Source organism: Schistocerca nitens, chromosome 4 (genome assembly GCF_023898315.1).
Source record: "Schistocerca nitens isolate TAMUIC-IGC-003100 chromosome 4, iqSchNite1.1, whole genome shotgun sequence".
NCBI classification, from domain to species: Eukaryota; Metazoa; Arthropoda; class Insecta; order Orthoptera; family Acrididae; genus Schistocerca; species Schistocerca nitens.
The window spans coordinates 942493310-943070025 of NC_064617.1; the positions used below are offsets into that span (position 1 = coordinate 942493310).

The 576716-nt window shown below is 43.2% G+C and overlaps 3 protein-coding genes and 1 pseudogene across 3 annotated transcripts; 3 read left to right on the top strand and 1 right to left on the bottom strand.

Moving 5' to 3' along the window:
• Positions 1-34062: 34062 nt before the first annotated feature.
• Positions 34063-295909, top strand: LOC126253582 (cuticle protein 18.7-like). Its single transcript, XM_049955009.1, has 3 exons — positions 34063-34089; positions 295141-295539; positions 295637-295909. Exons 1-3 carry the CDS (start codon positions 34078-34080, stop codon positions 295817-295819), a joined length of 594 nt encoding a protein of 197 aa, XP_049810966.1. The 5' UTR covers positions 34063-34077; the 3' UTR covers positions 295820-295909.
• On the bottom strand, positions 155010-155127 carry LOC126253762 (5S ribosomal RNA; annotated as a pseudogene).
• Positions 295910-348050: 52141 nt separating the features above from the next.
• LOC126253581 (cuticle protein 18.7-like) lies at positions 348051-362545 on the top strand. The gene is made up of 3 exons (XM_049955008.1): positions 348051-348206; positions 356415-356921; positions 362118-362545. Exons 1-3 carry the CDS (start codon positions 348195-348197, stop codon positions 362379-362381), a joined length of 783 nt encoding a protein of 260 aa, XP_049810965.1. The 5' UTR covers positions 348051-348194; the 3' UTR covers positions 362382-362545.
• Positions 362546-460282: 97737 nt separating this feature from the next.
• On the top strand, positions 460283-533796 carry LOC126252698 (mucin-4-like). Its single transcript, XM_049953601.1, has 6 exons — positions 460283-460423; positions 487386-489314; positions 497034-497438; positions 521069-521128; positions 522511-525333; positions 533518-533796. The coding sequence occupies exons 1-6, from the start codon at positions 460283-460285 to the stop codon at positions 533794-533796; spliced, it is 5637 nt and encodes a 1878-aa protein (XP_049809558.1).
• The last annotated feature ends 42920 nt before the right edge of the window (positions 533797-576716 follow it).

Genomic DNA, 576716 nt, shown 5'->3' on the forward strand with positions numbered 1-576716 from the left:
TCACGGAAAACCTAAATCAGGATGGCCGGACGCGGGATTGAAGAGTCGTCCTCCCGAATGCGAGTCCAGTGTGCTAACCACTGCGCCACCTCTCTCGGTCTAATCGTCAAGGGAACCTTGTTTAAATGTATCGATAGCAACGATGAAATGGCAGTAGCTGTGCCATTGTTTATCTTTGCGTATATAGTCTTTGTCACGCTGCGAGCAGACAGAAGACACTGTACCTCCACGCTTGAAAGAGTACGGAAGCATTTGTTGGGTGCTCCCACAGACGAGGTATGCAGATATGATCGCGCAAGTGTGGGTACACCTACTTTATTAACCCGCGACAATTGAGAGCACGGTGAGAGAGAACAGGCGGAGAAGCTGAAATCCTATCTATTGCCTGTCCCATAATTATCCGTGCCTCTGGAGACGACACGTGGTTCTCAACCATCACCACCACCGGTAGCAACAGCTCAGCAATGACGTCGGCTACATTCGTCGTCGTCCGCACAGGTACAACATATTAAGAGTGTTAACCGAGAGAATATAACTAATGTTGTATAGGCAGTACCCAGTGTCATTTCTTTAATAAACTTTAATGGCTAACTTTCTTGAATAACTACGTGCAATAATTAAAACTTGTTGGGCATCTGTATTGTCATTGTTCTCAGACATTATTACTAAGCAAGGTCTCTTTCCTTTCCGTGCAGCCACGGAGTGTCGTAAAAATCTGAAAACTGATTAAATACAGTATTTACTGCCAATTTTGTTTGTTTGCTACTGACCAGTTTCAGCTTAAATTTTGCTGTCACAGTAAATGTTTAATCTAGTACTTCATAACAGAGGCTTAAGTAATTTGCAATTTTGAGTAATACCTTCACTCAAAGAAATGCTAAATTTCACTGGCGAAACTAATAACTAAAGGTACAACAAAAATTAAGAGTGCTCAATTTCATTTATTCTGTCTTTAGCTTAGCGGTTGACTTCTGCGGGCTTGGTACGTATGTCAAAAGCTAACCACTCCTCATTTGCTTAAAGTAAATTCAGTTCAATCTTTCAATAATTTAAAGTAAATTACTTGCCTGTTTACAAATTTTGCATTAGGTAACGCTGATGTTGCTGAAAGGTGTTTTTTTTAGTTACAAAGTTTCAATTACAGTCACTAATTTATTTAACCAGCAACTTCACTTAACTTTGCTTTCAGAATTTAGTATTTCAGAATAAGTAACTGCAGGCTAAGTGCATTCTGATTCGTTTTTGTGTTGTGGAAATGCGTGACAATCTTTGTTACCATGATTATTTGCTTATTTTAATTTGCCATTACCTTTCTTGGGGTTTTGGATATTTATTGCCCTGGTGGCATGACGACTGTTTAATTATCCCTTTTTTTGCTAATCAGTATTTTTTGTATTAAATATTACGTTGTACCCTTTTGCTCTCCTATGTTTTTCATGAGCGAATGCACGAAATCCCATCCATTTCAAAATCAGTTTTTAGATTTGGTTAGAATAGATTCTTTCTTCAGAAGGGCCTGTTGTACATTTTCCTCCTACTAACCGGTACTATTTTTCTTCGGTAATGATAGTCTTACTCACTCTAAAATTTCATCAGGCATAGGCGAGTACGGTCATTTATATCGCAATCCAATAGGCCGATTAGGAAGGGCGAGTTTACAATGTGACTGCACTGAATACACTGGTAAATAAATATTTCAGTGATTTTTTGTCCTTGTGGGCCTATCAACAGGAATGATTTGATTACCACATTAATTCCCTTGTTTTTGAGCAGAATGCGTTAGTATGAAAGTACTCTCCATATAAACTGGGAGGGGTATTCAATGATTTTATTTTGACTTTAATATCGAGATCTGCATTTCACAACACCACTTCAAGTCAATGTGCACGTGTTTATGAATGTATGCATATAGGGAATTGTTTCACTGTTATTGTTCTCCGTAGCGTCTTTGAAAATGTGTAGCTTTTTGTTGTAATATACCTTTCTATCAAGTAAAGCTGCATGCTTGGCTGTACTCCGCTGCTTTAACTTTTCTCCCTTTCAGGAAGCGTCCATTTTACTTTACATTTTGGTAAATTGTGAAAACATATTTCGATGATGATATTCAGACAAACGATAATTCTTGCCAGTGACCATTATTAATCGAAATCTGCATGGATGGATTATATTGATATTCTTGTAAGAGTTTAGACTAAACATGCTTAAATTCTGAACTGAATTCAATAAAGAGAGAAACGTAAAATATAAAAATGAAGTAGTTATTTGCAGGGCTACTATCTAATATTCGAAATCAACAGCTTTTTCTACTTCTGTCTGCGAACTAAAGCACTTATTTAATATTCATTTTCCTGTTTTCCTACCACTATCTCTTCATTCATTCAGTGTCTTTCTCTTCACATTCTTCTGTCCATCCTGAATTTTACCGGGTGTGTTTGTGTTGTTGATATGGGACTTTAAATGTCGTTCTATCTGGATTTATTTCTTGGTGAATAACAACTTTACATAGATCATCACTATCTTCTGGTAGTTCGTTGTAGATTTTCAACGACAAGGGCCGGCCGCGGTGGCCGTGCGGTTCTAGGCGCCGCAGTCCGGAGCCGCGCTGTTGCTACGGTCGCAGGTTCGAATCCTGTCTCGGACATAGGTGTATGTGATGTCCTTAGGTTAGTTAGGTTTAAGTAGTTCTAAATTCTAAGGGGACTGATGACCACAGCAGTTGAGTCCCATAGTGCTCAGAGCCATTCAACGACAAGGCAAAGTTTAGAACTTTCTTTGCGTCTGTTCTATATATACTTAACGTAAAGCTGTAGCCATTGTTTCCTGATGGCATCTGTGATTTTTCTCTGACTTTTCACATTTTGGTCCATAGCATGTTTTTGAGAATTTTCTTTACTTGTTTTTCAATTTTTTTTAAGATCTTCCAGCAGTTTTTACAGTTTTAAGCGCTTAAAGTGCCTGTGTTTTAGCAATTTTAATAGATTTTCTTTTTTTGATACTGTTTTGTAATACCTGTCCCAATGAATCTGTATATCACTGTAGTTAAGCCATTCCTACTTTGTTGTCTTCCTGAGTTGTCCCAGGAGCTTTAATAATTCCTCCTAGACACTTCAATGACTCTAATAGTATTATTTTACCGAATTTTCTGATATAAGGTTGATTGTTGAATTTTAGTCTCATTGTTTACAAATGGTGCACGTTCTCAAGTGAAATTTGAAGCCCGCTTTTTGCCACTTTTTCAAGCAGTTTTTCTACAGATTCGCCTGGTTCTAGTCTGTTTGTTGGAGAGTATTGCAATGTGAAATGTTCAAATCTGTGTGAAGTCCTAAGGGACCAAACTGTGAGGTCGTTAGTACCTATACTTACACACTACTTAAATTAACTGAAACTAAGTTATGCTAAGAACAATACACACACCCATGCCCGAGGGAGGAATCGAACCTCCGGCGGGAGCGGCCGCGCAATCCGTGACATGGCACCTGTAACCACGTGGGCACTCCGTGCGGCCGATTGCATTGTCTGCACAAATGTTACGAAGTTAAGAGTAATTTTATTTTCCAGACCTATGTTGAATGGTAATGACGGAAATGGATCCCCTAGTCTGAGACATCTTTTAATTTCGAATTATCCAGAAAATTCTCTCCAAAAATTTTACTTTGAATATTTTACTGGACTGAGGTGGTTTAATCAGTTTCCTCACTTTTCGTACCGCCAACATACAATTTCATTAATGTGTTTAACAGTGTCCCTCTGTTTACGGTATCATATCCCTTTCCTAAATCAAAAAATATCATTACTGTTTGTTTAGTTTTGCGAGTTTGGAGGATAGCTTAAGATTTATTGTACAAATTGTATTTTTTTCCTGAAATAATGTTTGATATTCTGCAATTAAGAAGTCAGTTTGTTTTTATGACGTGTTAAGAGAACTTTAGACAGGATTTAAATGCCGGCCTAAAGTAAGGAAATTCGTCTGTAATTGTTTATGTGTGATTTGTTCGCTTTGCTATGAATTGGATTAATTATCCACACCTCCATTCTTTGGGATTTTCTCACTGTACCAGAAGTTCTGGAAAATTCCTTGAAGAACCATAGCCAGTTTGTTATCACTTGCTTTTAACACTTCTTCCAGTAGTTCTTCTAAGGCTGATGATTATTTGTTAGATTTTTTCCACTGTGGAAGATGCTGAGACTGGTTTCGTGTGAGATTCTCAAAAGTGATTAGATGTTTGAGACTTTCGCAATTTAGTATGTATTGAAAATAGAAGAATGAGTGAATTTTGACCCTCCCTGAGTGTTTTTTTGATGAAAAGCTCTCGAATTCCACCCTGGTGGCACTGTTAAAATCCCGCGATTTTTTCGAAGAGTGCTATAGTCATCGTCTTCTGGCGAAGTCACCAGTTTTCGTCAGAACACGATAAGAATGCCACGACTCTGGAACCGGAGAGCTTTTCATCAGTTTTCCATTTTTTGTATTTCTGTTGAAATAGGCAGGTAAACATTCAAACTCATGTTTGTAATAGGTGCCCATCATATGTTAAACAGAGTGCGAAATACAGCGAATATCTCCATTTAGAAAACAGTGATAATCTTAACTGGCGATGAAGCAAAGACTGGTGAAGTACCTGCCTTAGAATGTAAATACGAGGAGGAAAATTTTATTTCGCTATCTATCTACATCAATGATAATATCAAAACTTCCCTCAAAGTGTCGATTTCTCGATAACAGAGTTTGCACGCAGCATTTCACGTGTGTATATAGTGAAAGTGGAACTATAATCATTATACTATCTGCACTATCAACACCATTACTATGTGTGAGAGTTACGCCAGCGTTATGAGCAAGGGTAACGAAGTCAGCAAGTGGTAGCCATAAACTTTTTTTGGTGTACCGTTAAGATTAAAGGCGGTGATGTCGTGGCCATGAATATACTCGTGATGTCAGGCACCGGCTACATATCAATTTGTCGTGACTTGTCACGACGTCTCGCCTTTTATCCCAGTGGGCTCCACACAGTATAGGAACAAAAAGGAAAGACAGCTCGAAACAAGTTCCTCCGGAACACTAGCAATTAATAAACATGGTAATTGATCGGAAGATCTAATACACAGATCGGCATTCAAAAATGGCTCTGAGCACTATGGGACTTAACAGCTATGGTCATCAGTCCCCTAGAACTTAGAACTACTTAAACCTAACTAACCTAAGGACAGCACACAACACCCAGCCATCACGAGGCAGAGAAAATCCCTGACCCCGCCGGGAATCGAACCCGGGAACCCGGGCGAGATCGGCATTGAAACTCAGTTTGGTGCAAGATCTTAGTGCGTATTCTAAAACCAAAACAAGCTTCTCTCAAACATTCAGTATGGTTTCATGCAAAAGCACTCGGGTGAAACATAGTTTTCTTTATTTACACAAGAAGCCTTGCAAGTAATACATGCAGATAAGCAGGTGAATTTCGTCTTCCCAGATTACCTGTGCCACATAGCCAACTGCTCAACAAGATATAATCATAAGCTGCATCTTCACAAATATACGACTGGATTGCAGAATATTTGACGAACATAATCCAAACATCATAGTGGACGGAGAATACAGCACGGAAACGAAAGTGTTGTGTGCAAAAGAAACTACAGCCGTTGGGTGATAACTGTGGCTTCTTTGATCGCTCTGGATGATGACTCATCGGAACTGTAACAGATGAAATATTAGTTCACTTTATTACGTGAATGATAAAAGGATTTAATATTTTTCCACAGGAGTGCGTGATAATTTACAACTGTCATTGACTATTGAAGCGTCACTTGATTCACTAATTAATAATTCTTCTCTTGATGTACAGTGTTCTAGATTTACAAAGTACATTTCCGTACGAGTGTGAATAACCCTTTAGTACCACTTGATGATGCTGATTGCTTCAACTGACGTCTCGAACTGTGACGGAGTGCTTCCATCTTCGGCTCTATGATGACCACCGTATGAGGGCACTACTGCGCTGAGAGGGAGAGGGGATGTCTTCTTTAAATTTTTCCAATAGCTGCTGCGGGCTGCACCGAGACATTGCTAATGTCTGTGGTACCAATGTGCGTTGCCGACTTGTGTGGCGACACGATCTTTGGGTGTTGCTACAGAAAGTAACATCCATGGCAAACATTTTCAATAAATAGGGTGATACCGTGTTCATATTACAAACTTTCAAGAATGACGAAGAAGGGTAAATGTATCAACTTGAGGTAACAAACATTGGTCTGGGAACGACGAGTCGAAACTTATAAGCGAAAATCGTTCTGATACACTTAACAGTGGGTTACATGTACCAGTACTGTTTTTGCTAAGGCTGTAGAGTAGGCTACTTTTAGAGGTGGTAGTATGGACCAAAAAAAGAATAAAAACATCTAGTAAACATGGGCTCTACAACGCAAATCTTAAGAGCTACTTGTTCCTCTTCGCTACTGTGAAATACATCTCTTTTACTGAACTCATGCCCATAGGTCTTAAGGTAAGTATATTAGAGCTCATGTTTACCACACACTCTTTCCTCTTTTTGACAATACTGCCTCCTCTGAAAGTAAATATTTTGACATTTATCATGCGTCTGTTTTTGTTAGTACAATACAACCAGAGGAAGTTAAGCGCAAGATCTGTAAACTTACGCTGACCCTGCACGTAAAGGAAACCGCCAGTAGCTCTACTACCTGTCCCAACTATGCCAGAAGTTCCCCCGCCCCCTCCCCCCCTCCTCCCATCTCACACACACACACACACACATCTATTGGTACTTAAAACCGCTACGTTTCAATCGCTTTTCTGTCTACTATCCCCTACTAGGTGATCGTGCCCAGATGTACGGACATCATAGAGCCGCATTCTGTTCGATTCGAATACTAACGCTTTTCGGAGAGGTGACAATGGAAACTTCTATGTTGGTCACCACGCTAGAGTCGTCATGGGGAGGTTCCACATCTCTTTTTTCACTGACCTTGCAATGTGAGATTCTGTGATAAGCAAAATGTGTTACGATCTATAGTGTATTTCTGCTGCCTTCTCTTCTACTGGCAGCATCATCCACATCATCCACATTCGTTCTGAAGGATTCGACAGATTTTGAATCGCGGTACTCTGGCAACAATAAAAATAAATACATTGCTCCTTATCCGAACGAAATGAATCATCGTATGTTCCACAATCGATATTATCAATACGACACTCAAATATATAATTTCTTTCTAACGAACTTTATAAAATGGGTGTTAACAACGTTACATATTAAATGGATTAAGACAGCAGTCGAATTTACAAACGATGCATTGAAAACATATGTCGCAGCTGTCATTTTGAAAGTAAAATCGGTACACGCTTATTCCTGTTACTGTAGTGAAAGAACGAAATACAATTACTTATTATTTGGGATCTTCACACAGAACTACACACATCGACCGGAGCGGTGAATTCGTTGATACTGGACTCGTATTCTGAAAGACGGCACTTCAAATGACCATCTGACCACCACATATAAGTTTCCCGTGCTTTCCCTAAACCACTAAATATAAGGTCCTTTAGATGCGTACAGCCGAATCCTTCCCCAGTTCTAGTCTGTGCTTTGTCTCTATTGACCTCGTCATCAACGAAACGTCAAACTGTAATCTCGATTCCTTCAAAAACATACACGTGAGAAAAAGTGCTATCACAAAATAAAACGAGCTCGTGCACCTGCGGCTGAGCAAATTAACACTTATCATGTTGTTTGTTATCCATGGTATCTAATGAAACGATGCACTATCTCTCGCAATAACAGTCCTCTTTAAGTCCTTCTAGTCTTAACAAATCTGATACTATATTTTGTTCCCCATCACCACCACTGAAGAATTAATACGACTGACAGATATTTGTTCCACAATGACAATATAAACGTATGTTATGACACCCCTCATGTCGCGCAGGGTAGCCGAGCGGTCTAGGGCATCTTGTCATGGTTCGCACGTCTCACCGCGTCGGATGTTCGAGTCCATCCTCAGGCTTGGGTGTGTGTGTTGTCCTTAGCGTAAGTTAGTTTAAGTTAGATTAAGTAGTGTGTAAGCTTAGGGACCGATGACCTCAACAGTGTGGTCCCATAAGACCTTACCATAAATTTCCAAGTTTTAACACCCTTAATGAGTAAGCGGTCCCAGGCAATGCCGTAAGCATAAGAAAATTGTCTTATTGTATAATTTTCAACAGCCGTCTTCCAGTTTCTTAACCGAACATAAATTATCCGTTGCCTCAAGTTGTATCGTTATGTACTACTTTCGTGTAATTTAAGGGCTCTTTTTAATCGTCAATCGACTGACTGGTTTGATACAGCCCGCACGAATTACTCTCGTGTCCCAAACATTTCATTTCAGTGTAGGAAGTGCAACCTACGTCCTCAACTAATTGCTGGATGCATCCCAGTCTCTATCTTCCTCTACTGTTTAAGCCCTCTACAGCTCCATCTAGTACCATCAAATTTATTCCCTGATGACTTCACAGACGTCCTAAAATCCTGTTCCTTGTTCTTGTCAGTGTTTTGCATGCATTCCTTTCCTCGCCGATTGTGTGACGCACTTCGTCATTGCTCACCTTGTCGGTATACATAATTTTCTACATATTCCGTAACTCTACACGTCAAATGCTTCGATTCTCTTCTGTTCCAGTTTGGTCACAGTCCATGTTTCACTATCATACAATGTTGTGCTCGATATGTACATTCTCAGACATTTCCTCTGCAAATTAAAGCCTATGTTTGCTACTATTAGACTACTCTTGTCCAGGAATGCCCCTTTTGCCATTGCTAGTCTGCTTTTTATGTCATTCTTGCTCTGTCCATCACGAGTTATTTTGCTGCCTAGGTAGCACAATTTCTTATCTTCGTCTACTTCGTGATCCCAATTTCAACGTTAAGTTTCTCGCTGTTCCCGTTTATGCTATTTCTCATTATTTTCGTTTCTCTTCAGTTAACTCTAAATCCGTATTCTGTACTCATTACACTGTTCATTCCACTTAGCAGCTCCTGTAATTCTACTTCACGTTCACGGAGGATAACAATGTCATTAGTGGATCCTGTCATTGATACCCTTTTATCTTGAAATTTAATCCCACTCTTGAACGTTTCTTTGACTCGATGTTGAACAGTATCGGCAAAAGACTACATCCCCGTCGTACACCCGTTTTAACCGAACACATCGTTCTCAGTCTTCCAGTCTTATTTTTCCCTCTTGGTTCTTGTACATATTGTGTATTGCCTATCTTTCCCTATAGCTTACACATTTTTTTCTTAGAATTTTGAACATCTTGCATCATCACACATTGTGGAAAGCTTTTTCCAGGTTGCCAAGTCCTATGACTGTGTCTCGATTTTTCTTCAGTCTTGCTTCCATTATCAACCGCAAAGTCAGACTTGCCTTTCTGGTGTTTTTACATTCCCTAAAGCCAAAGTGATCGTCATCTATTTAAGGGCTATCAGTCAATAATATCTGCAAAACACTCAGATTGAGAAGAAATAAAAACTTTGGGATTAGCCGATGACATTGTAAATCTGCCAGAGACGCAAATGACTTGCAAGAGCTGTTTTTCGTTATGAATAGTGTCTTGAAAAGAGGTTGTATGATCAACATAAACAAAAGAAAATCAAGACTTACGGATGTCGTCGAATTAGATCAGGTGATACTGAGGCAGTTAGGTTAATAAATGAGACAGTAAATGTAGTAGATCAGTTTTACTATTTTGGCAGGAAAATAATAGACGATGGCCGCGGCAGAGAGAGAATAGCAAGACAATCGCTTCTGAAAAAGAGTAATTTGTTAATCACGAATATAAAGTTAACTGATAGGAAGCCGACAAGGAGAGAATAGATACTTCTGAAATGTGGTGCTACAGAAGAATGTTGAGAGTTAGAATAGTATACCGAATTACTAAAAAGGATGAACTGGATAGAATTGGGGACAAAGAAATCTGCGGAACATCTCTGAAACTGGAGCTCGATTGACAGGGCACATTATGTAACATCAAGGAATCATATATTTGGAATCGAAGGAAGTGTGTTGGGAGGGGGGGGGGGGGGAGGGATAAAAATTGTAGAGTAATACCAAGATTTGAATATGAGAAGCGGGTTCAAAGGATGTGTGTTTCAGTAGTTTGGCAGAAATGAAGAGGGGCTGCAGAAGATAGATTAGTGTGGGGCCAGCGACAAATCAGTGTTAAGACTGAAGACCACAACAACATGTGACCTCTATGTGGACCTACACTGTCGGGTTTTTTGGGCTCATATGTTTTCGTCTCGCTACGCTAAGAAACTTTTGCTTTTGCGAAGAACCGAATGCTTGACTGATAACGGTCACAAAATTCCTCAAGACTACTATACTTGCTAATACTGAGAAGATTCACAATCCAACGAATACGTAAAAAATAAAACATATTTCACGGATCCTTCCTGTGCTACTGAAACGGCACGGATTAATTGCACTTGTTGGGGGCAAGGGCAGCTAACTGGTTTGAGCAAGTGTCAGGCAGTAACTAGTGATACAATCTTTCGATTTCTCGTACGAGCCTTTCTGATGTCTTTGCTGATAATGTCACTGAAGTATTAACCAACATCTTTGACCGATTATTCCTTTGAGTATATACATTTTTTTCTCTATCAGAAGGTCGTTTTAGCTTCAGTCACAGGGTCGAGTCAAATGGCTTCCATAGAACATATTACGCTTTTCCCCTCAAATGTTTCTGTACCATTACAGCTTGCAATCTCCATATTGGTCTTGATATCAGTCAAGAATTGCAGGTGCACAGAAGTACAACACCTCTGAAACAAAAATAGACAAATTCACACCCAAATACAACCTGTCCTTGACGATATCATTTCTTACTTCTCACCGTAACTTTTGGTAGTCTTATACTGCCACTATTACGAAAAAAGAGCAACGTATTATTTTAGCCTTTCTGGATTACCGTCACAATTGGTTTATTGTTGCATTCCCGAGCGCTTAGATTTCTTGTAACGTGCTCCTACCTACCTGTTACGTTATACGTGAACTCTTTATAGATTAGTCGGAATGCTATTAGTTCCCTTAGGAGGTATATTGAAGAAACGAATCTGGTGCTGTTCCTGGCGAGAGCCACAGCGACTGACTGGGCAGCATATAGTTCTAATTCGGAAAGCCTAGAAACGAAACGATCGAACAAAAAAAAAAAAAAAAAAAAAAAAAAAAAAAAAAAAAAAAAAAAAAAAACTTAAACAAACTTCAGTTAGTCTAATCCCTGTCTTCCTTTACCCATTTTGCCCACTATGTTTCCCTTCAGTGCTATTGAAGTCTTTTTCTGACGCTGTAGCAAACCTACTCTGATCCTAGTTAGTATTTTCTGTATGTTAATATCCACACTGATTCTCTTCTACGGAGAACATCCTAATATCTTATCTTAACTACACTACTGGCCATTAAAATTGCTACACCAAGAAGAAATGCAGATGATAAACGGGTATTCATTGGACAAATATATTATACTAGAACTGACATGTGATTACATATTCACGCAATTTGGGTGCATAGATTCTGAGAAATCAGTACCCAGAACAACCACCTCTGGCCGTAATAACGGCCTTGATACGCCTGGGCATTGAGTCAAACAGAGCTTGGATGGCGTGTATAGGTACAGCTGAATAGAAACTTGGTACACTTAGCGAGATGTTTTCACGACCTCAGTTTTTCTAAGGAGTTTCATTTCTCACCTCACGTCACAGCCCCCAATAGCTAATTACCTTCTTACTCTGGTCAGTGTATTAAATTTCCTTATGCCACTGTCCACTAACGAATAGTTGTTTACTAGCGCGTAGACCACGTGGCTACTCTAGAAACAGGTGAGGACATCTAAGACGCGAAGTAATCGAGTCAATAATTGAGTGAGGAAATCTCGTAAGGAGAAAGTGCGTCCTTCAGGTAACTGTTCTCGCGTCCAACGCAGCTCGCTCTTACCGCAGTAAAAGCGATCAGTATGCGTGCCGATAAATACACTCGTGACATGCAGTCTAACGTAGTGCCTCGTGAGTCATATTAAAACTAACGTAGAGCTGGAATTATTTAAATTGTCTTACTACTTCCACCACACCTCAGGACTAAATGATGTGGTAGTATGGCATCACATTGGTGTCTTAATCGAGGAGATTGTGGTTCACATTGCGACTTAGTTCGTATTTATATCGGATCAGCGTATTTATCTACATAAATTTGGTTTGATATTCGGTTCGTTGTGAAGAAATACTTCTATAATATTTAAGAAAAAAATTCAGTCGTCAGTGGCGAGTATATTTTTATTTTGCTTTACCTTTTCCGAGAAATTAATTTGTCATCCTCAGAAACCTACAGAATTACGGATATTTTAAATTTTTATACCTTGGCTATATGTTTACGTAAACTATAAGAAGTATGTTAGAGTATCTTACTCAATGTTGGTTTAACAAATGTTAATATCTTCCTCGTAGAAGCAAAATGCCATGTTATGTCAAAAAATGTAACTGTTGTATGTGAGTATTGTAAACAGAGATTGATAGTTTGGTAATTTACAGTTACTGAATCATAGCTATGTAAATGTTAAGCTGTTGTGTACTATAACTAAGACATGTAACGAAGTTACGCGTAACATATTTGAAAAAAAATGGCACATAGTTCCAATATAGAAAGGGAATTGGCTAATTTCACATGTTATAAGAGATGCTATGCAATCAAAATAGTATCTATCTTTTAATGTAAAGTGATCATTCAAAACTTCTTTTGAAATTACGTGGGAATATTTATGTATTTCAAATTCTTCTAAATGATTCGTTTTATAGCCCTTGTAAACTTGTCGGCTCAACAAAGATGGTGAGAATTTATAGGTCAACTTTCGAACAACATCGAGAAACACACTCTTCCCCCTCCATCTTTGCTTAACATGGATATTTTGCAAATATATTATATATAACTTCTCTACTGTTGTACTTTTGATATTCTGCTTGTTGTGTACACATATGAGATTCAGTTGCTGTAAATTATCAGTCTACCAATTTTGGTTTACAATAATCACATACATTTTTGGAAATATCATGGCATTATGACGAAGATACTGACATCTTATAAACCAACACTGAGTAAGCTACTTAACATTATTCTTATAATTTACAAAATTTGTAATATCCGTAGATCTGTAGGCTTATGAAGATAACATATTAATTTGTCGAAACTGGTAAAGCAAAATAACAGAATATTTGCAACTGATGGGTTGACTTCTATTCTGAAATATATACTACAGTTGCTGAAAATTACAGCTACGAATAAAAAAAAAATTACTGGACGGAACTAAGGAAATGATCTACATGTATCATCGGCGACAGCATGATGATGGTTATTAGCAGTAAGAACTACGAAACAGTGTTCAACAGAATTCTAAAGTCTATGGTGATAAAATGCTTTTTCTTTGACTAATTACGGTATGTACTATTCCAGATTATCTTAGGTAACTGTGACTTTTCACTAGTGGTTACATTACTCAGAAAGCTATGTGATTTTTAGGTGTTATTCGCCAATATGAAATTCAAAATTGTAATTTTTTTCTATTACTAAAGTACACAAAAATTTAGAGAAAAATAATCACATTGTTCTTGAGTACGTAAAGGGATTTTCTGAATATTTCCATTTAAACTTCAGTCACATACAGAGTGTGACGAATAATTTTTCTGTAAGCTCAGTAAAGGGTTGTGTAGCAGTAGACCAATAAGTTTATTTTACGACAAAGAAATGTTACTGGGCTCGTTTCACAAAATTAATCAGTGCCTGACTGAGTAATAAGCATATTAATGTAGTATAATCTTTCGTTGTGTAAGTACAAGAAGCACCAGTCTACATTAGAGAGCAAGCATGTCGACGAAGACCAATTTTCTATAATGTCTTACACTTCTTGGGACTGAAAGTTTTCTATCAGTTTCGGTCAACAACAGCTTAACGTGGTGAACTGAAATAGTATCACAATGAAGCTAAATATTATCGCAGTTTACTGTGAACAATTATCGGTAAGGACATTTCGTGTTTTTCACTAGGAAGTACTTACGTGATACAACCGTTTTTTTTTTTTAATCTGAGGCAAAATTAAAAACAAGATCGATAAATAATTCTAAGAATTACATATTTATTCGCCAGAGACTTTTAGTGCAAAGGAAAAAAGGCATCGTCTGCGAGGGACAGGGTTGTGATAATATTTTGACGTTGATTGTGGTAATCAGCTTTATGAAGTCATATAAATTAATAACCATGTTCATTAACAGTTCATTCATTTTTAAATATGCCACATCCACAGTTATAAATCGTGGTAAATTATTTCCTGCTTGTATCTTCATATGCCACTCACAGATTAATTTCATGTTGAAGAATGGAAAGCGTAAACAATAGTCGCAAGTAAATTTTTAACTAATAAACTCCACTGTGAAGCCTTGTCACTTGCCTAAATGTATTTCGCGCGCACTGGAACTGTTTAAATGCTAATTTCTGCACTTTCCTTGGCCTTAATCATAAAGTGAAAGTAGAAATTGAAATTAAGGCCATCGTTCCCGTTTCTGCAAAACCAGTAGTGACCTATACCGACAATTCTCGCACTGTAATACTGTGTGAAACCATAATTTAATCTCAAGTAGTTTAAAATATGAGAATAACCTCAACCTAGGCGCCAGGGACTTCCGTTTTACTCATCATACAGTTATGTGATTGTGTCACAGATCTCACACAGCTTACTTCTAGTTTACATCAGCGCTAATACGTATGAGGATATTTTTTCGGTTGTGTTATTTGCATGACGTAGATATACTTCCGTAAATATACATGACGCAAATATTGCAGAAGTTAGTTAATTAACTTTTGGTAGCTTCCTCAGCTAGTATGAAGTGATTTCACAGTATTAATATTATTTTCAACACAAAACTGCAAAAAATGCTCTTTACTTCCTACTGTAACTAATTAGAACGAAACTGAGTGTGTCCTATCAACTTTTCTGCAGTTACATCATGTACAGTGGAATTTTCATTTTTCTTTCATCATTTTGCGTTAAGCTTATGATATGATGAAACCCAGAAAACATATTTTATTTTTATTTTTAAGAGACTTAATTTAAGCAACTGCAGAAAGTGATATGATGTTTTAGCCAGGCTTCACACGAATAAACAAATATGCTTAAGGCATCGTCAGAAACGAAGATATAGGCATTGGATTTCAGACTTTTGGGTGAAGCAAATAGTATAAAAATATTTAGCTTAGAGCAAATTCATTCAAGAAATTAGATATCCAATAATCGATTCAAATAATGTATTTATTTATAACTCGCAATAAATTTTGCTGCGTAAGAAAGGATTAGAAATCTCTGTGGTTTATCTTAGGTGACAGATATTTCAGGAAAAATGAAACTATAGAACGCATTTGTAAAATTGCTTAATTTACTTGAACGTAGTTCAGTATCTTTCAGGTTCTTTTTCATAGTAAAACGACCTTCGGTTTCCTGTTTGATTAAAATTTATTTAAATGTGTTGTGAAAACACATATGAGAAGGCGATTTTAGAACTCACGTTGCTTCCTGTTCGAATATCCGTGTATTTCTTTTATTCATGTCTTGAGACTGTTGTCATGTTACCCTCCACGACTTGCTCTTCCGTGCCAACACTTTCATCTCAGAGCGGCGCTTACCACTGCGCCTTCGATTATTTGTTGCGTTAGGTTCCAATCTCTGTTGCCCCTACTGTCTACGCCCTCTACGACACTCTCATTTCCTATGTTTTTAATCGACTAAATTTTCAGCGTATTTGTGCAAGAACATGTTTCAATTGCTTCCATTCTCTACTTTTATTTCCTTTATGTGTAGTACACTTCGGAATTTTACGTATGTCCTGCCTGATTACTTTCGTCTGCTTAACCTGCGCGGTGTACGTTTTACTTTTTTTTCCTGGTAGCCTACTCAGGGTTGCCGCACTACTGGCGCGAGAGTTGGGCGTTGTCATTTCGTGGAACGATAGTTCGGGGTCTTTTTTAGAGCAAGGAGAGCGAATGCCGCTGGAATTAGTCAGCGGTCAGCGTTCAGTCTATACGCTCGTCATATCGACCATGAGCGTAAAGAAAACACCCAGTATTAGCTAAAAATCAGCGTTTTGATAGACATTTAGCTTTTCGCTGACGGGAATGGTATTAATAAATGTGAAGCATCGTGAGTTAACCGTGGAGAGACATGGTTATTCGAATTATTTCAGATTTCGTTGAGTAACGGTAATGAAGCTGATTGTTGAATTTAGCCTGGACTCTTACAATCGATTAATGGTCCCGTTCAGTGTATTCAGGAAAGTTGTTGTTTCCACTATACGAACAATATTCCGACCAACAAGGTCGGATTCCTCACGTGTTTCGTGCTGTGCTGGGTAGTCGCTGCCTGGATTCCAGCCAGGCTGTGTGAACTATTGTTGACACCCCGCCACTGTTTATAGCTGGTTGTAAGTACGACTTCAGACGCCCACTACGTCCATTTATATTGGTTTGTTTTTCAGAGTTGTGAAACACACATTCTCTCGGCGTTTGTCAGCTCTGCTGCTGTGGTGTCCGGCTAGATCTGAATAACTGCGTGCCGGACTCCTTTGTCCCGGTTTATTAGGTTAGCTCGGGTGATTCTGCGGAAGCTCACCGCTAATCGATCACGTCGAGAAGGCCTAAATACCACACCACTTATAAACGATCCCTGCGACCACTAACAAATCAATTAGAGAGGGCCGAACTTCTTATTGCTTAATCCTAAAGATCGGCTAAATTCATATCCCTAGTAACAGGCTAATTTGTGTGGCAGACAAAATTGTGATTTACAGATTGAGCGAGTATGTTAGAAGAAGTAAAATTGTGTTTCGAGAATAACCTCAAAATAGTGAAATTCAAAACTGGCAGTAGTGTAATACAGTAGTTTGGTCTGGGAGTTTCTCCATGATTTTATTTTTATAGCATAGCAATCACTGTAAATGAAAATACAAATAATGTCGGTGAACCTCCTTCCCAGTAGACAGTCTGGAGCTTAAATTTGATATTTCTGGTATAATTTCTGGGAGGGAACTTAACGTCAGTGGTAACCAGATCCCACCAGATATCATACGGTAATAAGTAGGCAACACAACTCTCTCTGTCTACTGTATTCTTTGTTGCTGCTAGCTCAGAAACTCCATCAATTGGTAAACAAATACAGGTCGCAGGTCAGAAGCGCTGTCATCTGCGACACGCGGGAACCAATACCCCCATAGGCAGGCTATCTTCAACACATGCCGCTTTGATATGAGGGTTGTCCGGAAAGTAAGTTCCGATCGCTCGCGAAATGGACACCACAGTGAAAACCAGGTGGAGAGTTGCACAGATGTGTTGGGCAGTGTCTCTAGTATGACCGTCGAACGCATCAAGACGCTCTTATCAGTTGTGACCGCTCTATGAGCGAGTAAAGGTGCCTAGAACAACGATGTCTACCTTGGCGGTAGGAGGGCCCGCTGAGAGGCTTCGCCTTAATGAATGCAGCCCACGTAACACAACTGCCACGCACTTCCTTCTCCATGGCAATTCTCAGCCGCACTCTGCAGTGGCAGTGAAGGCGCTCCTGCAACCTTTTGGATGGGAAGAGTTGGATCACCCACAACACAGCCCTCATTGGCTCGTCCTGAGTTCATCTCTGATCACATGAAACGCTGGATACGAAGACAACACTCGGGTGCAGGCTACGCGCTACAGACCAGCGTAGAGAATTACGGGAAAGTAAACGCGGCTGGCTTCTCTGACGATGGTGCTGGAAATTTGGTATAACGCTCCGACAAATGTCTAAGTCGGAGCGGCGACTATGTACAGAACTATCTGGAAAGTGTGGCTAACTCTTGCAAATAAAATGTTTCTTATTTTCACTGTGGTTTCCATTTAGCGACCGATCGGAACTTACTTTTTGGACAAACCTCGTATTTGCTCGAACAATGTTGCAGCCATCAGAATGGTTTGATGCCGCCAGCCACGAATTCCTCTCTTGTGCCTACCTCTTCACCTTAGACTACCACCCTACCTCCTTCACAGTCGAATTTACTCCAGTCTCTGTCTTTCCCTGCATTGTTTACCCTCCATGGCTCACTCACTCAAGTACCACGGAAGTTACTCCCTGATGTTTTAACACATGGTCTGTCGCCATGTCCCTTCTTCTTGACAGTGTTCTCAATATGATCTTTTCTTTGCCAATTCTGAGGAGTACCTGATATTCAAAAATCTTCTGTAACACCGCATCTCAAACGCTTCATCTTCTTATCCGATCTGCCGACAGTCCATGAGGCGCTGCTCTGCTCCAGTTTATTCCTGAGACTAAAGGCCAATTTCTAATACTAGTAGACTTCTTTTGGTCAGGAATACCCTCTTTGCCTGATATAGCCTAATTTTCACATCCTTTTCGCACCGTCCGTCGCCTATTATTTTGATTCCAAGGTAGCGGAATGCGTAAACTTCTAGTTTATGGTCACCGCTAATATCGCTAGTCTCATTTCTGATAGTTTTCTTTACTGTCGTGTCACTTCAGTTTACTTTAAAACCAAGTTTTGTACTCATTGGGCCGTTCTATTTAACAGTGTACGTAATAATTCTTCAATTTCACTGAGGGTAGCAACGTCATCAGCGAATCTTATTATTGACGTCATCCAGAATTTTATTCGTACTCTTGAGCCTTTCTTTCGTTTCGTCATTGCTTCTTCGAAAGTATAGATTGAACAGTACGGTGAAAGACTGCATGTCTGCCACATACCCGTTTAAATTCGACTATTTCTTTCTTGGTCTTCCATTCGTATTGTTTCATTTTGATTGTACATCAACCGTCCTGTAGCTTACTCCTACTTTTCTCAGAATTTCGAATATCTTGAACTATTTCATATTGTCGAACGCGTTTTTAGGATGACGCCTTGCTTGAACGTGTCTTGATTTTTGATAAGCCTTGATTCCATTACCAAGCGCAACGTCAGAACTGCCTCTCTGGAGCCAATACCGTTCCTAAAACCGAACTGAACATCTTCTAACAGACGGCTCAAACCTTACAAAGTAGTGGTAGTGCATCCACTGGACAATTTTGGTACGTCTACTGAACTGGATATTGCAGTCTATGCAAGAGAGAGATGTTCGTCATGAAATGTCTTTTCTGATGAGGCATGGCGTCATTTATTGGTATACATAAGAAGAATGTTCGACATCAGACTTCTGAAAATCATCATCACAATTTGAAAGCAGCTGTGTAGTCTGCAATTAGTGCCACAAAAATTATTGGAAACGTCTTTCTCCACTAATTCATAACCTCGGATAAGTGTGTGAACAACGTACTGCAACCCTCTTTCAGGGATCTAACAACTAACGAACATATACTGCTGGAGAATACACTGCTATAGCGTCCGTGACTAAGGTCGAATGGACATAAAATGGATAACCATAGGAGAGGCGAGGCTAGCGAGACTGGAATTCACTAGAAGAATCTGAAGACAGTTAATTCATCAATGGCAGAGACACCATACAAAGCGTTCTCCTATCAATTAAGCATTGCATGGGAATCTTTCTACTTTACCAGGTAATTCCAACTGGCCAGATAAAGACGATACAGAGAAGAGGTGCTTGGTTCATCACCGGTTCGTTGAGTAAGCGAGAGAGCACCTTCTACATCCTCGTCGAACCTCAGTGGTAGAATTTACAACAGTAGCCTGCTCGAAATAAGGAAAAAATTAAGTTAATGTAGACGAATAGGAAAAGTCATCCTGTAATTCTGAAGTACAGCATTACTGCTGTGGTACTTGATACAGTCTCGTCGATTTAATACCTAGGCGTAACGTTTTAAAGCGAGAAGAAATGGAAAGAGTACACTGCAGGGAAAGCGGCTGGTCGATTTCAGGTTACTGAGAGAATTCTAGGAATGCAACTCGTCTAGAAAGGACACAGCTCAGAGAAAATTTGTGCGAGTCATTATTGAATACTAATCGAGTGCTCTGGATCCCTAGGAGATCGAATTAAAGGAAGACATCGAACCAATTCAGAGGCGCGCTGCTAAATTTGTTACCGGTGGATTTGATCATTACGGGAGTGTTACAGAAATGACACGTGAACATAAATGAGGGTTTCAGAAGTGGGAAGACAATCTTTCTGAGAAACATTATTGAGAAAGTTTATAGAATTGGCGTCTGCGACTGCAGAATGATCCCACTGTCATCAACATATATCTCGCGTTAAGTACTTCGAAGAGATTAGAGGAATCAGCGCTCGTATGGAAGCATGTAGTGTGTCTTTTTCCCTTGTTCTCCTAGCGAGTGGAACGAGAAAGGAAATGACTAGCATTAGTAGAAGGTAACCTTCGTCATGCACCGGTGTATACACCAGAGTTGGAATTTAAATAGTGGCAACTATTTATTCACAAGCGATACAAAAGAGTTACATGTTTGCACCTGTTACTGTCCTTCAATGTAGTCTCCAGCGTTGTGTAGAATCCGTTGCCAGCGATGTGGAAGGCGTAGTATACCGTTAGCAGAGCCTGCTCTGTTGATGGTGTGAATGAAGTGGTCTACTGCCTGTCGAATCTCTGGAACAGTTCTGAAGCTAATGCCACGAAGCCAAAACTGAAACGCCAATCCAAGAAATGGCGTCATTATGGGTCGCCGCGAAAGTCGAAAGTGCGTCACAGCCACAGTATGCTGAAAGTTATGGCGAAAATCACCTGTGACCAGCTTTGCGAAAGAAGCGGCGGCACTTTCTGCGCAACCCACCTATCATTTTGCTGTGCTGTGCTGCCCTGTTCGGTCGATGGGACTGGGAAGTACTGTACCATCCACCATACTCCCCAAACTAAAGTCCTTGTGACTTTGATTTGATTACGAAGAAGAAGGAACCACTTCGTGGCATTCGCTTCAGAACTGTTCCACAGATTCGATAGGCAGTAGACCGCTCAATTCGCACCATCAACAGAACAGGCTCTGGTAACGGTATACTACGCCTTCCACATCGCTGGCAACAGGTTCTACACAACGCTGGTGACTACTTTGAAGGACAGTGACAGGTGCAAACATGTAACTGTTTTGTATCGATTGTGAATAAATAGTTGCCACTATTTAAGTTCAAAAATGGTTCAAATGGCTCTGAGCACTATGGGATTTAACATCTGAGGTCATCAGTACCCTAGAACTTAGAACTGCGTAAACCTAACTAACCTAAGGACATTACACGTATCCATGCCCGAGGCAGGATTCGAACCTGCGACCGTAGCAGTCGCGCGGTTCCGGACTGAAGCGCCTAGAACTGCTCGGCCACCGCGGCCGGCTATTATTTAAGTTCCAACCCTCGTATGTAGATGTAGATATAGTTCAAGATGAGAGTAGATGTACGTCACTGCAAATGTTTCTATTAAAATTGTGATAGCGAACGTTCCAAAAAGCATCTGAAAATATATTGTTTGCTTCTGTATTAATCTCGCAAAAGGACAACGACGGTAAAGTTAGAGAAATTAGAGCTCACACATAGACTAACAGAAGGTATTTGTTAACACGTGCCGTTAGCGAATGGAATAAGCAAATGGCAAGGGACATAGGTACGAAAAGTACAAGGTAAGATGACTTGCTGAATGTAGGCGTATATTTGAACCGAGTAATTCTGAACAGCACGTAGAAGCCGTATGCAACAATGTGGAACGGTGGTTTCGATAAAGAAGAATGGGATTAAGTTTTAAGGACGGCCATTATGATTTGATCTGTATGACTTGCTTAAAGCATTACCTGCGATTACGAGGACGTTTTCTTCAAACTGGCAACAGGCAGCTGCCGCTTTGCTGCTCTCAATCGGTGCCATAATGTGTCATTGGACCAGCTCCAATGATCGCGTTTGAAAGGAAGGTCAAATGATAGTCTAGTGTTGTTGATCTCTCAACATTTTATACAGCCTTATCATAAAGATTGTACTCGAGGCCGACGGAGCAAGACCGTATTCTGCATATGTCCTCCTCTCGTCAATGACAAACTTGACAGCGGTCTGCAGGCTTTCTCTGCTCCTGTTTGTATGTGATAAAATACCTGCATACAAATACTAAGCGGAGCCTGTAGTTGGGCGTGGCCCGAAGGACAACCCGCTTGTGGACAAATAAAGGGCTTGATATCAGCGCGCAATCTACCAGGAACATTGCGTCATATAGGACTGTGATGAACAATAAGGGTGGGCACACCAAATGCAGTGTGCACTCTGAGAATTGCTGTGAAATGCGTGGCAGAGACTACTTTTTATCGTAACGCATAATATGGTTTCTGACCCTTCCTTTCATTGACGTAGCTGGAATAACTGCCCGTACGACTCTGTGCTAGCCGGCATTGACCTACTTCAGTCTGTGGTCTATATGGAGCTTCACGTATAAGAGGCTGAAGAATATTCGCTGCTTATGTACTGAAAGAGAGTTTTTCATGCTTTATAAGCGAGCTTTTGCGGGACGTATAACGTTTTTCTTCGAGTGTCTGCCAGTTAACATTTATTCGACATTTCTGTTAGACTCTCTGGTCAGAAGAACAAGCCAATCACTGATGAAGTTTTCGAGTGTAAAGGCTTGTGTCCATAGTAAAGTAAACTTGCATATTATTTATAGAAACTACTTCAGCAAGTTCTTTAACGTCGAAATACCTCCACCAAGTCGACATTTACAGTTTTCATCAGCTTCTAGAAATGGCTTCCACAAATGAATGGAACAGTGTTTTGTATCTTGCTGAAATTACTTGCCTAACTTAACAGTTGCTGGACGTTTTTCTTGAACTTGACATTTTCTCTGTTCAACACCTGTACGAAAACGTCAGTGTCGAAAAGGTGAATGGCTCGAAGACAGGTAGCACAAAACCAATGTACCCTTGGAATCCCTAAACATACATAAGTGCCCAACCGTCTCACTGTGTAGCTGAGTGGTCAGAGTGTTTGATCGCAATGCAGCAGGTCCGGATTCGATTCCCAGTTAGATCGGGTATTTTCTCGCCTCAGGGACTGGGCGTCGTCCTCATCATCAACTAATTACCGTCGACAGCCAAATCGCTCATTGCGGCGTTAACTGAAAAGACTTGCAACTCGGCGGTCGAACTTCCGCAGGTGGGGACTCTGGGCATCAATGCCAATCGATCATCCCAATTTTTTCATTATCCAGTCAGTCAAGGAACTGCGAAATTAATTTACCGATTACATTATTTCACTACAAGCAGAAGTAGAATGGCAACCGATGTTCTTCAGTATTAGTAGATATTTTTTATTAATATCAAAAATTTTTACCCAGGCGGAATTATGTGATATTAGTTCACTGAACAGTATTTCACGACAACCGAAATATGTATGCCTCTATAGCAATTACTTCACATTAACGCTTTTTCTCTTTAGTTTTTGTTTCCCACCAAAATTTTTCTTTAATAAGTGTGCTACAACAGCGATGAAGTTGCTTTGATTTTTAAGCGCGACGCTGTAAAATTTCCCTCACCAGTCTCACGACTCGACTCTAGTGGAAATATTTTTGGAAGTGCATGCAGCAAGTTTCTGAAATTAACTTGCCCAAGTGACTTGTAGAAGTGTAGTTGGGTCAGCTGCTGTTATAACGTAACCGCGTCAGCATGTTCATGCATAAGTTACCTTTGGATGCTATAAGGGGTAGTTAAATGAAAATGACAAAGATGGAAAAATGTAAATGAACTACACTGAAGCCTCAAAGAAACTGGTGTAGGCATGCATAGTCAGATACAGAGGTATGAAAACAGGTAGAATACGCAGCTGCGGTCGGCAACGTCTATATAAGACAACAAGTGTCGGTGCATTTGTTAGATCGGTTACTGGTGCTACAATGGCAGATTATCAAGATTTAAGTGAGTTTGAAAGTAGTATTAGAGTCGGCGTGCGAACGATGGGACACAAGTGGGGATTTTTCCTTACCACCATTTCACGAGTGTACCGTGAATAAAGGAAGCCGGTAAAGCATCAAATCTCCCACGTCGCTTCGGCCGGAAAAATATCCAGCAAGAACGAGACCAATGACGATGAGGAGAATCATTCAGGGTGACGGAAGGGTAACCTTTTCAGAAATTACTGCAGATTTCTATGCTGGGCCATCAACAAGTGTCGCGAGCCATTCAACGAAACATCACCAATATTGGCTTTCGGAGTCGAAGGCTCACTCGTTTACTCTTGATAACTGCACGATCCACAGCTTTACGCCTCGCCTGAGCCAATCAATACCGACGTTGCGCTGTTTAACGCAGGAAACATGTTGCCTGGTCGTACAAGTCTAGTTTCGAACTGTGTCGAGCGGATGGATGTGTGTGGGTATGGAGACAACCTCATGAATCCATGGACCCTGGACCCTGCATGTCAGCAGGGAGAACTTTTCAAGCCGGTGGAGGCTCTGTAACGACGTGGGGTGTGTGCAGTTGGAGTGATATGAGACCCCTGATGAGTTTAGATACGACTCTGATAGGTCCATGTTTCACATTAAAGAGTTACTCGGAAGCAGATGATTCTCTGCATAATTTAAGGGATAGCGCAATCGATGGCAATGACTGAAAAATTGGTTACCATATGGGAACATATTGGACCCAACTCTTTTATATACCAAAGGGTATACTAATGACCATCAAGAGTCATAGTGCAGCGCATGTTTTCTTTGTGCAGATGACCTGGCTTTGACAACTCATGTTAAGTCTATTGAAGAAGTATAGTTTGTCTGACAGATAGTTTAAAGAGGCTTAGAATTAATTACAATAATAGTCTACTACGCTCAAACGCAGTTGAAACTCTACTGCGTGCTTTCCATATGTTCTTTCCGTTTTAGACAGACACATAGTAAACTCATTGTCTCTTTTCAAGGACATCCAAAGTATTTAAGTGCCAAACATGACTGCTAGTTAATTTACAAGTATCTTTGCCATAAAGTAAGGTTGAAAGTAGAAGCCAGGGAATTGATGTGTAGCACATGTGGCTCCCAACCATGAACTTTAAGAACGACGGTATTATCAGTATGCGAATGAGTAGCAGATTAATGCACATATCTTGCCTGTTCCGCGTCTGTCCACTGTACGGGAAAATCTCGCTAGGTAGTGACAGTTTTGTTACTGTATTCTAGAGCACTCTTGCGTGACATTTACAAACATAGCATGCCTTTACTACAGTGGATACAACTCTCAGTGCCAGAAACAGAAAAGTTTTTTTAACGCTATCAAAACATTCGTATTAATCTTTGATTCCAGACGCATCAAAGCATAATAAAGTGTTACATACACAGAGATTTGAGAGAGAAAGTTCAGTATTCTGTTGATTCCTCTTCGTTGTATGCAGTGCAATGTGAAAATCATCCCGAGTTTAATACGACTTTCTTAGGCTCAGCTAGCTGAACCTTGTAGAAAAACGTAGGGGCTGTACTCCACATATGCCACGACCATAAACCGCTGCTTCATGGACGACATAGGAGTATACATTTACAGGTGCAGCTTTAAGCGTAGCTACTGTCTGTCTGAAAAATATCACTCGGTGTAAAAAGTTAAGAAAGTCGAATATCACTGTTTTAGTCTTTGCGGAAGGTATTCGAGATGATTCTTTATAACATAAATTCTGTAATACTACTGCTGTTGTGGTCTTGAATTAGAAGTTTTGTTTGATGCAGCTCCCCGTGCCTGTCTATCCTGAGTAAATCTCTTCATGTCTCTACCTACAGATTTAATCGTCATCATTCTCTGTAAGACTCAGTTCCAAAGTTTTCTATTGTACTGCCTGAACTGCTTCTCGGCCAGGTGTCACTTACATATAAGGCTACATTTCAGGCAAATATATGCAGAAAATATTTATTAACATCTAATTTCTCTTTTAAAGACACACATTTCTTGCTATTGCCTTTTTGCTTTTTTATACTCTATGCTTTTGCTATTATCATGTGTTTTGCTACCAAATAGCAAAACTCATTTGTACTTTTAGTGTCTAATTTCCTGATATAGTTCTCTCGGCATCACCTCGTTTGATTTAATTGTAACCTTGTTTTATTTTTGTTGATGTTTGTCTTACATCTTTTCAAAAGAGTATTCCCTTACCGCTCTTCCAAGCCCTTCGTCTTATATGACAGAATTACGCTGTCTTCGGAAAACTGGAAACTTTTTCTTTATTGTCTCTGAAATTTAATCGTCTTTCCAAATACCTTCTTGGTTCCACCACTTCTTGCTTAAAGTAGGAATTAAATTTCATCGGTGATAAGCTACAACCCTGTCGCACTTCCTTCTCAATTACTGCTTCCCTTTCACGCTCTCTGACTCTTATGACAGGAGTACGTCCGGTCCCGGTAGCTGAGTGGTCAGTGTGACGGAATGTTTGCCGGCACGGCAGCTCAGCATGTTCGGTCAGAGGGTTACGTGCCCTCTGCAATAAAAAAAACTGAGTTAATCGATCATCAACGAACTTAGAAGGATGTCTCACGACGTCCGCCCCGGGCAGACGAAACGAACAAAAGCGAATAAAATGAGATTGAAAAAAAAAGAGAATGTCAATCCTACGGTCCCGGGTTCGATTCCCGGCTGGGTCGGAGATTTTCTCCGCTCAGGGGCTGGGTGTTGTGTCGTCCTAATCATCATCATTTCATCCCCATCGACGCCCAGGTCGCCGAAGTTGCGTCAAATCGAAAGACTTGCACCAGGCGAACGGTCTACCCGACGTGAGGCCTTAGCCACACTTCATTTTATTTCAACAGGAGTACGATTTCTGTGCAAGCTGTATTTCATTCCTGTTATCTTCAAATTTCAAATGTTGCTCTTCAGTGAACACTGTCAAAAACTTCCTGTAAGTGTAAAAATACTGGAAACGTAGATTTTCCTTTTTTAAGCCTATATTCTGAGATAAGTCGTTGGTTTGGTAATACATCGCGTGTTGTTACTTTTCTCTGGAACCCAAACTGATTTTCCACAGTGTCGCGTTCTACCAGTCTTTTTACTGTTCTGGAAATAATTATTGGTCAAAGTATTTTTCAACCGTGACTTCTTAAACTAACAGTTCCGTAGTATTAACTTTTATCTGTAACTTTGTACTACGTTAATAAAAACTATGTTTTAACTGAAGTTTTTAGGAGGCTGTGCCTCAGAGCCTCTAAATACTAGCTGCATCTTCCTTAAGTCTTTTATTTGTTTTTTCATTTCGTTTTTGTGTATTTCTGTGCGCTAATACGAATGAAACTGAAAAATTCCCAGTCATCGTTTGGCGATTGTAAGCGTACTGCTCTCCTTAGACAAGGCGGTGTACCCTTTCTTTCGCCTCTTGTTCTCATTGCCCTTCAACACGGATCGAAAGGGTGACAGGCGCTGTTTAATAGTGCAGTGTGGAGGCTTGGAGGCTGTCCATTCATGGGTCGTAACACGGACATGAGACGAGTTTTGGCATTAATAATATTACAGTGATTATAACTATTTGATTAACAGATGAGAGATGAAACTACTTCGCGAATGATTTAACGGGATGTATGTTAGGTTGAATTTTTTGTGTAACTGCACAAATGACCACTTATTTACTTTCGTGTATAAAGGTAGATTATAGTTTCAAGAACAAGTCTGCCAAGGCATGAATCATTTGCGGTAGCATAGATGCCATGTGGCAGCTGGCGCAGCGGCAAGGCTACACAACGGTAATGTGAGAGGTATGGGATCTATTTCCACCTATAATTTTTTTATTTTCAGTTTTACGTTAATTACAGTGCTAATAAACTGAGATAATGCTGAGTATACTGCGTTTATAAATATTTTCATAAGGCATGAGAAAGAAAGCCAAAGAAAAATTTGGGATTGCAAATAAATTTAGGGGAAGTGACTGTAAGGCGTACGTGAGAACTTCGCATTTAAAATTGGCTATTTTATTTTTACAACTGATGATTTTTACGTGCTGGGATAGTATCCATCGTAAAAACAGGGGAAGTAGTAATTTTCTCGGCATCTTACACACGTTAAAATGTCATATTTTTACAATTACGTGGTTCATGTATAATTTGTTTATAAAAAGAAATATGTTTTACATTCATAAGAGGTTTTTTATCGTCGTACGGTTTGGCATCGTAGTCCATGTAACCCACGATTTCGCTAAATATTGGTGAGGATGGCTTGTGACATATAGTGGAATGTATTTTGATGCAGTTTTCCCGGGATGTTGTTTCTATTTCTCTGTCGGCGAAATAAGACCAGCTTTGAAACTTTTTGATCAAATTGTTTAGCTGACGATAAAAACAGACATCGTTGGTTTGTACTAGCGGTATGCTTTTGGCGGGAAGTGGGGGCGGGGGGGATCACTATAATACTGCACGACAGTAATCCTTCCGCGTGTTGCAAAACAACGTGGTATAGTTGTGCGTATGTTTTTCCTCCTCATGAGTTCCACGAGTCAAGTAACATAAGAAATTTGTCTCTTCACATCACATCAAATACAATACACTGAGCATTAAAACGGTTTATTAACAGATGTGAAGAACAGTTTTGCAGCGATGGTCTACTCACTGCCGCCGGAGGTTGTCTAGACGAAGTGCTGTGCGTAGCTGAAAGTTCTGACTACTCACAGGACGTGAAACAACAGCCGCAAAATTGCTAGGGTAGAAGCTACTTCGGTACAATGCCGGACATGAATCAAGAATCCTGCCCGCTCATAAGCCAGGAGAAGAGACTTTACTCAATTATGCGGTCGTAAAGAAGCACTTCGTAATCCCTCAGTCCCCACAAAGAAGCACAGGTTCATATCTCTGCTCACAGAGAGACGAATAATGCCATTCGTAGTGGCGAAATGAGCATTTCCGAATCTAATTGTGAGACTGTTGACTGACGCCTTGCCAGGAATATTTCAAAGCAGTATCCAGCCAAGCGTGTCCTACCGCCATCCGCCAAAAAGTCCCCTAGCCGCGAAGAGTTCAGTTTAGAGAAACCTCTTCTTGTTAGCGCAAACTCTGCTCCGTTTCAAATGGAATATTTCCCAATTTACGTGTCATGAATCTGTCAGCCATCAGCCTTCAGCTCATACTCAGTTCGGTTGAAATTTCTAGAACAAATAGTGACCCCCTCCTGCGCCTACAATTCAGCCAACCAACTTTTGGCGAGAATGCGTCTTGGAATCCACCTTGAGAACTTCTGCGACCGTTAGCCCGCATCTCCGTCAGACATTCCACGTGCATTCCTCGTGCTAAAAAAGGCTGGTCGAGGCACTTGTAAGATGCTATACCTACGATCCTATCGTCTCTCCCCTGCCTCCCTTAGCAACCTAAGGTCTGTCGTGAGAAGATACTTTCCACTGGCCCCAATACGAGACGGCAGCCTTAGGCAACAAACACCCGGTGTTCTCTTTTTCAGAGACATAAAACTGCCCTGCTGCAGCCATTGTACCGTGTGTCGGCCACGCGGACAGCAAAGGCCCACATTATCCCTGCTGTCAGAGACAGCGCCAAATTACATTCAAAGTATGCGCCTCTACAGGTTAGTATGAAGTTATCCAGTAACAATCAATAAATGATTAATAATTCGATAACCCCACCTAAAAAAACGATCCCATACAAAGTAAATGAAACATGAGTTGTCAAAATTATTCATGTCGACAGCAAAACCTTGCCGTCCTAAACAGGGGAAGTAACGTAAAAAACTGAAAACTAAAGGAAATGATTCTTCATAGTGACTCCATCCCACGACCCACGGATTTCTGTTCTGTACTGTTTGGCTGCAGCAACTGCTGCCCGGAAACCATGCTAACATAAATTGCTCATGCCTCACCTGACTCGCGCCAAAAATGCAATTTTTTTCTGGACACTTGCTCATATACAGCAACCACTTCCGTCACTTTCATTTCTGGCCCAGACCGAGCGAGGTGGCGCAGTGATTAGACACTGGACTCGCATTCGGGAGGACGACGGTTCAATCCCGCGTCCGGCCATCCTGATTTAGGTTTTCCGTGATTTCCCTAAATCGCTCCAGGTAAATGCCGGGATGGTTCCTTTCAAAGGGCACGGCCGACTTCCTTCCCCGTCCTTCCCTAATCCGATGAGACCGATGACCTCGCTGTCTGGTCTGCTTCCCCGAAACAACCAACCAACCATTTCTGGCCAAGTTCTGGATGTACCCTAAGTTTGGACGAAATAGATGACGACGAGTAGGCGTGATCCCACTGTTAGCGTTAATCCTGTCTGCTGTACTCAGTATTTGGCCTATTTATTCTGTTTATCTTTTACTGTGGCCACAGTTATCAGTTTAGTGTTTAACGTTCCGTCGACAACGAGGTCATTAGAGACGGAGCACAAGTTCGGGTTATGGAAGGATGCGGAAGGAAGTAGGCAGTGCCGTCTCAAAGGAACCATCCCGGCATTTGCCTGGAACGACTTAAGGAACTTACGGAAAACCTAAATCGGGACGGTCGGATACGATTTGAATCGCCGTCCTGCCGAATCCGAATCCAGTGTGCTAACCACTGCTCCACCTCGTTCGATATCAGTTAATGGAGAGGAGTCGTGAGTGCCACTTGTCTATGAATCGTGTGAACTTTATTCTGTGTGTGATAGTGTTTTAATGGTTTGTGTGTCATATTTTCCCAGCATTTGCCTAAACAAGCATGGGAAATCGCCTCAAAAGCGCACTTTGGCTTGCGTGTGCGCAAGCCACGGTCGTTAATCCACAGCACGAATTCGATCCTGGTATAGCTCAAACTTCTATCTGGCAAGCTATCGCGTTGCGCATTACGTTAGACAAGCAGGTAACAGCTAGAAATATTAATCACAGTAATTCGGAAATAAATTCCAAAAGTATCACGAAACTGGACTTGAACTGTTATTATTCAGTACTTCGCCAATCAGCAATAGTGCATACAATTAGTAATTACTTTAATAGTGGTCGTATTGGTTAGGCCATACAGTCATCATAATATTAATACGTGATCATGGAAAACTGAAGTGTCGATTTTTAAAATTACTTATACAAGGAGGCCAATGAAACCTATATACTTCGAAAGGTACTTTGCCACAGTTGTGCACAAAAAAATGTATGTACATAGCTATTAAGTGACGTAAAAGGAAGCACACATAGGCACATGATAAAAGTTTCGCTCTCACTTTGGTACCAACTTTTACCACGCGTGTCGATCCGGTGATGCGGTAGAAATGACACACGAAACTAACAACGTTTCGTGAACGAGCGTGTAGCAGATGGTTCGTTTCCAGAACCACACGCATACCGGAAACGGAGCTTGGAGTGCCCGCGCGGTTTAAGGCACCTTGTCACGGATTGCGCTGCGTCTCCCGCCGGAGGTTGGAGTCCTCTCTCGGGCATGGGTGTCTGTGTTACTCTTAGCATAAGTTAGTTTAAGTACTGTGTAAGTCTATGCACCGATGACCTCAGCAGTTTGGTCCCTTAGGAATTCACACGCATTTGAACATTTGAGCACATATTGGGCAGCTACAATGCAGCACCCGCTGGGTCGTTGACGTCGTCAGCAGTAGAAAACGAAATTTAGTAACGAAGTTGTCGGGGGCATGAAACGTTGTTTATCAGCGTTGATTTTTCCCTTACTTTCGTCTAACAGTTAACAGAACTAACTTTCTGTTCGTTTGCTCTCATCACCATAAAATCTGAAATAATTTTCAGTTCCTTCATTCCGAATAGCTAAGACTTCCGTTATTATACGAAAACTATGTTTTAGGCTCTTACTCGAAGAAGAACATTAATGGGTCGGCCTGAAAGACGGAGAACTAGAGAGGCACAATTTTTACATAGACAAAGTAATGGGAATGATGTGGACGTTGATAATGATAATCCTACTGCTGTTTTAGAAGATACATTGAAATGTTCAGTGACCGTAATTCCAAATAATTTTGAGAGTTATAACTGTGGTTTAACGAATTTACAGTGCAGGTTTTGTCATGCAAATAAATTGGCATTTGAGGTTACTTTACACGATACAACGGCAGTCTCGTTGTGTTTGTCATACGTTAATCTGCCGCCGTTAACACAAAATTTATTTTTCAACATACAGTATCAAGGACTCATTTCAAATGGAGGAAAAGTTAAAGAGAAATCGAAGAATTATTTGAAGAATGAAAATTTCCCGCACATTAAAACTGTGTGCTGGATCGAGACTCGAACTCGTGACCTTTGCCTTTCGAGTGCAAGTGTTCTACCATCTGAGTTACCCAACCACGACTCACGAGCTTTCCTCACAACTTAAAGAATATTCGTAGCCACACTGCAGCATTTGCTATGGATCAGTTCTCAGGTAAAGGTTTTAGGTGGGTTGTATCACTTTAAGATAAATGACAGTTTTTTATCACGGAGATCAGGTCCACTGACTCAATTGGTCGAATTTCGACCACAGGCAATACTAGTACTTATTAAACAACGTGCGGCTAGTAATGAAACAATCCGATTGCCGAAAATAAATTATATCCAGTACTTAGAAGCCGACCTCGGGGAAGATCAGTTTGGATTCCGTTGAAATATTGGAACACGTGAGGCAATACTGACCTTACGACTTATCTTAGAAACTAGATTAAGGAAAGGCAAAGCTCCGTTTCTAGCATTTGCAGACTTAGAGAAAGCTTTTGACAATGTTGACTGGAATACTCTCTTTCAAATTCTAAAGGTGGCAGGGGTAAAATACAGGAAGCGAAAGGCTATTTACAATTTATACAGGAACCAGATGGCAGTTATGAGTCGAGCGGCACGAAAGGGAAGCAGTGTTTGGGAAGGGAGTGAGACAGGGTTGTAGCCTCTCCCCGATGTTATTCAATCTGTATATTGAGCAAGCAGTAAAGGAAACAAAAGAAACATTCGGAGTATGTATTAAAATCCATGGAGAAGAAATAAAAACTTTGAGGTTCGCAGTTGACATTGTAATTCTATCAGAGACAGCAAAGGACTTGGAAGAGCAGTTGAACGGAATGGACAGTGTCTTGAAAGGAGGATATCACATGAGCATCAACAACAGCAAAACGAGGATAATGGAATGTAGTCGAATTTAGTCGGGTGATGCTGAGGGAATTAGCTTAGGAAATGAGACACTTAAAGTAGTAAAGGAGTCTTGCTATTTGGGGAGCAAAATAACTGATGATGGTCGAAGTAGAGAAGATATAAAATGTAGACTGGCAATGGCAAGGATAGCGTTTCTGAAGAAGAGAAATTTGTTAACATCTAGTATAGATTTAAGTGTCAGGAAGTCATTTCTGAAAGTATTTGTATGGAGTGTAGCCATGTATGGAAGTGAAACATGGACGATAAATAGTTTGGACAAGAAGAGAAGAGAAGCTTTCGAAATGTGGTGCTACAGAAGAATGCTGAAGATTAGATGGGTAGATCACATAACTAATGAGGAGGTATTGAATCGAATTGGGGAGAAGAGGAGTTTGTGGCACAACTTGACGAGAAGAAGGGATTGGTTGGTAGGACATGTTCTGAGGCATCAAGGGATAACCAATTTAGTACTGGAGGGCAGCGTGGAAGGTAAAAATCGTAGAGGGAGACCCAGAGGTGAATACACTAAGCAGATTCAGAAGGATGTAGGTTGCAGTAAGTACTGGGAGATGAAGAAGCTTGCACAGGATAGGGTAGCATGAAGAGCTGCATCAAACCAGTCTCAGGACTGAAGACCACAACAACAACAACAACGGTGTACTATCACAGGAAGATGAGGGAGTGCCCTGAGAGGCGATGGTCGAGATAGCTGCATGCGATAACTTCTGAACGGCGCAGGTGGTCGCGGAAGTGCTGTGGTCGCCTACGGCTGTGGTTGCCTACCGCTGCCCTGCCGCAGGCGCCGGCACCGGCCGTGTGTTCCTGTGTTGCATCACGCCGGCGGCAAGGGGAGAAGGAACCAGAGCAGCGCGGGGGCACCGCCCATCGGCCAGAGCAGCCCAGCCCAGCCCAGCCCGTGATAGGACGGGGCGGCTCAGCATGGGACAGGACGGTCTTGGACGAGACCCGCCGCGGCCGAGGCCGGCGCGCCGACTCTAGTATATAAGCGGCGAGCGCGCCGCTCGGGGCAGGCACAGTTCATTCCGCAGCCGCAGACATGAAGGTCCTGGTGAGTACCGGCAGCCACGCAGGACTACGCACGCCGCCACGCCCCGGGCGAACACGCCCAGACTCCCTTTCACCTGGCGACGGCCGCAGCTAGGCCGCTGCTGACCTTGTCACGCCGACGCGTCCGTTCACGGACCACTCCACCACCTTGCAGACGGGTCTCTCCTGTACTATCTGCGGATTGCCTTTAACACATAATCTATTCCCTGATAGTTGTACAGTCTCAGTTTCTGCACATAATCATCACCATAGGACATTTTCCTAGTGCAAACCACTAGTAGACTACCCCAAAACTTCTACTTGGAAATTTGGGGTAAGGTCCTAAGGGACCCAACAGCATAGGTCATCGGTTCCTATGCTTACACACTAATTAAACTAACTTATACTAAGGACAACACTTACACCCATGCCCGAGAGAAGACTGGAGCCTCCAACGGGGAGGGCGACCTACACGAACGGTGAGAAGGAGCCTCAGACCGCGCGGCACTTCTACTTCCTCTTTTCGGGTACATCCTAACTGATGTCATTGTCTAAAACCTTCTCTATTACCACGAGGATTCCAGCAACGAAATATTTTCGCCCGCTTTCTCTCAATCGATAAGGCTGTATGTCTTGTGGTCAAATGTTCAAATGTGTGTGAAATCTTATGGGACTGACTGCTAAGGTCATCAGTACCTAATCTTACACACTACTTAACCTTAATTTCCCTAAGGACAGACACACACACCCTTGGCTGAGGGAGGACTCGAACTTCCGCCAGGACCAGCCGCACAGTCCATGACTGCAGCGCCTGAGACGGCTCGGCTAATCCCGCGCGGCTATTTCGCGTGTACCTCAATTTCTGTTTGCCCTCTGCAGTTACGATAGTTCACCCACAAGGTTAGCCGAGAGTGCTGATGCGCTGCTTCTGGGACTCAGGTAGGCGCGCCGTCGCCGGATCGAATCCGCACAGCGGATTAGCGACGAAGGGCCAGTGTGCCGGCCAGCCTGGTTGTGGTTTTTAGGCGGTTTTCCACATGCCACTAGGTGAATACCGGGCTCGTCCCCACGATTCACCTCAGTTACATGACTCGCAGACATTTGACACATATTCGCACTATTTCATGGTTTGCACTAGATACATACAGCTGGGGTACACTGACTCTGTCCTGGGGGGTACAGGGTGGCGACATGAATGGCATCTGCCCACCCCTTCAATTAACCATGCTACAATATCCGACCGTAACACCCAGACCTGGTGGTAGCTCTAGAGGGTTTTGGATACAACAACTACTACGATAGTTAAAAAATGTTGTCTCTTGACCACAAGTCTGTGTTTTCCCGCCTCCCAGCTATTCCCAACTTGCTTTTTTCTGTTGCTTGTTGAACAATTCGAAATTTTGTGAAGTTATTTGACGTCTAATGATAGAACTATCTTTAATTTTCTACTCGACGCTAATGACAAATTAGTTTTACAACATATCGTTTGGTTTCTCAAATTAATTCCAAATTATTTTTAATTTCTATCATTTTGATATCCAACTGTCCACTGCTGGCCCTAATTAAACGAAATAGTCAGTCGATTACTTTTCTTTCTTCGGATTACCTACATATCATTTACACATTTCTGTAATTAGTTTAATATTTCGTGGTTTTTTTATATCCAATTCTTCTATTACGTTGTTGGCATCCTCCTGCAGTCGAATCGGAGAAAAGAAAATCAGAATCAATCATTCACATGCTGTCAAAGCGGACAGTTCCGATTTCACTCTTGGTATGAATAAGCACGTCTCTTTTGTTGATAATTATAAGGTATTGGCCTACTACTTGGACTGTTTCATATCGCAAAATCTAGGTAAAAATATTAGCTAGGAATACCACTGAGGAGAAAGATATTTGGTTAGTGTTTTCCTGTAATTATCTGCTCTGCCTCTCACCTCCTGCGAACTGGTAGTGTGCTAAATTTGACCAAATTAGAAAAAGGGTTTGGTGCATAGTGTCTCGATATTCTGTTCCAGAAATTTGCCAACTGATTCATCGGGAACAGGAAATAGGGCCAAAGGCAGATATAATGTAATCGGGGAGATTCATAAATTGTTTGAATGAGTGTTTACTTGTATTGGTGGGCAGCTAGAAAGAGATTTGGTCCCCGCTCTATCTGAGTATGTTGTGAACAACATCGTACACACCAATAAGGTGAGCGGGGTATGGAGTGCTGCCGTAGCTGTCGTGTTAGGGAAGCTGGACAGAAGCAGAAATCATAGCCAACATGTGAATATAGTAAACAGAAGTTTTACTCCAGTTGTTGCGAAGAAACTTTAGAAGGGAACAAACAGCAATAACTAGCTATTAGAAGAAGCAAAATAAAGAACATTGTGCAGTGTGAGGTTCAAGCTACTAATGCACGAGCAAACTATCGAAGGTGATTAAAACTAAAGACTGTAGAAGCCTACAATTGACACTGGGCCATGTAGCTGCCGCCACCCATCCTATATTGCAGAGACACAGGGCGCTCGTAGTGAGAGCCGCCGAAAGCATGACTCAGCGGGCGCGCATCATTGGACTCGCCAGGTTGCCGCACGACTGCTGACAGCGTCTACTGTGAGACACCGGTGGGGGTGATATCGATCTATCATAACACAGAATACTAATCCAATGGCACAGCACTGTGTTCCCTCAAGTGATAATTTTATGATACAGACACAGGAGAACTCTTGGCGAACTGATAGCTTCCCTTCATGTCCTCTGGCGTACTTCTTCGCGATCTCTCTGATGACTTGGATGCCGACAGGACCCTCAATGTCTATCTCATTTAGCTTTCCTAGACGCTTTAGCATTAAATTCGCCAGAGCATCCATTGCCAGTTTCTTTTGGAGATCCTTGAAGAGTTCGGTCCAGATAGTTAGGTTCAAATGGTTCAGATGGCTCTGAGCACTATGGGACTTAACATCTATGGTCATCAGTCCCCTAGAACTTAGAACTTCTTAAACCTAACTAACCTAAGGACATCACACACATACATGCCCGAGGCAGGATTCGAACCTGCGACCGCAGCGGCCACGCGGTTCCACACTGAACCGCCTAGAACCGCACGGCCACACCGGCCGGCCAGATAGTTAGGATCAGCACAATACCTGACGTGTTGTAGAATGTGCTAGATAGAGCAGACGCTCATACTGTGTGCGTAGTGCAACTGAAATATAACCACCTATGTCGAGTGACGTAACGGGGGCCTTGAGGAATTATTTGAAACTAGGAATAATTGTCAGGAAACGTCCTCCAATGATATTCGGTACTGTCCGAGTTTCTATCGAAAATGCCTCTCTCTCAGCCATTTCTTTTACAGCAAACCTGAGTTGTAAATCTGTATAGCCACAATCACGCCATAGTATCGTCCACACTGAACTTCAGCATCCCTTGCCAGAGCTTGCCAGAAACACGAACAGCAACACGGAGTGAGGTAATGCAGTGGTTAGCACATTGGACTCGCATTTGTAAGAACGACAGTTCAAAACTGTGTTTGGCCATCCAGATTTAGGTTCTCCGTGATTTCCCAAAATCACTCCAGGCAAATGCTGGATGGTTCCTTTGAAAGAGCACCGCCGGTTTCCTTCCGATGGGACGTTAAACCCAATTTTCCTTCTTTCCTTCCTTTACCAACAGCAAGTGGTTCTTGAGGTACTCCCGAGCAACATACATGCTTCTGGGCACTGTGCTGGACTCCCTAGCGTAGACACACCTTAACGTTAATTGCCTCTGGGCCGATGGGACGTTAAACCCAATTTTCCTTCTTTTCTTCCTTTACCAACAGCAAGTGGTTCTTGAGGTACTCCCGAGCAACATACATGCTTCTGGGCACTGTGCTGGACTCTCTAGCGTAGACACACCTTAACGTTAATTGCCTCTGCTCTTAGCGGAGCCTACAGTTTTGTTCTGGCAGATTTGCACGTATCAGAGGATGTGTAATGTTCTGAACACTGACAGATGCACTGCGAAGAGATCGGCCTACAGTCCATCACACAAGTCGTGTTTTCTCTCAGTAGGGTGGTCAAGTAGCAGGCATTTTCCCCCGTAACTCTGAAGGTCTGTAACATAGTAGTACGACGAATCCTGTCCTCAATTTGTTCATCAACACACCCTCCCCAACTGCTCCAGGTTCCTCAGTATATTTATCTTGCGCTATCCGTGAAACGTGTGAGCAGTTTTGAGAAGAGCGTTCGCTCCCTGTGTGTTTACAGGTTATCCTGAGCGCCGTCGTTGCCGTGTCGGTGGCCACCCCCGGCTACCTGGGTCTGGGTGTGCCGGCAGCCATCCCGGTGCCCGCTGACGCCCCCGACGTGGCGGCCGTGAAGGCTGCGCACCTGGCGACGCAGGCGGCGGAGGCGGCGCGCAACACGCTGGGCATCCCCGTGCCGTCCATCGTGCCCGCCGACGCCCCCGACGTGGCCGTCGTCAAGGCGGCGCACCTCAACATCCAGGCCGCCGAGGCCGTGCGCAACACGCTGGGCGTGCCCGTGGTGCCCGCCGCCGCCCCCGTCGTCGCCGCCCCCTACGCCTACGCCGCCGCCGCCCCCTACGGCCTGGCCGCCCACCTGCACGCCAAGGCCGCTCTCCTCGGCTAAACCTGACTGCTCTCCCTACACTCAATCTGTCGATACCTTCCCCGCTGTACAAAAATAAATTATGTACAAATTAATTTTTGCAAATAAAATTGTCTGCAAAAATTACAAACTGAGTTCTGTGTCTCCCATTCCGACTACTTTTGTTTTTATGAGATAAATGAAATATCACAGGACACAAAATAATACCGTTAAAACTATTCTATGCTCGATGAACAGCCATTTCACGTAATTCCAAACGTCATGTTCACAGTTTTAAAAATGGTTCAAATGGCTCTGAGCGCTATGAGACTGAACTTCTAAGGTCATCAGTCTTCTAGAACTTAGAACTACTTAAACCTAAGGACATCACACATATCTATGCCCGAGGCAGGATTCAAACCTGCGACCGTAGCGGCCGCCGGTTCCAGACTGTAGCGCCTAGAACCGCTCGGCCACCCCGGCCGGCTCACAGTTTTTGCACCTTGATCAAGGAAATGACTCAACGCCTTCAAACCCCAAAGGATCTTCGACTAACCAGTGTGGCCAAACACTCCTCCGTAAGTCTGCAGGCTTTCGCGGCATCGTCATTAATGATAAATACATATGTTTTTGGATGGGGTCCGCCTTTAGCAAAACTTAATTTTGTTTTTTACCCCAAACATGTTTACTACTGTTGTAGCATCATCATTGGGCTTTTATTTTATGGCATTTTACCTCATGGTGTGGTTTTCCGGATGTATTATGTTTTCACAGTGAGACCATGTGGTAAAAAGCCATAAAGCTGCTTCTGCAACTGGAGTGAAACACGTTTGGGATAAAAAAACAAAATTCTGTTTTGCTAAAGACGGACCCATCCAGAAACATGTGTTAAGGCAAATACGGACCAAAGGGCTTCAACCCCAACATGATTATTAATGATAAAATCTAAGTCATTAGCTTGTCACATCACATTCCTCTTCATACTTTTGCAATACTTGACGTTTCGATGCCTGTGCTGGGTTGTCCTTCAGAATCCCACTGGTGTACCTGGATGATTGAACAGGATCACCACTTGAAGCCTGAAGAAGACTCCAGCAGAGGCATCGAAACGTCGAGCGATGAAGAAGTTTCTGACGAAAATTCCTGTCTCTTGGCCATTCTAACGACTTAGAAGATTTTATTATTAACGGTTCCTGGTAGTTTCCAACAGCGAGCATTTGCACGTTTCTGGTCCCTTGGAAATAATGTGGAACTCCAAATGACGGATTGTAGCTTGATCAAAAGAAATGACCGTATGGCATTGACAGCCGGGAGTCCCCACCTGGCGAAGTTCGGCCACCGAGTAGCAAGGCTTTGCAGTTGAACCGCACTGGGCGACTTGCATGTCAATAATGATGAAATGATTATGGGAGCAATACAACACCCAGTAGTTATCATACAGAGAAAATCTTCGATCCGCCCGGAATCGAACCCGGGACTATTGCAAGGCAGTCAAATGTGCTGACCCCTCAGCTAAGGGGGTGGACTGTAGCTTGAAGGCTTCTTTGCAAAGAAGGTCCCAGTTTAGTTCCAAAGATTTTTGTCTATCAGTTATCACTTTTCCTATCTCTGACAATGTTTCTTTCAACGTGCTGAGTTCCATTACGATCAGAGCATACATTAAACTTTATATCCTCCAACGGTATACAGGGAGGAGAAAAATTGTGTCACGAAATTTTAACCCTGGATAGCTGATGCCATTAAGAACCATAATTACTAATGTTGTGTAGATTGACAACGCACAATTTTTAAACTACGGAAACTTGGCGGCACGCGCTCCGATTCGCCGTCGGATTGCCCTGTTGCCGGATGCTCTGGACCACGCAAGACCGCGAATTCTTTGCCTGCCGGGGATCGCGATGTATCCAAGGCGTCCGGCAGCCTCGGTGGTAGCGCGGCAGCCTTCCACTATAGGGGCTTGGGGGCGAATCTGCTGGGGCTGTTACACATCCACTGTTGTTTCGTGATAACACGTACCGGGAACAAATCCGTCAACAGCTGTTAGTTGGCGTACAGAACGCCTTTTACAAATCTGTCTTCCCTGAAAACGGCTTTTTTTTGTAGCTAGAACAGTGTTTATTTAAAGCAGGTGATCGAACTGGCGACCCTCTGACGCGACACAAGCTCGGTAACGTCGTATGATGTTTTGCCGAACTCTTTGAAAGATTCCGGTACTGCCCTGATGTGATTGGCGGCATGTTTAATGCGATCCATTAATTCCTCTTCGTTTCCAGGTGTTTCGCGTCTGGGTGTTTGATCTAGAACCTTAAAGAATCCCCACAGGAAAAAGTCCGGTACCGTGAGATCTGGTGATCGCGGGGGCCATGTCCTACGAGCACCTCTGCCAATTACCCGTCGGTCAAAGAATTCTTTTAAAAAGATGCGTGGCTGTTACGTGCGGGCGTCCCATCGTGCTGCAACCACATGCGTAGCCGTATGTCAAGGGGAACGTCTTCCAGCTGGCTGGGTAGAGTTTCTTGCAAAAAGTGAAGCTATTTTGCCCCGATAAGTAGAGGAGGCAGACTGACCGGCCCAATCAGATGGTCACCCACAATGCCTGCCCAAATGGTGAGCGAAAATCGTTCCTGGTGTCTATGGACGTACGTGACGTGAGGAATTCCCCTTGCCCAGTGATGAACGTTTCGAGTGTTGTAAAGGCCATCCCGATGGAAGGTACACTTGTCGGTAAACAACGCAATGGCGGGAAGGTCAGGATCTCGTGCAACAAGTCGTAGAAACCACCGGCAAAACCCTACCCTCTGTTCATAGTCCGCCACAGGATTTAGGTCATGGACAGGGTAAAAACTAAACGGATGCTGGCCGTCATACCTAAAAACCTCCCAGACTTACCGAAGAGTGACACCCAGGCCGTGTCCAACCACTCGAATACTTGTCGTAGGTGCTTCTGCTCGAGAACAGTCTCTGCAAATACAGCATCCCGTCGTATTGGAGATCTTCCAGCATCACCATGAATATCCCGCTGACGAGCGTGTTTCGCCAAGTCGCCGGTGAATTGCTGTAAACGTTTGCGGGTGTGCATGGCATTTTGCTGGGCACCGTTCCTCATACAACCGTCGATCTTCATGCGCATTACCGTCGCGTAGTCCATAAACAAAAACCATATCTCGTTGTTCTTCAAACCAATACTGTGCCGCCATGCTTACTGTATGACTAAATAGCAAGTGACGTGTCTGTAGTCCGGAGCGAAGCTTACATGTGAGTGGCACTGACGTGAGGTGGAGACAAACAGCAAGACCTGTTCGACACGTGTGCGTATCACGATGGGGCAGTGACGGAGGGAGAAACGTTTGTATGTGCGAACCGACAACCATAGCGCTGCCCCTCAACCGACGAACGGCAGCAGGGCAACAAGTTTCCGTAGTTTAAAAATGGTGCGTTGACGACCTGGCATCAGCTAGCCATGGTTAAAATTTCGTGACACAGTTTTTCTGCACCCTGTATGTACAGAGTGGTCCATTGATAGTGACCGGGCCAAATATCTCACGAAATAAGCATCAAACTAAAAAACTACAAAGAACGAAACTCGTCTAGCTTGAAGGGGGAAACCAGATTCCGCTATGGTTGGCCCGCTAGATGGCGCTGCCATAGGTCAAACGGATATCAACTGCGTTTTTTTAAAATAGAAACCCCCATTTTTTATTACATATTCGTGTAGTACGTAAAGAAATATGAATGTTTTAGTTGGACCACTTTTTTCGCTTTGTGATAGATGGCGCTGTAATAGTCACAAACGTGTACGTACGTGGTATCACGTAACATTCCGCCAGTGCGGACGGTATTTGCTTCGTGATGCATTACCCGTGTTAAAATGGACCGTTTACCAATTGCTAATAAGGTCGATATCGTGTTGATGTATGGCTATTGTGATGAAAATGCCCAACGGGCGTGTGCTGTGTATGCTGCTCGGTATCCTGGACGACATCATCCATAATGTCCGGACCGTTCGCCGGATAGTTACGCTATTTAAGGAAACAGGAAGTGTTCAGCCACATGTGAAACGTCAGCCACGGCCTGCACCAAATGATGATGCCCAAGTACGTGTTTTAGCTGCTGTCTCGGCTAATCCGCACATCAGTAGCAGACAAATTGCGCGAGGATCGAGAATCTCAAAAACGTTGGTGTTGAGAATGCTACATCAACATCGATTGCACCCGTACCATGTTTCTATGCACCAGGTATTGCATGGCGACGACTCTGAACGTCGTGTGCAGTTCTGCCACTGGGCACAAGACAAATTACGGGACGATGACAGATTTTTTGCACGCGTTCTATTTAGCGACGAAGCATCATTCACCTACAGCGGTAACGTAAACCGGCATAATTCGCACTACTGGGCAACGAAAACCCACGATGACTGTGACAAGTGGAACATCAGCGACCTTGGCGGGTTAATGTATGGTGCGTCATTATGGGAGGAAGGATAATTGGCCCCCATTTTATCGATGGCAATCTAAATGGTGCAATGTATGCTGATTTCCTACGTAATGTTCTACCGATGTTACTACAAGATGTTTCACTGCATGACAGAATGGCGATGTGCTTCCAACATGATGGATGTCTGGCGCATAGTTCGCGTGCGGTTGAAGCGGTATTGAATTGCATATTTCATGACAGCTGGCCCGCACGTTCACCGGATCTGACGTCCCCGGATTTCTTTCTGTGGGGGAAGTTGAAGGATATTTGCTATCGTGATCCACCGACAACGCCTGACAACATGCGTCAGCGCATTGGCAATGCATGTGCGAACATTACGGAAGGCGGACTAGTCGCTGTTGAGAGGAATGTCGTTACACGTATTGCCAAATGCATTGAAGTTGACGAACGTCATTTTGAGCATTTATTGCACTAATGTGGTATTTACAGGTAATCACGCTGTAACAGCATGCGGTCTCAGAAATGATAAGTTCTCAAAGGTACATGTATCACATTGGAGCAAGCTAAATAAAATGTTCAAACGTACCTACGTTCTGTATTTTAATTTTAAAAAACCTACCTGTTACCAACTGTTCGTCTAAAATTGTTAGCCATATGTTTGTGACTATTACAGCGCCATCTATCGTAAAGCGAAAGAAGTGGTCCAACTAAAACATTGATGTTTCTTTACGTACTACACGAATATGTAATAAAAATGGGGGTTTCTATTTTAAAAAACGCAGTTGATATCCATTGGACCTATGGCAACGCCATCTAGCGGGCCAACCATAGCGGCATCTGGTTTCCCCCCTCAAGCTAGACAAGTTTCGTTCTTTTTAGTTTTTTCGTTTGACGCTTATTTCGTGAGATATTTGGCCCGGTCACTACATATGAGTATATAAAGATTGATTAAATTAGATCCTGTTTGCTTGGAGCAGGTCACAAGTAGAGAAAAAGTCCTATAAATATTTGTTAAGAAACAAATACCTGTTTAGGTGCCGGCAATTCTGTACAATGATAGTTTGGTTATCGAAGTGATGTGTGACAGACTTTTTCACAAGATTATACCCACCCTTATGCACCTCGCCTTTTCAGTCTGTTGCTATACAGCACGCAGATACTCCAGCAGGAATTATTTTTTACCAAATGTCTTGACACTATACATAATACAGAAACTGATGATTAATAGCTACAGCATGAAAGAAATATGAACAGTATATAAAGGAGATCCTCAGTATGGTTATTACTAATTCTGCACTCTGCCGACACTTGGACCTAGTTCGCACCATATTCACAACCCTTTTCGTCGATGCCTAGCTAATTTCATCTCTTGACAATGTTACTTCTGCTATATTTTAGCCGGCCGAAGTGGTCGTGCGGTTAAAGGCGCTGCAGTCTGGGACCGCAGGACCGCTACGGTCGCTGGTTCGAATCCTGCCTCGGGCATGGATGTTTGTGATGTCCTTAGGTTAGTTAGGTTTAACTAGTTCTAAGTTCTAGGGGACTAATGACCTCAGCAGTTGAGTCCCATAGTGCTCAGAGCCATTTGAACCATTTTTTTTTTTGCTATATTTTATGACGATATGTTTTAAACTGATCTGAAGATTGTCGCTACGGACCAAAAGCGATAGTCCGACGGCAATTTTTTGATCATAACCTGGAATAAAAGGAACAAATTTTATAGTTCTTAAACATTCATCAGTGTTGTTTCTCAAAGAATTATGAACTCCTATGAACATATCCGAATGCCCTCGAATCTGATAATGTGCATAAGACAAATTGTTTTATAATGTGTGCACGTTGTCGATTGGTGTGAAAAATACGAGTGTATTTAAATGTCACCATAACAACAAATCGAAGAGATTAAGGTCAAATGGACGTGGATGTGTTTACCGCGTGGAACAATGAAACTCATTTCCTCAGTTGACGTTGGTCACTCTGAATGGTAATGATTCTATGCTGCGCAGACCCAGGAAAGAAAGACATTAATTTGTCGGTCGAATGCGTTTAAAGATCTACACCTTTTAGATCAAAACTAAGCTACAGTGAATAGATACAAGTATTATTATTTGTTATTGAAGTACAGGATCGATTCCTGCTGATGAACTGGTGATACTTTCATCCATATCAACAGCTTCATCGATATACCCCGCAAGTCAGCATACGGCGCGTGGCGAAGGGTACCTCGTACCACTACTAGTCGTTTCCTTTCCTGTTCCACTTGGAAATAGAAAATGTCTCCGTATGAGCCCTAATTTCTCGTATCTTTTGGTCCTTACGCGCGCCTGGCGGCAGTAGAATCATTTGGCAGTCTGCATAAAACGCCAGTTCTGTAAATTCTCTGAACGGTGTTTCTCAAAACGAACGTCGCCTTCCATCCAGGGATTCCCATATGAGTTCCCGAAGCATCTCCGTAATACTTATGTGTTGTTCGAACCTAACGGTAACGAATCTAGTAGCCCGCCTCTGAATTGCTTCGATGTCTTCCTTCAATCTGACCCGCCACGGACCTCAAACACTCGAGCTGTACTCAAGAATCGGTCGCACCAGCGTCATACATGCCGTCTCCTTTACAGGTGAACCATTCTTTCCTAAAATTCTGCCAATAAACCGAAATCGACTCTCCGCCTTCCCTGCCACAGCTCTCAGATGCTCGTTCCACCTCATATCGCTTTGCAATGTTATGCCCATATATTTAAACGACTTGACTGTCTCAAGCAGGACACTAGTATTACAGGTGATTCAAAAATATTTCTGTTTGCTGATGACACCACCTTGGTAGTGAAGGATCTTGTGTGTAATATTGAAACATTATCAAATAATGTAGTTCATGATATAAGTTCGTGGCTTGTGGAAAATAATTTGATGCTAAATCACAGTAAGACTCAGTTTTTACAGTTTCTAACTCACAATTCAACAAGAACTGACATTTTAATCAGACAGGATGGGCATGTTATAAGCGAGACGGAACAGTTCAAGTTCCTAGGCGTATGGATAGATAGTAAGCTGTTGTGGAAAGCCCATGTTCAGGATCTTGTTCAGAAACTAAATGCCGCTTTATTTACCATTAGAACAGTATCTGAAATAAGTGACATTTCAACACGAAAAGTAGTATACCTCGCATATTTTCATACGCTTATGTCATATGGTATTATTTTTTGGGGTAATTCTTCTGATTCAAAAAGGGTATTTTTGGCTCAAAAACGGGCTGTTCGAGCTATGTATGGTGTAAGTTCGAAAACCTCTTGTCGACCCCTATTCAATAGTCTGGGAATTTTGACATTGCCCTCACAGTATGTATTTTCTTTAATGTCGTTTGTTGTTAGCAATATTAGCTTATTCCCAAGAGTTAGCAGCTTTCACTCAGTTAATACTAGGCAGAAATCAAATCTGCATGTGGAATGCACTTCCTTGACTCTTGTGCAGAAAGGAGTGCAGTATTCTGCTGCATCCATTTTCAATAAGCTACCACAAGAACTCAAAAACCTTAGCAGTAGCCCAAACACTTTTAAGTCTAAACTGAAGAGTTTCCTCATGGCTCACTCCTTCTATTCTGTCGAGGAGCTCCTGGAAGAGCTAAAATATTAAGCAAATTCCAGTGTTGCATTCTTGATTTTCTTTATTTAAACTAACGAATTGTCGCCTGAATATGTTTCTTATATTTCATTTCATCTGTTTCTACAATCGTGTTATAATTTCATGTATTGACTCGTTCCATGACCATGGAGACTTCTCCTAAATGTGGTCCCACGGAACAATAAATAAATAAAATAAAAACTAGTAATTCTGCCTTTTTTTTTTTTTTTTTTTTTTCAACCAGTGGGCCGCCTTTGAGAACAGATCGTCCCATACAGTTAACACGAGTGAGGCAATAAACTCTTACTCAAGGAAAAGAAATACGTCTCGTCAACAGTGTCAAAGCTCTGCAGAAGCTTTGAGGCTTAGCCTACCCAAAAATTTGCAGAAGACGTACAGTTAGAATATAACGATGTGTTTAAAACAGCGTACGTCTATTTCGTAAGACGTTGCTACAGTTCCATTCGACCCATCCGTGAGTCGAAAGTTCACTGTGTTATGCGTGGTATCCAGTTAAACTGGTCACTGGAGGCTTCTGCAAATAGCCTCTTGTTTCCACGCGGCACTCAGTCACGTGGCATTGAGGCTAGCCTCAGCTTTGCATGTGTGTGTTGTTTCATTCACTGTTCAATCCTGGTTTAACAAAACTTGTTTCAGTAGTATAATACGTGATTGTAGGTGATTAACTGATGCCGGCCTGGGTGGCCGAGCGGTGAGCCGTGGTAAAATTTGCCGCTTCGAAGAGCGCGCCGCAGAGCGTAGTGTAAAGCAGTCGCCTTCCGTTTCTGGCGGTGGCGTCGCTGTGGTAATCGCAGCTTTGGTGTCTCCCTCTGGTGGGAAAGGGGAAAGGTTGCCTGTTCACGTTCATTTAAGGGGCGCTATGAGCTCGGCAGTTGTCGAAACCTTCGCCCTTCCCATTAACTACGTCCGTCTGATCGGCTCCTTTCTCTCCCGCCGTCCTTCCTATGTCACCGTCCATAACACAGATTCCTACACCTTTTTTCCCTCTGCCGGTGTGCCCCAAGGCTCCGTCCTCTCCCCCCTTCTGTACCTTTTGTACACGGCGGACATGCCGCCGCCGTCACCCCCCGGCCACCTTCTCCAGTTTGCCGATGACACCGCCTTCCTTGCCCTTGCCCCCACCCTACAGCGCTCCCAACACCTTCTCCAATCCCATCTTGACCGGTTCACCGCTTGGTGCAACCAGTGGCTGCTCAAGGTCAATCCCTCCAAAACCCAGGCGATCATTGTAGGCAAAACCACCCCTTCCTTCCGCCTTCTTGATTTCTACATCACCATCTATGGCCGTCCTATCGCCCTCACTCCCACCCTTAAGTACCTTGGCGTCACCCTCGACCGTCGCCTCTCCTGGACTCCCCACCTCCGGACAATCCAAGCCAAGGCACGCTCCCGACTCAGTCTCCTCAAGCTCCTCTCCGGCCGTACGTGGGGTCTGGACCCCTCCACCATCCTCCACACCTATAAATCCCTCATCCGCCCTATCCTTTGTTATGCCCATCCGGCTTGGATCTCCGCCCCCCCCCCTCCCTTTTATAAATCCCTCCAAATCCTTGAACGCCATGCTCTCCGCCTCGCCTATCACATCCGTCTCCCCTCCCCCACGCGGATCCTGTATGATCTCATCCCCTTCCCCCACCTCCTCCTTTTCCTTGAAAGGATACGGATCCTGTACACCTCCCGCAAACTCGATCCTCCTCACCCGCTCGTCTCCCCGATCCTCACCCACCACCGCCCGCTGCCGCGCCTGTATTCCCACGTCCCACCCGGTCTCCATCTCTCAACCCTCCTTACCCTTTCCCAAGGTGGCTTCCGCCAGCTCCCCCTCCCTGATGATGTCCTCCTCCCCTGCATCTACCCCTCCTATCAACTTTGATCCTGCCCCCCGACCTCCTGTGTCCTTTCCTTTAGGCACCCTCCCTCCCCCCTTTCCCTTCCCTTCCCTTCTCTTTCCTTTCCCCCCTCCCTCCTACCCTCTCCCCCAGGCTTCCCTTCCCCTTCCTCCCTCTCCCTCTCTCCTTTGCCCATGGCATCTCTGCTCTCCCGTCTCCCATTTCCCCTTCCTCCTCCTCCACCTCCTCTCTTGGCAGGTCCCCGGACTCGTACACGCTCAGTGAACATTCGCGCGCCGGAGATCATCGCCATCAGTGTCTAGTGTGTGTGCATCGTTTTGTGTTTTGTGCAGTTACAACTCAACTGTCCACATGTGCCGTCGCCGTTCTCCGTGTTTTGTGCGCCGTGTCTACCAGTGTTAGTGTTTTTTATCGTCCAACGTGAACGGCTTCTTGTTTATTGTTTTTTGTATCTCCATTTTTTGCCCGCCGTTTTTTGTATTGTCTGTATCACCTCTATGTCATGTTATTGTTCCACTTAAGGCTGAAGAGCAGCGTACTATGCTGCTGACAGCCCGCCTGTATAGGTGTTTAAAATTACAATAAAGGAAAAAAAAACTCGGCAGTTGGTCAGTCTGAGTCGAGGCAGTCAGGGCGAGTCAGTCTGGGTCTGTCTCTCGTCCGCATTGGTGAGGTGGTTAGTGACTGTCTGTCGTCCGGAGTGCTAGTATGTGTTAGGCCGCCATTCTGCTCGAGATGGCTCAGGCAATGGGCATCGGCGATTGGATCGATCGGTTGGTCGGTCGCGCACTGGGACACAAGATGACTTGTCCGTCTTGAGCGTCGGCGCGTGTGAGGTCGCCACGTCAGTCCAGTGGGCCGCACCGTATAGCGAGGGGTAGTGGCTTCGCGGCCGACACGAGAGCAGCAGGAGTCAACCCACGACATCGGTATGGCCGGCGCGAGCTGCGACGCCGTGAGACGGGAGATCGGCGCGCCTTCCTGCGTCCGTTGAAACGGCTGGCAGCGGAAGGTTCGGGAGAGCGTTTTGGCCGTGCTGCGCCAGGTCTTCACCAGACATCGCAGTTTATTAAAAGTTAAGTGATGCGTGATATTTTGTTTCGTTTACTTGTTAAATTCTACTTGTTTTCTCGGTCAGTCTCTCGTCCCCAGCTTGCTCGTCTGTCTCTCGTCCGCATTTGTTAGGCAGTTAGTGTCTGTCTGTCTGTCTGTCGGTCGGTCTGCCATACGTTGATAGCTGCCTCTGTCATGTTTGTCGGATTCGGTGTTAACGAATTTATTGCTTAAGTCGTAAAGGCCGAATTCCTGGAATATATTTTTATCTTGCGTGTCATCTTGAGAGGTGGCATATGTGTAATGTAGAGCGTGTTGGTACATTTTATGTAAAACTGCATTTCATGGATTTTATTTTAAATGGTCACTTTAGTATATAAAGCTGCCACCCTTCCACCGTAAGAGTTCTTGTAAAAACAAGTTGCACTTTCGGTGGCAAATAATTTTTAATGAGAGTGTTTTGTACCATTTCCATCCCTCTTACGGGGTGCATAGTTTATGTGTTTGTGTGAGTTGTTAAAATTTTTAGTTTAAAGTAATCTGGTGCGTTGCAGATTTGCACCAGTGTAGTCTTTCAGAGGTTCTTGTGAGCGGTCGTGACTACGGCCGTGTTAAAATGGAGCGGCATGGTTCTCAGCCCGAAAGTTCATACTATCAAAAAAAAGATTGTCATTTCTGCCTCTGAATAAATTGTAACTTGATATTTACAGGGTGCTTTCTGATTATAATTTTAAATCTGTTTAAAAAAAAAGGGGCTTTTAGGAATAAAATTTCCATTTATTACAAAAAAGAAAAATTTTAATTTGTTTCATCAGTTACCAACTGGCAACTACTTCCACGCTCACATAGTGTGATGAAATGTGTTAATGTTCTTGGTGAATCGTTAGTAAATAAAGTAAATTCTTTAAGAAAAGTAAATTCACGGTTCAAGCGGTTCTAGGCGCCACAGTCTGGAACCGCGAGACCGCTACGGTCGCAGGTTCGAATCCTGCCTCGGGCACGAATGTGTGTGATGTCCTTAGGTTAGTTAGGTTTAAGTAGTTCTAAGTTCTAGGGGACTGATGACCTCAGAAGTTAAGTTCCATAGTGCTCAGAGCCAATTGAACCATTTGATTAACTGATTACCTTATGGCTTTTGCAGAGGGAACATCTGTGGCTTTATTTCTCGAATTATATGACAAATCATTTTCTAGCTGAATTTACGAAACAAAGATAAGCGATTTGCGCCACATAAACATTAAAATAGTTGACGCTACAAATCAGAAAAAAATCAATGTTCTCGGTATAAAAAGTATCCTTGGGCTACAGACTGCTCTGTAAAAAATAAATTGTATTGTTGCACATGTATTTTGTTTGTTGGGGCTAGGATCGAAAAAGAACAGGCGCCAGCTTCTTTCACAGTATGCGCGACAAAAAGTTTGAAAGAAAAGCGGAGAAACACCAGAATTCAAGAAGAGGTCTTTAGAATCAAGGGAGTTTTCACTTGTTGGGTTACGGACGAACTGGACACACAGTTTCTGAAGCAGTCAAACTTCTAGCCATAAAACATAATGTGGTCGTGAAACAAAATAGATTCGTAATCGAGAGATTTACTGATGTTGTTTTCTTTTTAAGTAAGAAAGAGTTTGGACTCAGAGGACACTTTGAAGATGTAAGTTCCGGCAAGAAAGCCAATTATTTTGAATTATTGAAAATTTTGTCTAAACAGTTACAGTTTATTCGTCGTCACTTGCAGAGCACTTCTAGGTTCAAAGGAACATCAAACACTATTCAAAATGCACTAATTTCACCGGTTGCCGATGTCATTAAAGATCGCACGTGAGTTTTCTGCAGTGCAAGCAGATGAAACGCTGGTTCTTTCTTGTAAGTCACGGATGAGTACTGTTCTCAGAGTTTGTCCACAAGACGGTCCCATTGAAAGATGTACTGGTTTTGATAAATGATTATAGTGACAAAATTGCTCAGGGTTTATTAGGAAATACACTCAATGTACTTGATATCTGGGGAGTTACCGGCAAAACAATGTGGCAAACATATAACGGAGTCTCTTATAGAGGCAGATAAACACGGAGGTGTGCAAGATTTTGTTGAACAAAAATGTATGCGAGCTACATTTATGCACTGTTATGCTGCTTAACTTAATCTAGCGATTTTAAATTATTCTAAAAATATCAGAGCAGTTAGACTTCTCATTTACACTCTTGTAGCATTCTATTCATTTTTAGCAGTACCTCAACGAGAACACTAGTCTTAGAAAATAAAGGAGTCACATAGCGTCAAACACCTACTACACTCTCGAATTTAAGTTCACGAGCTGTCCAGGAAATATATCTTAAATACCATGAGTTAGAAGACATTTTCCAAAATATCACCGCAGATCATAAGGGTTGGAATGTCGAGTCGTTGTACAGGGCTTCCGGCTTACTTAGAGCTCAACCTTTTCCTGCTTTGCCTTTACAAAAAAATAGTAAGCTTAAATCAACAAGATCATCAGTTTGTTAAAGGATATTTGTTTAGAATCAACTGCGACCTTTTGTACAGAATACTGAAATAAGAAACTTCACAGTGAAATAAGTATTAATGAGTGTGAATTCCAGTCCCTTAAGTTGTTGTCTTACAGATCATAGATGACACAACAGTGCAAATGGTCATGCATTTTTTAGATCTTCAGAATATTTAGTTCATAGAGTTGCTTGGCTACAATCAGTGTATAAATTATAAATCAAATTTCCCAACAATGAAGCTGAATGTCCCTCTGACAACTTGCTCATTCTACCACAATGAACAGCTGCAAAATGAGTTAGGAAACATTTACGTTGATAAATATAAGTATTTGCCACATGCAGACCTTCTTAAATTCATAATGGGCAATGATCTTCACAGTATTTATGACGAAGTAACTAAGTTTATCAAACTGATTCTTACATTCCCTGTCACTACAGCTTCTTCTCAAAGAAATATGAGCACCCTTAAAATAACTAAGAATTGCCTTCGCTATTCTATGACCAATGAGGTGTTCTTTCCGCACATCTGCCACACAAAAAAAAGACAAGGAATCAGAAATTTGAAGATAACGTGATTGATTGCTTTGCTACCAAGAAGAATCAAGGCATGGACCTCCTCTGTAGAAAGATATAAGGTAAACCTACCCACAATTGATCCATTAGCTTTAACACTGGCCGTTAAAGGGAAGTTCAGAAGAGAGGCAAATTCATAAATATTTCATTAACAATTTAACACATCGTAATTCTGTTTCTGTTGTTGTTGTTGTGGTCTTCAGTCCTGAGACTGGTTTGATGCAGCTCTCCATGCTACTCTATCCTGTGCAAGCTTCTTCATCTCCCAGTACCTACTGCAACCTACATCCTTCTGAATCTGCTTAGTGTATTCATCTCTTGGTCTCCCTCTACGATTTTTACCCTCCACGCTGCCCTCCAATGCTAAATTTGTGATCCCTTGATGCCTCAAAACATGTCCTACTAAGCGATCCCTTCTTCTAGTCAAGTTGTGCCACAAACTTCTCTTCTCCCCAATCCTATTCAATACCTCCTCATTAGTTACGTGATCTACCCACCTTATCTTCAGCATTCTTCTGTAGCACCACATTTCGAAAGCTTCTATTCTCTTCTTGTCCAAACTGGTTATCGTCCATGTTTCACTTCCATACATGGCTACACTCCATACAAATACTTTCAGAAACGACTTCCTGACACTTAAATCTATACTCGATGTTAAAAAATTTCTCTTCTTCAGAAACGCTTTCCTTGCCATTGCCAGTCTACATTTTATATCCTCTCTACTTCGACCATCATCTGTTATTTTACTCCCTAAATAGCAAAACTCCTTTACTACTTTAAGTGTCTCATTTCCTAATCTAATCCCCTCAGCATCACCCGATTTAATTTGACTACATTCCATTATCCTCGTTTTGTTTTTGTTGATGTTCATCTTATATCCTCCTTTCAAGACACTGTCCATTCCGTTCAACTGCTCTTCCAAGTCCTTTGCTGTGTCTGACAGAATTACAATGTCATCGGCGAACCTCAAAGTTTTTACTTCTTCTCTATGAATTTTAATACCTACTCCGAATTTTTCTTTTGCTTCCTTTACTGCTTGCTCAATATACAGATTGAATAACATCGGGGAGACGCTACAACCCTGTCTCACTCCTTTCCCAACCACTGCTTCCCTTTCATGCCCCTCGACTCTTATAACTGCCATATGGTTTCTGTACAAATTGTAAATAGCCTTTCGCTCCCTGTATTTTACCCCTGCCACCTTCAGAATTTGAAAGAGAGTATTCCAGTTAATGTTGTCAAAAGCTTTCTCTAAGTCTACAAATGATAGAAACGTAGGTTTGCCTTTTCTTAATCTTTCTTCTAAGATAAGTCGTAAGGTTAGTATTGCCTCACGTGTTCCAACATTTCTACGGAATCCAAACTGATCTTCCCCGAGGTCCGCTTCTACCAGTTTTTCCATAGTTAATTGTGGAAAAATCCTCACTGAAGAACGTTTACGATCTTTTCACAATTATTCTAATTAGACATATATCGATATCAATTTCGCTTTTTGAAACTGAACTACATTACTTCGTTTTGCTAGTATCGTAGTTTTAAAAGAGAAGAATACAAGGTGTTTCACTCTTCAAAATAATATTACTAGTTCCAGAGCAGTTACTGTATTTCGAACAAAGGATGTATCTGTTTTGAACGTGAAATCGATTGATATCTTGTGCGGAAATTCCTGTTATCATACAGAACTGACGTCTCAGGCTGATGGGACACTCCAGCTGTACGCAGCTAAAAGAATGTAATTACAGAAGCGAAACACAGGAGAAAACTTTTATTTAAAACTGATACTAATCACTTATTCGAGATAGTGACCTGAACATTTTATTACAGAGATTCTTTCAGAACATAATCTGATGCAAGAATTCTTTTAAGGAACCATTATGAGAGTATTATAATGAAGTATATTAAAGTAAGAATTCTATTCTAGATATAAAACGTGGGAAGTGTCTGCTGATGGATTCATTCTGGACCCTGACACTGGAAAGTACACATCTGTAACGCTCGTTGTCGGAAACTATGACCCCACATCGCATGACGCTGGATCAGTTCAAACTACCCCACAGAAATCACACACTGAAATGTACTTGTCACATGAACACACATGCCACCACTACTACAACCGATCATAGCATAACAGCTAGTCTGCAGATTTAGTTGATGTAGCCCGACATTAAGACACGGCTATGGGTCACGCAGATTGATATAAATCACTTATGTACGCAAAGAATCCTTGAGGAATTTAATTAGTGTGTAAGCTATAGATTTATCTGGGGGAAATTCCGGAAGAGACCAGATGTTTTGCTGTTCAATATAGAATACTTAGTTCTTACTAGGCATTTTAAGACCCAGAAAATATCATTGCCTGGTGAATTCAAATGAAAAAGATAAAGGATGATCTATTCCTGACAAAATGTTAGTGGAACAGCCAGACAGTAAACAAAAATTTTTTTAAATCAGATAGGTGTAGGTGAATATGATGGACAGATGAAAGCAGAGTAATGAAATGTCTCTAACGAATAACGTTTCCATGGCGCTTTTGCGTTAATTAAACCCGTTACAAAATCTGTTGCTCTTCTTTGTATCTTATCTGTTTCCCTTATACCCTACCTGGTAAGAGTCCCACTGAAGAAATATTAACATATCAGTCAAACAAGGGTTTTGTTATCTCTCTCTCCTTAGTGGGAGAACTCTTTCCCTACAATTAATTTGTCGGATGGTTTCACTTTAAATCGCTCTGTACACATACTCACAAACCCCATTCCTTTGACTTGTCGGAAACTGTGTAATTAAAACCATCATTATCAGCACCAGCATTTCCTTCCAGCGATACTGGTACCAACTCTGTGAACGATATGCCTCCTTAGATTTTCGTCCTGGTATAGTTCTTCTCTCTCCATTGCATCCCACGTTACTTATTCCCTCCTGAGATCTTCAATAACCCAGCTTTTAGATCTCTTCCCAGACCGCAGAGCCGGTCTGTTTCCTGGTTCCTCAGTCTCCAAGTATTGACGTGCTCCTCGAGTCGGATGTATTACCTTTACATGACCTAACAGAACTGTCTTGCAGCTCTCATTCTTTCCTCCATCGTCAAGACCACCTATATATATACACTCCTGGAAATGGAAAAAAGAACACATTGACACCGGTGTGTCAGACCCACCATACTTGCTCCGGACACTGCGAGAGGGCTGTACAAGCAATGATTACACGCACGGCACAGCGGACACACCAGGAACCGCGGTGTTGGCCGTCGAATGGCGCTAGCTGCGCAGCATTTGTGCACCGCCGCCGTCAGTGTCAGCCAGTTTGCCGTGGCATACGGAGCTCCATCGCAGTCTTTAACACTGGTAGCATGCCGCGACAGCGTGGACGTGAACCGTATGTGCAGTTGACGGACTTTGAGCGAGGGCGTATAGTGGGCATGCGGGAGGCCGGGTGGACGTACCGCCGAATTGCTCAACACGTGGGGCGTGAGGTCTCCACAGTACATCGATGTTGTCGCCAGTGGTCGGCGGAAGGTGCACGTGCCCGTCAACCTGGGACCGGACCGCAGCGACGCACGGATGCACGCCAAGACCGTAGGATCCTACGCAGTGCCGTAGGGGACCGCACCGCCACTTCCCAGCAAATTAGGGACACTGTTGCTCCTGGGGTATCGGCGAGGACCATTCGCAACCGTCTCCATGAAGCTGGGCTACGGTCCCGCACACCGTTAGGCCGTCTTCCGCTCACGCCCCAACATCGTGCAGCCCGCCTCCAGTGGTGTCGCGACAGGCGTGAATGGAGGGACGAATGGAGACGTGTCGTCTTCAGCGATGAGAGTCGCTTCTGCCTTGGTGCCAATGATGGTCGTATGCGTGTTTGGCGCCGTGCAGGTGAGCGCCACAATCAGGACTGCATACGACCGAGGCACACAGGGCCAACACCCGGCATCATGGTGTGGGGAGCGATCTCCTACACTGGCCGTACACCACTGGTGATCGTCGAGGGGACACTGAATAGTGCACGGTACATCCAAACCGTCATCGAACCCATCGTTCTACCATTCCTAGACCGGCAAGGGAACTTGCTGTTCCAACAGGACAATGCACGTCCGCATGTATCCCGTGCCACCCAACGTGCTCTAGAAGGTGTAAGTCAACTACCCTGGCCAGCAAGATCTCAGGATCTGTCCCCCATTGAGCATGTTTGGGACTGGATGAAGCGTCGTCTCACGCGGTCTGCACGTCCAGCACGAACGCTGGTCCAACTGAGGCGCCAGGTGGAAATGGCATGGCAAGCCGTTCCACAGGACTACATCCAGCATCTCTACGATCGTCTCCATGGGAGAATAGCAGCCTGCATTGCTGCGAAAGGTGGATATACACTGTACTAGTGCCGACATTGTGCATGCTCTGTTGCCTGTGTCTATGTGCCTGTGGTTCTGTCAGTGTGATCATGTGATGTATCTGACCCCAGGAATGTGTCAATAAAGTTTCCCCTTCCTGGGACAATGAATTCACGGTGTTCTTATTTCAATTTCCAGGAGTGTATATATATTTGTGTGTGTCTGTGTGTTTTGTAGAGCTCACCTAAGGAACTTCATTTCATATGCCAATACGTCGTGACTGGGAAGAGATAGGTTTTGTACATAGCCTGTTTAGCTCTTAAATGGACTCGGTTGCTCCAAATTAGTTTTGGTACTTGGTGCAAGAAACTGTATCATTTTACTGCTCTGTTTAAAACTTCTACTTTGGCACTTCTATCACATGATATGACACTACCGATATCATTGAAACTTTTCACACATTCAGCCTTCTCTCTTCCAAAATGATGTTACAGGGTATCGGTGTCCTATTCATCTTCAGTAACTTTAATTATTTAAATTTATATATATCCTCAGCACCTCCATTTCATTTTCGTTTCTCCTCAAATGGCGATGTTGTTGTTGTTGTTGTTGTTGTGGTCTTCAGCACAGGGCATGGTATGATGCAGCTCTCCATGCTACTCTGTGCAAGCTTCTTCATCTCCCAGTACCTACTGCAACCTAAGTCCTTCTGAAGCTGCTTAGTATATTCATCTCTTGGTCTCCCTCTATGACTTTTACCCTCCACGCTACCTTCCAATACGAAATTGGTGATCCCTTGATGCTTCAGAACATGTCCTGCCAACCGATCCCTTCTTCTAGTCAAGTTGTACCACAAATTTCTCTTCTCCCAAATTCTATTCAATAGCTCCTCATTAGTTGTGTGGTCTAACCATGTAATCTTCAGCATTCTTCTGTAGCACCTCATTGCGAAAGCTTCTATTCTCTTCTTGTCTAAACTATGTATCGTCCATGTTTCACTTCCATACATGGCTACATTACACACAAATACTTTCAGAAACGACTTCCTGACATTTAAATCTATACTTCATGTTAACAAATTTCTCTTATTCAGAAATCCTTTCCTTGCCATTGACAGTCAACATTTTGTATTCTCTCTACATCGAGCTCTTGATATTCATACAAGTCGTTCTCTTTTCTCCAAAGGTTTCTTTAACTTTACTGTAGGCAGTATCTCTCTTACCCCTAGTGAGATATGCCTCTACATCCTTACATTTGTACTCTAGCCATCCCTGCTTAGCCATTTTGCACTTCCTGTCGATCTCACTTTTGAGACGTTTGTAATCCTTTTTGCCTGCCTCATTTACTACATTTTTATATTTTCTCCTTTCATCAATATAATTATCTCTTCTGTTACCCAAGGATTTCTATTAGCCCTCGTCTTTTCAACTACTCGATCCTCTGTTACCTTCACTATTTCATCTCTCACAGCTACCCATTCTTCATCTACTGTATTTCTTTGTCCCATTCTTGCCAATCGTTCCCTAATGCTCTTCCTGAATCTCTCTACAACCTCTGGTTCTGTCAGTTTATCCAGGTCCCATCTCCTTAATTCCCACCTTTTTGCAGTTTCTTCAATTTTAATCTACAGTTCATAACCAACAGATTGTGGTCAGAGTCCACATCTTCCCCTGGAAATATCTTACAATTTAAAACCTGGTTCCTAAATCTCTGTCTTACCATTATATAATATATCTGAAACCTTCCAGTACCTCCAGGCCTCTTCCATGTATAAAACCTTCTTTCATGATTCTTGAACCAAGCGTTAGCTATGGTTAAGTTATACTCCGTGAGAAATTCTACCAGGCGGCTTTCTCTTTTGTTCCTTTCCCCCACTTCATATTCACCTACTAGCTTTCCCTCTCTTCCTTTTCCTGTCTTCAGCAAAGGTAAAAGCACTGAGGCGTTCATTTCCTACTTCTTTGATTTCTTTCAGTATTGTGTCCATAACACATCTCTTTGACTTAAATAATTGAAAACCATTATGATCTTCCACCTCTTACTTGTTAACTGCTTTCACAATCTTCATACAGCATCTGAACTTTTTTAATTAATGAGTCGGGAAAGCTGTATTTTCTCAACCATTTCCATATTTTACCCCATGATGCACTGTCGTTTGCTTTCCCCAACTCCAGGAACACTATTATCATATCCTTTTCATTATCCCAATACTTCTTCATTGACGGAGGGAAAGAATAAGGTGTTGCGCTGCCCTGTTACTTCTGAATGTATGCCATTATTCCCCAAACTGATATTCTAGGAGTTTTCGCAGTCTCTTCTACGATCTATTCCCTGATCTTAAGGCAGTGTGATACCGGTGTGAGTTCTCGATAGTTTTTGCACTTCCTACTACTTTCTTTCTTGCGCAATGGTAATATAAGTCCCTTTCTCCAATCATCCAGCACTTTGTTCTCTTTCCACGTCATCCCCAGCATACGATATAGACATTGTATTCCTTGGTTTCCAACTGCCTTGAACACATGCGCTGTCAACTCATCTGCTTCCGCCACCTTCACGCCGCTCATCTGTTTCTGGACGTTTACAGCTTACGCTTAAAGAATTGTATGCTGTTCCTTCTCTACTTCAATGACTTCTGTGTCACTTCCTTGTTCATTTTCCCCATTCAATAAGATTTCAATACAATTCTTCATCATTTCTGTGGTGCCTTCCATGTCCCTTTCTAGGTATTTTTCTAATCTTAACAGATTGTTTTTTACAATCACTACTCCAGGGATTAGGACTTATTGTTCTGCTGTCAGAACGGCCTCACTCCTCCCCACTCAGAAATTTGGTGCTCGAACGGTGGTCGTGAATCACAGGAAGCAGTCAGCAAGACACCAACAGCTGAGTAGAACCATTTATTAGGCAGAGCGCTACCAGTAACTTTTGTGGGGACGGTATGCGTCCACGTCCACGACGATGTTTGCCTCCTGAAAATCAAGTCCGTGCTGCAGAGCTCAGTCTGAGCAGCAGCTTTAGGCGTGTCAGCTGCTGACACAGCGCTATGTCAGACGCAGCTGAAGCCAACCTGGCGGCGGTGGTGGCTGGCTGCCATGGCTTCACAGTGCCGGGAAGCTTTCTGCGCAAACGGCGTCTGTGCTAGTCATCGGCAGGGGTTTGGGGTAGCATGGATTACAACGTGCGAGGGCAGTGGAAGAAGAAAGTTTAATGTCCCATCGACACCGTGGTCATTAGAGGCGGAGAATAAGCCCGGATTGTTTCAAGGATATGAAGGAAACAGGCACTTTCCTCACGAGGGAAACATCCAGCTGAAGTGACAGCGAAATCGCAGAAACCCGAAGGAGTATGGTCTGACGTGAATTTGAACCGTCGTCCTCCCAAACGCAAGCCCACTGTGCTAACCGCAACCCCACATCACTGGGTCTACCCAATGGAGGCCGAACAGATTCATGACCTGGCCGCATGGCAGCAGAACAACTCGAATGTATGACCCATTTTATGGATTCCTAGGCTGCATTGCCGCAATCCATGTGCGATGAGTGCCGATTTTCCCTTGGGGCTACATGTGTGGCAGGCGTCCGCAGAAAATTATGCATGAGATTCCAAGATTTAAAGACAGCCCTTTTTGATTTTTGATATAACTGATTCGTTGAGTTTTGCAAGTGTTGTGCCCTAAGAACTGAATTTGGCAAGAAGTGAACAAAACTTATTATATCTTAAAAGACGGATAATTATCTACTTATTATTTTTGAGGTAGATTATTTTGGTGCCTAAACGGTATGCATATTTCAGTAGCAGATACAAAGTACACCTTCTCATGTTATTAATACGAGTATAGGTCTATTCCTAAGATCTGAAATTAGATCTCCATACAATTAAATGTAGCTCTGAGGGATGAAGTAGTGAAAGCAGCAGAGGATCAAATAGGTAAAAAGAGGAGGGCTAGTAGCAATCCTTGGGTAACAGAAGAAATATTGAATTTAATTGATGAAAGGAGAAAATATAAAAATGCAGTAAATGAAGCAGGCAAAAAGGAATACAAACGTCTTAAAAATGAGATCGACAGGAAGTGCAAAATGGCTAAGCAGGGATGGCTAGAGGACAAATGTAAGGATGTAGAGGCTTATCTCACTAGGGGAAAGATAGATACTGACTACAGGAAAATTAAAGAGACCTTTGCAGAAAAGAGAGCCACTTGTACGAATATCAAGAGCTCAGATGGAAACCCAGTTCTTAGCCAAGAAGGGAAAGCAGAAAGGTGGAAGGAGTATATAGAGGGTCTGTACAAGGGCGATGTACTTGAGGAAAATATTATGGAAATGGAAGAGGATGTAGATGGAGATGAAATGGGAGATACGATACTGCGCGAAGAGTTTGACAGAGCACTGAAAGACATGAGTCGAAACAAGGCCCCGGAAGTAGACAACTCTATCATCTGCTGAGCAAGATGTATGAGACAGGTGAAATACCAAAATTCCAACCCAAAGAAAGCAGGTGCTGACAGATGTGAAAATTACCGAACTATCAGTTTAATAAGTCACAGCTGCAGAATACTAACGCAAATTCTTTACAGAAGAATGGAAAAACTGGTAGAAGCCGATATCGGGGAAGATCAGTTTGATTCTGTAGAAATGTTGGAACTCGTGAGACAATAATGACCCTACGACTTATATTAGAAAATAGATTAAGGAAAGGCAAACCTACGTTTCTAGCATTTGTAGACTTACAAGGGAACCTCCCCATCGCACCCCCCCTCAGATTTAGTTATAAGTTGGCACAGTGGATAGGCCTTGAAAAACTGAAAACAGATCAATTGAGAAAACAAGAAGTTGTATGGAACTGTGAAAAAATAAGCAAAATATACAAACTGAGTAGTTCATTGGAAGATAGGCAACGTCAACGAGACTGGGAAGGCAGGAGCGCCGTGGTCTCGTGGTAACGTGAGCAGCTGCGGAACGAAAGGTCCTTGGTTCAAATCTTCCATCGAGTGAAAAGTTTAAATTTTTATTTTCAGTTTATGTGACAAACTCTTACGTTTTCATCACTTTTTTGGGAGTGATTGTCGCATCCACAAGAAAAACCTAAATCGGGCAAGGTAGAAGAATCTTTTTACCCCTTCGCCAAGTGTACAAGTTAGGTGGGTCGACAACATATTCCTGTCACGTGACACACATGCCGTCAGCAGTGTCGTATAGAATATATCAGATGTGTTTTCCTGTGGAGGAATCGGTTGACCTATGACCTTGCGATCAAATGTTTTCGGTTCCCATTGGAGAGGCACGTCCTTTCGTCTACTAATCGCACGGTTTTGCGATGCGGTCGCAAAACACAGACACTATGCTTATTACAGTGAACAGAGACGTCAATGAACGAACGGACAGATAATAACTATGCAAAAATAAAGAAAATAAAATTTTCACTCGAGGGAAGATTTGAACCAAGGACCTCTCGTTCAGCAGCTGCTAACGCTACCACGGGACCACGACGCTCCTCACCTCACTTTGTCCATGATGTTGCCTATGCGACCCGTGGACTACTCAGTTTGTATATTTTGCTTATTTTTTCACGGTTCCACACAACTTCTTCCTGTTTTCTCAATTGATCTGTGTTCAAAATATGCACGGGTGTGCTGCCGGTCTGTGTTCAGTTTATCAAGGCCTATCCACTGTGCCAACTTATAACTAAATCTGAGGGGGGGTGCGATGGGGAGGTTCCCTTGTTAGAGAAAGCTTTTGACAATGTTGACTGGAATACTCTTTCAAATTCTGAAGGTGGCAGGGGTAAAATACAGGGAGCGAAAGGCTATTTACAATTTGTGCAGAAACCAGATGGCAGTTATAAGAGGGGCATGAAAGGGAAGCAGCGGTTGGAAAGGGAGTGAGACAGAGTTGTAGCCTATCCCCCATGCTATTCAATCTGTATATTGAGCAAGCAGTAAAGGAAACAAAAGAAAAATTCGGAGTAGGTATTAAAATCCATTGAGAAGAAATACAAACTTTGAGGTTCGCCGATGACATTGTAATTCTGTCAGAGACAGCAGAGGACTTGGAGGAGCAGTTGAACGGAATGGACAATGGCTTTAAAGGACGATATCAGATGAACATCAACAAAAGCAAAACGAGGATAATTGAATGTAGTCGAATTAAGTCGGGTGATGCTGAGGGAATTAGATTAGGAAATGAGATACTTGTTTAGCTATTTGGGGAGCAAAATAACTGATGATGGTCGAAGTAGAGAGGATATAAAATGTAAACTGTCAATGGCATGGAAAGCGTTTCTGAAGAAGAGAAATTTGTTAACATCGAGTATAGGTTTAAGTGTCAGGAAGTCATTTCTGAAAGTATTTGTATGGAGTGTAGCCATGTATGGAAGTGAAACATGGACGATAAATAGTTTGGACAAGAAGAGAATAGAAGCTATCGAAATGTGGTGCTACAGAAGAATGCTGAAGATTAGATGGGTAGATCACATAACTAATGAGGAGGTACTGAATAGAATTGGGGAGAAGAGGAGTTTTTGGCACAACTTGAAAAGAAGAAGGGACCGGTTGGTAGGACATGTTCTGAGGCATCAAGGGACCTAAATTTAGCATTGGAGGGCAGCGTGGAGGGTAAAAATCGTAGAGTGAGACCAAGAGATGAATACACTAAACAAATTCAGAAGGATGTAGGTTGCAGTAAGTACTGGGAGATGAAGAAGCTTCCATAGGATAGAGTAGCATGGAGAGCTGCATCAAACCAGTCTCAGGACTGAAGACCACAACAACAAGAACCAATTAAATGTAGGGGATCCCGCGAATTATGAAAAGAAGGTAGAAAGTATTCATAAAAATAATTCTTTTATACTCCCGAGCTGGCTGAAACTAAAAATTAAATATCTGAAGCAGGAAAAAAGAAATACTCAGAAAATCCTGCCATGTTTCAGCATAAATGTCACATTAATGCCCCTAGAAGTGGAGGAACAGGGAATAACCATCTATAGCACTTTGATTACAAACAAAAACATCTGTTCATGTTAACGGATTTTATTGCATTACTTCCCTGATTTCTGTTTTTAAGCGTCGATTGCTTCGTAAGCTACATTTCTTTTGATTAGTTAGCTAAAGTGTAGATTATCTTTTCTATATGGCTAGATGAATGTGGGGAACATCCCAAAACCATCGTCGAATTAGCTTGTAGAATCAAGTTTCAGCAGTCTAGCACTGCACCAAGGTAATCCTCGTCCTACCAGTTTGACAAATTTTTGTGTTACATTCCAATTAGGATACAAAATTCATAGCTCTATGAATGCATTTGGCGCCGTGTCGCAGCCATCCACTTTGAGAAGTTTCCAATGCTGGAGGGATTCTCAACCTTCCCCTCTCTTCTGGCACAGAAAATATTTATTTTTTAGACTGATTTGTTTGGAGTTAAGTATAGATGCGTACACCTACATTACAGCATGGTTGTGCTCTTCCGGGTGTACTACAGTAGATCTGTTTTCTTTGATTCGATTGTGCATCAAGGGTAGAGGGCGTCCTTATGGGAACTGGGGACGGATGACGCACGGACACTGCTGCTAAGGCTATGTGTTGGGAAATGATGACGGAATCCCCGTGCTGGGGTGTTAAACCAGGACGACAATAAAAGATAGATGACATTATTTCAGCACCGTCTGTAAAGGTTCGTATCCATATTGACTGCAGATCAGCGCTAAAATCGCAGCCGTATCAAGGAATCAGCATAGCTTCTTGTGAACAAAGAGATAACTGAGACAAAAATAGATATTTTCTGATTGCTAAAGCGGTATTTCTCGTCACGCTAGGGAACGTTAAATCTGTAATTTAGTGGAGTATCAGACGATGACTGCTAGAAATTCTTAGAATTCTGTACTACAGTTAAAAACCTGTACTCAATTTCCAGAAGGGGGCAAAAGTCAGAACAACAGAAACCAGGATAAGACGGACCTCAAGTAGTGACGGACGGGGACCGTCTAGCACAGCGAAGCCTGGTTGTAATCCACCTCATAAAATCAGGGGAAGATCATTAATTAAAACTTCCGGGCTGAATTGCCGTGGTCCATATACAAAACTGCTTCTCCTTCCTGACGTGTCGTTGCCCACTGCGCGCAACATCTTCCGAGGTGAGTCGGCGACTGGCTGCTAGACGCTGGAGGTCCCGCTTATATAGAGCGCTTAGATGGCGCCACCGCTCATCACGTGCTTTCGACTTTAAAACTATCTCTGGCTAGTGCCACCTCTCTCGATTACAGGTAATCGATTGTCACTTCGTTGGCGCAAAGTCGACCGCCATATCTGGTCTAGTTTTAAACCTTCTTCTTTTTTATTCAAATTATTTTCGTGCTTGTAGATCTCTATAGCTTCTCTATACATGTGGGTATAATAATGTGAGGTCCTAGCTATTGCGTTAGACCCGTTAAATTTTATTTCGTGATCACCGTCTTTGGAAACGTGTTCCGCTACAGCTGATTTGTCAATTTGTCACAATCTACAGTTCCTTTTGTGTTCCATTAGGCAGGTATTAACACACCTTTTTGTTGTTCCAGTATAAACCATGCCACAGCTACACGGAATTTTATATACACCTGGGGTAGCTAAGGGGTGTCGTGTATCTTTGACCGATCTTAAACTTTCACTAATTTTCTTCGCAGGTCGAAAGATTGTCTCCACTTGAAACTTGGCTAAAACTTTCCCAATACGGTCCGTGATGTTATGAATAAATGAAAGAAAAACTTTTCCAGTCGACTGTTGTTGTTGTCGTGTATTTTCGGACACTTTTCTTCTAGGGTGGAGAGCTCGATCTGTCTCGTTGTGAGTGTACCCATTTTTCTTGAAAGCCGTTCGCAAATGGTTTAATTCATCTTGCAAATAAATTGGCTCACATATGTTATTAGCCCCGTCCACTGAAGTTTTTATGACTCCTCTCTTCTGCCTAGGATGATGATTCGAGTCCTTATGTAGGTAACGATCGGTGTGTGTGTGTCTTCCCTATATACATTGTGCCCTAAAGTCCCATCTGCCCGTTTAAAAACCAATACATCAAAAAAATTTATTTGTCCATTACCCTCTTTCTCCATGGGGAATTGTATCTTTGTATTGAAACTGCTTATGTGCAGCAAAAATAAAAAAATAAAAAAATTGCTCTGAGTACTGTGGGACTTAACGTCGGAGGCCATCAGTCCCCTAGAACTTAGAACTACGTAAACCTAACTAACCTAAGGACATCACACACATCCATGCCCGAGGCAGGATTCGAACCTGCGACCGTAGCGGTCGCGCGGTTCGAGACTGTAGCGCATACAACCTCTCGGCCACCCCGGCCAGCTGTGCACCAAAATATCACTCAGTTCCTCTTCAGCATGATTCCATATCACAAAGGTGTCATCCACGTATCGATACCATTTCAAAGGGCTTTTATTGGCCGACTGCAGCACATGTTGTTCAAAAAATTCCATAAATAGATTAGCAATAGCTGGGCTCAGAGGGCTACCCATGGCCACCACATCAATTTGTTCATAAAACTCGTTGTTATATTGAAAATAAGTCGAGGATAGACAATGTCGAAAAAGAGCTATTATATCAGTAGGAAACATATCAGCTATGTAAGAAATAGCTGCGTCAACAGCGACCATAGTGAACAGGGATACTACATCGACACTGACAAGGATGTCTCTTGGACTAACTGTGATCTCCCTCAGTTTTTCGATAAAATGCATGTATTTTTTTTTATATGAGTGTCAGTTTAACCTATATACGGTTGCAACAAAGGAGCAACATATCTAGCCAACTCTTGAGTAGGAGCCCCAATGGCACTTACTATCGGTCTCAACGGGACATTGGGCTTGTGTATCTTAGGTAACCCATACAGTCTAGGAGGGTAAGCTTCCGTTTTGCAAAGGTATTTTTTATCTTCTGTAGCCGGCCGAAGTGGCCGTGCGGTTAAAGGCGCTGCAGTCTGGAACCGCAAGACCGCTACGGTCGCAGGTTCGAATCCTGCCTCGGGCATGGATGTTTGTGATGTCCTTAGGTTAGTTAGGTTTAACTAGTTCTAAGTTCTAGGGGACTAATGACCTCAGCAGTTGAGTCCCATAGTGCTCAGAGCCATTTGAACCATTTTTTTATCTTCTGTAGTAATGGAAGATCTTTTTATTATTCGCTGGGTAGCACTTAACACTTTCGTTGTAAAGTCCTTTTTCAGTTTTTTATAGGTGGTAGGATCCAAGAGGTCACTGATCTTCCTATGATAATCCTCACCGGTCAGCACGACAGTAGCATTACCCTTATCAGCAGTAAGTACAATAATATTCCTGTCCGCATTGATCTCCGTAACGCCTTCCTTTCTCCTAGAGATAAATTACTGCTGGGTGGCTTCCTGATTTCATCGAGAGACTGCGGTGATAACAGACGAATCCCTGCTTCTATATTGGCAACAATATCTTCCGTGGGAATCTGTGATGGAGTGATAGCAAAATTTCCTCCTTTCGAGAGAACAGAGGCTTGCTCCTTGGATAGTTCTTTCCCGGACAAGTTGATAACTGCATGGAAATTGATCCTGTTTTTGTAAATTCTCAAACTAATTCTTCTGCCTATTAGAAGACACTTCTGCGCTAAGTTCCATAGATCTAAATGTTAATCTATCCACCTTACTCCAGTCAACCAACCGCATAGTATTGCTAATAGGTAAATGAAGATTTAACAGTTGGCTACTAGTTACCGCAAGTCCTCGACGTGTTTGATGGATCCGCTCCCGCAGCATCGCCAATTCCATGCGTAAATAAATACGGTTCGCTTGCGCTGAATGGAACATTCTTCTCGCCTTCAAAAGTGGTGGCACCATCTAAGCGCTCTATATAAGCGAGACCTCCAGCTCCTAGCAGCTCCTGCCGTCGTAGCGGAAGGAGCTGTCAGCCGGTGATGGCCGGTGCAACGGTAGCTATTGGGGTTTAGGCCTCGCTGACCGCTCTGCTCTACAGAGAGTTCCTTTCGAGGCGCCAGTAGCGCTCGGTGGATTGGCGGAAGGTTGAGCTTGCTCCCTTTCGTCGAAAAGCCGCGTAGCTCGCGGAGAAGCTCTATTGTCGTTAAGAGTCACTGACTCACAGTAACCCGTAACTTCGGTTACAAACCTAGCGAGACTCTCTCGTTCTGTGTTAGGGTTGATCAGTGCCAGGGGCCCGTTCACGTCGGACCACCCCGCGTACTGTAGGCCACTTCTCTTCCTCCGCACCTCCTTAGGTGCCGCGCCACTGCACCAACGGCGCATGCTAGGCAGTAGGGCATTCCCCCCTCTTCTGTAGGACCTTCTAGTTAGCCTTTTCTTTTCAGAAAAAGCATAATTGTCGTGCCTACCCACACCAAATAAAGCTCCTGTAAACACTAAGATGGCAGATTCCGCCGGTGTTTCCCCCGCCCTAACCCGCAGCAAGGCTGCAGCTAAAGAGGCGCGAGAGTCGGCTGTTCCCGTCGACGTCAGCGTCCCGCTTGCCGCCGTTGAGGAGGTGTTGGCCGACAAGGACCGGCAGATCGCTGCGCAAGCGCAGGAACTGCTGAGCCAGCGTCGATTGATAACCGACCTCTGCGGTCCAAGTGAGTCCCCCACACGAACAAGCACACTCCACATAACACTAAGTTCACCTGCAACTGGTGACTCATGCACCACTGTCCCACTGCGGCAGCTGACTCCAACGGCGGAACCGGCAGCCGCAGATGCGGACACAGAACAACACTGCACTGGGCCCTGACAGGTGGAGGGCCCACGACGCAAACAGAGAAACACCACGCAAACAAGCGAGCAACCACACTCGCAAGGTAGCCGAAAGGCGCTGCTACCTACACCAAAACCCGCACTTCCGGTTAGAAACACCAACACAACAACAAACACGACCCGACCTGCGGTCAGCAACACCACACAAGTACCAACCGCAGCTACGCCCGCACAACAGACGACTGGTTTTCCCCCAGTCGTAATCCAGAACTACGGGGACCTCAGCGACCTCAACACAACATTCGCGGAAAGGCACTCACCTTGCACGCTACACACGAAGTACTCTGCGGATAGGGCCTCACTGTACGTATCAACTAGCAATGAATATAAAGATCTCCTTATCTTCCTCAAAGAAAAGGAAATCGAACACTATACGTACAGGACCGCCGAAGAACTGACACAGCAGTACGTGGTAAAGGGAGTGGACCCCAACAACCCAAACAGCACACTACAAGCGGCGCTCAACTTCCTTGGATTCGACTGCAAAAGTGCTTCCAGGATGACAGGCTTCCGCTCCCACCACCGTCTACCACACTACCTGGTCGAGATGGCCGACACGGCCACCTCCCGCGGCCTTCTGCAGATAAAAAGCCTTCTGCGGATGGACGTAAGGGTAGAAATCTACGAACCGCCACAGGTCCCTCAACAATGTAACAACTGCCAGCGGTTCGGTCATTCGGCCCTCCGCTGCGGCCTGGCACCCCGTTGCCGCGAATGCGCTGGCAAACACGCATCCAACGCATGTACACTAATACACGAAAACATACGCCGTTGCGCCAACTGTGGCGAAGCCCGTGCGGCCAACTACAGGATCTGCAACTTATACAGAGAGGCGCAGAGGCGCAAAAACCAACAGTCGAAGCCATCCAACGTTATAACACGACCAAGGCCCGCACCAAACCCTGTCAGGAACGAAGTGTCGTTCGCCATGGCTACACGCCCTGGAGGAGCGGTGCAGGCCGCGGAACCTCTGCGCCCAGCACACGCACCTATCACAACCGCTGCGACAGCAACACAATCGTCTCAGCCAACACACGACACTGCACCCACACCGGTACCAACACCAGCCCCCAAAAACAACACGACCCCACCCCCTGTAGCCACTGCCTGCGAACCTACACATGACACACAAGAAAACACAGTAACACAAGGAACCCCAGAACCAAAAACCCAGAGAAGGCGTAGCTGAACACGTGGAAACAGGAGCGGGAACACACGTGCACCACAACAAAATACCCAGCGACAGCAGAACAATGCCACACAGACACACAGTCAGCAAGCCAGCGACACCAGCACACACACACTACTCCACCCCCCACCACATCTGACACACTGGCACCCCAAAATGTTCCACATAACAACAACACAAGCGACAGCCCATACATAACGCCAACACCCGCACCAGCGGCCGCCAACACCACAACCGAGCCACAGGCCGACACACACAACGCCAACACAACATCTGGGGTTTATTGGAAACAATATTCCCCCGTCACACGACCACACCCAGCGACAGCAGAACAATGCCACCCAGACACACAGTCAGCAAGCCAGCGACACCAGCACACACACACTACTCCACCCCCCACCACATCTGACACACAGGCACCCCAAAATGTTCCACATAACAACAACACAAGCGACAGCCCATACATAACGCCAACACCCGCACCAGCGGCCGCCAACACCACAACCGAGCCACAGGCCGACACACACAACGCCAACACAACATCTGGGGTTTATTGGAAACAATATTCCCCCGTCACACGACCACACCCAGCGACAGCAGAACAATGCCACACAGACACACAGTCAGCAAGCCAGCGACACCAGCACACACACACTACTCCACCCCCCACCACATCTGACACACAGGCACCCCAAAATGTTCCACATAACAACAACACAAGCGACAGCCCATACATAACGCCAACACCCGCACCAGCGGCCGCCAACACCACAACCGAGCCACAGGCCGACACACACAACGCCAACACAACATCTGGGGGTTTATTGGAAACAATATTCCCCCGTCACACGACCACCCAGATCCTTCACAAGATCATGGCGGTCGTCGGCACAATCTTCACACAACTCACGACTGTTCAACCCGGGCAGTACTTGGCTGCCATACAAACAGCGTTCACCACACTGTTTACACCCATACATGGATAACACGCCACACCCCGCCCCCATCGCAAACAACCAGACACTGACACAGATCCTGTTCTGGAATGCAGACAGGATCAATAACAAAAGGGCGGAATTCGCCGCGCTCATGGAGCGTAATGGTATCCTTATCGCACTGTTGAGCGAAACGAAGCTCAAACCACGCAACCAACTAAACTTCACCGGTTACTGCGTCTATCGTACCGACCGACCGGACGGCTCCGGTCACGGCGGAACAGCCATCATCATACACAAAGACATAGAACACGCAAACATAGTGCTCCCTGAACTTGAAAAACTAGAGGCAACCGCCGTCAGGGTCATGTTCAACGGAGCCTACACTACACTGGTGTCAGTATACAACAGCCCTAAAAACATCAAAACACGCGACATCAGCACAATACTCAACATATCACCGCGCGTAATAGCCGCTGGAGATCTTAACGCAAAACACCCGGACTGGAACTCACGAATACGAAACTCCAACGGCAAGAAACTATACGCGAACACGCACTAGGACGACCGAACCGACGCACAACACAAGCAAGGCAACTGGGGCGGTGTTCCTGGACATCGAAAAGGCTTTCGATCGTCTATGGCACAACGGCCTAATACGCAAACTTAGTGACGCAGTGTTCCTAGACGGGCTCGTACGTCTCATACACTCATATCTCACGGACAGGAGTTTCAACACTGACGTGCAGGGCAAACAATCGACACGACATGGTATACAGGCAGGAGTACCCCAAGGAAGTATCCTAGGGCCCTTACTGTTTAACCTCTACATTAACGACCTCCCAGCTACACATAACACGACGGTAGCAATCTACGCGGATGACACTGCCATCCTTGCGCAAGATTGGAAGCCGTCTAACATTAACTCACGACTACAGACCGCACTCAGAACGGCGGAGCCTTGGCTGGTGAAATGGCGTGTTAAACATCGACAAGTGCGAGGCCGTTCTGTTAACTAGAAGACCGAAGCAACTGCGCAAACATCAACACTGCAACCCAATAACACTACACACACGCCCAATACGTTTCCGCGAGAAGGTCAAATACCTCGGTGTCTGGCTGGACAGGAAACTACTCTGGGGGGACCACATTCAACACGTGACCAACAAAGCTAACGCGAGGCTCAAACAACTCTACCCTATGCTTAACACGCGTAGCACACTGAACAGGAGGGTGTCTAGGTCCATGTACATGACACTTATTAGACCCCTGATGACGTACGCAGCCCCCGTCTGGGGATACGCTGCGCCAACTCGCCTGCACCGTCTGCAGCTCATACAGAACAAAGTACTCAAAATCATAAGCAACGCTCCGCGCTACACACGCATCGCGGACCTTCACCGGGAATACCGGCTAGATACTATCTCCACACGACTGTACAATAACACGAGACACTCGCGCAACCCGTTTATCCTTTCTCTGGGTAACTACGACCACAACCATAGATGGAAGCATAACAGACCAAAGACATTACTGGCTAGGAACTGAACATCTATGGTCTATAGAACGCTAACACGACAGTACTGGCGAGCCCCTGCAACACAGTTATTGCTGGAAACCCAGATGTGCGACTAGCCGAAAAACAGGCAACCGCAGGGAAACCGCACTGTACACAGCACGCAAACCAGCCACACACACCCCCTACACCGTCTGTGAGCCGATCTATGACCGATCGCCCACTAATCCACAACGACCTTGAAGCAACAGGCTCCATCAACGACAAAGGTAACGATGCACGATACCTCGAACTAACACAACCATACCTTGCATGCACTGTCGCAGATAGCAAGCCGCTACTGCCCTTACTACCCGTCCTACTGCCGCAGAGGTTTTTTTTCCGTTGGCTCTTGCCTTGGCACTTTTTTTTCCTCTGCCCTTACAACCGCTACCCTTCAATCGTTTTCGACCACTTCTATGTCCTGATGGACCATGTTAATAAGTAATCTTACCCAGACGCATGGACAACATCACAGCCCGCATCCTGTGACGCCTGATTCAAAAACTAACATGTTTACGGAGGTGACAGTAGAACTTTTGGTTTGGTCACCACGTTGGTGTGGGCGTAGAGGGGCCCCATCCTTGTGTGTCCTAGCAGCCAGTCGCCGTCTCACCTCGGAAGATGTAGCCCGCAGTAGGCAACGAAACTTCAGGAAGGAGAAGAAGTTTTACATATGGATCATGGCAATTCAGCCCGGAAGTTTTAATTAATGAAGACGCCGTCGTGAAAGCTTACATGTTATGATCAGAGGAAGATGCTACTCTTGAATAGCGGAGTGCTGCCAGCAGTCCAGCTAGAGCAGTGACAGTGAATAAGGAGTTAAAAAGAATGGGGTACAATTGTGGAGCAGCTCCTCATAAGCTACACATTTCTGCAGTCAGTGGTAAGCGGCACTTGACGTGGTGCAAAACGCATCTGGACAGTGGATGGCTGGAAACGTCTGATTTGGAGTGATGGATCAACTATGCCCTGTGGCAGTCCGAAGGAGGTGTCTGGGTTTGGCGAGTGCCTTTAGAACGTTACTTGCCATCATGTGTGGTGGCAACAGTGAAGTGTGCAGGAGGTGGTATTACGATATGGGGGTGTTTATCGTGCGTAGGACGTGGCCCCATCAATATGGAAGGATATAAACACGTATTGGCTCTGAGCACTGTGGGACTTAACATCTGAGGTCATCAGTCCCCTAGGCTTAGAACTACTTAAACCTAACTAACCTAAGGACATCACACACATCCATGCCCGAGGCAGGATTCGAACCTGGAACTTAGCAGCAGCGCGGTTCCGGTCGGAAGCGCCTAGAACCGCTCGGTCATAGCGGCCGACTAAACACGTTTTGCAACATTGTGTACTGCGTACAGTAGAGGAACACTCCGGAGACGAAGGTTGATAGTATCAGTAACTGAGCACAATTAACTGAAGAGCACAACACTCTTCAGTAAAAAGAACACAATTATTAACTATAATCTGTGCAACAAGGGACTACAAAAAATTAGGCAAATGAATAACAGTGCTCCTTAGACAATTTAAAAGTTGTCAAAAGGATTTTATACACGAATTCTATAATCTGTGTGGACAACTGGAGAAAAGATATCCAGATGCAGTGTCAGACCACACGATCAGACTAGGTTGCCTTCTATTACCGAAGCAGTAAAAAAGAACATTTTATGACTGACAATACACTAGGAACACAATTTTGTTTGCATGTTATCAAGTCCTACTTCTAGACAAAGAGAGTGGCTAACAACCGACTGCGCAAAAAGTTTTGAGCCGTACAGTCTTCGTACCCGAGGTAGCTAACGCACTCCTCTGCGGTGGAACTCGAATCGGAAGCAAGCCGGTTGGATGAAATTTTCACTGCCAGTATTTGGTCGGTAAGGGGAGGAGAGGTGGTTCCTAATCGCGTCTTGAATTCTGGATTAAATTCCAAACCTCTGAACAGTGTGTCATGATGTGAGCGCACGTGACACGGTTTATGATAATTCGTCTGTCGGATGCGGACGTCAGGCCCAGCGCACACTGCAAGCAGCAGAGGCAGAGCCGCTTTTGTGGAGCACGCTTTCTAATGGGGCACCGCATACTGCACGCAGCCGAGGCGCAGGGGAGGATTAGCTGGGTCAGCCCTCTGTCCCTCTGTCCGAGCCGCACAGTTTTCCTCTGCCTGCAGCCCGAGGGTCCCGTTATCTCAGATCCCATCTCTGTCAGCGGTTCGCACCAGCAGCACAGAGGACGTTTTGTCTGTGGCACCGCGCTGCGCTCGGCCAGTACTGACTTTCCAGCAGCAGTGTGTGCGTCTGCGACAGTACCTCACTTTCGTTCTTGTACGAAGTCTTTTAGTTATGGAACACCTCACTCAGTTAGTTCAGGACAACCCAGTGCCGTACAACATCAGTCATCCGGACTACATGCGGAATAAACCGAAGGACGAAATATGGAAGAAGGTTGCAGAGGAATTACATTACAGCAGGGGCGGGCAGGAATTCTGCACGTGTGCGGTGCACATGCACGTGTGCAGTTAACAGGTGTTCTGCGCGCACACAGGGGCAAGCTGGCCACCCGCTTCTCTCCCCTCCCCGCCATACAGTCTCACCGTTTCTTCCTTTGTAATGCGTCTTGTTTCCTGGCCTGCTTTATTGAATGAAGGAATAAGGTTAGTAGGAGTGCTTGAAAGTAATAGTGGTTTGAAAGAGTACCTAGTACCTACGATACGTTTTATTTAATTATCACAGGTGGAGTTTAAAATACGTTTAATGTCTGCAACAAAATTTCTACATACACACAAACGCAAACAGTTACGTAAATTTTCATTACTGATGTTTGCTCTTAACCGAGACTTTCATAACAGAAAAAAATCTCTCACAAACGTATGTCGAGCCAAACATTGACATTATCTTCATGGCTTCACGATGGAGACGAGGAAACTCTTGCTGTGGAAAGTCGTGATAAAAATCTATTACACGTCTTGCCAAAAGGAACTTGTCTCTCAGACGAGAATTACGCTGTAGATCTATTAATTCCATTTGTAAACTGGGATGAATAACATCTACAGAAACAGCAGATTGTCTCGAGAACTATTCAAAACCTTGGGATAAGTAAGATATATCCCCAAATAGCTTGAGAAATTCCTCTTTTATTGCACCAAGAACGGCAACATACTGAAATTTATTATAATGGCTGACCAGCCAGAATACTGTCACATATTATACATTTCCAATTTTCACGTTTTTGCACAGAGAAAAAAATGATTCTCCCATTACTTTTTAAAAGATAGCGAATCTCCAGTTCTCCGTTTCCTTGATTCACTCTGCATTTTCCGGTTATTGAAATACAACTTTCACTACGTAGTGGTCGCTTCGCTTCAACGTCCGCAGCTTAGCCTGGCACTACACTGCCGCAACCTGCTGGCTGTCGCCACTGTCCCTGTCGACGATTGCACACGAGCAGCACACGTGCAGCGCTGTGTGCTCATGAGCCGCGTGCAACGTTTGCCCGCCCCTGCATTACAGCAATTGTAAGTATTATTTATTAATTGATTTATTTATTTTATATGCATTTTCACAATATACATGTAATATTAATGACATAAGTCGTTCTCTTTAGTATTGGCCTCTTTTTATAGCTGCATACTGCCATTGAACAGAACATTCTGGTGAATTAAAACACTCATTAAATTTTTCTCTCGTAAGAAACGCTTCACTCGTGTTTCTGCACCTACTTGGAGCAGGCGACAGAAGCTGGTTGGTACTCAGTGGTCCCATCTCGTCCTCCTCGGCGAGATCATCTGACGTAATGTTATCAGTCCTCAAGTAATTATGAAGTACACATGTAGCTGTCACAATTCTATCTATAGTCTCTAGTTTACACTCAAAAGGCCGTTTAGACACACGAAATCGGGAACTCAAGATAACAAATGCACACTGTACAGTTTGACGAGCACGAGACTGTTTGTAATTATAAACTTTATTTTTGTCATTGCTAGTAACTCTGCTTTTAGGGTACGGTCGCATTAAGTTTTTTAATAATGGAAATGCCTCATCACCTACGAAAACGTAAGGGGCTCTATTTTGTTGTACAGGAAGCGATTTATCTCCTGGGATTTTTAAAGTTCCGTCAGTCAGTTTTCTTCCTAATACTGAATTAGAAAAAATATTTCCATCACTAAATCTGCCCATTGAACCGACGTCTATACAGGTGAATCTGTAATGAGCATCAACAGTAGCCATTAATACTACAGAGCAATGCTGTTTATAATTGAAAAATGAGGAACCAGATAATTGAGGTTTTCGCAAAACGATATGTTTCCCATCAACAGCTCCAAGACAATTGTAAAACAGGCATTTCCTCTCAGTCAGAAGCAATATTTTCCCACATAACTGTTGTTGGCTCAGGTAGATAAATGGGTTGTAGATGCTTCCATATCGGCCCACACACATCATAAACTCTTCGACATAAACTCTTGGACACTGTCCTTTGACCCATGCGGTAGCTTAGAGCGATGGTTTTAAACATGTCCCTCGTCGTTAAATACCTAAAATGAAGAAAGACAACAATCCGTTTATGTCGCATAAGCAGAGTGGACAGAAAGTTACTAAGTGTTTCGACATTTATGGTACGTGTACATGAAATCACAGATTGTTCCTGACACTACTAGGGGAATGGGGCAAAACTATTCGAAAATGTAACTGTTCACCTTTCTTATGTCACTTTATATGGAAATATATGAAAGACTAAATTCAGGAATTCCTTGTTGCAGGGGAAACAGCGAAAGAAAACTGGAGAAGACTTAGGGATCGTCATCGAGATGGCCTCCGTAGACAGAAAAAGAAGAGTGGGCAAGCAGCGACCTCAGTCCGCCCGTGGCAGTACCAAAATCAGATGGAATTTTTAGTTCCATATATGGACAACAGAGATACAGTAACAAATATGACGGAAGAGGTAAATGCTACAACGAGCGTTGCAAATGATGGTGGAGGAGATGACGTAACAGACACACAGAGGAACGAAACACAAGACGACTTGGGGACGCCATTGTCAAAGGAGAAGAAGAAAGCAGATGTCAGTAAAATCATTCTTGAAAGTATTAGCAGCTACGAAGAGAGAGCTAAGAAAAGAGACATTTTACGCGAAAGATCACTGCATCAAGAAAATGACACCTTACACCAATTTTTCATGTCGATGTACCTATCGACAAAAGAGATGCCAAAGGCGTACCAAGTGCTGGTAAAGAAAAGTGTTTCAGATAGTATCTGAAACGGAGGAGGAAATTTTGACTAAACCAATGGCTCAACATCATTCATCAATATCAGCATGCAGTACAGAAAATAGTTCGTCTACCACGTCAATATCTGACTCTCCTGGTACAGAGTTTGAACCTTCAGCACCACATTTACTATAAACAGTGTTATCATGTTCATTATTTTAACAAATTTACAGATGGAAATTGTTTCTCTGAACTTTAATAAATATTGAGAGAAAAAATACTTTATTTCAATTGCATACCTTAAGCATACAGTTAATTTTTCTTCTGTAGGTATGGGCTCCTGCATGTGACTTGGTTTTCCTCTTATGTCTTGCTCTATCGGTGTATGAACCTCTTCAAACTGCCGTCTGTTCAGTCTGAAGCTTTCCCTGAATACGTGATCAGGAACTTCCGTAGACAACACGTATTCGCCATGTGTTCTTCGCTTTTGCATGTACTTGCTTTTCCATAGAGATCTTTCTCTGTTCTTGTATGCACTGTACAATAAAATAACACTCCTGAGTTCTGAATCAGAATCAGAATCTAAGTCTGACTGCATAGACAGACCCGCGGTGGACGTTGCTGGGCGTTCTGTGTTTCGCGAGCGCTGGGCCACCACTCAGCTCTGCCGTGCCTCTGCTGCGTGCAGTGTGCGCTGACTGGCGGAACCTCTGTTGCTCTGCTACGCCTCTGCTCTGCCTCTGCTGCGTGCAGTGTGCGCTGACCGGCGGAACCTCTGTTGCTCTGCTACGCCTCTGCTCTGCCTCTGCCTCTGCTGCGTGCAGTGTGCGCTGACTGGTGGAACCTCTGTTGCTCTGCTACGCCTCTGCTCTGCCTCTGCTGCGTGCAGTGTGCGCTGACCGGCGGAACCTCTGTTGCTCTGCTATGCCTCAGCTCTGCCTCTGCTGCGTGCAGTGTGCGCTGATTGGCGGAACCTCTGTTGCTCTGCTACGCCTCTGCTCTGCCTCTGCTGCGTGCAGTGTGCGGCGGGCCTTAAGCTTGTCGGCCCCCTCCCCTTGCTATTCGATAGCAGTAGGCTGGGTGCAGGCACCGTGCTCCATCCTCTCCTTCCTCTCATCAGTATCATCATACGACACAAACATAACACTACGCAATATGTGTATCCATTACACTCAACAAATAAACATAAGACACAACTCACACTACTCACATACACTATGTGATGAAAAGCGTCAGGACACCTGGCTGAAAATGACAAGTTCGTGGCGCCCTCTATCGGTAATGCTGGAATTCAATACGGTGTTGGCCCACTCTCAACCTTGATGACAGCTTCCACTCTCGCAAGCATACCTTCAGTCAGGTGCTGGAAGGTTTATTGGGGAATGGCAGCACATTCTTCACGGAATGCTGCACTGAGGACAAGTATTGATGTCGGTGGGTGAGGTCTGGCACGAAATCGGCGTTCCGAAACGTCCCAAAGGTGTTCTATTGGATCAGGTCAGGACTTGTGCACGCCAGTCTATTACAGGGATGTTATTGTCGTATAACCACTCTGCCACAGGCCGTGCATTATCAACAGGAGCTCGATCGTGTTGAAAGGTGCAGTCACCATCCCAGAATTGCTCTTCAACAGTGGGAAGCAAGAAGGTGCTTAAAACATCGATGTAGGCCTGTGCTGTGACAGTGCCACGCGAAACAGGGGGTGTAAGCTCCCTCCATGAAAAACACAACCAAACCATAACACCATCATCTCCGAATTTTACTCTTGGCACTACACACGCTGTCAGATGACATTCACCAGGCATTCGCCATACCCACACCCTGCCATCGGATCGCCATATTGTGTACCGTTATTCCTCACTCCATACATTATTCCACTGTTCAGTCGTTCAATGTTTACGCTCCTTACACCAAACGTGGCGTCGTTTGGCATTTACTTACGTGATATGTGGCTTATGAGCAGCCGCTCGACCATCAGATCCAATTTTTCTCACCTCCCTCCCAACTGTCAGAATACTTGCAGTGGATCCTGGCGTAGTTTGGAATTGCTGTGTGATAGTGTGGATAGATGTCTGCCAGTCACACATTCAGATCCTCTTCAACTGTCGGCGGTGGTTGTCAGTCAACAGACGAGGTCGGCCTGTAGGCTTTTGTGCTGTACTTCTCCCTTCACGTTTCCACTTTACTATCATATCGGAAACAGTGGACCTAGGCATGTTTGAAATGAAGTCCCATGCTTCTTTACAGAGCGTAGGGGAACAATGCGGGAGACCCGCACTGCCTTACTAGGCAAGGTCCTAATGGAGGTGGTTTGCCGTTGCCTTCCTCCGACCGTAATGGGGATGAATGATGATGATGAAGACGACACAACAACACCCAGTCATCTCGAGGCAGGAAAAATCCCTGACCCCACCGGGAATCGAAACCGGGACCCCGTGCTCGGGAAGCGAGAACGCTACCGCGAGACCACGAGGGGCGGACTAGGCATGATTGGGAATGTGGAAATCTCGCGTACAGACGTATGGCACAATTGACACCCTATCACCTGACCACGTTCGCAGTGCGTGAGTTCCGCGGAGCGCTCTATTCTGCTCTCTCAGATGTCTAATGAGGTCGCTGATATGCAGTACCTGGCAGTAGGTGGCAGCACGATGCACATAATATGAAAAACGTATGTTTTTGGGGGCATCCGAGTACTGTTGATGACATAGTGTGTGTTGCTGTAGTCGTCTTCAGCCCAAAGACTGGCTTGATGCAGCTATTCATTCTACTCCAGCCGGCCGCTGTGGCAGAGCGGTTCCAGGCGCTTCAGTCCGGAACCGCGCTGCTGCTACGGTCGCAGGTTCGAATCCTGACTCAGGTATGGATGTGTGTGATGTCCTTAAGTTAGTCAGGTTTAAGCAGTTATAAGTTTCTAAGTCTAGGGCTAGGGGAGTGACGACCTTAGATGTTAAGTCCCATAGTGCTTGGAGCCCCTCCCCCCTTTCTTTTTTTGCTGTAGCCTGTGTTCATTTGTACCTTCATTACTGTATTCTTCTCTTGGTCTCACTCTACAATTTTTACCCTCCCACCCCGAAAGAGCCCTATGAAACTATCATTTCTTTTAGTGAAGTTAGAACATAAATTATTCCCCCAATTCTATTCAGTACGTCCTCATTAGAAACGGAATGTACCCATATAATCATGAGCATTCTCCTGTAGCAACACGTTTCAAAAACTTCGAGTCTCTTGTCCGAATTACTTGCCATCCACGTCTCAGTTCCGTGCAAGACTGCACTCCCGACAAATACCTTCAGAAAGACTTCCTAACACCTAAATTTACATTCGGTGTTAACAATTTACTGTTCTTAGGAATGTTTTTTTTTTTTTTTTTTTTTTTTTTTCCATTACCAGTATACAATTTACATCCTACCCTTCAGCAGTTATTTTACTGTCCACATAGGGAAACTCATCTACTACTTTTAGTGTCTCGTCTCCTAATCTAATACCTTTAGCGCCACCTGCGTTAAGTCGATCATATGTCATTATCCTTGTTTTGCTTTTGTTTATGGTCGTCTTATATCCTCCTTTTAAGACAACGTCAATTCCATTCAACTGCACTTTGAAGTCCTTTGCTGACTCTGACAAGACTATTATCTAATCTGCGAAACTGTAAAGTTCTTATTTCTTCTCCCTGAGCTGTAATTCCTTCTCCTTCTTTGGTTTCCTTTACTGTTTGCTCAATGTATACTTTGAATAATATCAGGAATGGGATACAACACTGCTCCGTTGTCTTCTCAATCACTACTTTCCCCTCACGCCCTCCCACTTTACAAATGCTTTAAACGTCGGTTTGTGTGTCTCTAACCGATCTTCTAAGATAAGTCGTATGGACAGGACTGCCTCGCATGGTCCTACATTTCGAAGAAATTCCCCTCCGTAGTCTATTTCTACCACTTTTTCCATTTATCTGTAAATAATTCGAGTCAGTAATTTGCAACCATGAATTAATGGTTCGGTAATATTCACGTCTGCCAGCAAGTGCTTATTTGTAATTGTCATTATTAAATTCTTCTTGAAGTCCGAGGGTATTTCGCCTGTCTTACACGTTTTACACATTAGGTGGAATAGTTTTGATATAGCTGGTCACGAACGATATCAGCAGTTATGAGGGAACGTCTTCTGCTCCAGGTACAAGTACCTTGCTTTCAGTGCTCTATCAAGTTCTTCTCATAGTAACATATCTCGCTTCACATCTTCATCTAATTTCTCCCTTACAGTAGAACTGACTTCACGTTCAGTTCCCTTGTGTAGCCTCTCTATACTACGTTCATTTCACTTTTCGGCTTATTCTTCTTTCTTAAAACCGGTTTTCCGTTTGGGCCCTTGACATTCATACAGTTGCTGGTCGTTTCCAAACGTCTCTTTATTTTATCTATAGGCGGTATCTACCTGGATTCTAGTTATAAATGGTTCTACAGCCTTGCATTTTCCCTCTGGCCTTCTCTGCATAGTCATTTTGCATTTTTCGCCAGTATTATTCTGAGAGGTTTGTATTCCCTTTCGCCAGCTTCATTTGCTGCATTTTTGTAGTTCCTCTTTTTTATCTGTTAGCTTCAGTATCTCCTGTGATACCCTGAGATATCTGCTAGGCCTTGTCTTCTTGCCTATTTGATAAGCTGATGGCTGCACCGTTCCGTTTCTCAAAGCTACCCTTTCGTCTTGTCTTCTCTTTCAGTCAATCGTTGCCTAATGTTCCTTCCTTTGAAATTAACAACCTCTGTTTCTTTCAGTTTACCCAGATCCAACTCTTTTTAATGTCCTATCATTTTGCAGTTTTCTTCAGTTTTAATCTATAGTTCATAAACAATAAATTACAAGAGACTCCACAACTTTTAAAATCTTGTGAAATCTCTATCTTAACATTATTTAACCAGTCTGAAACCTTCCAGTTTTCCAGGTCTTTCCCACGTATACGAGGGTTGGAACTTTAATAGTGGAAACTATTTATTTACAGCTCGCACAAAGTAGATACGTGTTTCAAAGTTTTACTGACCTTCAAAGTAGTCACCAGCATTGTGTATAACTCGTTGTCAGCGATATGGAAGTCGTAGGATACTCTTAGCAGTGGCAGTTGTGATGACAGTTCGAGCGGCGCAGTCTATTGCCCGACGAATTTCTAGCAGTTCTTAAGTGAATGCCGTGAAGTGTTTCCTTCAGTTTAGAAATCGAGTTGAACTCAGGAGGACTTAAGTCAGGGGAGTGCAGTAGGTGGTACAGCACTTAGCAACCCCATCAGTCCAATAAATCAGTAACAGCTTGTACTGTACGTGCTTGAGCATTGTGCTGCAAAATGATGGTCAGGTCCTGCAGGAAGTGTAATCACTTCTTTCTCTAAGTTGGTCATAGGCTGTGTTCCAAAAATGAACAGCATTGAGACAGAAGTGATGTCACTTTCTACCGTACCTGACTGTCATTTTGCAGGGCAATGCTCAAGCACGTACATTGCAAGCTGTTACTGATTTGTTTGACTGATGGGGCTGCTAAGAGCTATACCACCTACTGCACTCCCCTGACTTAAGCCCTCGTAAGTTCAACTCGATTTCTGAAACTGAAGGAAACACTTCACGGCATTCGCTTCAGAACTGCTACAAATTCGTCGGGCAATAAACTGCGTCGCTCAAACTGTCAACACAACTGTCACTGCTAAGAGTATCCTACGACTTCCATATCGCTGGCAACGGGTTATACACAATGCTGGTGACTACTTTCAAGGTCAGTAAAACTTTGAACCACGTATCTATTTTGTATGAGCTGTAAATAAATAGTTGACACTGTTAAAGTTCCAACCGTAGTACATCCTTGTTTTATGATTCTTAAATGAAATGTCGATCTCTGCAAACTCTACGAGGCAGCTTCCCCTTTCATTCATTCCCCACACTACATATTCTACCACTATTTTTTTTCTCTTCCTTTTCTTACTAGATATCCAGTCCCCATCACAATAAATATTTGTGTCTTTTAACTATCGAATAATTTCTTATATCATCCATTCTTTGAATCTCTTTATCGTCTGTGGAGCTAGTGGGCGTATAAACGTGTACTACTGTTTTGGGTGTTGGCTTCGTATCTATATAAGACTATACAGCCTACAATTGCAGGTTAACTTTATCGTTTACCTAGGTTTCAACGTTAGTAATAACGTCTTCTTCAGAACCTGTAAAAAGTTAATATATAATGTGTTAGTAAATTATATTAGATATGGTTGGCTCAAATGGCTCTGAGCACTATGGGACTCAACTGCTGTGGTCATTAGTCCCCTAGAACTTAGAACTACTTAAACCTAACTAACCTAAGGACATCACACACACCCATGCCCGAGGCAGGATTCGAACCTGCGACCGTAGTATTAGATATGGTCATCCTACAGGATGAAACGTGTAGTACTCACATAAAATATTATTTAAATGTTTGCCTAAAACAAACCATGTCCTAAGTCAACTTTATAAAATAAAACTTGATGCATAACCATAAGGGTTTGTCACTTCTATTAAACAAGCTGTAGCAAATTCACTTGAAGCCCGTTGTATGGGCCTCGTCGTGTGACTAGAGACTGCGGACCTATTGTGGATAGCACCAATAGTGCTTATCATAAATTAGCGAGACACTTACATAATAAAATTAAAGAATATTTCGTGTTTCAAAATAATTTTTCGATTAAAAATTCAGTGGACCTAGCCAACAGATTTAAAACCGTAACACGTTCCGAAAACACCAGATTGGTGTCATTTGACATCATTAGCTTGTACACAAACGTACCAGTGGAACAGACTTTGGACATTATAGAACAAAACTTAAGCTACCACAAAAAATTATCCACCATAGAAATTGATGAGCTAATGCTACTTCTTAGAACGACTCTTAAATACAATTATTTTTCATTCAATAAAAAATTATATTCACAGCCATGTGGCCTAGCTATGGGGAGTCCACTTCCATGTATCATGTCTGAAATTTTTGTAAATTCTTTGGAATTGGTTTTTTTCCGAAATTACCCGGAATTAGTGAACATCATCATCTTTTATGCGAGATACGTGGATGACATTCTTCTACTGGTTAATCACTTTCCAGAAGGAATAAAGCAAATTTCCGCAAAGTTTAACAGTTTACATGAAAAAATAAAATTCACAAAAGAATTGGAATTAGCTGATAGATCACTAAATTATCTTGTTTTAACGTTGACTATTAAAGATGCTAAAACAGAGTTCAACATATTCCGGAAGGCAACTTATTCAGACAACATCATCCCGACCGATTCAACCCACCCCCAAGCGCATGAAATGGCGTTTTTCTATTCTAGTATCCACCAGACGATTTCTATCCAGTTGTCAGATTTCAACCTCGAAAAATAATTACAAATTGTCGAGAATATTGCACAGAATAATGGCTATAATCCAAAGATAGTGAGGTATTTATATCATAAGGAAACGCGAAAAAGGACAACGACTTTAGTAAACACAAATACTCAAACCCAAGATCAGAGCAAGAAATGGTTGTCGGTTCCTTATATAGGTAACGTCTCCTACAAGATAGGGCGCCTGTTGAAAAATTCAGGTTTTGAAATTTCCTTCTCGACGAGTAATAGTTCAAAGTGAGATCTGGTTCATACCCTTGAGAAAGACTGTGATAAGTCAGCGAAATCAGGCTTATATAAGATTATGTGTGATGATTGCCCTTGTTATTACATAGCTCAAACAGGCAGAGCTATAGCAGTAAGGTTTAAAGAACATCTTCCAATAAAGGGCGTAGGAACACGGGGGTCAGCCTTTGCGGAACATCTGGTGCAAATGGCTCATACACCTAAACCTTTACGTGACATAGAGCTACTACATCATGAAGTTAAGGGATGTAAACTCGACACGCATGAGAAACTACAAATTTATGCACACCTGATTACAGATAGAGGCAATTTACTGAATGATCAACTGTATCTAAAACTAGGGCACACTTCGAAGGCTTCGAGCGTATATTAGGTTTACAATAATTCGTAATGCATGTGACCATTACAGTTTCTGTAATAATAGAACCTTACCTACAGATGTTCGTACGAGATTTGTTGGTCAGTTTATCAGGCTCTGTAGTAGAATGTAAAACGTAGCCCTGCTGGATACTGTAATTAACTTACAATAGTAAAGTATAAAATTAATTCATAGCAGAAATGTTATCTGATGCGTGCGTAATATTGTTTGATTCTACACGTCTCGCGCATGCGCGCCGCCCTCTGTGAGGCAGACCGCGAAGCCCTCGAGGTCCGCAGTCTCTAGTCACACGACGAGGCCCATACAACGGGCTTAAAGTTAATTTGCTACAGCTTGTTTAATAGAAGTGACAAAACCTTATGGTTATGCATCAAGTTTTATTTTATAAAGTTGACTTAGGACATGGCTTGTTTTAGGCAAACATTTAAATAATATTTTATCTAAGAACTACACGTTTCATCCTGTAGGATGACTATATCTAATATAATTTACTAGCACATTGTAATATTAACTGCTTGCGGGTTCTGAAGAAGACGTTATTACTAACGTTGGAACCTAGGTAAACGATAAAGTTAACCTGCAACTGTAGGCTGTATATTCTTATATAAACATATCAGTTGCTGTCGCTGCATAAAAATGTTAAAAATTATAAGGCTTCGGATCTATCTTGGCTACGAAAATGCGCTCATCACAATGTTCATAGTGGCTTACTCGCATTCCTATTTTCTTATTAATTGCACTTATTTCACTTTGTATTTATAGCCCTATCCTCACCTGCCACCGACTTTCACTGATTACCACCATATCTGATTTCGACCTATCCAATTCCATTTTTAAAATTTTATAATTTACCTATGCGATTAAGTGACCTAACATTTCACTCTCCGACCCCTAGAACGCCAGTTTTGTTTTTCCTGATGATGACATACTCATACGTATCCCCGTTCAGAGATCCGAATACAGGACTGTTTTACCTCCGGAATAGTTTACTCAGGAGGATGCCATGACCATTTAACCTTGCAGCAGAGCTTATGCCCTCGGGAAAAACAAGCATTGTAGTTTCCCCTTTCTTTCAGCCATTCGCAGTACCACTACAGCAAGGCCATGGTGGCCTATGGTATAAGGTTACATCAGTGAATCATCCCCTGAAACTACCTAAAAGGCTGATGGCTCTTTCCAATAGCGACATGTTTGTGTGGACTCTCCACAGATATTGGCCGGCCGGAGTGGCCGTGCGGTTCTAGGCGCTACAGTCTGGAGCCGAGCGACCGCTACGGTCGCAGGTTCGAATCCTGCCTCGGGCATGGATGTGTGTGATGACCTTAGGTTAGTTAGGTTTAATTAGTTCTAAGTTCTAGGCGACTGATAACCTCAGAAGTTAAGTCGCATAGTGTTCAGAGCCATTTGAACCATTTGAACCACAGATATCCTTCCACTGTGGGTCCGTTGTCTCCAGTTCGCTCCATCATCGGGTGCATCTGGGTGGATCTTGGCGTCTTCGTTTCCATTACACTTGTCTCAACTGTAGTCGGCCAGCACTCACAACCATACAAGGCGACGGGTCGGATGACAGTGCGATAGATTTCTGATTTTAAATTATGTTTCATCTCGTGGTCGCAAGTGACTCGTGTTGTTGTTTGCCACTTCATCCAGGCTACCTGAGTCCTGGTTGTAACCTCCCCCTCACTTATCGACCTTAATGACAGTGAAAAATTAAACCGTGTGTACCTAATGGAAATTTGGGAAAAGCAATCGTCACCGAAGCTAATCTGTCGGTAAAGAGGGAGGAAAGGGTCACATCTAAATGAAAGGAAAAATGCAAATGAAACTGGTGGAAATTAATTTTGAAATGGGGTAAAGTTAATAAAGAAAGTAAATGTGCGGCCGTTACGTTAACAATTAACTAGCGGTAATTAGAGATTTGAGATTTGGGGAAAATTACGGTCGCCAGTCCTATGGACAATTCCTATAATAACTGAAAAAGAAAGGTTATTGCACATATAATTAGCACTAAAAGCATGGCAACTGAAGGTTGACACGTGTTGTGTGAAAACTGAATGTTTGTCAGAAGTAATAAATTTCGATACACCCTGACTTAATTTACCAAAAGAATTAATAAAACTGGAAAATTGAAAGTTAGTTTAGTGACTGAAATTAATAGTGAACTTTGTTTCTGAAGCATATCGAAATTCAGTAAAATAAGGTTAGTCTTGGGCTACCTCAACAATCATTTCAAAAGCTACTTGAATCTACGCAATTTAGAAATAAGAGATTTAACTTTGAACTTGAATTAAATGAGTCTGAACAATTAACAATAGTAAAATTTAGTACGTACCAAGCTGAGCTGCAGTCACAGGTAAGCTAAAATATGCTAACAAAACTCGCACTCTTAATTTGTGCTCGTGTAATCTAAATATTGTAGCCAGCTATGAATACTTTAACTGAACTTTGAAATTTAGGCAGTGAAATTGAATTATATTATTTTAATGCTGGCGTTTGAATTTCAACGACACTCGGATTCATTTCGGAAAAGGAAGGGACCCTGCTTGGCAATGCAATTGGGACAATGAGCAACAAAGGTTCACGCTAAGTTGCTGTAATTTTGTGATGCAACAATTTTAAAAGCTGAGGTCTGCGACACAGTTCTGAAACTTTACGTGCTTTTAGTCTTCCTTGTTGGTTGATTGAAGGTTTGAAGTCGTCGATCGAGGAGGTGGCGGCAGTCACTCATTGTCGGCCGTAGCTATTGCAGAAGCTGGATGTTGGCGCGCCTTCTTCTCAACACGGTCACCAGGCGAAACGGGCTCTTGATGTGTGCCAGCTAATGCTTCCCGTCCGCGACACCGTGCTAGAAACTATTATAGCCAGTCGAGCGCAATTACATGCTGCCAAACCCCGAAAGCGCGGCAACTCGCGGGAGAGTCACACAACACACCTGCTCAACCGCACTACTCCAGCCAGACTCTCTCTGCTCTGCCCGCACTCCATGCGGCAGAGTTAACCCTACCAAAGATCCTAAACACTTTCGTTCTCCACACGACCTATCGATGTATTTGTTCGATAGCATAGTTTTCCCTAGGCAAGACCCAGCGTAAAATACAAATAATATTTACAAAACAAACCAATCATACATCGACATAGATGCATATATATATATATATATATATATATATATATATATATATATATATATACAAATAGTAAAACAATTACAATATATAAAGGCACAGAAATGTCATATATTCAGGTAACAAAATAAGGAAAAAATTTATAGTACAATAGATGGAAATAGGGGGATATGCATTTCCGGCGTTACATGGTGTTGAACTCTTCGGTGAGTCGATCGTCAACGGTGATCGTGGAACGAAGGTACTTATTCACACGAGTCAGATCTTCACCATTAATCGTGATGGATCCCATTTCGCGTCTGCCTGATGTAATGTACTCGGTTTTCTTCAAATTAAAGCGCAAACCGTGTTGCGCCAACTGGTCACTCTATTCTTGAGTTGGGCTCTGCAGATCAAGCTGGTTTTCTGCTGCCAGCATCACGTCGTCAGTATAAAGTAGGGTCCACGGTAATGGGCGGTGCAGATAAGCTCTCATGGTGTCCATTACGAGAATGGACAGAAGTGGTGATAATGCATAACCTTGATGGACGCCGACTGTGATGGGAAACTCCTTGGATAGTCCTGAGGTTGCACGGACATATCTTCTCGGCTGTGCATAAAATAACTGCACCCAGTTAATAAACTTCTCCGGCACATTGTGCTGTCGAAGTGCTAGCCAGATGAGACTGTGTGGCACCAGATCAAAGGCCTTTTCGAGATCCAAGAGTGCTAGATGCAGCGGCTTGGTTTTCTCGTGATGTTTCTCGACTAAGAGTCTTGCAGCATGAGTCACATCAGTTGTGCCGCAGTACTTCACAAATCTAACTTGGTTCCTGGAAATCTGTGTGATCTCACGGATCCTTTGGTCCAGAACACGCTCAAAGATTTTCATGGGTAGGCACGGTGATGCTCTGCTGCCAATAAGTTGGTGTTTGTCCCTCATCAATGATCTTGTTGAAGAAATCCGTTAACGATTCGGCTGCCTTCCAATGATGGGAACACCACAGCTCTGCTGGAAGGTCATCTGACAGGTGGCTTTCCCAGACTTCATTTTCCTCAAAGGAGTCTTGACCTCTTCGACTGCAGTTTCTCTTACGGGCCCTTCAACAGCATGACCGGTGGGTATTGGTGGAGATTTTCGTGAAGCAGCTGCGCCATCGTTCTCTGGCCTTCTTTCAGTCAACTAGCAATTACCCGACTTCATAATAACATTGATTTGTATAAAATTTGAGAGTCTTATATAAAATCAAAATCTTCCAGAGTATTTTTCCACGTTCAACTTGAAAAACCAATTTCAAAGCATCATTTTATGGTGGATCGTGAATAAATAGTGATATTCAAGAACTGAGACATATGGCATCCTGTATTTGTTACAATTCAAAAGCATATAATCAACAAGTAGTTTCTAAATTCGACCAAATACTGTACACCCAAATTAAGCTGAATAATGTAGAAGTACGCCAATTGATACCAACTACATAACATCTATATTAGATTATGATGACGATGATAAACATCGGTATGTTCGCCATTAAGGAACTAAAACCAGGGCTCAGCAATGAAGCAAATGCTGGAGAAAATTGATAAAGAAAAGAGTAACCAAAGCTATCTATGGGAAAAAATAGTTAAAACTCCCTCTTGGAGAAAACAAGACAAGAAGGTGGAGATGACAGACAGACGAAGAAAGATAGATAGCAAGAGAGAGAGAGGGGGGGGAGGGGAGGGGGGGGGAGAGGGTGGAGGGTGAAAGGTGACGATACATTTTATGCAGATGACAGTCGTGAATTCAAAAGCAGGTAATAGTAGACCAAGACACATCAGTATTGCTTGTATGGACTTATTTACAACACTTACTAATCCACATTCTCGTTTTCTATGAAAACGTTTGACGGATCATGGAAGGACGCAACGTAAAGAAAGCAAGAAGGAATAGAGATTAGAAAAATCACGTTGCCGATTGTTTGGCCAAAGGGAAGTAAGCACTTGTGAGGCACCCACATGCCTTGCTCATACTGTGGCATCAAGCAGTCAGGCCTGCAAGATGAGTGGTCTGCCAAGCGAGTGATTCTTTCTTAATTTATCGAGTAACATGAACTCTCGTATCTTACTATTTAGTTACAAATTATCCTCCTGTATGAATAATACGCAACGGAAACGCATATCTGACTATCAGTGATTTACAGAACTCTGACTGTACACTACGCATTGGCAATACCACATTTACTTTTTTGTGTCTTTTATTTAACGGCTTTTATATAAATTCGGAACATTATGACAACATACAATTTAATGAAAAAGGCCACCAATCTCTTTCTTTTCACTATCTGATTTATTCCTAAACACACAAATTCTACAACCTACAACAATATCACATGAGAAATTCCGCCCAGTGGGCATGGCTTTACATTAGTGAATCTCTATATTATGGTCTCGTAATTTATTTTAAGGCTACAGTGCACTTTCTGGATAGGATGGTGGATCTTTTATTATACCTCACACTTCGACTCTCACAATCATCCTCACGAAACTTTCCTCCAGATCGAGCGATACAGAAGGAACGAGCATAACCCACAAATCTTTTGAAACTACCTAGCTACTGTCCCATGCTAAACACACATACCCAAATTACATGACATACACCACACAATATGAAATACTACACAAAGAATGGTTACAACATTATCACTTTCAGCTTTCCCACTTCAGTTAATATTTATCCCAGTTTCACACGACACTGCCCCACTTTGTAATTCTACTTTCCTACTGTGAACTCTGGAGATAAACGCACGTCTTCCTGTGCAATGCAAGCCAAGTGGCGTTGCTGGATAGACGGCCGACTCACCTTGATTCTCTCTCAGAGTTTAAATCTAGCGTCACACGGAATGATATTTCTTAAATATTTCAACTTATGATACACACGCTATTTCTTAAATATTTCAGCTTATTGTACACACGCTAGTAATTCAGCTTAACTTAAGCACACGGAAGTATCTCAACTTACAACTACACGTGGTTTCATTGTGACCGTTGGTTTACTACAATCCCCTTAAAATTACCTGCCTGACATTTAATTCTCCCCACAAAAGTTCCTGAGATAGAGAAATTATTAATTCTAACTACTCTTAAATATTCCACATGCATACCATGCCTCCACTCTTTCATTACGGAGCACAACAAAAACAGGTCTTTACAGCAGAAGGTCCAGCGGCAGAGTGCTGAAACATGGCCGTATTCCGGTTCTCTCGCACCTCTGTCGAAGTGGGAGAAGCACCTTGCTACCTTATTGGTCAGCCACATTTCAGGCGCTCAAAGCTCTGGTAAAATTTTCATCTCTTTGGTCTCACCAAAGGTAGCCAAAGGATCGACTCAAAGATGATCATATATTCCCATTCACTATCTGTGGTTAGCAGACGACCATACATTCATTCATTTCACAGATCTCACCAAACTGGATGTAGGGATTTATTTTGAGGGAGTGCACATCTGATCAATTAAATAAATAAATTGTCATTCTTTCCCACACTGGTATCCGGCTTCGCTGTATTAATTGAAATTGAGTTACTTTACAAAAAAAAAAGTGTTGTTCTGACAAAAATAATGAAGTATTTCGTACCTATTTTAAATGTTGGGCGGTACTGTACCCTTTCACCACCGTCTACCCATGCAGAAAAAAATGGCACGGTACTATCCTTGCAATGCGAGGGTTGTTCCGAACATTTTTTTAAGAAAACTGTATTAAAACAAACGTAGCAATTCATCAAAATACCCAGGAGGAGACCTTAGCCCCTGGTGACCTCAAATTGACGACCAAATGTTGTTACTTTACCAAACTATTGACAGTTGTTGCATTATTGTACTCTCCACAGTCCGGAGTAACGTACACATACAAATTTACAATAATCCACATGACAAATAAAACATTATATCATACAAATAAAAAATAATGGTGAGATAAAAATTGGCTTAGTTACCGGGATCTCCGTTATTTTTGTGAGTAATCCAAATTTCAATAATACTAAAACAAAAATAAAAAAATACTAATTGTACTCATGAAATTTTAAATAGCTCACCGTCCAAACACAGAACAAGTAATCTGACATTCATAAATTGCGTTGTAATAATCTTTACACGGCAATGTCTAAATACAAAACAAAATCAACAAAAGAAAAAAAATTTCGTCCACAAGTTACACGTAGAATGTCAGGCTCCATACCATTACTCTAAAATATACCTCAAACCTACAGAGAAATAAAACTGAGAAGAAAAACAATGAAATATAGCACAAGTTACATACTGGTTACGTAATATAGTTCGTCTAAGACATCATGTCATACCTCATTAACTATCATCACCTAAGCAATTGCCACAACTACTCGACAGTGAGTTTAACCTTATCCTTATCCACCAGTACAAATACCTGCTGCTGAGCCAGTCAGTCCCTCAACTTTGATCAATACACGCAGTAAATAGTTTAGCAATAAGTGCTTGAATCCACCAGTAGCTCTCTTATCTTACTCTACTGCTTATTTCTCTGTTGTCACACATTTAGACGACAAGAACTTGCATTTCGACTAGCCTTCGTTACACTTTAATGTGAAATATCACCACTGTGATAATGCAAATAAGTGGCTTCAGTCAACACACCAATAAGATCATTACTGTCCACGACATCAAAATGCATCAATTAATTCCGATATTTGTTGTGCAATGCAAACTCTTCTCCCCTGTGACAACCTTACTGGTCAATGCTACAAGAGCCGCTACGTTAGTATTACGCCACTGGCTAATAATTAAAGCATTTCTAATAAACATGCTACGTGAACTTGATAACCCAGAACAAACCAAAAAACAAACACTAACTATTCTAAACACAAATGTTAATGAAATGCAATTACACTTGCTGTCCCTTCAGGAATGAAACACATAATAAAAAAAATTTACACAATTACAAGTACAAATACATTATTCCCTATCTTGCGAGTCACACGGAAACATTTCATTCTGTGATTTTCTTGGGGTCAAAAAGTTGCTGATAGTTTTCCTAGAAACACTGTCTCGGTGTCAAAGCTCTCCCATGGTTACCCGGACGAAAGTCTTTAAGTCACTCAAATCGGCATTTTGAGCACGCACTGAACAGTGAACTGTATCTCAGATTAAACACAAATGTCATAGTCACTCTCAGAGTACAATCCACACGAATCTGGTCGTCCAGAAATGGCCCTACAACTACTATTACCCACGGTTCTGTCCTTTCAGTTCATGGTGTAATTAAAAGTCGTAAGTTCCAGCAAACAGCACTTATTCCCGCAGCAATTCAAGAAATGTCTCCTACTACAGATGCAAATGTCAATGTCCCACTCTAGTTTCTTGCCTTCATACAATAATTGTTCACCAAACGACAACTGTCCTCCTAGTATACCAAGTGTCCCACATGCAATTCACAAAGCACACTTAACAAGTCACTGCCAAAAGTTTATGGATCCCACCATTCAGTGGTCGAGACAAAACAAAACGATCGTCCTGTCTGCTAAAGACAAAATCTTTTCCACCACTCACAACGTGGAAACACCAGTCCCTCACTTCCCACCTTATGGAGACATACGAGCAGTCATCTTGTTTCACGGCTCCACAGTCCAGTACTAGTTAATAGCTGCTGGTGAAAAATGCCTGCTGGGCTCTGCTGCGCGTCGTCCATTCTGCCGTGGCGCCTCTGCGCGCGCCGTTGAGCAGAAGAAACCACCCGCTGTTGCCTCCGCGGGATACTTTCCCCAGTCGTAAGGGTGGCGGAACTCATGAATGGCCAGTGGTACGTGCGTGTCGCCCCAGGCCGTTGACCTGCTGTAGCGGGCGCGTGGAGTGTACCTCGACCGACAGTGGATTGGGGAGTGCCGCGGCTCTGTCGCCCATCGCCATGGCAACGTCAGCTCGGCCCGCTAGCGGTGTGGGCGTTACGACACCCAATCAGTCAGAGCCTTCCGTGCATCTCGCAACATTACAGACAAAAGGATATTCTTACATTATTTAAATACTCACTGATTACATGTATGGTCTATTAGATACATTGGTAATAAAAGAATCTTTGTTCTAAAAAACATAAAATTGTACACCCTAGTTTTCTACACATACAACATCAACATTTATCTCTTTTCTATAGACAGCCCACACTTGTGCTATTGATTGCCTGTCGTCCCTCATACAAAACATGAAAGTATAAAAAAAACAAAAGGAATAATAAGCAATCTATACTGCTCATAATTACAATATCAAATAGTAGGCTACTCTTACATCCTATCACAGTGAAAATATTAGAAACTTTATTCTAAAACTACAATATACAATGAACTTTTGTGCTTGTGACAGACTGAAATTAATACTCCTTGAAAGTGTTTTAACAAAAAATAAGATAACAACATTTCTAGGACATGTATGAATCATCCACATGACGTCAGATCCTGACCTGCCATCGAGGTTCATCCAAATCAAACAGTACATAATAATGTTTTAGTTACAGATTGGTAGCATCCCCTTTACAGGAGTGTGCGCATTGATCCCACTACTCTACGACTCTCACTCACCAGACATCACATTTTCCTTCTCATTCAATCCATTAATACACTAACAGAATAGGTCTAGAAGTCAGCTAACCTTAACACCACCACACTCACGACAACATACCATACCTTTGCTCCCTTATACTCAACCACATAACACATGAAGCTGCTTCGGAGATAGCTTTCCCGTCTCCGAATTCGTCCTTTCACTCTGGCACCTCTCTCCATCGGCTTACCTCCGCATTCGCTTTACCCATTAATCATTCTGCTAAACACCAACTTAGAATTGCGACATTTCATCTAAGAACAAAAAATACACAAATTATTCAACCTGCAAAATAACTGTACACATTCTTGGTACCGTTTTGATTAGTTATACTGGTACCAGGCTCCAACAACAAAAAATATTATTTTTGCCAAATCGCAAATGTTATGCTAAGAATTAGATCTACACTTATATTACATCTTACGTCAGTATTCCACAACGTTCACCATCTGGGTCTCATACTCCCTTTACGTCCTTTCACATTGTGCAGTTGTCCTCATCTCTTCATTCGTATTTCGGCTCTCCGTCCGTCCATTACTCCATCGTTTCCTGGTCTTCCTTCGCCATTGGCATCAATCTCTATTGCAGCATACACAGGCCTCTCTGTAACATACATCTAAGACATCTCCACATTATTCAATTCTACTCACCTTTATTTACCACTGTTTCATCACGTCGAATCTCTCTTTATTAATCACCTTGCTTCACGTCGCTTCTCCTCATATACCACCTTTATCCACTACTATTTATCACGTCACTTCTCTATCTACCATCTTTAACCACTCATTAATCATCACGTCGTTTCTGCTTGATCCTCATTCATATGACAAAAAATACGTACATACACCACTCTGTCGACTCCTGTTCATGACTCATTCGACCAGTCTGTTCCGTCATACTTCCTGACATCCCGCCTGAAAATTCTTATGTTCGATTTGACCCTGCACAACGTTACACACCACAAATAAATACACTGACTATCTACCATAAATTGCCTACCTTAGATCTATCCTTAACTTTTCCATAATTTGATGTTAGAAATGTGATGAAGCCCACGAGATTGTTTTCCCTTGATCGTCTCAATCAGTACAGTATTATCCTGGACAATCCGCCTCACTCTGAATGGTCCACTATACACAGCAAAGAAGTTGCTAGTTAGGAATCTGTGCTTACATGAAAATTAAATGTGTGCAGAGAATATACAAGCTGGGAGAAATGGGCAACCCAAGTGTTAGTAACTTTGGTGCTAGTGGCCTCTCTCACTAACACCAGATTCCGAACAACCATACACAGCACTTCATTATAACTGTCACCACGACAATGACATACTATAGATCAGATGGCATCTAATTTAAAAACTTCGATCACAATATTTACCTCTTACATTACGTGTTTAGCACCTGCCATAGTCAAATCGCACTAATTAAACTGGACTCATTGGCATTATTACATAACGTTTTAGCAACTGGATTCTTTGAAGAAACCGCTCTTTTACTTTACTGTTCGAAATAAAAAGTTGCAAATTTTACTGAGATACCAGCCTAACAGATTCCATTACTGCCGTTTTATTCTGTGATCAGAAGTATGGTATTTGCATTCCTACATATTAGTAGAGTTTGTCTGCTACATAGACAATTTTCAGTGCCAGCTGCATGTGTTTTAGAGCAAGATATTAACGGCTGATATGTTGGATTTGTTTCTCCTATTCTTCAATCCATTACGACAAGAAAGAAATGCCTGGATTCCATGCTTTCCTGTCATTCTGATACTTTCTGCCGTTCCTATCCTCGACACTATCTGACCTATGAGTCGTGTCTCCGTTCACGATATTGCTCTCATTACCCAATCCTTGTAACAAGTGCTGAAATGACGCGGAATCGTCTAAGCCTCTGCCTGCCATCACTATACCTCTGCGCAATCTCACTGGCAACTTATTTATACAGATTCTAATGACCTCCCCAGGTTCATATGTCACATCCAAATACGTGTTTCGTCTGAACATTTCCTGATAGCACGACACTGAATCCCTTATACAACATTCGTTACAATTTGGCATCATCAATATGCTTTGCTTAAGCTGGTCCTGCTTGCTTTTCGACCAGAATTCATTTAAATAGCTACTACAGTCTTTAAGGTCTTCCTGCATTTTCGCTCTAGCCTCGTCCCTCAAATAGTTATACACAAACTTCGTTTTGAGGAGCAGTCCCCACGTTGAAGGTAATGAATCGTGAAATTGAGACAGCCTTGGACTATACCCAGTTGGGTCTGCCACCTGTTTTATCCGACACAACCGTTCTTCTGACTCTCTGTATTCGTATTGCTCTTTCTGCCTATTTCCACCTTTTGAGTTTATCTCACTCTCCCTCTGCAATCTACCTGGTGGTGTGTCACCTTCGCTACTGCACGCTAATTGCAACTGTGGTAGTTCTTCACTATGCTTCCTACTTATTTCTAATTGTGCCTCTTTAAACTGTAATGTTGATTGTATCTCCTCCTGGTCGGCATAAACCTCTCGCTGCGTACTGTCAGAACCTGTCTCGCCTCTTGTACTGATCTTTTCTGCATCTGCACTAATCGTATTCATTCTGACCACTACCTCTTCGATTCGCTCATCCGGCAACACGTCCCTACGTTCAGTAGTATCACTCTCTATTGTCATTATTCGTACCTCCAAATTACTGGCTTTTTCTTTCACGGCGTCACATACTTGCTTCACCGCATCCAGATTCTTCTCCCCCTCATCTAACCGATCATTAACTGCGGGCAGACGCTCATCGATAACTGTGTGTAGCTTCCTCATTGCCTCTTTATTTCCCTTATCCAATGCCTCCACACTTTCCTCACTATCTTTATCCATCGCTTCCCATCTTTCCTTATTACCTCTACACATCGCGTCCAATCTTTCCATAAATTCCCTATGCATCTTCTGTAGAAACTGCAGTAGCACATCGTTATTTGCTACTGTCGGTGCGCTCACCTCGTTCGCCTCAGAAACCGTAGCTTCGCTAAGGGCAGCTGCACTTTCACTGCATACCTGGCCTAGTCCCTGGTCGCCCGCGTCGTCGGGAAAAGCCCCCGATTGTGAACAAAGCCCGCCACATAAAGGATCCCCTTGCAGCGGTCCACTGAACAATGCAGCCCCTTCGTAGTGTTTGTCTTTCTCGCTCATTAACCCATGGTCAACAGCTACTTCCCACTGCACTGCTACGTTCACGCCAGAATCTCTATTCTCCATGGTGACTACACTTTTAGACTGCGACCTAGTTACTACGGACATTACGCAAAAAAAAATTATGAAACGATCTTCCAGCCTTGTGCGATGTAGCAATTAATTACTCACCAATCCATAAAGAAATTGCAAACAGAAAAAATTTTACTTCTTAGCGCCATCACAATACATTCCATAAAAAAAATCTTAACAGCAAAATAATTTAGAAAAAATATCCTGACAAAGATATCATGGTAACAAAATTATCGTGGCAAAAAAAAAAACGGAATCCTGGCAGGGTCAAAATTATGTGAGGCACCCACATGCCTTGCTCATACTGTGGCATCAAGCAGTCAGGCCTGCAAGATGAGTGGTCTGCCAAGCAAGTGGATTCTTTCTTAATTTATCGAGTAACATGAACTCTCGTATCTTACTATTTAGTTACAAATTATCCTCCTGTATGAATAATACGCAACGGAAACTCATATCTGACTATCAGTGATTTACAGAACTCTGACTGTACACTACGCATTGGCAATACCACATTTACTTTTTTGTGTCTTTTATTTAACGGCTTTTATATAAATTCGGAACATTATGACAACATACAATTTAATGAAAAAGGCCACCAATCTCTTTCTTTTCACTATCTGATTTATTCCTAAACACACAAATTCTACAACCTACAACAATATCACATGAGAAATTCCGCCCAGTGGGCATGGCTTTACATTAGTGAATCTCTATATTATGGTCTCATAATTTATTTTAAGGCTACAGTGCACTTTCTGGATAGGATGGTGGATCTTTTATTATACCTCACACTTCGACTCTCACAATCATCCTCACGAAACTTTCCTCCAGATCGAGCGATACAGAAGGAACGAGCATAACCCACAAATCTTTTGAAACTACCTAGCTACTGTCCCATGCTAAACACACATACCCAAATTACATGACATACACCACACAATATGAAATACTACACAAAGAATGGTTACAACATTATCACTTTCAGCTTTCCCACTTCAGTTAATATTTATCCCAGTTTCACACGACACTGCCCCACTTTGTAATTCTACTTTCCTACTGTGAACTCTGGAGATAAACGCACGTCTTCCTGTGCAATGCAAGCCAAGTGGCGTTGCTGGATAGACGGCCGACTCACCTTGATTCTCTCTCAGAGTTTAAATCTAGCGTCACACGGAATGATATTTCTTAAATATTTCAACTTATGATACACACGCTATTTCTTAAATATTTCAGCTTATTGTACACACGCTAGTAATTCAGCTTAACTTAAGCACACGGAAGTATCTCAACTTACAACTACACGTGGTTTCATTGTGACCGTTGGTTTACTACAATCCCCTTAAAATTACCTGCCTGACATTTAATTCTCCCCACAAAAGTTCCTGAGATAGAGAAATTATTAATTCTAACTACTCTTAAATATTCCACATGCATACCATGCCTCCACTCTTTCATTACGGAGCACAACAAAAACAGGTCTTTACAGCAGAAGGTCCAGCGGCAGAGTGCTGAAACATGGCCGTATTCCGGTTCTCTCGCACCTCTGTCGAAGTGGGAGAAGCACCTTGCTACCTTATTGGTCAGCCACATTTCAGGCGCTCAAAGCTCTGGTAAAATTTTCATCTCTTTGGTCTCACCAAAGGTAGCCAAAGGATCGACTCAAAGATGATCATATATTCCCATTCACTATCTGTGGTTAGCAGACGACCATACATTCATTCATTTCACAGATCTCACCAAACTGGATGTAGGGATTTATTTTGAGGGAGTGCACATCTGATCAATTAAATAAATAAATTGTCATTCTTTCCCACACTGGTATCCGGCTTCGCTGTATTAATTGAAATTGAGTTACTTTACAAAAAAAAATGTGTTGTTCTGACAAAAATAATGAAGTATTTCGTACCTATTTTAAATGTTGGGCGGTACTGTACCCTTTCACACTAATGGAAAATTCCAGTTTGAAGTAAGCCACCAAGACTGCAAATTATGTCATTTTTTGTACCACTGGTGGATTATTTCGCAAAAGAGCACCATCCCTGCAAGATTTTTTGCTGTGCAGCTATCGGAAAGATTCGTAATAAACTGCCTAAGTATCTAAAACTGTTATCGAATATTTAAGTTCTTAAAAACAATTTCCTTGTTCAATCTTCACAATAGAGCGTTGCCCATGGCGGTCTAAACTTCGGATTACGTGCACAGTTCGGACCCAGCATTAATGAAACAGGCAGACAGAGGAACTTCTGTTCCGGAATCTACATAGCTGTTGCGACATCTGTTCCACAGGAAACTATCTCGTGCAGTCATCCGCTCTTAGAAATCTCTTGTCTGCTAACGGTTTCGCAGTCCTCCTTGTTTCGAAACGGTGTCCGTGAAACTCTTTCTGTAGATGTCCAAAAATGTGAAAGTCATTCGACGAACGTTCCGGACTGTGGGCATGGTGATGAAACCATGTGGAATGTCAGGGAACGACATTAACCTTCTGCGTGATAAAATCTGTCCACAGTTTTCGAAACTATTGCAGGATACGCTTCAGATATTTTCGTGAGAAACACTCGTTCCGTACACACAAGGTACAAAGAGCCCGTAAACGGCTTCAGTTGGGTAAGGAGTATTAGAGGTGTGGGAGTTTCATGATATGCTGATAGTGAATAACATAAATATATTACAGTCTTTCACATGTCTGGACTAAAGGGGCTTCGCGTTTAACCAGAGGGACGCGATGTTTCTGTCTACCAATACACGCAGCTACCTCGCTATTGTTTCTCCACAGTTCCTTTACAAGAAATTTGTAATGATGAAGTAATATTACTCAAATAAGGTAAAAATACTATTGGTGATGGAACTAGAAGTATAGGCAAGTTGCTCTACATCGCAAATAGCCCTGGATTGCCTGCTACTGAAGTTAACGACGGTTGATGGAAGCTTTCTGAAACATGCTATGCAGACATTCACGGCCGGCATTTTTGTTCTTGGTGAAATTTGTTTAATGGACATTAGGCAGTGGTCCAAAATATATATATCTGTGTTTAATGTTCCGTCTTCCAATGCTGGAGACATCGTCAAAGGCTCGGACGAAATATCAGACAGAGAAATATGCACGGCCGAATGTCCATAACACAAAAATTCCCGGAAACAATACGGTAGGCTGTGCCAATGTCATTTCTCCTTAATATCTTCTCTTCTGGGAGAGTTAAAGCCGTATGATATGCAGGAGAGCTTCTGCAAAGTTTGTGAAGCAGAAGAGTGAAGTGTGAACATGAATAGTTTAGTCGATAGCAACATTACCAAAAAAAGACAAAGTTGCGAGGTTCTATCCCCGGTTGGCACGTAATTTGAGGTAGTATTTACGGGAAAATAATCGTTTGTTTGACCCCAGACGAGTCTAACCGTATATGAAATAATTTATGGTAATATTAGTGGTAGGACAAAATGCTCATTTTAAAAAATTCAGTCATTCTTGCTGCTTGCTTAATGAAACAAGTAAATGACTAATGCTTACGTTAATCCGCAAGACTTCGATTCGCGAGCACTACGTGCGTCAGCAGAAATAAAAATGTTATATAAGGCAAGAAAACCACTGTTCATAGAGCTTTACGCGTCTTTCGCACATAACCCTAAATGAAAGCAGTCACAAATTTCTTAAAATTGCAAGCATGAATCTGCGGTGAAATAATGTTCACTTTTCACAGACTGAATTTATTCCAGAAAAAAAAACAAACGAAATATCTTTTCATACTGTTTATTACTAAAATAATATCTGTCAGTGCGAGAACATAAGTACGTTGACCAGCATCAAGTGATCGTTTAACCTTTAGAAATCCACGAAAATTATTCAGAGTGCTTCAGCACACTTTTAAGATAAAGTACCGTAATTGTGAACTAACGATATCTGTAATTGCAGATCACTATCAAAGTTAACTGCAGAACAGTTCATAGATGTTTAGACAAAATCGCCTAACTCAATATTATCCAGAGCAAACGCTGAACAATGTATTCAAACTCTTTTCGATCGAGACTCGCGAAATAAGTACAAGTCGCAACTATCCGTTCATGCGACCTGAATATCTTCTACGTGGCAACAAGCCAAAATTACTTTTACTAGTCCCAACTGAGAACATAGGAAATATTTCGGTTTCACACACGAGGCGACTTCCAGTCGCACATATGACCTGTCTGTACGCGAATGCCTCTCCAACTGCCCATCGAAATCCAAGTGTCAGGCGAAAATGGCCGCCGATAAATACGGGCTCGCACTGAATGTGACTCAAACTCAAATATTTACGAGTTTCTAAATCATATATAAACTATAAATTTAATGTTATATAGACATATTACAAATGAATTTAAATGTAAATTTCATCAGTTTTTCAATGCTGCTCTTAGTTTTTGTGTAGCTCTAATGGCTTTTTACAAAAATAGTTGTTTTGCTTATATGGACGTGTCGGTGTATCACAAATGAGTATTAAAAATTATGCTAATTAGTCATACATCTCTGATTATCCCTATTTACTAATTCAGCCACTACTTTTACGATTTTAGTTGACAGAAAATTCACTTTTTCATGCACGGGAAATACGTTCCGGACTCTAATTTGAAGTATGAAACATTTACAGAAAATCTGTTTAAACGATGCAATACCGCTCGCTGAGACTTATCCATTAACGGCATGTTTGACTGAAGCGCCTAGGGTGTTAGTGAGTTATTAATTTTTAAAGATCATTAGATATCCAAAATATTTAACATTTAATACCTTTTAAACTAAATAGCCTAGCGACGGCGCGACTTTACTCTCGCACTCATCTAATTTCTAAGCCATGTGACTGGTTTCTCTATCACTGCTTTGGTTAAGTGAATTATTTAGAGTCCTCTTATTTCATATTTTCTTTATTCAGCTAGTTCGGCCATGATGGCTACTTTCTGCTGTCCGTTCAAAGAGTCGGGATTTCCCCAATACGCTTTCCGAGCATCGGGCTAGGTGGCCCGCAGTTAGCGTTTCTCATACTTGTGCGTCGAAGGTGCTGCCATCTACTCACTACGTCGCAAAGCTCGTCCGGCCTAGCGTTGCCCACGACTGTGAAACCTCGTTGTCCTGTTCCTCAAAACACCTGTCGATTTAGCAGCCAGCGGTATGGAAGGTCGCGCGCACACGGGCCCATCTGTTAAAGTTCTACATGCATATTTTCGGGATGTACCGATTCACGGTCCAGCTAACAGTTTTAATTTGCCGGAAAGTTTCAGGACTGCACACACTCTTCTATTGGGTAAAAGATCCATTCTGAATAACTGGGAACTGTTATTTCTCTGAAAATTGTTGTGTGTGTGAATTCTTAAGGGACCAAACTACTGAGGTTATCGCTCCCTAAGCCTACACGCTACTAAACCTAACTTAAACTAACTTACGCTAAGGACAACACACACACACACACACACACACACACACACACACACACTCGAGCCAGGACTCGAACCTTCGACGGGGACAGCGGCCCGGATCGTGGCAAGACGCCCCAGACCACGTGGCTACCCCGCGTGGCGAAAATTGTTAATAAATGAAATTTTATAACGATAATTATAATAAACAATACAAGGTGTCGGGCCTGGTGGTCCAGTGACAAAGCGCATGTCTATAAACTGAAAGCTCGCTGGATCGAATAGCAGTCGGACACGGAATTGTCAGTATGTATTTAACATAGCCTCCAGTTCCCAACGATGCGAGTAGTCACCAAGAATGACATAATGGTTCGCATTACACCTTAAGCTGCAGGCTCCTTGTAACATCCACAGTATATATATTTTTTTATTACGAGTGGAATATGAACGTGTGGAAAATTACGTAACTCAATAATATTCATTCAATTATGTAATTATTTCTTAAAAAGATAATAATTTTGTAAAACAGAGACAATATTTATCTCACATTCTTTAGTAATCTATGTCATTCTTTTCTTTTGTTTTGTACCCTTTTGTCGTCTTCTTCTGATGTACGTCGCTGACACAAGACGCGAATTGATTTGAGGTCTGTTGAATGAAAAACATTTAATGCAAAATTATTGTACTTTTATGTTCATTTGCTGGTAAAAAAAAAACAAATAGAGCCAAATGCGTGAAAACTATTTATGATTAATTATTGAAAAATCACTTCCTCTTCTAATTACAATTTTGTATTAATTGTTTTATCATAGCTGCAAGAAGCGCTGCCATTGTTAGTTGCGATTATATAGCAACTTCGTCTGTACTTCTAGTTGAAAATAGCATGGGTTTGTGTTAAACTAATTTTCAAAACAATTTAATATTTTTTTTATTGGTGGCATCAATTTAAATGATTAATTATTTATTGAGCAAAGGAAAATCTTAATTAAAAAAGAAATCCTCTGTCTTTTGTTGGCCGCCATCTTCACTTTTATCACAGCGGCAAATTTAAATTACTTGAAACTGCAAACAATATTCCGATGTGTAAGAAATAAATGTGCACCGGTGGTATTGAACTCTATTTATAAAAGAAAAAATTAATCGAATCAGACTGCATTTTCTAAGAACAGTGCTGATGGTATTTATTGTTGAACAAGATTTAATTGCTGATGTATGAGGCCAAAATTAAACTACGGACGAATCACGGAGAAAAATATTTCTGGTAGCATACGTCAGTGTTGTGTGCGGGTGGTATTCTGTGGTTCCTTTTCATGATCAGTTTGCTAAGAATAATTAAATCCATCAAAGACAAAAAAAACTATAAAAGCTCTGATGTACGATCTGTAATTTTAGTGATATGAACACAACTTACAGTCAACATTATTACACTACGTCAAGTGCAATTTGAAAAAAATAATTATCCGGGAGAAGTTGTAGTATGAATAATGCATTATACACGTGTATAATATTGTCAGTATCATGTACATAATGAAATCAATGCAACTGCTAAAAAACAGAGTGAATTCAAACCGCAGAACACCATAGAGTATCGTATCATCCATATTCATTGCATTTGTCCATGTTGATGATAATACGCAAAAACCGCCACATCTTTTGCCTTGTTAGATAGCTGGGTTTCATTAGGAACACACAAGTCGCCGAAATGACGCTCAAACTTGAAAGACTTGCAGCTTGCCGTTGAGCCACAGTAAACAATAATGCGGATCAGTAGGAAAAACAAAGCAGTAATGTTCAGATACAGCATTGGTAGTGTAGTGCCTGACAGTCACTTCGTTGAAACCCCTGAGCGCAAATTTGTAGGCGATATGAAATGGAACGAGCATATGAGGACTATTGTAGGAAAGGCAAATGGTCGACTTCGCTTTATTGGGAAAATTTTAGAAAAGTGTCGTTCATCTATAAAGGAGACCGCATACAGGACCTATTCTTGAATCCTGCTCGAGTGTTTGGGATCCGTACCGGGTCGGATTGAAGGAAGACTTCGAAGCAATTCAGAGGCGGGCTGTCATATTTGTTACCGAAAGGTTGGAGCAACACGTAAGATGCTTTAGGAAGTCAAATGGGAATCCCTGGAGGGAAAGCGACGTTCTTTTCCAAGAACACCACTGAGAAAATTTAGAGCAACGGCTTCTGAAGCTGACTGCCGAATGATTTTACTGCCGCCTACATACATTGCGTATAAGGAACACGAAGATAAGATATGAGAAATTAGGGCTCATACGAAGGCATGCAGATAGTCATTTTTCCCTCGCTCTATTTGCGAATGGAACGGCACAGGAAATTACGAGAAGTGGCAGAAGGTATCCTGCCACGCAGCGTACGATGCCTTGCAGAGTATCTGCGAAGATGTCGATGTAGCTGTAATAACGTTAAAAAGTAGTTACTAGAAAGAATACTTGTATGTGTACAGACAATAAATAAACAATGTCACCACAATAGACTGTTTTACATCAAAGCCGTGTAAATGCATGCAATAGCAACTTCATAAATGGTCGTATTTCAGGGTGGGGAAAATAAAAGCTTTCCAGAAAATATTTACAAGACCTACGTGCAACTGACCTTACTTAATGAAACAGAAAATGATGGTAACCTGACTTCGATGTACTAATCGGCTGCCTGAGCTTTCACATCTCCTACATGCTCCGCCTCCAGTACTTCACTGTGTAGCTATGTTCAACTGAGAGAGAGGAGGAGACGTGTTTAGTGACCAGTTGAATGCAACGCAAAATTTTGCTCACGATAAAACACAGCGTGTTCATTGTCGAGTGTTACGTGAACCACAATTCGTGGAAAACGTTTGGAGAAACGTTAGAGCAAGAATTAAGAATGGAAGTGTTCTAGCGAAAACTACCATCAAAGTCTGCTATGCAAACCTATGTGGCGAATAAAAACCTGTAACTATCCGAAAAGAGTTCTAACACCAGAAAACGTTACCCTCTAGCTAAAGAGAAAACCTGAACAAAGTCCGGCGAAATATCAAGACCGTTTATCTTTCCAAGCAGGAATTAAGAAATCGTTATATTGAAACCGTACCAGAAAGGACTTGCATCAGTATACTTACATATTACTTTCGCATGCTGAGTGCTGACGGTGGTTTCTGAGAAACGTAATCAGGACTCCTGGTTCCTCAGTTTTTCATTTATTCAGATTAGGCCTTGTTTCGCATGTCACTGTATGTGAACTCACAGAACTTGCCGCATTATGCAGCAGAAAGTGTCCATCAGTACTTGGAAGAGCCATTAAACAAACCCAAGACTGAATGCGCATTATACGAGTGTACACTTCACACCACGATTCTTTCCTCAAACTGTTAACGCTGTTTAATCCACACGTGGATCAACTCACAGAAGATGAAAGAGTGTATGGATATTTTCAGCCAGACGGACCAACAGCACGCACCACCGTGACCGCAATGTCTCGAGTGATATCAGGTGTCCCTTGAGGAGAGAACAATCAACAGAGGCAGTGCCATCGAATGCCCACCTCAATCGTCTGATCTCTCTCCCCGTGATTTTTACTAGGGCTGTTGATAAAATATCGATATCTTTCCCCAAAAAAAATAATATTGTTATCTTCCAGCGATAACTTCATCACCACACGTCGATTTATCGATATCTAAACGGCAAAAATCGAGTTCCGGTATTTTCACTTCACATTACATTTTCTTGCAATTTTCGGTAAATATTTGAAATTGTTCTTTCCAGCATATAGTTGAACATAAGTTTACTCTCACTATGTGAAGGAGTCTTACTACTTTTTGAGCTGTCATCACGTCCAGTCTTTCTCTTCGACTGTATGAAGCACGTATAAGTGGCACAAAGAAAAAAGTCCGATTGCACTGAGGGGTGACAGTGTCAATAGGATACAGTTTTCCGATGTGAAGAAATTGCCTTAAAAACAGTTTTTAACGCAGCTAGTGTCCTATTTATTCACATTGGCATCCTTCAAAAACAGTTGCTGAAAATGATGATCAAAAATCTAAACGAAAAGATGCGTGCTAGCGGCGGAGGGAGATTTGTGAAGGTAAACGCCTACGCAATTGGCGCTCGGCGCTACGGACAGAAACTGCAACATTTCACTTCACGACGTTCACAGTACAACTGCTACGTCACTGGCGTTTGCAGAAATGAAAAAAAAAAAAAAAACAGTCAGGGAACTCGTCATGAAGTGTTCCGGACAAAGCCGATATGAGACGAAACGGAACGACGGACCTGTCGACACCTCTTACTGTGCCACTTACCTGCAGCTACCACTGGTTGCAAAGTGGTTATTGTCAACCATGAACGTGCATCGTTTTCCTTGCAGTTCTTGTTCTGGGGGTGTAAATAGCCTGGTACCTAGTTGATGTTCAGAATATCTAATAATAAGTCAATACCTATATACAGGGTGTTACAAAAAGGTACGGCCAAAATTTCAGGAAACATTCCTCACACACAAACAAAGAAAATATGTTATGTGGACATGTGTCCGAAAACGCTTACTTTCCACGTTAGAGCTCATTTTATTACTTCTCTTCAAATTACATTAATCATGGAATGGAAACACACAGCAACAGAACGTACCAGCGTGACTTCAAACACTTTGTTACAGGAAGTGTTCAAAATGTCCTCCGTTAGCGAGGATACATGCATCCACCCTCCGTCGCATGGAATCCCTGATGCCCTGATGCAGCCCTGGAGAATGGCGTATTGTATCACAGCCGTCCACAATACGAGCACGAAGAGTCTCTACATTTGGTACCGGGGTTGCGTAAACAAGAGCTTTCAAATGCCCCCATAAATGAAAGTCAAGAGGGTTGAGGTCAGGAGAGCGTGGAGGCCATGGAATTGGTCCGCCTCAACCAGTCCATTGGTCACCGAATCTGTTGTTGAGAAGCATACGAACACTTCGACTGAAATGTGCAGGAGTTCCATCGTGTATGAACCACATGTTGTGTCGTACTTGTAAAGGCACATGTTCCAGCAGCACAGGTAGAGTATCCCGTATGAAATCATGATAACGTGCACCATTGAGCGTAGGTGGAAGAACATGGGGCACAATCAAGACATCACCAACAATGCCTGCCCAAACGTTCACGGACAATCTGTGTTGATGACGTGATTGCACAATTGCTTGCGGATTCTCGTCAGCCCGTTCATGTTGATTGTGAAAATTTACAATTTGATCACGATGGAATGAAGCCTCATCCGTAAAGAGAACATTTGCACTGAAATGAGGATTGACACACTGTTGGATGAACCATTCGCAGAAGTGTACCCGTGGAGGCCAATCAGCTGCTGACAGTGCCTGCACACGCTGTACATGGTACGGAAACAACTGGTTCTCCCGTAGCACTCTCCATTCAGTGACGTGGTCAACGTTACCTTATACAGCAGCATCTTCTCTGACGCTGACATTAGGGTTATCGTCAACTGCACGAAGAATTGCCTCGTCCATTGCAGGTGTCCTCGTCGTTCTAGGTCTTTCCCAGTGGAGTCGTGAGTCATAGGCTAGAATGTTCCGTGCTCCCTAAGACGCCGATCAATTGCTTCGAATATATTCCTGTCGGGACACCTTCGTTCTGGAAATCTGTCTCGATACAAACGTATCGCGCCACGGCTATTGCCCCGTGCTAATCCATACATCAAATGGGCATCTGCCAACTCCGCATTTGTAAACATAGCACTGACTGCAAAACCACGTTCGTGATGAACACTAACCTGTTGATGCTACGTACTGATGTGCTAGATGCAAGTACTGTAGAGCAATGAGTCGCAGTCAACATTACCTTCCTTCAATTGGGCCAACTGGCGGTGAATCGAGGAAGTACAGTACATACTTATGAAACTAAAATGAGCTCTGACCTGGAAATTAAGCGTTTCCGGACACATGTCCACATAACATCCTTTCTTTATTTGTGTGTGAGGAATGTTTCCTGAAAGTTTGGCCGTACCCTTTTGTAACACGCTGTATACAGCTCTAAAACCGGCACTATACTTACAATATGTAGCAGATGCTATTATAGTCTGGTGCGTCGATATATTTTCCGTCGATATCTCGATCATTTTTCTCGAAATATGGAGGGCCGATGACGATAACTTTTTAAATATCGGTATATCGGTATATCGGATATCTGACATTATTAAAAATATTAGCAGTCTTAACTTTTACCTGCGGAGGAAATTGAAGGGTCAGGTGTACTCAGATAATATTCACACACTGGAAGAGATACATCAGAACACTCAAACCCTATTACTGCTACCCCACTGCCGGAGCTGATACGTGTATCTTACAGTCTGACAAATCGAGCACAGCGCTGCTTCGTCAGTGATGGCCGTTTCCATCATCTGCTGTGACGTACATTACGAGGATCAATGCCGGTTCAGTATTATCGTAAAGATCATCCTCGCTAGTTTCATTCTGCCCATCCTGGTTTATAAAGCAAGCAGGAAGATCAGAACGATATTAATTAATGACTCGGGTATTTAGCAAAATGACCGGTGATAACGACGAAAGTGATGAGTCTTACAAACAATAATGGTATTTTATGCACCGATGTGTACCTTATTCAGTGTAGGCCGTTGGCGACATTACCTATCAGTACCTACAGGCTCTATGTTCTAGCAAAGGTAACAAATTTACTACTGCGAATAGTCAGGAGACACAAAAATAAATTCCAAGAGACACATTTTCAAAATCTCGTGAAAGGATCAATGCAATTTTTAGCTCTTTTCATAGCAGTACAAGCATATAGTTATTTCGTCTCTTCATAGGATTTCATCATAGTGACAAGAATAACGCCACAACACCTGTCTTTCGAATGGTTTCATGCTCCTCTCCATATTTTCTTATTCCGTGATAACCTTCTTATCTCTTGTAACTATTACACTCAACATCTCCTATAGCCTTTCCTGGTCATTCTAGTCTTGACCTGCCCAACTACTACGTTAGCTCTTCTGCTTTCTACAGCGCCCAGTCTATTATGTTTAGTTCTTCAGTCACTCAGCACTTTCCTGTAGCCCTGAAGTTTGAACATTCTTAGGTAGCACTATGTTTCAAACGCTTCTCCTTCTCCGGCTTCCCCACTGACCAGATATCTCTAACATACAGTGTTGTACTCAAGTCGTACAGGTTTAGGAATTTCTTCCTCATCTTCATAACTATTTTGATGCCAGTAGGACGCTATTACTGAAGAAAACTTTCTTCACCTGTGCTTCCACTTATGATTTCTTGCTTCTCCTACCATGTTTCCTAGGTGAGGGTATTGTTTCACTTATTTCTTTTTTGTGTCATTCCTGTCATTGAACTCTGCTGGAGGTACACATTTAAAAGTTTCAAAGGGCTCCACTACTTGAACCTTGTGAAGAAATTAGCGATTCAGCGGAGGAATTGATAATCAGTGTTGTAGCCGGCCGCTGTGGCCGAGCGGTTCTAGGCGCTTCAGTCTGTAACCGCGAGACCGCCACAGTCGCAGGTTTGAATCCTGCCTCGGGCACGGATGTGTGTCATGTCCTTAGGTTAGTTAGGTTTAAGTAGTTCTAAGTTCTAGGGGACTGATGACCTCAGATGTTAAGTCCCATAGTGCTCAGAGCCATTTGAACCATTTGAACTCAGTGTTGTAGCCAGATACCGCGTCGAGGTATCTCCTATCTTTTTTATGCCAGTGAATCATCAAACAATTTTCCAAGATACCGCGTCGAGGTATCTCCTATCTTTTTTATGCCAGTGAATCATCAAACAATTTTCCAACATCAACACTTCAGCTTGCTACGATGTCATATTGAACGATCAATGTCGATACGCATGAGCGCAACCTGTGAGTTCAGAATAAAGGAAGTAAGAAACTGGTTTACTTGCTTGTGTGTATTCAGTAGTAGAAGTTGGATTAGAAATTAATTACTACGGAAACAATTTTTTTTGCAACTAATGCCCAGAAAAAAGAATAACTAACGAAGCGAAAGTAAAAATCTATACAAGTAAAAATGGAAAAGGATGAAAACCTAAAGAAAGCGTAACTAGCGTAATACAAATTACGTTGGAGTTATCGAAGAGACAAATTGTAATCTGTCTGGTATACATATACAATCAGCCTAGTAGGCACCGTTAGGAAGAACCACGAAGGCCGTGTTGAGGTCGTACGCGCTCCAGAGTATGTGAGCTGTTGCAAGAAATCAGGGTCACCAAGGTCGTCTTGTTGGACAAGCTTATGTGGCCAGAGATCTCTTCCGAACATTAGCTCTTACTGCCAGAATAGACGCAGATATGGACGTTTAACAAATTAATTAAATGGCCTGAAATGAAACAAATGGTTAGATGAGGTTGAAACCGATGGTCACCGAATGATATGAAATGATATGTGGAAGCCGTTCAGATATACTGAACCTGCAGTGTAATGTGTATTAATAACAACCGAACATTTGTGGTAGTCTGGGAAACGATTTAGAAATTCCTGCCCACCATGTGCGATGGCTCTTTGAGCTCGCTTTCAGGCCCGGCTCAAACTTTCATTCTCACTGATGGTTTCGACTATGTTTCCCGCACACTACTACCAATGGATCTCTCAATAAGCGAGCCATTAGTGAAAAGCAGGAAATGCTTGTTCCAGTCCCTGACTTGCACAACAGCCGTACTCGTAACACTGTAGCTTCACGTATTATAATATCCAGAGCTACAAAGCCGCGGTCGCAAGAATTTCTTCTTGAAATCCAAAGTTTCGTCCCCATCTGCGAAGGACATCTTCAGGGATGATTGTAGCTTTTTCAAAGTATTGATGCACATCCTAGCTCTCGTTGTACCACTCCACATTCCCATCTTGTAGGCCAAATATCGATGATAAGAATTTGTTAGACGTTCAGGATTAGCCGGCCGAAGTGGCCGTGCGGTTCTAAGGGCTGCAGTTTGGAACCGCGAGACCGCTACGGTCGCAGGTTCGAATCCTGCCTCGGGCATGGATGTGTGTAATGTCCTTAGGTTAGTTAGGTTTAACTAGTTCTAAGTTCTAGGGGACTAATGACCTCAGAAGTTGAGTCCCATAGTGCTCAGAGCCATTTGAACCATTTGAACGTTCAGGATTCGACCAGCTACCAGTGCCACACAAGGCACCCTAGCGACTTAGGCTGCCCTTCACTCAACAGAGTTATTCTTCTGCTTAGAAACCGTCTCTATCAGTATAACATTCAGCAGACACGCTGCCAGTTACGGAACTCTTCCTGAACAACACCTGACCGCACGGTGGTCTCATGCGTAAGTGGTACACCGCTTTTACGTGTAAGAAACAAACCTTAATGCGACGCAACAGACGATCAGCCGTGATATCATGAGCGATAATAGTGGACATACTGTATCTTCTTCTTTTTCTTGTTCCTTTGTCTCGCGTCGGGGCAGGGTCGGCATGGCTATTAACGGATTAGTCATGTTTAGTCTATGTGGTAGCTGGATGCCCTTCCTGTCGCCATCCCGCTACCCTCCGGGACGGAATATGTGTATTTAATCATGTAAAAGTGTGCGAAAGTGTTCTAATTGTTTGCGAATCGTGTAACTGTAGCGCGACTTCGGTAACAGCCCGGTACTCATCTAGAGGGACATGGAAACCGCCTAAAAACTACAGACAGGCTCGCCAGTACACCAAACCTCGTTATTAATCAGCCGGGCGGATTCGATCTGGCCAGAAACGGTGCTTTACGACGAAGCGGCACTTTAACGGGAAGTTGGTAATAGTGTACATATGAAAATGTTCCTCGGAAATGATCAACAGTTATTTAAAAATGGTTCAAATGGCTCTGAGCGCTATGGGACTTAACATCGAAGGTCATCAGTCCCCTAGAACTTACAATCACTTAAACCTAACTAACCTAAGGACTTCACACATATCCATGCCCGAAGCAGGATTCGAACCTGCGACCGTAGTGGTCGCGCGGTTCCACACTGTAGCGCCAAGAACCGCTCGGCCACCATGGCCGGCACAGTTATTTAACAAATCAGGAATGAAGTCTCGTAGATCTGAACAGACATTGTCTATGCACTGTTGCGTTCACAAGAAACAATGACATCCCCTCTATTATGCCAGGTAATCGGAGCACGCTGTCAGAGGATACCTAAAACACATGTCCATAGGGAATACACAGGAATCAGGTGGTATTCATATCGGATAAAAAGAGGATCTGGATCATCAGTTTATACTGTCTACGGTTTTTGACTTATACGTGCCTATTTTGTACTTCTTTGAGAATATATAGAAAAGAAAAGAAAAAAATAATAATTTTGCCACGTAGTAATTTATAGAATGTTTTTTTAAACTTGTTTCTCTATCGACAAAACAGTAAATTGCTGATTTATTATTTAATAGTACATTAATATATTACACTGAAGAGCCAAAGAAACTGGTACATCTACATCTACGTGATTACTCTGCTATTCACAATAAAGTGCCTGGCAGAGGGTTCAATGAACCACCTTCAAGCTGTCTCTCTACCGTTCCATTCTCGAACGGCACGCGGGAAAAGCGAGCACTTAAATTTTTCTGTGCGACCCCTGATTTCTCTTATTTTATCGTGACGATCATTTCTCCCTATGTAGGTGGGTGCCAAAAGAATGTTTTCGCAATCGGAGGAGAAAACTGGTGATTGAAATTTCATTAGAAGATTCCGTCGCAACGAAAAACGCCTTCGTTTTAATGATTGCCATTCCAATTCACGTGTCATGTCTGTGACACTATCTCCTCTATTTCGCGTTAATACAACACGAGCTGCCGTTCTTTGTAATTTTTCGATGTTATCCGTCAGTCCCACCTGATGAGAATCCCACACCGCACAACAATGGTCCAGAATGTCCGCCCCCAGTAGCTGAGTGGTCAGCGCGACAGAATGTCAATCCTTAGGGCCCGGGTTTGATTCCCGGCTGGGTCGGAGATTTTCTTCGCTCTGGGACTGGGTGTTCTATTGTCCTAATCATCATCATTTCATCCCTATCGACGCTCAAGTTGCCGAAGTGGCGTCAAATAGAAAGACTTGCACCCGGCGAACGGTCTACCCGACGGGTAGACCGTAGACATTTTAATACTCCAGAATGGGGCGGAGTAGCGCGGTGTAAGCAGTCTCTTTAGTAGACCTGTTGCACCTTCTACGTGTCAGCCAATGAATCGCAATCTTTGGTTTGCTCTACCCACAATATTATCTATGTGATCGTTCAAAAAAATGGTTCAAATGGCTCTGAGCACTATGGGACTCAACTGCTGAGGTCATTAGTCCCCTAGAACTTAGAACTAGTTAAACCTAACTAACCTAAGGACATCACAAACATCCATGCCCGAGGCAGGATTCGAACCTGCGACCATAGCGGTCTTGCGGTTCCAGACTGCAGCGCCTTTAACCGCACGGCCACTTCGGCCGGCCTGTGATCGTTCCAGTTTAGGTTATTTGAAATGGTAATCCCTAAGTATTTAGCTGAATTTACAGCCTTCAGTTTTGTGTGACTCATCACGTAATTGAAATTTAGCTGATTTCTTTTAGTATTCATGTGAATAACTTCACACTTTTCTTTATTTAGGGTGAACTGCCACTTTTCGCACCATACAGATATCTAAATCATTTTGCAAGTCGTTTTCATCATCTGATGATTTTACAAGACGCTAAATGACAGCATCATCTGCACACAATCTAAGACGGCTACTGAGATTGTCTACTATGTCATTAATGTAGATCAGGAAAAATGCCTAATATCGAGAAGGGCCCCTGCAAGCACGCAGAAGTGCTGGAACATGACGTGGTATGGACTCGACAAGTGTCTGAAGTAGTGATGGAGTGAAATGACACCTAGAAATCCTGCAGGGCTGTCCATAAATCCGTAAAAGTACGAGGGCAGGAGGTCTCTTCTGAACACATGTTGCAAGGCATCTCAGACAAACTGAATAATGTTCATGTCTGTGTTAAAAAAAAAAATGGTTCTAATGGCTCTGACCAATATGGGACTTAGCATCTGAGGTCATCAGTCACCTAGAACTTAGGGCTACTTAAACCTAACAAACCTAAGGACATCACACACATACATGCCCGGGGCAGGATTCGAACCTGCGACCGTAGCAGTCGCGCGGTTCCGGACTGTAGCGCCTAGAACCGCTCGGCCACCGCGGCTGGCTCATGTCTGTGCAGTTTGGAGGCCAGCGGAAGTGTTTAAACTCAGAAGGGTGTTCTTGGAGCCACTCTGTGACAATCCTGGACGTTTGGGTGTCGCATCATCCTGGTGGAATTGCCCAAATCCGTCTAAATGCACAATGGACATGAATGGATGCAGGTGATAAGACAGGATGCTTACGTACGTGTCACCTGTCATAGCCTTAACAGCGGTCCCATATCACTCCAACTGCATACGCCCCACGCAATAACAAAGCCTCCACCAGCTTTAACAGATGGATTCATAAGGTCGTCTCCAAACCCGTACATGTCCATCCTCTCGATACAATTACAAACGATACTCGTCCGACCAGGCAACATATTTCCAGTCATCAACAGTCCAACTTCGGTGTTGACGGGCCGAAGCGAGGAGTAAAGCTTTGTGTCGTGAAGTCATCAAGGGTACACGAGTGGGCCTTCGGTTCCGAATGTCCTTATCGATGATGTTTCGTGGAATGGTTCGCGCGCCCACCCTCGGTGATGGCCCAGCACTGAAATCTGCAGCAATTTGCGGAAGAGTTGTACTTCTGACACGTTGAACGATTCTCAGCGGTTGTCATTGGCGCCGTTGTTACAGGATCTTTTTCCGGTCGTATCAGTGTCGGAGATTTGATGATATTCACTGTACACTCGTGAAGTGGTCGTACGGGAAAATTCCCACTTCAACGCTACCTCGGAGATGGTGTGTCGCATCGGTCAAATCTTGATAACTTGCCATTGTAGCAGCAGTAAACGATCTAACAACTTTGCCAGTCATTTGTTGTCTTATGTAGGTATTTCCGACCGCAGCGGCATATTCTGCCTGTTTACATATCTCTTTATTTGAAAACGCCTGCCTATACCAGTTTCTTTGGCGCTTGAGTGTATGTGAGTGAATAAAAGCTTTACTTCTATTTGCCCTACTGTTACTACATCATGCGTAATGCCAAAGTATGCACAAAATGGATATAAACTTTACGAAAAAGTTTTAGAGGTCATTGACTTGTGTTTTTTCAGTAATTTGCTGTACTCGATGTAGATGACGATGTATTTGAGTCGTAATGTATATGGTCCTGTAACCATCATATTATAAATAAATAGATCAATAGTCATTACATTCTGACGATTCTATTAGTTATAAATCACGATGGGGTCAAAAGGTACGCGAGTCTCATTGGAGAGGAGTGTGTGGAGGAATCGTAAGGAATAGTTCTCCAGCCACGCTAGGGATCACTTAGAAAATTCTCTGTCGATGGATTCTTGAGTATTGCTCGTCATACTACGAGGCCCGGGAGTGTCGTTATAACAATATTCAAGGAAATCTAAAGCGCAACGTGTGAGGAAATGGATATCTAACTAAAAAAACTTCAGTCGAAAAATTACGGTGGTTGCTTGAAAATTTTGTTGAAATGACCTTTCAGATAAGACAAAAGGGGGTTAAATGAAATAAAAACAGTTGTAATGACGAAGAAAATAACGAAGAAACCTGGTTCACTAGCACAACTGACTCCCGACTGCCGAAAATTAACGCAGCTTAATGGCGAATTCAGAATGCCGCATGCGTTCACCAAACACTTCGCGTAAATATCACAAAAGCTTGACATCCAGAATGAGATTTTCAATCTGCAGCGGAGCGTGAGCTGGAAGATTAAAACTGTGTGCCGGAGCGAGGCTCGAACTCGGGACCTTCGACTTTCGCGGGCAAGTGCTCTACCAACTGAGCTACGCAAGCACGACTCAGGCCGCGTCCTGACAGTTTTACTTCTGCCAGTACCTCGTCTCCTACCTTCCAGTGTGAGCGCGCGAACCATTCCACGAAACATAATTGATATGGACTTTCGAGACCGAAGGCCCACTCGTGTCCCTTGATGACTTCACGACACAAAGCTTTACGTCTCGCTTCGGCCCGTCAACGCCAAAATTTGACTGTTGATGACTGCCAATATGTTGCCTGGTCTGACGAGTATCGTTTGTAATTGTTTCGAGGGGATGGACACGTACGGGTTTGGGGAGTCTCGGTCCGGCACACAGTTTTAATCTGCCAGGAAGTTTCAAAAGCTTGACATGTTTGATTGTACTAACATTTAGAACAGTAACATTACAATCACTTGAAAATATATACTTAAAAATAAAATGGCAAAAAGCTGCATATTATGTGAATTCTACTAGAAAGTTCGAGAAAGTAAATGACGCAAGGAAGAAAGGACGTTGATAAGCTGAATCACATCTCGTCTTTAACCATTACTATAAAAAACGGAATTATATCTGTAGAACGGACTTAGATGACTCAGAAGTTGCTTGAAGAAAATGAAAAAGACTTAAAGAATCGTAGATCAAACGATATATGAGGATATAACAACGAGAAAGCGTACGATAACAGAAAAATTTTCGTATATTTGGTAATTAAATTTATATCCAAACAGATTTTTTAAAGGCATAGAGAGTATTTAAAGAAATTACAACTTCGTGTGAGGGACATCTTTTATAGTAGCCAACATTTTCAGTGCAAATCAATTAGGTGGCTCAGTCAGCGTGCCGCTTTCCAATTACGGCGTACAGCACATTCCAATACAGTGTGCGTGTCTGTACTGTAAACGTAGGTGGCCTATGATCTAGGAAGCTGACATGACAGGGTGCAGCAAAAAAGGTTTGTAAGTTTCTGGTGGGTTGCAGTCTTTGCTATTTACGGCGAGCAACAAATGCGCTCGGCGCAAATAACAAACTGCTCATCTGTAGCACGAAAGGTCAATTTGCAACGTTCAGTACTTAGTACCACTTTTCTCATAGTTTTTGGTTTATACACCATATCGAAAGGAAAGTAAATGGTGTCCAAAACTTAAGGATGAAAGTAACTTTCGTATGATGTGTCACTGCCAAGTAACGCAGCTCCATGAAACTCGGACCATGCACAGCTAGAGCTGCTACCAGTATATTACAGAAAGTATCTGAAAAATAGTCATTTCTGAAAGTATTTGTATGGAGTGTAGCCATGTATGGAAGTGAAACATGGACGATAAATAGTTTGGAAAAGAAGAGAATAGAAGCTTTCGAAATGTGGTGCTACAGAAGAATGCTGAAGATTAGATGGGTAGATCACATAACTAATGAGGAAGTATTGAATAGGATTGGGGAGAAGAGAACTTTGTGGCACAACTTGACCAGAAGACGGGACCGGTTGGTAGGACATGTTCTGAGGCATCAGGGGATCACCAATTTAGTATTGGAGGGCAGCGTGGAGAGTAAAAATCGTAGAGGGAGACCAAGAGATGAATACACTAAGCAGATTCAGAAGGATGTAGGTTGCAGTAGGTACTGGGAGATGAAGAAGCTTGCACAGGATAGAGCAGCATGGAAAGCTGCATCAAACCAGTCTCAGGACTGAAGACCACAACAACAACAACATCTGAAAAATATACGCAACGAGACGGACTCAAGGACAATAATTACACTGATTACACAGTGTTTCATGATGATCCCCAGACACGACAACAGGCGGGACATGGCTTTTAATAGGGTGTGTGATCACCACGGACGGCAATGCATGCTCTACGACGTGCTCCGACAGTGGCAGCAAAGTTGGTAGGGATTTCTTGGGCTAGAGCGTTCCGTTTCTCCAGCAGACCGCTTGTCAACCGCTGGATGTTCGTTGGTTCATGTGGACGTTCTGCAGTTTGTCTCCCCCACTGCATCCCACACATGCTCGACGGGATATACTTCAGGGGAAAGGGTAGGGTAGTCCATTCACCGATTATCCTCTCATTCTTAAGCTCCTCCGCTTGTGCAATTCGATGCGGTCGCTCATTGTCATCCATAAAATGGTGTCAATAGCGAATGCACCCCTGAAAAGACGGGCGTGAAGAAGGAGTATCTTGTCACATTAACTTAGACAGGAGAGTGTGCCATGTTCGCTGATACGGAATTCAGTACGCAAATGATACATTACGCCTCTACACACCACAAAACGATAATGTTCGGCAATGGTCCTGGTTTCATTACGTACCCTCGCACGGCGAGAAGTTGAAGTACGTAATGCATCGCGTATAATACATATTTGTCTTATATATATAATTTCTGCCTTACATAATGATTCCAGATATGTTACTGTGTTACAGTTTCTCGTTATTCTCTTGTTGTTATCTGAGGAACAACATTCTGGAGTGCATTGTTAGTAATTGGTTCTTCTTACAGTTTTTGGGATCATATGTTTCCACATGTGTCGTCGTGAAGTTGTACTTAGTTGGCCGATTTTCGGCGATTGCGAAGGCACTTCAGTTGATCACATCTGCAGGAATATACACTGAGGAGCCAAAGAAACTGGTACACCGGCCTAATACCGTGTAGGGCACCCGCGAGCTCGCAACACGACGTGGCATGGACACTACCGATGTTTGAAGTAGTGCTGGAAGGAATTGACATCATGAACATTGAAGGGCTGTCCATAAATCCGTCAGAGTGCGAGGGTATGAAAATCTCTACTGATTAGCACGTTGAAGACTTCCCAGACCTGCTGAATAATATTCATGTCTGGGGAGTTTGGTGGTCAGTGGAAGTGTTGAAACTCAGAAGAGTGGTCCTGAGACCACTCTGTAGCAAATACGGAAGTGTGGAGTGTCGCATTGTCCTGCTGGAATTGCCCAAGTCCGTCGGAATGCACAATGAAAATGAATGCATGCATGTGACCAGACAGAACGGTTACGTACGTGTCACTTGTCAGAATGGTATCTGGACGTATCAGTCCAACTGCAAACTCCCCACACCATTACAAAGCCTCCACCAGTTTGAACAGTCCCCTTCTGACATGCAGGGACCAAGGATTCATGAAGTTGTTTCCATACACGTCCACCCACTCGATACCATTTGAAACGAGATTCGTCAGACCAGTCAACACGTTTCCAGTCATCAACAGTACAGTGTCGGTGTTGATGAGCCTAGGTGAGGCGTAAAGCCTTGTGTCGTGGAGTTATCAAGGGTACGTGAGTGGCCTTCGGCTCCGAAAAGCCTTATCGATGATGTTTCGTTGTATGGTTCGCACACTGACTCTTGTTGATGGCCGAGCATGAAATTTGTATCAATTTCTTGAAGGGTTGCACTCCTTTCACAGTGAACGATTCTATTCAGTCGTCGTTGGTCCCTTTCTGGCAGGATCTTTTTCCGGCCGCAGCGATGTCGGAGATTTGATGTTTTGCCGGATTCCTGATATTCACGGTACACTCGTGAAATAGCCGTACGGGAAAATCCCCAGTTAATCGCTACCTTGGAGATGCTGTGACCCATCGCTGGTTCGCAGACTATAATACCACGTTTAAACTCACTTAAATCTTGAAATCCTGGCATTGTAGCAGCATTAACCGATCTAAAAACAGCGCCAGACACTTGTCTCGTATACGGCATTGCCGGCCGCAGCGCCGTATTCTGTCTGTTTACATATCTCTGTATTTGAATACGTATAGCTATACCAGTTTCTTTGGCGCTTCTGTGTATGTTTCCATATGTGTCGTCGGAAGTTGTTATTAGTTGGCCAATTTTCGGCGGTTTCGAAGACATCTCAGTTGTTCTCATCTCCATGAATATAGAAGCAACTAAGAAACGACGGGAAACATTGAACTGGCAATAAATGTAAGCCTTTAAACATCTTGTCGACAGATACGTAAAGATGGAATATCAGCTGAGTTCTAAAGGAGTTGGGTTAAGGATCTGCACTGCGTTCTCGAAGAAAATTCAAGGGATTTCTGATTAAGCGACTAATGACGTGACTCGCGATGACGAAATGATGACTAATACTGTGTATTTTCGGAATGTTTTTCAATGCCTTAACAACAACGTAACATAGCTTGACAGGTATGCACGACCGACCCAGAGGCCTTATGGAGGTAGTGGAGGACAACAGACAGAATGGAGATTCGACTTCTTTTTCAGGTTTCATTTTCGACAACGTTCAGAAATCGTTGAAAGAACAAACATGACGAGAGGACAGTACTAGTAGACGGAGGACAAGTTGTAGGATCGTGGAGGGCAACGACTTTGTCGGGCGCCGCCCATCGCCGAAGACCGGGCGGTCCGTAGGGGGTCCAGGCGGCGGGATGTGGCGGGGAAGACGAGGCCGGCCCGCGCTATATAAGCCCGCGGCTGGCCACACACTGGGCAGGAACAGTTCAGTCCGAAGCAGCAGCAGCAGAAGACATGAAGGTCCTGGTGAGTAGCCGCCAGCGCACAGTGGCGGGGGCGCTGAAGCCCAGGGTCAGGGGTCACGTGACCGTGCATCTTCCTACATGTTCCACAGACAATATTAATTGTGCGGTAAAGTAAATTGCAAGAGAATGATAGAAGGAGTGGTATATTGCAGTACTATCTGCAAATGATATTCTCATCTGGGGTGCAATAGATAGTTCAAAATTCTTATTACTTACCACTAGTGATTCTCACATAGATTGCTTTAGAGCATGGTTCCCTTCAAAGATTTTTGTTTGTGTTTATTCCTAAGGCCGTTGTAGTCTTAAGTAAATGGGGGAAGAGTAGGTAATCGTTTATCTCTCCGCCATTTACGAGACTAGCAACACTTCCATCTGAAACGTTATTTCTTTCACAGTGTTGGTTATATATGGATGAGAAGTGTCACCATGAATGTACGTACTGTGAAATCGTGTGAACTGAGGCAGTAAAAGAACGACCTAGACACACCGAAATAGAGAAACAGTTTAATACTGATGAAACTAAGAGTAACATTCAAAAGACAACATCAAAAGTATAGTAGAAACCCAAGCATTGTAGGTGGATAGCCAGAGAATACACGCTATACATATTTAGTTTCTGACGATTTATAAAAATATAATTGTCGTACCCAACTATTAATTCGTTTCTTACCGAGTTTTGAAATACATAGTATGATTGAAACTCAATGGCAGAAAAAATTGTCATGACTGCAACAATGATATTGATCAACTGAGATCACTATTACTTCGCTGGCGAATTTCGAGTGTATACAGATGTAGCGTTACCGTCAATCAACTCAGTCAGAAAGCTATAACACTTGAGAGCCTAAGGAGTACTAATTATTTGTTTGTAGGAGTATACATTTATCACGGAATAGGATAGATACCTTTCACACATTTCCAGTATCGGTGTCTCTCGCTACAGGAGAATGACATCAGTAATGAAACATAGGATAAAACAAACTTATGTGCTAGTACAGTAGTCAGACGCTGTCCCTCCACACTCGTGAATATACATCTTACCTACTGACACCCGGACGCATATCAGAATCTCATGCAGACTGTAAATCTCATCGCGATTCTTATTTAACTTCCTGGCAGATGAAAACTGTTTGCCAAACTAGACTAACTAGAACCTTGTCACTCGCACTAAAAGACTTCGAACCATTTATTGTATCAGTATGTTTATATATTTAATGTGCCAAAGTTAGTACCATCAAGTCCGCATATCTAATCCGGCATTCTAAGTACTGTAATAATTACGATAAGTATAAGTCACTATAATGTGAACCATTACGTAAAATTTAACAGTTCCTTTAGTGCAGAAAGCGGAAAACAATAAACTCAGTTTACATTTGTGCATGAAAAGTACAACAGTAAAGACGAGATAGAGGGAGGTGGATGCAGGAATTGAGGACTAGCAGCAGTGGACACGAGAGAAGGGCTCAAAGATCAATAGGAAAAGAAATGTGGTAAAGCACAGTTATGGAGATCGGACAAAATAAATCATTTTAACACCAGGGAATAATCTGAGTTAATTTATAAATGAAAAAACGTAAAATACTGTCCACAATATTTTGTCTGAACTGTTATATGATGAAATTACAAATACTAGAAACAGGAATCAGAAGTACTCTAGTTGAAGATTGGTGATGTAGAACAGCGATCGCCGAAATGAGACCCAAAGATCGGGCGTCGCTTGAATCAAGTGTTCGTACGGCGAGCGGTTCTCTGCCGTATTTTATAATGCTCGTAATATCTATGCAGCAACTGACACCTGAATCCAGAAACTGCAGTGAATGACTTCTTAAGAGAGTGATTTTCATGCTCAGTAGCAAGAAGGCAATTTTCTTGGTGTGCTTACTTTCAAACGGCATTTGTGAATTCATGTAAAAGATAAGTAATGCTCGCTATTTACTTCCGGGGCAGAAGGTTAACTTGCACAGCAACTGTGGCATCAAAGAATGTGGTGAGGGGAGGGGGTATTGTTCGTCCTCCAGTAACGACATATAAAGGCTGTTGACAACTCGTAGCCAAGAGCTGCTACGGTATAATGGTTGACACAGATATAACATGGATTTGTGAACGCGCATTATAGAGATGGTTATTTGAAATGTGGTATGTACACTCCTGGAAATTGAAATAAGAACACCGTGAATTCATTGTCCCAGGAAGGGGAAACTTTATTGACACATTCCTGGGGTCAGATACATCACATGATCACACTGTCAGAACCACAGGCACATAGATACAGGCAACAGAGCATGCACAATGTCGGCACTAGTACAGTGTATATCCACCTTTCGCAGCAATGCAGGCTGCTATTCTCCCATGGAGACGATCGTAGAGATACTGGATGTAGTCCTGTGGAACGGCTTGCCATGCCACTTCCACCTGGCGCCTCAGTTGGACCAGCGTTCGTGCTGGACGTGCAGACCGCGTGAGACGACGCTTCATCCAGTCCCAAACATGCTCAATGGGGGACAGATCCGGAGATCTTGCTGGCCAGGGTAGTTGACTTACACCTTCTAGAGCACGTTGGGTGGCACGGGATACATGCGGACGTGCATTGTCCTGTTGGAACAGCAAGTTCCCTTGCCGGTCTAGGAATGGTAGAACGATGGGTTCGATGACGGTTTGGATGTACCGTGCACTATTCAGTGTCCCCTCGACGATCACCAGTGGTGTACGGCCAGTGTAGGAGATCGCTCCCCACACCATGATGCCGGGTGTTGGCCCTGTGTGCCTCGGTCGTATGCAGTCCCGATTGTGGCGCTCACCTGCACGGCGCCAAACACGCATACGACCATCATTGGCACCAAGGCAGAAGCGACTCTCATCGCTGAAGACGACACGTCTCCATTCGTCCCTCCATTCACGCCTGTCGCGACACCACTGGAGGCGGGCTGCACGATGTTGGGGCGTGAGCGGAAGACGGCCTAACGGTGTGCGGGACCGTAGCCCAGCTGCGTGGAGACGGTTGCGAATGGTCCTCGCCGATACCCCAGTAGCAACAGTGTCCCTAATTTCCTGGGAAGTGGCGGTGCGGTCCCCTACGGCACTGCGTAGGATCCTACGGTCTTGGATGCATCCGTGCGTCGCTGCGGTCCGGTCCCAGGTCGACGGGCACGTGCACCCTCCGCCGACCACTGGCGACAACATCGATGTACTGTGGATACCTCACGCCCCACGTGTTGAGCAATTCGGCGGTACGTCCACCCGGCCTCCCGCATGCCCACTATACGCCCTCGCTCAAAGTCCGTCAACTGCACATACGGTTCACGTCCACGCTGTCGCGGCATGCTACCAGTGTTAAAGACTGCGATGGAGCTCCGTATGCCACGGCAAACTGGCTGACACTGACGGCGGCGGTGCACAAATGCTGCGCAGCTAGCGCCATTCGACGGCCAACACCGCGGTTCCTGGTGTGTCCGCTGTGCCGTGCGTGTGATCATTGCTTGTACAGCCCTCTCGCAGTGTCCGGAGCAAGTATGGTGGGTCTGACACACCGGTGTCAATGTGTTCTTTTTTCCATTTCCAGGAGTGTATTTGCAACAAGGAGTACGTCATTAGATTCAGGCAGTTATAATTTCACACAATAAGAAGAAGGAAAAAGACGTTCAAAATGTTTGATAAATAATTGTGATCATGTCTCATCTTGCGTAATATATGTAATACGTTTAATATAAGTACACTCCCAGAAACAGCACAACACTTCTTCAGGTAACTGCAGTGTCACAACTTTTGGGTAACTGAGGTTTCAAATGGTTCAAATGGCTCTGAGCACTATGGGACTGAACATCTGAGGTCATCAGTCCCCTAGACTTAGAACTACTTAAACCTAAGAAACCTAAGGACATCATACACATCAACGCCCATGGCACGGATTCGAACATACGACTGTAGGAGCAGCGCTGTTCGAGACTGAAGCGACTAGAACCGCTCGGCCACAGCGGCCGACTTAACTGAGGGTGGCAGCAATCTGAGACAGAGAATAGTCGACATGAAGTGTACGAATTGGTGCCTAATTCTAACAATGAGTAATAGGGGATTGTCAGGCAAGCTATGATCCCCTTACTGTAACTGATCTATTGGGGTTTCAGAATGTGCTAATTTATATGGGCCATCAACTGACTATTAATAAAATTTGACAACGACTAATCCTGAAAAATAAAAATTTATTAGAGGAACAGATTAGGCATTTTGTTAGCCACTGTCTGTGATAAGTAGAATTCATTCAAAGCAGAGCAATACAGTAAGTACACCGATTCTAGACAGTTCGACGATGTCTAATGCATACGCTGTCTGCAGGTGATCCTGAGCTCTGTGTTGGCTGTGGCCCTGGCCAAGCCCGGCTACCTGGGTCTGGGTCTGGGGGTTCCCGCCGCCATCCCGGTGCCCGCCGACGCCCCCGACGTGGCCGTGGCTAAGGCGGCGCACCTGGCGACGCAGGCGGCGGAGGCGGCGCGCAACACGCTGGGCGTGCCCGTGGCCTCCGTCGTGCCCGCCGACGAGCCCCACGTGGCCGTCGCCAAGGCGGCGCACCTCAACATCCAGGCCGCCGAGGCCGCCCGCAACACCCTGGGCGTGCCCGCCGTCGCCGCCGCCCCCGTCATCGCCGCCGCTCGCTACGCTGTGGCCGCCCCCGTCATCGCTGGACCAGCCAACATCGTCATCGGACCTGGCGGTGTTCCCCTGGACACTCCTGAGGTATGTACTTCTATACCGCTTCCTTTATGCACTTCAGAATAGTATACAAAGCAAGTGGTGAGATGACACTGTTACTGACAAGGCGCTCCCTTCACAGGTGGCCAGCGCCAAGGTTGCCCATGCTGCCGCCCACGCTCAGTCCGCAGCCCTGGCCGCCGCCACCCCCGCAGACCCCGTGTCTGGGCTGCCCCTGGCCGCCGTCTACGCTGCCGGCATCCCCGCCATCCACCACGCTGACGCCATCGCCCACCTCCAGTACAAGGCTGCCCTCCTCGGGTAGAGGATCACTGCTACAAAAAGTAGTCATGTATAGGTCACACACTCTTGTAAATAAACTATACTTTACATAAATCTCTGTCTGGTCATCTTTTCACATCTCCTTCAGGAACCTAAGTGGTGAATTGAATTAATAAAAAGGATAAGCTCTCAATTGTCCAGACAGACTCTTGAAGAACTGATACAGTCTGTGTCTTATGCTTGAGATGCGTACTACACCTGCTGGGCAGAACAATTGATTAGGATTTTGGAAAGGGTCAAATAAGATGTCGGTCAGGTTCACTCAAAATTGTAATTTAATAACTCTTGGAAAAAAGGCAATTATTTCACAGCTGAAGGCCTTCAAACAAGAAATCTTAAAGCACCAAGATAAATCTCAAGTGGTAAAAACATGCAGTTAAAATCACAAATAAAATAATTAACAGATATATATACACAGCAATGCTGGGAGCTTCAAGGCAAGGGTCAATAGACAAACTTAAACAGAATGCAATAATAACAGCTGAAGGCCCACAATAAAATTTTCAAGATTTTAAAATAAATTACCATAACGTTTCAAGGCAGAAGGCTGCAAGGGTTTAAGTGGCTGAAGGCCCACAATTGATTTTCCAAAATTCAAAATTACATAAAATCCAGTAAAATGAAGAATTTTTTAAATCATTGGCTATGATAGATTATAAACAGACAAACACCAGTGAGAAGACAATAAAGAAAACGGCACTGAGAAGCTTCCAGGGAGGTCGGTCTGCCCTTGTTCACTTAGGTGAGACAGATGGTGAGCCCAACTACACTTGATCCGTCGGAACCCAACCAGGGGACAGGCATCGACCGACCGACTAAATGACTTGCTTGCCACCAATCGGTACGTGAGAACTCAAACACCAAAAGTTACGAACGTGGTTATCCACAATGAAATATGTATTAAGCTGTCAAAACTACACACCATCTTGGACAGCGACAACAGGTGAGGAAAGGACGGTGCCTGAAGTCACGTTAGTGGCCAGGGCAGGTAACCGGAACACTAAAGGCCACAAGGTAGGAAATTCCGCTGGTAAACTTGAATTAGAAATACGGTAATATAGTTAACTTCACTCAAAAGGAGCACTGCCTGAATTTACGTCTGTAGCCAGGCAAGGTAGCCAAAACACTAACGACCACAAGGGAGAAAATTCGCTGGTGCACTTGAATTGTAGTCAACCGATATAGTTAATTATGCTGAATAGCGGCTATGTTTCAGTAATAGAAATACTCGGTGCTGCTAACAGGAAAACCTCCACAACAGCGAACCACCGAAACAACATGAATGGGCGTGGCTTGGGTAGCTGAAACCACTATTCTATTTTGACGTCCTGCGTTGGTGAACCACGAAGCTCGTAGCGATTGGACAGCTCCACAAACGCTCCGACACTGCGCAGGGACTGCCAGCAGACCCAGCCGACTGCACCGCGCGGAGATAACTTCCCTAGTCCGCAGCAACCGACCGACTCCCCTCAGAATGCCGACAAAATCTAAAATAGTCGTCATTCGAAATAACGCCAACTACACACACTACCTGACGAACACTTGCACGAAGACCTGAACAATGCCCAACACTAACTAAGCACACACGAATACAAATCAGGAGTCGACACACACACACACACACACACACACACACAGCCGAGTCATGAACGATATGTGAGCCAAAACGCGTCTTCTGGTACGACGACCGACCAACGATCCACCAAGACCGTGGCCCAGCTCAGAAGTGATGCGATGTGGCAACAGTCGGGCGAGCCATGTCGACGCAGACCACACAGCTCCAACCCGACTGGTGCTGCTGCATTGCAACTCCCCGACCGCTAGGTCCAGACTGCACTCCACCCGCATTCCAACTGACTGGCGGTCTTAACTCGCAGCCCCAACTGCCCTATGACAGACAACGACAGGGAAGTAATAGCAGTCGAGCAGAGATAGTACGAGAGGGGATATATCGATACGCGCTGCTAGCGCCGGTTACAGTCAGGCAAAGCAGCAACTCAGTGACAGTAGTAATTTAAATTAACGTAGTGAGGTGGGAGTACGTTAAAAACAGGGTGTAAAATATATGACGGCGGGAACCAGAGCCACGCATGGCTCAATGCTGTAGAATACTTTAAAGTTGGAATGGAATTGCATATAGCTCAGGTGAAATGATACTGGCGCCTTATTACATACAGTATGACAAAACATTTTATCACCAAGTGAGATGGCGCTGTAGTAAGACACTGAATTTGCATTTGGGAAGGCTCCAGTTCCAGTCCTAATCCTGCCGTCCACATTAGGTTTTGTTTTATTTCTGAGTCACTTAAAACAAATGCTAAGATGGTTTCACTGGAAAGTCATGGTCTAATTCCTTCCTCAACTTTCCTCAATGTGTGCTTGTGCCCTGATCTATTGACTAATGACATCATTCTTGATGAACTGTTAAATCCTTATTTTCCTTTCAGATCAGTCCCCCAGGCGATTTATTTATTGTGTATATTTGTAGACAATATTTGTTTGTCTTCATACCACAGTGATAGCTATTACTGAGAGCCCGTCTGCCTTGTGAAAAGTTTCCTGTTGCTCTCCATATTCTTATCCCTTAATAATCTTTTTATCTCTTATAACTATTAGACTCAACCACTTCTGTATACTTTTCTTATAATTATAGTCTTTGCCTGACCAACTATTTCTTTCGCCCTTCTGCTTTTTCCCGCGCCCAGTGGTTAATTTTTAGTATTTTTGTCATTCAGCACCTTCTTGTAGCCCAAACGTCTGATCCTTCTTCGGTAGTACTAAATTTCAAATTCTCCAGCTTTCCGACTGTCCAAATTTCGCTAACATACAACGTTGTACTACAGTCGTACACATTTAGAAATTTATTCCACATCTCCATAACTATTTTGATGCCATTATGACACTTTTACTGAAGAAAGCTTTCTTCACCTCTGGGTCTACTTCTGATTCCTTGCTCGTCCTACCATGTTACCTACATGAGAGTATTATTCACTTATTCCTTTTTGTGTCATTCTTTACTGTCGTTGAACTGAGACCAAAACAGTTCGACTCTCCCAGTCTGTCAAAATCATAAGAAGAAGAAGAAAAAGCAAGTCGTCAGTTTCCTTTATAATATTCATCACTTTCGTTTTTCCTCTGTGTGTCCTCAAGCCACATTCCGCGTTAAGTCATGTGGTCCTCCTTTTCCGCAGAGTTAAATCTTCCTAAGAGCTTTTACATCTACATAATTCAAAAATGCTGTTTGTTCACTTTGAAATTTTATTGCTCTTACTATATTTCACTTTACTTCCTTTACTACTACTTGGATGTTGAAGTTGAGCTGCAATATTGGTATGCTGCAGCCTGCCCTTACACCCATATTAATACAAATTTATTTTTCTTAACATCCCACTGTCACTGTTCTCACTTCACGAATTTGTCATCACTGAAATTTTGTACTTGGAGTGGTGTGGAGGAGCCTTGTGATGCAACAGTAGCAGTACGGTTGAACGCGTGGATACTTTTCAGTTGCCTTCCGGATGTTTCTTCATACTAATTACCACATAACGCAACTATGTAAGTTTCGTCTCGCTCCTGCAACAGTTCGATTTAATAATGTTCTTAGGTTTCTCGGTTTTCAAAGAAAGTTTTATGCTTGAATGGCCACACTGAAACCTGTGACACATTCACATTTGGAAAATTCCTTTGGTGTTACAGTGGAACTCGGTTCTGCGTGCACATACATTATTATTATTATTTAAATTTTATGGCCTTCATTGGACCACTCCAGCCAAATTTATACAAACAATTTTCCAGTTTTCTGTCAGTCCAGTACTTCTTCATTCTTTCGGATCTTATCCTTTCTTCATCGGAAATCACCATTCCCATTAGTGCATAATCTTGCGAGGTGACTCAATGACACAACAACCTCAAATCACGGTCACATCCTACTACAACACACATGCAAAATACAGTAATCTTCGGACTCTGCCTCAACAGAGATATATTAACATTTGGGGATATCATCAGCAGGTATTTTGGTTGTTGTCGACACCGTAAAGAATTGGAATAGATAATTCCAATCGCAAAGAAAGCAGGTGTTGACAGATGTGAAAATTACCGAACAATTAGTTTAATAAGCCACAGCTGCAAAATACTAACGCGAATTCTTTACAGACGAATGGAAAAACTAGTAGAAGTCAACGTTGGGGAAGATCAGTTTGGATACTGTAGAAATATTGGAACACGTGAGGCAATACTGACCTTACGACTTATCTTAGAAACTAGATTAAGGAAAGGCAAACCTACGTTTCTAGCATTTGTAGACTTAGAGAAAGCATTTGACAATGTTGACTGGAATACTCTCTTTCAGATTCTGAAGGTGGCAGGAGTAAAATACGGAGAGCGAAAGGCTATTTACAATTTGTACAGAAACCAGATGGCAGTTATAAGAGTCGAGGGACATGAAAGGGAAGCAGTGGTTGGGAAGGGAGTGAGACAGGGTTGTAGCCTCTCCCCGATGTTATTCAATCTGTATATTGAGCAAGCAGTAAAGGAAACAAAAGAAAAATTGGGAGTAGGTATTAAAATCCATGGAGAAGAAATAAAAACTTTGAGGTTTGCCGATGACATTGTAATTCTGTCAGAGACAGCAAAGGACTTGGAAGAGCAGTTAAACGGAATGGACGGTGTCTTGAGAGGAGGATATAAGATGAACATCAACAAAAGCAAAACGAGGATACTGGAATGTAGTCGAATTAAGTCGGGCGATGCTGAGGGAATTAGATTAGGAAATGAGACACTTAAAGTAGTAAAGGAGTTTTGCTATTTGGGGAGCAAAATAACTGATAATGGTCGAAGTAGACAGGATATAAAATGTAGACTGGCAATGGCAAGAAAAGCGTTTCTGAAGAAGAGAAATTTGTTAACATCGAGTATAGATTTAAGTGTCAGTCGTTTCTGAAAGTATTTGTGTGGAGTGTAGCCACGTATGGAAACCCTAGAAATAGGGTTTGTCACGTCAGTATAAATTAGTACACGGATCTTGCAGAGTCGGTTGTGAGCTCTGCAAGATCCATGTACTAATTTATATTGACGTGACAAACCCTATTTCTAGGGCTATATTTTAATTTTGACAAATGGATCTATGCCGACATTTGTAAAAACGACGATGGTACATTAGTCCTTACTAATATAAAATTGCCACCTTCTGAAGAACACAAATTTAAATTTGTTGAAACCTAGGTAAAGAATTCTTTATCCATTGCAACTGGTCGGCTGTTTATAATTTTATTATTAAAGACATTAATATAATCGCGTGTCACACGAATATGCCAAGAACTATAAATCTGTCCTTCAAGTAATGATACGCCCGCAAAATCCGCTGGGCACAACAGGTAACTAGGTATGTGGAAAGGGTCAAATAAGGTCCGGGTCAGTTTCAGCTTCTAATTGTAATTTATTGTAATGTAATAACACATTTACAGCCAAAGCGGCACATAGCCGAACCTTTACCAAATGCAATTCTTTCACACCTGAAGGCCCCCAAACACGAAATCTTAAAATCAACAAGATAAAAATGGTGTTAAAGTGGCAAACAAAATAATTAAAAAACATATATCACGGCTAGATGGAAAGTCTCAAAGCAAAGTAGATATGCTAGGTGCAATACCAATGGCTGAAGGCCACAATTAGGTTCAAAATTTTAAAATATATTACCATAATCTTTTAAAGGCAGAAGACCGCAATATTTAATCTTGAAAGATAATTTTAAGAATAAGGTTACAAGACTGAAGGCCCACAATTACTTTTGCAAAATTTTTAAGAAAAAAGAAAAAATAACCATAAGCCTTAAATTTTAAGTAGCTGGAAACAGATAATTAAACACCGGTGGGAAAGAAAATAAAGGCAACGGCACTCAGAAGCCTCCAGGGAGGTCGGTCTGCCCTCTTTCACTTAGGTGAGACAGGTGGTGAGCCCAACTACTCTTGATCCGTCGGAACCGGACCAGAAGACACATGAGAAACCAAACACAAAAGGTTACAAACGTGGTTATCTACAATGGAGTACGTATTAGCTGTCAAAAATACACACCATGTTGGACAGCGACAACGGTTGAGGAAAGAACGCAGTCTGAAATTACGTCAGCGGCCAGGGCAGGTAACCGTATCACTAACGGCCACTAGGCAGAAAATTGCCGTGGTACACTTGAATTTGAAACGCGGTAATATAGTTAACTTCACCCAAAAGGAGCACTGCCTGAATCTACGTCAGTGGCCAGGCAAGGTAACCAAAACACTAACGGCCACAAGGCAGAAAATTCTACTGGTGCACTCGAATTATAGTCAACTAAAATAGTTAATTGCACCGCATGGCGGCTACATTTCAGCAGTAGAAACACTTAGTGCTGTTCACAGGAAAGCCTCCTCAACAGCAAACCACCGAATGAACCACCACAACATGAATTGACGTGGCTTGGGTAGTTGAAACCACTACTCAACTTTGACGTCCTGGGTCAGTGAACCACGAAGCTCGTAGAAATCGGACAGCTCCACAAACGCTCCGACACTGTGCAGGGACTGCCAGCTGACCCAACCGACTGCACCGCGCGGAGATAACTTCCCTCATCCGCAACAACCGACTGACTGCCCGCTGCTCAGCCCGCGACTGCTGCTCCGTCGCGACTCCACTGCTGGTGCGTCTCCCACTCACTTCCAGACACACGACGGCGGAGATACTATTTCGGACCCAACTACGCAGAGGAAACACGCCCACAGGGTAAGCGACATCCCTGCGCCAGAAAAGGACCGACCCAAGTACCACAAGATGGTAACTGAAGGGGCCAAGAAGCGCTCAGAGAACCAGTTACACGTCGCCGGACGAGACGGTCAGTACGCCGACAACATTTAAAACAACTCGTCAAAGGAAATAACGCCAACTGCACACACAACCTGACAAACACTTGCACTAAGACATGAACGATATGCAACATTAACTAAGGACGCACGATGGCAAATCGGGGGTCGATGCACACACACACAGCCGACTCATGAACGATCGGCGAGTCAAAACGCGTCGTCCGGTACGACGACCGACCGACAATCCACCAAGACCGTGGTCCGGCTCAAGTGATGCGTGGAGGCAATAGCTGGGCAAGCCATGTCGACGCAGACCTCACTGCTACAACCCGACTGCACTAGCGCCGCACTGCAACTCCCTGACTGGCAGGTCCGGATTGAGCTCGAGACGCGTTCCAACTGAGTCGCAGCCCGAACTCGCAACCTGAAGTCCCTTACGACAGACAACGACCAGGAAGTAATAACAGTCGAGCAAAGATACTACGAGAGGGGATATATCGATATGCGCTGCTAGCGCTGCTGACGGTCAGGCAAAGCAGCAACTCAGTGCCAGTAGTAATTTAAATTAACGTCGTGAGGTGGAAGTACGTTAAAAACAGGGTGTGAAATACATGACGGCGGGAACACGAGCCACGCACGGCTCAGGTAATTTAAAATGAAATAATTTTGTGTGTCTGCATTATCATAAATTTACGTTTTTTTCGGAGGCTGCCGCTCTGTAAACGATGAACCATTTCTTGAACAGAAATGCGTAAGTAGTAGCTGTCATGTAGTTATACATAACTTTTTATCTAAGCTGTCACAAAAATGACTAGTTCTTCATCACAAAATTATGTTAAGAATATAATATATGGGGGATTTATATCTATGTTGTATCTATGAGAACTGGCAGTTAGCTGCTGACATGCATCAATAGAGAAATTTTAATCGAAACTGTTGCAAAATGATATGTGGAAGTTGTATCTGTATAAAATTTGTTATATGACAACTGTGCAAATAACTGCAGGCAAGTAGTCATACACCGAGCGAGGTGGCGCAGTGGTAAGACACTGGACTCGCATTCGGGAGGACGACGGTTCAATCCCGCGTCCGGCCATCCTGATTTAGGTTTTCCGTGATTTCCCTAAATCACTCCAGGCAAATGGCGGGATGGTTCCTCTGAAAGGGCACGGCCGACTTCCTTCCCCATCCTTCCCTAATCCGATGAGACCGATGACCACGCTGTCTGGTCTCCTTCCCCAAAACCAACCAACCAAGTAGTCATACACACACTGATCAAACAGAACATTATGACCACCTACCTAATAGCAGGTATGACCACCTTTGGCAGGGGCAAGAGCGACGACGCGTAGTGGAGTGGAACCAATGAGGCCTTAGTAGCTCACTGGAGGGAGCTTTCATCACATTTTCACACACAAGTCTCCAAATTACCGTAAATTCCTGGGATGGTGGAGATGAGCTCTGACGCCACATTCAGTCACGTCCCAGGTATGTTCAGTCGGGTTCAGATGGCGAGATGGGGGGCCAGCGCATTAACTGGAACTCACCACAGTGTTCTTCGAAGCACTCCATCGCGCACCTGGATCTGTGACATGGCGCATTATCTTGTTGAAAAATGCCAATGCCATCCGAAAAAATAACCGTCCAAAGGGGTGTACGTGGTCTACAACCAGTGTACGATACTCCTTGGCCGTCGTGATACTGGACCAATGGATCCCCAGATGGATGTTTCCCGCCGCCAACGTGTCTCCGTCCCAAAGTACAAGTATCAGTGAGCTGTCCCTTGCAAGAAGACAGATTCGTGCCCTCCCATCGCCATACTGAAGAAAGTCCAGTGCCAATAGTCAGGTTCCTATTTCAGTAGTAGTTGTCGATGTCGTAGTGTTAACATTGGAACATGCACCGGTCGTCAGTTGCGGAGGCTCATCCTTAGGAGTGTTCGGTGCACTGTGTGCTCAGACACATTTGTACTCCAACATTAAAGTCTGATGTTAGTCCTGCCACAGTTCGCAGCCTGTCCTGTTTTACCAGTCTTCCCAACCTACGACATCCGATATCTGTTATGAGGAGTGCTGTGCAACCCCACAAAGTCTGGACCTTGGTTTCGCCACATGTTGAAGAAACACACCACAACACTCCTCGAACACTCGTAAAGTCTTACAGTTTACAAAATGCTTGCACCGAGCCTGCGGGCCGCCACAGTTCCGCCCTCGGTCAAACTCAGATAGATTTCGCGCCTTCCCCGTTGTACACATGGGCAGCACGCTCATTGATACTACATGCACTTTGCTTGTGTCTAACTAGCAGTCGTTCCTCGACAGGTGACGTTATTATTGCCTGGATGGTCATAATATTCTGGCTGAACAATGTACACTTTAATCAAAACTGTATCAAACATAAGAAGTTCTTCATTTAAGTTATGTTAATATTGTGATGTGTGGAAGTTGTATCTATACAAAATTTGTTGTATCTATAAGTTTATAAGCAACTCAATCCAGAAGGAAGGCATCTGGCCCAGACAGTATCCCCGTAAGATAATATGTTGACTATGCTACAAATATAGCACCGTTCTTATCCATTATCTATCAGTGATCATTGGAACAGCGGTAAGTTCCACGGGACTGCAAGAAGGCCCAGGTCACAGCAATCTGTAAGAAAGGCATAAAATCGGATGCACATAATTACCGGTCATTTTCACTGATATAGATTTGTTGTAGAACCATGGAACATATTTTGTGTTCAGACATAATGACCTTTCTAGACTCTGAGAAGCTCATCTGCAGGAACCAGCACCGTTTTAGGAAACAGCTGTGATGCGAGACACAGCTGCCCCTCTTTGTACATGATATACAACAGGCTCTAGATACCGGCTCCCAGGTTGATGCCATATTTCTCGACTTTCGAAAGGCGTTTCACTCAGTTCTGCACTGTCCCTTTCTCCAAAAAGGTTTCGAAAAAGATCGTGTGAAACCCAGCTCGCGCTATTCGTCCACGAGACTCAGAGGGCCATAGACACTGGTTCCCAGGTAGATGACCTGTTTCTGGACTTCCGCAAGCCGTTTGATATAATTCGCCACAGTCGTTTAATGAACAAATTTAAGAGCATATGGACTATCAGATCAATTGTGTGATTGGGTTGAAGAGTTCCTAGATAGCAAAACACAGCATGTCATTCTCAATGGAGAGAAGTCTTCCGAAGTAAGAGTGATTTCAGATGCGCTGCAGCGAGTGTCGTAGGACCGTTGTCATTCACAATATACATAAATGACCTTGTGGATGACATCGAAAGTTCACTGAGGCTTTCTGCGGATGATACTGTAGTATATCTAGAGGTTGTAACAATGGAAAATTGTACTGAAATGCAGGAGGATCTGCAACGAATTGACGCATGGTGCAGGGAATGGAAATTGAATCTCAGTGTAGAGAAGTGTAATGTGCTGCGAATACATAGAAAGAAAGATCCTTTATCATTTAGCTACAATATAGCAGGTCAGCAAGTGGAAGCAGTTAATTCCATAAATTATCTGGGAGCAGGCATTAGGAGTGATTTAAAATGGAATGACCATATAAATTTAATCGTTGGTAAAGCAGATGTCAGACTGAGATTCATTGGAAGAATCCTAAGGAAATGCAATCCGAAAACAAAGGGAGTAGGTTACAGTACACTTGTTCGCCCACTGCTTCAATAATACTCACCGGTACGGGATCCGTACCAGATAGGGTTGATAGAAAAGATAGAGAAGATCCAACGGAGAGCAGCGCGCTTCCTTACAGGATCATTTAGTAATCGCGAAAGTGTTACCTAGATGATAGAAAAACTCCAGTGGAAGACTCTGCAAGAGAGACGCTCATTATCTCGGTACGGGCTTTTGTTGAAGTTTCGAGAACATACCTTCACCGAGGAGTCAAGCAGTATATTGCTCCCTCCTACATATATCTCGCGAAGAGACCATGAGGATAAAATCAGAGAGATTAGAGCCCACACAGAAGCATACCGACAATCTTTCTTTCCACGAACAATACGAGACTGGAATAGAAGGGAGAACCGCTAGAGGTAGTCAAATTACTTTCCACCACACACCTTTAGGTGGCTTGCGGAGTATGGATGTAGATGTAGATGTCATTGAAGTTCTTCATTTTATAGTTTTGTGATCTCTTAATATTACTTGCTTAACCTATCGTTTCAAAAGTAAACAACTGAGATGATAACTAACATATAACAAACCACTTTGAGCTCAGTTTGAAGTAAATGTTCTTAATGATTGGTTTTAAAAGCAATACCTAGTGAACATATTGACTGTAGAATCTGTTAAAAATGCACACAAGGTGAGTCAATTTACAAAGAACTGTTTTCCTAAGTTGGCATTCTTTAGATTGTTTATGAAAGTGTTTTTAGTTTGCTTTTCTACAGTCGTCAAGATTAGGGGGCCCCCCAGAGAAACTTGCTCAAAATGCACAAAGTCACTTTATTATAAAATGTTCCAACTGCCCTTGAAATTTATGTTGAGTTTTGTGCACATTGTGTGTTAAAAAATGTCATATCAGTTTATGAGCACCCACTTACTGTTCTATTCTCACTGAACGTAAAGTTATTACGAATGCCATTATCCATGAAAACAGTTACTTCTTTGCTTTAGAGGAATAGTGTGAATCTTACTGCATATGAATTTTATTTAAATTTGTACTGTGTACAAAATATCTGACAAAATGAAACTAGACGCATGCACAATTTCCAGTTAGTATCGGCTTGGATTTGTTGTGCTGATGAAGTTACTCCGGTTTGACAAAGTATTTAAAATTGATGAGTGTAACAGTGTCTTTTGTGTTTGTGAGGACAGGCATGTTTTACAATAACTGTTAGTATCCATTTTACCACCCTTTCCTTTGCTTGTGATTGTGTTCATTGCACTTTCGTAGGAAAAAAGTATAGACTGTATTTTTCCACTAAAACTGTTTCTTTTTCCTTAAAGGAAATGTTACACATTTCTATGCCTAATTAGACTGGCGACCGTATTCTATTTTATTTGAGTAAGTTTGAGTAGTTAAAACAGTTTATAAACTAAATCTGTTACTTTCTGTGTGATTTCGTAAATTTAATTTCAAGTCCGATAAGCAAAATCCGTTAGGTATTTCACGGTTAAATCTGTTAAAATCCTCCCAGCGGGTAACATTAGCTGCATCTATTTACCAAAATTGGTTATAAATATTATATCAGTATACTAAACGGTGCAGTATAGTGTTATAGGTGTATGTGTTCAATAATGGAAATTGGACTAAAAATTAACCATTACGGAAAGAAATTTTTCTTGACAACTAACGCCCAGAAGTAAAGAAGAAAATAAACCGAAAAGGAAAAATCTGGACAAATAAAAATGGGAAAGTATGATAACCTAAGGAAAGCATAAGTAGTGTAATACTAAATGCGTTGGAGTTATCGAAGGGAAAGTGTGTAATCTGCCTGGTAAGAATATATAATCCGTCTGGTACGCACCGTTAGGAAGAACCACGAAGGCCGTGTTGAGGTCGTACGCGCTCTAGAGCGTGTGTGCAGCTCCAGGAAATCAGGGTCAGCAAGGTCGTCTTGTTGGACAAGCTTACGTGGCCAGAGATCTGTTCGAACATTAGCTCTTACTGCCAGAAGAGACGCAGACAGGGAAGTTTAACAGATTAATTAAATGGGCTGAAATGACACAAATGGACGGATGAGGATGATATCGATGATTGCCAAACAACGTGAAATGACATGTAGAAGCCGTTCAAGTATCCTGAACATACTATTTAATATGTATTAGTGACAACCACATTTGTGGTAGACGGGGAAACGAATTAGGAATTCTTGCCTACAGCTTGCGGTGCCTTAATCATTAGACTCACTGAGCTAGCTTTCAGGCTTGGCTGAAACTTTCGTTCTCACTGGTAGTTCCAACTATGTTTGCCGAATTCTACTACCAGTGGTTGTCTCATTAGGGGAGCCACTCGCGAAAAGCAGGAAATGCTTGTTCCAGACTCTGACTTGCACAACTGCTGCTACGTACTCACAACACTATAGCTTCACGTATTATAATATGCCGGGCTACTAAGCCGTGGATGGACGAGTTTCTTGTTGAGCTCCAACGTTTCGTCTCATCTGCGAAGGACATATTCAGGGATGGTTGTAGCTTTTCCATACTATTGATGCACATCCTGGCTCTCGTTGTACCACTTCACATTCCCATCTTGTAGGCCAAATATTGATGGTAAGAATTTGTTAAAACCTTCAGGTTTCGACCAGCTACCAGTAACACAAAAGGCACCCTAGCGACTTAGGCTGCACTTCACTCAACAAGTCTCTTCAGCATAGAAACGTCGCTATTAGTATAACATTTAGCAGACCCGCTGCCAGTTATGGAACACTTCCTGAACAGCACCTGACCGCACGGTGGTCTCATGCTTAAGTGATACACCGCTTATATGTGTAAGGAACAAAAATTAATGCGACGCAACAGGCAATCAGTCGGGATATTCATGACAGATAATAGTGGACATATCCTTGCCTTCTCCTTGTTCGTTTGTCTCGCATCGAAGCAGGACTGGCATAGCTATTAAAGGATTACACATGTTTAGTCCACGGGGTGACCGGATGCGCTTCTTGTCACCATGCCGCAACCCTATGGGGCGGAATATGTGTAGTTAGTCATATAAAAGTATGCGAAAGTTTTCTAATTGTTTGCTAATCGTGTAACTGGGGAGCGACTTCGGTAACAGCCCGGTATTCATCTAGAGGGACGTGGAAACCGCCTAGAAACCGCGGACAGGTTCGCCAGTACATCAAGCCCCGTCGTTAATCAGACGGAGGGATTCGATCCGGGGACGTCGCATCTCTCCCTCCCGGAAGTCACGCTTTAGCAAGCACGAATATACGCGTAGTTGGTAATGGTGGGCACATAAAAATGTTTCTTAGAAATGACGAACAGTTATTTATCAAATCAGGAATAAAGTCTCCTAGATCTGAACAGACATTGTCTATGCATTATTGTGTTCCCAACCTCTACTATGCCAGAAAATAGTAGCACGCTATCAGAGGATACCTACAATACATGCCCATAGGTAATAGGCTGGAATCTTGTATACTTTTCGTATCGGATAAAAAGAGGAACTGAATCATCAGATTATACTAAGTCGGTGGTATTTTGACTAATACTTGACTACTTTGTACTTCTTTGAGAATATATAAAAACAAAGAAAAAGTAAGAGTTTTGAAATGAGTAATTTATAGAATCTTTTTAACTTGTTTCTCTATCTGCAAAGTAGTAAATTGCTGATTTATTAAGATGGCGAGTCAAACGAAAGCTTTAAATATTTTTTAAAAATACTATTTATTGTGCAGAAGTGATACAAAGCTGTACATTTCTCAACATAATCTCCCCCACGCTCAATGCAAGTCCTCCAGTGCTTACAAAGTGCGTAAATTCCTTTCGAGAAAAAATCTTTTGATAGTCCGCGCAACCACTCATGCCCCCCATGGCGTACCTCTTCATCAGGACGGAACTTCTTTCCTCCCATTGCGTATTTGAGTGCACCAAACATATCGAAATCACTTGGGGAAAAGTCTCGTGAGTATGGTGGATGAGGAAGACACTCAAAATGCAGGTCTCTGATTGTTGCAACTGTTGTACGGGCAGTATGGGGCCTTGCATTGTCATGTTGCAAAAGGACACCTGGTGACAGCAATTCACGTCTCTTTGATTTGATTGCAGGCCGCAGATGATTCTTTAGGAGATCTGTGTACGATGCACTGGTGACAGTGGTCACTCTAGGCATGTAATGCTCCAAAATGACGCCATTTTCGTCCCAAAAGAGAGTCAGCATAACCTTCCCTGCTGATGGTTCTGTTCGAAACTTCTTCGGTTTTGGTGATGAGTAATGGCGCCATTCCTTGCTCGCTCTCTTCGTTTCCGGTTGGTGGAAGTGAACCCAGGTTTCGTCCCCATGAACGATTCTTGCAAGGAAGCCATCACCTTCTCGTTCAAAGCGCCGAAGAAGTTCTTAACAAGCATCAACACGTCGTTCTCTCATTTCAGGAGTCAGCTGCCGTGGCACCCATCTTGCAGACACTTTGTGAAACTGGAGCACATCATGCACAATGTGGTGTTCTGAACCATGAATAATCTGTAAGCATGCTGCAATGTCATTCAGTGTCAGTCGGCGGTTTTCCTTCACTATGGTTTCAACTGCTGCAATGTTCTGTGGAGTCACAACTCGTTGTGCTCGACCTGGACGAGAAGCATCTTCCATTGAAGTCACACCATTTGCGAACTTCCTACTCCAATCGTAGACTTGCTGCTGTGGCAAAAGTGCATCACCGTACTGAACCTTCATTCGTCGATGAATTTCAATAGTTTTCACACATTCGCTACGCAAAAACCGAATAATTGAGCGCTGTTCTTCCCTGGTGCAAGTCACAAGTGGGGCGGCCATCTTTATACTGATACTGCGACGGTATGTGTGCATCTGCACTATGCCGCTACCTACAGACCATTCTGCACTCTGTTTGTAGCACGCTTACCAACTTACAAGATAACGGGGCGAAATTTCCATTTGTTATTACAAATTTAAGGTTTTCGTTTGAATCACCGTCGTATTTAATAGTACATTAATACATCACACTGAAGACACAAAGAAACTGGTGCACCTGCCTAATGTCGTGTAGGTCCACTGTGAGCACGCAGAAGTGCTGCAACACGACGTGGCATGGGCTCATCTAATGTCTGAAGTAGTGCTGCAGGTAACTGATACCATGAATCCTGCAGGGCTGTCCAGAAATCCGTAAAAGTACGAGAGGGTCGGGATCTCTTCTGAACAGCACACTGCAAGGCATCTCAGATATACTCAATATTGTTCATGTCTGGGGTGTTTAGTGACCAGTGGAAGTGTTTAAACTCAGAATAGTGTTCCTGAAGCCACTCTGTAGCTATTCTGGACGTATCGCATTGTCCTGCTGGAATTTCCCAAGTCTGTCGAAATGGTCAGTGGACATGGATGAATGTAGGTGTTCAGACAGGATGTTTACGTATGTGTTACCTATCAGAATCGTATCTAAACACATCAGGGGTTCCACATCACTGCAATGGCACGTTGGTGTTGACTGGTCCAGGTGAGGCGTAAAGCTTTGTGTCGTGCAGTGATCGACGGTACACGAGTGGGCCTTCGTCTGCGAAAGCCCATATCGATGATCTTCTGTTGAATGGTTCGCATGCTGACATCTGTTGGTGACCTAACATTGAAATCTGTAGCAATTTGCGGGAGGATTGCACTTCTGTCATGTTGATCGATTCTCTTCAGAAGTCGTTGGGCCCGTTCTTGCAGGACCTTTTTTCGGCCGAAGCGATGTCGGAGATTTGACGTTTTACCGGATTTCTGATATTCACGGTACACTAGTGAAATGGTCCTATGGGAAAATCCCCACTTCGTCGCTACCTCGTAGATGCTGTGTCCCATCGCTCGTGCGCCGTCTGTACCACCACGTTCAATCGCACTTAAGGGGAGGATCCACATTAGGAAGTTCAAAAAACCCGATTTTTACTGCATCAATCGTTAGTTTAACTATCAAAGAATACGCTGTCACAATTTCAAAGGGGACTCAACTCCGAAACATTGGAAAAAAGGAAAAGTTTGGTGGAAAAGGCAAACTCTCAGAGTCATTAGTGAAAAAGCTCAGCACTTATTATGGACTAGTGATTCGAAGACATATACACTCCTGGAAATTGAAATAAGAACACCGTGAATTCATTGTCCCAGGAAGGGGAAACTTTATTGACACATTCCTGGGGTCAGATACATCACATGATCACACTGACAGAACCACAGGCACATAGACACAGGCAACAGAGCATGCACAATGTCGGCACTAGTACAGTGTATATCCACCTTTCGCAGCAATGCAGGCTGCTATTCTCCCATGGACACGATCGTATAGATGCTGGATGTAGTCCTGTGGAACGGCTTGCCATGCCATTTCCACCTGGCGCCTCAGTTGGACCAGCGTTCGTGCTGGACGTGCAGACCGCGTGAGACGACGCTTCATCCAGTCCCAAACATGCTCAATGGGGGACAGATCCGGAGATCTTGCTGGCCAGGGTAGTTGACTTACACCTTCTAGAGCACGTTGGGTGGCACGGGATACATGCGGACGTGCATTGTCCTGTTGGAACAGCAAGTTCCCTTGCCGGTCTAGGAATGGTAGAACGATGGGTTCGATGACGGTTTGGATGTACCGTGCACTATTCAGTGTCCCCTCGACGATCACCAGTGGTGTACGGCCAGTGTAGGAGATCGCTCCCCACACCATGATGCCGGGTGTTGGCCCTGTGTGCCTCGGTCGTATGCAGTCCTGATTGTGGCGCTCACCTGCACGGCGCCAAACACGCATACGACCATCATTGGCACCAAGGCAGAAGCGACTCTCATCGCTGAAGACGACACGTCTCCATTCGTCCCTCCATTCACGCCTGTCGCGACACCACTGGAGGCAGGCTGCACGATGTTGGGGCGTGAGCGGAAGACGGCCTAACGGTGTGCGGGACCGTAGCCCAGCTTCATGGAGACGGTTGCGAATAGTCCTCGCCGATACCCCAGGAGCAACAGTGTCCCTAATTTGCTGGGAAGTGGCGGTGCGGTCCCCTACGGCACTGCGTAGGATCCTACGGTCTTGGCGTGCATCCGTGCGTCGCTGCGGTCCGGTCCCAGGTCGACGGGCACGTGCACCTTCCGCCGACCACTGGCGACAACATCGATGTACTGTGGAGACCTCACGCCCCACGTGTTGAGCAATTCGGCGGTACGTCCACCCGGCCTCCCGCATGCCCACTATACGCCCTCGCTCAAAGTCCGTCAACTGCACATACGGTTCACGTCCACGCTGTCGCGGCATGCTACCAGTGTTAAAGACTGCGATGGAGCTCCGTATGCCACGGCAAACTGGCTGACACTGACGGCGGCGGTGCACAAATGCTGCGCAGCTAGCGCCATTCGACGGCCAACACAGCGGGTCCTGGTGTGTCCGCTGTGCCGTGCGTGTGATCATTGCTTGTACAGCCCTCTCGCAGTGTCCGGAGCAAGTATGGTGGGTCTGACACACCGGTGTCAATGTGTTCTTTTTTCCATTTCCAGGAGTGTAGATACTGTGGAAGACATGAAAAAAGCAATTACGGCGACATAATATCATACGATTTCCACGGATGAAAGTCGTCGACACGAGTATTGCCCAGAGGGACAAGACAGCTGGAGCGGGTGGCAGGAACGAAAAGCCCTTGGTACAGAACACGAACCGCAGACCGCACGCTACTCCATTGCACCCCGACATAGAGAAGGAAATTCTTCCAATATATGAAGATTTATCAAGGAATGAATTACTGGAGAGATGTTTAGGTGGCCACACAGAAAATTCGAATGAAAGTTTTAATTCCACTATCTGGCGATTAGCTCCTAAACAATTGCGCTTCGGTGGCCGAGCGGTTCTAGGCGCTACAGTCTGGAACCGCGCTACCGCTTCGGTCGCAGGTTCGACTCGTGCCTCGGGCAGGGATGTGTGTGATGTCCTTAGGTCAGTTAGGTTTAATTAGTTCGGACTGATGACCTCAGTTGTTAAGTCTCATGGTGCTCAGAGCCATTTGAACCAACTTGCACTCCGGACTAAAAGTCGTTGAATTGGCAACGTATTTAGCAGCGGGCTTATTCAATGAAAGATACTCATCGCTAGTGATGGTCGTGAACGAGGCAGGAATTGTAGTAGGCACGCAAAGGTTCAATTATGCCGAACAAGTGGATAACGAGCGCGTGAGCCGGCAGAGTCGACGTAGTTCACTGGAATCGAAGGAAGGTTGGAAAGCAGGGAAAGCACTGTTGAAAGCGCAACACGAAGCCCATGAGGAAGGAGAAGGATTACTATATGGTGTTGGAATCGCAGATTAATCGGTACATTATTGTTAACTTCCTTGAATTTCTAGTTTCCGAAAGTTATTTTTAAAACGAGTTTATCTCCAAATGGTTCAAATGTCTCTGAGCACCATGGGACTCAACTGCTGTGGTCATAAGTCCCCTAGAACTTAGAACTACTTAAACCTAACTAACCTAAGGACAGCACACAACACCCAGCCATCACGAGGCAGAGAAAATCCCTGACCCCGCCGGGAATCGAACCCGGGAACCCGGGCGTGGGAAGCGAGAACGCTACCGCACGACCACGAGATGCGGGCGAGTTTATCTCCAAATGAATTTTTACACACATGGTTGCAGTCTAACTCAAAAAGTATAGAACCGATCATTATGACAATTGACAGTGTGATTCTTTATAAAATTACAAATTATAAGAACCATCTTGTGAGATGATATCATAATTTTAAGGGTTTTTTCTTTGCATAACAAGAGAAAAAATTTCTGAAAATCGAAGTAAATTGCTCCAACACCTGCTAAATTTTTAATTTTCAATATTTTCACCTGCATTGAGGTTCATTTTCTTAGGAAATAAGTCATTAATGTAAAATCAAAACCTTTTTGAATTCAGATGAAAATTGAAATGGCTACACTGCACGCAATTGGAGAACTATACTCACAACCTTCAGCCAAAAAATGGTTCAAATGGCTCTGAGCACTATGGGACTCAACTGCTGTGGTCATCAGTCCCCTAGAACTACTTAAAGCTAACTAACCTAAGGACAACACACACACCCATGCCCGAGGCAGGATTCGAACCTGCGACCGTAGCAGTCGCACGGTTCCTGACTGCGCGCCTAGAACCGCGAGACCACCGCGGCCGGCAACCTTCAGCCAATATGACAGCGTAACTTTGTTATTTTCGGCTGAAATTATTCAAAAAAATCTGTTCGAAATATGAATGAAATGATGTCAAAATAGGATTAAATTCTAATTAATTCTTCCCACCCACTGGCCGGGGTGGCCGAGCGGTTCTAGCGGCTACAGTCCGGAACCACGCGACCGCTGCGGTCGCAGGTCCGAATCCTGCCTCGGGTATGGGTGTGTGTGATGTCCTTAGGTTAGTTAGGTTTAAGTACTTCTAAGTTCTAGGGGACTGATGACCTCAGATGTTAAGTCTCATAGTACTCAGAACCATTTTTGAGTAAGCGTGCCTATACCAGTTTCTTTGGCGCTTCAGTGTATGTTTCCATACGTGTCGTCGTGAAGTTGTACTTAGTTGGCCGGTTTTCGGCGATTTCGAAGACATTTCAATTAACTACAGCTCCAGGAATATAGAAGGAGGAGGAGGAGATTAGTGTTTAACGTCCCGTCGACAACGAGGTCATTAGAGACGGAGCGCAAGCTCGGGTGAGGGAAGGATGGGGAAGGAAATCGGCCGTGCCCTTTCAAAGGAACCATCCCAGCATTTGCCTGAAGCGATGTAGGGAAATCACGGAAAACCTAAATCAGGATGGCCGGAGACAGGATTGAACCGTCGTCCTCCCGAATACGAGTCCAGTGTGCTAACCACTGCGCCACCTCGCTCGGTCCCAGGAATATAGAAGAAATTACGCAATGGCGGAAAACCTTAAAGTGACGATAAATGTTAGGCCTTAACGTCATGTTGACTGAGAGGTACAGACGGAATATCAGCTGAGTTCTAGAGAGACTGGGGTTAAGGATCCGTGGGGTGCTACCGAAAAAAAAAAAAAAATACAAAAAACAAAAAACAAAAAAAAAAACCAAAAAGAGATTTCACCCTAAGCGACTAATGACGTGACTCACGATGACGAAATGACGACTCGTACAGTGTTCTTTGGGAATGTGTTTCAATGCCTTAGCAACTACGTGACCTCGCTGGACTGGTATGCACCAGCGACCAAGTGGAGTTTTGAAGGTAATGGAAGAAAACATAAAAAATGAAGATTTGACTTATTTTTCGGGTTTGATTTACCACAAAGTTCGGGAATCGTTGAAAAAACAGTACGAGTAGAGGGAGGAGGAATTGTAGTAGTAACTGGAGAGCAACGACTTTGGCGGGCGCCGCCCATCGCCGAAGACCGGGCAGTCTCGTAGTGGGTGCAGGCGGCAGGATGTAGCGGGGAAGACGAGGCCGGCCCGCGCTATATAAGCCGCTGGCCAGCCAAACTCTGGGCAGGAACAGTTCAGTCCGAAGCAGCAGCCGCAGAAGACATGAAGGTCCTGGTGAGTAGCCGCCAGCGCACAGTGGCGGGGGCGTTAACGCTCTGCAGGCAGGGGTCACAGGGCCGTGCGTCTACCTACATATTCCACAGACAATATTAAGTGTGTGGGAAAGTAAACGGCAAAATAATGATAGAAGGATTGTTATATTTCAGTACCATCCGCAAATCATATTCAAGTGCATGAATCTCATCTGGGATGCAACAAATATTTCAAAAATGGCTCTGAGCACTATGGGACTTAACATCTGAGGTCATCAGTCCCCTATAACTTAGAACCACTTAAACCTAACCAACCTAAGGACATCACACACATCCATGCCCGAGGCAGGATTCGAACCTGCGACCGTAGCAGTCGCGCGGTTCCGGACTGCAGCGCCTAGAACCGCGTGGCCACCGCGGTCGGCAACATATATTTCAAAATTCGTATTACTTACCACTAGTGATACTCAGAGAGATGTAACGATAGTATATCTCGCTTTGGAGCATGAAGCTCTCGTCAGAGATTTTAGTTTCTGTAATGCTAAGGCGGTTGTAGCCTTAAGTAAACGGTAGAAGAGTAGATAAATGTGTTTGTCTCTCCACCATTTATAACACCAGCAACACTTCCGTTTGAAACGTAATTTTCATACACAGTGTTGCTGATATACGGTCGAAACGTATCACTATACAAGTATACACTCTCTGATATCGTGTAAACTGAGGCAGTGAAAGAACGAGCTACAGACCAAAATAGAGAAATAGTTTACAGTACTTACGAAACTAAAGGTCACATTCAAACGATAACATGAAAAGTACGTTACAGCACAAATCCTAGCAGCATAGGTGGATAATCAAATACTAACAGCCTACACACATTTAGTTGCAAATATTAATTGGTTTTTATCCACCTTTAATATAAATAATATGACTGAAACTCGGTGGCAGAAACATTTGTAATGTCTGCAGTTATTATGTATATAAAATGACATTACTATGACTTCTCTGGCCGAATTTCGTGTGTGTATATAGGGATAGTGGTACCGTCAATCATCTCAGTGAGAAAGCCACAGCATTTGAGAGTCTAAGCAGTACTAATTATTTTTACACATTTCCAATATTGGTGTTTCTCGCTACAGTAGAATGGGATTAGTAATGAAACATAGGATAAAACAAAATTATATGCTGGTACAGTAGTCATACGCTGTCCGTTTACACTCCTGAATATAATTCTTATCTACTAATACCCAGACACATATCAGAACCTGATGCAGACTACATGTCTCCTAGGTGACCCTTATTAGAAAAAGAAATGTGATAAAGCAAAATTATCGAAGGTAGGAGAAAGGAAACCATTTTAACAATACTACAGAATGATTTAGATTGATTAATAAAAGGAAAAATATAAAATACTGTTTATAATACACTACTGGCCGTTAAAATTGCTACACCACGAAGATGACGTGCTACAGACGCGAAATTTAACCGACATGACGAAGATGCTGTGATATGCAAATGATTAGCTTTCCAGAGCATTCACACAAGGTTGGCGCCGGTGGTGACACCTAAAATGTGCTGACATGAGGAAAGTTTCCAACCGATTTCTCATACACAAACAGCAGCTGACCGGCGTTGCCTGGTGAAACGTTGTTGTGATGCCTCGTCTAAGGAGAAGAAATGCGTACCATCACGTTTCCGACTCTGGTAAAGGTCGGATTGTAGCCTATCGCGATTGCGGTATATCGTATCGCGACACTGCTGCTCGCGTTGGTCGAGATCCAATGACTGTTAGCAGAATATGGAATCGGTTGGTTCAGGAGGGTAATACCGAACGCCGTGCTGGATCCCAACGGCCTCGTATCACTAGCAGTCGAGATGACAGGCATCTTATCCGCATGGCTGTAACGGATCGTGCAGCCATGTCTCGAACCCTGAGTCAACAGATGGGGACGTTTGCAAGACAACACCCACCTGCACGAACAGTTCGACGACGTTTGCAGCAGCATGGACTATCAGCTCGGAGACCATGGCTGCGGTTACCCTTGACGCTGCATCACAGACATGAGCGCCGCGATGGTGTATTCAACGACGAACCTGGGTGCACGTATGGCAAAACGTCATTTTTTCAGATGAATCCATGTTCTCTTTACAGCATCATAATGGCCGCATTCGTGTTTGGCGACATCGCGCTGAACGCACATTGGAAGCGTGTATTCGTCATCGCCATAGTGGCGTATCACCGGCCGTGATGGTATGGGGTGCCACTGGTTACACGTCTCGGTCACCTCTTGCTCGCATTGACGGCACTTTGAACTGTGGACGTTACATTTCAGATGTGTTACGACCCATGGCTCTACGCTTCATTCGATCCCTGCGAAACCCTACGTTTCAGCAGGATAATGCACGACCGCATGTTGCAGGTCCTGTACGGGCCTTTCTGGATACAGAAAATGTTCGACTGCTGCCCTGGCCAGCACATTCTCCAGATCTCTCACCAACTGATAACGTCTATTAAATGGCGGCCGAGCAACTGGCTCGTCACAATACGCCAGTCACTACTCTTGATGAACTGTGGAATCGTGTTGAAGCTGCATGGGCAGCTGTACCCGTACACGCCATCCAAGTTCTGTTTCGCACAATGCCCAGGCGTATCAAGGCCGTTATTACAGCCAGTGGTGGTTGTTCTGGGTACTGATTTATCAGGATCTATGCACCCAAATTGTGTGAATATGTAATCACATGTCTGTGCTACTATAATATATTTGCCCAATGAATACCCGTTTATCACCTGCATTTCTTCTTGGTGTAGCAATTTTAATGACCAGTAGTGTATTTTTTTTTTGAGTTGTTGTATGATGGAATTACGAATAATAGAAAGAGGAATCGGAAGTGCTCTAGTTGATGATTGGTGATCTAGAACAGCGCTCGTGGAAAGGCCGCCCAAGGGCTGCACACGGTCCGAATCAAGCGTTCGTACGGCCAGCGATTATCGGCCTTAGTTTCCAATATTCGTAGTGTCCATTCAGCAACTATTACCCGAATCCAGGAACATCAGTAAAGGTATTGTTAAGAATGTGGGCTTTCGTGACCAGTAGGAAAGACCAACTACTAACAGAGAAAGTAATTTTTTAGGTACGCTCAATTTTAAATGTAATTGGTGAATTCGTCGAAAAGCTAAGTAAAGTTGGCTACTTACTTCAGGGACAGAAAGGTAAGTTGCAGCGCAAATGTGGGATTAAAGGATGTGGGGGGGGGGGGGTGTTTTATTGGTAACAACAACTGAAGGGCGTTCAAAATGCGTACCAATGAGCTGTTGTGGTATAAACGTTGACACCGAAGTAACATGGATTTGTGAATGCGCATTACAGAGGTAGTCATCTTCAAATGTGGTATACATTTGCAACAAGGAATATGAAATTAGATTCCGGCACTTGTAATATCACACAGTAAGAAGAAGGAAGAAGACATTCAAAACGTTTGTTAAATAATTTTGATCGTGTCTCATATTGAATAATACATGTAATACTCCCACAGACAACGCAACACTTCCTAGACAGAGTCACGACTTTGGGGTGACTTAGTATCGTAGCAATCTGAAACAGAGAAAGTCGACCTGAAGTGTTCAAAATTATGCCTAATTTAAACAGCCTGTACTAGAGGGTTGTCAGACAAGTTATTACCCCCTTACTGTAGCTAATCTATTGCGGTCTCAGAACGTACTAATTTATGTGGGCCACCAATCAATAGCCGGCCGCTGAGGCTGACCGGTTCTCAACGCTTCAGTCCAGTCCAGAACAGTGCTGCTGGTACGGTCACAGGTTCGAGTCCTGCCTCGAGCATGGATGAGTTTGATGTCCTTAGGTTAGTTAGGTTTAAGAAGTTCTAAGTCAAGGGGACTGATGACTTCAGATGTTAAGTCCCATAGTGCTCACAGCCATTTGAACAAATCAGTAATACGATAGATACATATGTGGGCCAAGATACCACACCAAGACGTCAGTAGTGATTCTTAAGCAATAAAATTTGATGACGACTAATCCTGAAGAACAAAAATTTCATTAGATGAACATAGTAGACGTTCTGTAAGCCATGATCTGTGATAAGTAGAATTCATTCAAAACATAGCAATGCGGTAAGTACACCGCTTCTAGACAGTTCGACGATGTCTAATGCATACGCTGTCTGCAGGTGATCCTGAGCTCCGTGTTGGCTGTGGCCCTGGCCAAGCCCGGCTACCTGGGTCTTGGTCTGGGGGTGCCCGCCGCCATCCCGGTGCCCGCCGACGCCCCCGACGTGGCCGTGGCTAAGGCGGCGCACCTGGCGACGCAGGCGGCGGAGGCGGCGCGCAACACGCTGGGCGTGCCCGTGGCCTCCGTCGTGCCCGCCGACGAGCCCCACGTGGCCGTCGCCAAGGCGGCGCACCTCAACATCCAGGCCGCCGAGGCCGCCCGCAACACCCTGGGCGTGCCCGCCGTCGCCGCCGCCCCCGTCATCGCCGCCGCTCGCTACGCCGTTGCCGCCCCCGTCATCGCTGGACCCGCCAACATCGTCATCGGACCTGGCGGTGTTCCCCTGGACACTCCTGAGGTATGTACTTCTACACCATTTCCTATACCCCCTTTAGAACAGTATACATACCAAGTGGTGGGACGGTGTTACTGACAAGACGCTCCTCCCTTTCCAGGTGGCCAGCGCCAAGGCCGCCCACGCTGCGGCCCACGCTCAGTCCGCAGCCCTGGCCGCCGCCACCCCCGCAGACCCCGTGTCTGGGCTGCCCCTGGCCGCCATCTACGCTGCCGGCATCCCAGCCATCCACCACGCTGACGCCATCGCACACCTCCAGTACAAGGCCGCCCTCCTCGGTTAGAGGATCACTGATACAAAAAGTAGTTATGTATAGGTCACACACTCTTGTAAATAAACTATACTTTACATAAATCTCTCTATGGTCATCTTTTCTCATATCCCTCAGGAACCTAAGTGACGAATACATAAGAAGATCAAGCTCTCAACTGCCTAAGAAGATTATTCAAGAACTGATACAGTCTGTGCCTTATGAAATATAATTGAAGTTGGAATCGAATTACATATCAGGTTACCTTCCATTCGGAAAGTGGGTGAACTAAGCGACTGTTATGTGACTTAGAAATTATAGAGTGTAGCAATCAGTCGTCCTTTTTCAGATTTTATTACGCAAATCCAGATTTCAGCTAGTAGCTAGCCATTCTCAAAGCGCTATTTTCTATTTTCAATGCATATAAGTCCTTGTTGTTTGGGCGTCGGTCACCATTCTTTGAATACAGTATTCAAAGAACCGTGACTAACGACCGAACAGCAGGGACTTACAGGCACTGAGAATAGAAAATAGTGCATTGAGAAAGGCTTGCTACTAGCCGAAATCTGGATTTGCGTAATAAAATCTAAAAAAGGACGACTGATAACAGCACTCTATAATTTTGAAGGAATTGCATATAGTTGAGGTGAAATGGTACTGGCACCTTATTACATACAGCATGACATACCATTCTCTCACCAAGTGAGATGGCGCTGTAGTGAGACACTGAATTTGGATTCAGGAGGGCTCCACTTCCAGTCCTCATCCTGACGACCACATTAGGTTTGGCTTTATTTCTATAGGTCACTTAAAACAAATGCCAAGATGGTTTCATTGAAAAGCCATAGTCTAATTCCTTGCTCAACTTTCCTCAATGTGTGCTTGTCCCCTGTATCTACTGAATAATGACATCATTGTTGATGAACTGTTAAATCATTATTTTCCTTTCAGATCAGTCTCTCGGGAGATTTATTTATTGTGTATATTTGTAGACGATATTTGTTTTCATCATACTACAGTGATAGCTATTACTGACAGAAGGCAGCACATAACTGCACATCACAACAAAGCCGACACCGTAAATGTGCCATGTACAAGACTGGCTGCAATACCAGTTTGTGGTGGTATTACTGGGGTGCTCAGAAACTGAAGTTCACTCTCAAGCAATCATCATAGTTGGTTTCACAGATAAGACTGATGTGTTTATTCGGTAGCATGTCAATACAGATGGCGGCATACAAAACCAGTTGCCTGAATTATGAGATGGCGGCACACAACACCAATTGCCTGAATGATACTCATTGCTATTTTGTCGAAACAATAAAGAAGTCGGTATGGTGCTGCATATTTATTGTGGCCGATAGATTAGATCGGTTACACATACAACACTGCAAAAAGCGTACATTACTGAAAAAAAATCACCCTTCTCCAAAATAGGCCTTATGTAACTAACTTCTTTGAAAACTGGCCATAAACTGAAGGAATATTACCAGATTAAAAACAGCACTACAGCCTTAAGCTGAAAAAAAGACAGCAAGCTGTACATAACACGTAATTACCCCACTGCTCACTGTTGTCAGTGTTACTAAAGTAAACTAAAACTTAACTCCTCCCACACAGGCCATGAAGGCCCAAAGGTATCGACTCGTCGCCCTGTCATCCTCAGCCCACAGGCGTCACTGGATGCGGATATGGAGGGGCATGTGGTCAGCACACCTCTCTCCCAGCCGTGTGTCAGTTTCCGAGACCGGAGCCGCTGCTTCTCAGTCAAGTAGCTCCTCATTTTGCCTCACAAGGGCTGAGTGCGCCCCGCTTGCCACCAGCGCTCGGCAGACCGGATGGTCACCCATCCAAGTGCTAGCCCAGCCCGACAGCGCTTAACTTCGGTGATCTGGCGGGTACCGGTGTTACCACTGCGGCAAGGCCGTTGGCATATAAATGTTAGTATCAGTTTTAATTCAAAACATGAATAGTTTCTTATAGATAATACTTTTCAGTTTTTATTTACATTTACCTTAAAGATGAGAAGAGAGCCCTCACACAATAGAAGAGGAAAGGAAGATGTGGAGAGCGCTAGGCAGGAGAAAGGACAGGATGATAGAGCATGTCTTAAGACGTTAGTAACATCTTTCGTTCTACAGTGAGCTGTAGGGATCACAAACTGTAGGGGAACACAGGGTGTATAAAAAAGTATCACATACTCCTACAGCACGTGGTACTTGTTCAGATTAGGAGAAAAGTTCCTGTAATAATATGTCGAGGCATGGACCAACCTGTCCTCTCATTCGAGTCTGTCTGCTAATCAGTAACGATACACATTGATGCATGTGGCTGTCACCTTATCCTGACACACTTTTCAGCCCTTCTTCACTATGACTCATGAATCTTTCAAATACACCTGCGTGCATTCGGATTGCGTCACATGTTCTGGTCACACACTCCTGAAATGCCTGCACGTTGTCAATGAGATGGATGAGAACGGCTTAGAGCAGCATCGAATGCTGCACTGATGCAAGTATGGTACCATTCAGCTTCAGTCGTGTGCCACTGGTAGTGTCGGAGACATCTTTCAGCATTCAAAGTAACTGAGCTAAATTGTGCTTCCTGATCGTTGGACAATTTCGAAAGCCCATTGGGTAGCCACACTATGCACTGCCACAAAATTGTAAGCGCACTATGGCAGTGTGTGCGTCGCTAATGAGGTGGCTGACTATCTGCTGTGTTTCTCCGTGTTCTGTGCACCACTCCACTGTAATCTCGGGCGACGGGCCTGGTTCTGACACTTCTGAATCATGATTGAGCAAATATGATATGTGTGGTGTCACCGCCAGACACCACACTTGCAAGGTGGTAGCCTTTAAATTGGCCGCGGTCCGGTAGTATAAGTCGGACCCGCGTGTCGCCACTGTCAGTGATTGCAGACCGAGCGCCACCACACGGCAGGTCTAGAGAGACGTCCTAGCACTCGCCCCAGTTGTACAGCCAACGTTGCTAGGAATGGTTCACTGACAATTACGCTGTCATTTGCCGAGACGATAGTTAGCATAGCCTTCAGCTACGTCATTTGCTACGACCTAGCAAGGCGCCATTACCAGTTAATATTGAAATTATAAAACATGTGCCGTCAAGAGCGATGTACACCAATTATGGATTAAAGTTAAGTATTCCAAGATCTTCGTACTTTATTTGCAATTCTCAAGACATTGTCCTGTTCCAGACCTCACGCCAGTCTGCGTGAGATTAAACGCGTGCCTTTTCGGCTACCTGTCACTGTGGATTGGCTGTCTTGCCAGTCCACAACAATATGTGTGCTTCGGCGCCCAAAGAACCTTGCATTGTCCGTGTCAACCAGAGCCGGCCGGCGTGGCCGAGCGGTTCTGAGCGCTACAGTCTGCAACCGCGCGACCGCTACGGTCGCAGGTTCGAATTCTGCCTCGGGCATGGATGTGTGTGATGTTCTTAGGTTTAAGTAGTTCTAAGTTCTAGGGGACTGATGACCTCAGATGTTAAGTCCCACAGTGCTCAGAGCCATATGAACCATTTTATTGTTAACCAGATGTTCCTGCTGCATCACCGTAACCATTCTAGCCCCGTCCCTTCCAAACGCACACTGTCACAGTCAGTTGACCTATCGTCGTTAGCATCGTCTATGTTAAGGTCATGTTTGTGGTAGTGACACAGTATAAATGAGGAAGGCCTGAAACTTCTTTATTTAAATGAGTGTGTCTGTACTTAAATTGCAGAATGACTGAGAAGGTGAAACTTCTACGTTATTTGATTCTGTAACAGATGAGTAAAACTGAACGTACTGAGCCAACTTTGTCTTTGCTTTTTCTTATCCTCTCAACATTGACCCACAATATTCTACCGCAACGCAGTCTGGCTTCTCAAAAAAATTACAACCTGACTTCAAATAATTAATTCAAAAGAATGGCCCTGACTAAAAAGAAATCTTAACAGTAACCTATACATTTCATTAAGCACTTGCCTCACAAAAATCATTAAGCGAACTACTGCAATACAACGAGTGTCAATACTGCCAGCCAAATAAAAGATTGTAACTAGTAAAGCCACTTACTAGTAGTAGACAAGTGGTTAGCAAAGGGAAGATTTTGTTGGAAACCAAATTGACATACAGTACAAAGACATATTTAATCAGTTTGCTGCTGCAGATGCAGTACGATGCGCCAGAGCCATACACCAAATGCGATGGTGTTCCCTCTCGGCAGGGCCTGTACAGCAACTTGGGTTACAAAATCGGTATGTGAGCGACCGTTGTCCCGTTGGAAAACGCGCCCTCGAATACTGTTTATGAATGGCAGCACAACTTTTCGAATCAGTAGATCGACGTACATATTTGGAGTGAGGATGCATGCGATAACCAATAGAGTGCTGCCGCTGTCATACGAAATCGCAACCAAGACCTCAACTCCAGGTGTAGGTCCAATGTGTGTAGCACGTAGACAGGGTGGTAGCATGCCCCTCAACGGGCCTCACACAGTCATCATTGGCACCGAGGCAGAATCAGCTTTCACCAAAAAACGCAACAAACCTACACTCTTCCCTCCAGTGCGCTTTCGCTTGACACCACTGAAGTCGCAAATGGCGGTGGTTTGGGGTCGGTGGAATGCACGCTACAAGGCATCTGGCTCGGAGCTGTCGTTGAAGTAACCGATTTGTAACAGTTCGTTGTGTCACTATGGTGTCAACTGTTGCCCAGATTGCTGCTGCAGATGCAGTACGATGCGCCAGAGCCATACACCAAATGCGATGGTGTTCCCTCTCGGCAGGGCCTGTACAGCATCTTGGGTTACAAAATCGGTATGTGAGCGACCGTTGTCCCGTTGGAAAACGCGCCCTCGAATACTGTTTATGAATGGCAGCACAACTTTTCGAATCAGCAGAACGACGTACATATTTGGAGTCAGGATGCATGCGATAACCAATAGAGTGCTGCCGCTGTCATACGAAATCGCAACCCCGACATTAACTCCAGTTGTAGGTCCAATGTGTGTAGCACGTGAACAGGGTGGTAGCGTGCCCCTCAACGGGCCTCACACAGTCATCACTGGCAGCGAGGCAGAATCAGCTTTCACCAAAAAAGGCAACAAACCTACACCCTTCCCTCCAATGCGCTCTCGCTTGACACCACTGAAGTCGCAAATGGCGGTGGTTTGGGGTCGGTGGAATGCACTCTACAAGGCATCTGGCTCGGAGCTGTCGTTGAAGTAACCGATTTGTAACAGTTCGTTGTGTCACTATGGTGTCAACTGTTGCCCAGATTGCTGCTGCAGATGCAGTACGATGCGCCAGAGCCATACACCAAATGCGATGGTGTTCCCTCTCGGCAGGGCCTGTACAGCATCTTGGGTTACAAAATCGGTATGTGAGCGACCGTTGTCCCGTTGGAAAACGCGCCCTCGAATACTGTTTATGAATGGCAGCACAACTTTTCGAATCAGTAGATCGACGTACATATTTGGAGTGAGGATGCATGCGATAACCAATAGAGTGCTGCCGCTGTCATACGAAATCGCAACCCAGACCTTAACTCCAGGTGTAGGTCCAATGTGTGTAGCACGTAGACAGGGTGGTAGCATGCCCCTCAACGGGCCTCACACAGTCATCATTGGCACCGAGGCAGAATCAGCTTTTACCAAAAAACGCAACAAACCTACACTCTTCCCTCCAGTGCGCTTTCGCTTGACACCACTGAAGTCGCAAATGGCGGTGGTTTGGGGTCGGTGGAATGCACGCTACAAGGCATCTGGCTCGGAGCTGTCGTTGAAGTAACCGATTTGTAACAGTTCGTTGTGTCACTATGGTGTCAACTGTTGCCCAGATTGCTGCTGCAGATGCAGTACGATGCGCCAGAGCCATACACCAAATGCGATGGTGTTCCCTCTCGGCAGGGCCTGTACAGCATCTTGGGTTACAAAATCGGTATGTGAGCGACCGTTGTCCCGTTGGAAAACGCGCCCTCGAATACTGTTTATGAATAGCACAACTTTTCGAATCAGCAGAACGACGTAAATATTTGGAGTCAGGATGCATGCGATAACCAATAGAGTGCTGCCGCTCTCATGCGAAATCGCAACCCAGACCTTAACTCCAGGTGTAGGTCCAATGTGTGTAGCACGTAGACAGGGTGGTAGCATGCCCCTCAACGGGCCTCACACAGTCATCATTGGCACCGAGGCAGAATCAGCTTTCACCAAAAAACGCAACAAACCTACACTCTTCCCTCCAGTGCGCTTTCGCTTGACACCACTGAAGTCGCAAATGGCGGTGGTTTGGGGTCGGTGGAATGCACGCTACAAGGCAACTGGCTCGGAGCTGTCGTTGAAGTAACCGATTTGTAACAGTTCGTTGTGTCACTATGGTGTCAACTGTTGCCCAGATTGCTGCTGCAGATGCAGTACGATGCGCCAGAGCCATACACCAAATGCGATGGTGTTCCCTCTCGGCAGGGCCTGTACAGCATCTTGGGTTACAAAATCGGTATGTGAGCGACCGTTGTCCCGTTGGAAAACGCGCCCTCGAATACTGTTTATGAATGGCAGCACAACTTTTCGAATCAGTAGATCGACGTACATATTTGGAGTGACGATGCATGCGATAACCAATAGAGTGCTGCCGCTGTCATACGAAATCGCAACCAAGACCTCAACTCCAGGTGTAGGTCCAATGTGTGTAGCACGTAGACAGGGTGGTAGCATGCCCCTCAACGGGCCTCACACAGTCATCACTGGCACCGAGGCAGAATCAGCTTTCACCAAAAAACGCAACAAACCTACACTCTTCCCTCCAGTGCGCTTTCGCTTGACACCACTGAAGTCGCAAATGGCGGTGGTTTGGGGTCGGTGGAATGCACGCTACAAGGCATCTGGCTCGGAGCTGTCGTTGAAGTAACCGATTTGTAACAGTTCGTTGTGTCACTATGGTGTCAACTGTTGCCCAGATTGCTGCTGCAGATGCAGTACGATGCGCCAGAGCCATACACCAAATGCGATGGTGTTCCCTCTCGGCAGGGCCTGTACAGCATCTTGGGTTACAAAATCGGTATGTGAGCGACCGTTGTCCCGTTGGAAAACGCGCCCTCGAATACTGTTTATGAATAGCACAACTTTTCGAATCAGCAGAACGACGTACATATTTGGAGTCAGGATGCATGCGATAACCAATAGAGTGCTGCCGCTGTCATACGAAATCGCAACCCAGACCTTAACTCCAGGTGTAGGTCCAATGTGTGTAGCACGTAGACAGGGTGGTAGCATGCCCCTCAACGGGCCTCACACAGTCATCATTGGCACCGAGGCAGAATCAGCTTTCACCAAAAAACGCAACAAACCTACACTCTTCCCTCCAGTGCGCTTTCGCTTGACACCACTGAAGTCGCAAATGGCGGTGGTTTGGGGTCGGTGGAATGCACGCTACAAGGCATCTGGCTCGGAGCTGTCGTTGAAGTAACCGATTTGTAACAGTTCGTTGTGTCACTATGGTGTCAACTGTTGCCCAGATTGCTGCTGCAGATGCAGTACGATGCGCCAGAGCCATACACCAAATGCGATGGTGTTCCCTCTCGGCAGGGCCTGTACAGCATCTTGGGTTACAAAATCGGTATGTGAGCGACCGTTGTCCCGTTGGAAAACGCGCCCTCGAATACTGTTTATGAATGGCAGCACAACTTTTCGAATCAGTAGATCGACGTACATATTTGGAGTCAGGATGCATGCGATAACCAATAGAGTGCTGCCGCTGTCATACGAAATCGCAACCAAGACCTCAACTCCAGGTGTAGGTCCAATGTGTGTAGCACGTAGACAGGGTGGTAGCATGCCCCTCAACGGGCCTCACACAGTCATCATTGGCACCGAGGCAGAATCAGCTTTCACCAAAAAACGCAACAAACCTACACTCTTCCCTCCAGTGCGCTTTCGCTTGACACCACTGAAGTCGCAAATGGCGGTGGTTTGGGGTCGGTGGAATGCACGCTACAAGGCATCTGGCTCGGAGCTGTCGTTGAAGTAACCGATTTGTAACAGTTCGTTGTGTCACTATGGTGTCAACTGTTGCCCAGATTGCTGCTGCAGATGCAGTACGATGCGCCAGAGCCATACACCAAATGCGATGGTGTTCCCTCTCGGCAGGGCCTGTACAGCATCTTGGGTTACAAAATCGGTATGTGAGCGACCGTTGTCCCGTTGGAAAACGCGCCCTCGAATACTGTTTATGAATAGCACAACTTTTCGAATCAGCAGAACGACGTACATATTTGGAGTCAGGATGCATGCGATAACCAATAGAGTGCTGCCGCTGTCATACGAAATCGCAACCCAGACCTTAACTCCAGGTGTAGGTCCAATGTGTGTAGCACGTAGACAGGGTGGTAGCATGCCCCTCAACGGGCCTCACACAGTCATCATTGGCACCGAGGCAGAATCAGCTTTCACCAAAAAACGCAACAAACCTACACTCTTCCCTCCAGTGCGCTTTCGCTTGACACCACTGAAGTCGCAAATGGCGGTGGTTTGGGGTCGGTGGAATGCACGCTACAAGGCATCTGGCTCGGAGCTGTCGTTGAAGTAACCGATTTGTAACAGTTCGTTGTGTCACTATGGTGTCAACTGTTGCCCAGATTGCTGCTGCAGATGCAGTACGATGCGCCAGAGCCATACACCAAATGCGATGGTGTTCCCTCTCGGCAGGGCCTGTACAGCATCTTGGGTTACAAAATCGGTATGTGAGCGACCGTTGTCCCGTTGGAAAATGCGCCCTCGAATACTGTTTATGAATGGCAGCACAACTTTTCGAATCAGTAGATCGACGTACATATTTGGAGTCAGGATGCATGCGATAACCAATAGAGTGCTGCCGCTGTCATTCGAAATCGCAACCCAGACCTTAATTCCAGTTGTAGGTCCAATGTGTGTAGCACGTAGACAGGGTGGTAGCATGCCCCTCAACGGGCCTCACACAGTCATCACTGGCAGCGAGGCAGAATCAGCTTTCAGCAAAAAACGCAACAAACCTACACCCTTCCCTCCAATGCGCTTTCGCTTGACACCACTGAAGTCGCAAATGGCGGTGGTTTGGGGTCGGTGGAATGCACGCTACAAGGCATCTGGCTCGGAGCTGTCGTTGAAGTAACCGATTTGTAACAGTTCGTTGTGTCACTATGGTGTCAACTGTTGCCCAGATTGCTGCTGCAGATGCAGTACGATGCGCCAGAGCCATACACCAAATGCGATGGTGTTCCCTCTCGGCAGGGCCTGTACAGCATCTTGGGTTACAAAATCGGTATGTGAGCGACCGTTGTCCCGTTGGAAAACGCGCCCTCGAATACTGTTTATGAATGGCAGCACAACTTTTCGAATCAGTAGATCGACGTACATATTTGGAGTGAGGATGCATGCGATAACCAATAGAGTGCTGCCGCTGTCATACGAAATCGCAACCAAGACCTCAACTCCAGGTGTAGGTCCAATGTGTGTAGCACGTAGACAGGGTGGTAGCATGCCCCTCAACGGGCCTCACACAGTCATCATTGGCACCGAGGCAGAATCAGCTTTCACCAAAAAACGCAACAAACCTACACCCTTCCCTCCAGTGCGCTTTCGCTTGACACCACTGAAGTCGCAAATGGCGGTGGTTTGGGGTCGGTGGAATGCACGCTACAAGGCATCTGGCTCGGAGCTGTCGTTGAAGTAACCGATTTGTAACAGTTCGTTGTGTCACTATGGTGTCAACTGTTGCCCAGATTGCTGCTGCAGATGCAGTACGATGCGCCAGAGCCATACACCAAATGCGATGGTGTTCCCTCTCGGCAGGGCCTGTACAGCATCTTGGGTTACAAAATCGGTATGTGAGCGACCGTTGTCCCGTTGGAAAACGCGCCCTCGAATACTGTTTATGAATGGCAGCACAACTTTTCGAATCAGTAGATCGACGTACATATTTGGAGTGAGGATGCATGCGATAACCAATAGAGTGCTGCCGCTGTCATACGAAATCGCAACCAAGACCTCAACTCCAGGTGTAGGTCCAATGTGTGTAGCACGTAGACAGGGTGGTAGCATGCCCCTCAACGGGCCTCACACAGTCATCATTGGCACCGAGGCAGAATCAGCTTTCACCAAAAAACGCAACAAACCTCCACTCTTCCCTCCAGTGCGCTTTCGCTTGACACCACTGAAGTCGCAAATGGCGGTGGTTTGGGGTCGGTGGAATGCACGCTACAAGGCATCTGGCTCGGAGCTGTCGTTGAAGTAACCGATTTGTAACAGTTCGTTGTGTCACTATGGTGTCAACTGTTGCCCAGATTGCTGCTGCAGATGCAGTACGATGCGCCAGAGCCATACACCAAATGCGATGGTGTTCCCTCTCGGCAGGGCCTGTACAGCATCTTGGGTTACAAAATCGGTATGTGAGCGACCGTTGTCCCGTTGGAAAATGCGCCCTCGAATACTGTTTATGAATGGCAGCACAACTTTTCGAATCAGTAGATCGACGTACATATTTGGAGTCAGGATGCATGCGATAACCAATAGAGTGCTGCCGCTGTCATTCGAAATCGCAACCCAGACCTTAATTCCAGTTGTAGGTCCAATGTGTGTAGCACGTAGACAGGGTGGTAGCATGCCCCTCAACGGGCCTCACACAGTCATCACTGGCAGCGAGGCAGAATCAGCTTTCACCAAAAAACGCAACAAACCTACACCCTTCCCTCCAATGCGCTTTCGCTTGACACCACTGAAGTCGCAAATGGCGGTGGTTTGGGGTCGGTGGAATGCACGCTACAAGGCATCTGGCTCGGAGCTGTCGTTGAAGTAACCGATTTGTAACAGTTCGTTGTGTCACTATGGTGTCAACTGTTGCCCAGATTGCTGCTGCAGATGCAGTACGATGCGCCAGAGCCATACACCAAATGCGATGGTGTTCCCTCTCGGCAGGGCCTGTACAGCATCTTGGGTTACAAAATCGGTATGTGAGCGACCGTTGTCCCGTTGGAAAACGCGCCCTCGAATACTGTTTATGAATGGCAGCACAACTTTTCGAATCAGTAGATCGACGTACATATTTGGAGTGACGATGCATGCGATAACCAATAGAGTGCTGCCGCTGTCATACGAAATCGCAACCAAGACCTCAACTCCAGGTGTAGGTCCAATGTGTGTAGCACGTAGACAGGGTGGTAGCATGCCCCTCAACGGGCCTCACACAGTCATCACTGGCACCGAGGCAGAATCAGCTTTCACCAAAAAACGCAACAAACCTACACTCTTCCCTCCAGTGCGCTTTCGCTTGACACCACTGAAGTCGCAAATGGCGGTGGTTTGGGGTCGGTGGAATGCACGCTACAAGGCATCTGGCTCGGAGCTGTCGTTGAAGTAACCGATTTGTAACAGTTCGTTGTGTCACTATGGTGTCAACTGTTGCCCAGATTGCTGCTGCAGATGCAGTACGATGCGCCAGAGCCATACACCAAATGCGATGGTGTTCCCTCTCGGCAGGGCCTGTACAGCATCTTGGGTTACAAAATCGGTATGTGAGCGACCGTTGTCCCGTTGGAAAACGCGCCCTCGAATACTGTTTATGAATAGCACAACTTTTCGAATCAGCAGAACGACGTACATATTTGGAGTCAGGATGCATGCGATAACCAATAGAGTGCTGCCGCTGTCATACGAAATCGCAACCCAGACCTTAACTCCAGGTGTAGGTCCAATGTGTGTAGCACGTAGACAGGGTGGTAGCATGCCCCTCAAAGGGCCTCACACAGTTATCATTGGCACCGACGCAGAATCAGCTTTCACCAAAAAACGCAACAAACCTCCACTCTTCCCTCCAGTGCGCATTCGCTTGACACCACTGAAGTCGCAAATGGCGGTGGTTTGGGGTCGGTGGAATGCACGCTACAAGGCATCTGGCTCGGAGCTGTCGTTGAAGTAACCGATTTGTAACAGTTCGTTGTGTCACTATGGTGTCAACTGTTGCCCAGATTGCTGCTGCAGATGCAGTACGATGCGCCAGAGCCATACACCAAATGCGATGGTGTTCCCTCTCGGCAGGGCCTGTACAGCATCTTGGGTTACAAAATCGGTATGTGAGCGACCGTTGTCCCGTTGGAAAATGCGCCCTCGAATACTGTTTATGAATGGCAGCACAACTTTTCGAATCAGTAGATCGACGTACATATTTGGAGTCAGGATGCATGCGATAACCAATAGAGTGCTGCCGCTGTCATTCGAAATCGCAACCCAGACCTTAATTCCAGTTGTAGGTCCAATGTGTGTAGCACGTAGACAGGGTGGTAGCATGCCCCTCAACGGGCCTCACACAGTCATCACTGGCAGCGAGGCAGAATCAGCTTTCACCAAAAAACGCAACAAACCTACACCCTTCCCTCCAATGCGCTTTCGCTTGACACCACTGAAGTCGCAAATGGCGGTGGTTTGGGGTCGGTGGAATGCACGCTACAAGGCATCTGGCTCGGAGCTGTCGTTGAAGTAACCGATTTGTAACAGTTCGTTGTGTCACTATGGTGTCAACTGTTGCCCAGATTGCTGCTGCAGATGCAGTACGATGCGCCAGAGCCATACACCAAATGCGATGGTGTTCCCTCTCGGCAGGGCCTGTACAGCATCTTGGGTTACAAAATCGGTATGTGAGCGACCGTTGTCCCGTTGGAAAACGCGCCCTCGAATACTGTTTATGAATGGCAGCACAACTTTTCGAATCAGTAGATCGACGTACATATTTGGAGTGAGGATGCATGCGATAACCAATAGAGTGCTGCCGCTGTCATACGAAATCGCAACCAAGACCTCAACTCCAGGTGTAGGTCCAATGTGTGTAGCACGTAGACAGGGTGGTAGCATGCCCCTCAACGTGCCTCACACAGTCATCATTGGCACCGAGGCAGAATCAGCTTTCACCAAAAAACGCAACAAACCTACACCCTTTCCTCCAATGCGCTCTCGCTTGACACCACTGAAGTCGCAAATGGCGGTGGTTTGGGGTCGGTGGAATGCACGCTACAAGGCATCTGGCTCGGAGCTGTCGTTGAAGTAACCGATTTGTAACAGTTCGTTGTGTCACTATGGTGTCAACTGTTGCCCAGATTGCTGCTGCAGATGCAGTACGATGCGCCAGAGCCATACACCAAATGCGATGGTGTTCCCTCTCGGCAGGGCCTGTACAGCATCTTGGGTTACAAAATCGGTATGTGAGCGACCGTTGTCCCGTTGGAAAACACGCCCTCGAATACTGTTTATGAATGGCAGCACAACTTTTCGAATCAGCAGATCGACGTACATATTTGGAGTCAGGATGCATGCGATAACCAATAGAGTGCTGCCGCTGTCATACGAAATCGCAACCCAGACCTTAAGTCCAGGTGTAGGTCCAACGTGTGTAGCACGTAGACAGGGTGGTAGCATGCCCCTCAACGGGCCTCACACAGTCATCACTGGCACCGAGGCAGAATCAGCTTCTACCAAAAAACGCAACAAACCTACACCCTTCCCTCCAATGCGCTCTCGCTTGACACCACTGAAGTCGCAAATGGCGGTGGTTTGGGGTCGGTGGAATGCACGCTACAAGGCATCTGGCTCGGAGCTGTCGTTGAAGTAACCGATTTGTAACAGTTCGTTGTGTCACTATGGTGTCAACTGTTGCCCAGATTGCTGCTGCAGATGCAGTATGATGCGCCAGAGCCATACACCAAATGCGATGGTGTTCCCTCTCGGCAGGGCCTGTACAGCATCTTGGGTTACAAAATCGGTATGTGAGCGACCGTTGTCCCGTTGGAAAACACGCCCTCGAATACTGTTTATGAATGGCAGCACAACTTTTCGAATCAGCAGATCGACGTACATATTTGGAGTCAGGATGCATGCGATAACCAATAGAGTGCTGCCGCTGTCATACGAAATCGCAACCCAGACCTTAAGTCCAGGTGTAGGTCCAATGTGTGTAGCACGTAGACAGGGTGGTAGCATGCCCCTCAACGGGCCTCACACAGTTATCATTGGCACCGACGCAGAATCAGCTTTCACCAAAAAACGCAACAAACCTCCACTCTTCCCTCCAGTGCGCATTCGCTTGACACCACTGAAGTCGCAAATGGCGGTGGTTTGGGGTCGGTGGAATGCACGCTACAAGGCATCTGGCTCGGAGCTGTCGTTGAAGTAACCGATTTGTAACAGTTCGTTGTGTCACTATGGTGTCAACTGTTGCCCAGATTGCTGCTGCAGATGCAGTACGATGCGCCAGAGCCATACACCAAATGCGATGGTGTTCCCTCTCGGCAGGGCCTGTACAGCATCTTGGGTTACAAAATCGGTATGTGAGCGACCGTTGTCCCGTTGGAAAATGCGCCCTCGAATACTGTTTATGAATGGCAGCACAACTTTTCGAATCAGTAGATCGACGTACATATTTGGAGTCAGGATGCATGCGATAACCAATAGAGTGCTGCCGCTGTCATTCGAAATCGCAACCCAGACCTTAATTCCAGTTGTAGGTCCAATGTGTGTAGCACGTAGACAGGGTGGTAGCATGCCCCTCAACGGGCCTCACACAGTCATCACTGGCAGCGAGGCAGAATCAGCTTTCACCAAAAAACGCAACAAACCTACACCCTTCCCTCCAATGCGCTTTCGCTTGACACCACTGAAGTCGCAAATGGCGGTGGTTTGGGGTCGGTGGAATGCACGCTACAAGGCATCTGGCTCGGAGCTGTCGTTGAAGTAACCGATTTGTAACAGTTCGTTGTGTCACTATGGTGTCAACTGTTGCCCAGATTGCTGCTGCAGATGCAGTACGATGCGCCAGAGCCATACACCAAATGCGATGGTGTTCCCTCTCGGCAGGGCCTGTACAGCATCTTGGGTTACAAAATCGGTATGTGAGCGACCGTTGTCCCGTTGGAAAACGCGCCCTCGAATACTGTTTATGAATGGCAGCACAACTTTTCGAATCAGTAGATCGACGTACATATTTGGAGTGAGGATGCATGCGATAACCAATAGAGTGCTGCCGCTGTCATACGAAATCGCAACCAAGACCTCAACTCCAGGTGTAGGTCCAATGTGTGTAGCACGTAGACAGGGTGGTAGCATGCCCCTCAACGTGCCTCACACAGTCATCATTGGCACCGAGGCAGAATCAGCTTTCACCAAAAAACGCAACAAACCTACACCCTTTCCTCCAATGCGCTCTCGCTTGACACCACTGAAGTCGCAAATGGCGGTGGTTTGGGGTCGGTGGAATGCACGCTACAAGGCATCTGGCTCGGAGCTGTCGTTGAAGTAACCGATTTGTAACAGTTCGTTGTGTCACTATGGTGTCAACTGTTGCCCAGATTGCTGCTGCAGATGCAGTACGATGCGCCAGAGCCATACACCAAATGCGATGGTGTTCCCTCTCGGCAGGGCCTGTACAGCATCTTGGGTTACAAAATCGGTATGTGAGCGACCGTTGTCCCGTTGGAAAACACGCCCTCGAATACTGTTTATGAATGGCAGCACAACTTTTCGAATCAGCAGATCGACGTACATATTTGGAGTCAGGATGCATGCGATAACCAATAGAGTGCTGCCGCTGTCATACGAAATCGCAACCCAGACCTTAAGTCCAGGTGTAGGTCCAATGTGTGTAGCACGTAGACAGGGTGGTAGCATGCCCCTCAACGGGCCTCACACAGTCATCACTGGCACCGAGGCAGAATCAGCTTTTACCAAAAAACGCAACAAACCTACACCCTTCCCTCCAATGCGCTCTCGCTTGACACCACTGAAGTCGCAAATGGCGGTGGTTTGGGGTCGGTGGAATGCACGCTACAAGGCATCTGGCTCGGAGCTGTCGTTGAAGTAACCGATTTGTAACAGTTCGTTGTGTCACTATGGTGTCAACTGTTGCCCAGATTGCTGCTGCAGATGCAGTACGATGCGCCAGAGCCATACACCAAATGCGATGGTGTTCCCTCTCGGCAGGGCCTGTACAGCATCTTGGGTTACAAAATCGGTATGTGAGCGACCGTTGTCCCGTTGGAAAACACGCCCTCGAATACTGTTTATGAATGGCAGCACAACTTTTCGAATCAGCAGATCGACGTACATATTTGGAGTCAGGATGCATGCGATAACCAATAGAGTGCTGCCGCTGTCATACGAAATCGCAACCCAGACCTTAAGTCCAGGTGTAGGTCCAATGTGTGTAGCACGTAGACAGGGTGGTAGCATGCCCCTCAACGGGCCTCACACAGTCATCACTGGCACCGAGGCAGAATCAGCTTTTACCAAAATACGCAACAAACCTACACCCTTCCCTCCAATGCGCTCTCGCTTGACACCACTGAAGTCGCAAATGGCGGTGGTTTGGGGTCGGTGGAATGCACGCTACAAGGCATCTGGCTCGGAGCTGTCGTTGAAGTAACCGATTTGTAACAGTTCGTTGTGTCACTATGGTGTCAACTGTTGCCCAGATTGCTGCTGCAGATGCAGTACGATGCGCCAGAGCCATACACCAAATGCGATGGTGTTCCCTCTCGGCAGGGCCTGTACAGCATCTTGGGTTACAAAATCGGTATGTGAGCGACCGTTGTCCCGTTGGAAAACACGCCCTCGAATACTGTTTATGAATGGCAGCACAACTTTTCGAATCAGCAGATCGACGTACATATTTGGAGTCAGGATGCATGCGATAACCAATAGAGTGCTGCCGCTGTCATACGAAATCGCAACCCAGACCTTAAGTCCAGGTGTAGGTCCAACGTGTGTAGCACGTAGACAGGGTGGTAGCATGCCCCTCAACGGGCCTCACACAGTCATCACTGGCACCGAGGCAGAATCAGCTTCTACCAAAAAACGCAACAAACCTACACCCTTCCCTCCAATGCGCTCTCGCTTGACACCACTGAAGTCGCAAATGGCGGTGGTTTGGGGTCGGTGGAATGCACGCTACAAGGCATCTGGCTCGGAGCTGTCGTTGAAGTAACCGATTTGTAACAGTTCGTTGTGTCACTATGGTGTCAACTGTTGCCCAGATTGCTGCTGCAGATGCAGTACGATGCGCCAGAGCCATACACCAAATGCGATGGTGTTCCCTCTCGGCAGGGCCTGTACAGCATCTTGGGTTACAAAATCGGTATGTGAGCGACCGTTGTCCCGTTGGAAAACACGCCCTCGAATACTGTTTATGAATGGCAGCACAACTTTTCGAATCAGCAGATCGACGTACATATTTGGAGTCAGGATGCATGCGATAACCAATAGAGTGCTGCCGCTGTCATACGAAATCGCAACCCAGACCTTAAGTCCAGGTGTAGGTCCAATGTGTGTAGCACGTAGACAGGGTGGTAGCATGCCCCTCAACGGGCCTCACACAGTCATCACTGGCACCGAGGCAGAATCAGCTTTTACCCAAAAACGCAACAAACCTACACCCTTCCCTCCAATGCGCTCTCGCTTGACACCACTGAAGTCGCAAATGGCGGTGGTTTGGGGTCGGTGGAATGCACGCTACAAGGCATCTGGCTCGGAGCTGTCGTTGAAGTAACCGATTTGTAACAGTTCGTTGTGTCACTATGGTGTCAACTGTTGCCCAGATTGCTGCTGCAGATGCAGTACGATGCGCCAGAGCCATACACCAAATGCGATGGTGTTCCCTCTCGGCAGGGCCTGTACAGCATCTTGGGTTACAAAATCGGTATGTGAGCGACCGTTGTCCCGTTGGAAAACACGCCCTCGAATACTGTTTATGAATGGCAGCACAACTTTTCGAATCAGCAGATCGACGTACATATTTGGAGTCAGGATGCATGCGATAACCAATAGAGTGGTGCCGCTGTCATACGAAATCGCATCCCACACCTTAACTCCAGGTGTACGTCCAATGTGTGTAGCACGTAGACAGGGTGGTAGCATGCCTCTCAACGGGCCTCACACAGTCATCACTGGCAACGAGGCAGAATCAGCTTTCACCAAAAAAGGCAACAAACCTACACCCTTCCCTCCAATGCGCCCTCGCTTGACACCACTGAAGTCCCAAATGGCGGTGGTTTGGGGTCGGTGGAATGCACGCAACAAGGCATCTGGCTCGGAGCTGTCGTTGAAGTAACCGATTTGTAACTGTTCGTTGTGTCACTATGTTGTCAACTGTTGCCCAGTATGCTGCTGCAGATGCAGTACGATGCGCCAGAGCCATACACCAAATGAGATGGTGTTCCCTCTCGGCAGGGCCTGCACAGCATCTTGGGTTACGAAATCAGTATGTGAGCGACCGTTGCCCCATTTAAAAACACGCCCTCGAATACTGTTTATGAATGGCAGCACAACTTTTCGAATCAGCAGATCGACGTACATATTTGGAGTCAGGATGCATGCGATAACCAATAGAGTGGTGCCGCTGTCATACGAAATCGCATCCCACACCTTAACTCCAGGTGTACGTCCAATGTGTGTAGCACGTAGACAGGGTGGTAGCATGCCTCTCAACGGGCCTCACACAGTCATCACTGGCAACGAGGCAGAATCAGCTTTCACCAAAAAACGCAACAAACCTACACCCTTCCCTCCAGTGCGCTCTCGCTTGACACCACTGAAGTCGCAAATGGCGGTGGTTTGGGGTCGGTGGAATGCACGCTACAAGGCATCTGGCTCGGAGCTGTCGTTGAAGTAACCGATTTGTAACAGTTCGTTGTGTCACTATGGTGTCAACTGTTGCCCAGATTGCTGCTGCAGATGCAGTACGATGCGCCAGAGCCATACACCAAATGCGATGGAGTTCCCTCTCGGCAGGGCCTGTACAGCATCTTGGGTTACAAAATCGGTATGTGAGCGACCGTTGCCCCATTTAAAAACACGCCCTCGGATACTGTTTATGAATGGCAGCACAACTTTTCGAATCAGCAGATCGACGTACATATTTGGAGTCAGGATGCATGCGATAACCAATAGAGTGTTGCCGCTGTCATACGAAATCGCAACCCAGACCTTAACTCCAGGTGTAGGTCCAATGTGTGTAGCACGTAGACAGGTTGGTAGCATGCCCCTCAACGTGCCTCACACAGTCATCATTGGCACCGGGGCAGAATCAGCTTTCACCAAAAAACGCAACAAACCTACACCCTTCCCTCCAATGCGCTCTCGCTTGACACCACTGAAGTCGCACATGGCGGTGGTTTGGGGTCGGTGGAATGCACGCTACAAGGCATCTGGCTCGGAGCTGTCGTTGAAGTAACCGATTTGTAACAGTTCGTTGTGTCACTATGGTGTCAACTGTTGCCCAGATTGCTGCTGCAGATGCAGTACGATGCTCCAGAGCCATACACCAAATGCGATGGTGTTCCCTCTCGGCAGGGCCTGTACAGCATCTTGGGTTACAAAATCGGTATGTGAGCGACCGTTGTCCCGTTGGCAAACATGCCCTCGAATACTGTTTATGAATGGCAGCACAACTTGTAACCTCCCCCTCACTTATCGACCTTAATGACAGTGAAAAATTAAACCGCGTGTACCTAATGGGAATTTTGGAAAAGCAATCGTCACCGAAGTTAATCTGTCGGTAAGGAGGGAGGAAAGGGTTACATCTAAATGAAAGGAAAAATGCAATTGAAACTGGTGGAAATTAATTTTGAAAAGGGGTAAAGTTAATAAAGAAAGTAAATGTGCGGCCGTTACGTCAACAATTAACTAGCGGTAATTAGATATTTGAGATTTGGGGGAAATCACGGTCGCCTGTCCTAAGGACAATTACTATAGTAACTGAAAAAGAAAGGTTATTACACATATAATTAGCACTAGAAGCGTGGCAACTGAAGGTTGGCACGTGTAGTTTGAAAACTGAAAGTTTGTCAGAAGTAATAAATTTCGCTACACTCTGACTTAATTTAGCAAAAGAATTAATAAATCCGGAAAATCGAAAGTTAATTTAGTGACTGAAGTTAATAGTGAGCTTTCTTTCTGAAGCACATCGAAATCCAGCAGAATACGGTTAGCCTTGGACTACCTCAACAATCATTCCAAAAGCAACTTGACTCTACGCAATTTAGAAACAAGAGATTTAACTTTGAACTTGAATTAAATGATTCTGAATAATTAACAATAGTAAAATTTAGTATGTACCAAGCTGAGCTGCAGTCACAGGTAAGCTAAAATATGCTAACAAAACTCTCACTCTTAATTTGTGCTTGTGTAATCTAACTATTGTAGCCAGCTATGCTTTAACTGCACTTTGAAACTAAAGTAATGAAATGCAATGATAGTACTTTAATGCTGGCGTCTGAATTTCAACGACACTCGGTTTCATTTCGGAAAAGGAAGGGACCCTGCTTGGTAATGCAATTGGGACAATGAGCAACAAAGGTTCATGCTAAGTTGCTGTAATTTTGCGAGGCAAATGGAACAATGTGAAAAGCTGAGGTCTGCCATACAGTTCTGAAACTTTACGTGCTTTTGGTCTTCCTTGTTAGTTGATTGAAGGTTTGAAGCCGTCGATCGAGGAGGTGGCGACAGTCACTCATTGTCGGCCGTCGCTGTTGCAGAAGCTGGATGTTGGCGCGCGTTCTTCTCAACACGGTCACCAGACGAAACGGGCTCTTGATGTGCGCCAGCTAATGCTTCCCGTCCGCGACACCATGTCAGAAACTATCATCGCAAGTCGAGCGCAATTACATGCTGCTAAACCCCGAAAGCGCGGCAACTCGCGGGAGCGTCACACCACACACCTGCTCCACTCGCTACTCCAGCCAGACCCCAACTGCTCTGCCCGCGCTCCACGCGGCAGAGTTAACCCTACCAAAGATCCTACACACTTTGATTCTTCACACGACCTATCGATGTAATCGTTCGATAGCAGTTTTCCCTAGGCAAGACCCAGCGTAAAAATACAAATAATATTTACGAAACAAACCAATTATACATCGACATAAATACATACATATATATATATATATATATATATATATATATATATATATATATATATATATATATATATATATATATACAAATAGTAAACCAATTACAATATATAAAGGCACAGAAATGTCATATATTCAGGTAACAAATTAAGGAAAAAACTTACAGTACAATAGATGGAAATAGGAGGGTATGCATTTCCGGCGTTACACGTGCCCCACATTGTCTGAGGATGTTCGTGTAACCTAAACAGACTCAGAAAATGTCCCAAAAAATAAACAGCGGAAATGCATATGCTCAAAACATTATCAAAATTTAGCATTCGTCTAATTAAGCATAAATCAATTTTTTAGACCATAAAAATTGAGTGGAGACAGTCCTAATCTTATTCCACTCTGTCATCTTGCACAAAATAAAACAGGTTGACGACATATTAAAATTCATAGAAAGCATAGAAAATGGTTTAGCTATTCTAAAAATCTAAATTCCTAGCAGTATCAAGAAATGGAATACTATTTACAAAATTAATCAGATTACATGGTCATAGAAAACAGGTATATCAAAATACGCAAATTAATAATTAATTACATAGAATACGTATTTTATATAAACTTTTCATAATTAATATTCTCGTCATGAGTGTGCACTTGACGCTAAACAAGAAAATAATATACAGCAGATCGACAAAAACATAAATGTTGACAACAGAATTCTTTCATATCAGCTGTCCGGGAAGAAAAACAACTCCGCCTTCCGTACTCGCAAGTACAAAGAATGCCGACAGCGGCACAAGAGCCGACAGCGACCCAAGAGCCGACAGCGGCTCCACCTTGCCAGTATTGTTGCGCCCACCTGTGCGGCACGCTTGATCTCACCCGCCTGTGTAGCGGCATTTCCAGAACGTCCGTTTCACTGAATTCTTTAGGAAAACTCACTCCCGAGTAATCTCAAGGAGTCCCTTAATACTATCACAGTGGATAACTCAACACTGTCCATCATCACAAGCATGTACTGGCCTGAAACTTAAAACAGCGTCTAAGTACATCGGCAATGACTAGTAAAACACACATGCATGCATTCATGAAATCTGACAGCTAGTTACAAAAGCATATTTACATTCCTTAATCTACTGTGACTCAGCTGAAAACTTAAACTAGCAGCTTGGATTTTTCAATTGGTTAAAACTTCTAATCAAAAATTAATTACTTGTTAATTACAAGTTCTTTAATGACCTCTAGGTCAGGCAAAAGCATCGCAACATGGCACATCCTTAAATCTTACACTCTATATTACATACTGTACAAATTACCCATTCTGTGGTATTAATCAATCCTAGGTTGGTACAATTTCAAGTCTACAATATTCCGTATACCTAATCGTTTTCCAGAGCTTGGATACTCTAAGCAATAAGCATTTGTGTGAGGTATACCAATGACTTTATATGGTCCATTATACACAAACTTAAATTTAGAGATTTCATTGTCTATCTCGCTCGATTTCTCGTGAGCTTTTACAAGAACTAAGTCTCCGATTGCAAATTTAGCAAAACGCGCTTTAGTGTCATGACGACGTATGCCAGCATCGACTTTTAGCTTCATTACTTCTCGCAAACGATCTTTTTTTCACACCAATACTAATGTCAACCCGTGGAGGGAATTTGATTATCTCTTCCACAAGTACCGGTTTGTCTGAAAACACACTCTTATTCCTCATTATTACTTCATACAGGCCTCGTCTTTGTTCGTGTGTTACGTTTGACACACCGTCTACAATACTTTCCAATTCACTTTCTACACTATTGTCAATGCAGAGATTCCTCACATTACAGTAGTTCAAATTCATACCTACATCAATACCATCCGGCCAGTTAACAATGTGTATAGGCTGGTACTGCCTATTCACACCGTCTCCTGACTCGTCAAAACTAACTACTATTGTTTTATCTTGTGACGTACATGTCAAAGTTTTGCTTTCGCAATTTATCACTGCACGGTACTTCAATAGCCAATCTAACCCAATAATTACTTCCGTAGTTAAGTCTGGCACGACGACAAACTCTTGTTCAAATCGTGCCCCACATATCTCGAAGTTGACAAAAATCTGTTTTGTGACCGGTTTACTGGCCTTCCCAGTAGCACCGATAATTTTCACTCCTGTTACTGGCATAACTACGATGCCAGGTCTGTCTTTCAGTAACTCAAATATTTTCCCAGATACAGCACTCAATTCTGCACCGGTGTCAATCAACACGTTTAGTTGTAGGTCGTGCATATTAGCAGACACTACTATCTGTCTACACTTGTCCTCGACTGTTTCTTTATTTTCCCACAGTAAATCCTCGTCTATATCCAGGTCATTCCAGAAAAAACCATCCGGCTTTGATCCTAAATCCGGTTTATCTGGCGGCTTTTTCAGCCTCTGTTCACATACAGTCTTAATTTCAACACGTTTGTCCTGAGGCTTAGTCTGTAGCTTCGCCTCCAATACCGAAACCTTTTCCTCTAACTCGTCAACTAGTGAGTGTTGCCCTGCTATCATTTCACTAATTGTCACCTTCGTTGATTCCACTTTGGCCAGATTGATATCATCCGCCAATCTACCTGGAGGAATGTGCCCAGTAGTCTCTGCAATTACTTCCGCTAGATCTGCGCAACCCACACTGCTATCGTCTGACCGTATAATGTCAGCTCTAACCTCATACACGCTGTAATCCACATGCTTTTCTACCAATCGTGTCCGGCTATCACTAAAATTTTCGTAATCTTTCTCCTCAATACTTTCGCAATGTTTAAACTGGAGTTTTGCGTCGGATGGGTCGGTCACTTCTAACACTATAACTTTCGGTAAAGTCTGCCGGTCAGGGCCAGAACTTTCCGTTACTGCTTCAACATCCAACTCCTGCGGGACGAAACACGACGAATCTTGGTCGTGCTCCCCATTAACATCAACTATTTCTGGTAAAGTCTGCCGGTTAGGGCCAGAACTTTCTATCACTTCACAAACACTATCTACCTGCGGGACGAGACGCGGCAAATCCTGCCCGCGCTCCCCATAAACGCTTCTCCCATACAGACCCCTATAATCTCTTAGTTCGTCGTATAAGCGACCGAACTGCCTTAACCAGACCTCATCCCTCTCTGCATCCCCTCGCTCGATGACGGACGTTTTATCCGACATCTGATCTTCTCTCAACACTTGCGAATCATTCTTAAACTCAATCTCCAGTTCCGCTGTGGGTATTACAGCTGCCACTTTATAATCGATTTCCGGAACACTACTTAAATTGTTCTCACTGACAGTGAAGGTACTTCCCACTGCCGTGTATACAGCTGATTTACTACCTGTGGGCGCACTCCTTTCTCCTAACACTGGCACACTCTCCCGCCGTTGATTATTCCACACGGAATTTTCATAACGACGACACCTGGGTTTTCTACTGTTATTGGGCCGCCAAAATTTCTCCACGCCCGGTCGGCCCCTCACCGGCGCGGCTAATGGTTTCCCTGTCTCGTCCCAGCAGATACGCTCCCCGGATGCTGCTGAGGCGGCTGATCACACTATTCTGCGAAGCCCGTATCACGCTAGTATGATACTGGTTTCCGTCATTCCTGTTATTATTTGCAGTGTATCGATTGTCATTACGGCCCGAACCACTATTGTTATTGCTGCCAAGATTGCGGTATGCATTATTCCCATAGTTATGATTGTTGTGGTTGCTGTGGTACCCGTAGTTGTTACCACGGCCTCTACCAGTATCGCGATTATTGCGCCAATTGTCCTCGTCCTCAACTCTTTCCAGGAAATGATTGATTGTCCTGTAATTGCTTCCTACGTAGCGTTTTGTATCATCTGGAAGCTTCTTGTAGAGTTCCCAGACTATTTCGGATTCCGTGCGGCGATCACGCAAATATTCCAACTTGCGGATCCAGCCCTCACAAAACTCCTTCATCGAGCCGCGCGAATTCGCATCGAAAGGCCTCGATACGACAAATTCGCGCCAGACACTTTGCTGTTTTTGCTCTGACCAGTATTCAGCCAGAAACAAATTTTTAAACTCGACAAAGGTCAGGTTCGTAATGTTGAGGTTTAAGCCCCAACGCTTGGCATCACCAGCCAACACATCAATAACCGCATTAATTTTTCTCTCATTAGTCCATGATCTGGGTAAAACTCTTTCACAGTTTTTAATGAAATCCGTCGCGTGTATACCGCCGTTTTTCAAGGGGTCGAACCGCTCCTCTTTCGTCAACAATTCCGAACTACACTCCTGGAAATGGAAAAAAGAACACATTGACACCGGTGTGTCAGACCCACCATACTTGCTCCGGACACTGCGAGAGGGCTGTACAAGCAATGATCACACGCACGGCACAGCGGACACACCAGGAACCGCGGTGTTGGCCGTCGAATGGCGCTAGCTGCGCAGCATTTGTGCACCGCCGCCGTCAGTGTCAGCCAGTTTGCCGTGGCATGCGGAGCTCCATCGCAGTCTTTAACACTGGTAGCATGCCGCGACAGCGTGGACGTGAACCGTATGTGCAGTTGACGGACTTTGAGCGAGGGCGTATAGTGGGCATGCGGGAGGCCGGGTGGACGTACCGCCGAATTGCTCAACACGTGGGGCGTGAGGTCTCCACAGTACATCGATGTTGTCGCCAGTGGTCGGCGGAAGTTGCACGTGCCCGTCGAGCTGGGACCGGACCGCAGCGACGCACGGATGCACGCCAAGACCGTAGGATCCTACGCAGTGCCGTAGGGGACCGCACCGCCACTTCCCAGCAAATTAGGGACACTGTTGCTCCTGGGGTATCGGCGAGGACCATTCGCAACCGTCTCCATGAAGCTGGGCTACGGTCCCGCACACCGTTAGGCCGTCTTCCGCTCACGCCCCAACATCGTGCAGCCCGCCTCCAGTGGTGTCGCGACAGGCGTGAATGGAGGGACGAATGGAGACGTGTCGTCTTCAGCGATGAGAGTCGCTTCTGCCTTGGTGCCAATGATGGTCGTATGCGTGTTTGGCGCCGTGCAGGTGAGCGCCACAATCAGGACTGCATACGACCGAGGCACACAGGGCCAACACCCGGCATCATGGTGTGGGGAACGATCTCCTACACTGGCCGTACACCACTGGTGATCGTCGAGGGGACACTGAATAGTGCACGGTACATCCAAACCGTCATCGAACCCATCGTTCTACCATTCCTAGACCGGCAAGGGAACTTGCTGTTCCAACAGGACAATGCACGTCCGCATGTATCCCGTGCCACCCAACGTGCTCTAGAAGGTGTAAGTCAACTACCCTGGCCAGCAAGATCTCCGGATCTGTCCCCCATTGAGCATGTTTGGGACTGGATGAAGCGTCGTCTCACGCGGTCTGCACGTCCAGCACGAACGCTTTTCCAACTGAGGCGCCAGGTGGAAATGGCATGGCAAGCCGTTCCACAGGACTACATCCAGCATCTCTACGATCGTCTCCATGGGAGAATAGCAGCCTGCATTGCTGCGAAAGGTGGATATACACTGTACTAGTGCCGACAATGTGCATGCTCTGTTGCCTGTGTCTATGTGCCTGTGGTTCTGTCAGTGTGATCATGTGATGTATCTGACCCCAGGAATGTGTCAATAAAGTTTCCCCTCCCTGGGAAAATGAATTCACGGTGTTCTTATTTCAATTTCCAGGAGTGTATGTGCACAGGTTGGCACATAGCTCTGTTTTTCTTCAAGTTTCTTTTCTAATTCCGACACTCTCGTAATCACTTGGCAAGTGGTTGTCGCAAGCGTTTCCACTTCCCTCTTTTTCTCTTTGCAGGTATTAGCCTGCTTCCTCACTTTGGTATCTACTTCGGATACTAAAACCTTTAAAGTTTCCACCTTCTGTTGATCGTCTTTTCTCACTAATTGAATTTGTTCCGTCACCTTATTCTCGATGATCGGAGCAACTGCGTCTCCTACACTTTTCTCGATTCTGCTAATTTCGGAATTAAAACGCGTATTTATGCTCGCAATTTCCGCCTGAACGCCTATCATTTCCTGTTTAAGATTACCGATTTCGGTATTAATCACAACAATATCTTCTTTGATTTTATCAACTTTTGTGTTAACAATTCCAACATTGTTGTTAACAACATTAATAGCTTTGTTCTGATTGTCTAGCTTCCTGTCAATTTTTTCAGACTGAGCTTTAATTTCTGCCGATTGAGTTTCTATCTTGCTAGACTGAGCCTTGATTTCGTTAATCAAAACATTCAAAAATCAGTTAAATTCCCGGAAACTACCGGTTTTACTTCCGTAGCGGCTTCCTCTTTAATTGTCCCCCCGTATTCGTCATCAAGGGATTCCGATTTGATTTTCACTTCCGATTCCGAAACATTTTCTAATGTTTGGAATTCCATTTCTGCTCTTTGTTGCGTCTCGGCGGTCGCGTCTTTCATGCTAGCCGCCTGCCCCTGAACAATGGGTACCGCGGTGCGTGTTTCCCACTGTTCGACCGATTGTTCCGTACCCAAGTCTACCAAATTTTGGTAATTGTTGCCTTCACTCATTTTAATAATTTTCAATATAAATAACAAATCTCAAATCTAATTAGGATTCCTCAGACTAATATTCTCGCTGACGTATCGACCATTTCGTAACCAGTACTTTGTTACGAGATTTGCACAATGCAAAATTCGTGTCCAGAACAACCTCAAATTTGAAGATTGTCCTGTCACCAGGTCGCCACGTGTAACCTCCTCCTCACTTATCGACCTTAATGACAGTGAAAAATTAAACCGCGTGTACCTAATGGGAAATTTGGGAAAGCAATCGTCACCGAAGTTAATCTGTCGGTAAGGAGAGAGGAAAGGGTTACATCTAAATGAAAGGAAAAATGCAAATGAAACTGGTGGAAATTAATTTTGAAAAGGGGTAAAGTTAATAAAGAAAGTAAATGTGCGGCCGTTACGTCAACAATTAACTAGCGGTAATTAGATATTTGAGATTTGGGGGAAATCACGGTCGCCTGTCCTAAGGACAATTACTATAGTAACTGAAAAAGAAAGGTTATTACACATATAATTAGCACTAGAAGCGTGGCAACTGAAGGTTGACACGTGTAGTGTGAAAACTGAAAGTTTGTCAGAAGTAATAAATTTCGCTACACTCTGACTTAATTTAGCAAAAGAATTCATAAATCCGGAAAATCGAAAGTTAATTTAGTGACTGAAGTTAATAGTGAGCTTTCCTTCTGAAGCACATCGAAATCCAGCAGAATACGGTTAGCCTTGGACTACCTCAACAATCATTCCAAAAGCAACTTGACTCTACGCTATTTAGAAACAAGAGATTTAACTTTGAACTTGAATTAAATGATTCTGAGTAATTAACAATAGTAAAATTTAGTACGTACCAAGCTGAGCTGCAGTCACAGGTAAGCTAAAATATGCTAACAAAACTCGCACTCTTAATTTGTGCTTGTGTAATCTAACTATTGTAGCCAGCTATGCTTTAACTGCACTTTGAAACTAAAGTAATGAAATGCAATGATAGTACTTTAATGCTGGCGTCTGAATTTCAACGACACTCGGTTTCATTTCGGAAAAGGAAGGGACCCTGCTTGGTAATGCAATTGGGACAATGAGCAACAAAGGTTCATGCTAAGTTGCTGTAATTTTGCGAGGCAAATGGAACAATGTGAAAAGCTGAGGTCTGCCATACAGTTCTGAAACTTTACGTGCTTTTGGTCTTCCTTGTTAGTTGATTGAAGGTTTGAAGCCGTCGATCGAGGAGGTGGCGACAGTCACTCATTGTCGGCCGTCGCTGTTGCAGAAGCTGGATGTTGGCGCGCGTTCTTCTCAACACGGTCACCAGACGAAACGGGCTCTTGATGTGCGCCAGCTAATGCTTCCCGTCCGCGACACCATGTCAGAAACTATTATCGCAAGTCGAGCGCAATTACATGCTGCTAAACCCCGAAAGCGCGGCAACTCGCGGGAGCGTCACACCACACACCTGCTCCACTCGCTACTCCAGCCAGACCCCAACTGCTCTGCCCGCGCTCCACGCGGCAGAGTTAACCCTACCAAAGATCCTACACACTTTGATTCTTCACACGACCTATCGATATAATCGTTCGATAGCAGTTTTCCCTAGACAAGACCCAGCGTAAAAATACAAATAATATTTACGAAACAAACCAATTATACATCGACATAAATACATATATATATATATATATATATATATATATATATATATATATATATATATACAAATAGTAAACCAATTACAATATATAAAGGCACAGAAATGTCATATATTCAGGTAACAAATTAAGGAAAAAACTTACAGTACAATAGATGGAAATAGGAGGATATGCATTTCCGGCGTTACAAACTTTCGAATCAGCAGATCGACGTACATATTTGGAGTCAGGATGCATGCGATAACCAAGAGAGTGCTGCCGCTGTCATACAAAATAGCAACCCAGACCTTAACTCCAGGTGTAGGTCCAATGTGCCCAGCACGTAGACAGGGTGGTAGCATGCCCCTCAACGGGCCTTACACAGTCATCATTGGCACCGAGGCAGAATCAGCTTTCACCAAAAAACGCAACAAACCTACACCCTTCCCTCCAATGCGCTCTCGCTTGACACCACTGAAGTCGCAAATGGCGGTGGTTGGGGTCGGTGGAATGAACGCTACAAGGCACCACGACTAGGAGCTGTCGTTGAAGGAACCGATTTGTAACAGTTCGTTGTGTCACTATGGTGTCAACTGTTGCCCAGATTGCTGCTGCAGATGCAGTACGATGCTCCAGAGCCATACACCAAATGCGATGGTCTTCCCTCTCGGCAGGGCCTGTACAGCATGTTGGGTTACAAAATCGGTATGTGAGCGACCGTTGTCCCGTTGGAAAACACGCCCTCGAATACTGTTTATGAATGGCAGCACAACTTTCGAATCAGCAGATCGACGTACATATTTGGAGTCAGGATGCATGCGATAACCAAGAGAGTGCTGCCGCTGTCATACAAAATAGCAACCCAGACCTTAACTCCAGGTGTAGGTCCAATGTGTGTAGCACGTAGACAGGGTGGTAGCATGCCCCTCAACGGGCCTCACACAGTCATCACTGGCACCGAGGCAGAATCAGCTTTCACCAAAAAACGCAACAAACCTACACCCTTCCCTCCAATGCGCTCTCGCTCGACACCACTGAAGTCGCAAATGGCGGTGGTTGGGGTCGGTGGAATGAACGCTACAAGGCACCACGACTAGGAGCTGTCGTTGAAGGAACCGATTTGTAACAGTTCGTTGTGTCATTATGGTGTCAACTGTTGCCCAGATTGCTGCTGCAGATGCAGTACGATGCTCCAGAGCCATACACCAAATGCGATGGTCTTCCCTCTCGGCAGGGCCTGTACAGCATGTTGGGTTACAAAATCGGTATGTGAGCGACCGTTGTCCCGTTGGAAAACACGCCCTCGAATACTGTTTATGAATGGCAGCACAACTTTCGAATCAGCAGATCGACGTACATATTTGGAGTCAGGATGCATGCGATAACCAAGAGAGTGCTGCCGCTGTCATACAAAATAGCAACCCAGACCTTAACTCCAGGTGTAGGTCCAATGTGTGTAGCACGTAGACAGGGTGGTAGCATGCCCCTCAACGGGCCTCACACAGTCATCACTGGCACCGAGGCAGAATCAGCTTTCACCAAAAAACGCAACAAACCTACACCCTTCCCTCCAATGCGCTCTCGCTTGACACCACTGAAGTCGCAAATGGCGGTGGTTGGGGTCGGTGGAATGAACGCTACAAGGCACCACGACTAGGAGCTGTCGTTGAAGGAACCGATTTGTAACAGTTCGTTGTGTCACTATGGTGTCAACTGTTGCCCAGATTGCTGCTGCAGATGCAGTACGATGCTCCAGAGCCATACACCAAATGCGATGGTCTTCCCTCTCGGCAGGGCCTGTACAGCATGTTGGGTTACAAAATCGGTATGTGAGCGACCGTTGTCCCGTTGGAAAACACGCCCTCGAATACTGTTTATGAATGGCAGCACAACTTTCGAATCAGCAGATCGACGTACATATTTGGAGTCAGGATGCATGCGATAACCAAGAGAGTGCTGCCGCTGTCATACAAAATAGCAACCCAGACCTTAACTCCAGGTGTAGGTCCAATGTGTGTAGCACGTAGACAGGGTGGTAGCATGCCCCTCAACGGGCCTCACACAGTCATCACTGGCACCGAGGCAGAATCAGCTTTCACCAAAAAACGCAACAAACCTACACCCTTCCCTCCAATGCGCTCTCGCTCGACACCACTGAAGTCGCAAATGGCGGTGGTTGGGGTCGGTGGAATGAACGCTACAAGGCACCACGACTAGGAGCTGTCGTTGAAGGAACCGATTTGTAACAGTTCGTTGTGTCACTATGGTGTCAACTGTTGCCCAGATTGCTGCTGCAGATGCAGTACGATGCTCCAGAGCCATACACCAAATGCGATGGTCTTCCCTCTCGGCAGGGCCTGTACAGCATGTTGGGTTACAAAATCGGTATGTGAGCGACCGTTGTCCCGTTGGAAAACACGCCCTCGAATACTGTTTATGAATGGCAGCACAACTTTCGAATCAGCAGATCGACGTACATATTTGGAGTCAGGATGCATGCGATAACCAAGAGAGTGCTGCCGCTGTCATACAAAATAGCAACCCAGACCTTAACTCCAGGTGTAGGTCCAATGTGTGTAGCACGTAGACAGGGTGGTAGCATGCCCCTCAACGGGCCTCACACAGTCATCACTGGCACCGAGGCAGAATCAGCTTTCACCAAAAAACGCAACAAACCTACACCCTTCCCTCCAATGCGCTCTCGCTTGACACCACTGAAGTCGCAAATGGCGGTGGTTGGGGTCGGTGGAATGAACGCTACAAGGCACCACGACTAGGAGCTGTCGTTGAAGGAACCGATTTGTAACAGTTCGTTGTGTCACTATGGTGTCAACTGTTGCCCAGATTGCTGCTGCAGATGCAGTACGATGCTCCAGAGCCATACACCAAATGCGATGGTCTTCCCTCTCGGCAGGGCCTGTACAGCATGTTGGGTTACAAAATCGGTATGTGAGCGACCGTTGTCCCGTTGGAAAACACGCCCTCGAATACTGTTTATGAATGGCAGCACAACTTTCGAATCAGCAGATCGACGTACATATTTGGAGTCAGGATGCATGCGATAACCAAGAGAGTGCTGCCGCTGTCATACAAAATAGCAACCCAGACCTTAACTCCAGGTGTAGGTCCAATGTGTGTAGCACGTAGACAGGGTGGTAGCATGCCCCTCAACGGGCCTCACACAGTCATCACTGGCACCGAGGCAGAATCAGCTTTCACCAAAAAACGAAACAAACCTACACCCTTCCCTCCAATGCGCTCTCGCTCGACACCACTGAAGTCGCAAATGGCGGTGGTTGGGGTCGGTGGAATGAACGCTACAAGGCACCACGACTAGGAGCTGTCGTTGAAGGAACCGATTTGTAACAGTTCGTTGTGTCACTATGGTGTCAACTGTTGCCCAGATTGCTGCTGCAGATGCAGTACGATGCTCCAGAGCCATACACCAAATGCGATGGTCTTCCCTCTCGGCAGGGCCTGTACAGCATGTTGGGTTACAAAATCGGTATGTGAGCGACCGTTGTCCCGTTGGAAAACACGCCCTCGAATACTGTTTATGAATGGCAGCACAACTTTCGAATCAGCAGATCGACGTACATATTTGGAGTCAGGATGCATGCGATAACCAAGAGAGTGCTGCCGCTGTCATACAAAATAGCAACCCAGACCTTAACTCCAGGTGTAGGTCCAATGTGTGTAGCACGTAGACAGGGTGGTAGCATGCCCCTCAACGGGCCTCACACAGTCATCACTGGCACCGAGGCAGAATCAGCTTTCACCAAAAAACGCAACAAACCTACACCCTTCCCTCCAATGCGCTCTCGCTTGACACCACTGAAGTCGCAAATGGCGGTGGTTGGGGTCGGTGGAATGAACGCTACAAGGCACCACGACTAGGAGCTGTCGTTGAAGGAACCGATTTGTAACAGTTCGTTGTGTCACTATGGTGTCAACTGTTGCCCAGATTGCTGCTGCAGATGCAGTACGATGCTCCAGAGCCATACACCAAATGCGATGGTCTTCCCTCTCGGCAGGGCCTGTACAGCATGTTGGGTTACAAAATCGGTATGTGAGCGACCGTTGTCCCGTTGGAAAACACGCCCTCGAATACTGTTTATGAATGGCAGCACAACTTTCGAATCAGCAGATCGACGTACATATTTGGAGTCAGGATGCATGCGATAACCAAGAGAGTGCTGCCGCTGTCATACAAAATAGCAACCCAGACCTTAACTCCAGGTGTAGGTCCAATGTGTGTAGCACGTAGACAGGGTGGTAGCATGCCCCTCAACGGGCCTCACACAGTCATCACTGGCACCGAGGCAGAATCAGCTTTCACCAAAAAACGCAACAAACCTACACCCTTCCCTCCAATGCGCTCTCGCTTGACACCACTGAAGTCGCAAATGGCGGTGGTTGGGGTCGGTGGAATGAACGCTACAAGGCACCACGACTAGGAGCTGTCGTTGAAGGAACCGATTTGTAACAGTTCGTTGTGTCACTATGGTGTCAACTGTTGTCCAGATTGCTGCTGCAGATGCAGTACGATGCTCCAGAGCCATACACCAAATGCGATGGTCTTCCCTCTCGGCAGGGCCTGTACAGCATGTTGGGTTACAAAATCGGTATGTGAGCGACCGTTGTCCCGTTGGAAAACACGCCCTCGAATACTGTTTATGAATGGCAGCACAACTTTCGAATCAGCAGATCGACGTACATATTTGGAGTCAGGATGCATGCGATAACCAAGAGAGTGCTGCCGCTGTCATACAAAATAGCAACCCAGACCTTAACTCCAGGTGTACGTCCAATGTGTGTAGCACGTAGACAGGGTGGTAGCATGCCCCTCAACGGGCCTCACACAGTCATCACTGGCACCGAGGCAGAATCAGCTTTCACCAAAAAACGCAACAAACCTACACCCTTCCCTCCAATGCGCTCTCGCTTGACACCACTGAAGTCGCAAATGGCGGTGGTTGGGGTCGGTGGAATGAACGCTACAAGGCACCACGACTAGGAGCTGTCGTTGAAGGAACCGATTTGTAACAGTTCGTTGTGTCACTATGGTGTCAACTGTTGCCCAGATTGCTGCTGCAGATGCAGTACGATGCTCCAGAGCCATACACCAAATGCGATGGTCTTCCCTCTCGGCAGGGCCTGTACAGCATGTTGGGTTACAAAATCGGTATGTGAGCGACCGTTGTCCCGTTGGAAAACACGCCCTCGAATACTGTTTATGAATGGCAGCACAACTTTCGAATCAGCAGATCGACGTACATATTTGGAGTCAGGATGCATGCGATAACCAAGAGAGTGCTGCCGCTGTCATACAAAATAGCAACCCAGACCTTAACTCCAGGTGTAGGTCCAATGTGTGTAGCACGTAGACAGGGTGGTAGCATGCCCCTCAACGGGCCTCACACAGTCATCACTGGCACCGAGGCAGAATCAGCTTTCACCAAAAAACGCAACAAACCTACACCCTTCCCTCCAATGCGCTCTCGCTTGACACCACTGAAGTCGCAAATGGCGGTGGTTGGGGTCGGTGGAATGAACGCTACAAGGCACCACGACTAGGAGCTGTCGTTGAAGGAACCGATTTGTAACAGTTCGTTGTGTCACTATGGTGTCAACTGTTGCCCAGATTGCTGCTGCAGATGCAGTACGATGCTCCAGAGCCATACACCAAATGCGATGGTCTTCCCTCTCGGCAGGGCCTGTACAGCATGTTGGGTTACAAAATCGGTATGTGAGCGACCGTTGTCCCGTTGGAAAACACGCCCTCGAATACTGTTTATGAATGGCAGCACAACTTTCGAATCAGCAGATCGACGTACATATTTGGAGTCAGGATGCATGCGATAACCAAGAGAGTGCTGCCGCTGTCATACAAAATAGCAACCCAGACCTTAACTCCAGGTGTAGGTCCAATGTGTGTAGCACGTAGACAGGGTGGTAGCATGCCCCTCAACGGGCCTCACACAGTCATCACTGGCACCGATGCAGAATCAGCTTTCACCAAAAAACGCAACAAACCTACACCCTTCCCTCCAATGCGCTCTCGCTTGACACCACTGAAGTCGCAAATGGCGGTGGTTGGGGTCGGTGGAATGAACGCTACAAGGCACCACGACTAGGAGCTGTCGTTGAAGGAACCGATTTGTAACAGTTCGTTGTGTCACTATGGTGTCAACTGTTGCCCAGATTGCTGCTGCAGATGCAGTACGATGCTCCAGAGCCATACACCAAATGCGATGGTCTTCCCTCTCGGCAGGGCCTGTACAGCATGTTGGGTTACAAAATCGGTATGTGAGCGACCGTTGTCCCGTTGGAAAACACGCCCTCGAATACTGTTTATGAATGGCAGCACAACTTTCGAATCAGCAGATCGACGTACATATTTGGAGTCAGGATGCATGCGATAACCAAGAGAGTGCTGCCGCTGTCATACAAAATAGCAACCCAGACCTTAACTCCAGGTGTACGTCCAATGTGTGTAGCACGTAGACAGGGTGGTAGCATGCCCCTCAACGGGCCTCACACAGTCATCACTGGCACCGAGGCAGAATCAGCTTTCACCAAAAAACGCAACAAACCTACACCCTTCCCTCCAATGCGCTCTCGCTCGACACCACTGAAGTCGCAAATGGCGGTGGTTGGGGTCGGTGGAATGAACGCTACAAGGCACCACGACTAGGAGCTGTCGTTGAAGGAACCGATTTGTAACAGTTCGTTGTGTCACTATGGTGTCAACTGTTGCCCAGATTGCTGCTGCAGATGCAGTACGATGCTCCAGAGCCATACACCAAATGCGATGGTCTTCCCTCTCGGCAGGGCCTGTACAGCATGTTGGGTTACAAAATCGGTATGTGAGCGACCGTTGTCCCGTTGGAAAACACGCCCTCGAATACTGTTTATGAATGGCAGCACAACTTTCGAATCAGCAGATCGACGTACATATTTGGAGTCAGGATGCATGCGATAACCAAGAGAGTGCTGCCGCTGTCATACAAAATAGCAACCCAGACCTTAACTCCAGGTGTAGGTCCAATGTGTGTAGCACGTAGACAGGGTGGTAGCATGCCCCTCAACGGGCCTCACACAGTCATCACTGGCACCGAGGCAGAATCAGCTTTCACCAAAAAACGCAACAAACCTACACCCTTCCCTCCAATGCGCTCTCGCTCGACACCACTGAAGTCGCAAATGGCGGTGGTTGGGGTCGGTGGAATGAACGCTACAAGGCACCACGACTAGGAGCTGTCGTTGAAGGAACCGATTTGTAACAGTTCGTTGTGTCACTATGGTGTCAACTGTTGCCCAGATTGCTGCTGCAGATGCAGTACGATGCTCCAGAGCCATACACCAAATGCGATGGTCTTCCCTCTCGGCAGGGCCTGTACAGCATGTTGGGTTACAAAATCGGTATGTGAGCTACCGTTGTCCCGTTGGAAAACACGCCCTCGAATACTGTTTATGAATGGCAGCACAACTTTCGAATCAGCAGATCGACGTACATATTTGGAGTCAGGATGCATGCGATAACCAAGAGAGTGCTGCCGCTGTCATACAAAATAGCAACCCAGACCTTAACTCCAGGTGTACGTCCAATGTGTGTAGCACGTAGACAGGGTGGTAGCATGCCCCTCAACGGGCCTCACACAGTCATCACTGGCACCGAGGCAGAATCAGCTTTCACCAAAAAACGCAACAAACCTACACCCTTCCCTCCAATGCGCTCTCGCTTGACACCACTGAAGTCGCAAATGGCGGTGGTTGGGGTCGGTGGAATGAACGCTACAAGGCACCACGACTAGGAGCTGTCGTTGAAGGAACCGATTTGTAACAGTTCGTTGTGTCACTATGGTGTCAACTGTTGCCCAGATTGCTGCTGCAGATGCAGTACGATGCTCCAGAGCCATACACCAAATGCGATGGTCTTCCCTCTCGGCAGGGCCTGTACAGCATGTTGGGTTACAAAATCGGTATGTGAGCGACCGTTGTCCCGTTGGAAAACACGCCCTCGAATACTGTTTATGAATGGCAGCACAACTTTCGAATCAGCAGATCGACGTACATATTTGGAGTCAGGATGCATGCGATAACCAAGAGAGTGCTGCCGCTGTCATACAAAATAGCAACCCAGACCTTAACTCCAGGTGTACGTCCAATGTGTGTAGCACGTAGACAGGGTGGTAGCATGCCCCTCAACGGGCCTCACACAGTCATCACTGGCACCGAGGCAGAATCAGCTTTCACCAAAAAACGCAACAAACCTACACCCTTCCCTCCAATGCGCTCTCGCTTGACACCACTGAAGTCGCAAATGGCGGTGGTTGGGGTCGGTGGAATGAACGCTACAAGGCACCACGACTAGGAGCTGTCGTTGAAGGAACCGATTTGTAACAGTTCGTTGTGTCACTATGGTGTCAACTGTTGCCCAGATTGCTGCTGCAGATGCAGTACGATGCTCCAGAGCCATACACCAAATGCGATGGTCTTCCCTCTCGGCAGGGCCTGTACAGCATGTTGGGTTACAAAATCGGTATGTGAGCGACCGTTGTCCCGTTGGAAAACACGCCCTCGAATACTGTTTATGAATGGCAGCACAACTTTCGAATCAGCAGATCGACGTACATATTTGGAGTCAGGATGCATGCGATAACCAAGAGAGTGCTGCCGCTGTCATACAAAATAGCAACCCAGACCTTAACTCCAGGTGTACGTCCAATGTGTGTAGCACGTAGACAGGGTGGTAGCATGCCCCTCAACGGGCCTCACACAGTCATCACTGGCACCGAGGCAGAATCAGCTTTCACCAAAAAACGCAACAAACCTACACCCTTCCCTCCAATGCGCTCTCGCTTGACACCACTGAAGTCGCAAATGGCGGTGGTTGGGGTCGGTGGAATGAACGCTACAAGGCACCACGACTAGGAGCTGTCGTTGAAGGAACCGATTTGTAACAGTTCGTTGTGTCACTATGGTGTCAACTGTTGCCCAGATTGCTGCTGCAGATGCAGTACGATGCTCCAGAGCCATACACCAAATGCGATGGTCTTCCCTCTCGGCAGGGCCTGTACAGCATGTTGGGTTACAAAATCGGTATGTGAGCGACCGTTGTCCCGTTGGAAAACACGCCCTCGAATACTGTTTATGAATGGCAGCACAACTTTCGAATCAGCAGATCGACGTACATATTTGGAGTCAAGATGCATGCGATAACCAAGAGAGTGCTGCCGCTGTCATACAAAATAGCAACCCAGACCTTAACTCCAGGTGTAGGTCCAATGTGTGTAGCACGTAGACAGGGTGGTAGCATGCCCCTCAACGGGCCTCACACAGTCATCACTGGCACCGAGGCAGAATCAGCTTTCACCAAAAAACGCAACAAACCTACACCCTTCCCTCCAATGCGCTCTCGCTTGACACCACTGAAGTCGCAAATGGCGGTGGTTGGGGTCGGTGGAATGAACGCTACAAGGCACCACGACTAGGAGCTGTCGTTGAAGGAACCGATTTGTAACAGTTCGTTGTGTCACTATGGTGTCAACTGTTGCCCAGATTGCTGCTGCAGATGCAGTACGATGCTCCAGAGCCATACACCAAATGCGATGGTCTTCCCTCTCGGCAGGGCCTGTACAGCATGTTGGGTTACAAAATCGGTATGTGAGCGACCGTTGTCCCGTTGGAAAACACGCCCTCGAATACTGTTTATGAATGGCAGCACAACTTTCGAATCAGCAGATCGACGTACATATTTGGAGTCAGGATGCATGCGATAACCAAGAGAGTGCTGCCGCTGTCATACAAAATAGCAACCCAGACCTTAACTCCAGGTGTACGTCCAATGTGTGTAGCACGTAGACAGGGTGGTAGCATGCCCCTCAACGGGCCTCACACAGTCATCACTGGCACCGAGGCAGAATCAGCTTTCACCAAAAAACGCAACAAACCTACACCCTTCCCTCCAATGCGCTCTCGCTTGACACCACTGAAGTCGCAAATGGCGGTGGTTGGGGTCGGTGGAATGAACGCTACAAGGCACCACGACTAGGAGCTGTCGTTGAAGGAACCGATTTGTAACAGTTCGTTGTGTCACTATGGTGTCAACTGTTGCCCAGATTGCTGCTGCAGATGCAGTACGATGCTCCAGAGCCATACACCAAATGCGATGGTCTTCCCTCTCGGCAGGGCCTGTACAGCATGTTGGGTTACAAAATCGGTATGTGAGCGACCGTTGTCCCGTTGGAAAACACGCCCTCGAATACTGTTTATGAATGGCAGCACAACTTTCGAATCAGCAGATCGACGTACATATTTGGAGTCAAGATGCATGCGATAACCAAGAGAGTGCTGCCGCTGTCATACAAAATAGCAACCCAGACCTTAACTCCAGGTGTAGGTCCAATGTGTGTAGCACGTAGACAGGGTGGTAGCATGCCCCTCAACGGGCCTCACACAGTCATCACTGGCACCGAGGCAGAATCAGCTTTCACCAAAAAACGCAACAAACCTACACCCTTCCCTCCAATGCGCTCTCGCTTGACACCACTGAAGTCGCAAATGGCGGTGGTTGGGGTCGGTGGAATGAACGCTACAAGGCACCACGACTAGGAGCTGTCGTTGAAGGAACCGATTTGTAACAGTTCGTTGTGTCACTATGGTGTCAACTGTTGCCCAGATTGCTGCTGCAGATGCAGTACGATGCTCCAGAGCCATACACCAAATGCGATGGTCTTCCCTCTCGGCAGGGCCTGTACAGCATGTTGGGTTACAAAATCGGTATGTGAGCGACCGTTGTCCCGTTGGAAAACACGCCCTCGAATACTGTTTATGAATGGCAGCACAACTTTCGAATCAGCAGATCGACGTACATATTTGGAGTCAGGATGCATGCGATAACCAAGAGAGTGCTGCCGCTGTCATACAAAATAGCAACCCAGACCTTAACTCCAGGTGTACGTCCAATGTGTGTAGCACGTAGACAGGGTGGTAGCATGCCCCTCAACGGGCCTCACACAGTCATCACTGGCACCGAGGCAGAATCAGCTTTCACCAAAAAACGCAACAAACCTACACCCTTCCCTCCAATGCGCTCTCGCTTGACACCACTGAAGTCGCAAATGGCGGTGGTTGGGGTCGGTGGAATGAACGCTACAAGGCACCACGACTAGGAGCTGTCGTTGAAGGAACCGATTTGTAACAGTTCGTTGTGTCACTATGGTGTCAACTGTTGCCCAGATTGCTGCTGCAGATGCAGTACGATGCTCCAGAGCCATACACCAAATGCGATGGTCTTCCCTCTCGGCAGGGCCTGTACAGCATGTTGGGTTACAAAATCGGTATGTGAGCGACCGTTGTCCCGTTGGAAAACACGCCCTCGAATACTGTTTATGAATGGCAGCACAACTTTCGAATCAGCAGATCGACGTACATATTTGGAGTCAAGATGCATGCGATAACCAAGAGAGTGCTGCCGCTGTCATACAAAATAGCAACCCAGACCTTAACTCCAGGTGTAGGTCCAATGTGTGTAGCACGTAGACAGGGTGGTAGCATGCCCCTCAACGGGCCTCACACAGTCATCACTGGCACCGAGGCAGAATCAGCTTTCACCAAAAAACGCAACAAACCTACACCCTTCCCTCCAATGCGCTCTCGCTTGACACCACTGAAGTCGCAAATGGCGGTGGTTGGGGTCGGTGGAATGAACGCTACAAGGCACCACGACTAGGAGCTGTCGTTGAAGGAACCGATTTGTAACAGTTCGTTGTGTCACTATGGTGTCAACTGTTGCCCAGATTGCTGCTGCAGATGCAGTACGATGCTCCAGAGCCATACACCAAATGCGATGGTCTTCCCTCTCGGCAGGGCCTGTACAGCATTTTGGGTTACAAAATCGGTATGTGAGCGACCGTTGTCCCGTTGGAAAACACGCCCTCGAATACTGTTTATGAATGGCAGCACAACTTTCGAATCAGCAGATCGACGTACATATTTGGAGTCAGGATGCATGCGATAACCAAGAGAGTGCTGCCGCTGTCATACAAAATAGCAACCCAGACCTTAACTCCAGGTGTACGTCCAATGTGTGTAGCACGTAGACAGGGTGGTAGCATGCCCCTCAACGGGCCTCACACAGTCATCACTGGCACCGAGGCAGAATCAGCTTTCACCAAAAAACGCAACAAACCTACACCCTTCCCTCCAATGCGCTCTCGCTTGACACCACTGAAGTCCAAATGGCGGTGGTTTGGGGTCGGTGGAATGCACGCTACAAGGCATCTGGCTCGGAGCTGTCGTGGAAGTAACCGATTTGTAACAGTTCGTTGTGTCACTATGGTGTCAACTGTTGCCCAGATTGCTGCTGCAGATGCAGTACGATGCGCCAGAGCCATACACCAAGTGTGATGATATGTAGGGGCATGTGGCTCTCCATAGTCCAATCTTCGTCCAGCTGTACCTTCTCGTGATCGCCGCTGCCAGCAATCATGTACAGTGGCTCTATTCCTGCCACGTCTTTCCTCAGCGTTACAGAAGGAACATCCAGCTTCTTGTACCCCTGTTACACGACCTCGTTCAAACTCGTGAGGTGTTGATAATGGCGTCTCTCCAGCCCTAAAGGCAGTCCAATCCCAAAGGTAATTAACGCTCACTAGTGTTACAGCGTGTATTTAAAGCAAAACTGTGCAACTCTGAAGCGACTGATGCCAAATTTGAATAGACATCATCTTTCACATGTATAAACATGTGTACCAAACTTTTTTTTTATGTCGTACAACTTCTTCTTGGTGTTGCGACTATTTTTCCGTCAGTGTATTAGATGAAGAGAGTATCGTTCTATTACGTACTCGAGATGATTTGTCGTGACACTGGAAAGCAAGAATACACACACTCTGTTGCAACAACAAATAAATTTAGCAAAACAGGCATATGTTAATGAACCTGCAATGACTGATATTCGGTTTAGATTCGAAAGCCTAAGAAATTTTAAAGTAAGGTACTCTGTACATCTAAACATACAAAAATCGAAACACATACTCGACTTTTGCAAACCACCTCATATAACAGAATCACCATCCTATTGGGTTAAAAGCACCAGGAGGCACAAATGATAGTTGGTAGGAAGATAATGTCCCCCTACCACAGCCTCTACTACTTTAAGCATCAAAATGAACAAACTCCATTTTTCTCACTCGCACATGTCACTTCGGAGCTTGTATTATAAGCCTAAAGTCTATGCCACAGATTTTGCTTGCGTTGCATGAGGTGCATTAAGTATAGACACGAGACTGAAATAGGTTGCACCAGAACAAGCATAATGCAATAGAAGATAACGTTCAATTAATTATTATAACATTTTTAAGTTGCTTTCTAGTAATTAGCGAATTCGGGCCTTATATTCTGGGACATATTCCTATTATATTTCTCATCCTCAGGGTGTCATAAACTCCTTCGTCGTTGTACTCAGTTTATAAGATTCTCACAATCCTTGCTGGGTATGTGTGTGTGTGTGTGTTTGAGGTTTACGAGCGCTAAACAGCGGGGTCATCAGCGCCCAAACGCATAAAAACAGGAACACATGCAGTGAAAGGACTAAGACGGACAGCGAACAAGGAGAACGGCTAAAAGACACAGACCTGACGCAGTTTCAAATCCTCACATACAGAGGCAAAACAAGAGGAGAAGGAACACACGAAAAAGGAAGGGAAACAAGGAAAGGAGGACAGAAACCGAAGGGAAACAAGGAGGTAATCGTGACTGGCGGACCTCTTACCTAAAACCTGGTTGAGCCAGTCACCCAGCAGCACATTAAAACCCTCTCCCTAAAATCCGAGGCAACAAACTGGACAGGACACAAAACCGTAAGACCTTAACTACAGCAGTTGCGTCATCTTGTAAAATAGAGGGCAAATCCGGTGGCAAAGAAACCACCGCCCTCTGGTCAGAGAATAAAAGACAGTCAAGTAAAATGTGGCGGACAGTAATCTGGACGCCACAAGCACTGCAGATTGGGGGTTCCTCCCGCCGGAGTAAAAAACCATGCGTTAAGGGACTGTGCCCGATGCGGAGGCGAGTGAGGAGAACCTCATCCCACCTGCATGACTGGTAGGACGTACGCCATGGCCGCGTGGTGGCCTTGACCAGACGCAGCTTATTTTCACCGACTGCCAGCCACTCCTCTTCCCACTGACGCAGAACGCGAAAACGCAGGAGGGAGGTAACAGCAGGGAGGGGGACGGCACAGTCAACAACGTGAGGGAGGGAACACGCATCTTTGGCAGCCACATCCGCCAGTTCGTTTCCCCTAATACCCACGTGCCCCGGCACCCAGCAGAAGGAAACCTCCTTCCCCTGCCGTTGCAGGTGGAGTAGGGCATCATGGATGTTCTGGACGACCGTATCCGCTGGGTACAAGTGTTGCATGGTCTGAAGGGCACTCAGGGAGTCAGAACAGATGAGGAACGTACGACTGGGAACACATCACATCTGTTCCAATGCCCGCAAGATCGCAAACAATTCGGCATCAAAGATGGTAAACGCCGCAGGAAGCCGTAACTTGACGACTCGATCAGGGAAAACAACAGCACAACCAACAGAGTCCCCCTGTTTGGAGCCATCCGTAAATACTGGTACATGGTCGGGATGCTGGTTTAAAATATCATAAAATAAGGAGGTAAAAACAAACGCAGGAGTGCAGCTCCTCCGGTACTCCGACAAGTCTAAAAGGACGCTGGGCCTCTGGAGCAACCAGGGAGGCAGGCGAGTAAAACCTTGTCGTTGGGGGGCCACACGCTCGACACCAAGGGACTCAAGCAAATGCTTGGCACGAATCCCAAATAGTCTCGTTGCCCTGGGACGACCGGAAAAGAGACGTTCCATAGGCGGTCGGGCAACGGTAGGGTACGCAGGGGAGGTAGGACAGGCAAGGAATTGACACACCCGTCGCACCATGAGGAGTTTCCGCCGGATGGCGTGCGGCGGTTCCCCTGCCTCAGCACACAGGCTGGGGATGGGACTGGTACGGAAGGCACAGTGGCCAGCCTGATACCCTCATGGTGTACTGCGTCAAGAATCTTCAGATACGAAGGCTTTGCTGACCCATACACAGTGCGTCCATAGTCAAGACGCGATCGGACGAAAGCCCTATAAAACTGCAGCAGACGCGCCCGATCTGCTCCCCAGGACCGATGGCTCAGGCATTTCAAAATATTCAGTGCCTTCAGGGCCCGCACCTTGGGGTCTTTAAGGTGAGGCAACCACGACAACTTGGAATCAAAAGTGAGGCCCTTTCCCCCGTCAGATCATCTTTCCGATATACGGTATAGCCCCGTAAAGAAGGAGCATTAGTGGCCCGAAAATGTGTCTCTTGGAGACATAAGCACAAAGGGCACTCTCTTACAAGGAGTTGTAATTCGGCCACATGCGTCCTGAACCCATGCAGGTTCCACTGTAATATGGGAGCCAGTGATCAGGGTGGCTGAACTTTCACCCTGCCTCTGTGTTTTGGAGGAGAGCCAGTACTGGCCGGAGATTTATTCCTGGGGCGAGAAGATCGCCCCCGGTGGACATCAATGTCCATCAGCTCCGATGACGGCCCACGGGAGATGTCAGACAGTACGATGGCCTCGTCATCGGACCGACCCTGACCAGTCTCCTCAGGTGGCAAAACCTTCACCTTCGGCGTCTTTGTCTTGGGGAGCTTAGAAGGCAGAGCCTTGGCAGCAGGTGGAGCTGTAGCCGCCTGGGCAGAAGGCACCATATGGGAAGAGGCAGGAAGTACCCCAATGTCAGCAACCACGGCCTTGTCCGACGTTGCGGGGAGAGCCGCTGGTTGCAAAACAACCGCAGCAGCACAAGTGCACTGGCAGACGCAGGTATTAGTGCTAACACTAGCAACCTCCGTTTGCGTAGCAACAGTGGCCATTTGTACCGGTTTTTTCAGAGCGGAAGCGAAAGATGTCGTAAACACAGGAGGTTGCATGGCCTTAAAGAGCTTCTTGGCCTCACCATAGGGGATGCGCTTAGATGTTTTGATCTCCTGGATCTTCCGTTCGTCGAGATAGATGGGGCAGACCCGGCTCCAGACAGGGTGACTCCCAGAGCAATTCACGTACTTCACAGGCGATGAACAATCGGCTCCTTCATGGGCAGGCTGACCACATTTACCACAAGTGGCTATCCCATTGCACCCCAACGTAGTATGCCCAAAGCGCTGACATTTAAAACAGCGCATTGGGTTGGGGAAATATGGCCTTACTGGCAAACGTAAGAACCCCGCTTTAACATGTTCTGGGAGTCGTGGGCAACTGAACGTGAGAATAAACGAGTCGGATTTGACTAGGTTCCCATCGACTCGTTTCATAATATGCTGCACGTCAACAATACCTTCATCAGCCCATTCAGATTTTAACTCGTCTGTGGGGATATCCACCAAGTCCCTACATGTCACAACACCCTTACTGTAGTTCAGAATGGAGTGGAGCTCAGTCTCGATAGCGTACTCACCGAGATAGGTTGCTTTCCTAAGAGAAGTGACCTGACGGGAACTAGATGACTCAACTAACAGAGTCCCACTGCGCAGTCGCTTCACAGATTTAAGTGTTCCTGCAATTCCCTCAAGACCCTTGTGGATGTAAAAGGGAGAAACCCTCTCAAAGCTACCCTCCTTCCGTTTAATAATCAAAAACACATTCTGTGTATCAGCATGTGCTCTGTTACGACAGTCTGATAAATCTCGATCAACACTAGGCGCTGGAGAACTCGCAGCACGAAGTCGCTTCTTCGATGGGGTGTGTTTTCCTACCAGTGGCCCACCCAAGCCACTGGTAGGGGGAAATGTAGAGGTCGAAGGGTCCATTGCAGTCCCACGAGCAGCTGGGGAACTAAAGGTCTGCTCAGACAGAGCCCCGCGTGCCTGAGTGAGCCTTATACAACTGGGGTGTGGCAGGTGCCCCAGAGTTTGCCCGCTTGCGACTGTTCCACCTCAACAGTCATGCATCTCATAGGCGCGGAGCACACCGGAAGATTGAGGGGTTTTTATAGAGGTTGGCCTTCCTCGCAATCCAGGCGGTCAAGCCAAGATTACCATTCCCCGCAGCACACAATATTCCACCGCCGCGCCATACGGTGGTCGCTGAAGCATGTCCGGGGGTTACGGTGACAGGAGACCGGCGGCGCCGACCAGTCCCCAGCTCAGGACCCCGGGGTCGCCAAGCCCGTACTCAGCAAATGAATGCTGAGCCCCTGGGAGCTGTTAGGTATGCATGGTGGAACATTGCTTTACTCGACCGAAGAAAACAAACTGATCTGAATTTCCCGACCGTCATCCGAAGCCTGTGCGTACGAGGGTTGCGATCGGCTGCTCTGAGCCCGTGCACCGACTGTCGCGCTGCTTCCAAAATACCGGCAGTATTCGACTGACGGAATTCCCTGTTATCGGTGCCGCTGACGCCACAAACTCACATCACAGGAACCCCATTTTTAACTGCTTCCTGAAAAAGTAGTCAGCAATTTCAGTACTGAAGAGAGGAAATCCACAAAGAGAAAGAAGTAAGTGCACATGTGTATAGATGTGACATTCTTTGAAAGTATCGTTAATGTCAGTAACACATTACGGAGTTTTGATGTCGATCTTAACTACTGCATCCGAAATAAAGGATGAAAAATTTTGGAAATTTGTTGGTAAGGTCTTATGGGACCAAACTGCTGAGGTCATCACCGGCCGGTGTGGCCGAGCGGTTCTAGGCGCTTCAGTCTGGAACCGCGCGACCGCTACGGTCGCAGGTTCGAATCCTGCCTCGGGCATGAATGTGTGTGATGTCCTTAGGTTAGTTAAGTTTAAGTAGTTCTAAGTTCTAGGCGACTGATGACCTCAGATGTTAAGTCCCATAGTGCTCAGAGCCATTTGTACCATTTTTTGCTGAGGTCATCGGTCCCTCAGCCTACACACTACTTACGTACCTTAAACTAACTTACGCTAAGGACAATACACACACTCATGCCCGAGGGAGGCCTCGAACCCCCAACGGAGGGAGCCACGTGGACCGTGACAAGACGCTCAAGACCGCGCAGCTACCCCGCACGGCAAAAGAATAAAAAATCAGGCATTGTATACTGATGCTGCAATGAAACTGAGCGATCACATACCTCTCAGAATGGCTAATCCTTTCAGCGATGAAGGATTTGTGAAACAACACTTCGTTAGTTAGTTTGTTTGCTTATTTGCTATGTGTTCCGAAGATCATTTGAACGATTATTCTAGCGAAATGATGCGGAACGAGACAGTTTACAGAACATGTATACAAGAATAGTATTAACCCTAATGAACATGTTATCATTTTATTCTTACTCATGCAGTGCCACTTAAAAACTAGTACTTATTGCTTGCGTGCCTCAGCGATACATATAGCCGTACCTTAGGTGCAACCACAACGGAGGGGTATCTGTTGAGAGGCCAGACAAACGTGTGGTTCCTGAAGAGGGGCAGCAGCCTTTTCAGTAGTTGCAGGGGCAACAGTCTGGATGATCGACTGATCTGGCCTTGTAACACTAACCAAAACGGCCTTGCTGTGCCGGTAATGCGAACGGCTAAAAGCAAGGGGAAACTACAGCCGTAATTTTTCCCGAGGGCATGCAGCTTTCTGTACGGTTAAATGATGATGACGTCCTCTTGGGTAAAATATTCCGGAGGTAAAATATTCCCCCTTTCGGATATCCGGGCGGGGACTACTCAAGAGGACGTCGTTATCAGGAGAAAGAAAACCGGTGTTCTACGGATCGGAGCGTGGAATGTCAGATCCCTTAATCGAGCAGGTAGGTTAGAAAATTTAAAAAGGAAATAGATAGGCTACAGTTAGATATAGTAGGAATTAGTGAAGTTCGGTGGCAGGAGGAACGAATACAGGGTTATAAATACAAAATCAAATAGACGTAATGCAGGAGTAGGTTTAATAATGAATAAAAAATATGAGTGCGGGTAAACTACTACAAACAGCATAGTGAACGCCTTATTATGGCCAAGATAGACACGAAGCCCACGCCTACTACAGCAGTACAAGTTTATATGCCAACTAGCTCTGCAGATAACGAAGAAAGTGGAGAAATGTATGACGAAATAGAAGAAATTATTCAGATAGTGAAAGGAGACGAAAATTTAATAGTCATGGGTGACTGGAATTCGGTAGTAGGAAAAGGGAGAGAAGGTAACGTAGTAGGTGAATATGGATTGGGGCTAAGAAATGAAAGAGGAAGCCGCCTGGTAGAATTTTGCACAGAGCACGACTTAATCATAGCTAACACTTGGTTCAAGAATCATAAAAGAAGGTTATATACATGGAAGAAACCTGGAGATACTGACAGGTTTCAGATAGGTTATATTATGGTAAGACAGAGATTTAGAAACCAAGTCTTAAACTGTAAGACATTTCCAGGGCAGATGTGGACTCTGACCAAAATCTATTGGTTATGACCTGTAGATTGAAACTGAAGAAACTGCAAAAAGGTGGGAATTTAAGGAGATGGAACCTAGATAAACTGACAAAACCAGAGGTTGTACAGAGTTTCAGGGAGACCAAAATGGAGCAATTGACAGGAATGGGGGAAAGAAATACAGTAGAAGAAGAATGGGTAGCTTTGAGACATGAAATAGTGAAGGCAGCAGAGGATCAAATAGGTGAAAAGACGAGGGCTAGTAGAAATCCTTGGGTAATAGAAGATATATTGAATTTAATTGATGAAAGGAGAAAATATGAAAATGCACTAAATGAAGCAGACAAAAAGGAATACTAACGTCTCAAAAATGATATCGACAGGAAGTGCAAAATGGCTAAGCAGGGATGGCTAGATGACAAATGTAAGGATGTAGAGGCTTATCTCACTGGGGGTAATATAGATACTGTCTACAGGAAAATTAAAGAGACCTTTGGAGAAAAGAGAACCACTTGTATGAATATCAAGAGCTCAGATGGAAACCCAGTTCTAAGCAAAGAAGGGAAAGCAGAAAGGTGGGAGGAGGATATAGAGGGTCTATACAAGGGCAATATATTTGAGTACAATATTATGGTAATGGAAGAGGATGTAGATGAAGATGAAATGGGAGATACGATACTGCGTGAAGAGTTTGATAGAGCACTGAAAGACCTAAGTCCAAACAAGGCTCCGGGAATAGACAACATTCCATTAGAACTACTGACAGCCTTGGGAGAGCCAGGCCTAACAAAACTCTACCATCTGGTGAGCAAGATGTACGAGACAAGCGAAATACCCTCAGACTTCAAGAAGAATATCATAATTCCAATCCCAAAGAAAGCAGGTGTTGACAGATGTGAAAATTACCGAACTATCAGTTTAATAAGTAACGGATGCAAAATACTAACGCGAATTCTTTACAGACGAATGGAAAAACTGGTAGAAGCTGACCTCGGGGAAGATCAGTTTGGATTCCGTAGAAATATTAGAACACGCGAGGCAATATTAACCCTACGACTTATCTTAGAAGAAGAAGGATGTAGGTTGCAGCAATTACTGGGCAATGAAGAAGCTTGCACAGGATAGAGTAGCATGGAGAGCTGCATCAAACCAGTCTCAGGACTGAAGACCACAACAACAACAACCTCACAATTCAAGACGACATATAGTTTTAACCGCTTAAATCTATACACCTCAAAAACTTCTCAGCAACTAGAACACAAACTACGATAATTTTAGAAAAATCACCCTAATGAAACAGGTGTCTTAAACGCTACAGTGCAAACAAAAACTAATTACCGAAGTTCATGACAACATTTTCTTTTTAAGAGGAAATTACTGCTGTAAGTAAAGCAACTTCGAGAAACTTCAAGTGCACGTTTTCCAGACATCTGATGTAAGTAGAAAAAACATTTGGAAAAGGAGACACTGAACGAAAATTTCTATGGAACTGCTACTGCGCTTCAAGCTATGAGTAACATCTGACATTATATTTCGTGACCTAAATGAGTTTCAATTTGATTTACAAATTTTGCAACTCCTTTTCCAGAAGACATTTAAAAGTCGCCTTCTGGATTCATGTTGGGGCTCATAGACTTCCAATATTATCGTGTGGTGAGGGAGAGGCTTCCTTCTGGAGAAAATCTGGAAATCTTTTGTGAAAATATTCCTTTGCAGAGAGTTCCCGCACTTCTTTGGAATAGCTGCTCGAGTCTGCAGTACGTTCGGAGAAAATAAAGATACGGAGTTTTGGAATAGTCTCATTTACCTTCATCGCGCTGGAGTAATCCGTTTGATGACAAGCAGTTTCACTCTCAACATCGAGTTGTTAACAAAAAGATACTAAAAATATGTTCAGTGATATAAAACAGCGTTTCGATCTTTTAACATCTCACACGAACTATTTACAGAAGAATGAAAAAACTGCTAGTAAGAGATGTCTTGCGAGATCAGATTGGGTTTAGGAGAATTGTAGGAACGGGCAAAGTGATACTGATGCTATGACTTATTCTAAAAGATAGGTTAAAAAAGTCGTACCTACGTTTATAGTATTTCTAGATTCAGAGAAATCCTTTGACAGTGTTGCCTGGGATACAGTATCAGAAATTCTGTAGGTATCAGGGATAAAACACAGCGAGCGAAAACTTAGCCAAAACCTGCAAAAAAACAACATTTTCAGTTATCAGTCGAAGAATATGATACAGAAGCAGCAGTTGAGAAGGCGATCAGAGAGGGTTATAGACTATTCTCAATGTTATACAATATATAAATTGAGGAAGCGGCGAAGAAAACCAAGGAGAAATTTGGAAAAGTATTCACAGTGAAGGAGAAGAAACAAAAACTTTGATATTTGTTGATGACATTGTAATTCAGTCAGAGACGGTAAGTGATTTGGGAGACCAGTTGATTGAATATATTGGGTGTTGAAAAACAGTTACAGGATGAACATCATCCTAAGTAATACAAGTGGTGCAATGTAGTCGAATGAAGTAACGCGATTTTGAAGGGATTTGATTAGGAAATGACACATTAATAGTTGTAAATGAGTTTTCTAGTTGGGAAGCTAAATGACATGACGGGCGACCCAGAAAGTATAAAATATGCAGAGTACAGTAAAAAGAGAAGTGTTTCCGAAAAAGAAACTCAGATAATATTCAACATACGCGCTAGGATAAAAAACAGACACACCACGAATGAATTATCCAAATCGGATGGATATCGATAAGTGTGATTTCCATGTACAGAAAAATAAACGATTACAATTTCAGAAAACATAGAGGATTTATTCAAGAGGACCTCGTTGGTCCACTTTTGGCCTTTAGGCAAGCAGTAATTCGGCTAGGCATTGATTAATAGTGTAGTTTAATTTCCTCCTGATGCATATCGTGTCAAATTCTGTCCACCTGGAGCGTTAGATCGCCAAAACACCTATGTGGTTTAAGGGCCCTGACCAAAATGCTCCATACTTCCTGAAATGGGGAGAGGTTCGGCTATTTTACTGGCCAAGGTAGGGTTGCCAAGCTCTAAGACACGAAGTAGAAACTCTCAGTGTCCAGACAGCCATTACTTCTACATCTACATCCATACTCCGCAAGCCACCTGACGGTGTGTGGCGGAAGGTACCTTGAGTACCTCTATCGGTTCTCCCTTCTATTCCAGTCTCGTATTGTGCGTGGAAAGAATGATTGTCGGTATGCCTCTGTGTGGGCTCTAATCTCTCTGATTTTATCCTCATGGTCTCTTCGCGAGATATACATAGGAGGGAGCAATATACTGCTCGACTCCTCGGTGAAGGTATGTTCTCGAAACTTCAACAAAAGCCCGTACCGAGATACTGAGCGTCTCTCTTGCAGAGTCTTCCACTGTCGTTTATCTATCATCTCCGTAACACTTTTGCGATTACTAAATGACCCTGTAACGAAGCGCGCTGCTCTCCGTTGGATCTTCTCTATCTCTTCTAACAGCCCTATCTGTTACGGATCCCACAATGCTGAGCAGTATTCAAGCAGTGGGCGAACAAGCGTACTGTAACCTAGTTCCCTTGTTTTCGGATTGCATTTCCTTAGGATTCTTCCAATGAACCTCAGTCTGGCATCTGCTTTACCGACGATCAACTTTATATGATCATTCCATTATAAACCACTCCTAATACGTAGTCCCAGATTATTTATGGAATTAGCTGCTTCCAGTTGCTGACCTGCTGTATTGTAGCTAAATGATAATGGATCTTACTTTCTATGTATTCGCAGCACATTACACTTGTCTGCATTGAGATTCGATTGCCATTCCCTGCACCATGCGTCAATTCGCTGCAGATCTTCCTGCATTTCAGTACAATTTTTATCTTGCTGAAATACACACATCAATAAAAGTTTCGCATCATCTCGGTTCCGAGAGTTTCGGAACCCGTACAGAAACTTGGAATATGGATCTCCTTTTTATTTCTCATGAAAAACACACATTTCGTGTTGTACTACCATACAGTGAGACTTTCAGAGGTGGTGGTCCAGATTGCTATACACAGCGGTACCCCCAATGCCCAGTACGACGTCCTCTTGCATTGATGCATTCCTGTATTCGTCGTGGCGTATTATCCAGAAGTTCATCAAGACACTGTTGGTCTAAAAAATGGTTCAAATGGCTCTGAGTACTATTTAACACCTGAGGTCATCAGTCCCGTAGAACTTAGAACTACTTAAACGTAACTAACCTAAGGACATCACACACATCCATGCCCGAGGCAGGATTCGAACCTGCGACCATAGAGGTCGCGCGGTTTCAGACTGAAGCGTCTAGAGCCGCTCGGCCGCACCGGCCGGCATTGTTGGTCTAGATTGTCCTCAACGGCGCTTAGGCTTAGATCCCTCACAGTGGTTCGTGAGTCACGTCGTCCATAAACAGTCCTTTTCAATCCTTTCCAGGTATGTTCGATAGGGCTCATGTCTGGAGAACATCCTGGCCACTCCAGTCGTTATCCTAACGAAGTCATTCACAATATGTGCACTATGAGGACGTGAATTGTCGTCCATGAAGACGAATGCCTTGCCAAAATGCTGGCGATATGTTTGCACTATCGGTCATAGGATGGAATTCACGTATCGTACAGTCGTTATGGCGCCTTCCCTGACCACCAGCGGCGTACGTCGGCCTCAAATAATGCCACCCCCAAAACAGCAGGGAAACTCCACATTGTTGCACTCGCTGGACAGTGTGTCTAAGGCGTTCAGCCTGACCGTGGTGCCTCCAAACACATCTCCGACGATTGTCTGGTTGAGTGCATATGCGCCATTCATCGGTGAAGAGAACGCCATGCCAATCCTAAACGGTCCATCCAGCACGTTGTTGGGCCCATCTGTACCGCGCTGCATGGTGTCGTGGTTGCAAAGATGGACTTCGACATGGACGTGGGGAGTGACGTTGCGCATCATGCAGCCTTTTGCGCACAGTTTGAGTCGTAACACGACATTCTCTGGCAGCACGAAAAGCATTATTCAACATGGTGGCACTGCTGTCAGGGTTCCTCCGAGCCATAATCCGTAGGTAGTGGTCATCCACTGCAGTAGTAGCCCTTGGGCGGCCTGAGCGAGGAGTGTCATTGACAGTTCCTGTCTCTCTGTATCTCCTCCATGTCCGAACAACATCGCTTTGGTTCACTCCGTGACGCCTGGACATTTCCCTTGTTGAGAGTCCTTCCTTGCACAAAGTAACAATGAGTACGCGATCGAACCGCGGTATTGACCGTCTGGACATGGTTGAACTACAGACGAGCCGTGGACCTCCTTTCTGGTGGAATGACTGGAACTGATCGGCTGTCGAACCCCCTCCGTCTTATAGACGCTGCTCATGCGTGGTTGTTTATATCTTTGGGCGTGTTTAGTGACATCTCTTAACAGTCAGAGGGACTCTGTCTATTATACAATATCCACAGACAACGTCTATCTTCAGGAGTTTTGGGATCCGGGGTGATGCAAAACTTTTTCGATGTGTGTATAAGCGCAGGATGGCTTGTCAAAAGTGGCATCAAAACGGGGCATAGAATATCGTCGACGTACCGATGTGCTGTAGTGGTGTAGCGTATGACAACCAAAAAAGTCCTGCTACGAAAGGAAATTGGCAGCCCCAACCATTGGTTGTTGGACTGTATGGCGGCCGACAGTCAGTTTGTATCCCACCGGTGTAGTGGGCGTCTACAGACAGTTCGTCGGTCTGGAATCTCACTGTGTGGAGTCGAATTGTCTTCAGTGATGAGTCCAGCTACGAACGGACTAAACAATTTTTGTAAAATTATAAAGATTTGTTTGTCTGTACGTATGCATACATGACATTTAATTATCTCCGTCCCGTTCGTATCACACCTTCGTTGTGTGCAACTTTTTTAAGTCTCAGAGTGTAGACTTAAGGACTTTCTGAAGTTAAAAATGACTCTGAGCACTATGGGACTCAACTGCTGTGGTCACAAGTCCCCTAGAACTTAGAACTACTTAAACCTAACTAACCTAAGGACATCACACAACACCCAGCCATCACGAGGCAGAGAAAATCCCTGACCCCGCCGGGAATCGAACCCGGGAACCCAGGCGTGGGAAGCGAGAACGCTACCGCACGACCACGAGATGCGGGCAATTTCTGAAGTTATTTGTGTGGAAAGTAGCCTTTTCCGGAAGTGAAAAATTTACATCTAATTCCGACAAAAATAGAATAAAACGATTTGAAACTTGGTTTACAGAATAACGAAAAACAGTACATGGATAAATCGAGTAATGAAGGAATATTGCATCGCATTGTGGAAAAAAAGAAATTTATGGAGAACGTGACAAAAAGAATGGATTTCTAGATAGGAAACTTCCTGAGGCAACACATATTCGTCAATTTGGTATATGAGGGAAGAGTAAAAATAAAAATGGTAGAGGGAAAGTAAGAGTTGAGAACGGATGTAGGTTGCAGTTGTCATGCAGCGATGAAAAATATGAAAACAGGATACACTGGGGTGGAAAACTGCATCAAACCAGTCTTCGGCCTGAAGGCAACATCAGCTTCATCCTTCAACTGTTACATCACAAATTGTTGATTTCCTTTTTATGTGAACAATAAGTACCTTTTGAATAGTTCATTATGTCCCTCATTTTTATCCCTACGTTGAACACACCCCGATAGATGAGTAATGAAACCCCATCCAACAGGCTTCAGTTGCTCCATTGCCCCGTTACTGTTTTGTGCAACTCAGTTTTGTCTGGCGACTGACCGAGCCTCGTCATTAAAGGGTCAGTCGCCTTCTCTTCCAGTTCTGTGACCCTTCGTACTCGTATTTTACTTGGCAGTGACATGACATTGGGGAAATTTAGGATTGTACAATAACTTCTAGAAACCAGACTAGTTTATGGGCAAAGTATTGAATCCTTGGTGTAAATGTACGAGCAACAAACGTGCTTCGTCACGTCAAGTTACAGGTCCAATTAGCGACAAATGTTAGGAACTCTGTTTCATGTTATACCTAGGTTGCAGTAATGTGATCAAAAAATTTTTGATGTATTAGAGCTCCAGTAATCAACGAATAGAGGCCGAAGAATATGAGAAGTGGATGAAAGATGGAAGCAAGTTTAGCATTTAATGTCACGTCTATGACGAGCTCATTAGTGACATAACTGGAGTTCCGTTTGCATAATGGTCCGAGACGACTGTGACTATGTCCTTTGTAAAGGAACCATCGGAATATTTGCCTTGTGCGAGTTTAGAAAACCACAGAAAACCTACAATCTGGTGGGCAACAATTTCAATCGCCGCCATCGCCAATGCAACTTTTGGTTTCTTAGGTTTGCTACTGCGCTCGGTAATAGGAATGGAAAAGATGGTCGTTATTCTTAGTATCAAAAGAACGTGTTCAGTTTTTTGTTTCTTATGTTGACAACACAACTGATATGCTAGTTTCTCATTTCATGGGACAGACTTGGTGATGGCAACCGAACAAATTATTTTCGTGATGTTTCGGGAACATCACAGTGCGCGAGCAGAAATGTACCTCTGTCGTGATTAGAATAACAAATTGATCCATTTGTGATATACTTTTTTTACTCAAATTTATTTGTGAAGACTGAAAATTATAGATTAGTGGGCCACCGTTGGATTAACGTTACTCGCCGTCGCAAATATTAACGAGCATTTGGGGTAGGCAAGACCCCTCAGTAATTTTCAGATGTCTTAAATCAAAAATGTGATGAAATATGTTACAAGCTATACTCGTCCTTCTACAGATTTTTTTTCTTTCTCTTTTTTTTAACGTTATTTGGTTTACTAAGAGAATCAGAATTTTATTATAAGGAGGTCTCTCAAAATTTTGAAAGTAAGACTCTCCTCAGAGCATACCACTTAGTGCTTCTATTAATCGTTTTCATATTTTCCGTTAATCGAACTTGATAAGGGTCCTGGACGGATTACTTTACTAATTAACAAGTTCAACGACGGTTTTACGGTTTTGCTGGCGATTTCCGTCACGGATAAATTACACTAAATTACAGTCTGATATTATCATTCCAATGTGCTATTTTTATGTACTCGTCCCACATTAAATAAGTCAGAGCTAATACACCTAGCTGCATTATATTTCTGCCTCGCTTCAGGCCAAAGAAATGTAGTCTTTTAAACTATTGGGAATTAATAAAAGAACTTTTTACCCATGTTTTTAAGGTTAATATGACACCTTAAGCTGTAAAGGTATTGTTGGCCGACGTAAAGTAAGCGTCCAAACCCATAGGTGGACAGTCCGAGCTACACATTCATGTTTTAAATACATCGTGTATTCCATCTTCTCGATAATATTTTAGAGTAGAGGTTACAAACAGTAGTGGAGCTGCAGTTCGTAGAGGGCAATACGTCTTCAGGCCAGAAAAGTGAACAACAGACCAGAACTTCAGTGTCCGTTTGTTGAAAGAGGAATGCAGACACTGAAGATTAGGGATGTTGTTCGGATCTTAGTGTTCCATATTATCGAGGAGGCAAAAGACTGCGAGAAAAGAGGAAAGACCTGGGAGTGCATGAGGAAGAGAAGAGTGACCGAAGAGTTATGAAGGAAGACGAAAATTTTGTATGAGCACTATCGTAGCTGTGTGAAATTTGGAGAGCGTGCAAACTGGTTTCCGACCAAGAAGTGGATTTCCAGCACGGTAGTAGACCATTGCCACATTTATCACTGTCACAGATGATATAATAAGTTAGAGCATCAAGAAATCCTTGGCTTTCGCTAACGGTGTTGTGACACGGGAGAAACAGAATTGGAAGGGTAGCTGAGGATGTTGGGCAAATGGGTGGATAGATTCTTGAAATATAATCTCAAAACAAGTGAAACGAAGACAGTAGTAATGACAGTCAATATGGAAGGGTATCCAGGAACCATATCAAGTGTGGTAATACCACAACCTCCCCTGGAAGATGTGGAAAATGTAACTTCCTTTGAAAGAGTATCTCGCAGTAAGGTAGCCATGAAAGTGGTAGAAAATAGGTTTCACAAGTGCCCCTGCTTCTGTCAACATGTTACACCGATCCTATGGGATCACAAGGCTCCCAGAAAGGCAAAATGAATGATGTGTAGAAACTACTTTAGAACAGTCCTAACATATGCCTTAGGAACATGCACCCTCATAAAGGGTGATTCATCATGGCTATTGGTATCGGAGAAGAAGTTATTCATCCACGACACAAAAAACAAAACAGGGCAAATTACGAAATGGAGAAGGGAGAAAGAAGGCTGTCGTGAGAAGAAAGATAAAGCTGCTGGTATCAGTGAGGAAACACCAGTAATAAACTACGTTGTACACGGTGTTGATCTGTCTGCTAGTCAGCATATCTAGACCCAAGTCATTTGGGTTCACATTAAGGAAGGAAGGAACGAGGAGAGTTTGGGTGACTCTGGAGAGAGAAGTTGATGGGGCCCGGCGAGTGGTAAGGTTAAGGAGAACACGTTGAATGGACACTGCAAAGGTGGACACTTCAGCGACAGGAGAAACACTGGAAGGTATCATGAAAAATATGATTTATTCTGACAAGGGAACCTTCCCATCACACCCCCCTCAGATTTAGTTATAAGTTGGCACAGTGGATAGGCCTTGAAAAACTGAACACAGATCAATCGAGAAAACAGGAAGAAGTTGTGTGAAACTATGAAAAAATAAGCAAAATTTACAAACATAGTAGTCTATGCGGAATATAGGCAACATCAAGGATAATGTGAGCTCAGGAGCGCCGTGGTCCCGTGGTTAGCGTAAGCAGCTGCGGAACGAGAGGTCCTTGGTTCAAGTCTTCCCTCCAGTGAAAAGTTTACTTTCTGTATTTTCGCATAGTTATGATCTGTCCGTTCGTTGATTGACGTCTCTGTGCATTGTAATAAGTTTAGTGTCTGTGTTTTGCGACCGCACCGCAAAACCGTGCGATTAGTAGACGAAAGGACGTGCCTCTCCAATGGGAACCGAAAACATTTGATCGCAAGGTCATAGGTCAACCGACTTCTCCACAGGAAAAAACGTCTGATATATTCTATACAACACTGGAGACAGCATGTGCGTCACATGACAGGAATATGTTGTCGACCCACCTAACTTGTACACTTGGCGAATGGGTAAAAGGATTCTTCTACCGTGCCCGATTTTGGTTTTCCTGTGGATGTGACAATCACTCCCAAAAAAGTGATGAAAACATAAGAGTTTGTCACGTAAACTGATAATAAAAACTAAACTTTTCACTCGAGGGAAGACTTGCACCACGGACCTCTCGTTCCACAGCTGCTCACGCTAACCACGGGACCACGGCGCTCCTGAGCTCACACTCTCCTTGATGTTGCCTATATTGTGCATGGACTACTCAGTTTGTATATTTTGCTTATTTTTTCATAGTTCCAAACAACTTCTTCCTGTTTTCTCGATTGATCTGTGTTCAGTTTTTCAAGGCCTATCCACTGTGACAACTTATAACTAAATCTGAGGGGGCTGCGATGGGGAGGTTCCCTTGTGAGAAGAATTTATAGAAGAGGCTTGTACACAACACCTGATGATGCGTCTTTTGTACATTTAATATAAATAAAAAGTTAATGTTCTACTAAACCTCCAGTTCATCCGTGTGCTGACTCGTCAAGTTATCGCCTTTGTACTTAGAACAAAGTGAATGTTTCTTTAGGTTCTACTGTAAAAGAACATTCTGTGATGACCACAGATACGATAAATGGACAGTTGTCAATTAGTTCTACCTTAGGTAACTATACAGGGTGATTCAAAAAGAATACCACAACTTTAAAAATGTGTATTTAATGAAAGAAACATAATATAACCTTCTGTTATACATCATTACAAAGAGTATTTAAAAAGGTTTTTTTTCACTCAAAAGCAAGTTCAGAGATGTTCAATATGGCCCCCTCCAGACACTCGAGCAATATCAACCCGATACTCCAACTCGTTCCACACTCTGTGTAGCATATCAGGCGTAACAGTTTGGATAGCTGCTGTTATTTCTCGTTTCAAATCATCAATGGTGGCTGGGAGAGGTGGTCGAAACACCATATCCTTAACATACCCCCATAAGAAAAAATCGCAGGGGGTAAGATTAAGGCTTCTTGGAGGCCAGTGATGAAGTGCTCTGTCACGGGCTGCCTTGCGGCCGATCCATCGCCTCGGGTAGTTGACGTTCAGGTTTCATAACTAACCTTTTTCGTAGGACTCTCCATACAGTTGATTGTGGAATCTGCAGCTCTCTGCTAGCTCTGCGAGTCGATTTTCCTGGGCTGCGAACAAATGCTTGCTGGATGCGTGCTACATTTTCATCACTCGTTCTCGGCCGTCCAGAACTTTTCCCTTTGCACATACACCCATCCTCTGTAAACTGTTTATACGAACGTTTAATACACAACCTATCAGGAGGTTTAACACCATACTTCGTTCGAAATGCACGCTGAACAACTGTCGTCGATTCACTTCTGCCGTACTCAATAACACAAAAAGCTTTCTGTTGAGCGGTCGCCATCTTAGCATCAACTGACGCTGACGCCTAGTCAACAGTGTCTCAAGCGAACAAATGTACAACTAAATGAAACCTTATAGCTCCCTTCATTCGCCGACAGATAGTGCTTAGCTCTGCCTTTTGTCGTTGCAGAGTTTTAAATTCCTAAAGTTGTGGTATTCTTTTTGAATCACCCTGTATTTCTTGTACATAAAAATTTTGTGGTAAATCACTTACGTTTTATTTTATAGAGCTGATGACGTTTACAAAAACCGAAAATTAGCATCTTCTAATCGAGATACGACTGTGAAGACAAGTAAATTGATATTTCACACAAAATGTGTTTCTTATTTTGTCTTCTTTTTCTGTTGCTGCTACTACTACTACTACCACTACTGCCGCCATTACTATTGTATCATCAATCGAAAGTGTAACACAGGTGTGGCCATCATTAGTGATTCCGCGGGTGATAGTTTATTTAGTTTTGATGTCCGATAAAAATTGAATTACTGCGGTGGGGAACTTGCAACTAGTGATGCTGATGTTGCACGTTGTGGGTTGTTCAGTGCCCATGGAATAAACCATACAACACTGCCTGTTCTCTTCAAGTTTGTTATAGACGCTCAAATGGTCCACATAGGTCTCACTCTCCTCCATTGCTTCTCCATTCTTACTTCGTGTATGACAAATTCGAGGCCGAACTTCTACTTCCCCTCTCCCAAGGCTATGGAACTCAACTCTGGGCAACTGTAACATCTACAGTCTATATCATTGCTGTGAACGCGAACATGTGGACTGCTTGTGACCACACAAAATTTCACTTGAGCGGTGTAGTCGGAGATGTACAATGCAAGCACAAGTCGTGAAAGTTCTGACTCATCTTGCATCCTCTACAGTCGTACCCCTAGTGTAGAAGATTTTGCATGGCCATAGGTTCATTGACTACATTCATCGTGACTGCAGATGTTACGAATCTTCTGCCAATAGGCACCGAATAATTAGGTATATTTTTTGGGACTGCACAACTGAAAAGTGCAATGTGTACCACACTCCATCACAGTTATAATGAAATGACTACGTACAGTCCTAATTGAATAAAGACGGACTGTTGCACTATGTATTTCTTTGTCAGTGCCCACTCCTGCTTAGGCCGACGTTCGTCCTCACAACTAACGACATCCTTTGGCGTTAGCCCATTCGGAAGCCTCTATCCACGAATTCTTGCCAGTCAGCGACCAGAAAAGGCAACAGATTTATAGCCGTTAAGGGGCTCCGGAACGCCCTATACTTGCAATGTTAAAATAACGCTTATAAATTACATCTTTCCTCACAAAGTATTTGAGGTAGGGAGTTGAACTTTTTACAGATTATTTATTGGAATATGGGCTACAACTTAACACAGGGATTTTACAAAATTTTAGTTCAGTTATTAAAGATAATTTTTTTTCAATTTTAATGAAAATTCACAACATTTTTTTGCAATTTTTTATTTATATATTCAAAAATATACAGTTTTTTTGGAAAAAGGCTGTGTTAAATTATGCAGAAGGTACTGTGTAACATTTACTGAAAGTTTGAAACAAATATGTTTGGAAGATCCTTAGAAAACATGTAATTAGTATGAGAAAATAAAAGTTTTGGGAATCGAGCGACAAAGATTGGATTAACTTTTTAGTGCATTCCAGGTCGATAGGATGGATTATCTTCATCCTCTGCAAACTCCTCCTCCAGCTTCCTCTTGTTCCTCCTCCTGTTTACTCTTGCTTGTATTTCTAGACTCTTTACAGCCCTGTCTGCAGCCCGAAGGCGTTCCTTGTCTAAAGCAAGCATCGCTCGTTGTTGTGTTCGTAGATTTTGCTACCATTTTCTTCAGTTGCAGTTACTGCAACACTGTTCCAAAAGGTGGTCATGTATGAACACTTATCACATTTCAGTTGTATTTCACTAGCAAGTCCTACGTGCTTTATTATGGAGAGTTCCAGACCAACTTCACTACAATGAATACATTTTACACAGTTTGAAAAAATTCCTTGGAGAACCGACATATCAAATATTTCATTCACATCCGATTCGCCCATAAAACATTCATAGTTTTCACTCATTGAACCAAGCTTCTTCTGTGAAGTATTTTCTTTCCCACTTTGACTGCTATGGGCAGGTGTACTTGAGAGGTTGGGTTCACTCACTTGGTTATCGTCTTTATTGTTTACAGTAATAACACATACCTTTGGCTTTCCAACATTTCTCCTTTTCTTAAAAGCCTTTAGAGGATTTCTAATAACTTTACTTTTACTCATTATTATACTTCAACAAAACAGAGACTCAAGAAACAGAATTAATTACGAATATTTTCGAGATAACGACAGAGTAAATAAACATGAAACAATCGACAATCACACCAGCGATATATATTGAACCATCACAGGTTAGCCACAACACATACTTTATCTCACATCACTAAAATGTACCTGATGAACACGGACGTTAATAATAACACCATTTGACAGCAGTTTAACAGCGCCACAGTGGGTCACGCCCATGTAGAACACATTTCAAAAAAAATTTAAAAATAGTTGTAGTCTTCGGAATTGAATAAATTATAGATCTATTAAAAGGTAATAGTCTGCAGATTCAGAAAACGCAAAAAGTAAAAATTGAACTTTTCATGATTTTGAGCCTTTCCGGAGCCCCTTAAATTCGGTATCTCATGGACACCGCACTAGAACCAGGCAGGTGGTAGACTCGATTCATTAGAAGAACAATGAGGAAATACAACTTTTCTTCGACGGAGGTAGCTTACAATACTTCCGTGCGACCCATCCGTTGTTCATGCATGTGGGATTCATAGCAAACAGGACGAACAGGGAACACTGAATGCACACATAAAAGGGCAACATGAATGACCACAGGTTCGTTGGACCCATGGAATTGGTGAAAAAATCTGAACTGGCCAAATCTTGAAGACAGTATCAACTTACCCTCCAAAACCTACTAAAAATTATCAAGCTCCACAGCTAAAGAACTTACAAATATACTACAGCCCGTCATATATCGTTCAGTCAGGGACCTTGAAGACAAGAATAGAATAATCGGAATGCACACACAGGCATTTAAGCAATCACTTTCCCGCGCCCGATGCGCGAATAGAAGGACGTTCTGGTTTGAAGTTTCACAGTGGTTTGTACAGTGTGGATGTATATGTAGATGGAAACCGTTGTCAAGTTTATCCAGCAACGTTCCACGCCACAATAATCTGGACCTAAACAAATACAATACTGGCCATTAAAATTGCTACACGAAGAAGAAATACAGATGATAAACGGGTATTCATTGGACAAATATATTATACTAGAACTGACATGTGATAACATTTTCACGCAATTTGGGTGCATACGTCCTGAGAAATCAGTACCCAGAACAACCACCTCTGACCTTAATAACAGCCTTGATACGCCACGGAATTGAGTCAAACAGAGCTTGGATGGCGTATACAGGTACAGTTGCTCATGCAGCTTCAACACGATACCACAGTTCATCAAGAGTAGTGACTGGCGTATTGTGACGAGCCAGTTTCTCGGCCACCACTGACCAGACGTTTTCAGTTGGTGAGAGATCTGGAAAATGTGTTGGAGAGAGCAGAAGTCGAACATTTTCTCTATCCAGAAAGGCCCGTACAGGACCTGCAACATACGGTCGTGCATTATCCTCCTGAAATGTAGGGTTTCGCAGGGATCGAATGAAGGGTAGAGCCACGGGTCGTAACACATCTGAAATGTAATGTCCACTGTTCAAAGTGCCGTCAATGCGAACAAGAGGTGACCGAGACGTGTAACCAATGGCACCCCATACCATCACGCCTGGTGATACGCCAGTATGGCATTTGAAAAGGGATGTCAAATCATAGCAGTCTATTGTCAGCAGTGTTGCCGGAATTAGACTACCAGAAAAATAGTACCTAGGGCATCATAGCACCTGCCGATCACCGGGACACTCTTTTTTTTCTTTTTTTAAGTGGTGGTGGTGGGGGGTTGGATAGATATACACTCATTGGATTATGAATAGTTTTCTGGGTAATCTGCTTATTCTAAACGAGGAATTATTTACTGTGGTTTATCATAAGCCATTGTTGACAGTCACAATGTTGACGAACTGTGCACAGTCAAGAGAAAAACCTGTCTCTGTGAGATTCTTAAGAACAGTCACATTATTCCCACAAATTCTAAAACGTTCAACCATACAGAATTAAATTCGCAGTCCTTCTAGTTCCATCCTCAGAAGATCCCCGAAAACTTCACATGTTACTGGGTTGGTACGTTCACAAGCTTGCTTGAGTTACATTTCCAACCTCATACAGCTAAGCTTCAGTAGCGTCTCTGATGACCCAAATGCCGAAGAAATGTTAATCTCTAATCTAATTACTTCTTTCTTTCCGTCTGGTAAACTCTCCTCTCTGGTCCTGATCCCTTGACAGACATGTAAGACTCATCCCTTTATGATCACCAGGCAATTGATCTGTCACCATCCCTCTGGTAAAAGGCCTCTAAAATTTGTTCTTAATTATCAGAAAACTGTCACATTTCAGTGTGAAAGCAAGTCTGATGCGTCAGTGCATTGATTTTCTGATGTATAGAATCTCTTTTAGGTCCATAGTTGATTCATATGTATTGATTACACTAACAAACAAGAATACTGTCGGCAGATGTTTTTGTATCCAGTTTTCTAAAAAAATTCAATATTGTTGATTCATAGTATACAAGCCACTGCTATCCATCACCTAACATTTTGAGATATGATATCAACCATTTATTATGTTTAACTTTACATCAACTCAAACGACATACAGACAGTAGCTTCACTAAAGCATTTATTACTGTACGGAGTGCTAACGAGCATAATAACCTACAAAGATAGCGAAAATTCAACATGCGCTACACGTACTGTTCAGAGATACAGTTGCAAGTGTAATACACAAACAAAGTACAAACACGTCAAGTGGATAAAAACTCACGAGCTTACGGCCAAGTGCTCGCGGGCCATCGTCAACAGGTGACTGTTGAGAGACTGATTCTACCGTCCTTAAATAGCCAAACTCCTGCTTGTGACATCGCTGAAACCCAGTCCAGATCCAGGTAAGGTAATATTTTCGTTTTAAGATCACTGTGCCTGATTCTACTTTCCAGAGGCCGGGTTCCTGGCTGTGTTTAGCCGCAAGCTACCGTCTTTATTGAAGGTTTCCTCAGAAACTTCACTCTCAATCGCTCCTTTGATAACGCTATCCCAGAAACCATTTGTCTGTTTAACAACAGGTGTCTTGCCGAATAAAATTCGGTGTCGGTTTTTCAGAGAACGCTCCGCTACCGCTGTTTTCTCAGCATACCGTCGGCGGAAACTCCTCTATACAACTTTGTGTTGCCCACAGTCTATCCGAGAACATCTGTCCACACGAACAGGCAATTTTGGAGTACTCTAGCGTTATGAGGCCTACATCGTCTTTCACAGGCCTCATAAGGTATCGAATTTTTGCTGGAGAACTGAATTAAAGTTATACCAGCTAATCGTTCATCTTACTGAGACATAGAACCGAAAAAGATACAAATACCTTCTGGTTATTCAGCTAATGAGTCGACGTTGAAATTGCTTCTGAAATTTGTCGGTTGTTGTAGTCATTTCCTTCTAAACATTTTCCGTAAGTTGCTCAGTTTCTTGGGCAGGTTTCCAGTGTCAGAAATAGCTCCCGCTCGATGCTCCTACGTCCTCACGACAAAGCGTTTCTGCCCTCGGTGGAGATAGCTAGTTGCGTCCAGACACCTGTCCCTGTGGGTAGGCTTTCGGTAAACTCTGTGGCTGCGACGCCGTATTACTTCTAGGCGGACAAGACCGTCTATCTCCTACGTTGGGGCCATGTGTTATTTCATGTTACCGATGTGGTCCTGCTCTCCCAGTTTTACGTCCTTGAGACCAGAAATGGAAGAGGCGTCGACGTACTATAAAGACAACTAGGCTTTGCAGGAAGTGTGTCCAGGGTGATGTCGTCAAAATATTCCATAAAAGGTAATGAAATGCTGTAGGAAAAATTTTACGGAAGAACTTGGAGAGAAGAGAATAGTTAAAACATTGGAAAACTACATAAATATCACGGGAAACAGATCTTAAGGGAGCAAGTAAAATGAGAGAAGAAAAAAATTGTTTCCCTTGGAATCTGATAACCTCGTCTCAGAAGTAAAGCACCGTTAAGAGGAACCACGGAAGCCAGTGCTGAGGTCACGTTAAGGCCGTATGAGCCCGACAACAGTGGACATGGCATGCAATACGTTCAGGGAAATCACCAAGGTCGTCGGGCTGGGCGGGTACGAAACGAGCCGCGAGTACGCGACCATTGACCCGATGCCAACCGAGGTCCCTTCAGGCAGCGATGACGCGGTCTCTCTTGTCTACGTCGACCACAGCCCAAGGCTACCAACAGCCACATCGATTACTGGCCAGCCGGGAAGCCAAAAACATGCCGACATTCAGCCAGTAATCTCACACTATCGTAACCATCAGAGAAATATACGAGGTGTGGCTAGAAAAAAACCGGACTAGTACTGGTGAAACAATAAAACGAATGCAATAAGGCTGAAAGTCGCGTGGCCTGTCACGTGACTCTCGCTCCGCCTACTGCTCGAGTTTCATCTGCCTCCTGCACTCAGTCTGCCCGTGGCGTCTGTTTTAAGTAGTTGACGTTTTGTCTGTGCGTCGGAAAATGTTGAGTGTACAGAAAGAACAGCGTGTTAACATCAAATTTTGTTTCAAACTAGGAAAATCTGCAAGTGAAACGTTTGTAATGTTACAACAAGTGTACGGCGATGATTGTTTATCGCGAACACAAGTGTTTGAGTGGTTTAAACGATTTAAAGATGGCCGCGAAGACACCAGTGATGACACTCGCACTGGCAGACCATTTTCAGCAAAAACTGATGCAAACATTGAAAAAATCGGTAAACTTGTTCGACAAGATCGCCGTTTAACAATCAGAGCAGTGTCTGAGTTAACAGGAGTTGACAAGGAAAGTGTTAGGCAGATTCATCATGAAAGTTTCAACATGAACAAAGTGTGTTCAAAAATGGTTCCTAAGTGTCTCACAATTCAACAGAAGGAACGCCGAAGAATGATTTGTTCTGACATCCTGGAAAACATTGAAAGTGATCCCACCTTCTTACAAAATGTTATTACTTGCGATGAATCGTGGTTTTTTACTTACGATCCCGAACCTAAACGCCAATCGATGCATTGGAAAACTCCTGGTTCTCCACGACAAAAAAAAGCACGAATGTCTAAATCGAAATTCAAGGCAATGATGATTGTTTTTTTTTTGACATCAAAGGGATTGTGCACATTGATTGGGTACCAGAGGGACAAACAGTGAATCAGCATTACTACATTAGCGTCCTGGCTACCCTACGTGGGCGAGTACGGAGAAAACGGAACGATTTGTGGAGAAAAAAGTCATGGATCCTTCACCAAGACAATGCCCCAGCTCACAGTGCGTTTTCAGTGAAGACGTTTTTGGCAAAACACAACATTCCCATCTTAGATCATCCACCCTACTCACCTGATTTGGCCCCCTGTGACTTTTTTCTTTTCCCTAAAGTCAAGTCAGCTTTCAAAGGAACTAGATTTGAGACTGTTGAAGCACTAAAAGAAAAAGCGACGGAAGTAATGTATGGACTTACCGAAAATGATCTGCAGCATTGCTATGAACAGTGGAAAATTCGTATGCAGCGGTGTAGAGACCGAGGAGGAGAGTACATTGAAGGAGATAACATGAAATTGTAAATAATTGTAAATAAATGTTTTTTCCAGCATCAGTCCGGTTTTTTTCTAGCCGCACCTCGTAATGCCAGAGATCTCACTTTCCATCGTCTTCTTCTCCCTCCGCTTCTTGGTCTGTATCTTCCTTTCTCCTTTCCTCCACTTCTCTCTCTCCCTTCTCTGTCTCTGCCTCTTGCTCTCTCTGTCTCTCGACCCTCCCTCACTTTCCGCCTACCGTCTCTCTCTCTCTGTCTATCTCTCTCTTCCTCTTCCCACACTATTCTCTCTATCTCTCTCTTATCGTATGGTTGGGACTCATAATACGTTTTGTAGGTAAACTGAACACATCATGAAAAGGTAGACATACTGTCAGATTACCAAAAAACTGATATCGTGCTACTATCAAAGAAGAGTGAGAGGGCTTGATAACTATCACATACCATTTTCGTAAATCAGTATTGTCTGCTGACCGCTGCAGAAATATTACAAATAATACATGCACCAATTGAAGAAATACTAAAAGTAGCACTTGGAATTCAAAAATCATAAAAATCATAATAAAACCACAGAATCGATGTAATGAAAAAAAAAGATTGAAATGAAGGATATATTCTTTGAGGATATATTCTTATAACTGCGACCCCTATAAAACGCTTTCGACATTATGTGACGCAGAAACTCGTATGGTTGTCTTGAGAATAATGAAAATGAGGTATGGAGATAAGAATATAATCTACAATATCTATGAAAACCAAATGAGGTTAATAAATGTGATAGCTCAAGAACGACAAATTTGTCTCAGAAAACCTGCAAAGCAAATTTAAGGATCATCTTTTATTGTTTCCAGTGTACAATGTATGACTGTCAATAACAAAATTGTAATAGACTGCATATCGGATGCTTCCAGCGAGGCCAAGATAGGGAGGTAGGGAAGTGGATGGGGGGGGGGGGGGGAAGGGGGCTGCATGTGCCATACCACCAGCTCTGATACTGCGTTGTCAAATATTGGTTCCAGCACTTCCCACTGTGAGTAATCTTGGTGCACCACTTAACGTCTGTTCTTAGCTCTTACGTCGGAAAAAAATTCTATGACTTTCATCCAGCGTTTGAAGTCTTTATGTTTTGGTAACTCTTACTGGTTTGTTCTCGTTGATGCAGTGTCTCTTTTTGCCGGGGTTTCTCTTGAAAAATCTTTGATGTTAATTAGCGAAGAACTGGAGATGGGAAGGCGTAGTTTTGCCACCATGTGTTGACGTAGACACATTCTTTACTGAGTGACAATATATTCAACAAATGGACGGAGTGGCTACTTGGGAGCTCATTGTCCCCCTTAGTCGTCAGTTAAGTTATGGACGCGCTGAGACCTCCATTTTTAAAAGCTATCAATTTTTAGAGAGAGGTCCACGAAATGTTTATTGTGTGGCCACATGGAATAGGCGCTCTGAACGATTTCCTGGATCATTGTAGTTACCATCATACCAACATCAGGTTCACGACGAAAGTCAAAAGGGATGGAAATCTTCCTTCGTAGACATTCTAGTCTACAAAAAGGACGATGGGGCTCTGAGACACAATGTTTATCGAAAACCGAAGTATATGGACCGGCATATGCGTGAAACAAGTAGTCATCCACCGTACCAACACACGGGTGTTCTGCGGATGTTGGCAAAGAGGACTTACGGCATCTCAGACACAGAAGAACTGGAACATCGTAAGAACGTGTTCAAACAGAATGTCTACACAGGGTAGACAGGTTCATCGTACCTTCGAATTTGGATCTTAGCTGTAACCGCTAGAAGATACATGTACATCGGCGACTTTCGCACCTTATTCTGGCGACGTATCTTCAAAAATAGGAAGAACTTTAGAAAGATATAACATCAAAAGAATATTTCGCCCTCCAGCCAAGATTAGAGCTCTCCTTGGTTCGGCAAAAAAGTGACATAGGACTGAGGGAGTTCACAAACTCCCTTTACACTGTAGAAAATCGTATATTGGCGATTCAATTCACGTTATTCAACACAGGATCTATTGAGCACCATCGCCACCCACGGTTGATGAAGCCTGACAAATCTCCGCTGGCAGAGCACCGTCTACAGAGGTGCACAGAATGTTGTACGATAAGACACAAATGGCTTATGTTAACATTTCTCTATTATTCGCTAACCCAACCTCGAAACATTTTTAGCTGACGAGGTAATGCATAGTGCATAAGTCGTAATGTATAAACTAGAAACATCGTGAACAGCAAATTACTACACCTTCTCTCCCTCCCACCTCTAAACCAAAGACAAGCAGATAAAGAACAAAGCAAAACGGGTTGGGGATAAAAGTAGTTAGAAAAGAGGAATGTTATTGCACACCATAACTTAAAACGGTTCGATTACACATCTCTGATAAACGTACTGATGAGGTACATTTCACCAGACATACGAAAAAAAGTGAACAAATATGGACTAATCATTAAGCATGCCATTGTGACATTTGATTGGAAAAGATATCAATTTGTCTGGAGAATCATAATAATTATTCTCATCCGTGGTGGAAATGCACTGCTCAGCCAAATCATTATGATCAGTACCCACCACCAAAGTGAATGCCGCCTGGTGTCGTTGCGGACTCGTAAGGTGCGAGGAAAATATACACATATCCAAAAACGTTTTGGATCACCCCGGTTCTCAGAACATCTGGATGTTGTATTGCAGACACAGTCACTTTGTCTATTCAGAGATGCCACTAAACCTGCCCAGAGATGTAAGCAACCATGCATGAGCAGCGCCTATTAGACAGAGGGGGTCGGACAGCCGATCAATTCCAGACATTCCACCAGGAAGGAGGTACACGGCTCGTGTTGTCTGTAGTTCAACCATGCCTAGATGGTCAATACCGCAGTTCGATCGCGTCCGCATTGTTACTTTGTGCAAGGAAGGGCTCTCAACAAGGGAAGTGTCCAGGCGTCCCGGAGTGAACCAAAGTGATGTTCGTCGGACATGGAGGAGATACAGAGAGACAGGAATTGTCGATGACATGCCTCGCTCAGGACGCCCATGGGCTACTACCTACGGATTTGGCTCGGAGGAACCCTGACAGCAACGCCACCATGTTGAATATTGATTTTCGTGCAGTCACAGAACATCGCGTTACGACTCAAACCGTGTGCAGTAGGCTGCATGATGCTCAGCACCACTCCCGACGTCCATGGTGAGTCCGTCTTTGGAACCACGACACCATCCAGAGCGCTACAGATGGGCCCAACAATATGCCGAATGGACCTCACAGGATTGGCATCACGTTATCTTCACCGATGAGAGTCGCGTATGCTTTCAACTAGACAATCGTCGGAGACGTGTTTGGAGGCAACTCGGTCAGGCTGCACGCCTTAGACACACTGTCCCGCGAGTGCAGCAAGGTGGAGGTTCCCTGCTGTTTTGGGGTGGTATTATGTGGGGCAGACGTACGCCGCTGGTGGTCATGGAAGGCGCTGTAACGGCTGTGAGATACGTGAATGCCATCGTCCGACCGATAGTGCAACCATTTCGGCAGCATACTGGCGAGGATTTCGTCTTCATGGACGACAATCCATGCTCCCATTGTGCTCATCTTGTGAATGTCTTCTTTCAGGATAACGACATAGCTCGACTAGAGTGGCCAGCATGTCCTCCAGATACGAACCCTATCGAACATACCTGAGATAGATTGAAAAGGGCTGTTTGTGGACGACGTGACCCACGAACCACTCTGAGAGATCTGCACCGAATCACCGTTGAATGTAAATGTCGTGTGACTAGGGCCTCCCATCGGGTAGACCGTTCACCGGGTGCAAGTCTATCGATTTGGCGCCACTTTGGCGACTTGCGAGTCGATGAGGATGAAACGATGATGATTAGGACAACACAACATGCAGTCCCTGAGCGGAGGAAATCCCCGACCCAGCCGGGAATCGAACCCGGGCCTTTAGGATTGACATTCTGTCACGCTGACCACTCAGCTACCGGGTGCGGACCGAATCGCCGTTGAGGAGTGGTATAACCTGGACCAACAGTGCATTGATGAACTTGTGGATAATATGCCACGACGAATACAGACATGCATCAACGTAAGAGGACGTGCTACTGGGTATTAGAGGTACCAGTGGATACAGCAATCGCGACCACCACCCCTGAAGGTCTCGCCGTATGATAGTGCAGCATGCAATGTGTGGTTTTCATACGCAATAAAAAGGGCGGAAATGATGTTTATGTTGATCTCTATTCCAATTTTCTGTACAGGTTCCAGAACTCACGGAACAGAGGTGATGCAAAACTTTTTTTATGTGTGTATAAAAGTAGCAGAGGCCACAAATGGCGAAATCCACTGACAGAAGTGACTTTGACAATGGCGAGGTTCTTATGGTCCGGCGCCAGGGAACCTGCATCTCGGTGTTGTGTACGCGTGGTGCTGTGGTGTTGGAGGACGGTGAAACTACGAGAGGGTGACATGGCATGGACGTCCACGCCTCATCACAGAACGTGGTCGGTAGCTTGCCCGCTCTGTGAAGTAGAACAGGCGAGATCTGACATCAGAGTACAATTCTGGTGCTGGCACAGGTGTTTCGGAGCACATTATTCTGCGCACATTGTTGATCAAATGCTCCTAAGATACGACTCGTATGTGTCCCATGTTGATCCAAATACATCGCTAATTACGATCTCAGCAAGCAGGGGATTAACTATACTGGATCGTGGGTCAATGTAAACGTGTCTCTTGGGAGGATGAAACAAGTTTCTTGTCAGACTCCGGTCTAGAAGCGCCCTCGTCCTGGTGACAGACTATTATTGCATTATTGCAGATCACCTGCATCCCTTCATGCTTGATCCCTCACGACGTTGGTGTCTTCCAGTGGAACAACTGCCAGTGCCTCATGGCCTGAACGTGTTACAGTGGATTAAGGAGCACGGTGGTTAAATCACGATGGTGTCTTTGCCATCAAATTCACTTGACCTAGCCGGCAGCTGTGGCTGAGCGGTTCTAGGGGCTTCAATCTGGAACCGCGCTGCTGCTACGGTCGCAGGTTCGCATCCTGCCTCGGGCATAGATGTCTGTGATGCCCTTAGGTTAGTTAGGTATAAGTAGTTCTAAGTCTAGGTGACTGATGACCTCAGATGTTAAGTCTGTAACGCTCCGATTTTTAATGTATCACGTTCGTTCGGGATCTGATAGCAGCCCAAATAATAATTAATTAATGTGACCGTGTACCTAATGGGGCTGGCAATCGGAATGGACTGCTGCGGAGTTGTTACATTCCATTTTGTCCTTCTCAAATGCTGTAACAATGAAATGTCTGGTGACAAGAAGAACGCCAACACAGCTTCAGTAATCAACACCTATATTCGTCTCAAAAACACAAGAAAAAGGAGACAGCTACTGCCTTTGTCATACATGTTTCATTACGGCTAATCTCAGCACAGGCTTCTTCGTTATTCATAATCGTCACACGCAAATTCAATCACTGTAATCCAACACTGCAATCCAAATGATGCCGGCGCGGTAGACGCGAAACCAAATAAATATCGTCACAGAAATATCACTGATCACTCTCGTAATTATACTTTTTCACTTTCCCGTATTATTCTAACACAAAGGGGTTAAACCGCGGCGATGACCACTCCCTTTGTCGGTACAGCCTTGCATTACATCAACAGGCCTCCACCCACTCGGCCCGCAACCCGGAAACTGACTTCAACTCTACACTCGTTCTCGCAACCTGACACTATCGATTGTTTGCCCCGTCGACCTGTGCCGAGTGCAAACTTATAGTAAGGGCCTACGGACCCCTTACATCCCCGCCCTCGCGCCCTCGAAAACTTCTTTGGAGCCACAGGCGTAAAAGAATCGGCAAGGGAATGAAACATTGCTACATTTGAACAAAACACAGTGTAAATAATTAATGAAATTACAGTTCACCAAAATAATCCCTCGACTCCGGTAGTGGGCTGCCTCCACAATAATTTCTACAAAAGGTTATTACATCTCATAAACATGGCATTGTCCAAATTACAATTTTTATATCAAACAGCAATAGTCCTCTATAGTCCAATATTGAATGAAACACACAACATACAATCAAAAATTATTACTTGAACACGTGACATATGAATTATTATACTACAAATTAGTTGTTACAGGTTTTATACCCATTCTCAGGTAATCGTCGATATGAAATATGCAATTCTAATTATAATACATCAGAAAACACAATGTAAATAAATATTTTCCCTTTTCAAATGTCCGTTTTACAACTAAATGTCCTAAATATATCTTAGCAGGTTTATTCGGGTCCTGGTAGCCCTCACTCTTGACCGGACCTCACCTGGAGTATCATTCAGTTTTCCGGTCCCTCCACCTCTTCCTCTATAATCAGATGAATGATTAAAATGATTCCTTGGGTCATTACTTCCCCCTCGGTTTTGATCGTTAGCTTGATTGTGTTCCTGTGATCGAACAGATTCCAACTGTTCCAGTATTTCCATCAAGGCCTCCCTATCTTTAATTAGGCTCCCAGATACAGTTTCTTGCATTCTCCGGCTCATTCTTCTTTTTATCGCAGATATCATTACGTCATCACTCAGGGGTTGTTCCAAGGTCTCGTTCAATTCCCACAAATGTTCGGCAAACTCTCTCAATGTTCCTCTCCATGTACTAAGTGACTTGCGGTGGAGTAGGTCCTCAATTGCTGCACATTGATGACTTTTGGACCAGTATTTCTTCAAGAATTCTTCTTCAAACTGATCATAACTAGTAGTTCCTTCCTTCTTCCTGACTCCCCAAGTGAAGGCCTCACCTTCCATTCTATCTATTGCAAATTGAATCTTGTCTCAGTCTTTAAGATGTGCTGGAAAAACTCCTTTTAACCATTTCATAAATATCATTGGGTGCAACCCTCCTTTCGGTCTAAATTTCTGCCCTGTATTATTTTGGACGTACCGATTATCACTGCTCATCAAGGTAACGACTCTACCTTCCCCAACGGTTAAATTGGCATTGCTAATTCGTTTATCAATTTCTTCTGTCTTGCTCTCTAATTGCTCCACTGCCTGTTGTAATTGCCTGACCTCCATTCCAACCCTCTTGTTATCCTCTTCTCGTTGCACGGCTATAGCATTTCTCAGATTGACAGCCAGTTGATTTTGCCTATCTCCTATCCCCTTAACCGCATCATTGCATTGTTTCTGCATCTGCGTCACCCCGGCGATTCGATGATTGCAATTTGTTTCCACTTCGTTGATTCTTTCTCCCAATTCGACTTTCGTTTCTTCAATATCGTCTTCTATCTTATTGGTTAACTTTCCTTCCATCTTCTCCACGTCTCCCTGGACTTGGTATATGCTCTTCTGTAGCTTCCTCTCTCTCTCGTCGATGTCCATTTTCAGTCGTTCTTGTAACTCCTGCATTTCCTTCTTCAGATTACATTCCATCTTCATTTGCGATGTTTTGATCTCTTTTAAACCCTTCTCTAATGATTCTCGGGCTATTCTTCCCTCTTCTCTAGTTTCTTGTAAACCTTTCTCTAACGATTTGCAGAATCTTTCTTCCTTCTCTCTAGTTTCTTTTAGCAAGGCTGCCAACATCGACTGCATATCTGCATCCTCTGAAATTGGCTTATCTCTCGTCGTTTGTCCCGGTGTCTCGGGATAACTAGTTGAATGTGCTAATGGGCTATCCAATGACACTCCATAATCACTGATTCCCGAATCATCTCTGTCTTCCTGTCCTATCCCTTTCCTTTCAACTACTGCCTCACAAACCTGCTTATCGTCAGCAGACATGTTTGGTTTATTTTTGATACACAGGCAAGTAATATAAAATAACCTCTAGTAACCCAAAACACTCCTAATCACCATGAAACTAATCAAACAGTACCTGCAGTATTTTCAGTTAATCCCAAAATTGATACAACATGTATGAATACTGAACATAACAACTCTCAAAACCTAATAACTTCAAATATCAATTCTCACATACACAACTTATGTAAAATGTTCTAAACAAGATAAATCACACCACTCATAAAATCTATAAATGTAAAATCCCCAAAAACAATAAGCATATCTGTACAACTACCATTTAGACAACGCAGTATGCATAAATAAGTATGCTATATTTCAGAGTATGTTTCGCAAGCTTTTCGGAAATTACTGTTATTGGGCACTTTTCCTAATACGAAATTCCGTTTACAAACGTTTATTTACCGCGAAGACTGCACACTACAACTTAATGTTATGTCAACCAGTCGTCTTCACTCACCAACTGACGTTACCATGAGTCGCGATGTTTTGACGTTTGAAGTGGGCGTGGCGCTGTACTGCCGCTGGAGCCGCGTGAAGTCGCGTTGAAGATCTGTGGCGAGACGTCGTAGTTCTCCGTCGGCCGATCCGTGGCGCTGCAGGCGGGCGTAGTTTGTAGTTCGGCCGCTAGATGCTGGGTCGGCGCTCAGTGTCTCGAAGTCGCGCTGAAGACCGTCGGTGTAGTGCGTCTGTGCTTGCACTACTCCTTGCACAGGTAGTCGGGATGATGTGTGAAATCACCTCGTGGATCGAAGCTCTTTGGCGCAACTGCTACACAGGTCTGCGTGACTTCACTCAACAATTGCGTCGCCACAATAAATTGTCGTCCGCATAACAGTTTATGGGTCCACATGAAGCTGTCCGATTTTCACTATTCAAAGAGCAATTTCAGTCAAATATTACCACTAAACACTTCTTAAAGGCTTTCGTGACGAATTCTTAGTTCGTTTTGCTATAGTAATGTTCACACGTGTCTTTCTTTAGTGTACTCTTTTCACAGTTTTTCGCGCGGATTTACGCATTTGCACATTATAACACAGTTTATTGACACTATTATTCTTATCTAATATGGCGAGAAAAAACAGTTTAGTCACAATCGTAAGATGCTATTACTTCGTATTGTTCAAAATGCACTGTTCTTGTCGCGATTTTAAAGTTTATGCCCTGTCTCGACCCAAAATTGGAAAAAAAAATATTTTCTCGCGTTAAGCAAGATAAAATTACCTATTGTTCTTTACGATTCGTCCGGAAATTGCACTAGTCCTGTCACGGTCGCCAAGGGTGTAACGCTCCGATTTTTAATGTATTCCTCTCGTTCGGGATCTGATAGCAGCCCAAATAATAATTAATTAATGTGACCGTGTACCTAATGGGGCTGGCAATCGGAATGGACTGCTGCGGAGTTGTTACATTCCATTTTGTCCTTCTCAAATGCTGTAATAGTGAAATGTCTGGTGACAAGAAGAACGTCAACACAGCTTCAGTAATCAAGACCTATATTCGTCTCAAAAACACAAAAAAAAGGAGACAGCCACTGCCTTTGTCATACATGTTTCATTACGGCTAATCTCAGCACAGGCTTCTTCGTTATTCATAATCGTCACACGCAAATTCAATCACTGCAATCCAACACTGCAATCCAAATGATGCCGGCGCGGTAGACGCGAAACCAAATAAATATCGTCACAAAAATATCACTGATCACTCTCGTAATTATACTTTTTCACTTTCCCGTATTATTCTAACACAAAGGGGTTAAACCGCGGCGATGACCACTCCCTTTGTCGGTACAGCCTTGCATTACATCAACAGGCCTCCACCCGCTCGGCACACAACCCGGAAACTGACTTCAACTCTGCACTCGTTCTCGCAACCTGACACTATCGATTGTTTGCCCTATCGACCTGTGCCGAGTGCAAACTTATAGTAAGGGCCTACGGACCCCTTACAAGTCCCATAGTGCTTAGAGCCATTTGAACAATTTTATTTTGAATCGCCTGACCTGAACCAAATGGAATGCATGTAGGACAGAATCAGGCGTCAGTTCTGTGCCCCCAAGGCTCGGTCCCGTAATTTAAGGGGACAGTATACCCGTGCGTAGGTATCTGGTCCACACACCTCTGTGAACGTACATCGGGCGTGTCAGATTAATGCCACGCAGAATAATTGCAATACTGCTTTCAAAACAAGGACCATAATGTATTCGCTCAACAGTGTATGTAGGGTATGAGAGTACGGTCCAATATCGATGCTGTCTACTATTTAGTGCAAAGGATTCGATTATTTATGTTAAACAAGTATACACTCCAAGAACCTTGATCTCTTAGGGTACTAATGAAAAATGTGCCAATTTCCAGTAGTATGTCTGTAAATTGGATGTGCTGCAGAATACTGTATACTTTTGCAAATGGTAACAGAATCTAATAACCATACTCTTCTTTTTCAGCAATTCTGTAACGATGTAAGAACTGCTTTCTTCATATTTTGTGGTCCCTAAATCCCATTATGCACTTTTCATAGAAAAGCACATGGTGTCATTTGCCTCTCACTTCCACATCAACTGTGAATTCCACGTTTACACGTTGGATCGCTTCTGCGCGAAAGGACCACAGATGTGGATTTTAAAGGGTTTCAGATGTTGGTTTAGGCAAATGCTGAGCTGGTCTGCAATCTCCATCTAATAAAACATTACCCGCAAACAATAATAATCCTAGTGAAACGACTGAATCACAAGCAGCACAAACTGAAGAGTGGAAGTGACAGGAGTTTGTGCTGGCGTATGCGTTTATGAAAATATGCAAATAGTGAACAACACAAACACCAAAAACATTCCAAATAGGCAACAAACTCTTCTGTTAACAATTGTGTTCAGTAATCACAGAAGTTTAACAAAAAATCTATTAAATAACTTCACCATGAACAGAAAAAACGCTTTAATAAAATAAAAGTCTACACTTATGATTCAAAAAACACCAATTAAAAGCATGCATAACACACAATCAATCGTAGGAAGACTTGTAAGTGCAATGTAAACACCTGCGATTCACATAACAGTAATTAAAAGCTTTCTCAATGAATCGGCGATGACCACAACAAAGGGTTTAACTTGAAATATTATTACACTTGCAGCTGAAACTATATAAGCCACAAAGTAACTGAGTTCTAGCTGACACTCTCAAAAGCCTCACAGACAAAATGCAACAAAGAAATTATAACTCGAATGAATAATATAACCACAGGCGTCCCCTGGAATGTGAAGTACAGAATTTTTATTCATTACATAAGATTTCACACACATTTGAACATTCTGTAACCCTGTATACTAGTTCTTTCCGCATATCTACGTCTACAACCACACCCCGCAAACCACCTGATGGTGTGTGGCGGAGGGTACCTTGAGTACCTCTATCGGTTCTCCCTACTATTCCAGTCTCGTATCGTTCGTGGAAAGGAGGATTGTCGGTATGCTTCTGTGTTGGCTCTAATCTCTCTGATTTTATCCTCATGGTGTCTTCGCGAGATATACGTAGGAGGGAACAATATACTGCTTGACTCCTCGGTGAAGGTATGTTCTCGAAACTTCAACAAAACGGCCTACCAGGCTACTGAGCGTCTCTGTTGCAGAGTCTTCCACTGGAGTTTGTCTATCGTCTCCGTAACGCTTTCGCGATTACTAAATGATCCTGTAACGAATAGCGCTGCTCTCCATTGGATCTTTTCTATCTCTTCTATCAACCCTATCTGGTACGGATCCCACACCGGTGAGCAGTATTCAAGCAGTGGGCGAACAAGTGAACTGTAACCTACTTCCTTTGTTTTCGGACTGCATTTCCTTAGGATTCTTCCCATGAATCTCAGTCTGGCATCTGCTTTACCGACGATTAATTTTATATGGTCATTCCATTTTAAATCACTCCTAATACCTACTCCCAGATAATTATGGAATTAACTGCTTCGTTTCTGACCTGCTATATTGTAGCTAAATGATAAAGGATCTTTATTTCTGTGTATTCGCAGTACATTACACTTGTCTACATTGAGATTCAATTGCCATTCCCTGCACCATGCGTCAATTCGTTGCAGATCCTCCTGCATTTCAGTACAATTTTCCATTGTTACAACCTCTCGATATACTACAGCATCATCCGCAAAAAGCCTCAGTGAACTCCCGATGTTATCCACAAGGTCATTAATATATATTGTGAACAGCAACGGTCCTACGACACTCCCCTGCGGCACACCTGAAATCACTCTTACTTGGGAAGACTTCTCTCCATTGAGAATGAAATGCTGCATTCTGTTATCTAGGAACTCTTCAATCCAATCACACAATTGGTCTGATAGTCCATATGCTCTTACTCTGTTCATTAAACGATTGTGGGGAACTGTATCGAACGCCTTGCGGAAGTCAATAAACACGGCATCTTCCTGGGAACCCGTGTCTATGGCCGTCTGAGTCTCGTGGACGAATAGCGCGAACTGGGTTTCATACGATCGTCTTTTTCGAAACCCATGCTGATTCTTACAGAGTAGATTTCTAGTCTCCAGAGAAGTCATCATACTCGAACATTGTACGTGTACACGCGTATGTGCTATCTCGTGTTTCCAACCGCCAACATGCATCCAGGCGCGCGCTCCACGTCCAAGCTGTTGCACTGCACCAAGACGAACTCTCTTCGGTCACCGTGGCCTCTGGCTCATTGATGATGGTGGTATTTAGGTTTCCCCCCTCCAGCCTCCCAGCAAGGCGATATATCTGCAGCCCTCGCGTCACTTCAGCGTGACGGAAAATTCTGCATGCTGCGGAGGCATAACGCACACCAGAGACAACAAAATTTATACGATGTATACTCGTATGTGCAGACTAAAGTGATGAGTAAAAATTCGTACCAACACCAGGATTCAAAAGCGGGTCTCCTGCAGACTAGGCAGATGCGCTTAAGCACTGTGGTACGCCGGAACAGTGGCTTCGAACAATTGTATATACTAACCTAGCTCGCCTCCCTCCACAAACAGCCGCCCTTGGTGGCCGAGCGGTTCTAGGCGCTTCAGTCCGGAACCGTGCCAATGCTACGGTCGCAGGTTCGAATCCTGCCTCGGGCATGGATGTGTGTGATGTCCCTAGGTTAGTTAGGTTTATGTAGTTCTAAGTTCTAGGGGGCTGATGACATATGTTAAGTCACATAGTGCCTAGAGCCATTTGAACTATTTTTGAACCTCCACAACCCAAATTCCCACCCTGGCACAGTGGCTTTCCGAAACTGCATGGACGACCCTAACAACTCGAACAGCATTGCACTGACTATCCAACTGTACTGGAATACAGGAGACCCAGGTTTGAATCCAAATTTTTACCAAGTATTGGTAAAAAATTTTCATTCGCCGCTTCAAAATCAAATGGCTCTGAGCACTATGGGACTTAACTTCTGAGGTCATCAGTCCCCTAGAACTTAGAACTACTTAAATCTAACTAGCCTATGGATATCACACACATCCATGCCCAAGGCAGGATTCGAACCTGCGTCCGTAGCGGTCGCGCGGTTCCAGACTGTAGCGCCTAGAACCGCTCGGCCACCACTGCCGGCTCGCTGGTTCAGTCTACATACATACATCATAGATTTGATAGAAATTTACTCGATTCACATACGTACTGCTTAAAAGAGTCGACGACTGAGGCAGTACGAAGGGCATCCAGTGGAAAAGTTAAAATTAATAATTGAGAAAAAGTTAAAACATACTAATTTGAACCCAGTGTTCACGCCACGAGGAATAAGAATAATTCAGTCGATATCTGAATATAATACTATTAAATGATTCGTACTTAACCATTACTTGCGTAATGTAGGAACAGTAATGAAACAATGCTAGACCAAAGGTGGCACCTGTTCGTGAGCAGAGATTCAGTGATAAAAGTAGCTGTCTAGAACATCAACGCTTATGATAAGTTGTGGACACCACGCTGGTTACCGTAGTGTAGTAGTTCGATGTAAGGCTTCTGTTGCCTGTCTTGGATATCAGCTAACTAGTGTGAAATTGAGATCGTTATGAATAATGGTATGGAGACAATCTGTCGCAGGCAACGTAACTTATGTATATGAAAAATACGTCAATGTATGGCATGTAACATTCTGACGCCTACAGTACAGTGTTTCTCAGAAAAATTAAGGAAAACTTTGCCCATCAATTTATGTGAGGAACGCTTCAATAGTTTATAAAAACGTGTTCCTTTCGGCTACAGTACTGATCAGAAGATCTTCTGCCACCGTCCAGAACTATATTTTAAGCATATGTTTGAAACGTTGTCTGTTATCCCCAGTTATGACAGGGTCAGGAATTAGAACAGTGATCCAAGAAGTGTATAATAAATTTCTTTCATTCCGGCCAATGATCACAAACCTTTTAGTCCTTAGACTACCGGTTTCGGCCTGCAATGACCATCTTTTGATCTGGAGCAAAACATAAGAAATTAAATAGAATCTTATTATTTTATTATACCTTTCTTGGAACGGCGTGTCGCAAGATATGTGAGCTCACTGGCGGTTAAGTTCCTGCGACTTCTCGCCTATCTGTGTCCTGGCGGCTACGCCAAACACATGTCGCTGATTATTTACTTTTGTTGTCATCATTTCGTTTTTTTCCCTAATTGCACTACCAACTTTATATTATTTTATTAGTGCCATGCGTATGATACGAGTTTTATCTAAAATGACTACAAGAGCGTCTCAAAATCACATATTATCACCTAACCATTTTCCTTTTAATGATTTTAAATTTAACCTTGTTCGTGTATTCAATTATTACATTTTATCATTATAATAACTTACACATTTGATAAGCCCACTATCGACTTTACCTGCTATACCCTTCATTTATTGCATTCTGTGTAATTTTATAATGACGAATATGTCTCTACCACATAGAGCATTTTTTGAATTTATGCTATTTAAATAACTTTCGTTGGCTCAAGAAAACCACTGTGTTATATCCTCCAACAAATTTACTCGAAATACGACGACAATGTGAGTAAAGAAAATCGTATTTGTGTGACTACGTATTTACATTTTCCTGGTGTACTGACCATGAAACGAACAGAAGGGAGAAAAACGTGTATACTCTGACACGAACGCTTGGTAGGTCTTAGAGAATTCCGATAACCGCAGTAAAAGCTGCCGATAATAGTAGTTGTCTGCAACAGTAATTACTTTGTACTTAAAATTTAACCCACGGTATCAGTATTACGTTTTTCGTCTTTTTCTCTTGCTTGCAGTCGGTGACAATAATTATTATATGCTATTACAGTGTCTGTGTTGTTTAGAGGTACGATGCAAAGTTCCAGCCGGCCAGAGTGGCCGAGCGGTTCTAGGCGCTTCAGTCCTGCCTCGGGCATGGATGTGATGTCCTTGGGTTAGTTAGGTTTAAGTAGTTCTAAGCTCTAGGGGACTGATGACCTCAGATGTTAAGTCCCATAGTGTTCAGAGCCATTTTTTGGCAAAGTTCCTTTGGAAATGCATTGCCACGACTACAGCTGTTATGAAGTATATGAGATGTATGCAAATATCGACAATCATCAGCTGTATAATGGAATGACGACAACAAAATTTTGCGCCAGATCGGGACTCGAACGGGGGTTTCCCTCCTATCCCTCAGATCACTTAAGAAAGGCAAGTCTTCCGGTCCAGATGGTATGCCAATCAGGTTCCTCTCAGAGTATGCAGACACAATAGCGCCTTTCTTAGCAATCATATACAATCGCTCACTTGACGAATGGTCTGTTCCTAAAGACTGGAAAGTACCACAGGTTACACCAATATTCAAGAACGGAAATAGGAGTAACCCATTGTATTACAGACCCATATCATTGACCTCAGTTTGCAGAAGGATTTTGGAGCACATACTGTACACGAACATTATGAATCACCTTGAAGAAAATGACTTATTGATAAATAACCAACACGGAATCAGAAAATATCGTTCTTGTGCAACGCAGCTAGCTCTTTATTCCCATGAAGTTATGAGCGCTGTCAACAAGGGATCTCAGATCGATTCCATACTCCCAGATATCCAGAAGGCTTTTGTACCGTTCCTCACAAGCGACTATTAATCAAATTGCGTGCGTATGGAGTATCGTCTCAGTTGTGTGACTGGATTCGTGATTTCCTCGCAGAGAGGTCACAGTACGTAGTGATAGACGGTAAATCATCGAATAGAGTAGACGTGATATCTGGCGTTCCGCAAGGTAGAGTCATAGGCCCTCTGCTGTTCCTGATTTATATAAATGATCTAGGTGATAATTTGAGCAGCTTCCTTAGATTGTTTGCAGATGACGCTGTAATTTACCGTATAGTAAAGTCGTCAGACGATCAATTTCAATTAAAAAAATGATCTAGAGACAGTTTCTGTATGGTGCGAAAAGTGGCAATTAGCACTAAACAAAGGGAAGTGCGACGTCATCCACATGGGTACTAAAAGAAATCGGATAAATTTTGGGTACCGATATATGATAAATCGCACAAATCCAAGGGCTGTCATTTCGACTAAAGGCCTAGGAATTGCAATTACGAGAAACTTGAATTGGACAGACCACATAGATAATAATGTGGGGAAGGCGAAACAAAGACTACGCTTTGTTGGCAGAACACTTAGAAGATGCGACAAACCCACTAAAGAGACCGCCTACATTACAGTTGTCCGTCCTCTGCTGGAATATTGCTGCGCGGTATGGTATCCTTACCAGGTAGGATTGAAGGAGGACATCGAAAAAGTGCAAAGAAGGGCAGCTCGTTTCGTGTTATCGCGCATTAGGGGTGAGAGTGTCACTGATATGATACGCGAGGTGGGGTGGCAGTTACTGACACAAAGGCGGTTTTCTTTGCGGCTAGATCTATTTACGAAATTTCAATCACCGACTTTCTCTTCCGAATGCGTAAATATTTTGTTGAGAACCACCTACGTAGTTGGAAATGATCATCACAATAAAATAAGAGAAATCAGAGCTCGAACGGAAAGATTTAGGTGTTCCTTTTTCTCACGCGCCAATCGCGAGCGAAATGCTAGAGAAGTAGTATGAAAATGGTTTGATGAACCCTATGCCAGGTACTTAAGTGTGAATTGCAGAGTAACCATGTAGATGTAGATGTAGATCACAAGCGGTCGCCTTACAATTACGTTATCCTGGAACGCTTCACGGCTGGACCCAAACTTCAATATTCCGTCAACCATGTGTTTATAACCTGCATTCGTACATCCGTTATGTACATTTCTGTACAGGTGAAACTTACGAAATTATCGAAAACTGCCACAAAGTGACACGGAGACAGTTCTAGGAGACTCCATCCACTGGAATCTTCGTTTCACGGACCGTCTGCTGTTTGTGTATTACAAACAATACAAGAAATATTTAATATGAAATCATTGAATGTCTCAGCGTCCCTCATTATAATAGTTTAAGTTCAGAATGAGCAGCTTAATACACTGAGAATGTGGCCTGTTACCGTGACTTAGTATTACGGGGAATTAACGAACATTTTATAAACAGAAAATTGGATTTAAATTTAAGAATATGGAAGATGTCACAACTTGTAACATGCTTTCATCAACTTCTAAGTGTTGTGGTAATGTTTATCAGGAACGTTGAGGAAAGTTCAGTAATTACTTCAGAAATCTCAACATACGAGAAGTATCAATATTACGAAAGGGTGTGTTCTATTAAAATCTGTTCGCGATCGGCAATTGTCTACTTTATCGACAATCGTCTGTTTTATAGAAAGTAAACTACGAAATCAGACTTCAGCAGACACAGATTCAGGCCGGGTGCTATGCTTCCATTAGAGGTTCAGCTTATCGAACTGGCTTAAAGTGATATTTCTTTTTGCACCATTCTTCTTACTGGTTCGATGCTGCCCGGCACGAATTTTTCTCTTGTGGAAACCTCTTCATCTAAGAGGATTTATACCCCACAGTTTCAATAACGAGGGTACTTAAAAAGTGATACATTATCGCGACAGGTCGAGCAAATATTATTGAATGCTGCACTATGTGTCAAAGTGACTAAGGTACAAGACGTTATTTTTCAAAGTGGTCACCAAGTCGCTCTAAACAACGGTCGGGACGTTATACCGATCATCGTTGTAAAATCTGCGATTGCTGCGAATAGGTCCCTCGATTGGGTGCAGTCAGCGTCAATGGCCTTCCTTCCCGATTAATGTCATCCCACATCTGTGAGCCTTTGTCAAATTTTTGCCACCACGGCTAGACACGATACTGCGTATAGTACACTCGTCGACAGAATTTTACGATGAATCTGTGTGCAATTAGACGTTTTACCGACAAGAATCGTAATGTCCCGCGTACTTCAACTTTGGAGTTCGTTTCCAGTTACCACGCCATTTCACTCCCATAGTCTGATGTACCTATTATTCGCACCGTAAGAGAGATGTGTCTACAAGGAAACCAGAACATGTCCTCTCTTCTCACAAGGCACCACTCCTGTTGCGCAATGATCTTAGCAGGGGATGGCATGTGTGGCTTGTTTTTTGAAGTCCTCTCAAATTAGCTGGATATATTCCACTCTCTGTCTTCCTCTGCAGTTTTTAACGTCTACAGCTACTACTTGTAGGGAAACCTTGCTTTGAAGACTTATTAATCCTCATATATACAGTCCCTTCTTCTTCTTGACAGGCTTTCTCCTATGTTCCTTTCTTCGACGGTTGTGTGGAGAACCTCTTGATTCCCACGCTAATAGTCCAACGTCCTTCTGAAGCCCCATGTCTCAAACTCTACAATTCTCTTCCTTTCTGGTTTCCCCACAATCCATAATTCACTACTTACAATGCTGTGCACCATACGGACATTCTGCGAAATTTCTTCCTTAGATCAAGGCCGATGTTTGATTTTTGCACACTTCTGTTGCCCAGGAACGCCCTCTTTCTCTGTGCTAATCTGGGTTTTATGTTTTTACTCCGTCTTTCATGTGTTATTTTGGTGGCTATGTAACAGAATTCCCTAGTAAAACAAAAAACGTTCTCTAGTCAATGTAGCGTAAGTACTTCTTTTTTTCCGACAACCGGTTTCGACAAACTTGGTTGTCATTTTATGGACTTCAAAAATTTTTGTTAGAAAACGTGTTCATTCTGAGCTGAAACCTCATGCCAAGTTATCATATTAATGGATAAAATTTAGCTCATTGTGAAAGTTTTGTCAGAAGTAAAACATTTACTATCAAAAGTCACGTTGTACACATGATCACGTCCGGGTATGAAGCACTCACAGAGGATTTTTAAAGCCTTCAGAATCACTATATATAGTAAAATGTACGTTATCACGTCCGTTTACATTAGCTTGACATCTTCCATTAATATTGATCATCTACCTTATACATGGTGAGTTGTTCCAATAATATTGATGATCTACCTTAGGCGGCGCATATGGGGAGTTGTACCATAAACGATATCTAAGGTGGATCATCAGTACAGAAAGTTTCTTATCAAGTAAAATAGATCACTCCTTCTCATTTCTCAACGTGAGCAAATTCAACAGACTTCCTTAACTTCGTCTAGCTGGAAGTCTCCAGTTTTTATATGCTAACTGCGAACCTCATATTTGCTACTCCTCGTTACTTTCGACTTTCTTCAGTTCTGTACTCCTTACTCTGTTCATTCAATTTAACACTTCCTGCAATTCTTTATTAGTGATTCATAAAATGTCAGTATCCACAGACGCAGGTAAAAAAAAAACTTACAGATGCAGATTTGCTTATGCATATGCATATGCATTTGCATATGCGATGTGCATGCGAATATCGTACCCTTATTTGCGCAAACGTTTATTCGTGGAGTCTAAACGTATATGTACAGAACCCATTAATTTCAAATTACTGTATTACATTGTGTTACAGGCGACATGGATGACAGCTACATGAAGCTTCACGATGGACAGCTATCCGGCCTTCATTTATGATAAAGTCCTACACTCGACAAAAAGTAAGGAAGATGAAACAGAAAAGTGGTGCACGATAAGGAGGTGGAAGGAGGGGCAGTGTGTAGCGGGTTTGGCGGGCACCGCCCATCGCAGAAGACAAGGCGTTCTTGGAGGGCGCCGTTTGGTCGTATGTGGCGGGGAAGACGAGGCCGGCCCGCGCTATATAAGCCCGTGTACAGCCACATACTGGGCAGGAACAGTTCAGTCCGAAGCAGCAGCCGCAGAAGACATGAAGGTCCTGGTGAGTAGCCGACAGCGCACAGTGGCGGGGGCGCTGAAGCCCAGGGGTCAGGGGTCACGTGACAGAGAGCACGGCACGCCTGCCTCGTCTACCGGCGTTACAATACACTGTCTGTCATCAAGTCTAGTCACACGACAGTACATTTTTAGTTCTGTCATGGAGAAGAACCGAACTCAAAGAAAACTTGACGTAGAATGTTCATTGAATCAGCCACGAACCACAAATCTGCTTCCAGTTTGGAGAATGTTTCTACGCGAATATTTCTATATTTTACATCTAATAAAACGACCTTCATAGTTGCATACTCAGTTGCGCTTGCAATAAATAATTCGCTGAATAATGCTGCCTTCCTCAGCGAGTTTAATTGATGAACGGTTTTCAAGTAAATTGCTACCTAAAAGTGACATTCTGTAACAAAGTTTCAGAGATTTTTGTTTGCCACTTACAGACAAGACACTAAAAAAAAAAAATTCCCTGCGTGTAAATAAGCTATGGAGAGTGAATGAAAAGTGTTCTCTTTGTCACGAACACTGTATCAGGACGGCAAAATATATCACGAAAAATAACACGTCTTTTTTAACGCTTAAGAAAGAATGATACCTTCTCAGCCTATAACTATGTCAATAATCATAACGCAACTTAGGGAAGTAAAAAAGTGGTCGTAATTGCACACTCACACTTCAAGAAGAACAGAATATTCTCTGCACCACAGAAAGCATTCACAGACAGAGGAGTACCAAGTCTATTACGTCGTTGTTATAAAATGATAATTGTCTACTAAACAAAGGAATGATTGGCAAAAGAAAATTATAGATCTTGTTGAACCGTTCGATCACATCGGGCAATACTCACATTAACCATTGTATTACAAATTTGATTGGCAAAAATATCTTCGTTCGTAGTATTTATAGATTCGGGAAAGTTTTCGACAACCCTTTAGAATTTTGGAGTTATCCGGGATAAAATTTAAGGAGCAAAAAGTTATTCGCAACCTTTTCAGAAATCAGATTGCATTTCCAAATGTCTAAGAAGATGAAATGTGGTCAGTAGTTGAGAAGCAAGGTAGACAGCCTTGTACTCTTATCATCCATATTATTTATGCACAAAGCAAACAGTAAAGACATTCCAGAATGAGATTTTCACTCTGCAGCGGAGTGTACGCTGATATGAAACTTCCTGGCGGATTAAAACTGTGTGCCCGACCGAGACTCGAACTCGGGACCTTTGCCTTTCGTGGGCAAGTGCTCTACCAACTGAGCCACCGAAGCACGACTCACGCACGGTACTCACAGCTTTACTTCTGCCAGTACCTCGTCTCCTACCTTCCAAACTTTACAGAAGCTCTCCTGCGAACCTTGCAGAACTAGCACTCCTGAAAGAAAGGATATTGCGGAGACATGGCTTAGCCACAGCCTGGGGGATGTTTCCAGAATGAGATTTTCACTCTGCAGCGGAGTGTGCGCTGATATGAAACTTCCTGGCAGGAGAGCTTCTGTAAAGTTTGGAAGGTAGGAGACGAGGTACTGGCAGAAGTACAGCTGTGAGTACCGGGCGCGAGTCGTGCTTCGGTAGCTCCGTTGGTAGAGCACTTGCCCGCGAAAGGCAAAGGTCCCGAGTTCGAGTCTCGGTCGGGCACACAGTTTTAATCTGCCAGGAAGTTTCATATCAGCGCACACTCCGCTGCAGAGTGAAAATCTCTTTCTGGAAACATCCCCCAGGCTGTGGCTAAGCCATGTCTCCGCAATATCCTTTCTTTCAGGAGTGCTAGTTCTGCAAGGTTCGCAGGAGAGCTTCTGTAAAGTCTGGAAGGTAGGAGACGAGGTACTGGCAGAAGTAAAGCTGTGAGTACCGGGCGTGAGTCGTGCTTCGGCAGCTCAGTTGGTAGAGCACTTGCCCGCGAAAGGCAAAGGTCCCGAGTTCGAGTTTCGGTCGGGCACACAGTTTTAATCTGCCAGGAAGTTTCATATCAGCGCACACTCCGCTGCAGAGTGAAAATCTCATTCTGGAAACATCCCCCAGGCTGTAGCTAAGCCATGTCTCCGCAATATCCTTTCTTTCAGGAGTGCTAGTTCTGCAAGGTTCGCAGGAGGGCTTCTGTAAAGTTTGGAAGGTAGGAGACGAGGTACTGGCAGAAGTAAAGCTGTGAGTACCGGGCGTGAGTCGTGCTTCGGTAGCTCAGTTGGTAGAGCACTTGCCCGCGAAAGGCAAAGGTCCCGAGTTCGAGTCTCGGTCGGGCACACAGTTTTAATCTGCCAGGAAGTTTCAGTAAAGACATTACCGGATAAATAATTAAAGTTCTGGGAGAGAAATAGGAACCTTAAACTCTGCCGATGACACAATAAATCTACGAAGCCAGTGAACGGTGTGTATAGTGCCTTGAAAAGAAGATACAAGATCAACATTATCAAAAGTAGAGGAAGGGCAATGGAGAATAATAGCGCTGTTATATAATTTGTTAGCAATTCTTTTCTGAAGTTCTCTGACTCGAGTGAAGCATTGTAAGGATGTAAATGGTACAAGTTATACAGGGTGTTACAAAAAGGTACGGCCAAACTTTCAGGAAACATTCCTCACACACAAAGAAAGAAAATATGTTATGTGAACATGTGTCCGGAAACGCTTACTTTCCATGTTAGAGCTCATTTTATTACTTCTCTTCAAATCACATTAGTCATGGAATGGAAACACACAGCAACAGAACGTACCAGCGTGACTTCAAACACTTTGTTACAGGAAATGCTCAAAATGTCCTCCGTTAGCGAGGAAACATGCATCCACCCTCCGTCGCATAGAATCCCTGATGCGCTGATGCAGCCCTGAAGAATGGCGTATTGTATCACAACCGTCCACAATACGATCACGAAGAGTCTCTACATTTGGTACCGGGGTTGCGTAGACAAGAGCTTTCAAATGCCCCCATAAATGAAAGTCAAGAGGGTTGAGGCCAAGGAATTGGTCCGCCTCTACCAATCCATCGGTCACCGAATCCGTTGTTGAGAAGCGTACGAACACTTCGACTGAAATGTGCAGGAGCTCCATCGTGCATGAACCACATATTGTGTCGTACTTGTAAAGGCACATGTTCTAGTAGCACAGGTAGTGTCCCGTATGAAATCATGATAACGTGCTCCATTGAGCGTAGGTGGAAGAACATGGGGCCCAATCAAGACATCACCAACAATGCCTGCCCAAACGTTCACAGAAAATCTGTGTTGATGACGTGATTGCACAATTGCGTGCGGATTCTCGTCAGTCCACACATGTTGATTGTGAAAATTTACAATTTTATCACGTTGGAGTACATACTGACGACACTAAAATGAGCTATAACATGGAATTTAAGCGTTTCCGGACACATGTCCACATAACATATTTTCTTTATTTGTGTGTGAGGAATGTTTCCTGAAAGTTTGGCCGTACCTTTTTGTAACACCATGTATCGGTTCAGTACAACAACATGTTACCACCGACCCTCGGCTGTTTCTCTGCTGATGCGCTGTGTGCACGTCCCTTTTCAGTGTGGGCGAGACGGATATAATTCACAGACTTCAGAAAGTTGTGACCTGTGGTTCAGATCTTCATGTTTACTGATGTATGTTTCATAATACGTTCTCGAGTGTAAAGCCTTGTTAAAAATGTAGCCATTCCTCCCCCACTACATCTTCCAATAGCGTTTCCTTTTATTCATAACTTCTCTTAAAAAAATGGTTCAAATGGCTCTGAGCACTATGGGACTCAACTGCTGAGGTCATTAGTCCCCTAGAACTTAGAACTAGTTGAACCTAACTAACCTAAGGAAATCACAAACATCCATGCCCGAGGCAGGATTCGAACCTTCGACCGTAGCGGTCTTCCGGTTCCAGACTGCAGCGCCTTTAACCGAACGGCCACTTCGGCCGGCATAACTTCTCTTACTTGGGTTTCAATATCCTCTGCATTGGTCATTCAGCTTTTACCTGAGTAACGTACTTTTACGATTCAATGAGCTAATGATTGCATAATGAATCTGTAGGTCGCATCCTGTCAGTTCTTCGACTGCTGTTGTCCTTTGATATCACTCTTGTATGCGCCCCTTAATTTTCTATTTTTTGTGAATTACACTATCTACACCGTTTAACGTACTTTTATTTATCGGGTCCGCAGCTCGTGGTCGTGAGGTAGCGTTCTCGCTTCCCCCGCCCGGGTTCCCGGGTTCGATTCCCGGCGGGGTCAGGGATTTTCTCTGCCTCGTGATGACTGGGTGTTGTGTGATGTCCTTAGGTTAGTTAGGATTAAGTAGTTCTAAGTTCTAGGGGACTGATGACCATAGATGTTAAGTCCAATAGTGCTCAGAACCATTTGAACCATTTTTATTTATCGGGATATACACTCCTGGAAATTGAAATAAGAACACCGTGAATTCATTGTCCCAGGAAGGGGAAACTTTATTGACACATTCCTGGGGTCAGATACATCACATGATCACACTGACAGAACCACAGGCACATAGACACAGGCAACAGAGCATGCACAATGTCGGCACTAGTACAGTGTATATCCACCTTTCGCAGCAATGCAGGCTGCTATTCTCCCATGGAGACGATCGTAGAGATGCTGGATGTAGTCCTGTGGAACGGCTTGCCATGCCATTTCCACCTGGCGCCTCAGTTGGACCAGCGTTCGTGCTGGACGTGCAGACCGCGTGAGACGACGCTTCATCCAGTCCCAAACATGCTCAATGGGGGACAGATCCGGAGATCTTGCTGGCCAGGGTAGTTGACTTACACCTTCTAGAGCACGTTGGCTGGCACGGGATACATGCGGACGTGCATTGTCCTGTTGGAACAGCAAGTTCCCTTGCCGGTCTAGGAATGGTAGAACGATGGGTTCGATGACGGTTTGGATGTACCGTGCACTATTCAGTGTCCCCTCGACGATCAACAGTGGTGTACGGCCAGTGTGGGAGATCGCTGCCCACACCATGATGCCGGGTGTTGGCCCTGTGTGCCTCGGTCGTATGCAGTCCTGATTGTGGCGCTCACCTGCACGGCGCCAAACACGCATACGACCATCATTGGCACCAAGGCAGAAGCGACTCTCATCGCTGAAGACGACACGTCTCCATTCGTCCCTCCATTCACGCCTGTCGCGACACCACTGGAGGCGGGCTGCACGATGTTGGGGCGTGAGCGGAAGACGGCCTAACGGTGTGCGGGACCGTAGCCCAGCTTCATGGAGACGGTTGCGAATGGTCCTCGCCGATACCCCAGGAGCAACAGTGTCCCTAATTTGCTGGGAAGTGGCGGTGCGGTCCCCTACGGCACTGCGTAGGATCCTACGGTCTTGGCGTGCATCCGTGCGTCGCTGCGGTCCGGTCCCAGGTCGACGGGCACGTGCACCTTCAGCCGACCACTGGCGACAACATCGATGTACTGTGGAGACCTCACGCCCCACGTGTTGAGCAATTCGGCGGTACGTCCACCCGGCCTCCCGCATGCCCACTATACGCCCTCGCTCAAAGTCCGTCAACTGCACATACGGTTCACGTCCACGCTGTCGCGGCATGCTACCAGTGTTAAAGACTGCGATGGAGCTCCGTATGCCACGGCAAACTGGCTGACACTGACGGCGGCGGTGCACAAATGCTGCGCAGCTAGCGCCATTCGACGGCCAACACCGCGGTTCCTGGTGTGTCCGCTGTGCCGTGCGTGTGATCATTGCTTGTACAGCCCTCTCGCAGTGTCCGGAGCAAGTATGGTGTGTCTGACACACCGGTGTCAATGTGTTCTTTTTTCCATTTCCAGGAGTGTATTATGACTAGTGCTATCATCAGATCTGAAACTCAGAACTTACGAAACAAGGTTGAGTGTCAGTTGCGAAAGTTGCCAATAAACTTTTTTTCAAGAGTTCAAAGTTTTGGATCTAATGGTAACACTATTTAAAACATGTTGTAGTAAATAAAAGTATACTAAGGTATTCAGGGAGTGTTAGTCGCAAAAGTTCATTATGCCTGCAGCCTTATTTCAGGAATTTGTTTTCTTTATTAATTTCATATTCTCATATCACCTACTAGTCAGAAGAATCGTTCCCACACAGTCAGACAGCTCTTTCTTGGCATTCTTCTTTCAGTGTCTGCAACTGCTGCTTTGTCTCTGGCAGCATTCATAGTCTAGAGTCGCTGACTTTAGTCGATGTTGATTCTAATGCTAAGTTTTAGCCACACAGCCAATATGCGGTTATTTCATTATTCAAATTCGAAAACTAGAAGCCAAATTTATAGTTATTTCTGGTGATTTGTGGTACAGAAATATAGAATAATACTTCGAAATTTGGATGCTGTGCTGCTCTGACATATGTGATGAAAGTAATTGTTTGACATGTATAAAATAAAGCTGCTTGTATTAGTTCTATTTATTCAACCACTATCACTTCACAGGATTTAGGTATTAGCCAACATTCATCTGTGGTTAGAGCATATATAGTCAATGAGTATAAAAATACATCATCTCTTATTACAGGTATAATCTCTTATGTACAGCTTCATGTAAAGCGTATTTTGAAAAAGAACTCACTACTGTTAGGTATAAATTTAATGGGGAAATTAATGTTAATAGACTTCAACGTGGGATCCATTTGTTGCCCTGCACACGTACAGACGATACTCCATTTCTCTTCACGTGTTCACGAACATTTCAGGTGTAACTGTCTCATCCGCCGCGACGATTCTTTCCCGTATATAATTGATGTCTCTGATCTTTTCACTGTACACAACATTTTTTATGTGGCCCCAAAGAAAATGTCCAGGGGGGTTGAGTCTGGGCCTCGTGGTGGCCAAGTTATTGGGCTACCACTGCCTCTGTAACAGTTGCAATTTGTGGGCGTGCAACTTAAGTCTTCTATGCACATCATACAAAGTACCTTTAGGCACTCCTAATTGCAGACTAGGTCTGGCCACTTACTTCTTCGGGCTCTTCATAAGTTCTCTGTCGACCCGGTGATATTGCTTTTAAAACACTACCGATTTCCTTGAAAGACTTCAGCCAATGACGGATAGTTTTTGCTGTAGGTGGTTCACCACCATACTGACGTTCCAAATTACGTTGCAGTGTTATAGCTGACTCAGTTTTCACAAGCCAAATAACACACTGCACTTTCTGTTGCAGAGTACAGATTGTTGCTCTGCACTGAACTGCAAGCACGCCTCGACTGAACTGAGGGAACAGAGGGAAAGAAACACCACTGGTGTCGTCTGAGGGTCAAGCAGACCTGCCAACTGCAGGGGAGCCAAACTTGGAGAGTTGATGACTCAAACACCACAAACTATAATACTGTACGTCGCTTTGTGCAGATTCTAGGACACATTAAATCTAGGGAGTTCTTTTTCAAACATGCTGTATGTTGTTGCACAAAAGAACACGCTGCAAAGTGTCTGGACTATGCACGTTACTGACTTCCATGTATATATCATAGCATGTCACTGTGGCTATCTCCCAGCCATAACAAACACATCCAAATCACTTCATAGCAGTTTGTTCCACACATCAAACCAATAGATCAGAAGACGTACATATAGGTTACAGTAGAAGATTAATAGATTATGCATTTTAATATCCGTTGACTATAGGCCACAGATGTTAAGTGCTAATGCACCCGCCCAGGGTAGCCAAGAGCGCTAACGTGCTGCTTCCAGGCGCGCTGGCCCCGGATCGAATCCGCCCAGCGGATTAACGACGAGGGTCGAAGTGCTGGCCAGCCTGGATGTGGTTTTTAGGCGGTTTTCCACGTCCTGCTAGGTGAATACCTGGCTGGTCCCCCTGTTGCGCCTCCGTTACACGGCTCGCAGACATCTTACACTAGGCGCAGACAGTTGGGGTGCACTAATTCCGCCCTGGGGGGACGGGGTGGCGGCTGGAAGGGCATATGGCCACCCCTCAAACATTAACATGCCAAATGTGATTAACGATGGCTGACCCTGCGTATCTCTGGGACAAGGCTCAGGCGATAGAATGTTAAGTGCTAATGCCTGGAACTGTCCTGGCAAATAATTTTGAACAAAACTATGACAAAATAAATAGAAACAGATTTTGTTGAGAGTTCTCCAACCAAAAAAATCATCTTCATCACATACAGCAATACTTTTTCACAGTATTATTTCTCAGAACGTAGCAGCCCTCAAGAGTACAGTTTTCAATATCCAGGTCTATCTAATCTTAACATCCAGCACATTGTCTAATGCATGCGCTGTCTGCAGGTGATCCTGAGCTCCGTGTTGGCTGTGGCCCTGGCCAAGCCCGGCTACCTGGGTCTGGGTCTGGGGGTGCCCGCCGCCATCCCGGTGCCCGCCGACGCCCCCGACGTGGCCGTGGCTAAGGCGGCGCACCTGGCGACGCAGGCGGCGGAGGCGGCGCGCAACACGCTGGGCGTGCCCGTGGCCTCCGTCGTGCCCGCCGACGAGCCCCACGTGGCCGTCGCCAAGGCGGCGCACCTCAACATCCAGGCCGCCGAGGCCGCCCGCAACACCCTGGGCGTGCCCGCCATCGCTGCAGCTCCCATCATCGCCGGCGCCCCCGTTATCGCCGCCGCTCGCTACGCCGTAGCCGCCCCCGTCATCGCTGGTCCCGCCAACATCGTCATCGGACCTGGCGGTGTACCCCTGGACACTCCTGAGGTACATACTAGCATACTATTTCCTGCCCAGTTTGTACAACACCTTATAGTGAGATGACGTTGTTGCTGACATGATCTTCTCTTTACAGGTGGCCATCGCCAAGGCCGCCCACGCTGCGGCCCACGCACAGTCCGCAGCCCTGGCCGCCGCCACCCCCGCAGACCCCGTGTCTGGGCTGCCCCTGGCCGCTGTCTACGCTGCCGGCATCCCTGCCATCCACCACGCTGACGCCATCGCCCACCTCCAGTACAAGGCCGCCCTCCTCGGTTAGAGGATCACTGCTACAAATGACAGTCATGTACCTTTCACTCCTGTAAATAAACTGTAATTTTATGAAAAGCATTTCCTATTCATTTGCCCTTTTCATTAGGAACAGCTAAAACAATAAACTCAACAACGAAGCCCAAGGGGCCACATAATGTTGCTGGCTGCCGCATCTTCTTCTGCCATACAGCGCCATTTGGATGCATCGTCTCCAAGCCCTAGTTGGGGTTCCAGACTTCGAAACTGTTACACCTCGTTCAAGTAATTACTCAGATGACATTGTGAGCCTGAGTGGATCCCACTCCAGTCGTCCCACTAAGGAAAATCCCTGGTATACTCGTAACTGAACTGGGTCCTCCACATGTTAGCCAGAGGCACTGAGCACCCAGCTACAGCGGAGTAACTATAGCAATAATTCACAGGAAAAACATGAAAAAGGAAGATCAGTCTCATTGTTTCACATCATTTGAGTCCAAAACTAAACTGACCTTAGAATGAAAGCGAGATGGCTACCAAGAAAGCTACGAGTTTGCCCACAGTGGGACATAATAGAATGTTACCCGAATGAGATTTTTACTCTGCAGCGGAGTGTGTGCTGATATGAAACTTCCTTGCAGATTTAACTCTGTGCCTGACTCAGACTCGAACTCGGTATCTTTGCCTTTCGTGGGCAAGTGCTCTACCATCTGAACTAACCAAGTACGACTGACGACCCATTCTCACAGCTTCAGTTCGGCCAGTACCTCGTCTTCTACCTCCCAAACTTCACAGAATCTCTTTTGGGAACCTTGCAGAACTAGCACTCCTAGAAGAAAGGATACTGCGGAGACACGGCTTAGCCACAGCCTGGGGGATGTTTCCAGAATGAGATTTTCCCTCTGTAGCGGAGTGTGCGCTGATATGAAACTGCCTGGGAGATCAAAGCTGTGCGCCGGACTGCAAAAGGCAAAGGTGGCGTGTTCGAGTCTCGGTCCAACAAACAGTTTTAATCTACCAGGAAATTTCATAATAGAATATAATCAACACTGTACTTAAACTAGAAATATAACATTTAGTCCATATCAGACAAATGCAGAACTACCCTGGTTAAATCTCACTGAAATGTCAGTGGACGCCCTGTGAAAGGATAAAACTAGACAGGCAGGGGAAAATGCATGCCATTTTTCACAAGTCATTTGTTTCTTCACAAATTCCAACAATCTTCAATTGCACAGATACCAATAACATTGATTAAATACAAATGATTCAGGCAGTTACTACAACACTTCCTGACAGATTAAAATTGTGTGCCGGACCGAGACACGAACTCACAGAAGAGCTTCTGTGAAGTTTGGAAGGTAGGAGACGAGGTACTGCCGGAATTGAAGCTGTGAGGACGTGTCGTGAGTCGTGCTTGGATAGCTCAGTTGGTAGAGCACTTTCCCGTGAAAGGCAAAGGTCCCGAGTTCGAGTCTCGGTCCGGCACACGGTTTTAATCTGTCAGGAAGTTTCATATCAACGCACACTGCGCTGCAGAGAGAAAATCTCATTCTAGTTACTGCAAAATATCTTCACCTGAACGAGCTGATGATTAATTAGTTAATTTAAAAGAATAAAATGCACCAATTGTGAAAGGACTATCAAGGAAGTAGTACAATGAAATGTAACTCAAACAAGTGTGTAGCGCGGGCAAACAATGACAGCAATAATGCTACAGATCATAATTCCAACATTTGGCCGGTCAAACGGGTGCTTAGAAATAACATTAATGAACATAGCTTACAAAAAGTGTAGTAACATAAAATTACACAAGTCTGGTATGAACACAAATATCCAATATTTGATCCATCAAAGAAGCCCCTTGGGCGTAATCAAGGTAATGAAGTGGAAAAATAATAATACACCTTTTCAAAAATTTATCATTACACCAATATTAAAACTATTACGTTATACACCAATATTAAAACTATAACGTTCAAACCAACTTCAAACAGGGAAAACCTGGAAGGGGCAGGTACAGGCAGCCAGGTCTGAGTAAGATGGTTTAGAATAGCGGACATTACTGGTTACATTAAAGCCTGATTGCTACGAGACAGAAACTCAACTTATGAGGGATGCAAACCAGGAGGCTGCAACGTCTCAGAGGCTACGGTGAGCCACGCGGAATGGCCGTGAGGTTTGAGGGGCCATGTCACGGATTGCGAGGCCCCTCCCGTCGGAGTCCTCCCTCGGGCTTGGGTGTGTGTGTTGTTCTTAGCATAAGTTAGTTTAAGTAGTGTGTAAGTCTACGGACCGATGACCTCAGCAGTTTGGTCCCTTAGGAATTCACACACATTCGCTACGGTGAGGCGGGAAGCGGTGTGCCGCCCGAGCGCACAAATACAGCTGACGCGGACAGGCTACGCCCGATGAACCAGTGGGTAACAGATAACACACCGGGGCAGCGCCTCGAAACGCTACGAACAACTCGGAAAGCCGATAGCAAATATATAATTCATGCGTAATAATCATAGAACATATGAAAATGCTCAGATGTTTTTGTGCTGGTTGCCAGTTCTTAAGTAGAAATTCGTCAGTGGAGTAGAAGGAGTTGTCCAGGAGAACCTGTCAGACATTCTATGTTATTGGCAAATGATCAAAAATTTTCATTGCTGTGTACTGATCTCCTCTCTGAGCCACTAACATCTTTAACAATGGGCAATAAAGGTCTTTTTTCCCATCTAGCGTTTTAGGTGAGCGTGGCCCCAAGTCCCAACCACACCTTACGTATTACAACAAGATTATTACAATAAGAATTACTAAGAGGATTAATCGGTTAATCTCACAATAAAAATACAAGAAGTTAATGTAATAACCAAGAAATCACAGATTATTCAAATACATTAACTTAAGTGACTTAAAAGGTAACAGGCAAATCTCGAGGGCCAACACTCAGACAACTATTATAGTAATTATATTTAAAACAACAAATATTAATTTTCTGCAAAGGGGCCAACTCTCACCAAAATGAGCCAAGATTCGTTGGGTCGCTAATATTTGCTTACCACGGCCGTAGGCAATTGTATAGTCGCTACATCAGTCAGGGAAGCAACAACTTCCAATACAAATAAGACTCAGTCTCTAACTCAGCGGTCACTAATACACTTGGCGGCCCAGAACATATGACACAAGCCGGCCGCGGTGGTCTAGCGGTTCTAGGCGCTCAGTCCGGAACCGCGCGACTGGTACGGTCGCAAGTTCGAATCCTGCCTCGGGCATGGATGTGTGTGATGTCCTTAGGTTAGTTAGGTTTAAGTAGTTCTAAGTTCTAGGGGACTGATGACCACATATGTTAAGTCCCATAGTGCTCAGAGCCATTTGAACCACATATGACACTAAGCAGATTCAGAAGGATGTAGGTTGCAGTAGGTACTGGGAGATGAAAAAGCTTGCACAGGATAGAGTAGCATGGAGAGCTGCATCAAACCAGTCTCAGGACTGAAGACCACAACAACAACAACATGACACAATTAATTTCAGGCCCGAATGAAAAGATAAGCAGATATTGAACAAGCAACAATTAAAGGAAATTTTAAAACACATCAAGTATGGCCACCAGATAATTTGAAACCGAGGCAGCACAAGGTAAATTTAACACCTAAGACAGGGTGATGAAGAACCATAGGAAATCCAGCGCAGCGGGAGAAACTTCAACACGGGAGCACATACGTCAATCAAATAACGGTTACCTTACCAAAGGACAGAATAGACAGTTCCATAAATGAACAGCAGTCCAACACCCACATCTGGAACTATGCCTTTCTAATCCAGGGTAAACCAGCTGCGTCGACATTGGGCCCACGTTTAGCCGAGCACCACAACTCTACCGACCACCGGCTAGACAATTAGATTGGCCCAGACAACCGTAAGTCACATGTGCCTCTAGTGTCTCTTTTCCCGACTGCGACCGACCGCCCATTATTGTGGTCAACAAGCAGCTCCAAAAAACTGCAACCAAAGACCCAACTAAGAGGAAACTAAGTGCAAACTGGCGACTAGACAGAGACGGATAGCACCAGTAGGGTGTAAAACATAGAATGAGCCGACACGGCTCACTCATGCTCAACAGAAATGAAGCAAAATGAAAATAATGCTAGGATCACCCAGATCTTGCTAAAATAATAATGTTGGATTTTGACAGATGAAACGTGATGGCGACTCACACATCCAACTATACATGCCCTGTATAACAACCGCCAGGTTTAGATCGCAGGGAAAGATCAAATAAAATACCATTGGAAATTCTGGTCATATCTAAAGTCAATGAGCGGAACCAAAGCATCCATCAGTCTTGTACTGAAACTGAACACAGTAGCCACAGATAGAAAATATTAAGATTTCAGCTGAGGATTCTACCATACTGTCGCCCATTCATAAATGTAAGCATTTTGAAATAAGCATCTTCGGCACAGAAAAACAATTGGGGATACCAAAAGTGAAGAGGGCACCAAGCACTATAAAATTCCTACTAGATTTTATATTGAATACGCTACAGAATTAGTCCCTTTCGGTCATATTTGTGATGAATTTCTCGTGCTGCGTAGGAAACCCATCTTTATATCGAGGATGAAGGGACGGGTGTCAATAACGACAGACCAATACCGGTAACGTCGGTCGCACGACACTAGAGTATGTTTTAAACTTTAAGACTGTGAAATTACTGGAGGGTAACAACCAAGAGGAAGGGAAGATTACGTTCTACCACTGCACCACCTCGGTCAATACTACAAGTACCTTCTCACGGGATCAGCACTTTTTCAGTAAAAAACCACTGGCGTGAAGCACGACTTACTTACACACAGTATCTTGAAAACAGTAGATGCAGGTGAACAGATATATTGTCTTCTAAGATTCGCGTAATGGATGCCACATTGCAGACTAATAACCAATATCATATTTCTCGATGGCATGTGCTCACTGGTAGCTTCCCTCAATACTCCAGTGTTATTTAATCTCTACACAGGAGACCTTCCGAAACTCTCCTGCCATAAATTCCAGTACATAGATTACCTTAAAATTTCATACCAGAGTGAAGATCTAACAAACAGGCTCACTAAGCTTCATAAATATTTTGAGACATGACGTCTTAAGGCTAATGTTTCTAAAACGTACGTACCCTTCTGGTCGTTTTGCGGGGGACGTTTCCGCCAGAGTTCAGGCCGGATGGCGGGGTACGGCCGGAAGCTGCAGCCACAGCTGCCGGTCCATCAGAGCGTTCACGCGCCTGCATTCCCTGCCATGGTCGCACTCCAGAAAAGGCTATTGGTGCGTCGCTTTGTGGGGCAGGAATGTTCTGGCGCAACCACAAGTTCTGGAACGAAAATGCGCAACGCAAGAGCAGAGAAGGTGGTGAGGAAACCATGGTCAGTGGTGGGCGGAATCGGACGGCGCCGCGCCAAGAGTGACACGTAGAAGAAGGGGGTATAGGCGGCGCTCCTGCTAGACTCTGCCGCACATATCAGCACCGGATCGCGGACGTTAGTTGTCAGTGACGTATGTCAACTTGCCAGAACATTTCACATATCAAGGACTCAAAATTATAGTGCCAGTAGCCCCTCTTTTGGGATTACTATTTGTAAAACTCCAAAGTTAAGTATTGTCAATTGCTTTCTAGAAATAAAACGACTAACGTTATTTATTTGAATTGTTGTAAGACATTCCGAGAACGCTGCATCCCGTAGGCACCCCATTAGCGACGAGTGGGCAAGACCACACAGAATCAGTAAATAGGGTAGAATGCTTCAAATTATTGGGAGTACATATTCATGAAAACTTGAACTGGAAGGAACATATAACTGAGCTGCTTGAAACCTGACAGTCAAGGGAAAGCAGGATTCGGTTACGATTGTGGACGAGTCCGTAATCAGTTACTGTTGGTTGCCTCTTAGAGTTACACACAATTTATTTTAAACCAGTAATTCCCGGCTCAACAGTAAATGAAAATACCACAGGTTATTAATGAAGGAATAAACAACTGTGTAAATAACAGTGTTTTCATTGAGTTACAATTTAGCGAATCGTCATTAAATACAGATACAACAGATAAGTTTTAAAAGCAAGCCACTGTGATCTGGGCAAAAGGCCTTACACGCCAGGAATGTCAATAAATTAAGAATTGTTCAAAACTCGCTGCAACCTACAGATTGCAGGTATTGAGATATTAAAGGCAAGTCGCCACAAACACATCAGAAGGCATCAAACGCCAGGTATGGCAGTAAATAAGTTTTTAAAGGCTTAATGCTTAAATAAAAATACCAAGTTACAATTTTAAGGCTAGTGACCACAATCACGGCTGAAGGTCTTACACGCCAGGAACGGCAACAATAGAAAAAAAATTAGAAACTTGCTGTGAAACAGCAAATACAATAGCATAGGTTAATTTAAAAAGAAGCTAATGAACACCACACGATGAAATAAGATGATGGTAAACTTTGTAACACAACCGTAAACATCCACTGAACACTACACTGCTAGATTTATTCCAGAAGGCGACCAGAACTATTAACTAGACATATATAATCTTCAATGTAGGCATTACGAGGTACTGTAATAAATAATACAATAATAAAACACGAGGACCAGTACGTAAGTTCCTTAAAGGGTACTGAGGCAGATTATACCCGCAGAAGGCGTGGGCTGAAGGAGCGTTGCACTGAACTACTGGCTATCAGACCGCCTTTTAGAACTCACACGTCTTACAAGCACCAAGGGGCCACAGACGGTGCTCCAGGAACCAACCTCTGAGAAGGTCCAGCAACACACACTTTCGCGAGCGATGAGATAGGCAGCCAAGAGTTGCATTCACTTCACAAGATGGTAACTCAGACTAGTGGCAGTCTAACGAATAACTAATGATAATCTTGCTGAAGCTACCTGACGTCCGATAAGCCAAATGCAACGATGGAACAATACATCAAAGCGGGGAACGGCGCTCTGCACTATGTCCCAAGAATACTGCGTTCAGAGCGCCCAGAACGAGACGGGAACCACTACCACCACAGTAGAAGAATCACCAACAGGCCTACAATCAAGAAAGCTGCCAAAACTACACGCCTTACCGGACAGCAGCGGCAAGGCGAGAAAACGTACACTGCCGTTACATACAATTACACCCAGGGGAGGTAACTGGGGCGTTAGCGGCCACCAGGCAAGAAAAATTACCGCGGTTGAACTTAACAAATTGTGACAAGTTGAACGTAGTAAATAGTAATGAGACGTCGAGGAAAGCTAATCAGATCCGCCATCCCAAAGTACTCCACTCGCTGCTCTTTGCCTCGGTAACACTACGAGCAGCAACACGAACCCAAGTCACTCGAAAACCGCGAGACATCACAATGGTGGAGGTTTCTATCGGACAGTCCATGCGCGCCGCCAGCGGTCCCGGCGTGTTCTCGCACTGCGCGGAACTGGATACTCCTGACTTCCCAACCAAACTGGCCCACTCACACCACCCAGGAAAACAACGACGTCGCCCCAAAGATAGGGCAACAGTTACTACATATCGATTACCGTCGCTGCTGCCACTAGCGGACAGGCAACGCTTGCGAAACCGAGTGGCGCCAGTCAACACGTGTAGAAGACAAACAAAAGCAATTGTGCCAACTTAACGATGCCGTCTGGCCTACAACAGAGGGCGGAAACCTACAAACAGCACCAACATGAGCCGCAGCATGGCTCACTTCTCAAACTTCACCCACTTTTGCTCTTCATAAAATTGTCGATCTTGAAAACAAATGTAGCAACAACCTCCTGGAATATTTTGAATATTTCCGCTCAGTGATGTCCTACAGCATAATTTTCTGGGGAAACTCATCACTTAGAAAGAAAGTATTAATTGCACAAAAGCAAGCAGTAAGAATGATCGTTTAGTGTTGATCAACAGACGTCATGTAGGTACCCATTCAAGGAGTTAGGCATTTTATCTGCGCCACCACATTACATTTATTCGCTAATGAGGTTGGCCATTAATAACCCATCACAATTTGAGAAGAACAGTGATGTACATACCTCGCCGGCCGATGTGGCCGAGCGGTTCTAGGCGCTACAGTCTGCAACCGCGCGACCGCTACGGTCGCAGGTTCGAATCCTGCCTCGGGCAGGGATGTGTGTGATGTCCTTAGGTTAGTTTGGTTTAATTAGTTCTAAGTTCTAGGGGACTGATGACCTCAGATGTTAAGTCCCATAGTGCTCAGAGGCATTTGAACCATTTTTTTTTTGTACATACCTAAAACACTAGATGGGAAAAAAGACCTTTATTGCCCATTGTTAAAGATGTTAGTGGCTCAGAGAGGAGATCAGTACACAGCAACGAAAATTTTTGATCATTTGCTCAACAACATAAAATGTCTGACAGGTTCCCCTGGACAACTCCTTCTACTCCACTGACGAATTTCTACTTAAGAACTTGCAACCAGCACAAAACAATTAAAGCAGCTGCCTGAGTACGACTTAAAATAATAATGTGTTTATTAATGTTAACACCAATAATGTATAAATATCCTGTAAATTCGTTTCCACGTCGTTTCGACAAAAGAATCATTCGGATGATCTATGGAACATGTAAGTAACTGAGTGACTAACAAATAAATACTGTCCGTTCCGCCCGGCTGGGCGTGTGTCGAACCATCGAATCATTGAATAGTCAACACTCATAACGTGAACTCCATGCATGAGACTGCCACCATTCTACCGTCATCGTGACTGAACGGGTCCAGAAGCCACTGGATGGGCCGACAGCCGAACTGAAGCCCTGCTGGCCCTCAGGCTGCCACACGCCTCGTGTGGGCGGATTTCGGCCGCCTCTTTCACAACATACCATAACAAGGCCACCGCGAAACTTCTTTGGGGAGCACCGTCGTAGCACGCCGGTAATGAAAGCGCACCGCACCACTGGCCACGCGGAACGTAGCGGCTGTCTACGTCTTCACCAAAACACTCGCCGCCGCGGTCAGTGAGATCAACGCCGCACCAACCCTGCGGACCACGGACTTCGTGGATCGATGCCAGGGTGTATTGCCTCATAAAGAGAACGCACACCTGCAGCTGCTGTAAGCTGGCTGAAACAGTAGTTTTCTTGAAGGCTGTCTTAGGCGCTGCATTTAGGTCACTCGTCTCTGACGGTCTCCTGCAGCACGAGCCAACCCACCGGACCCATGACGCTCAGCTGAGGTCGCCGAACGCCATCCTGCCACTAGAAGAACGGCGCTTTCACCACTCTGTAGCGGTCATAGCATACTAGGCCGCTGAAGTAGGTACGATAGTACATGTTGTTGTTGTTGTGGTCTTCAGTCCTGAGACTGGTTTGATGCAGCTCTCCATGCTACTCTATCCTGAGCAAGCTTCTTCATCTCCCAGTACCTACTGCAACCTACATCATTCTGAATCTGCTTAGTGTATTGATCTCTTGGTCTCCCTCAACGATTTTTACCCTCCACGCTGCCCTCCAATGCTAAATTTGTGATCCCTTGATGCCTCAAAACATGTCCTACCAACCGATCCCTTCTTCTAGTCAAGTTGTGCCACAAACTTCTCTTCTCCCCAATCCTATTCAATACCTCCTCATTAGTTACGTGATCTACCCATCTTATCTTCAGCATTCTTCTGTAGCACCACATTTCGAAAGCTTCTATTCTCTTCTTGTCCAAACTGGTTATCGTCCATGTTTCACTTCCATACATGGCTATACTCCATACAAATACTTTCAGAAACGACTTCCTGACACTTAAATCTATACTCGATGTTAACAAATTTCTCTTCTTCAGAAACGATTTCTTTGCCATTGCCAGTCTACATTTTATATCCTCTCTACTTCGACCATCATCAGTTATTTTACTCCCTAAATAGCAAAACTCCTTTACTACTTTAAGTGTCTCATTTCCTAATCTAATCCCCTCAGCATCACCCGATTTAATTTGACTACATTCCATTATCCTCGTTTTGCTTTTGTTGATGTTCATCTTATATCCTCCTTTCAAGACACTGTCCATTCCGTTCAACTGCTCTTCCAAGTCCTCTGCTGTCTCTGACAGAATTACAATGTAATCGGCGAACCTCAAAGTTTTTACTTCTTCTCCCTGGATTTTACTACCTACTCCGAATTTGTTTCCTTTACTACTTGCTGAACATACAGATTGAATAACATCGGGGATGGGCTACAGCCCTGTCTCACTCCCTTCCCAACACTGCTTCCCTTTCATGCCCCTCGACTCTTATAACTGCCATCTGGTTTCTGTACAAATTGTAAATAGCCTTTCGCTCCCTGTATTTTACCCCTGCCACCTTCAGAATTTGAAAGAGAGTATTCCAGTTAACATTGTCAAAAGCTTTCTCTAAGTCTACAAATGCTAGAAACGTAGGTTTGCCTTTTCTTAATCTTTCTTCTAAGATAAGTCGTAAGGTCAGTATTACCTCACGTGTTCCAACATTTCTACGGAATCCAAACTGATCTTCCCCGAGGTCCGCTTCTACCAGTTTTTCCATTTGTCTGTAAAGAATTGGCGTTAGTATTTTGCAGCTGTGACTTATTATACTGATAGTTCGGTAATTTTCACATCTGTCAACACCTGATTTCTTTGGGATTGGAATTATTATATTCTTCCTGAAGTCTGTGTGTATTTCGCCTGTCTCATGATAGTACATACAAACAACGAAATTAGAGATGCACTGTTAAGATGATACTGAGCTGCTATAGCCCTTACCAAATAGTGACCGACATGATCTGGGAACATAAATGTCAATATTTGTTCTTGAAAAATGCTTTTAGGAAAATTTTGCTTATCGATACCTATGAAGACTGTGCATAAATTCTGCTGCCACCATCCTGCATAGGGGTCATGACAATAAGACTGATAGGCAAGTACAGTGCAATATTGTCAATTTTCCATCTTTCAGTAAATAAATGGAATAGGACTGAAAATCGCTGACGTACATCACCATACAGAGTCCAGTAGGTTTCGTAGTACATATGTAAATGTAGAGATGTAGATAGTCTAGGTGATATACACTGAAGCGCCAAAGAAACTAGTATAGGCATGCGTATTCAAATACAGAGATATGCAAATAGGCAGAATACAGCGCTGCCGTCGGCAACGCCTGTAAGACAACAAGTGTCTGGAGCAGTTGTTAGATCAGTTACTGTTGTTGCAATAGCAGCTTATCAAGATTTAAGTAAGTTTAAATGTGGTATTATAGTCCGCGAACGAGCGATGGGACACATCATATCCGAGGTAGCGATTAAGTGGCGATTTTCCCGTACGACCATTTCACGAGTGTACCGTAAATATCAGGAATCCGGTAAAACATCAAATCTTCGACATCTTTCATCGTGACAGAAGTGCAACCTTTCCGCAAAATTGCTGCAGATTTCAATGCTTGGCCATTAACAAGTGTCAGCGTGCGAACCATTCAACGAAACATCATATCAACGCACACTCCCATGCAGAATGAAAATCTCATTGTCGAATCGTCGATATGGGCTTTCTGAGTCGAAGGCCTACTCGTGTACCTTACATGTTTGCACGACACAAAGTTTGACGTCTCACCTGGGCCCGTCAACACCGACTTTGGATTGTTGATGACTGGAAACATGTTGGCTGGTTGGAAGAGTCCCGTTTCAAACTGTATCGAGCGCATGGGCGTGTACGGATATGGAGAGAACCTCATGAATCCATGGACCTTCCATGTCAGCATGTAACGAAAAAAATGGTTCAAATGGCTCTGAGCACTATGGGACTCAACTGCTGTGGTCACAAGTCCCCTAGAACTTAGAACTACTTAAACCTAACTAACCTAAGGACATCACACACATCCATGCCCGAGGCAGGATTCGAACCTGCGACCGTAGCAGTCGCACGGTTCCGGAATGCGCGCCTACAACCGTGAGACCACCGCAGCCGGCTCAGCATGTAACGCCGGAAATGCATATCCTCCTATTTCGATCTATTGCACTGCAAAATTTTTTCCTTATTTTGCTACCTGAAGATATAACATTTCTGTGTCTTTGTACATTGTAATTGTTTTACTATTTGTATATACTGTATATGCATTTGTGTCGATGTATAATTGGTTTGTTTTGTGAATATTATTTGTATTTATACGCTGGGTCTGGCCTAGGGAAAACTATGCTATCGAACGAATACATCGATAGGTCGTGTGGAGAACAAAAGTGTTTAGGATCTTTGGTAGTGTTAACTCTGCCGCGTGGAGCGCGGGCAGAGCAAAAGGAGTCTGGCCCGGGTAGTGCAGGGGAGCAGGTGTGTTGTGTGACGCTCCCGCGAGTTGCCGCGCTTTCGGGGTTTGGCAGCATGTAATTGCGCTCCACTTGCGATGATAGTTTCTGACATGGTGTCGCGGACGGGAAGCATTAGCTGGCGCACATCAAGAGCCCGTTTCGTCTGGTGACCGTGTGGAGAAGAAGGCGCGCCGACTCCAGCTTCTGCAACAGCGACGGCCGACAATGAGTGACTGTCGCCACCTCCTCGATCGACGGCTTCAAACCTTCAATCAACCAACAAGGAAGACTGGAAGCACGTAAAGTTTTAGAACTGTATGGCAGACCTCAGCTTTTCAAACTTTTAAAATTGTTGCATCACAAAATTACAGCAACTTAGCATGAACGTTTGTTGCTCATTGTCCCAATTGCATTACCAAGCAGGGTCCCTTCCTTTTCCGGAATGAACCCGAGTGTCGTTGAAATTCAAACGCCAGCATTAAAGCTATATTATTCTATTTCACTGCTTTAATTTCAAAGTTCAGTTAAAGTATTCATAGCTGGCTACAATATTTAGATTACACAAGCACAAATTATGAGTGCGAGTTTTGCTGCCATATTTTAGCTTACCTGTGACTACAGCTCAGCTTGGTACGTACTAAATTTTACTATTGTTAATTCTTCAGAATCATTTAATTCAAGTTCAAAGTTAAATCTCTTATTTCTAAATTGCGTAGATTCAAGTAGCTTTTGAAATGATTGTTGAGGTAGTCCAAGACTAACCGTATTTTACTGAATTTCGATGTGCTTCAAAAAGAAAGCTCACTATTAACTTCAGTCACTAAATTAACTTTCGATTTTCCGGTTTTATTAATTATTTTGCTAAATTAAGTCAGAGTGTAGCGAAATTTATTACTTCTGACAAACTTTCAGTTTTCACACTACACGTGTCAACCTTCAGTTGCCACGCTTCTAGTGCTAATTATATGTGTAATAACCTTTCTTTTTTCAGTTACTATAGTAATTGCCCTTAGGACTGGCGACTGTAATTTCCCCCAAATCTCAAATATCTAATTACCGCTAGTTAATTGTTAACGTAACGGCCGCACATTTACTTTCTTTATTAACTTTACCCCTTTTCAAAATTAATTTCCACCAGTTTCATTTGCATTTTTCCTTCATTTAGATGTAACCCTTTCCTCCCTCTTTACCGACAAATTGACTTCGGTGACGATTGCTTTTTCCCAAATTTCCATTAGGTACACGCGGTTTAATTTTTCACTGTCATTAAGGTCTATAAGTGAGGGGGAGGTTACAAGCAGGGGACTGTTAAAGCTGGTGGTGGCTCTGTAATGGTGTGGGGCGCGTGCAGTTGGAATGATATGGGACCCCTGATATCTCTATATATGACTGACAGGTGACACGTTCGTAAGCATCCTGTATGATCACCTGCATCCATTCATGTCCATTGTGAATTCCGACGGCCTTGCACAATTCCAACAGGACAATGTGATACCCAAACGGCCCGAATTGTTGCAGAATGGCTCCAGGAAAACTCCTGTGACTTTAAACACTTCCGATGGCCACCAAACTCCCCATACATGAACATTATTGAGCATATCTTGGACTCGCATTCGGGAGGACGACGGTTCAATCCCGTCTCCGGCCATCCTGATTTAGGTTTTCCGTGATTTCCCTAAATCGTTTCAGGCAAATGCCGGGATGGTTCCTTTGAAAGGGCACGGCCGATTTCCTTCCCCATCCCTCCCTAACCTGAGCTTGCGCTCCGTCTCTAATGACCTCGTTGTCGACGGGACGTTAAACACCACTAACCTAACCTAACCTGAGCATATCTTGGATGCTTTGCAACTTGCTGTTCAGAAGAGATCACTACCCCCTCGTACTCTTACGGATTTGTGGACAGCCCTGCAGGATTCGTGGTGTCAGTTCCCTCCAAGACTACAGCATAAATTAGTCGAGTCCATGCCACGTCGTGTTGCAGCACTTCTGCGTGCTCGCGGGGGCCCTACACGATATTACATAGGTGTACCAGTCGCTTTGGCTCTTCAGTATAAGTTAAGCTCATAGAGGAAGACAATGACACAGCAGCCTACCGAAATTAAGTTATGACACGCTGTGTTACCTAGTCGTGTCACAGACTGAGCCATATGTCAAGAAAACGGTTCTCAGAGATCTACTTTGCGTAATTTTGGCCGTCAATTTCGATTATTTAGGTTCAAAAGAACCCATTTTGCTCCCAATTCAACGAAACTAACCGCATGCCTATAAGTTTCTGAAGTCATAACTTTAGGAGCCGAACAAATGCGCAACTAGTCATGCGCATTTCGTAATAGGACGTGTTATTGAATACAAACACGTAGCTGTTGTCCCCAGCTATAGCGTACCTCGCACTGACAGCGGGCGATCTGCCTAACTATGATTGATGGGCGATCAGAATATAATGGCGGAAGCCACACTTACGCGGAACGCTACAGACCACGACTAAATACGTAAATGAGAATGATAAAACATTGTACAATTTCATAAAAGCACTTCCTTCCAAAAGCTACATTAAAACACACGCAATAACAGATACAGTTAATTTAAAGGAGAAAAATGGAAGCCATAGTTGTTGTGTATATTCAAGTTCAGATGTGTTCGTCAGTGACGTTTCTTACACCCACGGCTCCGTTATCAAAGCCCCGTACACAGTTTCAAAACCGTACAAAATTCACTTTGACTTACCCCTCACGAAAACACTGTTCGTCAACTTTTTGCATGAGTGCCACAATCACAAATTCACCGTTCTGGCGAGAAACACTACCACGCGTTAACAGATTAAAGCTCTCCACAGCGACAGTTAACGCCTTAGCGCCCTCTGCAGTTCGTTAAGTTACACATAAAATAATAAGTTAAAAGTACATTCATTCGTGCAACTCAGTTACTTGTAAAACAGGTCAGTTAATCACGCATTAGCGTATGCATCGGCGCTGCTGTTTACAGTACTCAATGAAGCTCATAGTATCCACAGTCTAAGATTTTGTTTAGTGACATCCGTGTCGAAATTTAGTCTTTACCGTGACCGAAAAATAAGAAGCCGGCCGCGGTGGTCTAGCGGTTCTGGCGCTGCAGTCCGGAACCGCGGGACTGCTACGGTCGCAGGTTCGAATCCTGCCTCGGGCATGGGTGTGTGTGATGTCGTTAGGTTAGTTAGGTTTAAGTAGTTCTAAGTTCTAGGGGACTTATGACCTAAGATGTTGAGTCCCATAGTGTTCAGAGCCATTTGAGCCAAAAATAAGAAGTGGTCATAAATTTTCGTGTGTTTCTGTCAATACCATTACACAGCACACGCGCTTACGTCACTACGCTGCTCATGCACTGCAAGTTACTTCGTTCAAATGGCTCTGGGCGCTATGGGAATTAACATCTGAGCCGCGCGGTCTAGGGCGCTGCAGTCATGGACTGTGCGGCTGGTCCCGGCGGAGCTTCGAGTCCTCCCTCGGGCATGGGTGTGTGTGTGTTTGTCGTTAGGATAATGTAGGTTAAGTAGTGTGTAAGCTTATGGACTGATGACCTTAGCAGTTAAGTCCCATAAAATTTCACATGCATATGAACAATTTTTTTAATTAACATCTGAGGTCATCAGTCCCCTAGAACTTAGAACTACTTAAACCTAACTAACCTAAGGACATCACACACATCCATGACCGAGGCAGGATTCGAACCTGCGACCGTAGCGGCCGCGCGGTTCCAGACTGAAGCACCTAGAACCGCTCGGTCTCAGCGGCCTACTCCACGTTACTGTTCGACTGCCCACTATCGCAGTCACTCTCGAATGACAGTTCATACAACAGCGCTGCATATTACATTTGGGTCCCCAAAACGCATTTCACAAAAGCATTACCAAGAAAATCAATCATACATTGACACTTCTGAATACTCAATTAAAAGAGATTCATGTAACAATATTAATAAAGCAAAAAATATGCAGTTCATACTATAGAAAAAAATACAGTTCATACTATAGAACAAAGCAAAAAATATTCTAAACCCTCAAAAGCGCGTTTACAGAGTAAATGAAGCAGAAGAAAAGGAACAAGAAAAAGAACAAAATTATCTCTAATAATTAGCAATGTCTTCACAATAGCGAACCTCACTATAGCGTAAACATGCCGTTGTTCGGCATTATTCAGGATTTTCGTAAACAAGCCACCTTTCCTACCTGCCGTTGCTTTAGCTCAATTAGCTGACGAGACAGAACTCATAACAAGCAGTAGATGTGGCAGTACAACGATTAACTAACTTCGAGACACGAAAACTTTCCAGACACGAGGACAGTCAAGTGGAACCTTTTCTTTTCCATTTTCTTTACATTGTACATGTACATTTTACATTGTCCGGCGTTTTTTTCACGTAGACAGATCGTGTGAAGGTGTCTTGTTTTTCTTTAGTCTTGCTTCCATTATCAATAGCAACGTCAGAATTGCCTCTCTCGTGTCTTTACCTTTTCTAAAGCCAAGCTGCTCGTCATACCGCACATCGTCAATTTTCTATTCCGTTCTTCCGTATGTTATTGTTGTCAACAAGTTGGATGCATGAGCTGTTAAGCTGGTTGTGAGATAATTGTCTCACTTGTCAGCTCTCGCAGTCTTCGGAAATGTATGGATAATATTTTGCCGATAACCAGATAGTAAGTCGCCGAACTCATACATTTTACCCACCAACATGAATAGTCATTTTGTTGCCACTTCCCCCAATGATATTAGAAATTCTGATGGGATGCTATCCATCCCTTATGCCTTATTTGATCTCAAGTCCTGCCAAACGTCTTTTAAATGCTGATTCTAATGCTGGATCTCCTACCTCTTTTAAATCGACTCCTGTTTCTTCTTCTAACACATCAGAAAAATCTTCCCCCTCATAGAGGTTTTCAACGTATTCCTTCCGTCTATCCGCTTTCTCCTCTGCATTTAACAGTGGAATTCCCGTTGGACCCTTAATGTTACCACCGCCCTTGCTTTTAATGTCACCCAAGTTCGTTTTGACATTCCTGTATGCTGAGTCTGTCCAGACAGTCAATTCATTTTCGATTTCTTCACATTTTTCATGCAGCCATTTCGTCTTAGCTTCCCTTCACTTCCTATTTTATTTCATTCCTAAGCAGCTTGTATTTCTGTATTCCTGAGTTTCCTGGAACATTTTTGTCCTTCCTCGTTTCATCGATCAACGGAAGTATTTCTTCTGTTATCCATAGTTTCTTCGCATTTACCTTCTTTGTACCAATGTTTTTCTTCCCAACTTCTGTGATGGCCCATTTTAGGGATGTCCATTCCTCTTCGACTGTACTGCCTACTGAGCTATTCCTTATTGCTGCATCTATAGCCTTAGAGAACTTCAAGCGAATCTCGTTATTCCTTATTACTTCCGCATCCCACTTCTTTGAAAAGTGATTCTTCCTGATTAATGTCTTAAACTTCAGCCTGCTCTTCATCACTACTATATTGTGATCTGAGTCTATATCTGCTCCTGGGTACGCCTTACAATCCAATATCTGATTTCGGAATCTCTGTCTGACAATGATGTAATATAACTGAACTCTCCCATAATCACCCGGCATTTTCCAAGCTGATGATAAGGAACTCATAACAAGCAGTACATCTGGCAGTACAACGATTAACTAACTCCAACACACTAAGAAGCGCTGTGAAATCTACATCTACCTTTACAGTCTCCAAGGCACCTTATGGTGTGTGGAGGAATGTTATTTTGTGTACCATTGCCACACTCCAACTTTTTCCACTCGCCTACGGTTCGCGGGAAGAACAACTGCTAGTAAGGCTTCCTGTGGTCTCGACACTCCCTAATTTTATCTTCATGGTCACTTCATGAGGTACGCTTTGGAGGAAACAATTTATTGACTGACTCTCTTAGAGACGTTCATTCTCGAGATGTAACAGTAGAGTATACCGTGATGCAGAATGCCTCTCTTGCAGCGTCTGCCACAGCAAAAAATGGTTCAAATGGCTCTGAGCACTATGGGACTCAACTGCTGTGGTCATTAGTCCCCTAGAACTTAGAACTACTTAAACCTAACTAACCTAAGGACATCACACACATCCATGCCCGAGGCAGGATTCGAACCTGCGACCGTAGCGGTCGCACGGTTCCGGACTGCGCGCCTAGAACCGCGAGACCACCGCGGCCGGCTCTGCCACAGCAGTTGACTGGGCATCAAATGGGTTCAAATGGCTCTGAGCACTATGGGACTCAACTGCTGTGGTCATTAGTCCCCTAGAACTTAGAACTACTTAAACCTAACTAACCTAAGGACATCACACACATCCATGCCCGAGGCAGGATTCGAACCTGCGACCGTAGCAGTCGCACGGTTCCGGACTGCGCGCCTAGAACCGCGAGACCACCGCGGCCGGCGACTGGGCATCGCCGTGACGCTTTTGCCCTTACTAAATAAATCTGTAACGAAAGGTGCTGCTCTCCTCTGGATCTTTTCTATTCATTATTATTACCTGGTGCGGATCGCACACTGGAGAGCTATATTCAAGTGTCGGTATAACGGGTGTTTTGTGAGAGCATTCTTTTGGTGATGGAGTACATTATTCAAACGAATCTCAGTCTGGCAGCTGCCTTAACCGTGATTAATTTTATGTGTCGTTCCATTTCAAATCACTACGTACGCATACTCCTACTACCAGTGATTTTTCTGTAGTTGTGGAATCACACACTAAAAGGTCTTTCTGTCAAAGTATTCGAAACACGTTACATTATGTTGAGGGTCATTTGCCACTCCCTGCAAGACGTGTCGGTCCTCTGCAGGTCTTCCTGCATAGAACTAGAATTTTCCAGCATTGAGACCTATCTCTACACAGCTGTGAAAAATAATGGCCCTATAAGACTTCCTTGGGGCATTCCCGAACACTGTTTGCTAGAAACACTTCAATCCAATCACACAGCTGATCCGATATTTCGTAGTTTCGTATTTTCTTCATCAAACTTGCAATGCGGAACTGTATCGAACGGCTTCCGGAAGTCAAGGAACACGCCATCTACCTGGGCGTCCGGTACATACTGCTGTCTAGGCCTCGTGAACGAAAAGAGAGAGCTGGGTCTCACGTCTCACACGATCGTTACTTCGGAACCCAATTTGATTCCTGCAGAGGAGACCTTCATCTTAAAAAAAAAAAAAAAATGCTCTGAGCAATATGGGACTTAAACTCTGAGGTCATCAGTCCCCTAGATTAGAACTACTGAAACCTAACTAACCTAAGGACATCACACACGTCCATGCCCGAGGCAGGATCCGAACCTGCGACCGTAGCAGCAGAGCTTCATCTCCAGAAATCTCATAATATCCGACGTAAAACATGGTCGAAAATTCCACAACAGACCCACGTCAGACATGTAGGACTATTGTTTTACGCGTCTATTCGAAGGCTCTTCTTAAAAACTGGAATGATTTGTGCTTCGCTCCTCTACAGAATTGCGGTACACGGCTACTATAAGAGGTCAACTTCTTTCGCGTACTCCTTGTAGAATCGAGTTGGTATTTCGTCAGACCCTGTTGACTTTTCTCTGCTTTTCTGTCCCTTAATAATTTGCTTCGGTATTTATCATTTTGTCTTCTGTGTGCCGATTTATAGAAGGAACTACATTGCCATCTTCCTTTGTGAAACGTTGCTGGAAACAGACGTTTGGTATTTCGATCTTTTCTATGTCATCCTCTGTTTCTACGCCAGTATGGTCAGAGAGTGTCTAAACAAATGGCTTCGACCCGTTTACTGATTTAACTTATCATCAAATCTTCTCAGAATTATCTTTCAAGTCGGTGTATAGAATTTTACTTTCGAATTCACTGGAGACTTCACTGCTGAAACAAAAGTAAATAAATAAATAAAATAAAAAAATAAAAAAGAGATCGATTAACAGAAGTGTAAAGGTAAGTAGAAAATCTATGTGGCTATGTTACCAACACGGGGGCCATTTCGGAAGTCGCCATCTTGCCAACGTCCGCTCCCACCGCCTCCCAGACGACGGTTACTACTTCGAAAAGGAGCAGTGACGTCACACAGTCCGAAAAGTAGTCATGTGACATGCCAAACAGAGAATTACAAGAGAAAAACAACGGTACCTATAATGTAAACAGGGCTTTATTCATTCTCGAATTATGACTCATGTTTCCTCGTTACAGGTAATGTGAAAGGTGAAGGCGTTAGTACAAACCGAAGGCACTGAGATCATCCTGATATAGGGAGAAAGGAAACCTATATTATTGCAAAGGATTTCGACCAACGCCACACAGACAGACCACCGACCACCAACTGAGTGTTGGTGAAACATCCACCGAAGTCCGGTGAAACTGGCTTTATTCCTGATAAACCGAAATCTGGACGATCGAAAGCGCTACGAATAAAGCATCACCGACCAATGTTATGACATCGTTCAGTAAGAGTCCACTGTGCACTACTTTCAACATCTCGCAGTAAACTGGGGTCGGACATACATCTACAATGAGCATTTTCACCACACATAAATGCCATCATTACAAACTGCAAATATTACATCTAACCGATGACGATCCAGATCGTCGCGTTCAGTTAGAAGAATAGATCACAAGCAAGTCGGACGAAAACCATTGTTTCCCTTGTAGTGTTCTGTTTACGGATGAAGCTAATTTCTAAGTGAACTGAGGGGTAAATAAGCAGAACAGCCGCTCACTATCCGTTGCTGTGCGGAAGTCCCAATGCAACCATCCCTCGGTTAGTCAGTTGACAATGTCCCACTAGCACCACAAACTGACAGAGCAGCAAAGGAGAGTACATACGAGACACGATACGCCATAAATTAAACGTCTTGCACGGAATCAATGCTTCTGCAACATTTATTTATGCAAAATGAATCAACATTTATTTATGCAAAATATCTTTATTTTTATGCAGCCTTCTGTGAGCCTTCCACGATTGTCTTTGGCGTCTGGGACACGGATATGATTGTTTGATCCTGCCAATAACGATCTGCTAGTAACGGTTTTTTCAGCACAAGGCGTAAAGAGAAATAAAAATGCCGTGCATACGCAACGCTTATCGATGTTGCGTAGCAGGAAGGACATTTTAAATCCTTCCTAAAGTGGCAGAATGAATTATAGCTCCCGAAGCCTTAAGGAACGCGGCCAGCGAGGTACATTAAAATGCAACCCACTAACGTCGTTGATTTTGGGGCGGACTTGATTAGGCAGTGGATAGCCATGAAAGCGAAGACAACGGTAGCAGCGGCCGAGGCCAATGTTGCGGGCCCCGCATTTCGGACGTCCTGCCAACTTTCCAGAGGCCACCGACAAGAGGACAGCAGCCTCTCTGGTGAAAGTTGTCCCCCCAGTTGCGGATCAGCCTAGCTTTACGCCTTTGCCAGCCAATAATTAATTTTCACGGTCGGCGTCAGTCTTCGTTACACATGTCGGAACGACTCCCAAGAACATTACTGTAATATCGTATTAGTATTTGCCGGTATTTGAATTCTATTCGTTCCATTTTAGGAATGTAAAATCTTTAACGACTCTAGAAGAGCGTAGCGTTCCAAAAGACTGGAAAAGGGCACAGGTCATCCCCGTTTCCAAGAAGGGACGTCGAACAGATGTGCAGAACTATATCTCTAACGTCGATCAGTTGTAGAATTTTGGAACACGTATGATGTTCGAGTATAATGACTTTTCTGGAGAGTAGAAATCTACTCTCTAGGAATCAGCATGGGCTTCGAAAAAGACGATCGTGTGAAACCAAGCTCGCTGTATTCGTACACGAGACTCAGAGGGCCATAGACAGGGGTTCCCAGGTTGATGCCGTATTTCTTGACTTCCGCAAGGCGTTTGATACAGTTCCCCACAGTCGTTTAATGAACATATGGTCTATCAATCCAATTGTGTGACTGGATTGAAGAGTTCATAGATAACAGAACGCAACATGTCATTCTCAATGGAGAGAAGTCTTCCGAAGTAGGAATGATATCAGGTGTGCCGCAGGGGAGTGTCGTAGAATCGTTGCTATTCACAATATATATAAATGACGTTGCGGATAACATCGGAAGTTCACTGAGGCTTTTTGCGGATGATGCTGTAGTATATCGAGAGGTTGTAACAATGGAAAATTGTACTGAAATGCAGGAGGATCTGCAACGAATTGACGCATCATGCAGGGAATGGCAATTGAATCTCAGTGTAGACAAGTGTAATGTGCTGCGAATGCATAGAAAGAAAGATCCTTTATAATTTAGCTTCAATATAGCAGGTCAGCAACTGGAAGCAGTTAATGCCATAAATTATTTAGGAGTACGCAGTAGGAGTGATTTAAAATGGAATGACCATATAAAATTAATCGTCGGTAAAGCAGATGCCAGACTGAGATTCATGGGAAGAATCCTAAGGAAATGCAGTCCGAAAACAAAGGAAGTAGGTTATAGTACACTTGTTCGCCCACTGCTTGAATACCGCTCACCGGTGTGGGATCCGTACCAGATAGAGTTAATAGAAGATCCAACGGAGAGCAGCGCGCTTCGTTGCAGGATCATTAGTAATCGCGAAAGCGCTACGGAGATAATAGATAATCTCCAATGGAAGACTCTGCAAGAGAGACGATCAGTAGCTCCGTACGAGCTTTTGTTCAAGTTTCGAGAACATACCTTCACCGAGGAGTAAAGCAGTATATTGCTTGGATATACGTCACTCTACGTCTTCCACTAAAATCAGAGAGGTTAGAGCCCACACAGAGGCATACCGGCAATCCTTCTTTCCACGAACAATACGAGACTGGAATAGAAGGGAGAACAGATAGAGCTACGCAAGATATCTTCCGCCACACGCCGTCAGCGTGGGGTGTGGTAGTTGTTGAAAATGCGGAAAGAACTAGTATACAGGGCTACAGAAGGTCAGAGGATGGAAGAACCCAAGAAGACGTAAGACAAGCTCTTGTCGTTCATTGTTGACAGCAGAAGGTAGGAAAACTGTGAGTATAGATTAACTGTTTCATGAGCTGTGCGGTTACTCTGTAACGGACACACAAATCTTATATTTCCCAGTAAACAAGCAGTCGTTTCACGCGAAGACCACTGTTCAACAGGAGTGTCGAATAATCAAATGGGTCAAATAGCTCTGAGCGGTTCTACGCGCTACAGTCTGGAACCGCGCGACCGCTACGGTCGCAGGTTCGAATCCTGCCTCGGGCATGGATGTGTGTGATGTAATTAGGTTAGTTAGGTTTAAGTAGTTCTAAGTTATAGGGGGCTGATGACCTCAGACGTTAATTCCCATAGTGCTCAGAGCCATTTGAACCATTTGAAGACAATGGTATTATTATTGAAAGTGGGGACGAATAGCAGGGACGAACAGTTAATGAGCGTACACTATGGACTGAGAATAAGTCGAAGGTAATGAGGCGAAGTAGAAATGAGATCGGCGATAAACTTACCAAGTAGAAATGAGATCAGCGATAAACTTATCATCAAAATTGGGGACTACAAAGTAGACTACGCGAAGAAATTCTCCTGCCTCGGCAGTAAAAATGTAAAAATGACACATGAATAATGGTGCAAGGAGGACCCCGGAAAACCAGTCTAGCCCGAGAAAAGAGGTCATTCCTGGTCAAAAGAATGCTACTAGCATCAAACATCGGCATTACTGTGAAGAAGAAATTTACGACATCGTACGGTGTGAGCACAGCTTTGCATTAAACTGAATAGTGAACTGTGGAGCATTAGGAAAAGAAGGGATCCAGTGATGTGGAATGACGTTGAAAATTGGATGGACTGATAAAGAATGAGGCTCTCCGCAGAATCGACTACGAGAAGACTATATGGGAAACAATAATAGCTTATAGCTTCCGTGTTAGTTGAGGGAGCTGCAGAGTTTAAAAATTTTAGTGGAAGACGTAGAGTGACGTATATCCAAGCAATAGTGTAACAGAGGACGCTTGCTTCAAGTGCTGCTCTGACATGAAGACATTGACACAGGAGATGAATTCGTGTCCTCATCAAATCCATCAGAAGACTGATGACAGCAATCAACTTACGTAAACCACATGATGATCCGAGTCTTGGAACGGCTGTGTACTACCGTGAGGTATCCGTCACCAATTGCAGTATCTATTGATAGGTTCCTTTAATAGTAATAAATATTTAATATTGGGTACGGAATATCTCTTTGGATTACACCTTCAAATTTTTATCAGCTATCAGTTGAGGTTTACTTAAAAAACCTTCTTTAAATCTTAGAGAGGATAGATTTATTTAGTTCAAACATCGTATGACTTGCAATATTACCATCAGAAATTGTATATCAGTCAGGTTACTTTCAGAGTATGCTGACACAATAGCTCCATATTTAGCAATTATATACAACCGCTCGCTCACAGAAACTTCCGTACCTAAAGACTGGAAAATTGCTCAAGTCACACCAATATCGAAAAAGGGAAACAGGAGTAATCCGCTGAATTACAGGCCCATATCACTAACGTCGATTTACAGTAGGGTATTGCAACATACACTGTGTTCGAACAGTATGATTTACCTCGAAGAAAACGATTTATTGACAGACAGTCAGCACGGGTCCAGAAAACATCGTTATTGTCAAACAAAAGTAGAGCTAACGAAAGGGGATCTCAAATTGATTCCATATTTTTAGATTTCCAGAAGGCTTTCGACACCGTTCCTCACAAGCGTCTTCTAACCAAACTGGGTGCCTATGGAATATCGCCTCAGTTGTGCGACTGGATTCGTGATTTCCTGTCAGAAAGGTCACAGTTCACAGTAATAGACGGAAAATCATCGAGTAAAACAGAATAAATATACAGCGTTCCCGAAGGAAGTGTTATAGGCCCTTTATTGTTCCTGATCTATATTACCGACATAGGAATAGGAGACAATCTCAGCAGCCGTCTTAGACTTTTTGCAGATGGTGCTGTCATTTACTGTCTTGTAAAGTCATCAGATGACCAAAACGAATTGCAAAATGATTTAAATAAGATACCTGTGTTGTGCGAAAAGTGGAATTTGACACTGAATAAGAAAAAGTGAGACATTATTCACATGGCCACTAAAAGAAATTGGCTAAATTTCGATTACGCGATAAGTCACACAAATCGGAAGACTGTAAATTCAACTAAATACTTAGGGGCTACAATTACAAATAACCTAAATTGGAACGATCTCATAGATAATATTGTGGGTAGAGCAAACCAGAGACTGCGATTCATTGGCAGAACACTTAGAAGGTGCAACAGGTCTACTAAAGAGACTGCTTACACCACGCTTGTCCGCCCTATTCTGGAGTATTGCTGTGCGGTGCGGGATCCGCATCAGATGGGACTGACGGATGACATGGAAAAAGTACAAAGAAGGGCAGCTCCTTTTGTACTATCGCGAAATAGGGCAAATAGTGTCACAGACATAATACGTGAATTGGAGTCGCAATCATTAAAACAAAGACGTTTTTCGTTGCGACAGGATCTTCTCATGAAATTTCAATGACCAGTTTTCTGCTCCGATTGCGAAAACATTCTGTTGGCACCCAACGACATAAGGAGAAATCATTATCACGATAAAATAAGAAGAATCAGGGCTCGCACAGAGAAATTTAAGTGCTCGTTTTTCCCGCGCGCCGTTCGAGAGTGGAACGGTAGAGAGACGCCTTGGAGGTGCTTCATTGAACCCTCTTCCAGGCACTTTATTGTGAATAGCAGAGTAATCACGTAGATACAGAAACCCAGAAAATCGTTTCGTTGTAAGTGTGAGAACCACAAGATAATCGGACATTGATGTAAGAACAGACTAAACAAAAATTTCACAGCTACTGGTAAAATTCAGTTTGGATTCATAAAACGTAAACATGCAAAACAAGAACTCACTGAAGGAAACTGGACTAAAAGACTCTACGGTGGAAACGATTTCCGGAATCCAGAGAAATATGCAGATAAATTATAAATTTTAACTGAAACGTGTCACTTCAATCCGGTTCATGAATTTATAGCGCGTCTGGCAACTTGACATGCAGGAAGCACCTAAAAATAGCCTCTGGAAAAGGGGGGAGCGGCTTTGTTTCGTTTATTCATATCTACATGGCCAGCTTTATTCTCACACTTCCGTGTCAATGTGTATGTGAGTGAACGGAAGTGTTAGAGTATTTTGATAACCCCTTAAGTATGAGTAACAATGGCTGTCCAGATAGCCGCGTGTGTAAAGTCGCCGCTTCCCTATCGTGGAGGTTCGCTGGCGTTGTATCTAATCCGCCCGGCGGACTGACGAGGGTCAAATGCCAACCACCGGGGATGTGGTTTGTAGGAGGTTTCCCACGACCTTTTAGGTGAACACCAGGTCCGTATTCAAGTCAGTCCTCTGTTACACGATTTTCAGACATTTACGTATTGTTTTCTCGTTTTTACATGAACAACACTACTCCGAGAAAGTTGGGGTGCACATATTCAATGCCGGAAAGGGTGGGGGTGGGGGGGAGAGGAGGAGGGAAAGCGATGGCGAGAGGGAGGGCATCCAGCCACCCTGTAAGTTAACCATGCCAAATCCATTAATAATCGTGATAGAATTGTGCCGACGCTTAACAAAAACACAAGAATAAGAAAGAAGAAGAAAGCCATAGCTCACGGAGATGTGGGTTGTATTACCAACCTAACTCTGTACATGGAGCAGATAGAAATCAGAGAGTTGAAATGAAAAGGTCGTAGGACATTGTTGACCAGAAGACCCGATCGGGTTCAAAATGGTTCAAATGGCTCTGAGCACTATGGGACTTAACTTCTGAGGTCATCAGTCCCCTAGAACTTATAACTACTTAAACCTACCTAACCTAAGGACATCACACACATCCATGCCCGAGGCAGGATTCGAACCTGCGACCGTAGCGGTCGCGTGGTTCCAGACTGCAGCGCCTAGAACCGTGTCGATGACGAATGAGATGAAGTAATTTGGACAACACAAACACCCAATCTCCAAGCGAACAAAGTCTCCGACCCAGTCTGGAATAGAGCTCGGGACCCCTCCATACAGAGGCTGCAACGTCAACCACTAGTCCTCGAACTGTCGACCTACCAGAGAGTTTTTTCGTCGGTGACAGGATGATTGTCAGGCTAGTAAACCACAGAAATGCAATTAGTATTCGGTTGCTTCTACAAGTAATATCCGCCCTCACTGAATGCAAGGTGGGTGGTCCAAACGAGAGCACTCTCTTTCTTCTGCTGGGCACTGTTAGTATCAGACTCTCATATTAGTGATCCAATGGTAGATGGACCAAGATATTGGTGTTAGTTTAAGTTAACTTTAGGTTATGGTTAATTTCGTTTATTTCAGTCGTAGTGTCAAGTAATTGTTTTGAGATTGGGTTATTTGCATATTTTCACGTAATTTTGGCCGGCCGAAGTGGCCGTGCGGTTAAAGGCGCTGCAGTCTGGAACCGCAAGACCGCTACGGTCGCAGTTTCGAATCCTGCCTCGGGCATGGATGTTTGTGATGTCCTTAGGAAAAACTAGTAGAAGCCGACCTCGGGGAAGATCAGTTTGGATTCCGTAGAAATGTTGGAACACGTGAGGCAATACTGACCTTACGACTTATCTTAGAAGAAAGATTAAGGAAAGGCAAACCTACGTTTCTAGCATTTGTAGACTTAAAGAAAGCTTTTGACAATGTTGACTGGAATACTCTCTTTCAAATTCTAAAGGTGGCAGGGGTAAAATACAGGGAGCGAAAGGCTATTTACAATTTGTAGAGAAACCAGATGGCAGTTATAAGAGTCGAGGGACATGAAAGGGAAGCAGTGGTTGGGAAGGGAGTAAGACAGGGTTGTAGCCTCTCCCCGATGTTATTCAATCTGTATATTGAGCAAGCAGTAAAGGAAACAAAAGAAAAATTCGGAGTAGGTATTAAAATCCATGGAGAAGAAACAAAAACTTTGAGGTTCGCCGATGACATTGTAATTCTGTCAGAGACAGCAAAGGACTTGGAAGAGCAGTTGAACGGAATGGATGGTGTCTTGAAGGGAGGATATAAGATGAACATCAACAAAAGCAAAACGAGGATAATGGAATGTAGTCGAATTAAGTCGGGTGATGTTGAGGGTATTAGATTAGGAAATGAGACAAAGTAGTAAAGGAGTTTTGCTATTTGGGGAGCAAAATAACTGATGATGGTCGAAGTAGAGAGGATATAAAATGTAGACTGGCAATGGCAAGGAAAGCGTTTCTGAAGAAGAGAAATTTGTTAACATCGAGTATAGATTTAAGTGTCAGGAAGTCTTTTCTGAAAGTATTTGTATGGAGTGTAGCCATGTATGGAAGTGAAAAATGGACGATAAATAGTTTGGACAAGAAGAGAATAGAAGCTTTCGAAATGTGGTGCTACAGAAGAATGCTGAAGATTAGATGGGTAGATCACATAACTAATGAGGAGGTATTGAATAGGATTGGGGAGAAGAGGAGTTTGTGGCACAACTTGACCAGAAGAAGGGATCGGTTGGTAGGACATGTTCTGAGGCATCAAGGGATCACCAATTTAGTATTGGAGGGCAGCGTGGAGGGTAAAAATCGTAGGGGGAGACCAAGAGATGCATACACTAAGCAGATTCAGAAGGATGTAGGTTGCAGTAGGTACTGGGAGATGAAGAAGCTTGCACAGGATAGAGTAGCATGGAGAGCTGCATCAAACCAGTCTCAGGACTGAAGACCACAACAACAACAACAACTATCTGCAGACAAGAGCCACCTGGCTTCTTGTTCTAATCAATCAGTGCACTATCTGGAGTTCTGAGACTTGTTGCTACTTGTTCCGACATCTACTCCATCGATGGCCACTTCGTGTAGCTGTTAACTAAATGTCCACTTGATCTAATTATTAAGTTGCTGGCCCCTGGTTGTTCATGGCAGTCAAGCCCTGTGTAACTACTTGTTCCTACTAGCAAATGAAATTTGCTATTTACTATTTGAGATGGAGAAAGAGATTGTCTTTGTTCATCAGTATTCATTGAAACGTGCTTCAGACATTGCTAAGTTTACTACTCATCTATTAGTTGCCGCTTTAATGCCAAGGTCAGTACTGTCTTCTCGTCGATGAAGTACTACCGTTCCATCAGTAGGTAGTGTCATCCAAGTTGCGTGGACCTTTGTTGTAATCTTCTACTTTGTTACTACCTTACTTCATTACTCCCTTAGTCCATTACTGATTTCATATTACCCATTGCTGTCCCTTTACACTCTTCTCAAGAGCCTTTTTTCCCACTAGGATCTGGTGGCACTTGATCGGCTTCATTATCTTTCTGGAACATTCCGTATCACCATGTAGGTCATCACTTTCCATCCACTGGCCAGCATTCGGAGGTGTATTACTCCTATCATGCGCTTGGCCTTGTCCTGCCCCCCCCCCCCCTTCCCTTTGGCATGTTGACAAGTGTTAACTATAGACTATAGCCTTGACAGGCCTTCAAGTGATATCAGGGACGCAGCTGCTTCCAAATGCGTTATTGTTTACAAATATTCTGGTTTGCCTCATTGTTGTGCCGTCTGTTGGCACTCACGTGTGTCAGCTATGGTTGAATTGTGCTTCTCAAATTCCAGATCATAAAACATAGAATGCAATGAAGTGCATTGAATATCCTCTACTTCCACAGATTCTGAAACTACTGCTTTGTAAATCTAGACCCCATCATTTTACGAGGCTCATCATCTTGAGTAAAATGATTGCCTATTTGTGCGCAAAAATGCTTGCGGTTGCTGATTCAATTAACGTTATCCTTTTGGTCTGTTGACTGTGGAGACACCTCCTAGGCTATATGCACATCCTTGACGTACTCGATTGTTCTCTGGTCATTCGAACAATAGTAAACCGTGGAAGTTTTATTAGGCTTCTGCATATATTCATATATAAGTGACACGAGTGCTCTCCATTCTCTCAATTACGTAGCTCCCCGTTTCCTAAAGTCAGACTATGATATTTTCACCAATTTACCTTACCCTAGTGGTTAATAAGGGACCATTTATGAAAAGATTGATTACAGAGTCCAGATGTGTATCAACAACCGTACCTCTTGACCCTGCAAATACATGATGCTGATATGAAGTGCTTTTGATGTTAACATGTTTCATAAATTAATATTGTCATTATCGAACCTCGCTCTGTTCGAAATGTAAGCTACGTTGCGCGATCTCATTTTCTACTCTGTCCCCCCAAAATTCTAATGTGCGCGACACCTAACACAGATTCAGTGAATTTGAAACTCACGTATCCTCTGTAACGTCATTTTCTTCCTCCTCCCCTCCACACCCCTATCGCAGAACAAGTAACTTTCACCCAAGTTATCCCCGCTGCATGTAAGAATAATAAAATAATTTTAACATTTTGGACCGTTCCCTAAGATGAACCTAATTAACTTGGTGGGCATGTTGGGCTATGAATGTGACGTAGACGAATGCAAATGCAATCCCAAACGACCCCAGACGTTTGAACAGAGCCGCAAAAATAACCTCTATCGGAAAGTGTATCTCAAAATATTAAAGTAAATAAAGGCGCTGAAAATAAAACATTCGCGTTTCACAATGATAGACGAGTAACCTGCAACACTCACAAGTACTAAATGATAGTAACAAGAGAATAAAACTTGAAAATATATCAAGAGAAAATTAACGAACTACCGCTCCTTCTCATGTGACCTCTATATCGACTGTTAGCTTTAATCTAAGGTCCTTTCCTTCCTTCTCCTTAATTTTGCTCCGAATATTTACGAACATTTATTTGCAAGTCTGAAATGTTCTGCGCGTTACGAAGCTTCCCGCTCTTAGATAGAAGATTTGTAGACAGTTTGAAAAGAAACTTTTTTTGCGTCTTTGACGCAGTTTGTATAACTAGGCTGTAGCTTTTCTTAACCTCTTTTACTCAAGAAGAGAAAAGGGATGCCGATGCACTGAGCCGTCTGTCAAAACCCTACCACAGTGTCTGTCAAATTATTTCATTCCTGAATATTTATTCTTACTATGTTTGTACGCTTTTAATTTAGACGAGATACAGTAAGTTCCATACAAACTACACGCAAGTTCTCTCCCCACAGAACTATAGCCGAATCCACAATATTTGGGAAACAATAACGTATCAAGTAACATCGGCCTTCGAATCTCATATTTCCGGAAGTCATACCGTTATACCGCCATTTATCAATCGGCATAAGACTGTCAGTTGTCTCCGACACTGTTCTCATGTTCTGCAACGCCCTCCCAACATGTGATACGTATCTCAGCTTCCAACAGTGACTGCCACGGGGTTTCACTGAGATATTCACAATTGTTTATGATGAATAGTGAATGTCAGGCAACACCTTACTGTCCTTGTTACTCCACTGCTTCAAGATACCAATCAAATTTTTCGTACGACAACGAAGCTCATAGTGAGTAATACGGTAAACATGTAGATGGTTGTCTTTCTTCCAACTAATACTTTGTTATACAAAGTCTCTTATGTTAGATAATGAATCTGACTTCAATGACAGCTCTAGAATTTTGTGCCTTTAAAGTATAGTACAGTTCATCACATAAATTTTCTGTTCCCAAACAGCAAATAGCATTACCTTGAGGTAACTGGTTCCAGTAACACCAATGCTCCTACGTATTTAGTAACACATTTAAAGCGATCTCCAACCGAAAAAATAACATTTAATTTATATATTTTCGAAGCGCTGATATCTGGTGGAGTTCATAGACAAGAATGTAGCGCTGCATAAATAAATAATTATTTATTGTTTTCAGGCATGTATGAAATATAATGTTTGCTTGCATGGCCGTCCTCCACAGTAGCCGTTATTTATCAATTATTATTTGAATCTTGACTATTAAAGATGCTGTAATTTAAGAACGTTTTACATCGCATGCATTTCGCTTTCACTTACAAGGAGTCATGAATTCTGTAAATATAGTACAGATAATACGTTTATATATTTTCCTGTTTGTAGATTAAAAAAAGAGCTTTTCTTTACAAATTTGAAGTACAAACTATTTACGACGTTAATTATTCTTTTCTTTTTTATATGTTGTGAACTCGACAGGATTTTTAATCGTTGTTGCGTAGGTTGAAGTCGGAAAAACCTTGGTTCCACTATCAGCCTGCGCGATTTCTCTGCTTCTAGAAGCCCGCATTTTCTTTTGCAGCATTAGCAGATTTTGCACTGAAATTTTATTGAAGCTTCATAAAAACTGTATCTATAGAAACATTACAGTGGCTTCACCATTTAGACTCTCAGAGATTTTGCTTTAGCGTATTCATTTCTCTCTCGTGTAGGTGATGAGTACTCCCAACTTTGTGAACTATTATTTCAAGTGTTAAAGTACATTTTCGTATACATGTCTCTCTCTCTCTCTCTCTCTCTCTCTGTCTCTCTCTCTCTCTCTCTCTCTCTCTCTCTGTGTGTGTGTGTGTGTGTGTGTGTGTGTGTGCGTGCGTGTGTGTGTGTGTGTGAGAGAGAGAGAGAGAGAGAGAGAGAGAGTGGGGGGGGGGGGGGGACAGGCAGAGTGAGCTACACACACACATATATATGTATATATATACTATTTTCAGTGGTCTTAGAGGTAGTTTTCAGATTCTTAAACTGGGCAAACGAAAATGAATACGTGTTAATGGAACGTATCCAAAACACCTTGGCTTTAATGGCTATTTTGTAATGTTTGCTTGTCGTGCAGATAAACGTAATAAATGAAGATGCAAAATAGGAATGAAAGACTAAAAATAGTATAACCAACATTTGGAAATAGAAACAGTACAAATAAAAAAAGAAGCCATTCCACAATTTGATGAGTTATGTATGTAGGGCAATTGAAGGTAATGAGTGTACAAGCAAAGAAAAAAAAATAACTGAGGAGAAGCAATGGCCGCAAATGTTTTTGGTAAACTTAATAGAATTTTTAAAACAAATACCTCTATGTTTAAATAGAATTTACAGTGAATATATCAAGGAATTTCGTCATTGGATTTTAAACGTGAAGTGAAGGTGAAAACCGTAACAATGGACTTAAAATGCACAGTGATAGTGATGGAGAACCAATACCGGGAAAAAGTGTAAGAAATCTATCGTGTTAGAAAATGACTTGCCCAAGTAAGACGCTACTGTCGCAGATTCGAATCCTGCCTCGGGCATGGATGTGTGTGATGTCCTTAGGTTAGTTAGGTTTAAGTAGTTCTAAGTTCTAGGGGACTGATGACCGCAGCAGTTAAGTCCCATAGTGCTCAGAGCCATTTGAACCATTTGAACCCAAGTAAGAAGGTCACCCGAAGTAGATACCACAGTTGAAGATTGCATTCTTCAACGACATGAAATCTACATTCTTACTTTCAGCATTTATGGTGCAAATTATTTAATTTGCAGTTGCATATCCGATTAATCAGACCTGTAGCGTATAGTGTCGGTGCCTTTGGCCAGTAAACCAGCAGTCTAGTGGATTTTTTGTAGTGTTAATTGTATCGACAGTGAATGGAGAATACTAAACCTGGTCGCACCGCACAGCCTATTCCGCTCAATTATTTGCTGTGGGGAACGAGAGGTTCCGGTTGTAATTCGGCAGATGAACTGTCATTGTATGGCATTACTATTTACATAAGACAGCAGAAAGGTTTATAACAATAATGTAGCATATTCGCACAAAGTGTGACGATCATTTAACCAAAGACAGCTCCTCTCCATTTGACATAGAATTGAGACAGTTAATTTGTCGGTGCATCTTGATGTAAACACCTTTTTTGTTCTCCCGAAATTAGTATCGTAAATTCGTGTCAATATTTGTACCCTTTCTTTTCTCCTTCAAAACATGAAATGCACAATTACAGCACAGTTGAAGATGTTAACTTATTTCTGCAGATCTGGAGAATATCGTTGCGTGAATGTATATCGTAGGTCATAGAAAGACGAAGCAGAATTAAGTGTAACCACCTGAACTGAATATTGGAAATTAACTAGACACATAAAGGACAAAATGATGAAATAGAAAGAATAAATTATTAACGGAGTAAGTATAAAATCCTTGTCAGGAGAATGGGCATTAAATGAAACAATGATGAAATATGCAAAAACCGTGAACTATGAACTGGAAACAGCAGTACAGGAAACATTTGGCAGGTAAATATAATACTTAAATCGGAATGATGAAGGTTTTTAAGTGTACGTGCTGAAAAGTATTGCCTCCGAATTTTTAATGTGAAAAATCTTAAAGCCTTTTAGATGAAACAAACGTTACTAACATTCTACATATTTATTCTTCATGTCTACATATTTGTCTTTCTTTCTCATCGTCGCCACCCTGCGGACGAACACATTTCTCCCAAAGAGAGACCATTTTGTTGATACTGGCACTGTAGAATGTTTTAATTTGTTGACGGAGCCACAACCTCATCTCTGCTGTCACCGCTTCATCAATACCTCGAAGTTGTTCTTTAAGTTTTGGAAACAGATGAATCCTTAATGGGGCCAAGTCGAGACTATACGGAGGATGATCGATGACAGTGAACTCATTGCGTCAAATTGTTGCAGATGTCGCTCGTGTGTGATCTGGCATTGTCATGTTAAAGGAGACGATGTTCCTGGCGTGGACGAGCTGTTCGAATTCGAAAATCGATTACAGCGCGCTCCTTCTTACGTACCGACATAGTTACGTTTCATGCCGCAATGTTACGGACTACAATTACGAGCCCTCTAGAGGCAAGGGCTACAAGTACCTAGACATGAAGAATGAAGATGTAGAAGGTTAATAAAGTTTGCTTACTTTAAAATTGTTGAAGAGCTTTCACTTAAAAAATTCGGAGCAATTAGTTTTTAGCACGCCCTCGTAATAGATCTACAGAAATAACAAAGTACAGACAAAATGATGGAAGCTGTAGGGCAACATCCAAACGTATGGAAACTTCTGACCATATGAAAAGCTACGAGCACGACCAAATCATTGTGTGATATATTCATAAATTTCTCTTTGGCTCAGAGAAAACCTAATTATATCGCAGAGAATACAGCTCATTTGGAGCGTTTCTCCACCCTTCCATGAAATAAAGTACCAAGTGGCGAATTACTATGTTTTCTGTAAAAGGGATGACCGATTTATCATCATGAAGATCACGTTTGAGACAACAGAATTAGTGGCCGGAGGACAAACTTCATTATTATATATGGATCCAGAATATTCATTCGATTTCTTCTCTTTCTGACTATTTCTTTAATCGCCAGAAAATAATGAACACTACTTTTCTTTCTGGGTAGTATATGGGGTATGATTTTCTACGGTGAGGAGACAGGTCCAAATGTCGAATTGTTTAACCTTTATCATTAGAATAGTATATAATTGTGGGGTGCTGCAGACTAGCTGAGGGTTAGCTACTGTCAAGTTCTGTGAAAAGCAATAGACATTTTCATCTCGCAGAACGGAAGTTCTAAAATATTAACAGTCACGTTTTTATATGATTCATTCCTTTGTAACCTGCTGATTTATTATAATCGCCTACGGTAAGTCTTTTTAACGAACCAGCTAAGAATAGTCCATCGACAGACGTCATCTATAAAAAGCGCCCAAACACAGCAGAGACTGTTTGCGTTATTCTAAAAAAAAAAAAAAAAAAAAAAAAAAGCAATCACCTCATTTATTTATTATTCATTATTTGAAAGCTATTGCAACATTTCGACTACTGCAATACCTTCAACGGCGTGGAGAATCTGTCGCCTCGTGACGAGTGTCATCATAAACACGGAACTGGAAATCAAGATGCAAAATACATTTCAACATGTAGTCTGAGTCAGTCCATGGTAATGACGCTACATTCCACAATTTTCACCTTGCAGATAGTTTAATGACATGCTAATTACTTTTATGCTTAAATGTCAGAGTGGAACATTAAATTTCAAGTCATTTCCGGTAATTTTTCCGTATTCCTTTACATTAAGAGACAGATAGTTAGCTCCTCATACGAAGAGTAACTAGTGTAATTCGATACACCACTGCTTTGGGGTACAGCACAGTGTAACTAATATTTACCGCTTTTATTTGATATTAATTCTAGATGATGCATAAGGGCGACAGTATAACAGCTTTTTGTGTTTTGAATCGAATCACATTACTTTGGATCTGAAGCTAACGGAAACAAGTAGACTCAGGTATGTGTGTTAAGCGAAGTTCAGTAAATGAATCAAAATCTTCCGTTTAGTCGTTCATTGATCATACTGATACCGAAACGATACGTGACGGGAAGAAAGCAAATTACTGAAGCTGGTATTTCGAAATTGTTTCACTGAGTAGGATTGTATTACAGTTCCTCGCTTCAGGCATCCAACAGACCCAAAAGTGAGTCATTGTTAGAAGTGGTCGCAGAGTAGAACAGCTACTAAATCAGTAAATAGGGGAACGTCATCAAGACGTAGTGACATAATTGCACGATTCCACACAGTTTATTTAAAAGAAGTTGCTCCCCTTCATCAGCAGCAGGGAAGCTCCAACACAGCAGATGTGTAAAAGTCCTTTCGCCACTAGCAGCGGCACTTGAAGCGATATTGTGGGCACAGAATCCAGAGTTTCAGTTGCAAAAAACTTGTACGAATTTGCTGTAGTATAAAATCTAATAATCCATCTACCTCCTAGTCTGTATGTGTAACGTTCTGTATCTAACCTAGGGACGGGTACACAGACCACAAAATCTGCGAAGTTTGTGAGCTAATTTTTTCCTGCCGAGTCGTCCGTTTTCCGAGATAAAGTAACCAGTCACATCGGCAGTACTATATTCGTTTATAAAATGCTAAGCGAGTCTAACAATTCCTGCAACTTGGTGTGCCTTTGACAGTGTGAATAAGAAGTGCATACTTTTATAATACAAACCTTTGGGAAACATGTTAATGTCAGCAGTAAAATTAAATTCGTTGGTCGCGGCACAGGGAGCGTAGTCTTTTTCGTCTCCTATGTCCAAAACATCAGTTACAGGGGCTGGACATTACCGTGCCCAAAACAGTATAGGAAACCCGTTGGCATTCAAAATACCTCCCAGTCGGCTGTCCCGTATGGTTTTTACGGAAATGTTGCAGCATTCATCATACCAAATGTGCCACGTTCCAGTAACTATAATGGAGGTGGATAGAGATCACGAACCCTTCTCTCTAAAGTATACCACAACGGTTCAATAATATCTCCAACTGGTGACTATGGTGGCCAGAGCAGGGGCGACAATTCAACCTCGTGCTCACTAAACGAGTTACGGACCATGAGAGCTGTATGGATAACAGCTCTGTCGCCTTGAAACACAGTATCTCCGTTTGGGAACAATCACTGTACCACGGTGTGGACCTGATCAGCCAAAATGACCACATAATCGTTGGCAGTTATGCGATCTTCCAGGGTAACCATGGGGCCCATGGAATATCACGGTATGGCATTGCAAATCATCAGCGAAATCCCGTCATGTTTCAGTCTTCGGAATTAAACTCGGGCAGAGGTTGAAACATTGTCACCCGCCAGGGTAGCCGGGAGCGCTAACGCGCTGCTTGATGAACTCGGGTAGGCGCGCCGGCCCCGGATCGAATCCACCCGGCGGATTAACGACGAGGGCCGATGTGCCGGCCAGAGTGGATGTGGTTTTTAGGCGGTTTTCCACATCCCACTAGGTGAACACCGGGCTGGTCCCCATGTTCCGCCTCAGTTACACGGCGCGCAGACATCTGAACACATTCGCACTATTCTATGGATTACACTCGACGCAGACAGTTGGGGTACACTAATTCCGTCCTGGGGGGTACGGGGTGGCGGCAGGAAGGGCATCCGGCCACCCCTTAAACATTAACATGCCAAATACGATTAACGATGGCTGACCCTGCGTAACTGCGGGACAAGGCTCAAGCGATAGAATAAAGGTTGAAACTTTTTTCAGGCTTTATATTGTCGGTACTGCATTCTCCTATTGTTTTCATCACTGATATGTGGTTTTGGAATTCCAGCTTACCCTGCAATTCCCCTCTTATACAGTTCCCTCCGTGTTACTTTGGGGGTAACTGTGTTCGCGAGTGCAACATACAGCTCAGCAGTGAATTTTGCAGCTGTTGGACCCTTATTTTTCGTTACATTCCTCTTAAATGACCGTCCATAAGGAATCACTCAACACTCATTTTCATCGGCAGTTGGAAATTAGCGGATTACGTTTATCCGCTTTTCCTATAAACGGTATAAATCTTCTGTCTGGTACCTCTTCAAACACCGAACACTCCCTTCGTTACGGAAGCAAGCACCAGACGAGCACCAATAATTTGCCAGTGTTCGAATCACTCAGCTCCAAAATAAGCACTCACAACTACATAGGACTTTGATATGACCACAACTGACAGTTGCAACCTATTCCACAGGTGCCGTTAGTGGTCAGACGCAACAGCGCAACCTGCAGGTTTAGCTGACATCTGCATTTATGTTCAAGCAGGTATTTCCCGTGGTGTTTCCATATTTGTGTTCAACCCCTGCACATAATCACAGTTACAAGCAACAGATATAATTATAGTCTTCTAACTGCTACACGACGGCAGCCATGTTTTCGCGATTCCTGTTTCAACATACTCTTTTCGTATGAATAGTTGATGAAGGATTTACGTGCGTTCTAAATATGTCTCGTACTACCAACTATTAAACATAAATAAATATTAATACTCTGTAGTAGCTCATCTGACCTCAGGTGAATCAGTCAAGATTTTAGTACACCAGAACGAATCGAAAGTTTGCTCAGTAGTCATGAAACACGTTCTCTTTTGATCAGACTTGCCTAAAACGTGAACACCATCGTTCAAGTTATGAAATAAGCAAGCTTTCTGTGTCGTCTTTCATTTTCTTGTATTGTTATTATTATATACTATTGTGTCTGAGACCCGCCAGAAGCCATCATCACATATCTACGAGGGCTATTCCGAAAGTAAGGTCCGATCGGTCACGAAATGGAAACGACTATGAAATTCCGATAAAGCTTTGCACAGATGTGTTGGGTAGTGTCTCTAGTATAACCCCAGTTAGCATCACGTCGCTCTTCTCATTTCTGAGCTCGCAGTGAGTGCGTAAAGATGTCTAGAAAATAGTGTCTGCCGCCAAGTACGGGGGCCTGGTGAGAAATTTCCCCTGAAGCTATGCAGCTAACATTACATAACTGTCGTGCTGTTTCGTCTTCAAGACAATTCTCAGCCGCATTCTGCAGGGGCAATGAAGATGCTCCTGCATCGTTTTCAAATGGAAATGTGAGAGTACCCACAATACAGCCCGTAATTGTCTCCCTCTGAGTTTCAGCTCTGGTCACATGAACCGCTGGTTATGAAGACAACATTTCGGCACAAGACAACGAGCCGTAGGCCAGCGTAGAGAATTGGCGGAGAGCACTGGCGGCTGCCTTCTATAGCGAGGGTATGGGAAAGTTGGTACAACGCTACGATACACGTCTAAGTCGCGTCGGCGACTATGGAGATAAGTAGCTGCAAGGTGTATCTAACTGTTGCAAATAAAACATTTTTGATTTTTACCGTGGTTTCCATTTCGCGACCTATCGGACCTTACTTCCGGAATAGCCCTCGTAAATAAACATGCAGCAAGCGGAATGTAACGTTCCCGTTGTGCTGTCAACGTAAGTAACATAATGACAACTAGTTGGTAGAAACGAGTAACTGAACATTGAGTCGCTTCTGTGATGTGAGATTCAAGTTTCTGCTAATGACACCCTGGCCGGCCGTTGTGGCCGAGCGGTTCTAGGCGCTTCAGTCTGGAACCACACGACCGCTACGATCGCAGGTTCGAATCCTGCCTCGGGCATGGATGTGTGTGACGTCCTTAGGTTAGTTAGGTTTAAGTAGTTCTAAGTCTATGGGACTGATGACCTCAGATGTTAAGTCACATCGTGCTTCGAGCCATTTGAACCAATGACATCCTGGTATAAAACATTCTCGGTTTTCTTGACGTAGCAAATCTGAGCAAAGTCTCTAACTTTCTACGAAATTCTCTTTCGTCATCGTCAGGAACAACCGACAGTCACTTGCTCTTAACGAAGAGCATGGAGTATTTCGTCGAAAACTGATCATTTTACTCTGATTTGACGTGGCAAGAAAAGTGAGAATCCAGAATTAGAATTTCAGTCCGCAGCGGAGTGTGCGCTGATATGAAACTTCCTGGCAAATTAAAACTGTGTGCCAGACCCAGACTCGAACTCGGGACCTTTGCCTTTCGCGGGCAAGTGCTCTACCTTTTTTAAAAAAAATATATAACACAGTCCCTGAGCGGAGAAAATCCCCGACCCAGTCGGGATTCGAACCCGGGCCCGTAGAACGGCAATCTGTCACGCTGACCACTTTTTTTAGTTTTTTTGTTTTACCTTTTTTTCTTTTTTTGGTTTTTTGTCTATTTCTTTATATTTTGTTTTTTTCTTCGAAGAGAAAAACACCTATAACATGAGTTAAAGTTGCAGGTAAGGAGAAAACAAATAAAAACCTCTTGTGTATGAAAATAAAAGACGACGTTCTTCATAAAATAACACAATATCCTTTGAAAACGTAAAAACATAAAAGCTAGCTATATTTCCGCAAAGGCATTTTTTTTGTTAACATAAATGAGTATACAGACTCACGATCAGCAGCAACCCAAATTTTTTTATTGTGTTACTTTTTTTTTCTTTTTTGGTGAGGAGCACAGGAGAACGAAAACAAATAGGCTGCAGATAGAGAACTATTAGTGAAAAGGATATATATGTGTAAAGAAAAAGTAACTTAGAAGAGGAGGAGAAAAGAGAAGTGAAATAAAATAGGAATACTTTTCGCGCCATGCTCCACTTTGGCGCGCCATCAGAAAAAAATGCATTCTATCATTGACCATTAAAGGGGAACGTGGGATCGTCCAGTCTTGGCTGGCACGGTTCATTGAGATTCCAGCTTTGAGGCGGGGCGGTGAGAATACTCTGTAAATAGTTCGCGAAAGTGGCCCGATAGAGTCGATGTGGTGATGTACTTGGAGGCGTGTCCAAAAGTCCGCCGGAGCGACACTATCCGGGCTACACAAGGACGACTTACGCCACGTCCTCACAGTTTTACTTCTGCCAGTATCTCGTCTCCTACCTTCCAAACTTTACAGAAGCTTTCCTGTAGCACATCCCCCAGGCTGTGACGTAGCCATGTCTCCGCAATACCCTTTCTTCAGCAAGTTCTGCAAGGTTCGCAGGATACCTTCTGTAAAGTTTGGAAGCTAGGGGACGAGGTACTGGCAGAAGTAAAGCTGTGAGGACAGGCCGTGAGTCGTGCTTGGGTAGCTCAGTTCGTAGAGCACTTGCCCGCGGAAGGCAAAGGTTCCGAGTTCGAGTCTCGGTCCGGCACACAGTTTTAATCTGCCAGGAAGTTTCAAAAGTGAGAATGTTTTATACCTTAATAATGGTTGTCGCTAGAGAATAATGACGTTCGTTAGTGAGTCACATAGTCTCTGTTGACTATTATTCATTAGGTCTCGTTTACTTTGATAAAGTAAGACACATTACATAGTAGATATATCAGCAGTAAGTGTGGTATGACGTGGTTTTCTTCCGATGTTAACGAAAATAAATGAAGAAGATGGGGGTTTAACTACTTACTTTGTTAGCTATTATAGGGTTCCATATAAAGAATGTTTCCAGATTGGAGCACTGCTGAATGTAGTATCGAGCTACAATCATGCCCTTGTATGAGGGTAACATCATTGCAGACGCCGTGAAGGTAAATATCTGCTGGAACTTGGGTTAGTAAGCCGACGATCCCTGTAACATGGAAGCTCCGTGTGGCAAGGCAGAAGCAGAAGCTGTTGCACTGCCGAGTATTGCATCAGACAGACTGATGTTTACCGCCGCGGTAGAGGGCACCGCCCATCGCCGAAGACCACGCGGTCTCGTAGCGGTCCGAGGTGGCAGGATGTGGCGGGGAAGACGAGGCCGGCCCGCGCTATATAAGCCCGCGACCAGCCACACACTGGGCAGGAACAGTTCAGTCCGAAGCAGCAGCCGCAGAAGACATGAAGGTCCTGGTGAGTAGCCGACAGCAAGCTACGCACGTGGTCGTGACACCTGTCAGAGGTTCGATGATATGAAGTATCTTCGCAAGTACGTGACTGGCTTGAGGAATAGTCGACGTCGTTTATGCCCCAAAGCAATGTACACCTCCTCCTCCGTCAGAAGAGGCCTCGGAAGACCCAACGGTACCGATCGACCGCCGTGTCATTCTGTCTACCCGTTCCCAAGGCAGTGCACAGCGACCTCTAATGTTTCCAAAATTATAAACAGCTTATCAAATAGGATCAGCAGCACGATAAGATTGTTTGTCAAGGATGTGGTTGAATACAGGGAAGTAGCGTAGTTGGACGGTCATAAGAAATTGTAGAACGATTTGGACAAAATTTCCACCATGTGTAATGAATGGTAGCTGTCTTTGAAAGTAATATAACACCTATAACAAAGAGGTATTATCTGATAACAGGATGAATATCTCGAGCACGTCAGATCTTATGAGTACTTTAGAGTATCACTAAATGGGACGAACATGTTCATTCAGTGTTACGGAAAATGAATGAAGTACTTAGATTTGTCGGGGAAATAATCACTCCGTCTGTAAAGGAAAGCATACATACGACGCTAAAGTGACCAGTTCTAGAGTACCGTTCCAGTGTCTGAAACCCTTATCAAATAGACTTGACACCGCACTCATTCGGAAACATTCTGCAAGGACCGTAAAAGGCCGGTATAGTTCATATGAAAGTGTAAAATAAATGCTTGGGGAACCTGAATAAGAATTCTTGGAGGAAGTCGACGTCGCTCACATGAAACCCTCTTGGGTAAATTTAGAGATTCCGTTTTCGAAACAGACTACACGACCATCATGGTGCCGCCGAAGTATGAGAATAAGATAAGAGATATTAGGGTGCGCAGGGAGACACACAAACCGGCGTTATTGGCTCTCTCCGTACGTAGGTGAACAAGGAAGGGAGGCAATGAAGGTAATATGTGCTCCTCGTCATGCACTTCACAGTGGGTTTCGGAGTAGACACATGGATGTAGATACAGAGAACAGCGGAAGTACCCTCTCCATTGATGAGACAAACAGATTACATTCCGAAAGACTAGTGTCTAATTAGCTCTGCGTAACGTACGGCGCTGCTACTATATTGTTAACTGGAATAACAGGTTCTTTTGTATTACAATGGACAGACAATAGTACGTAATAGACGTGATTTTAGTCTCACGAGGAATTTTATTAGGCTTGAACATTCCATTACCATTAGGAAGACATAATGTATTAATAATAACAATGTTTCATTTTTATTTTCAGCCATAATGGCTACGTTTGTGAACCGTGACTGTGTGGGATAACTATTTATTCGTAATTTCTGCTTCCAGTCACTGTTTTGGCTGGTAGCAGAAATTACGAATAAATAATGTTTCATTTTTTGTCTCGCTTGAGTCTTATGAATTCATATTGACGCAAACAGTTTCAATAATATAATTACGGCACAACGTAAAATACTCCAACGTTTCAGATCCATGTTTCTATCACCATGACGATGATCTGTGTTCCAAATCAGCGAGGAAGAATTTATGTTACACAAAACGAAATCAAGTTGTTGCCGAAGAATTGTGCTGTGATACTATACAGGAGTAATCATAACGGTGTACTACATCTACATATATACTCCGCAATCCACCACACGTTGCGTGGTGGAGGGTACCTCATACCACAACTAGCATCTTCTCTCCCTATTCCACTCCCAAACGGAACGAGGGAAAAATGACTGCCTATATGCCTCTGTACGAGCCCTAATGTCTCTTATCTTATATTTGTGGTCTTTCCGCGAAATATAAGTTGACTGCACTAAAATTGTACTGCAGTCAGCCTCAAATGCTGGTTCTGTAAATTTCCTCAGTAGCGATTCACGAAAAGAACGCCTCCTTTACTCCAGAGATTCCCACCCGAGTTCCTGAAGCATGTCCGTAACACTCGCGTGATGATCAAACCTACCAGTAACAAATCTAGCAGCCCGCCTCTGAATTGCTTCAATGTGGTCCTTCAATCCGACCTGATAGGGCTCCCAAACGCTCGAGCAGTACTCAAGAATAGGTCGCATTAGTGTTTCATAAGCGGTCTCCTTTACAGATGAACCACATCTTCCCAAAATTTTACCACAGTTATACTAACACTGTATAGCTGTCTGCGGCTCGTGGTCTTGCTGTAGCGTTCTCGCTTCCCGCGCACGGGGTCCTGGGTTGGATTCCCGGTGGGGTCAGGGATTTTCTCTGCCTCGAGATGACTGGGTGTTGTGTGTCTTTCATCATCATTTCATCCTCATTCACTCGCAAGTCGCCGTAGTGACGTTAAAGAACTTGTGGAGCCCCGCGAGTACTCTCCTGGCAACCAATGCCATACGCTCATTATTATTACTGTATAACTATCAGTTTCGAAGGATACTGTCCTGAACGTATCACGCGAGTCACACGTTGTATAAATAATTATTTCTGTCACATTAAAGGTCACAAGTACAGGTGGTAGGCACTATTAAGTGCAGAAAGGCAGATCCGAAGTTGTGCTATTAAAAATTTATGTGGTTACATCCGTGCAGTTTACTTGCCCATAAATCTAAGGAACAGATGACACATAGGACATTTTAAATCTCTGAGTACACGAAATTTTACAAAACTGATGAAATGTTTTAAATATTTTATTACTCAAGAGGGCGGTTTTCTTAAATACTCTCGGGTTTAGAGTGTTTGTTTTCCTTATAGAGCATCCTAGTTCGAGGCCTCGTATTATCAAGCAGTTTTAATTAATGAAAAGTCTAGAAGAAAGATTCTGAAACGATAAACACAGCAGTACAATAAGTACCCAGCTTCTAGAGAGTTCAATGATGTCTAATGCATACGCTGTCTGCAGGTGATCCTGAGCTCCGTGTTGGCTGTGGCCCTGGCCAAGCCCGGCTACCTGGGTCTGGGTCTGGGGGTGCCCGCCGCCATCCCGGTGCCCGCCGACGCCCCCGACGTGGCCGTGGCTAAGGCGGCGCACCTGGCGACGCAGGCGGCGGAGGCGGCGCGCAACACGCTGGGCGTGCCCGTGGCCTCCGTCGTGCCCGCCGACGAGCCCCACGTGGCCGTCGCCAAGGCGGCGCACCTCAACATCCAGGCCGCCGAGGCCGCTCGCAACATCCTGGGCGTTCCGGCCATCGCCGCCGCCCCCGTCATCGCCGCCGCTCGCTACGCCGTGGCCGCCCCCGTCGTCGCTGGACCCGCCAACATCGTCATCGGACCTGGCGGTGTTCCCCTGGACACTCCTGAGGTATGTACTTGTACACCATTTCCTACACCCCCTTCAAAACAGTATACATACCAAGTGGTGAGACGGTGTTACTGACAAGACGCTCCTCCCTTTACAGGTGGCCAGCGCCAAGGCCGCCCACGCTGCGGCCCACGCTCAGTCCGCAGCCCTGGCCGCCGCCACCCCCGCAGACCCCGTGTCTGGGCTGCCCCTGGCCGCCGTCTACGCTGCCGGCATCCCCGCCATCCACCACGCTAACGCCATCGCCCACCTCCAGTACAAAGCTGCCCTGCTCGGCTGAAGGACCTGTCCTGCGACTGTCTCAGTCTATCAGTCGAACCCAGATGTTGTACAAATTATTTTTGCAATAAACTGAGTTCCAAAATCACAAGTACTTTATTTTTATCCTTTCCTCTCCACCGATTTTAGTAGCAATACTAGCAGTGACTAGTTTGGATAACATGAATGTGACCGAAAATGGTTTGTCTAATGTGTCATCTTCATAACAGGTTTGCCTGACACTCACAATGAATTCTACATCTCTGTTAGCTCTGAATAGCAATTCCACCACATTATCCTCCTTGGAAAGAAACTGATCATTCTGAACGTCATCATGGATATTGGTTTATTTGTTTATTTCAGATTCAAGAAAATGGCTCTGAGCACTGTGGGACTTAACTGCTGAGGTCATCGGTCCCCTAGAACTTAGAACTACTTAAACCTCAGACTGTAGCGCCTAGAACCGCTCGGCCACCCCGGATGGCATTTCAGATTCAGTTGCCACTCTTGCATCAACACACAGAACATATTGAAGTTAACTCTTCCCATCCCTCATACCGTGGAGATAATCTTGTACTATCTTTGTAGACAAAGGCACTTCTAAACAATGCGACATGCTCTCGTGGTTATAGAACCACAAACACTCGAAAAGTACGGTACAGTCCTATGTGCAGTGTATTAAAATGATACAGAAAAGCACCCAAATGGATTTTCATGGGACTGACAATGGGTGTGCCGGCCGCTGTGGCCGAGCGGTTCTAGGTACTTCAGTCTAGAACAGCGCTGCTGCTACGGCCGAAGGTTCGAATCCTGCCTTGGGCATGGATGTGTGTGATGTCCTTAGGTTAGTTAGGTTTAAGTAGTTCTAAGTCTAGGGGACTGATGACCTCAGATGTTCCCATACTGCTCAGAGCCATTTGAACCATTTGACAATAGGTGTACAAGCTTACTTATTTATATCGGAGTATTAAACAGTTTTGCTCAGACTGATGATAATCTAATAATCGTGGGCAATAGGGACGCGGTAGTAGGGGAAAGATCAGAAGAAAGAGTTATGGAAGAATCTGGACTCACTAACAGGAGTGAGAGAAGAGTAAAGCGAATTTAGTTCTGCAATAAATTTCAGCAAACAATAAAGAATACATTGTTAAAAAGTCATAAGAGTAGGAGGTATACTTGGTAAAGATTTGCAGGTACAGGACGCTTTCAGCTGGGTTTTATGATGGTACGACAGAGATTCTGAAATCAGATATTGGTTTTTAATGTGTTCCCAGGAGTGAATATACACGCAGACGTCAATACAGAATGAAAAAATGTAGGCTAAAGCTCAAGAGGCTCGTGCAGAAGAACCATTGTGGAAAGATTTGGGACATTGTAGTACCGTGGAATGATGAACCAATAGATACTGCGATAACGCATACTACCGTTGGTAGTTCAGTTATTGAGGAATAGACATATATAAAAAGAGCGATCACAGAAGCTGGACATACAAAGCTACGTACAAGGAAGATAACTGCAGAGAAACCTTGGGTACTTTAACTGATCGACGAAAAAAAATTACATAAATATTCAGGGAAATGCTGGAATACGGAAATGTGAGTCACTTAGGAATATAACAACGGGAAAGTGCAGTGAAGCCAAGGAGAAATAGCTGCAGGAAAAATGTGAAGAAATCGAAACAGAATTGGTCTTCTGAAAGACTGATTCAGCATGTAGGAAAATCAAATTAACTTTTGGTGAAATTAAAAGCAAGGTCGTCAACATTAAGTGTGCAATGGGAATTCCACTGTTAAGTGCAGAGGAGGGAACCCTCTGCCAGGCACTTTATTGTGAATAACATAGTAATGACGTAGATGTAGATAGGTGATAAGAGTACACTGAAAGCCTCTGTGGGGGGAGGAATCGCCTGATTAAGTGACTAAGGAAACAATTGGATTCGATATGGAAGACAGAGGGGATTCACTATAAGCCTCACAATATAATTAAGCGTTGTAAAACTAATTAAGCTTTGGAAAACTTGCGATATGATAAGGCAGAAGGACCAGATAAGTATCTTTCTGTTTTAAGTTGGTGTGTAATATCTACGAATCTGGAGACACATGACCAGATTTTCTGAAAAATATCATCTACGTAGTCATGAAGCAAGGGCATATTGTGCGAAAACTAAAGCACAATCACTTTATACATGCGAGTGATGCATGTCCGAAAGAACAGACACAACTGATTCGATCAGCAGCTGTGTGGAATACGTGACGAAAGAAATATTCAGCATTAGATGCACTTGGGCATTGAGCGAAACCAACAGCGAGGGAGTCGAACCCGAATTTTCTGATTTACGTGAGCATTCGCGTTAACCGCTTTTTTACGGAATAGTGGACCGATGGGGCTCAGGGAACAAAGTGGGCAGGGGTCGAAACCCGAGGCCCCTCTCACCACCACCGGGCCTGTGGAGCACAGGGAAGTGGGACACACGGGAATCAACAGAAGGCATTGTTCTTGTTTATTTATCTGCATTTTGTTTTTGTAATATTCATTATCATTATGAAATTATGTGGAACATACATCAGCGACAGAGAAAAAAAATTAATGTTGGGTTAAGGAAAAGAAAAAGAAAAAGGAAATGAAACAAAATCCGTGCAATCTACAACGCGCTCTCCCTTCTGCGCAGGTCGGAGGTACAATCGATCATAGGCCAGCCAAGGAGGGGAGGGGGAGGAGGGGTGGTGCCCCCAGCTCCAGGCACCCCCCAACTTAGTGGAGGTCCAACAAAGACCTCTCAAAGATAGTTAGCAAATACTGTTAGGTAACGTGGCGTGTTGTCAAGAGCTGCATGGGCTGTTCGTAAATAGATCCAGAAGTCGAGACGGAAATTAGGTCCCTCATGAAAGAGGTAACCGAAAGCCCACCCCTTGACCGACTAAGTGACCTGATATTTGGCGGAGGGAAAATGTTTGGCCTTCGGGCTTCTAGGCGGTTCGATCGTGTCTGGTGGCATTCCGAGATAGCAGGCAATAATTTGCTGCACGAAACGCCAGACATCTTGCGATGAGGTGTATGTCAGACGGTGGTCATCAGTGTCGAGTTGCTGGCAAAGGAGATAAGGAGGGGAATCCGGCAAACCAATGTTGCGCCGTCACTGTTTCGTGGCATATTTCTTGTTGACTATGTGATACCACAGTGCCCGGACATCTGCAAGAAGTTCGAATGGTACTTCGAAAATGCGTATCGTACGCACAGCTAAGCCTGCGTGATCGACGGTTACCGCCCCCACATTGTCATGAGCATGACAGAAGTGGAGCCCCAATTTCGTCTCACGAAGGATGCGTTCGCACGTCGCGTCTTTAATGATTAAACATAGACATGGAGAAGGTAAATATGCAACAGACTCCCGTCTTTCATGACCGCGACAGCTTCTTCACAGAACTGCACGCACACGTTTCCGGTTTAACGACTGCACCTGAGATGATCCGTTAAATTACCTCTTTTAATAAGAAAGAAAATGTCTGGCACTATTTAGAACAGCGGATGACACAAGCAGCCCACTTCTTCGCAATTTAGTAACTCTACCGGATCTAAGTATCGATGGATGGCTTCAACTAGAGATGGTGTAACTGAAGAAACTTGCGGAGTCAGCAATTAAAGTACAAGGGTTCCCAGCTTTGTGCTAAAAACTGGAAGTGGAAATCTGGAACAACGATAAATCGTTCATTTTTGTGGCTAATGCGAAAGTGACTGTAGACTTCTGGATTGAACAGACGTGTCTTTAACCAAAAGTTGGGAGAGCGCGATTGTAACGGCAAGATAGTGTGTGACTTTGCATGTCAGGAAATCACTCTTCCTGTAATAGCGCAAATTTTCAAAATGTATGTAATGAGCCAAAACGTTTTGACTCCCTGCTTCTAAGTGTCTTGACAACAGTGACTTAGCGTAGCATGGTTTTGACGAGTCCTTGATAGGTTTTTGGAAGTATGTTGCAGCAGATCACGCGATTCTTGTAAATTACGGGCCGATGGCTTTTAGGGGCTGGTTGCCGCCCGATAGCATACTGGATGTGTTCCATGGAGTTCATTATACGTAAATTTGGTGGCGAAGGTAGGAAAGCGAGTTACTACCATGCTACACAAAGCACCGTAGCACGATTGTGCCACGGACAGCTATGGTGCTGGAAGATGCTATCGACTTCGGGGAAGACATCAAGCAAGATGCGATCCATGTGCTCAGCGATAATACGCACGTACTCCACACCTGTCATTGTGCATTTAATTACTGTCGCATGTTCCGTGGAAGCTCAGATAACAGTCCCCCATAACATAAAACTTGTCCACTTCTTTGCGACCATGGCGCGGTGCCTGTTTTGAACAGCCGTTGTCAATGGTTGTTGAAACGCAGAGGAAGAAGGGTATTTCGAAATAACTGCAAGAAATCGCATAATATAGTCGAGAAATACTTTCGGAAAAAATTATGGTTGGACATAAATTGATTTGTTAAATCGCAAACTTAACTCACAGTAACAACTTTCAATTGCAGATGTGAAGTTGACAATGTCCAATAATATTCAAAGAGCCCTACATAGCCCAATAATGTAGACTAATTAAGATAATGACAAATATAGACAAAAACTGTTTTTAGGCTTAATTTCGCCATAATATCATTACTTAGAACACATTAAAATTTTACAAAATCGAATAAAGAATACTCACCGACGAGAGCACAGAGGTGCTGAAGAATGTTTGAGTTTATACAAAAACCAGTTTGCATAACAGGTGGATCTCATATGCAGTAATTTTGCCTAGAAACAAGGCTTCTGCAAGAGCTGAAAAACCGAATGATTAATTAGATTTTTTCTTACACTGGACCTCTAGGTATCATAACAGTGCACCCAGTATTCACACTCAACGTACTCGTACGTTTACCATAATGTTTTCATTTAACACAGAGCGCTCCAGAAGGAACACATTCCAGTTATTCTGCCAAGATACTACTTCAGAAGTCAGTATCCTTGAAACCCGTTGGCAGCCAAATACGGTGTGTTGGGTGTTTTCGCTGGGCCAGAGAATCAGCACATAAATATGAAGCTAATGTTTTTAAATTGGCTCTACATTGTCTGGGTTTTGTCTCCGAACGTCCAAGTAGCTTGTTAGTTGTAGAAACCTGTCTAAGCGTCGTTCGTTAGCTGCGTGAATGATGATTCGAGAATCGAGAGTCTACGCATTATTACTTCAGACACTGTAGTCTCTCATATCTGTTTGCAGTTCGTGTGTCGGTTGAAACAGCTATGTTTTCTAATTGGTACTTTCGGATACACAGTGGCATATGTACACCATCGTACAGATCGTGTATAGAAAGGCGATACGTCGTTGCAGTAGGGATGTGAAAAACCGACAGGTTAAAAACGACACCGACAGTTTACTTCCGAATAACCGGTATTTTTCGCTATTTTTTTGTCTCGGTTGTAAGAGGTGTTTTCCACTTTTTACTAACAACCTGATAAAAAAGCGGGATATCAAGTTGTCATAGCAACAGTGCTAAATTCTTTTGTTTTTAAATTACACTTGTTTTAAAAATGTAGTCAAAGCTTTACAGACAAACAAAAGTTAAACGAAGCCAAAATTAGTGTAAGGACATCCATGCGTAAGGCGTTCAACGAATTCGAAAGTAAAATTGTCTACCGAAGTGATAGAAAATCCTAAGACGTTTTCGTCTCATATTACATCAGTTAACGGATCGAATCCATCTATCCAGATTCTCTGTGACCATAATGGTAGAGAAACGGAAGACGACACAGAAAACTCCGATATATCGAACGTCTTTTTTCCGAACTGTTTCACAGACGAAAATCGCACTTTAGTGTCTCTTTTTATACCGTCGCATACACGATAAATTGGCTGATATCGAAATAAATCACAAAAGAAAAGAAAATTCGTCAAAAACCGGAAGGCGATTGGACCTGATGGAATACCAGTACGATTCTACATAAAGTATGCAAAAGAACTTGCCCTCTCCCAGCAGCAGTGTATGGTCGGTCTTTGGAAGAGCTAATTGTTCCTGATGATTGAGAAAAAAACACATGTCATTCTAGTTCTCAAGAAGTTATTGAACAGACGCCTCTATTTCTGATGTCGGTCAGTTTTAGAAGTTTCGAACATGCTCTATGCTTGCCTATTACGACAATTCTGGATTCCGAAAATGAGTTCCGAAAACAACGGTCCTGTGAAACCCAGCTCTTTCTGTTCGCCCAAGAGATCCAATAATTAGTAGATACAGGCGCCCAGGTAGATAACGTTATCCTTGAGTTCAGGAAGGCATTCGACACATTTACGCGCTACCGCCTAATGAACTAATAACTAGCGTGCAGAATATCAGACCAGCTGTATGTGATTGCGTCGAAAAGTTAGCAAACAGTACACAACATGCCGTTCAGAAAGGGGACTATACGCTCCGTAGGCATATTCCTTGGTATTTTATGAAGTAACGGCTTCCAGTGAGTATGCTTCAATTATGTAATCATACAATAACGGGTGTTTGTGCCTATGTATTTGCAGTACGTCATATTTGTTTATTTTGAGGCTCAACTAGCACTCTCTGCACCAAGGGTCTGTCCTCTGTAGGTCTCCCTGCATTTCGCTACAGTTTTCTACAGTCGGGACTTCTCTCTATGCAACAGCACCATCTCATAGAACTCAAATAATCTTGTGGGTCATATGGTTTGTAAGGACCAAAGAAATGGTACACCTGCCTAATATCGTGTAGGGCCCGTGAGCACGCAGAAGTGCCGCAACACGACGTGGCGTGGACTCGACTCTCGACTAATGTCTGTCATGTCAGAAGTAGTGATGGAGGGAACTGACACCATGAATCCTGCACGGCTGTCCATAAAGCCGTAACAGCTCCACGGGGTGGAGATCTCTTCTGAACAGTACGTTGCAATGCATTATAGATATGCTCAATAATGTTCATGTCTGGCGAAATTGGTGACTTGCGGAAGTGTTTAAACTCAGAAGAGTGTTCTTCAAGCCACTCTGCAGCAATTACGGACGTGTGGGGTGTCGCATTGTCCTGCTGGAATTGCCCAAGTCCGTCGGAACGCACAATGGACACGAATGGATGCAGGTGAGCAGACAGGGTCCTTATGTACATATCACCTGTCAGAGTCATATCTAGACGTATCAGGGGTCCCATATCACTCCAACTGCACACGCCCCACACCATTACAGAGCGACCACCAGCTTGGACAGTCCCCTGCTGACATGCAGGGCTCACGGATTCATGAGGTTGTCTCCATACCCGTACACGTTCATCCGCTCGATACAAGTTGAAACGAGACTCGTCCGACCAGGCAACATGTTTCCAGCCATCAGCAGTCCAATGTCGGTGATGAAGGGCCTAGGCGAGGCGTAAAGCTTTGTGTCATGCAGTCACAAGGGTACACGAGTGGGTCTTCGGCTCCGAAAGCTGCTATCGATCATGTATCGTTGCATGGTTCGCACACTGACACTTGTTGATGGCCCAGCACTGAAATCCACAGTAGTTTGCGGAAGGGTTGCACTTCTGTCACGTTGGACGATTCTCTTCAATCGTCATTGGTCCAGTTCTTACAGGATCTTTTTCCGGCCGCAGCGATTTCGGATATATGATGTCTTACCAGATTCCTGATATTCACGATACACTCGTGAAATGGTCGTACGGGAAAATCCCCACTTCATCGTTACCTGGGAGAGACTGTGTCCCATCGCTCGTGCGCCGACTGTAACATCACGTTCAAACTCACTGAAATCGTGACAATCTGCCATTGTAGCAGCAGTAACCAATCAACAACGGCGCCAGACACTTGTTGTGTAATATAGGCGTTGCCGAATGTAGCGCCATACTCTGCCTGTTTACACGCCTCTGTATTTGAATGTGGATGCATATATATATACATACCACTTTCGACGTTATCTACTAGGTCATAGTATATAAGTTCGGAAGTTCCTGAGATGATACTGTCGCGTACAGAGAAGTCGCAACGGTAGAAAATAGTAGTGAAATTCAAGGAAGACCTGCAGAGAATGGCAATTGACCCTCAACGTAAACAAATGTGCCGTATTGCGAATACATAGGCAGGAATACACTTTATTGTATCATTACACAACTGCAGAACAATCATTCGAAACAGTTACTTTCGTAAAATACCAAGGAGCGTATGTACAGAGCGATATCATACCGAACGACCACATAATATTTGTAGCAAGTAAAACAGATGCCAGACAGATTAATTGGAAGAACGATCAGGAAATTTCTTCTATCAACAAAGAAAATAGCTTACAAAATGCTTGTTCGACAAAAACACTGGAAGTAACAGAAATAAAAAAACCGAAAATCGATTATTTTAACCTGTTATTTTGAGGGGTTTTAATAGTCAGGTTAAACTGGAGACGGAAGGAACCGGTGTAACCGAAAACCGGTTGTTTCAGCAATAACTGATATCCCTACTTTGCAGCCAAGTTTCAAGCTTTTCCGTGGTGGAGTAACACTTCAACTACTTAGACGTGAACGCAATTAGATGTGGACCCATAAATAACATAAAGATAACGTTTTTATCCGCAGTGATACCTTACGTAAGAGGATAATTACAGGGTTTAGTCTCATAAAGCAGAGTATCCCGTAGCAGGTTATGTGCTATATTTGTTGATATCATTTAAGCCATGAGAAGGCCGCATTTAAAATAACTGTACTGAAAGTCCAGAAACAAGTGAAGTAAAATACGTAGTTACTGTCTATAACACAGGATGTAGGCATTGCAATAGACTGACGCAGGTTACTTTTTCTTATGCGTATAGGTTCCTGAGGGATATGTTTCCTCCTAAAGATGACGGATCTTAAGCTGTGCATCATTCGCTGGATCTCTGACATCACTGCCATGTTACGCCCATGCAGTTCCTAAATATGTTCTGTGGGATTAAGGGAAGATAGAAAGGAAAAAAAAATTCACATCTTCGGATTTTTATCTCATGATAAAATTTGAAATTTTACGAATAAAATGATTTATATGTCACTTATAAAATCAAACGATAAGTATTTTTTTTTTTTTTTTGTAAATATGATCTACATCGATTGAAAATGTTAAAATTTTTACGTGAATTACTTCAAGATCTAATAAAATCGGTAATTTTTTATACAGAAGGCTGTGGATTGCTGTGTTATAAAGGTTAAATTACGTGTTTGTATTGGTAGCAGTATACTATCGTTTCATAGTGCAAACATGTGTTGTATGTCGTAAGTCTTAAGTTTCGTAAGTCGAGGTCCTAAGGTTTTTCGGAGGAAAAGCGATAAATAGATTAGTAAATCTCTCACAAAGTAAAGTATGAAGCCAAAACAAAGTGTTTTTAGGAAACATAGGTTTCATGGTATTAGAGCTTCAAGTAAAGGGAAACATTTTGTATAACATGTGGCGTGTGAAGTTACAGACAAAAGAAACACCCATTTGGGCTTCGAAGATTACAATAAAACGTTGTGATACACAGTTTTCTCCAAACGAAAGTGATGTAAATGGCAGGTTAGGTTGTATTCTGATAGATTTACACATCCTAACCTGGGGGCTAGGTGAATGTATGTGTTGTAAAATATGTGGAGGGCCAGTTAGTTTACATGAAGGTGGTGAGGTATCGAATGGACTAACCAGGAAACTTATCATTCATTGTACCAGTTGTAAATATACTCATTCATTTTGGAATTCTCATATGCGTAAAGATAATTATTTTGAAGTAAATGTTAGGTGCTTTTTTGGATTGAGAGCTATTGGCAAAGGACACATTGCTGCAGAAACAATGTGTGCCGTGATAAATATGCCACACCCATCTTGCACAATACAAGTATGCAGGATTTACTGGAGCTGCTGTGGAATCTGTTGCATGTGAGTCAGTGAAGGGTGCTGCAAACGAAGCTGATGAAATAAATGATGGTATGACTGACATATCAGTAGCTTTTGGTGGCATTTGGCAGAAGCGTAGCTACAGTTCTAAGAATTCTGTTGCTACGATGACCAGTGTGGATACTGGAAAGGGAATGGATTTCCAGATTTTAACCAAACATTGTTGTAAGTGTAAATCAGGGAATATCTGTGACAGAAATTATGAAGGAACAAGTGGTGGTATGGAGGCCTCTACAGCTACTGAAATTTTTTGTCGATTTTTGAATGAAAGGGGAACTGTGTTACACTAAATTCTTAGGTGATGGAGACTCAAAAACGTATAACAGTGTAGTAGCCGCTCAGCCTTATGGCGAGAAGATTAACACAAAAAATGGAATGTGTTGGTCACGTCCTGAAGAGGATGGGCACCAGGTTGAGGAAGTTGAAACAAAGTTTGAGAGACAAGAAACTTTCTAATCGTAAAAACCATAAGAGGCAGTCTGACAGACAAAATGATTGATGAACAACAGCAATATTGTGGGATGGCCATTAGAAATAATACCGAGGATTTGTAGAAAATGAAGTAGGCAGTATGGGCTACCTTCTTCCACAGAATGTCAACTGATGGAAAACCGGTACGCCCCCTTTGCCCTCCTGGACCTGATTCATGGTGCAATTGCCGCAATGCCCAGTATTCAAACAGTTCATACAGCCATAAACGTTCCATCCTAGGCCGCAGTGGCCATGCGGTTCTAGGCGCTACAGTCTGGTACCGCGCGACCGCTACGGTCGCAGGTTCGAATCCTGCCTCGGGCATGAATGTGTGTGATGTCCTTAGGTTAGTTAGGTTTAAGTAGTTCTACGTTCTAGGGGACTGATGACCAAAGAAGTTAAGCCCCATAGTGCTCAGAGCCATTTGAACCATTCCATCCTAGAAGCAGTCATGGATATCATAAAACTTACTTACAGAGACCTAGCAAATCCTGAATTAGTGAAGAAGTGTCTGCATGGTGAGACTCATAATCTCAATGAGTCGTTTAATAATCTTTTATGGACCCGTTTACCAGAAAATGTTTTTGTTGGAAAGAAGACACTAAAGTGGGGGGTCAGTGATGCTGTTATTGCTTTTAATAATGGCAACATTGGTAAGGCGAAAGTTCTACAGCACGGGAATTTATCCTGGAGCAAACTGCGTCAGAGAACTTGAACAGATGGACAAGGTTCGCATTGATAAAGCACAGTATACAGCACAGTTGGCCACTGAGGAATCCAGAAAGTAGAAAAGAAGAAAAACCTTGGAAAAAGATGAAGATGATGATATACAGTCTGATGCAGGGCGCGTCTGAGTGACTAAAAATAAAAAAAATTAAGCATATATTGAGTTACAGCCTTTTGAAACTGAAAAGCCGGCCGGTGTGGCGGAGCGGTTCTAGGCGCTACAGTCGAACGTTCGAATCCTGCCTCGGGCATGGATGTGTGTGATGTCCTTAGGTTAAATAGCTCTCAGCACTATGGGACTTAACATCTGAGGTCATCAGTCCCCAAGAACTTAGAACTACTTAAACCTAACTAAGGACATCACACACACCCATGCCCAGCTCTCAGCACTATGGGACTTAACATCTGAGGTCATCAGTCCCCAAGAACTTAGAACTACTTAAACCTAACTAAGAACATCACACACACCCATGCCCGAGGCAGGATTCGAACCAGCGACCGTAGCAGTCTCGCGGTTCGAGATTGAAGCGCCTGGAACCGCACGGTGTCCTTAGGTTAGTTATGTTTAAGTAGTTCTAAGTTCTAGGGGACTGATGACCTCAGATGTTAAGTCCCATAGTGCTCAGAGTCATTTGAAGCGTTCCTGAAAATTTACATTTTCTGTTGCATTTTCCCTAAATCACAGACACCACTTCGATTAGAGTATTCAAATTTTCAGGGAGAAATAACATACATATTCTGAGTCTACAGAACTAAAAGCAGGACATAATGTTATGTATAATTAAAATTATTTAGGATAACGTACAAAAAAAGTACACAAAATTTTAACTGTAAAATTAAAACTGTATTTCCGAAAGCAGTGGCTGAAACGCCACTATCGCAGTTCAGTAGGCTCAGAACATACAGTTTAATGTCCTGTAAAAGTAACATGTCAATGGCTACATTGCTTCCTGAAATACAGGGAAGCCAAATCACTAAATTTAACACTGTCGGGATCGGGCGTTCCAACTCTCCTTAAATTCTGGGAGGATCGTCGCAGAATTGGTGTACTTTAACTATAAAGAACGCCAAGTGCAACGTTCCCATCCGACGGATAGAGTGGCACCAGGAAAGATAGGAGCCCACACTGTATGACAAACTGTTGAGCTGAAACTTCCTGGCAGATTAAAACTGTGTGCCGGACCGAGACTCGAACCTTTTTTTTTATCGTTGCGGACGTCGCAAGACATCCTGTTCAAGGTCTGTGGTTGATCCTTCCACTCAGTTTTTTATTACAGAGGCCAACTGGCTCTCTGACCGAACACGCTGAACTACCGTGCCGGCTAGAACTCGGGACCTTTCCCTTTCGCGGGCAAGTGCTCTACCACTGAGCTACTCAAGCACGACACACGCCCCGTCCTCACAGCTTTACTTCCGCCAGTACCTCGTCTCCTACTTTCCAAACTTCACAGAAGCTCTCCTGTGAACCTCGCAAAACTAGAAAACTTTTGAGCTGTTGATGCTTAGTAAAATTGTTTTCAATCCCAGAAATTGAACCGATTATGTCAGTTTCTGAGCGATTGTATGACCACACCGTTCGCAAAGGAAAACGTTACTGGGTGACACTGAGACGAGATTGACAAAAGCACCCTAAACACTGGGAAATAAACGAGAGGCTACGTGAAAGATACGAACTTACTAAAATAAGAAGAGCGTATGGTTTACTGCCCATATATAAGAGAATGACTACAACTGAACCACTTTAAACCAAGTCAGAGAGCATCTTCGTTTAAAATTTGGAAACAGTACACAGAAATATGTGACTGTTGACAGGCCGGCACTTCAAAGCAAATGGTAGTAGTTCGCCCACTTCTGGGGCAAATTCCTTCAGCTTTTTACAACACCTTCATGTACATACATACTCCACAAGCCACCGTACGGTGCATGGCTGACTTGTACTACCGCTGGGTATTCCCTTTTCCGTTCCCCTTCAAAACTAAGGGAGAGAAAAAACGACTGTCTATATGGTACCCTCGTTTGTTGTGCTCTTCAGTCCGAAGACAGGTCTGATGCAGCACTCCATGTTACTCCATGCTGGGAGAGCCTCTTTATCTCCGAATATCTACTGCAACCTACATCCTTGTGAATCTGCTTAGTGTTTTGATCTCTTGGTCTCCCTCTACGATTTTCCCCCCACACTCCCCTACGGTACTAAACTGGTAATCCCTCGATGTCTCAGAAAGATCCCTCTTTTGGTGAAGTTGTGCCACAAATGTCTTGTCTCCCCAATTCTATTCAGTATCTTGTCATCAGTTACCTAATTAGCCCATCTAATCTTCAACTTTCTTCTGTAGCACCACATTTGTAAAGCTTCTATTCTATTTGCGTTTAAACTGTATATCGTCAATATTTCACTTCCATATATGGGAACACTCCATACAAATACCTTCCGAAAAGGCTTCCTAACACTTAAATCTATGTTCCACGTTAAAAAATTTCTCTTTCTTTGCCATTGACAGTCTACATTTTATGTCCTCTCTACTGATATCGTTGGTTGTTTTTCTGCCCAAATAGCAAAACCCAGCTACTTTTTTAAGTGCCTCGTTTCCTAGTCTAGCATCCTCTGATTTAAATCGACTACATTCGATTATCCTTTTTTTAGTTTGCTTTTGTTGATGGTGATCTTATATTTTCCTTTCAAGACGCTGTCCATACCTTCCAATAGCTCTCCCAAGTCGTTTGCTGTCTCTGACAGATTTACAATGCCATCAGCAAAAGTTAAAGTTTTTATTTCTTCTTCCAGAGCTTTAATACTTTGTTTTATTTTACAACTTGTTCAACGCACAGATTGAATAACATCGGGGATAGGCTATAAACCTGTCTCATTCCCTTCTCAACAGCTGTTTCCCTTTCATACCCCTCGACTTTTATAACTGCCGTCTGGTTGCCGTGCAAGTTGTAAATAGCCTTTCGCTCCTTGTATTTTACTCCTGCTGCCTTCTTAATTTCAAAGAGAGTATTCCAAGCAACATTATCCAAAGCTTTCTCTGAATCTTCAATCTCCGTAAATGTACGTTTGTCTTTCCTTAACTTATCTTCTAAGATAAGTCTTAGGGTCAGTATTGCCTCGCGTGTTGCTTACACTTCTCAGGAATACAATCTGATCTTATCTGAGGTGGGCTTCCATCAGGTTTTCTACTTTTCTGTAAAGAATTCATGTTATTACTTTGCAACCATGACTTACTAAACAGATGGTTCGGCAATCTTCACACTTGTCAGCAACTGCTTTCATTGGAACTGGAATTAGTATATTCTTCCGGAATACTGAGGGTGGAAGAGTTTTGTCACGGCTGGCTCTCCAACGGCTGTCAGTAGTTCCGACTGAATATCGTCTACCCCGGGGCCTTGTTTCGACTTAGATCTTTAAGAGCTCTGTCAAATCCTTCTCGCAGTATCATAACTCCCATTTCCTCTTCATCTACGTCTAAGTCCCTTTCTATAATATTTCCTTCAAGTTCGTCTCCCTTGTATATAACCTCTATGTACTCTTTCCACCTTTCAGCTTTCCCTTCTTTGCTTAACACTGGTTTTCCACCTGAGCTCTTGATATTTATATAGCTTCTTCCCTTTTCTCCCTAGGCGTCTTTAATTTTCCTGAAGACAGTATCTATCTTTCGCCTAGTGAAATACTCTTCTTCTAAATCCTTACATATGTCCTCTAACCATTCCTGCTGAACCATTTTGCACTTCCTGTCAATCTGATTTTTTAGCTATTTGATCCTCTGCTGTCTTCACTATTTCATCTTACAAAGCTACCCATTCGCCTTCTACGGTATTCCTTTCCCCTGTTTCCTTCTCAAACTCTCAAAAATGTTTGGTTCTTTCAAATTGTCTAGGTCCCATCTTCTTAATTTCCTACTTTTTTTCCAATTTCATCAGTTTTAATCTACAGTTCACAAGCAATAAAATTTGATTGGAGTCGATATCTCCCATTGGAAATGTCTTATAATTTAAAATCTCGTTCCTAAATCTCTGTCTTACCATTATATAATCAATCTGATGCCTTCTAATGTCTCCAGGCCTCTTCTACGTATACAATGAACTTTTATGGTTCTTAAACCAAATGTTTGCTATAGTTAAATTACGCTCTGTGCAAAATTTCTCCAGACAGCTTCCTCTTTCATTCCTTTCCCCCGGTCCACATTCACCTACTATTTTTCCTTCTCTTCCTTTTCCTGCTGTCGGATTTCAGTCCCGTGTCACCATTAAATGTTTGTCTCCTTAACTACCTGAGCAATTTCTTTTATCTCATCATACATTACTTCAATTTCATCGTAATCTATGGAGCTATCTGGCATGTAAACTTTTACTACTGTGGTAGGCGCGAGCTCCGTGTACATATTCCCTACGATACTGCGTTCGCTATTCTGTTCATAGTATCTTACCCATATTTCTATTTCTTTATTCATTATTTGAGTTTGTATTTATAACCCTGTATTTATGTGACCAGAAGTCCTGTTCCTCCTGCCACCGAACTTCACTAATTCCCACTACATCTAACTTCAGCCTATCCATTTCCTATTTGAAATTTTCTAACCTACCTGCCAGATTAAGAGATCTAACGTTCCACTCTCCAATCCATAGAACGGCGGTTTTGTTTCTCCTGATGACGACATCCGCTAGAGTAGTCTCCACCCGGAGACTACTTTACCTCCGGAATATTTTACCCAAGAGGACGCCATCCTCATTTAACCATACAGTAGAGCTGCATGCCTTTGGGGCAAATTACGACTGTTGTTTCCCATTCATTTCAGCCGTTCGCAGTACCAGAACGGCAAGGCTGTTTTGGGTTCGTACGAGTCCTAATCGCTATGGTTGGCTCGCTAGATGGCGCTGCCGTAGGTCAAACGGATATCAACTGCGTTTTTTTAAATAGGAACCCCCATTTTTTATTACATATTCGTGTAGTACGTAAAGAAATATGAATGTTTTAGTTGGAATAGTGACAACCTTCAGATACTCAGGGAGTCTCGAGTAATGCCCATTCAGCTGAAGGGTTCCTAGTAGAGTAGATATATAAGTAGATAGGGAAGTAGGGTTAGAATGCAGAACAAGCGAATCGAAATGTATGTAGAACATACAGGGTTCAGTTTCCTATCCTTATAGTATATATATTAAGTTAAACATTTTCTTCGCCACAAACAACTTTATGACTGCAAAAAAAAAATGGTTCAAATGGCTCTGAGCACTATGGGACTCAACATCTTAGGGCATAAGTCCCCTAGAACTGAGAACTACTTAAACCTAACTAACCTAAGGACATCACACACACCCAAGCCCGAGGCAGGATTCGAACCTGCGACCGTAGCAGTCCCGCGGTTCCGGACTGCAGCGCCAGAACCGCTAGACCACCGCGGCCGGCTTATGATTGCAATTTAAATAAAAATTAATTGTGATACAGTGTGTTAGGGTGTTAGACGATCTGCAATAGAGATTCAAGGCGACAACTCTTCATGAATTGTAATAAATGTTCAAAAGATATAAAAAACTTCGTGTGAAATTGGCCAGAGCACTAGTACACGTTACCAACTTCTGCTGTCCTGAAACATTTAAACAATGCGTGACCTCTGAAACTTTTCGCATATGAAAATAAAGGAAATAAGGTTGAAGTTTAACTTCTCGTCTTCGTCTATGTCACTGGAGATGGAAAAGGTATTAGCATCAAAAATGCAGTATCCTGCAACCCCTCATACACCCCAACGATTGACAGAAAAATTGCCCAAATGACTAAGTTTACAGAGTCTGAATGTATTCACTTAAGAACCGTGATATATCTTCGTGCAAGTTTGTAACTATATTACCATGATACTGAATACTTCTCTCAGGGTGAGATAAACAAATCTGTTTACTCTGAGAATGCGCAGCACTTATCTTAAAATATAGTAAAGGAAATGAATAGTTGTCTTAAAATACAGTACATGAATTGAATAGTTATCTTAAAATGAAATGCATGAAATTAATAGTGCAGAGGGAACAACGACCAGCAAACACCAAAAACAATTGGAGATATGGTGTGGAGGCGAAAGAGTAAAGTTGTAATGCGTTCGTTAACGACAACCAAAAGCAAACGAAAGGGGTATCTGTGATAAACGTACCGTCGACCACGACGAGATAGTTAGAGGCGGAGAGCAAGCTTGGATTGGGGAACGTTGGGAAGGGAATCAGTCGTTTCCTTTTCAAAGGAAAATCATCTTGGCACTTGCCTTAAGCGATTTATGGAAACCACAAAAACCTAAACCATCTTCTGAAAGTCCATCCTTCTCGTGGACGTGGAACAGCGACTGACAGTACAATTAATGGAAATGGAACACCATAACCCTAATTTCTTACCATTGATTACTCAGACGACTAGTTTCAACACTACATTTGCGTTACCTTCAGGTCCTACTATTAACCAAATAAGTACATCCAGCCACTCGCCCATTTATCATAGGATCCGTACTATAACTAGGTGCTGTGGACCGCTATTCATCAGGATTGTATATTCCGAACGTGTAGTCTCCACTGATATGTTTTATAGGCGTACACATGAACTAAGTGGCGTTGAGTGCTGTTGTTCAGGATTGTGTATTCCGAACGTGTTGTCGCTACTGACACGTTCGGAATAAACACGTTAGCAATAAAGAGTCCTGGTGAACAGCAGTCTACGCCACATAGTTATTTTATGGATATTATGATACATGTCAATGGAGACTACACATTCGGAATATACAATCCTGATGAAAAGGGCTCCACGGCACCTTGTTATTGTATGGGTCCTATGGTACATGGGCCAATGACTGGAAGTACTTATTTGGTTAATCGTTTGACCTGAAGATGATTCAAATGTAGTGTTGAAACTAGTCGTCTGAGTAATTAACAATTTGAAAATACCGCTGTGGTGTTCCACTTCCATTGCTCAAACTAGCTTGGTAGGACGGAGAGTAGAAGCACCGTCCTCTGGATGCGTGTCTTAGATCTGCATCACTTCGCAAATGATTGGTTGAAATGAAGTACATTAGACGGGATACGGGTCGATATCTACAGTCCTCTGATATTTTGCAACCATTCTGATTCCATATTGGGTAAATACGCTTTCGAACAACCATCCTGAGAGGCATCAGTATCGCCATTATTGTTTAAACTTATGGGCATGTGATAAAACTTGGCATTTTGTGTTTGTGTGTGTAAGTGTGGGTAGATAGGCTGGTATGCCAAAATTGAGAGGTGGCCGAGATGGACAGCAGGGAGGAACAAAATTTGCTGCAAACCTGATTTTTAAGTGTCAGAGGCATTTGAAAGAGTATGATGAGTCAGCACTGAGCAGCACTAATATTTTTGTGAGAAACCGGGGATCCTTAAGATGCCTAACGAAGGGCTGGACAGGCAACAACGCCGAGCAGAGTGAACATTTTAACTAATGCTAAACAGATTGAACACGATCGGAAAGTGACATCTCGAATGATAGGAGAAGCGCTAAACATTCCCTAAGCAGTTTATATTTGGCCAGGTGGAACCTCTGTATAAGGTTTGTCTCGTTTTTCTCAGGTAGTGTGAGGCGGGAGATAATGAACGATGATGTTTAGTCAAGACTTGTTATCCATTATTAACGGCGACGAGAATTTCTTAGAAAAAATTGTTGGAGGTTTCACATGGTGTGATGCGTAAGACCCTCTAAGTTAATCTTAGTGTTTTCAATATGGGGGTGAAACATCGGCTACGCTGAAAAAATGCGCTTATAAAAATCAAGGCAGTCAACGATGCTGATGGTGATTTTAGAAAACAGTTGTTCTATCTACAAAGGCATCGGGTTAGTACCATAAACGAGGAAGTGATAAAACGGTTGTTAGCGCGAATCTATGGAGTTCGCCGATTTCTCGTTTAACAGCAAGGCCGAACTCCGTATTACGATCACCACGTTACTTACCTCAGGACTATTTCGGTTCCCAAAACTGAAATTCACCTCGACTCAGAAGATACAGACTTTTGGCGAGAAATTTCAAGACAGTAACAGAAGACTGCTTCTCTTTCACAATAAAGAAATTCCTGACGACCAACTTATGGCATTAAATGGATCCTGTTTTGTCATAACTAAACAGTAAAAACTACTTTGGTTTTGAACTTTTTTTAAGCTACACTGTAGCCTGTGTTGAACCCTCACTGTAATAGGATCACTGGTATCTTAATAGCAGGACGTTGAGAGAAGAAAAGTTGCGAGGAAAGACAAAAATGGCAGATAATTGTGAAAGGGGGAAGAGGGAGTAACAGATATGCACAGCTAAGAAATAGCACACAAATACGAAGAACAATGAAAATCCAGCACGACAAATTAAAAAAAGCCCTTATCCGTTTGTGTTAATATTCGATGGAAACAGGGACAGTTAAAATTGCAAGAAGAACGAAACCGCTCTGTGCTGTCCTGGAATATGAGTGCGTCTTGAAGTTTCGTTCACAGTAGAGTTTTTAATTACAACTTAGAGAGGTGACATATTAGTCTTCATTCACTGTGACACAGAACAGCAGTAGCAAACGCGTCACATATAACCAGCGTGAATTTATTTTAGTACTGAGCGATAAATGTGTTGTTCCGTTATTACAGTATTAAATATTTCAAACAAATAGCCTTTAAAGATTTGCTTTGTACAAAACGACAACCACGCAAAAACTAGCATCTTTCAACAATTTTCATATTTTAAAATGAAATTTTACTACCTCAGCTCTGTCAAGCACCCAGGCCAGAGCAGGATCTGCACTTGGCAATATTTATTGGCAGGCTTTTGGCAGCGAAATCTGTTCACGTCCTGCTCATTACCGATAATGTATTCATTCTGGAAAACGGCCAGAGAGTTGGTGTGCGCCATGTCTATTTATAAAGCAATGCTTTTGTTAAAATATTTTTTGGAAGCTGTGCTCTGACGTTTTGACATAATTAATGAAAAACGTGTTGAAAATCGCCATGACACAGAGTAATTTTTCTCAGCGTCGTTTTAAGTACGTGCTCTTATTTTAGACTTTTCTTCGCTAAATGGAGATCACTGAGCGAAAGTTTTCATAAAATAAAAAAATAAAATAATTATATTAAAAAAAGCAGTGTTTATGTGGTTTTCAAGATGGCATGTGTCATCGCTTTTCTTCCAGTGGTGGAATATTACAAAGGGCGTTCAAAAAGATTTTGCACGGTCGTCTCTAATTTTTTAATTTTTTGCAGAAGGCGAATGAAATTTTTTGTGAACATCTTTGGAACATTTAGCTATACATTGAGCCTACAAAATGTAGCCTCCATCAGCAGTGACGCATCTGGCCCAATGTTCTTTCCATGATGAAGATGCACTTTGGTAAAATTCTGAGGATTGATTTTTACACCATCGCTTGACACAGAAAATCAGGTCTTTCTCACTATCGAATGTTTTACCGCGCAGGTGGGCCTTCAGACGACCAAAGTGGTAAAAATCAGACGTGGCCAAGTCCGGACTGTACGGAGGATGAGGAACAATTTTCCAACCCATTCTCCTGATTTTCCCCTAAGTCATAAGGGCTGTACAGGGTTCGGCATTGTCATGGTGTAGTCTGATGAGCTGACCCTGAAGCTGTGGTCCGTGGGTCTTGATGACACATCACAGCTTTTCCAGTGATAATCAGTAATGGTCCCTGTTAATTGTGGAGCCAGGTTCCAAAAAGTCAATGAAAATGACACCACACTGATCCCAGAAGAAGGAGGCCATCACCTTTCGGCCTGCAGTTAGTGAAAGTCTTGGTATCTTATTCCGAGGGGAAGAAGCCACTACATCCCCATCAAATAGCTCCCCAATTGGCCTCACAAGGGTTGAGTGCATCCCGCTTGCCAGCAGCGGTCGGCAGACCGAACGGTCACCCAAACGAGTGGTAGCCAAGCCCGACGGGAACCGATGTTACCACTGCGGCAAGACCGTGTTTCACAAAAGCCTACCGTAATAAAAGCTTAGAGTAGAACTTTTAGCTCTTTTCCAACAATTGGACGCAATGATTCGGTGACGGTGAAGAAATTCTGGATGCAGAAGTTTGCTTACGTCTGTAAGGATTTATGCAGTCACCTTGGTCACTTAGACAAATGGGAGGCGTTCAGTGAGGAGATTTGGACAGAAGTTTGAAGTATGCTCCATCTGGTTATGCATCCTCTGTAGCGCGTCTGTAGGGTTCCGTGACTGGCCTCATAAAATAAATGAAACAATAGTTACAAACTAAGTATCTTCATTGACCTTCGAAGTAATCACCATTAGCTGCAATACACACCTGACATCGATAGTAAGCTGTCGGAAACTGCTAGCAAACACTTCTTGTGCAGTCACGCGAACCACCGTGGTCACATGTTTCGGACATCCACAACGTCTGCTACTGTTCGTGAACAGTAGTCGTTGCGCTTTTCTTTTTTTGTTTATCTTCAACTTATCCGCTCCCATTCTCAAAGACAGGCGCCGATCATGCGCAACCTTCCGTCGCACTCGCGTCATTGAAAAACGGAGCGCCGCAAAATGCAGCAACGCGTTAACATGAGGTTCTGCTTCGAATCAGAGAAAACGGCGGTAGAGATTAATGAAATATTAGCGCAAGTGTACATTTCTGAAGCAGTGATTAAAAAGAGTGTGTCTGAGTAGTTTAAACGCTTTGGAGACGGGAAGAACGGATTCGAGGACGAACCGCGTTCTGGTCAACACGCACAGTCCCACACAACATCGAACGAGTGCGACGAATGCTTGCGGATGATCCGGCGGCTGTCCTTCCGAACGAGAGCACAAGAGTTGAAAAGCAAATACAGTGCAACCATTATTGTCCACGAGCATCCGCAGACGTTGAGGACAACGCGTGATCGCTGTGCTTCGAGCGATTCCACAACAACGCTAACAGCTTCCAACAGCTTTGCAACCGATCACAGAAGTATGTTATGGCTAATGATGATTGCCTTGGAGACTGCTAAAGGTATTTTGTTTGTATCTTTTCTTCCCTTTACTTTCGGAGCCGACTGATCGAACTTATCACACGCACCTTGTATTTATCATTCATGTAGAGCTTGGCAACGTAAATTCATCAAAACTGTAATATTTGGGTAAAATATGATTTAACTAACAGTGTTAGTACCACAACGCATTAAAAGTTAAGGTCGTATGACGTCGTTGGCTAGAAAATCTCGAAGAGTACGTTCTCTTGCTTAAATGGATGGGTTTCCTTATCTCGTGCGCAGTAGCATCTTTCCTTCGCCGAGTGTGTGTGTGTGTGTGTGTGTGTATGTTGCGTCGTAGCTTCAGCTCTCAAATGTTGGCGACCTTTGTGAGTGCGCCTGAAGTTTTAGTTGCGCGTTTGTGTTGTCAAGGATAGTATACAGACAGACAGAGAGCGAGAAAAAGAGGGGAGAGAGAGAGAGAGAGAGAGTAAAACCCGGTGTCGCCACAACAACCTACGGTTGTGGAATGAGACACCAAAGAGGTCTCCGTGCTTAGTATTTACATCCAACAGACGGCAGAGAGTCCCGAATTTTTAATAACGTTGTCACAATAAAATTTATGGCTTTTACTTTAAATACAATGGACGTTCAAAAAGTTTTGCAGAGGCGTCTCTAATTTTTTTTTATTTTTTGCAGAAGGAGAATGAAATTTTTTGTAAGCGTACTTGGAACACTTAGCTATAAGTTTGTATATAAATGTATTTTTTTTATTTACAGGTGAGCCATAATGGACGGTGAAGTAGATGTCAGGTTGCGACAACAGTCGGTAATGGAGTTCCTCTTCAAGACCGGCGAAGACTCTGCCGCATCGATTCACAGGAAGTTGCTCCCTGTTTATGGGGAGGACACAGCGGATCGCAGCAGTATCTAACGGTGATTACATAATGTTGAAGAAGACGATTTATCTCTACTGGACAATCCACGAAGCGGTAGTCCATCGACGGCAGTGAGTGATTTGAATAAGGAGACCATTGATCAAATTATCCAAAGTGTCAGATGCGTCACGATGTGCAGCTTGCTGAAATGACTAGTTTGTCATAGGGTAGTGTGCTATCACTGGTACAGTCACTAGGGTACAGAAATATCTGTGCACGTTGGGTGCCTAGATTATTGACAAGAGAAATGAAAACGATGAGGAAGAATGTGTGCGAGGGTCTCATGAAGACCTTTGCTGAAGTGTGGATACAGTGTTATGACGGCGTCATTACCTAGGATGAAACATGGTTGTTCTTGTCCGAACCTGAGAGCAAAACCCAATCCATGGAGTACTCCGGTACTCATATTAAAGATGCAGTTCTGCCTCAAGTAAAACTACAGGTGACATATGGCGAGTATACAGGGTGAGTCACCTAACGTTACCGCTGGATATATTTCGTAAACCACATCAAATACTGACGAACCGATTCCACAGACCGAACGTGAGGAGAGGGGCTAGTGTAATTGTTTAATACAAACCATACAAAAATGCACAGAAGTATGTTTTTTAACACACACCTACGTTTTTTTAAATGGGACCACGTTAGTTTTGTTAGCACATCTGAACATACAAACAAATACGTAATCAGTGCCGTTTGTTGCATCGTAAAATGTTAATTACCTCCGGAGATATTGTAACCTAAAGTTGACGCTTGAAACCTCCGACGTTCAGTTGCGTGTTGTAACAAACACGGGCCACGGTCGGCGAGCAGCATCTGCAGCGACATGTTTACGATGACGACCGTGTTTGTGGCTGTAGTGCACTGTTGTGGTTTGGTCTAGCTGTCGCAGTGTCCGCATGTAGCGCTTGCTGCTATTGTTATTCTGCATTCGTCTCCGCACGCAGACCAACTGTAGTACACCCTGTTACCAGACGTCTGTGATAGTGTAGTGTTGTGGGAACTGTGACCATGGTGTATTCAAACTCTGAAAAGGCGGAGATGATACTTATCTATGACGAGTGTCGACGAAATGCAGCTGAAGCCTGCAGGGTGTATGCAGAACGGTACCCGGACAGAGAGCATCCAACGTGCCGCTCATTGCAAAACATCTACCGCCAACTGTATGCAACAGGTATGGTCGTAGCACGCAGACGGGTCCGTAACAGGCCCGTCTCAGGAGAAGCGGGTGCAGTTGGTGTGTTAGCTGCTGTTGCCATGAACCCACACATGAGTACACGGGACATTGCGAGAGCCGGTGGACTGAGACAAAGTAGTGTCATGCGCATACTGCATCGTCACCGCTTTCACCCGTTTCATGTGTCGCTACATCAGCAATTACATGGTGATGACTTTAATCATCGAGTGCAATTCTGTCAATGGGCATTAACAGAGAATGCGTTGCAGTTCTACCTGTTTACCGATGAAGCGGGTTTCACAAACCACGGGGCAGTGAATCTACGGAACATGCATTACTGGTCCCTGGACAATCCTCGCTGGCTCAGACAGGTAGAGCGACAGCGACCGTGGACTGTAAATGTATGGTGCGGAATCATTAGCGACCACCTCATTGGTCCTCACTTCATTGCAGGGGCCAAAACAGCTGCAACATACATCACGTTTCTACAGAATGATCTGCCAACGTTGCTCGAAAATGTCCCACAGGAAACGCGTCGACGTATGTGGTATCAGCCTGATGGTGCACCTGCACATTCCGCAATTAACACAAGGCTGACCCTTGACAGGATGTTCGACGGGCGTTTCATAGGACGTGGAGGACGCATAAATTGGCCAGCCCGTTCTCCTGATCTTAAACCTCTGGACTTCTTTCTGTGTGGTACATTAAAGGAGAATATGTACCGTGATGTGCCTACAACCCCAGAGGATATGAAACAACGTATTGTGGCAGCCTGCGGCGACATTACACCAGATGTATTGCGGCGTGTACGACATTCATTACGCCAGACATTGCAATTGTGTGCAGCAAATGATGGCCACCACATTGAACATCTATTGGCCTGACATGTCAGGACACACTCTATTCCACTCCGTACTTGAAAACGGAAACCACGTGTGTATGTGTACCTCATCCCTCATGGTAATGTACATGTGCGTCAGTGAAAAAGACCAATAAAAAGGTGTTAGCATGTGGTCGTAATGTGCTGTTCCAGTCTCTTCTGTACCTAAGGTCCATCACCGTTCCCTTTGGATCCCTACGTAATACGGTGCTCTCCGATACACACGAACAGCGGAGGAGTGGTACTCAAGCGTCAACTTTAGGCTACAATATCTCCGGATGTAATTAACATTTTACAATGCAACAAACAGCACTGATTACGTATTTGTTTATATGTTCAGATGTGCTACCAAAACTAACGGGGTTCCATTTAAATAAACGTTGGTTTGTGTTAAAAAACATACTTCCGTGCATTTTTTATGGTTTCTATTAACCAATTACACTAGCCCCTCTCCTCACGTTCGGTCTGTGGAATCGATTCGTCAGTATTTGATGTGGTTTACGAAATATATCCAGCGGTAATGTTAGGTGACTCATCCTGTATATTTCCAATAATTAGTATACAGGGTATTACAAAAAGGTACGGCCAAACTTTCAGGAAACATTCCTCACACACAAAAAAAGAAAAGATGTTACGTGGACATGTGTCTGGAAACGCTTACTTTCCAGGTTAGAGCTCATTTTATTACTTCTCTTCAAATCACATTAATCATGGAATGGAAACACACAGCATCAGAACGTACCAGCGTGACTTCAAACACTTTGTTACAGGAAATGTTCAATATGTCCTCCGTTAGCGAGGATACATGCATCCACCCTCCGTCGCATGGAATCCCTGATGCGCTGATGCAGCCCAGGAGAATCGCGTATTGTATCACAGCCGTCCACAAAACGAGCACGAAGAGTCTCTACATTTGGTACCGGGGTTGCGTAGACAAGACCTTTCAAATGCCCCCATAAATTAAAGGTGAAGAGGGTTGAGGTCAGGAGAGCGTGGAGGCCATGGAATTGGTCCGCCTCTATCAATCCATCGGTCACCGAATCTGTTGTTGAGAAGCGTACGAACACTTCGACTGAAATGTGCAGGAGCTCCATCGTGCATGAACCACATGTTGTGTCGTACTTGTAAAGGCACATGTTGTAGCAGCACGGGTTGAGTATCCCGTATGAAATCATGATAACGTGCTCCATTGAGCGTAGGTGGACGAACATGGGGCCCAATCAAGACATCACCAACAATGTGCTTGATGCTAGTACTGTAGAGCAATGAGTCGCATGTCAACACAAGCACCGAAGTCAACAATACCTTCCTTCAATTGGGCCAACTGGCGGTGAATCGAGGAAGTACAGTACATACTGACGAAACTAAAACGAGCTCTAACATGGAAATTAAGCGTTTCCGGACACATGTCCACATAACATCTTTTCTTTATTTTTGTGTGAGGAATGTTTCCTGAAAGTTTGGCCGTACCTTTTTGTAACACCCTGCATACTGCGTTCTAAAAAGTACAGTTTCAAAGTTTTGTGTGATATGTTGGATGCTCTTTACCATGCCCTAAATACTAATTCGAAAGCTAATATTTTCACTCTTGTACCCCAAATATTACGAAATTTTTAATTTATTCTACATCGAATTTTGGAGCTATGCTTCGTGCAGGTGCCCTAAAAGACACTGAAATATAGTTGTTTTTCCTTATTAAAAGCTACAATCAATATGCCACCAAAAATATTGTTACGTTCTTTCTGAAATCCACTTGAAAAGTGTTTAACGAGCAGGGTAGTTTCCAGTACTAGCATCTGATTGCCTGAATATACCTAATGCTAGTATTGCATTAATATTCACCAGTTTTTAGAATAAAGTGAGCTGCAGCGAAAACAGAAATCTACCTTTCGTTCATTAAATAATACTTGCTCACTCACAAACAAATTTTAGCCACTCATCATATAACAGAAACATCTACTTTCACCACGTAAATTAACCATTATGTGCTCATAACATCATTAACAAAACTTTTATGCACCGAAGTAGCCACTGTAGCACAAAAAAATGGTTCAAAAGGCTCTGAGCACTATGGGACTTAACATCTGAGGTCATCAGTGCCCTACAACTTAGAACTATTGAAACCTAACTAACCTAATGACAAGACACACATCCATGCCCGACGCAGGATTCGAACCTGCGACTGTAGCGGTCGCGAGGGCCACACTGGCCGGCCACTGTAGCACAATAAACCATGTTAAGAACAACGTGTTTTGGACAGATCCTTAGTGCGGCGTATCACTAAACTACGTATTTTCGTAATATACAGGTGTTCCGAAAAATTTTTCTGCTAATTCCAATACCTGAAGACAGGATGTATGGTATTGTACACACAATTTTTGAAACAGATACTGCTCATTCAGCATATTTTTAATAGCAAACAGCAAATCAAGCACACAGCCGTTGTAGTATCCATCGTACCCTTCGAGATTAAAATCTAGCTTACTTCGTACACTGAATAGATTCTGAGTCAGAACCCGCCAAAAACTGACGATTGAGATCGCACGCAGCCGTGACCAAACTGTCGTCCGATGTTATCGGGTGAACCTCTGGCGACGATGTCTGACAACCGTTGTCCGTGCCACTGTGAGCGCAGCCATAAGAGACACAGCCCCAGACGGAGCAGTAAAGTGTTTGCGACAGTCGGACTCTCCCTCTTTAGCGCGCGGCCGTGCACCGCCAAAGGGGCCCCGCAAGTGTCGGGCAAGCGGAATGTTGCGCTATCCAGTTCCTCTCCACGCAAGTCGACACGCTTCGCTCTCCAAACAAAGAAACCCGTCAAGCTACCTTTGTCAAGCCGCGTCGCAACCTGCTGATGGAATGTGTTATCCAGTGGCACTGGAGGAAACGGCATACGCGGAGTACCACAAGTCCTTATTAGCTCTTTCCGAACAGTGACTCTCTTCTCAGATCATCCTCGGCTTTCCAACCAAATTAATGACTTTCACATGCAATGTGTGTCCTCATTTGCATAACAGTGTAAAGTTCCTGAGGTGTGATATGCTATAGTGTACGAAAACCCATCAACAGAGATGCACATAACATTTTGAAGTAAGTACGATGGGTTAACTTACACAATTAACCGAACAATTAAAATATTACAATCGTTACCTTGCACTTGCGGCAGATGTAGGTATAATCGTTAACAATAAAATGTTCGGTGTGCACTTCCCAAGATTTTGTCTTAGTACAGGCAATGTGCTTGGGTCACTACGCATAAAGGCAGAAATATTAGGTATCGCCAAAAGTAATATCACGTTGATTTTTAATGCGTATGTAGTTCGACAGACTGAGGAAGTTAAGCATGAACAGGAAAAAAGCTTCATTGCTTTTCACAGGTGTGTTTGGCTCTGGCTCTGAGCACTATGGGACTTAACTACTGTGGTCATCAGTCCCCTAGAACTTAGAACTACTTAAACCTAACTAACCTAAGGACATCACACACATCCATGCCCGAGGCAGGATTCGAACCTGCGACCGTAGCGGTCACGCGGTTCCAGACTGTAGCGCCTATAACCGCACGGCCACTCCGGCCGGCAGGTGTGTTTGTCTGAGGTAAGAATGTTCAACAATCGGAACTGACGGACACTAGAAGTAAGGTGGCATTTATTCCGTAAGCTTGCCTTAGTTTCAGAACGAAGGTATCTACAGAGGGTCTGATACCTTGGGGATTCCTACGTCCTGGCCGTGCTATATAATGGGCAACATACGCCAACACTGCACTGTGCTTTCAAAAAAAACGCTTAATGATATTGTCCATAAATATTATTTAGTATGGATATCATTGAAACTTGTACACTGTTAGTGTTGGGATATTACAAGCATCAGAACGACTGATCGTTGAATGTTGTAAATAAGAGAAATCTCGGTTAAGAAAAAAATGCTATGAAATATGTGGTTTTTCAGATCGAATGTTCACTACGCTAAATGAACTTGTCCATGAATATTATTTAGTATGGACATCACTGAAACTTGTACACTGTTAGTGTTAGCATTATTACAAGCATGAGAACGGCTGATCGTTGAATGTTGTAAATAAGAGAAATCTTGGTTAAGAAAAAAAAATGCTATGAACTATCTGCTTTTTCGGATCGAATGTTCACTACCCCGCAGTGTTACGAGCCTACTCGATTTGTGAGTAGTTACCTTGAGACGTTCAGGAAACGTTCAATTGTTAAGGAGTGGCTGAAAAATTTATGTTCCACTAGAATAGTCGTGAGGGAGAAATAAGAACGTATAAACCTGCTAGAACGCGATATAGAGTGTGTAGAAGACACTTCTGTCTGATGGTGGCTACTCGAAATCGGCCCTAGCCAATAAGGAATCATGCACCTAGGACTGTTTGAAAATTAGTAGGAAGGTGTGAGATTGCTATGTTCGACTTCTTTTTTTTTTTTTAGTTGGGTAGGTTTGGTGTGTGGGGGATTGAACAGGGATGGTGTCATCTCTCGTCCAGCTGGTTTGAAGCGCCTGTGACGAGTTTATCTTCTGTGCCAATCTCTCAGAGTACTGAGTAGCACTTACACCTAACTTCGTCAGCTACCTAAGCCTTGTGTTCCTCTACAATGTTTTACTTATTCGGTTCCTTTTAGTTACGTGGCAGCTCTTTCTTATGTCTTAACATATACTTTATCATGTTATTACATCTAGATAATAAAAAAAAATACAGTGCAATACGAAAGAGCCGGCCGGTGAGGCCGAGCAGTTATAGTCGCTACAGTCTGAATAGCGCGACCGGGACGGTCGCAGGTTCGAATCCTGCCTCAAGCATGGATGTGTGTGATGTCCTTAGGTTTAAGTACACTACTGGCCATTAAAATTGATACAACACGAAGATGACGTGCTACAGACGCGAAATTTAACCGACAGGAAGAATACGCTGTGATATGCAAATGATTGGCTTTTCAGAGCATTCACACAAGGTTGGCGCCGGTGGCGACATCTACAACGTGCTGAAATGAGGAAAGTTTCTAGCTGATTTCTCATACACAAACAGCAGTTGATCGGCGTTTTCTGGTGAAACGTTTTTGTGATGCCTCGTGTAAGGAGGAGAAATGCATGCCACCATGTTTCCGACTTTGATAAAGGTCGGATTGTAGCCTATCGGGATTGCGGTTTATCGTATCGCGACATTGCTGCTCGCGTTGCTCGAGATCCAATGACTGTTAGCAGAATATGGAGTCGGTGGGTTTAGGAGGGTAATACGGAACGCCGTGCTGGATCCCAGCGGCCTCGTATCACTAGCAGTCGAGATGACAGGCATCTTATGCGCACGGCTGTAACGGATCGTGCAGCCATGTCTCGATCCTTGAGTCAACAGATGGGGACGTTTGCAAGACAACAACCATCTGCACAAACAGTTCGACGACAATTGCAGCAGCATGGAGTATCAGCTCGGAGACCATGGCTGCGGTTACCCTTGACGCTGCATCACAGACAGGAGCGCCTGCGATGGTGTACTCAACAACGAACCTGGTTGCACGAATGGCAAAACTTAATTTTTTCGGATGAATCCAGGCTCTGTTTACAGCATCATGATGGTCGCATCCGTGTTTGGTGACATCGCGGTGAACGCACATTGGAAGCATGTATTCGTCATCGCCATACTGGTGTATCACCCAGCGTGATGGTATGTAGTGCCATTGGTTACACGTCTCGGTCACCTTTTGTTCGCATTGACAGCACTATGAACAGTGGATGTTACATTTCAGATGTGTTACGACCCGTGGCTCTACCCTTCATTCGGTCCCTGCGAAACCGTACATTTCAGCAGTATAATGCACGACCGCATGTTGCAGGTCCTGTACGGGCCTTTCTGGATACAGAAATATTAAATTGTTCAACCAAGTCAATAACAATTGCTTGTCAGCTCCGATACACAGGAACACTGCGCCGCCAGCGACGACGGTAACCTAGACGTCGCAGAGGCATTGCTGAGGCACGTTAACCACTAACATCTTAATTGTTATTTTCTTTTAGAAGGAGATAAGGAAAGGACATAATGAACTTTATTGTCTATAATTCAACATACAGTCACTATTGAGGCACATTTACTTGTGTTAACATGCCTCAGCAATGCCTCTGCGACGTCTAGGTTACCGTCGTCCCTCGCGGCGCAGTGTTCCTGTGTATCGGAGCTGAAAAGCAATTGATATTGACTTGGCTTGACAATTTAATAAACAGCAATTGATTGGAGGACCAAGTGTTTTTCGTGGACTGCGTCTGAACTTCACCAACTGAAAACGTCTGGTCAATGGTGGCCGAACAACTGCCTCATCACCATACGCCAGCACTACTCTTGATGAACTGTGGTATCGTGTTGAAGCTGCATGGGCAGCTATACCTGTACACGCCATCCAAGCTCTGTTTGACTCAATGCTCAGGCATATCAAGGCCGTTATTAGGCCAGAGGTGGTTGTTCTGGGTACTGATTTCTCAGGATCTATGCACCCAAATTGCGTGAAAATGTAATCACATGTCAGTTGTAGTATAATGTATTTGTCCAATGAATATCCGTTTATCATCTGCATTTCTCCTTGGTGTAGCAATTTTAATGGCCAGTAGTGTAGTTCCGGGGACTGATGACCTCAGATGTTAAGTCTGATAGTGCTCGGACCCATTTGAACAAATACGAAAGAATTACCCAAATGCAACGGAAATCGGTAGATGAGATGAACATGGATCAACAATGATCACAATTGCAGAAAAATTGGATGATTTCTCAAATCGAGGAAATCAGTAACGTGTTGGTCCACCTCTGGCATTTACTCAAGCAAGTATTCAGCTTGACATTGATTGACAGAGTTGTTGGATGTCCTTCTGAGGGATTTCGTGCAAAATTCTGTCCAACTGGGGCATTAGATCGACAAAATCGCGAGATGATTGGAGAACCCTGCCGAAAATGTACCAAATTTTCTCACCTTGGGAGAGATCTGGCGACCTTTCTGGTCAAAGTAGGGTTTGGCAGGCGCGAAGACAAGCAGTAAAAACTGTCGCCCTGTTTTGGCGGGCATTATCTAGTTGAAATGTAAGTCTAGGGTAGCTTGTCATGAAGGGTAACAAAATGGGGTGTAGAATGTAGCTTACGTAGCTGTGATGTAAGGGTGACATGGATGACAACGAAAGCGATCCTGCTGTGAAAAGAAATGGTATCACACACCACCACCCCTGTTTGTCGAACTGTACCGCAGGTGACAATCAGCTTGGTATCCCATTTCTTTTGACACAAGGACCCCTTTGGTGGTCATCTGCGGTACCCTTGCAGCAAAGAGATGAGTCGACGATATTGTTAGACCCGGTTTATTGCCTTTCGTGGCAAGCCATTTGGCTTACATGCAGCAAGATAATTTCCGCCCATACACGGCGAAAGTTTGGCAGGCCGAAATGACCGAGCGGTTCTAGGCGCTTCAGTCCGGAACCGCGCTGCTGCTACGGTGCAGGTTCGAATCCTGCCTCGGGCATGGAAGTGTGTTATGTCCTTAGGTTAGTTAGGTTTCAGTAGTTCTAAGTCTAGTGGACTGATGACCTCAGATGTTAAGTCCCATAGTGCTCAGAGCCATTTGAACCATTTTTTGAACAGAGAAGGTTTCCACTGCTTGTTTTCGTGCTTGCGAGACCCTACCGTGGCCGGTGAAAATGCCGGATCTCTCGCCTGTTGAGAATGTTTGGAGCACAATGGGTAGGGTCTGCTAAATCTCGGGATTTTGACAATCTAACCCGCCTGGACTGAATTTGGCACGGTATCTCTCAGGAGGACATCCAGAAACTCTGTCAATCAATGCCAAACCGAATAACTCCTTGCATAAGGGCCAGAGGTGGACCAACGTGTCTCAATTTGAGAAATCATCCAATATTTCTGCGGTTGTAATCATTTGTTAGTCTGTACATCACATCTACCGATCTGCGGACCATTCGGCTAATTCCTTCGTGGTGCATCGGCTTCTTTTTGTTTCTTTGAGTATACTTTTCTTTATGATCCTACTGAGAATCTCCTTTTTTCTTCTAATTTCCTTAGTTTCCGCATCCTTTTGTGATCACGTCTCAGACGATTCGTTTCGCTCCTTCTCCGGGCTTCCCACAGCTCAGAATCAACTGCCACATGTTCGGTAATTTCCTTCTCAAGTTAGGTCTATTTTCTATATTATGAGACTTGCTTCAACTAGGAATGCTTTATTTGCATGCTTATTACACCGTTCTTCCTTCCATCGACATGTGTTGTTTAGCTCTCAAGGTAGCAGAAATGCTTTGTTTTCTGTGGTAAAAGGTCCTCAGTTTTGATATGGAATTTGTAGGTAATCTCTTGTTTGTTGCCCCTCAGTATCTCCATATTTCTTTTATTTGCTCTGAATCCACAGTCTAAGCTCAGAACACTGATCATACCCTTCAACAGCTCTTGTTGTACTGGGTCGTTTTCACAGAGGACGGCAATGTAATTAGCGAACATTACCTCCGTCAACGTCCCTCCCTGAAATACGACGTGTGTCTGAAAACTTCAGTGAATAGTCTCAGCCGGCCGATGTGGCCGAGCGGTTCTAGGCGCTACAATCCGGAACCGCGCGACCACTACGGTCGCAGGTTCGAATCCTGCCTCGCGCATGGATGTATGTGATGTCCTTAGGATAGTTAGGTATAAGTAGTTCTAATTTCTAGGGGACTGATGACCTCAGAAGTTAAGTCCCATAGTGCTCAGAGCCGTTTTTGAATAGTCTCAGAAAATTAAGGACACAAAGTTATAAATAAAGTACTGGTTGTCCTCCATCTGACAAAAATTCATCATAGATCAAGTCCTTGCTGTCGAAAAATGCCATCAACATCTTATTAATCTTGAATTTCGTCAGGTGACTTTTTTTTGGAAGGCTGGGAAGACGATGAACACCATCTCATTGACTGCCGCTTGGTCTCCGGATCGTTTCTGAAGCAGTTGGTCTCATCTCCTGAAATGGTGCGGATGTCCAGCAACGCGTAACAACGGTGCAGCAACGTGCCCGTCGTTTCTTCGATATATAGGCAAAACACTTCAGGAGAAAGACGACATCCTCGCCTTATACCCTTTTTAATCCGCGCCCACATCTAGATATCGCCCTTGTTATTCCCTCTTGGTTCTTGTGCAATTATATATCGCACTTTTTCCTGTATACTTAGTTCTCTAAGAACTGTGAACATCTTGCGCCATTTCATATAGTTAAAGGCTTGTTTTAGTTCCCAAAACTCTTGAAGGGGTCATGATTTTTCTAGAATTTGCTTCCACTATGAATGGTAACGCTAGACTTGTCTCCGCTAGTTTCACTTTTCGTAAGACCAAAGTGATCGTCGCCGAACCGATCCTCCGTGATATTTTCCGTTGTTCTGCTCAGCAGTTTGGATGCACGAGGCATCAAGCTGATTGTACAATAGTTCTCGCATTTATCTACCATTGTGTGAATGATGGACATAACAGCTGATGTCGTGGTCTGCGCTATGATTGTACTCAACTGCTATTGTCTCACACGTTGTTGAGGGCCAATATATTTCATAATACTCGGTATCGAAGCAACTCGCCGTCAACGAGAAGTTACACCCTATAGCCCTCGTCTTGTAATTTTTTATTTTACGCTATTTACGGACTATAAGACGCTACAGACTATAAGCCGCACCTTAATTTTGAAGCAATTTTTTTTAAAAAAAAAGGTAACAATTGTACCAATTTTATTACTAGTATGCAAAGAAAGACAAAAAATTCCTTTCTTTTTTTTTAAAAAAAAAGAAAAAAAGAACGGACTGACCTTCAAAATCCCTGAGAATCGTCATCTTCTAGTTGTGGTCATTTTGCATTGAGTCCTCTATTTACTCATTTAGGCGTCCCTATTTTCTTCAGTTCTTCTTTCCTAGCCCGCCAATCGCGAATGGATCCTTCTGTTGGCGGAGGGCTGAAACACGGCTCAGCTGCTCTGTTTCCATCTTCTTCTGCATATGCTATTACTAACAATTTACAGCACGCTTCACATTAGCACCTTTCCTTTTTTTTTCGTTACGGAACTAGTTACAAACAAAAATATTGTACTGTTACCAATAACACAAATCACTTTCAATTCAAGTTCACAGCACCGTAGACTGCAATGACGCCTCATGGGCTAGACAGTGTTCTGGGTTTGTGACGGCGGGCGGGAAGGAGACAGTGTTAGCAAGTTCTTGAATCCACGCAACTCATGTTCGTCGCATCGGTGCACTGCCGCTGCCAGTTGAATCCAATGTTGTCAGATAGAGATAGGTTTCCTGCGGCATCGAAAATATAGCCACTTTTAAGACTGTAGGAAATTTTAAATCAAACTCTGGACATTTTTATATTAATTTTTAATATAAGACGCACCTGAATTTTGGAGGCAATTTTTCGAAGAAAAAAGGGCATCAGAAGTACATAAAACACGGAAAGTATCGGTTGAGAAAGGACTTCCCGCGTTACTGAGACCGTGTGAGCAGCTACGTCGACTTGATCCTCCCCGTTGATCCGCCGGCATTCCCTCGCGGTCTTCAGATCCGGGAGGCGCGGCGGCTGTGCTCCTCGAATGGGCTACCGGCAAAGGGCTCGATACAATCAGCGGTCGCTTTCATGGACGAGACTGTTCAACTGCTCTCCAGGATCTGCTTACCCGGCTTCTGCCAGGAGAACAGTAAAAACAAGTCTATATTTTTAAAGGGTCTTGGTGCTTCAAAACCGATATCCAACGGTTTCTTTCCTTTGATATAAAGCCCAAAAAAATTGTTTCCGACATGTTCCCCGAAGGATTCGATGTCGCTATTTCGTTTCACTTATAGGGGAAATAACTTTTTAAGTTCTTCTCTATAACTCCATGAGGTTAATATTCGTAGTTATGGTGACCCACAGCGTTCTATAACGTAACTCGTCTGGCATAGGAAGGTAAAATAAACTTCTTTCATTTCCGTCAATGACGACAAAACTTTCGGTCCTTATGGATTATTTATAACGAATTTCACTAGCGAATATATGTACTCTGATAGTGCAGTTAAAATACCTAACTCCTTCAACAGGTGCCTACATGGCATCCTTGGGTGAACGCCACTAATTATTCGCAAACGGCTCTGAGCACTATGGGACTTAACATCGGTGATCATCAGCCCCTAGAACTTAGAACTACTTAAACTAACTAACCTAAGGACATCACACACATCCATGCCCGAGGCAGGATTCGAACCTGCGACCGTAGCCGTCGCGCGGTTCCAGACAGAAGCACCTAGAACCGCTCGGTCACTCCGGCCGGCAATTATTCTAACTGCTCTCTTTTTTGCTATCAATACTTTATGTCTAAGTGGTGAGTTACCCCAGAAAACTATTCCATAAGACATTAATGAGTGGAAATATTGCAAAGTACGTTAGGAGGATGATCTGTTTATTACCAAGACTAGCGATTATACGAAGAGCGAAAGAAGCTGAACTTAATTGTTTGAAAAGCTCAGTAATAATCTTCTTCCAGTTCAAGTTGTAGTCAATGTGAACACGCAAAAATTTGGATAAATGTACACTGTCAACTGAGCCGCTGGTGGTCATGGATGGCGCCTTAAAGGCTGTACGATACGTGAATGCCATCCTCCGACCGATAGTGCAACCATATCGGCAGCATAATGGCGAGGCATTCGTCCATATCGTGCGCTTCTTGTGAAATACTCCCTTCAGGATAACGACATCGCTCGACTAAAGAGGCCAACATGTTCTACAGACATGAACCCTATCGAATATGCCTGAGATACATTGAAAGGGCTGTTTATGGATGACGTGACCCACCAACCATTCTGAGGGATCTACGCCGAATCGTCGTTGAGGAATGGGACATTCTGGACCAACAATGTCATGATGAACTTGTGGATAGTATGCCACGACGAATACAGGCATGTAGCAATACAAGAGGACGTGCTACTGGGTATTAGATGTACCGGTGTGTACAGCAATCTGGACGATTACCTCTGAATGTCTCGCTATGTGGTGCTACAACATGCGATGTGTGGTTTTAATGAGCAATAAAAGGAGCGGAATGATTATGTTGATTTCTATTCCAATTTTCTGTACAGGTTCCTGAACTCTCGGAACCGGGTTTATGCAAAACATTTTTTTTATGTGTGTGTATGCCAACTGTCAATATTGTACTATACACATTGTTTTTCTAAAAAGATTTGGAACTTTTTATTGCAGTATTCCTTGTTCTCAGTCACCATTCGTGTGTCCCCCAAAAGAAGTCGAGCCCGCGCATCATCAGCGCATGCACGAGAGCCGTCTATAGGCAAGCTGTTCTTTCTAGCCATCAGTACGACACAGCACGAGGCCGCGTCCCCTGTTCGTGATTTACGGACGGAAGAAGTGCGGTTTACAGGTTCTGCTTTTTCGTCAATAGTTGTTTACTTGACGGGTTTGGTCTAGGTAGAACATGCCTCCATCTTGTGGCAACCACTTCTTGGTTTTTGTTGGTAGACACAAATTACGTCGTAATAGTTTTTTTTATTTACTTTCGCCTTAGCAATGGATCACTATGGTATAATCTGTTAGGACCCATCCGGCTGTTTTATTTTATGACATACCGTCTTTTAGTGGTGTTTTGTTCTGACGGACAACGGATGTCGGGTACGAAGTTCCGAGATTTTTAGCTCTAATGTATTAGTTATATGAGTATAAATATTTTAATATTCTCATGTAAAAGTTCTTAGCAGCTTTTTAAATTTTTTAAATCTTAAAATAATTTTAGAAAATTCATCGTATCAGTGTATGTCTCAGGGTTGTTTTTCCTTTTGGATTTATTGTTACACAGATGTTCACATGAAGATGTAGTTTTTAGTGCCACGAAACCGGATGTGATCTAAAAATAAAGGACTAAATGCAGCCCAAGTGGTTCTTAATACCGGAAATGACTACTGATAGCTGTGATTGCCCTGACTTCAAGGTTGTCTTATTGGATAAATTGACATATAGACAAACCGAAAGTTAAATCGAGGACGTACTGATCGATTTCAATTCTAGTTAAAATTAAGAAAAAGAAATGTACATGGAATGGAGGGAGAAACTTTTGTTGCAAGAGAAAGTCTGACAATGTAAATTGGACTAAGATGTTTCCGGGAAATGTGGAACAGAAAACAGAGATCGGTAGATGAATTAACAATGTAGTCATATAACAAAATCTTTCTGGACTACTAACAATGTCGCCTTGCAGATTTTGTGGAACATTAGGAGAAACATCATCTGACAATGTGAGCTTCCCCATAACAGGGGAAGAGGGATAATACTTCCCAGCACATCACTGATGCTCAACATATTGATGGGTTTGATAGAGAAAAATTAGTCAAGATGATACAAGTTTTCAGCAGTGCTCCTGACATTGTGTGTTTACTGGGCACTAGAACATTCACAGAATATTATTGCAACTACTTAGCTTAATATCATATTTAAAAAAAAAAGATTTCCCAAGTTTCAGAATAACAAAATCATTTGTTAGGAAAAGTATATATCGCCATCTTTCCTCATAGTGTGGATACGTTAATGAACGGGATCGAAGAAGATGCCAAACTAAGACAACGAGTTATTTTAACAATAAACGGCGGTGCTGTAAGCTTTGCTGACTTTGAAAACGAGTTAAAAACACTTGGTGACTAAGAAGGGGTAAAAAATTGATAATGTACCAACAGTATTGAACTGTCAGTGACAGTTTCTTTACTCCAATATATGTAGAAACCAATTACTCAATCTGGAGTGAAACTTACTGAAATATACGCCTCTCTTTTCCTCTAATTTTCCTTCACCATCTTTCATCACTTATCATCTCAGAGATGACAGAGAAATCGTATGAACCATAGTTTGCTTCGCTCCACTCTTATTTCGTATGTTCAGTTCTAGTGAAGTGTAGAAATTTCAGTATCCGAACTTTTAAAGTATAACGCACTAAAAATGACAACAATTTAAATAAGAAAATGCCATGTTAACAGACATCGCCATTTTTAAGTCAGACGACGTTCTGTCAGATCAGCTTATCGGAAAATAAAAATTATACTTAAGTTTGATGAGATTCGAGTGCTTCGTGAATATCAAATAAAGAAACTTAACTATATCTGCTCAACAAACGCTGTGGTTACGAAGTGGTGCCAAACACACGCATGCAGTGTGCCACAACACTATACGAACTATGTGAACAACAGCATTTGGGCTCTACACACTTGGCTAGCTGCTAGATGTCTATCGTAATGCAGGCAGAGGTAATCCATTCAGCATCATTTTCGGGGGTTATGAATTTAATCATTTTGCTTTTTTCGCTATCTTACCCAACTTCTCCCTATTCCGCAGGATGTAATTAAGTTGACGCGTTTATAAAACATACAAAGAAACAGTTTGTGTACAACCTATGTGGGACTATTTTAGTTGAAAATAGAGAATATTATAAATATTATACGACAATGAAGTCATTACTGGCCATTAATTTTTAACCCATGTTGTTGGTGTTGTGGTCTTCAGTCCTGAGACTGGTTTGATGCAGCTGTCCGTGCTACTCTATCCTGTGCAAGCCTCTTCGTCTCCCAGTACCTACTGCAACCCACATCCTTCTGAATCTGCTTAGTGTATTCATCTCTTGGTCTCCCTCTACGAATTTTACCCTCCACGCTGCCCTCCAGTACTAAATTGGTGATCCCTTGATGCCTCAGAACATGTCCTAACAACCGATCCCTTCTTCTAGTCAAGTTGTGCCACAATCTCCTCTTCTCCCCAATTCTATTCAATACCTCCTCATTAGTTATGTGATCTACCCACCTAATCTTCAGCATCTTCTATTCTCTTTTTGTCTAAACTATTTATTGTCCATGTTTCACTTCCATACATGGCTACACTCCATACAAATACTTTCAGAAACGACTTCCTGACATTTAAATCAATGCTCGATGTTAACAAATTTCTCTTCTTCTGAAACGCTTCCTTGCCATTGCCAGTCTACATTTTATATCCTCTCTATTTCGACCATCATCAGTTATTTTGCTCCCCAAATAGCAAAACTCCTTTACTACTTTAAGTGTCTCAGCTCCTAATCTAATTCCCGCAGCATCACCCGACTTATTTCGACCACATTCCATTATCCTCGATTTGATTTTGTTGATGTTCATCTTATATCCTCCTTTCAAGACATGTTATTCAGTATTAATGAAAGAAGTAAATGGACATTTAAAGGAAAATTGACATTTTAAGGAAACACGTAAAGAATACACAATCCTTCTGTAGGAAAACATGGAAGAATCAAAAGTGTAATGCGAAGTTGGACAAGAGAAAAACCCTCAAACATTGAAGTGTCACAGATATACGAATGCAAACGTGAGCAAGACCCAGAAGCCGAATTGATTTAATTACTTAAAACATGCTTGTACTGAAACAAAGAATTATTAGAAATAACAATCCTGTTAGGAGTGGAGATAAACTGCAGAGATTTCAAAGCCTGGAACCTGTGGTACAAGTTTTTGACGACATTTTATATAACAGACGCTCTGAAATAAAGGGCATGTTTCACGTAAGGGCATTAAAGTTACTGAAAAAGTGTTGCTTCTAAGAAAACCGTGAAGGAAATTCCGGAGAAGCAGAATATTTCACATACAAGAAAATTTTGTACCTACCAGTTTTTGTACGAACTTCAAAAACACTGTATTCAACATATTTTACTAGTTGCATTGATGTCACCACTTCCTATCCAACTGGCTCAGCCAGTACACATCTCCAAAACTACGAGTTAAGTGTCTACGCTGTGTTAAACGTACTCGCACACCCACGACTGAGCAACGACAACTGTGTCATTACACGGGGGCTTGGTAATACAGGATGTGTATAAATTAATATACGGGTTTTAACACATTATAATATTTATTACATTAAATTTAGCCGGCCGCTGTGGCCGAGCGGTTCTAGGCGCTTCAGTCCGGAACCACGTGGCTGCTACGGTCGCAGGTTCGAATCCTGCCTCGGGCATGGATGTGTGTGATGTCCTTAGGTTAGTTACGTTTAAGTAGATGTAAGTCTAGGGGACTGATGACCTAAGATGTTAAGTCCCTTAGTACGTAGAGCCATTTAAACCATTTGAACATTAAACTTACAGTTATAAATGATATGTCAAATGAAAGAGCAACTGTGTTGCTTCATAATAGTTACTGACTAGTAGACTTGAAGGGCCAGCGTAAGAATCAATTACTGAGCACATTTGGAAATAACAATGTTTATAACTTCATGTGTACATAGTCAATAGTGTTTCTTGTATCGTGTTGTGACTAAAATATTCAGTCTTGATCTGAGTCTACTGTTAGATAAGTTTCTGGGTCCCTTTGTCAATAGTTGAGCCAAATTTAAATTTCATATCAACATAACAGTACTCAAGAAGTACAAGTTGTGAATTACAGGAGGCAAGTAACTGGAATTATTCAAACTGTACTAGATCCGGGTATTACATGCCCTATTTGAGATAAATAGTACAGAGAAATGAATGATCCTTCAGAATACAAATACTAATTAGTACAAAGGATATAATTACCTGAAAAACATTTCAATAACAGTATTTTCAAATAATTGAACTGACAAAAGAACCTCAAGTCCAAGTTAGCAGTGCTCCACCATAAGTGAATCATCTACTTGTAATGATCATTACTTGCTGCTTTATTACACAGACAGTAAGTGCTCTTGCGAGCCGGTAGTTGACAAAACGTTTTAACATTCCTTCTAAGCTATTCATGCCAAACCACCGGTATATTGCTTGCTAAATTGTACTACTGTCTCGTATCCCATAAGCAAAAATAATATTTTACAATCAAGTAAAGTAAGTACTAATAGTTAACTTTCTTTATGAACAGAGCGAATAATTGGTACAAATTTGCCTCATTAGGCTGGCGACCGTGTTCTTTCTACGTCATTACAGCTTAATTTATAATTTCTACATCTACATCTACATGACTACTCTGCAATTCACATTTAAGTGCTTGGCAGAGGGTTCATTGAACCACAATCATACTATCTCTCTACCATTCCACTCCCGAACAGCTCGCGGGAAAAACGAACACCAAAACCTTTCTGTTCGAGCTCTGATTTCTCTTATTTTATTTTGATGATCATTCCTACCTATGTAGGTTGGGCTCAACAAAATATTTTCACATACGGAAGAAAAAGTTGGTGGCTGAAATTTCGTAAATAGATCTTGCCGCGACGAAAAACGTCTTTGCTGTAATGACTTCCATCCCAATTCGCTTATCATATCTGCCACACTCTCTCCCCTACTACGTGATAATACAAAACGAGCTGCCCTTTTTTGTACCCTTTCGATGTCCTCCGTCAATCCCACCTGGTAAGGATCCCACACCGTGCAGCAATATTCTAACAGAGGACGAACGAGTGTAGTGTAAGGTGTCTATTTAGTGGACTTGTTGCATCTTCTAAGTGTCCTGCCAATGAAACGCAACCTTTGGCTCGGCTTCCCCACAATATTATCTATGTGGTTTTTCCAACTGAAGTTGTTCGTAATTTTAACACCCAGGTACTTAGTTGAATTGACAGCCTTGAGAATTGTACTATTTATCGAGTAATCGAATTCCAACGGATTTCTTTTGGAACTCGTGTGGATCACCTCACACTTTTCGTTATTTAGCGTCAATTGCCACCTGCCACACCATACAACAATCTTTGCTAAATCGCTTTGCAACTGATACTGGTCTTCGGATGACCTTACTAGACGGTAAATTACAGCATCATCTGCGAACAACCTAAGAGAACTGCTCAGATTGTCACCCAGGTCATTTATATAGATCAGGAACAGCAGAGGTCCCAGGACGCTTCCCTGGGGAACACCTGATATCACTTCAGTTTTACTCGATGAACTTATAGAATCTTGGTTCTAATCCCCTTTGTGCTACTATTGTTTCCTTTCAATATTAATCTTTTGAAAAACGAAAAATTTCCGATAACTTATTCACAACACACAGTCACGGTCAAAGTTAAATCCTTGCACACGAGTAACATTATCGGTGTATTGTTGGTTTAGTACTAGGCGGTAGTGTTATATTTGGCTTTTGCCCTTGACAGGACTATTATTGATGTTAGGGAAGAACCACTATAGAGAGTCCGCTAGTAAAAATACCTTACTTCTCGATGTTACTGCTAAAGATTATTATTATTTCTCTTTCCTGTCTCAGACGTTATTATTATTATTATTATTATTATTATTATTTTATCTTCTGGCTCGTTTGATGTGGCCCGCCACGAATACTTCTCCCGCGTCAAAATTTTCATCTCAGAGTAGCTATTGCAATCTACGTCCTCAATTATTTGCTGGATGTATTCCAATCTCTGTCTTCCTCTACAGCTATTATGCTCTACAGCTTCCTCTACTGTCGTGGAATGTATTCGGTGATGTCTTAACTAATGTCCTATGATCCTGTCCGTTCTTCTTGTCAGTGTTTTCCGTATAATTTCCTCACCGATTCTGCGGAGAACCTCATTCCTTACTTTATCAGTCCACCTAACATTCTTCTGTAGCACCACATCTTATCTCATGTGCTTCGATTCTCCTCTGTTCCGGTTTTCCCACAACCTATGTTTCAGTACCTTAGAACGCTGTGTTCCAAAAGTACAGTCTCAGAAATTTCTCCCTGAAATTGAGGTCTATATCCGATTTTCAGTACACTTCTGCTGTAAACGAATGCCTGTGACAGTCTGCTTTTTATTTCTTCCTTGCTCTGTCCATGTGTTACTTCGCTGCCTAGATAGCAGAGTTCCGGGACAGCAAAGTCGTCAGCGGCTCTTGTCATTGAAATCCTCTCACCTTGAATTCTAATCCCAGTCTTCAACCTTTCTTTTATTTCCTTTATTACTTCTTCGATGTATAGAACGGTAGGAGCGGAAGACAACATAGTTGTATTATACCATTTTTAATCAGAGCACTTTATTCTTTGTTATCCACTCTTATTGTTCTCTCTTTGTTGTTGTGCATTTTATATATTTTTATATATTACTCATTTTTCCCTGTAGCTTACACCTAATTTTTTCAGTCTCGAACATCTAGCATCAGTTCACAAGGGCGAAACCTTTTTGCAGGTGGACGGATCTTGTGAACGTGTCTTGATTTTTCTTCAGTCTTGCTTCCACTGTCACCCGCAACGTCAGTACTGCCTCGCTAGTGCCTTCACTTTTCTTAAAGCCACATTGATCGTCACTGAACAGATCCTCAGTTTTGTTTTCCGTTGTGCTGTATGTTACAGTGAGGTGACAGAAGTCCCATCATAGTGTTGGACCTCATTTTGCGTGGCGCAGTGCAGCAGCTCAATGCAACATGGAGTCAGTAAGTCGGAAATATTGAGACAAGCTGCCTCTATAGCTGTTCATAACTGCAAAAGCGGTGGCGGTGCATGATTTTGTGCACGAACTCACTTCTCTATTATGTCCCGTAAATATTCGATGGGATTTATGTCTGGAGCTCTCGGGGGCCAAATCACTAACTCGAATTGTCCAGAATGTTTTTCAAATCAGTCGCGAACACTTGTGACCCGGTGACAAGGTGCTTTGTCATTTATAAAAATTCCATCGTTTAATGGCTGAAAATGGTCTTCAGGTAGCCGAACGTCCGTGGTTTTGTGGGGTGTGTACCACGCTCGTACCCTACCATCGACTCTTACCAACTGGAAGTGAGACTCATCTCACCAGGTCTTGGTTTTCTACTCGTCTTGGGTCCCACTAATGTGGTCAGGGCTCAAGAGAGACGATGTCGTGGTGTAGGAAAGATACTCGCGTTGGCCGTCTGCTGCCACAGCCCATTGACACCGTATTTCACCATATTGTACCAACAGATGCGTTCGTCGTAGGTCCCATACTGCCACGGTTACTCCACGCAGTGTTGCTTGTCTGTTACCACTCACAACTCTATCCAAACGCCGCTGCTCTCGGTCGTTAAGTGAAGACCGTCGGCCACTCCGTTGTCCGTGGTGGGATGTATTGGCTAAAATTTCGAATTCTCGAAACATTGACACTGCGGATCTCGGAACACTGAAGTCCCTAATGATTTCCGAAATGGAATGTTCTTTATGTCTAGCTCCAACTATCATTCTGTGTTCAAAGTGTGTTAACTCCCAACGAGGGGCCATAATCCTGTCAGAAACCGTTTCACACGAATCACCTGAAAATAGTTGACAGCTCCGCCCATGCACTGTCCTTCCTCTTGTACCTTGTGTACGCGATACTGCCGCCATATATTACCCCATGACTTGTCACCTCAGTTTATTTTTGCCGGCATCTTGGCTGCATTATCTGTGAAGCTGAATGTGCAATAATTCTCGCACTTGTCAGTTCTTGCTGTTTCGGAACTGTGCGGATGATGTCTTTTCTGGAAGTCTGATTGTATATCGCCGGTCTCATACATTCGACACGCCAACGCGAGTAGTCCTTTGGTTGGAACTTCCTCCAACAATTTAAGAAATTCTAATGTAATGTTATAAATCCCTTCTACCTTGTTTGATCTTATGTCTTCCAAAGCTCTTTTAAATTCTGATTCTAATACTGGACCTCCTATCTCTTTCCTGTCGACTCCTGTTTCTTCTTCTACGAGTACCACGTCATTAACCTTCGATGTACTTTTCCACTTTTCAGCTCTTCCTCGTAACAGTGGAATTGCCGCCCTTATTTTCAGTTTCATTGAAGGTAAATCTGATCCCGGTTTGTAGTTGGAGCTGCTGAACTGAGATGCCCGTGCTCGCCTCTCACGCGACGCGCCTCGGCATGCTGTGTGCGCTGAGCAGACCTTCGTTCTATAGCAAAAAGGTACAAGGCGTGACGGGACGGAATAAGATCACGAGAAACCAGATCGGCTAAAAGAAGACTGTGGCAAATGAAGGAAATTACGGAACGGAACTGTTTACACTACAAGAAAAAAAGCCGTGAGCAAAAGCGGCACAAGAGAGAGAGAGAGAGAGAGAGAGAGAGAGAGAGAGGGAAAGGGCAGAGACGAGAAGCCGAGAACAAAATTTTCTTGTTGATACACGCGGGGGCTCTTTCACATGCTGTGTTTTCATACAAAAATAAAGATTCTAACGTGTACTGCTACAATTGTTTATTACAGTCAAGGTTGCGATTTATTATAGCTGCGGCGACCATTGTGGGATATCTACAGAGCTTTGCAATGAATGACTGAGCACCGTCTGAATCTTAATTTCTTTTATTAATGATTACCGGTTTCGCTCTGCCCAACATATCATCTTCAGGTTTAAGTTGGGAAAGGAACAGAAGAGGCAACAACATATATAATTATTTAAATAAATGTGACCGTTAATCTAAAACGTTTTTAAAAAAGAAAAAAAGTAATGAACCCCTTATAGATACTCCTGAAAATCTGTGATTGTGAATTTTTAATACCTATGAAAATACCCGTAAGATATGAAATGAAAAGCGTGGGCTGCATGCAATAGATAATAGTAAAGAGGCGAGCAATTCATGCATCATTTATGTATTTGATGAACCCCACATTTCAGGGCACTCTTTATGGCGTATACGGGGATAAGAGAAAATATTTTATACTTTTTAGTCCAATTAAAAAATGAGGTATATTCAAAATTCATTTTTATTTAAATTATTATTTCCTACTTTTTAGCCGAAACTGTGTGAAAGTTTTCAATCAATTTTAAACATTCTGATGAGATTACAACAGAGACATGTGGTAAATTTCAGGTTTACTTCAGTTCCTGTTAATCTGACTCAATATATTGATTCCTGCTACGCATATATCGCGAGAAGATCTTGAAGCTAAAAACTGTGGAGATTCCAGTTCACAAAGATGCTTACCGACAACCGTTTTTCCCGTGAATCACTCGCGATTGGAACAGGAAAAGGTGGAAATGGAGGTGGCACACAAAGTACCCTCCGGCACACACCAGGCAAGAAAACGAGTTGGCATGCACTACGTTTTGTATAACATGTTAATATTTTGTTCATGACACCTCGTAAGAAAGAAGAATTTTGTTTTAATAAGAAAACACTTAATGCAAGGAACGAAAAGTGGTAATGGGTCCGATTGCACAATCCAGACATTGTATGCTCACACAAAAATGTTCTGTGCTGCATGTGTCTCCGGTACTTATTATTATTCCATTTCTGAACGAAAAGCATATGTTGTTGTATTACCACCGCGCTCAGGGTGCGCGCATACGTAATCTTTTGTTCAAAGGGTGTATGACCAAAATCTGCACGCCTCATGATGACCCATAGTAGTTGTAACACGCCGTTTTGTGAGGTAGCCCTATGTAATGATATACTAGCATTATGAATAATACGCCTACGATTATTGGGTTTCTATAATCAGTGCAGAAACAAGGCTTGTCTTTGAATCCGGCCTTGGCGCTATGAATGATGATTGCGTCGGATGATGCGCAGATGTTTATTTAATGCGTTATTGTAGGTTTGGTACCAAAGGTTACACTAATAATGTAATTTGCGAAGCTGTAACTGTTTTACGTCTTTCGCCTTTTTTATTTTATACAGTATGTGGCTAACATGCAATAATGAATAGCATATTTTAGTTTTACCATTGACTCCCTGTATGCAAGTTAGTAATGCTTGATACTTCCCTGCTACAAAAACATAGATCTATATACAGGTGGACTCGCTATGTCGACCTTCCTGACTTTGCATGTTCCATTTGGACGCTACGCTATTATGTAAAAATTTGTTTACTTTTCCTGAAGTGTAAAACTGATATTTTCTTTCACATCCCACGTTATTTTGTAAGACAAAATTGTCAGCATTTTCCATAATGCAAATTCGATATAACTTTACTTTTAAAATATTACCAATAAACAGACAATCGTTGCGGCAGCACTGCAGAAAACTGATAGGCAGTCACATGCGGATGTGCATTTGTAAGAGGGCGACACCGGTGTCCTGTTGATGCTGTAGGTAGTATTTTTCAGTTTGGTTGTGTCAGTCAGCAGAAACGGTCGCATAAGCTAAGATCAATGAGGGTACTTGTTGCCCACTTTGCCGTGCCTCTTGGCACCTTGTTGTATGAATAATTACAGTTAATACGAAGGTATATCTATAAGCAAATGAGCGCCCATAATATGGATATACATACTGGTTGTACACACTATTGTAAGACAGGTACTCCGTAATTTTTAGGTATTTGGTTTACAAATGTGTGTGTGTGGGCCCGAAACCAGTGACCATTACAGCTGAATTTTGTATCAGTGCCACTGAGTCAGACGAAATAAAAAATTATTCAATTTCCTCAGATATCCATTAGTATCAAAAGCTTTGATTTGAAGAAAAGATTGCTGAGAAATTGCGTCTGGAGCACAGCATTATGTTGTTGTCTCTACTGTGCTCTTTAGTTCGAAGTCTCTTTTAATGCAGCTCTCCACGCTACTCTACTCTTTACAAGCCTCTTCAGCTCTGCATAACTACTGCAACTTAAATCATTTTCAACCAGGTAATTGTACTCTACAACTTCCACCCCCTGCTTTTTCCTCTATTACCATATTGTCGGTTCCTTGACGCCTAACAATGTCTCCCAACCACCAATGCCTTATTTTAGTCAAACTGTGTCGCTAAGTTCTTTTTTTCCCTAAGTCGCTTCAGTACCTTTCCATTAGTTACTAGATCTCTCCATATAAACATTCTTCTCTAGTAACACTTTCAAAAGGTCTGTTCTCTTCTAGTCTGAACTGTTTACTGACAATATTTCAACTCTGTTAAAAGCTACACAACAGAAACACATCCTCAGAAAAGACCTCTTAACAGTTAAATTTAAAACAATTTTCTCTTTTTTACAGATGCATTTCTTGATACTGTCGGTCTGCGTTTTATGCCTTGTCTACTTTGACCATCGTCACTTACTTTGCTGCCCGAATACCAAAACTGAACGAATGCTTTAAGTGTCACGTTTCCTCGTATTTCCAAAAATTCTAAAAAATAAACTTAAAAAGCCTTCAAAATGTGTTTTGAAAATGAATGAAAATTCTTCGTGGCCGCATTAGCTGTGTATAGGATCCTTTACTAGGAATGACTTAGTAAGGGAACGTGTTATAGCTAATGCAGCGTCGAAGAATTTTTGTTCATTTTCAGAAAGCTTTTTAAAGGATTTCGATATATTATTTTGGAGACCTTTTGAAAATTTTCTAACAGTAACAATGTATAATCAGAGCTGTGCTTGCCCTAACCACAAAATGGTCTATACTATATGGATCTCCAGATTTAATTCGACTATACTTCATCAACCTTCCAATCTTTGTATTCATTTAAAACTTTCTTCCAAGCCACGATTCATTTCGGCCAAGAACACTTGTTTTGCTTTTTATGGTATTCCTCTTAAGTCCTTCTTTTAAGACACTGCGGCGGCCGGTGTGGCCGAGCGGTTCTAGGCGCTTCAGGCTGGAACCGAGTGATCGCTACGGTCACAGGTTCGAATCCTGCCTCGGGCATGGATGTGTGTGATGTCCTTAGGGTAGTTAGGTTTAAGTAGTTCTAAGTTCTAGGCGACTGATGACCTCAGATGTTAAGTCACATAGTGCTCAGAGCCATTTTAAGACTCTGCCCACTACATTCAACACCTCTTTCAAGTCGTTTACTGTCTGACAGAATTACAATGTCAACTGCTTACTTAAGAGTTTTTATTTCTTCTCCCTGCAGTTTAGTCCCCTTTCAAAATATCTACTTCGATTCCATTGCTTGCTCAATATAGCCATTAAGTAACAATGGGGAAAGGCCTTCCCAACTAGTGATTCCTTCGTGCCCCTCTATTCATATAACAGCACAGCGACAGTTGACAATGCTATAAACAATACACACACACACCAGTAGCACACGTTTTTAAGAAATACACATTGTGATAGTGAAGTGTTTAGCTGAAGCGTGCTGGGAAGCCCCTAACACTGGATTTCATGGAGTACGCAGGACCATGAGTTACAATTCGATGGGAAAGCGTATGTGATAAAAAGATCCAAAGAAGTCGCAATTAGCGTGAAACAGCAATTTAACCTAATGAAACACGCTCTTCTGTTACTTACGCAACAATAAGAGACAACGGAAAGTCTGTGAGAATCACTTTTATTTTAAAGTTAATGCATACACCAAACGCAAATTATAATTTACTGTGGATACTTCTTAAGTAAGAAGAGGCGAAATGCACAGGCGTATGGCATAAAAAAATAACCCTTCATTTAGTTGCTCCGACGGACCATATCTCCAAAAAATGGTTCAAATTGCTCTAAGCACTATGGGACTTAACATCTGAGGTCATCTGTCCCCTAGACTTAGAACTACTTAAACCTAACTAACCTAAGGATATCACACACATCCATGCCCGAGGCAGGATTCGAACCTGCGACCGTAGCAGCAGCGCGGTTCCGGACTGAAGCGCCACATCTCCAAGAAGATGCCAATAAACAACAAATGCACCAATCTCGAAGAGCCAGATGGAGTTTATGAAGTTCTCATTTACATATATTATGTTGTTGTTGTTGTGGTCCTCAGTCCCGAGACTGGTTTGATGCAGCTCTCTACAGTAAAGCTGCATGCCCTCGGGAAAATTTACGGCCGTAGTTTCCCCTTGCTTTCAGCCGTTCGCAGTACCAGCACAGCAAGGCTGTTTTGGTTAGTGTTACAAGGCCAGATCAGTCAATCATCCAGACTGTAGCCCCTGCAACTACTGAAAAGGCCGCTGCCCCTCTTCAGGAACCACACGTTTGTCTGGCCTCTCAACAGATATATTATGAACAGTAATAATCTTATCACACTCTCTTTGATTTTACTAGAAGTTTTTTTCTGTCCGTTAGGAATGACATCTTAGATTCTATATGCTACAAGCTCTTCAGTTAAGAAACAAAGCCGATCTGTTATTGTGTATGTTCGTACTTTGTCCATTAGGTGACAACGCGGAAATGTGTCTTACACAACATGTATGTCAAGGGACATGGCATCCACCTGGTCGTCGCTACCTACTGCCGTCTCGTGGACGAACTGACCGGGCTGGGATTAAGAAAATGTTGTTTCTAGAATCCTTGGTGATTTCAGCGGGTTCCATAGTTCTACAACAGATCGACGTTAGTGATACGAGCCTAGAGTTCTGTGCGTCGGTTCTACGATCCTTCTTGAAAACGGGAGTGTTTAAGTAGGCTGTTTAGTTTTTTACGTTGGTAACGCCAAGTAGCGCTCTATATGAAAATCACTGACTGTGCTGTGTGCAGCATGTGGCTGGTTTGCATTGTTGGAATTTGCTATTGTGTGTTGGGCAGTTGGCTGTTAAAAGCGCGTAGCGTTGCGGAGTTGGAGGTGAGCCGCCAGCAGTGGTGGATGTGTGGAGACAGATGGCAGAATTTTAAGAGCGGACGATCTGGACGTGTGTGCGCCAGAAAGAGTAAATTTGTAATACTGCATATCATGAACTGATATATATATATATATATTATGACTTTTGAACACTATTAATGTAAATACATTGTTTGTTCTCTATCAAAATCTTTCATTTGCTAACTATGCCTATCAGTAGTTAATGCCTTCAGTAGTTTGAATCTTTTATTTAGCTGGCAGTAGTGGCGCTCGCTGTATTGCAGTAGTTTGAGTAACGAAGATTTTTGTGAGGTAAGTCGTTCATGAAAGGTATAGGTTACTGTTAGTCAGGGCCATTCTTTTGTAGGGATTTCTGAAAGTCAGATTGCGTTGCGCTAAAAATATTGAGTGTCAGTTTAAGCACAGTCATTTATAATTTTTCTAAGGGGACGTTCCAAGTGATCCGCGCATTTTCCAGTCACCTGGAACACAAAATTCCTCTAGCGAGCTTTGGTAGACTGCTGCTGCTCCTGCTGGCGGTGGCTTTTCGTAGTTATTACGATCTCCTTCCTTATACAGCTGAATTACTTGATATGTTGTCCAGGAGTAGTGCTTTATCTTTGTTCTCCAGTAAGTTTTACTATTCGGAGCTTCAGAAACGCCGAGTACACCTGCCTACTCCAAGGTGCTCGGCATACCGTGCGTGAAGGACAGCAGTGCCCAATTCCGATGATGGGAAGAGAGCCGCGGAGTGACCTTGGCTCCGGAGTTACGCAACAGGTGGACCGCGGCCACGCCGCCGCCGGAGGCTGCGGAGCTTCCAGCGGGCCCGGGCCGGTCCAGCTGCGGATGGGCGGCGGGGCGGCTGGAGCTGGAGGCGGCCGGCGCGAGGACGACCCGCCCGGCCGGCCCTGGCTCCAACGGTGACGCGACGCCCGTGAAGCGATGGACGCGCCCCGCCGCTATATAAAGCCCGGCCCGCGACCGCGTCCACACGCACAGCCGGCAGTTCTCTCTGACCGCATCCGCAGCAGACATGAAGGCCCTGGTGAGTACCCGCTGCAAGCTCTCCATCCCACACCCAGCTTCCCCACACTCTACCTAAACTCTCCCATCTTCTTCCACTGGCCAACGTTTCTCGGCTGCATTCAGCATTCAGTACTATGTGCTACAATTGTCACACTTAATCCGCAAAACTTCAATTCTCTTTTTCTCCCCTTCTTACTATTCTTACTTCATTCCTACTACACTGTTCATTTGCCACCGTAACTTCTTAGTTTTAAGTAATGTTCTCTGGTGATATCTTTTGCAGTGATTCGTGACGTTTTTCTGTCAGTTTTCATCTCCACAGATGCTGTTTTCCTTTCTCATTTCCTGCATACTCCGTTACTGCACTTCCTCCCTACAATCTGTCAAGGTTTTTGACCACATTTATATTTACTATTCAGTAGTATATGCTGATTTCATGACTAATCCCTCAATTTCGATGTTCCCTTATCTTCTCAATCTTCATCATCATCATCATCATCATCTTCCTCTTCCTTCTTTCCCATAACACTGTTCTACTGTCATCACAACTCGTTCGTTTTTGGTAATATTCACTGCTTTCATCTCGTGCAGCAGTCATTGAATTTTTTCCTGTCGATTTATTCATTCTCATCCTACTACTGCTCTTCTTTCTCCATTTCTTTGTGCTACTTTGACAATATTTCAATTTTTCGATTGCAGTCTACATTTAGTATGTGCTGACACCATGTTCATACAAATCCTCCGAATTTGCTGTTCCTTTTTCCTCCATTTCTTGTTCTTCTTCCTCTTTCTTCATTCCCCTTACATTCCTCTTTTGTCATAACTAGTTCGATAATTTTTGCTGCTGTTGTTCATTTGTAGTAATTCGTGATTTTCTTATCGATTTCCATCTTCACTTTCTGCTTCTGGTGTTTCTATGGTCCTCTGCCTGAGTTTTCACGTGTGATGTTATCAATTGCATAGAAGCATTCACTTTTTACTAACATACACATAATCCATAATTGTTCCATCCATAGCCGTCTATCTTCGTGTGAAAAGTGATTAATTCAAGTTGTCTGGCATAAGTTCCAGCCAGAACAACACCTGTACTCCAGTCTGTTATCATACGTACGTCTCATTCACTATTTTAATCACTTTTTCGTTCTGCTGCTTATTCCGATAAATTTAGACGTAAAACAACGTATTTTCATGGTCTTTCTGTTTATGTTTCTTCTTCCTTGTTTTCCGCTCTTATAACTTCATCTGCTTTGTGCACGCAACTTGTATACAATACATGTGCTCCTCCTGTTTTCCATGCTTTCGGCTCTCACATCCTCTGAATATTTTCTCCTCCTCTTTAGAGCTTATTTGACCTAAAAGGGCATTCTTTACTACTTCCTACATACTTCATAGTTTTCTTCACTTGCAATTTAACATCAAGTACCAAGTTTTGGCGTCTTGTGTTACTAAAACAGTTTCCTTTCGACATAGCTTCGAACAAGCGAAATAAAGACTACTACCGTACCCAAGCTTCAAGTGAATATCACCAGGCATCTTCTGTTTGACTTAACATCGGAAAGTATTTTAAGCCCTTTTGGTCACTGAGCGGGGCACTTAGCTAAGTGAAATTTGCAAAATAATTCAGTCACACAATATGTTAAAGAAAGACTTGCACAGAAAAGAGTACTCTTTCACATATTTATGTATAATTTCTAATATCTGTTTCTCACATATTCTGTTATTGTGTAGCACTGCTGAGTGCATAAGGGAACTACGTTGTAATTTGTCTAAATAAAAGGGGAAGTTCGTACACAAATTGATCTTATGGTTATCATTCTTCACTCAAAACTTGGACTAGCAGGCATTCTAGAGACGGGGCAGCCGTCTCCGTTCTAGACTGGAACGATACGTATAAGCATTAGGGTTTTCTAGTGATAATATTTCAAAAAATGTTTACTACTAGTTTTATATTATGTATGAGAGGATTTTAGCTGAACAACAACATTGACGATAACGAGCGACCATCTCTCAGAGATTTACGGAGCACAGATATAAATGGCCGGCCGAAGTGGCCGTGCGGTTAAAGGCGCTGCAGTCTGGAACCGCGAGACCGCTACGGTCGCAGGTTCGAATCCTGCCTCGGGCATGGGTGTTTGTGATGTCCTTAGGTTAGTTAGGTTTAACTAGTTCTAAGTTCTAGGGGACTAATGACCACAGCAGTTGAGTCCCATAGTGCTCAGAGCCATTTGAACCATTTGAACAGATATAAATGTCCTCAAAAGTTGATGCTTCCCCTTTCCATGAAATACTGTCAGTGATTTCCTGTCATCATCAGCGGATATGATACTTCAAACGATTGCAGGTGTATTGGTGCCACTCATTGTAGCTCTTGGTGTAGTGTTTATTATGCCGCGATCGGTCCGGCTGACGACATCATTCACAACGCTAAAGTCCAATGCACTGTTCCTCTTTATACCTTCATTCCAAAGACCCACGAAATTACTGACCCAATATGGGCACATTTCATTTTATAAAGGAAAGTTATCATCGATTTATTTAACGTTTGGCCTTTACCTCTCTTAGCGAGTTGTAGCAATTATTTTGAGGTGTTTATAAATAACCATGTAAAATCAGAATCATGTCCGTAAATTTTGGTAGAATTGGTAGATCCGCTGCCAGGACGTAGAAGAAATATTTGCCTGATCCGAATTGGCTCGTCAGACAGGACGTGGCACAAACCTCAAATAAGTTCCATCTGCCGTTAATTCATGCAAAACGTTAATTTATATAAAACGTGCATCAATAACTTACAGAGTTGTGTAATAGCGATACTGAGTGTCTTATGCCTGTCATTCCGCCACAGTTCCGCAGCAGTGAACTTCAAACAACACACACCAAGATATGTAATGATGCACCTGACTCTTGAAACTCAGAAATATTACCTCATTACCTCACTCACTCGGGTAATTAATGAAGAGTAGATATAATTAATCAGAAATGAGTGAGAATTTGTAAGGTTCCAGTTCTGTAAAATCTGTAAAATGTATATCTGCAAACATCAAGAATCATCAAAAATTTAAGTCCTCGAAAACGGAGAGCGGTTCAGTAACAAGAACGTGTGTGCCAAGTTAAATGTACGTGTCTTCAACATCGGACCATCCTTGCAGATTGAAAATTGTGCAATTACTTATCTACAAATAACTAGTATGAACAATACACTATCGCTTTAAAGGCACAAGAATGTCGCATATGGATATGCACAGTCTGGCAACCAATCTACCTGACACAAACAGTCAAAAACTGAGACATGAAGTCAGATTTTTCTCTTCTGTTGGAAATACTCTTGCTACGGAAGTACCTCATGAAACCTCGCTGACTCCTCTCAGGTTCAAGTTTCTAATTTTTGTGCATGCCAGAGAGGCATCTCCCACAATTGCTGCAAGCCAAAGAAAGAGCATTTCTCTAACGATCTTAAGCAGTTTCCAGAAGCTGATTTCATAATGAGCAGAGCAGAGCAGAGGAATATAACTTCCAATAATCGCCTGTAATTAAAGTATCATGCCAATATTGTGCAATAGTCCAGAGCGCTTTGATCCACCAAATGCGTTTCTATTGTAGAACGAAGAGCCGCGCGGTGGATTACGTATCTAAAGCGCCATGCGTTATCAATCTTTGTTAGCTACCTGTGGGTGATTATGATAAGCACATAGAACAAAATCTCACTCATCCCCACTAATACAGTTAAACACTCTATAGCCTTGATAACAGCTTCAATTTGCCTAGAAAGTCCACAAGAGGGGCTTAAAGTAGCTGAAACCATTCATAGATTATTGGACCCCTTACTATCAAATGTAGACTGGCAATGGCAAGGAAAGCGTTTCTGAACAAGAGAAATTTGTTAACACCGAGTATTGATTTAGGTGTCAGGAAGTCGTTTCTGAAAGTATTCGTATGGAGCGTAGCCATGTATGGATGTGAAACATGGACGATAACTAGTTTGGACAAGAAGAGAATAGAAGCTTTCGAAATGTGGTGCTACAGAAGAATGCTGAAGATTAGATGGGTAGATCATATAACTAATGAGGAGGTATTGAATAGGATTGGGGAGAAGAGAAGTTTGTGGCACAACTTGACTATACGAAGGGGTCGATTGGTAGCACATGTTCTGAGGCATCAAGGGATCACCAATTTAGCATTGGAGGGCAGCGTAGAGAGTGAAAATCGTAGAGGGAGACCAAGAGATGAAATCACTAAACAGATTGAGAAGGATGTAGGTTGCAGTAGGTACTGGGAGATGAAGAAGCTTGCACAGGATAGAGTAGCATGGAGAGCTGCATCAAACCAGTCTCAGGACTGAAGACCACAACAACAACTATGTTTCTTCCGCTGCTCTAATTAGTACCAAATATTATTTATAGTTTATTCTTGGGTGATTTACTAGACCAAACGAGCTAAAAGGGGACTCCTGATTGTACGTCAAACCATAAATGTTTACGCCCAGCCGGTGGACAAGGCTGTTGTGATCTTGGAAGATGGGACTCTCCACAGCTTACCATAAACATGTAAAAGAAAGGAAACACTTTGTCACCGAAATTGTTGAAATAAACAAGCTTGTTCATGTTTACAGTCACCTGTATGAGTAGGCCCAAATCATGATACTAAAAACACCTGCCGTCTGGTTACCCTGCATATACTGTGGACTAAAGGCCTTAATTGGCTGTCAATGCGCTAGACCCATTGCATCACTTTTAAAGAGGCGAAAGTGTGACTTGTCACAGATCAATACCTCCTCCAGTTGGTTATTGTCCAGTTTTTGTGTTGTTTGGTCAGTTTAAGACAAGTAGCTTTGCTATCAAGGGTCCACGCAAAAGTCCACTGCAATCAGTTTTCACCGGCCGCGGTGACCGAGCGGTTCTAGGCGCTTCAGTCCGGAACCGCGCGACTGCTACGGTCGCAGGTTCGAATCCTGCCTCGGGTGTGGATGTGTATGATGTCCTTAGGTTAGTTAGGTTTAAGTAGTTCTACGTTTTAGGGGACTGATAACGTCAGATGTTAAGTCCAAGAGCCATTTGGACCACTCAGTTTTCTACTCAGTGTTTGCTGTGAAACTCTTTGAGATACACGTTCATTCACTGATACGAGCAGTTCCTGTCATATTTGAAACTGACTGTCACTGACAAGGTGCGCCACTTGTCTCCGGTCCCTGTCGGTTACGTTGACCAATGTTGTTATCTCTTACTACTAGACTACAAGTGGTACACCATTCCATGTACATACGATGGGCAATGCGAGGTGATAAACCGACAAATCGGGTAACTTTATTCATGATGTGGTCGTGGGATGTTCCAAACACGATAGCTCCTCCTTGCCATTCTGTCACGTCTCCACATAGTCCAATTTTTCTGCCCTGATTCCATACCACCACCTGCTACGTAAAAAACATTTCAAAATGTAATGGGGGTGCCAGAATGGCTGGCGCGGTCCGGTACCCCATTACAGATGGAGATGCTGTTGGGTGTCGATTAGTCAGGCGGCAGTTCATGTATCAGGTGTATCTGCGACAGCAAGTCAACAAAACTTAATAAAATCAATGATTTTATACTGAGAGATTCAAAAGTTATAGTTTTACCTGACGGTGGTTTACGTCCCAAAGATGCAGACTCGACTCGATCGGGGGAAGACGCCCAGATTAGCACGTGGCCTCATGTAACAGCCGGAGCGCGGCGTAGTCCTGTCCAGCATCTGAGCATCTGAGACGAAATTACATCCGGCGGAGTAGTGCAACGTCAGGCACTCAGTCTGGTGGGCAGAACGCTGCTATGACACACTCCGCAGTCGGTCAACTTGACTGGAGTGGCTGCACGACTCAGTGCAGAAAGCAGTCGAGCACGCAGAGTTGAAACAACGAAACTAGCATAGCGTTCAGTGACCTTGTCTTGCAGAGCAAGCCTACAGTAGTAGAGCGTGCCCGCGCAAGACAAGCCATTCAGGCTGAGGCGCGAACCTTGGACACCCAGGAAGGGACCCTGATATAGGTAGGCAAGCAGATGATCCCCGAACTCGAAGCTACGAGTCAATTGCTGGTGCCAGTAATTCCTCAGCTAGCGAAGGCAGCATGTAGTAGTTTTTGCAATACGACCCATTTCTAGTCGATGATGGCTGGCTGCAGTCGGTGACACACATTAAGAGTTGAAATGGGCAGTATTTATGGTCGCTTTGTGCACTACGATTTTACTAAACCATCAGTAATCGTCACATACATTACGGAAGTAGTCGGGTGCCAGGCTTGGAAGTGTAGAGATCAAGATCGCTGTAGCTACACCTGCTTCCAAGTTTCCGCAATGTCAGCAGTGAAACTTCCTGGCAGATTAAAACTGTGTGCCCGACCGAGACTCGAACACGGGACCTTTGCCTTTCGCGGGCAAAGGTCCCGAGTTCGAGTCTCGGTCGGGCACACAGTTTTAATCTGCCAGGAAGTTTCATATCAGCGCACACTCCGCTGCAGAGTGAAAATCTCATTCTGGAATGTCAGCAGTGTTACCATCCCAGCAGCGATTCTTGCTGGGCTGGCTGAGTCATGTAGAGCTCCATTCGATAGTCCGCCCTGGTAGCTTCCGCCTTATTCCCTTTGTTTCTTGCATCAACATGTTGCGAATATTTTCTGCGACCCGACAAGTGACAGAAGCGGTGACGCAACAATTGTCAAAGACTTGGTCAACATTGGAAAGTGGCATACGGTATCAGTACCACTCAATCTACAGCGATCTGGGGATGACTAATACACTACTGGCCATTAAAACTGCTACATCACGAAGATGACGTGCTACAGACGCGAAATTTAACCGACAGGAAGGAGATGCTGTGATACGCAAATGATTAGCTTTTCAAAACATTCACAGAAGGCTGGCGCCGGTGGCGACATCTACAACGTGCTGACATGAGGAAAGTTTCCAACCGATTTCTCATACACAAACAGCAGTTGACCGGCGTTGCCGGGTGAAACGTTGTTGTGATGCCTCGTGTAAGGAGGAAAAATGCGTACCATCACGTTTCCGACTTTGATAAAGGTCGGATTGTAGCCTATCGCGATTGCGATTAACCGTACCGCGACATTGCTGCTCACGTTGGTCGAGATCCAATGATTGATAGCAGAATATGCAATCAACGGGTTCAGGAGGGTAATACGGAACGCGGTACTGGATCCCAACGGCTTTGTATCACTAGCAGTCGAGATGACAGGCATCTTATCCGCACGACTGTAGCGGATCGTGCAGCCACGTCTCGATCCCTGAGTCAACAGATGGGGACGTTTGCAAAACAACAACCATCTGCACGAACAGTTAGACGACGTTTGCAGCAGCATGGACTACCAGCTCGGAGACCATGGCTTCGGTTACCCTTGACGCTGTATCACAGACAGGAGCGCCTTCGCCGGTGTACTCAACGACGAACCTGGGTGCACGAATGTCAAATCGTTATTTTTTCGGATGAATCCAGGTTCTGTTTACAGCATCATGATGGTCGCATCCGTGTTTGGCGACATCGCGGTGAACGCACATTCTAAGCGTGTATTCGTCATCGCCATAGTGACGTATCACCCGGCGTGATGGTATGGGGTGTCATTATTTACACGTCTCGGTCACCTCTTGTTCGCACTGACGGCACTTTGAACAGTGGACGTTACATTTCAGATGAGATGTGTTACGACCCGTGGCTCTACCCTTCATTCGATCCCTGCGAAACCCTACATTTCAGCAAGATAATGCACAACCGCATATTGCAGGTCCCGTACGGGCCTTTCTGGATTCAGAAATCGTTCGACTGCTGCCCTGGCCAGCACATTCTCCAGATCTCTTATAAATTGAAAATGTTTCGTCAATGGTGGCCGAGCAACCGGCTCGTCACAATGCGCCAGTCACTACTCTTGATGAACTGTGGTATCGTGTTGAAGCTGCATGAGGCACCTGTACACGCCATCCAAGCTGTGTTTGACTCAATGCTCAGGCGTATCAAGGCCGCTATTACGGCCAGAGGTGGTTGTTCTGGGTACTGATTTCTCAGGATCTATGCATCCAAATGGCGCGAAAATGTAATCACATGTCAGTTCTAATATAAGATATTTGTCCGATGAATACCCGTTTATCATCTGCGTTTCTTTTTGGTGCAGCCGTAGTGCATTTTGCCTGGTGAGCTTTAGCTTTGAAAAGTTTACGCAGTGGGTGTTTACCTGTAGGTGTGTGCCTTCCAGTTGATCCTGAGCTCCGTTGTGGCGATGGCGCTGGCCAAGCCCGGCTACCTGGGCCTGGGCTACCACCACGCCTACCTGGGGGCGCCGCTGGTGGTGGGCGACGCGCCCGACGTGGCCGCAGCCAAGGCGGCGCACCTCAGCATCCAGGCGGCGGAGGCGGCGCGCAACACGCTGGGCGTGCCCGCGGCGTCCGTGGTGCCCGCCGACGAGCCGCACGTCGCCGTCGCCAAGGCGGCGCACCTGGCCACGCAGGCGGCCGAGGCGGCGCGCAACTCCCTGGGCGTGCCCGTGGTGCCCGCGCCCATCACTGCCGACGCGCCCGACGTGGCCGCCGCCAAGGCCGCGCACCTCAGCATCCAGGCCGCCGAGGCGGCGCGCAACACGCTCGGCCTCCCCGCCGTCGCCGCCCCCGCAGTCGTCGCCGCCCGCGGCTACTACGGCTACCCCGTCGGCGGGTACGCCAACATCGTCATCGGACCCCAAGGTGTCCCCCTGGACACTCCTGAGGTTTGTGCCGCAACTACTGCTCCTTTCCATGACAACGCGTGCATATAGTCAGGGTGTTCCGCAATTCGTGTTATACACTCCTAGATACTTCAGAGGGGACTTACCAGGTCTACCGGTATGAAATGAGCGTTTTTTGTGAAATTAAAACACTAATTTTGAATTGAAAAGTAAAAACATTTTATTCAAAGTACTGAGCATTGCTTTCTATACATTTTGACCATGTTTTTGGCAATTTGTGGACACCACGCGTATAGAAATGTTCGTGTTTCGAAGCAAACCAATCAGACACCCAATTTTCGACTTCTTCGTAGGGATCGAAGTGTTCCTCAGCCAATGCGTGTCCCATTGATGAAAAAAATGGTAGTCGGAAGGGGCCAAGTCTGGTGAATACGGAGGGTGGTGTAGCAGCTCCCAGCCAAGTGTTTTGATTGTATCCTAAACCAGTTTTGCTTTGTGTGCAGGTGCATTGTCGTGTAAAAAAAATACTTTGCCATGTCTTCTGGCATAGTTCAAATTGACCATTTGTTGTCTGTAGTGATTAGTATTCACAGTTTCACCAGGTTTTAGAAACTCATGATACACCACACCTTTCTGATCCCACCAAACACAGAGCATTGTCTTCTTGCCGAGTCGATCTGGTTTTGCAGTCGATGTTGATGGTTGTCGCGGATTAACCCATGATTTTTCCCGTTTAGGATTCTTAAAATAAATCCATTTTTCATCGCCAGTAACAATTCGATGCCAAATCGATTTTCTTTCATCTCTTTGAAGCAAACTTTGACAAATGTTTTTTCGGTTTTCCATCTGCCTTTCATTCAGTTCATATGGCACCCATTTTCCACACTTTTGGATCTTTCCCATAGCTTTCAAACGGTCAGAAATTGTTTGTTGTTCAACATTTAGCATTGCTGCCATTTGCTTCTGACTGAAAGTATCATCTTCATCCAATATTGCTTGCAATTCGGTGTCTTCGAACTTTTTTGGTGGTCTTGCACGTTCTTCATTTCTTACATCAAAATCATTATTTCTGAACCATTGAAACCATCTTTTGCATGTTGCTTCTGATAGACCATGATCACCATATGCCTCGACAAGCATTCGATGTGACTCTGCAACGCTTTTTTTCAAATGAAAACAAAAAATTAACGCCTTCCGCAAATCATCACTTTCTGGTACAAAATTCGACATTGTTAACACGATGAAAACCTATGATGTTCTTTTTCCATGACTTGATGCATACTAAATATGTTTGACAAATTTCATACCAACCAAACGAAAAAAATTAAGGCTCGTTCACAACAAATGTTCCCTATCGACACATTTGTACGTTAACTCTCATTTCATACCGGTACACCTGGTAGTAGATACAATTTTGCATAGGCAACAATGTCAGGAAACGTCTTCCAACGACGTCACAGTGCGTCAACTTTATAGACTCCGGCACCTGTAAATGTATGTATATATAGCGTGATTCCGTGATGATGTTACAAATCGTGCCAGGATGATGGAGAAGGATAAATGCATCAATTTGAGGTATGGGTCCCTGTACCGGAAACAAACGAGTCGAAAGTTACAAGCGAAAATCATTCTGATACCTCTGATAATTGGGGTTAGGTTGTTAATGGGAGGAGACGAGACAGTGAGGTCATCGTTCTCATTGGTTTAGGGAAGGACGGGGAGCAAGTCGGCCATGCCATTTCAAAGGAACCATCCCGGCATTTGCCTCGAGCGATTTAGGGAAATCACGGGAAACCTAAATCAGGACGGCCGGACGCGGGATTGAACCGTCGACCTCCCGATTGCGAATCCAGTGTGCTAGGTACTGCGCCTCCTCGCTCGCTCCTCTGACAGTGGAATACATCTACCGACACTGTTATTGTTAAGACTGTAGGGTATGTCATTTTCAGAGATGGTAGAAACGACAAAAACAGGAAAAAAACGTTTAGTAAACTTGGACTCTGAAATGCATTCCTTAAGAGCTATGAGCACTTGTTCACTAGAGAAGATGTGTTTCACGGTGGCGAAGCTGAACAAGTGGCCATGGCTCCTCAGCTATGCATTTTAGAGCCCATGTTTACTCAGCATTGTTTTTCCTTATTTTGGTCCATACTACCACCTCTGAAAGTTCCTACCCTATAGTCTTCGCAATAGTAGTGTTAGTACATGTATTCCACTGTCAGTGGTAACAGAGCGGTTTTCGTTTATGACTTTCTAGTCGTTCGTTTCCGGTACAGGGATCCTTGTCTCAAATTGATAAATTTATCGTCCTCCATCATTTTTGTAACATTATCACGGAACTACCCTGTATATACAGTATAAACATCCACAGGCACTGGCGCCTATGATTTTGACGCTCTGTAACATCGTTGTATGACGTTTCCGGACTTTGATTGACCTATTAAGTCCCCTGTACAAACTTTACAAGCGTGTAACATAAATTTTACAAAACGCTTACTGCGTCAAACCCTGGACATACAAATCCTAACTCTGAACATTGTCTAACAAAAACCAATTTGAAATAATTATATATATTCTCTCAATTACGTGCTAAAGTTTGGTCAGGGGCAGCGACCTACCTTAACGCTGTCACCACACGTCTGCTTCCTCTGGGAACCTACCTGCCACCTACTGCGCGTGCCCACCTCTCTTAACCATCAAAGATCCTCCTACTCAAAGATATTATACACCTTGCGGTTGGCAACTACCGACTATTTTCTGGAGCTACCCTGATCAGACCTTAGCACATACCTTTCAATGTCATAAAAAACTATGTAACGTATCCCGAACTTAGTGATACAGGTTGAATTGTACCCAGACAGGGTGTATACATGGACAAGGAAAAAAAAATTCCCGGATTTTTCCCGGATTTCCCGGTTGAAAAGACACTTTCTCCCGGGTGAAAATACATTTTTTCCGTGTTAAATGACAGTGTACTTTTCCTGGGCACTGTGCAACTTATCAATCCTTAGAATGTTTATGGTTTTCTATACAGACGTAGAATTTGCCGGCACTTTAGAAAACGAAACCCAAGGGGGAAAAAACACATTTTGGAAAGATCTTTGATGTGCAGCAACATGTACGCTGAATTTCTTCGTTTTACGGAAGTATAAATTCGAATTCTACCAAACACTGCATGTTACTTTCCGAAGCAATGAAATCGAGATTGCGACGCGCTTTTGTAAGCCAGTCATAGCTCATATCACGTGATCTCGGCAGCTGATGACAGCACAGGACACGTAGTGTAGTCAACCAATAGCAAGATCACTCTTAAGTAGCGCGAACACACAAAAAGAAAAGTTAATGGTTTAAATTAATATACATAGTTTTACTAGAAGGAAAACAAAGCTTTCACAAATAATATTGGTCTCGAAGATTAATAAGCTGCACGAGAAGCTAAGCTTCCACATATAATGCTGATCATCTTGCGCGTGTTACACTTCAAGATACATCACAGAAATGTGCCAGTAAAATTTTTAATAACGACGTAAATGTCTGATCTTCTGCGCTCGAAATTCTTCTAGATGGTCGTCCTCAAAGAGCTGATTTTTAAATGAGAGTCAAACGCTCTGTGATTTAAGAAATTCATCGTACAATCTCGCACATAGTTCATCTTGCGTAAAAGGAAATTTACTTTGAAAGTAACACTTTTCAAACCACCATTCGCAATATTTTCCCGTGACCTGTTAGAAATTGGTTCGTTTCAGCAGTTTCCAGGGAGCGCCTGATAACAGGCGTCACTGCGCCTGCACAGCTACGATGACACAGGAAGCCCGCATGTTCGTAGGTGTAAAATATTAAAAGATCTCGCATTATGTCATAAAAGAAACAAGACGTCAAAGGATACTTCAGGAGCATCGGAATTTCGTGAACTATACTAAAATGCATAATTCGGCTTAAAGTGCACAATCGTATGTCCAGATTCGGATGTAAATTTTCTTGAGTACCAGTACCGTATTATCTCATGTTTGGTTCTTTGTTATAGCATAATACCATGCGAGCTAGAAGATGGGAAAAGGGCACTTTAAATGCAGCGAACAGTTGAAACTAGCCAACAGTGTGAAATTAAACACTTCGTTTCAAATAAATTAAATCAGCGCAAAACATTAATAAAAGCCAAATCTCTTTAGCAAAACGACAAAAATAACTTTATTGTTCTGCAAGGTGATTAATGCTTGACTGTCAGAAAGGTGGAAATAAAACCTGAAACTAACAACATATTTCAGCCTTCCGTAACTATGTGAACGTATTTTAATTCATTTGGTAGCTCCTGGCCACAGAAATCCGTTTTATTTTGATTTAACGTGAGAGCAGTAAACGAAGAGGAAAGAGCAAAATCACTAAACATAAACACAGGTCACGTGGAGACTACCCACCTCCCCACAGCAACTCAGACTGCTTTGTACATCAGCCCTGGATCTACGATATTTACGAACCGGAGCAATTTGTATAGTGGCGCCCAGCCACACATCTATAGTCAGAAGTGGGAGAAGGTACTACGCATAAGCGACTCAACTGCGCATGCGCAAGAGCCCGCCCGCAACTGCTCAAATGAATCAAATGTAAACAGCTATCATGTCATGCTCATCGGAGGCAATTTGTTGTTAGGAAGCACTGCATATTCTTCCTAAAGCCTTTGAGACACTTTGGTTGGCAGGCGCTTGTATGTGCACTGTGTTTTGTCGTTGTTTATGGCGCATTTCCTCTGCGACTTACTTTATTTTCGTTTTTTTTTTCTCTCGTTCATGTTTTCTGCTGCAGCATTATTCTAAAGAAGCGGGATACAGTAATGTCCTTCGTTAGAGTATTGTTTCTTAGCAGTCAAAATCACAAAAATTTAATCTGGTACCAAAAACAAGGAAAAGTTCCCGGAATTCTAAAAAAATCCCGGGTTTTTCGCGGTTTTCTCCCTGACGAAAAAATTGCCGGGTATTACCCGGATCTTCCGGATGTCCCAGGTCGTATACACCGTGCCAGAAAAACAGCTTCGGAACAATATGCTTTAGTTCAAAGCAAGGCTAATCGACGGCAGGAAAAGAAATGGACCTAACACGGAACCTTGAGGAACGCACATGTTAGAGTATTCCAGTGGGACGCCACCTGCACGGGCAGATTAAAGTGGCGGGCTAGGCAGACCACGTGTGACGGCGCAGTTGCTCGTTCCTTTGTGTTTTGGACTGCAGCGAGTTGTCTGCGCAGGTGGCTGCCGCCAAGGCCGCCAACGCCGTGGCGCACGCCGAGGCCGCCGCCCGCGCCGCCGCCTCCCCCGTGGACCCTGCGTCCGGGCTGCCCGTGGCCGCCTACTACGCCTACGCGGCCGGCGTGCCCGCCGCCTACCGCGTGCACTACGACGGCACCCTGCTCACCCCCGAGGGCGTGCCCGTTGACACCCCCGCCGTGGCCGCCGGCAAGGTCGCCGACGCCGTCGCCCACCTGCAGGCCAAGGCCGCGCTCCTCGGCTGAGCCGGCAACCCCGACCACAGCTCTGACGACGACCGCCGCCTACGCCAACGCCACTAGTCCTCTACACTACTTCTGGAACTCTGCCCTTTAACAGATATCCGTAATTTATGTACAAATCCTCCTTTTTGCAAATAAAATCAGTTGCAAGTGTGTTTTTATAAATATTTCCAATCTTTTTATATTTGCTCTAAACCACAGAGAATCAGCTCCTATAACTACTACAGTGCCTCATTCCTCTCCTAATGTATTTCCTTACTTCGTACCACGAATGACTTAACCCCCTCAGTTAGCGTTAGGAGCAGTCTAACGTCCAAGTCACACAAGCGCCCACTTGGGGCGCCTAATTAATTTTTTTTTATTTATCTACCCATGTCTGTTGAAGTATATACCCCATCTTCAGGCCACGAGTGGCCTACCGGCTGCAGTCTGGAACCGCGAGACCGCTACGGTTGCAGGTTCGAATCCTGCCTCGTGCATGGATGTGTGTGATGTCCTTAGGTTAGTTAGGTTTAACTAGTTCTAAGTTCTAGGGGACTAATGACCTCAGAAGTTGAGTCCCATAGTGCTCAGAGCCATTTGAACCATTTTTGGCCTACCGGAACAATCCGACCGCCGTGTCATCCTCAGTGGAAGATGCGGATAAGAGAGGCATGGGGTCAGCACACTGCTCTCCCAGTCGTTATGGTGGTATTCTTGACCGAAGCCGCTACTGTTCGGTCGAGTAGCTCCTCAATTGGCATTACAAGGATGAGTGCACCCCGAAAAATGGCAACAGCGCATTGCGGCCTGGATGGTCACCCATCCAAGTGCCGACCACGCCCGACAGCGCTTAACTTCGGTGATCTCACGTGAACTGGTGGATCCACTGCGGCAAGGCCATTCTCCTGAAGTTTATACTGCAAGAATGTTTTTATTATGTTGGGGAATACAAGGGTGTTATGTCAATTGTAAAATCACAACTGGGTTTCACAACAAGTGTTGTATATGTGTGAATGTTATTTTCAGGGGTTACAACATTTTTAAATTCTGACACTCTCATATTTGATTCTTATACTAATTCTTATTGTTATGTATCATTTATGTTTATTATTCGAGAAGATTTGGTGCATTCTCTGGGATGACACCGTTTCGAAACAGGGAAATTCTTCAGAACACAACGAGTATCTCGCGAAGGCAAATTTTCCACAGCAACTTTTCTTCGTATGAATCTCACTCGGGAAAGAACCGTTATTAACATTCAAATGATTCAAATGGCTCTAAGCACTATTGAAACTTAACATCTGAGGTCATCAGTTCCGTATACTTAGAACTACTTAAACCTAACTAACCTAAGGACATCACACACATCCATGCACGAGGCAGGATTCGAAACTGCAACCATAGCAGCAGCGCGGTTCTGGACTGTAGCGCCTAGAACCGCTCGGCCACCACGGCCGGCTCGCCACCTGGGTCTGCCAGATGTGTTTATTATGTATGGAAGTGAAAGATGGACGATAAATAGTTTGGACACGAAGAGAATAGAAGCTTTCGAAATCTGGTGCTACAGAAGAATGCTGAAGATTGTATGGTTAGATCACATAACTAATGAGGAGGTATTGAATAGAATAGGGGAGAAGAGAAGTTTGTGGCACAACTTGACTAGAAGAAGAAATCGGTTGGTAGGACATGTTCTGAGACATGAAGGGATCACCAATTTAATATTGGAGGGCAGCGTGGAGGGCAAAAATCGTAGACGTAGACCAATAGGTGAATACACTAAGCAGATTGAGAAGGATGTAGGTTGCAGTAGGTACTGGAAGATGAAGAAGCTGGCACAGGATAGAGTAGCGTGGAGAGCTGCATCAAACCAGTCTCTGGACTGAAGACCAAAACAACAATCCATCTCTGTTGAAGTTTATACTACACGAATCGTATTATGTTGGGGAATACAGGGGTGTTATGTTAACTGTGAAATCACAACTGGATTTCACAAGTGTCATACATTCTTTACGTAATATATGTGCGTATGGTATCTTCAGGGGTTACAATCTTTTTACATTCTCATATTCTTACACTTTATTATTATACCATTTCTTCATTCTTACATTTTATTCTTATATTTATTCTTCAAGAATATTCGGTGCATTCTTCTGGATGACACCGATTCGAAACCCAGACGTTCTGAACACCACAAGCATCGCGCGAAGACAGGTTTTCTACTGCAACAGTTCTTGGTCTGAATATCACTCGCGAAAGTACCGTCGTTAACATTGCTGAATATTTCACGTGTTGGCAAGAATTTCGCGGCAAGCCGCACATAAAGGAAAAGAGTCGTGTAGCGATCTTCTACAGACATGGGTAGATAAATGAAAAACAAAAATAAAAATTATAATCGAGTTTTGAATATAGGGTGCAAAACTGTGAGCCGCGACGCTAACCAGTGTGGCACTGCCCCAGGCGGATTAATCTGTCACTAAATGGTTCAAATGGCTCTGAGCACTATTGAAACTTAACATCTGAGGTCATCAGTTCCCTATACTTAGAACTACTTAAACCTAACTAACCTAAGGACATCACACACATCCATGCCCGAGGCAGGATTCGAACCTGCGACCGTAGCAGTCGCACGGTTCCGGACTGCGCGCCTAGAACCGCGAGACCACCGCGGCCGGCTCTGTCACTAAAGGTCAAGTATCTACGGAAAAGCCGAGACATTTGTTCGCTTGTTTAGACCACTCTCACGGTAAGTGAAATTTCTGGGGAATCATGTTATGGCACTTACCCTGTTCCTCATGAGAGGAGCGCCAGAGGCGCCACAACTGTAAGGTTTTTGCACAAGACGTACCACAGTAGAGCTCACTAGGGGCACAAAGCTGGGAAGACTTTTACACAGTGCGTATCAAAATTAGTAACGAAAACTCACACGGGTGAAAACGTATGAAGGAAAAGGGGGGATGACAAATCGCTTTTCAAAAATGTGTGAATTCCTAAGGGACCAAACTGCTAAGGTTCATTGGTCCCTAGACTTACACACTACTTAAACTAATTGAAACTAAGTTACGCTAAGGACAACACACACACACACACACACACACACACACACACACACACACACACACACATGCCCGAGGGAGGACTCGAACCTAGGGCGGTAATGGCCGCGCGAGGCGTGACGTGGCGCCTCTAACAGCGCGGCCACTCCGCGCGACACAAATCGCTTGTCTGGAGCTTTTAAGTTCTGTGCTAAAGGTGGAAAGAGCACTTTGAAAATGTAAAGCTATGGTGATCAATATCCTTGCCAGCGAGCTACATGCCAATAGGCGCTAGTTGGCGAGTCTTAGTTTCTATAATCCGTTCATCATAACAATAAACCTGATGTAAACATTGCACTATGTATTCTTCCGCGTTTCCTGGAACCTCATTCGATTTCCGTGTCACGTGGGACTGCAGCTAAGCTGTCTCGAGTACTGTTAAGTACGACAACCAGGGTATGTTTTGTGCTGCGCGTTAAGCGCACATCGACTTAGCGATAGTAGGGCACAACAGCTATACCGGCGCATTTAACTTGGAAGGACTAGCCGGTCAGCTGGTACAGCTAGCCTGCAGTGACGTGGCCAGCTGCAGTTCACACGTAAAAAAGAGACGAGCAGAGGTGCAAAACAGCTTCGAAAGTCATTTAATTTTTAAGTAGAATGAAATAATACACCGCGAATCTCCCACAATACGCTCCTTAGACGACTAAAGGAAAACAGCAACACGTTATCGTTTTTGGCTAACGAACTATTGTAATTAAAAACAAGAATGATGAAACTTCTAGGCGCTACAGTCTGGAACCGCGCGACCGCTACGGTCGCTGGTTCGAATCCTGCCACGGGCATGGATGTGTGTGATGTCCTTAGGTTGGTTAGTTTTAAGTAGTTCTCAGTTCTAGGGGACCGATGACCACAGCAGTTAAGTCCCATAGTACTCAGAGCCATTTGAACAATTTGATGAAAGTTCCTGACTTAACCTCAGGGCAATTTTCCTGCATAAGCTGTGAGTAACGAAAGAATATTGAAGGACTTCACCGTACAGTTAAACACTGCAGCCAATGCAAGTATTACTTACAGTCAGTCGTCAGGTAATCTCTTAGTTCCTTCCTTATCCGAATTCAAGTGATACATTTCAGTTCTGGAAGTATCGCCTGCTACGTTGATAACGACTCTATCAACAACAGAATCCACGAAACCAATCAGACGCAGCATTTCCTCTTTTTCTTTTACGACGAGCCGTTCGGTATCGCGCCAGCGTTCGGCAGTGACGTGTGAAAAAGGTGTGTGCGTTAGTTCCACTACGTCTGGCAGCGTCAACAACCTTTGTTACGTCTCGGGCCAAATCCCGGAGCTTGGCTCCAGATCAGTTCGGTGAGGTTATATTGTAATGGTACAGTAGCAAACGTAAAAATGCAGCATTTGTATGATGTGCTCGATGCCGTGAAAATGATTGTTTTTCATGTTTCTGCGATACTTATCTACCTCTATGGTATAAAACGATGGATATAGTCCAGATAAAGAGGATTTGGTTTCCCATTTCTGTCTTAAAAAATTAAATTAAAAAGATGTTTCCTTAATTTAAGCAACTTTTATGAACAGTCTTCCATAAAACTCGGTAATTAAGAATTTGTATATAACATGGAAACAGGAATTTCGCTCCCAATAAGTAATTAGAAAGAAGAAGACGTGCATTATTGATAAAAATGATGGTCAGTTTAATAATTACGAGGTTTGGTGTCTCACATTGAACTAAAAAAAAATACGGGGGTGGTTTTAACCAACACACGAATAAACTCAGGTGATTCACATTCCGGTGTGCTATCGACTGCGCCACACGTTCGATATAGGTTTGTTAATAAACTGCATTATATACATCCCTGGGAACACTTCAAAGACGATTATCTCCGTAAATTTATGAAAAACATTAAGAGCAGCTTATTTCTCGTCACATTTTAACCGTGTTCCACGCGCGTGTTTCACTACGAAACAGAAAGCAGCCTGTGGTAGTATTGCCCATACGATAAATTTTGCCTTACTGTGTACTAAATTTTATTGCCTTTGGGTAGTGTTTCGTTCTTCCCCATTTAAACGCTCCAGCTTTCTTCGTTAGTAAATTATACGTTTGTGTTATTTATATCTGTATAGTTTTATTTTGTTTTTCTTCTGTCAAGAAAAATGCATACTTCAGTAACTGATGAGCCATTGGCCGCTGGAATTGTATCATACGCCTCCGCCATGTTTTCAGATCGCAAGAAGGGACAGAGGGTGGTGAATAAGGAAGCAAGGAATATTATAAAATCATGTGATTAAGAAGCAAGGCAGGAAAGTAAAACAAGATTATCTCTTCGCTGCCTAGTATGCTGGCGTATCTGTACAATCTGTTACAAAAATTTAGAAAAGGACAATCTCCACAGGTGTGATCCCTTTGTGCTCCTGGTAAAAAGCATCCAAGATCTGAGTTTAGAAGTCTCACTATGATTACTTCGATATGGAAGTAATAATATAATACGACACTAAGCATGTGAACATCACATTTCCACTGCAAGCTAGAAACAGTCCAAAAGCAATCACAAATAACAGTGTTTTATTTGGTTCGCCGTGATGAGAAAAAGCATTTCAATTGTTGCATGCACATTATCAGCATGAATAAACTAATTACACAACAGGCTACACAAATGAAGAAAATGGTCGGTATTATTACGAAAGTAGGAATATTCTAAAAGAGTGTTTTGATTAGATATATTTAATTTGTTGAAATGTACTGCTGACAAAAGCAGATCTACTTTCATGACAATGTTTTTCGAACTCCATCTCACAAGGCACACATGGCCAGCTTGTGCATTCCTGTCGTGCGCATTATCCTCCGCTGCTGACAATACACTGACTATTGTGTTGTGCGACAGATCAATTCTTTATTTTTCTCAATAACAACTATTTTATTCTCGATCACACATTCTCAGTTTGGCAAGCCGTTGGAGAGTAACCAGTATCTGGCAAGTGCCTATCATTCCGCCTGAAGGAACGCTCGTCATTATTTTAATACTGCTCAGATCAAGAGAAGGAATAAAATCCTTAGGTAAGATTCCATTCCAGTCGCTTAGTGTTAAAAATACTTTGGGTTACGGGGATTCCACCAAAATTCCACAGAGTTGGCAATCTATTTTTGTGTGAGTTGTTAACCTTTTCTCATTCTAAGAAGCATCACCATTTGAGAATAACGGCCACATTTGTCTTGGTGACTGGTTTAATTGTACTTTCTTTGTCACAGTATAATTTGCCAAACTCATCTCACAGCAGCTATTGAGACAGAATTACGAAACGGAGTGCCTCATTAAACAAGTAATTGGCAATCACAGAGCTCAATAGCTTACGAAAACCCTCATAGTGTCGGTTTGCAGTAACATAAAAGAAGAAACCTCATGTTTATTTTCATACTAGTAAGCTCTTGTTTCGCTAGCTGTCGATAACTCTCAAAAAAGTACACTCACTAGAGTGAAATAAATAAAAAGGAAAGTGTAAGCACAGATATATAGATAAGAAAGTTCCGTGTGCTTAAGAATTGGCAAAACACTCTCCTCCTTGTATGCTATCATTCGCCAAACTTTCGTTTCGATGTCAAGAGCGATTTAGGAGATATGAAAGATGTTGCGTATGTTTCATTCCCGCGGGCGTGAGATCGGAAGTGAGCGGGTTACGTGGGATCCATTTTCTCGAGATCGGTGGCAGATAGAGACCTCCTCCCAAGTCTAAACAAAAATTCAACATGTTAGCTAAATTTCGTACGCAGGAACATATGGTGTAATACGCACCAAACGCAAAATCTTAGCGACCTCTAATTTTCGTTGCAAACTTTTTGAGTTTTGCGTAATGTCTTACTAAAGTGTGTATATCACAATAAGAATGGTCATTAGCGAGATCATGGGCACTTCGCCACAAAGCTGACATATAACGCTACAAGTAAGGCAAAAATCAAATACTTTCAGTGAATAGTTTCTGTAAAACCGTGTGAGGAAGATAATAGGTTGCGCGCGCTTCGGTTCTGTCAGCGCAGAGCGTCGCCAGTCGGCGCGTGCGAATTAAAGGTGGGTAGTGTCGTGTCACGTCACACGTGCTATACGCGTCTCAATTTGCGCCTAGCCTCAGCCATTTTCATTCTGCGCATTAACAGTGCAATCAGAGCACAACGCTGAAGAGGCTACGTAGCTAAAGCGTGATTAATAAAAACGTTGATGGCTATTAATACATCTGAATATCTTAAAGTTTCATTTACCGTAACTTAGTAATAAGATATCTCATACATAAGTAAGACCTACTTCCAAGGGCGTAACAAAACCAGTGTACGTGTGCTGCGGCTTCTAACCAATCATACTGTTTGTGTTTGTTTACATCAGGTTTATCGTTATGATGAACGGATTATAGAACTCTGTACATAACAGTGTCCCGCCTTTTCCAGCGGACAGAGCATTGTCGAGTTGCGTCAACAATACAAGTTAGTAACGACGTACGCCCGAGCAGCGTTGGCAACCATACGGTCTGTATGGTACCTGAGATTAAATTGACAGGACTTGTGGCAGAACACAACGTTCCTTTCAGTGTTCCCTGGAGGGAATAGTTAAGAGTTGCTTTCCTGATTTTGAAATCGCCGACGCTATACATTTTCGTCGCACTAAATGTTACCAGATCGTAAAGACCGTGATAGTAGAGAGAGACATAAGAAATAACTTTCAGAAAAACTGAGATGTAGAAAATTCAGTGTTCTTGCTGATGAGTCAACAGAAGAAGAATCTAAAAATGGTTCAAATGGCTCTGAGCACTATGGGACTTAACATCTATGGTCATCAGTCCCCTAGAACTTAGAACCACTTAAACCTAACTAACCTAAGGACATCACACAACACCCAGTCATCACGGAAGAAGAATCTGTTAAAACGTGTATCGTGGTTAGATATTTTGATAAAGACAGAAATAAAATTGAAAGAATCTTTGTCAAATTTTTAAGCAGGGAGCATATAATAAGAGAAAAGAAGATGCAGCATCTATAAACCTTTATTATAACCTAATGCTTTCATTTTCTGAGTACAATGTTTCTGAAAACAATGTTGTAGGATCTGCTTCTGGAAAATGTCCTGGGCTAATTGTTCTCAAATGTATATGTCGCTCGCTTTACGTATGTGCCACTGAAGGTCCTAAATGTCTTCCCAGACGTTGTGAAATCCTAACTAGGAACATTCATAACAATTTTAAAGCCAGTGCTAAGAGATAGGTACAACTGCTTGAATTTCAAAAGTTTGTAGATATCAAAATTTGTAAACTGTTGCACCCATCACACTCAAGACAACTGTCTTTCCGGACCATTGTAGTGAGAATTTTAGAACAGAGGAATGCTTTGCGCCTTTATTATGATTCTAAATACGTAGAGGAGAGATTGATAGCGACAGAGGAAATTTATCGATCCTCAATGAAGATTTTTTAAAATTCTTTTATTTATTTTTGGCCTACATTTTATCGAAATTCACAGATTTAAATGACTATTCGTAGAGTTGTCAAGTTGTAATTGTCGACTTACATGAAAAGATGGTGGAATGATACAAGGAAATGTTGCTTTGCTACATGGACCGAGAGCATGTCGTAACCAATAATTTGATTGACATTGACCCCAACAACAGGTCAGATTTCCGTCCTGAGGGGAAAATGTATTGAGGCATTGAAGTTCTGAAGCCAATTCATAAACCAGAAATATACAGGGTGATTCACGAAGATATGCAAATATTTTAGTGTGTTGTTCTAGAAGTAAAACTAAAGAAAACAGTTTTGCATCACCTGGGTTTCAAGAATTCCGGAACCTGTACAGAAAATTGGAATAGAGATCAACATAAACATAATTTCAGCCCTTTTTATTGCTCATGAAAACCACGCATTGCATGTTGTACCACCATACAGCGACACCTTCAGAGGTGGTGGTCCACATTGCTGTACACACCGCTACCTTTAATACCCAGTAGCACGTCCTCTTGCATACTATCCACAAGTTCATCAAGGCATTGTTGGACCAGAGTGTTCCACTCCTCAACGGCGATTCGGCGTAGATTCCTCAGAATGGTTGGTGGGTCACGTCGTCCAAAAACAGGACTTTTCATTCTATCCCAGGCATGTTCGATAGGCTTCATGTCTGGAGAACATGCTGGACCACTCTTGTCGAGCGATGTCGTTATCCTGAAGGAAGTCATTCACAAGATGTGCACCATGGGAGTGCAAGATGTGCACCATTGGAGCGCGAATTGTCGTCCATGAAGACGAATGCATCGCCAATGTGCTGCCGATATGGTTGCACTAGCGGTCGGAGGATGGCATTCACGTATCGTACAGCCGTTACGGCGACTTCCATGACCACCAGAGGCATGCGTCGACCCCAAATAATGTGAAAGGTGGCTACACTGAGCCACAGCGCCAGAGATTGCGCCAAAGAGTTTTATTCAGCCGCCTCCACTGGCAGTTCTTATCGAGAAGTCGTAGTAGGCAGTGCTTGTTGAGATGTAGCAGTGGTGAGTCGTAGTTGAGAAGTTGCGGTAGTGAGTGCTTGTTCAGAATTTGTAGTATTGTTTTGATGGGCTAGACACCAGATGTTATTGGATTGGGAGGCTGTAATGATCAGAGTGTGCTTTTCGTCAATATATATGAAGGTAAAAAAATTCCGTTTTTTTATTATTTCAATGTCTTAAACAATAATGCCTCTTGGTCACAGGTTCAGTCAACAAAGCATCTGGCTCGTGTTCTTGTATTAGACTGCATTTCTGGTTTCTATGTGCAATTATAGTATTTCTGTTTTTTTTAATTACTTCAGTATAAATGGTGTTTAAAATATCTGGTCTTATTGAGGAAGAACCGTGCCAGATGTGTACGTTGAATCACACTTCCACATACAGAACAGCGACACTTGTGCCTTGTTGTTTCGTAGGTTTTATAGTTGCTGGGGACTTAATTAATTAATTGTGTTAACGGAAGTTTTCTCTCGTTCTTTGTTGTTATTCTATGCAGTCAGATTGCGTACTATACCAGACAGGGCCAACTGGTTACGATACTTCGTAATCGGACAGACAGCTACTAAAATTAAAAAGTATTTGCATTCATTATAGATAATTAAGCCCCCATGCACGTGGCGACCGCTGCTTCGGATCGTCCCTTGGAATTCTTCTGATTGTATAAATAGCAGACAGTAGTATTGTTGTAGTAATTCGTAGTTTAGTAATTGTAGTCTATATTGCATGTGTAGATTTGGTAATTGTCATTCTTCTAATGGTATTTTTTGCAGAATTTAATTTTTGTTGTCTTGTATATGGGTTTGACAATTTTGTGCAATTATGAAGATTTCAATTGTTCGTTGATCGAGTTTGAGGGAAGCATTTCGTGTGAATGGTATTGTTGGTGATAAACTGTCATTGTGTGTAATTTTCGTATAGTGACGAGTTTTGTGTATTTTGTAAATGATTACGCGATCGATGAAAAAGGCAAAAATGATGAATAGTGAGAATGACGAAATTGTTAACATGGCGAACTCGCCAACACAGGAGAACAGTATGATGAATAATGAAGTTGAAAGCAATTTAATAAGTCGGGAAAATAGTCCGGAACCAATTCAAAATTTTTCACAATCAAAAAATTTTCAGAATACGAGATTAACGACAGAAGACTCTGGAATAGTATCGAACACAGATAGCTTTATGGCTATGCTGAAGGAAGTTAGTTTTGCGGGAAATGCTAGGGGCGAAAAGAATTTCGAACCAGTTAATATGGAGCAGTTGATCGGTGCTATATTAAATTTGGGATCACGAATGGAAACACGGTTAGACTCACAAATAGTAACAATTAAAACTGAGATAGGAACAATGGAAACACGGTTAGACTCACAAATAGGAACAATTAAAACTGAGATAGGAACAATTAAAACTGATATGGGAACAATGGAAACACAGTTAGACTCACGAATAGGGACATGTTTCAAAAACATGAAAGATGAATTAAAGAAAGAAATTAGAGAAGAAGTACAACCGATTTTAAATTCTCACAATAATAGATTTTTGCAGTAGAGATTAGACAAAAGGAACAGGATAGAGAACAGGAAGAAAGAGATCGCGTGATAGTACAAAAATTTTCAGAGTTAAATTTAGAACATGCACACGATAAGGAAGAAATATTTGAGAGAATCGAGGAATCCGTACCAAATGACAGAATAAATAACCTAACACAACAATATGAACAGTTAACTACTAAATGTGTCAATACTGAAACCCGAGTCGTGACACTTACGGAAGACGTAAATAAACAGAAAGAAAAAATAGGTGACTTATCGGAAAGAGTTGAGGAGATTTCAGATAAATTGACAAGTCTTAGTTTAAATGGGGACAGAGATTCAGATGATACAGCACCATTGCCATTTGTAGAAGCCGAAGAGTACCAGAACATACAGGGTGATTCAAAAATGACCGGTATATTTGAAACGGCAATAAAAACTAAACGAGCAGCGATAGACATACACCGTTTGTTGCAATATGCTTGGGACAACAGTACATTTTCAGGCGGACAAACTTTCGAAATTACAGTAGTTACAATTTTCAACAACAGATGGCGCTGCAAGTGATGTGAAAGATATAGAAGACAACGCAGTCTGCGGGTGCGCCATTCTGTACGTCGTCTTTCTGCTGTAAGCGTGTGCTGTTCACAACGTGCAAGTGTGCTGTAGACAACATGGTTTATTCCTTAGAACAGAGGATTTTTCTGGTGTTGGAATTCCACCGCCTAGAACACAGTGTTGTTGCAACAAGACGAAGTTTTCAACGGAGGTTTAATGTAACCAAAGGACCGAAAAGCGATTCAATAAAGGATCTGTTTGAAAAATTTCAACGGACTGGGAACGTGACGGATGAACATGCTGGAAAGGTAGGGCGACCGCATACGGCAACCACAGAGGGCAATGCGCAGCTAGTGCAGCAGGTGATCCAACAGCGGCCTCGGGTTTCCGTTCACCGTGTTGCAGCTGCGGTCCAAATGACGCCAACGTCCACGTATCGTCTCATGCGCCAGAGTTTACACCTCTATCCATACAAAATTCAAACGCGGCAACCCCTCAGCGCCGCTACCATTGCTGCACGAGAGACATTCGCTAACGATATAGTGCACAGGATTGATGACGGCGATATGCATGTGGGCAGCATTTGGTTTACTGACGAAGCTTATTTTTACCTGGACGGCTTCGTCAATAAACAGAACTGGAGCATATGGGGAACCGAAAAGCCCCATGTTGCAGTCCCATCGTCCCTGCATCCTCAAAAAGTACAGGTCTGGGCCGCCATTTCTTCCAAAGGAATCATTGGCTCATTTTTCAGATCCAAAACGATTACTGCATCACGCTATCTGGACATTCTTCGTGAATTTGTGGCGGTACAAACTGCCTTAGACGACACTGCGAACACCTCGTGGTTTATGAAAGATGGTGCCCGGCCACATCGCACGGCCGACGTCTTTAATTTCCTGAATGAATATTTCGATGATCGTGTGATTGCTTTGGGGTATCCGAAACATACAGGAGGCGGCGTGGATTGGCCTCCCTATTCGACAGACATGAACCCCTGTGACTTCTTTCTGTGGGGACACTTGAAAGACCAGGTGTACCGCCAGAATCCAGAAACAATTGAACAGCTGAAGCAGTACATCTCATCTGCATGTGAAGCCATTCCGCCAGACACGTTGTCAAAGGTTTCGGGTAATTTCATTCAGAGACTACGCCATATTATTGCTACGCATGGTGGATATGTGGAAAATATCGTACTATAGAGTTTCCCAGACCGCAGCGCCATCTGTTGTTGAAAATTGTAACTACTGTAATTTCGAAAGTTTGTCTGCCTGAAAATGTACTGTTGTCCCAAGCATATTGCAACAAACGGTGTATTTCTATCGCTGCTCGTTTAGTTTCTATTGCCGTTTCAAATATACCGGTCATTTTTGAAACACCCTGTAAATAAGCATGTTGAAAATCAGGGAAAATTTAATGAACGCGTCAAAAGGGAAGTTGAGGCATTACGAAAGCAAGTCAAAGAAACTGAAGGCGAAATCGTAGGAAAAGACAGCATAAGAAATTTAGAATCACAGATAGCAGAGGGGTTTGAAGAAAATAATTTGTTTCATTTACGGGATGCAACAAGAGAGTGCCAGGCGCGCAAACTTGACAATAATCGACATTCGGACTGGGACAGACGCGGAAGGTCTTTGTCGCCACGAGGAGAAAACTTTGACTATAAACACTTCTTAACTGTTCGGAAATTTAAGATCTTTCGCAATTCTAAGAATGACATACATCCATGTTCATGGTTAGATCAAGTTATGTACGCACTTCCACCAAATTGGCCACTAGGTCGCAAACTGGAAATTATGTGCGGCTATTAATGTCCTCAGGGGATTCACTACGCTAAGTGAATATGTGCCGTAGCGTACACAGGGCCCCGAGCTGTAGTGGTGCTATTTCCCTTTTAGTTTTCTGCACTGCTGCCTACTCTTTTACTATTCTTTGTATCTATCAAAACAACTCTTCAACTATCAATCTATCTAGAGAGTCGGTAAAGAATAACCGTATATGACTATTTTACCCAAAAGTGATTTCGGAAATTACCGTTTGGACTTACTGTATCTTCAGCAGCATTCATTCGTAGATTAAACGAAATTTTTCCTGTTTATCTTCGTGACAATATTACTTCATATGTTGACGATATTCTTATTGCTAGACGTTCTTGGAGTGAGCACAACAAAATTTTGGATTCATTATTACGTATTTTTGCAAGAGTTGGCATTACAGTGAACTTGGAGAAATCTGAATTTGGTTGTTCTCAGGTGAAATTTCTTTGTCATATTATTTCTACGGAAGGTATTCTTCCTGATCCAGAGAAGCTAGACGCTATTCGTAATTACGCTGTTCCTACTACAAAACGTGATGTTCGTAGTTTCCTTGGTGTCTGTAATTTTCTTAGACGCTTTGTTAGATTGGGCAATTTGGGCACACCTCGTTTATGTGAACTATCTGGAAAGAATTCTAATTGGTGTTGGGATGAGGAAGCTCAATCAGAATTTGAACAACTTCGTGATGCTTTAGTTGCTGCTCCACTTCTTTCACATCCAGATTTATCTAAAGATTTTTGTTTGGCGACGGACTCATCATACAAAGGCCTAGGTGCATACTTATTTCAGGAGATAGAAGATAACGGCGTTGTAGTGCACAAAATTATTGCCGATCTGTTCTTGCCAAATGCAAATTATGTCAAAAGGCTAAGCCGCCAACTATTTTTCACAGAGCACCGTTGTTTCCTATCATTCCAGCGAAATTAAAGGACATGGCTGCAGTCGATTTGTTCGGTCCAGTGGTTCGTTCTACTAATGGTTTTGCGTACATTTTGGTAGCAGTGGAATTGACATCAAAATATGCGTGTTTTACACCTTTACGTAAAGCAACAGCTCGTTCAGTATCTAATGCTTTCATCAAACATTTTCTTAAAGAAATGGGTCATGTTAAGGTTATATCAGATAAAGGATCACAATTTCGCTCTAAAATTTGGCTTCGTACTCTACGTCGTCGTAAGATTAAACCAATTTTCATTTCACTTTTTCACTCTCAATCTAACGCTTCAGAGAGATGGATGAAGGAAATCAATAAATTGTGTCTACTTTATTGTCATCAGAATCACAGAACATGGGATCAGTATCTTCATATTTTTCAAAACATTCTGAATGAACTTCCTAATGATTCAACTTCTTTGCCGCCTATATTGATATTAAAAAATAAAGCACCGACAAATCGCATTTCCGAAATGGTTCCTTTTCCGCCTTCACGGAAACTGCGGCATTCTGAAGTTGTCAACCTGGCTCTACAAAATATTGCATCTGCGGCTGCTAGAAGAGAGAAATCAGCTAAACGTCCTGGTCGTTTAAAAACCTTGTCAGTTGGTCAAAAGGTGTTAATTAAGTCTCATCGTTTGTCTCACAAAAGAAAGGTCTTGTGTCGCAAATTTTTTCTACTTTATAACGGTCCATATAGAGCTCGCAAAATTATTCAGGATAACACTGTCGAAGTAGAAACTCTTAAATCTCGACGCTCTAAGGGAGTATATCATATATCAAACGTTAAAATTTTTGTGGAATGACATACTTTCGAGAAACCAACAGTTACACGTAAACATGCAGAGAGTACAAGGATACCGCGCCGTGTTCTGGCGGCGGCACATACTCAAAGCAACAGTCAAGTCTGCGCGCCGCACAAGGCAGTCGTTGACCGCAAACAATCACTTCCTACGTCACGCGTACCTACAGCTGATCGAGCGCTCAGTGCGAATGCACTGACAGCCGTAAACAAATACACAGTCTAATTTCTCTGATTAAATTCAGTATAAAGCTATAGTGACTTGATAAATTATGTTATTAACGTTCAGTATTTTTCAGGATACGGTTGTATAAAATATTTAAGAACTTCAGGTAAATTCTGTGTGTGTCCGACGTTAATAGGACTTGCTAATGAGAAAATTTCAGGAAGAATGTAATTTCGAAGAAGAAAGTAATAAACTAAAAAGGTAACTATTAATTGAGTTTATTTTTCAGGTAACATATTTCCACTTGGTACGTACTTTAGACGTAATTTGCTGCTCGCGATTACGTGATTTATACTTTGTGCTAAATTTTATGTTCTATGAATTTACTTGTGAAGCGACGTGCTTGCGTACGTTTACTGATTTTGACAATGATTGATTAATGAACAGGGTTGTTACTTATGTATATTATGCATCGCTTGGCTGCACTGCTTTTTCACTGATGTCACAATTTTTTTTTTATTATGTGCCTGCTGTGCTTATTTATTTAAATTATAATTGTCACCTGATTAATTGTGCTGATATGATTACGTATGTAGGTTATACTTTGTGATTTATCTGCTTGCGCTTTCATTTTTACTTATTAAGATTACATATGAACATTTATTTGCTTACGCTGATATGATGCTAATGACCTGTTTATTATGTAAGATACATATTTGCTGCTTTGCGTGTGGATTGCATATTTATACATTTCTGTTTGTTGTCATAACTACACTTTAATTTGGTATATAGAAATGCTGATATACTGTGTACGAACATGGAGTTTAGGCCACAGTATGGTGTTAATTATAGATTATTCGCTTGGCAGAGCCTCGTTGTAGGAATTGTGCTGCATCCACACTTGTTGACATTCTGTGCTCCACTGGTATATTTACTCGCTATTGCATGTTTTGCTTACGCTCAGTGCTTTATATTTTAAGATAAGAAAATGAACTGCTATAATTCTACGAATTGAAGTCACATGAGCTGGAGGTTTTATGGAAGCTGTATAAATTTACGCTAATAGTAAGGAAGCTAACGATATGACATACCACTGACACTGCATTCTTCGTGAGCAATTGAAGTAGTAAGTGACACTTGACACAAGAAATACTCCACATGTTTGTTTCTGTTTTGCCATGATTCTTTTAGTGGTGTACACACTGTGAAATATTACGATTTATTCATTCAAAGTCTTATGTGATCTTTAATACTACGTACTCGCACCTACTTACTGAAAGTTATTCAAACTGAAGGCTGTTAGAGGTCATGTATGCATTTCTTTCATTTTATGATGGACAAGGTAACCAAAATGTATTTTATAATTCATGATGAGTAGAAGATTTGGCTCAGGTGGACTACACAGAGGTTGTGTGTGGACATTGTGTCTTCGGATTGCATGGGATGATAAATTGAAATTTGCACTAGGATTTTGTCTGTACTTGTTCGAGGAGACTGACTAGAGGAAAGAGTTGTTATGGAAGTGAAATGATATTGGTAATAAGGTTTATATGTATCGACGTATTTAAGAGGTATTATTGAGGTATTGAGATTGTGTGAAGTTGATGATTATTGGAGTTTTGGTGGATAAGAGGTAAGGTAAATGATATTGATGATAAGGTTTATATGTATCGACGTAAGAGGTATTATTGAAGTATTAAGATTATAATGTTTATATGTATCGACGTATTTAAGAGGTATTATTGAGGTATTGAGATTGTGTGAAGTTGATGATTATTGGAGTTTTGGTGGATAAGAGATGAAGTAAGTAATGAGCATTTTTTTTTTGTTTTTTTTGTTTTTTTGTTTGTTGGTCTATATGGAACAAGGAGGATGAAGATAGCAGACTAGAACACTCAAGTGGAAAGAAGATTGTCTACACACACACACTTTGTTAAATCAATAAGCAATATATATTTTTTTTGGAGAGAGGAAGCATTTGCATATCTTGGCACACTGACAGTTGTTCAGAAGCCGTACATTTTGATTTGGCTTGGCAAACATTGGTCTTGACATGATAACTACGACGTTGACTAACTATTATTGACTGTTATACATTGCTGCCACTACTACTTGATACACAAGTTGAACATTGCATTTACACAGTTAAAACTATTCAATTACACAGTAGTTCCTAAAGTGGATGAAAGATGAGTGAGTGTGTTTTGTGTGGTTTCCTTTCCTAATCCCAAATAATTGGTACCGACCTATCTCCTAAATATTATTTTACTTGTTTGTCGTGGCTTGCACTGACATCCATAAATATTATAGGTTTACTGATAATTGTATATTTGTAATATTTAATATGACAATTATCTGATATCATTTGTGTGTTTATTATAATTTGTATGTTTAGTGTAAGAGCATTGATATTAATTTTGTAAAAGCAATTGTGTGTGCATTCAAACTGTTGTTCGTGCTTGCACCTATTCAACATTGATGTGTGCCACTTGGAAATGTTTAATTTCTGCTGATAAACTCTGATGAACTGTCTATTTAGTGATAGTGAATATTATGGACTGTTACGTGCACTTGTTCAACATTGCTGGGTGCCACTGATGGAATTGCTTCTACTGAAATAATGTCACTTGTTGGTGTCTGCACCTGTTCAACATTGCTGGGTGCCACTGATGGAACTGCTTCAACTGAAATGTCACTTGTTGGTGTCTGCACCTGCTCAACATTGCTGGGTATCACTGACGGAACTGCTTCTAGTGAATGATGTTACTTGTTGTTGTCTGCACCTGCTCAACATTGCTGGGTGCCACTGATGAAACTGCTGCTACTGACAATGTCATTTGTTGGTGTCTGCACCTGTTCAACAATGCTGGGTGCCACTGATGGAATTGCTTCTACTGAAATAATGTCACTTGTTGGTGTCTGCACCTGCTCAACATTACTGGGTGCCACTGATGGACTGCTTCTACTGAAATGAAGTCACTTGTTGGTGTCTCCACCTGCTCAACATTGCTGGGTATCACTGACGGAACTGCTTCTAGTGAATGATGTTACTTGTTGTTGTCTGCACCTGCTCAACATTGCTGGGTGCCACTGATGAAACTGCTGCTACTGACAATGTTATTTGTTGGTGTCTGCACCTGCTCAACATTGCTGGGTGCCACTGATGGACTGCTTCTACTGAAATAATGTCACTTGTTGCTGTCTGCACCTGTTCAACAATGCTGGGTGCCACTGATGGAACTGCTTCTACTGAAATGATGTCACTTGTTGGTGTCTGCACCTGCTCAACATTACTGGGTGCCACTGATGGACTGCTTCTACTGAAATGATGTCACTTGTTGGTGTCTGCACCTGCTCAACATTACTGGGTGCCACTGATGGACTGCTTCTACTGAAATGATGTCACTTGTTGGTGTCTGCACCTGCTCAACATTACTGGGTGCCACTGATGGACTGCTTCTACTGAAATGATGTCACTTGTTGGTGTCTGCACCTGCTCAACATTACTGGGTGCCACTGTTAGAACTGTTTCTACTGAAATGATGTTACTTCTTGCTGTCTGCACCTGTTTAACATTGCTGGGTGCCACTGATGGAACTGTTTCTACTGAAATAATGTCACTCGTTGGTGTCTGCACCTGTTGACAATTGCTGGGTGCTACTGCTGGAACTACTTGTTTATTGAACTATGGAAAGCATTTTATGTGAATATTTGTATAAACTGATTTTTTTTGTCTATTTACTGTTTGTGAAATGTTATGAGACTCTTACCTGCGCCTATTTGACATTGTTGGTGGGATTGATTGAATGGTACTTGTGTAAACTATTATGTAAAATCACATGTATGAAAGCATTTGTATTCCTTACTGTATTTTATATATTAGGTTATTGAAGGGTCAGTGCAAAGCCAAAATTTATTTAGTTATACGAGTATGATATTTAATTATTAATATTATCTTTTATTTTTGTTTGTGTTTTTTTTTTGGACGAATTTGGTGGTATTTTCACCACCAATGCTGGCAAAAATACCATCAAATTCTGGCCCGTGGAGGAGGGGCATATGAAAGGTGGCTACACTGAGCCACAGCGCCAGAGATTTCGCCAAAGAGTTTTATTCAGCCGCCTCCACAGGCAGTTGTTATCGAGAAGTCGTAGTAGGCAGTGCTTGTTGAGATGTAGCAGTGGTGAGTCGTAGTTGAGAAGTTGCGGTAGTGTGTGCTTGTTCAGAATTTGTAGTATTGTTTTGATGGGCTAGACACCAGATGTTATTGGATTGGGAGGCTGTAATGAACAGAGTGTGCTTTTCGTCAATATATATGAAGGTAAAAAAATTCCGTTTTTTTATTATTTCAATGTCTTAAACAATAATGCCTCTTGGTCACAGGTTCAGTCAACAAAGCATCTGGCTCGTGTTCTTGTATTAGACTGCATTTCTGGTTTCTATGTACAATTATAGTATTTCTGTTTTTTTTAATTACTTCAGTATAAATGGTGTTTAAAATATCTGGTCTTATTGAGGAAGAACCGTGCCAGATGTGTACGTTGAATCACACTTCCACATACAGAACAGCGACACTTGTGCCTTGTTGTTTCGTAGGTCTTATAGTTGCTGGGGACTTAATTAATTAATTGTGTTAACGGAAGTTTTCTCTCGTTCTTTGTTGTTATTCTATGCAGTCAGATTGCGTACTATACCAGACAGGGCCAACCGGTTACGATACTTCGTAATCGGACAGACAGCTACTAAAATTAAAAAGTATTTGCATTCATTATAGATAATTAAGCCGCCATGCAAATTCCACTCCAAAACATCAGGGAACCCCAACCTTGCTGCACTCAGTGGACAGTCTAAGGTGTTCAGCCTGACCGGGTTGCCTCCAAACACGCCTCAGACGATTGTCTGGTTGAAGGCATATGCGAGACTCATCGGTGAAGAGAACGTGATGCCTATTCTGAGCTCTCCATGCGGCATGTTGTTGGGCCCATCTGTATCGCGCTGCATGGTGTCGTGATCGCAAAGATGGACCTCGCCATGGACGTCGGGAGTTAAGTTGCGCTTCATGCATTCTATTGCGCACAGTTTGAATCGTAACACGACATACTGTGGCTGCACGAAAAGCATTACTCAACATGTTGGCGTTGTTGTCAGGCTTTCTCCGAGCCAGAATCCGTAGGTAGCGGTCATCCACTGCAGTAGTAGCCCTTGGGCGGCCTGAGCGAGGCATCTCATCGACAGTTCCAGACTCTATGTATCTCCGCCATGTCCGAGTAACATCGCTTTGTTTCACTCCGAGACGCCTAGACACTTTCCTTGTTGAGAGCCCTTCCTAGCACAAAGTAACAATGCGCACGCGATCGAACAGCGGTTTTGACTGTCTAGGCAGGGTTAAACTACAGACAACACGAGCCGTGTACCTCCTTCCTGGTGAAATGACTGAAATTGATCGGATGTCGGACCCCATCCGTCTAAGCATTGTTGTTTACATCTTTGGGCGGGTTTAGTGACATCTCTGAACAGTAAAAGGGACTGTGTCTGTGATACAATACCCACAGTCAATGTCTATCTTCAGGAGTTCTGGGAACCGGGGTGATGAAAAACTGCTTTTGATGTGTGTATAAACATAAGGTACGCAAATGTTTAGTTACGGAGTTACGGCTAATAAAAGATTTTGCCTGAAATTTAGCAACTTCGCTAATATGAAGTCATCACAAAACAGAAATGCGTAAGAGTTGAGAGACACTTCTTGTACTAGTAAACGGGCATCATCCATAATATCCTTCTCATTGTCTTCACGTATCGAGCGCTCGTACTGATTATGAACGCTAGGCAGAGACCTGTCTCCATTAACATTCGAAACACTCCACTGATGGTTCGTGCAATCGAAATCCTCCAAGTTGGATAACGTACGCGATATTCTTTAACTGCAGCCGTAGTATTACCATTACATTAGTCACAAATAAACACCATATCGGCGTATTCCTCTGTCGTAAATTTCAGACATCCCTATTTCATAAATAATCTACAAACTACAACAGTAGCTATGTGGTTTCACTAAAATACACTGTTGTTATTAGGTTCTTTCACTGAACAATACAGAAAACTAACTCGTTTCAAGGTTAGGAAAAGACTGAAACAACTCACTAACGGTTGTCAACAAAGACATAAACGTTTCTATATTCTTAATGAAAAGTACAAACATTTATTTGTATAATAATCTTTGCTTCTCTGGATGTCCTGGAAAACCACTGCAGATACACGTCTGGGACATGTTCCATTAGATTCACCAGACCAATAACAACAAAGTAAATGGAAACCGAGCTTTATTTTAACCTCCGACAGTTTTTCAGTGGCTTAATATTAGCGAAGTTGCTATATTTCAGTCAAAATCTTTTATTAGCTGTAACTCTGTAACTAAACATTTTCGGAACTACATTTATAAGAACTTTTTTCTTTAATTTCACTTGTAGAATAACATATTAAATATTTGCATATCTTCGTGAACTACCGTGTATAATGAACAGGATGCCGTGAAAGGCTTTCACCGCAGATGTAGGGATCTCATGCAGACGCGATGTTCAGAACTGACTAAGAGATATAATTTTCATAGTGATTTATTGCCATTGCTTGCACTTTTGACACCTAAAAGGGCTCTTTCAAAAAAGAAAGAGAAAAAACTACCTCTCTTGTTCTCTTATGTCAAAATTTGCTAAGAATAGTCTCGTGATAAGCACCGAAAACAAATCGATGATCACTGAACAAAACTTCCTATCGTAAAAATACACGAAACTATTAAGAACTTTTGAGAAGTGGACGTATTTTAGGGTAACATAGTCAACATAAAAACTTTATTTGGCGAAAGAGAATTCCCAGCCGTACCATAGTTTGCGCTCTCATATTTCTCCCCTCCACACTCAAATGCTGACTGCGAAAGAGATTTTAGTAAGATGAATCTTATGAAAGTGAAAAATAGAAATAGCCTCGTTGCTTCCACAGTGAATGGATGTTTGCTTGCCAGCCATTGTCTGAGGAGCAGCAGCTTACGCAAAAAAATTTTCCCTACTGAAAATATGCTCAGTAGCATGAAGAAAACGCAGTTATATTCGCGGCCGTACACGTCCAGTTCTTCTGTTTCTGGCCCTCCAGAGAAGGAAGGTGATGATAATTATGATGATGATACATTTCATTATTAAATCTTCCAAAGTGAGCAATAACGAAGTAATTTTTTATGTAACTTTATGAACCACATTTAATTTTTGAAGACTGTTTCCTAGTAAAAAAGTTAAAAATCAGTAGCACTAAAATGTAGAGAATTGATCGTGAAATAATAGGACGCGCCTATTTTTATGTTGTACCAGTACAGAGTCCCGCCCGATGCAGGCCACGAGTTCTTCCCAACGCACTGCAATAATGCGTTATTCTTGACGATAAGCATGTAAGTGAGAAAAAGCTCAGGAAAGGATTGAAATTATGCTTAAAGTTTGTTGTAAGTCGTTAAGTGCTTTCATGATGAAAAACTGGATGATTATGGGATAGGTAATTTGCGCTTCATTTTAAGCAGAAGCTCGTTTTTCTGCACCTCATTATATCTGACGTCATATCTTCTGAACTTATCTGCTGTACATGGATATTATGTTGCACGTGCATTCACTCATATACGTATCTACTATTTTGAGAATGTGTTGCGAATGGCATTGGCAGTAAAGGAATGATAAATTAAAACGGCACGCCTGATGGAGTTTTACTGAACGCTAATGTGAGGAAACGCTATTTTTGACACATATAAGTGTCTGTCAAGTCATACCCCCCTGAACGACGTGTCGTAAAGTGATATAATTTTGCAGGTGCATAAAGTGATATGTGTAGATACTATCTGCAAAGAGTGTTGCGAATAGCATTAGAAGAAGTAAAAAATTAAAACGTAATGGCAAATGCTGAAGTTTGAGCACATGAACAGCGAAAACGCAGTAGGCGATAAAGGTTTGAAGTTATATGCGAAGCTTGCTGGAAGTCGCTAACTGTTTTCATTTTCGAGCAATGGATGAACAAAGTTGGAATATTTGAGCGCCATCAGATTCAAGGCAAATACTTAGTTTCTAATTGCAATATTTATCTTATACTGTTAAACTTAATTGACTCTTAATGAGCAGATTATGATTGCCTGTTAAATTTTAAATTCGATCGAAAATTAAGCAAAGTATTGAAAATGAAATTTTTGTTGCCCTTGGAAGCCGTTACACAGGCCACGCGCAACAAAAAGTCCAGGGTAGACACATAAAAGCGGTTTTTGTACTGTAGACTATAGATGTGTGCGAACCCTTAACGAAACGTATGATAATTTCGATGCAATTATGAGACCCAGTTTCTTAAAAGGATGGCAACGCTGCAGCCGAGAGACATAGTGGAAAAGAGAAGGCTGAGTGGACACGTAATGGAAGACTTTCGGGCCCAAGGAAGTAGCCAAAGGGGTCGACTCCCCTATCACTTAAATGAAATTACACACAGCCTAGTGCCGTGAAGTTGAAAATTTTGTTTTTTTCTTGAGAAAACACTTTCAATCGCCAAGATCGCATAAATCAGTCTTTATTGTTGAAAAGCAACTGAACAAATTTTATAACAAAATTCTCTTGAAAACTAGAAGATGACAGTTACAAAAGTCAAAAGCGGTTGGTAAGACTTAAGTATGGCCGGCCGAGGTGGCCGAGCGGTTCTAGGCGCTACAGTCTGGAACAGCGCGACCGCTACGCTCGCAGGTTCGAATCCTGCCTCAGGCATGGATGTGTGTGATGTCCTTAGGTTAGTTAGGTTTAAGTAGTTCTAAATTCTAGGGGGCTGATGACCTCAGAAGTTAAGTCCCATAGTGCTCAGAGCCAATTAAAGATTAAAGATTAAAGATTAATTTATGCGATCTTGTTGATGTTTTCCTCAAGTAACACGTAGATCGCTCCTTCTATTTTCCCAATACGAGAAAATTCAGTCACTTTCATTTTCAGTCATACGACGAAAAAGGGATATGTGCTACCGACAGTCACCAAGGCCGTCAATAGATTGAAACTATCGATATACTGGTAGCACATTGACTTTCCGCCCATCCGTACTTCAGCCACAACCAAGTACTGTACAATGCTGGCCTTACTTGAGCTCAGTTCAGTTCTTACTTACAATAGAGTTTAATGTATGTGGTGCCGTTTATTTCTTTTGTGTTATGTGCTGTTGAGACAGTTTCTAATTAAGGATAAGTTTGTAACTTGAAAGAAGAGGAAAACTGATTTAGATTCGTCGGCTAACTTTACGGTAAGTTAAAAACATGCGCGTACTATTATAATAGTCTAACTACCTATTTGTAGCACTTTAATGTTAGCACTGGAGTCTTTATTTGGAGACAGGTAGAACTCTGGGGTTGCGATATTTAAGTATTTCATAAGGCAGCGGAGCAGTGACTACCATTACAAATAACTTTAAATTAAAACCAATCCATAAAAATACACTTTTATTTCCCTGTGTCGCTCAAAAATCGTGATTATCAACAAAAATATTGCCTAAATGGTTTGTATTTCTTTAAAAAATTTGCTCAATATTCTATCGTTACTAGCCCAAATGGTAGAATATCTCCCAATCTGGTCAACAGGATGGTAATAAACTATTAATACCAGTTCTGATATGGAATGATAGGAAGGGTTGTGGGAAGCGGAAGAGGTATGCAATGACAACACATTCTATAGTTCGTTCGTTTCTAAAAGATTTTTTTCAGTGGGCCACTTAAAATTCGTCCAAGCGGACTGCGCCCTGTATCCCTTCCAGCGCCAATTCCTCACCCCCCACCAGCAGCCCTCAGTCCAGTCCTCCCTTTCGCCCAGAATTTATTTACACTCTTGTAATACTGTAATACCTGAAGATTTTTCAAATTTTCTCTGATTATCTTCAAACTTTAATCTTTTTTAAGTTGCGGAAATGTGAGACAAATGCGGTTTTTCATCACCTTTGTAACAGTGCTATCTTGACTTCGGGAATGGTTACTTATTTCTCAGGCAGACAGTATTTAATTTCAATGTTGGTTTGCATAATATTTCGACAACATGCGTTTTCAAGCGATATTTACATTGGACGGTGGCTAGCTATCGTCATTTTGTACCATGTCTCTGCGCATGTAGATGGCTCAATTGTGGAACGGCGATATATCCTGTCTTCAAGTTTGACCACGAGAATGATGATCTGTTGTAAATGTCTTATTCGTAATATCACTGGAACAGTGAATCCAACTATCACAACTCTAACGCTTCTGTAAACAAACGTCACATAAAAGACAATGGATGTTGTACATGACAGAGGAGTTTATTAGTATCAAAGTCTGTATGACTATATTCTGATAGATAAATACAAACTCATTTATTATGTCACATACATTTATTATCAAAGAGGTAATACTTAATACAAGAATTTTAAATCATTTGACAATAAACAGAGCTTGTCTTTTTTTTAAAGTGAAGAAAACCTCAGAACAGCTGTTTCATCCATAATCTTTTACTGGGTACACGACCGGCTTCGGAACAGTTTCAGTTCGATCATTTGGTGTAAAAAATAAAATCACCTAATTATCTGAGGTCAACCTCACCACAATGTTTTCATGGGAGCCAAAGGTTCCGTGCCAAAATAGTAAAAGGGGACTAAAACCTCATAAAAGCCGTTCCCTCGCGCTGCGCGACCGGGAACACAAACAGGAAAACTATGACGAACTTATCTCATTGCCAAATAAAGAATTATTTAATTGTGCACTTGTGTTTTTTTTATATACGTATACTGTTAAGAATACATCTTATTACTCTTTTATGAGTTCCTTCTCTTGCTTAGTTTTGTAGACCTGAGACTACTTTTATGAAGACCTGCCGAATAAGTGAGAAACATGAGTCTTTCTAAGGTCCTCTTTAACAGATCGGACCCCTCGTTTAACAAAATCCTGGCTATGACCTTGTCGTGCTGGAAATACGCGAAGCTGAATTCTAAGGTGTTTCACAGCCCATTTAGAGAAATATATCACTGAATAAGAATTTGGCCTTTTTGGAGTGCATGAAGTTTGAAATTTGTCAGCGTCATCAAAGGAATGAGTGTGATACATTTAGACGTGTTTTCCATTGTTTGAAGAAAAATAAACCCAGTTAAAGGACGTCATTTTTTATTTCCAAGGAATCTCAGCGGGTCTTATGGGTAATTTTGTTGTAAATCATTATAGTGACGCCAAGTACAGTTAGTTTCTCTGGGCAGTCGTGGTCGAAGTACGTTTATCACTCTATAGTTCGACAGCCTAGCCGTCCTAAGAGTGAGGGGCGCGACTGCCTGGAGATGGGAGGATGGCGCAAAATGTAACAGGGGTGCTGACTTTGATTGAAATACTTTTATTTCACATTACATACGAGAAAAATTTCCGGTGAAAAAATATTGCTAGCGTCAAATTCTCATTTCCACGATCCACGTTCACAAGTTCCCCCATCGTTAATTTGCTGTCTTATTTCACAAGAACTGACCAGCAGATCCAGTCAGCAGGAATACTGAGAAAGGTAGAGAGTAATATTCCATCACAGAGCCCCTGTCACCGATCACCCGCAGGATTAGCTACTTACCGATCATTTAACATCCGCTAATCACAACGAGCCGCTTGACAATGTGACCTCCAATTCTTTGCAACACTGACCACAAGAATAGAATGTTAATCACAGCCATTGTGACTGTCCACTCGATTTCAGACAGGCTTCTGGAGCCAGTTCAAAGATATTGAGTTAGCTGTACGTGTTCAATGAAAATACCTAACCGGATATAAAATAAAGTATTACAAGTTCGTCAATCCTATGGATACGTGGCAGATTCTCATTGGTAACAGGAGATTCCATAGAAGAGATTCATCGAGTGTCTGACCACTGCCAGTAATGTTGATAATATTAATAACCATAATAATAATCACAATAATAGCCATTATGTCGTTAGCACTGCCACTAATTATAATAATGATATAATAATAATAATGATAATAGTAGGCATTACGTAGTTGTAGTTGTATTCTACTGTAGGATAGTTCGTTTATCTGTTTCGAAGTGATTAATGAATTTCTGCTCCATTGCGGCAACTAGATACAACTCGGAGAAGAAATTTTCAGGAGCTTTTTAGCACTTGTTACACGTATATCTTTTACTGTCATAGATGCACGCTACACAGAAAGTACGTATCTGCTTGATGGACTAGGTGAAGATGATGATGTTCATATATGTGTTTCACAAGAGTAACTGACACTACATGGTGTCATGCTTTAATGATATTATTCGTAAAAAATAATTATTGGTAACTAACGTAATCAAAAGTTGTTTACTGCAAACTAGAAAAGATAGAACCACATTGCACATGTCACTGGATAGAGGAAGGTCCAAAGTTTTCACACAACTGCGCTGTTGTCAGTTTGTAGCAATGTGGCGACTACACCATAATAGAAATCATTTTTTTCTTGGAATATACGCGAAGTCGATCCATTGTTCAAATGCAACATGCACTGCGCCGTCCATTCAGCAAGAATCCGCCTCTGCACAAGCAAATTTATGAGTGGTATAAAAACGTTATTGGTAGTTTGTTGGACAATTATGCAAAGGGAAGAGCAATGATCGGCCACGGACGTCTGTTGAGAGTATGGGACATGCTCTCACACGGAGCCCTCTTAAGTCCACAAGACAAGAAGCAGGCACTTCAACTTCCTCAAACCACGGGATTGCAGCTACTGCGTCTCTGCGACCATAGGAGAAGGTAACGAATTTTGTATTCAGTTCTTCAGGATATGACAGCACACATTTTCCAAACTACTTGCCGTTTCGGACGAAGCTACTTGCCATTTCGGACGAAACGACCTTTCATCTATCGGGTAAAGCAAACCGCCATGTAATGTAAGAATTTGGGGGGTCACGAAATCCTGGCGTCGCCGTCGAATATGAATGACACTCACCGAAACTGAATGTGTTTTGTGCCATTTCTGTTCACAAAGCTTATGGACCTTTCTTTTTTAGCCAAGGAAACTGTGACAGGATCGTCAAACCTGGACATGCTGCAAAATGGGTTGTTCCCTCAACTTCACGAAAATTACAATAATTGCATTTTTATGCATGACCGCACCCCGCATCACTTCCTGTCTGAGTTGCGTCGACACCTTAACAACACAATCCTATAACATTGGACCTCCTAGGTCACCTGGCCTCACACCTTGCGATTTTTTTCTTTGGGATGGTACATACAAGACAGTCTTTGTCCACCTATGGTAGGTACTCATGAAGATCTGAGAAATCAGTTATTGAAGCTGTCGATTCAATAAACATGGACCTGTTGATTCGTGTATGGATTGAAATGGATTACCGTTGCAAAGTTTCTGGAGCAACGCATAGTGCTCATGCTGAGTGTATGGTACAGTGTCTGCGCGAACAAAAAACTCTGAATCTTCCTCTAGCCAGTGGCTTGAGCAGTGTGTTTCTATCTTTCACAGATTGTCTGTAATAAACAACTGAAATCTATTTTTTTGAATTTTTGAAGCACCCATTATTACAGTCCCACAAAATCATGATAGTATGAATAATAACAATAATGATGATCATCATCTTTTTTAAAAAATTTGTTTCGTGAGAGGCACAGTCAAACTCGTTTGATTTTCATCACTGAAGAAAATTTGATTTTGTCCCTCAGTGGGTAGTTATCCCCAGACTAGGAATCACTGGTCTAGGGGAGGCCACAAGACGTGTTGCTACCCTCTTCAGACCAAAACAGAACAGGTTTCTCGGTGTGAAGCACTGTTACATTTGCATGTGTGTGTGTGTGTGTGTGTGTGTGTGTGTGTGTGCACAAACAAACTTCAAACGTAGTACGGTACGTGTCAGGTATGTATCTGACACTTTAGAATAGCTGGGTGCAAAAAATACTTCCTTCTATCAACAAGCAGAAGGTACACACGAAGCAAACCACTTACTAACTTCCAAGTGATGCATATCAGTCCATTACTAGAAGAAAGCGTCTGCTTTCAAGAGGTTTACAATACTTCCTCAGAGCGTTATCTTCATAAATTGTAAAATAGGAAAGATACATAATTACGTGACACTAGCACTCTTCATCGTTCGTACTATAACAAAAGTGGCTGCAGAGATATTGAACAAGAGGACTTTTACTGTGAATGTGGCTAAATATTTAATTCGGAACCGTAATGGAGTCACATGCACTGACTTGAGAGCTGAAGAGCCCGATTAAAAATTACTATGAAAGTCATGTTCGCAAAATCCCAAAAAATAATAAATTACGAAAATACCGACACATCTTTGTAAAGTAGCAAAACAAATTGTAAAATTTCTCAAAAATAATTGCAAAAGTATGTTAGTTAACTGACGACTTTAGAAATGGTGTAATATGGCGAGTTTCAGAACGTAGACATGAGCTCCTGTCGTTCAGCTGTCAGAATTTTTTTTAATTCCCACTGTCTTTCGATCTTGCACCAATGAGGAATAACTTACTTTATACTTATTTGTCGGAGCCAGAAACATAACGACGGACTTCACAGTTCACGCGCACTTCAGAAGACACAGCTTTCTGGGTCTTTAGGAGGAAGAACTTATGGTGATATAAAGTTTTGAAATTACTTACCCTTACGTGATTAATGATGTCAAACGTCATCCGCAGCTAGGTAGAGCCCGCGTCGAAGTTGTAACAGGTCCCTCAGTGTTAAAATATTGCTGTTACATTCACTTGACGTGTGTGTAATGCATTCCTCCGATAGTGTTCCTCCGTCCAATATCGCTGGATAAAATGGGCTCCGCTGCGCCAGTAATGTACGTCATTTACAGTCGCATTTGTCCAACGATAACGTTCCCGCCACAAGATAGAGTTACTATTATTCACGACACACCGCGGAAAATGAAAAAGTAGTTCTACCAACTTTGCCATACGTATCACAGTCGCAAATAAGTGTGGCGAATAACTTTCAAATAACGGAAGCTGTTTAACTGTTTGTACAACCCCTTTTACTGTTTTTGCAGTCAAGTCACAACAGTGAATTGTGACTAGCCAAGCAACAATCGTAGTTTATCCAAGTACGTATTGCCAAATTACCCTACGGTATTTCCCGATGCTCACACTATCTAGATCAGTCTGACACTTTCTCCACACAATATTCATATCGATATTACGTCTGCCTGTGTTCCAGAGAAGTCTTTCTGAGTCTTACAAGCACAAACAATCTCTGTTCAGCTCTGTGACTGTCGATATATCACTCTCGCTATTCCTGTCGCAAAGCAGTTCCGCTTTACACATTACATTTAGTAAAGGCACTACAAATATTAATGTAAACTTAAAATATTGTGTACCTAAAAGTAAAGATAATATTAAGAAAGTAGTATAAATTAATAAAAATGATGTTCAATTATACTTTTTACTAAACAGCTAACACATAATATGGCAAAGATACGTATAACATTTGCATATTACAGTGACATAAGAAAGAGAAAACACAAGAAAAAATACAATTCACGATCAGAATAAACAATGTTTTCACAATAGGAAGGAATTAGATTCTGCAACAATCCGTAATTGCTGAATTGCCCCATCTGTTTATTGATTATATAGCCACTGAATTGCTATTTATTTATTTAATGGGATAATAATAATTATTAGAAGGTGGCAATTTTATTTAAGCATTGATTTTACTCTTTCGATTGCTGCGAGTCAACGATAGTGCAATGCTGCTCGCTTTGGAAAATACACATTTTATAAGAATTATTTGGTGCAGGAAACACTTTTGCGATCACGGTTACGATTTAGACGGTATTCGCGTAATTGTACTGATTAAAAGTTATCGTTTCCGAAAGACGCAGGTTCGATTAAAGCTGTGTGCACTTTTGCACGTGTAATGAAAATATTCATAACACGTCACGTAACAAAAAGAAACATGCGAATCACAACCGTGATCAAACGAAGAAAATATATGATAAGATAAATGTTCTTCGCTGTTATTCAGGACAGGCTCAGATTAGACCTTGCAATTTTTAGTTATAGGAAATGACAAGACGTTACACTTGGGAGATATTTGTTTTGAATAACTTGTATTTACCTTCTCTCTCTCTCCTTTTTACAGCCTTTATACCTTCACATCGGTTAAGGAACTTTTCTTTCTCTACCGACCAGTACGAGAACAAAATTCAGACTCAACAAAATGTCTTCCATCGAATTATTACATGCTTAAGCCTTAACAATCATATATAGTTTCGTAGTACAAACAATGCTAATTTATTCCGTGCACTAGATAGTCTTTGATACACTGAGCACAAAAATGAAAATAATAAAATTATTATTACATTTTTAATATCATGAATACTTCTTTAAATCATGGAAATAAGGTTTGACATCGTCGTAATATTAATTTTCATCGTTGTAGCACTACATTGCTTTTGACTACATCCACAGGCAAGGTGTAGAAGAATAACAGAACTAAATGACGAATTGAAACGCGACATACTTAGACCACTTATGGGACAAAGGTGTCTCAACTACAATCATCAAGTTCAGTTTGCTTCATATGCAACTGAAACAGATTTCCGTAGAAAAGACAGAAATTTAGATCTCAGAAGAAATACTCTCCAGGCAAAAGTGGAAGAGCAGCTTTCACAATAATAACTAAATGGACACTGCGCAATAAATGAGTAAAATGTGAGCAATGTTAAAAATAAAAAAGAAGAAGAAGACAGGAACAACCGATTGAAACTGTTAATTGTGCACGATGTTACACCAGCAACGGCGTAGTACTAACATTCAATACAGAGCAATTAACAACGCAGGTGAATGAATAAATATGATAACAGTAGATCATTAGAGGCAACGAACTAAGTATTTTACTTGCCGTAATCATCTTGAATTAAAGAATCTGTCTCGGTCCTGAGCGTTTTGTTCTGTGATAATAATGGGAAAACATATAAAACAGTCAAGGAAGGTTGCATATGTGGTAGCAAGTAAGCATGTTAAAAACTGTATCTACATCTACATCTACATCCATACTCCGCAAGCCATCTGACGGTGTGTGGCGGAGGGTACCCTGAGTACCTCTATCGGTCCTCCCTTCTATTCCAGTCTCGTATTGTTCGTGGAAAGAAGGATTGTCTGTATGCTTCTGTGTGGGCTCTAATCTCTCTGATTTTATCCTCATGGTCTCTTCGCGAGATATACGTAGGAGGGAGCAATATACTGCTGGACTCTTCGGTGAAGGTATGTTCTCGAAACTTTAACAAAAGCCCGTTCCGAGCTACTGAGCGTCTCTCCTGCAGAGTCTTCCACTGGAGTTTAGCTATCATCTCCGTAACGCTTTCGCGATTACTAAATGATCTTGTAACGAAGCACGCTGCTCTCCGTTGGATCTTCTCTATCTCTTCTCTCAACCCTATCTGGTACGGATCCCACACCGCTGAGCAGTATTCAAGCAGTGGGCGAACAAGCGTACTGTAACCTACTTCCTTTGTTTTCGAATTGCATTTCCTTAGGATTCTTCCAATGAATCTCAGTCTGGCATCTGCTTTACCGACGATCAACTTTATATGATCATTCCATTTTAAATCACTCCTAATGCGTACTCCCAGATAATTTATGGAATTAACTGCTTCCAGTTGCTGACCTGCTATTTTGTAGCTAAATGATAAGGGATTTATCTTTCTATGTATTCGCAGCACATTACACTTGTCTACATTGAGATTCAATTGCCATTCCCTGCACAATGCGTCAATTCGCTGCAGATCCTCCTGCATTTCAGTACAATTTTCCACTGTTACAACCTCTCGATACACCACAGCATCATCTGAAAAAAGCCTCAGTGAACTTCCAATGTCATCCACCACGTCATTTATGTATATTGTGAACAGCAACGGTCCCATGACACTCCCCTGTGGCACACCTGAAATCACTCTTACTTCGGAAGACTTCTCTCCATTGAGAATGACATGCTGCGTTCTGTTATCTAGGAACTCCTCAATCCAATCACACAATTGGTCTGATAGTCCATATGCTTTTACTTTGTTCATTAAACGACTGTGGGGAACTGTATCGAACGCCTTGCAGAAGTCAAGAAACACGGCATCTACCTGTGAACCCGTGTCTATGGACGAATAGAGCGAGCTGGGTTTCACACGACCGTCTTTTTCGAAACCCATGCTGATTCCTACAGAGTAGATTTCTAGTCTCCAGGAAAGTCATTATACTCGAACATAATACGTGTTCCAAAATTCTACAACTGATCGACGTTAGAGATATAGGTCTATAGTTCTGCACATCTGTTCGACGTCCCTTCTTGAAAACGGGGATGACCTGTGCCCTTTTCCAATCCTTTGGAACGCTACACTCTTCTAGAGACCTACGGTACACCGCTGCAAGAAGGGGGGCAAGTTCCTTCGCGTACTCTGTGTAAAAAAGAACTGGTGTCCCATCAGGTCCAGCGGCCTTTCCTCTTTAGAGCGATTTTAATTGTTTCTCTATCCCTCTGTCGTCTATTTCGATATCTACCATTTTGTCATCTGTGCGACAATCTAGAGAAGGAACTACAGTGCAGTCTTCCTCTGTGAAACAGCTTTGGGAAAAGACATTTAGTATTTCGGCCTTTAGTCTGTCATCCTCTGTTTCAGTACCATTTTGGTCACAGAGTGTCTGGACATTTTGTTTTGATCCACCTACCGCTTTGACATAAGACCAGAATTTCTTAGGATTTTCTGCCAAGTCAGTACATAGAACTTTACTTTCGAATTCATTGAACGCCTCTCGCAAAGCCCTCCTCACACTACATTTCGCTTCGCGTAATTTTTGTTTGTCTGCAAGGCTTTGGCTATGTTTATGTTTGGTGTGAAGTTCCCTTTGCTTCCGCAGCAGTTTTCTAACTCGGTTGTTGTACCACGGTTGCTCATTTCCATCTCTTACGATCTTGCATGGCACATACTCATCCAACGCATATTGTACAATGGTTTTGAACTTTGTCCACTGATCCTCAACACTATCTGTACTTGAGACAAAACTTTTGTGTTGAGCCGTCAGGTAATCTGTAATCTGCTTTTTGTCACTTTTGCTAAACAGAAAAATCGTCCTACCTTTTTTTAATATTTCTATTTACGGCTGAAATCATCGATGCCGTAACCGCTTTATGATCGCTGATTCCCTGTTCTGCGTTAACTGTTTCAAATAGTTCAGGTCTGTTTGTCACCAGAAGGTCTAATATGTAATCGCCACGAGTCGGTTCTCGGTTTAACTACTCAAGGTAGTTTTCAGATAAAGCACTTAAAAAAATTTCACTGGATTCTTTGCCCCTGCCACTCGTTATGAACGTTTGAGTCTCCCAGTCTATATCCGGCAAATTAAAATCTCCACCCAGAACTATAACATGGTGGGGAAATCTACTCGAAATATTTTCCAAATTATCCTTCAGGTGCTCAGCCACAACAGCTGCTGAGCCAGGGGGCCTATAAAAACATCCAATTACCATGTCTGAGCCTGCTTTAACCGTGACCTTCAGCTAAATCATTTAACATTTCGGATCTCCGTCAATTTCCTTCGATACTATTGCACTTCTTATCGCTATAAACACGCCTCCCCCTTCAGTGTCCAGCTTGTCTCTGCGGTATACATTCCAATCTGAGTTTAGGATTTCATTACTGTTTACGTCTGGTTTCAGCCAACTTTCTGTCCTTGTACTATATGGGCGTTGTGACCGTTTATTAATGAGAGCAGTTTTGGGACCTTTCTATAGACGCTCCTGCAGTTTACTATTAGCACATTAATATTGTTATTCCCTGTTGCATTTTGCCTACTCCTACCTTGTCGCGTCTCAGGAGGCGTCTTGTCGGGCCTAGGGAGGGAATTCTCTAACCTAAAACACCCCCATGTGCACTCCACACGTACTCCGCTACCCTTGTAGCCGCTTCCGGCGTGTAGTGCACGCCTGACCTATTCAGGGGGACCCTACATTTCTCCACCCGATAGCGGAGGTCGAGAAATTTGCATCCCAGATCTCCGCAGAATCATCTGAGCCTCTGGTTTAAGCCTTCCACTCGGCTCCAAACCAGAGGACCGCGATCGGTTCTGGGAACGATACTACAAATAGTTAGCTCTGATTCCACCCCGCGAGCGAGGCTTTCCGCCTTCACCAATTCCGCCAACCGCCTGTACGAACTGAGGATGACCTCTGAACCCAGACGGCAGGAGTCATTGGTGCCGACATGAGCAAAAATTTGCAGTCGGGTGCACCCAGTGCTCTCTATCGCCGCCGGTAGGGCCTCCTCCACATCTCGGATGAGACCCCCCGGCAAGCAGACAGAGTGAACACTGGCCTTCTTCCCCGACCTTTTCGCTATTTCCCTAAGGGGCTTCATCACCCGCCTAACGTTGGAGCTCCCAATAACTAATAAACCCCTCCCCCCGTGTGCCTGCTCGGACCTTGCTGAAGGAGCAGCCACATGTCCACTCACAGGCAGAGCGGGCGATGCCACACGGCCAGCCTCCACATTTACCCTCCGCCTCGTGCGCCGCGAACGCCGCTGAACCCGCCACTCCTCTTGTGGAGAGGGTGGCCCAACCGCTCCCGGTACCCGCGAAGATGTCTTGACAGCAGGGACAGTGGGTGAAGCATGTAACACCAGGGGTGTACCTTGCGACGCACCAGACTCCCCACTGCCGCTACACTCCGAGGCAGCAGCCTGAAGACGGCTGACCGCGGCCATCAACACGTTCAGCTTTTCGCGAACAGTGGCCAGCTCCTCCTGTGTCCGTACACAGCAGTCACACATCCTATCCATCCTAAGGAATCAATTTACTGAAGAGAGTTAATCAACTTTTATCTAGACTGCTAATTCACTAAAGGCGGCCGACTATTGACTAAAATGTGATTGCTAGCCACTTCTTGTACACTCCTGGAAATGGAAAAAAGAACACATTGACACCGGTGTGTCAGACCCACCATACTTGCTCCGGACACTGCGAGAGGGCTGTACAAGCAATAATCACACGCACGGCACAGCGGACACACCAGGAACCGCGGTGTTGGCCGTCGAATGGCGCTAGCTGCGCAGCATTTGTGCACCGCCGCCGTCAGTGTCAGCCAGTTTGCCGTGGCATACGGAGCTCCATCGCAGCCTTTAACACTGGTAGCATGCCGCGACAGCGTGGACGTGAACCGTATGTGCAGTTGACGGACTTTGAGCGAGGGCGTATAGTGGGCATGCGGGAGGCCGGGTGGACGTACCGCCGAATTGCTCAACACGTGGGGCGTGAGGTCTCCACAGTACATCGATGTTGTCGCCAGTGGTCGGCGGAAGGGGCACGTGCCCGTCGACCTGGGACCGGACCGCAGCGACGCACGGATGCACGCCAAGACCGTAGGATCCTACGCAGTGCCGTAGGGGACCGCACCGCCACTTCCCAGCAAATTAGGGACACTGTTGCTCCTGGGGTATCGGCGAGGACCATTCGCAACCGTCTCCATGAAGCTGGGCTACGGTCCCGCACACCGTTAGGCCGTCTTCCGCTCACGCCCCAACATCGTGCAGCCCGCCTCCAGTGGTGTCGCGACAGGCGTGAATGGAGGGACGAATGGAGACGTGTCGTCTTCAGCGATGAGAGTCGCTTCTGCCTTGGTACCAATGATGGTCGTATGCATGTTTGGCGCCGTGCAGGTGAGCGCCACAATCAGGACTGCATACGACCGAGGCACACAGGGCCAACACCCGGCATCATGGTGTGGGGAGCGATCTCCTACACTGGCCGTACACCACTGGTGATCGTCGAGGGGACACTGAATAGTGCACGGTACATCCAAACCGTCATCGAACCCATCGTTCTACCATTCCTAGACCGGCAAGGGAACTTGCTGTTCCAACAGGACAATGCACGTCCGCATGTATCCCGTGCCACCCAACGTGCTCTAGAAGGTGTAAGTCAACTACCCTGGCCAGCAAGATCTCTGGATCTGTCCCCCATTGAGCATGTTTGGGGCTGGATGAAGCGTCGTCTCACGCGGTCTGCACGTCCGGCACGAACGCTGGTCCAACTGAGGCGCCAGGTGGAAATGGAATGGCAAGCCATTCCACAGGACTACATCCAGCATCTCTACGATCGTCTCCATGGGAGAATAGCAGCCTGCATTGCTGCGAAAGGTGGATATACACTGTACTAGTGCCGACATTGTGCATGCTCTGTTGCCTGTGTCTATGTGCCTGTGGTTCTGTCAGTGTGATCATGTGATGTATCTGACCCCAGGAATGTGTCAATAAAGTTTCCCCTTCCTGGGACAATGAATTCTCGGTGTTCTTATTTCAATTTGCAGGAGTGTAGGAAACAAAGAAAATAGCACTACCTGTCTCTGGACTGTATTGAAAACAAACACTAGCACTACTAGCACTATGGTTGACTGAAGGTACTCTCTGACTGTAATCAAAACAAACACGAAATCTATGGAACACTATTAATATCACTCGACAAATGAAGCTTCCTAATAGCAAAAACACACGGAAGAAGAAGTGACAAGTACGAAAAATACAGTTAATACTTAAATTAAGGTAGCTCGCTGTACAGCAGACGTGAAGCAGACGGCGGTTAGGACGACACTGACTCAAAAATATACATGTGGAAATGTTCGGAACTGTGTTGATGTGGCCAGCAGTCCAAAGATGGGTCTGAGTAGCTCTCCACGCTATGCTGTACTCCGCAAGCCTCTTCATTTCCGAATAACTATTGCAACAAGTAACGTTGACCACGTGACTGTCTAAGGCCCACCCGGCTAGCCGCGCGTTCTAACGCGCTGCTACCCGAGCGGGAAGGCACAAATCCGCCCAGCGGATTAGTGCCGAAGTCCGGTGTGCCGCCCAGACTGTGGATCGTTTTTAAGGAGGTTTTCCATCTACCTCGGCGAATGCGGGCTGGTTCCCGTTATTCCGCCTCAGCTACACTATGTCGGGGATTGCTGCGCAAAAATTGTCTCCACGTACGCGTACACCATAATTATTCTACGACGTACACATTTGGGGTTACTCTCGTCTGGTATGAGATGTTCCCGTGGGGGGCCACTGGGGGCCGAACCACACAATAAAGGTCGGGACACACATGTGCGGACTGTGCCGGTTCCGAGACACGTCCGAGTATCGGCCGTCACCCGGATAACGAAACTCACCATTAAAACAAATGCAGCGGGCCGCACTTGACCGGGCCGTGCACGGGGAACGTCAACGGGCCGGGGCCGGGCCGGACGGGATTCGCCGTGTTTAATTTTTCACGTGACAGACCCGGCTGACGGTATAATTGTCTTGTGAGCTGTGCTACTGCGCAAGACTGTTCTGTGTACAAAACATGGATGTGGAACGACTAATAGAAGAAGTTCGTAAGTTTCCTGTTCTTTACGATCAGGAAAGTGAAAACTACAGGAATATCGAGTACAAAGACAGAGTTTGGAAGACGATTCCAACAGATCTACAAGCCAAAGGTAAGATAAAAACTATACAAGTTTTAATACCCGAAAGATATTTATTTACCTTTTATTTTACAAACTGATGTTTGGTTTATGTCATCGTTATATCGCCAAGGCGACATGTTCTTGCCATTCCACAGTCCATTGTGGAGAATTCAGGAATTTTTTGAGTTGTTCTCGTACAGTAAATGCAGCATCTGTTGATCTCCGACGAATTCGAGGTAGGTTTCGAAAATTTGACGCTCTTCCGTATCCCTCAGCAGCTTCCTTTTGATCCATCCTCAGTTCGGGCACACTATAACCTTCCATTTTTCGAATAAAGTTGTACAGCACACACACAGCCGTCACAATGATTGTAAGGTTATTAGGATCTCCCTGAAGGATTCTTCTAAATATTCGAAATTTCTGTTGCAATATACCGAATGCATTTTCGGATATTCTTCTTGCCCGACTCAAACGATAATTAAATATACCCTTGTCATTTGTTAAGATCCTGCCAGGATATTGTCGCATCAAGTATGTTTTGAGAGGAAAAGCTTCATCGCCTATAATTACCATTGGAAGTTCAACATCAGTTCCGGGTTAAGTTTTACCCTTTGGGACACAAAGCGTATTGTTTTCAATGACTTTCCAAGGTTTGAATATACTAGAATGCCTCCATCAGAGTTTTTTCCGTACTCTCCCACGTCTATTGCAATAAAATTGTAACATGGATCAATCAGAGCAAGAAGCACAATGGAATATTTTTTTTTGTAATTCCAATAGAGACTTCCTGAGTTGTTTGGAGCCTGTATTGTTACGTGTTTTCCATCTAAAGATCCAATGCAGTTTGGAAACTGCCACTTTGTCCAAAACTCCTCATCTATAGCATTTCATTTTTCTTCATTCGACACAGGCATCACCTCTTCTAACAATAAATCGATAACTGCTCTAGAGGTGTCATGGACGATAGCTCCAACTGTGCAGTTTCCCAACCTGTATCCGAAGGAAATAGTTTTAAAGGAATCTCCTGTAGCAAGGAACCTGAAAAAAAATTGAACTGTATAAGATGAGAAATACTTCATAATCTATAAAATATTTGCAGCATTTTAAACTTTGTAATATAAATACGCGATTTTAAATATTTTTGCTACAGGTGGAATAGAGGAATGCAAAAAAATGGGCATCTGTTCGTGACCAACTAAGGAAGACCCTGCAGAAAAGGAGAACTGTTTCAGGACAAGCTGCTGTTCATCAACGTAAATATAAGTATGAAGATCTCTTTAAAGTTCCTGCTATCTTACATGGTAGAACGAGAAACAGTTTCCAATGTTCCTTACACGCAAGACAATAATGAGCATAAACAAGAATCAAATACAGATTCCCAAGAGGAGCAGTCTAATGTTGAAATCGAGAAAGAGTCTACACAAGAAGACATTGCAGATGAAGAATGGATCATTAAAGCCCAGGGTAGTGAAACAGAGAATTTGATAGAGCGCACTCGGCATTCCCAGACGTCTTCAGCTTATTCGTCCATCACTTCAAATAAGGACAGGTTTATGAAACCACCACTGAAACGAAAATTTCAGCGTGAGGTTAAACCACAAGAATCTGCATCAAGCCAGCTCATGGCTTTCATTTTGGCAGAAAAAAAGCTGAAAAACAGAGAGAAATACAAAACCCAGTTGATGCTTTTTTGGCTGGTATAGCACCAGCCCTAAAATCGTTGCAACCACTACTTTTTCATCTAGCTAAAAGTAGGATTTTTTCAATTGTACCAGACTGAACTGAAGCAACTCATGAATGAAGTATCAATCCATCAGTTCACTCCATCATCCTCCAATTCCTCAGCAAAATCTGTTTCAACACCAATTCCTTCACCTGTGGAAAACGAGTCAACAGAACCTACACAGCAGCTTTTGGATCTGCAAATGGATTCCCACAATTCGTATATAAATAACCAAAGCCATCATCCTCCAAGTTCCCCTGCATCCTCATCAGCTTCAGAAACTAATTCACTGAATAGTCCTCATTTGTTTTTCTTAGAGTAGTAGAAATTTAACTGTATTATTTACTAACTTACGTACCTTAAAAAAACAGCCAGTCGTTCTTTGGGTGAAATTGACACTCTCCAGAAAGTGTCGTTCTTCTCAGTCTTGGTTCTAGTTTCTGTAAAAGTTCACAGAAGGTGTACTGTGTCATCCTAAAATATTCATAAAACTTAGTCTCATCATCTATGAGATGAGAAAATTAATAATGTTCGAAACTCTCCCTGTAGTACTGGTCTTGTTTTCCAGGCACTGTGGATCAATAATTTTCTTCTTCTTGATTGCCTTCGTTCATTTTCCTCTTCGTCTAAAGTCCTAATTCACTATTGCGAAAATTTGTGAACGTGTTTTACAGCTTTCACAAACCGAAACACAGACCACCGCGTCCGAGTCACTATAAGGAACAACAAAGACACGGACGTGCCCCGGTCATGTGCGGCCCCTGCAGGAACGGACCGGAGCTCGGCCATCACCCGTCCGACGCTCGGCCCTGACACGGCCCGGATGTGTGTGTCCCGACCTTAAAGGTCGGGACACACATGTCCGGACCGTGTCCGTGCCGAGACACGTCCGAGTATCGGGCGTCACCAGGACAACGAAATACATCATTAAAGGTCGGAACACACACGTCCGGGCGGTGTCAGGGCCGAGCGTCGGACGAGTGACGGCCGTGCTCCGGTCCGTTCCTGCAGGGGCCACACATGACCGGGGCACGTCCGTGTCTTTGTTGTTCCTTGTAGTGACTCGGACGCGGTGATCTGTGTTTCTGTTTGTGAAAGCTGTAAAACATGTTCACTAATTTTCGTAATAGCGAATTAGGACTTATAGCACTTGCTTTAGACGAAGAGGAAAAAGAACGAAGGCAAACAAGAAGAAGAAAATTATGGATCCACAGTGCCTGGGAAACAAGACCAGTACAGGGAGAGTGTCGAACATTATTTTCTCATCTCATAGATGACGAGACTAAGTTTTATGAATATTTTAGGATGACGCAGTACACCTTCTGTGAACTTTTAAAGAAACTAGAACCAAGACTGAGAAAAAACGACACTTTCTGTAGAGTATCAGTTTAACCCAAAGAACGACTGGCTGTTTTTTTTTTTAAGGTAGGGTAAAGAAAAGTACACAGAACAGAAATAAATAAGTAGTTTTAAGGAGAGCATTTTTATTTTATTACTTTAACAATTGAAACATAAATACATAAGTTAGTAAATAATGCAGTTAAATTTCTATTACCCTAAGAAAAACAAATAAGGACTATTCAGTGAATTACTTTCTGAAGCTGATGAGGATGCAGGGGAACTTGGAGGATGATGGCTTTCGTTATTTATATACGAATTGTGGGAATCCCTTTGCAAGTCCAAAAGCTGCTGTGTAGGTTCTGTTGACTCGTTTTCCACAGGTGAAGGATATGATGTTGAAACAGATTTTGCTGAGGAATTGGAGGATGATGGAGTGAACTGATGGACTGATACGTCATTCATGAGTTGCTTCAGTTCAAAGTCTTGTACAATTGAAAAAAATCCTACTTTGAGTCGGGCAAGAAGAATATCCGAAAATGCATTCGGTACATTGCAACAGAAATTTCGGATATTTAGAAGAATCCTCCAGGGACATCCTAATAACCTTACAATGATTGTGACGGCTGCGTGTGTACTTTACAACTTTATTCGAAAAATGGAAGGTTATAGGGTGCCCGAACAGAGGATGGATCAAAAGGAAACTGCTGAGGGATCCGCAAGATCATCAAATCTTTGAAACCTACCTCGAATTCGTGGGAGATTAACAAACAGATGTTGCATTTGCTGAACGAGAACAACTCAAAAAATTCCAGAATTCTCCACAAGGGACTATGGAGTGGCAAGAACATGTCGCCTTGGCGATATAACGATGACATAAACCAAACATTTGTTTGGAAAATAAAAAGTAAATAAATATCTTTCGGGTATTAAAACTTGTATAGTTTTTATCTTACCTTTGGCATGTTGATCTGTTACAATTGTCTTCCAAACTCTGTCTTTGTATTCGATATTCCTGTAGTTTTCACTTTCCTGATCGCAAAGAACAGGAAACTTACGAACTTCTTCTATTCGTCGTTCCACATCCATGTTTTGTACACAGAACAGTCTTGCGCAGTTGCACAGCTCACGAGACAACTCTACCGTCAGGCCGTGTCCGTCACGTGAAAAATTAAACACGACGAATCCCGCCCGGCCCGGCGTCGGCCCGTTGACGTTCCCCGTGCACGGCCCGGTCAAGTGGGGGCCGCTACATTTGTTTTAATGGTGTATTTCGTGGTCCGGGTGACGGCCGATATTCGGACGTGTCCTGGCACGGACACGGTCCGGACATGTGTGTCCCGACCTTAAAACAAATGTAGCGGCCCCCACTTGACCGGGCCGTGCACGGGGAACGTCAACGGGCCGACGCCGGGCGGGGCGGGATTCGTCGTGTTTAATTTTTCACGTGACGGACACGGCTGACGGTATAATTGTCTTGTGAGCTGTGCACCTGCTTAAGACTGTTCTGTGTACAAAACATGGATGTGGAACGACGAATAGAAGAAGTTCGCAAGTTTCCTGTTCTTTACGATCAGGGAAGTGAAAACTACAGGAATATCGAGTACAAAGACAGAGTTTGGAAGACAATTGCAACAGATCTACAAGCCAAAGGTAAGATAAAAACCATACAAGTTTTAATACCGGAAAGATATTTATTTACCTTTTATTTTACAAACTGATGTTTGGTTTATGTCATCGTTATATCGACAAGGCGACATGTTCTTGCCATTCCAGTGTCCCTTGCGGAGAATTCAGGAATTTTTTAAGTTGTTCTCGTACAGTAAATGCAGCATATGTTGATCTCCCACGAATTCGAGGTAGGTTTCGAAGATTTGATGATCTTGCGGATCCCTCAGCAGTTTCCTTTTGATCCATCCTCTGTTCGGGCACCCTATAACCTTCCATTTTTCGAATAAAGTTGTACAGTACACACGCATCCGTCACAATGATTGTAAGGTTATTAGGATCTCCCTGAAAGATTCTTCTAAATATTCGAAATTTCTGTTGCAATATACCGAATGCATTTTCAGATATTCTTCTTGCCTGACTCAAATGATAATTAAATATAGTCTTGTCATTTGTTAAGTTCCTGCCAGGATATGGTCGCATCAAGCATGTTTTGAGAGGAAAAGCTTTATCGCCTACAATTACCATTGGAAGTTCAACATCAGTTCCGGGTAAAGCTTTACTCTTTGGGACGCTTAGCGTATTGTTTTCCAATGACTTTCCAAGTGAACATGTTTTACAGCTTTCACAAACAGAAACACAGATCACCGCGTCCGAGTCACTACAAGGAACAACAATGACACGGACGTGCCGCGGTCATGTGTGGCCCCTGCAGGAACGGACCGGAGCACGGCCCTCACCCGTCCGACGCTTGGCCCTGACACAGCCCGGACGTGTGTGCCCCGACGTTAACCCTGTGTGGGGTGGCGATGGGGTGGGTGGACTGCTGTTGCCTGTTGTGGGGTTCTGAACCACTGAGGGCTGCGGCGGGTCGAAACCCTTCTGTCGCTTCTAGGTCCCCGGTTTCATACGCAATACACACACACACACACACACACACACACACACAACACACACACACATAGTCTGGAGAGTGCTACGTAAGAACCTGCTGTATCGGTATCTTGTACAGTGTGTACATGCACTGTCCGTAACTAATTTTCCTGAAACGGTACACTTTGTTCAACGGAATTATTATGGGTGGAGGTTACACTCAACAACCGAGCTGGGTTAATAATTGGCTCCTTTTACCGACCTCCCGACTCAGCAGCGTTAGTGGCAGAACAACTGAGAGAAAATTTGGAATACATTTCGCATAAATTTCCTCAGCATGTTATAGTCTTAGGTGGAGATTTCAATTTACCAGATATAGACTGGGACACTCACATGTTTAGGACGGGTGGTAGGGACAGAGCATCGAGTGACATTATACTGAGTGCACTATCCGAAAATTACATCGAGCAATTAAACAGAGAACCGACTCGTGGAGATAACATCTTGGACCTACTGATAACAAACAGACCCGAACTTTTCGACTCTGTAAGTGCAGAACGGGGAATCAGTGATCATAAGGCCGTTGTAGCATCCCTGAATATGGAAGTTAATAGGAATTTAAAAAAAGGGAGGAAGGTTTATCTGTTTAGCAAGAGTAATAGAAGGCAGATTTCAGACCACCTAACAGATCAAAACGAAAATTTCTGTTCCGACATTGACAATGTTGAGTGTTTATGGAAAAAGTTCAAGGCAATCGTAAAATGCGTTTTAGACAGGTACGTGCCGAGTAAAACTGTGAGGGACGGGAAAAACCCACCGTGGTACAACAACAAAGTTAGGAAACTACTGCGAAAGCAAAGAGAGCTTCATTCCAAGTTTAAATGCAGCCAAAACCTCTCAGACAAACAGAAGCTAAGCGATGTCAAAGTTACCGTAAGGAGGGCTATGCGAGAAGCGTTCAGTGAATTCGAAAGTAAAATTCTATGTACCGACTTGACAGAAAATCCTAGGAAGTTCTGGTCTTACGTTAAATCAGTAAGTGGCTCGAAACAGCATATCCAGACACTCCGGGATGATGATGGCATTGAAACAGAGGATGACACGCGTAAAGTTGAAATACTAAACACCTTTTTCCAAAGCTGTTTCACAGAGGAAGACCGCACTGCAGTTCCTTCTCTAAATCCTTGCACAAACGAAAAAATGGCTGACATAGAAATAAGTGTCCAAGGAATAGAAAAGCAACTGGAATCACTCAACAGAGGAAAGTCCACTGGACCTGACGGGATACCAATTCGATTCTACACAGAGTACGCGAAAGAACTTGCCCCCCTTCTAACAGCCGTGTACCGCAAGTCTCTAGAGGAACAGAGGGTTCCAAATGATTGGAAAAGAGCACAGGTAGTCCCAGTCTTCAAGAAGGGTCGTCGAGCAGATGCGCAAAACTATAGACCTATATCTCTGACGTCGATCTGTTGTAGAATTTTAGAACATGTTTTTTGCTCGAGTATCATGTCGTTTTTGGAAACACAGAATCTACTATGTAGGAATCAACATGGATTCCGGAAACAGCGATCGTGTGAGACCCAACTCGCGTTATTTGTTCATGAGACCCAGAAAATATTACATACAGGCTCCCAGGTAGATGCTATTTTTCTTGACGTCCGGAAGGCGTTCGATACAGTTCCGCACTGTCGCCTGATAAACAAAGTAAGAGCCTACGGAATATCCGACCAGCTGTGTGGCTGGATTGAAGATTTTTTAGCAAACAGAACACAGCATGTTGTTATCAATGGAGAGACGTCTACAGACGTTAAGGTAACCTCTGGCGTGCCACAGGGGAGTGTTATGGGACCATTGCTTTTCACAATATATATAAATGACCTAGTAGATAGTGTCGGAAGTTCCATGCGGCTTTTCGCGGATGATGCTGTAGTATACAGAGAAGTTGCAGCATTAGAAAATTGTAGCGAAATGCAGGAAGATCTGCAGCGGATAGGCACTTGGTGCAGGGAGTGGCAACTGTCCCTTAACATAGACAAATGTAATGTATTGCGAATACATAGAAAGAAGGATCCTTTATTGTATGATTATATGATAGCGGAACAAACACTGGTAGCAGTTACTTCTGTAAAATATCTGGGAGTATGCGTGCGGAACGATTTGAAGTGGAATGATCATATAAAATTAATTGTTGGTAAGGCGGGTACCAGGTTGAGATTCATTGGGAGAGTGCTTAGAAAATGTAGTCCAGCAACAAAGGAGGTGGCTTACAAAACACTCGTTCGACCTATACTTGAGTATTGCTCATCAGTGTGGGATCCGTACCAGATCGGGTTGACGGAGGAGATAGAGAAGATCCAAAGAAGAGCGGCGCGTTTCGTCACAGGGTTATTTGGTAACCGTGATAGCGTTACGGAGATGTTTAATAAACTCAAGTGGCAGACTCTGCAAGAGAGGCGCTCTGCATCGCGGTGTAGCTTGCTCGCCAGGTTTCGAGAGGGTGCGTTTCTGGATGAGGTATCGAGTATATTGCTTCCCCCTACTTATACCTCCCGAGGAGATCACGAATGTAAAATTAGAGAGATTAGAGCGCGCACGGAGGCTTTCAGACAGTCGTTCTTCCCGCGAACCATACGCGACTGGAACAGGAAAGGGAGGTAATGACAGTGGCACGTAAAGTGCCCTCCGCCACACACCGTTGGGTGGCTTGCGGAGTATGAATGTAGATGTAGATGTAGATGTCAACTCTCATTTTAGGACTAATGTGTTGTTTACTGATGAGTCTTAGATACAACATCATTTGATTGTAAATTTTCACAATCATCACATGTCACTACCGAGAATCCTTACGAAATTCAACAGTTACGTTATTAACAGTGGTTTTTTCTAAACTTTTCTGCCGCAATTGTTAGTGACTCTTTGCTACGGCCTCCACTCAGAGTCGATGAAGACACTTACCATACTTTAGAAACTGAAGACTAACATGAAAATAAAGTGTTTTAGGACCCGTCTCCGTATAACACAAGTTCTTCCTCTACGTGTGAGGAATGTTTCCTGGAAGTTAGCCTGTACTTTTTTGTTGCACACTGCACGCCGCATGTATTTCCCCCATTCACTCATCACAAACTCACCCACCCATCCATCCACCAACGAACCCATACCCGCACCCCCCCCCCCTCCCAATCACCCCCCGCCCACACCCACATATATACAGGGTGGTCCGTTGATCGCGACCGGGCCAAATATCTCACGAAATAAGCGTCAAACGAAAAAACTACAAACAACGAAACTTGTCTAGCTTGAAGGAGGAAACCAGATGGCGCTATTGTTGACCTGCTAGATGGCGCTGTCATAGGTCAAACGGATATCAACTGCGATTTTTTAAAAATTGGAACCCCCATTTTTTGTTACATATTTGTGTAGTACGTAAAGAAATATGAATGTTTTAGTTGGGCCATTTTTTTCACTTTGTGATAGATGTCGCTGTAATAGTCACAAACATATGGCTCACAATTTTAGACGAACAGTTGGTAACAGGCAGGTTTCTTAAATTAAAAGCCGGCCGTGGTGGCCGAGCGGTTCTAGGCGATTCAGTCCGGACTCGCGCGACTGCTACGGTCGCTGGTTCGAATGCTGCCTCGGGCATGGATGTGTTTGATGTCCTTAGGTTAGTTAGGTTTAAGTAGTTCGAATTTCTAGGGGACTGATGACCTCAGATGTTAAGTCCCATAGTGCTGAGAGCCATTTCTTTTTTAATTAAAATACAGAAGGTAGGTACGTTTGAACATTTTATTTCGGTTGTTCCAGTGTGATACACATACCTTTGTGAACTTATCATTTCTGAGAACGCATGCTGTTACAGTGTGATTACCTGTAAATACCACATTAATGCAATAAATGCTCAAAATGATGTCCGTCAACCTCAGTCCATTTGGCAATACTTGTAACGAAATTCCTCTCAACAGTGAGAATGCGCTGACGCATGTTGTCAGGCGTTGTCGGTGGATCACGATATCAAATATCATTCAACTTTCCCCACAGAAAGAAATCTGGGGACGTCAGACCCGGTGAACGTGCGGGCCATGGTATAGTGCATCGACGGCCAAACCAGCTGTCATGAAATGTTGTTGTTGTTGTGGTCTTCAGTCCTGAGACTGGTTTGATGCAGCTTTCCATGCTACTCTATCCTGTGCAAGCTTCTTTATCTCCCAGTAACTACTGAAACCTACATCCTTCTGAATCTGCTTAGTGTATTCATCTCTTGGTCTCCGTCTACAATTTTTACCCTCCACGTTGCCCTCCAATACTAAATTGGTGATCCCTCGATGCCTCAGAATATGTCCTACCAACCGATCCCTTCTTCTAGTCATGTTGTGCCACAAGTTCCTCTTCTCCCGAATTCTATTCAATACCTCCTCATTAGTTATGTGATCTACCCATCTAATCTTCAGCATTCTTCTGTAGCACCACATTTCGAAAGATTCTATTCTCTTCTAGTCCAAACTATTTATCGTCCATGTTTCACTTCCATACATGGCTACACTCCATACAAATACTTTCAGAAACGACTTCCTGACACTTAAATCTATACTCGATGTTAACAAATTTCTCTTCTTCAGAAACGATTTCCTTGCCATTGCCAGTCTACATTTTATATCCTCTCTACTTCGACCATCATCAGTTATTTTACTCCCTAAATAGCAAAACTCCTTTACTACTTTAAGTGTCTCATTTCCTAATTTAATTCCCTCAGCATCACCCGACTTAATTCGACTACATACCATTATCCTTGTGGTGTCACAGCCAGACACCACACTTGCTAGGTGGTAGCTTAAATCGGTCGCGGTCCATTAGTACATGTCGGACTCGCGTGTCGCCACTGTCAGGATCGCAGACCTAGCGCCACCACAAGGCAGGTCTCGAGCGACGTACGAGAACCCGTCCCAGTTGTACGACGACGTTGCTAGCGCCTATACGGACGAAGCCTTTGCTCTCATTTGCCGAGAGACAGAATAGCCTTCAGCTAAGTTAGTGGCTACGACTTAGCAAGGCGCCATTAGCCTTAGATAGCTTGTATCAAAAGAGTCGCACTTGTATCGTCACAATCTCCAGATGTCTCATCAAGAACGATGTATACAAGGATAAATAAAAGTTAAGTATTCGAGGAACTGCATACTTTTCTTATTAGAATTCACTACTTATCCTGTTACAGAATTCACGCCCGTCTGCGTTAGATGGCGTGCATTTCGGCCTCCTCTATCTACAAGGTGTTGGCACATTCACCAACACATCAATCCTCGTTTTGCTTTCGTTGATGTTCATCTTATATCCTCCTTTCAAGACACTATCCATTCCATTCAACTGCTCTTCCAAGTCCTTTGCTGTCTCTGACAGAATTACAATGTCATCGGCAAACCTCAAAGTTTTTATTTCTTCTCCATGGATTTTAGTATTTTAATATGTCATGAAATATGCTATTCAATACCGCTTCAACTGCACACTAGCTATGTGCCGGACATCCATCTTGTTGGAAGTACATCGCCATTCTGTCACGCAGTGCAACATCTTGTAGTAACATCGGTAGAACATTACGTAGGAAATCAGCATACATTGCACCATTTAGATTGCCATCGATAAAATGGGGGCCAATTATCCTTCTTCCCATAATGCCGCACCATACATTAACTCGCCAAGGTTGCTGATGTTCCACTTGTCGCAGCCATCGTGGATTTTCCGTTGCCCAATAGTGCATATTATACCGGTTTACGTTACCGCTGTTGGTGAATGACGCTTCGTCGCTAAATAGAACGCGTGCAAAAAGTCTGTCATCGTTCCGTAATTACTCTTGTGCCCAGTGGCAGAACTGCACACGACATGAAAGTCGTCGCCATACAATTTCTGGTGCATAGAAATATGGTACTGGTGCAATCGATGTTAATGTAGCATTCTCAACATCGACGTTTTAGAGTTTCCCGATTCTCGCGCAGTTTGTCTGCTACTGATGTGCGGATTAGCCGCGACAGCAGCTGAAACACCTACTTGGGCATCATCATTTGTTGCAAACTTGGCAGTTTGGCAGTTGCGTTAACCAGTGCTCCAACCAGACACAGAGTTGATCACAATTGTACGGACTATCTCAGCACTCATCTAGGCCCACCCACATTCCCACCTAGCGCCACCTATTTCCAGTGCCCATGCTCGCTACTTTGGATTAGTGCAGGGCGTAGAACATAATTGTGAATCCGCACTGAAGGTGGTGGATTCACTGCCCATCGAAACGAATCAGTTATATGATTATGTGGTGTCTGTTCTTTCAGACGTGTCCAAAAGGACATACACCCCGTGTAATCTGCAGCATTGATACTTATTATGTAAACTGAAGGTAGGGGAGGCAGAAAGAAAAGGAAAGGAAATGGAAGGGACTATTGATGTCAGCTGCATTGGGACTTCATGCGTACAGTGGTTCTTCTTTTTATTCCGATCATGCCTCTACATTATCCCAAGCGATCTAATAAATACCAACAGATCGTTTGCAACCATTTTTTACATATCTTCCACTCTCATTATCAGCCCCATCCCTAATAGTAGTGGAGATATCCAAAAAGGTGGGAACTTAAGGAGATGGGACCTGGATAGAAGAAGAATGGGTAGCTTTGAGGGATGAAGTAGTGAAGGCAGCAGAGGATCAAGTAGGTAAAAAGACGAGGGATAGTAGAAATCCTTGGGTAACAGAAGAAATATTGAATTTAATTGATGAAAGGAGAAAATATAAAAATGCAGTAAATGAAGTAGGCAAAAATGAATGCAAACGTCTCAAAAATGAGATCGACAGGAAGTGCAAAATGGCTAAACAGGGATGGCTAGAGGACAAATGTAAAGATGTAGAGGCTTATCTCCCTAGGGGTAAGATAGATACTGCTTAAAGGAAAATTAAAGAGACCTTTGGAGATAAGAGAACCACTTGTATGAACATCAAGAGCTCAGATGGAAACCCAGTTATAAGCAAAGAAGGGATAGCAGAAAGGTGGAACGAGTATATAGAGAGTCTCTACAAGGGCGATGTACTTGAGGACTATATTATGGAAATGGAAGAGGATGTAGATGAAGATGAAATGAGAGATACGATACTGCGTGAAGAGTTTGACAGAGCACTGAAAGACCTGAGTCGAAACAAGGCCCCGGGAGTAGACAACATTCCATTGGAACTACTGACGGCCTTGGGAGAGCCAGTCCTGACAAAACTCTACCATCTGGTGAGCAAGATGTATGAAACAGGCGAAATACCCTCAGACTTCAAGAAGAATATAATAATCCCAATCCCAAAGAAAGCAGGTGTTGACAGATGTGAAAATTACCGAACAGTCAGTTTAATAAGCCACAGCTGCAAAATACTAACACGAATTCTTTACAGACGAATGGAAAAACTGGTAAAAGCGGACCTCGGGGAAGATCAGTTTGGATTCCGTAGAAATACTGGAACACGTGAGGCAATACTGACCTTACGACTTATCTTAGAAGAAAAATTAAGGAAAGCCAAACCTACGTTTCTAGCATTTGTAGACTTAGAGAAAGCTTTTGGCAATGTTGACTGGAATACTCTATTTCAAATTCTAAAGGTGGCAGGGTAAAATACAGGGAGTGAAAGGCTATTTACAATTTGTACAGAAACAAGATGGCAGTTATAAGAGTCGAGGGACATGAAAGCAGTTGTTGGGAAGGGAGTAAGACAAGGTTGTAGCCTCTCCCCGATGTTATTCAATCTGTATATTGAGCAAGCAGTAAAGGAAACAAAAGAAAAATTCGGAGTAGGTATTAAAATCCACGGGGAAGCAATAAAAACTTTGAGATTCGCCGATGACATTGTAATTCTGTCAGAGACAGCAAAGGACTTGGAAGAGCAGTTGAATGGAATGGATAGCGTCTTGAAAGGAGGATATAAGATGAACATCAACAAAAGCAAAACGAGGATAATGGAATGTAGTCGAATTAAGTCGGGTGATGCTCAGGGAATTAGATTAGGCAATGAGACAAAGTAGTGACGGAGTTTTGTTATTCGGGGAGCAAAATAACTGATGATGGTCGAAGTAGAGAGGATATAAAATGTAGACTGGCAATGGCAAGGAAAGCGTTTCTGAAGAAGAGCAATTTGTTAACATCGAGTATAGATTTAAGTGTCAGGAAGTCATTTCTGAAAGTATTTGTATGGAGTGTAACCATATATGGAAGTGAAACATGGACGATAAATAGTTTGGACAAGAAGAGAATAGAAGCTTTTGAAATGTGGTGCTACAGAAGAATGCTGAAGATTAGATGGGTAGATCACATAACTAATGAGGAAGTATTGAATAGGATTGGGGAGAAGAGGAGTTTGTGGCACAGCTTAACCAGAAGAAGGGATCGGTTGGTAGGACATGTTCTGAGGCATCAAGGGATCACAAATTTAGTATTGGAGTGCAGCGTGGAGGGTAAAAATCGTAGAGGGAGACCAAGAGATGAATACACTAAGCAGATTCAGAAGGATGTAGGTTGCAGTAGGTACTGGGAGATGAAGAAGCTTGCACAGGATAGAGTAGTATGGAGAGCTGCATCAAACCAGTCTCAGGACTGAAGACCAACAACAACATATTCTACTCTCACAGTATTCTTATACAAATGATGAGCCTTCCATATACCAAATTTAGCTGAAAGTGCTCCAAGTTTTCCTGAATTATGCATTTGTACCACCGTATGATTAACTTCAGCACTGACGTGGATAATGGCGTGTTAGTCTCACTGTAATTTTTCTCCAGTTAGCAAGTGATACGTGTACAAATTTGATTTCTTCAGCCGTTACAGAGATATGCTGATAAGTCACTTTGTCTTAGTAAGCCTGGTAATCCAGAAAACTATGGATATCTGTCGTAATCGAATATTTTCACACTGAAGGATTCTCACCCCCACCCCACCTCTAGGGACTGACACGCATGCCCCTCAGTATTCAAGTGCTCAGTTATGTATGTACAAAATGTAGGTGAAATTACTTAGGGCGTTCCTAAGTTATTGCTGTATGTCACCTTCTTTCATCCCTATCGCTGTGGGAGGAATGTGGTTCTTACCCACACAATGTTTCGTCCCAGACATGTATACCAAGTCTGGCTTAAATTAAAGTCGTGGTTCTGGAAGACAAGTGGAATGTACGCGCTGTACATAGCCATAACGATGATTTTTATACGCTGTATAGGTTCAGATTGTCGCAATATCATGCAATGGTGAAGTAATAAGTTGAAATATTGTACCAATACAACAAATCACACGAAACATTTCCTGTCGTGCAATTAAGTGAGAAAAGAGGAGAAAGAATACTATAAATAGTTGTAAGTTGATTCGGAATGTGATCGGTTTATCTATGTGTTTGTGACAACCACATCCACTAAAATGTCAATGTGGTCTGAATATATGTACAGGGCGAGTCAGAAGAAATGGTACATGCTTTGAGGGATCACAGTGTCAGTGACTATGAAGAAAACCTCATATTGACATATGCTCCATTCCGAAAGGTTCCCGAGATAGAACGCATCTGTAGGTTTTTCTTGAATAACTCGAAAATCGTACCCTCCAGGGAAAACGTGTCGCAGTAGAATATTAAACTACATTAAATTTCCTATAGAAGAGGACCTATTAATTTTTTCTCTGGGTCTGTCTGCACGAAGAGAGCGCGAGAATATCGAAAATCTGGCGCGACGCGCATGCGTTGTAACTTAAATAGTTTTTGGAGGCCAATTTGAGGTAGTTTCCCGACTGAATGGACTACAAGTGTCCTGTATGAATCTGTGTATCTCAGCTTCCCCTACATTACTGTGGTATATTGAAAACAATGACAATATTTGAATAAAACAGCAAATAAATAACAATGTACTTTAAATGTGTTCTACTTCAGAAACTATTTGGAACAGAGTATATGTCCATATGAAGTTTTTTATCCAGAATTGCTAATACTATCACCCCTCAAACCATGTGCCTTTCCTCCTGATTAACCTTTATAGAAAAACCTATAGTGGTTTTTAATGGTAAATACGTTGTAACTGTTTACTGTTGCATACATTTTTGTGGTTACATTTTTCTTCTCCTAAGTTCCATCCTAGGCTGATGAGATGGATTAAGATCTGAGCGTACGGAGAAAATGTCTAAGATTTAAATGTACAGCATATTAATTTTTACACAAGCAATTGTAATTTTATTACTTTAATGCTTTCATGCAATCCATAAATTCTTAATAGTGACAATACTTTGGCTAAAAGACTTCCTTTGGAAAGTTGTGGTTAGTACGGCAGTAAACATTGACACTTAGGCCTACTTTCTGATGATATAAATTCTATTAAATTGTTGTCTGTGTGCGTTTTGCTTAGTCTCTTGTAGCTCGCTCAGTTCGCAACTATGCGTTTCGTTAAGATGCCTGAGTTTTGGAACTGAATGTTTAAGTAATGGAGACAACAGAATCTGCATCTAATTTCCAACGTTAACCAACGCTAGGGATCCAAGTGACCTATTATATTATTTCCACCTAGTACAAGAAACTAATTACATTAATAAAATAAATGTGTTTGAGGTATTTTAGAACGTGATATTAGATACTGATCTTTGGGTCAACGACAGTACGTTACAATTATTTTTCCTTACTTCTAAACTATAAGCTGATGGCCTCCTTTTGGCATCTTTACTGCTGAAAAGAGCATTACTCTTTCTTTGATCCAAGCAATAACTTTCCAGTAACGTGAAAAAGTTGCGAATTTTGTTTATCGTACAAACATCGTCTATTTGATATTCACCATAATACATGAGCCAATCCATTTCTGTGTTCGTGATGCTAAAAATTATCTAAACTAGATGACTGAACTAAAAGTCCGCTGCAGTTGTAAATAATGTATGTTTTATTGGACGACTGGTTTCGAAGCTTACAGCTCCATCACCACCACCAGATAATTTACCAATATATGGACGCTTGGCGGGCCAGTCAATCATAAATCATTAAAAAGACGTCAGTACTTGGCATGAAGAGACGATACAGTGAACGGGATCTCTGCTTCGCCAGTCAATAAGGGCAGCTAGAGGAAACACAACCATAAAGCCTGACTTCTCATTGAAAATCATATTAACAAAAACCAGTTTCACAGCCAGGAGATGATGGGGAACTAAAGAAATTATTCAACAAAAACTTACAATGGCTGTAGGTAACTGCGGCATATGTTACATGTTACGTGTGTTTGCCATTACCCCATATCTGATGTAGCATTTAGTGTTTTCAGTAGTCAAGTAGTATAGTAACACGACGATCTATACCAACTGCAATCTGTTTCCCCAAATGTCCGTTCTTGGAGACTCAATAACAAGTCTTCTTGATAATCCAGTCGAATGGGACGATATCTGAAGTCATCGCATGTAGGAGAAATTAATCCACTTCACTTTCAGTTCGGAGGCGACTAACTAACGACTAACGCTAATGATGGTTATCGAGTTAATTAAGACGCTCTATAACGGGAGGGTGCTATCTCACAGCGTGAAATTAAAAACGTCAGCCCACAAAACTGGTTTTTCTCGTGCAACAGGAACCGGTTTCCGCATTTCGGGAACGAATGAGTTAAGGAGAAACGCCTCTGAAGGCCGTCTGCACACAATGGTAGTAATTACACATTTCAGCTTTCCGCCTAATGGCTGGAGTGGCAGTTCTCACATTAGGAACAAATAAATTGTTGCTGAGCTCGCGGTAACTCCGCAGGAACAACAGGACGCCACTGGATAGGACGAGAATGCATTAGTGAAATGCTGTAAGGTTGTTATTGCTCCTGTCTTCAGTCCGTAGGCTGCTTTGGCGTAGCTCTTCATGCTGAACAATACTGTGCTAGTCATGACCTCCGCGTAACTCCGACAACCTACATCCATCTGAATCTGCTTTCTGTGTTCAAGCTATGGTCTCTCTGTACAAAGTTAATCTCCCTCTCACCCTCTACACATTGACATTATTCTCTTCTTCTGTTACATTATGCCTCAGAAAGTAACCTAGAAACCTATTTCTCCTTTTAGTCAAGTTATGCTATAAGGCAATATTTTCTCTGATTTGATTCATTGCCTTTTCTTTGGTTATCCGATATAGTCATCTAATTTTCAGCATTAGCTGTAACATCATCTCTGAAAATGCGTGCCGTGCGGAGAGATTTTGGAAATTTTGCAGACCGACGCGCGACCATACACTCTTATTTGGTTTCTGGAAACGGTATCTAGAGACCAAAAGATAATGGGATAACGGCAAGTGGACAGTTGGCGACCCAACCGAAATTCTGCTAGCAAGCACAGTTCTCAACCCTTCTACCACTGGTTTCCCGTTCTGCTATAAACGACGACAGTTGACCGTACCAACGTCCATTACTCCAGGTAGCTGCAGGATAATCCCTGAACGGTTTGTTCGGTTGGCCCTGCGATCCCGTTACGAGAAACCTGCTCTTTGAGTGACAGTCAGCTACTTAAGAGTGTTCAAAACGCACCACCTCTTTCTGTTTCCAGCGAAGTGCAGTTCCCATGATCAACAGCAGATATATTAAAAGCTACTACAAGACTGAAATGTTACATTACACGCAGATACGAGTTATTTACATTGCTACAAGCTATCCACTGACCACTCAAGTAATTAACGCGCAGTACAGGTGAAAAGCCGACAAATAAAATCAGAATCGGGAAGTAAACGAAGCAAGACATCCTTGCATGCAAATTCAATATGCAAATAGGATAAAATGTGAGGCGAAGACCTGAAACAGGCCTCAGTTTCACAGTGTGTCACAGACATTTCCCTAAATCTTTGTAAGGCTATTGATGCTGTTGTCCATGATTTTGTATAATATGTCATAGTCGGCTTTGACTGTAAGATACGTCGTTTGATCAACCCCCTATTGCAGTTTCAGCCGTTTGGGCATTACCGAAGGGAGATAAATGTACTTAGCTAACCATAAAACCTAAAAATTTATGAATTATCTCGGTTTTTATCATGTGCTGAAGTGTGATTATTTTTACCCAAAATAGCAACAGTGGATTGCTCGAATGAATAATTTTACAGTCAAGTGAATTTTATAAAATTTTACATGACTGTGAGCAAAGGGAAGATAATCTATTGACCATAAGATTCTAATAAATAAACTAGAATCATTAGGAATATGAGATGTAGCAAACGACTGATTGCGTTCATATCTGTTAGTTAGGCTACAAAGGGTGGCTCAGACAAGCCCAAATTCTTGGTGAAACGCTTACCAGAAACAAAATACATTAATGTAGGAGTTCCTCAGGATAGAAAATTAAGACCACTACTTATGTACATAAATGAGATTCATGGCCATGGGGAAAAATTTCTCCTTGCCGATGAGAGAAATTTTGTATGCAATGAGAAAACTAGAGAACTGCTCGTAGAGAAAACAGATAATACTCTCATGGAACTTTACAACTGATCAATATGCAACAAAGATTCATTGAACATATATATAACACACTGCATGAGCCGTAGTTTGAAGACGAAAATTATACTGTTAAATTAAATGTAAGCAGCATTCATATAGTTTATGAAACAATTACAAAGGTTATAACACTGTTAAAGTATAAATATATTGGCAAATTAAAGTGCATCAGCATATTATGCCCTTACAGTCTTGTCACCAGTGTTAAAGCCAGCATCTCTTAGTTGCATACCTATTCAAGTGTACAGTCGATATTAGATATGTAACTATTTTCTGGCAAAAGAAGGCACCAAAGATGAACTACTTTTCAAACTACAAAAATAGGCCCTATGAATAATAACGAAAAATAGCAGGCAGGGTCATTGTAGCGATCTGTTCAGAAAATTGGGGATTTTAACTAAATCACATGAGATGTTTACCAAAACGTTGTGCACACCAAAAATAAACTTGAGAATTACTATATAAATAGCTCTGTCAATGACCGTGGAATAAGATCTAAACTGAACCTAAATGTTCCGAGAAATAAAAAAAACAGAAAACAGCGTTTTCTACCAAGGAATAAAGTTCTGCAATAATTTGCTCAAGGAGATTAAAAAGATTACTAGAAGACACTGTTTCAAACATCGGGCAAATGTACCTGTTAAGCGATACATTCTATATCGTTGAAGCATTTGTTAGGTAACACAGAAAGAGATTTGGTGAAAAATGAAACACATTTAAATAATACAAATATAATATCTCTGTCACATCACAAGATATTTTCGCACTATTATGATTTTTTTTTCCTGAAAACCTTTTTTCACTCCAGAACCTCTACAGCGTATAATACCGACACCTTATCCTCATTCTGAGATCAGTGTCCAATGTATTATGGAGTAATTCTGACTCAGATTCTAAGGCAAGCAAATGGAAAATTGTGCCACACAAAATGGAGATGAAACAATACCTCTGAAGTCCTGACGTCAGCTAATAGTGTTTGTAGTGTTACGAGATGAATTAATTTGCGTATAGTGTGAGTAGTGCGTGCAGTGATCGATACTGAGACGTGACTGGACAATATAACTCAAACGTTCCACATTATTAAATCAATTGTGTACAAAACAGTGCTGTTCTGTATGAAATAGCACTGTTTTGAAGGGAATAGCCTTGTAGTCAGGAGAATGGAGGTTCCTATCTATATTTGGCCATCTTGATTTAGGTTTTCCTTGGTTTCCCACAAAACATGAAAAAGGAAAATAAATAAATAAGAAAGTAAAATAACTCTGCAGACTGATATCACAGAATTAGCGTAGGTAAAAAATAACTACAAATTATCTGTACTGAAAGGAGTCTACTGGGGTACAATTGTAAGTGGCACCCGAATATGATGATAATATTAATGTAAACTAAAATGAAACTATTATAAAGGATGCGTGTCTCTGATAGGCTTTATAAAGCGCATCGCTGACTGTGCACGACCGCAGAGCCAAACATTTTGCTTCTGGTCTGAGATTGTAGAGCTGGAGTAATAGAACGCTTGGCGGACAGTATTAGGTAGCTCTCTGTGGGCGAAAGAGGATGGAGTAGGCAGTTTTTGTGGTGTGCTCTGTGAAGACACCAAGTATTATATTTTAATGTATAGTACATGTATTCTAGGAGGTATTTCTGTTGAAGCAGAAGTCTTCACGCAAGCAATGTTAAGATGTTAAATATTTATGACACTGGTTTTGCCAGTGCGTTTGTGTGGATGAGTTGTCTGATAATTTGTAATTGTTGAGTAACCCAAGAACGTACGTAAACTGATTTGATGTGAAGGCTAGTTAGATATTTCCCTTCTGTAATATTTCTAAGATTTGTTAACACAGATATATGTAATATGATGATTTGTATTTATGCTTTTGTAGGAGGTTAGATAATACTTTCTGTATAAATCTCATTGTTTGTGAATCAGTTAATAAAAAGGATGTAATTCTTCTGAGTAAGGTAATTTCAATTGTCAGATGTTTTGAAAAGCCAAACTTACCTTGGAATACAATTTCACTATCAAAAAGTCAATGTTAGTAATTCACGACGATCAGTACCACCTCCCTGTCAGGGCAATATGTTTTGCAAACACGTTAAAAGTTTTCTTAAATGTTTTCATTTATCAGCCAAAAGAATTTTTTGTACACTTCAAGGTATTATTGCCAGTATTGCACACCGCTGAGCCTGTAGCTTGCATATATATATATATATATATATATATATATATATATATATATATATATATATATACACTCCTGGAAATTGAAATAAGAACACCGTGAATTCATTGTCCCAGGAAGGGGAAACTTTATTGACACATTCCTGGGGTCAGATACATCACATGATCACACTGACAGAACCACAGGCACATAGACACAGGCAACAGAGCATGCACAATGTCGCCACTAGTACAGTGTATATCCACCTTTCGCAGCAATGCAGGCTGCTATTCTCCCATGGAGACGATCGTAGAGATGCTGGATGTAGTCCTGTGGAACGGCTTGCCATGCCATTTCCACCTGGCGCCTCAGTTGGACCAGCGTTCGTGCTGGACGTGCAGACCGCGTGAGACGACGCTTCATCCAGTCCCAAACATGCTCAATGGGGGACAGATCCGGAGATCTTGCTGGCCAGGGTAGTTGACTTACACCTTCTAGAGCACGTTGGGTGGCACGGGATACATGCGGACGTGCATTGTCCTGTTGGAACACCAAGTTCCCTTGCCGGTCTAGGAATGGTAGAACGATGGGTTCGATGACGGTTTGGATGTACCGTGCACTATTCAGTGTCCCCTCGACGATCACCAGTGGTGTACGGCCAGTGTAGGAGATGGCTCCCCACACCATGATGCCGGGTGTTGGCCCTGTGTGCCTCGGTCGTATGCAGTCCTGATTGTGGCGCTCACCTGCACGGCGCCAAACACGCATACGACCATCATTGGCACCAAGGCAGAAGCGACTCTCATCGCTGAAGACGACACGCCTCCATTCGTCCCTCCATTCACGCCTGTCGCGACACCACTGGAGGCGGGCTGCACGATGTTGGGGCGTGAGCGGAAGACGGCCTAACGGTGTGCGGGACCGTAGCCCAGCTTCATGGAGACGGTTGCGAATGGTCCTCGCCGATACCCCAGGAGCAACAGTGTCCCTAATTTGCTGGGAAGTGGCGGTGCGGTCCCCTACGGCACTGCGTAGGATCCTACGGTCTTGGCGTGCATCCGTGCGTCGCTGCGGTCCGGTCCCAGGTCGACGGGCACGTGCACCTTCCGCCGACCACTGGCGACAACATCGATGTACTGTGGAGACCTCACGCCCCACGTGTTGAGCAATTCGGCGGTACGTCCACCCGGCCTCCCGCATGCCCACTATACGCCCTCGCTCAAAGTCCGTCAACTGCACGTACGGTTCACGTCCACGCTGTCGCGGCATGCTACCAGTGTTAAAGACTGCGATGGAGCTCCGTATGCCACGGCAAACTGGCTGACACTGACGGCGGCGGTGCACAAATGCTGCGCAGCTAGCGCCATTCGACGGCCAACACCGCGGTTCCTGGTGTGTCCGCTGTGCCGTGCGTGTGATCATTGCTTGTACAGCCCTCTCGCAGTGTCAGGAGCAAGTATGGTGGGTCTGACACACCGGTGTCAATGTGTTCTTTTTTCCATTTCCAGGAGTATATATATATATATATATATATATATATATATATATATATATATATATTTCATGACAGATCAAAATACATCGCGTTCCAGCGTTGCTGCTTCAGAGGAAAGAATATTTAATTTATTTGTTATGTGCACAGGGAGCAAAGTTATCAGTTTGAACAGGGCCAGAGGATTCATTGGGTTTTAACGGGCTGAATATATTTTGCAGTGACTGTATTTCTTTATTGGTACTGGAAGTTGCATTGCCCCTTCAGTATCTAAAAAGTTTCTGCTAACTATAACACAGAGTAAGTACACCAGTCGTAGTTACAGCACGCTACGCGATAAGTCCAGTTATGTATCCATTCCTCAGTTACTGAATTCATTTAATGTATTACAACGAAGAAGATTTTTCAAGTAACGTTACAGTATAGGCATTCAATGGGGAGAAACCGCCAAGTCGGATGACATCATCTCGCAGTTCATAGTTCATCTGTTCACAATCTGACAGTGCTACGGAATTTCTGTATTATAGAGTGTATTTTTCCCCCCCATGAACCATGGACCTTGCCGTTGGAGGGGAGGCTTGCGTGCCTCAGCGATACAGATGGCCGTACCGTAGGTGCAACCACAACGGAGGGGTATCTGTTGAGAGGCCAGACAAACATGTGGTTCCTGAAGAGGGGCAGCAGCCTTTTCAGTAGTTGCAGGGGCAACAGTCTGGATGATTGACTGATCTGGCCTTGTAACATTAACCAAAACGGCCTTGCTGTGCTGGTACTGCGAACGGCTGAAAGCAAGGGGAAACTACGGCCGTAATTTTTCCCGAGGACATGCAGCTCTACTGTATGATTAAATGATGATGGCGTCCTCTTGGGTAAAATATTCCGGAGGTAAAATAGTCCCCCATTCGGATCTCCGGGCGGGGACTACTCAAGAGGACGTCGTTATCAGGAGAAAGAAAACTGGCGTTCTACGGATCGGAGCGTGGAATGTCAGATCACTTAATCGGGCAGGTAGGTTAGAAAATTTGAAAAGGGAAATGGATAGGTTAAAGTTAGATATAGTGGGAATTAGTGAAGTTCGGTGGCAGGAGGAACAAGACTTTTGGTCTGGTGATTACAGGGTTATAAATACAAAATCAAATAGGGGTAATGCAGGAGTAGGTTTAATAATGAATAAAAAAATAGGAGTGCGGGTTAGCTACTACAAACAGCATAGTGAACGCATTATTGTGGCCAAGATAGACACAAAGCCCATGCCTACTACAGTAGTACAAGTTTATATGCCAACTAGCTCTGCAGATGATGAAGAAATAGATGAAATGTATGACGAGATAAAAGAAATTATTCAGGTAGTGAAGGGAGACGAAAATTTAATAGTCATGGGTGACTGGAATTCATCAGTAGGAAAAGGGAGAGAAGGAAACATAGTAGGTGAATATGGATTGGGGGGAAGGAATGAAAGAGGAAGCCGCCTTGTAGAATTTTGCACAGAGCATAGCTTAATCATAGCTAACACTTGGTTCAAGAATCATGAAAGGAGGCTGTATACATGGAAGAAGCCTGGAGATACTAAAAGGTATCAGATAGATTATATAATGGTAAGACAGAGATTTAGGAACCAGGTTTTAAATTGTAAGACATTTCCAGGAGCAGATGTGGATTCTGACCACAATCTATTGGTTATGAACTGCAGATTGAAACTGAAGAAACTGCAAAAAGGTGGGAATTTAAGGAGATGGGACCTGGATAAACTGAAAGAACCAGAGGTTGTAGAGAGTTTCAGGGAGAGCATAAGGGAACAATTGACAGGAATGGGGGAAAGAAATACAGTAGAAGAAGAATGGGTAGCTCTGAGGGATGAAGTGGTGAAGGCAGCAGATGATCAAGTAGGTAAAAAGACGAGGGCTAATAGAAATCCTTGGGTAACAGAAGAAATATTGAATTTAATTGATGAAAGGAGAAAATATAAAAATGCAGTAAATGAAGCAGGCAAAAAGGAATACAAACGTCTCAAAAATGAAATCGACAGGAAGTGCAAAATGGCTAAGCAGGGATGGCTAGAGGACAAATGTAAGGATGTAGAGGCTTGTCTCACTAGGGGTAAGATAGATACTGCCTACAGGAAAATTAAAGAGACCTTTGGAGAGAAGAGAACCACTTGTATGAATATCAAGAGCTCAGATGGCAATCCAGTTCTAAGCAAAGAAGGGAAGGCAGAAAGGTGGAAGGAGTATATAGAGGGTTTATACAAGGGCGATGTACTTGAGGACAATATTATGGAAATGGAAGAAGATGTAGATGAAGACGAAATGGGAGATAAGATACTGCGTGAAGAGTTTGACAGAGCACTGAAAGACCTGAGTCGAAACAAGGCCCCGGGAGTAGATAACATTCCATTAGAACTACTGATAGCCTCGGGAGAGCCAGTCATGACAAAACTCTACCATCTGGTGAGCACGATGTATGAGACAGGCGAAATACCCTCAGACTTCAAGAAGAATATAATACATCTACATCTACATCTATACTCCGCGAGCCACCTTACGGTGTGTGGCGGAGGGTACTTATTGTACCACTATCTGATCCCCCCTTCCCTGTTCCATTCACGAATTGTGCGTGGGAAGAACGACTGCTTGTAAGTCTCCGTATTTGCTCTAATTTCTCGGATCTTTTCGTTGTGATCATTACGCGAGATATATGTGGGCGGTAGTAATATGTTGCCCATCTCTTCCCGGAATGTGCTCTCTCGTAATTTCGATAATAAACCTCTCCGTATTGCGTAACGCCTTTCTTGAAGTGTCTGCCACTGGAGCTTGTTCAGCATCTCCGTAACGCTCTCGCGCTGACTAAATGTCCCCATGACGAATCGCGCTGCTTTTCGCTGGATCATTTCTATCTCTTCTATTAATCCAACCTGGTAAGGGTCCCATACTGATGAGCAATACTCAAGAATCGGACGAACAAGCGTTTTGTAAGCTACTTCTTTCGTCGATGAGTCACATTTTCTTAGAATTCTTCCTATGAATCTCAACCTGGCGCCTGCTTTTCCCACTATTTGTTTTATGTGATCATTCCACTTCAGATCGCTCCGGATAGTAACTCCTAAGTATTTTACGGTCGTTACCGCTTCCAATGATTTACCACCTATGGCATAATCGTACTGGAATGGATTTCTGCCCCTATGTATGCGCATTATATTACATTTATCTACATTTAGGGAAAGCTGCCAGCTGTCGCACCATTCATTAATCCTCTGCAGGTCTTCCTGGAGTACGTACGAGTCTTCTGATGTTGCTACTTTCTTGTAGACAACCGTGTCATCTGCAAATAGCCTCACGGAGCTACCGATGTTGTCAACTAAGTCATTTATGTATATTGTAAACAATAAAGGTCCTATCACGCTTCCTTGCGGTACTCCCGAAATTACCTCTACATCTGCAGATTTTGAACCGTTAAGAATGACATGTTGTGTTCTTTCTTCTAGGAAATCCTGAATCCAATCACAAACCTGGTCCGATATTCCGTAAGCACGTATTTTTTTCACTAAACGTAAGTGCGGAACCGTATCAAATGCCTTCCTGAAGTCCAGGAATACGGCATCAATCTGCTCGCCAGTGTCTACGGCACTGTGAATTTCTTGGGCAAATAGGGCGAGCTGGGTTTCACATGATCTCTGTTTGCGGAATCCATGTTGGTTATGATGAAGGAGATTTGTATTATCTAAGAACGTCATAATACGAGAACACAAAACATGTTCCATTATTCTACAACAGATTGACGTAAGTGAAATAGGCCTATAATTATTCGCATCTGATTTATGACCCTTCTTGAAAATGGGAACGACCTGTGCTTTCTTCCAGTCGCTAGGTACTTTACGTTCTTCCAGAGATCTACGATAAATTGCTGATAGAAAGGGGGCAAGTTCTTTAGCATAATCACTGTAGAATCTTAAGGGTATCTCGTCTGGTCCGGATGCTTTTCCGCTACTAAGTGATAGCAGTTGTTTTTCAATTCCGATATCGTTTATTTCAATATTTTCCATTTTGGCGTCCGTGCGACGGCTGAAGTCAGGGACCGTGTTACGATTTTCCGCAGTGAAACAGTTTCGGAACACTGAATTCAGTATTTCTGCCTTTCTTCGGTCGTCCTCTGTTTCGGTGCCATCGTGGTCAACGAGTGACTGAATAGGGGATTTAGATCCGCTTACCGATTTTACATATGACCAAAACTTTTTAGGGTTCTTGTTTAGATTGTTTGCCAATGTTTTATGTTCGAATTCGTTGAATGCTTCTCTCATTGCTCTCTTTACGCTCTTTTTCGCTTCGTTCAGCTTTTCCTTATCAGCTATGATTCGACTACTCTTAAACCTATGGTGAAGCTTTCTTTGTTTCCGTAGTACCTTTCGTACATGATTGTTATACCACGGTGGATCTTTCCCCTCGCTTTGGACCTTAGTCGGTACGAACTTATCTAAGGCGTACTGGACGATGTTTCTGAATTTTTTCCATTTTTGTTCCACATCCTCTTCCTCAGAAATGAACGTTTGATGGTGGTCACTCAGATATTCTGCGATTTGTGCCCTATCACTCTTGTTAAGCAAATAGATTTTCCTTCCTTTCTTGGCATTTCTTATTACACTTGTAGTCATTGATGCAACCACTGACTTATGATCACTGATACCCTCTTCTACATTCACGGAGTCGAAAAGTTCCGGTCTATTTGTTGCTATGAGGTCTAAAACGTCCAATCCCAAAGAAAGCAGGTGTTGACAGATGTGAAAATTACCGAACTATCAGTTTAATAAGTCACACCTGCAAAATACTAACGCGAATTCTTTACAGACGAATGGAAAAACTGGTAGAAGCGGACCTCGGGGAAGATCAGTTTGGATTCCGTAGAAATGTTGGAACACGTGAGGCAATACTGGCCTTACGACTTATCTTGGAAGAAAGATTAAGAAAAGGCAAACCTACGTTTCTAGCATTTGTAGACTTAGAGAAAGCTTTTGACAATGTTGACTGGAATACTCTCTTTCAAATTCTGAAGGTGGCAGGGGTAAAATACAGGGAGCGAAAGGCTATTTACAATTTGTACAGAAACCAGATGGCAGTTATAAGAGTCGAGGGGCATGAAAGGGAAGCAGTGGTTGGGAAAGGAGTGAGACAGGGTTGTAGCCTCTCCCCGATGTTATTCAATCTGTATATTGAGCAAGCAGTAAAGGAAACAAAAGAAAAATTCGGAGTAGGTATTAAAATTCATGGAGAAGAAGTAAAAACTTTGAGGTTCGCCGATGACATTGTAATTCTGTCAGAGACAGCAAAGGACTTGGAAGAGCAGTTGAACGGAATGGACAGTGTCTTGAAAGGAGGATATAAGATGAACATCAACAAAAGCAAAACAAGGATAATGGAATGTGGTCGAATTAAGTCGGGTGATGCTGAGGGAATTAGATTAGGAAATGAGACACTTAAAGTAGTAAAGGAGTTTTGCTATTTAGGGAGTAAAATAACCGATGATGGTCGAAGTAGAGAGGATATAAAATGTAGACTGGCAATGGCAAGGAAAGCGTTTCTCAAGAAGAGAAATTTGTTAACATCGAGTATAGATTTAGGTGTCAGGAAGTCGTTTCTGAAAGCATTTGTATGGAGTGTAGCCATGTATGGAAGTGAGACATGGACGATAACTAGTTTGGACAAGAAGAGAATAGAAGCTTTCGAAATGTGGTGCTACAGAAGAATGCTGAAGATAAGATGGGTAGATCACTTAACTAATGAGGAGGTATTGAATAAGATTGGGGAGAAGAGAAGTTTGTGGCACAACTTGACTAGAAGAAGGGATCGGTTGGTAGGACATGTTTTGAGGCATCAAGGGATCACAAATTTAGCATTGGAGGGCAGCGTGGAGGGTAAAAATCGTAGAGGGAGACCAAGAGATGAATACACTAAGCAGATTCAGAAGGATGTAGGTTGCAGTAGGTACTGGGAGATGAAGAAGCTTGCACAGGATAGAGTAGCATGGAGAGCTGCATCAAACCAGTCTCAGGACTGAAGACCACAACAACAGAGTGTATTTGAGGCCTATATGTCATTTGGTCCTGCCATAATTTGTGGAAGCCTTTATCATGATGTAGCATAAGATAATCCGGAACTTGGCTTTGTTGGCGATCGGTTGTTGCCACGCTCATCCCGAGATATACACTGAAGCGCGAAAGAAACTGGTACAGGCATGCTTATTCAAATATAGAGGTATGTTAACAAGCAGACTATGGCGCTGCGGTTTATAACACTCCTGTCCGCTACAGCTACACCATAATCTCGAAGCTGGAGGCAGGTTGTGAAATAAAACGATCTTATTAAAGCAGTTATGGTATAACGCAACAGAACAGTGTTACCCTCTGAGAGGAATTTTGCTAGGTTGACCATGTTGTAACTAACGGAAATGGCTTATCGGAAATGAAAGTCAGAATTACGTAAATATTCGAACAGTAACAAACAATATTTTTGCCTAGCTATACTGTTTAAAGAATAAGGAAAACGGTCGCCAGCCTAATTAGGCAAGAGAAAGATTAACGTTCTCGTTTAAGAAAGTAGGTATGAGTAACTTTAACGGATAAACACAACCTAAACTTGGTCACACGCGAGTGCAATGAACTCTGACACATACATATGTTTACGGTAAGATTGAAACTAGCAGCTAGAGCAGCACAAACTATTTCCAAAAATATAACAGATACCGAAACATTCTATTACTTTCAGGACTTGTTCAAACTGAATGGTCTTTATAACATTACTATTAACATTCACTGCAGGATCATGAATTGGACATAAGTTAAGTCTCTCTCAGTTAAATACTTTACTATTTGAAATTGAAGTTAATTGGAATCCACTAACAGGTTGCTTCTCACTATCTTTTGAATAAAGAAATTATGGTTTTCATAAGTAGTGGTCTTCCCATTACTTGTTACCTAGCATTAGCATAATAGACAAACTGTGAATCCAGTTATACTATTAATATGCACTTCCAATACACAAGAGAGACAAACACTTAGCAATAATGAACATATAATTTTCTACTATTGCAGTTTTCCACTTTTACTACAGTGAAACACAATGTTGACAAAATTGCAAGAAACTGACTCACCTTTTAAAATTTACTACAGGTGGCACAATGATCATTAACTAAGCAAAACTTTATAAGCCTCAATTTTAAGAACTTTAATTTATAAAAGGAACAGCAAATTTTACTTTCAAGTAAATGATTAAATAGGTGACTTTGAAACTTCACAAAACTACATTTACTGCCTCCCACAATTTCACTAAACGCACAGTAAATCTGAATATGTCCTTCTCATCAAAGATCAAATAACATTATGTAATTAACTGTCTAACTTCGAGGCTCTAATTTTTTTCACAGAATAGGACACTCGGTAATCATAATTCAAATGGAGAGGAACCTGAGAGGTGTTGTGATAGGAAAAAATCAAGGTAGGTACATAAATTCAGTTATAAGTTACCTTATATTTGTGCACACTAAATCGCCCAATAGGCTGATCCTTCACTGTAAATTATTATAGTACTCCTTTACAGTGATTGCGCAATGTGGTGGCAACTGCATGTTGGTAGGCGGATTTGCAGACAGAATTGCTGGACTTTGGCCCTACTTGGTGACGAGGGCCGGCCGCGATGGTCTCGCGGTTCTAGACGCGCAGTCCGGAACCGTGCGACCGCTACGGTCGCAGGTTCGAATCCTGTCTCGGGCATGGGTGTGTGTGATGTCCTTAGGTTAGTTAGGTTTAAGTAGTTCTAAGTTCTAGGGGACTAATGACCACAGCAGTTGAGTCCCATAGTGCTCAGAGCCATTTGAACCATTTTTTGGTGACGAGGATGAGTACCAATTCCAGAATCGTTCCAGCTATTTATCTATCCATCCGAGGCATTGGAAAGTAGCAGAAAAAGCCTCTCTCGGAACCAGGACAATAGGCCATTTTTACATGCCAGTGCACAGTTTGGTAGCTCGTCCCCGACTGACTCTTGTTCCACCTTTTCTACCTAGGCCAACCACAATTTGCGCGCGCTACTAAGTTCCGTTCCTGAGGGGAACCACTATAACTTTAACATACAAACTAACTAAGAAGGTCAGCAGTTTACACAACAGCAAACAAACATTTTAAATAAAACAGAACATTTGCACATATTGACATTTCTACAAAAAATTATTCACACACAAATTACAATTATATACAGTACGTTTTGTCCCCTCCAAATGGGACAAAGAATTTAAATGACAAATATACTACATTTCATAGAATCAAGCCACGACATCAAAGTTTTAATTTTGTGTTATCGATTCATTCAAACAACATTTATAGAAGCTCTACGATGTAACATTAAATGAAACAAAAGCAAAATAAATCAATAGAGTATTAAAGCTATGGTGTTACAGGTTGGTAACGCCTATGTAAGACAACAAGTTCCTATCGCAGTTGTTAGACCGGTTATTGTTGCTGCAATGGCAGGTTATCAAAATTTAAGTGAGTTTGAACGTGGTTTTATAGTCGGCGCACGAGCGATGGGATGCAGTATCTCCGAGGTAAAGATCAAGTAGGGATTTTCCCGCACGACCACTTCACGAGTGCACTGTGAATATCAAGAATACGGTAAAACATCAAATCTAAAAAAAATGGTTCAAATGGCTCTGAGCAATATGGGACTTAACATCTTTGGTCGTCAGTCCCCTAGAACTTAGAACTACTTAAACCTAACTAACCTAAGGACATCACACACATCCATGCCCGAGGCAGGATTCGAACCTGCGACCGTAGCAGTCGCGCGGTTCCGGACTGCGCGCCTAGAACCGCGAAACCACCGCGGCCGGCAAACATCAAATCTCTGACATCGCTGCGGCCGCTGAAAGATCCTGCAACAGCGGTACCAACGATGATTGAAGAGAATCGCTCAACGTGACAGAAGTGCAACCCTTCCGCAAATTGCTGCAGATTTTAATGCTGGTCCATCAACAAGTGTAAGAGTGCGAACCATTCAAAGAAACATCATCCATATGGGTCTTTGGGAGCCGAAGACCCACTCGTGTACCATCAGTGACAGCACGATACAAAGATTTTCGCCTCACCTGGGCCCGTCAACACTGACATTGGACTGTTGATGACTAGAAACATATTGCCCGCTCGGACGAGTCTCGTTTCGAATTGTATCGAGCAGATGGAAGTGTATGGGTACGGAGACAAGTTCACGAATTCATGGACCCTGCATGTCGGCAGGGGACTGTTCAAGCTGGTGGAGGCTATGTAACGGAGTGGGGCATGTGCAGTTGGAGTCATATTGGACCCACGATACGTCTAGATACGACTCTGACAGGTGATATGTACGGAAGCATCCTGTCTGATCACGTGCATCCGTTCATGTCCACTGCGCATTCAGAGGGAGCAGGGAAATTCCAGCTGGACAATGCCACACCCCAGAGGTCCAGAATATCTAAAGAGTGGCTAAAGGAACACCATTCGGAGTTTAAACACTCCGCTAGCCACCAAAATCCCCAGACATGTAAGTTATTGACCATATCTGGGATGTCTTGCAACGTGCTGTCCAGAAGAGATGTCCACCCCTGCGTACTCTTACGGACATGTCGACAGCCCTATAGGATTCTGTGGTGTCACCGCCAGTCACCACACTTGCTTTTTGCCTTTAAATCGGCCGCGGTCCGTTGGTATACGTCGGACCCGCGTGTCGCCACTATCAGTGATTGCAGACCGAGCGCCGCCACACGGCAGGTCTAGAGAGACTTCCTAGCACTCGCCCCAGTTGTACAGCCGACTTTGCTAGCGATGGTTCTCTGCCTACTTACGTTCTCATTTGCCGAGACGATAGTTTAGCACAGCCTTCAGCTACGTCATTTGCTACGACCTAGCTACGCGCCATTATCAGTTACTATTGATATTGTGAATCATGTACCGTCAAGAGCGACGTTCATCTTTTATAGATTAAAGTTAAGTATTACACCAGCTACGACCGCTTTCTAATTTCTAATTTCCTTGTCATGTTCCAGACCTCACGCCAGCCTGCGTGAGCTAAAACGCGTGCCTTTCGGCCTCCTCTAGTAACACGGTGTTGGCTCTCCTGCCAACCACAACAGATTCATGGTGTCAATTCCCTCCAGCACTACGCCAGACATTAGTCGAGTCCATGCCACATCGTGTTTTGACACTTCTACGTGCTTGTGTGTACTTCATTCCTTGAGAGTAGTTCCTGGGTCGAAGACCTATACTCAAAATATCAAGCTGTCAAGTTGGAACCTGCCATCAGAAAGGGTCACAGATAGACTACTCGAATTCGCTTTCAACTATAACAGAGAAACTCACGAAATAATTCGTTAGACTTTTATACTTCGTGCATATTTCGACTGTGGTTTTTTTTTTTGTATTGTTGAGACATTGGATTTTGCGATCGATATGTGGATCATCTACCTTTAAGCTTCTCATCCTTACCTTGCGTGAATTTCAGGGGAGCCCTAATTTGCACATTTAGATTCTCGACATGTATTGGTGATTTTCGTGTGTACTCAGAGGTGACAAAAGTCATGGGATGACTTGTAATATCGCGTAGGACATTGTTTTGTCCGGCGTGTTGCGGCAACTCGGCGTAGCAAGGAATCAACGAGACGCTGTAAGTCCCCTGGAGAAATACTGACCCATGCTGACTTTATAGCCATCCATAATTGCGGAAGGGTTGCCGGTACAGGATCCTATGCACGAACTGGTCTCGAGATTATGTCCCAAAAATGTTCGACAGGTTTCATGTAGGACGATCTGGGTGGCCAAATCATTCACTCGAATTGTCTAGAATGTTATTAGAACCAATCGCAACATTTGTGGTCCGGTAACATAGTGAATTGTTGATTGGGAAGAGCCGGCCGTTGCGGCCGAGCGGTTCTAGGTGCTTCAGTCTGGAACAGCGCGACCGCTACGGTCGCAGGTTCGAATCCTGCCTTGGGCATGGATATATGTGATGTCCTTAGGTTAGTTAGGTTTAACCTCAGATGTTAAGTGTGTGATGTCCTTAGGTTAGTAAGGCTTAAGTAGTTCTAAGTTCTAGGGGACTGATGACCTCAGCAGTTGTAAGTCCACTAGTGCTCAGAGCTGAGCTGAGTGGTCAGCGTGACGGATTGCCGTCCTACGGTCCCGGGTTCGATTCCTGCCTGGGTCGGAGATTTTCTCCGCTCAGGGACTGGGTGTTGTCTTCATCATCATTTCATCCGCATCCGGCCCGCAGGTCGCCCAATGTGGCGTCGAATGTAATAAGACCTGCACCAAGGCGGCTAGATCTGCCCCGCAAGGGGCCTTCCTTCCAATGACGCCAAACGATCATTTCCATTTTTGGTTTTGAAACATTTATACATAAATATATATACACATAAATACACATCGAGTATAGATTTAAGTGTCAGGACGTCGTTTCTGAAAGTATATGTATTGAGTGTAGCCATGTATGAAAGTGAAACATGGACGATAACTAGTTTGGACAAGAAGAGAATAGAAGCTTTCGAAATGTGGTGCTACAGAAGAATGCTGAAGATTAGATGGGTAGATCACATAACTAATGAGGAGGTAATGAATAGAATTGGGGAGAAGAGGAGTTTGTGGCACAACTTGACTAGAAGAAGAATTCGGTTGGTAGGACATGTTCTGAGACATCGAGGGATCACGAATTTAGTATTGGAGGGCAGCGCGGTGGGTAAAAATCGCAGAGGGAGACCAAGAGATGAATACACTAAGCAGATTCAGAAGCATGTAGGTTGCAGTAGGTACTGGGAGATGAAGAAGCTTGCACAGGATAGAGTAGCATGGGGAGCTGCATCAAACCAGTCTCAGGACTGAAGACCACAACAACAACAACATACATAAATACATACATTTTTATAATTTGTATGGATTTAGGGGCTATGGGTGCTCACAGAAACAAAATTTTACTAATTTGCGTAATCGTTTTTTACTGACTCTCGAGCATAACTTTGTCAGTTCTGGCCCTCGAAATCTACCCTTAGACTGCCAAGAAGTAAAATATTGTGTGGGCCATAGCTGTCTGTCCGGCGAGTTTCCTTTTGTAAGAGTTGTTCCTCGCTGGCACGCTGCAGCGCTTTGCGCAACCGCTCGTCTCGGCCTGAACGGCCACCTGACGCGTGGCCAAGGAGTTCTGTCTGGCCGGCCCCGCCTCGGAAATCACGCGATTAACGGAGCGCCTCACGTAGGCTCAGCGACTCCCAAATGGCCCTCCAGGGTCAGCCGTCAGGAGGTCGCTCCTGATTGACGCTAACGGCGTCATATTGCTACCTCCAGACACCGTAAGCACCCCAGAGCCCATAATGATGACAATTATCTACCTTTCTTGTTAGTCCAATAGCTACAGTGGTAAAATGCTTTGACATTTGCATACCACAAAGGCATAGTTGCATAGAAATGAAAAATTCTGTAAGTAATACTCACAACGATTATTACGGCTACCGCATACTCGATCATTCACTCTCTATTGTGCAAATTGTTGGAAACGGTAACAATTATAATTACCGTAAACCAGGGTTACTTGGACTCAGTTTACCCATTTTTCTGATACAAGTTCTCGTGAAAACAGAATTATAAAAAAACTGGTACTAGTTACTTGTTCTCAGTCTACAACTTCTATACTTTCTTCACCGTGGTGAAGAAGAAAGGCCACGAAACAGAAAAAAGAAGAAGAAGTGGAGAGGCTATCTCTGTGTTACACCTGTCTTCATTTCAAAACTTCTTCAAAGTGTTCCTCTGAACTCTGCTGCTGATGCACGGTTTTTAAAATCCGCAGGACAAGATTATGGGTCTAGACTCAGTTTCTGCAGGCTCTTGATGAGAGTAAGTCTATCAACCGAATCATATATATTCTTAAAGTCAACAAAAGGTACGACATACTTCTTGCCAGCCATTATCACTTTTTGTAGCACTGAATTCAGGATGAGTGTCTGTTCAGTATAGGAGCATCCTTTTCTGAATCCAGACTGGTATTCTCCTGCTTTTGTATCTCGTTGGGACTTTCCGGCGGGGCGGGTTAGAAAATGCGTCGTCTGTGTACGATCACTGTCTCTCGCCGTACTGTGCACTACACGAGTTCCACTTACCTCAGTACGGCGTCTGATCACCAGCCTGTTTCTCTGCATACGTAGGTACTGTTGAAACACCGTCAATACTTATGTTTGCAATGTCCGCGTAAACTCTGGTAGTAAGCTATCCTGTAATATCTTCTAACAATTTTTGGGTGGAGGGCGATTGCTTTAGAAAAATGTCAAAATTCTGCAACAAGTTCTTTTGTTGTGTATATGGTTCTCGGGCGAGACGTCGGATATCATAGTGAAAACTCCACAATATTTCGTCAGCGCAACTGGCCGACATCTTCAGGTGCGACGAACACACTGCTAAGGCAGGACATGGGCTCCCCATTTATTCCTGTTTTAGGCAGGAAGTGCGCATGCGTGGAGGCGCCAAATTCGATGGCCAATAGCGACGATATCAACTGATAGCTGGAAGGACAGTAACGCCACCTACAGGATGAAGAACTAAATACTTCGGCGCACGCGCGGAGGCTGCCGCCGCTGCTCTGCGCTGCCATCGGCAGCCCCAGCGACCTCTGTCGGGAGCCGCAAGCAGTACTGCGCGTCCACGTAGGCGCATTGATTATCCTCCCGTTGTCAGCAGAATATTTATGTTGCGGGCGAATCGTCGTCCGTCTTATGACCAAAAGTATTCCTCTCTGCTCGAAGCGACTTCAATATGGCCAGTGCTGGATCCCATGCTGAACTAAGCTGAAAGCCCGTGTCTCTGTTTACAAGATTCGTCGAGCTACGTATTTCCACTGCTTCCTTAATAACACTGTCCCAGTACGAACTCGTCGATGCGAGAATTTTTGTATATAGGTAATTCATAGAATGGCCTGTACTGAGACAATGCTCGGCCACTGCAGACTTTTCTGGTTGCTCCAGACGAGTGTAGCGTCGGTGTTCAGTGCATCTCTCTACTAAACTTGGTTCTGTTTAGTATGGCATTGGCGGAAATCTTGAACGTGGCAGGTATCAGAGACTTCCCTTGATAACTACTGATGACAGTCAGGTATCCATTCTTTTGCATGGGATTAATCGAAGCAGAAGTCCAATCAATGCGTAGTTTTTAAGTCTTCCAAATGTTTTGCTGTATCTCCGTCAACTTACCTGGTGTTGTGTTGTCCTCATCATCATTTCATCCCCATCTCCGACGCGCAAGTCGCCCAATGTGGTGACGAGTGCAATAAGTACTTGCCCTCGGCGGCCGAACTTCCCCGAATGGGGACTTCCGGCCCACAATGCCGTACGCTCATTTCCATTTTCCTACCTGCAGCTTGCTTCCATAATTCAGCTAATATTGAAGCTTTCCCAGAATCTTTGCTGCTTATCAAAACTGGTTGCTTTCTATTACTTCTTCGGTCGGATGGTGAGAATTTGGTTGCTTGATGTTATGTTGATAGGTAAAGACTATATCAGGTGTTTCATAGTTATGGAGATTCTCAAAATAGTTTAATAGAAGGGGACAGTTATCTACATCATTGTAGAATATCTTTCACCTGTTGCACTGAACTGAAAGCCTTGTGGCCTATAGTGATAGAGGTTTTGTTCAGAGTTACTGTAGAAGGTATTGTTCTTCTTAAAATGATGGATTTGGAATTAGTGAACTCGAATGTAGATGCTGAAAAAGTTTCACAAAGTTTATAATTACTCTACCACCTATATTTCGGATAATAAGCCCATTTTCTAGCACAATGCACATTTTTCAATTATCAGGAATATGAGTAGGCTAATATATCTCCCTCCCCTCTTTTCAGCTTGATGTTGAACTATATTGTAACTAACAAAACACTTTTTTAGCCCTGTTTCACAAAACTTACAATTATTGTAAGACCTAGGTTTCGGATTATAGCCCGATTTTCTAGAGCCTTATAACACGAAACGTAGGTCGTAGATTGATAATAAAGCTCCCATCAATTGCTGACTTCTGCTCGCGAAGCGTAAGTGGTGCGTCTTAAGAGTAACTGTTTAGTGTAACACATAGTATGGTTGCACACAGCCCGTAGGTGACTTCGGACAAGAACTGGAGAAGAGATTATGGTGTACAGATTACGATCGCCAGCTATACGCCATAGCCATTTTGCAATGACTGTACTTCTATAGTGTCTGTGTAGTACTATGCAATGTCCTTCAGACCAACATGCGTTTACTAAATGGTCCTGTAACGGAACGTGCTGCTCTTCTTTCGATCTTCGCCCGCATCTCGTGGTCGTGCGGTAGCGTTCTCGTTTCCCACGCCCGGGTTCCCGGGTTCGATTCCCGGCGGGGTCAGGGATTTTCTCTGCCTCGTGATGGCTGGGTGTTGTGTGATGTCCTTAGGTTAGTTAGGTTTAAGTAGTTCTAAGTTCTAGGGGACTGATGACCATAGATGTTAAGTCCCATAGTGCTCAGAGCCATTTTTCATTCGATCTTCTCTATTTCCTCTGTTTATCCTATGTGAGAGGATCCCAAATTGATAAAAGATATTCAAATACTGGTCGAACGAGTGTTTTGAAAGCTACTTCCTTTGTTGACGGTCTGCGTTTCATAATGATTATTTCAATGAATCTCAATTTACCATCTCCCTTACACAAAATTAATTTTATGTCGTAGTTGCACTTCAAACAGCTCCGTACGCATATTCCTGGGTATTTTATTTGAAATAACTGTACCCTGCGATTTTTATCCAATCGTGTAATAACGCAATTAATTATCACTGGTCAACACTCATTTTCTTGCCAAGGATGTTTGAGTGGCTTTAGGATGGGTTAGTGGTGCTGAGGACGAATATAGCAACCATTTATGCAGTTTGGCTCTAGTTTTTGAGATAATGCATGATTTATTCAAAAAATTAGAAAAAATTGCTAATACTGAACTCGAGCGCTACAAACTACAATGAAAAAAGAAAATAATCTTTATAAATAGCTTCTATGAAAACCTGATAGGCATTTGTCCACGTATAAAACATAATTGAAAAGTTTCTCTATATCATTTTCCGTCCATGACGAACCGCTTCCTGCACGCTTTCCTTTTATAGGTCTCTTAAGAACAGTCACGTTGCAGATTCCAGCAATAATCTGCCATCATATGCCTGTCCCATCTTCCTTTATATCTTTCCTCTATTCCTTTCATATCTTGATGGAACCGCTCTCCTTGTTCCTCACTGAAATCACCTAGATTACGAGGAAATCGATCCAAGTGGCTGTGAAGGAAGTGCAATTTTATGCTCATGTTAGCTCCTAAGTTTTGAAAGTTAGTGAGCATGTTTTTGACCAGTTCCTCGTAATTGGGAGCTTTATGATTGCCCAAAAAACATTTTACAACAGCGACAAAACTGTTCCAGGCCGATGCTTCAGTGACAGTCATGAAACTTGTAAAATTGGTATCGTTGATGAGCCTGCGAATTTGAGGACCATCAAATACTCCTGCCTTAAGTTTTTCACTACTGAGTCCAGGGAACGTATTGCAGATGTATGTGAAGCAATTACCATTTCTGTCTAAAGCTTTGGTGAATTGCTTCATTAGTCCTAACTTAATATGTAATGGTGGAAGAACAATCTTGTCCCTACTAACCAGAGGTTCATTAATGATGTTTGCTTCACCAACAGCCATATGTTCCCTTGGAGGCCATGTTTTCTGCTTCCAATGTTCGTGCTTTGCCCTACTATCCCACATGCAGATAAAACATGGGTGCTTTGTGTATCCACTTTGTTGTCCAAGCAAGAAGTTCACCATTTTCAAATCAACACAAATCAACCACTGGTGCTGCATATACTGAATTTTCTGCAGAACCATCTTGATGTTAGCATATGCTTCACAAAGTTTTGTTGAGTGGGCAATTGGAATAGATGCGTAACGATTGCCATTGTGTAGGAGAACACATTTTAAACTTCTAGTGGAACTGTCTATGAAGAGACGCCAGTCCTCTGGTCTATATTCCGGCAGCCCCAATTCAAGTAAAAGTCCAGGTATATTGCTGCAATACACTATAACCTCTTCTTGGTTGAAGTATGAAAGAAGGTTTTCTTCTCTCGTCCGGTAAGCTGTTATTTTAACACTTGGATGAAGACAGTTCTTTTCCTTAAGCCTGGATGCTAAGAGTTCTGATGCTTGCTTTGAAAGATTGAGTTCTCGTATCAAGTCACTGAGCTCCTTCTGGTCGAACTGCTGGGGTTGTGTCTCACGTCCTTCGTATTCCGAACCACTACTTGTACATTCCTCGCCGTGCACATCGTCATCTGATGATGTTAGCGTGGGTAATGTTGTGAAGGTTGGTACAGGAACATCGTTGCTGTGCACCACCGGTCTTCTTGCTGACTCCAAATCGGGATATTCCCACTTTCGTTTTTTGAACCTATTAAAACCTTTCACATTAACAATGCAAAAATAGCAATCATCTGTATGGTTCTTCTGCTCTCGCCATACCATAGGCACTCCGAAGTTTAAGCTTTTCCTTTTTCGTTTGGTCCACTGCCGTAAGCACTCCACACAGCATTTACAAACTTTATGGGGTGCCCACGCCTTGTCTTGATCTCCAAGTTTAATTCCGAAATATGCCAGATACGCTTCCTTCACAAAAGGAGTGATATTCTTCCTGTTATTTTGAAGAACGTATTCACCACAAATGTAGCAGAACCCATCTGGATGGTTCACGCAAAGACGGCGTGAAGAACTCATGTTTTCCTAAAACAAAATTGCACAAATACTACATATTATGCAGAACTTTCTTGTATTTGCATGTCAATCACATCCAACAAACATCATTAATTGTTTTGTGTGAAATGAATACTCACCTCTTATTTGCTACGTCACGATGAAAAGGTTCTATCTCCTTGAAGCTGCACTGCACATGTGTGTGACTTTCGACCATCGCCATTTTTCATGTTTACACTGAACGCTACCTATCGGCTGTTGCAGGGATTACCTCGGCCAACAAATGAATGTCGAGTACCGCCGAATTCAAATCTGCACAACCCTCAACATCTTCAACACACGCACCGCACAACAGGACTGAACACATGCTGACAGTGTGATGTTTGCATGATGTAATCCTCAACCACACAGATGCACTCCCTGAGCACAATTGTTTAATAAAGATAGTACAATATCACTAATTAAAAAACAGGTAGCAAATACATTACACCATATATGGACCCTGCAGTCGATATTATCCACATGAAACTCTCATTTCCACAAATAACCTATATCTCAAAACCAGAGCCAATTTGGAAAAAGTACAAATATACTCGGAATGAGTATCATAACAATATCCCATTTTCGTTCAAACTTCCCTGGCAACGAAAAAAAAAATTATTTTGTAGAGCTGTGTTATCTTTCTGTTTATGTACCCGCAATGCGTTACGTTTGCTTATTCTGAGGATCGGTTTCCATTCCCCGCACCGATCGTAGATCCTCTGGTGGTTTTCCATCACTTTCCTACTGTTTATCTAGTGTTGACTCCCCGCTGTATACAACAGCGTTATCCGCTGAGAGCTTCATGGAACTTCCGACGCTATTTACTAGGTCATCTACACTTACGATATACAGAAAAGTCGATGTTCAACGTTGTTAACAAAAGTCTCGAAAAGTTCTTGAGCGATTTACTTCCGATTTCCCAAAGCTACTTCAGTATCCAATGGAAGTTTCGCTTGTAATAACAATAAATAAAGCTCCAGGTCAGAGATAGGTCAAAAAGACAGGGAGGATGCGGGTATGAAGTGGTCAGTGAGAGGGGGGGGGGAAGAACAGATTGACAGAGGATGAGGCAGTGATGCACAGAGAGAGGGGGAGAGGAGAAGGAGGTGGTGGACAAGGAGAGCGGAAAGGACTTTAGGACGTATGTCCTATTCCATACATATTGGGGAGTTGGACAGACATAGATTATGTACCGCATAATATGTAAGATTTTTAAACATGTATATGTTGCAAATATCTCAAAAATTTGGTGACCGACTAGCTTTAAATTTTCAAAGTACACCGTACTTATGAATAAAAATTTTGTTACTCAAGAACTGACTTACCTCAGATTTCGATACGATACCTTTAAACACACAAAGAAGAAACGATGTCACCAAAAATGTCGAAAGGTTGTTGACCGATTCACATTTTTTCTGATGCTTAGGCTTATTGCGACAAAGAAAATTCTATGCTGCGCTGTTAAATGAGCGGTTTCTCCAATATAATCGTATAGACTTTCTGCTTATGTACATTTTCCAACAAAAAATGTATGGGCAGCAACACCTGTTTTGTTTTCTTACTCGCTGTCGGGTTTACAGAAGACAGAAAGTTTGTGTTTATGGCTTATTAGCGTAAGATTAGAATGCTGCCACGGAATCTGAAGTATCCATAACTTTGTGATATTCCCATTCGCAGATGAGAAGCATGCGAAATACTGTCAGTGGAGCTATTGTCCTCACTTATCCAGCAGCTGTAGAAGTCTCTCTCATAGACGATACACGAATGATTCCAATCTACTTACCCATTCATTTTAAGCTACTTCAGTATCTAATGGAAGTTTCTCTCGTAATAACAATAAATAAGGCTCCAGGTCAGAGATAGGGCAAAAAAGACAGGGAGGATGCCGGTATGAAATGGTCAGTGAGGGGGGGGGGGGGGGGGGGAGAACAGATAGACAGAAGATGAGGCTGTGATACACAGAGAGAGGGGGAGAGGAGAAGGAGGTGGTGGACAAGGAGAGCGGAAAACAGTTTACGACGTATGTCGAATTCCATACATATTGCCGTTTTCTCTAGTAATATATAAAGGAACAGTTGGACAGACATAGATGATGTACCTCTTAATATACAAAATATTTAAGCATGTATATCTTGCTAAAATGTCAAATATTTGGTGACCGATTAGCTTTAAATTTTAACAGTGTAGGTTATTTACTTCTTAATACACACACACACACACACACACATGCAGTATAAAATAAAATTTTTAAGAATTTCTGTAAACAATAATGTACAGGTTTGCTGTTAAAACCGACTGCGAGAAAGAAAATGTTGTGTTCCATTTTGCTGTGATGATATGTGGTTTCATTTTCTAACTTGCAGAAAGTTTGAACCATGATAGCAGGACTTTCAAGGCATTAGACAAATTGTTTCTCCCAGTTACATTCTTTCTCCATAAGTATAAGTGAAAAAAGTTAGCCGGCCGGAGTGGCCGAGCGGTTAAAGGCGCTACAGTCTGGAACCGCACGACCGCTACGGTCGCAGGTTCGAATCCTGCCTCGGGCATGGATGTGTGTGATGTCCTTAGGTTAGTTAGGTTTAAGTAGTTCTACGTTCTAGGGGACTTATGACCACAGCAGTTGAGTCCCATAGTGCTCAGAGCCATTTGAACCATTTTTTGAAAAAAGTTATTTACACAACTACGCATTGATTTGTCTCATCCTCTCAGTTGGTTATAACAGACAAGAGGAACCTTGCATTTATGGCTTACTGGCCTATAATTGGAATATCACTAAGGAATCTGAAGCTTCCAAAATTTTGTAATGGTGTCCGTTACAGATTAAAACTATGTGCAATACTGTCATTGCGTCCTCTCATGTCCAACAGCACGAGAGGTCTTTCGTATCCTGTGTACGAAGTATTCCAACGAAGTTACCCATTCATTTTAAGCGACTTAAATTTCCAATCAATGTTAAGTTGACTTAAGATCAGATACAGGGGGACAGGGGGAAAAGGAGATGGACAGAGAACGGGGGGAGGGGGGTTCAGGGTAGGAAATGGACACGGAGAAGGGGGAGACGGACAGAGAGAGAGGGGATTACAATGTGGAGAGAGATAAGGGGAGATGGATATGGACGGAGAGTTAGGGGAGGGCCTCATGCTCAGTGAGAGGGTGAGGAGGGGCAGATGGACAGACAGAGAGGGTGCTGAAGGAGATTAGGGCGTATATCCAATTTCCACACTTTGTATTTAGTTACTGTGAAGCATTGTCGAGTTCGCTAGTTTATATCCTGTGTACGGGACGCTCAAATGGAAACGAGACAAATGACAAAAAAGTAAGCGAACTGTTTATTATTTCTAAAGTAATCGTCAATACTTTTAATCCCCGACTGTGAGACAAGAGGGTTAGTGCCTTCAAGGAAAAATGACTGTATCCAGGCCAGCACCTCATTTTCCAAAGCAAATCGAATGCTGCCGGCCGGGGTGGCCGAAGGGTTCTAGGCGCTATAGTCTGGAACCGCGCGACTGCTATGGTCGCAGGTTTGAATCCTGCCTCGGACATGGATGTGTGTAATGTCCTTAGGTTAGTTAGGTTTAAGTAGTTCTAAGTTCTAGGGGACTAATGACCTCAGATGTTAAGTCCCATAGTGCTCAGAGCCATTTGAACCATTTTTTAATTAAAACCCACAACGTATCACTCCCATAGTGAATACGAAACAAGATGAGCTAAACTCTAGCAGGCACAAATACAACACAAATACACTACGTGATCGAAAGTATCGGGACAACTGGCTGAAAATGACTTACAAGTTCGTAGCGCCCTCCATCGGTAATGCTGGAATTCAGTATGGTGTTGGCTCACCCTTAGCCTTGGTGACAGCTTCCACTCTCACAGACACACGTTCACTCAGGTGCTGGAAGCTTTCTTGCAAAATGGCAACCCACTCTTCACGGAGTGCTGCACTGAGGAAAGATGTCGATGACGGTCTGTGAGGCCTGGCACGAAGTCGGCGTTCCAAAACATCCCAGAGATGTTCTGTAGGACCCAAATCAGGACTCTGTGCAAGCCAGTCCATTATAGGGATGTTATTGTCGTGTAACCATTCCGCAAGAGACCATGCATTATGAACAGGTGCTCGATCGTCTTGAAAGGTGCAATCGTCATCCCCGAATTGCTCTTCAACAGTGGGAAGTGAGAAGGTGCTTAAAACATCAATGTAGGCCTGTGCTGTGATAGTGCCATTCAAAATAACAAGGGATGCAAGTCCCCTCCATGAAAAACACAAACACACCATAACAGCACCGCCTCCGAATTTTAGTGTTGGCGCTCCACACGCTGGCAGATGACGTTCACCGGACATTCGCCATACACAAACCCCGCCATCGGATCGCCACATTGTGCACCGTGATTCGTCACTCCGCACAACGTTTTTCCACTGTTCAATCGTCCAATGTTTACGATGCTTACGACAAGCGAGGCTTTGTTTGGCATTTACCGGCGTGATGTGTGGCTTATGAGCAGCTGCTCAACCACGAAATCAAAGTTTTCTCACCTCCCACCTAAGTGTCATTGTACTTGCAGTGGATCCTGATGCTGTTTGGAATTCCTGTGTTTTGGTCTGCATAGATGTCTACACATTACGACCCGATTCAACAGTCGACGGTCTCTGTCAGTCAACAGACGAGGTCGGCCCGTACGCTTTTGTGCTGTACGTATCACTTAACGTTTCCAGTTCACTGTCATATGGGAAACAGTGGAGCCAGGGATGTTTAGGAGTGAGGAAATCTCGCATACAAACGTATGATACAAGTGACACTCAATCACCTGACCACGTTCGAAGTCCATGAGTTCCGCGGAGCGCCCCATTCTGCTCTCTCAAGATGTCTAATGATTTCTAAGGTTGCTGATACGGAATATCTGATAGTAGGTGGCAGCACAATCCACCTAATACGAAAAACCTATGTTTTTTCGGGTGTCCGGATACGTTTGAACACATAGTGTTCAATCATTCTTCCCGCTCTCGGAAAGCAAATGGAATTAGAAGAGACAATATGTGGTAAAATTGGGAGTACTCGTTGTTGTTGTTGTGGTCTTCAGTCCTGAGACTGGTTTGATGCAGCTCTCCATGCTACTCTATCCTGTGCAAGCTTCTTCATCTCCCAGTACCTACTGCAACCTACATCCTTCTGAATCTGCTTAGTGTATTCATCTCTTGGTCTCCCTCTACGATTTTTACCCTCCACGCTGCCCTCCAAAGCTAAATTTGTGATCCCTTGATGCCTCAAAACATGTCCTACCAACCGATCCCTTCTTCTAGTCAAGTTGTCCCACGAACTTCTCTTCTCCCCAATCCTATTCAATACCGCCTCATTAGTAACGTGATCTACCCACCTTATCTTCAGCATTCTTCTGTAGCACCACATTTCGAAAGCTTCTATTCTCTTCTTGTCCAAACTAGTTATCGTCCATGTTTCACTTCCATACATGGCTACACTCCATACAAATACTTTCAGAAACGACTTCCTGTCACTTAAATCTATACTCGACGTTAACAAATTTCTCTTCTTCAGAAACGATTTCCTTGCCATTGCCAGTCTACATTTTATATCCTCTCTACTTCGACCATCATCAGTTATTTTACTCCCTAAATAGCAAAACTCCTTTACTACTTTAAGTGTCTCATTTCCTAATTTAATTCCCTCAGCATCACCCGATTTAATTTGACTACATTCCATTATCCTCGTTTTGCTTTTGTTGATGTTCATCTTATATCCTCCTTTCAAGACACTGTCCATTCCGTTCAACTGCTCTTCCAAGTCCTTTGCTGTCTCTGACAGAATTACGTCATCGGCAAACCTCAAAGTTTTTACTTCTTCTCCACGAATTTTAATACCTACTCCTAATTTTTCGTTTCCTTTACTGCTTGCTCAATATACAGATTGAATAACATCGGGGAGAGGCTACAACCCTGTCTCACTCCTTTCCCAACCACTGCTTCCCTTTCATGCCCCTCGACTCTTATAACTGCCACCTGGTTTCTGTACAAATTGTAAATAGCCTTTCGCTCCCTGTATTTTACCCCTGCCACCTTCAGAATTTGAAAGAGAGTATTCCAGTTAACATTGTCAAAAGCCTTCTCTAAGCCTACAAATGCTAGAAACGTAGGTTTGCCTTTTCTTAATCTTTCTTCTAAGATAAGTCGTAAGTTTAGTATTGCCTCACGTGTTCCAACATTTCTACGGAATCCAAACTGATCTTCCCCGAGGTCCGCTTCTACCAGTTTTTCCATTCGTCTGTAAAGAATTCGCGTTAGTATTTTGCAGCCATGACTTATTAAACTGATAGTTCGGTAATTTTCACATCTGTCAACACCTGCTTTCTTTGGGATTGGAATTATTATATTCTTCTTGAAGTCTGAGGGTATTTCGCCTGTCTCATACATCTTGCTCACCAGATGGTAGAGTTTTGTCATGACTGGCTCTCCCAAGGCCATGAGTAGTTCTAATGGAATGTTGTCTACTCCCGGGGCCTTGTTTCGACTCAGGTCTTTCAGTGCTCTGTCAAACTCTTCACGCAGTATATCTCCCATTTCGTCTTCATCTACATCCTCTTCCATTTCCATAATATTGTCCTCAAGTACATCGCCCTTGTATAAACCCTCTATATACTCCTTCCACCTTTCTGCCTTCCTTTCTTTGCTTAGAACTGGGTTGCCATCTGAGCTCTTGATATTCATACAAGTGGTTCTCTTCTCTCCAAAGGTCTCTTTAATTTTCCTGTAGGCAGTATCTATCTTACCCCTAGTGAGACAAGCCTCTACATCCTTACATTTGTCCTCTAGCCATCCCTGCTTAGCCATTTTGCACTTCCTGTCAATCTTATTTTTGAGACGTTTGTATTCCTTTTTGCCTGCTTCATTTACTGCATTTTTATATTTTCTCCTTTCATCAATTAAATTCAATATTTCTTCTGTTACCCAAGGATTTCTACTAGCCCTCGTCTTTTTACCTACTTGATCGTCTGCTGCCTTCACTACTTCATCCCTCAGAGCTACCCATTCTTCTTCTACTGTATTTCTTTCGCCCATTCCTGTCAATTGTTCCCTTATGCTCTCCCTGAAACTCTCTACAACCTCTGGTTCTTTCAGTTTATCCAGGTCCCATCTCCTTAAATTCCCACCTTTTTGCAATTTCTTCAGTTTCAATCTGCAGTTCATAACCAATAGATTGTGGTCAGAGTCCACATCTGCCCCACGTATTTCACGTTGGTTTGTGGATTATAGAGGAAGGTGTAGATGTAATTGCCTTTTTTGAATACATTTTAAAAGCTATTTATTATTTCTGATTACGTTAAATCCTGATAGGAACTGCAGAATAAAAGTCTACTACTAATCTCTCCGATTTCGTCTTCTACCAATTATGGTTATCTAAATGGCCATTACGTTAGTAGAGGCAGTTTTTGCCATATGACTATGGACTTTTATTGTTCACCTTGAACTGAAAAGAGGGTGGGGGGAGAGCTAGTATCTTAATTACTTCTAGCGTACCGGACCGAGCGGCGTAGCGCAGTGGCTAGCACACTGGACTCGCATTTTGAAGAACGAAGGTTGAAACACAAGTTCGGTCATCCTGATTCAGATTTTCCGCGATTTCTCTAATTCACTTAAGGGGCTCCGGAAAGGCTCAAAATCATGAAAAGTTCAATTTTTACTTTTTTGCGTTTTCTGAATCTGCAGACTATTACCTTTTAATAGATGTATAATTTATTCAATTCCGAAGACTACAACTATTTTTAAATTTTTTTTAAAATGTGTTCTACATGGGCGTGACCCACTGTGGCGCTGTTAAACTGCTGTCAAATGGTGTTATTATTAACGTCCGTGTTCATCAGGTACATTTTAGTGATGTGAGATAAAGTATGTGTTGTGGCTAACCTGTGATGGTTCAATATATATCGCTGGTGTGATTGTCGATTGTTTCATGTTTATTTACTCTGTCGTTATCTCGAAAATATTCGTAATTAATTCTGTTTCTTGAGTCTCTGTTTTGTTGAAGTATAATAATGAGTAAAAGTAAAGTTATTAGAAATCCTCTGAAGGCTTTTAAGAAAAGGAGAAATGTTGGAAAGCCAAAGATATTTAGAAATATGGGAATGAAGACAGGTTCTAACATGGTACGAGCGATGCTTGCTTTAGACAAGGAACGCCTTCGGGCTGCAGACTGGGCTGTAAAGAGTCTAGAAATACAAGCAAGAGTAAACAGGAGGAGGAACAAGAGGAAGCTGGAGGAGGAGTTTGCAGAGGATGAAGATAATCCATCCTATGGACCTGGAATGCACTAAAAAGTTAATCCAATCTTTGTCGCTCGATTCCCAAAACTTTTATTTTCTCATACTAATTACATGTTTTCTAAGGATCTTCCAAACATACTTGTTTCAAACTTTCAGTAAATGTTACACAGTACCTTCTGCATAATTTAACACAGCCTTTTTCCAAAAAACTGTATATTTTTGAATATATAAATAAAAAATTGCAAAAAAATGTTGTGAATTTTCATTACAATTGAAAAAAAAATCATCTTTAATAACTGAACTAAAATTTTGTAAAATCCCTGTGTTAAGTTGTAGCCCATATTCCGATAAATAATCTGTAAAAAGTTCAACTTCCTACCTCAAATACTTTGTGAGGAAAGATGTAATTTATAAGCGTTATTTTAACATTGCAAGTATAGGGCGTTCCGGAGCCCCTTAAGGCAAATGACGGGATGGTTCCTCCGAAAGAACGCGGCTGCTTTCCCTTCTCCATCCTTCTCCAATCCGAGCTCGTACTTCGTCTCTAAAAATGGCTCTGAGCACTATGGGACTTAACATCTGAGGTCATCAGTCCGCTAGACGTAGAACTACTTAAACCTAACTAACCTAAGGACATCACACACATCCATGCCCGAGGCAGGATTCGAACCGGCGACCGTAGCAGCAGCGGGGTTCCTGACTAAAGCGCCTAGAACCGCTCGGCCACAGTGGCCAGCACTTCGTCTGTAAATGACCTCGTTGTCGCTGGGACGTTAAACACTAACCCCCTACTCATCGTCTACCATGGATAGTTTCGTCCATTCCTTTTAGCACTTTTAAAAAAATTAGATTCTGAATACATATTGTGCAATGTGTGGATGCTGCCGATAAGATTCAGACACATAGAGACGAAATACACATAAAATATCATTTTTTGCTCTTGATAGGGAATATTTGATAATCTACTAAGTTATCTCTTGAAAAGCACAGATTTTTGATCATTCGGGGAATTTAATATGATAAGTAAATGTGTGATGGGCTTGGACGTTAGGGAGACAGTTAGGATCAAACTAGCATTTTATCACAATAATCTGAGTACCTACACAATGCACATCAAACGTTATCAAATCGACATTGACACAAAAATTACACTCTGTCAAGACTCAGTGATAACGCTGGCATGTACGACTTGTGAGGATGTGGATACGAAACCAGAAAACTTCCCATAAGGGAGAAAAACTCAGTGTTTTACACATTTGCCCAAGCACCCGTAAAGGTAAGAACATTATGACCTTATGACAAGAGCACGATGCCACTCAGGCAGAAGACACTAGGAGTGAATTACGTTGGGATAGAATCGGAAATCAGAGCTTATCCACAAAAATCAGTGAAGTAAACATTCTCATTTAAGTCGAGTTTTCGCGAAAGAAATATGAATTCGTTCTGCATGAAATACTTTGGTCCATTCGTTGGTACTATCCATGACCAAGAAATAGTTACACGAAAGCTGAAACCCGAATCCACGGGAACCATTAGAAAATCTGCCATAAAATTAAGAGAAGCACGTGTGAGAACCGTTGGCAAATCACTGAAGGCAGTTATCCAATTAAACGAATACAAAATTTACTCGACAGGGATGTTACAATGAAATTCACTACTCAAGATCACAAATTGCTTACACCCCAAAAATTCTTGATCTAATGACGTATGCCTAAGAATTAGACTGTGAATAAAATCAAAATCATAGATGTATTCTTCTCGGGTTATCAGCCGAGTGGTGGCGCAGTCTTGTCGCAACGTTTCGATGAGTTTCGTATCCAACATCTTCTGGCCCATCATCTTCGCCAGAAGATGGTGGGTACGAAACTCATCGAAACGTTGCGACATGACTGCGCTACCACTCGGCTGATAACCCGAGAAGAGTTCATCAGTGGAATACGCCGAGAAAGAAATCGCATATATCAAAATCATATTCGAACGTGTAACTGCAATATCTGAAGGATTTCCTAACAAAAAATAACCGTTAAATCAAACTCAAATGATATCACACCCAGTCATGTTCTGGAAAACAAGGACATACTCACCGCTCGGTGGCGATTCCCGGACCAACTTACAAAAGCGCTAGTCAATAGCCATTACCACGAGGACAAATTTTTTCAGTATGGTGCAAACGATCTTGTAGCCAATTGTATGGATGTAAAAAGCAGGAGACCTCAGGACTCAAAGGTAACTACTTTATCGGACAACTCTGGAGGAACTTCAAAACATTTACACTGCCCTTCACGAGAGAAAATAGCTTCTGTGTCCCACGACTAACATATTTGAAAACTCGCTTCCTGGCACATTCACATGTACAGATATCACTGAGGGACAAAATGAGGATGGAAACGGTTTACCGTTAATCAAAATGAATATTCCTATTCCCTTACCAAGTACTTTACCTAATAGCACCGAAAACCTTTGGGTAAGTCAAAGCGTAATAACAAAGAAGAAATCGAGAAAAAATGAAGAAGGGTTAAAACAGGCCGCTTTAAGTTTTTTTACAGAATGTTGCTGCAGAAGCTGCGCAAACAAAACGTTTTTATTGAATGTTATTACCAAATTAGGTAATTAACTGAAAGAAATTACCGAATTAGATCATCCAAAATGAATTTTCACTTTGCAAGAGAGCGTGCGCTTATGTGAAACTTCATGGCAGATCACAACTGTGTAGAAGACTGAGACTCGGGGGCTTTGCCTTTCGCGGGGAAAGTGCTCCACCGACTGAGTTACCCGTCCTCAAATTTTCATTTCCACCAGTTGTACGTAGGTAGCTCAGTCCGTCTGCGAAAGGTAAAGGTCCAGAGTGCAAGATTCGTTCCGACACACAGTTTTCATGTGGCAGGAACTTTCAGATTAACGAACACACAGCTGACTTGGAGACGTCTTTGAAGTTTGGAAGGTTGGCGATGTGGAACTGGCGGAAGTAAATTTGTGAGGGCGGATTGTTGACGTTTGGCTTTCACCCGTCTTCTAAGATAAATCTTTGGATCAGGATGGTAGGTAGGATGGAGGGTCTCGACTATTTCTACATTTTTGCGGAACCCAAAAAAATATTCGCAAAGTCATCTACTACCTGTTTTTCCATTGATCTGTCAATAATTCGTGTCAGTATTTTGCTGCCACAACTTATTAAACCAATGGTTTGGAATTACCAGGAGTGTCAGACCCACCATACTTGCTCCTGACACTGCGAGAGGGCTGTACAAACAATGATCACACGCACGGCACAGCGGACACACCAGGAACCGCGGTGTTGGCCGTCGAATGGCGCTAGCTGCGCAGCATTTGTGCACCGCCGCCGTCAGTGTCCGCCAGTTTGCCGTGGCATACGGAGCTCCATCGCAGTCTTTAACACTGGTAGCATGCCGCGACAGCGTGGACGTGAACCGTATGTGCAGTTGACGGACTTTGAGCGAGGGCGTATAGTGGGCATGCGGGAGGCCGGGTGGACGTACCGCCGAATTGCTCAACACGTGGGGCGTGAGGTCTCCACAGTACATCGATGTTGTCGCCAGTGGTCGGCGGAAGGTGCACGTGCCCGTCGACCTGGGACCGGACCGCAGCGACGCACGGATGCACGCCAAGACCGTAGGATCCTACGCAGTGCCGTAGGGGACCGCACCGCCACTTCCCAGCAAATTAGGGACACTGTTGCTCCTGGGGTATCGGCGAGGACCATTCGCAACCGTCTCCATGAAGCTGGGCTACGGTCCCGCACACCGTTAGGCCGTCTTCCGCTCACGCCCCAACATCGTGCAGCCCGCCTCCAGTGGTGTCGCGACAGGCGTGAATGGAGGGACGAATGGAGACGTGTCGTCTTCAGCGATGAGAGTCGCTTCTGCCTTGGTGCCAATGATGGTCGTATGCGTGTTTGGCGCCGTGCAGGTGAGCGCCACAATCAGGACTGCATACGACCGAGGCACACAGGGCCAACACACGGCATCATGGTGTGGGGAGCGATCGCCTACACTGGCCGTACACCACTGGTGATCGTCGAGGGGACACTGAATAGTGCACGGTACATCCAAACCGTCATCGAACCCATCGTTCTACCATTCCTAGACCGGCAAGGGAACTTGCTGTTCCAACAGGACAATGCACGTCCGCATGTATCCCGTGCCACCCAACGTGCTCTACAAGGTGTAAGTCAACTACCCTGGCCAGCAAGATCTCCGGATCTGTCCCCCATTGAGCATGTTTGGGACTGGATGACGCGTCGTCTCACGCGGTCTGCACGTCCAGCACGAACGGTGGTCCAACTGAGGCGCCAGGTGGAAATGGCATGGCAAGCCGTTCCACAGGACTACATCCAGCATCTCTACGATCGTCTCCATGGGAGAATAGCAGCCTGCATTGCTGCGAAAGGTGGATATACACTGTACTAGTGCCGACATTGTGCATGCTCTGTTGCCTGTGTCTATGTGCCTGTGGTTCTGTCAGTGTGATCATGTGATGTATCTGACCCCAGGAATGTGTCAATAAAGTTTCCCCTTCCTGGGACAATGAATTCACGTTGTTCTTATTTCAATTTCCAGGAGTGTATTAGATTGTTCCTTATGTCAGAGGGTAATTCACCTGTCTTACATATCTTGCATAGAAGGTGGAAAAGTTTTGTCACGGCTGGCTCTCCCAAGGAGCCTAATACTTCTGAACGAATGTCGTTTACTCCAGCGGACTTCTTTCGAAGTACTTCTTTCAGAGGTCTGCCAGTCTCTTCTCGCAGTATTGTATATCCATTATCATATTGATCTATTCATTCCTTTCTACATTATTGCCTTCAAACTAAATATTCCTTCCACCTTTTAGCCTCCGCTTCGTTGCTTAGTAAAGGGTTGCTCTCTAAGATCTTAGTAATCACACAGGTGCACTGCGTTTCTCCAAATGTCTCCTTCAATTACCCTGTTTTAACTTGTCATTCGTGCTCCTACAGCCTTGTGTTTTTGTCCAGCTATTCCTGACTTGCTATTCTCCAACGCCCTCCTCACGTACAGAGGTACCTACGTAAATTAATTTTTTCAAGGTGATCATAAAACTTTATCCCTATCGAACGACTCTGAAATCTACTAAGTCGTTGCTCCGCGTCGTATTCCTCTTAAAATTTCTTGCTCGACGTTTCGATACCTCTTCGTTCTCGCTCACAACTGCACATATGCTCTGGATGGCTCAACACTGTCGAAAGACAGTGTCGCATTTCGCTTGGAAACGGATATTTTCCCGTGCTTTTTCGGAAAATTAGAGTTACTGGCTAAAAATCTTCAGGCTGCTTTTGATGGACTGGCGTCAGTGTGTAAAATCTCAAAGCATATACTGAAAACGGTAGTAATCCAAAAGATTGTTGTGTGGTTTCCTGGTAACTGTTTACGTTTCTTGCTCGCTTGATTGGATGTTTACCTCTGTGATGGTTGCTGCCATGACGGACACTTGTGCCCGTCATTGAAATTATACTCATTCTTCAATATATTGACTGCTTCACGGACTTCCCGGTTCTAGGCGCGCAGTCCGGAACCGTGGGACTGCTACGGTCGCAGGTTCGAATCCTGCCTCGGGCATGGATGTGTGTGATGTCCTTAGGTTAGTTAGGTTTAAGTAGTTCTAAGTTCTAGGGGACTGATAACCACAGCAGTTGAGTCCCATAGTGCTCAGAGCCATTTGAACCATTTTTGAACGGACTTCCCTTTTGTATTTATTGCTTTCTATACCTAACACGTTTATGCTCTTAAAATCAATAACTTGGTCGCGTTCTTCTCCGTTGTCTGCTATTGCTCATTTTATATTTTGTCTTCATCGGGCGTTCGTGCTCATTAACACGTTCTGTCACGGTTCTTCCACTTTCATTGATACATACCTCGCCAGAACCACTCGGCACTTTTTCTGCTCCCGCAGTGTGGAGGCCGTCAGGCACGTCCGTTGTAAGTCGCAAGAAGTCGTTATCTTGTGGTGACTGAAGAATATAGTCCTTAGACTGTTATTCGGAAGGATTATGCTTATGCGATCGGAAGCTCTTGTCACAAATGTAGCCCCACAGTATGTGTGAGGTTCTTCTTTGTTGCATTGTTACTATTATTATCGCTTTTCTTGGAAGGCCTCCTTATGAAAAGCTCGCCATAACTGTTGATTTTTCAATGTTTTCTTAAGGAAATGTAATCCGATTGCAACCTGATGCGGAGTGCACATGAAGAGGCCGACCTGACCCTCGTCCTTTATCGTGAACCTGATTTTCAGTTGGTTATGGATCAGGATGTAGAGAAATCTACACAGCTGTCTACTCTTGTGTGACCATGAGACAAACGTATCATGCACACAGCGGAGCAAACAGCATGGTAAGACGGTTACAGTTCCGCGTTACTTAATGTGTGTTGTTAAAACTGATCGTCATCTAACACTTCCTCAGTTTTGTTTTCCATTCTTCTGTAAATTATTCTTGTCAGCAGCTTGGCTGCATGAGGTGTTAAGCTGATCGCGCGATGGTTCTTGCACTTGTAAGCTCTTGTAGACTTCGGAATTGTGTGGATGATATTTTTCCGAAAGTCAGATGGTATGTCGCCAGACTCACTGTACACACCAACGTAAATAGTCGTTTTGTTGTTACTTCCCAAAATGATTTTAGAAATTCTGATGGGATGTTGTGCCTTATTTGATGTTAGGTCCTCCAAAGCTCATTTAAATTCTTGTTCTAATACTGGCAAACTGTTTCTTCTAATATGAAGGTGGTATCTGTACAGATATCATTGGTGATCTTGAGCGAAAGGTCTAGATTTCATTATAACTTCATATCTCTTCTAAATCGACTCCTGTTTCTTCTTCTATCACGTCAGACAAATCTTCCCCCCTCATAGTCGCATTCGGTGTACTCTTTCCACATATCTGCTCTCTCCTCTGCATTTAACAGTAGCATTCACGTTGCACCGTTAAGTTACCCCTCTTGCTTATAATTTCACCGAAGGTTGTTTTGACCTATGTTTTTCTTTGCAACTTCTGTGATTGCGAATTTTAGATATGTCCATTTCTCCTCAGCTCTACTGCCTACTGAGCTATTCCTTGTTGCTGTACCTATAGCCTTAGAGAACTTCAAGTGTATCTCGTAATTTCTTAGTACTTCAGTATCCCACTCCTTTGCGTATTGGTCCTCCCTGTCTAATTCTTAAACTTCAGCCTACTCTTCATCACTACTACATTGTGAACTGAGTCAATATCAGCTCCTGAGTACGACTTACAATCCAGTACCTGATTTCGGAATTTCTGCGTGACCATGATGTAATCTTACTGAAATATTCCCATATCACCCGGCCTTTTCCAACTATACCTCCTCCTCTCGTGATTATTGAACAGAGTATTCACTATTACAAGCTAAAATTTATTACAGAACTCAATTAGTTTTTGTCATCACTTATTCCATGTCTCAAGACCATATTCTCCTGCAACCGTTTCTTCTAATCTTTCCCCTATTACTGCATCCCCGTCTCCCATGATTACTAGATTTTCATCTTACTTAATTTCCTGTGTTGCCCTTTCAGTATCCTCATATATTTTCTCTATCTCTTCATCTTCTGTTTGCGACGTTGGCACGCGTACCTGAACTATCGCTGGTGGTCATTTGCTGTCGATTCTGATGAGTACAACCGTATCGCTGAATTGCTCATAGTAACACACTTTCTGCCCTTCCATCCGTAACGAATCCTACTCCCGTTATACTATTTTCTGCTGCTATTAATATTACCCTATACTGGTCTGACGAGAAATTCTTGTGGTCTTTGCACTTCACTTCTCTGACCCCTACTATATATAGATTGAGCCTTGGAATTCCATTTTCAGATTTTCTAGTTTCCCTACCACGTTCAAAGTCCTGACATTCCAAGCTCCGACTCGTGTAACGTTATCCTTCCGTTGATTACTCAGTCTTTTTCTCATGGTAACCTCCCCCTTGGCAGTTCCCTCCCGGAGATCCGAATGGGGGACTATTCCGGAATCGTTTGCCAATGGAGAGATCATCATGACACTCTTCCAACTACAGGCCACACTTTCTTTGGATATACGTTATGTGTCTCAAACGCAGTGGTTCCCATTGCCTTCTGCATCCTCATGCCGTTAATCACTGCTAATTCTTCCGCCTTTAGGGGCGGTTTTACACCCAGGGACTAGAGAGTTAACTGAACCTTTGACCGCTTCTCCGCCCTGTTTGACAATCCCGTGGGCAGAATGAGGGTGACTTCTCACGGCGGAAGTCTTCGGCCGCCAATGTTGTATATTAATCAAAATTTAAGCGTTGGTGGGTTTCGAACCAGGGACCTAGGGCGTGTCTATTATAATCAGAGACGCTAGCACTGGACCGAGCAGTCCTCGTGACGATGCTCTAAACGGTTCTTCCACGTTGAACACCCCAAGAAACTAAGAATAACACAGATATTTCTGCCTCAGTGAGATGTCTGTTTACCACATTTCGACGCTATCACATGGACATTGGGAACTTCAAAAAGAGGCTCTAGGATTCTCGGTCCAAGCTCACCATTAGTTTTCTTTAAAACTATGAGAATGCGGGTGGTCAGTGTTTAAAAAAAAAGTTTTGAGAGTCGTAGCTGAGCACAAAAAAACATCTGGTGAACCCAAAGCGTTCAATGACACAGGTACAGCCGTGGAACGTATACGGGTTTCGATGCTGGAACAACTTCGTGAGAAGATTGTAAATTCTAGTTTTCTTGAATGATTACGTTGTCAGTCCCCACTTGAGAAACAATAAAATCAAGCTGCGGTCACTAGTACATAATCAATTCACTTCGCAAGGCTTACCATTGTACTGATATATACCTGATACAAATCAGGTTATTTAGAGGATCACCTGTGACGATTTGAAATCCTGCTGAAAATTGTTTTATGGTGTCTTATTCGTTGTGTATACTAAGAGAAGAAATTTTATGTGCATAGTGCAAAAAAAGATATGTTTTAATCATTTCCTTACAGACTGTCACTGCCATATTAATTTTCTGCCTTAATAATGAGTTACTTATTGTTTCAATTAACAAAAGACGATAAACTAAAAAAAGTAACAAAAAAATCGTGGATATAAAATGTGTAATAACAGTGTAAAAATAAAACTAATATAAGTAAAAGTGAATGTTTGGGTATTTGAATTATGTATGTTGAAAATACTCCTACAGCACAACGTGTACAGCTTATTTTCCAAAAATTGTACAATTTCAGAAACTAGGGTTATTAAACAGTGATTTATGTGACTTGAAAGTTTCTTTGTTTTATTTGAAACAGAAGTTATCACTTTTGAAAATAAATTGTGATTGGGCATTATGAAAAAATTCATATTATCACGAAAGTTGATTATATAGTTTTCAATAACTTTAATTACACATCAACTTCCATTTGAAATTTTTCTTATAAATGGTCGTTTCGAAGATATTCGCTCTTAACCCTTTCTGCGTCTGCGATTCCAAATGCCATCATGAAGAATTCCTGGCTTTTTTGAGCTTCCCAATGCTTCAATTATACCGTAGTTCCACGTTTGGCCAACAGATCACAGTGACTCGCCGTTTGTTTGAAATGCAGAACATAGAAGTGTCGTGAGTTGTGCTACTGCATTTGTGAGTGAACAATGACTGTTGTCTTTAGATTTATTCTGTGCATAGTGAAATTCTTGGTTATGGAATCAACTTTACGTAGTTCCTCAAGGGAAAGGGAAAGAAATTCGGTAAGTTTACAATACAGTTATGTATGCATTTTTTTGAGTAATTATTATGTAATTTCTAATGATGCCATTTGGAATCATTATTTTATTTATTAACCAATAGCTTCAAAAGAACTTTTGCAATGGATATGGCATGTGTGCAACATATACAGCAAATATTCATCACAAAAAAATTTCCCCCCCTTTTTTTTTCTAAATGTGACGCACAAAGGGTTAACGTGAAATGGCAAATGACTTTTCAGATTGTGTTTTACCCCTTAAAAGTGGAATTGGGCAAAAAGAATTAAATTAAATTTAATTAAAAATTCGTATTGTAATACTTTACCCCTCTACACACCAGCCAAGTTCAGATCGTTGATTGGTACTTGGGAGTGCTCCCTTGTTAGGCGACAGCAGTTGGCAGCGCCAGAGCCCGAAAGAGGACGGCGCGCACTGTTGTGCTTTCGCGTCGCGTCTGTTGTATCAGCGTCGGGGCCGGTGCCGAGATAGGCGCCTAGCCGGGCGCAGGAGCTGCAGGAATCTCAAGGCCACTGGCGGCGCGGCACGGGATGCGGCGTGGCGGGGCCGCTAGCTGGCCGTGCGTGCGGCGTGGCCTGATCTCCTATCCCGCGCCGCGGCAGCGTCCCCCGCCTACCGCGTGCCAACCGCCCAGCCCGGCGTTCGACGGAGCTGCGCCGCTTCCTCGTCCGGTAGGCGTCGCCCGCTACAGCCGACCTACGCTCGACGACCTCGCCCCCTGACCTCCGCCTCCCAGCTGTACGTCGCTCTTCTGACGACGCTTGTACCGGCAAGGCCCGAAGAACTATCGCTAATACACACCCTCCGGAACTGCGCCATGACTAGGAAAACGGAAAAAGTATCAATCACTATAGCTGACACTTTCGCCTCGACAGAATCAAGCAATTGTATTTATATGACGATTACAATTCTTCTGGTTGTTGTACTGCGTCATTGCCTAAAATACACTACTGACCATTAAAATTGCTAAACCACGAAGATGACGTGCAACAGACGCGAAATTTAACCGACAGGAAGAAGATGCTCTGATATGCAAATGATTAGCTTTTCAGAGCATTCACACAAGGTTGGCGCCGGTGGCGACACCTACAACGTGATGATATGAGGAAAGTTTCCAAACAATTTCTCATACACAGACAGCAGTTGAGCGGCGTTGCCTGGTGAAACGTTGTTGTGATGCCTCGTGTAAGGAGCAGAAATGCTTACCATCACGTTTCCGACTTTACTAAAGGTCGGATTGTAGCCTATCGCGATTGCGGTTTGTCGTATCGCGACATTGCTGCTCGCGTTGGTCGAGATCCAATGACAGCAGAATATGGAATCTGTGACTTCAGGAGGGTAATACGGAACGCCGTGCTGAATCCCAACGGTCTCGTATCACTAGCAGTCGAGATGACAGGCGTCTTATCCGCATGGCTGTAACGGATCGTGCAGCCTCGTCTCGATCCCTGAGTCAACAAATGGGGACGTTTGCAAGACAACAACCATCTGCACGAACAGTTCGACGACGTTTGCAGCAGCATGGACTGTGGCTGCGGTTACCCTTGACGCTGCATCACAGACAGAAGTGCCTGCGATGGTGTACTAAACGACGAACCTGGGTGCACGAACAGCAAAACGTCATTTTTTCGCATGAATCCAGGTTCTGTTTACAGCATCATGATGGTCGTATCCATGTTTGGTAACATCGCGGTGAACGCACATTGGAAGCGTGTATTCGTCATCGCCATAATGGTGCATCACCCGGCGTGATGGTATGGGGTGGCATTGCTACCCGTCTCGGTCACCTCTTGTTCGCATTGAAGGCACTTTGAACAGTGGACTTTACATTTCAGATGTGTTACGACCCGTGGCTCTACCCTTCATTCGATACCTACGAAACCCTACATTTCAGTAGGATAATGCACGACCGCATGTTGCAGGTCCTGTACGGGCCTTTCTGGATACAGAAAACGTTCGACAGCTGCCGTGGCCAGCACATTCTTCAGATCTCTCACCAACTGAAAACGTCTGGTCAATGGTGGCCGAGCAACTGGCACCTCACAATACGCCAGTCACTACTCTTGATGAACTGTGGTATCGTGCCGAAGCTGCATGGGCAGCTGTATCTGCACACGCCATCCAAGCTCTGTTTGACTCAATGCCCTGGCGTATCAAGGTCGTTAGTACGGCCAGAGGTGGTTGTTCGGGGTACTGATTTCTCAGGACCTATGCACCCAAATTCCGTGAAAATGTAATCACATGTTAGTTCTAGTATAATATATTTGTCCAATGGATACCCGTTTATCATCTGCATTTCTTCTTGGTGTAGCAATTTTAATGGCCAGTAGTGTACTTTAATTATAAACTTCAAACCAACGCTTAGATCGTATTAAAGAGGCCTTCCTCGGGGCAAGACTGGGTTTGCGGGATGACTGAAGCCTAAACAAACTGATCCAGGGGAACCGTCAATGCATTTCCGCGCACTTCAGGACGAAAAATGCGCCCACAAGAAACCATGCGCCGATTTGCAGACTGTCGCCAATCACATATTTATTCCTTAATGAAATTTGTCATAAAAAATATATCACTTTTACAGACCAACAGCTCAGTTCATTGAATCAATACTAGAAATAAGAATATTCACAAGGGGATTTAAGGTCACGTACTCTTGTACAAAAAGGTGTGCATTATCCAGGAACGATACACATTTTCAATAACTTGCCAGCAACCATAAAAAGCTTAGCAACCAATGAAATTCAGTTTAATAGAAGCCTAAATTGAATGATTTATTGGTGGTCAACTCTTTCTACTCCATTGATGAATTTCTCAGTAGAACCAACTGATTTTATGGTCCGAAATTCCCGTTACAGACTTCTAGGGCTTGTAGAGGGGAGTGAGTACATCATATTTTGAATAGGAACACTTACTCAATAGAGGAAATGTGTTTCACGTTAGTCAACATGAACGAATGGTCATAGCTCCTGAGGTGTGCATATTAGAGCCCACGTTTATTGGACATTTTTGCTTGTTTTTGTCCATACTACCACCTCTGAATATTACCAACCCTACACTCTTCGCAACACAAGAACTGGTACATGTATTCAAGTGTCAGACATATCAGAACGGTTTTCGTTATTGACTTTCGACCCGTTCGTTTCCTGTACAGGGATCCCTACTTCAAATTAATACATTTATCGTTATCCATCATCCTAGAACGTCTGTAACATCATCACGGAATCACCCTGTGTATACGTAAATTTACAGACGCCCACGCCTATAACTTTTACGCTCTGTTGTCTCGTTGGGTGACGTTTCCGGACATTGGTTCGTACAATCTAACTTCTGCACCATTTCCGTCATTACACGCACGTATTGTAGTAGTTCTGTTAAATGTTCATTACCTTGTAAATAAAAAAAAAATTTTTTTTAATTTTAAATTCAGTGCATTAATGCGATCTTAGTAAATGAGTGTTGTAAAATGATACTTTCATACAGTGTTCATTAAAAAAATGACGATCATTCCACTTGGGACCTGTGGAAGGTATATTAGCTTCTTTGTTGTAGTTGTAAATGCTTCGCATGTATTGTTGTTTTTCTGACATGTTTTACAACCTGAAGGACCTCCTCACTACGGTTCAATTGAAATGAAAGTAAATCTAGTCTAATGTAATCTAAACTGACAAGCCGACTAGCCCACATACCTGCCCTCACCTTCCGCCATGACTAGCCTATTATATACTAGCGCCAATAAAGTTTAAAAAATATGACACTGAGACACCAATCGTCTGCAATGAATAGAACCACTTTTCCTCCCCCAGAGTCAGTCTTGCCCTGAGGAAGGCCGTTGTAATACGGTCGAAACATTGGTTTAATGTTTATTTTAAAGTATTTCATACAATGACGCTGTACAACACCTATAAGAATTTCAATCATCATAACACTGAACGCTGAAACCCACTTAGCTATGAACTGTATTGATATTTAATTTTTTTTACATATCTTTTATTTTTTAGTGTCAGTTACATGTATTTACAATTTGTCTAGTTTAGATCACGCTCGATCATCTTCAGGTCCATACAGTTGCCTCAGTTCTAGCTACACGGCCCGGAAAAGCGAAAGAACACCTTCAACAGCAAAGTCATTTCATTAACAGGTGACACGACAGGTAGTTGATCATTGTAGGAGTATCTGAAGGTCTTATTCCAATAGTGGTACAAGTCCATTTTTGTTCATTCTGAGATACAGAGTCCTAAGGTTAAAAGAGCGCTGAAAAATCTGCAGTTGAGATACCAGAAGTATTCAAGTATAAATAAATAAATACATAAATAATACCCCGCGCTTGCCTTTGGCTAGGCTACCTGACACCACGACACCGCCAAGCATGCCTACTGTGGCGTCGTGAAAGTGTTGACTATGCGGTGCAATGACGCTCTGCTCAGTGATGAGAGTAGCTTCTGTCTACATGCTAGTTATGGAGGTACACGTGTATGTCGTAGATGTGGTGAGCTGCCTATTCCAGAGTGCATTCTCTCACGACACACAGGTCCCACCCCAGGCTTCATGGTGTAGGGGCCACCAGCTGCATCTCGCAGTCACATTTGGTTTTTCTGCAGGGTAAAGTAAACAGTGCCCTCTACATTGCACAGGTTGTTAGCCAACTATCACTGCACTTTCTTTGACTGGGAACGACTATCACCGCAATTTCATTGACCGGGAACGTGATATGCTTTTCCAGAAGGACAGTCCGCAGCTCGTGGTCGTGCGGTAGCGTTCTCGCTTCCCGCGCCCGGGTTCCCGGGCTCGATTCCCGGCGGGGTCAGGGATTTTCTCTGCCTCGTGATGACTGGGTGTTGTGTGATGTCCTTAGGTTAGTTAGGTTTAAGTAGTTCTAAGTTCTAGGGGACTGATGACCTGAGATGTTAAGTCTCATAGTGCTCAGAGCCATTTGAACCAGAAGGACAATTTACATAAGATTGCCGTAATGCAACGCGCTCTTCGCGGTGTTCAAGTGCCTTGGTCAGCAAGATCGCCAGGCACCTGCGAATTGAACACGTTATAGACATGACGAAGCGGGAACTTTAACGTTATCCAGGGCATGAAAGACCTAGCGCCAAATACCGAGAAACGGTGGATGATGCTTTGGAAAATCTGTCGCCGGTAGCGCCATTTGGTACCTTTTTGGGCGTCTGCATGCGAGAACAGACTCCTGCGCTGCCGACACAGTGGGGATCCAGTGTACTGATAGCACTGTTTGGGCATCCTCTACTGTCACATGTGTGTTTCACTTGGTCTTAATTTGTTCTCATATGAAGGGCTTCCCCCCCCCCCCCCTCCCATGAACTATGGACCTTGCCGTTGGTTGGGAGGCTTGCGTGCCTCAGCGATACAGATGGCCGTACCGTAGGTGCAACCACAACGGAGGGGTATCTGTTGAGAAGCCAGACAAACATATGGTTCCTGAAGAGGGGCAGCAGCTTTTTCAGTAGTTGCAGGGGCAACAGTCTGGATGATTGACTGATCTGGCCTTGTAACATTAACCAAAACGGCCTTGCTGTGCTGGTACTGCGAACGGCGGAAAGCAAGGGGAAACTACAGCCGTAAATTATCCCGAGGGCATGCAGCTTTACTGTATGATTAAATGATGATGGCGTCCTCTTGGGTAAAATATTCCGGAGGTAAAATAGTCCCCCATTCGGATCTCCGGGCAGGGACTACTCAAGAGGATGTCGTTATCAGGAGAAAGAAAACTGGCGTTCTACGGATCGGAGCGTGGAATGTCAGATCCCTTAATCGGGCATAGGTTAGAAAATTTAAAAAGGGAAATGGATAGGTTAAAGTTAGATATAGTGGGAATTAGTGAAGTTCGGTGGCAGGAGGAACAAGACTTTTGGTCAGGTGATTACAGGGTTATAAATACAAAATCAAATAGGGGTAATGCAGGAGTAGGTTTAATAATGAATAAAAAAATAGGAGTGCGGGTTAGCTACTACAAACAGCATAGTTAACGCATTATTGTGGCCAAGATAGACACAAAGCCAATGCCTACTACAGTAGTACAAGTTTATATGCCAACTAGCTCTGCAGATGATGAAGAAATTGATGAAATGTATGACGAGATAAAAGAAATTATTCAGGTAGTGAAGGGAGACGAAAATTTAATAGTCATGGGTGACTGGAATTCGTCAGTAGGAAAAGGGAGAGAAGGAAACATAGTAGGTGAATATGGATTGGGGGGAAGAAATGAAAGAGGAAGCCGCCTTGTAGAATTTTGCACAGGGCATAACTTAATCATAGCTAACTCTTGGTTCAAGAATCATAAAAGAAGGTTGTATACCTGGAAGAATCCTGGAGATACTAAAAGGTATCATATAGATTATATAATGGTAAGACAGAGATTTAGGAACCAGGTTTCAAATTGTAAGACATTTCCAGGGGCAGATGTGGATTCTGACCACAATCTATTGGTTATGAACTGCAGATTGAAACTGAAGAAACTGCAAAAAGGTGGGAATTTAAGGAGATGGGACCTGGATAAACTGAAAGAACCAGAGGTTGTAGAGAGTTTCAGGGAAAGCATAAGGGAACAATTGACAGGAATGGGGGAAAGAAATACAGTAGAAGAAGAATGGGTAGCTTTGAGGGATGAAGTAGTGAAGGCAGCAGACGATCAAGTAGGTAAAAAGACGAGGGCTAGTAGAAATCCTTGGGTAACAGAAGAAATATTGAATTTAATTGATGAAAGGAGAAGATATAAAAATGCAGTAAATGAAGCAGGCAAAAAGGAATACAAACGTCTCAAAAATGAGATCGACAGGAAGTGCAAAATGGCTAAGCAGGGATGGCTAGAGGACAAATGTAAGGATGTAGAAGCTTGTCTCACTAGGGGTAAGATAGATACTGCCTACAGGAAAATTAAAGAGACCTTTGGAGAGAAGAGAACCACTTGTATGAATATCAAGAGCTCAGATGGCAACCCAGTTCTAAGCAAATAAGGGAAGGCAGAAAGGTGGAAGGGGTATATAGAGGGTTTATACAAGGGCGATGTACTTGAGGACAATATTATGGAAATGGAAGAGGATGTAGATGAAGATGAAATGGGAGATAAGATACTGCGTGAAGAGTTTGACAGAGCACAGAAAGACCTGAGTCGAAACAAGGCCCCGGGAGTAGACAACATTCCATTAGAACTACCGATGGCCTTGGGAGAACCAGTCATGACAAAACTCTACCATCTGGTGAGCAAGATGTATGAGACAGGCGAAATACCCTCAGACTTCAAGAAGAATATAATAATTCCAACCCTAAAGAAAGCAGGTGTTGACAGATGTGAAAATTACCGAACATCAGTTTAATAAGTAACAGCTGCAAAATACTATCGCGAATACTTTACAGACGAATGGAAAAACTGGTAGAAGCGGACCTCGGGGAAGATCAGTTTGGATTCCGTAGAAATGTTGGAACACGTGAGGCAATACTAACCTTACGACTTATCTTAGAAGAAAGATTAAGAAAAGGCAAACCTACGTTTCTAGCATTTGTAGACTTACAGAAAGCTTTTGACAACCATAACTGGAATACTCTCATTCAAATTCTGAAGGTGGCAGAGGTAAAATACAGGGAGCGAAAGGCTATTTACAATTTGTACATAAACCAGATGGCAGTTATAAGAGTCGAGGGGCATGAAAGGGAAGCAGTGGTTGGGAAAGGAGTGAGACAGGGTTGTAGCCTCTCCCCGATGTTATTCAATCTGTATATTGAGCAAGCAGTAAAGGAAACAAAAGAAAAATTCGGAGTAGGTATTAAAATTCATGGAGAAGAAGTAAAAACTTTGAGGTTCGCCGATGACATTGTAATTCTGTCAGTGACAGCAAAGGACTTGGAAGAGCGGTTGAACGGAATGGACAGGGTCTTGAAAGGAGGATATAAGATGAACATCAAAAAAAGCAAAACGAGGATAGTGGGATGTAGTCAAATTAAATCGGGTGATGCTGAGGGAATTAGATTAGGAAATGAGACACTTAAAGTAGTAAAGGAGTTTTGCTATTTAGGGAGTAAAATAACTGATGATGGTCGAAGTAGAGAGGATATAAAATGTAGACTGGCAATGGCAAGGAAAGCGTTTCTGAAGAAGAGAAATTTGTTAACATCGAGTATAGATTTAAGTGTCAGGAAGTCGTTTCTGAAAGTATTTGTATGGAGTGTAGCCATGTATGGAAGTGAAACATGGACGATAACCAGTTTGGACAAGAAGAGAATAGAAGCTTTCGAAATGTGGTGCTACAGAAGAATGCTGAAGATTAGATGGGTAGACCACATAACTAATGAGGAAGTACTGAATAGGATTAGCGAGAAGAGAAGTTTGTGGCACAACATGACTAGAAGAAGGGATCGGTTGGTAGGACATGATCTGAGGCATCGAGGGATCACCAGTTTAGCATTGGAGGGCAGCGTGGAGGGTAAAAATCGTAGAGGGAGACCAAGAGATGAATACACTAAGCAGATACAGAGGGATGTAGGTTGCAGTAGGTACTGGGAGATGAATAAGCTTGCACAGGATAGAGTAGCATGGAGAGCTGCATCAAACCAGTCTCAGGACTGAAGACCACAACAACAACAACATGAAGGGCTTATTTCAATAGTGGTACAAGTCCATTTTTGTTCATTCTGAGATACAGAGTAGTAAAGTTAAAAGAGCACTGAAACTCTGCAGTTCAGATACCAGAAATATTCAAATATTTATACTTGAAAACTTCTGGTATCCCAACTGAAGATTTTTCAGCGCTCTTTTCACTTGTAAACTTAGCACAGTTGTTGCCTGCAGAGTGCACATGGAAACTGCCCAGATAGGCCTCTTGAGAGAATTCTGAACGCCGATGACTGTGACATATGTATGACTAACATAACTCTTCCGCATGTACATGTCATACCGTTGTGCATCTGAACACATGCTGGAGGGTGTTACATATTTTCTCGGTAGTGTACGTACGACTGAAGATGAATTAGGCAACTAGCCATACTGTGGAAATATGCAACAGAGACTGGAATAGAAAGATTAAATTTTTTTGCAAAGTATCGCCACCTTTTTTTGTTATCGAGTAATTCCCTTTTCATACCGAAATTGTTATACACGATACTTCTCAAAAATTAATATCAGCACATCATAACCGGTGTCGTATCAAATGATCCACTTCCTTACTTAGTACAGTTTTAATATTTATCCAGAATTTAGCCCCTTGACTCAATCGTGACACTTTCAACAACTGAACGCGTGAGCACCAACCGGATAGCAAATGAACGATCCTGTAAGTCCGAGAGACAGAGTGAGTATATAAAAACACTTGCTACGCTTCGCCAACCTTGGTAACGTTTCGTTCGCAGTTCATTCATTTGGAACCTTCTCGTTCTGCGGACTAAAATTGCTTCTTTGTTTTTATGTTGTCCAAGGTTTGCTGATTCAGCAGAAAATAGGACCCAGCAACACTGAAGCCTGACAGTTTTTTTGAGAAACTACATGATCAGTAACTGAGGTGCAAAATCTGGAACTGCGCGACTGCTACGGTCGCAGGTTCGAATCCTGCCTCGGACATGGATCTGTGTGATGTCCGTAGGTTAGTTAGGTTTAAGTAGTTCTAAGTTCTAGGGGACTGATGACCTCAGTTGTTAAGTCCCATAGTGCTCCGAGCCATTTGAACCATTTTTTTGCAAAATCTGTTACAGAAATTTGATCTTTTTGGAAAATGCTTGAAACGTGACAATCCATTAAAGAAAACACTCTACCACAACAGAACGGTAAAATTATTTGCTTAACAAGATGATGGAGAGGATCGTGACGTAGATGGCAGACAGGCGAAGGTCAAGAAATGTAGTTTTGAGTAAATTTAGTTTCAGAAATTAAGGAATTCGGAAACTGACCTAGGAATTCATATTTCACAGATGTGATCTGCCACGATAAGCTCGAAGAGCCGGAAAAGAACTCTTACAGATTTTTTGAGTTATGAGCTGTTTTTTGAGATCGTTTTTCACCGTTCTACCAAAAACGGGCACATTTTACACTACTTTCCACAAAATTCATCACTGGCGGAAAAAATGTGGTTGTGTGTGTGTATGTGTGTGCGTGTGTTTCACTTATCGGCCATTTAAATAACGTTTGAATATCCGGCTGAATATGCGGCTGAAATTTTGTGTACTGATAGATACATTTCAAAAATCAAGATGGAAAAATTGCAGCCAATGGAGAATATCTAATCTTTCGTACGATGCTAAATATCGATGGGCCTCATTCGATACCGTATCCCTAGTCACAAGCCCTACACCAGGTAGTGTCAAGTAACGTCAAATATACGGATGGCAGTACATATAAGGATATCATCACCTACAACTGCCATACTTCGAAAGGCAGCATACGGTGTGTGACACATTGAACTTACCTCTGTCATTTCTCACATTTCCAGTAACACTCGTGAAAGGAGTCTCCGTATTGTTTTCAGCTTCACTCAGTTTCCCTCTAAAGTCGTTTCGTTAAACATATAGCTGCTAAACTGAATGCATAATTGTAAAATGAATACCAAAACGCAAAGATGAAATCGTGAGGTGGGACATAGCCAGCAGTTCATGCCAAATTAGTACTGCTGCTCAGCACGATGATGTTGACAATCATGTGGAACAAGTGGTATTGTGCTTGAACCTTCTTGGTGCCAGCGCTGTCGAATTGTAACACGAAAGCTCTCTGAGATGCAAGACGCCTAACTTAGAGCATCAAGCACTGCCGTTTCGTGGGTACCTCCTAGATCAGTGGTTTCCAACCCCGGCATTAATTACCCCCTGAGAGGTAAAATGAAATTTTCTAAGGGGTAACAACTTAAACTATTCGATTCTGTTTCAGTCACTAAATTAAATTATTTTCAAAAGATCATTACTATTATCACAGTTCTGCAATACTCAAATGTTGATTATATAAGTTATCAATAACTACTGTTTCCTAATAAGTAGCATTAACGCAATGGAGGTTACAGGTCCTCACAAAGTCCACACACTACACATATATGTTGTGCTTTTTCCGTACATCGCTGCTGATAAAAGGAGACATATAAGTAACAAATACTAAATATTTAAAAAAAATGTATTCTCCCAATTATAGATAGTAACCGCAGTAGTCCAGAAATCGCTTCATTACTCGCTTCGAAACAGATAAATAAATTAATTGACTGCACCACACAACAGTAACTACATGAGGGCTACTGTAGTGCTGTACTATTATTATTATTTGTTAATTTTCTCAGACGTTATGTCTGGTCAAAAATGGAAAGTGACGCGGACGTTGATCAAGCTTGACTTCCTTTTAACTGTACGGTATATGTTATATTGCATTTAGAAACTTTCGGGTAATTGAACATGTATCAATAATTACAGATTTCTGTAGTTGTATATATAAGTTTGGATGTAGCTGTATTGTGTTGATGTACTGGTGGATATTATGTGGTATGACTCCTGTAGTTGATAGTATAATTGGAATAATGTCAACTTTATCCTGATGCCACATGTCCTTGACTTCCTCAGACAGTTGGATGTATTTTTCAATTTTTTCTCCTGTTTTCTTTTGTATATTTGTTGTATTGGGTATGGATATTTCGATTAGTTGTGTTAATTTCTTCTTTTTATTGGTGAGTATGATGTCAGGTTTGTTATGTGGTGTTGTTTTATCTGTTATAATGGTTCTGTTCCAGTATAATTTGTATTCATCATTCTCCAGTACATTTTGTGGTGCATACTTGTATGTGGGAACGGTGTTGTTTTACAAATTTATGTTGTAAGGCAAGCTGTTGATGTATTATTTTTGCTACATTGTCATGTCTTCTGGGGTATTCTGTATTTGCTAGTATTGAACATCCGCTTGTGATGTGATCTATTGTTTCTATTTGTTGTTTGCAAAGTCTGCATTTATCTGTTGTGGTATTGGGATCATTAAATAATATGCTTGCTGTCATATCTGGTGTTTATTGTTTGATCCTGTATTGAAATCATGAATCCTTCCGTCTCACGGTATATATTGCCATTTCTTAGCCATGTGTTGGATGCGTCTTGATCGATGTGTGGCTGTGTTAGATGATACAGGTGCTTGCCATGTAGTGTTTTCTTTTTCCAATTTACTTTCTTCGTATCTGTTGATGTTATGTGATCTAAAGGGTTGTAGAAGTGGTTATAATATTGCAGAGGTGTATCCGATGTATTTATATGAGTGATTGCTTTGTGTATTTTCCTAGTTTCTGCTCGTTCTAGAAAGAATTTTCTTAAATTGTCTACCTGTCCATATTGTAGGTTTTCTATGTTGATAAATCTCCTTCCTCCTTCCTTTCTGCTTAATGTGAATCTTTCTGTTGCTGAATGTATGTGATCTATTCTATATTTGTTGCATTGTGATCGTGTAAGTGTGTTAAGTGCTTCTAGGTCTGTGTTACTCCATTTCACTACTCCAAATGAGTAGGTCAATATTGGCATAGCATAAGTATTTATAGCTTTTGTCTTGTTTCTTGCTGTCAATTCTGTTTTCAGTATTTTTGTTAGTCTTTGTCTATATTTTTCTTTTAGTTCTTCTTTAATACACTCCTGGAAATGGAAAAAAGAACACATTGACACCGGTGTGTCAGACCCACCATACTTGCTCCGGACACTGCGAGAGGGCTGTACAAGCAATGATCACACGCACGGCACAGCGGACACACCAGGAACCGCGGTGTTGGACGTCGAATGGCGCTAGCTGCGCAGCATTTGTGCACCGCCGCCGTCAGTGTCAGCCAGTTTGCCGTGGCATACGGAGCTCCATCGCAGTCTTTAACACTGGTAGCATGCCGCGACAGCGTGGACGTGAACCGTATGTGCAGTTGACGGACTTTGAGCGAGGGCGTATAGTGGGCATGCGGGAGGCCGGGTGGACGTACCGCCGAATTGCTCAACACGTGGGGCGTGAGGTCTCCACAGTACATCGATGTTGTCGCCAGTGGTCGGCGGAAGGTGCACGTGCCCGTCGACCTGGGACCGGACCGCAGCGACGCACGGATGCACGCCAAGACCGTAGGATCCTACGCAGTGCCGTAGGGGACCGCACCGCCACTTCCCAGCAAATTAGGGACACTGTTGCTCCTGGGGTATCGGCGAGGACCATTCGCAACCGTCTCCATGAAGCTGGGCTACGGTCCCGCACACCGTTAGGCCGTCTTCCGCTCACGCCCCAACATCGTGCAGCCCGCCTCCAGTGGTGTCGCGACAGGCGTGAATGGAGGGACGAATGGAGACGTGTCGTCTTCAGCGATGAGAGTCGCTTCTGCCTTGGTGCCAATGATGGTCGTATGCGTGTTTGGTGCCGTGCAGGTGAGCGCCACAATCAGGACTGCATACGACCGAGGCACACAGGGCCAACACCCGGCATCATGGTGTGGGGAGCGATCTCCTACACTGGCCGTACACCACTGGTGATCGTCGAGGGGACACTGAATAGTGCACGGTACATCCAAACCGTCATCGAACCCATCGTTCTACCATTCCTAGACCGGCAAGGGAACTTGCTGTTCCAACAGGACAATGCACGTCCGCATGTATCCCGTGCCACCCAACGTGCTCTAGAAGGTGTAAGTCAACTACCCTGGCCAGCAAGATCTCCGGATCTGTCCCCCATTGAGCATGTTTGGGACTGGACGAAGTGTCGTCTCACGCGGTCTGCACGTCCAGCACGAACGCTGGTCCAACTGAGGCGCCAGGTGGAAATGGCATGGCAAGCCGTTCCACAGGACTACATCCAGCATCTCTACGATCGTCTCCATGGGAGAATAGCAGCCTGCATTGCTGCGAAAGGTGGATATACACTGTACTAGCGCCGACATTGTGCATGCTCTGTTGCCTGTGTCTATGTGCCTGTGGTTCTGTCAGTGTGATCATGTGATGTATCTGACCCCAGGAATGTGTCAATAAAGTTTCCCCTTCCTGGGACAATGAATTCACGGTGTTCTTATTTCAACTTCCAGGAGTGTATTTGTATTATCTATTCCTATTTTTTGTCTGTATCCTAGATATTTATAGGTATCTGTTTTTTCCATCGCTTCTATGCAGTCGCTGTGGTTATCCAATATGTAATCTTCTTGTTTAGTGTATTTTCCCTTGACTATGCTATTTTTCTTATATTTGTCTGTTCCAAAAGCCATATTTATATCATTGCTGAATACTTCTGTTATCTTTAGTAATTGGTTGAGTTGTTGATTTGTTGATGCCAGTAGTTTTAGATCATCCATGTATAGCAAAAGTGTGATTTTGTGTGGATATGTTCCAGTAATATTGTATCCATAAATTGTATTATTTAGCATGTTGGATAGTGGGTTCAGAGCAAGGCAGAACCAGAAATGACTTAATGAGCCTCCTTGGTATATTCCACGCTTAATATGTGTTGGCTGTGATGTGATATTATTTAAATTTGTTTGGATATTAAGTGTGGTTTTCCAATTTTTCATTACTATGTTTAGGAACTGTATCAATTTAGGATCTACTTTGTATATTTCCAATATTTGTAGTAACCATGAGTGGGGTACGCTATCAAAAGCTTTTTGGTAAACAATGTATGCGTAGTGTAGCGACCTTTGTTTAGTTTTAGCTTGATATGTCACCTCTGCATCTATTATCAGTTGCTCTTTACATCGTCGTGCTCCTTTGCAACAGCCTTATTGTACTTCATTTCTAATTTTCTTCTGTGTTGTATGTGTCATTAATTTCTGTGTAATGACTGAAGTTAATATTTTGTATATTGTTGGTAGGCATGTTATGGGGCGATATTTAGCTGGGTTTGCTGTGTCTGCTTGATCTTTAGGTTTCAGGTAAGTTATTCCATGTGTAAGTGTATCAGGGAATGTGTATGGGTCTGCAATGTTGTTGTTGTTGTGGTCTTCAGTCCTGGTTTGATGCAGCTACTCTATCCTGTGCAAGCTTCTTCATCTCCCAGTACCTACTGCAACCTACATCCTTCTGAATCTGCTTAGTGAATTCATCTCTTGGTCTCCCTCTACGATTTTTACCCTCCACGCTGCCCTCCAATGCTAAATTTGTGATCCCTTGATGCCCCAAAACATGTCCTACCAACCGATCCCTTCTTCTAGTCAAGATGTGCCACAAACTTCTCTTCTCCCCAATCCTATTCAATACCTCCTCATTAGTTACGTGATCTACCCACCTTATCTTCAGCATTCTTCTGTAGCACCACATTTCGAAAGCTTCTATTCTCTTCTTGTCCAAAATAGTTATCGTCCATGTTTCACTTCCATACATGGCTACACCCCATACAAATATTTTCAGAAATGACTTCCTGACACTTAAATCTATACTAGATGTTAACAAATTTCTCTACTTCAGAAACGCTTTCCTTGCCATTGCCAGTCTACATTTTATATCCTCTCTACTTCGACCATCATCAGTTATTTTACTCCCTAAATAGCAAAACTCCTTTACTACTTTAAGTGTCTCATTTCCTAATCTAATTCCCTCAGCATCACCCGATTTAATTTGACTACATCCCACTATCCTCGTTTTGCTTTTTTTGATGTTCATCTTATATCCTCCTTTCAAGACACTGTCCATTCCGTTCAACTGCTCTTCCAAGTCCTTTGCTGTCTCTGACAGAATTACAATGTCATCGGCGAACCTCAAAGTTTTTACTTCTTCTCCATGAATTTTAATACCTACTCCGAATTTTTCTTTTGTTTCCTTTACTGCTTGCTCAATATACAGATTGAATAACATCGGGGAGAGGCTACAACCCTGTCTCACTCCTTTCCCAACCACTGCTTCCCTTTCATGCCCCTCGACTCTTATAACTGCCATCTGGTTTCTGTACAAATTGTAAATAGCCTTTCGCTCCCTGTATTTTACCCCAGCCACCTTCAGAATTTGAAAGAGAGTATTCCAGTTAACATTGTCAAAAGCTTTCTGTAAGTCTACAAATGCTAGAAACGTAGGTTTGCCTTTTCTTAATCTTTCTTCTAAGATAAGTCGTAAGGTTAGTATTGCCTCACGTGTTCCAACATTTCTACGGAATCCAAACTGATCTTCGCCGAGGTCGGCTCTACCAGTTTTTCCATTCGTCTGTAAAGAATTCGCGTTAGTATTTTGCAGCTGTGACTTATTAAACTGATGTTCGGTAATTTTCACATCTGTCAACACCTGCTTTCTTTGGGATTGGAATTATTATATTCTTCTTGAAGTCTGAGGGTATTTCGCCTGTCTCATACATCTTGCTCACCAGATGGTAGAGTTTTGTCATGACTGGCTCTCCCAAGGCCATCAGTAGTTCTAATGGAATGTTGTCTACTCCCGGGGCCTTGTTTCGGCTCAGGTCTTTCAGTGCTCTGTCAAACTCTTCACGCAGTATAATATCTCCCATTTCGTCTTCATCTACATCCTCTTCCATTTCCATATTATTGTCCTCAAGTAGATCGCCCTTGTATAAACCCTCTATATACTCCTTCCACCTTTCTGTCTTCCCTTCCTTGCTTAGAACTAGGTTGCCATCTGAGCTCTTGATGCAATGTAACTGTTAAATAATTTAGTTAGATGTGAATGTGTTGAGGTGAACTTCTTTAGCCAGAAATTTGCTATTTTATCTTTTCCAGGGGCTTTCCAATTGTGAGTAGTATTAATTGCTTGGGTGACTTCATGTTGCAAAATTATCACTTCAGGCATTTGTGGTATCATCTTGTATGTGTCTGTTTCTGCTTGTATCCACCGTGCATACCTGTTATGTTGTACCAGGTTTGATCATATGTTGCTCCAGAAGTGTTCCATGTCTGTTATGTTTGGTGGATTGTCTATTTTAATGTGTGTTATCTATTGTCTGGTAAAATTTCTTTTGGTTTGTGTTTCAATGTTTGGTTTTGTTTCCTTCTATTTTCACTTTTTTTGTATCTTCTAAGTCGTTTGGCCAATGCTTGTAATTTCTGCTTCTTTTCATCTAATTGCTCTATCGCTTCTTGTTGTGAGATTTTACCTAACCTTTTTCATTTTTTTCTGACATTTCATTTCTTATAAATTGTGTTAGCTGTCCGATGTCTTTTCTCAGTTTTTCTATTCTGATCTGTAGCCTGTGTTGCCATGCTGGTTTTGTGGGTTTCTTCTGTGTGCTGGTTGGTTCTGATCTCTGCCTAGTGTGTATATTTAGTGTAGTGAGTGCTCCTATATAAACCAGTAGTTGTACCTCTTCCATAGTTGTGTTTTCATTTATTTTGTTGTGTATGATTGTGTTGATAGTTTTTATTGTTGTTTCGACTTGTGGGTTATTTGGCGGTCTATGCAAGAATGGTCTAATGTCTGTATTTGTGTCTTTGTATTCTATATATGTCAGCTGAAATTTTTCTTCCATATCTAACATGTGTGTCACTTCGTGTTCTATTTGTGCTTGTTCTGGTGGCTGTCTTAAGATTTCGTTTTCCTCTGATTGTTTAATTGATGCGTGTTGTTCTTTGTTTGTTTGCTCTGTGATGTTTGAGTCCATTACTGTATTTTCTTCTTCTTCTGATTGCACATTATTTTGTTCCAGTATTTGTTGTACTTGTTGTTTGATGTGTTCTAATTCTGACTGGGGTATCCTGTTATTTTTGATTATTACATGGATCTGATCAGCTAGTCGTTGTTCTGTTAAAAATTTTAATTCTGGGTATCTGGTAATAAATGTTGTGTATACTTGTGATCTGTATCCAGTTGTGTTGGTTCCTAGGTTTGTTGCTTGGTAATAACAGAAGATGAGGTGTCGATTAACTTCATCTGACCATCTCATCCTCTGTCTTTGTTTTCCTTCTAGGGTGGTTGCAGGAAGCATATCCTGCAAAGCACCTCTATTTGGATTTAAATCATTTTCCAGTTGGCTAGCAGTGTCGTTACCATTGTGGGCGGGCATAGGGTTCAAGCGTCGTCTCCGATCATGACGGCGCTTGTCCGAGGCTTCTTTAGTTCTGTCCTGAACCAACTAATCACACTAAAAGGGGGGTTAGCCCTATTAGTGGTTTGTTCTTTTCGTCGCCTTTTACGACTGGCAGAACATACCGGAAGCCTATTCTTTTCCCAGACCTCCACGGGGTTTATTATTATTATTATTATTATCATTATTACTATTACTATTACTGGCTATACTCAGACACAAAGCATTAACAAAGTGAAGGCATCCAATATCAGCTAGTTCAGAAGTAAGGAGTGCAGCAATAAACTGATTTACGAGCTGTAAGTATAGTGGACACATTTTAACTTGGTTGATTTTAAATGGTGTTTGCCGTGTGGAGGTGAATCAAGTGCTGCAATGGAGAGGAGTCATGCAGGGAAAGTGTCTTGGAACGAGTATATCTACCCTCACTGTGGATAGTCAGCTTTGATATCAGAGAAGTAGTTGCGAGTAGCACTTGCATTGCACCACGAATCCTCCGATATTCATTGTAAAATACACACACACACACACACACACACACACACACACACACACACACATATATATATATATATATATATATATATAAACACGGACACAAACTAAATGCCATTCATCTTTCATCATTTTAAAAATAAAAGTGGTCCAAGAAAAGTCATTCATTCTACTATTTAGTTAGGCGCTAAGGTTGGTGATAATGTGGGGGAATGGGATGGCAGCGGTGGGGGAAGGGAGAGGGGGGCGGGGGTAGTGCGGGGATACTAGCTAATGACTAATTGCACTTTGGGGTAATGGTCCAAGAAAGGTTAGGTTGGGATCCACTGTCCTTAACGGCCTGATACTGGCCCCCAATTGACGAGCAATTCTGAAGAATGGGGATAACAAACGTTTTGTGTACGGCAATTTTTGTAGGAGAATTATATTTCCTTAGAAATCTCCCAATGACCCTCTGTCTCGTTTGTCGCCTAGTTCTTTTTTTTTTTTTTGTCCCACATTTGATGTTTACAGAAGTATACTCCTCGTTATTTTGCAGTTGTTACAGTTTTCAGTGATTTGTACCCCATCATCTAATTGAACAATAACCAGCCTTTCCACCCATTTATGAGTAAAACAATACACAGGTTGCTCAGAAACGGCCTGAAAAGAGTACAATGGAGTTGCAGGGTGGATTGTGCTTAGAAATAGTTGTTAAGAAAAAAAATTAATACGTTGCGCCATTTTAGAATTAATTTGTATTGAAGTTAGCCATTGAGGACGTCCTATGCGAATTCAAACGGCAATTACTGTCAATTGTTGTCACAGCGTAGCTGATTGCGCACGACACCGCTCAGCCATTTGTTCGGGTTGTCCTTATTACCGTCCCATGTTCAATTTTTGTATCGCTCTTATGTTCGGTTTTAGGAAACCAGACTTTGGCGACGCCATCTCTGGTGGGCAGATTAAGCGAACACGTACTGCAATGGTGCACTGTGCTGGCCGTTTACCTGTCACGTGACACATTGTCATCCGACCATGTCTTCCGGTGCTCCAGTTTTTTCGTTATGCGGTGCATTTCCATATTTTGTGGACATACTGTGGCAGTGTCTATGATTAAAACTATACTCAGTGTGTTCAACCTGTCTGTTAGAACAGTAATATCTAGTTAATGTGGGACAATTGGTTCTATGTATACGTTCTTCATTTTACGATAATGTATATCCTGATCATTTCGACGTCAATTTGGAAAATGTAGTTCATGTCGTTCTGAAAGTTTTACGCTAAGATTCTAGCGCCCTACAACTGTTCAGATTTATTGAGTTCACTTCCTGCACAAGGTCTTATTACTGCATTCTTTTGTTCCACAATTATTTTTATTGAAGAGTTTCTCAGTGTCTCTTCCATGAAAAGACCTGAATGAAGGGACAGTTACGCCGCGACATTTTTCCTCTGTTTCTTGTACAAGTTTCCTCAAAGAGAGCAGCACAAACTGGAGACGGGAATTATTCACATAGAGTCGACAACTTTGATGTACATATTATCAAGTTATTTTAATCGGTGTCAGGACTTTAGTTTTTCGAGCTATGATAGCAATTACTTAATTCAGTTCCAGTTAATTACATCACGAATTTGAATATGTTTCTTCGCTGCCCGTCCTTTCTGAGATGATAACTTTAAAATTTATTTTGCAGAAACCTTTTCTCTTAGTTAAATGTAACGAGATTTGCCCCTACTGACCAGCTGCATGACTTTATTTATAAATGTTGTTAGCAAGACGACCTTGCGCCAAGTAAAACACTTTCCCCGATTTAGCTACTCTGTACTATATATGGTTCATAAGTGTAATTCACGCAGCGCGAGTAATTTATATTCATCGGACAGCTAAATAAGTTATTTCGTCTGGTATACGTAGCGTAACGAAGATTAAAATGCAAATATGACGTTGTATGCTGCCAGCTTACATGAATATTCTTACGTTATTCTTAAATGTTGATCTTCAGAGCACCGGGTAAACACTTACGGACTGCGGTTTTTGTCCTTGAAACTTTCCCTTATGCGTAAACAAGGACGCCTTCTTATACATGTTTCAAAGTTTTACAATTGCAGAAACCTGAAGATTCAGTCTGTCAGGTGAGTACTTGCTGCGGTATGTCCTTGAAATTTTCCATTATGCGTAAACGAGGACGCCTTCGTATACACGTTTCAAAGTTTTACAGTTGCAGAAATCTGAAGATTCAATCTGTCAGGCGAGTGCTTGCTACGGTAACTGGTATGTAGTAATTCTTTTTTAAAATCCTTTCATTAACTTTTCTCTAGAAGACAGTACTCTGTAACTTAATGTACCGTATCCTAGTGGACATAAATATTTTCTAATCCAGTCTGCGTTAAGAAACAGGGACAGTGGCCGATATTTTCAGAAGTGCTGTCCGTAATCCCTTTTGATGCTGAAGGAACGGAAACAGAGAGGTAACCACCTGTTATTTCGAATGTTATTGTCACCAGTGGCCCCTACTAATTTTTTCACTGACACCAATAGGCAGGATGATGAACAGAAGCTAAAACAATTAAAAACACGTGACTGAAGCGTTTCTTAGATAATAAGAGTAACAAAGAAGAAAGGACTACCCTCCAGACCAGAGAGAAAGACGGTCAATCCCTTATATACGCTGAATAAAAGAGTGGGTGTTTGAGAGAACTGTCGGGAGACACTTATCAAATTACGTGTAGATTCTTAGCGATTCGATACGAGAGTAGGATAACGTTGCTTATCAACTGATGTTTGACATTCCTGCACTCCACGTCGCAGAGCACGCATGAGGCGTCGGAAATAATAAAACGAGAAGTGATACGGTGCTGGCTGGCGCTATTTAAGTCCCATGAACAGGCTGAGACAGCACAGCGTCGGCATTACATGTCAGCAGACATGAAGACTCTGGTGAGTACCTGACACATTTACGCAACAAGCAGTATTTGGTTAATTTCACTGTATCCTTATGACACAGTGTTTCTAAGTCACAGTTCTATCTGTCTTAAAGGGAACATACATTTTACGAGGATTAAAAATTTAAGCAATTTTTCAAGGAGTTATATCTCTAAGTAATGCATTAACGCTACATAATACATAAAAATGTGCAACCAAAAAAAGCACTGACACGCTTTCATTTATTACCCAGTTCATGATATATGATAGCTCAGAACTGCCTATCATCTTTACACGAATTGAGAACGTACTGACCGAGCGAGGTGGCGCAGCGGTTAGCACACTGGACTTGCATTCGGGAGGACGACGGTTCAATCCCGCGTCTGGCCATCCTGATTTATGTTTTCCGTGATGTCCCTAAATCTCTCCAGGCAAATGTCGGGATGGTTCCTTTGAAAGGGCACGGCCGACTTCCTTCCCCGTCCTTCCCTTATCCGACGAGACCGATGACCTCGCAGTTTGGTCTCTTCCCACAAAAACAACCGAACAACAACCGAAAAGAGAATGTACTGACTAGAAAAAGTTGTGCTATAGTGTCGGAAAGTAAGAGCATATGGACTATCAGACCAATTGTGTGATTGGATTGAAGAGTTCCTAGATAACAAAAAATGGTTCAAATGGCTCTGAGCACTATGGGACTCAACTGCTGAGGTCATCAGTCCCCTAGAACTTAGAACTAGTTAAACCTAACTAACCTAAGGACATCACAAACATCCATGCCCGAGGCAGGATTCGAACCTGCGACCGTAGCGGTCTTGCGGTTCCAGACTGCAGCGCCTTTAACCGCACGGCCACTTCGGCCGGCTCCTAGATAACAGAAGGTAGCATGTCATTCTCAATGGAGAGAAGTCTTCCGAAGTAACAGTGATTTCAGGTGTGCCGCGGGGGAGTGTCGTGGGACCGTTGCTAATATACAATATACATAAATGACCTTGTGGACGACATCGGAAGTTCACTGAGGCTTTTTGCGGATGATGCTGTGGTACATCGAGAGGTTGTAACAATGGAAAATTGTACTGAAATGCAGGAGGATCTGCAGCGAATTGACGCATGGTGCAGGGAATGCCAATTGAATCTCAATGTAGACATGTGTAATCTGCTGCGAATACATAGAAAGAAAGATCCCTTATCATTTAGCTACAATATGTCAGGTCAGCAACTGGAAGCAGTTAATTCCATAAATTGTCTGGGAGTACGCATTAGGAGTGAATTAAAATGGAATGACTCTATAAAATTAATCGTCGATAAATCAGATGCCAGAATGAGATTCATTGGGAGAATCCTAAGGAAAAGCAGTCCGGAAACAAAGGAAGTAGGTTACAGTAGACTTGTTCGCCCACTGCTTGAATACTGCTCACCGGTGTGGGATCCGTACCAGATAAGGTTGATAGAAGAGATAGAGAAGGTCCAACGGAGAGCAGCGCGCTTCGTTACAGGATCATTTAGTAATCGCGAAAGCGTTGCGGAGATGATGGATAAACTGCAGTGGAAGATTCTGCAAGAGAGACGCTCAATAGCTCGGTACGGGCTTTTTTTGAAGTTTCGAGAACATACCTTCACCGAGGAGTCAAGCAGTATATTGCTCCCCCCTACGTATATCTCGCGAAGAGGCCATGAGGATAAAATCAGAGAGATTAGAGCCCACACAGAGGCATACTGACAATCCTTCTTTCCACGAACAATACGAGACTGGAATAGAAGGAAGAACCGTTAGAGGTACTCAAGGTACTCTCCGCCACACACCGTCAGGTGGCTTGCGGAGTATGGATGTAGATGTAGATGTAGAAACGGGATAGCTGGCAGGTGTGATGTCCTCTACTGATGTTTCCTGCCCTTATACATTAGACAACTTGTTTCGCACTGTTAACGAAGGAAATATACGTGTAAAATTGATTGATATCATAATGTAAAAAGATACTTGATACTGTAGCTAATGAAGGACCTTGTCACATTAGAACACACTCGGAGAGCAGATATATGAGGTATCTTGAATAGAATTACCTCCGTGCCAACCAGTATGGCTTACAAAAATACTGATCACGCGAAGCTGAACTGGTGCTTTTGTTGTGTGACATTCTGAAAGCCACAGGTCAAGGCAGACAAGTAGATGCAGCATTTCTTGTCTTCCGAAAAGCACTTGACTCAGAGTACACATTCGCTTGTTTCCGAAATTACGAACGTATGTCAAATCAAACGATGTTCGTGACTGAATTGAGGATTTCTTGTATGAATGATAAAGCATGTTATCTTGGATGAAGAATCATCGAGAGGGCAGTAATTTCAGATGTATCTCGGTAAAGTGTATTAGTACACTTGCTTTTTCCTGTTGAGTATTAATAAAAAATGGTTCAAACGGCTCTGAGCACTATGGGACTTAACATCTGAGGTCATCAGTGCCCTAGAACTTAGAACTACTTAAACCTAACTAACCTAGGAACATCACACACATCTATGTCCGGGGCAGGATTCGAACCTGCGACCGTAGCGGTCGCGCGGTTCCAGACTGACGCGCCTGGAACCGCTCGGCCACACCGGCCGGCTTGAGTATTAATAACCAGAAAATATTGTTGGTAACCTCAGACATTACGCAGAGTTATATTAACGAAGTAATGTGTAGGAAGTGCCGAACAAATAATCACTCGATCTTCTACGATTCGAAAATGGTGCTAATATTGCTTTAAATGGTCAGATATGTAAACTTCTTCTCGTAAAAAAGAAGAAGAAAAAGAAAGAAAAACACCCAATTGTCTCTTAACACTACAATATTAGGTCACACTTAGAATCAGTGAGCTCATACAGACATCTGGGTCCAACCGCTTGTAGGCTTACGAAATGGTGCCTTCATATACACTCAGCCGTATGTGACAGATTACTCATCATTGGTAGAATACTTGGAAAGTGCCATCGAAGTAATTACTTACAAAACACTCGTGCGACCAAGCTCAGAACACTGGAGCTTTTATATTAAAGGAAACATACATCTCACAATGAGTAAGTAATTTAAGTAATGTTAAGAGGAATGTGGTTTTTGGTCATTGCCAATAAATGTACACCTTCATTGAGAATTCGAAGAATTGTCTTTGCTATCAAAACACTAATTCTTAAAAAGACTCTGAGTAGGTAGTATTTAATCTAAGCATTTACTGTCGTTTACGTAATTTGTTTATTACATCTGTTTAGGGAAGGTGATGATAAAGGTAAATAGAGCCAACTCTCCGCGTAGCTAATTGATTTTCATGCTAGAAAGTTATCGAAAATTATAACATAATATTAATCATATATAGTTGATGTACCTGAGACATATTGAGTCATACCTTTATCTCAAATAATGATGTTGGATGAAGCAATGAATTACAATTTGCACTAGCACCAGGGTTCAATTCCGTGTCTGCTGCTTATTAGCGTGATTTGCTATCTGTTGCTTCCCGCTGGCACGCGTGTTAATACACATGCACGAACTACACTAGAACGTCAATCTCCCTGCAACAAATTCTTATTCACGCTTCAGCCCATCAATGTTCCCATTATAAACTCCTATCAGTATTGCCGAGGTTCTCTGATACTGGAATACAATGGTACATTTCTGGTATCATTCTGTCTCTCAGGGCAAAATTTCAAGTAGGCAGCTAAAACGCTCCGAAAAAGATGACTCTATAGAGAGAATAGTAACAGACAGTGCAGCCGCGATTGACGCCTAAAACAGTCGTAATTAATATCTGATGGATGACCTACGCAGAAACGAAACATTTACATTAGCATCTTAAACGATATTCGTCACGGACAACAATGGCGTCGCTATGCTAAATACCCGAAGTAGTGCATAAATCTTCTGTAAGTCGCATCATGACAACCACTGCAAAGACGGTCGAGACATCGGTGCTCTAGTTGCTTTTAGTATTCTTAATGACGCAGCCTAATAACCAAAATAATTTTAATAAAATACACTAATTTTGTACGAATTGAAATCAAAAAGCAAAGGGACTTTTGAGAAAAGGAATAATTATTCTAACGATAGAAAACTGAAGCATACGTTGTATTTCCTACATAACTTCTCTGCACTTCAAGCCACTTTGTCCAGTGTTTCACAAGTCTTTTGATTCAATCGGAAAAAGTTTTCTTGGTAGCACCTGTAACCAATTTTGCACCGCAACTCTGACTTCTGCACCGGTTGCAAATCTTCTTCCCCTGAGCGCTTCCTTCAAAGGTCCAAACATACGGAAATCGTTAAATCGTTGGTGCCAGGTCTGGACTGTATTGGGGGGGGGGGGGAGGGGAGGGGGGTGTTACAGCAGTTCGAATCACAACTTTTGTTTTTGTTTCGGCCGTTCGCTTTGGCAGAATGTGGCCTAGTGTTATCTTGCTGCAGGAAGACACCTTTCCGCATTTTTCCGCGAAATTTGGATCTGACTGCAAAAAAATGGTTCAAATGGCTCTGAGCACTATGGGACTCAACATCTTAGGTCACAAGTCCCCTAGAACTTAGAACTACTTAAACCTAACCAACCTAAGGACATCACACACACCCATGCCCGAGGCAGGATTCGAACCTGCGACCGTAGCAGCCCCGCGGTTCCGGACTGCAGCGCCAGAACCGCACGGCCACCGCGGCCGGCGATCTGACTGCAGGTTTCAATTTAGTTCCCGTCCCGCCACAATAGTTCTCATTGTTCACAGTTATCGTAATTTTACCAGGTGATCGAGGGCGTTTAATTTTTTAACTCGTGGCGATGATGGGTGTTTTCAAATCATGCTCGCAGCCTTACTTTCCGCTTCGTGATGATACACCCACGTTTCGTCTATAGTAACGATTTTGGTCCGCAGCTCGTGGTCGTGCGGTAGCGTTCTCGCTTCCCGCGCCCTGGTTCCCGGGTTCGATTCCCGGCGGGGTCAGGGATTTTCTATGCCTCGTGATGACTGGGTGTTGTGTGCTGTCCTTAGGTTAGTTAGGTTTAAGTAGTTCTAAGTTGTAGGGGACTGATGACCTAGTAGATGTTAAGTCCCACAGTGCTCAGAGCCATTTGAACCATTTAAGTAACGATTTTCTGTAAGAATCCCTCGCCATGATAACGGGCCAAATGTTTACGAGAGACATACTTCCTTTGTGCCTTATGCTGCACTAACAATTCTTTCCGTACCGACATTACACATACTTCCCGAAAATTTTGCCAGCCGTGTAAGACCGAATACGCTGAACCATGAATGATAAGTAAAGTATTAGCGCTTTCATCCACTGTGATTCGTCTGTTTTCCATCACAATACTCTCAGCAACTTCCAAAACCAGTTGTTGACGTCGATGACCTGCCCGACTTATCCTTGTCACATAGTGAAGTTCTTCCCGTTTGAAGCGCTCCATCCGCTTCGTGATAAACTGGTGTCACAATAGGTCGCTTGCGTTCAACGAATAAATTCCATAGATTTAACACCTTCCGGAAACAAAAAACTAAACACTGCTCACATCTGCATTTTGGTGCAGATCGACAATGGAGCTGCCATGTTTCACGAACTGCCAGAATAGAACAACTAACGCGAGTGACATGAAGTGACACGGTGAACAGAATTGTTGCAGACGACAATATTTCAGTTCTGGTTACTAGCAGTTTTACCAATCCCTACGTCGAGAAATCGGGGAAGTTCCTTTATTTTTGACTTCCCCTCGTACATATGACAAGTACTGCCACTCGTATTCCTTCTTCAGAAAAACATCAATGGCAGCTAAAGTCACAGCAGATCGTGCTCTTCAAGAAACTACTTAAAAATATCCACTTATAAAAAAGGGTTATCGTTTTTAGTGTTTGACAATTGCAGTAAAAAAGCCACAGGATTATTTATTTGAGACATCATTGAAGTGACAGAGAAGGTGTTTCCTATGCAAGGAAAATTAAAAACAGAAATCAGACTTCCATGCGGTTTAGAAACCGCTTGCAAGGTATAGAAATGTTTCATTGCCTTAATACAAACAACTAAGTTCACAATAACTCTATATTTGTACCACTATATAAACAAACAATGTCTTCAGATTTTCAGATTGGTGTGTGTGTCAGTGTGTGTGTGTGTGTGTGCGTGTGTGTGTGTGTGTGTGTGTTGGATGCGTACACGCATTAGGTATGTCCGTGGGTTGTATTTCGTATCATTACTCACGTAATAAATGGTTTGTCATATAAGGATAGGTTCTGTTCATAACGGAAGTATCACAGTCTCATTTCGCTAACCAACTGTGTGAAACACCACTGTGACTCGTTTTTGTTACAGGTTCTTCTAGGTGCAGTGCTTGCAGCTGCCTTCGCCAGGCCTGGTGGCATGGCTAAAGATGCACACCCACCATGTTCACCAAAACGAGGGACATCCGGCGCTGTCGTCCTAAAAGACAGAATTGGAGCTGTCGTACAAAAAGTAGATGCCGCATTAGGTACTAGTGAATCGGTCCGATCTGAAACGGGCGGCACCAAAATGTCAAATTTGTCTCCTTATCATGAAAAACTTGACAGTTCCTCAGAGAGCAAACTGAACGCCAACCGTAAGGTAGGCGTCGCTTCTGGTGGCAGGTTACCCTCAGCTAACTCCAACAGTCCGTCTCTAATGTCGTCAACTCCTAAGACCGCCGCTAGTCTCGAAGGTACTGACAGTTCCGAAACGTCCAACTCGTCTCCTTCCACCGAAAAATCTGATAGTTCCTCAGAGAGCTCGTTAAATGCCAACCGAAAGGTAGATCTCGTTTCTGGTGAGAAATTGCCCTCAGCAAGCTCCAGAGCCCCGTCTGAAACGTCATCAACTCCTAAGACTGCTGCTAGTGTCGAGGATATTGACAGCTCCGAAACGGCCAACTCGTCTCCTTCCACCGGAAAGCCTGACAGTTCCTCAGAGAGCAAGCTGAGCCCCAGCCACAAGATTGATCTCGCTACAGGTGGTAAATTGCCTTCAGCTGGCTACAATAGCCCGTCTGAAATGTCGTCAACTTCTAAGAATGCTGCTAGCCTCCGGAATACTGATAGTTCCGAAACGTCCGATCTGTCTCCTTACCCTGAAAAACCTGACGGTTCCTCAGAGAGCAATCTGAACACCAATCGTAAGACAGGTCTCGCTGTTGGTGGCAAATTACCCTCAACTAGCTCCAACAGTCCCTCTGTAATGTCGTCAACACCTAAGACCGCCGCTAGTCTCGAAGTTACTGATAGTTCCGAAACGTCCAACTCGTCTCCTTCTGCTAAAAACTCTGGTAGTTCCTCAGAGAGCACGTTGAATGCCAACCGAAAGGTAGACCTCGCTTCTCGTGACAAATTGCCCTCAGCAAGCTCCAGAACCCTGTCTGAAACGTCGTCAACCCCTAAGACTGCTGCTAGTCTTCAGGATACTGATAGCTCCGAAACTTTTAACTCGGCTCCTTCCTTCGAAAGACCTTGCAGCCCCTCTGAGAGCATGATGGACGACAACAGTTCATCGGATCTCTCTTCTGGTGGTAAACTGCCGTTACCTGGCACTGTGTGTCCCCCTCCAAAATCACCATCTGTTACGAATACAAACAATCTCCCGAAATTTCAAACCTCCGATGTTTCTCAGTCCGACTACAAGGCCAAAGATGACTTTTCTGCCAGCAACGAATTTCAGAGTTTTCCTGTAAGTAACTTACTAGCTAGTTCTTCTGTTAAGACCCAAGAAAGCGTTTCCAAAAGTCCGGATAATATCGCCAGTATAGAGAGCTCTGCTGCATCAGTCAACAAGCCTAGAGCCGATTCGCCTGACAGCACCTCCTTTGGAGATCTCCCTGGTGCCAACGTTCCACCAAGTCCGTCTGCTGACTCCGACGCAGATTCTCCTCCTGCCGTCTCCCCTCGCTATCCCACCAGTCACTTTGTTCTTGCTCCACCTGCCACTACTGTTCTCAACCTGAAGAATGCCTACAATTTCTGGCCTTACAGCAGGCTTCTCTACAACCATCCAGCCAACACGTTCATCGTCAACGTACCCCTGACACCGATGTGCTCACCTCCCAGCTCTAACAACGCCATATCTGGTCTTCCCATAAGCAGCCAGTTTGCTGATCTTCCCTCCCATAGGTTCTCACCTGACCTTACTGCTCTCTCCCACAATATTATGGACGCAGTTCAGGGTGCAGTTCTGGCCAACTGGCCTGCCAACAGTGCTGTGATTCCACAACAGCTGTCACTGGATGACTTTAGTAAGGTGAGAAATTAGGTCTAAGATTAAACACATAAATTGGTTCTCCTGTGTAACAAACTTTTACAGCACCCGTTCCTCTGAAGAGCTCAACGTTTAAATGCTAACAAAATTTTTTTGTACCACAGCCAAGCGGACTGCACATTAGCATACTTGTGTTTGAAGTACATCTTTAAGTATTACTTGCATTGCCATAAGGCAAAAAAAAGAAACTATTTTATTTGGCTTTGATTAGATGGTTCTACAGTAATAATTATCAATACAATATTAATGTTCACAGCTTAGAGTTACGTGAGGATACTTTACATAAACAAATCGAAAAGTTTGGTCAGATCAGGTGCAAAATGGAAACCACAGCAAAAATCAGTTCAAGCTCTGCACATACGTGTGGACAGTGTCTCCTGTATGTCTGCCGCTCGCGTCACGTCGCTCTTTTCACTTCTGAGCGCACAGTGAGCACGTAAAGATGCCTGGATAAAAAGTATGACGGCCTAGTGAGAGATTTCGCCTGACGTTATGCAGCCCACGTAACATAATTGTCATGCGTTTCCTTCTTCATGACGATTCACGTCCGCACGCTACAGGGGCAATGAAGATGTTCCTTCAGCGTCTTCCATGGGATGTCTTTGATCACTCGTAATACAGCGCGTAATTCGCTCCCTCTGAGTTTCATCTCTGCTGACATGAACCGCTGGCTATGAAGACAATATTTTGGCACAGACAAAAAGGTCTAGACCAGCATAGAGAATTGGCGGAAAGCGCAGGCGGCTGCCTTTTATGACGAGGGAATTCGAAAGTTGGTACAACACTACGACAAATGTCTCCATCGGAGTGGCGTCTGCATACATCAGTAGCTACAAGATGTAGCTAACTATTACAAGTGAAAAACTTTTGATTTTCACTGTGATTTCCTTTTCGGGAGTGATCGGACTTTTTCCGAATAGTCCTCGTAGTTGTAACAAAATTCATAGTATTAGCCTCTGGAAGCAGTCTTGTCTTACATTACATTCTAATCATCTTCCCTCCGAAAGACGTTGATGCATCCAATACAGTACTAATAACTTCTCTAGATTTATTTAAGCATTCCAGTGTTTGCTTGTGGTACGATTCAGACGAAACTGCATGAAACCTAGTCAAACTGTCGACCTTACATTCGCCTCGACGCTGGTATCCAGTGCTTGTCAAATGACAATCTCACATACAGTAAGCTACCAAAATCTCATTAAAAAATGGATTGATAGAAAAAAACAATTTCGCTCTCATGCTGGCGATAATCGTTTCAGTATATGTGGAGAAATCCTTGCTTTGGCATACTTACGCTGATTATTTAATAAATCATTTACAGTTGTTTGTGTATTTATTTTATCAATAACAGAAATATAGTCATTCTCAATTTGGCATCAAGAGCTACATAACTGTTTGTCACATGTTATTTTGAGTATCTGTATCATTTGTTATTGGTTTCATAAGCAATGTTTAATTAATGTGTCAATATTAATTTTATACATATAGTAATAATTTTAGTGAGTTCGCTTAGGTATCAAGAATTCTACATTGAATGGAGATATTTTGTGGCAAGTCTAGAAGCAATTTTAATGATTTCAGTGAATCTGTTAATTTTTACTTTTAATATAGTTCCTGGACCCTCTTGCCTTGCTTTCTTAAGCATGCGGAAGCACACTCTTCCACTTAGCACATCGTGATTTACAAATCGCTGAGCCGCCATAATTTGCCGAGCTGCCCCCACGTCTGCTTAAAGAACACTGCAACAGCCGCGTGCTCTGCCTTTGACTTGCCTGGTGCTGTCATATAATAGTAACAGGTCAACCACACACCACTCAACCAAAGATTCTGCATTCAAATACAATTGTTAGTGAACATGTCCCTCGCAATATCACACAGTACTCTACTCAACCAAGTGAGGATATAGTAGGCTCTAATTAACGCATTAAAGGAAAGCTAATACAAAAAAAATATATCTAGGCTAAAGCACGAGAAATGCAATTTCTTACAGCCGATTTTTAACACTCGAAACTCTTCAGAACTTCTTTACGGCAATGACTTCATACCATAAGTTACATTATTTCAAATCGTGTTTTGAAAAACTTCCAAATCGTACGCAGCACTCACGGTGAAGCTTCAACGCGTCTATGATTCCTTACGAATGCGGAAAGATGGACGTATCAGTGTTAACGGACGGTACTTTGAACAACTGATTCACGAAAGTGGATTGCCTGGGCTACGCCTGGTATGTGTTGATTTGGTGTGTGCTCCCACGGTTAATATACTATGCGGAGTTGCAGTAAACGGACAGGGAAAAATGGCGTAATCGGATCCACGTCCACACTACGTATTTTCTTCTCCCCGGTTTGAGGTACGTGTCCTGTAAGTCTGGTCGTAATGTTTACTTACATCCAGTAAAGTTTCCGGGTGCTTTGTGCCCAGATGTGGGGTCTCCACTCAGCAAAAACTTTGGAAATAGAAAGCTCATGATCATAAGTAATATGGAACATAGTTATTTCCTGTAATTACTTACACGGTGGTGTCATGAGTGCGCTCCCAGCGCTGTGGATGTTGCCCGGTGTGTGACTTAAGCTGTAACTGAAGTGTGGTTCAAATGGCTCTGAGCACTATCGGACTTAACATCTGAGGTCACAGTCCAATAGAACTTAGAACTTTTTTTTTTGGTCATCAGTCTACTGACTGGTTTGATGCGGCCCGCCACGAATTCCTTTCCTGTGCTAACCTCTTCATCTCAGAGTAGCACTTGCAACCTACGTCCTCAATTATTTGCTTGACGTATTCCAATCTCTGTCTTCCTCTACAGTTTTTGCCCTCTACAGCTCCCTCTAGTACCATGGAAGTCATTCCCTCATGTCTTAGCAGATGTCCTATCATCCTGTCCCTTCTCCTTATCAGTGTTTTCCACATATTCCTTTCCTCTCCGATTCTGCGTAGAACCTCCTCATTCCTTACCTTATCAGTCCACCTAATTTTCAACATTCGTCTATAGCACCACATCTCAAATGCTACGATTCTCTTCTGTTCCGGTTTTCACACAGTCCATGTTTCACTACCATACAATGCTGTACTCCAGACGTACCTCCTCAGAAATTTCTTCCTCAAATTAAGGGCGGTATTTGATATTAGTAGACTTCTCTTGGCCAGACATGCCTTTTTTGCCATAGCGAGTCTGCTTTTGATGTCCTCCTTGCTCCGTCCGTCATTGGTTATTTTACTGCCTAGGTAGCAGAATTCCTTAACTTCATTGACTTCGTGACCATCAATCCCGATGTTAAGTTTCTCGCTGTTCTCATTTCTACTACTTCTCATTACCTTCGTCTTTCTCCGATTTACTCTCAAACCATACTGTATACTCATTAGACTGTTCATTCCGTTCAGCAGATCATTTAATTCTTCTTCACTTTCACTCAGGATAGCAATGTCATCAGCGAATCGTATCATTGATATCCTTTCACCTTGTATTTTAATTCCACTCCTGAACCTTTCTTTTATTTCCATCATTGCTTCCTCGATGTACAGATTGAAGAGTAGGTGCGAAAGGCTACAGCCTTGTCTTACACCCTTCTTAATACGAGCACTTCGTTCTTGATCGTCCACTCTTATTATTCCCTCTTGGTTGTTATACATATTGTATATGACCCGTCTCTCCCTATAGCTTACCCCTACTTTTTTCAGAATCTCGAACAGCTTGCACCATTTTATATTGTCGAACGCTTTTTCCAGGTCGACAAATCCTATGAAAGTGTCTTGATTTTTCGTTAGCCTTGCTTCCATTATTAGCCGTAACGTCAGAATTGCCTTTCTCATCCCTTTACTTTTCCTAAAGCCAAACTGATCGTCACCTAGCGCATTCTCAATTTTCTTTTCCATTCTTCTGTATATTATTCTTGTAAGCAGCTTCGATGCATGAGCTGTTAAGCTGACTGTGCGATAATTCTCGCACTTGTCAGCTCTTGCCGTCTTCGGAATTGTGTGGATGATGCTTTTCCGAAAGTCAGATGGTATGTCGCCAGACTCATATATTCTACACACCAACGTGAATAGTCGTTTTGTTGCCACTTCCCCCAATGATTTTAGAAATTCTGATGGAATGTTATCTATCCCTTCTGCCTTATTTGACCGTAAGTCCTCCAAAGCTCTTCTAAATTCCGATTCTAATACTGGATCCCCTATCTCTTCTAAATCGACCCCTGTTTCTTCTTCTATCATATCAGACAAATCTTCACCCTCATAGAGGCTTTCAATGTATTCTTTCCACCTATCTGCTCTGTCCTCTGCATTTAACAGTGGAATTCCCGTTGCACTCTTAATGTTACCACCGTTGCTTTTAATGTCACCAAAGGTTGTTTTGACTTAACTGTATGCTGAGTCTGTCCTTCCGACAATCATATCTTTTTCGATGTCTTCACATTTTTCCTGCAGCCATTTCGTCTTAGCTTCCCTGCACTTCCTATTTATTTCATTCCTCAGCGACTTGTATTTCTGTATTCCTGATTTTCCCGAAACATGTTTGTACTTCCTCCTTTCATCAATCAACTGAAGTATTTCTTCTGTTACCCATGGTTTCTTCGCAACTACCTTCTTTGTACCTATGTTTTCCTTCCCAACTTCTGTGATGGCCCTTTTTAGAGATGTCCATTCCTCTTCAACTGTACCGCCTACTGAGCTATTCCTTATTGCTGTTTCTATAGCGTTAGAGAACTTCAAACGTATCTCGTCATTCCTTAGTACTTCCGTATCCCACTTCTTTGCGTATTGATTCTTCCTGACTAGTGTCTTGAACTTCAGCCTACTCTTCATCACTAATATATTGTGATCTGAGTCTATATCTGCTCCTGGGTACGCCTTACAATCCAGTATCTGATTTCGGAATCTCTGTCTGACCATGACGTAATCTACTTGAAATATTCCCGTATCTCCCGGCCTTTTCCAAGTATACATCCTCCTCTTGTGATTCTTGAACAGGGTATTCGCTATTACTAGCTGAAACTTGTTACAGAACTCAATTAGTCTTTCTCCTCTTTCATTCCTTGTCCCAAGCCCAAATTCTCCTGTAACCTTTTCTTCTACTCCTTCCCCTACAAATGCATTCCAGTCGCCCATGACTATTAGATTTTCGTCCCCCTTTACATACTGCATTACCCTTTCAATATCCTCATACACTTTCTCTATCTGTTCATCTTCAGCTTGCGACGTCGGCATGTATACCTGAACTATCGTTGTCGGTGTTGGTCTGCTGTCGATTCTGATTAGAACAACCCGGTCACTGAACTGTTCACAGTAACACACCCTCTGCCCTACCTTCCTATTCATAACGAATCCTACACCTGTTATACCATTTTCTGCTGCTGTTGACATTACCCGATACTCATCTGACCAGAAATCCTTGTCTTCCTTCCACTTCACTTCACTGACCCCTACTCTATCTAGATTGAGCGTTTGCATTTCCCTTTTCAGATTTTCTAGTTTCCCTACCACGTTCAAGCTTCTGACATTCCACGCCCCGACTCGTAGAACGTTATCCTTTCGTTGATTATTCAATCTTTTTCTCATGGTAACCTCCCCCTTGGCAGTCCCCTCCCGGAGATCCGAATGGGGGACTATTCCGAAATCTTTTGCCAATGGAGAGTTCATCATGACACTTCTTCAATTACAGGCCACATGTCCTGTGGATACACGTTACGTGTATTTAATGCAGTGGATTCCATTGCCTTCTGCATCCTCATGTCGTTGATCATTGCTGATTCTTCCGCCTTTAGGGGCGATTTCCCACCCCTAGGACAAGAGAGTGCCCTGAACCTCTATCCGCTCCTCTGCCCTCTTTGACAAGGCCGTTGGCAGAATGAGGCTGACTTCTTATGCCGGAAGTCTTCGGCCGCCAATGCTGATTATTTATCAAAATTAAGGCAGTGGCGAGGATCGAACCCGGGACCGAAAACGTTTTGTTTATGAATCAAAGACGCTACCCCTAGACCGAACTACTTAAACCTAACTAACCTAAGGACATCACACACATTCATGTCCGAGGCAGGATTGTAACCTGCGACCGTAGCGGTCACGCGGTTCCAGACTGTAGCACCTAGAACCGCTCGGCCACACAGGCCGGCTAACTGAAGTGTGACAAATAATTCATTCGAAATATAACATGAGAGCAGAGCATCTGCATCTGAATAGCACGCCCTCAGTCATCATAACCCGCTTCATTTTTTTCGGAAATAATTCTGTTTCTGCCTTGTTTCTGATATTATTTCACAACTTTGCTTATTTCTTAGTTTAGAGGCGGGAGAGCATTAACAGGTATTCATGCAAGCTGAAGCCATCTTAAAACTGACATCGTCTTACCTGCCACAGTCATGACTCAGGACACAATTAACATGTACGTCCTCACTGTCAAATGATCTTAGTTCCATGACAGATCGTGTCTGGCAAGCATGAGCGCTCGGTAATTGGTCTTTCGGTGCGATTCTCTGTATCAGTCTTCTTTCTGATAGGGTGTGGTCTACAGCGACTTCCCCTAAAGCGCCAAACTCTTGATTTCACTGTAGAACATACACCCAACGTTCTCGATTATTTGTTGGATCTATTCCAAATCTCTGTCGTCCTCTGCCATTTATAATCTCTACGACTCACTCTTGTGTCATGAAAGTTATCCCGTGCTGCCTTAACACATGTTCTGTCTTTCTGTCTCTTCTTTCCGTCGGTCTTTTGCGCCCCTCCTCTTGGATCGTAAGGAGGACCTCGCCATTTTCTATCGTTGCACTTGATTTGAAGCATCCTTCTGTAACAACATATCTCAAACGCTTCGTTTCTGTTGTTTTCTGGACTCCAATAGTACCACCCTATCGCAAACGTACATTTCAGTAATTTCTTCTACAAATTACGGCTATTTTTGATGCTATATAGCACTGTCCCCTTTCCGTGTGCTACTCGGTTTATTATATCTTTCTTGCTTCGCCCGTCATGCGGTATTTTGGTTCCGTGGTTCAAAATGGTTCAAATGGCTCTGAGCACTATGGGACTCAACTGCTGTGGTCATAAGTCCCCTAGAACTTAGAACTACTTAAACCTAACTAACCTAAGGACAGCACACAACACACAACACCCAGCCATCACGAGGCAGAGAAAATCCCTGACCCCGCCGGGAATCGAACCCGGGAACCCGGGCGTGGAAAGCGAGAACGCTACCGCACGACCACGAGATGCGGGCGGTTCCGTGGTAACACTAATGCTTTAGTTCGACTACTACGAGGTCCTTAAAATTGGTATTAAGTTCAGAGTTTCTGTTACACCTCATTTCTTCACTACAGTCGACGTAATCGTCTTTAGAGATTCAGCAACAGTTTAGATATTTACGATAATTCTCATTTATTGTCCCGACTCAGATTCACATTTTTAATTACATTACATGTTTCGATTACTCTGGATCATCTTCAGATCTAGGTATTTGTGTCAGCAACCTGTTTTGTTTACTGAGAAACACACATCACAGTACTAAGGTAGTTCTGAGTAGACAAGACGGTTGTTGACGCAAGTACATGAAGATAAAATTATGCAACAGAGTCGGAAGAATAAATGAGAACTATCGTAAATCTTATCACTTTCCTTGAACTAACTGGTTTATGAGTAAATAATGAAATAAGTTGTGGATAAGTAACAATTTTTTATGAGATACCAGCAGTACTCATGTCGTTATCGGCACAGGGCGGGGCAGTCTACAACGCCGAGGATCCAGAAGACGCTGTAGATGCCGATGTCGACGCTCCACCTTGTGCCGCTATCGGTCCTGTGGCTGAACCACTGGGACTACCTGCAGACACCACCATTTCCGCTGCACCATCGAGCTCGGCACCAAATACTGTCACCTTCGGTGGCGTTCCTGTTCGCATATGGGCGCCACCAGCTGGTCCATCCACGAGCCAGATTCCAGGCATCATCAACTTTGGAAGCATTCCTTTCTCCAGCGCAGTAAAACAGACAGCAGCACCAGTGAACGCTGTTCAGAACACGATCAACTTTGGTGGGGTATCTGTTCGCACGCTGGGCCAACCCGTAACTGTACCACTGAGTGTGACTTCAAACATCATCTCCGTCGGTGGTTGGCCTATGGTCAGAAGGCTGCTGCACTAATGAACAGTTAACCTGGCGCCATCAGCTTCGCGTGTGTTCCCGTCCATGCATCAGGTGCTGAACGCTGTTAGCTAGTGACTGTGGATGTTTACCTCACTGATTAACAGATCTATCTGTTACGCCGTTTCCACAACATCTGCAGTTGTTTTAGAAACAGCAGGTGTAAAAATATACGCCATTAAACGACAAAAGACATCGGCCTCTCAAATTATCAGAAGAAATTAAGACTGTCCTGTGCCATATGCCCTTACTAGCCGAATAAAAATGCAATTGTGAGCGGAGTTTAATTTGCGTATTCTTACATGTACCTTCCTTACCTTTTGACTAATTTTGTTCCACATACGTTTTGAAGCTTTCATTGATCAAGACATGGACAGTAAAACGAAGAACAATGCCAACTCCGACGAATCAACAAACACAGAAGAGTAAACATCAAAGCGGACAGTAAGAACTTGGAAAGAGGAAATATGAAAAACGTAGTTATGAATCTACGTTGCCAAGGACAACAGAAACAAGGCGATCCACACCATCTCTCTAAAATGTCTTCAAGGCCGGAGCAACATACAAAGGAAATATCTAAATAAAAACAACACTGAAGCAGTATACGAGTGATATTTGAAAAAAAAATGTCCGTTACCCTTCATCTACATCTACATCGATTACAAATCACATTTAAATGCCTGGCAGAGATTTCATTGAACCACCTTCACAATTATCTATTAGTCCAATCTCCTATAGCGCGCGGAAAAAGCGAACACCTTTATCTTTCCGTGTGAGCTCTGATTTCCATTATTTTATCGTGGTGATCGTTTCTCCCTTTGTAGGTGGACGTCAACAAAATATTTTCGCATTCAGAGGAGAAAGTTGGTGACTGGAATTTCGTGAGAAGAGTAATAATGTCCATCCCAAATCCTACATCATTTCAGTGAGACTTTCTCCCCTATTCTGCAATAATACAAAACATGCTGCCCTTCTTTGAACTTTTTCGATGTACTCCGTCAATCGTATCTGGTAAGTATCCCACAGCGTGCAGCAGTATTCTAAAAGAGGATGGACAAGTGTAGCGTAGGCATTATCTTTAGTACATCTGTTACATTTTCTAAGTGTCCTGCCGATAAAACGCAGTCTATTGTTAGCCTTCCCTACAACATTTTCTATGTATTCCTTCCAATTTAAGTCGTTCGTAATTGTAATTACTAGGTATTCTGTTGAATTTACGGCCTTTATATTTGACTGATGTTTTGTGTAACCGAAGTTTAAAGGATTCCTTTTAGCACTATTGTGCATAATCTCACACTTTTCATTATTTAGGGTCAGTTGCTAATTTTGACACCATACAGATATCTTTGCTAAATTGTATACCAATTTGTTTTGATCTTCTGATGACTTTGCTAAACGATAAAATGACAACCTCATCTGAAAACAACGTAAGATGGCTGCTCAAATTGTCTTCCAAATCGTTTATATAGATAATGAATAACAAAGGGCCTATAATACTACCTTGGGGAACGCCCCAAAGCTCTTCTGATTTACTCGATGACTTTCCGTCAGTTACTAAGAACTGTGACCTCTCTGACAGCGGCTTGTATGGTACAGTGTCAAAGGTATTCAAGAAATCAAAAAATACGGAATCCATTTGAAATCCATCGTCAACAGCACTCTACACTTCGTGTGTGTAAAGAGCTAGTTGTGTTTCGCAAGAACTATGTTTTCTAAATCCGTGTTGACTGTGTGCCAATAGACCGTTTTCTTCGAGGTAATTCATAATGTCCGAACACAATGCAGTATCTGGTCCAAAATCTTGCTGCATGTCGACGTTAATCAGGTGGGCCTGTAATTTAGTGGATTACTCCTACTACCTTTCTTGAATATTGGTGTGACCTGTGCAGCTTTGCAGTCTTTGGGTACGGATCTTTCGTTGTAAATGATTGTTAAGTATGGAGCTATTGCATCCGTATATTCTGAAAGGAACCTAGTTAGTATACAGTCTGGACCATAAGAGTTGCTTTTATTAAGTGATTTATACTGCTTCACTACTCCGAGGATATCTACTTCTATGTTAGTCATGTTGCCAGCTGTTCTTGATTCGTATTTTGGAACATCTACGTCGTCTTCTTTGGTGAAGGAATTCCGGAAGCCTGTGTTCAGTAACTCTGCTTTGGGGGCACTGTCTTCGATAGTATCTCCATTGGTATATCGCAGAGAAGGCACTGATTGTGTCTTGCCGCTAGCATACTTCACATACGACCAAAATCTCCTTGGATTTCCTGCCAGGTTTCGGGACAAACGCCCCCCCCCCCCCCCCCCCCGTCTTTGCAACGAAGCAATTAAACAGAACTTGTATCAGTGAGTAACAGGATAACAGGTATGAAATAAGGAGACTAATTTACACAGTTTATAGGAACAAACATTTCGTACACAAACACCTATTACAAATGTGAAATACATAATGATATTAGTAAATCTTTGTTGTTCCACTTGCATGTAGAACACTGCAACCATAACAGGAAAAGGACAGTGAATAGAGGCTGGAGTCACATACATGATGACGCTACTCCTGTAGCGCAACATTGTATGGAAACGAAACGTAGTTGTTGCAGTACGGTGCTCTGGGGTACGGAGATGATGAACAGCACTAAGAACAAACTACAGGAAAGGAAGGGAACGGTGTATGGTGACCAGGAGCACCATCAGGAAACTCTCACGTCAATTAGAATGCGCGATTCAAAGTAGGCGACGCTCGTGCATTCCGTACAACCATGCGGAGAACATCAAGTATAACCCCAGACCGCCAGGAGGCGCACCGAGAACTACAGACCACGGAATACCTCGCCAGCCATCAGCAAGGTGTTGCTGGCTGTACCTCAAAATCACGCCTGCTTTTGGTCACGTGTGACGACGGGACAACACATCTCTTGCTGAAATGTAACTACTTCAGTCAGTCTAGGGACCACTGCAGTCAGTTTCCGTCGGCGAGAGCTGGCCGGATCATGTACTGCCTGCTTGCAGTCCATCGCTTAAGCTCTCGTCTACATGCTGTTGGAGAAGACTGGGTCACGCCTTTAGAATTGCTGAAAAAGTTGAGTTAATTTTTCCTCTGCTCTATTGTAACCACCAGTTATGTGCAAGCTAATAAAGAAGCTGTTTGCAACATATACTGGGGCTCTCCTCACCCTCATGGATACATGAGAATACATGAATAAAGCAAAGGAAAACAAATGTGGAGGAACTAAAATATGACCCCATTGACTCATTTTAAATGAAGCTGAAAAATACATTTAAGGATGGCAAAAAATACAAAATCATAGAAACTAAGCCTAGCAGAAACCTTCGAGCAGTACCAATGGTCAGAAACCAGTCCAAATGCATTTACTATGGAAGTACAAACAGAAAAAAAACAATGCACTACCTCAAACTCCAAATCACTAAATTTGACAGTTTATAAATTAGCAAAAAGGAAACATCTACAGATACGATAATACACAAGACATCGAAAGATCCACATTCTCAAAAAATTTTAGCCATTAGATTTATTGCAAACAAGAGTATCATGAAAGACTAAAGATGATTGTCAATACAGGACAAAATAGTGGATACAACAGGAAGACAGGATATAAACTACACAACACCATCGAAAAGGTAATACAAACAGAAGACAGTAAAATTAAAGCAATGCAGGTACACCAAGACATATCAGTGACACATATTGCAAAAACACACCACAAAACTGTTCCCGCAACACTAACACAAAATGGCACGGCAGAATGTATCACAAACAGTTTACACACAAAATTAGTAGCAGCTTCAAAAAACATGAAATTAATATATCCGTCAAGACAAACTGCACAATAGAAAGGACATTAAAAACTGTGACAGAAGAGAAAGATAAATACAACAGTTGATGAACATCTGGGTTAATGTGTAATAGCTTCAGACTCTAAATATATATGGACAAATGCAAGAAATTTTAATGTCAGTAGCAAAGAACATGTAGGGGCATTTAAGACTGAACGTACCTACTTCATATTAGTAGCCATCTAACAAAATAAAATCATTAGTTCACAGGGTTAAAACACAATGCGAGGGCATAAATGAAAATGGAAATGCGCTCAATGACCAAAACAGCATATCAAAACAACAATATTCAAACCCGTTCACTGTTCACCAAAAAGAAAACAAACACACACACACACAAACACACAGTGTCCCACCATCTTTCTTCCTTCATCCCTCATCCCTATTCCAGCACTGCAATCGACTCTCACCCTCTACAACACCTATGATTCCTCAGTCAACCTTACGGTATGTGAGCAACAACATGTGCAATGTGCTACAGATCATGTTATATGCATTGAAATGTTTAAATGTGAGCTATTATCTGGAAGAAAACTGTACCATATGCATCTCTTATGTACAGATATCGCATGGGTTCATGTGAAAGATATAATACAGCAATTGAGTTTAAAAAAACGAAGCTATAGCTGTAAATAGTGAGATTATTAAATGAGCTGCCAGGAATTAGTACAGGTCTCTTACCAAAATGTGGATGATTAAATAATTTTTTTGTGCATTGTAGACCAACTAACAAGCGAATATGAGACACATTATGGGACATGTGACCAGTATATACCCAACGGGTTTTAAATGGAGGTGGCTAAGTTGTTATACATTTCGTTAACACTAACGGAAAAATCCAATCGCCAAAAAATAATTAATGCAGAGTAATGAAATTTCGGGAATATATTTGTCTAGGTAACATGTTTAACTGATTAACATTGCAAGATCGTTGGTCAATTAAGCACCGATACGCCATTGCATATGTGAATTTCTGGTACATTAATAACCGGCGTAAACGCCAGAATGTTGAATGTAAGCGTGGAAACGTGCCTGCATTTTGTTGAACAGCTGTAGGGTGTCAGTTTGTGCAGTGGAGTTCCATGTCTGTTGCACATGAACAGTCAATATAAGTTCGGTTAAAGCTGTTTGTGGATGACACTGGAATTGTCGTCCGATGGTGTCTCTTATGTGCTCGATTGGAGACAGGGCAGGTGATCTAGCGGGCAAAGGCAACATGTAGACACTCTGAACATTCTGTTGGAATACAACAGCAGTTATTGGGCGAGCGCTATCCTGATAGAAAACACGTCCTGAGATGCTCTTCAAGCATAGCAGCACAACAGGTCGAATCACTAAACTGACGTACACATTTGCAGTAAGGGTGTGTGGGATTCATCGTCTTAGGGTGGGCGTTCCCCTATGCAAGGCCAACATGCGAAAATGGGGCATCTTCCAGCCGATGGAGATACATCCTGCGAGTGCGGATAACACAATACTCAGCCCACCTGTTAATATGTCCTCAACCTGAAAGCCCTGCAGAACACAAGACCTGATCGAGGGAACCAACAAGGCCATCGGAGTTGCTACCTTCTGGAAATGCTCCTATTATCATACGAAATCGCACGTCAGAACATATTTCCAGGTGTAGGACCAGTGTGTCTAGCAGACAGACAAATCGGTTGCTTCTTCTAACCAACATACGGACATCACTTCCACCGAGGCAGAACTGGATTTCATTAGAAAACAGACGTCCATCCCAACCTCCAATGAGCTCTCAATTGTCACCAGTAATGTCTCAAATGCAGGCTACAGGACGTCTGTCTCGAAGCTGTCCTTGAAGTAGCCGATTTTGTGACAGTTCTATTAGTGTGGTGCCATGACCTGCTTAGACTGATGCTGCAAATGCAGCACGATACACCACAGCCAGACGCCAGACACGATGGTCTTCCATGTCGGTAGTGACAAGTGGCAGTCCAGAGCCCGGCCTCCTTGCGACCGTACATTCTCGCGACTCACGCTGCCAGCAGCCATGTACAGTGGCTACATTCCTGCCTAGTCTTTCTGCAGTAACGCAGAACGAACTTCCAGCTTCTCGTAGCCCTATACACGACCTCGTGCAAACACAATAAGGTGTTGGTAAGAGTGTCCTAGTTGCCTTAAAGGCATTTTTGGCTAACATCATTTCACCACGATCAGTCTCAAAGGTAACTAATGCTCACGACTGTTACAACGTGTATTTAAAAAATCTAATTTGTGTTGTCATAGTCTCGCTTCTTGCCGACTCTTATGCGACTGTCACGAAATTTGAATGGACTTCACGTTTCAGTTGTAGAAACACGCTTACTAACTTTTTTCTATGTCGAAAAACACCTTCTTTGTGTTACCTTTTCCTGCGTTTGTGTATTTTTATTTTGTATTTAACTTTTACACAAGCCACGGTTTGGATGCCATTGTTCCATTATAGGCAAGACCGCTACGGTCGCAGGTGCGAATCCTGCCTCGGGCATGGATGTTTGTGATGTCCTTAGGTTAGTTAGGTTTAACTAGTTCTAAGTTCTAGGGGACTAATGACCTCAGCAGTTGAGTCCCATAGTGCTCAGAGCCATTTGAACCATTTTTTTTGTTCCATTTCTCAAGGAATGATTCATCAAGATACAATACTTTTCTCAATCTTTGTACTTAGCACTTAACAAAAATTACAATAATGAGGTCAAAATAAGTCAAGACCGGACATTACTTGCTTACAACAAAAATACTGTAATATTTTAAGGAAAGTCATTAAAACTCCAGAAGTACGCATGTCCTGACAGAAATTGGTAATACAGATAATAAAATTATAACAATACGGAATACTGTGTGTGTAGTGAGTGAAGTGCTACGAAACAATGTGTGTATAATGTGTGCAGTGACTGATAGTGAGATATGAGTGAACAATGTGGCATTACATTATTTAATAAATTATTTGTAAAAAACGTATTGTACACCAGAAGTAAATCTAATGATTGTATCTAACTAGAAGTCTGTAAATATGTGTGTACAGGGTGTTACAAAAAGGTAAGGCCAAACTTTCAGGAAACATTCCTCACACACAAAGAAAGAAAATATGTTATGTGGACATGTGCCCGGAAACGCTTACTTTCCATGTTAGAGCTCATTTTATTACTTCTCTTCAAATCACATTAATTATGGAATGGAAACACACAGCAACAGAACTTACCAGCGTGACTTCAAACACTTTGTTACAGGAAATGTTCAAAATGTCCTCCGTTAGCGAGGATACATGCGTCCACCCTCCGTCGCATGGAATCCCTGATGCGCTGATGCAGCCCTGGAGAATGGCGTATTGTATCACAGCCGTCCACAATAAGAGCACGAAGAGTCTCTACATTTGGTACCAGGGTTGCGTAGACAAGAACTTTCAAATGCCCCCATAAATGAAAGTCAAGAGGGGTGAGGTCAGGAGAGCGTGGAGACCATGGAATTGGTCCGCCTCTACCAATCCATCGGTCACCGAATCTGCTGTTGAGAAGCGTACGAACACTTCGACTGAAATGTGCAGGAGCTCCATCGTGCATGAACCACATGTTGTGTCGTACTTGTAAAGGCACATGTTCTAGCAACACAGGTAGAGTATCCCGTATTAAATCATGATAACGTGCTCCATTGAGCGTAGGTGGACGAAACTAAAATGAGCTCTAACATGGAAATTAAGCATTTCCGGACACATGTCCACATAACATCTTTTCTTTATTTGTGTCTGAGGAATGTTTCCTGAAAGTTTGGCCGTACCTTTTTGTAACGAATTAGCTTATTTTAAATTGATCTAAATTTATAAATACTTCGACATGTCCTATATCCTTGTAAAAAGAGATCTACAGATGAATAAAGCTACTACTACTACTGTTAAATGGGGAGGGAGCAGTCAGCCAGTGTAGAATATATCCCAACATTCAGACTAAATGACAATATTGTGATTAATAATTTAGAAGTTACAAGCACTTTTAACAATCACTTTCCATGTGTAGCAGAAAAAACTGGATTAAATAATTCCATCGAAGATGGAAGAGAATATAATAAGAATATCATTCAATAAAACTTTAAGAAGCTAGAAGTAGCATCAACAGACATCTGTGAAATTAACAGATTTATAAAAAGTCTAAAAAACGAAAGATTACATGGTGTTGATATTATTTCAAACAGAATTCTGAAAAGTTGTTTTAACTTAATAAGTAACGTCCTTAGTGATATATATAACGCATCAATGGCACAGGGAATTCTTTTAGACAGATTAAAATATGCGATTGTTAAACCTCTTTATTAAAAAGGTGGGAAGAACCACTTTCATAATTAACATACTACTTCCTTAGTGACATATTTTTCCCAAAGTACCGAAAAATTAATTTACTCAAGGGTAGCCTCATATTTAAGTAGAAACAAGTTGCTTTGCATGTCACAGATTAGGTTTCAGAAGAATTGCTGGAATCAGAATGCTATTCATAGATTCACCCACTAAATATTACAGCTCTTAAGCAATACAATTGCACCAGATATTATTTCTTGTGGTCGTTCTAAAGAATTTCATTGTGTAGATCATCTTACACTCTCAGAAAAAGTTAAATTTTATGCAGCTAATGACGTTAAACACAACTGGTTTGAATCACACTTAATTATCAGAATTCAAAAAGGTTTACTGAATAATTCAAACAAGGCTAGAAAGTGTTAGCAAGTCAGGCGCTATCACAGATGGCGTCCCATAGTATTCAACTTTCAGTCCTCTCCTATTCCTTACCTATGTGAACAACTGTCCACTTTGCATTCAGCTAGCAGAATTAGTACTTCTTGCATATGATACTGTTGTAACTGTGTTCTTCGGTCTGAAGACTGGTTTGATGCAGCTCTATATGCTACTCTATCCTGTGCAAGGTTCTTCATCCCTGAATAGCTACTGCAACCTACATCTTTCTGAATCTGCTTGGTATATTCATCTCTTGGTCTACCTCTACGATTATTATCTCAAATACTAAATTGGTGATCCCCTGATGTCTCAGAATGTGTCCTGTCAACCGATCCTTTCTCTTGGTGAAGTTGTGCCACAAATTTCCTGTCTCCCCAATCCTATTTAGTACGCCTCCATTAGTTACGTGAACGACCCATCTAATCTTCATCATTCTTCTGCTTTTATTCTCTTTTCTTCTAAACTGTTTATTGTCCATGTTTTACATCCATACATGGCTACACTCTAGACAAATATCTTCAGAAAAGACTTCCTCACTCTTATATCTATTTTCGAGAGTGACAGATTTTCCTTCTTTGGAAATGTTTTTCTTGACATTGATAGTCTACATTTGATATCGTCTCTACTTTGTCTATTATCTGTTATTTTGCTGCCCAAAGAGCAAAACTGATTTACTACTTCAGGTGCCTCGTTTCTTGATCTGATTCCCTTAGCATCACCTGATTTAACTCTATTACATTCCATTATCCTTGTTTTGCTTTTGTTGATGTTCATTGCATATCCTCCTTTCGAAACACTGTCTACTCCATTCAACAGCTCTTCCAAGTCCTTTGCATGAAAGAATTACAATGTGATCAGCAGACCTCAAAGTTTTTATTTCTTCTTCCTGAACTTTAATACCTACTCCAAATTTGTCTTTAGTTACCTTTAGTGTTTGTTGAATATAGATATTGAATAACATTAGGGTTAGGCTACAACCCTGTGTCACTATCTTTTCAAGTACTGCTTCCCTTTCATGCCCCTGGATTCCTATCACTGCCATCTGGTTTCTGTACAATTTGTAAATAGTCTTTCACTTTCAGTATTTTACTGCTGCTACCTTCAAAATTTCAAAGAGTATATTCCAGTAGAGAATGTCAAAAGCTGTCTCTAACTCTAGAAGCGCTATAAATGTAGGTTTGTCTTTCCTTATCTTATCTTCTAAGATATCTCGTAGGGTCAGTATTGCCACATGTGTTCCTACATTTCTCCAGAATCCAAACTGATTTTCTTCGACGTCTGCTTTACCAGTTTTCCATTCATCTGTAAAGAATACTAGTTATTATCTCGCAACCATGGTTTATTAAACTGGTAGTTCGGTTATTTTCACACCTGTCAGAAACTTCTTCTTGAAGTATGAGGGTATTCCGCCTATCTCATACATTTTGGACACCAGATCGGAGAGTTTTGTCATGGCTGGCTCTCTCTCGAGGCTATCAGTAGTACTAAAGGAATGTCATCTACTCCTGGGGTCTTCTTTTGACTTAGATCTTTCAGATATTTGTCAAATTCTTCTCACGGTATCATATTTTCCATCTCGTCTTTATCTACATCCACTTCCGATTCTATAATATTGCTTTCATGTTCATATTCCTTGTATAGACCCTCATATTCTCCTTCCACCATTCAGATTCCTCTTCTTTGCTTAGGACTAGTTCACTATCTGAGCTCTATCCCGAAAAGCCTCTTTAATTTTCCTGTAGGCAGTATCTATCTTTACCCTTACATTTATCCTCTAACTACTTCTGCTTAGCAGTTTTCACTTCATGTCAATCTCACTTTTTAGATGTTTGTATTTCCTTTCCCCTGCTTCCAAAGTACCAGCACAGCAAGGCCATTTTGGTTGATCTTACAAGGCCAGATCAGTCAATAATCAAGGCTGTTGCCCCTAAAATGTCTGAAAAGACTGCTGCCCCTCTTCAGGAACCACAAGTTTGTCTTGTCTCTCAACAGATACCCCTCTGTTGTGGTTGTATTTACAATATGGCTATCTGTATTACTGAGGTTCACTAGCCACCCTACCAAAGGCAAAGTCAATGGTTCCTGGAAAGGGGGGGAGGAAGCATATGATATTAGTGTTATAAAAAATCCTATTAGAGAGAGAGTAACAGAACGAATAGTTAATGATATTTTCCTAACAATTAATAAGTGGAACTCTGAAAATGGATTCTCCCTGTTTTGAGGAAAGAGTCTATACTCGGTTCTGTACAATAACTAGAGTCATACCAGCAAGTGATTTAGCACATGAACAGGAGTCAGTAAATAAGTTAGAATGTTCCAGATTTTTGACTGTACTTACTGATGTAAACTTCAACTGGGAGAAGCTTATTACCGAGATTCTCGAACAATGAAATACCATTGCTTTTGCTCTTCATGTAATTGCAAGTCTTGCAAACCAACGAATGACATGTTTTGCACATTTCCACTCAATAATGTCTTTTAGAATTGTCTGCAGGGGCTTCTCATCACTTAGAAAGTATCGACTACATAAAAGGCAGTAGTAGCACAATTTGGTGTTCACTAGTGGTCATCACGTAGGGCCCTCTTCAAGATGTTACGCATTTTAACTGCTCTATGAAGATACACATATTTGCTAATGACATTTGTCATAAATAATCGATGCCAATTTGAGAAGAATAGTGATGTCCACACTCAATAATATCAGAGCAACGATTAATCATTATTGCCCATTATTAAAGCCTGCAGTCGCTCAGAAAGGAGTTAAGTATGCATTGATAAAATTTTTTATTATTTGTATGCCAACATAAAATGCCTGACAGCTAGCAACGTAGGATTCAAATATGGCCCAAAATCATTTCACCTGGACAACTTCCAGTCGTTGGAAGAATTTCTATTTAAAACAGCTGGCCTGTGAAAAAAAGAAAAAGTCAATTCATTAAAGTGCAGATACATGAGTAGGACTAAAAAATAATATGTTCATTAATATTAACACTGATCATGTATACATATTCTGTAAATGACTGGTTACACATCATTTCGATAAAAGAATCATTCAAATGGTCTATGAGACATGTAATTAACTGACTAACTCCCAAACAATACATATAAACCAGGAAGCTGTGTGAATAGTAACAGTCATATGTCCATGACTGTCCTGCGAGTTAGTTGGAGTCTACACCTTAAAACTCTATTTAACTATAATTGCTGAAACAATTGAGTTAAGTTTTCGTCATCCTTATTGTAACCACCTGTAATGTCAAGCTAATAAAGAAGTTGTTTGTAACATATACTGGGGCTCTCCTCAGTAGGTAACTAGAAGTAGGATTTTTCAGGAATAGCTAAGAAGGCAGACAAAAGTGACACTATAGTGTACATGGATAAATGGGAATACATGTATAAAGCAGAGCAACTAGTACAGGAAAAGAAATGTGGAGGAACTAAAATCTTATCCAAATGAAAGTTTTCAGTTGAAGCTGAAAAATATATTTGAAGGTGGTAAAAATACTTACAGAATTATAGAAACTAAACTTAGTAGAAAACTTCGAGCAGTATCAGTGGTCAGAAGCCAGTACAAATTCATAAAGGCAATATTCTGATGAAACCAGTTATCAGCTTTCCCACATCACATTGCTAAGTGAGCACACCAATAACTAACTGAACACTTCAAAATAAATAACAACAAAAGTATAAAAACAACTTAGATTAATACAAATATAAAAAGATACTCACATCCCATCAACTGTGCAATTTATATGTATTTTGATGTAAAAGGCATGTACCTTTCAATGCCTTTTATTGCCATAATTAACATCATAAAAGAACAACTGACGACAAATCGGAACAGTCCTGTACTACCACAGAAGAACGGATACAAACGGTAGTAGTAATCACTGAGCAAACCACTTTCAGTTTAAGAATTCATTTTATTTACAAAAGGAATAGTCTAATACATGTAAGCTAACATCCTCATGAATCACACTGAAAACAGTACCGTTTGCAAAATAATAACAGCAAAAGAATATAAAATATTATACAGGTGCTGTTATTTAGACTATATGATATGCCTGATAAATGAGCCACAAGAACGTACAAACAGATTACGAAGGCAGATAAATGACGTACACCAAAACATTCAGTTTACTATGGAAGCACAAACACAAGAAACATTGCACTACCTCAGCCTCCACACCACACAACCATAGCATTCACAGTTACTAATTTTCCACAAAGCACACTGCAAGCCACCACCACATGCTGTGTGCTGAACGAAAAGGACCTCGATTTCCATCCTGGGTTTCCCATTTGATATCTCGAAGTATCTCTGTAATACTTCCAAATTGATTGAAACTGCCGGTAACAACCTGCTTCTCAAATCTTAACAATTACCTACTTTACATACTTGTTAATTAATGTCCATGTTGCAAACGCGCTTTGATGCTTTGATGTCTTCCTTTACCTCGGACTGTGGATATGGGTTGGGGGGGGGGGGGGTGAGATGGTGGGGGAGTGGGAATTCCAAACATTCGAGCAGTACTCAAGAATGGGTTGCACTGTTGTTCTATGCACTGTGTGTCTTACGAATGAATCACACTTTCCAAAACCTCTTCCAATGAACCTAAGTTGGCTGTTCCATACTACAGTCCTTATGGGATTGTTCCATTTCATATCGTTTTGCAGCGCTACGTATTGCTATTTAATCGACATGACTGGGTAAACCAGCACAATACTGTCAGTGTATTCGAACATGTTAGCACCAAATATTTAATATCTTGACGAACGAGTCAATACACTACCTCAGTGAACAACACTGAATGTGCTCCTCCTAAAGTACACTCGGTCTGCTGTATACTCTGTTCCACACAAAAGGCTTTCCCAAAACTGAAACGAATCGGCACACCTGTGAACTATCTCGACATTGTCAACTGCGTCATCCTACTGCGCATTTTCTGTCGTAGAGGAACCTTTCCCGAGACGGAACAATAAATATAAAAGCTCATTCGTCCTCAGTTCTAATCATTTTCTAGCTTTTTTTTGGCAAAACACTGATCTTTTCGTAATAACAAGATATAAAACTCTTAGGAAGAGCTCAGACTTTATAAATATCAAATGGTTCAAATGGCTCGGAGCACTATGGGACTCAACTTCTGAGGTCATCAGTCCCCTAGAACTTAGAACTACTTAAACCTAACTAACCTAAGGACATCACACACATCCATGCCCGAGGCAGGATTCGAACTTGCGACCGTAGCGGTAGCGCGGTTCCAGACTGTAGCGCTTAGAACCGCTTGGCCACCCCGGCCAGCTGAATATCATTGTTTAAAATCTTTATATCTCAAACAAAAAAAAATCAATTTGCAGTTACTGCTCACAATTTAACAATTTATTTTTGCAATCGCTTGATAAAATTTTTCTCCATAACCCATATAAATTATAAAAATATGTGTATATATGTTCCGCATCTCCTCCTAAGCCAATGCAGCGATTTCAGCCAAACTTGGTTCACATATTATTTACTGTCAGAGAAACACTAAGGGGGTAAGAACCCACCTGTCAGGCTGGGGGTGAGGGTGAGAAAGTTGTGTAGCCCACGACGCGAGAATACACTGTATGAGAATGAGCCTTGCAGCTAACTTTACACATAATTTCAAACCATCACGAAACTTTTCTCGCTGACGACCATCACAAATTAATGGGAAGAAAAAAGTTTATCGCCTACTACATTTTAGCTGTTCATGCAATAAAACTTCCACATGAAGCATGACATTCTAATTTATTATTTCTTTACTACTAATTGTATTCGTGAAACATTTTGCTAATAGTATCCTCTTGTATCACTAAATGTACCATAAAAATTATCTCGTTGGACGACGCTTAGTTCAGGAGATATGACTTCATAAAGATTGCAACACGTTTAAATATATTATGCAGGCAGTTTCCACATCTGCCACTGAACGTATCTACAAAAATGTCTAATTGTACAACACATGACACACGAGATGCGATGTCATAAAAATTGAGCTGTGCGAAAGTGAAACGGCAGGGCGAAATTTCCTATACAATAAGCTGAAATATACGTACCAACATGCGTGAAATAGGTTTAAAATGTGTGAAATGTATTTGACATGTTCGTATATGGGAAAAGCAATAGATTTACTCACCTCAAACTCCCGCAACTATTTCAACCAAAGCTGACACACTCTTTAATTACAGTCCGTAAAGAAATACTACAGGTGTAAGAACCATTAGCCTCCTACTGGGGTGAGAGTGATATCGTGGGGAGAGAAGAGAGGACAAGGACAGACAGAGAGGGTGAAAGAGACAGGAGGAGGAGGAGATGGACAGAGACAGTAGAGGGCGAACTGGACAGAGAGAAGAGGAGATGGGCAGAGAAAGGTAAAAGAAGATGAACAGAGACAGGACGAGGAAGAGATAGGTAGAGAGATGGGGGAGATGAGCAGACAGAGGGGCAGAAGGATAAGGACAGAGGAAGGTGGACAGAGAGAGGGGAGAGGAGGGGATCGGCACAGAAAGGAATGGGGAGGAGGTAATCAGGAAGGGGGGGTGGGAAGATATGGACAAAGAGAGTGGGAGAAGGAGATTGGCAAAGAGAGGGGGAGGAGGAGATTGAAGTGGAGGGGGGAAGAGGAGATGGACAGGGAGAAGAGGGTGGAGCAGATGGACTAATAGACGAATGGAATAAATAAACGCCCCGGTAACGCCGGCTTTCTCAATTTATCATTAAATAAGCACTACTAAATCATTTCAGATGTCGACGACACACTACGTGAACGTAAAAGTAAAGCTGTTCCGTTACAAAGTGTAATTCCCGTGGAAAGAGTAATTAGTTTTTCTCGGGTTGCAAAATAGGTTATTTCATCTGGCGCAAGCCGTGTAAGGAAGATTAAAATACGAATATTAATATGAGCAACCTATCTGAAATTTGCTGTGTGACTCTTAAATTCTGATTTGCAAGGCACCGAGAAAACATTTTAGGTGTCAGCTTTTGTCCCTGGTATTTTTTTCTTAAGCTTCGACACGGAAACCTGTTTATACGTGTTAAATGATTTTACAGTGGCGGAAGACAGATTCTTGCACCTGGCAGGTAAGTGGGTGTTACGGTGACAGGTAGCAAGCCTTTAGAAACACTATTCCATAAGCACTTTTCTCCAGACGACACTGCCCTGTACCTTATCACTGTGGATGTTGAGAGTTTCTAATTCAAACTGTGTCAAGACAGTGGGATAGTGTCGCAAGTTCTCAGAATACTTTTCGGAATCCGTTTCCGGCGTTTAAGCAATGGGAGAAGATTGAAAACTGCTTCTCACTTAGCGTACCACCGTCTGTAGTGCTCCCCAACAGTTCCTACAAAAGACGTACACCGAGTGCTCTCCACAACGGCTACGTAAATGGGTTTGTGCTATGAATATAAGCGATCAACTCTCCATGTGTTGTACTAAATTTGTAGCTTACTATACAAGAATGAAATTATGAGAGATGAACAGAAATCAGACAGTGCTGTAATCCGTATATTGCGATCTAAGCATTCAACATCAGTGCCGCAGCATCGCTGACAGAAACTAAACCAGCTACAAACATGCTACTGAAGCGTTTGGTACATAATCAGAAAGGCAAAGACGAAAAGCGTACCGTTAAGAACAGAGGAAAGGCTGGTCAACCCCTTAATGCACCGTGAATGAAAGAGTGAGTGTTTCAGGTAAGTGACGGCAGGCGCTTATCGATGGCAGGTCTACATCCCTAGCGATGCGATACGAGAGGAGGATAACGTTGCTTATCAACCCGTGACGACATTCCTGCGCCCAGCAGCGCTGACCACGCGCGAGACGTTCGAAATTATAAACCGAGTTGCGATATGGTGCTGGGTGCGGCTATTTAAGCCCACAGAACGGGCAGAAACAGCACAGCGCCGGGTTTATCCTCCAGCAGACATGAGGACTCTGGTGAGTGCCTGGCACAGCCATGCAACAAGTGGTAACTTGGCAGTTCCACTGTTCTCTTCTCACTTTGCAGTAGTCCGAATCCATAGAGTTCCTTTTTGTATTATAGGGAACTCTCACTTTATACCGATTAAGTCATTTAAGTATCATTTTTCGAGACTATGTCTCTTGAGTGATTCCTAAGCGCTATACAAAAGAACAAAATCAAAGAAAGCAGTAAGATCTTCATTCATTACTCTGTAACATTTCTTTGTAAATGATGATGAACGATTGATTGTTTTATTTCCACGATCGTTTTAGAATTTTATACGTATCGATTGAAAAGAAAGTTGTATGTTAGTGATCGAAACGAAATAATGTGATGGTGGGTTTGTCCTCCACTAATCTTTCCTTTATTGGGAATTACACAGGTTTTTTTTTTCACACCGTTACGGGTCGATGTACAATTGCAAAATACAATCTACATAATTAAGCAACTAAGCTGCCTCACGATGATACAGTCAGTTGTAGGTTGCCTATCCAATGGCTTCCAGGCGCAACAAAAGTTTGATTTTCAGTGTTTCGTAGAGTCATTGACCGAATTTGAAAAATTTTAATACTGTCAGAAGTATAACCTTATATTACAGGTTTCACACACTAAGACAAGCACCACAGATAGAAACTGTATATACGTGTTGGTGCAGCGTCAGGCGGACTTCATTCAGTCAGTATTTGAGAATTAGAACTCTTCGTGAATTCTAACGTATTTAAAATATAATTTCAAACCATAACGAAGCTGCTTTCCACTGACACCCCCACAAAATGATGAGAGGAAATAAGTTAACCGTTTACTAAATTTTCGTTCTTCCTGCAGTCAAAATTCAGCAGAAGTATTGACGTTTTAACTTACAACTTCTTCACCACTGACTCTATTCGCACCAAAAAAATGGTTCAAATGGCTCTGAGCACTATGGGACTTAACATCTGAGGCCATCAGTCCCCTAGAACTTAGGACTACTTAAACCTAACGAACCTAAGGACATCACACACATCCACTCCCGAGGCAGGATTCGAACCTGCGACCGTAGCAGTCGCTCGGTTCCGGACTGAAGCGCCTAGAACCGCTTCGCCGCCGCAGCCAGCATATTCGCAACACATCTTGCTGACATTATCCATATATACCACTAAATGTGCCTACAAAATTATATCATTGTTCGACATATAGTTCAAGAAATTTGACGACGTAACGATTGAGATGTGTAAAAAACTAGCTTTTGCTTAAAACGGTGCGCAAGTTAGCCGCACTCTACTCATTCATTGTGTGACAATAAGATTATTTAACTACTCAACAAACGTTAAACATCTGTACCCTTCTGTAGCAGCGTGGTCAGCACAGCTTTTTTAACGAAAGGAGCCCTGGTTCGAATTCCGACCGAACCGTAGATTTTTTCCGCTCGGGGACTGGGTGTTTTGTTATCCTTAACTTCCTATTGTCAAAACTGACACAAACGTCACCTCAGAACACACTATTGTAGCGTCTTTACACTTCAGAGATGGCTGTATTGGCTCGAACAGGATGGCATTCATAATGATTCTAAACTTTTTCTCACTTGCATGCATAACGTGAAATATTTAACACTTTAACTCATTTGCGAATTCATCAGAAGTTTGAAGATGTTTTATAAGTGGGAGTTTAAGTCTTTATGAAATCTGGGGTTTACTAGTGATATCGAAATACGGAAATATTCAATACATTGAGATTGTAACTAATGAAGGAAAGAAGATTAGTTTTCAGCGCCAAGTTTTCGACGCAATAATTTGAGATGGACGTTGTTAACACTCCCACTCATCCAGTTGCTACTTTTCTCTTGTCGAAAACCGCGGCTAGCGTAATTTTTATTACCAAATCCCGTGTTCATACTAATCAGTAATGGATGAAAGTTGAGGATCTGCATGATGACAAAAGTAGCTACATGAATAGCGAAGCAGCTTTAGCTTCGACATAGATATTAATTAGGCGACGGAATTAAATACAAAGCATTCTTTGAACAAAACAACATAAAAGAAAGTACTGTGTGCCACACTAGGAGTAAGTTCCGTAATTACTTGCTACGAAATGTAAATATTTTATCGTCAGTATTACTTTCATGAAGGAAAGGGCGATTCTAGACGTGTACCGGCGCTTATAAATTTTGTTGGTGCGCAACTGCTCTTTAACGTTATACCTGCACAAGATTGACAGGTGTACAGTAGCGAAGCGTAGAGCTGAGAAGTAGGTGAAGGATATGCTGAGTGAAAATCGATTTGGATTCAGACGAGGCGATTCTGGTACCGATGCGTCTTACCGAAAAGCAATTACAGAAAAATAAACTCACTTACATTGCCTTAATAGATCTGGAAAAGACATTAATTAATATTGTCTTTCAAGAGTTGTTCAGAGCGCTGGAGAAAGCAGACAAAGATAAGCGGGTGATATTCAGTTTCAACTACAACGATGTGGCTGGAGTTAGACTTTCTTAGGTACAAGAAGCAAAAATTGAAACAGGAGAGAGACACGGAAGTGCTCTCTCTCCTCTTACATTTAATGCTTACATCTAGGAAACAATAGACAAAATTCGCTAAACAACTGAGCTGGGAATCGAAATTCACGGTCGAAGATAACAATGCAGCGATATGCATATGATATGGGTGCGACCATGGAGACGGAAGAATATCTAGATAAGGCTCTCAGCTCATTGGAAACGATTTTCTGTAACCACTATGAGACGAGAATAAATAACAGGAAGACAAAAGGGTTGCAGTGACGAAGGCGAATATCAACCTCTAAGAATGAGAATTGAAGAACAGATGTTTGAAGTGATAAAGAAATTTACATATTTGGGAGCAGGATCAAAAGGGATGGTAGATGCCTAACAGAAGAATTGAAAATTGTATCAGGCCAAAATTTCATTTAATTTTAGAAAGAACTCGCTCATCAGCAAAAACATCACTCACTAAATAGGGGAATGGATCATGAAAGCGTCTGAATGGGGTATGGCCCTAAAAGGGTGTGAAATTCGAGCAATAGGAAAACAAGAGATAAGACGGTTCGAAGCCCTGGAGACTTAGCGCTATAAAAGGTTGTTGAAGATCGAGGGAGAGGTAGATTTACCTGTGAAGAGGTGCTGAAAAACAGAAAGCGAACTATATCCCTCTGGAAGAAGAAACGAACTCTTAGGATTCATTTTAAGACAATGACGCCATGGGATCATCTTCAAAAGGAGCTAACGATGGAAGAATCACCGCGAACGACCAAATATGTCAAACATGCATACATTATGAGTCATGGTGGGTGTGCTACTATATCCCTCTGGAAGAAGAAACGAACTCTTAGGATTCATTTTAAGACAATGACGCCATGGGATCAACTTCAAAAGGAGCTAACGATGGAAGAATCACCGCGAACGACCAAATATGTCATACATGCATACATTATGAGTCATGGTGGGTGTGCTACGTATGCACAAATGAAGATAAGGCAGATATAAGTTAACTGCTGCAACGAATCTCAGGGGTGAGCACTAGAGAAGAGGAGGCGACAGTAGCAAAGAAAAAAAAATAAAGAAATGATGAGCACTGCACACTCACAACCTCAAGTCCGGAAGAGATATGAAGGTCTCAAAATATCTTCCATATCATCAGAATGACAATCCCGGTACTCGTCCTAACAACGTGAAATATGGATCTGAATGGGGCAAATCAACCATATGTAGGTAACAGTCTACAACGAATCACAACGCGCAATTTAATCACAAGTTCATATCAAAGCGCGTTAAATAAATTGGCAGTAATTAATATCTTTGTCAATGGAAGTGACTGTGTGGTGTCACCGCCAGACAGCACACTTGCTAGGTGGTAGCTTTAAATCGGCCGCGGTCCATTAGTACATGTCGGACCCGCGTGTCGCCACTTTCAGTAATCGCAGACCGAGCGCCACCACACGGCAGGTCTAGAGAGACGTACTAGCTCTCGCCCCAGTTGTACGGACGACGTAGCTAGCGATGCACACTGACGAAGCCTCGCTCATTTGCAGAGCAGATAGAATAGCCTTCAAATAAGTCAATGGCTACGACCTAGCAAGGCGCCATTAGCCTTACATAGCTTGTATCTAAAGAGTCTCACTTGTATCGCCACAATCTCCAGATGTAACACAAGGATGGATTAAAGTTAAGTATTCCAGAAGCTACGTACTTTTATTTATAGCATTCTTTACGTATCCTGTTTCAGACTTCACGCCATCCTTCGTGAGCTTATAGCGTGCATTGCGGTCCCCTCAAACCACACTGTGTCGGCACTTCTGTCGACACATCAGACTGTTGTCGATTATCATTCTTTTTAGAAGCTAACACGTAAGATGATGATGTCTTTTACTCTCCGTTTCCCCGCTCAAGGCTTTCACCTTGTAATGATTTGGAACCACGTTATTATACTGAATCATAACAACAGTTAATCGTATTGCACAGTTTTTATCGATAGTACATCTTTCAGTCGCTACTCTATTGCTAACACTTGGTTCAAGAACCATAAAAGAAGGTTGTATACATGGAAGAATCCTGGAGATACTAGAAGGTATCAGATAGATTATATAATGGTAAGACAGAGATTTAGGAACCAGGTTTTAAATTGTAGGACATTTCCAGGGGCAGATGTGGACTCTGACCACAATCTATTGGTTATGAGCTGTAGATTAAAACTGAAGAAACTGCAAAAAGGTGGGAATTTAAGGAGATGAGACTTGGATAAACTGACTAAACCGGAGGCTGTACAGAGTTTCAGGGAGAGCATAAGGGAACAATTGACAGGAATGGGGGAATGAAATACAGTAGAAGAAGAATGGGTAGCTATGAGGGATGAAGTAGTGAAGGCAGCAGACGATCAAGTTGGTAAAAAGACGAGGGCTAGTAGAAATCCTTGGGAAAGAGAAGAAATATTGAATTTAATTGATGAAAGGAGAAAATGTAAAAACGCAGTAAATGAAGCAGGCAAAAAGGAATACAAACGTCTCAAAAATGAGATCGTCAGGAAGTGTAAAATGGCTAAGCAGGGATGGCTAGAGGACAAATGTAAGGATGTAGATGCTTATCTCACTAGGGGGAAGATAAATACTGCCTACAGGAAAATTAAAGAGACCTTTGGAGAAAAGAGAGCCACTTGTATGAATATCAAGAGCTCAGATGGAAACCCAGTTCTAAGCAAAGAAGGGAAAGCAGAAAGGTGGAAGGAGTATATAGAGGGTCTATACAAGGGCGATGCACTTGAGGAGGACAATATTATGGAAATGGAAGAGGATGTAGATGAAGATGAAATGGGATATACGATACTACGTGAAGAGTTTGACAGAGCACTGAAAGACCTGAGTCGAAACAAGGCCCCGGGAGTAGACAACATTCCATTAGAACTGCTGACGGCCTTGGGAGAGCCAGTCCTGACAAAACTCTACCATCTGGTGAGCAAGATGTATGAGACAGACGAAATAGCCTCAGACTTAAAGAAGAATATAATAATTCCAATACCAAAGAAAGCAGGTGTTGACAGATGTGAAAATTACCAAACTATCAGTTTAATAAGTGACAGCTGCAAAATACTAACGCGAATTCTTTACAGACGAATGGAAAAACTGGCAGAAGCCGACCTTGGCGAAGATCAGTTTGGATTCCACAGAAATGTTGGATCACGTGAGGCAATACTGACCCTACGACTTGTCTTAGAACCTAGATTAAGGAAAGGCAAACCTACATTTCTAGAATTTGTAGACTTAGAGAAAGCTTTTGACAATGTTGACTGGAATACTCTCTTTCAAATTTTGAAGCTGGCAGGGGTCAAATACAGGGAGCGAAAAGCTATTTACAATTTGCACAGAAAACAGATGGCAGTTATAAGAGTCGGGGGGCATGAAAGAGAAGCAGTGGTTGGGAAGGGAGTGAGACAGGGTTGTAGCGTCTCCCCGATGTTATTCAATCTGTATATTGAGCAAGGAGTAAAGGAAACAAAAGAAAAATTCGGAGTAGGTATTAAAGTCCATGGAGAAGAAATAAAAACGTTGAGGTTCGCCGATGACATTGTAATTCTGTCAGAGACAGCAAAGGACTTGGAAGAGCAGTTGAACGGAATGGACAGTGTCTTGAAAGGAGGATATAAGATGAACATCAACAAAAGCAAAACGAGGATAATGGAATGTAGTCGAATTAAGTCTGGTGATGCTGAGGGAATTAGATTAGGAAATGAGACACTTAAAGTTGTAAATGTGGTTTGCTATTTGGGGAGCAAAATAACTGATGATGGTCGAAGTAGAGAGGATATAAAATGTAGACTGGCAATGGCAAGGAAAGCGTTTCTGAAGAAGAGAAATTTGTTAATATCGAGTTTAGACTTAAGTGTCAGTTAGTCGGTTCTGAAAGTATTTGTACAGAGTGTAGCCATGAATGGAAGTGAAACGTGGACAATAAATAGTTTGGACAAGAAGAGAATAGAAGCTTTCGAAATGTGGTGCTACAGAAGAATGCTGGAAATTAGATGGGTAGGTCACATAACTAATGAGGAGGTATTGAATAGAATTGGGGAGAAGAGGAGTTTGTGGCACAACTTGACAAGAAGAAGGGACCGGTTAGTAGGACATGTTCTGAGGCATCAAGGGATCACAAATTTGGCATTGGAGGGCAGCGTGGAGGGCAAAAAGCGTAGAGGGAGACCAAGAGATGAATACACTAAGCAGATTCAGAAGGATGTAGGTTGCAGTAAGTACTGGGAGATGAAGAAGCTTGCACAGGATAGAGTAGCATGGAGAGCTGCATCACACCAGTCCCAGGACTGAAGACAACAACAACAACAACAACAACAACAACAACTCTACTGCATCCCCAGTGCTTTATCCTAGCCAGAAATATTTCAGGGTTCCACTCACTTCCATAAGCCTTCTTTTGCTCACGAAGTCTTCGTAGGTCGCATGAATGAACGAGATCACGAAAAAAGATTCGGGATATTTTGCTTCACTCAGCTATTGCAATGTTTCAGATCATTGTTTGCTTGTTGTTTAATACCTACGTGTGAACACCGGAATTGAGAAGTCGGAGAATACAGTATACGAATTCTTTAATGTTATGAATGCATTAAGTCGCAAGAAGACTGTGCGTGCGTAAAACTTATTCGTTTATTTGTTATTTCGCCTGTTACGGCAAGATACCGGTTAAGATAAATGGGGTGAAAGTATGTCATCACGAAGTTTTATACAAGAGACGTGTCGAACACATATGTAGTTGATATACTCCTCAGTTCAGTCTCTAAGGACATAGCTTCAAGTGGGCAGCCGATATGACTAGAGAAAGAACGATACAGATCGATCAGTAAATGCCAGTACCACCATCGAGGATTGCACAGTGACATCTAAAATTATAGCAGAAGTGTGTCGTGAAATTAGTATCAGATGGATAACTTGCAATGTGATCTCACCACAGTGAAAGCGTAGGGCTTACGATAAAGCGAAGCATTTAAGCGAGTATATTTATGGTATATTCGTCAATGATAACAATGATACCGAAACGCTTTATGCTCGAAGTACAACATTATTTTTGTACACACGAAAAATAATGACACAGATATGCCGGCCGTTGTGGCCGAGCGGTTCTAGGCACTTCAGTCGAACCGCGCGACCGCTACGGTCGCAGGTTCGAATCCTGCCTCGGGCATCGATGTGTGTGATGTCCTTAGGTTAGTTAGGTTTAGGTAGTTATAATTCTAGGGGAGTGATGACCTTAGATGTTAAGTCCCATAGTGCATAGAGCCATTTGAACCATTTTTTGACAGAGATATTGCTTCTTCAGAGACACAACTATGTAGTAATAATGATAAACTCAGAGCCTAAAATATGATTTAAAAATAAATCAGCTTACTTTTTAATGAATGTAATAGTTTTCTTTTTGTCAATTACAGTCTCTAAACATATGGATTACTTGCATCAGTTGTCACTGCACAGACAGAATGAAAACTAAAATGAGAGTTGTGTGTCTGTTAGAAATCAGTTACAAAATTAAAGAAAGGAAACACGTTTTAATGTCTTAATTTAAGTGGCCAAACTCGCAATAATTCTGAATGAACCAAACATCGTCAATAAATAAAAAAAAATTGAGTGACATGGCAATAGAGCCAGTGAGAGTATGAAAATCGTTGGTACCAGTACAATCAGGATTACACGATATTTTATTTCATATTTTGTATGTATGCATGTGTGTGTGTGTGTGTGTGTGTGTGTGTGTGTGTGTGTGTGTGTGTGTGTGTGCGTGTGTGTGTGTGCGTGGGTGGGTGGGTGGGGTAGGTGGGTGAGTTCATGTGTGTGCGTGTACGTGGGTGCGTGTCCGTAATTTAACCCACCAATGATTTACGAGTATTCATTGGTAATATTTTGTCATTATTACTGACGTATCAAATATCGTCTATTCATGATGAAACAGGATCACAATCACATTTTCTTCACGTACTGAGTGCTACAACACTGCGACTTGTTTTCTTGCAGGTCGTCATGTGTGCACTGCTTGCAGCTGCCTTAGCGAGGCCTCGTGTCCTGTTGGAAGCCGCACCGTCACCGTGCTCGGCAAACACAGGAGCAGCCGGTGCTGTCATCCTGAGAGACAGAGTTGCAGCCATCATGCAAAAAGAAGACGCCGCATCTGTTAGCAACGAATCGACCCACTCTGAAGCGGCCGGTTCCGAAATGTCTAGTCTGTCTCCTTCTCCTGAGAAACCTAACAGTTCCCCAGGCAGCAAGTTGAACACCTACCGGAACATAGGTCTTACTTCCGGTAGCAAAATGCCCTCACTTGGCTCCACGAGTTCGTCTCAAACGTCGCCATATTCTAAAAATGCTCTTAGTATTCAGGATACCGATAGCTCCGACACATCTAAGCTGTCTCCTATCGCCAACAAACGCGACAGTTCATCAGAGAGCAAGTTGAGCCCTCACCGTAAGACAGGTCTCGCTTCCGGTAGCAAAATGGCCTCACCTGGCTCCCTTAGTTTGTCTCAAATGTCGCTAGAATCTAAGGAAGCTGTTATCCTTCAGGATACTGATAGCTCCGAAAAGTCCAACCTGTCTCCTTTTGCCGAAAAACCCGATAGCTCCTCAGAGAGCAAGTTGAACCCCAACCGCATGATAGGTCTCGCTTCTGGTAGGAAAGTGCTCTCACCTAGCTCCATTAGTCATTCTGAAACGTCACCAAAATCTATGAATGCCGTTAGTCTTGAAGTTAGTGATAACTCCGAAAAGTCCAACGTGTCTCCTTTCGCCGAAAAACCCGACAGTTCATCAGAGAGCAAGTTGAGCCCCAACCGCATGATAGGTCTCTCTTCTGGTAGCAAACTGCCCTCATCTGGCTCCCTTAGTCTGTCTCAAACGTCGCCAGAATCTAAGGAAGCTGTTAGCCTTCAGGATACTGATAGCTCCGAAAAGTCCAACGTGTCTCCTATCGTCGACAAACCCGACAGTTCATCAGAGAGCAAGTTGAACCCCAACCGTAAGACAGGTCTCGCTTCCGGTAGCAAACTGCCCTCATCTGGCTCAAATAGCCCGTCTCAAACGTCGTCAGAGTGTAAGGATGCTGTTAGTCTTCAAGTTAGTGATAGCTCCGAAAAGTTCAACTTGTCTCCTTTCGCCGAAAAACCCGACAGTTCATCAGAGAGCAAGTTGAACTCCAACCGTATGACAGGTCTCGCTTCCGGTAGCAAAATGCCCTCACCTGACTCCAATACACCATCTCAAACGTTGTCAGAATCTAAGGATGCTGTTAGTCTTCAAGTTAGTGATAGCTCCGAAACGTCTAACATGTCTCCTTTTGCCAAAAAACCTGACAGTTCCTCTGAGAGCAAGTTGAACCCCGCCCGTAAAATAGGTCTCGCTTCTGGTAGCAAAGTGCCCTCATCTGGCTCCAATAGCCCGTCTCAAACGACGTCAGAATCTAAGGATGCTATTAGTCTTCAAGTTAGAGATAGCTCCGAAAAGTCCAACTTGTCTCCTATCGCCGAAAAACTCGGCAGTTCTTCAGAGAGCAAGTTGAACCCCAACCGTATGACAGGTCTCGCTTCCGGTAGCAAAATGCCCTCACCTGGCTCCAATACTCCGTCTCAAACGTCGTCAGAATCTAAAGATGCTGTTAGTCTTCAAGTTAGTGATAGCTCCGAAACGCCCAACATGTCTCCTTTTGCCAAAAAACCTGACAGTTCCTCAGAGAGCAAGTTGAACGCCAGCCGTAAAATAGGTCTCGCTTCTGGTAGCAAAGTGCCCATAGCCTACTCCATTAGACCGTCTCAGACGTTGTCACAATCTAAGAATACTGCTAGCCTTCAGGATACTGATAGCTCTGAAAGATCCAATCAGTCTCCTTCCCAAGAAGAACCTGACAGTTCATCAGAGAGCAAATTGAACCCCAGCCGTAAGATAGGTCTCTCTTCTGGCGGCAAAATGCCCTTGCCTGGCTCCATTAGTTCTTCTCAAACATCGCCACAGGTTAAGAATGCTGCTCGTCTTCAGAATATTGATAGCTCCGAAGCGCCCAACTCGTCTCCTTCCGCCGAAAGAGCCGACAGTTCCTCAGAAAGCGTGTTGGTGGATAACAGTTTTGTGAATCTGTCTTCCGGTAGTAAAGTGTCCTCATTTGGCTCAGTTAGTACCTCTGGTAAATCACCATCGCTTAAGACTGCAGACAGTTTCTCAGATTTTGAAACGTCCAGTGTCTCTGAATCTGCCGAAAGATCCAAAGATAACTTACCTGTCAGCAACACATTTCAAAATATTCCAGTAAGTAATCTGCGAGCCCCTTCCTCTGTTAACTCCCAAGAAACTATGAGCAATATTGTCAGGGTAGACACTTCAGCTGCATTCCAGACTGTCAACAAGCCTAGTACCTCATTTGTCGATCTTTCTGCCAGCAACTTCCCAGCGAGTCTCTCTTCTGAAACCGAAGCAGATTATTCTCTTGCCAGTGCCCATCGCTATCCCATCAGTAGCTTCGCTCCTGCAGTACCTGCCACTGCTATTCCTTATTTGAACACTGCCAATAATTACTGGCTTTCCTGCAGGCCTTTCTGCAGCCATTCAGATAACAGTGTCAAAGTGAACCTACCCGTGACAATGATGTGCACAGCTCCCAGTCCTAACAAGGCCATTTTTGATATTCCCATTAGCAACTCGTTTCCTGTTCTTCGCACGGAGGACAGATTCTTACCTGACATCATTGTCGTCTGCAGAAAAGATGTGGACACTATCCAGGGTGAACTTCTCGCCGACTCGCCGTCCAACTGTGCGATGACTCCGCAACAACTGTCATTGGATCAACTTAGTAAGGTGAGAAATTGATTACATAAACTTGTTTTCTGTCAAATGAACTTTTATAGCTCCCGGCCCTTGGAATAACGCAGGTTTTAAATGCTTACAAAAATTCTTTCGTACCATAACCGAGCGAACTATACATTGCTTAATGTGTTTCAAGTTGTAGTGTATGTTGTGTGTTGACAGACGACAAAAGGAAGTACAAGGGCAGTCTCTGTATGTATGCAAATAAATCGTACGCTCATAACAGTATTCATACTATTCTCTTTAACGAACAGTCACATCTTGCGTTACATTCTAAGCTGCGTAATATGTAACCAATCTCAACGAAAAAAGGATCTGAGATGGCATAGCAATACACGTTTTCATCTGTGTACCACTACTAATGCATTTGCTCTAACTGTATTTTTAATAACCTAAAACTAATAGATGTCCCATAATTTAGTAGAAATTTTCTAGTGTTTCATTCCACGCTAAAGAATTCTTTAATCACTCAGAGATAACTCACATGGTTTGACATTAGAAACACTAGAATCTTCATTAACTCTCGGAGTGCCTAGGGATTCCTAATTTTAGAGATTTGTGTTTCCCTTGAGCTTTCCATTCAGCTGTGTCTTTGGTCAACAGTACTGTCGATAAAATTACTTTTCCGCGATCTAAATGTCTACTAGGCACAAATTCAGGTTTCAGAAGCAGGTAGCGAAAATCATTTTCGTTTCTAACGTTTTCACCTTAGGAAGTATAAGTGTATAGAGCCTTCTCATGTGGTAGTAGAGCAAAGTTGTGAACCCAAGCTAACATTAAACTGAAGTAAGATATAACAAAATACGCTGTTGAAAATTTACTGGCCATGAATGCAGGAAGCCACCTTGCACCTAGATGTTAAGCAGCAGAAAACACTTATGAGCTTTCACGGCTTCGCCCTTGTCCAAAAAGTCAAACATTTTAAGTAGAGCAGCCACACGCATCAGGCTGAGAGAGCACAGAAATTAAGAGGCTGTCTAGCAGACACAGACAGTGACTTTACTCGCTCATTCAGCAGCTGATCATTTGCCGTTGTATAAGACAGTTGACAACAATAGGCCTCAAGGATAAACGGATGTGAAGTATTTTTGCCTAAAGGGATATATGAAACATACGGAAACCTAAATCATATTTGACTGACCAGGAACAACTAGTTATTTGTGAACAAGACAAATTTAAAAGAAGCTGCTACTAGTTCACTCCTTACGCTAATGAGTAGAAAGTCATCTTCTCTAATTAACGCTTTAAAGAAAAAAGTATTAAAGACAATGCATCTAGGTTAAACACCGGAAATTCAGTTGTTCACAGTCGATTTTTAACGCTCGAAATGTTTTATAATTTTTCTGCAGCAACGGCTTCATAGAATACACTATATCCTCCCTGACCGAATTAATGAAGACTTGGAAATCGTGTGTATAGTGCCTGGGAAACTTTAGCACTTTCGCGATACTTTGTGATTGCGGGGTGATGCGTGCATCAGAGTTGAAAAAGGCCATTTTCGATCATTGATTAAGGAAATAAGTTTTAGTGGGTTCGATTATAGAGGATATTCGGAAATTCCGTTATAAACTTCCAGAACTTCTAGAAGGGACTGAGTACATAATATTTTGACGAGGAACCCATTTCCGGAGACATGCCATTTTCATTCTACGACGGTTTCCATTCAGATGTTTAACTCTTGCACTCCTGTTTGAAGAATTGAATTGGGCGTGACACAGTACAAATAATAGGTAACAGTTGTAAAGCAGTACAATTATTAGGTAACAAATATTAAGGAAACATAACGAAACATCAATTTATCACTTCCACTGTCCTGTCAGGTGTCTATTCTCATACCCGTCAAAGAACATTCGTTTCTGTTAGCACTTAAACTTGAGGTTTTTATGTTATTCCAAAACAAAAAAGAACCCAGCATACTGTAGGTACAAGACAGTAGTGATACGTTACAATTGCGGCTTGATGTAGCGGCCACCAAAGTTGTTACAGACATTGTATCTACGAAGCGTGTCCTGGTATACACCCCCTATCTCACATGGTTTCTCTTCGGTTTCTAGCGGAGGTGGCAGAATTCTTGCTAGTAGAGCTTCCTCTATCCCTAAAAAGAGTATTGTAAATTAAACTTTGCATACGACCTCACAAAAAGTAGTTCTTAGAACGCAGTACACGTCATCGTGTCTACCCTATGCATACCAGGACTAGCAACTCTGAGACTTATTTCCCTCAGCAGATGTGGTAGCGTTACACGTCTGAACTGAAACAGTCGTAGGACGGAAACAGTACGTTTCAGGACATGGGGTCCGATTCGAAATACACTCCTGGAAATTGAAATAAGAACACCGTGAATTCATTGTCCCAGGAAGGGGAAACTTTATTGACACATTCCTGGGGTCAGATACATCACATGATCACACTGACAGAACCACAGGCACATAGACACAGGCAACAGAGCATGCACAATGTCGGCACTAGTACAGTGTATATCCACCTTTCGCAGCAATGCAGGCTGCTATTCTCCCATGGAGACGATCGTAGAGATGCTGGATGTAGTCCTGTGGAACGGCTTGCCATGCCATTTCCACCTGGCGCCTCAGTTGGACCAGCGTTCGTGCTGGACGTGCAGACCGCGTGAGACGACGCTTCATCCAGTCCCAAACATGCTCAATGGGGGACAGATCCGGAGATCTTGCTGGCCAGGGTAGTTGACTTACACCTTCTAGAGCACGTTGGGTGGCACGGGATACATGCGGACGAGCATTGTCCTGTTGAACAGCAAGTTCCCTTGCCGGTCTAGGAATGGTAGAACGATGGGTTCGATGACGGTTTGGATGTACCGTGCACTATTCAGTGTCCCCTCGACGATCACCAGTGGTGTACGGCCAGTGTAGGAGATCGCTCCCCACACCATGATGCCGGGTGTTGGCCCTGTGTGCCTCGGTCGTATGCAGTCCTGATTGTGGCGCTCACTTGCACGGCGCCAAACACGCATACGACCATCATTGGCACCAAGGCAGAAGCGACTCTCATCGCTGAAGACGACACGTCTCCATTCGTCCCTCCATTCACGCCTGTCGCGACACCACTGGAGGCGGGCTGCACGATGTTGGGGCGTGAGCGGAAGACGGCCTAACGGTGTGCGGGACCGTAGCCCAGCTTCATGGAGACGGTTGCGAATGGTCCTCGCCGATACCCCAGGAGCAACAGTGTCCCTAATTTGCTGGGAAGTGGCGGTGCGGTCCCCTACGGCACTGCGTAGGATCCTACGGTCTTGGCGTGCATCCGTGCGTCGCTGCGGTCCGGTCCCAGGTCGACGGGCACGTGCACCTTCCGCCGACCACTGGCGACAACATCGATGTACTGTGGAGACCTCACGCCCCACGTGTTGAGCAATTCGGCGGTACGTCCACCCGGCCTCCCGCATGCCCACTATACGCCCTCGCTCAAAGTCCGTCAACTGCACATACGGTTCACGTCCACGCTGTCGCGGCATGCTACCAGTGTTAAAGACTGCGATGGAGCTCCGTATGCCACGGCAAACTGGCTGACACTGACGGCGGCGGTGCAAAAATGCTGCGTAGCTAGCGCCATTCGACGGCCAACACCGCGGTTCCTGGTGTGTCCGCTGTGCCGTGCGTGTGATCATTGCTTGTACAGCCCTCTCGCAGTGTCCGGAGCAAGTATGGTGGGTCTGACACACCGGTGTCAATGTGTTCTTTTTTCCATTTCCAGGAGTGTATTATGTACTCACTGCTCTCTAAAAGTCCTAGAAGTTTGTAACGGGAATTTCTGTACAGTCTGTATGTTCTGTTGCTGTGTGTTTCCCATCATTAATATGCTATTAGGAGTTTTAGAAAACAGGTTCTAACAGGAAGTACTGCGTTTCCTGGCATATCTACTCAAGTACGAGGAACGTTTACTCAGAGGTCGATGGTGCTCTCTATTTGTACCCCACAATATCTTCAGTGGATTCGTATCCAGCTCTGTGGACTCCGCTCTAATGCTACTTTGAAAGGGAAAGCACTGCATCATCGATAATCTGAACACAGTTGTCTCCTACAGTCACCTCCACGCTCTTCTCATGTGCCTAACCTCATACCCGTGGAAGCTGACTGCTGCTAGAATTATAATTGAAATGTAACAATGAATCACCCAGTCTTCATAAACTGCATAATTTCTTTTCCGGGAGAGAGTTTGGTTTCTGGCTCTTTTCTGAAATTATTCCACAAAAAAAACTTTTCTACAACTACACTTCACTTCTTTGTTTATTTTCTATGACCTTTATCAAGTGTTCATGCTCCCTGAAGTCGTCGTCATGTTACTCGGGTACACACTTGAGTCAGATGTCATTGAACATGCACATCCTCACATACTACATGATCTTAGTACAATGATAGGTCGTGTCTGGCAAGTATGAACACTCGATAATTGCCATTTGGGTCTGAATTCTTTCTCACGATCTCTTGTCTGGTATGAAGGGACCCGCCACGACTCCCACACAGCAAACTCGTAATGTCAGAGAAGTGTGTAACCAAGTGCCATCGACTATTTGTTGGGTGAAATCCATTCTCTGTAATTCTCCACAATCTTTGGATGTATGACTCTCTAGTGCCATGGAAATTATTCCATAATGCCTTAACACATGTTCTGTCTTTCTGTCCTTTCTTCTAGACAATCTTTTCCATCTGTTCCTCTCCCCGCGGACCCTGTGGACAACCTCATCATTTCCTATTAGTCCGCTTAATTTTCAGCATCCTTCTGTAAAACCACATCTCAAACGTCTAGTTTCTAATCTTTACTGGTATTCCTACACTACCTGCTCATGACTCGCTTCCATACACCACTCAGCACCAAACGTACATATTAAGAAATTTCTTTCAGAAATGAAGGCTAACTTTGGGGCTACAGAGGACTGCTTGCTTATATCCTTCTTATTCAGTCCGTCAAGCGGTATTTTGTTTCCTTGGTAGGGCTTGGGAGGACAATTGTATTATTTTGTTTATCATATGGTTCAGAAGATTGGTGTTAATTTTATCGCTAGCGTCGCTTCTGCTATACCTCATTGCTTTCCTTAAACTGATAGAACTAAACTACTGGCCATTAAAATTGCTTCACCGCGGAGATGACGTGCTACAGACATGAAATTTAACCGACAGGAAGAAGATGCTGTGATATACAAATGATTAGCTTTTCAGAGCATTCACACAAGTTTGGCGCCGGTGGCGACACCTACAACGTGTCCAACCGATTCCTCATACACAAACAGCAGTTGATCGGCGTTGCCTGGTGAAACGTTGTTGTGATGCCTCGTCTAAGGAGGAGAAATGCGTACCATCACGTTTCCGACTTTGATAAAGGTTGGATTGTAGCCTATCGCGATTGCGGTTTCTCGTATCGCGACATTGCTGTTCGCGTTGGTCGAGATCCAATGACTGTTAGCAGAATATGGAATCGGTGGGTTCAGGAGGGTACTACGGAACGCCGTGCTGGATCCCAACGGCCCCGTATCACTAGCAGTCGAGATGGCAGGCATCTTATCCGCATGACTGTAACGGATCGTGCAGCCACTTCTCGATCCCTAAGTCAACAGATGGGGACGTTTGCAAGACAACAACCATCTACACGAACAGTTCGTCGACGTTTGGCGCGGCGGCCGCTGTTGGCCGAGCGGTTCTGGCGCTACAGTCTGGAACCGCGCGACCGCTACGGTCGCAGGTTCGAATCCTGCCTCGGGCATGGATGTGTGTGTTGTACTTAGGTTGGTTAGGTTTAAGTAGTTCTAAGTTCTAGGGGACTTATGACCTCAGCAGTTGAGTCCCATTACGCTCAGAGCCATTTTTGACGTTTGGCGCAGCTTGGACTATCAGCTCGGAGACCGTGGCTGCGGTTACCCTTGACGCTGCATCACAGACAGGAGCGCCTGCGATGGTGTACTCATCGACGAAATTGGGTGCACGAATGACAAAACGTCATTTTTTCGGATGAACCCGAGTTCTGTTTACAGCATCATGATGGTCGCATCCGTGTTTGGCGACATCGCGGTGAACACACATTGGAAGCGTGTATTCGTCAGCGCCATACTGGCGTATCACCCGGCGTGATGGTATGGGGTGCCATTGGTTACAAGTCTCGGTGACCTCTTGTTCGCATTGACGGCAGTTTTAACAGTGGACGTTACATTTCAGACGTGTTACGACCCGTGGCTCTACCCTTCATTCGATCCCTGCGAAAGCCTACATTTCAGCAGGATAACGCACGACCGCATGTTGCAGGTACTGTACGGTCCCTTCTGGATACAGAAGATATTCGACTGCTGCCCTGGCCAGCACATTCTCCAGATCTCTCACCAATTGAAAACGTCTGGTCAATGGTGGCCGAGCAACTGGCTCGTTACAATATGCCAGTCACTACTCTTGATGAACTGTGGTATCGTGCTGAAGCTGCACTCACCATCCAGGCTGTGTTTGACTCAATGCCCATGCGTATCAAGGCCGTTATTACGGCCAGAGGTGGTTGTTCTGGGTACTGATTTCTCAGGATCTATGCACCCAAATTGCGTGAAAATGTAATCGCATGTCAGTTCTAGTAGAATATATTTGTCCAATGAATACCCGTTTATCATCTGCATTTCTTCTTGGTGTAGCAATTTTAATGGCCAGTGGTGTACTTACGACTAAATACACTCCTGGAAATGGAAAAAAGAACACATTGACACCGGTGTGTCAGACCCACCATACTTGCTCCGGACACTGCGAGAGGGCTGTACAAGCAATGATCACACGCACGGCACAGCGGACACACCAGGAACCGCGGTGTTGGCCGTCGAATGGCGCTAGCTGCGCAGCATTTGTGCACCGCCGCCGTCAGTGGCAGCCAGTTTGCCGTGGCATACGGAGCTCCATCGCAGTCTTTAACACTGGTAGCATGCCGCGACAGCGTGGACGTGAACCGTATGTGCAGTTGACGGACTTTGAGCGAGGGCGTATAGTGGGCATGCGGGAGGCCGGGTGGACGTACCGCCGAATTGCTCAACACGTGGGGCGTGAGGTCTCCACAGTACATCGATGTTGTCGCCAGTGGTCGGCGGAAGGTGCACGTGCCCGTCGACCTGGGACCGGACCGCAGCGACGCACGGATGCACGCCAAGACCGTAGGATCCTACGCAGTGCCGTAGGGGACCGCACCGCCACTTCCCAGCAAATTAGGGACACTGTTGCTCCTGGGGTATCGGCGAGGACCATTCGCAACCGTCTCCATGAAGCTGGGCTACGGTCCCGCACACCGTTAGGCCGTCTTCCGCTCACGCCCCAACATCGTGCAGCCCGCCTCCAGTGGTGTCGCGACAGGCGTGAATGGAGGGACGAATGGAGACGTGTCGTCTTCAGCGATGAGAGTCGCTTCTGCCTTGGTGCCAATGATGGTCGTATGCGTGTTTGGCGCCGTGCAGGTGAGCGCCACAATCAGGACTGCATACGACCGAGGCACACAGGGCCAACACCCGGCATCATGGTGTGGGGAGCGATCTCCTACACTGGCCGTACACCACTGGTGATCGTCGAGGGGACACTGAATAGTGCACGGTACATCCAAACCGTCATCGAACCCATCGTTCTACCATTCCTACACCGGCAAGGGAACTTACTGTTCCAACAGGACAATGCACGTCCGCATGTATCCCGCGCCACCCAACGTGCTCTAGAAGGTGTAAGTCAACTACCCTGGCCAGCAAGATCTCCGGATCTGTCCCCCATTGAGCATGTTTGGGACTGGATGAAGCGTCGTCTCACGCGGTCTGCACGTCCAGCACGAACGCTGGTCCAACTGAGGCGCCAGGTGGAAATGGCATGGCAAGCCGTTCCACAGGACTACATCCAGCATCTCTACGATCGTCTCCATGGGAGAATAGCAGCCTGCATTGCTGCGAAAGGTGGATATACACTGTACTAGTGCCGACATTGTGCATGCTCTGTTGCCTGTGTCTATGTGCCTGTGGTTCTGTCAGTGTGATCATGTGATGTATCTGACCCCAGGAATGTGTCAATAAAGTTTCCCCTTCCTGGGACAATGAATTCACGGTGTTCTTATTTCAATTTCCCGGAGTGTAGATAACGTAATAAATTGTGGCTGTGTAGCTGTTATTTGCTGAGATACCATCAGTATTTACCGCGTCACTGGTTGCAGGTCGGGGCAGTCTACACTGCTGGGGATCCGGCAGCCGCTGCCTTTTCTCCAGCGTGTGCCATCGTCGATCCGGCGGCCGCAGCTCCGACCGGGCTGTCTGCAGACACCATCACTTACGCTGCTCCGTGGAGCGTGTCACCAAACACCGTCACCTTCGCTGGCTTTCCTGTTCGTGCAGTGGGACATCCCACGACTGTTCCACACCGTGTGCCTTCGAACACCATCACATTCGGTGGTTGGCCTGCTACTGCTGTGCAGTACAACAGGCTGCTGTTTTAATGAACAGTCATCGAGGAGCCATCAGCGCCGCTGGTGTCCCTGTTCGTGCACCGGCTTCTGCGAGCTGTTAAGTCGTGGCTGTGTTTATTTGCCTCACTGGCTAACAAACCCATTCACGAGAGAGCATCGAGAAACAGTGAAGCTGTTTGCACGGAATGTACACTGTTTTGTAAACAGCAGGTCTGGAAAAAGGCGCCATAAAAAAGACGAAAGACGACCATATCTAGAAAATCGTGTACGCTATGTTGTTAGTGATGTGAATAAAAATGCAGTTGCCGCTTAATTTTCATTTGCTTATTCTTACATGTTCCTTAACTTATTAAGTAATATGGTTTAACACAGTTTTTGAGTCATTTAATGACTGAGGCATGAACAGCAAAAAGAAAAACAGGAGCAGCTATAACCATCAACAACAAAGAAGAGCGCGCAAGAAAATAGACAGCAAGAAGAGGGAAATGAGAAGTATGAGAAACGTAGTTATGAATTTACATTATCGAGGACAATAAGAGAAGTGGTGTTTCATATCATATGTTTGAAATGTCTTCACGACCAGCACAACAAAAAGAAGAAAAAATCTTCAAGAAAACAACCGTGAACTAGTCTGCGAAATATATTTTGGCAAAAAAGAGAACTGTTGCGACGTTATCCTCAGCAACGAAGCGATTAACCATAATATTTACCGATATGTACCAAGATAACGGGAATGAAGTTTTAAACTAATTTCTGCAGTTGAGAAGGCCAGACGGTTGGAAAATGAATATAGTACTTGTAACAAGAGTAAAATATATAAATGAAACTTATAAAACATTTCCCACTTCATCTGGGCGACTGGTACAGTAACTTCATAAAGATAATGTCTTGGTTCGAAAGTATGTTCGCACCCATGTCTGTTTTATTCAGGAATATCTGAAACTTCTACAATTCCACTTGCATATACAAGGCTGTAACCACAACCAAAGAAAGACTTACTTTTATATATAATATTATCCATGTAGGGGGACTGTGGCCGAATCCACTACCGGGGCAGAGCAGTCTCGGTGGTATAATTTAGTCTAAAGGTGCTAGAGTGCGCTCAGACAGATAATTGTTTGCCAACAAATATCTGTTATGGTTTAATAAGATTGCTACTGTTACCGCGCTCCAATTACATAGTCGCTATTCAGCTGTTACAATTAACTCGACTAACTATCCGGGGCGTTTCCAAGCAACGTACGGCACGTCTGTAGTTTTTTCTTCACAATCAACGTTTTTTTTGCCTAAATCAGTATGTTCTTAGCTATGTTTGTGGAAAAAAAATGCTTTTGGTGGACACTGAACATTTTCTCGACAGATATGCGATAGGGTCACAATGGCCTACTGGTACAGTCCGTTCCGTCCCGTTCTGGTCGCCTTTTATGCTTCGTTTAACAGATTCTACTGCATGTTTTGTCTTTCTCGCTTGCAGATGGCACTTAAAACCGATAGACAAAACTAGTTCACGAAAAACATGCACCGATCAATAACTCCATTGGGTCAAGCTTCCCTACTTTTAGACGGGCAAACGTTACATCAATACCCAGAGCTATACCAGGGCAGAAACAAGTGACAAGAAAGAGAGGTAAAACCGCTATTCTCACATCATCTCCCCATACGAGTTCACTACAAGAAGCGGTCAATAAATCCCTGGGGAACTAAGGAAGCTAAAGAGAACAGTGAGAAGGTCAGGCTGCTATCTCAAGAAGAGAAGAAGAAAACTATGGCAGATTAAAATCTGTCCCGGACCGAGACTCGAATAAGACGGAGCGAAAATTTCATTCTGAAAATACCCCCCAGGCAGTGGCTAAGCCATGCCTCTGCAATATCCTTTCTCCCAGCAGTGCTGGTCCCGCAAGTTTCGCAAGGGAACGTCTGTGAAGTCTGGATGAGAGGAGGTGAAGTACTAGCGGAAGTAAAGCTGTGAGGACGTAGTGTGAGTTGTGATGGCTACCTGAGTTAGTACTGCAGCACTGGTATCGATCGATGATCGGAGGCCTCGTAGCGCGACTTACGGTACTCACCCTATGCAGCCACACGTTCATTGCCGGGCATATGCTGATGACCTCCTGCTCGTACACTTACAAGGGGAGGCCGCCAATTGTGAAATTCAGATTCGATTCATACTGCGCATAATAAAAGCTCATGGCCAGAGCTGTAACGGGGCAAAGCACCAAGATGCACTTCTCATCCGTTGTCGAGAAAATCGACAGTTAAAAGAAACCATTGCGGTGAAATACTCTCTACGAGTAATAATTTTCCACAGCGTCGTGGCGCAGCGGTAAGCGCTCGGGTTTGTAATTATATATATATATATATATATATATATATATATATATATATATATATATATATATATATATATATATATATATATATATATATATATATATATATATATATATATGTTGTTGTTGTGGTCTTCAGTCCTGAGACTGGTTTGATGCAGCTCTCCATGCTACTCTATCCTGTGCAAGCTTCTTCATCTCCCAGTACCTACTGCAACCTACATCCTTCTGAATTTGCTTAGTGTATGCATCTCTTGGTCTCCCCCTACGATTTTTACCCTCCACGCTGCCCTCCAATACTAAATTGGTGATCCCTTGATGCCTCAGAACATGTCCTACCAACCGATCCCTTCTTCTGGTCAAGTTGTGCCACAAACTCCTCTTCTCCCCAATCCTGTTCAGTACCTCCTCATTAGTTATGTGATCTACCCATCTAATCTTCAGCATTCTTCTGTAGCACCACATTTCGAAAGCTTCTATTCTCTTCTTGTCCAAACTATTTATCGTCCATGTTTCACTTCCATACATGGCTACACTCCATACAAATACTTTCAGAAAAGACTTCCTGACACTTAAATCTATACTCGATGTTAACAAATTTCGCTTCTTCAGAAACGCTTTCCTTGCCATTGCCAGTCTACATTTTATATCCTCTCTACTTCGACCATCATCAGTTATTTTGCTCCCCAAATAGCAAAACTCCTTTACTACTTTAAGTGTCTCATTTCCTAATCTAATACCCTCAACATCACCCGACTTAATTCGACTACATTCCATTATCCTCGTTTTGCTTTTGTTGATGTTCATCTTATATCCTCCCTTCAAGACACCATCCATTCCATTCAACTGCTCTTCCAAGTCCTTTGCTGTCTCTGACAGAATTACAATGTCATCGGCGAACCTCAAAGTTTTTATTTCTTCTCCATGGATTTTAATACCTACTCCGAATTTTTCTTTTGTTTCTTTTACTGCTTGCTCAATATACAGATTGAATAACATCGGGGAGAGGCTACAACCCTGTCTTACTCCCTTCCCAACCACTGCTTCCCTTTCCTGTCCCTCAACTCTTATAACTGCCATCTGGTTTCTGTACAAATTGTAAATAGCCTTTCGCTCCCTGTATTTTACCCCTGCCACCTTTAGAATTTGAAAGAGAGTATTCCAGTCAACATTGTCAAAAGCTTTCTCTAAGTCTACAAATGCTAGAAACGTAGGTTTGCCTTTCCTTAATCTTTCTTCTAAGATAAGTCGTAAGGTCAGTATTGCCTCACGTGTCCCAGTATTTCTACGGAATCCAAACTGATCTTCCGCGAGGTCGGCTTCTACTAGTTTTTCCATTCGTCTGTAAAGAATTCGTGTTAGTATTTTGCAGCTGTGGCTTAATAAACTGATTGTTCGGTAATTCTCACATCTGTCAACACCTGCTTTCTTTGGGATTGGAATTATTATATTCTTCTTGAAGTCTGAGGGTATTTCGCCTGTTTCATACATCTTGCTCACCAGATGGTAGAGTTTTGTCAGGACTGGCTCTCCCAAGGCCGTCAGTAGTTCCAATGGAATGTTGTCTACTCCGGGGGCCTTGTTTCGACTCAGGTCTTTCAGTGCTCTGTCAAACTCTTCACGCAGTATCGCATCTCCCATTTCATCTTCATCTATATCCTCTTCCATTTCCATAATATTGTCCTCAAGTACATCGCCCTTGTATAGACCCTCTATATACTCCTTCCACCTTTCTGCTTTCCCTTCTTTGCTTAGAACTGGGTTTCCATCTGAGCTCTTGATGTTCATACAAGTGGTTCTCTTATCTCCAAACGTCTCTTTAATTTTCCTGTAGGCAGTATCTATCTTACCCCTAGTAAGATAAGCCTCTACATCCTTACATTTGTCCTCTAGCCATCGCTGCTTAGCCATTTTGCACTTCCTGTCGATCTCATTTTTGAGACGTTTGTATTCCTTTTTGCCTGCTTCATTTACTGCATTTTTATATTTTCTCCTTTCATCAATTAAATTCAATATTTCTTCTGTTACCCAAGGATTTCTACTAGCCCTCGTCTTTTTACCTACTTGATCCTCTGCTGCCTTCACTACTTCATCCCTCAAAGCTACCCATTCTTCTTCTACTGTATTTCTTTCCCCCATTCCTGTCAATTGTTCCTTTATGCTCTCCCTGAAACTCTGTACAACCTCTGGTTCTTTCAGTTTATCCAGGTCCCATCTCCTTAAATTCCCACCTTTTTGCAGTTTCTTCAGTTTTAATCTACAGCTCATAACCAATAGATTGTGGTCAGAGTCCACATCTGCCCCTGGAAATGTCTTACAATTTAAAACCTGGTTCCTAAATCTCTGTCTTACCATTATATAATCAATCTGATACCTTTTAGTATCTCCAGGGTTCTTCCATGTATACAACCTTCTATCATGATTCTTAAACCAAGTGTTAGCTATGATTAAATTGTGCTCTGTGCAAAATTCTACCAGGCGGCTTCCTCTTTCATTTCTTAGCCCCAATCCATATTCACCTACTACGTTTCCTTCTCTCCCTTTTCCTACACTCGAATTCCAGTCACCCATAACTATTAAATTTTCGTCTCCCTTCACAATCTGAATAATTTCTTTTATTTCATCATACATTTCTTCAATTTCTTCGTCATCTGCAGAGCTGGTTGGCATATAAACTTGTACTACTGTAGTAGGTGTGGGCTTCGTATCTATCTTGGCCACAATAATGCGTTCACTAAGCTGTTTGTAGTAGCTTACCCGCGTTCCTATTTTCCTATTCATTATTAAACCTACTCCTGCATTACCCCTATTTGACTTTGTGTTTATAACCCTGTAGTCACCTGACCAGAAGTCTTGTTCCTCCTGCCACCGAACTTCACTAATTCCCACTATATCTAACTTTAACCTATCCATTTCCCTTTTCAAATTTTCTAACCTACCTGCCCGATTAAGGGACCTGACATTCCACGCTCCGATCCGTAGAACGCCAGTTTTCTTTCTCCTGATAACGACATCCTCTTGAGTAGTCCCCGCCCGGAGATCCGAATGGGGGACTATTTTACCTCCGGAATATTTTACCCAAGAGGACGCCATCATCATTTAATCATACAGTAAAGCTGCATGCCCTCGGGAAAAATTACGGCCGTAGTTTCCCCTTGCTTTCAGCCGTTCGCAGTACCAGCACAGCAAGGCCGTTTTGGTTATTGTTACAAGGCCAGATCAGTCAATCATCCAGACTGTTGCCCTTGCAACTACTGAAAAGGCTGCTGCCCCTCTTCAGGAACCACACGTTTGTCTGGCCTCTCAACAGATACCCCTCCGTTGTGGTTGTACCTACGGTACGGCTATCTGTATCGCTGAGGCACGCAAGCCTCCCCACCAACGGCAAGGTCCATGGTTCATGGGGGGGGGGGGTATATATATATAAAAATTGTACCGCCTCCATTTTTCCGTTTTTTTAACAGGGTGTACCAAAGCTCTCCCGTCGGCACTGATTTTCGACGATGTTATAAGTTGCGATAGGCACCGCATCTACCTTCTTTCGAAGTTAGCAGGCAACTATGCTGTTATGCGGCGGCTCGTTTCGGCCCATTCAACATCTGTCCTTCAAGTGTAACGAGCGAGTAACGGAGTTTATATTTCATACCTGCCACAGCAAATTTGTGTTCGTGGAGTCTCTATTCTAATTCGAACGTTTGACTTACGCTATACGTATCCGTTTCGGAATATCGTTTCTACGTCTTCCGTTAACTATACGTGGTTAACATTATGAAGACAATTAATAACATTTGTGAAATATAATTTTGTTTGCGGAAAACATAATGATGTTCGAAGTCGCTAGTTTTTCCACGACAAACGACTTTCAACAACTTATTATATGCATAATTGTTGCAACTGATTATCGGGATATATATATATATATATATATATATATATATATATATATATATATATATATATATATATTTGAATTACAAAAAACAAATACTAAAAAAATGTTGCATCGTGCGAGATTCGATCCGGCGACCTTCGGATTACAAACCCGAGCGCTTACCGCGGCGCCACGACGCTGTGGAAAATGATTAATCGTAGAGAGTATTTCATCGCAACGGTTTCTTTTAACTGTCGATTTTCTCGACAATGGCTGAGAAGTGCGTCTTGGTGCTTTGCCACATTACACCTCTGGCCATGAGCTTTTGTTATGCGCAGTATGAATCGAATCTGAATTTCACAATTGGCGGCCTCCCCTTGTTAGAGAAACATATAATGCCATCGTATGGATCCGAGAGTATGGTCAAACGTTGGAAGCATACTGAATGTGGCCAAATCAGCGATTATGAGCATCGATTATGGTCTCCAAGATGAAGGGGCATACCCATCGTACAGTGTCGAATGCCTACCGCCATTTGCTTCTGACGATACGAGCTCACATCGAACACAACCTCCACCACTGAATCTAAGCATGTGGGCGGTCTATGTCAGCACCTACGTCTCGCCCAAGCTGGTACAAAATGGCTCTGAGCACTATGGGACTTAACATCTGAGGTCATCAGTCCCCTAGAACTTAGAACTAATTAAACCTAAGGGCATCACAAACATCCATGCCCGAGGCAGGATTCGAACCTGCGACCGTAGCGGTCGTACGGTTCCAGACTGAAGCGCCTAGAACCGCTCGGCCACATCGGCCGGCCAAGCTGGTACACATAGCCCAAAACTTCCCTCTGGCAAAGGTTCTAGGACGAGAATTCTAGGCGGCCTTTGGGTGCCTTGTATGAGCAGGAACCATCTTTAAGATCCTCTACGACACCCTTGCTCTTCCCGCTTCAACAGGACTCGGTGTCGCCTATGTTAGAGCCAGAACATCCACTTTACATTTAATTACCATGACAAAGCGTTGGTGTGAGCGTGCCTTGTCGCTTACCCACGGCCTCTAGGAGGTCCACATTGCCCAGACACTTTCCCACATATCGACCTACTTTGTCGAACTTAGTTATGTGCATGATGTCCTTCCGACTACGCATGTAACACGAGCAAAAGACTGTTGCATGTTGTTATCGCAACAAATCCCACACCATAGGTTGGAGAACCTGCGCCCAGGTATCGGTTAGACAAGACAACATTGTGGAAGAACGTTCGTAAGCCCTTCCTTATAACCAATGAACGAGCGCTATAGTACCATGTCGTTAATGGCAAACACTAGACAAACCAGCCGCTTCACCGTGGTGTTAGAATGGCCATATCACCATTATGTACTTGCTGCCACAGTGAGGATTCTGATCGGCATAGTCACATGTCCGTCGGCCTATGATGTATAGCAACTCGTGCAAACAATACTGGCATGCTAACCCTGTGACCAATGACTGTCAGCTTGCGATTCCTTCTACTTCTTGTAACATCCACGAGATAAATTTTAGCTAAAGTGCGACGAGAGGAAATTATGCCTGTAACAGTTATAAACATTATCTATTCGACATATGAAAAAATAGTGAAAACGATGATAAATATTAATTATTTATATAATATTTTATGATGTAATTGGACATATCGATGTGTATCATACAAAGACAATGATAATTGTAAATTCCTTTTATGATCTGCTTTTGTCTTCTTTTGTTTTTACCTTTTGTTGGTTGGCTTTTGTAGGTTCAGGACGCAAGACGCATATCAAACTGAGGTCTGTTAAGAAATTGTAATTATTTGTTAATTATTACTTGAGAATTGAGTTCATTATCATTATAAATATGAGTGAATAATTATTTGTAACTTTAATTCCTCTCTCAGTAAGCATTATCTGTGTTAATTATTTCTTTCCGCTGCAAGGAGCGCAGCCATTGATGATAGCGATTTGTATCGCGTTTATCGTCTATGTATTCCTTAGAAATAAATCAAATGTTTGCTTGATCAAGTCTAAATAGTGCACAATACGAAAGTAAAGTTTAATAAGCATTTCAAATACTTATCCTATTTCCTCTAACAACAGAAAGTCTCTATCAATTGTCTGCCGCCATCTTAACAACTATCTCAGCGGCAAATTCAAATTACGCAACTCTGCAGACATAAATGCCGAAGGTAATACAAATTTGTAAAAATAAATGTGCACCGGTGGTCCCGAACTCATTTTATTGAAAATAATTCGAATCAGATTGGTTCTTTAAAAACAGTGCTCATAGCACGATCCTTATAAGAAAGTTTTCTAGCTGATGTATGGAGCCTAAATGAATTAAGCACGAGTTCCGAAGAATATTGTTTCAGGTAACATACGCCAGTGTTGTGTGTGGCTGATATTCGTTGGTTTTAACGATCGTTTTGCTAAAGATAACTGTTTGCATCATAATCAATAGTTGTATAGAATCTGTTGTATGAACTGTGATTTAGTGACACTTACACAACTTACAGACAACGCTTTAACACGACGTTAACTTGGAATTATTTAGCATCTTGACTAAATCTTTAGCCGGGAGAAAAATTATTTAGTAATTACTCAATGTAATAAAATAAGATTATAATTTTCATTTACAAATTAATAAAATGCCAAACCACTGAATAACACAGCAAACGCCACATTCTAGAGGACTCAAATTTTCCACTTAACGAGCACCACGCTATAACATGATTCAAGGGCCTGACGACTGCATACCTCTTTAGCGAGAAGGCGCTCTCCCAGCGCAATGTTTGGTATCACGTTCTGGATACTCAAATCACACTTAACCGAACGCCGTACTACCACCGCCAATTTGCTAATTACTTACACGGTGTAATTTATGACACCCATCTCAGTTGGGGTGTACCCCACATTGGACATGCCTAACACTTCATGACAACCTTTTTCGGAATAGTATGGTGTAACAGCCTAGTCCTCACCAGTCAGCAGGACATGTGCTTCAACAAGTGTGCACTACATCTTCCAAATTATCCTTTGTTCCCTCCATTATTCCTACCTCTTTTCTGTTTCTTGTCATGTCCCCATATTCCTTGTCATGAGGGTATCCTTATTGAGCACAACGGGGACAAAAATTTTTGTATAATATAAAAAATAATAAATAAGTAAAAGAACAAAAAATAGAATTCTATACACTTGCTGTCTTGACACAGCACCCACTACAGGTGATGGGGACATTGTGACCAGACCTTGCATCACGACTCATACCTACATGCTCCTCCCCCCCCCCCCCTGCACCACCATCTAACAATCATTGTGCCTCCTCCTCCCCCCCAGACCAACAAGAAAGTTGATAGAACACTTTCCCAAAAAAGGCAAAGGTCCCAATATTGCTCTCAGTCTGGCATACAGTTTTAATCTGCCAGGTAGTTTTACCCTCTTACAAATATATACAAATCAAAAAAAGTTTTGCATCACCCTGGTTCCCAAACTTCTTGAGATAGATATTGACTGTGGATATTGTACCACAGACACAGTCCCTTTGAGTGTTCAGAGATGTCACTAAACCCGCCCAAAGATGTAAACTACAATGCATGAGCAGCGCCTATTAGACGGACGGGGTCCGACAGCCGATCAGTTCCAGTCATTCCACCAGGAAGGGGGTACACGGCTCGTGTTGTCTGTGGTTCAACCATGCCTAGACAGTCAATACCGCGGTTTCATAACGTCCGCATTGTTACTTCGTGCCAGGAAAGGCTCTCAACAAGGGAAGTGTCCAGGCATCTCAGAGTGAACAAAAGTGATGGTGTTCTGACATGCAGGAGATACAGAGGGACAGGAACTGTCGATGTCATGCCTCGCTCAGGCCGCCCAAGGGCTACTACTGCAGTGGATGACCGCTACCTAGAGGATCTTGGCTCTGAGGAACCCTCACACGAACGCCACCGTGTTCAATAAAGCTTTTTGTGCAGCCACAAGTCGTCGCACACACACGCGCGCGGGCACGCACACACACACACACACACACACACACACACACACACACACACACACACACACACACACACACACTAACACACACAAACGAACCATAGACCTAAGTTAGACAATAAAAGTAGCATAGAAATAATAAGTTAGACATAAAAAGTAGCATAGACATCAAAATTATTGTATTATCATCGTATACTGCAAACCCTTTGCATTCTAAAGTATTCAAAGACAATTTATGGAATTATCATAACGGAACATATTGTATAATTTATAAAATGTACACTGTATTTCAATATGATTTAAAATATTTAATCTTTAAACTTCAATTTCTAACTTAATCTATTTTTAATATACTTTATTTTATATAATATTTTGGTATTTATTTTATGTTATTGTATACTCTACGCTGTTCAAAAATGGTTCAAATGGCTCTGAGCACTATGGGACTCAACTGCTGTGGTCATCAGTCCCCTACAACTTAGAACTACTTAAAACTAACTAACCTAAGGACATCACACACATCCATGCCCGAGGCAGGATTCGAACCTGCGACCGTAGCACTCTACGCTGTAAATATGACCAAATGCACTTTTGCAAGAAATATTGAAATAATAAATAAACAAATGTACTTGTACAGAGAAAGGCTGAAAAGGGTAATGCAAGCCCTTAAGCAGCCCGCCCACCCCCCTCAGGGGTGGGAATGAAAACTTCACTCTCGACGTCAATGACGAGGTCCATCTTTGCAACCACGACACCATGCAGCGCAGTACAGATGGGCCCAGCGACATGCCGAATGGACCGCTCAGGATTGGCATCACGTTCTCTTCACCGATGAGTATCGCATGTGCCTTCAACCAGACAATCGTCGGTGACGTGTTTGGAGGCAACACGGTGAGGCTGAACGCCTTACACACACTGTCCAGCGAGTGCTGCAAGGTGGAGGTTCCCTGCTGTTTTGGGCTGGCATTATGTGGGGCCGACGTACGCCGCTGGTGGTAATGGAAGGCGCTGTAATGACTGTACGAAATGTGAATGCTATCCTCTGGTAGTGCAACCACATCGGCAGCGTATTGGCGAGGCATTCGTCTTCATGGGCGACAATTCGCGCCGCCATCGTGCACAGCTTGTGAATGACTCCCTTCTGGATAACGACATCGACCGACTAGAGTGGGCAGCATGTTCTCCAGACATGAACCCTATCGAACATGCATGGGATGAATTGAAAAGGGCTATTTATGGACGACGTGACCCTCCTACCATTCTGAGGGATGTACCCCGAATCGCCGTTGAGTAGTGGGACAATCTGAACCAACAGTGCCTTGATGAACTTGTGGATAGTATGCCACGACGAATGCAAGCATGCATCATTGCAAGAGGACCTGCTACTGGGTATTAGAGGAATCGGTGTGAACAGCAATCAGGACCACCATCTCTGAAGGTCTCGTTGTATAGTGATACAACATGTAATGTGTGGTTTTCATGAGCAATAAAAAGGGCGGAAGTGATGTTTATGTTGATCTCCAGTTTTCTGTACAGGTTCCGGAACTCTCGGAACCGAGGTGATGGGTGCAAGTGGCTCTGTGCACTATGAGACTTAACATCTGAGGTCATCAGTCCCCGAGAACTTAGAACTACTTGTTGTTGTTGTTGTTGTTGTGGTCTTCAGTCCTGAGGCTGGTTTGATGCAGCTCTCCATGCTACTCTATCCTGTGCAAGCTTCTTCATCTCCCAGTACCTACTGCAGCCTACATCCTTCTGAATCTGCTTCGTGTATTCATCTCTTGGTCTCCCTCTACGATTTTTACGCTCCACGCTGCCCTACAGTACTAAATTGGTGATCCCTTGATGCCTCAGAACGTGTCCTACCAACCGATCCCTTCTTCTAGTCACGTTGTGCCACAAACTCCTCTTGTCCCCAGTTCTATTCAATATCTCATCATTAGTTATGTGATCTACCCATCTAATCTTCAGCATTCTTCTGTAGCACCACATTTCGAATGCTTCTATTGTCTTCTTGTCTTAACTATTTATCGTCCACGTTTCACTTCCACACATGGCTACACTCCATACAAATACTTTCAGAAACGACTTCCTGACACTTAAATCAATACTCGATGTTAACGAATTTCTCTTCTTCAGAAACGCTTTCCTTGCCATTACCAGTGTACATTTTATATCCTCTCTACTTCGACCATCATCAGTTATTTTTCTCCCCGAATAGCTCCTTTACTACTTTAAGTGTCGCGTCTCCTAATCTAATTCCCTCAGCATCACCCGACTTAATTCGACTACATTCCATTATCCTCGTTTTGCTTATGTTGATGTTCATCTTATACCCTCCTTTCAAGACACTCTCCATTCCGTTCAACTGCTCTTCCAAGTCCTTTGCTGTCTCTGACAGAATTACAATGTCATAGGCGAACCTCAAATTTTCATTTCTTCTCCATGGATTTTAATACCTACTCCGAACTTTTCCTCTGTTTTCTTTACTGCTTGCTCAATATACAGATTGAATAACATCGGGGAGACGCTACATCCCTGTCTCACTCCCTTCCCAATCACTGCTTCCCTTTCATGCCCCTCGACTCTTACAACTGCTATCTGCTTTCTGTACAAATTGTAAATAGCCTTTCGCTCTCTGTATTTTACCCCTGCCACCTTTAGAATTTGAGAGAGAGTATTCCAGTCAATATTGTCAAAAGCTTTCTCTAAATCTGCAAATGCTAGAAACGTAGGTTTGCCTCTCCTTAAACTTTCTTCTAATATAAGTCGTGAGGTCAGTAGTTCCTCACGTGTTCCAACATTTCTGCGGAATCCAAACTGATCTTCGCTGAGGTCGGCTTCTACCAGTTTTTCCATTCGTCTGTAGAGAATTCGCGTTAGTATTTTGCAGCTGTGACATATTAAACTGATAGTTCGGTAATTTTCACATCTGTCAACAACTGCTTTCTTTGGGATTGGAACTGGCCGGCGAATCGAGGTGATTCAAAACATTATTTGATGTGTGGCCGGCGAATCGAGGTGAATCAAAACATTATTTGATGTGTGAATTATCTTATGTTATCCTCATTCGCAAACAGTATTACAAAAATGTTTGAGTGAACGGCTCCCAGTTACTCCAAAAAGTTTTTTCATTGTTGAGACCTGAAAAATTTACTCAGAACGTTAGGCAGGCTGCTACACTCCAATCTCCCCTATCTGAAATGAAGAAGAGTATCAAAATGTGGACCGGATAGTTTAGCTTAAAAAAAGAACTGAAATTAGAGCTATACATCCAATATGCACCTGCCCGTCTCAAAGTGCACTACGGCCAGCGACACGAGTGGGCACAAGGCTTCGGTCGACCAGAGGGCGCGGTTCAGCTTGGCCTTTGATGTGTAGTTAGTTACAAAGAATGCTCAGACCTCTCAGCTCTGGCCAGCAACTGCGGAGAGAAGTCCTGGTGGCAGCGCTCTTTGCATGATTGACTAGCCGGCCTTAGTGGCTGAGCGGTTCAAGGCGCTACAGTCTGGAGCTGAGCGACCGCTACGGTCGCAGGTTCGAATCCTGCCGCGGGCATGGATGTGTGTGATGTCCTTAGGTTAGTTAGGTTTAATTAGTTCTACGTTCTAGGCGACTGATGACCTCAGAAGTTAAGTCGCATAGTGCTCAGAGCCATTTGAACCCATCTCCTCGGTTCCGAGGGTCCCGGAACCTGTACAGAAAATTGGAATAGTGATCAACATAAACATCACTTCCGCCCTTTTTATTGCTCATGAAAACCACACATTACATGTTGCACCACTATACAGCGAGACCTTCAGAGGTGGTGGCCCAATTGTTGTTCACACCGGTACCTGACTAGAGAAGTGACGAGTTATCAGCCGCGCGGTTGCGTCGTCTTGTCGCAACGTTTCAATGAGTTACGCACCCATCATCTTCTGGCGAAGTGTCGCGATGCTAAGTTCTGCATATCTATATAGCTGCTTGGCCATCGTCCGCTACTATAGGCCGGCCAATCACGCTCCTCTGGAAGGGGGTACCGCGTCGGTAGTGGCGCTGCCTTCAGATCGGAGCGTTCCTGACGTATTTTGTCAATTGTGGGATTCCACGCTGCACTGAGCTGAAAACCGCTACCCCTGTATACTAAATAATTGTTGTGCAGACGTATCTGTACTGCCTCTTTGAAGATCGAGTCCCAGAAACCGTTGGCGCTGCACAGCTTCTTCGTGTTTCCGAATTCGAAGGTGTGTCCCTCGATAATGCTATGTTCTGCTATCGCGGACTTGTTTGTCTGTCCTAGTCGTACGTTCCTGGTGTGTTGAGTACAGCGCTGGGATATACGAGGGGCGTTTGAAAAGTCCGTGCAAAGTCCGAGAGATGGCACCACCGGCGCATATATCGAAGTCATGTTTAGTTCGTAGCATCTTTGAAAAGAACGCACACCAAGTTTCAGTCATACTGGTCTATTTATTTGTGTTTGGCATCAATGAAGTCGAATGATTGTCAAAAAATGAACGAAAAAGTTAGTGTTGTGATTAAACATTACCTCATGAAAAGCAAAACGCCACAGCAGACTAAAGAGAAGCTTGATAAATATTACGGTGACTCTGCACCTTCGATTAGAGCAGTTTATAAATGGTTTCAATATTTTCGGAGTGGCCGTATGGGCACAAGTGATGCTGAACGTTCTGTACGCCCTGTGGAGGTTACGACTCCAGAAATCATTGACAAAATCCATGATATGGTGATGGATGACAGAAGATATAAGGTGCGTGAGATTGCTAGTGCTGTGGGCATCTCGAATGAACGGGTACATAATATTTTGCATAAACATATGGACTTGAGAAATCTATCCGCAAGATGGGTTCCGCGATTTCTCACGCTTGACCAAAAAGGGAATCGTGTGAAGTGTTGCAACGATGGTTTGCAGCTGTTTGGGAAGAATCCACAGGACTTTAAGCGTCGTTTCGTCACTGTTAATGAAACATGGATACATTACTATACTCCTGAGACCAAACAACAATCTAAACAATGGGTCGCCAAGGGGGAACCTGCAACAAAAAAAGGTGAAGACCATTCCTTCTGCCGGAAAGGTTATGACGACTGTCTTTTGGGATTCGCAAGGGATAATCCTCATCGACTATCTGAAAAAGGGTAAAACTGTTACAGGTTCATAGTTAATGGACCGTATGAAAACCGAGCTGCAAGAAAAACGCCGGCGATTGGACCGTAAAAAGTCATTTTTCATCATGACGATGCACCAGCACACACCTCAGCAGTTGTGGTCGCAAAATTAATGGAAATAGGATTCCAACTCGTTTCACATCCCCCCTATTCTCCAGACTTGACTCCCTCGGACTCATATTTGTTCGCCAATTCGAAGAAATGGCAGGCGGGACAAGCATTTTATTCAAACGAGGAGGTGATTGCAGCAACTAATAGCTATTTTGTAGACTTGGACAATTCTTGTTATTCGGAAGGGATCAACAAATTAGAACAGCATTGGACGAAATGTATAGGTCTAAGAGGAGACTATGTCGAAAAATAAAAAATGTTCACCCCAAACACGTAAGTAGTTTTTATTTCTACAAGACCTTTCAAACGCCCCTCGTACATCGTTGTTTGTGTCTGACCGATATATTCCATCACACATTCGCACTCAATACTGTAAACGCCCGGCGTCTGCAACCCCAGTTGGTCTTTGGTTGAGCCAAGTATATCTTTGACTTTTTTCGGTGCGCGAAAGATATACACATGCGTCATCCACTTCTCCCCCTACCTTCAACGAATGTTCAAAAACGTGCTACACACAACGGTGTGTCACTGCCGACAGGAATGGCATCATGAGTGTTTTCGGACGAATCCAGGTTCTGTTTGTTTGAAAACGATGGGCGCGTTCTGGATCGTTGCAGACAGGGGGAGCGACATCACAGTGACTGCATTCACAAAAGACATACAGCGCCGACTCAAGACCTTATGGTACACCGAAGATGCATATACTACACACAACTTTTATTCCAGTTCACATACAAAATCACCGATGAATTAATGCTAGCAGTGGTTACGTTAAACTTGACATTCAGTGTTACTGTAACCATCTATATTGATAAAAATGAATGTTTCTGCATATGTTTGCACAATTTCGGTGAAATGCTGGTGAGTTATTTTACGTGCATGTTCCTAGGAGAAAAAGAGACAGACAGACAGACAGAGAGAGTGAGAAAGAGAGACATAGCTGTCTGAAATATGATGTAATAATCAATGAGATGCCACCGCCAGGAAAGAGCACTTAGCGACTGGCAACAAACATTAAACTTTACGTAATTTATAATTTCTTTGAACTTTACATAATTTATAATTTCAAACACTTACAAAAATTTTTCTAGCTGACCAACACCCCTCCCCTCCACAAAATTATGAAAGGAAAAGAGGTTATCACTTAATACATGTTCGCTGTACGTTTCGTAAAACTGCCACGTCAGACATGGCGTTTAGTTTTATTATTTCTTTACTGCTAAAGCTATTCACAACACATTTTGCAAAACGTAGTAAAAAAACCACGGGCGTATTCCATTACGACGTTGTGTCAGAATTCCTAATCAGTCGCCCAAGACGCACCAGAGATAAAATCCGAAGATGTTGTGTACCCAAAAGCACTTCAATGAACATGTGGAACGAAACAGCTTTATTCTTTCTGTGACGTTGCAACGCACACCAGGTACAACTAATGAAACATAAAAAAATTTAAATCCTCCCGTTCGTGGGGGTCCAAAATTACACATTATAAGTGAGTGATTAAGCCAGAAGCACTGTATGCAGCAGAAACACTAAACATGAATTTCACAGACCAAATGAAGAAACTTGTGATGAAGGAATGAAAAATTTGAAGGAAAATCATAGGACCAAAATTCCATGATAATAAGACAGTATACATAAAAAATGAAACTCTCTACAAGAAAATCGAGAAACTTTCAGTTACAATGCTGAAAGGAGGATAAATTTTTATGGGCATCTTCTCAGAATGAATTCTAACAGATTACCGAGACAAATCTTTCACTTTTTCCTTAACAACAAAACAAAACCCAACTGATTTAAAGAAACTGAGGAAGACCTACTAGAACTAAGGATTTCAGAAATGTCACTAATCGATCGAACAGCTAAACTAATCACTATAGATGAAAATATAACGTTCCAAGACAAATCTACACAGAGACCCAAACACATCACCTCGGAAGAAGAAAGGAAAAGAAGAACGGAAAGAATGAAGAAATATTGGACCCTGAGGAAAGAACGACACACAAAAGACTGATTGATCCAACGTACCGCAAAGAGAGTAAAACGAAAGATGAAGCTCTTGGCGTTTTACATAGACATATTGCCCTTCATTTCCACTAGAGTAATGTTTTAATCCTCAAACTTCATCATGATTCCATCTCTTGTCAGTTAAGTTATTAGTTTCTCGGAATCGTCACATATTCAATCTGTTCCTTCATCTTCAGTTTGCGAGGCAAGAATGATAATCGATAATGTGATGGCTGCCGATAGGCTCGCTTCACTTCTAAGTGGGATACATCCCTCAGTGTGTCGCACAATGGAAGTCACCCTGTTACCAGTCTTTATATGCACAAAAATGTCAACACCCAATACAGCAGTAGCCCGTTGATACTGTTGTTATTACTTTACAATTTCCAGATCAGGAGCCCTTGCCCTCTTCTCATATTCCTTCTCATGGATCTCTTTTATTAATTTTAAATTCGTCCTGTCACTAAAGATCAAACAGCTTCTTGTTTCCCAGTAACTTCTGACTTGTAACTTTGTATGGTACGAATAACGGAACACATTAGTTGTTGTATTTACGACAGAGTTTTTGTACTGGATAAAGGTCCGGACTTCAATTCGTTATGGTGGCTGTTGAGATTAGTGCCACGACTTCCAGATTTGTGTGTTCCACGGTTTCCCTAAATCTCGCAATAGCGGATTGTTTCTTTTAAAAGAACTCACTGACTTCCATTGCTTTCCTTCACCAATTCATTCTTATGCTCCGCCTCTTTTTATTTCAACGTCGGCGAGACGTTAAAACATAGACTTTCCTTCTCTTTCGTGTGTGGTCATGCCTACAACCGCTCTTGAGCAACCGTTACTCGTAGAGCCGTTCCACCGAAATATTTTGCAGACAAATAGATCTCTTGGGAGAACCGTGGGAAACGCAAGCCCGGTGTATAGGGCCTTTATGCGTTTAATGAAACAAAACAGGAAACACCCTCGGAAAAGCGCACACCATGTCCATCTTTTACCTGAGCACAATTTGGCGCGAAGAAGAATCTAGGGGTGACAATAAGAAATTCGTATTTAGGCACTTGTTACACTGTAGCTGTTGAGATGTGCATGAGATCATGTACAAGTATTTTGGAGTTACCAGTTTCTCAAGTTTTATCGAAAACCATTCGAAACCATTGTTAATATTGTTTTATTTCTACCCTTTGGCACAAATTCAAATGGACTTCTAAGTAGGCTCTGAACTAGGACCTATCAACACAACTTGTCTCACTTTCCCAGAATGAAGTCTGCATCTTTAGAATTTTATAGTTTCTCATCACTTGTTCCGATATTATTAGGGCTCTCAGAAACAATTCTGGAGGTTCAGCAAAAGGAAGAGGGTTTCCAGAGTGTGCAGAGCATATTTTAAGATATGCGACTCTTAGTTTTTTCTTTATGTTGTCTCCTTTCTCTACAGGCAGAACTAGACATAAACAACAGTCACCAGTGTGAATAGCGGTCACACTCCAAATCTTGAGGAGTCCAAATGGCATCTCCATTTGAAAGACATTTGAAGGAATCTCACTTACTGCGAGTCAAGAAATAGAATTGAGTGAGAAATTTACCGATATACTGCATGGGGGCTTAATTAGATAGAATGCAAATAATTTTAATTTTAGTCGCTGTATGTCCGGCTACGAAGTCTCGTAACCGGTTGGCCCTGACTGGTATTAGTACGCAATCTGACTGCATAGAATAACAACAAAGAATGAAAGAAAACTTCCGTTAACACAATTAATTAACTAAGTCCCCAGCAACTATGAAAGCTACGAAACAACAAGGCACAAGTGTAGCTGTTCTGTGTGTGGAAGTGTGATTCAACTTACACATCTGGCACGGTTCTTCCTCAAAAAGACAAGATATTTTAAATACCATTTACACTGAATTAATTAAATAAAACTGAAATACTATACTTGCACATAGAAACCAGAATTACACTCTAATACATGAACACAAGCCAGATGCTATGTTGACTGAACCTGTGACCAAGAGGCATGATTGTTTAAGACATTTTAAATAAAAATAAAAAAAATTTATCACCTTCATATACACTCCTGGAAATGGAAAAAAGAACACATTGACTCCGGTGTGTCAGACCCACCATACTTGCTCCGGACACTGCGAGAGGGCTGTACAAGCAATGATCACACGCACGGCACAGCGGACACACCAGGAACCGCGGTGTTGGCCGTCGAATGGCGCTAGCTGCGCAGCATTTGTGCACCGCCGCCGTCAGTGTCAGCCAGTTTGCCGTGGCATACGGAGCTCCATCGCACTCTTTAACACTGCTAGCATGCCGCGACAGCGTGGACGTGAACCGTATGTGCAGTTGACGGACTTTGAGCGAGGGCGTATAGTGGGCATGCGGGAGGCCGGGTGGACGTACCGCCGAATTGCTCAACACGTGGGGCGTGAGGTCTCCACAATACATCGATGTTGTCGCCAGTGGTCGGCGGAAGGTGCACGTGCCCGTCGACCTGGGACCGGACCGCAGCGACGCACGGATGCACGCCAAGACCGTAGGATCCTACGCAGTGCCGTAGGGGACCGCACCGCCACTTCCCAGCAAATTAGGGACACTGTTGCTCCTGGGGTATCGGCGAGGACCATTCGCAACCGTCTCCATGAAGCTGGGCTACGGTCCCGCACACCGTTAGGCCGTCTTCCGCTCACGCCCCAACATCGTGCAGCCCGCCTCCAGTGGTGTCGCGACAGGCGTGAATGGAGGGACGAATGGAGACGTGTCGTCTTCAGCGATGAGAGTCGCTTCTGCCTTGGTGCCAATGATGGTCGTATGCGTGTTTGGCGCCGTGCAGGTGAGCGCCACAATCAGGACTGCATACGACCGAGGCACACAGGGCCAACACCCGGCATCATGGTGTGGGGAGCGATCTCCTACACTGGCCGTACACCACTGGTGATCGTCGAGGGGACACTGAATAGTGCACGGTACATCCCCATTGAGCATGTTTGGGACTGGATGAAGCGTCGTCTCACGCGGTCTGCACGTCCAGCACGAACGCTGGTCCAACTGAGGCGCCAGGTGGAAATGGCATGGCAAGCCGTTCCGCAGGACTACATCCAGCATCTCTACGATCGTCTCCATGGGAGAATAGCAGCCTGCATTGCTGCGTAAGGTGGATATACACTGTACTAGTGCCGACATTGTGCATGCTCTGTTGCCTGTGTCTATGGGCCTGTGGTTCTATCAGTGTGATCATGTGATGTATCTGACCCCAGGAATGTGTCAGTAAAGTTTCCCCTTCCTGGGACAATGAATTCACGGTGTTCTTATTTCAATTTCCAGGAGTGTAGAAAAATGATAGCTTACCACAATCCATAAGAAAGCATCGTGAGAAGCAATAAATATTACCGTTTTACTGGAACAATTGTTACGAACTGAACACCCTCGTCTACCCACTATGTTATAGATGACTTGACAAATGCATACATCACATTTGCTTTATGACTGTTGGTAACATGCTGCTACAATTATTGCATGCTCCTTCTGTGGAGCCATCTGCTTATACATGGGTCCTGCAATTTAGTGAAAAGTGTGTAATTTGAGGTAATAACTGCAGTTAAAAAGACTGGAACTTAACCACGTAGCCCCACTGCGTGTGGATGTTCTTTACTGGTGCTCCAACAGTATTCTCCACATTATATTCTTCCGAGAGTGCTTTTTGCAGGCAAGGTGCAGAATCTTTTCTCTTACGATCGAACCAGCCCACTCAAATTCTACGGCGCGGAAAATTCTTCGCCGAGAACCTTGGACAACACTCTTTGTCTTGAACGAGTTAGTTTCTCGTGAGATTCTAGACTAATCAGTATACCTACGGGTGACAGTTATTGAACTACATGAAATAAAATCGTCATAACTTCTGAACGGTTTGTTTAAAGACGTACAAACTGCACGGTTGGCAGCTGGGCATAATGGGAATTAGTATGGTTTTGTTTAGCGACGAAGCCCACATTCATTTGGAGGGGTTCGTCAATAAGCAAAAATGGCGAATTTGGGGGAGTGAGAATCCGCATTTGGCATTCGAGAAGTGTCTTAACCCCCAAATGGTGACTGTGTGGTCTGCAATGTCCAGTCACGGCATAATCGGTGTGATATTCCTTGATGGCACAGTGACTACCGAAAAATACGTGACGATTTTGGAAGATGATTTCATTCCCATTACCCAAACTGACACAGAGTTCGAAAATATGTGGTGCATGCAAGACGGAGTTCGACCCTATCGAAGCAGGAGAGTTTTTGATATTCTGGAGGAGCATTTTGTGGCCCGCATTCTGGTTTTGGTGTACCCAGAGGTCACTGTCATGGGCCTCGCTTGGACGCCATGTTCTCCGTATCTGAACATATGCGACTCCTTTTTGTGGGGCTATGTTAAAGACAAGATGTACAGCAGTAACACCAAAACCATTGCTGAGCTGAAAACAGCAATTCAATACGTCATCGACAGCATCGATGTTTCAAAACTTCAGCTGGTCATGCAGAATTTCGTTATTCGTCTGCGTCACATCGTCGCCGTTGATGGCAGGCCTATCGCACATGTCGTAACGTAAATCCGAATATCTGTAGTGACGTTTACATGTTGAATAACGTGAGTGCACGCCGTAGTTTGTAACTAATTTACCATTTTTTTCATATAGTTCTGTAATTGTCACTGTGTATTTCAATTAGGATAACGCCTGTAGCGAAACATCTTTCAGTACAATCTGTCGAATTACTCTACACATTACATGTATGGCTGCAAGTAATTGTAACAATTAAATTTCCATGGTGACAACTAGTTATTAAGTTTAAGCAATGGTAAACTTCAAAGGGGTCATATCATTAACGGTCGTGTATTGTTTTCAGTGTCACGCCACCAAAGCCGATATGACAGGCGGTTGTTCGTTTTGAGAAATATATACCTTACAATGAAATGAATACCCCTAGTTGCATACAGGCGTTGATATAAGTCAGCGGGGATAGTTGAAAATGTATGCCCCAACTCAGACTCGAACCCGGGATCTCTATGGCTGGGTGTTGTGTGCTGTCCTTAGGTTAGTTAGGTTTAAGTAGTTCTAAGTTCTAGGGGACTGATGACCGTAGCAGTTAAGTCCCATAGTGCTCAGAGCCATTTTTGAACCGGGATCTCTTGCTTACATGGCAGACGCTCTATCCACCTGAACGACCACGGACACATGGACCTACATTCCCAACCTATTGTCCCGCACTATATTCATAGTGCCCCAGCCCATTATAATCATTACTCGCGGCTTTTTGCCGATTCCCATAAGATTTCGGGCACTGTTTGTGTACCCGCACAGAAGAAGATGGTCAAATGGCCGGTGAGCCTTAACTGTATATGTATATGATGATGGTATCTGTTCTCCATAAGTATATATACAGTTAAGGTTCACCGGCCAGTTGACCGTCTTCTTCTGTGCGGAGGCACAAACAGTGCCCGAACTCTTACGGGAATCGGCAAAAAGCCGCGAGTAATGACTATAATGGGAAGGAGCACTATGAATATAGTGCGGGACAATAAGTTGGGAATGTGGGTCTCACGGGAGGCGTTCCTGAGATAAGTCCCTGCAGTCGCCGGCACGGTAACTCAGCGTGTTCGGCCAGAGGGTTACCTACCCTCTGTAATAAAAAGCTGAGTTAATGGATCAACGACGAAATAAAACGGGTGTCTTGCGACATCCGTCCCGAGCAGATAAAACGAACAAAATGAGATTTAAAAAATGTAAGCAGGAGATGCGGGCTTTGAGTCCCGGTCGGGCCCACATTTTAAACTGTCCCCGTTGACTTATATCAACGCCTGTATGCGGTTAGCGGTATTTCGGACATGTCCGAAAGAACAGATACCATCTTCACATATCTAAATATGTACCTTACAGACTCGTGCCTCATACTCATCTCTCATACATGTCCTTGAATCGCCTTCTTTGTTCATTTACGGACGTTGAAAGGGTCTTGTAGCCACCTTTCATTGCCAACTCTCGTAGTGGTCAAGTCGGCAAAGAGAGTTTCCGCTACTTGTGAGAAATCCACCTGCGGTAGGTTGGTGGCGGAAATGGCATCCTGGGGTTTTCCGGTCCACGCGGAGCGTGGAAGAGGCTGGAGAAGCGGGAGGCAGTCTGCCGCCGGTACGGGAAGCGTGCACAGCTGTGCTCCAGTCGAAGAAGGGTGAGTTGGACTGACCGCGTGGCGCGTTGTCACATAGAGAGGGGAGCTTTTGGCTTTTGGTCTCGAATGTCGTCTTGTAAAGATTTATTTGCTGGGTTGCAGCAGGGAATGCAAGGCTTTTGTAGACTTTCAGTTTGATTCCCAATGCAGTCTTGACTTTGATCCGTGAGAGGAACGTAGCACAAAGGAGTTGCATATGTTGAAGTGCCCTCGGTTCAGTGTGAATGTTTATGTGCCTACAACTGTGTGTGTATGCTTCTAATCTTTTCCGGATCTTGGTAATTTTTGTGTATTTGTGAATTTTCTTTGTCTCATGTGATTAAAATTTGGCCACGGTCCACAGAAATTGTCTCCGCGGACCGAGTGGGCACGCGAGTCTGTTATGAAACGTATAGTATTTCACAAGCAATTGTACATAGTTAGCATGCAACAGCAGTCTATAGATGCACTACATCAATGTTTTAAGGAATAAATAATCTTGCCTTCAATCTTATCTTGTGTACCGATGTTACGTCGCCGTTACCTTCGCCATTTACCTTGTAGTTTTCCTTGTTGGCCCATCTATAGCGTTTCCATGTACACAGGTGTAGTGATTAGTGTCCCTTTTTTTATCTGAAACAAATGCTCTGGAATAGATCGTGTTTTCACGAATCTTGCTGCAGGCTGCACTTACGCATGGTGTTCACGCCCTCTTTACTCAATATTTGATTCACGGGAAGAATGCCTGGATCATATTAATAATTACATCCCATTCTTTATCAAAGACTTTACAATGAATATTCTTTTGTGAGTTTTTCTTATCAATAAATTAAGTAATTTTCCGACTCGGTGCTACCTCTTCTTTGTCGTGTGGCTAGAGTTGGTGGCGACCCTATCTTTTATATTGATTTCAGTGTCAAATAGCATTTTCTTATTCAAAGTGCGCGTGGCTCTTTTAGCTATCAGGATACATTCAAAGGGCGCTTCATGCTTCTTGCACATAGCGTCCTTTTATTCACGCTTCCTTGACCTCAAATACTCAGTTTAGCATGTTCTACCGCGTGTACCAACAGTACTCAAGGTTTGGGCCATCCTGTAATCAGGGGCGGGCACGTGTCCTGTCACGAGTGCCATAGCGGCCAACCTGGCTGCCACATTTCCCCCATCGCCACGCTACCCTGTCTGTCCGTGAGGAGGGGGATGGGAGGGAAATTGCGAACGGTCCGGATCAGAATGACACCGTAGACGCCCTACATACGACCTGGTTTTATATTTCACATTTCTCAACAGCACAGGTCAGAAACAAAACAGTATTGACACCCTGAAGATGTAACACAATTTTTTCTGATATAAATTGTCGGCATACGGACTGACGCAGATTATTCCAGATTTGAGCACTCCGGTTGGCACGTAATGGTGACTTATTAAGTTTCACATTCGAAAAAAAAACCTGTTCGAAATACTGATCGAAATACTGGCATTTTTGCTACCTTATTGTGTATACATGCAAACTCTGCTTGAGGAAAGCAATGTAGACGATGTAGACATTTATCTTTAAAACAAGAATTACCTTGCAGATCAAACAGTTGCATCTGCACATGTGCAGGGGCACTTTTAACTGGAAACGGCAAACGGTACCAAAAATAGCTTGAAATCAGATGTAAGATAGGCAATCTCCTGAAAACGTTTAGGAAACTATTCTTGTAATTCTTTCAAGCTCACAATGTATTTTTCAAACCTCGCGTTTTCTTTAACTCCAATGAGCTAAGGGAACTGGACTGTTTTTGTCAGAATGTGTCCCTTCTACAACGATATTTTCTTTCTAAGTGCATCACCATCAAATCGGAGCGAGCTAACCTTGCAGTATCTTACGGTGGGCAGTCTGAAGTCAAGTCCACTTTAAATGCGAAGTGTACAACCCTTTCCGGACGTTCTAGTTCTCGTACCTGCACTCATTTTTCCTTCGCAAATTCGACAACTCCGAGTTCCAAATCGAAAAATCGTTCCTGCCATGCCCCTTGACTTAACGAACGTACTTTGCAGTAATATGTGATGTCTCCCTCCACATTCCTCTTTCAGCTACAATGAAAATGTAGCAGCTGGCAATGGAATAATGCGTGCGACTTCAGAAATTTTACTATTTTTACCATCGACTTCGTCATGTATTCCATGAAAGCTAATTTAGCACAAAGTGCTTCTTGATGTACAGAACGATGAATACCATCTGTCGATCGTTGTAATTTTTTGCTCATTCGCTGTCAATTAAATCTTTAACTTCTTTCTGCTTAGTACCGTAATGTCGTTTCATAGAAAATGTGCAGTACCCGTCGCTTATGCGAACCGAGAATTCTCATATCTCTCCCTCTCTCTCTCTCTCGCTCTCCTGTCATTCGCAGCGTTGACACCCAGATCCTGCCGAATTAAGAGTTGTAATGAAATGCCACGCTGTTCTGAGTACTCCCAAGAAAGGACCAATCCGAGCGACTGACTTGCCCTTGACCCGCACACAGCTCACACACATTGCACGCGTGAAGTTTGGTACGCCTTGGCCGGCCCTTCTGAGTATGATCCGCCACTACACCTTGTCGGAAGCGTTAATAACTTATGAGCGATGTCTTATAACGGACGTCTTAAGTCGTCATTACTCGTCATCCTTAAGATTTTTCCACCTTAGTAATGACTGTGACTGAGGACACTTCTTTTGAAAGAGTAGCGAATATTGCTATTTGATAAACGTTTATACATCTCGAAGCTGGTATTGCGATTTCATTATCACACCAAAGACCGGGATAGGACAAAAATAGATAGTACATTTTTCAAAGGAACTACCCCATCGACTGTCTGATGCGGTACATGGAAAACCTGACTGAAGATGGGGGAAGAAGATGTTAAATCCGTTTCTCCTGGAAACGAGTCAGGTACCGTATGCCACATACACTGAAGCGCCAAAGAAACCGGTAAAGACATGTGTTTTCAAATGCAGAGATATTAAACAGGCAGAATACGGTGCTGTGGTCGCCAACGCGTATATAAGACCATAAGTGTCTGGCGCAGTTGTTAGATTGGTTACTGCTGCTAGAATGGCACGTTATCAAGATTTAAGTGAGTTTGAACGTGGTGTTATAGTCGGCGCCCGAGCGATGGCACACTTCATCTCCGAAGTAGCGATGAAGTAGGGATTTTCCCGTACGAACATTTCACGAGTGTACAGTAAATATCAGGAATCCGGTAAAACAACAAACCTCCGATATCGCAGAGGCCGGAAAAAGATCCTCCAAGAACGGGACAAACGACGACTGAAGAGAATTGACAGAAGTGCAACCCTTCCGCAAATTGCTACAGATTTCAGTGCTGGGCCATTGACAAGTGTTAGTATGCGAAACATCACCGATATAGGCTTTCGGAGCAGAAGACCCACTCATGTACCGTTGACGACTGCACGACACGAAACTCAACGCCTCGCCTGGGCACGTCAACACCAACACTGGACTGTTGTTGCCTGGTCGGACGAGTCTAGTTTCAAATTGTATCGAGCCGATGGATGTGTGCGAGTATGGAGACAACATCATGAACCCCATGGACCCTCCATGTCAGTAGCGGACTGTTTAAGCTAGTGGAGGTTCAGCAGTGTGCAGTTGGAGTGAATGGGACCCCTGATACGTCTAGATACGAGTCTGACAGGTGACACATACGTAAGAAACCTGTCCATTGTGCATTCGGACAGATGTGGAAATTTCCAGCAGGACACAAAGCGACACCCCAAGCATCCAGCATTGCTAAAGGATGGCTCTAGGAACACTCTTCTCAGTTTAAACACTTCCGCTTGTAAGACGTCGTGGCCTCCTGACCTTCATTGCTTACATATTCCTCCATTACAATCATATTCCGCACATCAAGACGCTTCATTCGAACCCAAACTCGATAAGATATAGTCAATGTTGTAGGAATTCATGTAAATGATATGCAAATAACTAGTAAATCGCAAGTGCGCACCGAGATTGAAATACTCGAGGCTGGCGTACACAGACACATTCAAGACACGACGGTTGCAGCGGCTTTTAGTTCGGGAGAGGCAAACTGCACTGCATGCCAGGAGGCCGGTCCCTTCAGAGGACGAGTTAACCTATCTACGTCGGCCGGTGACCGCCCGTAGAGCAGACAACGTTTGCCCGAGTGAAAGGAAGAACGACCCCGTGTTCGGCTTAAAAGCAAATTCCGCTACATTGTGTGGGAGCGCCAAGCCTCCCCATTCTTTGCAAACATAGCACACAGTTTCAGAGGTTTTCACAGGAAGACAGCAAACGCCAAACGCCGATGCTACAGATTTCCGCATTGGCTCCTTAAACGAAACGTCATTCTCCCTGTTTATAAGAGCAATGCTGATTGGCAGATGATATTCCTGACGCCTTGAGTTGGAGGAGTAATGGAAGAGACCGAAAGATATACATACCCCTTCACGTCTGGTGTGGAGAGGGGCCGTTCCGTTGTCGCTCTTGGAGCGAGAACACGTAACAAGAGCGTGTGCGCTCGTACGTGTACTCAAAGAGCGAGGAACAAGTCTCTCCTCAGTGCTTCACTGGGGGAGCACCTCTGTCGAGAGCGAATCGGAATGCGACTCTGTATTGAGTCCTTGCGATTAAGTGTTGTTCACTGTGTTGGCCGCCACACTCATTGTGCAGTGTGAACGGACAGAGTTATAGTTAAACGCCTGCGAGCGAATTTTTGAATGGGATCGCGGTGGACTGGTTATCTGACCGGTGTACCACGCCAATAGTTAGACTAGGGCCGATTAGGAGTCCTTGACTTCATCAAGGCATAGGGAGAGTTTGATTGGAGAAGGTCAATACAGATAGAACGATTGTTATTTGTCAGCAGCGAGCAGCACAGACAACAGTCATCGCAGCTTACGGTACTGTGCGCTACAGCTCTTGCGAGCCCCATATTTCCTCCACAACAGTACACTTCACTGTATTTCACACGCGAGAGCCTCGACCATACCTAGCAGCATTCTAACGGATAATTATTCAAGTTGAGTAGGCGCGGCTCTAATCCATTCTGCCAAGTCAATAACAGTCTTAAACTTTGTATAGAAATTTCATTACCGAATCCTGTCCTTAAGAGGTAACTTCACATTCCGAAAAGAACCCCGGAAATAACTTGTTCAGTTCATAACTAAAAGTGCCATTGTGATTTCTCAGAATTATTGCAAAATAAATAATAATTTTCGTTAGTTTCATGTTTTTCTTACACTAACTAGTACTACTCCAGTACCCAAGTATCCCACTAGTTATGTAAGAAATGTTGTGAATTTCTGAGTCATTTCCTTACAGCGGACGACTCCAGAAGATATTTATTGCTGAAAGTTTTTCAGGCATTTCTCTGTAGAACGTTAGCAGCGTCTGTCTGACTTCTGTAGTAGTGTGGGGGCGGAAATTACATCTTGCAGGAGGCACATGGTAAAGGGTACATCTCAGATTAATCCGTTGCGCAGAATGACAGAGTAGCACCCACACACTCACACGCTGGCCAACAAACATAAACATTATTGAGCATATGAGATGCCTTGCAACGTGGTGTTCAGAAGAGATCTCCACCACCTCGTACTGTTACGGAACCATGGTGTCAATTCCCTCCAGCACTACTTCAGATATTATTCGGTTCCTTGCCACGTCATGCTGCGGCACAGCTGTGTGCTCGTGGGGGCCCTACAGTCACATGTACCAGTTTATTTGGGTCTTGAGTGTACATCACGGCTATTAAGGCCTGAAACTACCCACTTAAAAATTTTGTTTGTCAAATACGTACTGCTGGGACAAAGAAAGTAGTGTAGGGTTAAAAAGAACTGCCGAAAAATGTTGAAGACCGTCGTATCCTGTAATAGAAAGGAATGAAAAACAAAGGTATATTCCCAGTTCCTCCTGCTACTAGTGAAAGCAATCGATGCGCGTGATACTGGAAGGAAGTAACACAGGGAGAACTAAGTGTCTACGTAGACGGGAAGATGGAAAACCAAATCAGGCACGTTTCTACGTGCAGATGTCGAGGATAGTAGTGTGGGGCAACGCAGCTTATCTCTTCATGAACGCTACGGCAGACTACTTACAAGGGAACCTCCCCATCGCACCCCCCCCTCAGATTTAGTTATAAGTTGGCACAGTGGATAGGCCTTGAAAAACTGAACACAGATCAATCGAGAAAACAGGAAGAAGTTGTGTGGAACTACGAAAAAAATAAGCAAAATATACAAACTGAGGAGGCCATGTGCAAGATAGGCAACATAAACGGCGGCATGGGCACAGGAGCGCCGTGGTCTCGTGGTTAGCGTGAGCAGCTGCGAAGCGAGAGGTCATTGGATCAAGTCTTCCTTCAAGTGAATATTTTAATTTTTTATTTTCAGACAATAATTATCAGTCCGTCCGACCGTCCGATGCGAGGTAACTGCGCCGTAGTATGGGGACGTTACACCTAAACGGAAAAATTTGAAAACGTTAAAAACATATCTTTTGACAGAGCACAGGGAAAGCTATGCGACTGTGAAACTGTTGCATTCATTTGTTGCAGTTTATCTGACAAACTCTTTATGTTTTCATCACTTTTTGGGAGTGATTATCACATCCACAAGAAAACCTAAATCGGGCAAGGTAGAAGAATCTTTTTACCCATTCGCCAAGTGTACAAGTTAGGTAGGTCGACAATATATTCCTCTCATGTGACGCACATGCCGTCACCAGTGTCGTATAGAATATATCAGACGTGTTTTCCTGTGGAGGATTCGGTTGACCTGTGACATTGCGATCAAATGTTTTCGGTTCCCATTGGAGAGGCACGTCCTTTCGTCTACTAATCGCACGGTTTTGCGGTGCGGTCGCAAAACACAGACACTAAACGTATTACAGTACACAGAGACGTCAATGAACGAACGGACAGATTATAACTTTGCGAAAATAAAGAAAGTTAACTCTTCACTCGAGGGAAGGCTTGAACCAACAACCTCTCGTTCCGCAGCCGCTCACGCTAACCAGGAGACCACGGCGCTCGAGAGCTCACCTTCCCTTGTTGTTGCCTATCTTGGACATGGACTAGCCAGTTTGTATATGTTGCTTATTTTTTTCATAGTTCCACACAACTTCTTCCTGTTTTCTCGATTGATTTGTGTTCAGTTTTTCAAGGCCTATCCACTGTGCCAACTTATAAGTAAATCTGAGGGGGGTGCGATGGGGAGGTTCCCTTGTTAGATACGAGAGTGAGCGTGCTAAAATGACACCAGGACGCGAGAAATAACCGAGTGGTGCGGCACTGTGACCAATTATTATTTAAGCCCCCAGATCAGCGGCACAGAACACGACCTGTTTTCAGTGCCAGCAGATATGAGTGCTCTGGTCATTACTTTCCGATGCATTTGCGTCTCGGCTATATAACCAATTCCCTTTGATTTCGGCTACTCCTTTCAGTCACAACATAACCAGTTTTACGTCGAATAGCAGGATACGTTTATTTTGCCACAAATTATAATTATTTCCCTCCTTCGTAATTCATCTAATGTCACATTCATGTAAGCAATATCATCGTCGTGGGACCAACGGCAGAAGACTGTGTGAAGGAGAACATGTTACCTAGGTACTCCTGCTGCTGAAGGCACTATTCGATAAACTGTTACACCTCTAACGGTGGACATTTTCGCTAAAAATCTCTTTCCATACTGTAAACGTGTCAATAGCCTGAATAGATAGTAGCGTGCGTAAGGTAATAATGGGAAAGGGTACTGCCCAAAGTAAGATTGCGATTCTCATGATTTATAGAGCAAAAAGATATATTTTCGTTTCCTTAAGGGGCTCCGGAACGCCCTATACTTGCAATGTTAAAATAATGCTTATAAATTACATCTTTCCTCACAAAGTATTTGAGGTAGGAAGTTGAACTTTTTACGGATTATTTATTGGAATATGGGCTACAACTTAACACAGGGATTTTACAATATTTTAGTTCACTTATTAAAGATGATTTTTTTTCAATTGTAATGAAAACTCACAAAATTTTTTGCAATTTTTTATTTATATATTCAAAAATATACAGTTTTTTGGAAAAAGGCTGTGTTAAATTATGCAGAAGGTACTGTGTAACATTTACTGAAAGTTTGAAACAAATATGTTTGGAAGATCCTTAGAAATGTAATTAGTATGAGAAAATAAAAATTTTGGGAATCGAGCGACAAAGATTGGATTAACTTTTTAGTGCATTCCAGGTCCATAGGATGGATTATCTTCATCCTCTGCAAACTCCTCCTCCAGCTTCCTCTTGTTCCTCCTCCTGTTTACTCTTGCTTGTATTTCTAGACTCTTTACAGCCCTGTCTGCAGCCCGAAGGCGTTCCTTGTCTAAAGCAAGCATCGCTCGTACCATGTTAGAACCTATCTTCATTCCCATATTTCTAAATACCTTTGGCTTTCCAACATTTCTCCTTTTCTTAAAAGCCTTCAGAGGATTTCTAATAACTTTACTTTTAATCATTATTATACTTCAACAAAACAGAGACTCAAGAAACAGAATTAATTACGAATATTTTCGAGATAACGACAGAGTAAATAAACATGAAACAATCGACAATCACACCAGCGATATATATTGAACCATCACAGGTTAGCCACAACACATACTTTATCTCACATCACTAAAATGTACCTGATGAACACGGACGTTAATAATAACACCATTTGACAGCAGTTTAACAGCGCCACAGTGGGTCACGCCCATGTAGAACACATTTAAAAAAAAATTTAAAAATAGTTGTAGTCTTCGGAATTGAATAAATTATATATCTATTAAAAGGTAATAGTCTGCAGATTCAGAAAACGCAAAAAAGTAAAAAATTGAACTTTTCATGATTTTGAGCCTTTCCGGAGCCCCTTAAATCGTAATCCAGCTATAGTTATAGTACTTTAAAGAAACAAGTGATTTCGTGATTCTAATATTAATTAATGCAACTGATGGCCGTTAAACAGAAAAAAATGTAGAACAATTTACTTTCTAACGTGGTAAAGTGGACAGAAGCTAAGTTTTTCCACATTTTTAAAATACCTATTTCGTTTCATCAGAGGTGTGTACTTAATAGAGTACATGTTGGTGGCCGTGCGCACATGTGTGTTTCTAAGATTTCCATATATGGAAAGAATTCAGTACTCACTATTACATCGTTGTAAACTCAATTTATGCGAGAACTAATGGTATTTTTTCCACATACGATCCTGCTCGCATTGTGTGCAGTCGCCGCCGCGAGGCCTGACATACTTCATGTGCCAACGTCGACGCCGTGCGTGACAAAGGCAAAGACGTCCGGAGGTGCAGTTATAGGGGAGAAGTCTTCTTCAAGCGGTCTAAGCGACCGCAGCTTTCTGGTCGATCCAGAAGCGCTTCCACAAGAAAAACACAGAGTATCAGACTTGGCTGACTCCGCAGCAATGCAGGTTCCTCCCTTCCATTTTAGCCATGAGAGATCTTCCCCAGTTATTGTCTCGCAAACGCCACCCGCTACTGGGAAGGCAGACGTAACCAGAACCGCTCTGGCAGTTAACAGCCCCACAACTCCAGAATGCGATTTTCACTCTGCAGCGGAGTGCGCGCTGACATGAAACTTCCTGGCAGATTAAAACTGTGTGCCCGACCGAGACTCGAACTCGGGACCTTTCCCTTTCGCGAGCAAGTGGTAGAGCACTTGCTCGCGAAAGGCAAAGGTCCCGAGTTCGAGTCTCGGTCGGGCAGACAGTTTTAATCTGCCAGGAAGTTTCATATCAGCGCACACTCCGCTGCAGAGTGAAAATCTCATTCTGGAAACATCCCCCAGGCTGTGGCTAAGCCATGTCTCCGCAATATCCTTTCTTTCAGGAGTGCTAATTCTGCAAGGTTCGCAGGAGAGCTTCTGTAAAGTTTGGAAGGTAGGAGACGAGGTACTGGCAGAAGTAAAGCTGTGAGTACCGGACGTGAGTCGTCCTTCGGTAGCTCAGTTGGTAGAGCACTTGCCCGCGAAAGGCAAAGGTCCCGAGTTCGAGTCTCGGTCGGGCACACAGTTTTAATCTGCCAGGAAGTTTCATATCAGCGCACACTCAGCTGCAGAGTGAAAATCACATTCTGGAAACATCCCCCAGGCTGTGGCTAAGCCATGTCTCCGCAATATCCTTTCTTTCAGGTGTGCTAGTTCTGCAAGGTTCGCAGGAGAGCTTCTGTAAAGTTTGGAAGGTAGGAGACGAGGTACTGGCAGAAGTAAAGCTGTGAGTACCGGACGTGAGTCGTGCTTCGGTAGCTCAGATGGTAGAGCACTTGCCCGCGAAAGGCAAAGGTCCCGAGTTCGAGTCTCGGTCGGGCACACAGTTTTAATCTGCCAGGAAGTTTCAGCCCCACAACTGTTTTACCTGGCTCTGTGCCCCAATTCGGTCTTCCATCGAATAACCTACCCGTCTTCCCGAGCTCTTATTACCCGTTCAGTCTCCTAAAGAGCTACTACCCATTCCCGTTCAATAGTGTACCTACCAGTGATCCCATGAGCACTTGGAACATGTGCTTTCTTTTTGGTACAAATGTAATTTGTTCTGTCGCTAATGTTGCCGTTCAATATGTGCACCCACCACTTAGTCCTTCCACGAACCTTGGTTTTCCGTTAATAAGGCCAGTTACTAGTGTGCCCGCTGTTGGTATCTCACCTGACAAGGGAACCTCCCCATCGCACCCCCCTCAGATTTAGTTATAAGTTGGTACAGGGATAGGCCTTGAAAAACTGAACACAGATCAATCGAGAAAACATGAAGAAGTTGTGTGGAACTATGAAAAAAATAAGCAAAATATACAAACTGAGTAGTCCATGCGCAAGGTAGGAAACATCTAGGAGAGTGTCAGCTGACGAGCGCCGTGGTCCTGTGGTTAGCGTGAGCAGCTGCGGAACGAGAGGTCTTTCGTTCAAATCTTCTCTCGAGTGAAAAGTTTAATTTTTTATTTTCAGACAATTATTAAAGTTCAGGCACTCACACATAATCAACTTCGCTCTCCAAAATTCCAGGACATGTTTAGATTAGCTTGGACATATGCAGGATTTGACGGTCTACACACGGAAACATTTGAAAACGTAAAAAAACGTATGTTTTGACAGAGCACAGGGAAAACTGTGCAACTGTGCGACAGTGAAACTGTTGCATTCATTTGTTGCAGTTTATGTGACAAACTCTTATGTTTTCAACACTTTTTTGGGAGTGATTATCATATCCACAAGAAAACCTAAATCGGGCAAGGTAGAAGAATCTTTTTACCCATTCGCCAAGTGTGCAAGTTAGATGGGTCGACAACATATTCCTGTCATGTGACGCACATGCCGTCACCAGTGTCGTATAGAATATATCAGACGTGTTTTCCTGTGGAGGAATCGGTTGACCTATGACCTTGCGATCAAATGTTTTCGGTTCCCATTGGAGAGGTACGTCCTTTCGTCTACTAATCGCACGGTTTTGCGGTGCGGTAAAAAAACACAGACACTTAACTTATTACAGTGAACAGAGACGTCAATGAATGAACGGACAGATCGTAACTTTGCGAAAATAAAGAAAGTAAAATCTTCACTTGAGGGAGGAGTCGAACCAAGGACCTCTCGTTCTGTATGTGCTCACTCTAACCACGGGACCACGGCGCTCCTCAACCCACGTTGTCCTTGATGATGCATATGTTGCACATGGACTATTCAGTTTGTATATTTTATTGATTTTTTCATAGTTTCACACAACTTCTTCCTGTTTTCTCGAGTGATCTGTGTTCAGTTTTTCAAGGCCTATCCACTGCGTCAATTTATAACTAAATCTGAGGGGGGTGCGATGGGGGGGGGGGGGTTCCCTTGTGAGAACCTTTCTTCCCAACCTGGTGCAGCACCAATTAGTTCATCATCAAATACAGTCGACTTTCCTGGTGTTCCTGTTCATGTTCCTGAAGCTCTTGCTGCTACTCTGTAACCCAGTAGACTTCCTCATTCACCAAGAAGTCGAAATAACTGAAAGGAACACTGAATAAATTTTCTCTACGTTTTGTTCATATTGTTCTGAATAAAATTCTCTTTTTATTTGACTCTGGACTTCAAATTACTTATTCTTGCTTACGCATTTATATTCCCAAACATATTTTCGACATACTTGATTTGCTAGAGAATCATGACTAACAAACGATTTTGTAAATTGCAAACGTGATAAAATTGTTTACGAAAGAGTTAGTTGTATGCTACAGTGGAAGATCAAGAAAATAGTACTAATTATAATGTAGCTGTGAAAGCGTATAATGACTAAGAAGAAACCAAATCCCCTATGCGTGATGGGCTTTCGTTTGCAACTTTTATTTTCTAATTTCTAATTTACGTCTCCAGATCAGGTTCATCATATTTAATACATAGCAAAACATATTTGACCATACAGCAATCAAAAGATACTGGAAATAAATTATGGGGCAGGTGGGAAGCCGGAAGAAAAACTAAAAGTCATAATACACAGTTCCAAAGCATCACTGATTTCCATCCGTAGTATCGAGCGGTGTGGTTTAGTGGGGGAATATTTGACTAGTATTCGGGAGGATAATGGTTGCAATATACCGGGTGATCAAAAAGTCAGTATAAATTTTAAAACTGAATAAATCACGGAATAATGTAGATAGAGACGTACAAATTGACACACATGCTTGGAATGACGTGGGGTTTTATTAGAACCAAAAAAATACAAAAGTTCAAACAATGTCCGACAGATGGCGCTTCATCTGATCAGAATAGCAATAATTAGCATAACAAAGTAAGACAAAGCAAAGATGATGTTCTTTACAGGAAATGCTCAATATGTCCACCACAATTCCTCAACAATAGCTGTAGTCGAGGAATAACGTTGTGAACAGCACTTTAAAGCATGTCCGGAGCTATGATGAGGCATTGGCGTCGGATGTTGTCTTTCAGCATCCCTGGAGATGTCGGTCGATCACGATACCCTTGCGACTTCAGGTAACCCCAAAGCCAATAATCGCACGGTCTGAGGTCTGGGGACCTGGGAGGCCAAGCATGACGAAAGTGGCGGCTAAGCACACGATCATCACCAAACGACGCGTGCAAGAGATCTTTCACGCGTCTAGTAGTACTTTTTTTTTGGTTCTAATAAAACCACATGTCGTTCCAAGCGTGTGTGTCAATTTTTACCTCTCTATCTACATTCTTCTTCTTCTTCTTCTTCTTCGTTTCACCCAACTTTGGGGTACGTTGAATCAATCACTTCTGTGTGTTCTGTGCCTTTCTTTTCGCCCAGTACTGCTTCATTCTTTCTGATCTTGCTTTTCTTTCCTCATCAGAGATGACAATCGTTCTTTTCTTCCTATTTTGGAGCTGGAATCCCTCTTTTCTGTCTTTGCTTATCATTTTTGCGGTCCTGTCTGTGAGCATTTTTTCTGTGATGTGTAGTTCTCTTAAGTCTTTCTCTGTTTGGATAAACCAATTTGGTTTGGATTTTTTATTCCTGAAGTAGTCAAACATTCTTTTTGTAAGTCTATTTGGGTTCATTCTGAGAATGTGCCCATAAAACTCAATTCTTCTTTTCCTCATTGTATCCGAAAGTTTTTCTGTGGTTTTGTAGAGTGTTTCATTTTTGGTATGAATTAGTTTGTCGTTATGAAATTTGGGGCCTAAAATTTTTCTCAATATTTTTCTTTCTTTGATCTCTAGCCTTTCAATTGGGCCATGGTTAGTGATAGATAATGTCTCAGCTGCATATAGTGCTTCTGGTTTAATGACAGTGTTGTAATGTTTTATTTTTGAATTCCATGAGAGGGACTTTTTATTATAAGTATTTTTAGTAAGCTGAAAGGCTAGTTCAACTTTGTTTCTTCTTAATTCTATTGCTTTTTTCTCAAGGGCGTTCCAGCTAATCCATTCACCAAGATATTTGAATTCTTTAACAATTTCGATCTTTTGGTCTCTTACTTTAAGATATTTCATTGGCTTTTTTATATTTGTGATTATTTTGGTTTTTTCAAAAGAAATTTTAAGGCCTATTTTCTGTGCTTGTTTCTGTAATTCGAGGATCTGTTCTTTGGCTTCTTCCCATGTTTCTATCTACATTATTCTGTAGTTTATTAAGTTTTCAATTTATACTGACTTTTTGATCACCCGATACATACGGCGGTCATGATTTAAGTTTTCGATTTCTGTAAGTCGCTTAAGGCGAATGACCGAATTATTTCTTTTAAAGGAAATGGCCAGTTATCTTTCCCCTTTTCTTTCCCAAAATGTGTGAGTGCTCGGTCACCATTGATCTAGGTGTGCTCAGGATGTTACATTATGATCTTCATTCCTCTCTTTGGGACGTCACCCAATGTTGCGTAACTCTTACATACATGCATCACACTAGATTAAACGCGTTTTAAATTATGAGAGACAATGTCACATATGTGTTTTGTCATTGAAGGTGTTCTTTCCTATAACACTTAAAACTAGGATTATGTAACTTTTATTATTACTCTCAACTTGTTGCTTCATGTGAATGTAATTTGTAAGACAGTAGTTTAAATACACTGAAGATCCAAAAAAACCGGTACACCTGCCTAGTATCATGTAGGGCCCCGCTAGCACGCAGGAGTGCCGCAACACGACGTGACATGAACTCGACTAATGTGTGACGTTGTGTTGGAGGGAATTAACACCTTGAATCCTGCAGAGCTGTCCATAAATCCGTAAGAATACGAGGGGCTGCCGATCTCTTCTGAACAGCTCCTAGCAAGGCGTCCCATGTATGTTCAGTAATGCTCATGTCTGTGGAGTCTTGTGGCCAGAGAAAGTGTTTAAACTCAGAAGAGTGTTCCTCGAACCACTCTGTAGCAACTCTGGACGTGTGATGTGTCTGGAATTGCCCGAGTCTGTCGCAGTGCACAATGGACATGAATACACTACTGGCCATTAAAATTGCTACACCAAGAAGAAATGCAGATGATAAACGGGTATTCATTGGACAAATATATTATACTAGATCTGACATGTGATTACATTTTCACGCAATTTGGGTGCATAGATCCTGAGAAATTAGTAGTCAGAACAACCACCTCTGGCCGTAGTAACGGCTTTGATACGCCTGGGAATTGAATCAAACAGAGCTTGGCTGGCGTATACAGGTACAGCTGCCCATGTAGCTTCAACACGATACCACAGTTCATCAAGAGTAGTGACTGGCGTATTGTGACGAACCAGTTGCCCGGCCACCATTGACCAGACGTTTTCAATTGGTGAGAGATCTGGAGAATGTACTGGCCAGGGTAGCAGTCGAACATTTTCTGTATGCAGAAAGGCCTGTACAGGACCTGCAACACGCGGTCGTGCATTATCCTGCTGAAATGTAGGGTTTCGCAGGGATCGAATGAAGGGTAGAGCCACGGGTCGTAACACATCTGAAATGTAACGTCCACTGTTCAAAGTTCCGTCAGTGCGAACAAGAGGTGACCAAGACGGGTAACTAACGGCACCCCATACCATCACCCCAGTATGGCGATGACGAATACACGCTTCCAATGTGCGTGCACCGCGATGTCGCCAAACACGGATGCGATCATCAAGATACTGTAAACAGAACCTGGATTCATCCGAAAAAATGACGTTTAGCCATTCGTGCACCCAGGTTCGTCTTTGAGTACACCATCGCAGGCGCTCCTGTCTACGATACAGCGTCAAGGGTAACCGCAGCCATGGTCTCCGAGCTGATAGTCCATTCTGCTGCAAGCGTCGTGGAACTGTTCGTGCAGTTGTTTGTTATCTTGCAAACGTCCCCATCTGTTGACTCGAGGATCGAGACGTGGCTGCACGATCCGTTACAGCCACGTGGATAAGATGTCTGTCATCTCAACTGCTAGTGATACGAGGCCGTTGGGATCCAGCACGGCGTTCCGTATTACCCTCCTGAACCCACCGATTCCATATTCTGCTAACAGTCATTGGATCTTGACCAACGCGAGCAGCAATGTCGCGATACGATAAACCGCAATGACGATGGGCTACAATCCGACCTTTATCAAAGTCGGAAACGTGATGGTACTCATTTCTCCTCCTTACACGTGGCATCACAACAACGTTTCACCAGGCTACGCCGGTCAACTGCTGTTTGTGTATGAGAAATCGGTTGGAAACTTTCCTCATGTCAGCACGCTGTTGGTGTCGCCACCGGCACCAGCCTTGTGTGAATGCTCTGAAAAGCTAATCATTTGCATACCATAGCGTCTTCTTCCTGTCGGTTAAATTTCGCGTCTATAGCACGTCATCTTCGTGGTGTAGGAATTTTAATGGCCAGTAGTTTAAATGCAGGTGATCAGACAGGATGCTTTCGTATGTGTCATCAGTCAGAGTGGTATCTCTATGTATCAGGGGTTCCTACCACTCCAACTGCACATGCTTCACACCATCAGAGTGCCTCCACCAGCTTGAACAATCCTCTACTAAAATGCAGGGTCTATCGATTCATGAGGTTGTCTCCACACCGATGCACATCCATCCGCTCGATACAATTTGAAAGGAGACTCGTCCGACCATGCAACATATTTCCAGTCAACTGTCCAATGTCGGTATTAACGGGTCCATATCGATTATATTTCGTTGAATGGTTCGCACTCTGACACTTGATGATGGCCGGCACTGAAATCTGCAGCAATTTGCGGAAGGGTTGCATTTGTGTCACGTTGAACGATTCTCTTCAGTCGTCATTGGTCCCTTTCATGCAGGATCTTTTTCCGGCCGCAGCGACGTCGGACATTTGATGTTTTCGGGATTCCTGACATTCACGGTACACTCGTGAAATAGTCGTACGGAAAAATCTCCACTTCATCGCTACCTCGGAGACACTGTTCCCATCGCTCGTGCGCCGACTATAAGACCAGGTTCAAACTCACTTGGATCTTGACAACCTGCCATTGTAGCAGCAGTAACCGATCTAACAACTGTCTTATATGGGTGTCGCCGACCTCAACGCCGTATTCTGCCTGTTAACGTATCTCTGTATTTGAATATGCATGTCTATACCAGTTTCTTTGATGGTCAGTATATAAGCTATTTTGATGTGGCTGGCAATCAACAGCTCTCGGAAACCATCTTGAGGCATTCACTCCCGTCGCAATCGGTGATGGCACTAACAAATCTCCCCTCTCTCCTATTATCTGTAAGTATTATTATTCGTCAAATGTTGCAGATAAAAAGAAAAGAAAACGACTACAAAAAAGATGACAAATGAAAACTATAAAATGTATCATGTGTTCTAAAATATAAGATAACAGGTCTTCAAGTTTACAGCAAATAAGTAATAATAAATAATAAGTAATTATAATGCTGTGCCTGTACCCCAGGTCTACCGTCTTTGATATCAACCTTGGATTTTTGGATGTCATACCAATAATACCAGAGTCTAATGACAGAGAGGGTATCCTCAGATCAGTCATATTGTATTTCATACTTGGTGTATTGTACTAGGTCTCCTATCTTGGATTTTTAAACTTTCCACCAGTTTACACTTATCTGAATGGGATTATTTTGAATCTCCCACCATTTTTAAATTATCTCCCATTTTATACATAAGGCTTTGGGCTATGGCATTAGCGGGGAGGAGGAAAGGAAAATTGACATTGTTGCACGACATCAAGGATGAAATCATACGTGTAAGAGCAGGAATAAAATACAGCAACAACGCCAGCTCACATGGCTACATTTCTAGCTCCACGCCGAGCTGACGTTGCTCTCCTCCAAACAGGGAACGTCTCCAGAAAGGAAGTACTATGATAACACTAAGGCAGACGGGAAGCCTGTGGTGTTGCTGGCGATCGACGTGGTGTGTGACTGAACTGAGGGCGGCAGGGCAATGTTGATGAAAGGGTCAGCACTTGGAGGTGTTGTAAGTGGAGTGGAAGATCCATTTTCTTTCAGGGGCTCCGGAACGCCCTATACTTGCAATGTTAAAATAACGCTTATAAATTACATCTTTCCTCACAAAGTATTTGAGGTAGGAAGTTGAACTTTTTACAGATTATTTATTGGAATATGGGCTACAACTTAACACAGGGATTTTACAATATTTTAGTTCACTTATTAAAGATGATTTTTTTTCAATTGTAATGAAAATTCACAACATTTTTTTTGCAATTTTTTATTTATATATTCAAAAATATACAGTTTTTTGGAAAAAGGCTGTGTTAAATTATGCAGAAGGTACTGTGTAACATTTACTGAAAGTTTGAAACAAATATGTTTGGAAGATCCTTAGAAAACATGTAATTAGTATGAGAAAATAAAAGTTTTGGGAATCGAGCGACAAAGATTGGATTAACTTTTTAGTGCATTCCAGGTCCATAGGATGGATGATCTTCATCCTCTGCAAACTCCTCCTCCAGCTTCCTCTTGTTCCTCCTCCTGTTTACTCTTGCTTGTATTTCAAGAATCTTTACAGCCCTGTCTGCAGCCCGAAGGCGATCCTTGTCTAAAGCAAGCATCGCTCGTACCATGTTAGAACCTATCTTCATTCCCATATTTCTAAATACCTTGCACCTTACAATGTTGCCATCATTGAAAGTCGCAACTGCATCATACACACCAAAGTGAAGTGTTTCTATTCCAACAAATACAGTCTTGGGGATTCTCGACCATATAACACTATTTACACTTTCATTGGGGTTTTGAGTTTTTCCGTGAATACACTTTTTCAACAGTTCAGGTGCTGCTAAGTCTCTGAAAATAGGTTTTATCACCTCCATTATTTCATGAGGCAGACTATGCTTATGAGTGTACACTTCACCAGTTAGCAATCCTTTGTTATATTTACACCAACTGTCTTCTTCTTTGGGACACAAGCTATGTTGGAGATTTTCATCGTCTTTATTGTTTACAGTAATAACACATACCTTTGGCTTTCCAACATTTGTCCTTTTCTTAAAAGCCTTCAGAGGATTTATAGTAACTTTATTTTGTACTCATTATTATACTTCAACAAAACAGAGAATCAGGAAACAGAATTAATTACGAATATTTTCGAGATAACGACAGAGTAAATAAACATGAAACAATCGACAATCACACCAGCGATATATATTGAACCATCACAGGTTAGCCACAACACATGCTTTATCTCACATCACTAAAATGTACCTGACGAACACGGACGTTAATAATAACACCATTTGACAGCAGTTTAACAGCGCCACAGTGGGTCACGCCCATGTAGAACACATTTTAAAAAAAATTAAAAATAGTTGTTGTCTTCGGAATTGAATAAATTATA

Coding starts and splice junctions, on each gene's coding strand:
- LOC126253582 (XM_049955009.1), top strand. Junction 295,540..295,636: donor TTCCCCTGGACACTCCTGAG/GTATGTACTTGT, acceptor CTCCCTTTACAG/GTGGCCAGCGCCAAGGCCGC.
- LOC126253581 (XM_049955008.1), top strand. Junction 356,922..362,117: donor TCCCCCTGGACACTCCTGAG/GTTTGTGCCGCA, acceptor TTGTCTGCGCAG/GTGGCTGCCGCCAAGGCCGC.
- LOC126252698 (XM_049953601.1), top strand. CDS start 460,283: ATGCGGCGTGGCGGGGCCGCTAGCTGGCCGTGCGTGCGGCGTGGCCTG. Junction 460,424..487,385: donor CTGCGCCGCTTCCTCGTCCG/GTAGGCGTCGCC, acceptor TTTTTGTTACAG/GTTCTTCTAGGTGCAGTGCT. Junction 497,439..521,068: donor CCGTCGGTGGTTGGCCTATG/GTCAGAAGGCTG, acceptor GGAATTGAGAAG/TCGGAGAATACAGTATACGA.